The 575,859-nt window shown below is 39.4% G+C and overlaps 1 protein-coding gene and 1 non-coding gene across 3 annotated transcripts; both read right to left on the bottom strand.

Annotated features, from left to right (window-relative positions):
- Positions 1 to 266,470: 266,470 nt before the first annotated feature.
- Positions 266,471 to 523,090, bottom strand: PID1 (phosphotyrosine interaction domain containing 1). 2 transcript variants are annotated; one of them, XM_058299985.2, is made up of 4 exons: positions 522,776 to 523,078; positions 521,591 to 521,715; positions 401,083 to 401,229; positions 266,471 to 268,583 (listed from the first exon to the last, which is right to left on the bottom strand). In XM_058299985.2, the coding sequence occupies exons 2-4, from the start codon at positions 521,669 to 521,671 to the stop codon at positions 268,107 to 268,109; spliced, it is 705 nt and encodes a 234-aa protein (XP_058155968.1). In that variant the 5' UTR covers positions 521,672 to 521,715; positions 522,776 to 523,078; the 3' UTR covers positions 266,471 to 268,106. The 2 variants fall into 2 exon arrangements, with proteins under 2 accessions (XP_058155968.1, XP_058155969.1); XM_058299986.2 differs by lacking the exon at positions 521,591 to 521,715 and having other exon boundaries at positions 522,776 to 523,090.
- Positions 364,521 to 364,632, bottom strand: LOC111763424 (U6 spliceosomal RNA). The gene has a single exon (XR_002796300.2). It is a non-coding gene; the product is annotated as a U6 spliceosomal RNA (small nuclear RNA).
- Positions 523,091 to 575,859: the final 52,769 nt, after the last annotated feature.

The raw sequence follows: 575,859 nt of genomic DNA, 5'->3' as shown, positions 1-575,859 counted from the left end.
TTTTATTATATAATGTTAATTTCTCAAATTAAATGCCCAAGGAAACTCCTACATCTAGGCAATAATGATGACCAGAATTTAAGGGTGGATGAAAAAGAACTGCAGGTTAAAATAATGTGTTACTTTTCTTAAAAAGTGATATTTCTAGTACTTTTAAAACTTCATATCCATAGTTAAGAAACAAGATTACCACTGCCTAATTACAGAGAAAATTTGAAATAATTTGTAATAATAAAACCAGGCAATATATCATTTCATAGACTTATATGAAATTTTGGCATATTTCCTTAAGACCCAGCCACTGAAACCCAAATAAACTTCCTTAATGCATTTGGCCTAGAGATGCCATTAAAATTTTCCTAGGTATTTGGTCTATATTTGGCAGCTGCCAACAACTGCTTATATTGATAGTGTACACATTTATAAGTATTTAATTAAAAAACAGTAGCAATATTCAAGTCACATATACTATTTTCTGCAAAAATACAACTTCCAAACTTCAAAAAAATTACCTGGGCAATAAATTTTTATTTCAGGAAATTGGAAAATACAGACAAGTAAAAAAAAGTCACATGTAATTCCATCACACAAAGGCAATTACTATCAATAATTTACTAGATATCCTTCCAGATTTTTGCATATTTATAATAAATTTTTATCTAAGTAAAAGAACAGCTTAACTATTTAGTATAGCAGGCATTAAAGTGGCGCTCAAGTTAGAAAAGGATTTTAAAAAATACCTAGGTACAAATTGTTAGTTTGTCACTAAATTCAACTGAAGTCTTCATTAAGCTTTCTTCTTTCACCAAAATTTTACAAATTGAAGTTCTTAGCTTCAAACAATTAAGCAGAGAGTAATATATTGGAGAGCTATTAGGGACCCCTTAGATAGAGAATCAGACTTGAAAAGTGATCAGAAACAAAGGGACACTGGGTAACAGGAATTTCTGCAAGGCCATGGTGCCAGAGCACATTAGTATGGATGCCGCAGCCATCCCCACTGAATATAGGACACTAACATAGCCACCACCACATCTGCTGCCACTGGACAAGGCCAATGCCACCATATTGGAAGACCAGCGAAAGAATGAAAAGAGCTCATCAAGTTCAAAGACGATACAGCAGTACCACATCTGGTTATGAAGGATCCATTGAAATGGCCTCAATAGGTTTGTAGAGCCAGGCAGAAAGTCATTAAATGTACGGGAGCCAAAGACATGCTGGAGCAATTTGTGGGAACCAGAGTCTCCAGTAACGGCCTCAGCTTGGCCATGATGGTGATTCTGTTACTCTGAAGGTCCCTTTGGGCAGCAGATGGAGAGCGTTGTTTTAACAGTGTCATTCGTCCTGAAGATCTGAAAAGGGACGATTTAGGGCTGTTCAAGTCACGCACACAGATGGGAAGCAGAGGTCACAAAAACAACAATGAGAATGATTTTCTCCCATGACACTACATTTTAGCAATCTAGTCTACCTTCAGTGCTGGAGAATAATTTTATCACTTAAAATTCGACAGCTGGGTAATACAGTACTGTTGACACAGTTGGCTTAACATAGGGAACATATTTTTTTCTAAAATATGTATATATATATTAATATTATTGTTGGCTGTCTGAAACATGTGGAATGAAAACCATTTCCAGTAAAACGTTGCTGATATTACCCATTATGTAATAACACACAAAGAATGTGTTTCTATTTGTATGCATTTTGGGTACATTTTTGCTGTTTCCTCCGAGCGGTCTATTAGTAGTCCTGGTTCTATTTTAATAAAATCAGTAAAAAGGTTTCAGGTCACTGCTAGGATGTGCTATACAAAATAGACAAAGATCAAAAGAATATCATTGTGACTTTGCAATCCTACAGGCTGTCTTCTGGGAACATTGGGTTAGAAAACATGAGTGAATGCAAAATAGCATGTACACAAGCATCAGGACTGCCTCTTTCATTGACAAACATGTATTTCATGTGCTTTCGAGGGTTCTATGGTATATTTAGGATTGGAGAAATCACACACACACATATGTATGTAGTTGGTCTACTGGTTGTTTGTTAGTGACCACTTATTGAGCACTTAGCTGTGCCCAGCATTGTGCTCCATGTGTTGTGTGTACTGTCTCATTTAAGCTTCACAGAAACACTGGGGGTGGGTATTACTCGCCTCATTTCACTAATATCAGAGGAATGAAGTGCCTTGCTCAATATCTCAGAGACTTACTTTTACAAGCCAGATGACATAATGCTGTTAGAGCTGGGGTCTTCAAACTGGGGTATGTGTTCTCTGGTGGTAAAGCAAAGACTGTCCAAGGCTGACACAGGCACAGAGAGGAGTAGAGAAGTTAATTTCCAGATCCTTGACCCTTATGTGTTCTTTCTTAAAACTGATCTGCTTGAGTAAGCATTGCCTATTGAGTTGTCTTGAAAGTTGTACTTTTCCACATCCCTTTTCACAATAGTGCTTGCCCACACTGCACTATCAAGGTACACTTCTCATCTGCCTGAGATCCTACCGTGGTGCCTTACCCAAAAGTGTAAAAGCTTCCAGAGAGGCAAAAAGAACAGCTCTAACTTTATTTTATGGGAAAATACTAGCCTTTACTATATTCTAGGCATTATTGTAAGCCTTTATAAATAGCTGTAATTTAATCTGCCACCCTCTATGAGATGCAAACTAGTTTTAGTCCCCATTTATATATACGTTAACTGGGACACAGAGAGGTTAAGTAATTTGCCTGCAACTGGTTAGCACTGGAGCTGGGGTCAGGCTCCTGAGCCTGCACTCTCCACTAGAGCACTGTGGTGCTTGGTCGAGTTACCATAGCCCTCCATCCTATCTGTCTCACTGAAAATATTCTTAGCAACTAAAAATAGCCCTTTCATGATGAACAATGATCACATCTGTAATAAATTTGTATGTCTCATTTCTCATTGAATTTGTATGAAAATGAATTTGTATGAAAATATATTTTAAGAACAAAAACATATCATAGTAGTATAAACATCTGTGGCAGGAGCAAAACAGAAATCCATTTTCAAGGAGAAAAAGGAAACAAGGCAAATATTCTTCTGTTGAGGAAATTGTGTGTGTGTACACAATTGTGAAGCTGTGTGTGCATGTGTGTGCATGTATGTGTGCATTAATGGTTGACAGTGGCTATCAAATTGCTTGGTATTTTGGTTCATTTAAGTACATTTGAAGGTATAATTTTACAATATTAGCTAAAATCCTTAAAATATGCTGAAATTACTTTTTTGCAAGTTTTAAAACTTAGGCTGGGAAATTTCAGGTGTCATTTAAAAATCCGCAACAAGGAACATAAATTTAAAACATATTTTGGAGGTTAAACAAGGATATCTTTGAAAAAGCTCATAGGAGCAGTGCTTTTCCACTTGTAAGGCACTTACAAATCATCTGGGTATCGTATTGAAATGCAGATTTTTGACTCTGTAGAGCTGGGGTGGGGCCTGAGATTCTTTTTTCCAACAAGCTCACAGGCACGGAGGATGCTGTTGGAACTCAGGCCATACTTCGCACAGCAAGAGGCCCTAGGACACTCCCAAATCACACAAGCTCACTGGATTTAGTGTCTTTGTGCTACATTTGATTTTAACAGGTATACGTTTTCCAAATAAGACTGATGGTGACTAGTCAGCAATTATTCCTTCTAACCCAATCGTCTTCCACCCGGGGAACGGTCTTTGCAATACAGCAATTTAAGCAAATGCCTAAGTGGTTCTGAGCTATGGCTAAATGAGCCCTATTAAATGTTTACGCTAGACTTTGTCAAGAAAGTTTTCTCTATAGGATTAGGAAGCTTTATTGAAAGAATAGTGTAAATACTAACTATTTACACTCAGTGTTAACTCATCAGTCACTACTTAATTATGGTTTTGTTTTGTTTTTTTGGCTGGGTCTCTTATAACTTGCCTACACACATGCTTTCTTTGTGTCAAGCAATCGACTTTTGAGTAAGGGGATTCCTGGCTCTGTGCTGTTACCTAGCTCTTTTCTTCAGTTGTTTACCCTGATAGTTGTTTATGATTTTGCCAGAGAATGTTCAGTTCTTTCCAACTTTGACAATTTTTTTTAGAACAGAGACTTGCTAAGTTTGCTCATTTCTAGGAGGTTTAAAGTATGTATCCCTTATAATCACTCTGTCTCAATTTTACTTTTCTTTTTCCTCACAAAAATTAGAAAAAGAAAACTATATGCTGGATAAGATTTTGATCTTAAAAAAATCTGGTGACCACCCCTTCCCTCCCAGAAATGAGAAGCGTTGTCTCGATGCCGTGCCCCTCGCTTCCTGACTTGTCAGCTTGGCCCTGGATTATTATCTTTGAAAAACTTTTTTTCAACTCCTACAAGTCGTCTTCTTTCCTGCTCTAGGACCACTAATTCTTAAAAGAGAGAAACGACTAGAGCTAATGGAAACGAACACACGGCGCGCCGTCTGTCCTTAGGGCTAGGTGGTCTTTCCTTTGGTTCTGTTTGACCACGGGATGCTGACGTCCCCTCCTTGCCCACCCCCCGCGCGAACAGACCCGCTCTTTTGAAGCACAGTTACAGTGCACCGCCCCTCGGTCATGGCCTTATCTCGATCTGGCTCAGTCAAAAATGTTATTCTAGAAAGTGGTACTTAAAATTTGGAATTGGAGTCAAGGGGTTCATAGATAAGACCCAAATTACCGACCACATAACACAAACTAAGCCTTGCCCGTGCAAGAAGGGAAAACGAAGTAACTTGACTCTAGAAAAAATAAACTAATAAAAGCAAAACCTCTTTCGTAAGATCTATGTTCCTGGTATGAAGCCATCGTAACAGAAAAAAAATAACAAAACACAAACTGAGGCAATCACAAAAGGCTGAGCGTGCACCAGACAAAAAATTTCATTTCAGTGTTACGTGCTTAGAAGACAGACAACTTTCCACCAGGATGAAAAGTGTTTGTGAAAACAGACGCCGCGCCTCTTTCCTTGAATTATGAATGAGGGATGACACCTGGCCGTGCATGGAAGTATAACCGTTCCCTGGGAACCATCGCGGAAAACAGCTTGAATTTGTACCAAAATGACCATTAGAGGCCCTGCAGGGGTGTCTTCAAATCGAACCCTCATTTTCCAAGCAATTAATGCCCATGCAGGCGCCGAGGACAATAACAGGGGGACACCCCTAGAAGAACCCGCTGCTGCCTCCAGCTGTGTCTGCTGCTAGAGCCGCTCAGCCACAAGCCCTCAAGGAGAGCTTCCCTGCGGAGTGGGAGCAGCCTGGAGGACGGATGATCCTGCGCTCTCCAGAATCTCAGGCAAATAGTGGCCATTATTCATTTGATAATTAACTCCTGCCTCTCAGGAAAAGAGCAGGACGCTCTTCTGCTTTAGACCCTCTCTTTAGACATAACTCACACCCACTAACAAATACTACTACTACTAATAATAATAAACATTACTAAAATCTACTGAAATGTAAAAGTCATCGTCTAGCCTAGAGTGGCAGCTGAGTCACAGCCAACGTCTTGTCCAGTCTGACAGGGTGAATGAGGCTGCTTGATATCACATCTCGACTTCATTCATACTCCAACTTTAAACCTGGCATCCACATAAAAGAGTCTTTGATGTCTGGTTTCATTTCAACAACAACAAAATTGATTAGTCAGTCATCGACAAGTATTGACTGAGCCCCTGTCCCGCTCCAGACACTTTCCTAGGCTCTGGGAAATAGCAGTGATCACGATGGAGAGCTGCTCCCACGGCGCTTAGTCCACGCAGTGAGAGACGACACGCAGGTACCCCATCAGTACACGGCCTGGCCTGCGGTGTAAGTGCCGTGGCAAAAATACAGTTGGGGAGTACTGGAGTGGGGCTGCGTCATGGGGCTGCTTCAATGCCACCCTTGGATGAGATGACATTGGAGCGCAATTCAGAAGGAAGTAAAGCAATAGCCTCCCAGGTAGCAGAGGAGAGGCCAGTCCAGGGAAAAGCGTGGCAACCAGGAGGCTGGAGGCAGGAGCAGCTGGCCCGTGTGGACACAGCAGGGGAAACAGAGCAGCAGGGAGGCAGCTGCAGGGGAAGAGGTCAAGGGCAAGGGCGCTGGCGGTGAGGCGTGGAGAAGGCAGCGCTGTGAGCCTTTGTGCGGAGCTCAGGGTTGAGATGGGAACCAGCCTTAGCCCGGCGAGGGGCGAGGAGCACAGAGGCGGGTCCCACACCCCCTGGAATAGGATGAAGGAAGCGTGAAAAGATGGAGAAAACTCAGGGGGCAAACAGCAGCAAACTACTGACCCTTAAGAGCAGCCCCAAGTTTTGTCTGACCTGAATCTAATGCAATTTCCAGGTGCAGGGTGATTTCTATGAGAAAAACAAGGCATGAAAGTGATTTTAAAAAAATAAGAAATCACGACAAATTTTAAATTTCAAAAAGCCTTTAAGTAACACAAGCATCGCAAATTTTTTTTAACATGGTGTAGTCTTAATTAAATGCCTGGCACACCCACGTGTTACTCTCTTTTTTTGTGCTGTATTTTTGACCGAATGCTCTTGACCACCACTTTATATGACAACAATGTCATAAGATTTTCTTTACAAAAAGAATGAAAAGATAATTCAGTATATTCTCTAGTATGATTGATAAAAATTTTTTTTCTTGTAAAGAAATGAGAAAACATGCTTTCAGCTTCACAACTCATTATTGGTAATGTGTCAGAGATGCTTAGAATTTTGAGTTTGAGAAAATCTCTATCAATTTTCTTTTATATTGAACCACTACAGATGATTTCATGTAATTCCCATTGATGGTCCATCTTAAGTTGACCGTGCTGCATTATTTAAAATATTCCTGACAGAAAAGAATTTCTGTTTTGACTAGGGATCAATGAGACTACAAATCCTTCACTTAAAATTTTGCATGTCTGATGACTGGAAATATTTTACCCAGATTAGCTCAGGCTTCGTAAACTTCAAACTCACTTCCCCTCCACTACCCGCTTGTCTGCAGTGTCAGCTATTCATACTGCACCGGGATTGACACCTTCCTAACCAGATGTTGGGTGAGTTGGCACAGTGGATGGACGAAAAATCCTGGAAGCCATTTCTGCACTGGGACAACTGGCAATAACTTGACTTTACCCCAGAAATTACTGAGAACCATAATAACTGCATAGCACCAAACCCAAACTATGTGTATCCCCATCTTCACCTACCCTTCGCTTGATCCCAGAAATGCCCTTCACCACTCCAATACTTCCAAACCTTAGAGGAAGTGAGACAGAACTTAAGTGAGAGTGGAAAGAGGCAGCAGTCTTAACCAACTGGAATAAGTATCTCATTTTTGAGAATTGTATAAAACCGTATGAATACGTTGCTATGGTCCCTCCCAGGACCTTGGCATGCCCCTTGTACTAGTAAGGAACAGTGAAACTTGCATCCAGTTAGGTTTGTGGTAAGTTTACTTTTGCATCTCCCTTTTGCTTTTTAGAGATGTGAGTCGTTTTAATACATACAAACTTGCCTTGCCCTTTAAATTAGCACAGTGGTTTTCAAAACAGGGTAACTATAAGAATCGAGGTCCAGGGTGGTATGGAAGAAGGTATGTACTTTGTTAAGTAAGGGAAAGGATTTTCTAGAAAGTTATAACTAAACTCCTACACCATGTAAAGGGGGAAACTTCACACCCACCTCTTTCTAAAATCAGATCTTTCTACAAATAAGTAAGGGAATGTGTCCTTTAAAAAGAATGGTATTGGGGAGCTCTTGTGACTCAGCAGTTGAGCATCCACCTCCCACAAGGGAGGTCCGGGGTTTGGTTCCCAGTGCCTCCTAAAGAAGATGAGCAGATGCAACAAACAGGCACAGCAAGGTGACTCAATGAACAGATGCAACAAGCGGACACAAAGAGCAGGCAGAACAAGCTGACGCAACAGCTAACACAACAAGCAGACACAACAAACAGGGAGCGATGTGGCTCAAACAGTTGGGCACTTACCTCCCACATGGGAGGTCCTGGGTTCTGTTCCTGGTGTCTCCTAATGAGCCGGCACAATGAGCAGACACAGTGAGAATACAACAAGCAGGCACAGTGAGCAGACACAGTGAGCAGACAATTAGAACAAACACAGTGCAGAAACAACAAGCAGACAGACAAGGGAGCCATCTCGGTAGGGCGCAGGAGATGGTATTGATTCCGTACATTTAAAAAGCAGGCTCACAAAAGGTAAAGCCTTCACTTATTGGTATTAGAACAAGCTGGGTGGCCTTTGTTCATCTTCGTATTTCCAGTGATGAAGTCACAGTGTGACAGAGCAGTTTCTTAATAAATCTGGACAAGTAAAGGCTAAACATTCAACATTAGAGGTCAAATTATTCCTTGAAAAGTTTACCTTTTTATGATATATGAATATAAGTGCTGCAATTTGGAATTTATAACATGGTAGTACTTCAAGAAATATCATAGTCTAAAATGTCTCTGGCAAATGAGGAACTAAACAAGTAATTTGCCCAATGTCATGTAGTGAAGTTTTATTTTTCAAAATATCTGCTAATGGTAGCAGACAAAATAACAATTACAGAAATCAGGTGGGTCTCAAAATCACCAAAATGGTCTTTTAAATCAGTGAAAAAATTTATTTTATGCCGCAGCTCAAAAATTCAGACAGAATACTCACGGGCCCTGTAATTGCCATGATTCATCCCTCAAGAAGTTACTGTGGGCAGTTACTGCTCCTGCAATAATGCACTTGGTTTTTGCTTATAAAATTTCCCTGAAGTTCAGCCAACTTAGAGGTGATGATTTTGGATGTAGAAATTATTCCATCAGGTAAATTCATCACCAAATGTTTCAATCCAATGGATTTTATGTTTCTTTCCTACTTTCTAAAGGCCCCATTTCTCCTTCTTCCACCCACATTGGTTACTTACACTAATTTATATCTATCCGGTTGGCACCATGAGCTTGACTATTTATATTATGACCTTATCAAAGAGAAAATGTAATACAGTCACGGGATTCGAAAAGGGACCTTACAAATAATCTAATCCAGCCTTTTCATTTTAGAGCCTAGACACTAAAACAACAGAAATGATTTTCCCCAAATCGCATTATGGAATGTTGGCTAGAACGTAAATCATCTAACGTTTATTGTGATGTCTCTGCTCTGCTATGCCGCCCTCCTTTGTCAGAGAGGTCAATATTCCTACATCATTGATCTTATCCTGTCATCGATTTTGACTCCAGGATAAAATCTAGACTCCTAAGCTTGGCATTCAGGATGCACCATAATTTGGTTGAGGTTATTGCACTAATCGCAATGTTTATCACTTTAGTAGATCTTCTTCTGAAGCCAGTATGATCTTTTGCCTATTCACAGAATATGCCATGCTTTTCTGTGCTGGGTTACAGAATAAATCAGAAAGCTCTATTAAACTAATTCTATTAGTCTTGCCATATAAACAAGATGCCAAAGCAAAGGATCTTAGCAATCCGACCAATTAACATAGAGAAGGGCATGTTCATAAAAGTCCAAAAATCAAAGGTCCAAAATCGGAGGGTTTTTAAAAAATATTACATAGCAGAAAGTGGAAAGGTAGAAAGAAAATATATAAGTGGACTGACATCCACATCATATCATTTATAAAAACTAGGTGGCACCAGGAAGCAAGTGGATTCTAAAAGTATGTGTCAGGATCAGCATCCAAATGTCATGAAACTTGCAGGTAAGGATATCAGGATCTGCATCTGAGGCATCAGTCAGAACTGAGATGGGCACGACAATGAGTTCTAGGTAGGGAGGTCAAGGATAAGGACCCCAAGTCAACCTCACATAGCCAAGTGCCACCTCTAAGAGTAAGGCCATGACAGCCGAAGCAAAGGCCTTCTGGATCTTGAATAACCCAAAATTGGCAGGTATTTTCTGAAGGGCAGAAAAAGATCATTCTTATTCCTAGTACTTCAGGGTAGCCAGTGGTCACAGGAGAATTTCAAAGCAGAAAATCTAAACTTTATTCACACACACATACACATGCACTTTTACAGACAGCTTTGCACCAATCATGTGTGTCTATTACTTATTTTGTTCTGCATGCGTTTCCTTGATTCATTTCGTCTTGATGTCTGCTTTGTTCTAAGACCATTCCTTCAGAGAGAAGACTCAGAACAGGAAACAAAGCTATAAACAGTAAGACTAAGATTCAGAATACTAGGCGTGTGGCTACAAAATAAAAAGCTCCTCCAAGTTTTTCGAGTATATGAAGAAAATGGAATTTGGGGAGCTTCTCCATTGCCCCATCCTGACTCCTCAGATGGAATTAGAGGAAAGAGTGTGGATATGCAAACTCAGAAGCAGGGCTCTTCATGTAGTGGGCGCTAAAGGAAGCTATTGCTGAGGCTCAGAACAACCAGGGAGAATAAGAAGAAAGAAGCAAGAGACATTTATCAGAAATGCTCGTAAAATTCACGCAGCACCAATAAAATGCATCACCTCCTGTCTAAATGAACCCATGAATCAAGCGGGGGACAATTAGGTATCAGTAATACTTACTGAAGACAGTGTTCTAAATTTTTCTTATTTTTGGTGCATTACAGTTCTTGTACAAAGCAGTGGCTTTTTCTTATAAAAATATAGAAATACATGCCCATCAAATAATACAGAGTAATTGAGAAATTTAAATATAGAGAATGACACCAAAATTCTTATTGATATGAATTATTTTTTTAAAAATTAATAACAGTAGTTGAACTGCTATAAAGGATATATCCAGTGAATCTACTGGAATGCCAAAATGGTCTCTATCTAATTTTGTTTGTTTATCTTTTACCCACGTTTCTATGCAAGGATAATCAATATGGCATTTCTAAGACAATGAACATAATTATAGCTTCTCAATGTTATTTTCATTTTCCCCTGAGAGTGAGGATTTAAAGAATAGCATATGAGTAGCAACCGGTTCCCTCTGAGTCACAAAACCACATTCATAAGCTCTTTGTAAGGTGAGAGTTTTGTATTTGTCTTTAGAGATAAGGTGTATCCATCCGCCTGACTCCCCTAGTCATTCAGGCGATCGATCGCCAGCTCACAGCCCAGGAGGAATATTCCCGAGCCCTCGGGCCAGGCTCAGCTTGTGCAAAATTACTATGTAAAAGACGAGCAGAGTCATTCAAAGAGCCTGAACAGAATATGAAGAGAAGGCACATGCCGAGGCATCTGCTTCAAACAGTCATGACTCCTGGGCTTCCAAGGATGTTTGCCAGACATGTGGAAATATTAACTGAACTGAGATTTACTGCCCTAGTTGCTCCTTGTTGTCTGCTGCACACTTCTTCCATGAGACGAATCTGTTTTCTAACTTCGACCTGTCTGATGACCAGAAAGTGGGGGCGAAAAAAGCTGTAGACAGGTTTGTAATCCAAGGGAAATGTGAATCCCTAACTTGATTCAAATATAGAAAATTTCAAGTGAAAAAATATCTGCTATCTTTACAATATCTCCTGCTAGACTTAATTTGCAGTCCTTTAAAGAGACCCGATTTCCTTATTTGCCAAGTTGGCCTACTTTAAAGGCTCTTTGTTCGGTCCCTAAAAGAACAGACTGTCTTGTTCATTTACCTATAGTAAACAGATGTTTCCTCCAAACATACAAAATTGGGAAATAATTCTGAAACTCAATCCATTCATTGCAGCTTTGAAAATCCTGGCAAACAAGAATCCCAAGAGGATCTCCTGCCAGTTGTTTATATGAGTGGATTATGTTATAAAAACATGCTTACGAAAGAGCATTCATCTTTTGTTTCCTGCATACTGAGTTTTCTGTTTAATGGCTATTTCCAGAGGCAAGCATTATAGGCTTCCATTATTTATCTATTTGTGTTGTGATAAAACTGGGATTCATAAACTGACTGGCAGTATACATGTCAGACTTTCTTTATTGTCTTGGTTCAGCTGTACTTCAGAAGTTGATAATAAGATCTGAAAGGAAAATATTTTCTTTCGGAGGTCGTTGTTTAATCTTCATTGGTCTGGCACAGATCATGCTCTCCCTGTGTCTTTCACGCTGGAAATTAGGCAGCTAGGAAATGAAAAAGGCTCTTGTAACTTCCCAGGGATTTGTTGTTGTTGTTCTCATCAGTTATCTTTGTAAGTCAGCTATGTGAGTAATCTCTGAATTCCAAATGGTACAATAATTTGTACTGGGATGCTGAAAGTCGACAGATCCTAAAACAGTAAGTAGCAATAGACATGATAAATTACCTCTGTGGAAATATTGTTCAGGTCTCTGTAGGAATTGTTTCTAAACACGCTCGCAATCTACATGCACAAACCAAATATAAAAATGAGCAAGCATTCTGAAATGTCCATCCCATTCTGCCCCGAGCCCTCACATCAAAATATGAAAACAAATCCTAGAATAATCTTAGAAGAAAGGTTGAAAGTCAGTTTGGGTTTTGAGGGTTTTTCCCCAAGAAGTTCTCAACAACAGAAATTGCCTGATACTTCACTATTTCAGTAAGTGGGAGACAACATATACTTTATTGATGAGGCTGCTTAAATTTAAAAAATTAAAATTAAAAAAACCACCTTGGACTTAGGTAAATGATTTTAGTTTATAAATTGCCCTTGAACCAACACTTTGGAGTTTTGTACAAAGACATTGCTTTACTTTTGCGAAGTTACAAAGAGAAGAATAAAACGTGATAAGGCAAAGAGCCTATGGTTACTCTGCTTTCATTAAAATTAGCTTATTCTATAGGTATTTATTAAGCTCTTACTATGTTTCAGGCACTGTTCTAGGCACTGGGAATACAATAGTTAATCAAAACAAAAACTCCTTACATTCTTGTGTGTGGGCGGGAGAAAGAGAACAAACAATAAAATATAAGGTGCATTAAATGCAATAAATGCTAAAGAGAGGGATACAAAATGTTGATGGGGTAGCATTTTAAGACAAGGTACACAGGGAGGACTCACCAGTCCTGGGACTTTTGAGTACAACCCTGACGCCTGGGCAGAGTGAAAGAGCCCCATGGAAAACAGTGGAAGAGTATTCTAGGCAGAACAAATAGCAAGTGCAAAGGCCCTGTGACAGGAACACATGTGGAGTGCTCGTAGGTTGGTTAGGGGCTGTGGTGGCCATGAAAAGCTGCTCTCAGATCGATCCTTACTGTGGGGGCACTACACTGTCCCTCTTGACACACCACCCAAGTTGATGCTCTGGCCACGCTTCCTGTGGTTGCTCCCAGCTGGAGCCTGAGCTCACTGGGGGAGCTTGTTCCCCCTGATGGGGGAGTCCTCCAAGGAGAGTCTTCCCATCAACCTGGCCCGAAGAGCCTAAGAATGACTCGGGGGTCATTCTTCCAGCCCTGCCCATCTCCTTCCCTCCTTCCTTTCTTGGTGTCAGATCTGCATCACAATCTGAAGGCTCTCCCTGCCCACCCCCATTTCATTTCCCCTCCCTAGGTCACAGGCATATCCTCAGAGAAATCTCCTGGGTATCTCAGACCTTCTTTTTTTTGTTTTTAAAAATTTTTTATTTATTTATTTTTCTCCCCTTCCCCCCGCCCACCCTGGTTGTCTGTTCTCTGTGTCTATTTGCTGTGTCTTCTTCTTTGTCCACTTCTGTTGTCAGCGGCACGGGAACCTGTGTTTCTTTTTGTTGTGTCACCTTGTTGTGTCAGCTCTCCATGTGGGCAGCACCATTCTTGGGCAGGCTGAACTTTCTTTCGTGCTGGGCAGCTCTCCTTATGGGGAGCACTCCTTGTGCGTGGGGTTCCCCTACACAGGGGACACCCCTGCATGGCAGGGCACTCCTTGCACGCACCAGCACTGTGCATGGGCCAGCTCCACACGGGTCAAGGAGGACCAGGGTTTGAACCGCGGACCTCCCATGTGGTAGACGGATGCCCTAACCACTGGGCCAAGTCCGCTTCCCTCTCAGAGCTTCTTGATGCCTGCTTCTGATGTGACTGGAGCCTCTAAAAAGTGGTAAGAGATGAAGTCAAAGAGGCAACAGTACATCCCCAAAATGCCCTTGGCTACTCCATTATTTCAAGTGAAATAAAGAGTTTGAGCAGAGAAATAATACAAGCTGCCTTCCTTTTTAATAAGATCCCTCTGGCTTCTCAAGGGAAGCAAGGTCAGGAGCAAGGCAGATCTGGTAGGAGCTTTTGCAGTAATTGACGGGAGAGGTGGTTTGTATCAGAATGGCATCAGTGGGGATGGTGGGAAAAGGCATTTTGAAAGCTGAACTAAAAATATTTACTGATGGAAAAGATGCGGGATATGGAAGGAGAAGAAACATAAATGATGAAACAAGGATGTTCATCAAAGCATCTGGATGAGTAGAGTTATGGGTAGGCCACCAGAGTTTGCTTCTGGGAATGAACAGCAGGAGCTCATTTGCGATGACGTCAATATGGATAAAAAAATATCTGAAGTTGTTATCTTAGTCTGCCAGAATGCTGTGGCAAATACCGCACCGTGGGTTGGCTTAAACGATGGAAAGTTATTAGCTCACATTTTTAAGGCCAAGAGAGGTACAAAGTGAAGGTATAGGTAAGCAGGCTCTAATGGCCAATTTCTCACACTAGTCTATTGTGGGTTTTTTTTTTTCTCACAGCTTTTCTTTGATACTTGGTTCAACTTATTCTCAGTCTTCAAAATTGTCCAGGAATGATATACTACAATAAAAACTTTTTAAAAAAATTTTGAAAAAGTAGACAGGACAATGCTGTCTCATCAAAGTCTGTAACATTCTGGTGCTGGGTACCAGTGATCCTTGGGGTTCCTTGGTGTGTGTCTCTTCCTCAAGTCAAATGGCAGCATCCTCTCTTTTCTCTCTGGGTTCTGTTGACTTCCATCTTCCCTGCTCTGGCTTCTGGTTTCTTCTCTTTATAAAGCCTCCACTAATCCAGATTAAAACCCCACCTAATTTAGATGGGCCACACTTTAACTAAAAATAATATTTTCAAGAGATACTATTCACAATGGGTTCACACCCACAGGAATGTTGATTAAGATTAAGAAATGTCTATATTGGGGTACATAATTCAGTCTACCACATTATCTTTTATCTGCATATGAAAAACTTTTGCTGAGAAAAATAAATAAGTGGGAAAATAAAATATTCACAGTAATGCAATGGAAGGGAGAATAGCTAAAATAACATATTTGTTACCAAGTCTCAAATGAAATTTACTTGCAGATCAAGATTACCAAGTCTGAAATTTGGTAACATGTTTTCGTTTGGGTCATATGGTCTGGATGCTAAAGCATGAGCAATGGGTATGTTCCGCCTAGGTTGCAAATTGTATTTCTGCTCAAGCTCCAGAGATTTATAATCCTGAGCATCTATACCTTCTTCAACAAAGATGAACTTTTGATCAAAATAGTTATCTTAAGCAATATTTCAAAACACATTAATGTCAGCACTGATATTTTATGGCATCTTTATTTGTGTTTCTTTTCTCTAAAAGTTGTTTTTAAATATCCTTGATACCACATTGAAATCTATAATTGGATCTCTTGCTTACCCATTCTTGAATTCTTTTTTAACCCACCTCAAACCTGTAGCTGAGAGTTAAGATTTATTGCCAGTAAAATGTCCCCAATCTTTATCTTGGCTTGCTGCCTACATTTATCTGCTTCCCACTATCTTAAAAAGGCAATATATTCAGTTAACCAAGGATACACAAGCCAAATGAACAAGTAACCTTATTTTAAAGTTCTATTCTTCCTATCTAAAGTGACAGTAATGTTAACTGATCTTTTAACAGCAGAGAAAGGGATTCTACCGGGCAGCATAAGACCTACCCCTAATAACCTATGACTGTTCTTATTGTCGGAAACTAGTACTTGTTCTTTTAACTTTCCACTATTAATTATTATTTAATTTGTAGCAGTATGGGGAACATAGTGAAGGATATGGGGTTAGAGACATGGGTGAAAATTTTGGTCTACCACTTCTGAACAATCTTTTGGAAACCTCAGTAGAGATATAAGATCAAAACTGTAACAATCTCACCGCATAATGTGTGGCTAGTGCTAATAGTAGAAAACCTCACCTCCTCATTTGAAGAAAAATGGTAGCTAAGGCAATGCACATAGAGCAGCATCAAGGAAGACTTAACTCTTGGAGCAGGAGTCTGACCCACAATAATTTAGACATTGGAGACAAAAGTCTGAACAACTTCTGTAAACCCAGAGAGCCAGTGTGTGAACACAGAGCAACAACATGGGGATTATTTGAAAGACTGGTAATCCTAATGTCGGGTAGACAATGGTGCCATAAACAACCAGGGGTTAAGAGGGTGAGTGTGGCAGGGAGAAGAGGATGGATGGCAGATGACAGAAGTTGTTGCCTATCCAATATACATTCTATCCCTGTCGCTTGCTAGCATGACCCTAATTTTGTTTAAAGAAACAAGGTGCCTAACTAAAAGATACATCTAGGTGGATTTCTTAAGTATCTTATTGTGTAGAGTCAATGTAATTCTTCTCCTGCTCCTCCCCACATTAGTAATCAAAATTTCCATTGCTCACTAATGTTTTGAAAAATGAGAGTCTGTGTGTTTCTGTACACATTTGTGTGGATGTGGAAGTGGTGATTAGAATGAAAAGGTGTGAGTTTTGCTTCAACTATGGACTAACCTAAAGATTGCCCATGAAAGAATAGCCACACATGAGTTAAAGAGAATATCATGATAGTAAGTTATCAAGAGTAATATCCGTGGTAATTGGTTATAATCACTTACAAGTTTAATCTCATAATAAGCTGTTTACTAATAAAGCACCACATGCCATGTTCAAATAAATGAGAATAGTCCCATATGGTTAAAGTGGAAAGAGAGGTATGGTGCAATAAGAGTTGGGAGAGGAAAGTAAGATCCAGGTTACACAGGAATATTAGGCTGAATTAAAGATTTTGGAAAGTATAAATTGACTTTTACTAGGAAAGGTTTAAGATCTGATAGTTTTAAAAATTACTAGAGGTAAAAGCATGAAAAAAATTATTGGAGATGGGCAAATGCTGATAAAAATGAGACCATTTCAATATTTTAGGCAAGAGAGTATGGTAACCTGGAGTGAGGAAAATAAAATTAGGGTTAGATAGAAGTAGACATGTTCATGGTAATTTGTGGTAAGGGGAAACTGGTGAGGGAAAGGGAAGAAGTAAATATGACACTTAGGTTTTGGCTTTAACCAATTGGATAATCAATACTACCATTTCTTGATTTGGAAAACCTGAAGACAGAAAAAGTTGGATGGAGAATACTATTATGGACCAGTTCATTTTGAGGTGTTCAAAGGTATCCAATTGTTTTAGTTTCCTAGGATGCTCAAAGCAAATACCATGAAATAGTTCAGCTTAAACAATGGGAATTTATCCACTCATAGTTCAAGGATGGGAAAATGTCCAAATCAAAGCATCATCAAAGCAATGCTTTCTTCCTGGAGATTGATGTACTGGAGCTTGGTACGATTTCTCCTTCTTGTTTGTGAGATACTTGGGAAAATAAAGTAAGAAGGTATTTTAGTTTCCTGGGTTTCTCAAAGCTAATACCGTTAAATAGGTCAGGTTAAACAATGAGAATTTAGTCACTCATGATTTTGAGGCTAATAGAAAGTCCAAATCAAGACAATGCTTTCTTCCTAAACACTGGCTACCAATGATCCTTGGCCCCTCTGCCACATGGCAAGGCACATGGCTGTGTCTACTGTTCTCTCCCTTCTCTTCCAGGTTTTTTTTAATTTCAGCTTCTTGTGTCTTTAGCTATTTCTCTTTCTCTCGGTATTCATTTCATTTATAAAGCACTCTAGGAATACGATTTCTCCCTTGACTTGGTCATGTTCTGTTGTTTCTTTGTTTTCTTACCTTACTGTAGAATCTCCTTGTAACACTTTTCAGACCCCAGCAATTTCATTTGCATCCTCTTCACAATCACTTGAAGCAAAATAAATTTTTAATGTTTGGGACATTTAACTGGTTATTTTATATTTTTTCCTGAAATATCCAGTCACTGAAAGTCATTACCCTGCAATGAATTCTAGATCATCCCACAAGAAAGATTTAGTCCTATCTGGCTAAGAAAAACTCGACACCAATGTTGAAGTGAAGTGGATTCCAAACAAAGTGTTCATAATTTTCCTTTTTACAAAAGAAAATTGTTACTACTTAGGCATAACTTTTCCCAGCACATATCGCATTTGAGAATATGCCCACAATTATTTGCTATCATTACATTTGAGAAGAATACCAAAAAAAAAAATGAATTTTTAGATCCCATTTTATGGTTGGGAAGAAAGCATTTTATAAAGATGAATGCCATAGAACATTCATTTTTACTTCGGGCCATGCCCATTGTATGGGAGCCAATAAAATATTCATTTTCTGCTGTCCTCCCTTCATTTGGGGGTAATGAGCTGTCATAAAGAGCCATAAAACACCATTACCCTAAGGAGCTTTGTGACAAGGGAAACCAACCCACCCAACTTCTCAACTCAGCTGTTGGTGTCTGTGTGACATTATCGTTATCCAGTTCCATCCCCGAGAAGTAGTGAGCCAGGGCTGGTTGAACAAGAATAGGGCTCTGCTCCAATGGAGAACCATCATCCAGGCAGCCAGATGCTCTCCAGCACGATTATGGAAGAGAAATCCCTCTTGAGTATCTCTTTGGTTGCTTTGACCTCTAAACCTTTCCCCTTGAAAGTGAAATTCTGGAAGCTTGGAGAGGATGGGAATTAGGAATGCTAAAAAATATTGAGGAAATAGCTTGCCTTTTGAGAAAGCAAAATCAGTGACTGCTAATGTAAAGCTCTCTGAGGTTTCTCTTGCTCCATAACCAGTTATCACAAACCTCATGGCCTAACACAACAAGCTTTTATAATTTCACAGTTTCTATAGCTCAGGGCCTCACAGGATAGAAATCAAGGTGTTGGCTATGCTCTCATCTGGAGAATGGAGTCCTCATCCAAACTCATTAGGTTGTTGGAAGAATTTAATTCCTCATGTTGTAGGGCTCAGGTTTCCATTTTCCTACTGGCTGGCAGCCAGGGGTTGCTCCCAGCCAGCTAGAGGCCTGGTTATTTGACTCCGTACACGAAAGTTCACAGCAAAGCTGTTTGACTTCCTCTCGGCCATCAGGAGAGTGTCTCTCTGGCTTCTGGAAAGACCTGGGCCCGTCCCAGAGGGGCTAATCAGGAGTCACCTGATTAGGTGATCTATCCTGATCAACAGGATAATCTTCCTTTTGTTTAATTTAGTCAACCGATTAGAGAATTCTAATTGAGAGAATGAACAAATGCTTGAGTAAGTGAGTGAAAGGGGAAACAAATGCAGGTTTCCTATCTCTTAATAAAGTTCACTTTGTCTGATGCTGCCCATAAGAGAGATGTGTTGTGGAGACATTTTTGGGACTTGGAGTTGTCCTAAATGATATTGCAGGGACAGATGCTGGACATTATATATCCTGCCATAACCCACTGAACGTACTGGGGGGGAGTATAAACTACAACGTAAACTATTATCCATGTGGAGCAGCAGTGCTCCAGAATGTACTCACCAAATGCAATGAATGCACCACAATGATGAAAGAGGTTGTTGATGTGGGAGGAGAGGGGTGACGGGGGGTGGGGGGTATATGGGAACCTCTTATAATTTTTGAATGTAACCTTTTTTGTAATCTATGTATCTTCAAAAAATACAATTAAAAATATTGATGGGGGATGGGGAGTGGGGTATATGAGAACCTCTTATGTTTTTTAATGTAACATTTTGTGTGATCTTTTAACTTCAAAAAAAGATAATTTAAAAAAGAAAAGAAAAAAAAGAGGAAAAAAAAAAGAAAACGCTGCAAGTCTGACCAAGCCAAACCCCTTCTACTTCAAGATTGCAGCCCTACAGGTAGCTCCCCAGATTCACATGTGGACCAGTACAAATCAGACTTTAAGCTCATCTCTGTAATTCACCTGGCCTTTCATTTGTCCTCCACTCTTTTTGTTTTAATTTCTAAAGTTAATCTTAAGTTTTTCACAAAGTAATATGTTCATTGAGCTAAAAGTGCTTAATAGAACTGAAATCATACACACAAACGCAGACACACAAATATATGAAGCAGAGTCTGCTCTTTGACGATGCCTGGACTGAGAGCACAAGCACTCTGGCCCAGATCACACAGAGGGCAGCTTCCTGTCTTTGGGATGCTGAAGTTCTGCTGTAACAGCTTCTGCATGAGTTGAAGCCAGGGCGGGCCAAGGCTTTAGATCATTAGCATCGAGTTCCCAGAAGTGCCAGAAGTGTGTTCTAAACCTCCTATAAGGAGACGGTGACAGGTCCACAGGAGGGTTGGATTGATTTGAAAGCTTATTGTTACCAAGCTGCCGTGGGAGGCAGAGGAAGCCCAAAGTGACATTGGGTAATTGAAACATTTTTATGACCTGCAAGTGATTGCTAAGCTGGCATTCCTTCTCTCTAATGTGTAGCTCATTTGTCGTTTTCCTAACTTCCCTACTCATTCTGAACTTGTTCTTCAACCTTCTTTCCCCTAGGTCCCTGAGCACTTAGGTGCCCTCTTTCCCTACCCATTTCTGGCTATTCTTTAGTTTTCAATCAACCTGTCATTTATGAGAGTGGAATCCCAATGAATACTGTGGCCCTCCTTGCCCATTTGATATTCTGCAAAGTCCATCACTTTCTGTAGCTTCCAATTTGTGTTTCAATTCTGAAGTTAAAGGATTTTGCAACAGTCTTTTAATCCCTCAGATTCTCAGTTCCCTCGTCTGCAAAGCCTGGCCCAAACACCCACCCTAATTACTTCGCAGTGTTTTTGTAAGTGTGAAATAAATAACATATGTGAGTATTGTTTGCAAACTCTAAAGCAGTATATGGATGCATTTTCATCGAAAAGCCCAGAGGTGAAAGTGTTGTTGCTGTTGACTTGAAGACCCAGGTTCAAATACAATCTCAACCGTTCACAGGTATTGGGAAAATTGCCTCCTGCAGCTTACAACCACTCCTGCTTCTGTATTTCTGCAGAGCTCATCCCCACTGGCAAATTCAGCTCTTGGACTGGATGGGCTAAAGGAGAGGTCTATAACTCCTTAGTGCCAGTTGGTGCTGAAGAAACCACTGGCTTCCTTTTGCTTTGGCAGCCCACTCCTCTACGAGGCAATTGTGAGAAAAGGAAACCCCAGTTGTGCAATCCTCACCACAGAAGACATGCTCTGAGACCACCGTGAAGGTGGGCTTTGTGGAGCCTGGTAAAGGGCTTGGCAGGAGGCAGTTCTGAGATGGCCAGTGTTAAGAGCACTGCCGTCTTCCCCACCAAGCAACCAAGACATCCTGACGGAATCAGGACAAATTCAGGTAAAGAAGGAGAGGCACTGGCTGCTCAGCCCAGGGCTACAGTACCAAACAACAGTGATCAAACTTCTTTGCTAATTATAAAACTTGCTGAATCCTCTAGGAGCAGGAGAACTGGGAATGTGGGTGATCGTGCTGCCGATAAAGTGATTTCCACGTTAATTGGGTATTATTAAGTATTTAAAGATGTTTATCCATTAGTAATTTGCATATGTCTCTTTCTTGTGGCCTGAAAACTTGGGGAACTGCACCAATATGACCTTCAAGGCAAGTTCTCTTTGGAAACGGAAGGACACAGACTGCAAAAAGCTGGCCAAAGGATGCATGTGGCAAACAAAGGTAAAAATAGGCAGACAACATATAGGAAAACAGCTCATGGGTCTGTTAATTAAGATTAAAATTTCCAAATAGTAAAACTTTTTGACAACCCAATGTCTCTAAAGCAAGTTTACATTTTACATCAAGACCAAGGACTTTTTGCTCACAAAAGGCAAAAGGCCACTAACAATTGCTGGATACTTGCTAATAGACACTTGTTCCTTCTCAATCTCTAATAGAATGTCAAACTGCCAGCCAGGATACAGTCACACAAAATGATCTGACATTTTTCAGCCTCTTGGTTCATTTTCATTGGTATATTCAGTGTATCAGTTTGAATAGTCTGCCCTTACTTATCAAACTGGTCTTATGTTTTCCAAGATCCCATGTAATAGTCAGTCTCTCATAAAACATAAAAAATTGTTACTTCTGACCTATCCTACTACACTAGATTTCCAACTGATTGGTTTTTCTCCCTCCAGATTCATCCTCCTACAATTAGCTGACTCACTATTCTTGCCAAGATTTACTTCTCATGGCTTCTTATTCATGCCCCCACATCTTCTAATGCTGTGTATTTTTACATGCCATCCTTCCACTTGGAATATCTTTCCTAACTTGAAGTGTTGAAATTTACCAGTCCTTCATGGGTCAATTGAAATGTTATTATTCATTCAATGGTTTATTCATTTGCAATATATGTTTATTACACCATATCCTATATCAGGTGCTTTACTAGAGCTCAGGGATACACATACTCCCAACTCTCCTGGTGTGTACATCCTAGTGAAAGAGGCAGAGCAGCTGACAGGCAATTGCATTACAATGTGACAATGGTCATTCTAGGGGAAATAGAGGGCGTTCTGGTTTTCCATAAAAGGAACATATGAAACCAGTTTAGTGGAATGAGGGATGGTTTCAGAATAAACAACATATAAACTAAAACTGACAGATGAAAGGTGGAGGGACTAGAGTCAGTAGTTGAGAGGATAGCCTTTTTAAGTAGTCAAAAACCACTTAGGAATGGCAAACTAAGTTAAAGCAGAAGTTGAGGTTTGGAAAGCAAGCAAAAACAGGTCACGCAGGGGCCTCATCTTGACAGAAACAGAGCCCTTGAAATATTTTAAGCAGAAGGGTTGCCTTTTATATTTTAATGTGAAAATAATAGTTTAAACTCTCCTAAGGAAATCTGATCAAAGGAGGGCAAACTTGGATTAGGAAGCTTTTGCTGTAGCCCAAATGCAAAGTGAGATGCTGGCCTGACCTGGGGACCTGGCAGGGAGAGACAGGGAACTAAGAAGCCTTAGAAACATTTAGGAGTGGAATGCAGGCTTTTGTGATGGATTAGTTGTGAAAAGTGTGATAGAGGATTTTATGGTTTGGGCTATGGGTGCATTTGGAATACCATAGAGTGCAGAAGAGAAGGAATGATTTTAGGGAGAAAGACAGTTTTAGATTTTGGGACATTAAGTTTAGGTACCTGTGTGGGAAAGCAAAATGGAGAAGTCTAGTGCACAAGACACTGGGATCTGAATATCTAAAGAGACCCATGAGTTTTACTCCTGACTTTGTGAGTCATCATCATTAGATGGTAATTTAACACTAGGGGTGAATGACATTCCACAGCAGAGGCATACAGTGAGAAGGCATGGAGTAAATCATAAGGCACACAAACATACAATAGTTTGGAAGAGTAAGAGCCCCAAAATAATGATAAAGAATAATGAGAAGGATAGGAGAAAATCCAAGGATGTGTTGTCACAGAGGCAATAGAAAAGAGAGTGAGTTAAAGAAGGGTCAAGTATCCGATGCTCTCAAGCAATCCGATCAGGTAAGGACTGAAGTGTCCCTAATGGATTGATTTACACAATTCCTAGTTTGCTCAGGAAGGTGCCACTTCAGGCTGTTATGGTGTCATAGGTAGCATTCCCTTTCACTCTCAAAAGTGGCCCATTTTGGACAATAAATTATGTGGCCACCCTGCTATTGGTAAGGATAGTTTTGGGGTATTGGGGAGTCCAAAAGCTAGCAGGCAGTGCCTGAGGATTGAGCTGTAGAAATTAGCATAGAATCACATTTTCATTTCTTTGGTTTGCTTCTGATAGAGAGGAGAGACATAGGGAGATTGGTGAAAGAAGGCAAAGTGATGAGGGAGATTGCTCTTAAAAACTGTGTTTAAATGATAATATTAATGGTAAAGAGTCTATATTCAGAGAAAATTTGATAACTGGAAAGATGTTTATATGCAGGTAGGAAGAGGAAGAGTTGAAATGCAAAGGATGAGCATTAGAAAAGAAAATAGTCACTTTCCATCACATCCAGAAGAAGGAGGAAAGGACGTGCCACTAAATGCAAGCCTTTGTCCTTTCCTGGCAAATTCCGTGCAATGGGTTGGCTTAAACGATGGGAATTTGCTGTCTTATGGATTTGAGGCTAAGAGAAGTCTAAAATCAAGGTGTCATCAAAGTGATGTTTTCCCCCAGACAACTGTGACGTTCTGGGGCTAGACGTTCTGGGTTCCCACTGATTTTCAGCTTCTGCCTGCCTCCCTCTGGCTTTCTTTCTCTGTGTCTGAATTTCATTCTGCTTATACAGGACACTAATAATAATATTAATATCCATCTTGATTCAGTTGGGCCTCACCTTAACTGAAGTAACTTCACAGAAAGGCCCTGTGTATAAGGGTTCACACCCGCATGAATGGATTAAGCTTAAGAATATGTTTTTTTGGAGTACATAGCTCCAATCCACCACAGCAGGTAAGTCTGTAGATTTGTTGGGAATTTAAATCTGAGGATTCTTTTTTCTCTACGAAGTTAGAGGTGAGGTTATTTGCATAGATTCCCTTATTCTAATACGCAAACTATATTTGTTGAGTATTGTAAATCAAAACACAATATGTTAGCTATTATTAGCTGAATTTTGGAAAGATGAAAAAAGGATCAACTAGTTGAGCTTAGTGTCCAGAATCTAGAATCAGTGAGTAGGCAGAACTGGGTACAGGAATTGATTACAAAACCTGAGCCCTGGCCCCTGTGGAAGAGGGCTGCTCTTCCATTTCCACAGACATTCCCAGCTGTTGTTTTAAAGGAGGTGGGAGGAGATAGTAGCCAACACTTCAATCTACTTAAGTGCCTCCCTGATTTCTCCTTTGGGAGTCCTCCCACAGTTTAACAAAGAGAAGAGCATATTATCATAGCACTTCTGCATACTAAAGAAACCGCACTCATTATCTCACAAGTCTGAGGGTAATTGTATAATATTAGGCCTCCACAAAATAAATTGGAATTTTTGTACCAGAAGAGGAAAGAATTCTTAATTTAGAGATAAAATACCTGAACTTAAATCCCAATTTTGCCACCTATTATTTATGTGACCTTAGGTAACTTACTTAAACGCAAGCTTCTGGTTGCTCACCTGTAAAATGGGGATATCAAAGTGTGCTCAGCTGAATGCAAGCACCTTCTGTAAGGATTAGATCAGGCAGTGCATGTGAAAGCATATTTAACCAAATGCAAGTTATAAAACACAGAGAAATTTCTTGGCCCTGTCTGCATGCCATGAAAAACACGTGGGACTATGAAAGTGGGCTAAGCCTGATGTAAGAGTAGAATTATGAATGGCGTAGAAAATACAAAGAATAATCTAAAGTAAAATTTCAATCAGCTAGAATTCAACTAATCAGCACACCATTAATTAATCAAGTTTTGCTTTGTTAGTTTTGCCCTTGTTTTTTGGTATTTGATATTTAGGGGTAAAAAAACACCAAATTTCCAACATATAACCTACGAATTTTAAATAGAATAGTGTTTGATAACTTTCACTGCAATATACTTCTGAAAGTAGGAATGGTTTAAAAGTTCATAACTGGGAAGTGGACTTGGCCCAGTGGTTAGGGCATCTGTCTACCACATGGGAGGTCCGTGGTTCAAACCCCAGGCCTCCTTGACCCGTGTGCATCTGGCCCATGCTCAGTGCTGATGCGCGCAAGGAGTGCCGTGCCACGCAGGGGTGTCCCCCCAGTAGGGGAGCCCCACGCACAAGGAATGCGCCCGGTAAGGAGAGACGCCCAGCCTGAAAGAAAGTTCAGCCTGCACAGGAATGGTGCCGCACACATGGAGAGCTGACACAACAAGATGACGCAACAAAAAGAAACACAGATTCCCGGTGCTGCTGATAAGAATAGAAGCGGTCATAGAAGAACACACAGCAAATGGACACAGAGAGCAGACAACTTGGGGGGGGGGGGCGGGGGGGAGAGAAATAAATAAAAAAAAAAACTAAAAAAAAAAAAATTCATAACTAAGTTACATTTTTCCCTTATTGTTTCTGAGGTGACCAAAAATTCAATGCCATTTTCCAAGTATTTCAAGAAATTAATTTTTCTTTAAGTGACCATTAGACTTCAACCTTGTCTGAGATAATCTACTTAAATTTGTTCATACAAATGCTGAGATCCTAAGTCTATGTTTTACAATCATCTTACCCTGCCTGGAATGTCCTTATTCCTCTACCAATACACTGAAACAACAACCTTTTTATTTCTCCAGGCTTCATAAATCCAGGAAGCTGTCCCCAAGTCGAGCAAAACAAAGTAAAATTCATACTTTATTAATCCCACATCCCACTTCCCAAACCGTCTTGCATTAATAATTGGGCCCAAATGATCATTGCTGGTGAGCACATTTCCAGCCTTGTTTTGCAGAGATATGTCTGGAAGTGCATTCACTGTGAATTTCTGCTTTTGCAATTTGGAAAAGGCTGTTCGTGTTTTAGTAATGAGTCCACTGTTCCCCTAACCTTCAGTGCAAACCATGAGATGCCAGTACAGGGCAGGCCAAATGAAATTCTCCCCAGTCCCTCAGATCTGGGTGAAACCACCATTGTGGGAGTCTGGTTGTGTAGCTGTCTATCCTTAAGTAGTGTGTGGACTCTCCAAAGTCATGGATTCAGGGATATAAAAATGGTCATTGCTTGGCCCATATAAACCCTTGGAAACTGTGCTTTGTCTTTTGTTGTCTCACTACTGTTCACATTTGGCCCAGATGTTGAGTTTTACTCTCATTCCTTTTCGACTTTCCTAGAGCCAGCCTTCTCACATATTCATTCTGCACACCATTCCATCTTCTGATATAGTCAGACACAGTCTGCTGAACATAATTTCTACCCAATGATTAGAGAATGCAGTCCAATCAAAAGCACATCTGCCCCAACATCCTCTGTTATAATTTGTTAGCACTGGGCACCACCTCTTGCATTCTGAAAGCACCAACCCATTCTTTCTGTCCAAGTACAGTGATAGTGATGTTTCCTCCCTTACCAAAAGGAAAAGTGTTTCGCATTTTATATTCACATGCTGGAAGTGGATTAATTTTTTTGATCTTCTGCTCAATATCTCATGCTTATAATTACATGGTTTTCAGTTAGAGCAGAATTGTTAACCCTGGTTGCACAATAAAATCATCTAGGAGCTTTGAAAAAATACTGACGCCTGGATCCCACCATGACCAATTAAATCAGGATCCCTGAGAATCTGTATTTATTAAATTCCCCCTCAGGTGATTCTAATATGAAGCCAGGTTGATAGACACTAAGCTGAAAGGAATATCCTTGTCCCCTTATCCCCTTAGATATTTGTGAGTAGATATTGTAAGAGCCTCTCCAAATAAGAATATCCCAAAATTAAAGGAAAAGGTCATTCTATTTTTTTTAAGGTCCAAATTTGTGTATATTTATTTCTGATACTCATACAACGTTAACTTCCACAGAAATGTTGAATCACATCCTTCCTTACACTTAGGTATTAGAGAAACCCTGATATGGTGATGTATTAAGATGAGTTTCTAGATCTGTCACCCACAGGTCACTTTTCTCTTTCATTAACAGATGTAAGATATTTAGTGAAGATGTCTGCATCGTTAACAAATCACTTTGACTTATATTTGAATTGTGTTAGAAAAACTCATTTCCAAGTCACTTACTTCTACTCAGAATATTATCTCATAGAAATGTTCTTATACATAGATACTTGTTCCCAGATGAGCCTTGCCAGTCCATTGTTACTGGGTTTTATCTAGGTTCTTGAGTATGCTGCTGAAATGAATTTCAAGAGCACATCGGATGAGTTAGGCCAGTAATTTAGTCAGGTAAGGAGGGAAGAGAAATGGGAGAAAATAACAGATCAGGGGTCCCAGGTAGAGAGGAAGGGGCTGAAAACTGATAAAGAGGACTGATTGACAGGCTACAATTTCCCATTATAGGTTATAAATCCCCAGGTTTACCTGCGTGGCCACACAGCGGAGGCAAAATGGCAAGAGTGGCGTGCAGAGAGCAGGAATGGGTCCAGAGGTAAGAGAGTATGAGAGCGAGCAAGCTTAGGTTCTGTGTCTTTTTGAACTGTTAATTATTCCACCCATTTGCTAATGGCAGGGGAGGAGTTCCCTTTGTTTGCGCTTTTGATTGATTACCCCACTCATCAATTCCCCATGAGCGGGAAGCAGACTTGGCTCAACGGTTAGAGCATCTGCTTACCACATGGGAGATCCACGGTTCAAACCCAGGGCCTCCTTGACCTGTGTGGAGCTGGCCCATGGGCAGTGCTGATGCGTGCTAGGATTGCCCTGCTATGCAGGGGTGTCCCCCTATAGGGGAGCCCCAAATGCAAGAATTGCACCCCATAAGGAGAGCTGCCCAGCACGAAAGAAAGTTCAGCCTGCCCAAGAGTGGCACTGCGCACACACAGCAAGATGATGCAACAAAAAGAGACACAGATTCCCGGTGCTGCTGACAAGAATAGAAGTGGACACAGAAGAACACACAGCGAATGGACACAGAGAACAGACAACTGGGGTAGAGGGAGGGGAGAGAAATAAATAAAAATAAATCTTTGAAAAAAAAAATTTCCCATGAAGGCCCAATGATAAAGTCCTTGGGGAATATCTGGGGATCCTCAGGCTTCCGGAAGTCTTTGTTCTGGATGGCAGGATATTGTGGGGTGGGATCTTCCAGCAGCCATCTTGGGGTTATTGATGTCCATGTGGACTCTCTGCCAGGTTCCAGATCCACCTATTGATTCCCTATTTTACTAGCTGGCTTCACCATTTTACCCTGATGTGCATTTATGAAACTAGCCAGGGGAGCCATGTGCCAAGCACTGCAAGAAAAAGGGGAAACAGCAACAAAGAAAAATTGCGGGATTGTTATATGGTTTTTTCAACCTGACACAAGGATGACTGGGACTTAGCTGGGTGTCAGGAAGTGACTAGCTCAGAAGGCATGAGGGATGAGGCGCAACGACTCATCAAAGATTCAAAGAAGCTTGCTCAGGTGTCTCCCAGCATAGTGAGTGTGTTGAAATCAAGAGATATGTCCATGAGCCAGAGAAGAGACTTCATGTGGGCACTGAACAAGGAAGCAGGCTTTAGGCACCTGAGCCTGAAGCCCTAGGACTGAATTTCCAGAGAGAAGCTCAGGGATGGTTTAATAAAGGAGAAGGCTGAGTGGCCATGCAAGGGAGTACACTGAACCAGTGCTAGAAATCAGGGGCTAAAGGAGGGGGGTCTCATAGTCCTAGGGTCTCCACTCTAATGCATGGATGAAACGGCTCCACGAAAGTGCCAAGGCTGTGCATCTTCTCCTTTGCCTCTTTGGGTGAGGACTGTTCATCTTTTTCTCACACCAGACTATCTTTAGGCCAAATAAGTGTTGGCTCTTTTCCTGACCTCAAAACTCCTAGTGGCATTAAGCACCTCCCTTACCCTGGGTGGCTGGAGCCCTCCTGCTGCAGATATGCTTACCTCATTCAGCCCTGTTCAAACTAGTCTTTTTCATGCTTTGAGGCACTCCACAGCCAAACCTGACTCCAGCTCCGGCAGTTCAGCTGATTTCCCACAGGGAATTGGAAGCAATCTCTTAAAATTGATTCACAATGGGTCAGTGACTGAGGGCCCATTCAAATGCCTGAGGTGCTCGTATTTTCCAGTGTGGATGCCTGTCAACCTAAATAACTCGGTTTCCTGAAATTTTAGAGGACAGAAGAATGGAACCAAAATCACAGTCAGCTCAAGGAAACCCGTAGGGGCACTGAGAGGAAAGAGCCCAGGCAGATGGGTAGGTCAGCCCTTCCTTGCAGTTTAATGTCAACTACTCTCACCTCATCAAATTCTCCTCTATTCTGAGCTCACAGATTTTCAAAAAGCTCTACGTTTTCTGCATCATTTTCCCTCTAGCAAGGGAATCTGTTTTGTTTTATAATTTAGTTAATTGTAAATTAGACTGTCTTTCTGAACGCTAAATTTTGTAACACTTCACTGACATTTGCCTTGCATGTTTTAAACATAAATTCTGCCAAGGGTGAAAGTGACAGTCTGAGGATTTAAAAAGTATCTGGCATAATGATAGGGATCCTGGGGTCCTCTCTAGAAAGATGGAGGCAGGGACAGAGACAGCTTGCTGACCTGTCAGTTTTTGCTGTGGAACACAGGGCAGGTTTCCCTACATTCTCTCTGAGCCCTTACTTTTTGACATATTTAGAAACAGCAATATGTGCCTCACAGAGTTCTGTGTATCACATAACAGTGGGTTATAAAGGTGTTTCATCAGTTTGCTTCCTTTCTTCTTCTTGTGCATGGGAAAGAAGAAGGCCTTGCTCATTCAAAACCTTCTCCAGAACAGAACTGTAAGACATAGTAAGAGTTGCTGTAAATGTTGTTTGAAGACAGTAATATGCCTTCTCTGTTTCATCTAATACATTTTTTTCTAGCATCATTTGGACCGGGAAGGTATACTGCACCCCATAGATAAATTGATCACCATCAGCATAGATTCCTGGAATAATTACTTGAAAAGGGCAGGGAGAAAAGCTGGTGTTGATGACCCTGCTTTGTTTATAGGTTGAAGCATCATAGCTGGAGTCAACAGGACTGCTTTAGTGAACGCTCAATTTGTTTTTCACTCTTTTTTCCAGGCTCTAGACACAAATCCCCTGACCCCCCCCCCCCCCCCCAGCTAGGTGAAAGTCCATCTCTAGTGATGACCTTGTCTAAAGTGTCTCCAAATGACTTAAGTGGCTCAAATATTATTGGCAAGGGAATGTGGGCTGTCATGACCCAGTAATCTCACTTAATGCGATGCAATGCTGGGCTCTCTGACTCACTAAAGACAGCTTCACATTTGGGCAGGATTATAAAAATCATCAACACATTCTTCATAGGGCTTAATCCCAATTATGCATACCTTCTAGTGTCATCAATTAGTTCACCTTCTAGAGTATGCTCAGCTAGGCATGGCAATTATGTCTGTTCTAAAAATGAAATATGAGAAAGTGTTAAAAGATCCATATTTCATATTAATACCAAATCACTTCTCGAGTGTGTTCTTTTTCTTAGTTTAAAAAGAGTCTGGTGATGAAGGTTAATGATTTAATTTAGTCCATTGTCCTCCCCCGCCCCCACTATCACCACTGGAGGTCAAGGAGGTTGACCCAGCTAATAGCTGATGCTGGAAAGAAAGGCAGTCTCAGAATAGCAGCTTGGAGTTTTCCATTGGAGAGAATTTTAGTATTGCATCTTGACCTAAGGTGGCTTAGGGAGTTACAAGGAGACAGTGCATTGGATTGATGAGGCTCCAGTACAATCTCCACTGGTGAAGAGCAGGACTACAAGTGCTCCATAAGGGGATCAAAACCCTCCTCTTTGATATAAATTAAAGCCTCAGTTGCTACACTTCTAATATGATAGTGCAGAGTTCAAGGTCTTTTTGTAGCCAATGCTGTATTCAGGATCAGCAGAAGTGGCTTAGATCCTAGCTCTTTTTTCTACCCAGTGCCAATTGCATAGTGTACTCAGCATCCACTGCATCTACTGAACAATTAGTGAAGAACAACTTAAATAAAAATCCTAGCTCTGCTACTTACCCGCCCTATAATCACCAGCCAAGTCACTCAGTCATGCTATTCATTCATCTGACTTTTGCTTATGTTACTTTCCATTATTAAGCACAAGGTACTTGGGGTTTTTCAGCATCTTAGTTTGGCAGAATGCTGTGACAAATGCAACACAGTGGGTTGGCTTAAACAATTGGAATGTGTTGTCTCATGGTTTCAGAGGCTGGAAAGCCTCCTTCCTTTTGGCATCACTAGTGTTCTGACTCTGGCTTTCTGCAATCCTTGGGGTTCCTTGCCTTGCGTCACTGCCTCACATTACGTGGCAATGTCCTCTCCTTTCTCGCTTCTGTGACTTCCCGGTTCTTCTTTATAAAGTTGGCAGTAATCTGGGTGAAGGCCCACGTTGCTTCAGCTGACCACACCATAATTAAAAATCACATCCTCCAAAGGTCCTATTTACAATAGGTTCACACCCACAGGGATACTAGATTAAGAACATGTGTTTACTGTGGTACATCGTTCAACGTCCCATAATCAGTGAACAAAATAGAGATTTCTATATTCATGGAGCTTACATTCTAGGAGAGGAGACAATAAAAAGAAACACAATATGTGAAATACATTGTGTGTGTATATATATAATCATTATTTAGTACCTCTCCTGAGGTTATCATAAGGCCAACTTTGCGATGATCACTCACTGGGGACAACATTATGAGTGAATAATACATGCCACCATCTTGTCTTCTCACTACTGAATTCTCCAGAGAGTCAAACAGGAAAGTCTTACTACAGCTTCACCTTCACCTATTGCATCAGTCTGCATTCTTCTTGTGCCTCTTTCCTTCCATCCATGTGACTTCTAAAGGACCCAAGTTCATTCAAATTCAAATTAATTTTATCAGATAAACTTAAAAAACAATATGTGTTAATATTTCTAATAGACTATTAGTAAATCTATACTCTGTCCCAAATAATTCCATTACATTAGCAAATATATCCATTTGCTAGTTTCTTTTAGTGTAAAACTTCAGTCTACTGTCCAGTGGCTTGATTGATACTCCTTTAAGCACAGCCTAAAAGTAGGGATAAAAAAGCAAACATAAAATCCATTCCCAGCCTAGGAATCCAGACAGGTGAAATCTCTTTCCCAGATCACACTTCAGACACAATATCCATATGAACAGTAAAATGAAGGAAAACATCTATGGTCTTATGGTTCACAGTAATTTGAGAGCCAAAACATGAAAATATGATGAATGTAAGAAAAATTTTAGATGGTGCTTTCAGAGTTAGAACACCACTATATAAGATTCAGAATGCTTATTGAATAGAAACATATATTTTGGAACACCCAGGAGAAGTAATTCCAGAAGAAAATGCTTAATATAGTTAAAGAAGAGCAATGGCATCCATATGACTGTGATGTGACCTTTATGGAGAGGCTAAAGGATTCTCAATGGTGATTACAGGTGAATTACTTTAGAGTCTGGGATTTTCAAGAGGGGTCTTATATTTCTAAGTCTTGAGACAGTAGCGCTAAAGAAATCTGTTTCTATTATTAGGAAGAAAATTAATCTCAGAATGAAAAACAATCTGTGACTTCAAAGTGAAAGAGCTGACAGCAAAATATTTGAATTAATTAAAGAAATAGAGGGTTATTGAATGGTGGGTGTATTTTGTAGGCATATTTTAAAACATCTGTGCTTGTTTCCATGGAGATGGTTGTTATTTTATTTTGTTGTTAATATACTACATGGGCATGAAAGATATTAGAAGAAGCTACCTGATGGAAAACTAAATATAGACATTTCCAGACAGTCTGGGAAAATTTACAATATCCTGGCCCAAGCAGTGCATGATGGTTCAATTCCTTGTTGAACTATGCCAAGTTAAACGAATTGGTCAGTTTCTGAATACTTCTGCTTTTTAGAAATGTACCAAAGGAAATAGACTTGAAGCCCACTGGATGGGGTGCTCAGGTTTAAAACACTTCAAAAAATAAAAAATAAGTTCATCCATTTCAAAGTAATTCCTTTTTCCCTGAGGAAGCTCTCCCAGAACCTCAACATCCCTGTGAAAGACTCAAATTCCCGAAGATTGTTTTCTTGTATGGGCCTTCCATTATTCCCCTCAAGACCACTATTCTGTTATTTTCTCATATTTCTTCCTGAAACAGAGAAATCCTCAGGGTAATGTGAGCTATGATTTTTCCCACCTAAATATCTAATGGGAAGGAGAAAATAGAAAAGATAAATAAGGGGCAGTTTTAGTATCCTAAAATACTTGTTATTTTTCTTTCATCTCTCTTCTTAAAACATTAATTGTGGCCCTTCAACTTTTGTACATTAGAACAACTGGACAATTGCAACCAAGATCTTTCCCCTTTATAGTAGTCAGAGTTGAACATGATTGAACATTAAATTATATGGTTTATTCATTCAAATTTCAATTTATTGCAGAACTGCATTGTCTCATTCTCAGGTTAGCAAGACTGCATCCTCCTAACATCATTTATTTGCACCACTAGCTAAGGGTACCAAGAAGGACCAATTATTAGTTCTATAATTTCTCGTAAGATGGGCAGGTACCTTAGAGGCCTAATACTTTTGGGTTGCTTCATATCGAATTAACAACTGAACGATGGCACCAAGTTATTTGAAGAACTGCTCTTGAAATGCCAGTGTCATAAAGATTTAGTGATTTGAGCCTGTGCTGTTTAGAGAAAAAGACGGTAGTTTCTGAACATTTGAACTGATCTCACAGTGACATTTAATAAAAAGAACAATTACTGAACTATGAATGGTTTTAAAGATATTATCTTAGAATGGTTTTCCTTTCAATCACCTACCAGGCAGGTAAAAGAAAAGAAACATACACACAACACACACATACACACACATGTATTTAGAAGTAGGAAGGGAGAACATATGCTGAGCACTTAATATATATCAAAGACTTTACATATGATGTCTCATTTACTTTTCAAAACAGTTCTATTCAATAGATATTATTAGACTATTTTATAAATAAATAATGTGATTTGCAAGGTAACTAATTGTATTAGTCAGGGTTCTCTACAGAAACAGAATCAACAAGAGGTATCTGTCAAGAGTATGCAATTCTATAAGTCTCTCACGCAGCTGTGGGGGTGCACAAGTCCAGGTTCTGCGGGCAGGCCACAACCAGGGGCTGCAGTGAAAGTCCAGTGAAGGTTCTTGAAGAGTTCTGGGAGATGTTGGCTGTCCAAAGATGAGCTGGGAAATTCTCTCCCAGTGCTGGAATCACTTTCTCTTTTCAGTATTCAACTGATTGGGTTAAGCATCACTCTTGCTGATGGCGATCTCCCGGACTGATATAATTATAACCAGCTATCTATGATTTATCACTGCAGTAAAGTCAATGGTGACTAAAGTCCATAAATGCCCTTGTGTTACAGTTAGCCCAGTGTTTGCTTGACCAAACAACTGGCACAATTACCTGGCCGAGTTGACACATTAGCCTAACCATCACACTAATTTACCTAAGGTATTATTAGAGCAAATCATTTGTTTAACCTCTGTCTTGCTCACCAGTATATGAGAACCAGGAGTTAGGAATTGCTTTCACATATACTTTATAATGAGTAGACACTCAATAAATATTCATTGAATAAGAGAATATCTTGTCTCAATTCCAATAGGATTTAATTATACATTATAAAATCAGCTAGGTTCTCCATAATTTAGAAAAAACTGTGGAATTCTTTTAATTCTCAGTAAGCTCTAAAACATTCTTATTTACATTGTTTTGGAAATTTACCTTCCATATTTGGAATACAATGAAAATTGTTTGAGTGAGTGACATAAGAAAAGACTATAGATAATATGCCAAATATAATAGGGTCCACTGAGAGAAATCACCAGGAGAGTGTGCCTGGTAACAAAGAGGGAGCAGACATGGATCCAGACCCAAGGAAAATAACCACAGTACTTGGTAATAGAGATAGTTCTAAATAAATCTGAACTCAAGCACAGATATTCCATTAAATTCCCAACCACACAGATAGATAAAGCAAATATTTATGAAACCAATAGGTTTAAATCTTTATGTCAGGCTGAGTTGCTATGTGTCGATAAATCTTATAGATTTTCTTGAAAGTTCATTATAGCAAATATGATAGAGCAGAAGACTGCCAGGAAATTTGGATGCATCCTAACTTTGCCTATCTATTGATACAAAAAAAAAAAAAAAAAGAATCATGTGCTACTCACCTTGCAGTACATTTGAGGTCCATGCCTCAGACTGTGTAATTTTCTCATTTTCTTATTTCTTAATAAACTCTTTACTCCCTTGCCTACTGAAAAAAAAATTAATGACTAATATATTATTTTCTCTCTTAGGCCAGAGACACTTTCTCACCGAAGACAGCTACTGGTGATCCTCGGGTCCTGCCATGTGGTGAAGCAAGATGGCTGCCGATCTCTGCCAAGGTCCCTGCCTTCACCTCCAGATATTACCATCTACCAGAGTACAGTTGTGGATAACCAGGCATATGGCTCATTTCTTCAGCCTTGAGCTGCTCCCTGGGTCCAGGCTCTTTGGGGCTTTGTGCTGAAGCCTTGGCTCCTAGAAATCCTCGAGTCCTCTCTCACATGGTTGATGGACAACAACCATCCCAAGCAACAGAGAGAGTCTATAACTGCTGGCAAGATAGTCCCATCCATCTGCCCCAAGGGATTTAAGCCTCCTTTCAATTAGAGGTGAAGTGGGCATCACCATCCCAGAATCCTCGGAATTGGGGGATGAATGATGGACTAGAGTAGACTTAATGTTATTCTATAATAGACTTAATGTTATTTCAGCAATGGAAAAATTATCATTGATGTGGAGGCAGTGGCCACCAGAAATTCTGAGGGCAGAGAGAGGGAAAATAGGTGTAATATGAGGGCATTTTCGGGACATTGAAATTGTCCTGAATGACCTTGCCGTGACAGATACAGGCCATTATATATCTCATCATAACATACAAAGTTGTGTGGAAGAGCACTTAAACTATAATGTAAACTATAATCCATGCTTAGTGGCAAAGCTCCAATATATGTTCATCAATTTTAAGAAATATACCACACTAAAGAAGAATGTTGTTAATATGGGAAAGTGTGGGAGGGGTAGGGAATGGGACCTATGGGAATCCTCTACATTTTTAATGCATTATTTATGTAATCTAAGTATCTTTTTTAAAAAATTAAAAAGTATATTAAAAAATATAATACCTCCCCCCCCCAAATGGCAGAACTCCCTTTTCATGTCTTTCTCTTTTTGCCTCCCTTTATAATATATGAGACCCAGCAAGAGAGTGGAAACTCAACCTGAGTCATGCCTCACTGATATAGTCCAGTCAAAAGGGTCTCACACCTACAGGAATGGATAGTTTAAAAACATAATCATTTTTCTTTTTGTGATTCAACAAATTCAAACTGTCACAATTCACCCTCTAAATCCCAAAAGGACATGTTCTCTCCATATGCAAAATACATACATTACATCACATATTTCAAAAAGCCATAAATCATTCCAATAACATTGCGAAGTCCAAAATCTCATAAAAACCAGCTATAGACATGCAGTTTGTCTTGCGGCAACATATCCCTCTGGAGGTAGACTTGTGAAACTTTTAAAAAAATGAGTTATTTGCTTCCAATATACGAAGGAGGGAAGTTACAGGATAAACATTTTCATTACCATAAGGAGAAACTGGAAGGACAATAGATATCATTGGTCCCAAACAGTTCTGAAAACCTGCAGAGCATATTCCATTAGATTTCAAAGTCTGAGTGTCATCTAGAGAATGCTGGTTTCTTCTCCTTGACAACTAATGGGGGCCATCTTCTCAGTTCCACCCTCTTGAAGCATCTGGGTGGCAGCCAAGGTCTAGACCTCACCCTCCAAGAACACTGGAGTGATTTTCACACACGCCCCAATCACTGGGGGGCAGTCTCAGCCCCTTTAGTACAGTGGGGTGGTGATGATATTCTCCTTAATCTCTAGCATACAGGCCCAACCCCCTCAGAATAGCGGAGTGGTGGCCTAACTTGCTCTCCAATCTTCAGGGAATGTGCTCCACCATTCCTGCATCCTGGAGCAGCCAAACTCCCCCCACACAATGGGCAGAAGGCCCACCCTCTTCAAATCCTGGAACAAACTCACCCTTTCTGCACAAATGGGTAGGGTTCCTCTCCTGGCCTAAGAAGATGTATAAAGTCCAGACCTCAGCTTCCACAGTCTTCCTCTTGATGTGATTTCTCCTTCAGTTTCTCCCTTTTCTATGCCTTTTAGTTTAAGCTGTTAGTGGTTTTGTCCGTACAGATTTCACAAGAAGCTTGTCAGTTTTGCATGCAGTTCACAGGGGTCCAAGCCATCAGAGAGTAAGACTTCCCACAAGTCATTTCTGGATAACTGCATTTACAATACTGACTTATAAGTGTTCAAAGTTTAGTTAAGTTTTCACATGGGGCACTATTCTCTGGGGACTTGTTTTCCAGAAGCTTGGAATTTCCCAAACCATCAGTTTCTCGTTTCTTTATGCTCAGCAATTCAATTCTCAGCAAAACTCTTCCTTCTCATTATTTGCTAAAAACTGCAATTTCCACATTTACTTAGGAAATATCCTCAACTAAATGTCCAAGCTTGTCATTTTCAAATTCTGCCTTCCTTCTAATAGCAGGAGTCAATTTTGCCAAGTTCTCTGCCACTTTCAGATAAAGATTACCTTTCCTCCAGTTTCTAATAACATATTCATCATTTCTGTCTAAGGTCTTATCATAATTACCTTTATTTATTTTTTTTTTTAAGGATTTTTTTTTTTTAAAGATTTATTTATTTATTTAATATCCCCCCCTCCCCTGGTTGTCTGTTCTTGGTGTCTATTTGCTGCGTCTTGTTTCTTTGTCCGCTTCTGTTGTCATCAGCGGCACGGGAAGTGTGGGCGGCGCCATTCCTCAGCAGGCTGCACTTTCTTTCACGCTGGGCGGCTTTCCTCACGGGCGCACTCCTTGCGCGTGGGGCTCCCCCACGCGGGGGACACCCTTGCGTGGCACGGCACTCCTTGCGCACATCAGCACTGCACATGGCCAGCTCCACACGGGTCAGGGAGGCCCGGGGTTTGAACCGCGGGGCTCCCATGTGGTAGACGGACGCTCTAACCACTGGGCCAAAGTCCGTTTCCCTATCATAATTACCTTTAGCATGCACATTTTTACCAATGATCTCTTCAAAGCAATCTAGGCCTTTTCTATTAAGCATATTCCAATTCTCCCTAAAATAACACATACCCATTTATAAAGTCATTCCTACATTTTTGGTAATTACACATAGCATGAACCCACTGTCCTGGTACCAATTTCAGTCTTAGTTTGCCACAGGGCTACCAATGCAAAGTACCAGAAATGGTTTGGTTTTTATAATGGTTTGGTTATAGCATAAAGGCTTATACTTCTGAGGCTGCGAAATGTCTAAATCAAAGCACCATCAGAGATGCTTTCTCAGCAAAGTCACCAGTGATCCTGGGGTCCTGCCAAGTGGTGAAGCAAGTTGGCCACCAATCTCTGCCAAGGTCCCTGCCCTTCCCCTCCAGAAACTACTGTCTCCCAGAGCTCAGCTATGGGCAACCAGGAGCCTCTTCGGCCAGGTCCACCTCTTCGGCCTTGAGATGCATAATGGACCCAACCTCTTGGGACTTTGTGCTTAAGCTTTGGCTTCTAGCAATCCCCAAATCCTCTCACACATTGCAGAATCAAAATTGGCAGAGCTCCCTTTGTGTGTTTGTGTGGGTGTGTGTGTCTGTCTCCATTTATATAAGACCTAGCAAGAGGGCAGAGACTCAACCTGAGTCATGTCTCACTGACACTATCCAATCAAAAGGGTCTCATCAACAGGAATGAATTCGTTAAAAAACATAATTTTTCTCTTTTTAGGATTCAAACTGCCACATTTTCCAAATACAAATGAGCTAAATTAAAAGAAAAAAGATAAAGAGTAGAAAAGTAATATTTTTAGTGCTATTCTAAGCACTTTATGTGAAAGGACATTTCATCTTTTGAATACTTCTCTGATGTAAATATTATCTCAGTCAACATTTTCCTAATGATGAAACTGAAGCACAAGAGGTGAAATAGCTTTTGTAAGGAATTACAGAACACGGATCCATGGATGCATGACTTGAAACCTGTGTCCAGAGTCTATGCCCTTGATCACTATTTCCCATAGTCCACTGTCTAGGAATAGAAAGACTGGCTAGAAATTTGGATCATATTATCCCTGCTATTTTCAATTTACAAAGTATTACATGTAATTGTACTTGAATGTAACAAATTTAACAGGAACAAAATAAGTTCCAGTAAAATGGAAGGAATTGCTGAAATTCAGATACGTCTTTCTTCATTAAAAGAAATATTGTTCCTGAAAGTGTCTTCTAAGTTTAAATAAGAAAGGGTTTATGACAACATTAAGAGTATGAAATATGTTTACTACTTTAGTACATTTCAATTGACCCTCTGTTATGAATGAGGAAGAAATGAGCATAATTTACTTAGTCTGCATGTCTATGCAATTCTTTCCTTGTTCTTGGGTACCAGGATATGCCTCATTGAACAATCATTTTCAATTATATCCCCCTCTCCTCCCTGGATACAGAACATTTTCAATCTGAAGTGCCATAAATTTATTTCAGGAAAGTTTTCTCCTGTTATATCTTTAGGTACTGTGTTTTTCTTTTGTCTCATTGTTCTGCTCCATTGCTCCTTTTATATCTCAGATTCTTTTTGTCATATCCACATATTCTCCTTATTAATTTTAGTCTTTGTTTTCTATTCTCCATTTTCACTGAAAGACCAGGGGGAAAGTTTTAATCATATTTATTATATTTTTTGTTGCTTTTCATCTAATTTTTTTGCTTTAGGTTACCTTTCCTTTTCTGTGTGCAGCCAGCTTGCTTTTTCCTCCTGGTATTGTCTTCTTTGAATCTTTGAATTTCTTCTTTGAGCTTTTCTGTAAAAATAACAATTGATAAATAATATTTTCTGTGCTCACTGTGAGACTCTGAAACACCATTTTTCTTAACTTTTCTTATTTTTTAAATGAGTATCCTCTTTTTCACGTTTCGTCTTTTCTTTTGACTTTTGCTTATGTTCCTTTCCTTTGTGTTTTTCCTCCCAGTATCTGTGCATATGTCCTTTGCTGATTCATTTTTTGTTATGGAAAGGAGGGTTAAACAGGAATAGTCCACAAGCTCTGCTGGGCTTAGTTGTCCAAAATCTCATCAAATAAGATTCTCTTAGTACATCTTCCTTCACTTGCCTTCCTTTGCTCTATGAGTACATGTTCCCCCAATTGTGAACATTTGAGCCAGCAAATTCTTTGAGGCTCATGTTGCCTATCTCCTCTACCTCACCTCGCACACTCTCCCTATGCTAGGCAGCTGCGTTATAGACAAGTCAAAATGGGGTTGACAGCATGGTTTGCCCCTCAGCTCCACCTTCCTTACAATTTCATGGTCTCCAAAAGGATACCCCCAAATTCTCCCATGGGATGACAGTGACTGTGGAGCCCCAAGTCCATCAAATCTCCTGCAAATTGGGCAATCTGACTGCAAAAGCAATTTTCTTTCCTTCCCTTGAGCTGAGGTTGTATGTGCAGCTCTGAGTTTCTTCACACGTTTTAGTGTATATTTCAAATTACTTGGAAGATATGCTTCCAAAATGGTCTGACTTTAGGTTATGGCCATTTTCTTATTTCATTCAGTATGGTCTTTTTCTACTATTTTCCATTATTTGTTTTGGGGGCAGGTCTTAAATAGGAGAGTAAGTAAAGCAAATGTCTTTGTTTACTCCACCATCTTCATTTAAAAGTCACTTTGCATTCTTGAGCACATTAATTAACTGTCAGAATCAGGCCCAAGAAAATACCTGCAAAGGCTTAAGTTTGTTGTCTATGCTATCCTCCCTCTTTTTTTCCCTATATTTCTCCCACTGTGTTTTCCTGCTGTGCTTCTTACTCATTCACTTCAGAGATCTTCCCCTTACCCCACTCCTGAACCAAGTAAACCAGGAAACCAACAATCAAGTACTATACTAAAAAAATCATTGATCAGTAAGTTCTACTTTAATGCAGACAGGTTAATGTGATTCTACCCCTGATATATTTGTATTTGGAAATACAGTTCTCGTTCTAGAGGAAAAGCCATAGAACCTATAAAAGGACTCCAAGGCATAAGGCAGAGATGGATAACAACACTGAAGGCAGTTGGATTTTCTTGCAATTTAACATCCATCCTCTGGCTTATATGTAAAGTTAGTCTCCCATTACCACACATAAAAATTCAGCAAGTAGGAAGGAAGAAGTTGGAGGCAGAGTGGGGAGTTCTAAGAATTAGTTCACCCTACAGGACAGTTAGTAATCAGTCAGGGTCTATCTAAATCAACTGTTTGGGGGCTCAGGAGACCAGAGGAATACTACACACCACCTTTGGAAGAATGGAAGGAACAGATTGGCTATCTGCAATGAAGATCTAGATGTAGAATACTCCATTTTTACTCTGCTCCCAGAAGAAGTGGAAGAGGGGCTGATTAAAATAACAATGACTTCCCAGATAGAAGGAACTGGCTTCTTTCTACCCAGGTCAAATTACAACCTCAGCCTGGGCTCCAACCTCACCCTTGGCAGGAGGTGGTGGTGGGCAGAGCTTCATCAGTCTCTCTAAGCAACTAAAAACAATTTCAGCTTACACAGCTCAGAGCACTGCCCACACTTTTGGTTCCATTCCCACCCCCATTAGGGCAGAAACATGAGCAGAGCTTCACCAGTTCCTGGGGCAATGCAGGCAGTTTCACCTTGCTTGACTTAGAGTACCACATGCACACTTGGCTCCAACCTTGCCTCTGGTAGAGGAGGAAGGTAAGCAAAGTTCCAAAATTCCCTCCAGGTAGCTGCAGAAAGTTTCAATCTGTGTGGCTTAGATTACCACCTGCACCCTCAGCTCCAACCTTATCCTGGCAGGGAAGAAAGGGCAAGAATTAGATGAATAAAAGCTGAAAAAACTTGATTGGTTAAACACAAAGTACTCAAATTCCAAAATGAGTTGAACCAAATGTCAAAGAGGAACTTTAGTATGAAGCCAATAAACAAGAAAGCTCTGGGCTGAAGAAAGATAGTGAGGCCAAAATAAATACTTAAAGAAAATCAGATGCTGCAACACCAATAAAAATGACAAGCCATACTAAGAAACAGGAAACTTTGGCTCAGTCAAAGGAACAGATTAAATCTCCAGATGACATACAAGATTTGAGGCAACTAATCACAGATGTTCAAATAAATCTCCACAATAAATTCAATTAGATGTCTAAAGAGATTAAGGATACTAAGAAAACACTGGGTGAGCCCAGATAAGAATTTGAAAGCATGCAAAGAAAAATAGCAGACTTTATGGGAATGAAAAGCACTATAAATGAAATTAAAAATATACTGGAGGCATATGACAGCAGATTTGAAAAAAAAAAAATTAACAGGGTTTAGGAAATGAATAACAGTATGAGATATTTAAATATCCTGTGTGTCTTAGAAAGAGAAGACAAGGGGAAAGGGCTAGAAGGAAAATTTGAGGAAATGATGGTAGAAAATTTCCCAACTTTTTTGAAGACTCACATAGATCTGTGAGTCCAGGAAGTGCAACATATTCCAGTCCGAATAAATCTGAACAGACCTACTTCAGTACATGCTATTCTTAATGTCAAATGCCAAAGATAAAGAGAGAACTCTGAAAGCATCAAGAGAAAAGTGATTCATCATATACAAGGGATCCTTGATAAGATTAAGTGCTGATTTCACATCAGAAACCTCAGAGGCAAGAAGGCAGTGGTATGACACATTTAAGATACTGAAACAGAAAAACTGCCAGCCAAGATTTCTATATCCAACGAAACTGTCCTTCAAAATGAGGGTGAGTTTAAAGTATTCACAGATAAGAAAAACTATAATAGAGTTCATCACCAAGAGACTCACCTTACAAGAAATATTAAAAGGAGTGCTGCAGCCTGAAAGGAAAAGACAGGAGAGAGGGTCTTGAAAAGGAGTCTGAAAATGAAGATTATCAGTAAAAGTAACTAAAAGTGTAAAAGGAGTAGTGAAAATAAGATATGACATGTAAAAACTAAAGGATAAAATAGGTAAAGTACAGCCTTTACAGAAATAATATTGAATGTTAATGGAATAAGGTCCCCAATCAAAAGACACAGACTGGTAGAATGGATAAAAAAATATAAACCATCTGTAAGCTGTCTATAAGAGACTCATTTTAGATGCAAGGATACTGTATTAGGCGGCCAAAGAGTGCTGATGCAAAGTACCAGAAATGGCCTTTATAAAGGGTATTTGTTGGGGTGAAAACTTACAACTTATAGTTGTACAACTTATAGGCTCTAATGAGTCCAACTCAAGCCTGCACTCTCAGCAAAGTCAGTTGCCACATGTACAAGCAAGATGGCAGGCAATCTTTGCATGGTCTCTTGGGTTTTTGTCCTCCTAAGGCTCCATAGGCCCAACTTCTTCCAATCTCAGCTGTAGGTTGGCATAAGGTTTGTCCCTTAGGGCTTCCTATATCAGTCTAGCATAGGGCTCATTTCTTTCCAGACCTTAATAGCTCCAAACTCCCAGGCAAATGGTTTATCTCTCCGCGGGGCTACAGAATCAAATATCTCTCCTCTTCTATGACTATGGAGCCCTTTCTCTTCCCATGTCTTCTTCTGTGTGAGTGTCCATTTATATCAGCTCACCAAGGGAGTGGAGACTCAACCCTGAGTCATGTTCTACTGATGTGGTCAAATCAAAGCCCTAATCTTTTATCAAGTAACTTAAAATCTTTGAATTTAATACAATCAAAGAGTATAATACCCAGAGAAACAGACCAGTTTACAGATTTAAGTTTTCTCTTTCTTTGGGGATTCATAAATAATATCAAACTGCCACATCAGGCTACCCCAAAATCATGAGATAGACACTGGCAACACTGAAGGGAGAAAGAGATGTCTCTACAATAATAGTTGGAGACTTCAATACAACACTGACATCAATAGATAGAAGATCAATTTGCTAAATAAACTACCCCTAATAAACATATATAGAACAATGGACCCTAAAGCAGCTTGATACACATTCTTCTTAATTGCTCATGAATCATCCTCCAGGATCAATCACATCCTGGATCACAGAACAGGTCTCAATATATATAAAAAGATTGAAGTTATACAAAGAATTTTTCTGATCATAGTGGAATGAAGATGGAAATCAATAACAGGTGGAGACTAGAAAATGCAAAAATGTATGGAGATTAAACAACACACTTTTAAATAAGAGTTGGTCAAAGAAGAAAATGCAAGATAAATCAGTAAGTATATCAAGACAAATGAAAATGAGAACACAAAATATCAAAACTTTTGGGATGTAGCAAGGACAGTGTTGAAAGTAAAATTTATAGCGCTAAATGTTTACATAAAGTGCTAACTACATACCTAGAGGAACTCAAAAAAGAACACAAATTAATCCCAAAACAAGCATAAGTAAAGAAATAACAAAGATTAAAGCAGAAATAAATGAAAGTGGAAAAAAAAGGAGAAAGAGAGAATCAACAAAACCAAATTTTGTTTCTTTGAGAAAGTCAACAAAATTGACAAACCCTCAGCTAGAATGACAAAGAAAAAAAGAGAGGAGATGCAAATTAATAAAATCAGAATAGAGAGTGGGGACATTACTACTGACCCCACAGAAATAAAAGAGATCTTAAGAGGATACCATAAACAACTGTATGCCAAGAAACTATACAATGTAGATCAAATGGACATATTACTAGAAATACACAAACAACCTACACAGACCCTAGGAGAAATAGAAGACCTCAACAAACCAAGCACAATTACAGAGATTGACACAGTCATCAAAAATCCCCAAAATTGAAAAGCCCAAGACAAAATGACTTCACAGGAGAATTCGACCAACCGTCCAAAGACAGTTTAATACCAATCTTGCTCAAACTCTTCCAAAACATTGAGCAGGAGAGAATGCTACCACACTCATTCTGTGAAGCCAACATTACCGTAATACCAAAGCTATATAAAGATGCCATGAAAAATAATATAAGAAACCCATTTCCTTAATAAATATGATGCAAAAATTCTCAACAAAAGACATGCTAATATAATCCAAAAGCACATTAAAAGAAGTATACATCATGATCTAGTAGGTTTTATCCCAGGCATGCAAGGGAACTTCAACACAAGAAAAAAAATCAATGTAATACAGTACTCTAATAAATCAAAGAAGAAAAAAACACATAATCATCATAATTGATGCAGAAAAGTCATTTGACAAAATATAGAATCCTTTCTTGATAAAAAACACTCTGAAAGATTGGAATAGAAGGAAACTTTCTCAACATAATAAAGGGCATATATGAAAAACCCACAGCTAACATTTTACTCAATGGTGAAAGACTGAAAGCTTTTCTGCTAAGATTGGAAACAAGACAAGGATGCCCGTTGTCATGACTGTTGTTCAATATTATGCTAGAAGTTTTAGCTGGAGCAAGTAAGCAAGAAAAATAAATAAAAGGCATTCAAATTGGAAAGGAAGAAGTAAAACTTTTGCTATTCACAGATTATATGATCTTGTACCTAAAAAGTCCTGAAAAAGCTACTAGAATTAATAAATGAGTTCAGTACAGTGGCAGGATACAAGATTAATATGCAAAAATCAGTAGTATCTCTATACAATAGCAATTAGTAAACAGAGGAATTAGGAAAAAATTCCATTTAAAATTGCAAATAAAAGAATCAAATATTTAGGAATAAACTTAACCAAGAACATAAAGATCCTATTCTCAGAAAACTACAAAACATGGCTAAAAGAAATCAAAGATGACCTGAATAATAAAGGTAGACATATTGATCAATCAAATTGAATTGAGGGTTCAGAAATAGGCCCACATATCTATGGTCAAGTGATTTTAAACAAGGCTGACAAACCCACCCAGCTGTGCCAGAACAATCTATTCAATAAATGGTGCTGGGAGTGATGGACATCCATAACCAAAAGAGAGAAAGAGGACCCCTATCTCACACCTTCTACAAAAATTAACACAAAATGGATCAAGGACATAAATATAAAAGCTAGAGCCATAAAACTCCTAGAAGAAAATGTAGAGAAACATCTTCAAAATCTTGTGGTAAGTGGTGGTTTCTTAAACCTTACTTTCAAAACATGGGCAATGAAGGAAAAAATAGATAAGGGAGACCTCTTCTAAATTAAACATTTTGTGCTTCAAAGGACTTTGTCAAGAAGGTGAAATGGCAGCCTACCCAATATTGGAAACCACATGTGTGATAAGGGTTTTTTGTTTTTTGCTTTTGTTAATAAGTTATTTATTTAATGGTATCTATCTTAACTTCAGTAAGTTAATACCAATGACAACGTTTTTCCCCTCCCCCTCCCCCACCCTGCTGTTTTTGCTCTCTGTGCCCATTCTTTGTGTGATCTTCTGCATCTCTTCCTCTTTTTGTCTTTTCTCATCTTTCTCTTCTAGGATTCACTGGGATTCAATCCTGGGGACCTCTGATGTAAAGAGAGGTTCCCTGTCAATTTTGTCACCTCAGTTCCTGGTCTCTGCTGTGCTTCACCTTTACTACTCTCCCCTTCACCTCCCTTTTGTTGCATCCTCATCTTGCTGCATGACTCACTTGCATGGGCATTGGCTCACCACACAGACACTCGGCTTGCTGCATGGGCACTTGGCTTGCTAAGTGGGCACTGGCTCACCACAAGGGCACTCACGTGGGCACTTGGCTCACCACGCAGGTACTCATGCAGGCACTTGGCTCACCACACTGACACTTGCATGGGCACTCAGCTTGTTGCACAGGCACTTGGCTCATCACATGGGCACTGGCTCACCATGTAGGCATGCTTTTTTCCTTTTTCACCAGGACACCCCAGGGATTGACCCAGGTCCTCCCATATAGTAGGTGGAGGTCTTATCACTTGAGCCACATCTGCTTCCCTGGTAAGGGTTTAATGTTCATGGTATATAAAAAGATCCTACAATTCCACAATAAAAGAGACCCAATCAAAAATAGACAAAATAGATGAATAGACATTTTTCCAAAGAAGAAATACATATGGGAAAAAAAAACACATGAAAAGATGTTCAACAGCACTAATTACTAGAGAAATGCAAATCAAAATTACAGTGAGATATTGTTTCATACCTATTAGAATGGCCATAATTTAAAATACAGAAATCTACAAGTACTGGAGAAGATGTGGAGAAACAGGAAAGCTTATCACTGTTGGTGGGATGTAAGATAGTGCAGCCTCTGTAGAAGACAGTTTGGCAGTTCCTCAGGGAGCTAAATACAGAATAGTCATATGATTCAGCAATCCCACTACTAGGAATATATTCAGAAGAGCTGAAAGCCAGGACGCAAACTGACATTTGCACTCCGATGTTTATAGTAGAATTGTTCACAATTGCCAAAAGATGGAAGCAACCCTAGTGTTCATCAAGTGATGAACAGATAAACAAAATGTGGTAAATACATATGTTGATTCAGCTGTAAGAAGACATGAAATGAAATCGGAATGCATATGACAACATGGATGATCTTTGAGGACATTATGTTTAGTGAAATAAGCCAGATACAAAAGGACAAATATTTAATGGTCTCACTAAATATGATAAGTGAAATCATGGAATTATTTCTAGAGTATAGGTCACTAGGAAATAAAATAAATGTTAAGAAGGGGGAGTTGATGTTGAATGTATGTAGAATTTTGAATAAGGTTGATTGTAAATGTGTGGACATGCATAGAGCTGGTGGTAGCACATTATAAAGCATATAACTGTTACTGCTGATTCATAAATGTGACTGTGGCTGAGAGGGGTATTCTAGGGCAGTAAATGTCAGTAGAAAGAAAGATATAGAATATTCTAGGGATTGTATAACAGTGAATTCAGTGGTGGATGAGGATAGTGGTTAATAGTACAAATAGAAGAAGGTTCTTCTAAGAACTATTAATAGAACAAATATGTCACTCTCACAAGGTGTTAAGAATATGGCGATATGTGGGAAAAAACACAACTAATGTAACTTTCAGACTATAGTTAACAGTAATATTGTAATATTTTTGCATCACGGGCAATGGAGGTACTTTATCAATCCTAAAGGTCAACGATAGGGGGTTATAAAGCAGTATGGGATTTTTCCTTTGGAATAATGAAAACATTAGAAAATTGAGGTGATGACAGCCCAACTCTGTGATGAAACTGAAAGCCACTGAGTATATACTTTGGATGGATTGTACAAGGCGTGAACTGTATAAAACAGTGAACCCGGTGGTGGATGATGGGCTATGGTTAACAGCACAAATATGAGGAAGTTCTCTCACCAATTAAAGCAAATATACAACACTATTACATGGTGTTAACAAAAAGATGGTTTATGTGGAAAATCCACCAAATGTGAGCTATGGTCTATAGTTAACAGTGATATTCTGATGATGTTTTTCATCATTTGTAACAAATGTTCCACAACAAGGCAAGATGGTGATGGTGGAATGATGTATGGGAATCTTGCTGTATATTATGCTGTTATGCATGATTATTTTGCAAACATACGACTTCTCTAATTAAAAAAAAAGAGAAAATGACAGGTTCAAATCCCACTTGGCATCACCCTCAGTGATTTTCACCAGACAATTAAAGTCACCTAGGAGGCTGAAATGGAAATTTGTCTTTAACCACAGGATTCACCCATGAGCACTGAAAGCCTAGAAAGGGATGACTCTGGCTTTTGCCTATGTAAAGACTTCTTTCCTCAAATGGAAGACAAAATAAACCCATTCCTAAGCTTAAAATAAAAAACTACAAGTAAACTTTGTCACATTTCCTTAATCATAAGTATTTGATAAGAAACATGAGACTTGGGATACTGCTTCAACATATTCTTCAGAACACAAAATAAATATATGTAAAATAGCCAAATGCAAATGGGAATTATTAAGAGTTTCAACAAGCCAATATTTGTTAAGTATATTAACATCCTCTCATAAGTTTGGAAATACTATCAGATTGCTTAGAAAATCCTTTTTTTATTAAAAGCAAGGCAAGGATAATCTTCCCACTAACATGGAATTTATAAGATTCAGAGATAATAAGGTTGTACCATATATTAGTAGTAATTATTACTATGTCAATAAGAAAACATAGCTTTTTTAAATTAACAATTTCATATTATATATAACTGCAACTAATTTGAATAGTAAATGTTAAACCAAACACATTTAGTTGTGGTATGTTTTATGATTTTTGGAACTAGCATTGTTTTCTAATTATAAAAGTAATATATACTCAGGGTGAAAATAAAAACCATTAAGATAACATGGAAAAAGGATATAAAAAATGAAATTGAAGTAATCCTTAACCTCATAGTCCATATGTAATCACCATCAATATCCTGAAGTATAACCTTTGAGAATTTTTTCCTTTTTTGTGCTTTATTATTATTAAGCACATGGAAGATGGAAAACATCAGGCCAGTTTTCTAAGTTTAGTTACCAACAGGTCATGCATGTTTGCTGATATTCATAACTATATTCAGGTTTTTAAAATGAATGTTCTTTTAGCCAAAATAAATATGGTGGAAAACAGTTCCCAATGGTTTGAAAAGAAATCCAAACATAGCAATATAGGGAGTTAAGATATCACTGAGAAATTCTTCTGTTTAAATATTGGGAAAAAAATGTGCTTCTTTAAGATTAGTTTTCAGAATTGAGAATATAGGTTTATAACTACTGTCAATTTTATATTTTGATATTAAACACGTGGACATTTTGCCTCTAATTTTATCTATCATACATCTTCCGATCATGTTCTGGAAGTAAAATACATACCTATACCTCTGTCACAGAAAATCTGTGGTTCACACACCTTCAAGAAAGTTACGTGAAACCTTTTCTAATACTGTATTTCCTTAATGTACTAATTCAACTGTGATGATACCCATATATATTAATCTGCTCATTCAATCCCTCAGTTATATATGCAAAAATTATAAATTATAATTTTTTGCTAAAATTAGAAACATAACATAAGCCACTTCTGAGAAGTGATAAGGAAGTTTTACCAAGAGCACTAATTAGGAACATTGGGAGGTCATTTCGAGTCTTTAAGAACAGACATGTTGAATATATTAAAATTAATGTGATAGAAAATACTCACTGATATCTGTCACCAGTTAACTCATTTGGAACACACTGAATTGAACTCCATTGGCTCTTTCAGTCCCTGTTTCTGAAAAGAACAGGCATTTTTAGGTGGGAGAGTACCTCACTCCCAGGTGCTCCTGGGACATGAGGTGGCCGTCTGGTCATCACACACCATCTGCTAGTTCCAACTGGCTCTTTCTCTCTGTCTCCAATGTGAGGTAATCAGGTTCATTACAGGGCTGGATGTTTTTTCCCCTGTTTTATAGAAGATAATCATCATTAAATTGGCTATGATTTGCCAAGCATTCCTTTCTCTATCTTATCAAAAACAACTCAATGGAGGAACTTTCCAGTAATTTAATATGACTACGTAGATAGTAAGATTCACTCCTGCTTTTTAAAAATCTTTTTAAAATTTTAGAATAATTTTAGATTTACAGAAAAACTGGTGAGATTTCAGAGAGGTCCCATACACCCCACACACAGTTCCCCCTCTTATTAGCATCTTACATTAGCATGGAACATATGAACCAAAATGGGTACATTACTATTAAGTAGTTTCCATACTTTATTCGGATTTCTTTAGTTTTTGCCTCATGTCCTCTTTCTGTTCCAGGATCCCATCCAGGATCCCACTTTCCATTCAGACATCAAGTCTCCTTAGACAATTCTGGGCTGAGAGAATTCTTCAGACTTCTCTTGTTTTTTTTGTTTTTTTTTGTTGTTGTTGTTGTTTTGTTTTCCTGACACTTTTGTTTTGACAGGTGTGAGGAGTACTGGCCAGGTGTTTTGTAGAATATCCCTCAATTTGAATTTGGCTGATATTTTTGTCATGGTTAGACTGTAATTATGTAATTATGTTTTTCTAAGGTGGTAAAGCACCCATTTCATCACATCTTATCAAGGGTCCACACTATCAACATGATTTACCATCGTTGATGTTGACCTTGATTACTTGGCTGACATAGTGTGGGTCAGGTACTCCACTGGAAAGTTACTCCTTTCACCCTTCTCCATACTACACTCTGGAATGGGGAGCTAGGCTCCACCTCTCGAGGACAGAAAATATACATAAATTACTTGAAATTATTCTGCAGGAAACATTCACTTTTGTTTTAATCTGCATCTCTGAATTAATATTTAAAATGGAAGTCTGTAGCAATTTCAAACTGGAGTGACTAAACATCTTAAACTGTGATTAATTTCCTTTTCTGCCCCCTACTTATTTAATTCCCTACATTCCTGGAATATTGAGGCCACAATAGTGTTCTCATGGATTCAAGTTGACTTTGAACTCATTGAATACTTTCTAGGAATCTGTCCTCTTTATTTCCTCCATTTCCATTTGTACTTCTCTTGATGGTGGAGAAATAAGGAGTTTTTCTTTGAATGTTGTCATTTTATTTCTGTGTTCTCGGCTTTTAATTTAATACAGTTGAGTGTAAAATGGTTTATTAGTGCACAGTCAGATTCAGATTTAAACAACAAATTTATACCTATGATATATACTTATAAAACTATCTATTATGAATTTTTTATATCTGGATATATCTGACAAAGACTCGAAATCCCTGGGCCTCAGTTTCTCCATCAATGAAATGGAGTAAATAATAATTTATAAATTTGGTATAAGGTTTAGCATAGAAAATTTATGTAAAGTGCCTGGTACATATCAGTAAATAGAACATGCTAGAGTAAAACAAACTATTTTAAAAATTATTTTAAATTATGTTCTCAAAATCCCAAAGTATAATTTTCAATTGCCATGCTTTCAATAAATGAGTATTGAATGGTATTTTGTGTATATACTGAGCCTTGTGTTGCAGTGAGGATATAAATAGGAATAAACAAGTGCCTGTTCCGATGAACATCAGTCTAGTTGGAACAATCTTCAGGTAACAAATTCTCCTTCGACTTCAATCAAACGCAGTGATTTAGAATTAATGACTCCACCAGCCTGAGTCCTGCAGTTCTGTACATTGTCCCCAATCAGTTCTATAAAATCAAAGATAAAACTGAAAAGAAAAATCTCTCTCTATTTTGAAAAGTATCAGGAGCAAAAATTTCAACTCACTAATAAATAAATTATAAATAGATTTTTGTTTGCAGAAAATGCTTGCTTTTTTCCTAGCAGAAGAACCTTACAGAGAATTTATTATGATGCTTAGTGCTTTGAAATGTTAACTAACAGGGTGAGTACTGAAGAAGGCTATATTTCTGTGGCCTCTTCAGTATGAATTCAAACCAGCATTTCCAGGATTCTTTCATCAGCTCTTCAAAGTCTTGCAAGTCACTATCACACCTTAATATTTCTTGATAAAACTCTAAATGGTTAGCCTCAAATGCAGAATGTCAGTCATCTAGCACCGAAGCCCTATACAGCAAGCACGGGTGACCTGTAGGGAAGGGGTTATAAAGAGACCCTGAAAACCCCTTCCTTCTCTTCTCTCCCTCTCCTTCCCTCATTCCTTGCCTCCTTTCCCTTGAGCCAGACCTGGTGCTGTTCTTAGACAACCTTCTTTTCCTCCCTCATATCCTTGGTTGCTAACTCACTTCTCAAATTCATCAGGGTCAAGAGCTATCAGGCTGCATGGCCAGCTGCATAATTTCCCAGGCACAGTGAAAAATAAAACTGTGAATGTTCTTCTTCAATAATGATTAAACATCTCAAATTGGTGACAGCAGAGCCTTAAACCAAGAGCCAGGCCCATCTCCACAAGAGGGTCCTGTGCAGTTGCACAGTTGCAAGCCCCTGAAGCCAGTCCCACAGGGTAGGTATGCAAAGTGTTTCCTGGGGAAAATTTTATTCTCAGAATTCCAGAGTGGTTTTCTTTTCCAAAAAGCAGTTAGAACTGGAGAACAATTCCTAAGCACTGTGCACAGTGGGAAAGGTCAGATATTGGAAGCATCCTGTAGCCACCAGCCCTTTGTTGAGAAGGAGAATGGAGAGGAGTTTTGAAAGAGAGCTCTGTACTGGATAAAGAGGGGCAAGAGCCTCCTGGCTGGGCTGGTGCAGGTTTGGGGAAGTAGAGAGAAGATGACAATGGAGAGAGGTTTTTGTCGCCATTGTTGTTTCCTTCAAGACTTTGGGAAAGCTGAGACAGAAAAGATTGTGGAAAAGTTTGCTATACACTAAGAATGAACTGCCTATTTGCATGTTTTTCCAAAAGACTTTTAAAAGCTTTGAATTTCGACAGTTATAGATTTTAAATTATGACTCTGATTTCCTAACAAGGCAGGGCCATGTGGAGCTCTGGGTTTTGTTATGAGTTCATGATACACTGTTATTGGTTAAATTCCTAACTCAGTGCCATAAGTTTATCTGCCTTAACAGTGGTTCACTTGATGGACTTAGAAATGAAAGTCTCAGACTCAGTCTCAATAAATAACAGATTCACTCTAAAGGCGAGAATCCTGAGAGTATGTTAGATTGCAGAGTTCCGATGATATAATTCAGAACTTAGTTCTTGTTGATGTTGATGCAACTGGTGGGATAAATGGACCTTTTCTGCTCTTAGTGATATTTCCCAGGTCAGACAAGATGATATCTAGGAAATGACAAGCATTGTCAGGTTAAAATATTTATTTTACTGGCATCTTGATCTAATAACAGCTCTTTGCTGGTGTTCATGAATTAGAGATAGATTTTCAAGAACCTAGAGAAAAAAAACAAAAGGTATATTTATCAGAAGCTTCTCCACAAAAAAAATTGCCCTTTAACTGGGCATTGGGAGGCACTTGGACAAGAACAGTTTTGAGAGTTGGGTTGACAGCTCCTTAATGAAAGTTGAGAAGCCAGACAAGAATACAAACCTAAGAGCAAGCCACCTGACCTCACAGAAGGCAGCCCAATTTATAAATGTCAAGAAAAGACTGAGAGCTAGCCCACAGTTTCACCTTTGTTGCTAAAATAGACCCTACACAAAGAAGAAGGGAACAGATAGAAGAAGAAGAAGAATCTCGGAAATTCTCTAGTTCTGCCCTTTAGAGAACCACTTTTGCTAAATTGCACTCTGGCCTTATGGCACAGTGTATACTGAGAAATAATAAAAATGGCACTGTTACACTCTAAGAAAAATTGTTCATGGCAATATTGTTGAGAGCAAGCATGCCCCTGACATAGGACCCTCAGGCAAAATGTCCCTTTGTAAGCATTCTGAACAAAAGTAAGGAGTTCCTACGTTGGCCTTTAATGAGATACCTGCAGAGAAGGGCGTTCCCTTCATGTCAGAATTTCCCTTTGGTGAAGATAATGTTTCCAATAGTTTAATATTAACTTCAAGTCCAAAACAGAAAGTCATTTCTATGTCCTCCATGGCCATAGTTCATAGTATCAGTATTACCTGGGAAAAGAGTAGAAATTCAGAGTCTCAGGCCCTGCTTCAATTCTACTGAAACAGAATCTCTGGAGAGAAGGCCCAGGAAACTGTGTCTAACAAGCTCTCCAGGTGATATTCACCAAAATTTGAGAAGCAGAATTTGGAGAAGAGGCCTTGGAGGTACAAAGTTGACATGGTATCACAATGTGACTCTGTCTTCTGAATTAGAGCAGCCTGTCGGGAAATAGGCAATCTCCAAGGAAATGAAAGGGTAGGAGGCTGATTTAACTTTGGTCTAAGAATTTGGGAATTAATTATATATGCCTAGCTGAAGAAGAGGGATACTTTACATAAGAAAATGTAGTATTAAGAGTCAGTAATTACTAGAACATCTGGGAAAGAAATGCCTTGCCAGAGTCAGGGTTATTAAAGTGTTCTTAATACAGCTATAATTCATGTTAGATGCATTTTAAAACATATTTGGGGTTTTGCTAGTTTCTGAAATGAGGCTGATAAGGATTTGGCACTTGTGAGTCTGAAGAGGCCAAGATCAGAGTTATTAATTTAAGAAATATTCAAAAGCCTGAATTCCTCCCTTTTGAGATTGCTCTTCTTTGAGATCCCCTTTGTGTTTCATTTTCCCAAAATTGAACAGCCTTGTATCATAAACAAGCTGAACATTCATCCTGCAATTGTAAGGAATGGCTGCCAAGAACACCTCCTGCTGTGTTTTTTCCTTATTCTCATTATTGATCATGTATGAGTAATAGCAAAAAAAACCCACCTAGGGATCATTCTGTAGAAATCCTAGAAATCCATCTTCCCATGTGGTCAAAATGTAAATGTGGCAGATGAGGTACAGATTTGGAGAGGGCAGGAGAAAGAAATTCATGTAAGGCTGACCAATTGCATATAAAGAACATCTGAAGCATTGGGTCCATTGCATGTGTTTTCTTTAAGTTGACTTTGCCAATGACTTTGAATATTTAAACCTCCCTCCTTTTCCTCATCCCAGTACTATCTATATAACATTTAAAAAATATTAAGCATTTCTTATTTCTATCCAATGTGGTGATTAAAAAGAATTGCCATTCCTACTTCCCTCATAAGGAATCCACGGCCCTGATTGTTCAGATAAGTGGAATGTTTTTGAAGCAACCAGCAGTGGACAGCAGTGCTGATTTTGGAGTTCTTAACTTCTCTACTTATCATCTTCACTTCTAGATCACAGCACATCTTACATATAAACTGCATGCATTGATTCACTCAAAAACAGAGAAAGTGTACAAACATTTTAAAAAGCTAAATATTGATCATTTGTTTAGGTGAGAAGCTTTAAGATCAGAAAGTCAGTTCCTGGTTGAATAAATACACAAAAATCATATTCTGTCAGTTGGTATTCTCCCTTGCTTTCAAATCACCAATTTTGTTTTGGTGGCAACAGCCACAGCATCAGGAGACAAATCAAATTTAGCCTAAGCCAGTAATGGGGATCCTATTCACTTTGGTCTAGGTTTGGACAGGAGACCCAGTTCTGGCAAAGGTGTAAAAGGAAGTCTGTTTGAGAGTTCTGGGGAATCTTTTTCCCCTGATGCACAAGAAAAAGAGGAGAAAGCCCTTATTGTCCCTGTCACCTTCTCCCTGCTTGGGACACTATCTAGGCGAATATGATACGTGCCATCCTGCAGCCAAGAAGTGAGCAAACCACTGACAGTGGCAGAATCAGATGATACTAAGAGTCACGGATGCCAGGAACCCACCGTTGGACTGGCTGACTTCCAGATCAGCCTCTAGTCAGCTTGCTCTGTGATTAACATACACCTGATATTTAAGCCACACTAGTTGGATACTGTGCTTACCACAGCCAAATGTATTGCATTGATACTCTAAAAAAACAATACTATTCAAAGGCCATTATCCCATGTGATAAAAAATGGAAAAAGGAAAATAATGTAAAATCTTATAAATTTTATAATAAGATATAAAATGCTTAGAAATGAAAATTTCTTGGGGCTCATTTTAGCCCACCCAAATTCATCTCTGAGTTCAGATTAAATAAAAAAGACATATGTTATAAAATTATAAAGCATGATTGGATCATTCACAAATAAAGACTTGCATCACCCTAATGTCACTGGTCATTGATATAGCTAGCTGTGGGACATACGCTGAAGGGCAAGAAGCAGAGAAGTACTGTGGGATGGAGGGGATGTAATATAGATTACAAATGTCAAATAATTAGGTACAAAATTTATAGTATGAATTTTAAGAGCAAAATAAATATACGTATCTATTTAATTAAACAGAAAATTAAATATATACAGATCATTCCCCTTAGTTAAAACAGGCAAAGCCAATACTGAAAGAGTTTTTTCCCTTCCTTCACTAATCAAGGCTGATAAAGATTTATAAAAGCAAACCACACTTATACAATGCATTGTATTTATGATGTTAATCAAAGAAATTTGTAAATAATTAAGTGTAATACTCAACAGTGGACATCATCAACATGGTGCTATAAATATCCCTTGAAAAAGCCTTCCCAATGATTTAGCAAATAGAAGGACAATTCTACTTGCTTTGAACTCCAAAGGATGGTAGAGATGGGAGAACAATTCCAGAAATACTGAATGAAGGAAACAGAGCATTCTCAGGTAGGAGAAGTACATCCTGAACCACAGTCAGTTCCCATTTCACCTCCTGATCATCAGTCATGCGTGGCTCAGGAGCCACACTGAGGCAGCGTGGCCTAGGGTCCCTCTCATTATGGACAGAGACTATAGGTTGAATCACAGCAGCAATCTAGGCACAAGGACCTAAGTCCACATAGATCCAGGGTAGAACACAAACCACTGAGGAAGCCTGCATACAAAAGGGCCCTTGGTAGGGATGAGGAGACCATATAGAAAGGTTGGTAAGAACTGTTGTGACCAACCCAGTTTTAGCCATCTCAACAACCTAAAGACAAAATGGTCTTTTCAGAAGTAACCTACCTTTCTGATTGACCCTATCAGCCTCCCTGTTGTGAGATACCCTAACAGGGAAGAAAACTGAGGCAGGAATGACTCACAGAGAGAATGAAAGGGGAAGAGCTAAAATGAACTGCTGTAAAATAGTATGGGTTCCAGAACTGAAAAGTGTGAGGAAAACAGGGCACTGAATGAGGGTCAGAATTTAAACAAAACATGGGAGCTGGGGAGAAAAGTCTGCACAATTATAAACAGAACAGATCAAAATCCTGGAGAAGGAACAGAGAAAAAGAAACTATCTCCTGCAGGTGAAACAATTGCACAAAAGTGTAATCTTAAAAATTATAATGTATACCCAGAGCAAGAATCAGATGAAGAAGAGCTGAGAAAATCTGAACAGTTAAATACAGGCTATTCTAAAGGTTCAGAATAAGTCAGACCAAGTTTCAAATAAAAGTCTTAATATAAAACCAATCAACGATAAAACCCTAGACAACAGGGAGAAAGATACCTTCAGAATTAACCCATCAAGATTACCAGATCCCCAGAGATCAGCAAAAAATCACAAGCAATGCTAAGAAACAAGAGGATGTGGCTCAATCAAGGGAACACATTAAAACTTCAGAGAAGACTCAGAAGTTGGAACAATTAATCAAAGATGTTTAAACAAATCTCTTAAATCAATTCAAGGAGATGAAGGAAAATATGCAGAAAGAGCTAAAGGATAAAGAAGACAATGTGGGTGGCGGACTTGGCCCAGCGGTTAGAGCATCCACCTACCACATGGGAAGTCTGCAGTTCAAATCCCGGGCCTCCTTGACCCGTGTGGAGCTGGCCCATGTGCAGTGCTGATGTGCACAAGGAGTGCCCTGCCACGCAGGGGTATCCCCGCATAGGGGAGCCCCACACGCAAGGAGTGCACCCCATAAGGAGAACCACCCAGCGTGAAAGAAAGTGCAGCCTGCCCAGGAATGATGCTGCACACACGGAGAGCTGACACAAGATGACGCAGCAAAAATGAGACACAGATTCCTGGTGCCACTGACAACAACAGAAGCAGACAAAGAAGACGCAGCAAATAGACACAGAGAACAGACAGCCGGGGTGGGGAGGGGGAAGGGGAGAGAAATAAATAAATAAATCTTAAAAAAAAAAAGAAGACAATGTGTGAGCATAAAGAAGTATTTGGAAGTATTAAAGAAACATAACAGCAGGTCCAATAGTAGAGATTTAAAATGTACTAGAGGCACAGAACAGCAGATCTGAGCAGGCAAAGGAAGAATTAGGGAACTACAAGATAGGATAATCAAAATAATATAGCCAGAAGAACAGGTAGAGAAAAGAATAGAAAAAAATTGGCCAGCATCTCAGGGATTTTAGGGACAACACAAATTGCACAAACAATTCATGGGTATCCCAGAAGGAGAAGAGAAGGAAAAAGGGGAAGAAAGAATATTTGAGGAAATAATGGCTGAAAATGTCCCAATCTTATGAAAGACATAAATATAAATATCCAAGAAACACAACATATTCCAAACACAATAAATCTTAATAGATTTCCTGAGAGAGATACTAATCAGAATGTCAAATGCCAAAGACAGAGAGAATGCTGAGAGTAGCAAGAGAAAAGCAATTTGTCATATATAAGAAATCCTCAATAAAGCTAAATGCTCATTTCTCATCAGAATCCACGGAGGCAAGAAAGCAGTCGTGTGAAATATTTAAGGTACTAAAAGAGAAACACTGCCAGCCAAAAAAATTCTTTATCAGGCAAAACTGTCCTTCAAAAATGAGGGAGAAGAACAGAAAAAACTACTGATATTTTGTATTATTACTTCTATTATGGCTATATTTGAGGATTCTCTTTTTCATCATAACTTTATTTTGACAGCTCATGATTGACTTTGTATTAGATATCTTATAAATTCCTCATTCTTTCATTACTGTATGCATGGTTTATATTTGTATTATGTGAAATATTTTTTAACTAAACAGATTTGTATGTAAGAAATGAAATCCAATTTTGTCTATAAAAATAGGGATAAAGTTAAACAAATAATGCCTCATAGCTGCCAAAAGTCAAGTAAAATTGGCTTTCCTATACATTGCTGATAGAACTGTGAATTGGATAATACTGTCAAATTTGAAATTTGGCAAAATATATAAAGAATCTTAAAAATGTTCATACTTTTTGACTTGTTAATTTCAATTCTGGGAATCTGTTCTTAGGAAATGAGATCAGTCTAAGCCACATGCCTGGCTATCTAGCACATTATTTTTCATAATAGCCAAAATGCTTAAACCATAAAAATGTTTAGCCATAAGCAAATTGATTGATGAAAACTATAATGAAATACATCAATTTAACTAAAAAGTATGCAGTGAATTAAATTATAATTATAAAGATTAATAATAAGGTTTATATTTACCTTTTAAATATAAAGTATTAGATGAAAAATCACATATAGAATATAATTACAGTTATATAGAATGTGTACAAAGGACCAAAATACTCTAGACTTTCTTCTATTTGACAACTTTCCAAATTTATTCTCATGTGAAGATGCTACTTTTATAACAGAACTCATTTCCCCACAATTATATATTTTTATTGTAAAGTGATAAATGCTATCGAGACGAAGCAAAATCATAGACAGAAAGCAGATTAGTGGTTGCCGAGGACTGCTTATTGGGTACAGAGTTTCCTTTTGGGATGATGAAAATGTTCTGAAACTAGATAGTGGTAATGCTCACACAAAGATTGGAAAGTACTAAATGTCATTGGATTGTACACTTTAAAAATGTTAAATTCAGCTTATAGGAATTTTACTATAAAAATGATACATGCTCACTATGAGGAAAATTCAAAATTATAGCATACATTTATCAAAGAGTCAAAGTATCTCCTCCTGCTCACCTCTCTCCCTATGTGGCAATACTCCCACCAGATTGGGGTGGATCCCTCCAGATGTCTTTTTTTTCTTTCTTGTTTTTGAAAATATTTGAAAACAAAATTAAACTAATACATGCAAATGTTATATGCTATAGAAATGCCAATATGCTATAAGACTTCCATTGTAAAACCTTAAAACTCTGCCCCTCATTTCCCCAAGCCAGAGGGTAATCCCCACAGATAATAGCTTAAGATTTTAGTTCTATTTTCTGCCTTTTAACTCCATATTTCTAAACCAAGCATTTGAACTATTATAGTATCTTTTATTTATCTGTTTAAAATGTTATCTACCAACTTCCATTACACAATTCCTCTCTCCCCAACATTTCCTTCACCCCATCCTTCCAACCCTAACCAACCAGTATATTTATATAGACACAGAATCAGCAGGACTCAAGAGAGACAGTAAGGCTGAGGTGTGTAATGTTACTTATTTAACCATGGGAAAATGCTATTGCTCCAAAACAGGTGAGGATTTTTAGAGTACCCTTCCTTGTATGGCTGGGACAAAAAAATAATGATTTTTATACTTTTCAACCAATACTGCTGGAACAACTAGATATCCATATTAAAAATTGAATCTTGACACCTATTTGCATAATATTATATTAAAATCTGACTTAAAATGTTTAGATGAATCACAAACAAATTTTTTTTAAGATTTATTTTATTTATTTCTCTCCCCTTTCCCCCCAGTTGTCTGTTCTCTGTGTCTATTTGCTTCGTCTTCTTTGTCCGCTTCTGTTGTTGTCAGCGGCACGGGAATCTATGTTTCTTTTTGCTCCGTCATCTTATTGTGTCAGCTCTCCATGTGGGTGGCGCCATTCCTGGGCATGCTGGTTCCTTTCGCGCTGGGCAGCTTTCCTTACGGGGCACACTCCTTGCGCATGGGGCTCCGCTACGTGGGGACACCCCTGCATGGCAGGGCACTCCTTACGTGCATCAGCACTGCGCATGGGCCAGCTCCACACAGGTCAAGGATGCTGGGGGTTTGAACTGCGGACCTCCCATGTGGTGGATGGATGCCCTATCCATGGGCCAAGTCCACTTCCCGAATCACAGACAAATTTGAGATGAATCACAGTTTAAATATACAATTTAAAATTTCTAAAAGAACACATGGGAGAATATCTTTCCCACCTTGACTTAAGCAAGTATTTCTTAAACATTACAGAAAAAAATTGATAAATTAAACTTTAACAAGAGAGAATGGTGAAACAAGAAATGGCTCTTCAGGACACACATCACTTCAACCCACATTTCAGGTCACATGGCTCCCTTGATGGAGGGATGTTTAAACCTCCTACAGAAAATGTAACCCAGGGAGAGAAAAGGGGATATTTGGCTAAGAGAAACAGTATCTTCCAGAGAACTCTAGAATGAAAGAGATAAGAACATTACCTTTTTATGACTCCTGTAGGTTGCTTACCTGAAAGAGGTTGGAGAGTCAAGCGGAGGAGATCAGAAATAAAAATGGAAGCCCAAATATTACCTTATCAATGAGGCTATCTGTCTTCACAGATAATCTCAGAAAATTTGAGAACCAAGGGGAAGTCTGCTGAGAAAAACTTCCATAAAAATGATGACTAATCAGTTCCTAAAGAAAAAAGTATTTTAACACCAAAATGTAAAAAAGATAAAATATAAAATAAAGGGCAATTCTTTATGTTGAACATATTTACCAGTTTGGAAGGAAAAAATCTCACACATCATCCTTAGCCCATTTCTCCACCAACAACTGAATGCTTCATTTACGGAGCAGCTGGATTGCCAGTACTTACAGAAACCACTTTTTTTGAGAGAGGCCAAAGACTCGACTATTTGGGGTGTCCCTTAACCTGACTCATCACATAGTAAAAGCCCCTCAGCCATTTTTCTTTCAGACAAAGTAATAGCATGTTTGAAATGAATAGCTTCAAGATTTGTAACTGCTTGACTGTTGGGATAATTTGATTAATTTAGTCAGTGCTGTTTTAGGGAAGGAATGCCCCTAAAATTCGTATCCTTTACATAGAATTATACCATTGAATTGGTAGTCAAAGGGAAAAAAAACTGAACAGATATCAGACATTGTTGTAACTTGCTAGAAACAGATGAACTGCAATATACAAATAAAAAATAAAATAGACATATATTATTTCCTACTATATAATTGAAGAAACTATTCTCCCCCACACACCCTTTTTCCCCTTAAGTCAACACATAACTCTCTTTGATTTCTCCTGGATTTGTGATGACATAGAAATATTGCACCATTGATGATACATGTAGCACCTGGACAAAAGGGAGAGCAAAGTTCATGTTTTATTAGAAGATAGTACATGGTAAAATAGTAGCCTTACAGAGGTCTACCTGACTCCTTGGTCTCAGATGAGAGAATTATATCTGAGCACAGAATTTTTAGTTTGTTAGACTGCCTCTTAAATTTCTCCCCTTCAAAACATGTGGAGTGACTGATTCTACAAAGACAGCACTGCTCTGAACACCAAAATTGATCAGAAAACTAGGGGCTTGATTTCCTCCCAAAATAAGTTCAAGAAGGTGAACACGTTCTTATATGCAATATTTTTCTGTTGTTTAACAATAATAGACAATCAATGTTAAAATCAAATAATTTTACATCTTTGTTTGACTCCATATATATTGATATTGATTAAAATGTAAAAAATTCACTTATTTTAAATTAAGTATTGAACTTCTGACAAATTCCATTTAAATAATGAAGTCTTATAATAATGGAGAGAGATTGTATAGGGAGTGCATTGCAGGATGTATTTATTTTTAACAAAGGGAACAATGGCTAAACCTCAGTCTATTAGTCAGGGCTCTCTAGGGAAACAGAATCAACAAGCGATATCTGTCAATAGCATATGATGTTGTAAGAGTCTCTCACGCAACTGTGGGGATGCACAAGTCCAGGTTCTGCAGGCAGGCTGCAACCAGGAGCTTCAATGAAAGCCCAGTGAAGGTTCTTGACAAGTTCTGGGAGACGCTAGCTGTCCAAAGACGAGCTGGGAAATTCTCACTCAATGCTGGAATCACTCTTCTTTTAAGGCATTCAAGTGATTGGATAAAACATCACTCACTGCTGATAGTCAATGGTGGCTAAAGTCCATAAATGCCCTTGTATTACAGTTAGCCCAGTGGTTGCTTGACCAAACAACTGGGTAAAATTACCTGACTGAGTTGACATATTAGCCTAAACATCACACTCAGCATTGTCTTAATTTATAAGCAAAGATGCTGTTTATCTTTAAACTATTATTCTATTTATTAGTATGTCAATTAGTACATACTGTATTTCCTGATTGAAAAATACCATGCATTGTTTGTAATTACAATATGACTTTCGAGTAAGATTACCATTTCATGCTATATCACTCCTCAGCTCAACAGGGTCCTATGGCTTTCCTTCTCATGCTGGGTGAAATGCAGGTCTTACATGATCTGATCCTTCATTTCCTATTTAACTTCATCTCTTATTGTTCCACCTCTCCTTGCTCACCGCACTTGACTCAGCCATGTTGGCCTCCATGATGTTCCTTGAATGTACCAAGCAAGCTCCAGCCTATTGGCCTCTCCCTGGAATGCTCTTCCCTAGATAACCACTAGGGTCCCCACCCCAGATATCACTTTAGCCAAAAGCCTTCCTGGACCAGCGTGTATGTGTACATGTGTGCTTTGTTTCCCTTTCTCCTCTGATTGCTTATCCCCATGACCTTTCTTTATGTGCCTTCATAGCAACATCCCCACTCTACATCATCTGTCTTCTACTCACTTGTTTACTGTCTCTTCTCCAAAGGAGCCCGGTCTTTGTTCTGTGTGTTGCTGAATCCTCGGTATTTAGAAGAGTGCATGGCACGAAGCAGGTATTCCATAAACACTTGCTAAAAGTATGACTCACTGGAAAGTAGGCTCCTGCGTCAAACACAGTGCTTGGCACATAGATGGCGTCACTCCCTGTTAGTTGGGCTGAAATTAACTGAGCTGTCCCGCTTACAATCCAAAATGTGCCAGTAGAGAAAGTAACGTGCAAGACAATGCAACATAAAAGAGCTGGGAGGGAGGGGGCTTGGTTTTTATCACAACTCCACTGGAAATGCGCTTGGAAAAGTCACTATAAAATTTTTTACCTCAGTGTTCTCATCTGTAAAATGAGGAGGTTTGACTATAAGAGCAGGGATAATAGATTCCACCTCACCATTGCCTCTATGCAAAGGCACATTTTATAAAGGAAAAAAAAAATAGTTTCTACCGGTGGTACCCGCACCCTGCCAATTGGAGACATGAAAATCTGCTGGGGAGCCTAAAGATAGGAAAGATTAAACAAAAACAGCAAGAACAAACATTTTTCTCTCATCCAAAATGGTGCAAAGGCAGGATACTCAATTGCCCATTTCCCACATTTCTCTTTAAGTCCCACCACAAGAGGTCAGTGTCACAGGCAAATTCAGTCACAATTACATGAACAATGTTATCTAAAGATTCCAAATTGTTTTAAGAAATGGGGACCTCATATTTTTTTAATGCAATATTAAAAAAATAAATAAAGACCAAAAAAAAAAAAAAAAGAAATAGGTAGAACCTTCATGTCAACACCTGATGACACTGTCAAAAAAAGGAAAACAATTATGACCTTTCTAAAGAGATCCACTTGACAGGGTGAAAGTAAGCAACAGCTTTATTCTTTCTCTCCACTCTCAGTTCAAACCCTTCTCTTGATGTAGCAATGACTCAAAGATTTCCTGCTATATTTTGTCACAAGATCAGCCTAATTTCAATGATTAAAATGGTTATTCCAATGTAGTAATCTTTTTTTTCAGGGCTTATTTAATTTAAAATTTTTAAAAAGCTTTAGATTACATAAATGTTACGTGGAAAATTAGAGGGGATTCCTATATACCCCACCTCTTCCCCCTCCCACACTTTACATCATTAATACCATCTTTCAATAGTGCGGTACATTTGTTACAATTCACAAACACATATTGAAGTATTGCTACTAACCATGGTCGGTAGAGTTTACATTATTGTTTATACTTTGCACCCCACAATTTTATAGGTTTTGACAAAATGTATCATGGCCGGTATCCATCATTGCAGTGTCATGCAGAACAGTTCCAATGTCCCAGAAATGCTTCATGATGCACCTATTCTTCCCTGCCCTTCTGCTGCCTTGAGTACCACATGTACCCAGAGTGTGGGGTGTGTGCTTTAGCTCCACGTTGGGTTCCTTGGGCCGTCACATGAGCACAGTGCCTACCAGACAACTGTCTCACCAGGGGCACCCACTGACCCCTTTGCAGGCCCAGAGGACAGGGGTCAAGCATCCTGAGTCTACTGAGCCAGCCCCACTTCATCCCCAGCCCGGGGTGCCACGCCCTGGCCCCCTGGTCCTGCCCAGGAGCTTGTGCTTGGGAGGCCCCTGTCCTCCCTCTTTCGACCTAAGATGGAGCATGTCCTCTCATTCCCCATCTCCGCGGTTGCCCCAGTCAAGTGCCCGGAGACCCCAGGAGCTCCTGTGCACCCCCAGCCCCCTGCACACCCCTGTCCAAAACTCCCAGCCTCCTGCCCTCAGGGGCTCTGCCCAAGCTTGGCAGGGCCAGCATCGGATGGTTGTGAGGCACTCATCTTCCTCTTTCTGCACCCCTTTCTGTGGAGCTGATAGTTTCAGGTAACACGCAGCCCTGGGAGCTGGGGATGAGGTCCACATGCTTCTCACTGCCTGTTATTTGGTGTCTAGGGTCCCCCATCTGGAGGTGGGAGGTGTCCATGGCACCTGAGAAGCTGTCTCAGTCTCCAGCTGCTCTGCTTAGAGCCATGACATTAAAGTTTGGAGATTACATGGGGAAAAAAAAACAAAAAACAACCTCTGGTGCCCTCTGCCTTTATAGCAATGTTACAAGTTCTTCCATTACTAGGATAATACATCTACTTTAGTCCATAGTTGCATTCCCCCCTTATGTTTGTTCATTCCTCACTCTCGAGGATTTGGGGATGGTGATGCCCACTCTGTTTCCAATTGAGAGGGGCTTAGAGCCCATGAGGCAGATGGGTGGAACTATCTTGCTTGCAGTTGTAGATACTCTCTGTTTTTTGGAATGGGTGTTGTCCGTCATCATCCTTTTATTAGTTGTCCTGGGCGAGTCCCATGACCTGGAGAGTAGGCATCACAACATTACTGAAATTCAGGGCTCAACCAGCATAAGAGCAGCCAGAAGATTTAAGTCACTGGGATATATATTTAACAAGTATAGTGCTAATTATAGGTTCAGATAAAAGAGGCATATGTATAGGAAAATTATAAATGAGTCCAACTCTGATACACTGAGGGGATAAGTTATCATATATTCCAAGGTAGAGCCAACTGACAGGTTGCTGAATTCTTGTGGTTGGCTGTCCTGCCTATAGGGTCTAGATGTCTCTTAGAGTCCTCAGAAGCCCCCCTGCTTGAAGCACTGTTCACTGTGGCAGTCAGTGAGAACCTGCCGATATGTGCATAAGGGTAAACTCTGGGATGACCTCCTTACTCACCTTGAAATCTCTTAGCCATAAAAACTCATTTGTATTTAATATTTCCCCCTTTTGGTCAAGGTCTTTTTCCAAATGCATTGCTAGTTAGTGCTTGGTAATAATCCCTTGGTGCCAGGGAAGTTCATTCCCAGGAGTCATGTCCTATGCTAGGTGGGAGCAGGGGGGTAGGCAGTTAGAAGGAGAGGTAATTTATATGCCAAGTTTGGCTTAGAGCAGGGGTTCTTAACCTTTGTTTGTGCCATGGATCCCTTTGCCAGTCAGGTGAAAAACCACAGACCCCTTACGAAGTCCACACTAAACTGTGTATTAATAGTACTTTAAAAATGTATCATACACACACCAACTTGTCCCCACAAGAATAACGTTTTTTCTGAATTCAATTCAAGCTCACAGAGGACCCCTTGTTAAGAACCTCTGGCTTAGAGAAAGGCCCCAATGTAGTAATCTTGATTCTGAGCTTTTCCAAAAGCTTTTATCTCCCCTTGTTCAGAAACTGCTTTTATTGGCAATACTGCCATGGGTGCATGATCAGCCTTCTTTCTCCCTGTCTTGCTTATTTACTTCCTCTTTCCATTACTAGCCCAACTTTAGGCTAATAAATTAGAAGTTATATATGGCAAGGGAAGGATAAAGGTCCTGGGATGCGACTACTAAAGGGTATGGGGTGTTTCATTTTGGAATAATGAAAATGCTCTAATATTGATTGCAGTGATAAATGCACAACTCTCAGATTATACCAAATGCCATTGATTGTATGCTTTTTTTTTTTTTTTGAGAAGGAAAAAATGATTTATTGATGGCTGGCTGGACTTGGGAGTTTTCTGTTTCAAACCTGAGCCCTGAACAAGTATTTTGAGTTTCTTTGATACAGAGAGGAAGGGCCAAATCCTTCTTTGTTTCAGTGTTCAATAGGCTTGAATTAGCATATGTCTTCCACATCCTAGGTAAGCTTTTAGCATGGACTTCATACATTCTAGATAAGTTTTTAGCACACTTTAGATGGAATGTATGGTTTATAAATACATTTCAGTAAAATTGATAATAAAAAAACCAAATACATACAAATTAAAGCAAGTACTATTTTAACCTATAAAACCTATTATTACATGTAATACTACTATTCAGATTTTGCAAGGTTCAGAGGAAGTTTTCCTTACCTTTAATGAACTTATATAACATTTGTGTGTAAGTACATGCAAATATGAATTTCTGTCCAATTACAAAAGTGATATGTAAATGTAGGACCAGCTGGTCATTAAAGGTCTTCCATGTCTGAGAGTTTATTATTTTAAGGGTACATGTTTTTGCCACAATATTTCTTCAGCTGTTCTGATGCTCCAGCATCAATCCTTAGAACACTACCCAACTGCTAACAAAATAAATCCAAATGTTTTACCCTCTTATTCCATGTCCTCTACAATCTTATTCCAATTTCAACTCTGGGCATCTTAATTTGTAGTCCTGTGAAATGACAAACTGTTCCCACTTGACATCTAACATGTTCATGTGTACATGTCACTATTCTTTTCACCTGGAATGCTCTCCCCCAATATATCAAACGCTGGTCAAATGTTTGGTCTAGGATCATACCAACCATGGCATCACTTTACTAAAGTTTTCAATGTTTCCTCTAAAGGGAAAGAATTCTAGCCCTTCTCCTAACCACTGAAGCACTCTTACAGAATTTTCTGCTAGTCATCTTAGTTATCTGCACATAGGTCTCATCTCCACCACTAGATGGTAGGGTCTTCGAAGGCGAGAACCACATCTTATTAATCTTTTGCATCCCTAAGAGTACTTAGCTCAATACTTTGTATAAGTGTTATTGAATAACAATGACAAAAATGTTAGTATTAAGCCTGGTATTTATGGAGTTTACTATGGGCCCAGCATTGCACAAAGCACTTGATACAGATCAGTAAAGCCTCACAACCCTTGAGATAGACACTATTATTAGTATAATTACAGACTAGGAATCTAGGATATAAAGAGGATGAGTAATTTGGTTATGCAAAAACATATGTCTTTATTTGATGATTTCTGTTTCTCTAAAGGACCTATCAATGAATCCTGTCCGTCCCATAGCATTCTCTCAGCATTTAATGATGAGAAAAAGAGGGGGAAAAAATTAGAAAAATTTCCAAAGAATAAAATTAGAAGCAGATAAATTATTCACACATTAAAAGGAAGAAGTAAGATTGGGATATAAAGTGATCCGACAATAATAATTAAAGAAATGGAATAATGTGAAATATTTCCTGTTGAAGATGCTCAACTTAAGAAAATAATTGGCTAAAGGAAGTTTAAAATAAATTCTTAAGTATAATGGAGAAAATGAGAAACCTAATTTACATTTAAAACACATTTTGCCAACTCTGCTTAATTTAGATGGAATTTCTCTACTGTTATTGATTGCAGCTTTCCATAGCCCAACCCAACCTCCCTTCTAAAAGGAGTATTAGTCTGACAAGGACTAAAATGCATATTTTTCTAATTCACCTGATATTTATTCAAATCCCACAGCTCTGGGACTTCAACGATATTGAATCTGGATCATCAAGGGGCAATGAGGCACCTTTAAAGAGGTTATTTGTGGCCTCACGTACTTAATGGATACTGTGCTGCTAGTTCCAGGACAATGTAAAAACTGGGCTATTGTTGTTCATGGGCAATCAAAAGTCTCCAGACAACATAGGCATTCACCAAGCTCAGACTGTGCTGGTTGAAAATGAAATGTTGGATCACTTCTCAGAGCAAACCTAAACCTCTCTGAATATGAGCAGCCAGAGTGTGTAATTCATGACAGAAACCTGAATGTGAAAAAGAGGAATGTCAAAAGTAATAAAAGCAAGAAGAAATGAAGTAAGACTCCCAGAGCCTTCCTTGCTTGCCAGAATAAAGGAGATACATGTTAAATTCTTTTCTTCTGTGTGTCCCTTCCACACCTGTTGCTGCTTTCCTGGGGAATTAGCCAAAATAATACAATTTCTAACCCTATGAGGGGAGATACGACTCTCTCCCAAAAATAGAAGGCAAGGTTCATATTTTCCACCATTCTTCTATCATGACTTCTTTGATATTGGAATATTGATTTAGTACAGCAGATCATGGGAAGTAGGAGGCCACTATTACATGCATGTAATACATGAAGTTTTATTAGAACGTTTATAGACTAAATTACTAATGCATGGAGCTTAGTTGTGTATTATTTTTGTTGTGGGGTAGGAAGTTGGTTGTTAGGTTAATTAGCTGAAAATGAATGCCCTCCTGGATACAAGCACAAAATGAATGCTGTGATTTCATTAAAGAACATATCCTTCTGCAAAAATCATAGTCTGCTCATTAGGTTAACAGGAAGAATTTTTCATCCAAATACTCATTCATCAACTCTCTTTTTCAGCACTTATGAGCCCAAAACTGGGCTTTGCCAAAACGTTGAAGAAAAAAAGCCAGTAATTATCCATACAGAATTTAAAATCTAGTATGGAAAATAAAGCAATGATGGTTAGCTTTGGATGGTCTACTTCAGACCATTATCACACATTCTTGATAAAATATTGTATTACCAAAAAAAAAAAAGTCACTGTCATGCATAAATGTGTTTGTAATCATTCAAAGTTGGTGTGCAATACATTTTTTTCTTTGCCACAGTGATATTTGAAAGCAAAATCATTCATTTCAGTTATAATGCAGTTCAGTCACTTTCACCAAGTTACTTCACCTTGCCAAAACTTAGTTTTCTCACCTGTTAAAAAGGGACCGATAATAATTCTTACTCATGGGGTAAGAAGAAATGGTGCGGGAAGAAATGGAATAATAAAATACAGGATCTTTTCAGGAATCTTACTAGCATAACCCCTTTCAACTAAGCAAGCAGATTTCCATGACTAAATCATTGACATTGGCACAATATAAAATATAATTCGAGCATTCAGATGTTTCCAAAGATAGAACAAATGGTTGCTCCCATGGAGGAGTTTTAGACATATGACCACTTAATTAGAATGCCTCAGAAGAGAGCCAAGCACCAGTTGGGTTGTTGGACTAATCGATTTTAAGATCCTATTCTTTAATTCTGTTATTTTTTTCCAGTTATTCATGCCTCACTCCCTCTTCCTGGATGCAGTGTTTTGTTTTTTTTGTTTTTGTTTTGTTTTGTTTTTTTAACAAATCAATTTTATTGCCACCGTGGCAGTTTGATATTATTTATAAATTACAAAAAGAGACATAGATTGTGTTTGTACACTGGTCTGTTCCTCTGGGCAGGATATCCTTTGATTATATTAAATTCAAAGGTTTTATGTTTACTTGATTAAATCAAGATTAGGGTTTTGATTTGACCACATCAATCGGGCAACTCAGAGGTGAGTTCCCGCCCCTTTGGTGGGCTGTATAAACAGACACACCGGAAAAGAGATGTGGGAATAGAGAGAGCTCCACAGACTTGGCAGAGGAGAGAACTTATTTTTTCTTAAATTTATTGAAATATAACATACATAAATGATAAGTGTATAATAGTTGTGAACTTACAAAATGAACATATCTAACATCAAACAAGCATATATAACATCTCACTACCACTAATAATTTGTTTTTAAGCCTTTTTAACTAATAACTGAAGAGCATTGTCAAAATATTACTACTAAACAAAGTATTTTTCCCCTAACCGATCCTATTATTATCTTTATATCATTTATACATGGACATACATAAACAATTAAGTGTATAGTAAAAGTTGTGAACTTACAAAGTAAACATGCATAACATCATGCAGGGGTCCCATACATCAATCCTCCACCAATACCTTGCATTGTCATGAGACATTTGTTACAAATTATGAAAGAATATTGTTAAAATCTTACTACTAATCATAGTCCTTATCTTATATTTGGTGTGTTTTTCCCCCAACCCACCCTATCATTACTTTTTTTAAGTATTTTTTTTTATCACAGAAGTTGTTTGATCCCGCATCCATGGGGAGAGAGATGAGCCATTCACCTGATAGTTTACAGCTGACCCTGTGGAGACGAACAGCTGAGCATGGAAAGAGATGAATTCTCCAGCCTACAGCTGAAATCAGAAGAAGTGGGCCCAGGGAGCCTTAAGAGGAAAGAGTAAGGCTGAATCCTCTCACACATCACCTGCTATCTTGCTTCAACAGGTGGCGACTGACTTTGGATGAGAAATCAATCTTGAGTTAGACTTTTTAGGGTCTGGGAACTGTAAGCTTGTACCCCTAATAAATAGCCTTTATAAAAGCCAACAGATTTCTGGTACTTTGCATCAGTAGGCCCTTGGCTAACTAATAGATACATATTAATAAAGCATACAATTCATCCAAAGTGTGCAATCAATAGTATTTGGTATAATCACATAGTTGTGCCTGGATGAAATTTTTATTATTATTTTCCTAGAATGAATAAAAAGCAAAAGCAACACCAACTTGTACTATCTGCCCAAATGCCCTGGAGAAGCCCTAGAAGATTTTGACAGGTTTGGCCTATAAAGCTGGGTGATACAAAAGAATGGGTCTCTGGGTTTCCCAACCTGAATAGGTCCTTCAACAATTGGCAGTTTTATGTGGCACTCTTACCGCTAATGGAGAGATCCAAGTACGAAACCCAGGTCTATCTGACTTTATAGCCCTTGTGCTGCAATTCTATTCTGTGCAGCTTTCTAAATGTGTACGTCCACTGCCATGTGAGACTGGCTTAGGTACAGTGATGGAAGCAACAGTTCATGGCCTGCTAACATAACTAGACAAATAGATATCAACCAATATTTACCATGAACTCTGATCTCTCCATCCTTATAAACACACAGTACTTAAGGGTTCTTGGCCTCTACACATGCTTAGATCTGGGATATACCATCATTTTTATATTTTCAAAAATGTCCACAATGGAAGTATTTTAATTAAATTTACATACCTGCAGATGGAATACACATATGTACACACCAGTCCATTATCTCCAGACCAAGAAGAGACTGGGCATTAAGGCCCTGGCCTACGTAATTCTGGGGCTCAGTAGGGTTGGGCTGGGAGAGGGAATATAGTGTTTTTTGCCCACAATTTTAATTCACAGAGTAGCAGGACGATAAACACAAACAGTGCCTTATGAGGTTGTCAGTTTGGAATAAAGCTAAATAGTCTGAATTGCTCTAATAAATCCAAGAGTGAGTAGGTCTTAAGAGGCAGCCAAGAAATGAAGCTGAAAGGGTTAGGGTAAGGAGAAAGTGACCAGAGGAAGTTTGATTCAGCTGGAAAAAATTTGAGTCCCTGGAGAAAGTTCTCTCTTGAATTGGATTCAGCTGGAGAAATTCTCTTTTCTAGTGTTAGACATTTACTGAAGTATATTTTACTTAAAATAGTACTTGTGGTGGGCAATTCTAATATTCTCTGATATCTGGCTTCCTTCTACTCGCAGCTAAATGAAATATTACTATATCTCTCACTCCCTCTCCTCACCTTCAGTAGTCAGGCAAGGTCATAAAACTAGTTTTGGTCAATGGAATATGTGTGGAAGTTGTATGTCTCCTTTCAGGAAAGCTTTGTAATAATTGCTAATACTTGGCCTTCCAACTCTCTCTCACACACACCCCTGCCCCTATCACAGTGAACTTTGATGACACATAATGAGATTGGGGTGCCATTAAATGAGGTGGATTAAGCATGGAGAGCAAAGTCTCCCACTGACCTGCAACACTGACATGTGGAATGAGGGGGAAATAAATATTTGTCACTTTAAGGAACTGAGATTTGAGATTTGTTACCACTGCTAACCTAGCCTATCCTGATTGATGGAGTGCTCATGACCACTGGTGGGAGTACAACAGAACTAGTCAAAGGGCCTTCAGCAAGCAGACAGCAACAGACATGCCACTTGTAGCAGTTTGATATTGTCATAAATTCCAAAAATAGATATTAGAGTATGTTTGTAAACTGGTTTGTTCCTCTGGGTTTATAAGATTGCATTAATCTCAGAGGTTTCATTTTTACTTAATTAAATTATGATGAGGGCTTTGATTTGGCCACATCAGTTGGACATGCCCACCAAGGGGGCAGGGACTCACAGAGAAAACAGCAGGGCAGAGGAGAGAGTTGGAGTTTTTTATGCTGGAGCCCTAGGAAGTAAACACACAGGAGAAGAACACTGAGGAACAGAGATGGCTCCTTTGAGATGGCAGAGGCTGTGGGAAGAGAGAGATCCTGATAGTCTCAAGCTGATCTTGTGGAGAGAATAGAGCAGCTGAGCCTGGAGAGGAACGAGCCCCACAAGAGAGATGAGACTTATCCCAGCCTAATTTGGGACCAAAAGAAGCTGGGACCATGGAGCACGAAGAGGAAGACTGGACCCTCACAGAGACTGGCAGCCATCTTGTTCCAACATATGGCAACAGACTTTGGTGAGGGAAGAAATTTAAACTTAAACTCAAACTTATGGCCTTGTGGCTGTAAGCTTCTACTTCAAATAAATACCCTTTATAAATGCCAGCAGAGTTCTGGTACTTTGCATCAGCACCCCTTTGGTTAACTGATACACCACTTTATGCTCATGCCTTTCCCTCACAGTTCAGGTCAGGGCTTTCTTTTTCTAGAAACTTTCATACAGATGCAAAATACATGTGGAGAAATTGAAGACCAATTTATGATGTGTTTGATTCTTTCATTTCACATTGTACCTATCTCTAGCATAGCACTTTGTAATTAAGTAGGCAATAAAGTATGAGTTGTTGCAGAACAAGTAATAGTTACCTTCCTTTACATGTGCCCCAATGCCTAGTACAGAACTTAAAAACAATTCTTCACTGTGTAATTACTAACAATTGTTGTTCTAGGCTATTCTGCAAAATTATATCCATGAGTATTATCCTGACCTTTCCTTTCCAATTAAATCTGATGTGATTCTCAGGCTTTTCAGCCAAGAAGGTTTTGCTTGTGCTATTCTCCCCACTTCAAATGCATACTTTCTCTCCTCTGATGAGGTTGGATACCACACCGTGCAGGATCAATTCCATGGGTAATCTAGACGATGTGGGTCTCAAAACTTGTGGAGCTCAGAACCACCTTTAACATTAAAAAATCATTGAGAATCCAAGAGCTTTGATTTACATGGGTTATAGTTATTTATTGTATAGGAAATTAAAACAGAAAAAAAATTATACATTTAATTTGTTTAAAAAACAATAATAAATATATTGCATGATAACCTTAATAACATATTTATGAAAAAATACTATATTTTATAAGTGAAAAACATCTTTATAAAGAAGAACAGCATTGTTTTATGTTTCACAAATCTCTTTAATGCCTGGCTTAACAGAAGATAGCTGGACTTTCTTATCTGATTCGCCATTTAATTTTTTGCAACATTCCACATCATGCATCTTCTGAAAAACTCTAGTGTATACTTAAAAGAATTAAAACGGAAAATGACATCTTAATGTTGTAATGGAAAGAGCTTTGAATATGTGCATACCCTGAAAGGGTTTTGGGGGCCTCCAGGGGCCCCTCTCTTCTCTGAAATGGTTTTTCACTAGGAAACCCTATAATAGAGTTACCACTTGAGTATCCTCCAATTGTTTTATGTTTATTAGGTATGGTCCCGACTTTGATTGTAAACCATAGCACCGTGACTCGGGATTATCAAGTATTAAATTTCCATTATGTTTTTAAAATATATAACAGAAAAATCTAAGCTTTTTTAATCTTTTAAATGTTATCTCATTCCACTCCTTCCTATTCTCAAAGACAACCAGAAAAATGAACGGCGGAGTCATCTTTACAATTAGTTTTTCATACTTTCACAAAAATACATCTGTGACCATAGTCAGTATTGATAGGCTTGAGTTTTCTTAAATGATGTTATTGTGTATCTTTCTTTTGAACTCAGAATCCTTTTTTTCTCTCTCTCTCTCTATGTTGCTATTGCTAGACCTAACATATTCATTTAAACTATATCTTCTTATAAACAGTAACTTACCTATCCCTTTCTCATTCATGAACATTTAAGTTGTTCCCAATTGGCCACTCATACAAACAATGCTAAAATGAATATCCTTGTTCATTTTTCCCTAGTTATTTGTGCAATAAATGCACTGGATTAAATTCTGAAAATGGAATTTCTGGAACTTTGTACACGTGTACTCTTGATAGAGTCAAAACACTCCCTAAGAGGATGCACCAATTTATGCACCACCAGCGGAGCGTGAGAGTGCCCTTTCCCCCGTATTCCATCTTGTCAGGATTTATTTCTGCTTCGTTGTGCCCATCTGAGACTAGTACAGCCTTGACGGCCTGCAGCAAATACTTGTTGGCTGCTGCAACTCAGGCCTGAGGCTTGGGCATTGAATGTGGGCACATTTTACAAGCATAGGCATGGGGCCTCTCTCTTTGTCCTCTGACCTGTGCAACAGACTAGCAGGCTGTTTCGCAAGTAGGCCCAGCGAAGTATAAAATAAACCCAGAAGCTCATTCTGGTTTATTCCATTCCAAGGGGCACTTTGTGTCCCGTGTTCTTTAAATACAGTAGTCCTCTCCCCTTAGATTTTCCACATCCTTAGCCCCTGAGGCAGACACCCTGTCTTTGAGGTCACCGTTTCCGAAGCTCTGAGACAAGTGCAGCTGAAAGTCTTCATCCTGGACAGAAGCTGCCAGATCCCTCTACCGCAAACTTCACTGTGGGATGCAGAGTTATGCAGAGAGAGACCACTGTCTGCCTTCAATTAAACTGCTGCAAGGCTAATGTGATTGTTTCAAGACTCTGCGAATTACCAGACATCGACAACCAACTCACACATGTTTCCCTGTCCTCATAAGCTGAGGGAAAATTGAGAGGGAGGGTAGACTCCTTGATTGCAGTTGCCTTGATTACACATGGATCTTCTCATTTGAGAGAAGTAGTGGCTGTATATATAAGAAAACGTGATGATAGCACTGTTGTAACCCAGCTCGGCTTAAAGACCTGGGACAGACTAAATTTGTGGCTTGCACATATTTCACATTGGGAAACACAATCTAGACATACAAATGAGCTTGGTTGAGCAATGATCAATTAAGCCACATACCATGTCAGGCAATTGGAAAATACTATTGCAGTCATTTAGAACCTCGGCCATGGTCATATTTAATGGGCAGCTGCTGTATGGAGTAAGAGAATCACTTATTAGAACACTTCATTATTCAGACCAGAACCTGGTTGTCCCAGCCTAAACATAATCCTCGCCTCTCCCCCTACTCCTGCATTTTAGAACTGAAAGTTCTGGTGCTCCCTCCTGCTGAGCTCCAGTCCTGTCATTATTTCCAGAGAGATCTTTGCCTGTTCACAGAATTTGCAATATGACCAGAAGATTTGCATGTTATGAATAGTTCTGTTGTCACTAGATATCAGCATATCTATTTCCCCAGGATACTTAGTGAATGAAAACCATCTCTGGACTTTAGAGATTTCTAAGTTATGAGTTGACTTTTGTTTCTTCAAGTTTCCAATTCTTTCCCCCGCATGTTAGAAGTGGATATGTTTATTCAGGCCTCCTTCCTACAATATTCTGAAAAGATTACTGGGTTTTAAATACCCTGGACCTCAATTTTTGCCCTATCCACAGTGATTCCCAAAGCTAAAAGGCTAATAATATTTGGGTTAATTATTATTCTAAAATGCTAATAAATAATTTACCATTCTTTACCAAGAGAATATAATGTATTGTCAGGAACAAATGAATCTTGAGTGACCTCACATTTTAAGTTCTAAATATTATTCTATAAAAGTATTTTTGCAACCCCCAATATATATTAATTTGTTTCAGAGCAGGAATTAGGGAAACTGTAGCATTTTAGTGATGTACTTAATGAGTTCTTTGGGCTTTTTAAAACTAGGTCTTAATGAGAACAAACCTTTTCCCAGAGACTTATCACAGATTATCTAATCTGGGTGCATAGCATAAAAAATCTAATATGATGAACACATGTTAAAAAAGGTAAACTCATTAAAATACAAGAAATAAATTTCACTTAACAAAAGAAAACAGGAAATGAAAAGGAACAAGTATATTCTCAAGCTGGGAAAAATCATTTTAACTTTCAAACATTTATTTGATGTTATCTTTGGAATAATGGAACATAAAGAATCACTTTCCTTTTCCTTTACATACTTTTATTCAGAGAAACCAGACGCAGAATGAAGCTTTGCTTCCTTACCAAACTGTCAACTTTGTTTAATATTTAAGTTTTATACAATGTAAACTAAAGAAGCAAAAAGTATTGCCAGTGCTGGGGTTTCTGAATTCGTATCATTTTTAACTGATCTCTGTATTTTCTGACAATAGAAATGAAATTCCATATTCCCCCAGCTCTTTTGAGTGTTTCCCACTGTAATTTCAGTGGTGATGAAAAGTGGAGTGGCTTTATAAGTGTGGACATGCATTCATGCTTTATACATATTTCAAGTGACATAGTTTTCCATTATTTAAAGCTGTTCATGTTCTTTTGGAGGAGTACTTTTCACAAAGAAATATTTAAAGTCTCGCATAGAGTCCTTCTTCAAGTCAGCCATGGTCAGTCACAATCTTGGTATGGAAAATTATTGTTTACTTCATACCAGGAACTGATCTAAGCCCTTTACCTTCATTTATTCCTTTAGTCTTCACAGCAACCCTTGGCTAAAAATACTGTTTTTATCTTCATTTTAATAATGAGGGAACTAAGGCACAGAGAAATTAAATGACTTGATTGATCTCACATGATTCATGAACGAGTGCTCTTTTTCTCTTCCTTCCCTCCCCAAATCCACTGAAATGGTGGTGAAAAGCTGTATTATTTGTTCACATTCATTTCCACCCCATCCTGGCCATGCTTCCCTCTAGAAGGGGTATGTTGAACAGCCTATTCACTTTCTGCTTGGCCTTGAGATTTGCTTTGGCCAACAGAACAAGGGTAGAAGTTTTAATATCACATGCCAAGCAGAAGCTTACATGGACTTACGTGGCTTGGCACTGCCTCCCTTGTGTTCCTGCCCCTGCTATGAGAACAGAATGCCCCAGATTGGGGCTGCCCCGTCACCCTGGGTGCCACAATAAGACGTGGGGAGCCCAGCCAAGACCAACATCATCAAGCATCATCAAGCTGCTTCTCCAGAATCCTCACACAACACAAGCAGGAAATAAACTTTTGTCCTAAGCCTCTGAGTTAATGTGGTTAGTGGTTACAGCAGTGAAAGCAGCTTGAAAAAAAGACAATAAAGGGGGGAAAAAATATGTGAACTCACAACCATCAAAAGAGCTAAAGAAAGGCCATCTGAGGATAACAAGTCTGAACATTTCCAGAAAATGGAAAGTGGCTGGAGGAGCAGTGACTGGAGTAATTTAGGTGAAACCACAGCTTACGAAACGTGCATGGGATGCTGCAGCCACGTAAAGAGGCCACATGCCCTGCAGAACGTGGGAAAGAGCTAGACTCAGAATACTATGGGGCTCAATACCTCAACACCTAGGAAGCCATTAACCTCACACTAAACATCTCGTACACAACACAATGTTCACCGCTAGATACCCCCATATTCTTAGCTACCAAGAGACAATAGTCACTTGAGACAAAGCTGCAAGAGAAGTAAGAAAAATACCTAATATTGTTATGGACAAAGCAAATCCTTGGAAGAAAAAGAGATACTTCATGGACAGAGGAGAAATTAGTATCCACAGAAATATAGGAGAAGAGAGATCACATTTAAAAAGCAAAAGCAGAATATTAAAGAAAAGGAAAAAAATAAGAAAAGAAGAAAGAAACAATATTAAAAATATTCCCAATATTTGTGTTGCTGAGTTTGATCATTTAATTAAAGTGGTGAACAAAGGATATAACTATTGAAAATGTATAGTTTCCTTGATGTTAGTAAGAAATAATCTGTAGGATGTTATTTTGAAACAATGAATATTTTATTTCACAAACACTTTCCATTCAATCAATGATTGTAGCATCAATTGGTGATCCTTGCTTGAATCAACCATTAGAATGAGGGTGGGAAAATGGTAATTTTCAAAATTCTATCATACTTTTTACATTTGTGTTATCTGGAATACTCTCTCTCTCTCTCTCTCTTTTTCTCTCCCTGTCTGTCTTCAAGTTTCACTAAGGACTCATGGATCTTCCTTAATTTTTAGTCAGTATGTTGTTATCCATCATTCATTTTTGTATTGGCTATTCAAATTGCCCTAAATTTGGTCTCTGGGAGCCTTTACGAATTGGCTTCTATGAATGACATATGTCCTTAGATTAAGAGAACACACTAAATGGCTAGAAAAACAATAACTACAGACACCTACATTAATCATTGTGAGCTAAGAACACAGAAAGAAGAGAGAATCTAAATGCTTCCAGAGTAAAGACAATAACAATAGCAAACAAATCAATGAGCAGAAAAGCAGTTTCCTCATTAAATAATAGGAAATAAAATTTTTTTATCAACAATAATTGAGGGAAACATCTAAGGGAAAAAGTGTTTTCAATCTTGAAATCTTTATCCAATCTATGAATAAATTGTGAAGACAGAACAGAGACTCAGAAAATTCAGGTGCAAACATCCCCTGGAGAAGCTGCGTGAGATTGATTGTCAGCACATTAGCGAGGAAACCAAGATGGAAGACGGGATCTGAAAAATGATGGCTCTAATGCCAGAGAGCAAAGGGCAATGTCACGATGCCAGTTTTGCCACATGTCTGGAGCGGAGCAAGGTGGGAGGGGGACTGGGGCACAAGCCATAGGCAGAAGTCTGGGCAATGGGGGATTTTAGAGACTCAACACTAACCTTGAAAAATTATAAAACTACTAACTACAACATATTGAAGGTGTGCCCTGTACTGTTCTAACTATGTATTATTAATACAACCCTATCAAGACAGTTAGTGTTACCATCATTATTTTCATTTTAAAAATGAGTACATTGAGAAGTGAAAGAATAAATCAATAAACCAAGGTCACAGAGCTGGTTTTGGGTAGAGGTAGGATTTTAAACATGCAGCTTGTCTCCAGTAGACTCTCAACTACCTTCTTACACTCAGACACCTCTAGAAGAATGTCAGAATGCAGTAAGGACAAACTATGCAATACCAATTATAAAATCCAGGAAAAACAAAAAGGAAATACTAATGTAATTGCAGTACATTAGGTAGGTCTGCAGTGAATAACATTCATACAACTGTAGTATGAAAATACTATTTGTGGAATTTCAAATTTTGTAATCAAGCTAAAGAAATAGCATGGGAAGTTTCAATATGGTTATGGAACAAGATATAAACTTGATCACCTTTACCAATTTAAAAGTGAAAATGGACTTAGCAGATTTTAAGAGACGGAGGAGTTAGGAGAGCTCACCTGAAGGGCAGGGATGCTAACAGTGCCATCTTACAAAGTGGAGTGTCCGGAGAGAACTTATCTTGTTGGAACAGGAAATAAATATATAATCATATTGCTTGAAACTACAAATATATTCACTAGAGAACCCAGGAAGAGTGATAGCCCTCTCTTGAAAAAAGAAGAGGAAGGGAGAAAGTGCCTTATATCCACCTGGCCTTTTTCTTGCTTCTTTAAAGCAAGAAGCCAAGAGATAATGTCTAATATTGATTTTTTAAAAGCAATATTTAATGCATGTTTATAGAGATGGAAGCACTTTATGAACAATTAGAATCAGAGTCAATTAATTACTCTGGAGACAGACTATGAGTGGGAAATAATGGAGCAGGAAACCGTAGCTTTTCACTAAACATCTTTCTATATTAATAGATTTTTTAAATTGTGACATTTATTATTTCCACTGAAAATTTTATGTGAATTAAAACAATATTCACTTAGATTTTTTCTGGTCAACATTTAGGTCAAATTGCATGTTACCAGAATTTCAGTTTTTTGTAAAATAATGCATAAATACAAGTTATAGCTTTAGTTTTTTCTAGCCAAAAATTCTCTGAGAACCAGCAGATGATAAAGGCTGACCTCAAAATCAGGGAAAATCCAAGGGAAGTGAGGAGTGAGGAGCATAAAAGTCTTCAGAATGAACAGTGAGCATTATTGTTGAATATTTTAGATAGATTGAATCATAGTAACAGCAGAAGCAATCTCAAGACTGAATAAGTTGAGGCTATGAAGGCAGAAGAGGAAAAAGCAATTTGGAGAAGACATGCATGGAGTGTAAGGCATAGCATTATATAAAGTAAGCTGGCACTGTGAACCAATTTCATTTTATCCCATTACATAATTTAATCACAAGTAATTCAACTCCCCATCCATTGTGGGAATGCAGCCTGAAGGATTAGCAGGGTCAGTGCTCAAAGATTAATGGAGTCATGTCAGCAGAACACAGGAGCCAGCTTTCAGGGCTCCCAAGGGCCAAATGGGAAAATATATGAGCATCAAAGAGAATGACAGTGATGAATCACAACACACACACTTTTTAAAAAAACATGAGTGAATTGTAATTCTCAGAATGAGATAGGGGTAGAAAAAAAAGAGAGGAATGTTCTTCCTAAGAGAATAGGAAAAGATTTACCTTGCTCTTAAATAAGATGACTAAATATTATAAATATTTCCATTCTTAAAATCCTCATTATTTTCATCTATAAGGACAATGCAATCACAATTTGAATAACCTCAGGAATTCATAAGGGACATTTATCTGAGAAAATAAGCTGATAATAATAACATGAAGAATTTTAAAAAGTGAGAGATAAAGAGCAGCACGTAGTGGCATTATGAATTAAAATGAAAGAAATCTCATAAATGAATGTTTAGATATGTTAACAAGAAATCACAAAGTGATCAATGAAACAGAATTGAGTACAGAAATACATCTGGAACTATGTATACGACTAAGCTTGCATTTAAAATCAGGGAGAAAATTAGATTTTTCAATGGTAGTGCTGGGACAATTTAGGATTGAAAAAAAATGAATGAAACTGGATTTCCTATCTGATTCTTCATTTCAAATAAATTCCAGGTCAAGCACAATTTTTAAAGTTTAAAAAATAAATAAATAAACCATAAAAACAATGGGAGAAAATATCACAACATTTCTTTAAATTGATTACAGAAATATATTGGTCAGGGCTCTTCTTTGCAAAATAACGGAAAGTAACTGGCCACCTGAAGCTGTAAAAGAATAAATGAAACTCACAGAAGCACTAGGTGGGGAGGAGAAGCAGTTGTGGAGAATGAGCAAGAACAAAGGAAGACTGAGCAGACAAAGCACAGACACAGTCACGCCACAGAACTAGCCGGTGAGGTCACCGTTGCCAGCTGAGCCTCTGATGTTTGCATCCCTAAGCTTCAAGCACTGGGCACAGAGTCTCCCATGAGCACAGCTGCCGTCAATGACCCTGAACTAAGAATATTGCACAGCTGCTCCTCCCTCAGGTTTATGGGTTGCCTTCAGGAGCTTCTGATGCAATGTCCGGGGTGGGAGACTCTGAACGTAGCTCCATGCTGCAGCTCTTTAGTGGCAAGAAGGACTGGCAAAGCAAGCATCTCGTCTTTATGCTGTTAATTAGGGAGTGGGCTCTGAGCTCTGATTGACAACACAAGTTAGGTGATACAGAATTACCAAACATAGGCGGGGTTCAGATTGATTATGGAAGCCGCTCCCAAACCACAAATATCTGTGTAAGGAGACTATTCTAAATAGTGCGTAGAAACCCTAGCCATATAGGAAAAGATGGTCTCATTTATATCAAAATGTTTAAAAATTGTGAGGAGGATACCAAAACCAAAATTAAAAGAGAAGTTTCAAACTAGGCAAAGTATGCCCCAATATACATAAAAGTATATTTCTTTCATACAATACAAAAATAAATCCTACAAAGGAACAGTATACACACCTGTGCACACATACCTCCAACAGAAAATTGAACAAAAAATATTTCAGGGAACAATAACCTTAAATGACCAGTCAAGATGAGAAAAGAAAAGGTATCAGTCTCCTGATTTGGTAAATGCAGAATGAAATTAGGTATTATGTTTACTTTTGCCATGGGCAAAGATTTAATTTTTAAAATAAAATTAATAAGGAAAGGGGCAGGGGGAAATAGTGTCTCTATATAGTAGCCGCTTAAAATAGATGACTTTAAATATATAATAATTGATTTCTATAAAGTTAAAAAAAATGTCAGTCTCCCCTGCTGGAAATAACTCAGTGCCTCCCCATTGCTCTACAGTCTAATTCCCTTTCCATGGTGTACGATGCTCACATGATCTGACTCCTGCCCAACTCTTCGACCCGTAATTCCATTTCCACTTTGAGTCCATCATCTTGTTGTCATTCTTTTCTAGTCCTGATACATGTAATCACCTATGCACCTCGGTTTTCTCTCAACAAAGAACTGAACATTTGATCAAAAATTGGGCATAAAAGGTTCACATGAGTAATGGCAAGGGGTAAAATTTCTGCCACTGCGGTTTGGCACTCATTGGTGACAGAGTTGGGTCAACTCTGCACGTTCTAGTACTCTCCCTGCAAGATATCTGCTATAAAAAGAGGGTAGGAGGGAGAGATTTTCGAGAGATCAAAACAACATCCCCACTACATGAACCCACTATTTAGAACAATATTTCCTAAGATATATGTTCCCAATATATAATGCCCACAATATTTTTCATAAAGAAAATATTTATGAAATCAAATAACTTTGAAAATAGTGCATTTTCCTTGTTGGAAATTCACAGTAGCCATTGGGGTTCTGACATACACTACCACAAAGCAATCTCTTTAATTTGCATTTAAATCTGTATGGCCTAAGTATATTTAACTATGAAGATTTAAAAATAGCAATTAATGTCCCTATAAAATTAATGAATTAGAGCTATATTGGAGTCTGCTCCTATCCCTTCTTTGATCCCTTTTTCTGCTTCTCTAACGGCGTAAGCAGAGCCTGCCTTAGAATAAATAGTGAATGTGCCTACTTCCCTGACTTATTAATTTATGCATTTGCTAAAACAGCATCACTGCCCTAAAGACTGTGTACCTATTCCAGCAGAAGTCATAGATATAAAACTAATAATATATAATAAATGCAATAGCAGAAGCACATTCAAGAATCTAAGGAAGGACAGTATAGGAATTAGTAACTCTACTAGACTTTAGGGTCCTGGTGGTGGGAAGCAAAAGGAGCCCTCTTAACAGAGAAGATCCAAATTATATTTGACCCTAATGGGCAGTTATGGTTGGTGAGGAGAGAAAGGACATCCCAAGTATAGGAAATAGCATGGGGAAAAACACAGAGAAATAAAACTGTGCATGGCTTGCTGGGATTAAAAAGAATAATTAGATGTAACCCAAAGTTAGTAGATGAATGGTGTAGAGGACCAGCATGGCATATAAGGAAATGAGAAAACAAATCAGGTGAGGTTGTCTAGTGAGACAATGGTTCTCAAATTGGAGTATAAATCAGAATCATCTGGAGACCTTGCAGAAATACATATTGCTGGACCACAATATGTGAACCTAGAGGAGGTCTGGAGTGGAGCTAGAGAAATTGTATTTTAAGAGATGCTGCTGCTGGTCTAAGACCACATTTTGAGAACTACCACCATACGCATTGACAATGCTCTGAAAAAGTGTAAGCAGGGGGTAAGATAACAAGACTTTTGTTTTTGAAAGATCACTCTAGTGGTAGATTGTGTAAAGAATGTAGTATGGGTAGTAGGCAAAGAGAATAATTTGGAGGTTTTTACCAATAGTCTAAGTGAGAGATGATTAGAGTTTGACCTGCATCTGTTGTTGAGGAAGTATAACAGAGGAGATGGTTTTGAGATATATAAGAGGGAATATATGATAGATGCAGGCTGTGATGATCATCTTGGCATGAGAGTGAAAGAAATGAAATTAATTTATACACTTACTTCTCTTACACTATCGGAAGATAACTCTGATCTTTTCTGTTGAGCTACATACAGCCTCAGAATCTTCTCACGTCAACCATCCACAGATTTCTTAACCACTGTTTAGAGCTGATAGAGAAGTAGAAAATAATTTTCTAATCTTGATTTATAGACAAACTCCATTTCCCCTCAAGAATTTCTCTACTGAATGAAGACTTCATAAAATGTATCATCCAATCCAGGATATTTTGAAAATGATAGGTGACAATATTAAGAATAGACTAGAACAAAATGTGTAAACTGGGTCACTTCCAAACAGACCAGAATGTAAGATTGCTCAAATTCTGAGTACCAAGAAATTATTATTGTGACATAATTGTGTAAAATATAAATGGAGCATTCCTTTTCTTGTTCCCTGGACTGTAGATCTTTCCCTTCTCTCTGCCACCTATCCAAACTTTCACCTATCTACACCCTAATTTTGACAGACAACTACACATACATGCTTTGCTATGGAGACCACATGCAACTAAGATGAAAACTAGCTACACTTAATAGAAGCCTATGCAGTTATTTTAAAACAGCAGAAATGATTTCTCTCCCACCACTGGAAGAGTTTCTATTAAAGCAGGCTGCAAGATAAAAACAGGAGTGTAAGTGAAGGAGAGATGTGCAACACACTCCTCCTCTCTCCCTAGATGATGGGAATGTGGGGCGGCAACTAAACATACCCCTTGACCTTTTGGGACAACTTTGAACATAAGTCACTTAGGATTGCTTTGTGGCTCAAGTTTGCAGAGTGACAAAACATGTGGCCATGGATAGGATTACTTGCTAGGAATGAAAGGAAGGAAGGAAGTCTGCCTCTGAGGTAGCACCCACCCCACAAGCTGATAGGAGGTTTGATGAGTGCCAGAAGGCCATGTAACCTGCCCGTGAATAAGTGAAATTAGACATCTTCTGGGTCCAGCAAGGAAACTCCAGCAGACATAGCTCCTTTCATTATTCCTTCCTGCTGTAATCAGTCAGCTGACCTCCTAAAACCAGAGTGACACCTTATAATTTTCCACCTCACGTACCTAGCACAATGCCTTTCTTACAGTTTGTTCTCAATGTATATTTACCAAATGCATGAGATACAGACTACCTGACAAAGACTTCTCCAAAGCACATGTTTGTAAAGAGTTGGATCAAAGCCTCAGATTCATGACTCCATTGTCTGTCAGGACCAATTCGGCTAATTGAGCTGATTGTTGGAAGGCGTTTTGTCTCTCTTTCTCATTAAATGTTTTGGAGATATTTATATATTAGATATTTGGAGAAAGTTATTCTTCATCAAAAAGACAAATGACAACAACAAAAGAGTTTTTTCTCAGTTACAGAACTGTCCTTCAGTTGAAAATATGAGTCGCTTCATTACTCAGCTAGTAATTCTAAAAATCATTAGATTTTAAAAACAAATATAATTTGGGTTAGTACAAGTCTTTTAGATAAAGTTTGGTTAAATTGGCGCCTTATCATTTGTGGCAACTTTCAATTTATTAATGCTATTATGAAATACAAAAAATGCTGTGTGGTAGTTTAAAACTGTATGTACCCCAGAAAAACATGCTCTTAAATTTAATCCATTTCTGTGGGTGTTAGACCATTGTAAGTAGGATCTTTCGATGAGGCTACTTCAGTTAAGGTGAGCCTAACTCAATTACAATGGGTCTTAATTCTATTGCTGGAGTGCTTTAAAAGAAAATGAAATTCAGACAAAGAGAAAGCCACAGGAGCAGAAGCTGAAATCAATGAAACTCAGAAGAAAAGGGAGAGCCCAGCAGATGCTACCATATGCCTTGCCATGTGGCAAAGGAGCCATTGATCACTGTCAGCAACGGTCCTTGGGAAGAAATCTTCACTTTGATGATGCCTTAATTTGGATTTTTTCCTGGACTCAAAATTGTAAGCTAGTAAATTTCTGTTGTTTAAGCCAACCCATTTCATGGTATCTGCTTGAGCAGCCTAGGAAACTAAAACATGTTGACTGTGATGACAGTAAAGTAATGCCTTCTCTGTAATCTGTTGAAGAGTCAAAATCATGTCCTCATGATTTACTAGGCAGATGATTCTTGCTGCAAGTCAAATTATGCTTTGGCCTTAATAAAAGATAATTATAATTTAGTGAAAACATCTGATAATTGAAACAAGCTGAATACCACCGGCAAACACACAAGACCCCAAGCTACACAGTCTTTCTTTCCAAAACAGCAGATTGAGAAGGAGATAAATATGGAGCATATAATGCAAAATATGTCATCATGTAGCTTGCAGATGTATATCAAATACCCCACATTTACAAACAGCCCACAGAAAATATTCTCAGTGTCCTGAATTAAGAAAGATTTTTAAAAAATGCTTTTAGAATACATTAGAAACAAAGGAATTCCAAACAGGGTCCAAATACCAATAGATTCCAGCTGCTTTTGTTTTGATGGCTAATATATCAGTAGTAGTGAGTTGCAGTGATTTCAAGGGGAATTCTGAATTCTGATGTGTTGTGTGTCAAGTCCTTCCTTTGAATTGGACATCATCTGGGACAATTCACTCACCTCTCATGGGCTTCCATGTTACTTAATGATTTCTGATATTTGTTAGAGTCTTTAAAATGTTGGAACTAAATGGACATTTTCCAGATCCCTTTCAGAGCCCTTCTTGTGTCTTGTATGCCAATGGCCCCACATAAAACTTTAATTGGACATTGTGTTTAATGAATCTTGGACTGTTAGAGCAGGGAGTATTTGGTGATAAGGGAGTCCAGCACAGTCGATTCACAGGCAATATATAGGATTCTCTGACTCAAAAAAAGGAGTACATTCATACTATTCACTTCTTTGTACCAGATTGTTATTTGCCCTCCTCCATCTAGATCATCTCTTCCCATTTTAAAACACTTTCCCTTATTTGAAACCAAAATCCTCTGTCAATCACCAGTGCTCACCTTTCCTTCATACTCTACATCCAGTCACTTGCTAAATTCTGCAATTTGCTCCGTCACAATTGTTGTTCACAGTTCACTTCACTTCCACCATCTTAGTTCAATAGATGTTCAGTTAAAGTCAACAATTAAGTGCCAAGCAGGCACTTAATTAAGTGCCAAATTTAAAGCCCTTTGGAGGTCAGAAGTTTGTCTATCATATTAATTTCATTCATAACATGTATTCATAAATATAAGTTGAACTAAACATAAGGACTACTTAATATAATGGATTCACAAGATCTCTATTTTCTAACCTGATTCCTTTTTTTTTTTCCATTCCCTCATTCACTCATTCAATTAAGATTCATTATATTGTGTCAACACATAATTTGGGGTGGCAGACTTGGCCCAGTGGTTAGGGCATCCATCTACCACATGGGAGGTCCAAGGTTCAAACCCCAGGCCTCCTTGACCCGTGTGGAGCTGGCCCATGTGCAGTGCTGATGCACGCAAGGAGTGTCATGCCATGCAGGGGTGTCCCCCGCGTAGGGGAGCCCCACGCACAAGCCCCTGTAAGGAGAGCAGCCCAGCGCAAAAGAAAGTGCAGCCTGCCCAGGAATGGTGCCGCACACACAGAGAGCTGATGCAACAAGATGACGCAACAACAACAAAAAAAGAAACACAGATTCCCGTGCCACTGACAACAACAGAAGTGGAAAAATAAGACGCAGCAAATAGACACAAAGAACAGAGAACCGGGGTAGAGGGGGCAGGGAGGGAAGGGGAGAGAAATAAATAAATAAATAAAGCTTTGTTAAAAAAACCATAATTGGAGGACTAAAATAACACGGAAGAAATGTGACGAAAAAGATCCCTTTCTTCCAAACCTTATTTTTAGTGTATAATTCCATTTTTATTCCTAATCATTTTACTCATGCCTTGAATTACAAGAAAAGATGATCTTGTGGTCTGTTGTGGACTTTCCTTGATGGATGTACAAAGACAGGATTTCAAGTTGTGGTGAGTGATAAGAAGCACGAGATCTATGGGTAGTGAAATTTCTGCTTTAACCCCCAAGGCCTGGGATAGTCTAGGACAAATCATGGTTGATTCTTACCAGATCAGAGATGAGACATATCTTCTTGGGGCCATCTTGACCTGTGGAAATATTTCTGGAATTAGCATAATCACTTGTCAAATGATCGCTTTACTTGGAATTCAAGAAGTAAAGTGGATTAGGCTTTTCTTAACTTTTTACCTTTAATCTGATCACCGGAATTCCATATCAGCAATGTTACTTCTACATGAAAAAATGCAACACAGGGCTGATCATGATGTCTAGACGTGATCCTTAATCTAAAACATGGATATGCTTGGGTAGTTTAAGAAGAAATGAGAACAGGCATATTGTCTATGACACAAGTAAATATATGTGTCCTGGAAAAAAATATATGGAACGCAAAACTTCTAAAAGATGCCTTTGAGATAGTTATCTAAGTTATCCAGCCAACAGGAAAACCTGGGTGGAAGCAATCAAATTGTGCTCTCTCATACAAGATTTGGGATGAAAAACACAAAGGAACCAACAACTATAATTTAGAGGTATTGTTAAGAATAGGCACAGACCAGGGATAAAAATGTTGCTGATGATTTATATCATTTGACCACAACCAATGAGATGCACTAAATAATAAAAAAATAACCGAGAAAGTTCTCTGCAGCTATAGGGCCAATGCAAAATGTTAACCCTGTAAATTCTTTTCTAAAAAAAATACACCTGAAAACAAATCATTTAAAACCTATGACCATTCCATAATTTTTAGTTAGTTGTTAATTTCAAATATAATTTTTGTTCAAAATAACTATCTCTCTGGTCTAATTCTTGATTTAAGTCTGATGCTTCAAGCTGTGATTTGTCAAGGGCATCTCAGTCTTGAAACTCTGCCTTCTCCTCCAGCCAGCCTTCATGCTTGGCATCACAAAATATAGAGAAGGCACAAGATACATAAGCATGTAATAAGTTTATTTATATTTTGAGAGGGACACTGGATAACAACTATTCTAAATACTGCATTCAGCACCAATTGGTCCTTAGTAACCAGTCTCTATGCATGAAACTCTTCAGCTGAGGTTTCATCAGGAAAATTCACAATACCCTCCTGTGGTGGCTTGTAGTTATATACCCTAGTGTAGCAGTTTGATATGGCTACGAATTCCAAAAATAGATATTGGATTATGTTTGTAATCTGGTCTGTACCTGGGCATGATTAAGTTATGATTAGGGCTTCGATTGGGTCAGATCATTACGGCATTGATTCTCCACCCTTAGTGGATGGGGACTCACAGATAAAGGGCATGGCAAAGGACAGAGGTGAGGGCTTTTTGATGTTGGAGTTTTGATATTGTCATTTGATACTGAAGCCTTAAGCTGGAGCCTTGAGAAGTAAGTTCACAGAGGAAAGAGAAGCAAACCCCAGAAAGAGAGGAACACTGAGCCAATGAAGAAGCAAGCCCTGGCAAGAAAGGAACCCTGAAACCAAGGAAGCAAGACCCTGGCAGGGAGGAACCCAGAAAGCCTAAACCCTCACAGACATCGGCAGCCATCTTGCTCCAATACATGAAAATAGACTTTGGTGAAGGAAGTAACTTATGCTTTATGGCCTGGTATCTGCTCTTACCCCAAATAAATTCCCTTTATAAAAACCAACCAATTTCTGGTATTTTGCATCAGTACTCCTTTGGCTGACTGATACACCTAGAAAAAACATGTTCTTAACTTCGATCCAATCCTGTGGGTGTGAACCCGTTGTAAACAGGACTTTGGGAAGAGGTTATGCCAGTAAATACTTAACCTAAAAACTATTACTGAAGGCCTTATAGAAATGCCACAGAGGGAAAAGGCCTGCAGAGTTGTAACAAGTTGGAAATCAATGGAATCTGGAGAGAGGATATTGCCATGTGCATTGCCATGTGACAGAAAAGCCTGGAGTCCCAAAGATTGCTGGCCAGTCAGAAGATATCAACCCACAGGCAAGCAAGCCTTTAGCCTCTGAAACCGTGAGTCAAGAAATGCCTGTTGCGGTCATTATACATTTCATCAAAACCTTTCACATTGTTTGGTAAAAGGTGTAAACCATAACGTGAACTATAGACCATGCTTCGTAGCAATGCTTCAGTATGTGCTCATCAATTCTAATAACTGTACCACAATAATGAAAGATGTTGTTAATGGGGAAAAGTGGGGGAGGGACAAGGGCTGCGGTATGTGCGAATCCCTTATATTTGTGATGTAACATTTATGTAATCTAAAGCTCCTTTAAGAATAAAGAAAAAAAAATCCTGGGGAAAAATAAAGAAATGCCTGTTGCTAAACCATCCCATTGGATGGTATTTGTTTTAGCAGGTAGGAAATTAAAACACTTACTTTGCTTTAGAAACTGTCCCCATGAGGAAAGTATATGAAACTTCTCTTCTCCCTCATACTGAAGCAAAAGAAGATTAAAAGAGGCCAAGACTGCAGAGAGAAAGTAATCTAGAAACACATTTCAAGGAGAATAAGAATTCCGTTCAAATTTGTCTATGTTTAGTGAATATGCTTGCTCTTCATTATTTTATTTACTTCACTTTTCACTATTGGATTAGTCCAAGAGAGGAATAAAAGGCCAATCTTAGTTGGAAAAGACTATACACTAATATAGTTCATCTCTTTACCTTCAACCTTTTGTGGAATGAGCAGGTTTAATTTCTTTTTTTCCTCTTGACCAACACCAGTGTGGAAGGAAATGTATCCTGGTTACTTTTTTCTATGTTGGGTTTTTCTAGTTTATATGGTGGCTAGAATTCCAGGCAAAATTGTGAAGTAGAAAATGTTTGGTTCCAGGAATCATGCATTCACTCAAAAAGGAGTGCCTAGAATATGCCAAGTCAAAGCCTGGTGCCAAACATATAAAGGCAACAAAAACAATAGTAGGGGATATATATTGAGTATTTAGAGATCAGTATATGTGCTAAATGCTTTGTCTAATTCAACTGAATATTCCTTTAAAAAAATCTATACGAGGCTTCCTTTTCCAGGCAAAATGAACTAAATAAGCAAAGGACTAAGACAGACAGGACCAAACCTGTATCATCAACTAAACACAGTTATAAAGTCTAGGCAGAATGCGTGAAGCAGTAAAGAAAGCCTGGGGGATTGGAAGAACAGAATTTGAAGTACCACCAAACTGAGTTTCCTGTTTGTCCTCTGGCATCCATTGGCCTGGACTTCAGCTGGAAAGCAGAAGTGAGCTTCAGGAGGAGCGCTTTATTTCTGGTTTGAGTTGCAGAAAATGGTTCCTGCTCAGAAAGGACAGGGGCAGTCCCTTTTTTTTTATTTTCTCTGTTTTCTCACTCCCAGTCCCAGAGGATGGTAGTGGCAGTAGGGACCTGTGGAGACCAAGTGTTCTTGGAGAAAGGACCTAGCACTCCAGTAAAAGGAGCTGTGATCCCAAGAGGGCAAAGTGAACATTGTTTGTTTCCCCCCCTTTCTGTCCTCCTGCTCCTGGCCCAAATGTCAGCAGAGTCAGAGAAGTTTGTGGCAGAGCAAACTAAAGTCCCTGCCAAAATGGGGAAGCCCAGAGAACTAGAAAATACCAGGAAGATTATAGAGAGGAATGAGCTGGGCTAACTTACTCCATAAAGTGGTTACAAAATCCTGGGCTCATTCTTGAGTTGTGGTCCTGTAGATCTGTTACTAAACAGAATATACCAAAGATTATGAGAACTGACTGACAGACTACCACGGAGATCCCACGTTGGCTACTGGGTTGTGCTCAGTTGAGACATATCCAGATAGTAACGGAAAGTCTTTGAAAATGGCACTCCCACAGAAACCACAACCAAAAGAAGGCTTATTGGAACTTGCATGAACACAATTGAGTCAATTACCTGCTAAAAGAAAAATATCAACATTCTCCATAGGATTTAACAAGAGCTAGAGTTTCATAACAAAATATTCAAATGCCCAGTTTACAATCTAAAATTATTTAACATTCAAAGAAACAGAGATATTTCAACTCACATGAGAAAGACAATCAGTGGATATCAATGACAAGATGTGGAAATTACTTGACAAAGATTTAAAGCAGCCACTATAAAATTGCTTTAAGAAGTAAAGATAAACACACTTGAAATAAATGAAATATAGAAAGCTTCAGAAGAAAAACTGGTCATAAAAAGAAAATATAGTTGGAAATGTTAGAAATACAGTACCTATTTTTTTTTAAATCACTTTGTTGTTGTAATAGTAGAATGGAGATGACAGAGTTGTGAACATGAAGATAGGTCCATAAAAATTATCCATTCTGAACAATCAGCGAAAAACAAATAAACAGATCCACAGGGACAATGCCAAAAGATGCAACATTCACATCTTTGGAGTCTCAGAAGGAGAGACAAGAAGAGTGCAGTGTAGAAAAATCTGTGAAGAAACAGTGACTTAAAATGTATTAAATTTTTGCCATATAAACTCATTTGTCTTTACCATGTCCCCTTTTTATTCACAGTCTTTTTCTAGTTCCATCACCAGTTAGTGATTGGTAGTAATCCCTTAGTGCCAGGGAGGCTCATCCCTGGGTCATGTCCCACACTGGGGGGAAGGTAATGCATTTACATGTTGAGTGTGACTTAGAGAGTGGCCACATTTGAGCAACATGGAGGTTCTGAGGAGGTAACTTTTAGGCACCCTGCAGCTCTAGGCTTGGTTGAAATTTCAGGCTCATAGGCTCATAAGCATAGTCATCAGTATCAAGGGCTCATCACTGGACCATCCTTCTTCACTTGTCATTGCCCATGCACTTGGGGAATTGCTGCTGTTCCATTGGGGAATGTGTCAGAGCTCCCCTGGCTAGGAACTCAGCACTCCCTCAGTTGTCCTTTGTAACTGTAACTACTATTAAAATACCCAACAAATATCTGAACATTTTTACACACTCTTTTACATGCTCTGGAGAACTCTCTCCCAACCAAGTGTCCCCCATCAACAACACTCCACACCAGTTTTCCTCCTCTGCCATAATTGAACCCAAAGAGTCTTCATAAAAGAGTCAGGAGGCCATCAGAGGGGCTGCACTTATGCTTGCCTCAGCAGGATCCCAGAGACAGCCAAAGTAAATACAACCCTAGGTATTGGTGCTCCTAAGGGCTACGGAGACACACAGGTTCTACAGTCATGGTAGTTGGCTCTGGAGTTCAGTGCCTTGTCAGTGGACCCCACTTTGAAATTGATGCCCCTGAATGTGATGGATTTGGACTCAGATGTGGCCTTTCTACCCACGCCTCTTCTGTCACTTTTATTGAACCTGTGGTTGGTGCTGGGGTTGGTGTATACTCAGGAGACTTGAATCTCTGGACTGGCCATGTGACAGCTGAGCCCTGAGCCTCAATAGAGTTGCAACTCCTACTCTGGTTCATTGGACTTACCCATGACAGCTAACAGGGACGTGAATATGGTCAACCACCATACCGGGGAACCGAAAGTGCCTACAACTGCAAGCAGGAGAATCACATCCATCAACCATGTGGGATCTAAGCCCCCTCTCAATTTAGAGGTGGAGTGGACATCACCATCCCAGAGTCCATAGGATAGAGGAATAAAATATGGATTAGAGTGGACTTACTGGTATTCTTCTATAGAACTATTGTGACTAGTAATAGAAGAAACTGTAGCATTGATGTGGAGAAAGTAGCCACGGTAGTTGCTGAGGGCAGGGAGAGGGAACAGATGCTGGACATTATATATCCTGCCATAACCCACTGAATGTACTGGGGGAGAGTGTGAACTACTATGTAAACTATTATCCATGTGGTACAGCAGTGCTCCAAAATGCATTCACCAAATACCAAAGAATGTGCCACAATGATGAAAAAGGTTGTTGATGTAGGATTTGGGGGGAGGGGGGGGGCAGTGTATATGGGAAACTCATATTTTTTAATGTAACATTTTTTGTGATCTATGTATCTTAAAAAATACACTTAAAAATAAATTTTAAAAATGTATTAAATTTTTGCAAAACACATAAACCCACAGATTAAAGAAGACCAGTGAGTCCATATTTCCTTGAGTTTCTTCACTTTTTCCTCTTCCTTGCTACACTGTGCTTGCACTCCCATATAGAAATGGATCATATTCTCTAGAATAGATATACCAGTCAAAGAAACTACTACTGGTCTCCTATGAGATAAGGCGCATGTGTCAAAGTATGTATCAGTGTATTGCTTTCTTTCATGGAGAATTTCTGGCTATAAAGAAAACAGTGTATCTGCTGAACTAAACGGTGTGCTTAGTGACATTTAGCACACTGATTTATATCAATGCTAAACACCTGATTTACATTTTGGAGCAACAGCTCTATTTTATCATAATACAATGACAAACAAACATTTCACTAACTGACAACATTCTGCGGACTTAACTTTAAGATGCATAGGATCTGGGCTTTGCTGCCAGCAAAATTTCATAGGCATCATCTTTTATGTTCCTTTATTGAGTAACTATGTCATAAATTTATAACTTAAATTCTGCATCTTTAACTCCTGTTAACTCTATAAGTCTAATATTCTTAATTTTCTCGATCCTTAAAACCAGGTCTCTCTGAGAAGATTTTGCATGCTTAGCAGAAACAAAAACTTGAAGCCAAATATGAAACTTGTAATGAGATTTGAATCTTCTAGAAACAGAGGAACATTCTTGGCATTTGTGAATTTTTAATATTCCTGGCTTGGCTGGCTGGCCCATTTACCCAGAAGACTCATTCTGCATAGCACTCCTAGATTATTTGTTGACATTTTTATTTTGAGGCAATTGTGTTTCTTTATTATTTCCCTGAATGAATTTATTGGTAGAAATAAAAAAGAAAGGAGGAGTTAATAAAATTGAGGATGTTGAATCATGGAAAGAATGATTAAGTGGTAAAAAGACCTCTGAATGCAGTTAAATTACCTAATTTTGAGTCCCAGTTCCTCTAATTACGATCTCTGTAGCTTTGGCTAAGGCAAATATAATAGAAACCATGACATCACCTTCACTATGTTTTGTTTTATTATTAAAGCATAATTTGCATACAGTAATATGAACAGACCCAAAGTGCAAAATTCAATCATTTCACAATGTTCTTCTTTCTCCATTCCAGAAAATCCTTCCTTGGGAAACAATCACCCTTATGATTATTTATGTTTCCATTTATACACTTTTTTTTCAGTTATAAAAACAAGAATTTTTAAAATTTATTTTTATTTTTTATTATTTTTAATATATTTTTATTTATTTTTAAAAAATACTCAGACTACATAAAGTGCTACACACAAAAAAAAAAAAACACAAGGGATTCCCACATGCCCCACTCCCCACACTTTCCACCGTTCCCCATACTAACAACTTCCTTCATTAGTGTGCATTTATACACTTTATATAAATGGACACAAAAAAGTCAGGTTGTGTAAGTCTTCTAATTTTGTTCTTTGTCTTTAAGATTGTCTTTTCTATCTCAGTCTTCTGGAATTATACATGAATTTTTAAATCAATATATAAATCTTTATAGAAGATATAATTCCAATGCAGGAAATTTTTATTCCTGTTCTTCAAGCCAGCCAATGGTATTTGTTATAATAGCCCTGGTAAACTAATATGGAGATATTATACATCTTTCACAAAATTTTCCATAGGAATTTTATTTTTATGTTATGGTAAATGGTTTTGTTTTCATAACATTTTCCCATTTTTTGCTGCTAATATATAGAAATGTAATTTTTATTTTGATCTTGTAGCCTGTCCTTAACTAAACTCACTTGTTATAGTACTTTGGAGTGTTTACATATACAACTATGTAGTCTACAAATAAATTATTTCAGCCTTTTTAATCTAGTTATCTATTATTTCTTTTATTTGTTTTATTGACCTAGCTAGGACCTGCCATCCAATGTTGAATGAAACTGGTGAGAGCAGACATCCTTGGTTTGTTCAAGATCTTAGGTGAAAACTGTTCATAACATTCAGTATGTCATTATTGGTAGGTTTTACATAGACATGCTTCACCAGGTTGAGGAAATGCCCGTCATGAATATTTCACTGATAACTTTTCATCACACATGAACTGACCATGACATTTTCTTTCATTTATTATGGGGTATGTATGTGTGTGTGTGTGTTGATTTGAACCAATTGTCTTTGGAATGTTTAGACGACCTTGTACAAACAATAACAACAGTAACAAACCTTCCATGTATGGAATAAATCCCATTTGGCTATGATATTTTATACATTTTATATGTTGCTAAATTCAATTTGATAAGACATTTTGTTAGGGATTTTTAAATCTATCTTTATGAAGGTATTGGCTTCTAATTTTCTTTTCTTATTATATCTTAGTCAAATTTTAGTATCAGGATTATGCTGGGCACTTAGTTGAGAAGTGTTTCTACATCTTCCATCTCTGAAAATATTTATTGGTAGTTCTTTATTGGTATTAGTTTTTCCTTAAATGTTTGGTAGATTTCAGTTATAAAATCAATAGAAACTGGAGTTGTCTTTGAGGAAAAGTTTAATTGAAAATGCCACATCTGTAAGATAAAAGACTATCCAAATTTTCCATTTCTATATGCATTAGTTTTGTAAAACAGTTTTTAAATACTCATTTTGCTTCATTTTATTGTTGAATTTATTGACCTGAATTTATTCATAATAGCACCTTATTATTCTTTCCAAATGTTTCATGTCTGTAATGAGGTCCTTTAATTCTGGATATTTGTAATATATTTTTCTTACTTTTATCTTGATCACTTTCCTGAGGGTTTATCAATTTTATAAATATTTTCAAGGAAACAGATTTTAATTTTATTTTTGTTTCCTTAAATTTTTTTCTATTCAACTTTTTATAACTTTGTTTTGTACACAAATCATTACTATTTCCTTTCTTATAATTATTTAGGTTTAATTGCTCTTCATTTTCTAGCTTCATGAAATAAAAGCTTATATCATTGCTCTTAAAATATATTCTTTTCTAATAAACACATTAAAATTATAAATTTCCCACTAACCACTGACCTTTCTAACAAATTTTAATATGTTGGGTTTTCATTATTATTCTTTCTATAATATTTTCTAATTTCCCTTAGGATTTCTTCTTTTACCCATGTGTTATTTAGAAGTGTGCTCCTTACTTTCCAAAATTTGGGGATCTTCTACTTATCTTTTTGTTATTGAATTCTAATTTAATTTCATTGGTGCCAGAATAAAAATCTGTGTAGTTTTTAATTATATGAAATTTATTGAGAACTGCTTTATAAATCAGTCTAGATTTACTGTGGTAAATGTGTCACAAGCAATTATAACTATTTATCTTCATATTCATCATTTCTAGTTCCCTTCATTTCTTCCTGGAGATCCAGGTTTCCTTTGCTAATATCTACCTTCTTTTATATTATGGTGCTATAGCATTTCTTGTAATGCAGATTTGTTTGCAATAAATTCTCTCAGCTTCTGTTTATCCAAAAATGTTTCTATTACATGTTTGTTTTTGTTGAATTTTTTTGCCAGATCTGGAATGGTGGATTGGTGATTCTTTCTTTCCCCTTTGCATGGTTCCCTTTTCCACTGTTTCTCATGAGAAGCTAGCCATGATTCTCATCGTTCCCTGGAATATGATGTCTGTTCTTATTTTGGCTGTTTCTGTTATTTTTCTCTTTATTGTTGGTTTTCAACAGTTTTACTATGATTTCCATATATTCAATTGTAGTTGTGATCTCTTTGAATTTATCCTGAATTTCTATTGAACTCTTTTTGAGTTCACTGCTTCATTTGCTGTCCAGAGTCATGTTAAGCCTTTCCAATGAATTTTTCATTTCATATATTATAATTTCCAGTTCTAAAAGTCACATTTGGTTAATTGTTGAAGTTTATAATTTCTCTGATGAAGTTCCCTGTCCATGCATTTTATCAACCATTCCCTCTATTTTTTAAGCTTTTGATAATTATTTTAAGTTCCTTATTTTTTTATTCTAAACTCAAAGCAAAAATATAAGACTGCCTCAAATGATTGTCTTTTCTATCAATCATGAGTTATATTTTCCTATGTATTCGTAAATCTCTTAATTTGTTATTGTATGCTAACCATTGTGTATAAAGGGTCAGGAAAAGCTCACATGGATATGTGTTTATTTTGCCTTGTTTTGTTTTTCCCAAAGAAAAGACTTTCCTCTGCAAGGCAGCTACAGTGAAGGCTGATTGTTTAGATACCAACACTGGCCACAACTTTAAACAGTTTCAGTTTACATCTGGATACAAACGAAATTACATGAATTTCTCTGTGCCTTATAGCCAAACTCCTGACTTAACCGAATAGGCCCCTGAGAGGCCCACTTCTTTGATCTTATCAGAATTCTAAGAGGACGTTTTGTTAGTTTTAATTGACCTCTAGATTAAACTCGGTCTTGTGATGCAAGATCTAGCTGTTTTCCCCCTACTCTCCAACCACTGCTTAATAAGTAAGATTGTGAGGGTAAGAATGTTCAGAATGAGAAATTTATTTTTGAGTTTAGGCTTCTCCAGCCTCCTACCTATCATGCCAGATCATTCTGCCATTAAAACTTTAGCTGGTTTATCTTTGCCCATCAAAGTTTCTCTGCTTCAGGCAGATTTACTACCTCTTGGCAGTAACAAGACTAAACAATGGTGCCAGGTGTGAAAGTGTCTACTGCCCTTTACCCATCTATGAAGGGTGTATTTACACTTTTATGCAACTACCACATTTTAAGGGCATTAATGAAAATTATGATTTTTAGTTTATCCAGTGTTTTCTTTCTTCTGGAATGGGACTGATGATCCTTCCATCTTAAATGCAAGAGGGGCTCAATGTGCTGTTTTGATTATTGAAAGACATAACTCCTACAAAGCTTATAAAACATAAAAATAATGGGGTTACTTATGTAAGACTGTATAGAGTAGAATGCATATAATGTTAAAGCAGTAGTCATATGAGTACAGTGAGAAATTATTAATCAGATGTTAAAAAAATGGTGAAAGGAAGGAAATGAGGCATAAGTATAGATTTTTAAAAATTAACTTATTGAAGTATATCAGTCATACATAAACATAAATAAACAATAAGTGTATAATAATAGTTGTGAGCGTACAAAACAAACATATATAACATCATACAGGACTCTCATAACTCACACTACCACCAATAATTTGCATTGTTGTTAAACCTTTTTAACTAATGATTAGAGAGCGTTGTCAAAATATTACTACTAACCAGAGTATTTTCTGCAACCAACCCTCTTATTATCTTTATATCATTTATATATGAACATCCATAAACAATTAAGTATATAGTAAAAGTTGTGAACTTACAAAGCACACATGCATAACATCATACAGGGTTCCCATACGTTAACCCTCCACCAACACCTTGCATTGTCATGAGACATTTGTTACAAATTATGAAAGAATATTGTCAAAATCTTACTACTAATCATAGTCCTTATCTTATATTTGGTGTGTTTGCCCCCCAACCCACCCAATTATTATTTTTTAAACATATTTTTTATGACAAAAGTTGTAAACTTATAAAACAATCATACACATGTGCAGAATTTCCAAACAACACCCCTCCATCAACATACCACACTGTGGTGGAACATTTGCTATAGGTAAGATAATATTGTCTGATTGTTACCATGTCCATGATGTACATTTGGCTCACCTTTTCCATACTGCCTCATTATCAACACAGTACATCTTTCACATAGATGCAAGAATATTATATTATTACTGCTAACCACATTCAATAAATCACTCCAGCTGTATTATTCCCATGCTTCTCCACATTCCCAACACCCTGCAGTAGTGATGTACATTTGTTCTAGTTCAGAAAGGACACTCTTGCATCTTTACCATCAACCACAATTCTCATCCACCTCTTGGTTTACAGTGCTATTCAGTTCCTAGATTATGCTCTAGCATTCTGTCAATTAGCATTTACATCCCTAGACTACCATTTTCAGCCACATCCCCATTTATATTCTAGTTGTTACTCACTGTGTTACCATCTACTCTATACATTTCCACACTTTTACAGTAAAGTTAATTAAAACTTCTACATACATTAAACATCAGTAGTCCATCTCAATCCTCCTTTTATCTCCTTTAAGAATCTACCACCTATGACCAGGTCTTGAAGATATTTTCCTACAATTTCTTCCAGAGGTTTTATGGTTCTTGCTTTTATTTTCAGGTTTTTCATCCATTTTGAGTTAACTTTTGGATAAGGTGTGAGATAGGAGTCCTCTTTCCTTCTTTCAGCTATGGATATCCAATTCTTCCAGCACCATTTGTAGAATGGACTCTTCTGCCCAAGTTATGTGAGTTTGACAGACTAGTCAAAAATCACTTGATCATACCTGTGAGGGTCTGTTTCTGAACCATAAATTTGGTTCCATTGGTCTAAATATCTGTCTTTATGCCAGTACCATGCTGTTTTTACCACTATAGCTAGGTAACATGATTTAAAGTCTGGAGATGAGCGTTTGCATTTCCTTTTTATGATGTTTCTGGCTATTCTGGACCCCTTACCTTTCCAAATAAATTTGATGATAGTTTTTCTTTTTTTTTTTAATGCTAGTGGAATTTTTATCAGGACTGCATTGAATCTGTATATCAATTTGAGTAGAATTGACATCTTAATGATATTTAGTCTTCCAATCCATGAGCATGGAATGTTCTTTCAATTACTTAGGACTTTTTTGATTTCTATTAACATTGAATTGCAGTTTTCTGAATACAAGTGCTTTATATCTTTGGTTAAGTTTATTCCTGACTATTTGAATTTTATCTGTCATATTTTATTTTCACCACTCTTTTGACACTTTCAGTTACTTTTGTGGGTATAATCTTCATTTCTAGACTCTCTTCCAGGTCCCTCTCTCCTGTCTTTTCTTTTCAGGCTCTAGCACACCCTTTAGTATTTCCTGAAAATCTGGTCTCTTGCTTAGAAATTCTCTAAGGTTCTGTTTATCTGTGAATATTCCTAATCTTGCCCTCATTTTTGAAAGACAGTCTTGCTGGATATAAGATTCTTGACTGGAAGTTTTTCTCTTGTAGTATCTTAAATATATCAGACCACTGTCTTCTTGACTCCATGGTTTCTGGTGAGTAATCAGTACTTAATCTTATTGTATATCCCCTATATGTTATGCATGCTGTTCTCTTGCTGTTCTCAGAATTCTCTTTGTCTTTGGCATTTGACATTCTGGTGAGTATGTGTCTTGGAGTTGTTCTATTTGGATTTTTTTGAATGGGAGTACGTTGTGCTTCATGGACAGGGATATCAATGTCCTTCAATATGGTTGGAAATTTTTCTACCATTATTTCTTTAAATATTCATTCTGCCCCTTCTTTTCCCTTCTCTTCTCCTTCTGGGACACCCATGACATGTATGTTTCATTGCCTTTTGCTGTCATTTAGTTCCCCGATAACTGTTCACTTTTTTCCATTCTTTTCTTCATCTGTTCTTTTGTATGTTCACTTTCAGAGGCCTTTTCTTCAAGTTCACCAATTCTTTCTTCTGCCTCATCAAATCTGCTATTATATTTTTCCAATTTTTAAAAAAATTTCATTTATTGCACCTTTCATTCTCATAATATCTACTATTTTTCTATGTATGCTTTCAAATTTTTCTTTGTGCTCATCCAGTGTCTTATTAATATCCTGAATCTCTTTAGCCATCTCATTGAATTCATTAAGGAGATTTGTTTGAACATCTATGATTAGTTGTCTCAACTCTTTTATCTCATCTGGAGGCTTATCTTGTTCCTTTAACTGGGTCATAGTTTCCTGTTTCTTGTGTGGGTTGTAGTTTTTTGTTGGTGTCTTCCTATCTGAATTACTAGAGTATTTATTCTGGGTACAGTTTTTCTCTTTAGTTTAGGGCTTCCTGCCCTTTTCCCTTGCTGGGTTTGCAAGAATCAAGGTTGTAATTGGTGCTATAAGCTGTGGAGGCTCAAGCTGCCCTCATTGTGCCAGGGACCCGTGGAGCTTCTCCCAATTTTCTCCTTTGCCAGGAACAGAGACAAAGTCACAGCTATGTGGAATTATCCAAGTTGTGCAGGTCTAGACTGTAGTTGCCCAGAGAGACTGATGAAGCTTCATTTCCCTTTCTCCCTTGCCTTGGGTGGGGATGGAGCTGCTGGTGTGGGCAACAATCTATGTAGTGTGGGTCCTAGATGACCACATTTGCCCTGGTAGACTTCCATTTTCAGTCTGTGCTAGCCAAAGATACCTGCAGCCCCTGCAGAGGTGGGGCTGAAGCCTAGTCCAGGGCTACAGGCCAATCCGGTGAAAGAAACTGGTTCCTACTGTCACTGTGATTTTCAGTCAGCCCGGCTTCCCCTCAGGGAGCAGAGTCAAATGGCAGCTACCAGCCTCTTTCCAGTTTGGGCTGATTCACACCCCAGCTGTTCCCGGGTTATATCTTAGCCAGCTGAGTCTACCAATCAGTTGCCAAAATCAGCAGCCAACCATCTCTTTGTCCCCTATTTTGGGAAATGGAGCTTCCAATTCCAGCCATAGAATAGCTTCTGGTGCAGCTTGTGCTGGAAGACTAGGACAATCACCGGCCTCCACACCTTGGCCGGTAATTTCACGGAGAGGCTGGCCCAGGTTCCCGCAGCTTCCTCCCTGCCGCAGGTGGCACTGGGGCCTAGGCTAGAGCTGCAACTGATCTGGATGGAAAGAAGCCCGTCCCCCCCAGCACTGGGATTTTCAATCCACCCCATATCCCCTCATGCCAGGCCTGGAGTTAAGATGGCAGTTCTTGGCCTTTTTCTGACTTGGACAGGCTCAAACTTTAGCATTCTCAGGATTATTTTTTATCCCACTGAATTTACTCATCAGTAGGTGAAGTTGGTGCCCAACTGTCTCTTCCTCCCCCATTTTTAGGATGTGGAGCTTTCAATTCCAGTCGCAGAACAGCTCCCGAGGCAACATGTACCTCCAGTGGAGGATGAACACCGGCCTCAGGGACATGGAGTGCTCTACTTACAAGTCTTCTCTGCACATGGGCAGTCTCCTCACTCCATTCCTTCAAGGATGTGGCAGGTTGCTCTTCTGGCCTCCTGGAGCCCCAGACATGTGCTTCAGCTAGCTCCAGATAGCTCTGGGTGCTTACTAACTGCCCTGTAGCAGGAGCTGACTCTAGGAGTGCCTTGCTCTGCCACCATCTTGTTGATTGTCCCCATAAATATAGATTTTTTTTTAAAAAAATTATTGAGAGAATAACTCCACTACTGAATAATAGGTAAGAAAATAGGCACCTAATTATTAAGAGCAAAATGTAGGGAAATATTCAGAAAGGTTTTTACCAAATAAACTTTAGTGGGTTTGCCAAATATTTTGGCAGAAAAGGTCCTAGTTTGTTCCAACAACTCTTGCATAACTTGAAAAATGAGCATTCCAACCAAAAGTAAAACCATCATACCACATTTCAACCTAAAACCATAGGAAATGTGTAATAAAATGCCTAAGAATGTTTAAATAAGAAAGGTTGGAATCTATAACTGGCCTCTCACCTGGAGGGTAGGCTAATGGCCATTTTTCTCCTGAGAAAATAAAGCCCAATATTAATGATATACTTTAATGAAAGCATGTTTGAGCTTTGTCTTACTTTGATATCCCTGACAAGGTGGCCCCAAGGTCAGTGGAAACAATTGCCGTATCATCTTTTCAATCGACAGGAACTATAATTTGTGCTGGTTTCAGAGCCAAGAATGCAAGAGCATAGTTCTCCTAGAATTGAAAATAGTAGTTATAGGCCAATTGGGATGGAGCAGAGCTCTATGCTTTCTACCATTGTTTGTACAAACTAAAGACCAAGTGTGCTTGTCCAGTGCAAGAAAAACTATTCTACAGTTTATAACTCACCCACTCAAAAACATACTTTATTGTATGACCAGCCCTATTTCATCATTGCTACTGCAAGCCATAACTTGTTTTAAAAGTTTTGATTTTATGTTTTTAAAAGTAATGTATTACTCAGATATCTCAATTCAGTTATAGCATTGCTAAATAATGCGATCTTTAAAAATGTGTATGATTTAGGCAAAGTAATCACAGGACTTAAAAAATAGATTTAAATTTGTGGATCTAAAGAGGACCTCCAGGTTTAATTTGGCTTTACATGTCAAGGATTTCCTTCGTACTGGAACTTACCTCCCTTTTTTAGCACAATTTTCTTTTTTTTTTTTTTTTAGAGTTCAAGCAATATATAACACCAACATAAACTTTCTTTTTATATATACTTGCCTTGTATATGGAACAATTAGCCTATTGAAAAATAGAAACAGAAGCCCCATTACACTGCCTTTTATCCTTAGTGAATGCTCAGTGAAGAGTTATTGATTCAATTAAATAGATATATTTTTCTTTAATTGGTTAATTCTTGTGTGTTCTCTTTAATCTTAAAGTGTAAGGATTCAGTAATATGTCAAGGAATTTATTTTCACTGGCTGGGAATAGATCCCATTAATTGGTATTTTGTGGACTTTATACTACATCACAGTATTTCAATTCCTTTAGTCTAGGACAATTTCAAGGTAAAGTGGAAATGATATGAACAATGGAGACACATAAAACTGAATTTAAATTCTCTCTTTATCCCATATCAGCTAGAAGACATTGAATAAGCTACTTAATTTCTGACTCATTTCCCTATTTTATAAAATGGAGATGATAACATTTATAAGATCATTTTGACATTTTATATAGTGATCAACACTTAATTCTTTCCCATGAATGTATTTTCTTTCTAGTTCCTCACACTTTGAGGGTTATTAGCCATACGCACGGTCTTTTGACCTTTTTTATACAACCTTATTTCATTCCTAAATTTCTTGTGCTGACAAACTTCTCATAGATCTTTGAAAATTAAGACAACAAACATTTGTCACCTTTGGCCCATACCTCCAAGTATAGGCCATGATTTTCCCCTAACAAAAAATAATTTCTTTTCCTAAAATTGACATTCATCTTATTTTGGGTCACTGTTTGGACATCGTACACAGTGAAGATTTCTTTTCACCATAAAAGAAAGAAGTAACATTTCCTTGAAGAGATAAGGCGTTATGATAAACTTTTAATTGAATATCAACAGCATATTCATCTCAAAATAATATTGTGCATGGTGTTACTTCTAATAACAAAATAGAGCCCCAAGGTCTCAGCAGGACAGGTTTCCACCAGAAAGAAAGGAATCTGATAGGGCAGCATTGGGCTCCAAAAATGAGAGGACAAGAAGAACTTGGCAATTATATTCCCTACTAATAAAATTATAGCTAGAACAACTCATGATATCATTGCGTACATGATCAAATAATGACAAAGAACCTGGCATGAACTTTGCAGATGAAGACACTGGATCCAATATACCCATACAGTTTTTAGTTTTTTAATCAAACTATATAAAAACTGAAAAAAAATTTCAAGTACAGTAAAAAAAAAACTTTTTTTCCCTGAACCTTTGGAAAGTTGCTGACTTGATGCTCTTCACTTCCAAATACTTAACATGAATTGCCTACACTCAAGAACATCTCCTACATAATGACAATACCACCATCAAAATCAGGAAATGAATATCAACAAAATACTACCATTGAATCCTCAGACCCTATTCAAGTTTGGCCAATTATCCTCCTGGTAAAGTTCCTCATAGCAAATGGATCCAGTCCAGAATAATATTTTTGTACTTAATTGCAGTGCATCTACAATAGTTTCTTAGTTTAACTTTGATTTTCTTGTTCTTGATACTTTACAGATTACAGACCAGTTATTTTCTAGACTGCCCCTCAATTTGAGTTTGTCTTGTAATTCTTCAACATTATATTCAAGTTATATATCTTTGGCAGTAAGAGTACAGAAATGTTCCTGTGTTTTCTCATTGCATCCCATCAGATAACACGTCATTTGAATTTGTCTTATTACTGTGGATGTTCATTCAAATACAGTTTCCCCTCCCAAATTTCTTGTAAAATTCAATAGAGAAACTTTTTAAGGTAGAACATTAGGAAGAACAGGATTAGAAACAGTAGCAACAACATTTTGGAAGCTAGAAACCAGTTGTGAGTATGGTATCAGATTTTACAAAACCAAGAAAGCCTAATCTCAAATCAGCAGTGGAAGGAGTTAAGAATCAAGCTGCTTTTCTCAGAATAATCTTAAAAGTCATAAAAACTGGAACCACGGGTACATCTGGAGCTGGAATTTAAGGGTGAGGGCTGTACTGTGGGGAATTTGGTGAAAGCCTCTAAGAAGCAGTTAGGCTGGTAGGTCCCCCACCTGACTCCAAACTTCTCAACATCTTCCCCTTTTCCAATATCAACAGAAGCCTGGAGGTTTCTGTTCAGATGAGAGTAAAACTGAGGGTCTTTGACAGGGGTCTCCAGCATACTTGGGGACACAGTTTTCAAACCAAAAATAGGAGCGTTAAGAGATGGCTTAGAGAATGAGTCCCTTAGTCTTCTTCCCCACTTGGCTCCAATATTTGGCAGCCTGACCAGACCCTCCCAACAGACGGTTTCCTGAGATCCCATTACAATGAAAGGTAAAGTTGATTATCCCTGCCACAAATTCAAAATTTCTGTTCGCTGTTTAATCCTAACGTCTGATCATCAGTAGGGAACCAAAGATTATCAATTTCCTGAGGAAACCACTAGCATGGGATGAAAAGAACATAAAGAAACTTGAAGAGAACTGAAGCTATGTGTGGTGGAGAAAACATGATAAAAGGCATTTATTAGTATGTTCAGAGAGCTAAGAGAATATACTGCATTCATGAACCCAGAAGAGGATGCTAGAAAATGGGATAGCCTGAGAATTGAAAGTTGCTCTTAGAAACTAACAACATCATAGCAGACTTTTTTTTCAATCCTCAATAAAAGGGACTGCAAAATAAGTTTGAGGAAATAGCTCAGTAAGTAGAGCGAGAAGGGCAAAAAGTAGGAAGCAGATACGAAATTAGGGGAACCGGACAGAACAGCCAATATTTGAATAATCCAGAAAGAATACAAAAAAAGAATAAAAATAAAGGAGTAGAAATGAGCTAAATCCCATCCTAAGAGGAAATCAATAGTATGTGAAATAACATTTGTATGAGACCTATATATGCATATAATTTAGAATATGGATATTTGTAAATTCCAGAAGAAATAAATAAAAGAGGAGCTTTTATTTATTCATTTATATTTATTTATATACGTATTTCTGAGGAAGTGAGGAGTGAGAAAGAGAAAAGCAGCCCCTGACCCCTACAAGCAGACCTGGCACACACAGCTGGGCCCTGATGCTCTCCTGTTGAATGTAAATAATTAATTTCTTAGCACATCAACATCTGACAAGGTCAGTCTATGACCGTGATGGAGCAAGACAAAACAAGACCATGTCTGAACTCAGATAAAACATGAACCTTGTCCAAGCCACAAAAATGACGAAATATTCCCCAATCCTGCTAATATGAGTGACTGCTGCTTCTTGAACAATTATAGCTTTCACTTCCCTCCTAGATATAATTAAAACAATTAATTATAGAATACCCCTGCTTGCTTATAGCAACCAGTTGACAGCAAAGCTCCACTTCCTCAAACCTTCCTCCAAATCACCAAGCACAAGCCCAAATCCTATACTGTTTTTCTAATATTCTCTTACAGAGATACTCCACAGATCCGTATGGTGCGTGGTCTCTCTTGTATTAAGGAGTAAGAAACACAACTCATTTAGCCACAGAATATTATGAACCAGGCAGTCTTCTGCTGAAGGGAAATGACTCTGTTTTATTAAAAGTCTTTCAGACTCTTTGGGCATGTTAAAGAATGTATAAATGCTACATTGATAAAAATAGAAATCAAATTTTTTAAAGTCTATTGCACAATACTCACCAAGCTGTGGATACACACACACACATACACATATGCTGATTGGTGGCTTTTAAAATTTGTTGTCTTTAAGAGGTGCCAATTTGAGCGGCAAATCCAATAATTTTGAATAAACAGTGAAAATAAGTGGAGCTGTAACAATCTTCTCTCATCCACAAAAGACAGATGCAGGGGTGATCAGTAGCAACAGGGAGGGGTTAGCCTGCAGGAGAATTGAAACCCAATCCTTCAGTTGCACTACCTTCTTTACAAAGATCAAATATTAAGGTCGGGGTTAAAGAGCATGGTCAATCCATCAAATCTGGATCACTTGAGCCAATTTATAACTTAATTAGCCATGAGACTAAAATACCTATTTTTAAAGCCTGATTTTAATATGCCAATCAGTTGATGCACAAGAACGCATAAACTTTTAAAATATCCTGTATGTGGCAACTTATTTGATCTCAAAAATCAGCATCGGGACCCTCTACAGCCAGTTCCTGACGGCCGAGAGTGGGAATAGGTGCTAGGTGGGCCCGCTGTACAGGAACTCGACTTCAGGCGCCGCTGGAAGCTCCGTTGTCTCCTCCTGGACATGACCAAGCACCACCTGCGCTACTGCGACCACGGGGTGGACACAGAGTGCAAGGGCGTCAACGACCTGGCCGAGGTAGAGTATGTGGAGCCTGGCATGCCCTCTATGGACGCCCCCACGCCCGTGGACGAGAAGGCCTTCGCGGACCTGAAGACGATGCTCCACGTTTACAACTTTTGCTCCCAGGACGTGCCCTGCGCCCAGGGCGGGTGGACAAATCCAGACTGAGTGGTAGCCTGACGGTCTGGGCGTCCTGGCCTGCGTGCTTCCAGCAGCTACAAACCACGAAGGGGTGGACAGGGCCACCCAGCCAAGTGTGCCCTGCCGGCCCGCGACAGTGCCCTACACCAAGGACGTGGGCCCCTGACCTTGACCTCCGCCCAGCCTACCTTTCTGGCAGTATCTTTTAATACAAATTCTGATTCCTGGAGGTATGAGAATGACCAATATTTTGTTTTAACTGCCAATAAAGCCCGTCTTAATTGATGGGAGGGAAATAGAGCCACCCTTCAACATAATCATTATCCAAATAATCCCTAAAAGGTTTTGCATTACAGAAGCCGGTGAACCAAACAGAAAAGTCGCAATTTGGATATCTTCCAGTATGTCATAAGCCTAGGTACTCACCGGCAATAAATAGGCCTCTGTTCCCTCAAGCATTAGCTTCAATAACTAATCGTCCAGCTTCAGTTCGTTGCAAGATATTGTCAATTTTGTCTCACTTTGCACCCAACCCCCATCCCCGACAGCCCCAGGAGATTTTGAAGCAGTTTCATGGGTACCACATGTCTTCATCTGTAAACACTTAGAAACGTCTATAAAAAGATAAGGACAGTTCGTTTTTATTTTTTTTAAAGAAACATAGTATCATTTTTGCACCTAAAATCATTGCCAACTAATCCATAATATCCACAAATACCCAGTGTTCAAGTTTCCCAAATCGGCTCGTAAATATTGTCAGATAAATGTTTATACAGTTGGTATTCTTTATTTGAACATACTATTTTTTTCTCTTTATTAGAGAAGTTGTGGGTTTACAGGACAATCATGCATAAAATGCAGGATTCCCATAAACCACCTTATTATTAAACCTTGCATTTGTGTGGAACATTTATTACAATTGATGATAGGATATTTTTATAATGATATTATTCACTATAGTCCATGATTTAACTATTCACTGTGTACAATAGTTCCAAGGATTAAACAAAAATTCTGTTACCATAAATACAATCCAACACTTCCCCTTTTAATCACATTTAGATATATATAGTTCAGGGCTGTTAATTACCTTCACAATGTTGTGCTACCATCAAAATACCATCCGTTATAGTTGGTATTTTGATTTAAGACGCAAAACCTCCAAACATGGCATTTGGTTGATATGGCTCATAAGACTCTTCAGATCTTTAGATTTCCCGTCTTCTTTCCCCCAGTAATTTAATTTTGGAAGAAACCTGGTTGTCTGTGAAATAGAATTCCCACATTCTGGATTTTGTTGTTTGAATCCATGTGGCATTTTTTAATAATGCTCCTCTGACACCTGATTTCATATAAACTTATGATATCTAGGGCTTAAGCAATTCAGGTTTAATTTTTTAAAACTATCTGGCCATGTCTCCTTTTCTTAGTGTTAAGATTGCTCCATGGGTTCAGTTGTTCTCAGCTTGATTCATCCATTATAAAGATCTCCATCAAATTTCCTCCTAAAGGTTCTGGCAGCCACTCACGGTCATTACCAACATCCATTATTGAAACATGAGGAGCAAAGTAGTCATATTATAATTCCGTCATTACTTCTGCATTTATTAGCTGGAATATTTTTTATAAGAATGACTTTTCCTCTGTAGACAGACTTAGAAAATATATCATGACTTTATACTCTCATTTTCAATTCAAATTTATATGTAACTAGTTTTGCTTCACTTCTTTGATTTTGTAATATGTCTCTTTTCTGTAATGCTGAAAACCTTGGTTCTTAATGACAGTAACATAATTAATTAAAACTTATTTTCTTTATGAAAATAAAGGTATATATGATATATATTATCTGATAAATTCAGGATAATTTGTTTTAGAAATATTTATCTTTATATGGTTAAAATACGATTAATGTGAAAATCCTCTAACTTGGACCGTTTTACAGAGAATTACTATTAGAAGCAAAATTCTCATTTTACGGAGAGGCTATTGCATAGAAATGTTGTCATTTCTATGAGGAAAAAAAAGAGAAAAATGTTAAACTAGATGAAAGGGACTGGTTCGCTTGTGAGATCTCAAGCTGGATGACCAGAACTGTGTTATTTCAGGTTAAAGAGACAAGGGCAAGAAGGTCAAGCGCATACTCAAGAGTATTTTCCCTTCTGAGTAAGAAGGTGAATGAGGTGGCAATGAACTGTGACGTCTGAAAATAGCTGGATTATGAGCAGTAGATTAAGTGAGCTAGCAGGACAGGAAGCAATAGTCAGAAAGAGGGTATTTGCCTTGATGCTGAGTGATGACACAGTATCCACACTTTTAAAATTTGAGTGTGTGGCCAAGGGGAGGTAAAGGAAAAGGTCACCGGGGCTAAAGAGATCAGGAAACTGAAAATCTAGAGGTGGATCATCTAGGTAGAAACCTCCAAGGTGGGGCTTATGAGCAACTCAGGGGGTCCAAGATAGTCCATTGAGAGGTGGGATAAATCATTTTCCAGGGTATGATTATACAACCATTAAGGTAACACAGTCCTTGTTAGGGAACATTTGGTTTGTTTCCAATCTTCACTATTATAGAAATGATAAACTCTTTTACATATGTTTCTCCACATTTATTATTTATATGGATAAATCTTTTAGGATAAATTCTTAGAAATAGAAATGGTGGGTCAAAAGTTACGTATTTTTTTTTTAATTGGTATATGTTATTGGGGAATGTAATACATGTTGCCAAATTAGCGTTGAATATGCTAATAGGTTTTGGGTGTCACCAAAATTCTTACCAATCCATAAATAAAATGATTAATAGGACAATCCAGAGGGAAAAATTCATTGGCATAAACACGGATACATCTCATTTTAGGAAACTGAAAAAAACAAAAATAAATATTTCTTGTCACCAATTGTGATTTTCATTTTAATAAGATTCTCACTTTTCCAGGACTTTTTTTATAAATCTGTTTTGTTGGCAGAGACTAGTTTGGGTGATGCCACTATGTGGACAGTTTGTGTCTCCAGAGTCTGGGAAATTCACTAGGCAACACAAAAACAGACCTTTTCTTTACGCTATTCCTTCCAAATAATGTCGAGTGGAGATAGACAAAAGATAACAGAAGATATAACTTTATCAGTCTAAAAATAGCTAAATAATTCTCACTAAACACACAAACAATGAACAGCCACCAAAAGCCCTCTCTCAAGTCAAACTTTTTCTATTTTATAATAGTTAATGTTACTCACCTTCTATTCATTGCTTCAGTTTTCCAGTTCTGGAAAAAGTTAACAAAGGTTTAGTTAGAGAATCAATGACATTCGATATTAATATCAAGTTGACCTCCAACAAACTCTTCAGAAATGGTGCTTCCCATTGAGGAGGAGCCATTCCACTCATCCATGTAATAGGATGATAATTAGCTTCTTGCTTCTATCTTTAATTAGCCATGCTCTTTTCTTCTAGACTCCCAATGCGCAGAAGAAAAGACAGAAATCTGATCATGCAGATGAGAACAATACAATGCTTCTTAAAACACATTAACCAAGCCATGGAATTGCTATGGTTAAAGTCATAAATGGTCCCCAGAGGAACCATTGATAATCGCTGTTTTGACTGCATAGAGTCCTTCAGTCAATGCATGTGGTTTTAGTTTCATTTAATTATCTGATTCCCCATTTTTGTTGTGGTCCCAGAAGGCTGTGCCTTCTCCTGTGGAATTACCTTGACCAGAGAGTCTCATTAGACAACATTTTTTCTAATTAGATTTCTTGGCTGTTAGAGATTATTTTGCTAGAAAACCCACACCCCATCCTCCCACTTCCTTCTTCCATTACTTTTGTCCTGCTTTTATGCTTTTATTTATGTAAGATGCAAGCCAGATGTTATCTGAATAAGAGAGCTGATTTTCCTCAAGGAGCCATTCATCAGCACAGAGGCAGACCCTGTCGCAATTTCTGGGAATTCCTTAAATTCTTTCCTTTCTTTTTTGCATTTTAAGTAGTAAATTCTGAAAGATATATCTGAAAGCAATTTTATTATAAATGTAGAATTGCATCTGTTTACTGTGAATGCTAATGGAGATTGGGAGTTTTTACAAATAAATTTTGGATTTAAAGAAGGATTTAAAAACAGGAAATGTATTTTATTATAAATGTAGGTGACACGATGGTTGATATGTATAACCTTTTTAAAATTGACTAAAACCGAACAAAGAAACGTTATGAAAACAACTGAGCATCTCACACAATAAAATTAGGATTATTTATTGTTGCTTGAGATCTATATTCTAAAACATGTAGAATTAGATGAATTTTCATTTTCAGAGAAGGATGTCTTTAAAATGTAGGTGGACTCATTCTTTTTGTGCATTTTTCCATTTAATTTAAATGGAATTCAACTTTATGTACAATAGTACTACTTTATAAAATGAGTGATATTAAAACAAAGAAATAAAGAGATTCTTATACTCTTCAGCTGAACACATCTCCTAGAACACAAAAAAGATTTTTTTCAGGCCGCAATATAATGCATTATGAGTCCAAAAATAATCTCTTAAAGCAGACATGAAATCCTTAAACTAACAAGCATCCCTGGAATACTCAACAAAAGTTTGGGAAATCGTTTTTCTTTCTTTTTTTTTTTTTTTTTAAAGATTTATTTATTTATTTAATTTCCCCCCCTCCCCTGGTTGTCTGTTCTTGGTGTCTATTTGCTGCGTCTTGTTTCTTTGTCCGCTTCTGTTGTCATCAGCGGCACGGGAAGTGTGGGCAGCGCCATTCCTGGGCAGGCTGCTCTTTCTTTTCACGCTGGGCGGCTTTCCTCACGGGCGCACTCCTTGCGCGTGGGGCTCCCCTATGCGGGGGACACCCCTGCGTGGCAGGGCACTCCTTGCGCGCATCAGCACTGCGCATGGCCAGCTCCACACGGGTCAAGGAGGCCCGGGGTTTGAACCGCGGACCTCCCATATGGTAGACGGACGCCCTAACCACTGGGCCAAAGTCCGTTTCCCGGGAAATCGTTTTTCGAATGCTCAAAAGGCCTGGTTCTGAGTCTTCCTCCCTGTTGTTTTTGGTTCTGTAGCTTAACTTCACTACCCAAACAAAGGAGGTCACCTGGAGTCCATGACCACACACGCAAGCCTTGATCCCCGTGAACAGCACAGGACCTCTCCCTTTTGTCCAGGCTCTAGTTATCTGTATGCATTACTTCCAAGGTAAAGCGCTACCATATTGACAGTATATTTTGTCATCAAATATATGGGTAGCCTTAGCAACCACTACTAGCTCCTCAAGCACTATAAGAGATGGAAGATGATAGAAATTATCCTTGATATCACTAAGCCCGTTCTAGTATTCATCTGCAACCAGAAATCAAATCATTACTGGTGCCACCAGGACTGTGCCCTATCCAAAGAACAATAGTTCCTTGACATGAGTTGAGTTTTATTTGAAAGTTATAAAATGTTCCCATGAAGAAAGAATAAAAAAAGTAAAGAAGGTTCCCATTCCTCAATAGTTTTAAAAATTAATTAATTGAACAAAATAAAAGAATTCTATGCATGGGCCAATGATGATCATGTTTAATACAAAATTTCCGATTAATTCAATTTTAGGCACATTGGGTCCAAATACATATAAAAATTAGTGAATTATTATTGAACACTTCCCCATATGCCAAATTGGCTATATAAATTATAAAAGTTTGGAATGTATGTCATTGCAAGAAACAGAAAAACTAAATTATCTTATCTTAAACAAATAATTCTATTTTTCTTAACAAAATAAAAAGTCTAAGAAATGTGAACCTCTGTCCATGGTTCAGCAGTTCACAGCTACTTGAGATTGTTTTTATCTTTCCATGAAAAATTCCTTAGTGTGTTGACTTTTGTCCTGACCTCATTTCACCGGCTAGCTCCTCCAGCTCGAAATATTATGTCCATGTTCTTGCTAGGAGAAAGGGAAGAAAGAGGGTAATATCACTCCCGTTTTCCCTCCATTATCAGGGAAATTAAAAATGAGCCATTCCTACTGCCCTAGTAGATATTCATTTTTGTCTTACTGGCTGGAACTGGATGACGTGGCCAGCCCTTACTTAAAGGGGGCTGGAAAAATGAGTTGAATCACCTGAGCAGGGACAAACTGTTCTTCCGAACAAAACTGGAGATTTGTTTTTAAGCAAGAAGAGGAGAGTGGATATTGGGTGCATGTCCCAAATAGGTTATGTGAATTCCCAGAAGAATACTGCCAAACAGGTATTATCTCCACTTTACATTTGAGGAAACTGAGGCACAGAGAGTTTAAGTTGCTTGCCCAAGAACACAACTAGTAGCACCATCAGTACCATGTGACATGCAGTGCAAACCTGGGACACGCGAGCAGGTGGTGGGGCCTTCTGGCAAGTCACTGCCATCAGCCTCTCCTCCCCAGTTGCTGATGACAGTAAGCACTGATGTGGCCCAACTGCTTAAGGGATTGTGCACAAAGGCAGCCAGGACGATGTCTGTGTGATCATCAGGTCCCCACAGGGAAAAATCAACACAGGGAAACAAAAATAAATAGGAATGAGAAGAGAAATGACTTTATCTAAAAGCAGCCTGCACAGAACAAAATTAGCAAAAGCAAGAAATGACTGCCCTCCCTGAGGTTCTAAACTGGCTTCCAGGGCATGGGAGCCAGGAACCCAGCCTGCTTGGAGAACTCTGCCTCTTTCTACACCTCCCTAAACTAAACCCACCAGCAGAAGTGAAGAGGGAGCCCCATCTCCATCTCTCCTTTCCCCTCACGCTTATATCTTCTCATCATTGTCTGCCTAGAGATTGTCAGGATTCACCACCTTATGCCTCTATCTCTGTTTATGCCCTTGATCATGAAAAGACCTGAGTCCCAGGTCATCTTTCAGGTCCCATGCTGTAACCACATATGAACAGGTCCAGCCTTCTTTCTTCTTTCCACCACCATCACCACTTCTGCAACCTCTGTACTGTGACCTTGGGAATTCCCATATCCTTATCCTCTTATCCCAGCATTCACCAGATTGAATCAAAAAGTAAAATTATTTTATATTTAATAAAGAAAGAATCAGTGTTACACTCAATACTATATACCAGAAGCATAATGAAAACAAGCTTACACAAAAGGTTGAAAATAAACAGGAGTCAAAATAATTCCTAGAAATGTATGGCAAAAGTAAGCAACAGTGGTGCTCTTGGTATTGGACAAGTTTGCTGAGATTTCAACACATGCATTGTGATTCCAGATGCACGATTTTCCCTCCAACAATATGCTACTATAGGAGGGAAGGAAAGAAGGAATTAAGGAATCCAGAGGAGAGAGATTTCACTGTGCTCTTGGCAGCCAGAGAAGGCTTTTGTCGTTGTTGTTGTTTTAAACAAAGACAGAATGTTTGCTGAGCTTTGAAGGATGGGGAAGCTTTGGAAAAGGCAGAAGGGAAAAGTACATTGCATACAAGGCTGACTGCCAGGGGTGACCGAGCCTGAGAAGGCGTTTACCCAAGCTTTAGTGACATTCCTTAAAGGGTACATTAGATCAAAATCAAGTGACATTTTAATCTTCTAAATATTGCACGTAGGTTATAAATTGCTGGATTAGTAGGGGAGGAAGACAGGGGAAGGCAGGGTCTCCTCTGGCAATGGACCCAATGATAAGGAAGGAAAAGAATATGGAAGTAGAACTGACTGTTTAGTGATTCATGGGTCAGTTCTTTCATTCAATGTATTACACAAATGAGAAAAGAGAAACCGATATGACTCTACCACTCACACTGATAGGTAAAACGAAATACTGCTTTCACAAGTGTCATTTGCCAACATCAAAATTGGTGGCCAGAATTACAAAATAGTTACAATGATTCTCTTGTGGTGTTATCACAGAGGTAAAGATGGTGTTGGCCAAGCATCCTCTCAGATATCATCCAAAAGAACAGGAACAAAAAACAGTACTGAGATTCATCTCTGAAGAAACCAGGAGACATCCTTCACACCAAAGAACAAAAGATGAAGAAAGGGCAGCCAGATGAAGCGAAGGTCACACAGGGTTGCAGGAAGAAGCTGTGAGAGGATCAAATGCAGTACTTGAGAAGGCTCACAGAGCAAAGCCAACAGTTCTCTGCTTCGACAAACAGAAGCAAGTGGGTGGGCTTGTGCTGGAGGTTGCTCTGGACCACGCTGGAAAAAAGAAGATGAAAGAATAGTAGGGCAGAAAGACATCACACTGAAATATCATATTTGCAGGAGGCAGCTCTCCAGCTTGGAAGCAGGAGGAAACACACTCTGCATTACAGCAACCCTGCTGCTGCTGCTGCCATTTGAGTAGCTGGAAAGAGCAATGATAAGACAAATTCACTTTTATATACAAACATAGGTCATAAAGAGAATGTCTTTCTGCTCGTCTAAAACATAGTTCTGGCCCTCATCACCACAAGACTTCTGAAAATATTCATAGTAGATCTAGGGTGAATATAACTTGTTCAGATATGTGCAGTGATCAATTCCCACCCCATATAAATAAAAGATATTTCATGGCCCCCACCCAAAGTGGAAAAAGAATCAGAAATGACAAATAGTAAATGAACTTATTACAGAATGTGAAAATTGAACAACTTTAAACTGTGACCAAATAGATCACCATGAGCTACTGAAACTTAATCAATAAATTAAATGAAGAAAATGAGCTTGGCAATCCCACTTCTAGGTATATACCCAAAAGAATTGGAAGTAGGGCCTGGAACAGATATTTGAAATCTGATGTTCATAGCAGCATTATTCACAATTGCCAAAAGAAAGATGGAAGCAACCTAAGAGTTCATCAACAAATGAATGGATAAACAAAATGTATTTACACACAACAGAATATTATTCAGCAGTGCAAAGGAAGGAACGAAGTACTGACACATGTCACGATGGATGAATCTTGAAATAAGACAGACAAAAGAACAGATATTGTATGATCTCACTGGTATGAAATAATCAGAATAAGAAAATTCAGAGTCATAAACTAGAATACAGGTTACCAGGGGCCTGGGAGGGGATAGGAAATAGGGAGTTAAATCTTAATTGGTGCAGAACTTCTGTTTGGTGTGATGGAAAGGTTTGGTAGTGGTGATGGTAACATAACGTTGTGAATGTAATTAACACCACTGAATTATGTATCTGAATATAGTTAAAAAGGGAAATTTTAGGTATTACATATGTTGCTAGAACAAAAATTAAAAACAACAACAATAACCAGAGGGCTGTACAACACAGTGAGCCCTAATGCAAACTATCTACTAGAGCTAAAAGTGCATTGTCATAATATTGCCACCTCAATTGTAACAAAGTTACCTTACTAATACAAAATGTTAAAAATGGGTGCAGATCTATGTGAACCATATTTTGTGCATGGTCATTTTGTAAATCTACAAATTCTCTGGTAAAAAATTCAAATTAAAAAAACTAAGTGTTCAAAGCAAACATACAAAGCATAGAAAACCATCTCAGAAATGAAGGCCATTAGAAGCAGCAGAGGGAAATAAACATTGCTGAAGAATTTGATGATATAGATTATGAAAAGCACTAAGTAAAGTGAAATTGAAATGGACAAAATCAAAGCTAAATTGAAAGAAGAGTGTTTTTTTAAAAAAGTATTGCTAAGATAGTAGAACAGATGATTAATTGGTATATTTTATGAAAAGAACAAATATAGTAAAACATTAAAAGATATTTAAAGATAAATTTTGAGGAATCATTCCAAAAATCTAGTAAATGAGTCTCCATCTATTAAATTTCAAATATTTAGAACAAATTATTTGGGCATTAAGCCTAAATGATCAAGTTACCACTTAGATGAAAAATAATCACAGAAGGCAGTGGAAGAGGGCACACAAAGCCTCAGAGAATCCTTCACTCACCAAACCACCATTCAAGGATAAAAGCAATGGAGGAGCATGCTTTGACCATGCAAAAATGGAGAAGTATGATTTCCATGAGTCATTCATGAAGAAACTGAAAAGCTTAGGCCAACCAAAAGATAAATGAAAATGCCATTGAATCATTTAACCTTATGAGCAAAACTACAATAAATATAAGGAATTTGTTTAATAATGAACATAATAATTAAGAAGCTAATGTTAATAAGTGACAGGCACTGTTCAAAGTCCTCAAAATTTTGGGGAGGTGGATACTATTATTATTAATTATATATATGGGCACTCTGAGATTAAGTAACAGAATAGAATCAAATCTTATTTAATTTGATAATGCAGGAATAATATAACTAAAAGAATTAAGGAAGAAGAGACAAGAAGGTGTTGATGTCTTCACTTCTAAGCAATAAGAAAAGGCATACTTTTAAATTGATAAATAACCTGGTATTGTTAAGACTATGATCTTGGTATAAAAGCAATCACTAAGGAAATGAATCTAATCAACCAAAATAAATTGGTTGAGGGGGAATGGGGAAGAATCAGAAATACAATTAATTTAATCATTAACTGTATTGATTGCAATTGATTACAGTAAAATAAAAGTTGGCATTTGTTTTCTAAGGGAATAGTTACGAAAATAATTACAAAAGCAAGAATTAAAACTTTCCAAATTATCAAAAGAAATTCATTTTCACAAAAGAGAGCACAATAGCATGTAAAGAATAATGTCAGAATTAAAAACACAATTTAAATGGAAAGCAGGATACATAATGTCCTGCATCTGTCCCTGCAATATCATTCAGGACAAATCCAAGTCCCCCCATATCACACCTCTTTTTCCCTCTCCCTGCCTTTAGCAACTGCCGTGGCCACTGTCTCCACATCAGTGATATACTTTCTTTCATTGCTAGAGTCACAATAGTTCTATAGTAGAATATCAGTAAGTCCACTCTAATCCATATTTTGTTCCTCCATCCTGAGGACCCTGGGATGGCAATGTACATTCCACCTCTAAATTGAGAGGGGGCTTAGATCCCACATGGCTGATGGATGGGATTCTGGTTACAGTTGCAGACTCTGTCAGTTCCCTGGTGTAGTGGTCGACCATCCTCACCTCCCTGTTACCTGACCTGGGTAAGTCCAATGAACCAGAGAGTAGGTGTCGCAACTCTGCTGAGGCTCAGGGCCCAGCTGACACAAGGACAGTCCAGAGATTCAAGTCTCCTGAGCATACACCAACCCCAGTGCCAACCTGCCATAACCCACTGAATGGACTGGGAGAGTGTAAACTACAATGTAAACTATAATCCATGCTGTGTAGCAGTGTTCTAAAATGTATTCTTCAAATGCAATGAATGTGCCACACTGATGAAAGAGGTTGTTGATGTGGGAGGAGTGGGGATGGGGTGGGGAGTGGAGGTATATGGGAACGTCTTACATTTTTTAATGTAACATTTGTGCAATCTATGTATCTTTAAAAAAAGACAATAAAAATTATTCATTAAAAACATTGATTGTAAGTTCATAATAGCAGTTATCACTGTTTAAAGCACGTGTCTTAGTTTTCAAAACTAATCAATATAGATTTTCACAGTTCACTAATGAGTTCTGTGTTTTAACATTGATTTTAAATCTGTATATCTGATAACACTGAATAAATTCAGTATTTTACTTAGTTTTTTAAATAAATCAATATCATGTTTACAGTAAAAAATTAAAAAAGAAACAGCATAGAATAAAATATACTTCCATGACCAAATATGACATATCATAATTAGAAACTGGTCAAACTCACAAGCTAAAATAAATAAAACCTGACATTGAATCACAATATAGAACTGTTGCAGCAAAGCCAGGAGTTCTGAATGGCAGAGAAACCCAAATGGCACTCGAAGAGGCGGAGGAACAGATTTACAACACGTGGGCCCAGAAGAGAGTCGGTCTCCAAATTCTGAGCCTCATTTTTCAGTTTTCATAGGTTTATATAGGGTTTTATGTGGGATCAGCATGATTTTTACTCATTGGCTAATGCATTGCTAGGTGAAATTATGCAAGTAGGGTTACAGAAGCAGAAGGCGGGTGCAAGGTCGTGCTTTTGCGTGCGGGCTGATTTACAGAAGCGGGGAGGAGGACTGGTTCGTTAGATATTTTTCTGTAAGGTTACACTTTTTATTTCTCAACAATTGCCCCCTTTAATGTCCTTATAAATTTTATAGGGCATTACTCAAACTAAGTGGATAAACAGCTTAAGGTAGTAAAACATTTTACAAAACACAAGTACGATATTAAGATTAGTATCCTTTCAACCACACTGCAGTTTCTGCAAGCTGTAGCTGTTAGTCCAGCCCCAAACAGTAAGCAGCACAGTCCAAAGAGGAGCAGGAACTGCGTGGAACAGGAGTTTATTTAGTCCGGTAACGGTGATTCTCGGTGGCTCCGGGCAATTCGGATTTTCAAGGGATAGTCAGATACAGGGTGAGTTGTCCTGTCATTTTGTTTTTCACTGAAGTGTGCTCTTTTAACTCTAGTATGATGAATCCAAGGGGCAATACCTGAAATTTGAGAGCAGTGGGGATTACAAGGATAACAGTGTGTGGGCCCCCCAGGTGGGCTAGAGGAGGTTTTTTTTTTGTTTTTTTTTTTCAGTGTTTTACCCAAACTAGGTTTCCGGGCAAGTGTGGGTGTACTGGGTGGCCTAATGGGATGGGATCCTAAGACAGGACAGTTTTGTGTATTTGGGCTAGGGCTTTTCTAACTGCTGGAGGGTAGAATCCTGGCCAGTTTTTCCTAGGAGCTTGAGATTTCCCTTGAAGGCTTGAATAATCGAGGGTGGTTGTTTAAACAGAATTTTAAAAAGTGAACAGCCTGAGGGTCCAGGGGCACCCTCTGACTTTAAGGAGGGCTAATGGGAGCAGATTTATTTACAGGAGGCCAGTTGTTTTTTGATTTTTACACTACTTGGCTAGGGTGCTTTTGAGGATTTGATTTATGCATTTTACTTTCCCTGAGCTCTGGAGCTTATATGCTGTGTGAAGCTTTGACTTAATTCGTAACATTTTTGCAAGCACTTGGATGATGGCTGCTATGAAAGCTGGGCCATTGCTGCTGCCTAGGGATAAGGGTATCCCGTGTAGGGACACTATTTCTCAGAGCAAAGCTTTAGTTACTTCTTTTGCCTTTTTAGTGCAGGTTGGAAAGGCCTTGGCCCAGTCCAAGAAGGTGCACGTTATTACTAATAAGTACCTATGCTCTCGACTTGGTTTTATTTCTCTAAAGTCTGTTGTTTTTTTAAAAGGGACAGTTCCTGTGTGTTGGATGTCAGCAGGGCCTGGGGACATTGGGAGGGGCTGTTTTTAGTGCATGTTTGGCATCAGCTGCTAATGGTGATGCTGAGCGAGATATCTGGGCAATGTAGTAATATTTCCTGAGCAGGGCTCCTAAAGCAGTTTTTCCCAGGTGGGTGAGCTGGTGGTAATGTTGAACAAGGGTATAGGTGGCCCCCTTTGAGATGAAGACTAGACCATCTGGGAGTAGTCAGTTTGCGCCTCTGGGGTCTGGTGCCCTCCTTCTCTCTTTTTTCAGTGTGTTGCCCTAAAAGGGACAGGTGAGGCACCGGTGGCGGGGCTTGCAGTTTGAGGTCTTTTCTGGCTGCCTGTCGAGCTACTTCATCGTCTCGTGTGTTTTGTTTAGTAACTGCATCCGTTCCCTTCTGATGTCCCCGACAGTGAATGATGGTGACCCAGCTTGGCTTCCAGACTGCTTCCGGTAGTTAAAGGATTTCTTCTTTATTTTTTATTTCTTCCCCTCCTGCAGTTAGGAGTCCCTCTCCTTACAAATTGCTGGGCAATTGGATATGTACAGTAGCAAATGCATACTTAGAGTCAGTGTAAATGTCTACTCTTTGCCCAGCTGCCAATTGTAGGGCCCGAATTAGTGCCCAGCATTCTGCCTGCTGTGCAGACCACCCTTCAGGTAGGGGAGCTGCTTCTACTGCTTGTTCACCTTGGTCCCTGCGTATACAGCAAGCCTCTCTCCATCTCTGATAAAACTGCTGCCGTCTGTGAATAGGGTTTGGTCTGGGCAAGGAAGTGGCCTGTCCTGGAGGTCGGGGCCACCAGCATACACTTCTGTTACTTCTGTGCAGTCGCGTTCAGGATTTCCTCTTTCATTTGGCAGGAAAGTGGCAGGATTCAGGGTGAGCACAGTTTCTACTGTTATCCTGGGGTTTTCGCAAAGCAGTCCTTGGTAGTGAGTTAGCCTGGGGTTGGAGAGCCAGTGGTGACAGTATGAGTTCAGTAAAGTGGTGACAGCGTGCGGCACCATGACGTGAATGGCTTGCCCAAGTGAATGGCTTGCCCAAGAGTGAGCTTGTCGGCTTCTTTGACAAGGGCTACTGTTGCTGCTAAAGCCCTCAGGCAGGGAGGCCACCTGGCAGCGACAGGATCTAACTGTTTTGATAGCTAGGCAATAGGCCTCTGCCAGGGGCCGACAGTTTGAGTGACGACTCCTACCGCCACCTTGTTTTTCTCGCACACAAACAGGTTAATCCTGAGACACATCCCGAAGTACTAGGGCAGGGACCCAGCTGAGCTGCTTTTTAGTTTCTTCGAAGGCTTTCTGTTGGGTTATACTCCAGACGAGGTGCTCTTTTGCTGGGCCCATGAGGACTTCAGAAAGGGGCTTAGCCATAGCGACAAAACCAGGGATCCAGATGTGACAGAATCCTGCTGCCCCCAGAAATTCACGGAGCTTTTTTTTAGTGGTAGGTGTTGGGATAGTGCAAATTACCTTCTTCCATTCCAGTCCTAGTGTTCAGTGCCCTATTGAGATGACAAACCCTAGATACCTAACTTGTTGCTGGCAAATCTTTTTCCAAGACGCTTTATAGCCAGTTTGCGTTAGAAGTTGTAGAAGGGCCTGAGTTCCCTCCCAGCAATTTTCTTCTGTCTTACTAGCCAGCAAGACGTCATCTATGTACTGAGGGAGGGTACAATTTAAGTTTTCCTGTGGGTAGGAAGACAGATCTGCCACCAGAGCATCTCTAAAAAGGGTGGGGGAGTCTTTGAAGCCCTGCAGGAGTGGAGTCCAAGTTAATTGAGTTTTTTTGTTGAGTCCTGGGATTCTCCCATTCAAAAACAAATAGAGACTGACTCTGGAGAGCTACCTGCAGGCAGAAAAAAAAACGTCCTTTAAATTCAGACAAGTAAACCAGGCAGCCCAGGTGGTAATTGCCCCATTAAGGTGTATGAGTTAGGAACTCCAGGTGCAGGGTGATTGTAGCATTGTTTTGGATATGTCAATATCCCGTCCTGTCAGCTTTTTTACTGTCAGCAGCAGAGTGTTCCAGGGTGACTGGCATTCAATTAAGATCCCTTCTTTTCTTAGGTGGTTTATGTGTTCAACCATACCCAATCACACCTCTTGGGGGATCGGGTATTGCCTTTGTTGGACCGGGGTAGCCCCAGGTTTTAGGTCTATGATGAGAGGGCACGGTTCCGGGCCATTCCTGGTAAATTTCTTTCAGCCCAGACCTCAGGGTACAGCTCTAACAGCCTCTCCAGATTTTGATTTGAAGTTTCTTCTTCATGCAGTCTCCATTCCTCACTCCAGGGAATGGTGACAAGGAGGGTGAGGCAGGTCCTGAGGTTTAAATTTGTTAGCTCTTCAGGTCTGAAGGTTATCTGGGTTCCCAGTTTAGTTAGAACGCCCCTGCCCAGCAGGGGAACTGGGCACTCAGGTAGATACAAAAATTCATGGGTTACTTCATGGCCACCCAACTGGCAGGTTCTGGACTAGCAAAAAGTCCACTGGCTGGAGTGATTTCCAGGTGCCCCTAAGATGTTAGCCGTCTTTCTGCTAAAGGGAGCAACTGGCATGGTTACTACTGAGTATTTGGCTCCAGTATCTACTGTGAAATGCTATTGGTTGTCCCTGGTGTTTACTTTGACTGTGGGTTCATGGGGGCTGAATTCTAGTGAGCCCAGTTGCCCCAATTCGGAGTTGAGTCCCACTAGCCCAACCAGGTGGTCTTGGGGTTTGGGCCAGTATTGTCCTCTCAGAGGACAATATTGTCTGGCCTTCTTGTGGACCTTTGTTCTTCAAGTGTCCAGTTTCTTTACAGTAGGCACATTGATCTCTCACCGGGGGTGCTTTCTTGTAAGTATTCTCCTTTTTCAGAACCACCCTTGATTGGTGGTTCTGGATTCCCTAAGGCTGCTGTTAACAGAGAGACCTGCTGTTTCAATCACTTTTTCCCTTTCTTTCAGCAGTTTCTTCCCAATTGATGAGTACTTTGTTTGCAACTTGAAGTAACTGGGAGATGTTCATCCCTGCAAACCAATCTAGCTTCTGAAGTTTCCATCTGATGTCTGGTGCAGCCTGGGTGGTGAAAGTTGCATTGACCCTCCTCTGGCTTTCCGGGGACTCTGGGTCGAAGGAGGTGTAGAGCCTGAAGGCCTCAGAGTCACTCATAGAAATCTTACAGAGGTTCTTCAGGCTTTTGAGTGACAGAGGCCTTTTTGGACATGTTTGTTGGCTGCCTTGCTCCTTCCTGTACCCCTTTGAGAAGGGCTTCCTGATACTACTGAGGGGCCGCCCGTCCCTGATTTATGTTAAAGCCCCCGGCTGATTGGGCTTCTGGTGCCACCTCTCGGGCCCATTCTTCTGGCTCCAAGACACCTGCAGGGCCTGTTTTCACAACCACCTTCTGGCTTCTGTGAGGATCCGGCGTCTCTCCTCCGCATTGAACAGGGTTAGGAGGAACTGGCAGCAATCATCCCAAGTGGGGCGGTGGGCTTGGAAAATGGACTCCATGAGGTCGATAAGAGCCTGAGGCTTTTCTGAATATGAGGGGGTGCGGTGCTTCCAGTTTAAAAGATCTGTATCTGTGAAAGGCTAATAAAACAGGATTGGCCTCCCAGGTAGGACTGTCCCATCTGCACCAATCTGGGCTGGACTCTGTGTTTCACGGAGGGGCATCTCAAGTGTAGGCTGTGCAGACCAAAGTCTTATCACCAAAGGGGTCTCAGGATCCCCCTTGGGTGGGGGCTGATGGGCCCAGGGAGACTGAAGATGGAGGAGTCTCTGGGAGATCTGCTTGTGGAGGCTCCGGGGCAGAGAGATGCCCTGGAATGACCGGAACATACGGCTGGGGTAAAGTGTCTTCCTCCAGAGGTGCTTTTGAGGTCCAACTGTTTGAGCTACTGGGATCCTACTTTGACCCTTCCTTCCAACACAGAATTGGACCCAAGGGGGCAGAGTTTTGGCAATTTCTAACCAAGAATCAATGTAGGGAAACTGATCAGGGTGGCCATGGCTGGGGGTCCCAGTGACTGCCTGCCAAACTGCATGAACCTTGGTTACATCTAGGGTTCCCTCTCAGGGCTAGTTAACACCAAACTTAGGCCACTTTAATTTGCAGAGTCCAGAGAGTTCTGGGGGACATACAGACACCACAATCCCTGGAAAACCTTTTTGAAAATTTTTGACATATAATCTAAGACTGTGAGTTTGGATTGTGATGATCCCATCCCTGAACCAGTGTTGCAGGACAAACAAAGGAGAGGAGCCATTCATGAGGCCACTCAGATGCCCACCTGTCTGCATGTCTTATGAGAACTCAGGCTCGTCTTAGCTAAGGCGTCTGTGCAGAGTCCAGATTAGCTGTTATGCCATATGACGTAGCCGCAGAGTGCAGGTTGGGGTCCACTCGGACCCCGTACCGCAGGCCGTGGAGCCACAGACTGGATCAGCAGGGGCAAACCTCTGCAGGCACCATTCATTCACGCAATCACTCAGAGGTTACACAGTCCCACCCAAGGGACTATCCTATCTTGGAATCTCGAATCTCAAGATTTGGGGAGGTGATCAGTCTCCCCTTCCTTCCAGAGATGGGCCTGACTGGGACTCAGAACCCCTTTACCTTTCCAGTGTCTTCTGATGTTTTTCAATCCACCTCTCCACCAAGTCAGGCTGGGTGGGAGGATGCAGCCCACGGGGATCCCTTCCTTGAAGGAGGCCCCATCAGGGAGACAGGTGGTGCTGCCTCATTCATGTGTGGAGATCTCCGCCGGCCACACCCACCAATTCCAACTCAAAGGCCTGCTCAGTTGGATTTCCCGGTCAGGGAACCAAATGTTGCAGCAAAGCCAGGAGTTCTGAATGGCAGAGAAACCTAAACGGCACTCAGAGAGGCGGAGGAACAGATTTATTATGCGCGGGCTCAGAAGAAAGTCAATCTCCAAATTCTGAGCCCCGTTTTTCAGTTTTCATACGTTTATATAGGGTTTTATGTGGGATCAGCATGCTTTTGTTCATTGGCTAATGCGTTGCTAGGCAAAATTTTGCAAGTAGGGTTACGGAAGTGGAAGGCAGGTGCAGGGTTGTGCTTTTGCAGGCTGATTTACAGAAGTGGGGGCAAGGGTGGTTTGTTAGAGTACAGAAATGGGGGTCAGGAGTTGTTTGTTTGATATTCTCCTGCAAGGCCATGTTCTCACAGGCTGATTTACAGAAGTGGGGCAGGAGTGGTTCGTTAGAAATTTTTTAGGCAAGGTTATGCTTTTTATTTCTCAGCAGAACTGCTTTATATTCAAGAATAAAAGAATCAGTGACATAATCAACACTCTGTAATATATTAATACAAGAAGCATTCTGAAAATAATTACTACAAAACATTGAAAATAAAAGTGTAGGCAAAATAATTCCAGGATATGTAAGGCAAAAGAAAGCAACAGTGGCAATCTTCATATCAAACAAGGTTGCAATGAGAATAAAGAGAATTAAATGAATTAATGAAAGATATTTATAGTCATAAAGACTATATTCCACACAATAGGGAATGATTATCTAAAACAGACATGATTATCTATGAACCAAATAATATACAGTTAACATTCTGAAATTAAATTAATAGGAAATACACAGGGAGATTTTAATCCATCTCTCCTCATCTATGAAAAATTGATCAATGGCAAAATTAATTAAAGATATAGAAAATGTAAATGAAAAATTAATAATAGATATCAAAATACTATGCATATAAAAAGCTGTAACTTACAAATGGAGAATATACATGTCTTTCAAAGACTTTTGGACCATTCAAAATATATTAGGTCACAAAGAAAACCTGAATAAATACCAAATTTTATAAATACCATTAACAAAAATCATCTGCCCATAATGCTACATAGCTTCATATAAAAACTTGGTGAAAAAATTTCAACCATCTAAACTTTTTATAATTTTTAGGTCAAAATGTCAAAACTAAAATTTCAGAATATTTAGAAAATAAAAACAAAACTAGCTTTAAGGAAAGATTAAGAGGCATGCAGGCTTAAAAGCAGAATATCCATCTGGACTGTCCATGTACCAGCTGGGCCCTGAGCCTCAGCAGAGTTGCAGCATCTACTCTCTGGTTCATTGGATTTAGCCAGGTCAGCTAACAGGGAGGTGAGGATGGTCAACCACCACACCAGGGGACCCAGAGAGTCTACAGTTGCTAGCAGGAGAACCCATCCATCAGCCATGTGGGATCTAAACCCCTTCTCGATTTAGAGGTGGAATGTACATTGCTATCCCAGGGTCCTCAGATGGAGGAACAAAATATGGATTAGAGTGGACTTACTGGTATTCTACTATAGAACTATTGTGGACTCTAGCAATGGAAGAAATTGTATCATTGATATGGAAACAGTGGCCACAGCAGTTGCTGAAGGCAGGGAGAGGGAAGAAGAAGTGTGATATGGGGGCATTTTCGGGACTTGGATTTATCCTGAATGATAATGCAGGAACAGATGCAGGACATTATATATTCTGCCATAACCCACTGAATTGACTGGGAGAAAGTGTACACTATAACATAAACTATAATCCATGCTGTGTAGCAGTGCTCCAAAATGTGCTCATCAAATGCAATGAATGGACCACACTAATGAAAGAAGTTGTCTATGTGGGAGGAGTTGGGGGTGTTGGGAGTGGGGTATATGGGAACATCTTAAAGTTTTTAATGTAATGTTTTGTGTGATCTACGTATCTTTAAAAAAAAAGAGTATTAAAAAAGAAAAGAAAATTTTTTAAAAAGCAGAATATCCACATAAAATGAAAAGTCAAATACCAACTCCCGCAGACCAACGAACACACACAGAAAAGAAAACAGACTAGGGGAATTAGTAATGAGCTGAAGTAGTTTCACAAGGAATTTTATCCCATCTTAATTAAACAATGATTCGGATTCTACTAAAATTTTTCTAGGGCATGGGCCTGCAGACTTGTTTTGTAAAGAGACAGTAAATATTTTGGCTTTGTGGGCTATATGATCTCTCAGGCAACTACTCAACTCGACATTCCAGAGAAAGGAGCAACAGGCAATATGTAAATAAATGGGTGTGGTTGATTGCTTTACAAAAAAAAAAATTGCAAAAGCAGGCTGTAGTCTGCCAGACCCTGTTCTAGAGTATAAGGACAAAAAGCTTTCTAATGATCTTTATGAAGCTCGTATAATATTGATAACAACATACAACAATACATAAAAATAATGTCAGTCCTTTCTCATGAATATCTATGCAAAAATCCTCAAGAGAATAATAGCAAATAAAATTTGGCAGCACATGAAGAGAATAATATAAAATAATCTAGAGGCCTTTTTCTAGTAAAATAAATCTGGCTCATTATTAAAAATCTATTGACAAAAATCACTATATTAATAGTTCTAGTCTCAAACTGTTAATGCTCATTATTTTTTAGAATAAATTTGTTAAAATATAATAGAAGGAATGCTCTTTAGTATGTCTTTATCAAATTCAAGGCTGGAATTATGCTAAACGGGAAGCAGTGAAAATTAAGATGATCACTAAAAACAGAAAAAGAAATGAGAAATAAAGATTAGGAAGGAAGAGGATATAAGAATCATTATTTGCCAATGATATGAGTATTTACTCAGAAAACTCAGAGACTCAAATGGAAAATCATTACAAATGAAAGAAATCAATAAATGACTGGATACCTTTGATATCTGTATGTATCTATATCTCTTTCTATATTTGCATCTACAATTTTATCGTATCTATCTATCCAACCACCTACAAGAACCAGTTGGTATAATAAAAAACAACTACAAAAAAAGAAAATAAATTAGCAATGACCACATTTAATAGGAAATGTGCAAAATTCATATTAAGAAAACTTTAAAATATTATTGAGGAACCCAAAAGACTTAAGCAAATGAAAAATATACCAAATCTTGGGTAAGAAAACTCAGTGTCATTACGTTATCAAGTCTTCTTAATTTAACCAATAAATTTAAAACCTCCCCAAGATCATGCCTATAGGCCTTAAAAAATGAAAAAGTGATTCTCAAGTGGATTAGAAAAGTCAACAATCAGAAATATCCATGAAACATCTGAGAAAGGAAGTTAGTGAGCTGAGGCTAGCCTGCTATAAAGCCTAAATAATTACTACAGTATCATACTGTACATGGGTAGAGAGAATAGAAGAATATATAAACAAACCCAAATACATAGGAGTATTTATTTTGGTGTATTCTTATCAATAGAAATAATCAGCATTATTCAATAATGGTGATGGCAGAATTGGGTAATAATCTAGAGAAAACAATCTCAGATCCTTATATCATTCTACAACAAAATTCAGTTGGATTAAAAATTTAAGCATTTACATTTTAAAATTTAAGCATTTAAAAAATATTATGGTAAAAATACTGTGTATATATAGTACAGGTAAGGCCTTTCTAAATGTAACATGAAATTCAGCAACCATAAATGGTTGCTTTGATTTGACTGATTTGATTGCTTTGACTATATAAAGGCCCAGAATGTCTGCATGACAAAAAATTATCAAAAACTAAGGCAAAGACAAAACAACAAACAGAAGGGGAAAGAAAGCAACTTACATAACACACATAAGCCACTGTTCTTAATGTTTAAAGTATGTCAATAAAAATCAATAAAAAATGTTGTAATGACTAAGGAAAAATAATTTAGTATCACAAAGGAAATACAAATGGTTCTTGCAAGAGTTGAAAAGTTGCTAATTTCACTCTTCTATAGCATTAATTACTGCTCTTATCTTCACTATTTTCCTCTTTCAATTTATTTTGTGTTTATTTTGATCTTCTTTTTCTAGTTTTTTTGAGGTGGATCCTTAGGAAATTTTCGACTTTTCTTATTTTCTAATATAAGCACTTAAAATTATAAATTTCACTCTAAACACTGCTATAACACCCTCTATATAGTATATTTTCATTATCATTCAGTGAGAAATATTTTTAATTTCCCTAGAAATATCTTCTTTGACCTTTGGGCTTTATAGAAATGTACTATGTAGTTTCTAAATTTTAGAGCACTTCTCCAGATCTATTACTGTTATTGATTTCTATTTTGTAATATATCAAGCTTTTGAAATTTATTGAGACTTATTTTATGACCCTCTATATGGTCCACATTGATGAATGCACCAGGTGCCCTTGAAAAAATTGTGTTTTGTTGAGTACTGTATTCTATAAATACTAATTAGATCAATTTAATTGACAAGGCTTTTGAGATCTTCTATTTCCAAGCTGATATTTTGTATAGTTATTCTATCAGTTCTTGAGAAGGGGTGTTAAAACCTCCCAATAAGGTTGTAGAATTGTTGACAAATACACAGGGCTTTGTATTTCTATCAATATTACTTCATGAAATTGGAAGCTCCGTATGCACACACACCATTATTGTAACACATTATTAATGAATTACCATTTAACTTTATTAAATGTCCCATTATATTTTTGATAAAATTCTTGGTCATCAAGTCTACTTTATCCAACATTAATATAGGCATTCCAACATTCTTGTAGTTTTTATTATCTGACAATCTGTGCCTTTTAATAGGCACGCTTAATTCATTTGCATTGAATGTAATTATTGAAATGGTTAACTAAAGGTGTACCAATGTTATTTATTTTCTCTTACTTCTCTTCTGTTTGTCCCATTTGCTTGTCTTTTTTTAAACTTCTGTCCCTTTTTTACATCCTCTTTTGGGTTGATTGAATATCTCTTAGAATGCTCTTTTAATGTATCTATTAGATTTTTGTATTATTTTATTAATTATCAAGGGATTACAATAATCTTCCATAACTTTTTACAATCTACTTAGAGTTAATATCTTAACACTTCAAGTAAAATGTAAGTATTTTCTGACCCTGTAATGCCATTTATCTTGATCTTTATGTTATGACTGTCATATGTATTACATTTACATATGTATAGATCACAAGATACTGTGTAAAAATTATAGAGTCACTGTCAATTAAAGAATTAAGAGAAGAAATTAGTATTAAGATATTTACTCATATATCTAAAATTTCTGGTACTGTTTATTCCTTCCTGAAGATTTGACTTGCCATATGGTATCATTTCCCTTCAGCTTGAAGAACTTCCTTTAACATTTCTTGTGGAGAAGGCAACAAATTCCATCAGAAAATGTTTCTATTATGCCTTAATTGTTGAAGGATAATTATTCTGCTTATAGAGTTCCAGATAGTAACTTTTGTTTCCTTTCATTACCATAAATATGTCTTTACACTTGACTTTTGGTTTTCATTGTTCCCATATGATTCATAACTTTGTTCCCTGATATGTGATGTGTTATTTTTCTCTGGCTGCTTTCAAGATTGGATTTCAGTATTTTCACTCTGTTGTGTCTATATATGATTTTCTTTGTTTGTATTCTGCTGGGCTTATGATGAGATCTTATATGTGTAACTTTGTTTTTCACCAAATTTATGAAATTTTCAGACATTATTTCTGTATTTTTTTACCCTATTCTCTCCCTCCGTCTGTCTGCTCTCTCTCTCTCTCTTTCTCTCTCTCTCTCTCTCCCTCTCCCTCTCTACCCCCCCCCCCGGTCCCTCCCTCTCCCTCTCCCTCTCTCTCCCTTCCTCTCCCCCCACCCTTACTTTCAAGGACTTCGTTTCACATGTGTCAGTTTGATTCCTCTGAGAAGCAGCTGGCATGACAGAATTAGGTCAGTGTATATATTGGGAAAAATTCCTATGACCAGTAAGGGAGGGGGAGGAGCAAGAATACATGGGGAAAGCCTTCAGAGCATCTATTGTTCTCGCATCCATGAAAGAAGAGAAGTAATAATTGGGCAGGGGAGCCTCAGACTGTAGACACAGTCTGAAAAAGTCTCCACCAGATCCTCAGAGAAAAGATTGCCTATTAAAGCAGAAATGATCTGGCTTTAGTACTTCTCCATACCTCGTGTTTACACATTAACTGGGAACATCCCAGGAAAGAAGCATGGCCTTAATAGGAATGTTGGGGTATATCTATAGGGAAAGCAACTGGGGCTGTCAGTAAATCATGATATTTATAGCAGATTCTCTTTAAGGGGAAAATCTGTACATAGGAGTATACTTTTATGGCCATTCATGTTAGACTGTTCAGTATTATCAGACAGTAGTCTGATGTACTGTTCTTTTTACATCAGTCATTGTGCAGTCTATTCTTCAGATTGGCTTATTTCTATTGATCCATCTTTAAGTTCACAGACTCTTTTGTCACCTCCAATCTTTTAAACTCTTTCACTGAAACTTTTATTTCAGATACTATAGTTTTCAGTTTTAAACTTTCCATTTGATTCCTTTATTTATTGTTTCTTTCTCTATGCTGAACTTTCCTGTTAATTTAGTATGCTTTTTTTTAAAGACTGTTTTTTTTTTATTTTATTTATTCCCATCCCACACCCCACCCCCCACATTGTTGCTTACTTGTTGTCTGCTCTCTCTGTGTCCACTCTCTGGGTATTCTTCTGTGTCTGCTTGACTTCCTTTGTTGCATCATCTTGCTGCACCAGCTCTCCACAGGCACAGGCCATCATCAGCTGTCCATGAGCATGGGCAGCTTGCCTTCACAAGGAGGCCCTGGGATCCAAACCCAGGATCTCCCATATCATAGACAGGTGCCAATCGATTGAGCCACAGCCACTTCCCTAGTATGATTATTTTTTACTTATATTTGCTTTAGCATATCTATATCAGCTTCTTTAAGATCCTTGTCTGCTTATTCCAACATCTATAAATTTTTGGGTTGATCCCAGTTGATTTCCTCTTGAGTAGATGTGAAAATTTTCTGTTTCTTCATATGTTTAGCAGTTTGGGGTTGCAGCCTATACGTGTTGAAGTCCAATACATTGTAAAGACTATGGATTCTATGTTCCTCTTAAAAGTGGTGATTTTTTGGTATGAACAGGCAGTTAACTTACACCATACTTATTTATGTCCATTGAGCCTGTTCCCCAAGCCTGAAGTTTTCCAGGTGATTATATGGTGGAAGTAGAAGCTGGAGTTGTGTTTTATGTTCTATTCCTATTGGCACAAGTCAATTATAATTTCTTTAAAACTGCTCCCATCAACTTCTGCTAATTGAAGCATATATCTCATGACAGAAAGGAGGCTCATCTTTCATTTACACTGAATTTTTCCCAAGGCTTAAAAGAAGAAAATCCTTCCTTCACTCATAATAAATATCCCTTCCCTCAGGATATGATTGAGAGAGATGTCTGCTTTCTTTCCCCTCCATAAAAAAGGAAAAATTGACTTTTTCAACTAAATTGAGTTTTCCTACTATTTTTGGTGGATGAATTTACCTTAATATCTCTGCAGGAACATAAATACAGGCAGGCAATTGCCTATCTGGTTACTTAAGGCAGCACCACAATTTCACCAGCCAAGTGGAAGGCTCAAGTTCAGCCTGGAACAGTCATTATATTATGAGATTTATAAAGCCTTTCCTGTCCTTATTTTGCCTCCCAACACTGGGACACTTAGTTGAGGACCCACTCAGATTATGAATGGGTCTTTACCCATCAAAACTCACCTGCCATATTTCTCATTCCCTTATGCTTGCTAGATGTTGTCAACTCATTCAGTTTTGTCCAAGGTTAAAGGAAGGAGTGGACAGCTGACTGACCATAGCAACAGAAGATTTTGAGTTACTTTTAACCAACATGGGAATGAAAGCTACTTGAATATTGGAATCATTGCAATCTTATCTAATCTCTACATCCCATAGATTAGGACATTGATGCCAAAGGAGGTCACCTAAGGTTACCGAGGCAGTTAGTTGAAGATGTGGAACCAGAACTCTTGTTAAATTTCCTATCTATGGTAATTTGCTGACTTCAAATCCTTAATATTTTGGGGGATTTAGAATTACAAGATAACCCCAAAACAAGTCATTTGTCTTTGAGTCTAGCATGTATAGTAGAAGGAATGTGTAAGATAACCAAGTACATTAGGCATGGGACACAAGATAAAAATTGTTGCATTTGGTCTGGTTAGGGAAGAAGAGGGTTGATGGGGCATGGAGCCCTCTGTCATTTGTGGGATGATGCTATAAAAAGAAATTAACACTGTGGCTCATCCTCTTATATGTTAACCAGGTAAAACTGGGTGAAAATAACCAACAAGGAAGACCAAGAACCTAGGAAGTCACTAAAGGGTTAGCTTCTTCCTAAGGAGGACAGAAGAAAGCTTCTTTAAGAACATAAACTTTAGCATTAGAAAGACCTGGTTTTGAGTCTGATTTGTACCATTTGTTAACTAAGCCATCTTTGGAAATTTATCTTCTCCAAGACTCCCTTCTATCATTTGTAAAAAGATCAGGCTAATGATAACTACCTCACAGAGTTTTATTTGAAGATAAATGAAATAACTAATGAAAGTTCTTAGCACAGTGCCTAACTCACAGTAAACTTTTACTGAATGAAACATATTACAAATAAAGAGGATGTGGAGAAGGGAATGAATTGTTCTAGGTTTGTTTTGGTAATAGGGAATGTTGGAAGAAGGGAAAATGATTTGAATAGAATTCCTAATAACAGTACAATATGGTCTAGAATACCTGTTCATGTCCATAATGGATGGGTCACTTCCCAAATCACACTGAGTCCTTTCTAATCAACCTCCAATCATTCTGCATGGTTTCTTATTAGCACCTTTTTTCATTCTGTCCCAACTGTCTGAAATGCCCTTTGCCTCTTACTACTACCTCAACTTTCCTTATAAGTTAGATGTTCTTCATTCTACCTTTATTCTCCCATGGTATATCTGTGACAACATTCACCAATTCGTACTTAACTTTTCATTTCCCAAGTCCATCTTCTCAGTAAACTATGAGCTCTTTAAGATGATGGACCATGTTAATAATCAAATTTTTAATCTCATTTATATTTTTATTCCTAGTGCACCATAGAGTGCTATGGAAATAAACAAAGACTACCCAAGGAAGAACAAGCAAAGGCTATATCAAGGGAATCAGCCACCATTGCTTGCATTTGGCAAAGCCTCAAGGCAGACATGGGAATAAAAAGGCTTTATAATGGAGAAAAAGGAAGATTTAAAGTATGCCCTGATTGGAGGTTGTTGGTATAAGAACCTAAGGGCTGGCTAGTAGAAGCCAGGCATCCTGTATGATTGGTTAGAGAAGCATATTTGACTTTCTCTGGTTGGTCTTGAGTTTGAGCTCAAAATTAGGGAAGCTGGCAGTTATTAAGTCCTGACATTTGAGATTGATTGTTACAGAGTTGTGGATTGGCTTCCTGGACAAGTGGCTGCAGATGGGTGTGACCTGGGTTTTCTGAGTATCTATTTTCCTAAGAAGCATGTCCTGCCAAAAAATTAAAATAAGAACCTGGATAGGCACTTTTTCCATTTCAATGGGATAAAGTTTTTTTTATTAAATAATCCATTTTCATATAATCATAAGGCATAAAGAGGGATCTAGTGTCTGACCAATCTCAAGAAGGGTTAATTTCACTCAGTCCTCAGAGTTCACCTTCTTGTCTAGATGAACTGAATTATATATAATATTGTTGTATCAAGGTCAAATTTCCTAGATAAAATGCCTTTGGTTTTAATATACTCACATTCCTCATAGTCCATTCCTAGAGACTTCCTTACCATTGTTAAGTAAGTTACTCATCTGATCCATGGCACAATGTTCTCATTCTCATCTGTAAAATGGAGATAATAATATAACCTACTTCAAAAGGAGGATTTAAGGAACAAATAAATGATGCAGTTTGTTACATATTTAAAACAGCCCTTATTCGTCATCAATGATCACTAAAAATTAAATATTATGATTATACCCATATATTTGACATAATTTAGGAAAGTTAGGATTATAGTTACATAGATACAGGTTTGTAAGTAAATGACTCCTTTATTAGCCTGTAAATAGGTGTGGTATACAATGGAAAATTCCTCTAAGCGCTGAAGAAATTTGTTTTGAAATGACATAATTTGCTATATCCTCCATGCTGCTTGTATGAATTATCGGGAAGTGCATTCTCTGAGTTAGGAGTGGGAAGGAGAGTCTTCCTTTTGGTTAAGGTTTCAGTTTACCAGTTGGCCACCTGATAGTTTACTTTTTCATTCTTTCTCTTATGCTTTCATTTCCTCTCCTCTTGAATTTCTACCACACCTGCTAATGTAGAATTAAAATCCCATGGGATCAAGAATATAATGAAATGCACAGGCCAGCATACAGGACAGGGATGGGTTGTCTGCATCCAGGAACCATATTTGCCTAGTGAGTGGAGCTTTCCCTGGTGTTGAGTAGTATATAATGGTACAATAAATATATTTTAAAATATTTTTTATTTAAAAAACATGCTGAGGTCTGAATCCCTCATTTGACACCTCATAATGGTACATCCTTCTGCCTTTCTCTTGCCTCTTTTCCCCATCCCTACCTCTACCTCCTCCATGTTAAATTGTTCTCTCATCCCAGCTGCCATCTTGACAAAATCTGAGCTTCAGAGCTTAGCATCGAGCCCTAATTTACCACTTAATTCTTCAAACTCAGCAGGATGCTTCCTGTTGCCAAGGATTTCCCACTTTGATGTGAAAAGATAAACTAGACACCTGCAGAATTCTCTTGCAACTGGTCCCTTATCTTAGTGAAGAGCTTGAATAGGACAACAGAAAAGGTTTATAGGATGATGAAAGAATAATGCCCAGTGCTAGAAAGAACCCCTGAGTTGAATGTCAAGATGATCGTTTTGTTGAAAGGGCAGCTGTGTTACCAGTGAAAAGAAACGAGACCCAGTTCTTCAAAGAAAAATGATTTTCCCTTTTTGCTGTGTTTTTCTGTTTATTTAACTAGGCCAGCCTCCTCCTATTCTTCTTTATCCTTCTCCCACTCCTCCCCCATCTTCTTTTTTTCCTAAGAGCCCTGGTTGACCTAAGATGACAATGCAATTATCTGTACAGTTTGTGGTTCATATTGGCACAGAAAATAAAATTCAGCTTTAGGAGACCTAACCTGAGAAGACAATGACTCTTCACCTGAAGTCTTCAGAGACCATAGCTGTCACTTCTACCCTTAGGGCTTCAATCCCCTTCAAAGCAGTCTCCACTGGCCTTTCTTCATTTGTGCAGGCCAGTTTGCAATCAAAGTATTAGTGCACCTTCTTCCTCCTTCTCAGCCATGGGCAACTGATCTGCAGTTTTGAAAACAGACAGGAAGTCAAGTGATATCAAAACACAGCATTGCATTACGTTACATTGTGTTATGTTACATTATATTACTATATTATATTATATTATACCACAAACAATATTATGGCAAGCTATCCATCTATCAAGAACATTGCTGTTGCATTCTAGCTTTTTTTTTAATTTCTCTCCCCTTTCCCCCCACCCCAGTTGTTTGTTCTCTGTGTCCATTTGCTGCGTGTTCTTTTTTGTCTGCTTCTGTTGTTGTCAGCGGCACGGTAATCTGTGTTTCTTTTTTTGCATCATCTTGCTGCATCAGCTCTTGGTGTGTGTGGCGCCATTCTTGGGCAGGCTGAACTTTCTTTCATGCTGGGCGGCTCTCCTTACAGGGTGCACTCCTTAGGCATGGGGCTCCCCTACGTGGGGACACCCCTGTGTGGCATGGCACTCCTTGCGCCCATCAGCACTGCACATGGGCCAGCTCCACACGGGTCAAGGAGGCCTGGGGTTTGAACCTCCCATGTGACCTCCTTCGCAGACCTCCCATGTGGTAGGTGGACGCCCTATCCACTGGGCTAAATCTGCTTCCCTGCATTCTAGTTTGACTGACTAAAGATAATGAAAAATGTTTCTGAAGGGAATGTCCTTTGGACATATATATCACCAGAGCTTCTCCTCAAAGAAGTCCTGTATATGTTAACCTCACTTTACACCACCCATATATTTTTCAGTGCTTGATTTTTGTTTGTTTTTGTCATGCCCAATTGCAAAACATAAATACAGAAGATTTCTTCTCCCATTCAGCTCTGAAGTGAAGGTGAGGAAGAAAAAAGAATAGTAAGGGAAAAAAGCTTTGTTTATGCATACAATTTCACTCATTTATTCATTCAGTAAATAGTCATGAAGGGCCGACTGTGCCAAGTGTGGTACCAGGTACTAGGGTTGCAATGGAGAACCAGTCAGGATTCCTGTTTCGTGAACTATCTATTTGTCAGTAGGGAAGGAAGAGATGGTAAACATATAAATGCATCAAAAAAAGCAAGATACTCCTAGATTATCAAAAATGCCATGAAGAAAATAAGAGAGTCATGAGATGTGTAGGAGGGAGAGGAACTTTACATGAGGGTCGAGAGAGCTCTCCCTGAGGTAAGGTGTGGGGGTAAGAGAGGAGTTTCACGAGAGTACACAAGGATCGATACAAAACATGTAATGTTACACCAAAAACATATAGGGGACGACAGACTAATAATGTAAACCATAATGTAAAACATAGGATAACTAAAAATTTAGAAAACTGTATATCCTAAAGTATGGACCACAATGTAAGCACAGATGTCACCTTGTTTGAAAGCTATTGTCTCAGAGTCTGTATATTAGTTTAAGTAAATATGATATGAATAAGTTATAAGATTATCGCTGTGGAAGGGAAAAGGTTTTATGGTGGATGTGTGGGAGTACTGTATATTGTATATATGAATTACTGTGATCTAAGGCTCTTGTGAAGAGAAGCTCAATAATTAGGAAAAAAGAAAAGAAAAAGATAGGATGTAGAATTTTTCCAAATCAATACGTATTCTAGATCTAACCTTTAAACTCATCACTATATTCCATTTTACTAGTAAGGGAACCTGACATTATATTGGGCTTCACTTTTCAGGAAGTTTTGGATCACAGAGTGGTTCAACAATGGCAGTGGAGGAATACTGGTATGGGATGTTATTGACAGGCGATATATGGTTGACAGGGAGTTATACAGGGCATATGTCCAGAGTGCATGGTAATGTTTGGATATACTCATAGTGGAAAAAATTAAAAACAACAGCTGGGGGGGTACTGGGTTCCTGGCCAGGGTGCTCTGTCATGGTCCCTAGGGGAGCAGCGGCAGTCCCCCAGGTGCAACGGTAAGGACCAGGAAGGAATGAGGGTTCAACAGTGAGCCCCTGATACTAATGACTATGCTTGTGAGCCTATACACCTGAAATAAGAACAAGGCCTAGAGCAGCACTGTGCCTAGGAGTTTCCTCCTGACAGCCTTCATGTTACTCAAATGTGGCCATTCTCGAAGCCAAACTCAGCATGTAAATGCAATGCATTCTCCCCAGCGTGGGACATGACACCCGGGGATGAGCCTCCCTGGCACCAAGGGATCACTACCAAGTACCAGCTGATGATGTAACTAGAAAATGACCTTGAATTAAAGGTTCAATGCGGACCAGCAGAATATCCCTGTCTACATATAATAACAGGAGTTTAAAATGCTGTTTGACCTAATATAAGGGGGAAATGGAAAGGAGAAATGCATTTATATGGCTATGAGTCTCTAAAAAAGAGTCTGGAGGTTATCAGAAGGATTGCCCTTATGCACACCTGAGCAGAGTCTCAGAGACAGATAAAGTAGATACAACCCCAGGTATTGGTTCTTTTGAGGGCTAAAGAGACCCATGGGTTCTATGGTCATGCAGATGGGGTTCACTGCCATGTCAGTTGGCCCTTCTTTGGAGCTGGTGTTTCTGCGTGATGGAACTGGACTCAGATGGGATCTCTTTTCACAAGACTTTCATGCTACTTTACTGGAATTGTAGTTGGTGCTGGGGTTTAAGATATATCTAGGGGATTTGACAATATGATAGCCAGGCCCTGAGCCTCAACAGACTTCAACTCCTACACTCTGATTTATTGGACTTACCCCACTCAGCTAACATGGAGTTGAAGAATGTCAACCACCACACCATGGAGCCTAGAGTGCCTACAACTGAAAGCAGGAGGATTGCATCCAGTATCCACGTGGAATCTAAGCCCCCTCTTGACATAGATGTGCAATGGACACAACCAATCCAAGGTCCACAGAGAAAATGTGGCATTGATGTGGGATAAGTGGCCATGGTGGCTGCTGGGTGCAGGGAATGGGAGGAAGAGGTGAGATGTGGAGGCGTTTTTGGGTCTTGGAGATGTCCTGGGTGGTGCTTCAGAGACATATCCTGGACATTGTAGATCCTCCCAGGGCCCACTGGATGGAACATGAGAGAGTATGGGCTATGATGTGGACCATTGACCATGAGGTGCAGCGATGCCCAGAGATGTACTTACCAAATGCAATGGATGTGTCATGATGATGGGAGAGAGTGTTGCTGTGGGGGGAGTGGTGGGGTGGGGGTGGTGGGGTTGAATGGGACCTCATTTTTTTTAATGTAATATTTTAAAAAAATGAATAATAAAAAATAAATAAATAAATAAATAAAATAAATCGAGGACCAGAAATTTAGGAGGGAACCAACTGTGCAAGATGTAGGCACAGTGTTCCCAGAGGAAGGGGCGGTGAGTGAAAAGCTGAGGAAAGAAAGAGCTAGGCTATTCTATCTGGAGCAGAGACAGCTATGGGGAGTGGGGTGGGAAGAAATCTGAGACGTAACCAGGGTCCAAATCCTGTAGCCCATGGGAAGGACATGTCCCTAATGGTTAGCCTCTGTTTGTGAAGGGGTAGGAGGGTGGACACTTCAGCATGAAGGGGAAATGTGACAGTCTCAAGGTGTTTAAAGATTGTGCAACTCAGAGGACAAAGGAGGTCATCAGAAACAGCTCTCACTTTGAATGGCTCTCTAAAAATAGAACAGTGGTGCCTTGAGCAAAGTCACTCTGTAAATTTGTAACCCTCTTACACAGAGCTATAGATGCCGGTCTCTCCAGGCATTGGGAATTGAAAAGGCAATATCCTAAGATACTGCTGAAAAATAATATATTCATTGTGGTCATAATAAACATGTAAGTAAAAATATACATGTGTACAAGCAAAGAGTGGAAAGGAATGTGCCAAATGAAAATTTTATTCAGGTGGTAATATAAAGGAATACTTAATTTTCTTCTTTAATGAGACATTATAATATCAAGTCTATGTTTTAAAAAATCCATTATTTGGCTTTTAGAATATCAAAGCATACATTTGTAACGAGACATGAAAGCTTTCAATTTTAAAATAAATTAGAATGTAATTGGGATTTTAATTCAAAGTTTTGCATTTTGGTCGAGGTAGCATAAAACACCATGAGATATGATGATGGTATTTTGAAATGATAGACATTACTTTACAGAATTGGGAGATATTTCAAGAGGGGGGGCAGGAGTATATGAACATCCAGCTGTTTGTCAGTTAAATGAGTTCTTTAAAACATTCAATAAGGCTAGCTATGACTATAAAGATGCTCAGATAAACCAATTATAAGGAAATTGCCCACAAGCTCCCAGTTTTATCAATTTTGAACTCCACATGTTTTCCATCTGACTTACATTCATTAGGAGGTAAGTTGTTCTCCAAATAATCAAGCACTTACATCTTTAATGTCTTCTTTTAAATCGAGTCTAATAATGTGACGGGGAGAATGGACAAAGTGTCATATGGCCTGTGAACATGAAAATTCCCTCAATGACCTCTTTATCTGTCAAAACTGCTCTAAATTGTTTATCAACTTGTGCGTTCAGTGCCAATGTGAAACATTCAGAATATTTTAGGTATTTTATTAAGATGTTCCTATTGAGAGTAGGAGTTCTTTGAAGGTATAATTCTTCATGTCATAGTTTCTTAGATATGACAGCAAAAGCATAAGTAACAAAAGAAGAAAGATATAAATTGGACTTCATTACAATTAAAAAACTATTGTGCTTCAAAAGGCACCACAAATGCTTGGAAATCATATACCCAATAAGAAACACTTATTTGGAATATATAAAGACAACTCAATAATGGGAAAAAAGCAAATAATTTAAAAATAGGCAAAGTATCTGAATAGACATTACTCTAAAGAAGATACAAAAATGGCCTATAAATGCATGAATATATCCTGACATCGTTAGCTAATCAGGAAAATGAGACTCAAAACCATGAGATACCATTTCACTTCCACACCAAAAGATGAACAAACAAAAAAAAGAAAAACAAGCATTGACAAATTATGGGGAATATAAATGACAGAGTTGCTTTGAAAACAGTCTGCTGGTTCCTCAAAAATCTAAACATAGGGTTACCAAATGACCCAGGAATTTCACACCTAGATATCTGCCCAAAAGAAATTAAAACATGTCAACACAAAAACTTGAACGTGAATATTCATAGCCAATATGTGGAAACAACCTAAATATCCAACAAGTGATGAATGTATAAAAAATGTTAGCCATCCATACAATGGACTATTATTCATCAATACAAAGGAATGAGGTCCTGATTCACACTACAACAGGGATGAAACTTGAAAGCATTATGCTCTGGAAGAGAAGCTAAGCACAAAGATTTTGTATGGTTCCATTTTTACAAAATGTTCAGAACAGGCAAATCCATAGAGACAGAAAGCAGATTAGTGATTGCCAGGGGCTGGGGTGGGGGGGTTGAGGGAAAATGGAGTGACTCCTAATGGATGTGATTTCTTCTGAGGGCATGAAAATGTTACAAAATTGATTGTGGCAATGGTTGCACCACTCTGAACAGACTAACAGCACTGAAATATATACTTTAAAAGGGTGAGTTATGTGGCATGTGAACTATGTATCAATAAATCTGTTATAAAAAATGAGTAAGAGTTCTTGTTGGAGAAAAAATGGCACTTACTGAGTCATGGAGACTGATATGACCACAGGCAGAAATTTATTGAAAAGCTCTCCCACTGGAGGGAGTCTGAAGAACAGACTTCAGCCCAATCATGGAAGGTGCTTCAGAGAATTTATACAGTACATCAAAAGGCAAGGAAATGTTAGTTCATAGAGAGGGGGTTAGGATCCAGAGTACAGCCTTGAGTCAATAAAGGACTATAAAAGTGAATTCTCTTTGTGTATGGCTTGGGGGTAGTGGGCTAAGAAATAGGGTTTTCTTGGAACGCAGGAGGGTTTGATGGCCCAGAAGGGATGAGGGCCCTTATCTGCTCCATTCCCACAGTGATATGGCTCATTCTTGGGGGGAGATACGCTGTCTTCCACACGTAGGCAGCTTGCTCAATCTGCTGGAATGGAGCCACAGCCTTATGACCTGGTAATCATTGCAAACTTCTAACATTCCTAAATCTTTATATATGTGTTTGTGTGTGTGTATGTGTGTGTGTATGAATTGGGGGAGCTGGGTATTGGGGTATATGGTACTGGGCAGGATGGGAGAGTGAGGGGATTTGGGGCATTGGCCCAATCTGGCTACTTTCTGCTATTAAGGGATGGAGAAAAGAAGTTCCCTTCCGTCCTGTACAGTGGGCTGTGGTTTCAGGTCCTGCAGGGACTGATATTGATGTTCACAAAGCAGAAAGATGCTGTTTACATATTCCTGGGTTGTTGACTGTACAGTTCCGTGTATGAATTGGACAAGAAGCTGTAAGAGACAAGGACCAAAAAGAAGAAGCAGTGATACTAACAGTAATGGTGTTATAATGGATAAAAGGATTGATTTTAAGGGTGAAGAAAAATAAGAAAGGAATGAGGATAGCCATCACTGATTTCCATAGCTATTATCTCAGGCTTTCTGAATGATTTCTATGTTTTCTTTCAGGATTTTAAGATTTTCTTCTACCTGACCAGTTCTGTTAATGTAGAAACAACAAGTTTCATTTTTGATTGCACAGGTACCTCCCATGGCTGCTGTGAGAACATCCAATGCTCTTCTGTTTTGCATGACAACTAATGCTAGACTATTTATTTCTAACTGTTGACTATCTATGGCCCGCATGGTTGCATTCCAGGGTAGTTATAGTTGGAGAGAAAGGTTTAAAACTGATTGTTCTAACAGTGGGATTCCTGCAAACGAAAACAGGCTGCAGAAGATAGTGTGTCCAATACCAGGGTTTTCTAAGAGCAGATTGTCATGGGTATGATATCCAAATTTTGGGTTTCCTAAGAAATGTCTTTTCATTCATTCATTTTGTTTTTGAGGTTGGAGTGAAGTTTCAAGAAAAGAACCAAGATTAGGTATCTGTCCAGAAGAGGCCATTTCTTGGGGTTTTAGGATGGTGGCAATAGGAATAATAGGTACTATAGTGCAAGTTCCTGTCCATACAGTAGGGAGTGTTAGGTATGCAGTATTACCACACAGAAAATAGAAACTTATGCCTACAAGTGTTAGTGCCATTGAGGGGCCTAAGGGAAAATAATAAGAATGTGGGTGATTGAGAATGCTGAATATTTGGGTTCTCCCGTATACAACATTAACACATAAAGGAGAGTAGTGGGGTTTGGAAGTATTATATGTTAGGTTAATCTGACAGAGAAGATTTCAGAAAAGAAAAGTGAAGAAATTTTTGGAGTTTTTTCTAGGTTTTAACCTTGTTAAATTGTATAATTATCCTGATTGTGTTCCTACTCCAAATAACTCAACTTGTTTACAAGAACTATTGAAGCACAGTACGTTTTCACCATAATTTTTATTGCTTACTTGTGTAGGTAGTGTTTGATTGATGCCTGAGTCATTCCAAAATAGAGTTGAATTAAGATGCTTGTTTGGCATTTTTAAATCTGCCTGCCAGTGCAGTGTGGTAGTGTTAAAGAGTAGAGTATGATTACAAGATGTAGTGGGTATACATCCTAAATTAGTTGCATAAGGTTGTGTGGATATATATTTAAAGCATTAAAAAAGGTCTGTCCATTAGGACTGTGACTATACCAGTAGAATGTGAATTTTCTCCTAAATGAGAGGATGCTCAAGGTTTGATGAAAGAGAAGTATATCTTCATTTCTGGTAAACTTGGAGGAGGGGTGTTTAACCCATCGGCCCCCAAAACCAGTGTACTGTGGGTGGGTAAGCAGGAGAGTTTCTGGACTCAGAGGAAAGGCGAGTAAGGATATAGTTTCAGGGTGGGTATGTTCAGGGCATATCCAACAATTGGAGTGGTTAATTGCAGTTGCTATGGTTTGTAAGGGGATAATAAGGGGTTTTTTGAGAGGTTAGAACAAAGAGGAGCAGAAGGGTAAAATACAGGACGTTCATCACAGAGAGACTTTAGTCAGTAAAGAAAAGGAAGAGGGTGACAAAGGAGAAAAAGAGGATTTCTTCAGGGTAAAAAACAGAAAAATCTCCTTGTAACCACAGGTCTTGAATGATGTCAAGGTATTGCTTTTATTGAAAGGGTAGAGAGGATGACAAAGTTAGTTAAGTGTGTGGAGAGAATATTACAAAAGGTGTTGGCTTTGTGCATCGTTGGGTTGGTGTGATGAGAGATCTGCTTTTGGGGTTTTGTCACCTCTGTCTTTTGTGGTCTCAGTGGTAGATTTCCAAGAGGTTCACAGGTGTACTTATCTGAAGTTCTTTGGAGGTGGTGGGGCAGGTTTCAATCTGGAAAAGTGTATCCATGATGGAAAGTTTGAAAGTTCTGCTGCAGTGGAAGTGGTTAGAAGAACAAGAAAAGGACCCACCCATTTTGGAGTTAAGGGTTTCGGGTGTAAGGTTTCCAGGTATACCCAGTCACCTGGGTGAATAGGTAGTGAGGCAGCACAGGGTTCCGGTGCAGGAAGCCTTGAGTCAGTTAGCTGAAGGAGGAGTGTCTGCATTTGGGTTAAGCCAAGCAGGTTACTCTCAAAATCTGATGGCTGAAAAGAAATGTTAGTGACGATGAAGGGATGTCCACACATGATTTCAAAGGGGGGAAAGGAAATGTGGTTTTTGAGGAGGGGTTCAGATTCTCATGAAAGAATCCAATTCTCAGTAAAGGGTAGGAGAATCAGATTCTCATTAAAGGGTAGGAGTTCAGCCCAAACTTGTATCTGCATTGTTACTTTGGTTAAGTGTTGTTTCAAGATTCCATTCATATGCTCAACCTTTGCAGAAGATTGGGGCCTGTAACTTCCAAGTTACTCCTAGGGCACTACAGATAGCGTGCGCGATTTGTGAAGTAAAAGCCGTTCCATTGCCTGACTGCAGGGAAGAGGGAAGGCCAAATCTGGAAATAATTCCTGTTAATAGGATTTTAACAAGAACATCTGCCCATTCTGAGGTTACTGGGAATGCTTCAACCCACCCAGAAAAGGTGTCTATGAGGACTAAGAGATATTTAATCTTTTTTATCGGTGGCATGTGGGTGAAGTCTAATTGCCAATTTTGTCCTGGTTTGGAGCCTTTATGCTGATGTGTTTTAAAACAAAGAGAAGTATTATCTGTGGATAATAGTTTGTTGGCAAATAAAACAGTTTATTGTAATAATCTTTAAGATTTTTGAAAGCTCGGGACAATGTGGAGAATTAGATAGGAGTAATGAGAGTGGTTTGCATCCTACATGGTACTGATTGTGTAAAGAAGGAGAATGTTATGTTTTTGCAATTCAGGTAAAAGGATTTTTCCGTCCTTCATAAACCATCCTTGAATTTTTTTTGCTCCAAAAGGGGAAGCTTTGAGGTTTCTTCAGGTGTATAAGGGGGAGCAGGCTATGGGAGTGCTAGGAGAATGGGTGTGACAGTGGTATGTGCACTTAAGTAAGTAGGGTTTGGTAGCCTGTGCTTTGGCTTCAACATCGGCTCAGTTATTGCCAACAGATATGGGGGAATTTGATTTTTGGTGCCCTTTGCAGTGAATTATAGCAGGTTGGGTTAGAAGTGATACCACTTTGAGTAATTGTAGTATGAGATTTTTGTTTACAATGGAGGATCTGTTAGAAGTTGGGAAACTTCTCTCCCACTAGATGGAGCTTGTGAGTGTTGATGTGGTATGAATATTTGGAGTCAGTGTAGAAGTTTAGGGCTTGCCCTTTGCCTCTGACTAGTGCTCTGGTGAGGGCTATAAGTTCAGCTTGTTGTGAGGTTGTACCGGGTAGGAGGGGACCCGATTCAATGGTGTCAGTGAAGGTAACAATAGCATATCTGGCCTGGGTGGAATTATTAACTTTAGTGGAGCTGCCATTAATAAACCGTGTGTAAGTAGGATTAGGAAGAGGAGTATCTGAAATACTGGGAAGAGGTTTAGCAAGGAGATCAAGCACATCACCACAATCATGAGTGTATTCTGTGTGTCCAATGTTTCCGGGGATGGGTTGGGATTAATGGGGAGGAGGGTGGCAGGATTGAGAGGAGGACAACAGTGTAAGAAGATGCCAGGATTTTGTAGAAGAGTTGCGTGAAGGGTTGGAAGATGGGTAGAGGAGACAGATGCAGTAGCTTTATGAGTTAAAAGAGGATATGGGGAATGCCAGGAAAAAAACATGGAGATGACTTCAATATTGGAGATAGTTTAAAACTTTCTTGGACTAGAGTTTAAAACTTTCTTGGACTAGGAGAGAAGCTGCAGCAAGGACTTTGAGGCAGGTAGGCCAGCCGAGAGTTACAGGATCTAACTGTTTGGAGAAGTAAACAATGATTCAGTTATGGGGGCTGTATGGCTTCATTAAGATCCTAGGGCATATACTTGTCTGGCATCTACATAGAGAGAGAAAGGTTTGGAGGGACTGGGGAGAGCTAGAGCAGGCACAGTTATTAGGGTTTTTTAAGCTAATTGAAGGGAAGTTTGAATGATAGGGGGTGATACGAGTGGCTCATGTAAGGTTCCAGAAGCAGCTTGGTAGAGGGGTTTAGATACAGGTCTGAAGTTTGGAATCCAGAGATGGATAAGTTGACAAGCCCCAGGAAAGAAAAGAGGTCTGCTTTAGTCTGTGGAAGAGGATAGCTTTTGATGAATTGGATTTGGTCTGCAGTTAGATGTTTATGTGAGGGGGAAAGGTGGTGCTCTAGATAGGTTACTTCAGATTTTAAAAATTGTTCTTTGCTTGGGGAAACACGATATCCCTTATTACCGAGAAAGTTAAGCAGGGTGATAGTGTGGGTTATGGATGTTTGTAACAAGGGTTACAAAGGAGGAGGGCTTCAACATATAGGAGAAGGGTACTGGAGGGGAGCTGAAGATCAGAGAGATCTCAGTGTAGGGCCTGTCCAAAAAAATGTGGACTATCTCTAAAGCCCTGGGGAAGAACTGTCCATGTTAATTGTTGGGGATTTAGAAGGTTTTCAGGATCTGTCCATGTAAAGGCAAAAATATTTTGGGAAGTTTTGTTTAGGGGAATAGTGAAAAAGGCATCTCTGAGGTTGATTACAGTGCAGTGTGTAGTTTGAGGGGGTGTGTGGGACAGAAGACTGTACGGGTTAGGGACCAGGGGAACACTAGACTGTGGCTTCATTAATAGTTCTAAGGTCTTTCACAAGACGATAGTTTCCATTGGGTTTTTTCACTTCTAGAATCAGAGTTTGAAGGGTGAGTTAGTTGGACGTAGAAGGTCAGCGTTACAGAGTTTGTCAATGGTGGGTTCCAAGCCTTGTTGGGCAGAGATGGATAGAGGATACTGAGGAATATTTGTGAAAGATGAAGGCTTTTTAAAGACTATTCTGACAGGGGGATGGTGTGATGTGCCTGAAGGAGAACTGGTATTCCAGACCTGGGGACGAACTTCTGTCTGCAATATGGGGGGAATGTCAGCAGGGCCTGGGGAGGGGGAGGGTGTGGTAGACAGGAGGAGAAGGAAGTTGGCTTGGGAGGATGGGAGTGTAAAGGAAATGGAGGAGGGAAGTTTAGATACTATAACGTGACCTAGAAGTGGGGACGGGCAGGTATGGATTATGAGGAATTGATGGGAAAATGTATGATTTTCTATTGAGCATATGAGTGGTTTGGTAATTAAAGGAGAAGAAGGGATGCTGTCAACTCCCACAATAGAGAGAGACAGAAGTAGATAAAGGTCCTGAGTGTTCTAGGAGCACTGAATATGTGGCCCTCCTGTCAATTAAAAAGATTGGTTTACCTCCAACCTTTACAATAACCCTCAGTTCAGACTTACTGATGGAGATGTGGGGCTGTTCCCAACCCAGGACCCATCAGTCATCTTTTGTCAGTCAAAGAAGGTATGAAAAGGAAGATTTTGGTTCCGGATCTGTAGGGTGTGCTGGAGGAACTTTCCTGGAAACAGGGCTTTCAGGACAGTCTGACTTCCAAGAACCCTGGTGCTGACACACCGGGCAAGGCGTAGGTGGGGCCTTGGATCACGGCAGGAATGTGCCCAGTGCCCTTTCTTTCCATATTTCAAACAGAGTCCAGGTGGTGGCCACCGGTAGGAAGAAGGAGGGGGTTTTCGAGAACTGACCCTGAGGGCAGCAGCAAGGAGGAAGGCTTTTACCTGATCTCGCTTATGCTTTTCCAGTTTGGCTTCCTGTCTATTGTTAAAGACCTTGAAGGCGGCTTTAATCTGGTCTTTCTGGGGTGTTTGAGGGCTGTCTTCTAACTTTTGTAGTTTCTTTCTAATATCGGGATAAGATTGGGTAATGAAGTGAGTGTGTAAGTATAGTTGACCATAATCTGAGTCAGGATCTAAATTAGTATATTCAAGGAGAGACTCAGCTAATCTGCTCATGAAGGCAACTGGATTTTCATGAGATTTCTTTAACTTCATCATAATTAACGGCCTTAAGAGCAGCCTTTTTCATGCCTTCTATTATGCAGGTTAAGAAATGGGCCTTACGAGCAAGGTCAGTGGAGTCTGGTTGGTAATCCCAGGAGGGGTTAGCATTGGGAACCGCAGTGGGACCAGCTGGATGCCTACTGGGATACTGAGTGTGCATGGAATCTGTGAAAGCAGTAGCTGTAGCCCAAATGCAGTTTTTTCCTTCTGGAGTTGTGGAGGAGGTAATGATAATGTAAGTGTCCTGATATGTGAGGTCAGATGAGCGAGTGAGGTATTGAAATTCTTTGATGTATGTAGCAGGGTTTTCAGAGAAAGATCCTAACCAGTCCCATATTTGGCTTAAAACTGAGAGTGAGCAAGGAACCTGTACTCTGACTATTCCTTCAGCTCCTGCTACTTCCCGGAGGGGCCAGAGAGGAGCTGGGGTCTGTGTGGCGTTAGGAGCCTGTTGCTGCAGAGGTGGAGGGCTGCGGTGCAGGAGGGGGAGGTAGTCCTCGTGAGCAAGTATGAGGAAGAGAGAAGGCAGGGTTAGAGGGCAGCAGTGATGAAGAGGGGCAGGAAGAAGGGATGGAGGGTGAGCTCGGAGATAACAATGGAGGATTATAGGGAGGAGGCAAAGGTGGAGCGTGATCTGAGGGATCAAAGTCAGAGTTTTCAGAAGTTTTAGGGGACAGAGTTGATGAGGAGGGAGATTTTTGAGGAGGTTTCTGGTGTAAAAGAAGAATTTGGTAGGAAGAACAGGATTGGCAGAGGGAGGGGAGATTTTGAAGATAGAAAAATGACTGAATGTAAGGGATCTCTGGCCATCTGCCACGGCGCTGGATAAAGTTCTCTAAGTCTTGGAGAACTTGGAAATCAAAAGTGCTGTTTTCTGGCCATTGACTTTCATTGTCCAATTTGTATTGCAGCCACATAGAGGTTGAATAGAAAATGAGCTTTTTAGGTCTGATGTCTCCTTCTGGGCACAGAGTTTTAAGGTTTTGAAGGAGACAGACCAGAGGCATGGATTTGGCGGGGTGGTGGGGCGCGGGGGGACAAAACTGAATTCCCCATTTTAGGTGGCTGGGGTGAGACTAAGGATCTCTGGAATAGGGGAGATTCTGAGTGAGACAGGTGTCCCTAAATCAGTCAGATTATCTCCAAGGAAACAGGAAGCCGCACTTGGAGCCAAACGTCTTCGGAGCCAAGGGGTTTCTTCCCACAGGGACGCAGGCCTACCATCCGCCGTGGCCCTCAGGGAATGGTGAGGATCCTAACCTAGTGCTAGGTTTTCCCAGTGGGTTGTTCTGGACAACAGAAAAGGAGAGAGAGAGGCAGCAGTATCCTCCAGTGGAGAAATCCTGAACTCACCCAGCCGAGATTTGATGTCCGGTGTTGGGCAGGCGTTTGCCATGGCAGAGGGGAGATTCCTCACTAGTCAATCAGTCTCAATATGACCCCAGTCTCGGGTTTCGGCACTGAAGTTGGAGAAAAAACTGAGCTTACTGGGACACAGAGACTGATATGACCATGGGGAGAAATTTATTGAGAAGCTTTCTCAACAGAAGGGGTCTGAAGAACAGACTTCAGTCCAATTGTGGAAGAGGCTGGTGAGAATTTATACAGTACATCAAAAGGTGAGGAAATGTTAGTCCATGGGGAGGGGGTTAGGGTCCAGAGTACAGCCTTGGGTCGATAAAGGGCTGTAAAAGTGAATTCTCTTTGTGTATGGCGTGGGGGTGGTGGGCCAGGAAGTAGGGTTTTCTTGGAATGCAGGAGGGTTCGATGGCCAGGAAGGGATATGGGTCCTTATCTGCTCCATTCCCACGGTGATATGGGTCATTCTTGGGAGGAGATACACTGTCTTCCACAGGAAGGCAGCTTGCTCAATCTATTGGAATGGAGCCACAGCCTTATGACCTGGTAATCACAGCAAACCTCTAACAGTTTTTAAAAGAGATTGCTTCAGGATATGATTTTTACCTTTGCAAATTTCTCCTCACACCAAAGGAAAAATGGTGAAGAAAAGAATTAAATGGCCTCTTGGCAAGCCACATACAAGGCAATTAAGCCCTCAACATGGACGTGAAGACTAAAGGAGACAAAAATTAGGTTATATGCTGAAACACACAATGGCGCCAAAAATAAAACTTACTCAAGAGGTATATTAGCTCAATTATTGTATTTAATATAACTCTAGAATTGAAGTTTTTGAAGACACCTAAGAAATCACTTTTTCCAACTTCTAATTTGTAACATAGAAAAACTGAAGCCCAGAAAAGTTCAGTGTTTTGCCCTAGGTCACACAGTAGTAATAGACTGAATAAAAACAGAAGTCAGATCTCCTGATGTATTATACTAAAATATAGTAGAAAGTAAATCAGATAGCCTCTTTCTTAACTTACACAAGACTCTTAGGTAACAGATTCAGTCATTACTTTAAAAGAATAAAGCAATCTTAAATAAACCTTAAAATAGTGGTTTATTTTAGTGACTGAAATTAGCTTTAATATAGACAATGTACTAAATTAAAACAAAAGCAAGAATTTCTTTCTACTCTGAGTAGTCAAGAACATTGTCCTGGTGAGTTACTGTACATGGGATTCAACCCAAAAACAAAAACATGTGTTCCCACCTTTTTGACATCTCTTTTCTATGGTTAAGAAATGGGCCATGAGCTTGGCCCCCCTAGGGAGGATGGTTTTAGTCCTTGGATACCATCATGTGAGATCCTCTCACACTCCCTTCTCCCTTCCACCCCATATACTTCCCAGTAAACAGGGGGATCAAAATGAGGCAGGAATGGCACAGAGAGGGTCAGCAGCTAATGAAAGAGAAAAATGCTCCCTTCCCTGCTTTGTGATTAGAAGAGAACTGGGGAGGAGAGTGTGCATGAGCTCTGGGTTCTTCTTCTGTCTAATGTTCTAGATTGTTACTCCAAATATGAACCAGCAAAATGAGCATCACCTTATTAAAAATGCTGACTCTCAGCTTCACATGATCCCAGATGAATCAGAATATGGATTTTCACAAGATCCCTGCTGATGTGTGTGTACAACAAACTTCAAGAAGCTGTGAACAGCCAGCTTTTCTGTCTCCATCAGCTACTTCCCTGAGACACTGCTTTGCTGTCTGCTTTTTGGGGACCTGAGTCTCCAAGGAGGCTCAGACAGTTGGATAGCACCTCCACGTCCTTGGAGAGCTCGAGTTACTGAGTTCAAGACAGACATCTGTTTTGGTTCCAGCCTGGAAAGAAGCTGTGTTGGGAGAGAGAAGTGCTAAATCAGCTGCCTCACTAAGTCGACTTCCAGCCCCACATTAATTTTTCAGTTTTCTTCCTCTCTAAGTTGACCTTTAAAAGCTCCTCGTGAGTTCCCATAGCATCTCAGTGAATGTCTTTTCATTACCTCTTTGTGCTCTCATCCATGCAGGATAAGGAATTTCTCCTCTTTCAGAAATTAATGACATATCTCCTGTCAAACTCTTCATTTTTGCAAGTTCAAACTAATTATGGCTACAGATGATACTGCTAAATAAAGTTCTCTATTGTTGACACCGAATCAAATCAGTATCCTTGATAGAAACATTTTCTTATTGCAGAAACCTGTTACTGTGGGTTAGTTGAGATTTTAAAGCAGGGGTTCATAATAAGGGGTCTGTGAGCTTGAATTGAAATTCAAAAAAACATGATTCTTGTGGAATGTGTTGGTGCAGGTGTGATATATTTATTAAATTATACTCAGTATAGTGTGGACTTAGTAAGGAATCCATGGTTCTCACCTGACTGGCAGAGGGGTCCATGGAACAAAAAAGGTTAAGAACCCCTATTAAAGTCATATTGGTGCGTCCTTTATCCTAATTTTATTTCAAAGGCAAGAATCACTATGGAAACCCATGTGCAAGCTTAGAAATATCTCATTAGGGTTTCTTTTTTTCTAAATAGTAAAGGAAATGCTAGCTCCACGTTAACAACTAAACACTACATGGTTTGTGTAGAGGAGAAAACAGCAGAGTTGATGAAATTGCATCCCAAATCAGCTAGCCAGTTGCTGCACGGATAGTCACTTTGACCCATCATGCAGTTGATCTAGAACTCTTCTTCCAGGCACTGAACTGTTTTACACGTAACAGACACAGTTCTAGGAGCTGGGAATAACTTGTGTCTATACAAGTAGAACAAGACAAAGTCCATGATCTTCTGGTACTCACTTCCTAGTGGGAGAGACAAATGATCAACAAGTGGACAAATAAATATAGAATATAACTTCAGGTACTGACCAGTGATATAAAGACTAGTAAAGCAGATTAAGGGGGTTTAATATGACCTGGGCCAGCTATTTTAAATATGATCACCTCTGAGAAGGTGACATTTGAAGAAACACCTAATGAAGAACCATGGAGAGAGCATTGCAGGCAAGGATGAGCAGCAGGAATCTGGGAGAGAATCAGGGGCCAGATTGTTTATTGTTTAATTCCTTCCATGTAACAGCCTGGATTTTATTCTATGTTAAATGCACATTGAGCAAGGTAGTACCATGATCTGATCAATAAATTCATAGTTTTTGTAAAGTTCAAACTACATAGAAATCAAGGAAATTCAAATTAACACAATAACAATGTTCGGTTCTACAACTATGAAGTAAACTTAAATGACAATCCTGGTAAGTTTATGAAACTGTTTAGGACACCATGTATTGCTGGTTGCATTGCATAATGGTAGTTCCATTTCAGGAAATAATTTATCAGAATATTTCAAGAGCAAGAAAATATTCTGCCTTTGACATAAAGAAATCTAAATTCTAGCATGTATGCTAAAGAAATAACTAGGAGGGGAAGAAAATGAAATAGTTGGAAGGCTCTAAGCCTAAGGGGATTTTTCACACAACGGAATTGTACAGTAAGCCCCCACCAAGAACTCCAAGATGTCCGCAATACCAGTTCCTGCTATAGATTCAAAAAACATCCATGGCTGGCCAACCAATGACAGTTTAGAGAATGCCACAATAGAATCTGGTAAGTAACTCACATTAGTCACTTTCCAACTCTTCTTGTCCTCACCCACTGCCAAACATATCAATATAAGGAGGAACTAGAGATTCAGGAATAAGGGAGGAGACAAGACAGGTGGGGCCCCAGTAAATGATCATGTGCCTTTCTTATTCCAATTCTCTCAGTTTCATACCTAGCTAATGGTGGGAGTGGAGGGGGTCAAAATCAAATTGGAGGTTCACACTGGACTAGACTAGATCCAGTCTCATTATCTCATTATACCTGAAAGATGACAGAAAACACTAAGATACCCTTTGAGCATCTTTAAGTTTGGGGAAGAGAGATTTTATGTGGCACAGATGAAGACAGTAATTAGAGGAAAAGAAAAGCATTCCACACAACATTTTATATTCATTGGTATTAAAAATGTACCAAAAAGAGATACACATATAGCATACACACACAAATATGTTTTGAGCCTTTCTAAGGTTATAGTTATAGGTTTTGAAGTATTGAAGAAATATACACATATCAGTTAAGGAACTAAATATCAGCATTATGATGGCAAAAATGTATTAAAGAATGCAAATTGAGCTTTCCCATGTTTCCCCCCAAAATTAGATCTTGGGACACAACTTGAAAGGAAAGTCTAACTCATAACCATTGGATCCTTTTTAAAAAAGGTGGAGCAGAAGGTCAAGGGGGCCTCCTTACAAGACTGAGGCTTATTTCAAAGGTGAGCTCCCCTAAAAGAGAACCCATAGGGCTATTATTCCTTCCTATTCCTTTCCCAGTCTCTCCAATTGGAAATGGTCCTCCTCTCACATGAGTAGGGTTTTAGTTTGCCAAAGGACTGCTAATGCAAAGTACCAGAAATGGGTTAGCTTTAAAGGGGATTTATTATTCCAAGCCATGAAAAGTCCAAATCGAGGCACCATAAGAGATGCTTTCTCACCAAAGTCAGCTACTGTTGATCCTATTGTCCAGGCATGTTGCAAAGCAAGATGGCCACCAATCTCTGCTGAGATCTCAGCCTTCCCCTCTGGCTCACAGTCTCTCAGAGTCCAGCTCCCAGAGCTCAGCTGTAAGGAGCCAGGCATAGGGCTTGTCTCTTTCAGGGCCTCCTCTGTCAGTCTCAGCTGTAAGCTATCAGGCATATAGCAAGGCTCCTCTCCTCTTGAGCTGCTCCATGGAGCCAGTATCTTGTGGACTTCATGTTAAGCAATCCTCTAGTCCTCTCTCACATGGCAGAATAAAAAACAGTGGCTTCCTTTTCCCGTATCTGTGTCTCTGAGTTCCTCTGTTAATATCAGACCCAGCAAGGGGGTGGCAACTCGACCTGGATCATGCCTCACTGATGTTGCCCCTTAAAAACCCTAAAGCAATTTTATCAAATAATCTAATCAAAGGACCCTCAACTAATCTAAAGCAATAAAAGGGTATCACACCCACAGGAATAGTTTAAAAACATAATCTTTCTCTTTTTGGGATTCATAAAATAATCTCAAACTGCCACAAGTTGTAATTGAATGTGGCTAAAAGTACAGCAGATGCCTTTCTCTCTCATACTTCCAAAGGGGCACAGTTTCCTCTTTTGTGTAGGAATTCTGAAAAAGGGATAAAATCGATTCTCCTACAATTTTGAAAAATAAGAGGAAAAGAAAGCCTGCCATTTATATTAGGATAATAAAAAATAGTTTTCTTTTATAATTCATATTACAACAAGTATTTTTTACAACAAATAAAAGTCAAGCAAAATTAATGTGATATCCATGTAAACTTCAGAATTATAATAGAAGTTTGATTCCATAAATACTAGTCACCTATCCTTATTCTAATATCCAAAGCATTTTCAAAGGTTGAAGTTAACATAACCTTTTAAAAATAAGCAAGTTTCATTAACAATACCAAATTGTTCAAAGAATATATATTAAAAAATGAGTTTTCTAAAACAGGCATTTTTTTCATAAGGCATCATTGTTAATCTCTTGTTTATTTTCTTTATTTATTTGACAAGTATTTATTGTCCATCTATTCACCCATGTCCCCAGTAGATTTAGGTGCTGGGGATCATACAGTGTGCTAGACATGTCCAGTGCTCCCCAAATCTTATGCCCCTCTCCTTTTGGGCTTTGAATATTGAATTTCCCACTCCTTTAAGGCATGTGACTTCATTTGCCCCATGAAATGGGAGTAGAACTGATACATGCACTCTTAGGCACAAGAATCAAAGAGTCAATTCATAATTCTATCTGCCATCTTCTTTGCTGTTGGGATCTCTGAAGCATCAGGTGGAGCTGGTGGTAGAGCTCACCAGAGGTACTTTCTCCTTTGGCTTGGATTCCTGAGTAAGCACTATGCTAACCTATAGAGTCCTATGCTAACCCATATAGGGCATGCAGAGCTAGTAACACTAAACTCTTGATGTGTTAGCCACTGAGGAATTGGTGTCTTTCTTGTTTGTTTTTTCCTATAGCTTAACATAGTGTACCCTGACTAAAATAAGCAGGTAAAGAAATTGACCAAAGTTTTGTTCTCATGAAGATACATCCCAGTGTGGGAAGAATGACAATGAGCAAAATTATAAAATGTAAAATGCGGATAGTGCAACGAGTTAAAATAAGGCAGGTAAAAGGATGGGGACATGTCTGAGCAGAGTTCTTAATGGATTAAGGTTGTTGTCACATGGATAATGGCAGACAGGATTATTCAGCCAGACCTGGTAATGTAAGGTCTTGTAGGCCAAAGCATGCTTTGGGTTTTACTCTTGAGGAAGGAGGGAAGACTGTTGAAGTTTTGGAGACAGGAAGTTGTCTGATTTGACCTATATCTAGATTATAGAGAAATTATAGTGGCATAAAATGATGTAAATTCATGACAGATTAGAAATAACACAATCTTAGGAGTCTTTCTTTTTTTCTTTCTTTAGGAGGTGTCAGAGATTGAACCTGGGAACCTCATACATGCGAAGCAGGTATTTAGTCATTGAGCTACATTCACCCTCTAGGAGTCTTTCTTTTAAGTGTTTATGTTGGTATTGAGAAATAAAGAAATTAAAGAGGATGGAATGAAGGAAGGAAGAGAGGGAGGGAGGAAAAAGGAAAAGGAAGGAAGACTACGTAGTCCAAAAATATGGAAAGGCTGAGTAGACAACATGGATATGATATCTGACTTATTTTCCACCAAGCAATATTCATGTTACCTGTATATATTTATCTGTTATTGTGTGAATATGTCCTAAGATGGTTATTCAAATAGGCAAAAAATTAAGTTTACCAATATTTGGATTGGCCATTATTATAGAGTACATTTATTCTTTCAATTATGACACATTTTAAAATATCATAGTGAGAATGTTTCCAACCTTGCTTTGGTTCTGCAGCTCTACATCCTCAAACTGGAAGTTGGGAATCTGATCCTTTGTCTGCCTTTTTATCTGTGTGACTTTGAGCAAACCATGTTACACTGAGAGTGATATTTCTGTTCCTTCTTTTCTTTTACACATTTCTTTTTTGTCAATGGCATAAATGCTATATGACCCTGAATTTCTTTCCAGACAACCTTAGGGATCCTATAATCTCAAATCACCATTTGTTCATGCATGTAAGAGGATCTGTGTGGCCACTGGACTGGGAATACTCAAAATAAGTGTTGACTTAAATATATCTTATGAATTCATCCATGGAAAGAAGCCTATTGTGTTCTTTCATGAAAAACAAGAAGTGTTTCTTCACAATTATACCATTTACATTTATTTCTTTTTAACTGAGCTTACAATTTTTGTACCTTCATAGGCTCTGTCGGCAAATCTTATATAAGTTTGAAAACAGATATGGCCTTACCTTTATGTATGTTCATAAATAATGTGATTGGAAGCTGTATGCACCCAGAAAAATATGCTTTTAAAGTTAATTCATTCCTGTGGGATAAACCCATTGTAAGTAAGACCTTTTGATGAGGATCCTTCAGTTAAGGTGTGAGCCACCTAAGTCAGGATGAGGTCTTAATCCTATTACTGGAGTTCTTGGTAAATGGATGAATACACAAAGAGAGAGAGAAAGCCACAGAAGCAAGAATCTGAAATGAATGAAACCGGAAGAGAAGGAAGATACCAGCAGATGCCGCCATATGCCTTGCAATGTTTGCCCAGGAACTCAGGATCACTGGCAGCGATCTTCAGGAAGAAAGAATTGCCTTGATGATGTCTTAAATGGACACTTTCCTGGACCTTAACTCTAATCCATAACTTTTCTACCTCTGTGTGCAGCTCTGCCTCTATCTATAGCTGTAGTTGACTTTCCTTGGAGTATGTAGATTATACCTCCACTCTTGATTTTCCCTTTTTGGTAGAGTCTCTACCTGGAAAATGAAGCTGAAAGAAGGCAGAATATAGAAGGTTTTTCTCTATTAACCTAGTTTTAAGAACAAACCTTAATAAGAAATATGATTAACAACTTTTCCTTTCAACCTGAAATGCATTTTTTACTTACTTGAACATCAAAAAAGATAGCTGATAATTTCCAAGTGAACTAACCTTTTTAATTGTTCTGCAAATATATTTTGTTTATTCTGGGGTTGGCACATTGACCTGGTCTCTTATTCTAAGTGCCAAAATGGGATAGTTAGTTTTAACATATGTGCCTAGAGATATTGAGTCAGGTACAGACATATCCAGCAAAGACTTCAACTTAGATTAGAAAAATAATAGAAGAGCAATATTTTCATGGGTAGGCTAGCATCAATGTAGAACAGAAGGAAGAACTGGGGATAGGGATCATTTCATACTAATATTGTTTCCATGACTAACTGCTTTGCAACTTTCAGCAAGCTTCCAATCCTTACCAGTAAAATAAAAGACTTGGGTATGAGAACTCCAATATCCATTCCTGCTCTCATAGTTTATTAACCTATATTAATGATAATGATAACAATAAGGTAATATTACTGAAGGCATTCTATCAGTTAGGCATTCTTTTTTTTTTTTTTTTGCTTTAATTTATTCCTTTTAAGTGAGTTTCCTTTCTTTACATAGATCCAGGTTTCTGACCAATATTATTTTCCTTATCTGAAAAATTTCTTTTAACGTATCTTGCTAGGCAGATCTACTGATGACAAATTCCCTTCATTTTTGTTTGCTCATGTCTGTATTTCTCCCTCACTTTTGTATTAATTTATTATTGAAGCTGTGAGTTTATAAAACAGTCATGGATAATATACAGGATTCCCATATAGCACTCCTTCACCAACACCTTGCATTGTTGTGGAACATTTTTCACAATTGATAAAAGTATATCCAAATATTACTACCACCTATACTTTACATTAGGTGTACTTTTCCCATAAACCACCTCATTAACTGGGCATTCTTTTGTGAGTTCAATGGGTGTGATGGTTAAGCTGATGTGTCAGCTCGGCCAGGTAATTGTGCCCAGTTGTTTGGTCAAGCGAGCACTGTGCTAATTGTAACACAAGGATATTTATGGACTTTAATCACCAGTGACTTTACCGCGTAGATAGCTGAATATATTTACATCAACCAGGTAGATTACCATCAGCAATGAATGATGTTTAATCCAATCAGTTGAATGCCTTAAGTGATTTCAGCATTCACGGAGAATTTTCCAGCTTGTCTTTGGATACCCAACCTTCATTGGACTTTCATCGGAGCCCCTTGTTTGTAGCCTACCTGCAGAACCTGGACTTGTACATCCCCACTATCACGTGAGAGACTCTCATAAAATCTGTTATTATTAATAGATCTCCTGTTGATTCTGTTTTCCCTAGAGAACCCTGACTAATACAATAGGGCTCAAGGATGCTGAAACAATTACTCTCTACAGCTCCCCCAGGCATGCAACACCGCTTTTGAAGACTGAGCTTTATGAAGGGGGAGATGGTAGCACCATACATTATGATATTCTCAGAATACAGAAGAGGGAAACATGCCAATACACTGATTCTGACTATCAACTGCAACTCTGCAAAATCTATTTATATTGTATTAGTATTTCTGCAGGTTTACAAAGAGAGTTTTTTTTACATGATTTTATTTATTTTATTTACATGTTCCTTTCAGTGGCCTTACAGTGCCCCAATCATCTAATGATCAAAGCATACCAAAAGATAAAAAAGTGTTTGAATATTTTCATTTCATAATTTCGAATTTTCTAAGCTCACATATATACATATATACACACATACAGAGAGATATGTACACACTTGCATTATATAAACATGCTTTTGTGTCATATGTTTGGATAAAATTATCTGAATTTATTAATAATGATTATAGGTAATAATTTATGTCCTGGAAACTTTGTTAAACAATTTATGTGCATTATTGGTTCCTTGAATCCTCCCAACAATGCAGTGAGATAGGGAGTATCACTGACTTCATTTTTACAGTGAGAGAAGCCAATGCTTAGCTGGATTAAAGAAGAATTCCAGGGAAATTTGGCTCACAAAAGATACAGCAAAGACCTGAACTCAGAAAGTCTGCTTCCAAAGCATACACACTTAATACATTATGAATATATTATGAAATTCTGGTTCTCTGGAATGCTTCCTATTTCTGTACTGGGCAGCTTTAGGTTAATATGTAGAAACAAACCTTTGACAACAATAAAACTCGATAAAATCCTTTCCAAAACTCATCTCTTCCAAAAGAATGTTATGCAAAAGACTGTCCAAGTTTTGAGAGTCATCACTTAAGAATCTAAAATAAGTTCACATATAGTTATTTCTATATCCTCTAAATACAAAGTCAAGCACTCGTGCTGTTCTGATTTCCAACAAAACCTCCAACTGATAGTTGCATTTAGCACTTCATCTCCATCCAAACAGTGTAGGCCCTGTTGGACCTTCCTACAAAAACATATCTAAAACTTGCGATGGTAAACAGAAATTGTCCTTCTATGCCCAGGATTCTGAATGGCCAGCCAAGATCATGGTCAGGGTGAAATTAGTACCTGGCAAGAGTAAGAGTTGCAGGGCTGGTCATGACTTCACCAGAAACCTGGTGCCCTTGTTAGGGAATGTGTTCCAAGGTAGAACAAGGGCCCTTGTAGGGCATTCTGTCTCTTTCTGGTCTATCGGAGAATGACAGGTAGCTTGAGCAGAATGTTCCATTTATTTTGAAAGAGTCATGTCATAGAAGGTGATAAATCTGCAGAGTAAAAATTTTTAAATTTATTTGAAAAAGAAAAAAACAATGGTATTCCCTTAGCACAAGAGCCCTAGCTTTCTTTCTATTTATTTATTTATTTTTAAATTTATTTTTTATTTATTTCTCTCCCCTTCCCTGCACCCCCTCCAGTTGTCTGCTTTCTGTGTCCATTTGCTGTGTGTTCTTCTGTGTCCACTTGTATTCTTGTTAGCAGCACCCGGAATCTGTGTCTCCTTTTGTTGCGTCATCTTGCTGCATCAGCTCTCCATGTGTGCAGCACCATTCCTGGGCAGGCTGCACTTTTTTTGCACTAGGCGGCTCTCCTTATGGGGCGCACTCATTGCATGTGGGGCTCGCCTACATGGGGGATACCCCTGCGTGGCACAGCATTCCTTGCATGCATCGGCATTGCACGTGGGCCAGCTCATCACATGAGTCAGGAGGTTCTGGGCTTGAACCTTGGACCTCCCATGTGGTAGGTGGATGCCCTATCCATTGGGCCAAATCCACTTCCCTCTTTTTAAATTAAAGTAATAAATGCCCCCTGTTTTTAAAAGAGTATTAGTGGGCTTAGAAAGATCTTAACCATATCCCTTCCCACTCCTTGTTTGCACTCTACTGAGAAAGTCATATTTAGCTTCCCACTCTCTATTCTTAATAACATGTTTATATGCCTAGTACTTTTATGTTTCAGTTTTAGACATTATGCTGAATTTTCTATTGTCAATTCATCACCAAAACTACCATACCCATTTAGGCTGAGAACTGTCTTCCAGAATCCCCTTTCCTATATGGTTCTAGGTGAAAGCCTATCACCATGGCACTTTTGGAAGGCAGGAGTGAAACAAAGTCTATTATTCTGGGAAGGTGGGTGTGGTCATATGTGGGTACAAACTAGAATTTTACAGCAGCTTCCTGTCTTGCTTGTAAAAAGCACCCACTCCTTTGCTTCATGCAGCGTTCCTCAAAGTCACACTCTTCTGCAGTTGCCCCCCCCCACACCTTTTAGTAGCAGCTTTCTGATGATTGTTCCCGCCATCCAACTCAGCTTTTCTACCACAACCTCCTAATTCTATGTGACTATAGTATGCCCAGGATTCAGAGAGTGCTTTCTGTTTCCCTGACTGATTTAGTTGTAGGTACTGAAAGTTATTGTGGTGGAACAAAGTCTTAAAGATGAAAATATGAATTTGGTTTTCTGATATGAGTAGAATTAAGGGTAATTATGACCTATGCCCAGGAGCAGATAGGAAATTCTATGGCTTTTGTGGATAAAACAGCTAAATTATCACTTCTGGTCACCTGGGATGGAATTCCTACTAAAGATAAATTTTTGGAGGATCAAATAGCTGATCCAATAGAAAACTGAAATGGAAATGAAGAGTGTAAGGATTGTGAGGTTGTATTGCCTCTGAGTGACACAGTGAATATGGAGTAAGAAACAGATGAGGTCAGAACCGGAATTTCTAGGTCAAGGCTTAGGTGAAAACACGGAACTCATCTATGACTACCTGAAAGAATGCCTTATCTTCTGCAGCCAGAGTCAAGATTTCTCAAATTCTTACCCTATAGTTGGGCAAGTTAAATTTAGACTCTTGTAGGGCCTCTTATCTCAAAATTAGGTTTGATTAGAAAGGCAAGAAAATCGGAGAATTGGGATGAGACATATGGACAGATTCTAATAAAAAGTGAAGGCCTTAATTACTCAAAAATCCGTGAGGCCACTCTTGAAATAGAAGCAGCCATTCCTTTCCTGCCTGAGAATATTAGTCTTCCCTTGTCTTAAGAAACTGTATTCACCTCTCCTGAGATAGCTGACTCATGGGGGAATATTGATCCTTCTCAAGACCTACCTTCACAACTACTCATTGCTCTTGATCGATTGACAGGCTCAAATTCTAGCATGTCCCAGGCAGACAGGTACAATGTATGACCCAGCCATACATCTCATAGAAATGAAAGGGATTTTAAATTTTCATATGGATAGATACATAGGAAAGGATCCTAAGCATGATAGACTACAGTGGGAAATATGAAAATATTGGGTTGGGTTGAATTTCTTCATATGGTAAACAATTCAGATATTATGGATTCAATAAAATAGAGTGGTAGGGAGTAGCTCTTCTGGTGTTCTTGAAGACAACTGTGCCATTTACTAAATGAAGTCTATTGCAGAAATTCCTTGGTTGACTCAGATAAAGGAAGGTATCTAAGGCTTTAGGAAAGTATCCAAAGTCTTAGTGAGATAAGAATGCTGGAGTAATTTTATTATGCATCTGCTCACCCATGGCCCTCAGGATATATCACCTTTCACCAGTGTTTTGAGAAATACATTGGTGAGTAGACTACTAAAAGCTTGTAAAAGTTTTCTAGTGGATGATCTCTTTAAGCTGAAATAACAATGTGAGATGCTGCTATTAATATAAAAATGGGTTTCTTGAATTCTATGGAGTTGATGGGATTCCAGAATGCAGGGGTCAAGTGGTGGAACAAAGTGGTCATGCTGAATATAAAGGATTACAAGGCTAAAGCAATAATCAAAATAGTTTGACTCACTAGATTATTAATAGTGTCACTAGGACAAAAACATTTGGGAAGTGTGCTAAAATCTTACTTGTCTTCTGCAAGTCAGAAACTCTATGGCTTATGAGCAGAAATGCTACTTGAACAACCACAATAGAGAATCAAGACTCCCTTTTCAGCTTGAAGACTTGAATCAGTTCACTGATTCAGACCTCCTTGAATGAATGGGATGCAGTCTTCCTTTCAATATCTCCCTACAAAGCTAAAAATTTACACTGTGTATTTTCTTCTTAGCCTTTCTCACTGGGACCTATAGCAACTTATGATAGTGAATTGAAGAAAGGAAAACACTCAGAATCTGTGTGTGGGGGGGGGAGCAGGGGTGGGACGGAGGATGGTAAGACATTTATTAGCACTGTCTCTAAACTGACACTAATTCTTAGGGGCCCAAAACATGGTTATGATAAACCAGTTAGAGTAGTGGCTTATTAAGGCAAGATGATAAATAGAGTTTGGCTTTAGTCCATCACTCAATGGGTCCTTTGGGTTTCCAAACCCACTGTATGGTTATTTTTCTACTTCTGAAAAGTATAATTGGAAAAAGCATATTCGAAAACTGGCAGAAATCCCATATTTTTGCCAAACCTGTGAAGTGAGGGCTATTGTAATAGGAAAGGCCAAGTGGGAGCTTCTACAACTACCTCTACCTGCGAAAGAAGTAAATCAAAATTAAAAGTGTTTTCCTGGAAGGACTGCAAAAATAATGACCACAACTCCATTCAATCCCCCTACTTAACCTATGTTGATGAGGGATGAAAATGGATTATTGTAAATTTAATCAGGTAGTGACTTCAAGAGCAGATGCTGTTCTGGATGTGGTTACTTTACTGGAGCCAATCAATCCAGTCTCTGTCACTGATCTACTGAATGCTTTTTTCTCTCTGTACTTGTTAGTGTAGATCCCTGGAAGCAGTTTGCTTTCACCTGACAGAGATATCAATACTCCTTCACTCTTCTACCTCAGGGATATATTAAACCTATAGCCTTACAACATCATCTAGTCCAGAGACATCTTTATCATCATGCATTCTGTGGACCATTACATTGATGATACTATGCTGTTTGAATGTGGTAAGAAGGATGTAGACAATGTCCTACCAAAGCACTTGCACACCAGAGAGTGGGGAATAAATCTAATAAAATTTCAGCAGCCTGCCACCTCAGTTAAATTTCTGGGGCTTAAGAAGCCTGAGGCCAGTTGGGATATAACCTTCAAAGTGAAGGGCCAGTTATTGCATCTGTTATCTCCTACCACAAAGAAAGAGGCACAATGCCTAGGAAGTCTTTTTTAATTCTGGAACCAATATAGAAGTTGGGTGTGAACACAAATTATTTACCAAGTACACTGAAAGGCTTCCAATTTAGAATGTTTGATTGGGCCCCAGACTCAGATAAGCTTCTATAACAGGGCCAGCAATTGTGCAAGCTGCTTTGCCACTTGTATTATATGACTCAACAGATTTAAGGGTATTGGACAGATAGGAATTACAGAGGACAGATAGTGCTTTCCCATTCTTTTTGACCACTTGGGTTAATGCTTGTTGATTTCTTCACTTTATTTATAGAGTCTTGCTTCAAAAGAATTCCCTATCATAGCATTTTAGAAAGGAATTGCTTCCAGGGAAATTCAGACCAAATTAAGTAATAAAAACATTTATATTTATTTATTTTATAATTGTTATAAAATTCTAAAATACAATTCAATATCAATCAATAGATAATTATACAAGCTATACTATGCTTGTGATAACTATAACCTTGTACTTTTTCTAAATGGCACTCTAGCTGCTGGACCCTAAATTTTAGAGAAGCAAATAACTACAGATTTGGCTTGAATACCAGGTCTTTTATTTTCTTATTATGTGGTCGTGGACAAATCACTTAATCACTTGAACCTCAGTTTACCCTTTATTAGGCTGAGGTGAAGATTAATATAAGATAATGCATATGAAAATATCTAAAACTACTAGCCCTTCAATAAGTTGGTGGAGTTCACAGAATTATAAATAGGATAAATGGGAACAAACAGGAAATGGCCATGCCACCAGGTACTACCATGAAAGGGTCTCTTTGATGTTTAACTATACCTCCTTGGAACCACCAAGTAAAGGATCGGGACATGCAAAGCATTTGATAAGGACGTCAACAGCTATAAGAGATCTGCTAATAATTCCCAGATGATACACCATGTGAAACTGAACAAACAGGCTCAACACTTCCCAGCTTATAAATAACTTTATAGCTAATGGTGGTGCATGCTGAAAAGGGAAAAGTGCTTTGAAACCAAAAGGAATAGATCAGTAAGCTGCCAGCAAATGGAAGTTTTAATATATGAAAATAAGATATTAAATATTTACAAAAATGCTCTCAGCTCTGGTACTGTACTTTGGAAGACTGAAAATCACTGCCAAATTTGATATTACAGAAGTGAAAAGGCTCATGAATATTTTCTGGCAAATTTAAAATTTACAAAAAGACTTTGAAAAATGAAATAGGACTAGTCCCTTTAAATCTATTGTTAGGGGAAAAAAAAGCTGCTGACAATTTGATGAATTTATTCAGCCAAGTGTTTTAATAATCTAAAACAACTTCTCCCACATATGTTGACAGGCGAAGAACTATCTATCAAAAATGATGAAGCAGAATGGTTTTAGGATACTTCTAAAAGGATTATAAAATGTGTGTTTCTTCTAAAGCACTGTTTGCTTTTCTGTTTAAACTAAAATTAACAGATACTTTTGAGAAGAATGTGATTCAACTTTCTTTTACATTTCTTATACACGAGAATACTGTTTTACCAGCATACTAGAATTTAACTAACATATTTTAGTGCTCTTTTGTAACAGATATAGAAAAAATGGGAGACACTGCAAACTATGATTATGACCTTGCCTCCACTAAGGTTTTAGTAAAAAGAAAAGCAAACTCTCGATGGCCACAGAGATGCACATCCCAGATTTCGCTACAGGGAAGGACTTTCTGTCAGCTCCTTCAGGGCCTCCTTCAGCAGTGGAGACCCACCAACCCTGGCCATGCCCTTTGTGAGCTGGCTCATGTCCAATGACTGATAGAAGCGGGTATATAAAGATTGGCCATTTCAACCCAATATGGGACAACTCTGGCAGGTCATTTTAGTTCAGAGCTCCCTGTGGGGTTGGCCAGGGCTATGTCACAGCCCAATTTATTTGTGGGTCCAAGCTCACTTCCTTCACCTCCTTTCCAAGTGCACTCCTTAATAAACCTCCTCAAGGAAAAAATATACACCAAGGAGCAAGTGGAAGAATTAAAAAATCAGTTTTTCCATCATCATTCCTTTATTAATTCAACAAGAACAATTGCATGCCTATTAGATAGTAAATAAAAATAAACCTATTTTGATTTGCCAGGAATGAAGCAGAGTCCCTACCTCAGTAACTCCACAATCTAATGCAGAAGACACACATACAGGTGCACAAATGCACACACACATACAGAAACTGTAAATTTCAGAAAATGGAAGAAGTAAAGTATATAGGAAAAGACCCCTAAAGAATCACAGAAGATAGAATGAACATCCTTGCCCAGAAAGCCAGGCAAGAAAAATCTAGATCCAGTTTGATTCTTGTTAATTAAGGAGGCATTTCCTTTTGAGCTCAGGAAATGGTGCCTGTCTCTTTTTGTATTTCAAGACTAATCTAGAACGTTGGTGTAAGGAGAAGGTGTACCATTCTTCATTTGAACAGTGCTTCCTGGAGACCATAAAGCATAGCATAGAAAAAGAATCTCTCATTCTCACCAGTGAAGTGATTTAATTTTAATAGATGGTCCAGTAAAGTTGGAGTTGGTGAAGGCTGCAACCAGTGGGTTAAATGAAGTGCTACTACATAGTACATAATATTTCTGCCTCTGCCAAAGAAGTTGGTTATTAGAATTCTTGATGGAGTCCTTTTATGGACAATACATATGGACATAGTTTTGCTTTTTTTCATGTATTTAATCAGATGCTGCCTTTCCTGGTTAGGAAATTATGGGAGAAGCAAAGAACCTTTCAAAATGTATTCAAGGATGCCTAGAATGCAAAAATTGACTGCCAAATCTATTTTCAACAAAAAAGCTTATAGCACAGTGTTAGCTATGGAATCTACATTCCAAACATTGATTCTCAGGGGTATGAAGTTAGGAAACATGATGGGGGAAAACCAGAAAGACTCCAATAAACACAAAAAAATCAGGGATGGGAAATGTAACTCTTAATAACATTCTGTTGAGGGAAAGAGATGATGAGGAGTTCAGGCCCCTGTCCAGGCTCAAGAAAATGGTCTGGAGGTTTGTTGGGAGGGCTAGTTTCAGCTCAGCATGTGGCTAAGGCCAGAAGCACCTCTATACTCAAACACCCAGGCACATTGCCCGTGCTCTAGAAGCTGAGCACAGGAGGGTGAAGGTCAGTGGACGTGGAGCTCAACCACTGGGGCCTGGCAATGAGGTGATGAAACCCTTCTCCTCTGGGAAACCACCACAGCAAAGGAAGGAAGCTGGATGAGAGAAGCATGATCAAGGCATGGCCCCAGATTGGACCAGCTCCATCAGCAGGAGAGGAAAGAAGCAGTTTCCAATTGGGCCACAGAAGGAGCAATGGCAGGAGTGGGTGGACATAGCTCAGTGTGCTCTTCATTTTGCACCCAAATACCATGCTCTTCACTGAACTACACCCAATGGGGAAGAAGGAAATGCTAATGGAAAATGCTAAACTTGCCAAGTCAATGTAAAGTTTCATCATTGCCAAAACGTAGAAACAATCCAAATGTTTATCAACTTGTGAAAGGAGAAATGAAATCTAGCATATCTATACAGTGGAATACTATTCAGCAATAAAAAGTCACAAATTACTGATTCATGCCACAACATGGGTGAAGCTCAAAAAACATTATAAGTGAAAGAAACCAGATGCAAGAGACTACAAAGTATATGAATCCATTCATGTGAAATGCATAGAAAATCTATAGAAGAGATTGTTGCCAGGGGCTGGAGGTAGGAATGGGGATTTGCTACAAATGGGCACGTGGGGTCTTTCAGGAATGAGGGAAATGACCTATAATTGATCATGGTGATGGTCCCATAATGAACTTACTAAATTTCATTTAATTGTACACTGAAAATGGGTGAATTTTATGGTATATAAATTATGCTTCAGTAAAGTTGTTAAAAAATCAAAGATATCTGGCATTATTTCTCCAATACCATGCAGTAGGTCAGACCAGTTATAAATGATTTATCAGTTCCTTCATCCTAATCCTCAAAATCACCAGAGGAAAAACTTATGTCTTCCAAAGAATTATCTGACATAGTCATAGTTGTTGTAGTAGAGGCAAGACTCTTCTGAGAAGGAAGGTTTATTAACAGCCGGCTGGGCCGGCAGACTTCTGTCCAAAGACCAAGCCCTGAATAGGATTTCTAGGTCCCTTTTATACAGAGGAAGTAGGAGCGGGAGGTGGGGGGTGGGGGTGGGGGGTGGTTAGCGGTGCTTTTATGCAAAAAAGACTTCTTAGTTTTCTTAGAGTTTTAGGGGTTTGTCTGGATACCAGGTAGGTTTGGATTAACATATCGCCCTCATTCCATCTGGATGTAAGTTCGAACACACATTCAGTCTACATCCTTTCTGAATATTCAAAGCCTATAGAGCCTATATCACTTAATTGGCTTTCCGGAAACTAGGCAAACTTGGATATAGAATTAGAAAAGTTTGAATTCATGCACAGGCCATATTAATAATCTAGGACATCTGATGAGAAAAAGAGCAAGAATCACAAAATATTGAAGGCCCCCTTGCCTCAAAATTGAGCACGTAATTTACAGACCGCTAATTTTCAATTAGCAGAAAAGACAGCATTAACATGCTCCTAAACAGACAAATGGTCCTGCTGTCTTCCCAGATTAGTTCCTAATCAGAGACTAGTATTTTCTCATTAATTTCAGTTGCCATCCCTTTTAGCATCTCATTTATGACCAATCCATACACAAAATCTGGTCTGTCCTCCACATGAGGAGTTTCAAAAAGAGAAAATTAAACCTGAAGTATTAATTTGTCCCACCAGTAATTATTCAGGGCTGCCTGTGTGCCCATAATTTTAAACCCAATGATAGCTCAACAAAGAGAGAGCATGCCTATATATTTAGTAGAGAGACATTTTGTAACTAGGCTTAGAATTTGAGATATGAAAATACATTTCCCACCATGTCAGAAAAGAAATTGTAATACCAAGTAAAATGTTCCTTTGTCTGATACCCATTCTCCCTCAGATAAACAGTATTTGACAACCTTGCTAGATTAATTTTCTCTAAAAATATTTACTAAAATCCTACTTTAATACATGTATTGTGCTGTCACATGTCCTGATCTCAAGGAGTTTTCAGTTTTATGACTTAATTTTGAAACAAGATTTTCCCTTGAGAATGCATGTATAATAGATCAATTAAAAAGTAAGTCCTATGGAAAGTGACAAAAGGATGTTTCATACTCATATTTTTGGAAGAATACCTAAATTCCTAAATAATATCCATGGGTGTATTTTTCCTCAGAAAGTATTTAAATTTTGTTTTGTGTAGATTTTACTACTAATAATATCCAAAATTTGTATGATATTCTTAATTTGCAAGGTGATTTCATAGCTCTTATTTTAGACAAGGACATTATCATTTAAGATGAAGGAACTCAGGATCTAAGACTTGTCCTCATCCATTGACTCCCTTGCTCTCTCCACTAACTATTGCCTACTTTGTTCTCTGCCATCTTCTCTTCTAGTTGAGGACATCGATTTCTAAACAATCAGGAAAAATGTTGAAAGACTCCGGTCACCACACCACAATTTTCAGCATCTGTACTCACAAACTCACCTTCTCTTCTCGTATTAAAGATGAACTCTTCATGCTCCTACCTAAAGAAAATGCCTCTACCTGTGTACTTGATTCCATTCCTTCTTACTAACCCAAGAACATTCTATTATCATTCACTTTCCTGTATTATCAACTTTTCCCCACTGCTGTATCCTTCCTATTAGCACACATATATGCTGCCATTTCTCCCATCATTAAGGACATACACACATACACACACATCTTTCAACCTCCTAGCTATTTAGCAAAATGAACTTCAGTAATTAATTCTTCACATCCTACTTGATTGTTCACATTTTACACTCTTGAAAATTCCCTCTTCTTTTGAGCACAATATTTACTGGGATATCAGGAATGCACATTCTCTTGATTTTCCTCCTATATCCCTGATTGCTCAGCTTAGTTTCCTTTGTTCTTATTCTCCTTGACCCCTCTTGTGAATGTCCCAGGACCTGGGGTGCTATCTACTGCCACTCCTTGGTGATCCTTCTGGTTATTAGCTTGATATGTCTCACTTTCAAACTACTCTTTTCATATTCTGCTTTGTGATGCTGGGCCTGGGACTCTGGAAATTACATTTCTCCTTTTCCAGTTGGCCCTTGTATTAGTCAGGGTTCTCTTGGGAAAAAGAATCAACAGAATATACCAGTCAATAGTAAGAGATTTTATAAGAGTCTCTCATGTGACCGTGGGGATGCACAAGTCCAGGTTCCAGAGGCAGGCTGCAATCAGGGGCTCCAATGAAAGTCCAGTGAAGTTTCTTGATGAGTTTCTGGGAGACGTTGGCTGTCCAAACACAAGCTAGGAAATTCTCCCTGAATCTGGACTCACTCCCCCTTTTAAGGCATTCAATTGATTGAATAAAGCATCACTCATTGGTGATGGCAGTCTCCCTGGTTGATGTAAATGTAATCGGCTATCTATGCAGTAAACTACTACACTAAAGTCCATAAATGTCCTTGTATCACGATTGGCCCAGTGCTTGCTTGACCAAACAACTGGGCACAATTACCTCATTGAGTTGACACATTAACCTAACCATCACAGCCCTCATTTAGGTTCTGCCAACAGGGGTCACAAGAGGTAAATTGGAAGGCTGAAGGAGGGAGAAGAAATTTACTTCCTTCTACCAGAACAATGGCTGGTCCCTCTAGAGACAACTCTTTCCAACAGAAGCAATTGGGGCCAATTTGTAGGGTTTGGTTGTTGATATTTTGGCTGTTTTTTGTTTCTAACAATGATCAGAATCAGTCCTAGGATGCCCTCTCAGAAACACCAGGCAAGTGACACAAGCTCCTCTGATGTCTGATTCCAGTCCCCTGGGACTGTTTTCCAGGCCTTTATGCTTCATTAATTCCAACATTCTCCCTGTGTTCTCCCAATCAAGGGGTAGCAACTGCTTCCTGAAGTTACTACCACTGTGATAATTTAATGTCTTCTTGTCTTTTCAGTTTCTTGGTATGTGGTTAACATCTCTTTATATTAAATCCTCTTGATGATAACAATTGATGTGATTTCTGGCCCCTGAGTGGATCCTGAATGGGACATGATCTTGTCCAGTTGTATGGTTTTACTAGCTTTATGGTGATGATTCTCAGACCTTTTTTCCAAACTCTAGACGTTTGAGTTTGAGGAACATGAAATTTCCATGTTTACAGCTAAAAATTATGGAATATCGACAGTTGCATATGGTTCAATATTAATATAAAACTAATAGGCACCTCAAATTTTAAAAAAACAGAACTTGTCCAATCAACTTATTTGATTTCCTGTCTTCCCTATTTGAGTTTCACATTACCTTCACACCGTCCACTCACTGAAGCCATAAAGATTGTAATAGTCCTTTCCTTTTCTCTTTGCTTACACCCTACATTCAAATTTTATGCTCTCTGACTTCAAAATGTATGCAAAAATCTGATCACCTCTGACCACTTCCCCTCCCTTGATTGATTTACTATCAGGTCTTATCTAATTTATGGTGATTGTCTCCTACCTAGAAGTCCTACTTCTACCCTTACACATATTCTCATTGAAGCAACCATGGGGATCTTTTAAAATCATAGTCAAATGAGGTCACTTCTCTGCTCAAAAGTCTGCATTAGCTCCCCATTTACTCAGATACAAAAACTCCACTACCGGCAGTCTCCTAGCTGTGATTTGAACACAACAGTCACACTTCTTCCTTAGAACTTTTGTATTAGAATTAGTGGAATTTTCTTCCCTGAGATATCTGCCTGGATGATTCCCTCACACCCTTCAGGCTTTGTGAAATATCACCTTCTCAATGAGGCTTACCCTAACCACTTTAACTAAAATTGCAGTCACCCCACCCCTTGGCAGCCCCATACCCATTTACCTTGCCTTGTGTTTGTTTTTATTTTTGTTTTACTCCCTATGACTACTGTCTTCAAACATACTATGCATTTGTTTACTCAGTACATACTAGACTGCCATACAAATAAAGCCAAACATACCTAAGAGCCAAATGCAATAGAATTTTATTTGTCATACACATTGCAGTTCAGAGCAGTGTTTCTAGTAGAGTGCAACTTTTCTTTATAAGGAGATTCCATGATTACCTCCTTCAATTGTGTAGTTTTGTCATCTCTTAGGTCCCTGTTTTTGCATGCATCCAGTCAGTCAGCTGAAGACAAAATATAGGAGGGTCATATTGATCTAGGCCAGGAAATGGTACATACTACTTCCAGTCACATTGACCAGAACTTACTTGTATGAGCAAGCCTACTTGCATGGGTACCTGGGAAATGTAGTATAAATGAGTACCCACAAAGGCTGAGAAATAGAATTCTGGTGAATAGCTAGGAATCCGTCACCCAAATTTACTAATTTCTTATGCTTATTGTTTATTAGCTGTATATCCTCACTGAAGTGTCACCTCCATGAGGAGAAGAAACCTGCCAAGAAGCTGGACTAGTGTCTGGCACAGGATAGTCACGCAGAAATATTTGTCTAATAAATGAATGAGATGGGAAGTGGACATGGTTCAACTGATAGAGCATCCCCCTACCATATAGGAGGCCCAGGGTTCAAATCCAGAGCCTCCTGGCCTGTGTGGTGAGCTGACCCATGTGCAGTGCTGCCACATGCAAGGAGTGCCATGCCATGCAGTGATGTCCCCCTCATAGGGGATCCCCACACACAAAGAGTGCACCCCACAAGGAGAGCCACCAAGACCCCCCAAAAAAGTGCAGCCCACCCAGGAGTGGCACCACACACATGGAGAGCTGATGTAGCAAGATGATGCAATAAAAAAGAGACACATATTCCCCATGTGGCCGAGAATGCAAGTAGACACAGAAGAACACACAGTGAATGGACACAAGAGAGCAGACAATGGGATGGGGAAGGGGGTAAAAGGAGGAGAAATAAATAAATAATAACATAAATCTTTTTTAAAAAAATGAATGAGCAAGAGAAAGGACTACCCATGAGCTTAGAAAATTTCCTTTCTTCTTGGGGAGAAAAATGTTCCTATAAAAATACAACTAAATAGATACAAAACACAAGAGGGGCACACAGTGTACATAATGTTAAGAGAATTTATAGCAAAAAGAAATATCCAGAAGAGTGAAATGAGGTGTGATGGTTTGGACCTGTAGGTGACCCCAGGAAAGCATGTTCTTAAACTTAATCCATTCCTGTGGGTGTGAATCCATTGTAAGTAGGACTTCTTGATGAGGTTACTTCAGTAAAGGTTGGCCTATCTCAATAAGGATGGGTCTTAATTCTATTACTGGAGTCCTTTATAAGCAGAATCAAATTCAGGCATACAGTAGAGAAAACCACAGGAAGCAAAAAGCTGAAATTCAGTGGAATGTGGAAGAGAACAGAGGGGCCAATAGAGGCCACCATATGCATTGCATTGTGACAGAGGCGCCAAGGACCAAGGATCACCAACAGCCACCCCCAGAATGCTAGTCTTCAGGAAAAAAGTATCACTTTAATGATGCCTCTCTTTGGACTTTCTCTTAGCCTCAAAACCATGAGCTAATAAATTTCAATTTTTTAAACTAATTCATTGCATGTGTTTGCTTGAACACCCCAGGAATCTGAAACATGAAACAAAGAAGATAACAAATTGTGGTCTAAGGTCAGAAAGAGGTATTAGATTTAAATAAGCTAAAAAAATAAAAATAAATGTCATCCTGTGGATTTTTAGTTTCACTGAGGACCTTAGGTATTTCAAAAGTTCTTAAAATGATGAAATATTTCTATAAAATTAAGTTTTTAAAAAATCTTCTCTTTTTGAGTGATTGCTACAATTTATACACATTGTATCATTTAATTCTTAAAGCAATCCTATAAAGTTAGTACATTTATTTCCATTTTACCTAGGAATTTGAGAAAAATGTTACCAAGGTGGGGTTCTTTTCTATCCAGTGTACTTCATATGACCAATTCCTGAGGCACTGGGGTTTCAAATGGAGAAAGAGTTTATTGCCAGCACAGAGCAAGGAGGTCAGATGGCTTAATGGCCTAAAATCTGCCTCGAAACTCTGCAGTAATCCTGATAGTTTTTTAGTATCTGAGGATAGACAGGTTTATGCTAATAAGTAATTGGGTGGGGCTGGCTCAGTTTCCTTCATTAATAAGAATTTAAAGTTGTAAAACAGGATTGGGGGGTTACAAAATAGAGATCAGTCAAGGTTTTTTACAATCACAAGATAAGGGCTATCTAGTTTTACAATCATTATTAGAAATCAAGGTGTCTGGATTCTAGCTCAGCAAGTTTCAGTAATTTCAGGTATGCAAATAATCATAATATGCACAAAAAAGAATGTTATTGTCTTCCTTAGCCAAGCTTATGTTTCATTTCCATTCTTTTAATTTCATCTCAGGTATTTGATGTGGACATCCAATACTTTGTTGAATATCAGCAGAAAGAATTGGCAACCTTTTATGTTTCTATTGTTTCTGCCTATAAAGAGAATACTTTTCAAAAGTCTTAGGGTTTGGGAGCATTCTCTTTATTATGATAATTTCCTTTCTCTTCCTTGATTTTAAAGTGGTTTTAAATGTTGAATTTCATCCATTGTTTTTACTATAACTATTAGAATAATTTCATGATTTCCTCTTCATGTGTCAACACTGGGAGCTCTATATACAAGCCATTACTCCACTTCTACTTTACTAAAAGAAAATTGAACTTGTTCAGATAAAAGGAGGTCAAGAAGTTCATGGGTGGACTGCTCCCCAGTCCCAAGGGTGAATTTTGCTTTGTCTAAGGGAACCATAGTAATTCTATTTTCTGTATCAGTGACTGGTTTAAACATGAATGAATAACATGACCTTGGCCAAGGAGACATAAAGGGTGTTCTACTTGGGGATTCCAAAAAAAAGATATGGCATTTTCTGCCTCTTGATCTAATATTTCTTACCACCTGTAGCAATTTGAAATTGTTTATGAATTCCATAAATAGATATTGGATTATGTTTGTGAACTGGTCCATTTCCCTGGGCATATTAGATTGCATTGGATTCAGAGATTTCACTTATACTTAATTAAATTGTGATTAAAGCTTTGATTGGTCTACATCAGTAGGATGTTGAGAAAACTATAGGGCAGAGGAGAGAGTAAGAGAGATTTTTTTGATGCTCGAGCCCCAGAAAGTAAATGCACAGACAAGTAGATAAGTAGGAAAAGAGAGAAGGCTCCATTAGACATGGCAGAGGCCCAGGAAGAGAGACTGAGATATTTGCCTGATAGTTACAGCTGCTCTTGTGGAGAGAGCAGAGCAACTGAGCCCAGAGAGAAACAAGCACAGGGAGAGAGATGAGACTTATCCCAGCCTACAGCTGTGGTTGGAAGAACCTGGGACCATGGAGCCTTAGGAAGAGGAAGAAGGCTGAACCCCCTTGCAGACGTCAGCAGCCAACTTGTTCATGTGGGCAGCCATCTTGCCCCAACATATGGCAATAGACTTTGGTGAGGGAAGTAACTTATGCGTTATGGCCTGGTAACTGTAATCTTCTACCCCAAATAAATACCCTTTCATAAAAGCTGAAAGATTACTGGAACTTTTCATCAGCATCCCTTTGGCTGACTAATATACCACCATAGTGCAATTATGCTGGGAACCATCTACACACTGATCATTGCAGAGGGGATAGAGGAGTGGAACCAGGTCCATGGTGGCACAGTTGTGCTCCTGAATTAACCCTGAAACTATCTGATCTCGAGGTTTCTTGTTTTTTTAGAATAATAACTGCTACTTTTTGTTGGGATCTGTCTTGTTTCAAACCAAAAAAAATCAGCCTACCACATGGTAAATTATCCATGTAGGCTTCCCAGGGTTAAACCATTCTTGTATCCTGGAAAAATGCCCTACCTGATCAGGATGAATCCTTTCTTTCATATTGTGACAGTTTGAAGCTTTTTGTGGAGCCCAGAAAAGATCATATACTTGACACTAATCCATTCTTGAGGGTGTGGGACTCATTGATTGTAGCAGATTCAGTTGGGGTGACTTTGAATGGATGACTTCAGTGAGGGCTGACCCAGGTGCATCTTGGTCCTCTTGCTGAAGCCCTTTATAAACAGAGGGCTGAAAGCAGAAGACACACAGAAAAGAGCTGCAGAGATGGAGAGAAGGAACCCAGTTGCTCAGAGAGGAACTAGGGAAAGAAGAAGGCACAGACAGAGTATCCAGAGGCTGAATCAATAAGACACAGAAGAGAAGCAGTCGCTTTCAAATGCCTTGCCATGTGGCAGGAGTCCAGGATCATCAGCAGCCAAACTTTGGTGAGAGAGCATCACTGATGGTACCTTGTGTGGCAGGTTGATACTATTGATGAATTCCAAAAAGAAATACTGATTATGTTTGTAAACTGGTCTTTTCTTCTGGGCATATTAGATTATCTTGGATTCAGAGATTTCACTTTCACTTTATTAAATAATGATTAAGGCTTTGATTGGGCCACATCAGTAGGATGTTAAGTGTCTGCCCCCTTGGTGGGAGGTGACTCACAGAAAAACAGCACTGCAGAGAAAGGTTGGAGTTTTGGAACCTGAAGATCAGGAAGTAAACACACAGGAGAAGAACACAGAGGAATCAGCACAGCTCCAAAAACCCAGCAGAGGCCCGGGAAGAGAAAGCCTATAGTGTACAGCTGATCTTGTGGAGAAACAGAGAAGCTGAGCCGGGAGAGAAGTGAGCCTTGGGAGAGAGACAAGACTTGTCCCAGCCTGTGACTGAGAATGGAAGAAGCTAGACTCATGGAGCTTTAAGAGAAAAGAAGGAAGGCTGAACCCTTGCAAATATTGCCTGCCATCTTGCATCAACACAAGGTAATAGAATCTGGGTGAGAAAGCACTTATGGTACCTTGAGTTGGACTCTTCAGGGCCTTGTGACTGTAAGCTTCTACCCTAAATAAATACCCTTTATAAAAGCCAACAGATTTCTGGTATTTTGCATCAGCATCCCTTTGGCTGACTATTACACCTTGATTTGACTTTTTCACAGCTTCAGAATTATAAACTTTTAACCTAATAAATTCCCATTATAAAAGCCAACTCTTTCTAGTATACTGCTCCCAGAAGCTTTTAGCAAACTAAAACACCTATCATTTCCGTTTCAGTTTGGTCAAACTTTATTTAGGTATTTGTATCTATATTCGGTAGTGATATGAGACTATAATTTCTCTTTTTATACTGTCAATGTCCACAGTCATAATAGCATATAAAATGAGATGGATTCACCCTCTTTTTATTTTGAAGAGTTGTACTATATGTGAATCATTTGTTCTTTGACCATCTGTTATGTGTTGGCTTACTTTCTGGCCCTGATGTTCCTTTTGTTAGTTGTGTTAGCTTATGTGTGTTTTTCAGTGTGCATATCGGAGCAGGTGCTTTGACTGTAATAAGGTTATGAGACTATTAGAGTTTTGATGTTTTCTTAAATCACTTGTGGACTTTATGTATGCCTATTTCTTCCCAATTCCAAATAAAATTTTGCATAAGATTGTTTACTATACACTCACAATATTAAAACATTTCTAATTTATCTCTTGTTATGCCTTCTTCCATTCCTAATATTCTTTCCTTTTTTCTAGATCAGTCTTGCCATCTATTTGCCTCTTTTATCCTTAACTTTATTTTACTGGCTTTGGGCTTTTCCAATCCTTCCTTTTGTTTCTTTGTTTCTATTTCATTACATTTTGCTCTTATCTTTATCATGACATTTTCCTTTTTTCTATAGCTTTGTTCTGTTATTTCTTTTACTTGGATTCTTAGACATTAACTTTAACTCTGTTTCTAATATGTGGATTTAAGACTCTAAAATTCTGCTTATGTATCATTTTAGCAGTATCCCTCTTCATTTGATATTAGTGTATGTATTTTTTGTTCAATTCTAAATATTTTCTAATCTTCATTATGATATTTACTTTGACCAATAAATGATTTAGAAATTTGGTTTGCCATTGTAGTGGTGGTGATGGTGGTGGTGGTGGTGGTAATTCTTCATATTAAGCGGAGTCAGTATTTGGGCCAAGGTTGTCTGGCCCCAGAGTCAGTGCCCCTAACCATCAGGCAATATTGCCTCTCTGTCTTTCTGGCTTGACCACCCCACTTCATCAATAGCATACCAAGCAATCCACTAATTTCCTTGAGATAAGTTTTGTACATAAATCTGTTATAACTTATCCAACATTTCTACATTTGTATAGCAGGAGATAGCTTCATGTTAGCTCATGAATTTTCTCCCAACTTCCAGTTCACATTCTAATTTTCTTATGCCTAGAAATGACTTGGTACTGTACTATATTATTAAATATTTAAAGATGGACTCTGTGGAAATCTAATGGAAAATGTGAAGAAATCCATGTATCCAATCACCTTTTTATTGGTTCCTCAGAAATCTAGGTTTGTTTTCTTTAGGCAGTTCATGTTTGCTTAGAGTAGTTTCTTTGAAAGCCAAACAAGAAGGATGGCCCAGGTAAGTGTGGGTAGACCCAACACCAACTTTTCCAGCAAATAGAATTTAATGGATCTACTAGCTTTTAAAAAGCATTCATAAAATTGATTTCAGATGAACACTTTTTTCCTCTCAGGAAATTAGAAACACATCTGTAGACCATCCCATTTCCCGTCAGTATTTCTCTATAACTAGGTACTACAAGAACCTTATTTTCCCCCTTTATTTCTAAGGAATCTGAAACCCAGTATCTGAGGCCCATTCCTTGCTTAACAAGTCAGTTTGCCATTTAAAATACAGCTTGACATAAGGGAAGTGTCATTCCAATACTGGTTTTTCTTCATGAATCGAGAAAGCCTTCAAGAATACATATATAAAAAGACAGCATAATTTTTGGAACAGAATTTGAGCCTCCTTTAGGTTTTATTTTTTTCTTCAAATAAGATGCAGGTTTAGACCAGGCTTAGGGCAAGGTTGTTACATTCTTTTTTCCCACTGTGTACTATATGTTTATACAGGCATTTTTTTAGATGACACTTTTTGTGGCCACACAAACTCTACAATGCTGGGAGTATATATATTTTTTCTTTTAAAAATTTATTCCATTTACACTATGAGGATGATACATTCTTCAGCTACAAGCAGAAAAAGCAATTACAAACTGGTATGATAGCTTAAAGTTTTTTTCAATATTGTGAAACCTCATTGATTTGGCCTATAGAGAATTTGGTGAACTAACACTGTTTTGCTTGGTATTTCATCTTTCCTATAGACAAGGATAAATTTTATTAAGCAACTTTAAGGTGAAAACCATATGTGGGGACAATATTTAAACTCTGTAGGAAAACACATTGCTTTCAGGGACTTAATATTTAAACAACCCATATACTAATTGTAAATAGTCCTTATCTACTCATTAAAACGTACTCCTTTAGACCTATGGTAATCCAGATAATGATTTAATGATTATGTCCAGAAGTAAACACTCACAAATGCTTTGAACTATATTACCTTTCAGATGTCTTGTGGATTATGAGTTTGTATAGTACTAGTTAACATTTCTATATACCAGCTGCCCAATTTCTTGAAGAAATCTCTATTCAACTCATTTCTTGTCATTCCTCAAGAACTCACTGCGGGGAAGCTGAAGAAAACTTGGCCCTCATCCACTATGTTCCCTTCAGCTTTTCTCACTATCTCCTTTACACAGATTTCAGAATCAATACCTAATTAGATCTAGTCAAGCCAGGGAAATAGCAGACACATCATTTCTGCCTTTCTACATCAGAATGACACTAAATGCTCTGTAACAAAATAAGCCACCATCTTCTCCATTATTTTAAAGACTGTTCCCTACAAATCAATATATATTACTAAAGACTTTACACTCATTTATCTTTTAATTACCTCTGGAATGTGTAAATACTCTTAAAGCTAAATCTAAGCACTTGGCTTGATGTGTGTGTTTTATTGAATGAAGTTCATACCACTTTCTGGCAGGGATTACTGGAGTTTCAATAGCACCTCACAGGAAGAACAGTTTTAAAATATGAACCATTTGTAGTCTTTAGAAGGTATTTTACAAACTATAGATCTGCTGGGATTTGAGGGCGATATTTTATTATATAAGAAAACAGCGGTGCTTTTCACACTAGTATAGTATTTGGTCACATGACATGCCAGGCAGTGCAGAATAAATAAAATAAGATTGTTGACAAAAGAAAGAACACTGTAACTGAAATTTTGCACTAGGAGAATTGCTGTACCTCAGCATGGTAGATTTTATCTGTTCTGCAGTATTAGTCAAGTTCATATTTCAGTCAAAATGAATGATAATATTTTTGTATCTTCAGCCACTCCTTTGGGGATTAAGGAAGAAGCAGGTACTCAGATGCTTTTTTTGAGCTGCTTAGCTAACTCTTTAGGCAGCCATTTCTAAGAGAATAGAAAACTCTCAGTCCCTGACTTCAAAGGCTATTTCATGTGTACATTTTCTGTTCTAATCTTCTGACCGTTTTACCTGCTTTAAAATTTTAAAATGAGGCAACTACATGGTTGTCTTGAAAATTCTCTCCCTTTCTGCATTCTCTTTTTTCGATTGGATTTATATCCCTATAACTAAGTAAGAAGTCCATGATAATTGTGCACCATTCCCCAAAGGTGTTCCAAAAAGAGAAATACCCAACCTGACACACTCTCTACCCAAAGGGAAGGCTGCAATTTTCTGGAAAATGTATACAATGTCGTGTGGGTTGTGTTGATCTCATGTGACATTTTTAACATGAAAATAGTCATGGATGGATTAAGTTATATAATTGTAGAGGGGGAAGAGAAGACTCTCTTTTGTTCCATATACCGTAGCACATTACATTTTGTTTGTTTCATATGGAATAGGCATGAGAATCAGCCCAGAATTGCACACAAACTACTGTCCCCACCAAATGAAGTAATAGCTTGGGAACATTTTGTTTCAGTGAACACGTCATCCTTACTCTGGGAGAAAAAAAAACAAAACAGAACGATTCTTCACTACATAGATTCCACAGTCAACAAAAATCAGTTTGTGAAGCCTTGGTTTTTAATATCATAGAAAAGAAGAAGAAAGTAGAGAATAAATTATATAAAGCTGCATGAAAGAAAAGGTTAAGACACATTTAAATACATTAAATCTGTTCTTTAATTGGAGTGGAGAACTGAGGCGCTTGCCTCCTTCTGCGCAGGGAGCTGTGACTTTCTAAGGAGTGAAAGGAGACTGAGCAGCAGTGCAGCAGGAAGAAGCAGGGTTCCCAGGGCTCCAATGTGTGGCCTTGGCCACATTGAACAGTCTCTTTGTTCCTCAGTTTCCTGTACTATCAAATCGGGTGATGATAGTATCGGTGACCTCCTCCCCTGTCGCTCACCCTCTCCTGACGATGCCAAGTACATGCTGTCTCAGGGATGTTGCTCTCTTGTTCCGACAGAACAGAATGTCTGTCTCCAGAGAGCCACATGCCTCACTTCCACACTTCTGTCCTTCTCTGCCAAAATCCCACTTACCCTGAGCAAGACGGTATCCCTCTCACTCCCACATTCCGGTTTATTTTTCTCTGTGATGTTATACACTTATTTTATTATCTGTCCTCCCACCAGCACATAAACTCCAAAGGACAAGACTTGCTGTAGTCACTGCCACGTCCTCCAGCATCTGGAGCACTGCCTGGTCCGCCGTTATGTGCTTAGCAAATATGTGAGGAGTGAATGAATGGAAAAGTGGTGAATGAATGAAGGAAAGCAGGACAGTGTGTGAGGAGAAAAGGCCTTCTTTTCATTCCTTCCCACACTGGAGGCTACAGAAGCCAAGCCATGCAGGCCATGTAGGCTGGGTGAAGGAATTTGGCCTTCATCTCTGACATGAAAGGGATGCAATCTCAAAGTGTCATTGTAAAGATTGACAGAAGAAAAGCAATGCAGCAGAGAATCTAAACGATCATTACCGAGCACATGTCAATCACCACTGTATAGTAGTGAAAGGCCCAATTAATCCATTGCAAAAGTGTGGAGGCATCTGAGAGAGTGGAAGGTATTGCCTTCCAGAATTGCATAAATGGGAATCTGTCTATGAAATAATTTCCTGAAGACTGGGGTTAGAAGGGTGATGGATGTAAAAGCAGATTCTTTTGTGGGAGCCACCACTTTTCTTTCCAGAACCTTAGAGTTTTCATAAGAAAATAGAGTGTGAAATTCCCAATGCAGTCAACTTTCTAAACTGTTCCCCATTCCCAGCTTCCTGGACCAGCTCACTGAAACGAAGGCTTTAAAAAATCTCATCTCCAGGTTGCCTAAAACCTTCCCTGTGTTGGATCAGTTAGAAGAGGAAGAAGGGTTTGCAGATGCTTCTTTTTTCCTTGATAGCCTGGAGCCCAGCAGGTTGAGTAACTGCCAGCTTACAAGCTTGGCTCATTTATTAAATGTGTTAACATTTATAAGCAGTATTTTATTCATGGATATAATCCTCACAATGGCCCTATGAGATATTATTACTATTATCCCCATGTTTTAGATGAGGAGGCTAGGGCCGGGGAGTTGAACGAAACATTTTGTCCAAGATGCCAGAGTGCATAAGTGGCAGAGCCTACTATGCAAGCAAGCAAGTTCTTGTGCCAGTGCTCAAGAGCCCCCTGGTATTCTGCTCACTTTGCTGAGGACTGTGAGAATCAGAGAAGTTAAGCAAATTGTCAAGTCACACAGCTGGGAAGAGATTCAGTGCAGATTCCAGCCAAGTTATCCAATGCTTCTGCTCTTACTGTGTTGCCAAATTGCCTCCCAACCATGATTCTTTATTATTATCCTTTAGTGATCTAGACACATTTGAAGTCCCTCTCCTCACTTCAGTAAATCTGAAGGTATTGTCTTCCAGAGTTATATATATGGGAATCTGTCTACAAAACAATTTTCTGAAGCCTAGGGTCGGAAAGGTGATGGGTAAACATTTGATTTGTGTAATCTATCAAGTTTTAAAGTTTTCATTCCTTTCCATACGATATATATACACACACACACACACACACACACACACACACACACATACCATTTACATATGCATTTTCAAATAATCGCAGGGCATAAAAACTTATACATTCTCGGTTCTTTGTAAAGTGGCATTTCTGCCGTGAATATGATCATTGCAACTAATCCTCAACACTACTGTCTTCGGCAGGGCCAAGAGGGCACAAAAGAAGAGGGAAACGCACCAATTTTCATTGACAAAAACTATTAGCGCAAGTAGTTCTTTTGCTCCTGGAATGAGAAAATTCAAACCTTAAAGAGGCTTGTGTAAATGAGCTATATGGTAATAGCACTTCTGACTTTAAGTGTCTGGACAGGATGTTCATTTCAAATTTATCTGGTGAAAAAAGAAAATAGTAAGGATCCAGTCTCCTTAAGAAAATATTTAATGGGAGAAGTGGCTCAGAAACATAACTGTGGTTCTCCCTTTTCAAACGAGCAGAAATGGCTTATGATCTTAATATCAGCTTCTCATACACATGTATTTGTGTATGAGAAGCTTGCTTTACCAGTTCCAGTCTGGTCCTTATTGCTATAAGGAATATCTATTTGCTACTGTTAGCCATCTTAGAATTATGAAAAGTGAAAAAGTGTAAGCCTAAGAAGAAAGGATTCTGGCCAACTGTAAAAAGATATATCACTGCTCCTTTTGAGACATTATTCTGGGCTTCCACCAAGAGTTATTAGTTATTAAAGCATTATCAAGCTAAGCCAATGCCTCAGAATATTTCCCAAACATACGCTAACAATTAAAGAATGGCTCCTCACATTGCAAACAACTGCCATTACCTCATTTGTGTCTGAACAGAACATTGTCTCTTCCTTTGATGGGAATAGCACCAAGCATCTTACTCAGTCCAGTACCTAACAGCCTTTTCACTCCTTCAGCTGAGAAAACTCTGTTAAGGAAAGTTTGACTCCGATTCAGGAAGCTTTGCTCTATGTAACCACCACAGAACCACAAAGCCAAGATGTCATATTATGTTCTGAGTCAAGGCAAACTCCCAGCTAAAGAATCCCTCTTGTCAAGAGTATTTGACCTCTCAGTGTCTCACTTTTCCAGATTGCTCCCCTGATTACCATGGAAGGCTCATGTTCAGAGAAAGAAGCCTAGAGGTAACCTTCCTGAAGAGGAGGGCATGATTTACTTCTTGCAAACAGTTCCTTCCACACTCTAAAGTAGGGGAATGCAAGCAAGGGAGCTGGACTTTCATTTTGGAGAAAAATCTGGAATTTAGTACTGTTTTTAAGGAATGGGCATTCTGTCAGTACCAATTACTGTTGGAAACAATTCTACTGGAACTAGTTGATAATTCAATACAGAATTTCTTCCCAGACCACCAGTTCAGACTTGGCTTTGATGAGAAGGATTTAGAGTTATTATCCGATGGCCGTCTGCCTACAGAATGAGATAGGTTAGGGAACTTCACCAGTTTCCACGTAGGGGTACTGGGCCATGTAAGTCAAATGTCATTCGCATCAGTGCCTCATCACTTACACCCTCCCCTCTACGTCCCACTGCCCTCAGAAATACCAAAGCCAATAAATGGGCTGAGATAAAAGCTAAATTATTATATTTGTTCCCTGTGTGGTCCACTCAGTCAGAGATGTCTTTGAGTCCAAGAGAACTGAGTTACAGTTACCATTGACACATCAGTACCAGGAGTTCACTTCTGTAAAGTCGTGTCTTGGCATATGCAAGATCAGATTGGGATCTTTAGATGTCTAAGGACAGAAAAACATTGCAGTGCCCCCTCACTCAAGTCAATCAAAATAAATACAGGCAAAACCATAAAACAAGTATCAGATGTTTAACAAAATGAAATCCTGAAAAAAATTTTAAACACAAAAATTTGTTTCCAAATATTTTCTCATTTGTGGGGGAATCCTACATTGCTGATCTATCAGATGTGTGTACAAACTTCATACTGGGCATTTCAACAAAGGGTGTGAAACTTGGCATGGCAGGAAAGCTCTGAACTTGTCCAAAGACCTGTGGTCAAGGCCCAGCTCTATTGCTGAGTAGCTAGGAATCCTGGGCAAGGGCAGGAACTTCCATTTCCCCGTCCCTAGACCAGTGATAAAATCTGCTTTATGGATGCTGGTAGTGTGATGTGACTTACCACAAGGGCATATTTTTTTTCAGTGTTTTACTCTTTGTTACTTAAGACTACAAACTAAGCTCAGCTATTTTGTCAGTAAACTTTTATTAGGCTTATTTTAATATATACTCTGAATGATACTGATACTAAAGTAAAAATAAATACTGAGAGCTGACTTTGTGCCAGTTAGTTTTCTAAGTTCATTACTCATGATTAAGCATGTCACTCATAACAACACTATAAAACAGACACTAGTATTATCAGAGGAAACTAAGTTTCCAGCATTAGTAAATGATAGACTTGGAGTTGAACTGAGCTACTTTGCTCCAAAATATGTATTAATTTCTCAATTGTGCATATTTTTCATAAGGTATGAATTTGAAAAGAAAGAGCCTGGTGGGATAGGCAATGTTATTCTAACATTTTAATTTTAATGCATTTATGCATTTACTCATTATGGCAGCATGTTAGGCACTGGGGGTACAGACAGTCACTGTAGTGGGTGAGAAAGGCAAGAAACAAGCAAACAAATAGGAAAGTGAAGAAGAGATATAATTGCTTCCAGGAAGACAAAGTAGAATGGTATGATAGAGTGATTGTTCAGTGGTGGAATATTTTCCAAGAAAATGATTTTTAAATTGAGATCAGAATGTCAAGAATGAGTCAACCCTTCCTGATTAGGGCATTCCAGGCAGAGGGAATTGCAAGGGCAAAGACCCTGAATTGGAAATGAGTTTGGGAAATAAGCCCTAGTGTGGCTAGAAATATGTGGGTGAGCAGAAAGGAGAGGAAGGTAAGGAGTGAAATAACTTCCCTGAGGAACAAAAAGATTGGCAGTGTGGCAAGAAAGCAAGGGAGAGAAGAGGCTAGATGGGCAGGTTAAACCAGACAATGTCATGTTAAACATTTTCTCCATCACTTAGGAACAATTGAAAGTTACAGCAATGTTTTTAGCAGTTGGGTGATATGATCAGATATGTTTGACATATTTTGAAAATTGCTATGTCTGCAGAGCAGAAAAATACATGAAAATAATAAGAATGGGAGAAGAGAGAACATTCAGGAGACTCTTATAGTAACACAGATAAGAGATGATGGTTTCCTGGACGAGAATGGTAGTAATGGAGGTGGAGAGAAGTGGATAAATTTGAAATGTATTTTGGATGTGAAATTGACAGGATTGGGAAAGAGTAAAAAAAGAAGTGGTTTAAATAATGACTTCTAAGTTTCTGGGTTTTAATAACAGATGAATCTAGCATTCTCGGAGAAGACTAAATTGGGTTAGAAGATAATGTGTTTTACATTGGACTTTTAGGGGGTCAAGAAATTTATGCTGGTAAAGGGAAAAAAAACTAAAAAAATAAAGCATTAAGTAAATTTTTGTTGGATGACTAAAACCATCTCCTCTCCATTTCTCTGACCATAACTCACCATAAGTCATAGAGTCACAAACAAGCATACACATCATTTTGACCCTGGCAATTTATCCAGTATAGTAGAATTTAATAAATTGACAAATTCCAGACACAATTTAAGTTCTGATTTATCTCCAGATGATTTTATTGGAGACATCACATGAAAAACCATTGTATTATGTCCACACATAACTGGCATTATTCAGAAAACCCCTATTCCTAACCCATTGGTTCCCACTTCTGGAAGCACTTCAGAATAGATTTTGTCTCTGAGATGGCAGATGAAGAAAGGGAAATTGTTCACTTCAAAAAAATAATCTCAGATTCTCTCTCCAAACCTAAAGATGGTTTGGCTATAAAATATATCCCCCATTTTGATTACCCTAACCAACCTGACCAATTTGGCTAAGCATCTAACTCATCCTAGTCCTATTTCCTAGTTACAGAATTATTTAAATGCAAAAGAAAATGTTACTAATATTAATATAAAAGCAGCCAACATTTTTTTTTCTGTAAAGGACCAGATAGTAAATATTTTTGGCTTTATAGGCCATATGGTGCTATTTCTCTCTGCTATTATAGAGTGAAAGCAGCCACAAACAGTAAACAAACATATGTGACTGTGTTGTAATACAACTTGACTGACAAAAGCAGGTGGAAGGCAAGATTTGGCCCATGCATTACCGTTTGCTGACCACTGTAATAGGATTTTGTTTTGGTCATGTATTCTGTTTTCAGACAATTTCAAAAGCATTTTAGATATATCAAACATTCATGTGGCAAAATGTGGAACCACAAGTTCCGGTGCAATCATTATAGGGCATAGCTCACTTATATAAATATGCCATTGCCTATTTATGTCATGCCAAGAGTAACTTTGCCATTCACCTAGTAAGAGTTCCCCAATTTTCATTTGGGAAACCATTTCTCACCTTTACATGCATGCTAGTATGTTCCTTTCAGTTTGTTTGCCAGTACCCCATGAGTGGCCTACATAGGCAAGTGAGAGAAGCCTATTCCCCTAAGAAGAGAAAAACAGGTCATGGGAAAGAATTAAGTATGATATTGGGAGAGATAAGTTTTCTCTTCCCCTGAAATGCCAAGTCATAAAGATGATGTAACTTTGAATTCTTTAGAGTCATCTTCCCAGGCTACATGAATGAAGTCATCTGTGAATGAGAGCAATGAAATTAAAGAACAGAGATACAGCATACTGATGATAGAATTAGAGGCCTGGATCAACCCTTCAGTTACAAAAGCAAAATAACTTCTCTATTTAAAATCTACTTAAAAGTTTAATTCTACAGCTTTACATGTGTTTGTAAAAATTAAATTGTACTGTAGATATGGCAAAATTTCAATGAAATCAATTTCAAAAAGTAAGGCATGGCCAATAGCATTACTGGACCAATGGTTGGCTTGATTCAGGAGGGAAATTGTCCCTAAGGATGACCAGACATTGAATTTACTGCACAAAGATTTTAAATTACTTGCATTACATATGTTTAAAGAGCTAAAGGAAACCATAAACAAAGAACTGAGGAAAATCCAGATAACTATGTCTACCAAATAGAGAATATTAATGAAGTGATAGAAATCTTACAAAGGAACCAAATAGAAATAATTCTTGCATTGAAAATATAATAACTGAAATGAAAAAAAAAATTCCACTAAGGGATTCAACAGCTATTTGAGCATGAGGAATAATTAACAAGTTTGAAGATACGTCAATTGTGATTATCCCATCTGAGGAGCATAAAGAAAGAATGAAGAAAATTGAACAGAGCCTAAGAGACCTGTGGGACACCATCAAGTATACCAATCTATACATAGTAGGAGCCCCAGAAGAAGTTGAGATAGAAGAGGTCAGAAAGAATATTTGAAGAAATAGGACTTAAAACTTTCCAAATTTTTGGATCTGCACATCCAAGAAGTTTAACAAACTCCAAGTAAAATAGACTCAAAGAGATGCACTCCCAGAAACATTACAATTAAACTGTCAACAACTAAAGAGGGAATCTTGAAATCAGGAAGAGAAAAGCCCCTCATCAACAAAATACCACAAATTAATTGGCATAAATAACAGTAAGTTATTGGCTTACAATTTGGAAGTTAGAAGTCCAAAATCAATATATGAGCAGACCATGCTTTCCCCGAAGTGTGTCTCTTTCTGGTGGTGGCTGGCTGTCAAGGCATAACTCAGTCTTTGCCTCCATCACACAGCAATCTGTCTCTTTCTGTCTCCTTCAGTGGCTACTGCTTCCATCCAAATTCCCCTTGTGTCTGAGACTCCAGTCAGACTGGATTCAGGCCCACCCTGATTCACTTTGGCCTCATCATAATAGAATCTTTGAAGACCCTACTTACAAATGAGTTCATACACATAGGACCAGGGTTTAGGACTTGACCATGGCTTTGTGGGGAATATTATTTGTTCTACCACACCAGGGATCTTCAATAACATTAATAGCCAATTTCTTATTGGAAATCACCGAGGCTAAAAGACAGTAGGATGACATATTTAAAGGGTTGAAAAAAATTTTTAAAAGACCAAAAGAAAAGTTAACCAAGAACTCTATACCAGGCAAAACTATCCTTCAAAATGAAGGAGAAATTAAGACATTCCCAGATAAACAAAAGCTGAGATACTTCATCACTGGTATCTGCCTTATAAGAAAGGCTAAAGGAATTTCTTCAGTCTGAAATGAAAGAACACAAGGCATAACACTTAACAGAAATTTGAAGCCATAGGAAAAACTGAAGAATGCAGGTAAAGATAACTACATAGGTAAACATAAATGCATACAAAATATTCTCACATAAAGATATAACAATTATGATTGCATTTTTGGTGGTAACTTCTCTTTTTTGTTTTCCTATATGATTAAAAAACCAACTGCATCAAACAATCATTATAAATCCTTGTTAAAGTGCACATAATGTGCAAAGATGTAATTTCTGACAATGAAAACATCAGGGGAGGGGCATAACTATATAGGAGCAGAGATTTTGTGTATTATTCCTTCCCAGCCCATAGGATTCACTCTCCTTGGCTACTTGGTTAGACACTTCTCATCAGTGGCAATTTCTATACTAGTCATTCTGCAGTATAATTCTCTCCCCAGTCTTTATACTGAATGAGAATTTGGTCATTGAAGTCTGAAACTGTTTGCTTTTTGTGGATATTAAGTTATGCAATTAGAATTCCAAATGCTTTGTTTGCAATAATATTGTTTCCTTTTTCCTAGAGCATTACATCTGAAGATCACTCCAAGAATGTTTTTTGTTTTTGTTTTGTCTTTTTGCTTAAAAGTTTAACTTTACCAGAGATAGCTTCTCCTTTTGGCAACTGAATTGTCAAAAAAATTAATTGGCTGCCATTTTCAGCTCATCTTTCAAACAGATACCTATAGATAACTGTGATTTAACTTAATTCATTAATTAAAAGTGAACAACAGTTACACTTCATATATTGGGCTAGATGGGAGAGGTTGGTTGAGCATTACAGATGATATTAGCAAGATCATCATCACCATCAAATATCAATGCTACAATTTTTGTAGATTGGCTACCAGTTTACCATAGTAGGAGCACTTTGGAAAATTCCTTTTGCCAGGGACAACTAGAAAGATGGTGGCAGAGTAAGGAGCTCCTAGAGTCAGCTCCTGCTGGAAGGAAGTTAGTAATCACCCAGTGCTATCTAAAGCAAATGTCTGGGGAGACCAGAAGAACATCCTGCAACATCCTTGAAGGAATGGAAGGAGGAGACTGCCTATCTGCAGAGAAGATTTGTAAGTAGAGCTCTCTACACCATGGAGACCAGTGCCCATCCTCCACTGGAGGCACAAACTGCCTCAGGAACTGTTTCAGGGGTGGAATTGGAAGCTCCACTTCCCAGAAACAGGGGAGGAAGAGATGGTTGGGCACCAACTTCAGCTACTGATGAATAAATTCAGTGGGCTAAAGTACAGCCCTAAAAACAACTAAAGTTTGAACCTGTCCAAAAGAGGCTGATAGCTACCATTTTAACTCTGCCCCCAGCATGAAGGGAAGCAAGGCTGACCAAAAATCAGTGATGGTAGAAATTGGTTTCTTTCACCCAGATAGGCCTGCAGCCCTAGTGTAGGCTTCAGCCCCACCTCTGGCAGGGAGGAGACTCGCAGGACCTGCACCAGCCTATCCAGGTAACTGCAGGTACCTTTGGCTGGCACAGATTGAATAACTGGAAATCTACCGGGGCAGCCATGGTCATACTGGGCCCACACTGCATAGATTGCTGCCCACACCTGAAGCTCCATCCCCACCCTAGGCAGGGGAGAAAGAAGCATGAACTTCATCAGTCTCTCTTGGCAACTATAGTGTAGGCCTGCACTTGGATTACTCCACACAGCTGTGCCTCTGTCCCTACCCTGAGAAAGTTGGGAGAAGCTTCATTGGTCCCTGGGGCAATGAGAGCAGGTTGAGCCTCCACAGCTTATAGCACCAACTACATCCTTGACTACTATTACATACCCAGCAAGGGTAAAAGAGCAGGAAGCCCTAAACTAAAGAGAGAAACTGCACCCAGAATAAATACACTAGTAAGACAGATGCCAAGACACCAACAAAAAGTTACAGTCCATATCAAGGAACAGGAAGATATGGTCCAGTTAAAGGAACAAGATAAGCCTCCAGATGACATAAAGGAGTTGAGACAACTAATCATAGATGTTCAAACAAATCTCCTTAATAAATTCAATGAGATGGCTAAAGAGATGAAGGATATTAAGAAGACATTGGATGAGCACAAAGAAGAATTTGAAAGCATACATAGAAAAATAGCAGCTCTTATGGGAATGAAAAGCACAATAAATGAAATTAAAAATACACTGGAATCATGTAATAGCAGATTTGAGAAGGCAGAAGAAAGGTTTGGTGAGTTTGAAGAAATGGCCTCTAAAAGTGAACATACAAAAGAAGAGATGAAGAAATGAGTGGGAAAAAATTGAACAAGGTCTCAGGGAACTAAACAAGAGAAAGAGACATGCAAGCATGCATGCCATGGGTGTCCCAGAAGGAGAAGAGAAGGGAAAAGGGCAGAAGGAATATTTGAAGAAATACATCTGAAAAAATCTGAATAGACCAACTCTGAGACACATACTAATCAGAATATCAAATGCCAAAGACAAAGAAAGAATTCTGAGCAGCAAGAGAAAAGCAATGCATAACATATAGAGATATCCAATAAGATTAAGTCCTTATTTCTCACCAGAAATCATGGAGGCAAGAAGACAGTGGCATGATATATTTAAGATACTGCAAGAGAAAAACCTCCAGCCAAGAATCTTATATTGGACAAGATTGTCTTTCAAAATGAGGCTGAGTTTAGAATACTCACAGATAAACAGAAACTAAGAGAGTTTGTAATCAAGAGACTGGTTTTGCAGGAAATACTAAAGGGTTTGCTACAGTCTGAGAAGAAAAGACAGGAGAGGGAGGCCTTGAAGAGAGTCTAGAATTGAAGATTATATGAATAAAAGTAACTAAAAGTGTCAAAAGAATGGTGAAAATAAAATATGACAGATAAAACCCAAATAATCAGGAATAAACTTAACCACTGATATAAAGAACTTGTATTTAGAAAACTACAACTCATTGTTAAAAGAAATAAAAAAAGACCTAAGTAATTGGAAGAACACTTCATGCTCATGAATTAGAAAACTAAATGGCATTAAGAGGTCAATTCTTACTCAAATTGATATACCGATTCAATGCAATCCAGATAAAAATTCCCCCAGCATTTTTTTAATAATCGAAAACACAATTATCAAATTTATTTGGAAGGGTAAGAGGTTTTGAGTAGCCATAAAATCTTAAAAAGGAAAAGCAAAGTTAGAGGGCTCTCATTTCCTAATTTTAAATCATATTACCTAGCTACATTGGTAAAAACAGCATGGTACTGGCATAAAGACAAACACATAGGCCAATGGAACTGAACTGATGGTTCAGAAACAGACCCTCATATGTACAGTCAAGTGATTTTTGACTTGTCTGTCAAACACACCCAGCTTGAGCAGAACAGTCAATTCAGCTGAACAGTCCATGGTGTTGAGAGAACTGGATATCCATAACCAAAGGAAGGAAAGAGGATCACTATCTCATACCTTATACAAAAGTTAACTCAAAATGAATCAAAAACCTAAATATAAAAGCAAGAACCATAAAGCTTTAGAAGAAAATGTAGAAAAGTACCTTCAAGCTTGGTGTAGGTGGTAGATCCCTAAAGGAAGTAAGGGGAGGACTGAGAAGGAATACTTATGTTTAATGTATGTAGAAGTTTTAATTAGCTTTACTGTAAAAGCATGGAAATGTACAGAGTTGATAGTAACACATAGTGAGTAACAGCAGGTTTATAAATGGGGAAGTGGCTGAAACGGTAGTCTAGGGAAGTAAATGCCAATTGACAGAATGCTAAAGAATAATCTAGGAACTGAAAAGCGCAGTAAACCCAGAGGTGGATGAGAATTTGGTTGATGGTACAGATGCAAGAGTATACTTTGTGAGCTAGAGCAAATGTACATCACTATTGTAGGATGGTGGGAATGTGGATACAGTTGGAGTGACCCATGGACTGTGGTTAACAGTAATAAGGTAATATTCTTGCATCTATGCCAAAGATATACTGTGTTGATAATTGGGGAGTAATGAAAATGTGTGCCAAATGTACACTATGGACCTGGTGACAATCAGATGATATTATCTCATAATCTGTAGCAAATGTTCCACCACAGTGTGGTATGTTGGTTCAGGAGTATTGTTTGGGAATTCTGCATACATGCATGATTATTTTGTAAGTTTAACACTTCCATCATAAAAATATATTTAAAAAATAATAATAGGGTGGGTTGGGGGAAAAATACACCAAATGCAATATAAGGACTATAATTAGTAGTAAAAATTTTGACAATATTCTTTTATAATTGGCAACAAATGTCTCACAACAATGCAAGGTGTTGTTGGAGGGTTCATGCATGTGACCCCTGTATAACATTATGCACATGTGCTCGCTTTGTAAGTTCACAATTTTTAGTGTATACTTACTGTTTATGTATGTTCATGTATAAATTATATAAAAAAGTAATAATAATAGGGTGGGAAAATATTTTGGTTAGTAGTAATATTTTCATGATGCTCTTTAATCATTAGTTAAAAATGCTTAATAACAATGCAAGGTATTGGTGGTAGGGTGGGGTATGAGAGCCCTGTATGATGTTATGTATGTTGGCTTTATTTTTTTATTTTTTTTTTAAGATTTATTTTTATTTATTTAATTCCCCTCCCCTCCTCTGGTTGTCTGTTTTCTGTGTCTTTTTGCTGCGTCTTGTTTCTTTGTCCGCTTCTGTTGTCATCAGCGGCACGGGAAGTGTGGGCGGCGCCATTCCTCGGCAGACTGCTCCCTACTTCGCCCTGGGTGGCTCTCCTTATGGGTGCACTCCTTGCGCGTGGGGCTCTCCTACGCGGGGGACACCCCTGTATGGCACGGCACTCCTTGCGTGCATCAGTACTGAGCATGGGCCAGCTCCACACGGGTCAAGGAGGCCCGGGGCTTGAACCGCGGACCTCCCATGTGGTAGACGGACGCCCTAACCACTGGGCCAAAGTCCGTTTCCCTGTATGTTTGCTTTATAAGTTCACAACTATTACTATACTTTTATTGTCTATGTATGTTCATATTTGAGTGATAAACTTCAATAAATTTAAAAATATATTACTACTAAAAAAAATCGCTTCTACCAGTTTGCACTACAGCAAGTGGCAATTTTTTCAGAATTAGGTCATCTGTGCACTACATTTGATTCCTATGATAATGCCAGCCAAATAATCAAAGGCAAATTGAATCAGTTAAGTGTATAATAGGCCAAATTTATCCTAGGAGGCCAGTCACACACAAGAGACAATTTGTTTGTGTTTTGTTTTACAAAAAATAAGTGTTAAGATAATGCAACACAATGTCAGCTGGATCCCTTTGGAGGATTCCCAGCAGCCAGAATGCAAAAATGGAAATATGATTAGCCACTCAGTGCACTGGTAAAGTCTTCTGCAGTTCCTGGATATAATTGGAGTAATTTCAAAGACAATTACTAGGTGGACACTAAGAGCTTTTTTAGAAAGCAAATTTCTGATTCATCATATATAGTAATTTTTTAAACTACTCCATATATTTGGGAAGCAAGAAATTTTACACTGATTGTTATTAGAAATTTTTTTCTTCTTTTTTATGCTTTCCTGATTTGAAAGCCTTTTTTATTTTCTACTTACTTAATTTCATTTATTCCCCTAAATAGTCTGATCAGGTCCTGTCTAACTCTCCAGTCTTAGCAACCCTCCTAGTAAAGTGTAGCCAAGAGAATTTGAAGTCTGCCAGTTACTTGTAGGCTGGAATATATGAAACACAATCTTCTTTAGCAAAAGGAGGTTTCTTTGCCCAGTCAGCTCTAATTCTTCCAATGGTGATAACTTATACCAAATTCCTTATGTCATCCTGGGTCTCATACTTCTTCTCTCATACTCCTCTCTCTGCATGATTACCACTCAAACCAGTGTATTCAAAGATCTATATTCCTATTTGACTCCAGAGTGTGCTAATAAATAGTAAAATCACCTAAGGTCAGGACTCTAAGATAAAAAGCAAGCAAACAAAAATATCTTAAGATCTGCTTCACATAGAGTTCATGCCAGTCACTGATGACAAAGGATGATCCATACTCTTAGCACCTCTATTATATTGACTATCACTCTAAATAATGTGTGCTTGCAGCTAGGGCAGAGGCTTTGTTTGCCAGGCAGAGATTTCCACTATCATGTTATTGACTGTGCTATGACTTGATTTGTGCTGTGTGGAAACAGGAGTCTTAGGTTATGGGAATCATTTGAGGTAGAATTGTTGGCTATTGACTGATTCAAAGCAAATAGAGAGGGTGCCCTCATGAGCAGATAGGGAAGAAAACAAAGGTATTTGTTTTATGCACTCATGTAAACATACTCATAACAAAACAAGGAAGAAATATTTGTGACCATTACAGTCCTCGTTTCTGTAAATGGTCACATGGTTGAAGTACGTATTCATCATTACCTTCTTCCACTCCCCATTCCATGTTTCCTTTACCCTCAGCAAGCACCTCAGCTGGTTATTTTTCCTTGCCTGATGGGGTTACCTAAACCTTCATTCATGAAGATTCTAGACCATTTTTAGTCCTACCTGGATTGCGTTGCTGAAATTTTCCATTGACTTTAATCACAGGGCACGGTAGTGATATGGACGGTGTGTGTGGACTGTGTATTTCTTCATGAATAACCTGTGCTGTATGTGTAAGCTTACTAAACTTAAAATTCCAGCATAAACCATGTGTGCATGCAAACAATAAGAACTGCAGTCCCACCTCTCGTAACCATGCCAACCATTCCAGTCTGCCTAGTTCCTGGAAAGCCAAGCTCTGAAAACTGAAACCGAAACCTAAATTTTCACAGAACGCTTCCTAACCCCACCCCCTATGCTTTCTGTATAAAAGCAACCTACAAGATGGACATAGGGCTCGGTTTTTGGACAGGAGTCCCTGAGCCCAGCCAGTTGTAATAAATCTTTTTCCTTTCTCAAGACTATTCCTGAGTCCTGGCCTTCAAGACGCTATCAATGAGTCTCTCTGTTTCCACAACAGTAGTATGAGAAGAGCCCTAAGGGCTCTCCTGTATTCCAGGCAAACTTCTTCACCTCCATTGTGTAGTTGCACGCCTATTTCCCCTTGATAGTGTGAGAATAGAATGATAAATGCATTTACTATCTTGATTTGCTTGAACTTCTATTTTATTTAGGGAATTATAAAGAAGAAACAGATGTTAACTGAAAGAGGGTAAACATACCAATAATCCTTTTTGGCGCTGATAAAAAAAAAATCCCTGCCCCAGTCTGGGAGGAAGATCTGTACTAAAAATTCAAGCTAACACCATCAAAGTCTGCTGGTCTTCACCAAAGGACCATAATCTAATATCAACACCCTGGTTGCTAAATAGCAACCTGGGACATTCTGCCTGAACACCACACCACCCCCATCCCACATCACTCCTCATCCTGAAGTTCACATAGTTCACATACCATTGTCTTCACCCCTGCCCATGCCCCCCACCTTTTCTTTGTTTCAAGGAGCCATAAGCTGCTCCTATAGCTCAACCTTTTTTAACTATACCTTTTTTTGGTGCTGTTCCTGCATTAATGGAACTTTAATTCAATAAACTTGTTTTGCACCCCCTTTTTAAAGTCTGTTTTCTTTTCAGCACAACAATAATCAGGGTCAATCACCCCAGCCAGTACAGTAATTCCCTTTTTTGCCTATTGATTTTTAGAGGCATGAAGAGCCCAAAGTGGTCAGGTAGCTGTCTTAACTTCCAGTTCAGTGGAATTGTTGTGTTCCATGGTAAAAGTACTCCTCCTTTTGAAACTAAGAGCAAAGACCAGCAGAGCTTAAGGTTGCAAGGACAGGAAGCAAAAATTTTCCTAGTAAAGCGCTAGGGGTAAGAGTGAATGGTACCATTCCTATCTCCACCCCTTGATTCTGGGACCCACAAATCCTGGCTACAGGAGAAAAAAACATAGAGTAGATGCTAGTTTAGAGCATACAGCCTCCTGGAGAACACTGCACCAGCCCTGCAAGGTATTGGCACCTAGGTAGTGCCATATTGAGTCTCCAAAAAGCCATTCCACCATTCTATCAATCCAACTGCTTCACCATGATGGGAATCTTGGTAAGACCAGTGAATTCCATGAGCATGTGTTCATTCCTATGCATCATTTGCTGTGAAGTGGGTTCCTCACTCAGAAGCAATGCTGTGTGGTGGATAAGACATTTGGTAAGTCCACAGATGGTAGTTTTGGAAAAAGCATAGCGTGCAGGGAAGGCAAATCCATGTATGGAGTATGTATCTATTCCAGATAGAACAAATCACTGCCCCAAAATGAACCACCATGTAGACTGCTCTATGTTCTGCTTACTGGAAGGATGTCCTCTCACCACTGTCCTTCAGGTGTGTCCCAGAAAAGGGCTGCAGTTCTTCAGCTGTCCACTTTCACGTGGGACCTGCATATCTTGGAGAACCATCTGTAAACCAGACCCAAGTGTTCTCTTCCTCAGTCATTCTATTGTAAGGAACTCCCCAGGAAGCCATAGCTATGGGCTGGGAAAGAGAAAGTAATGTGGCAGGAGGGGTGACCATGTGCATTTGAGCCAATTCTTCATGCAACCTCCTTGTGCCTTCAGGACCCGCTCGAACCCTATCTCTTATACACCGCTTTCGCTTTATGATGGAGTGCTGCTGTGCACGCCCAACTTTATGGTTTTGTGGGTTAGACAATACCCAGCTCAAGATGGGCAACTCAGGCTTCATGGTAACTTGGTGGCTGATGGTTAATTATTCTATTGAGGCCCAGTAGCAAGCCAAAAACTGTTTCTCAAAAGGAGAGTAGCTATCTGCAGAAGATGGCAGGGCTTTGTTCTAAAACCCTGAGGGTCTGCATTGTGATTCCCCTACAGGGCCTGCCAAAGTTTCCAGACAATATCTCTATTTATCGCTGACACTTCCAGCACTATTGGATCTGCTGGATCATATGGTCCAAGTAGCAGTGCATCTTGCTCACTGGCCTGGGCCTATCACAGAGCCTCCTCTTGTTCCAGTCCCCACTCAAAACTAGAAGCTTTTCTGGTTACTCTGTCAATGGGCTGGCTTTTGTTGGATCACCTGGGAAAGAAGTGCTCATTTTTCTCTGGGATCATGCATAGAAATTCTGCCTGAGAAGAAAGCCAACCAAGAGAAAAAGACTGAGATCAAGGGAAAGAGAAACTTGATAACATGAGTTGACCTTCTGAATCTAACCTTGCCAAAAGCAATGACTCTCTTTCTTTTAGATATGCTAATTTGAATTGAGTTTCTGTCACTTGCATTAAAAAATATACACTAACAAGTAAATATGAACTAAATGCTAGCTAATACAGATGGAGAAATAGCATTTACTTTAAACCACACTCATTTTCATGCCTTATAACCTGTTGTGATATGAAAAGGGCTTTCCATGGAGCTAAACATTGAAAGGATCAATTAGTCCTTTAATTATTAAGTAAATACTATTATCTCCATTATTATCTGGGGCACAGAGGTTTATTGAACAGCTTAAACTGAGACAAGTGGCCATTTTTGGAGTTGTGATTCTTTCTTGCTCTTCACCATTACGCAAATGTACCTTCTTGCATACAGTCTAAACATTGGGCTCTTCCTAAAAGTCAGCAGTCAGTGCTGGGTGATGATAACTTCCTGACTGTTCTACACACATGTTCCTCAAGTGTATTCCTATAGCAACCACAGGCATATCAGGGAACAGTTTGGAGTGTGCACTCTGGCATTTGTAAGACCTGGATTGAAATTCTGAAATTGCACTTAAATAATTTCACTATCTGAAAATGTGTTTCAATTTCCTTTTGTGAAAATGTGCCATAAGACTACTACCCTCCCAACAGGATTGCTGTGAATGTTGAATGAGGTATTGTACATAAAGCAGGGAACACGCCGTTACTGGCACACTGATGTCACACTCTGGACCAGGACCATTTCACAGTATAGCCTGCCTTTCCAGTACAGTCCAGCACACCTTCTCAACCACGTCGGATACTGCCAGTGATTACTTTGGACCAGTACAAAGTCACTCTTTCCTGAATCCTCCTGATCCATTTTTTTCTCACGGAATCAGCCATCACAAGAAACTTCACTCTGTACTTGGGAAAAGAATACCCCAGAAGCCTACCCACGGTCTTCTTCGGTATCCACCGACAACCTCTGGGATCTGCTAAGAAAAGGAGGCCTCCCGCAGAGAGCCGGTGTGCGTCCACCCCCTCAGGGCTTATATCAGAGTTACTGATTCTGTGTCTCTTTTGCAAAACCACTGACCACCTGATTAGAACCATACCAGCACAGGACATAGGAACCAAGACTCTTGCAGGGGACAGGATCTGAAAGACTCTTGCAGGGGACAGGAAATGAAAATGAATTTTCATTTAGTTGCTAATACCATAGTAAGCTAGGCCAGTCCCTTTCAAAGTATTAATAGGCTGTGGAAACTGGACCAGGCCATTTTTCTAAGGTCATGTGATGCTATAAAGTGCCCTAATGTTATGTTTTAAGTAGAGAATATCAGGAGAAGAATTAGTTTTAACTATAGAATGATTTACTCTGAAGAAAAAGATGCAAAATACCTGTACTGGATATGTAAACGCACAAGGGGAGAACATAAATTTCCAACATTTATCTTCCAAATCTGTATTTCATCCCTGCTGGTACCACAGTCCCCTCTCCCTTTGCCTCCTGCCTGAATTATTTCATTCACACAGAGTCTTTAGTCACTTAACCATTCTATGCAATGCCTCGTTGCAGAGGTATTAGACAAGCACTTCTGAGATCTTAGGCTTCACTTGCTGTCCTTTCATAGCTGTAACCCCACCTGAGACTGTATTAGGCAAACTTGCCCCGCCCTTCCCCCAATGGCTTCTGGGATTGACTACTCACCTCCCTCAGGTTAGCATGTCATGAGTGGCTGGAAATGCACTGCTTGTTTGCTGAGGCTCGGTAGAGATCAACCCATCCTGAAAATTATGTACAATTTTTCTTCACTTTGTGTTAATGTCTCTAGATTTCGAAGAATCTAACATGCATTAAATCTGTGATCTCAGACTAAAAAGGCCTATGCTTCCAAAAACATATTTTATTGATATTTCTGCAAATAGCTTAAACCCTTGCATTCTCTACTTTCTATTAATATCTATAATTAATACCAATATCAGTAAAATCTTTAAAATTTTATTTTCTTCTGAACTTCCAAATGCCTGTATTGGTTTCAGTCTTAGGCAGTGTTGACACTGGGAATGTGTCATGATGGTGTCTTTCTTGACTTAACTATTTATGTAAAAAGTAGATGCTAACATATTTATGGGTATGAGTAGATGAATGAAAGAAGGAACTAGTACTCTGCTGAATGGACAAATCAATGAATGACTGAACAAAGACTGAAGATGAAGCAATGGCATGGGCTTCACTCACTTATGTGGCAGCCACTGTGTTAATGGATTAGATGGTTTATATCAACCACTGTTTGAAACAACCCTATGAGGTAGGACAATTAAATTGTATCCCAATAAACAAATAAAAGAACTGAGTCCCAATTCATTGAAAATGTGACTTAGCTAAAAAATAGACTTTACCACAAGATTTATCCAAGTCAAAATCCATGTTCTTTCCTCCACTTTCATGCTTTTTCCAATGTTGAACTAAAAGACAGCCCAACTATCTTAAGATAGACAGAGTGAATGCATGTTCCTGAAGGCACTGAGAGAACAGCTCAAACAGCCAGTACCAGGGGCAAGCCTCACACTTGAATTAAAAACCTGTGTAAAATTTGCCTTATATTCTAAAAACATGAATGAAATTTTATTGCTGTCAAAATAATGCACTATTGCTAGTTCTGTTGCTATTCTTTCCCAAGACATTCTATGCAACTTGTTGCCCACTGAAGCAACGTGCTGACTCCACCAGGTGGACAAGCCCGTGGGTAAACCCAGTAGGTAGATTTTGATGGAGGAAGCAAGGAACATGGGGGTATTGTCCAAGAATTACTGGTCCCTATGGGGTGTCATGCTCAGGGGAGTCTGTGCATCCAGAAGCCCTGAGAGCCTGAAAAAGAAGAAACAGTCCAAAAGTGGGAGATTAAAAGGGCTACTATAAAGTGCAGGACAAAAAACACATTTTTTGTTTATGCTTTTTGCTGTTCGAGAGGGGGTGAGGATGGAGTAGTTGGCAGGGATCTCCTCCTCCCAATATCTGATGGATCCTTCCATGTGGAGCGGGATCCATAAGCATGAAACTCCTACCTGAGTTGAGAGGGGTTGAGAGGAACTAGGTTTGTGTGACCCAGCTTCTTTCTCTCCCCCTTCCTCTGTAGAGGAGGCTGTCCATTCCACCAAGCCTCAAGTACTGCAGCAGCAGTCCACCTGCATGGGGATGACGGCAGTGCTCCAGTCTGGCCTCTGACTGGCAGGTACATCTGTCTAATTCTGGTTCATGCTGACAAAGTTCACTTGCCTTCTGACACATGCCACTTTTTCCAAAATCAGAATAACTGTAAATACAAATGGTATTTTCTTCTCCCATCTGCCTTATCTGTCAGGTGGTTCATTACTCATTTGAGGAAGAGGGGTTCAGTTTGTTGGATCTTCTCAAGTTTCTGCTTTCATATGTAGGGCCAGAAACCTTGAAAAGGAAAGAATGAAATTTTTGGACCAAAATAGCTCATGCAGAGATATGGATGAGCTCAAGTCATTTGGCGTAGGACCTTGAACTTTAGTGAATAGTGTAGAAGAAGGATATTTAGATTTTTTTTAAAAAGATTTATTTATTTGTTTGTTTGCTTGTTTGTTTACTTATTTATTTATTTCTCTCCCCTTCCCCCCACCCCAATTGTCTGTTCTCTGTGTCTGTTTGCTGCGTCGTCTTCTTTGTCCGCTTCTGTTGTTGTCAGCAGCATGGGAATCTGTGTTTCTTTTTGTTGCATCATCTTGTTGTGTCAGCTTTCCGTGTGGGTGGTGCCATTCTTAGGCAGGCTGCACTTTCTTTTGCACTGGGCAGCTCTCCTTACGGGACACACTCCTTGCAGGGCGCACTCCTTGTGGGTGGGGCTCCCCTACACAGGGGATATCCCTGCGTGGCAGGGCACTCCTTGTGGGCCAGCTCCACACGGGTCAAGGAGGCCTGGGGTTTGAACTGCAGACCTCCCATGTGGTAGACAGATGCCCTAACCACTGGGCCAAGTCCACTTCCCAATATTTAGATTTTGAAGTTTGAGAGACATATTTGCTCCAAGAGGATGGATTTAGAGTTTGCAACTGACCTTTTTTTTACTCTTGAGATATTGAGGATAGGTTTAAGATTAAATGTGTGTCACTTGGAACTCTTTCCTTTGCAGATTACTACAGCTTTATAGTGGCTTGGTCCACAGATATGTGGCTCACCTTATGTAGAGACAGAGCTGCACAAATTAGGCCTAAGCAAGTGGCATGTAGATCTTACTTGCCTTGAGCAAATTCAAACACTTAAGCAGAGGTACAGATGAAAAGGACCAGGCCAGAGGCTGGTGGCCTTTGCAAAATCTAGGGTTGTAGGCAGACTTTGAACTCTCCAAACTGAACCTGGTGATTGAAGTTTGCAAATTTCTCAGCTTCACAAGAAGGTAGCAAAGTTTCCAGTGCTGTCCTTTGTATAACAGGATTTGCTCTTAGATAAGTTAAAGGCAGATTGTCAAGATTTACTTCATGCTAAGAAAGTCCTGTCAATTCAATTTAAGTTCAAAGGTCATGGATCTTGGTTGGTCAACTGGCTTACACTGACAACTACCTTGGAGGAACTAAAACCAAGATTTTCTCCTTCTACCCTAACATTGGACTTCAATTTTTAAAATTTTACCTTGCAAGATAATTTAATATGTTTCCATAGAAAATAAATAACTGCTGATGATTTATATTCAAATGTAGGAATTTTAATGTTGACATTTGTTTTAGTTTGCTTGGGCTGCTATAACAAAGTACCACAAACTGGGTGACTTAGAAATTTTTTGTCTCACAGTTCTGGAGACTAGAAGTCTGAAATCAAATTGTTGATAGGGCCATGCTCCCTCTGAAACCTGCAGGGGAGAATCCTTCCTTGCCTCCTCCTTGATTCTGGTGGTTTGCTGGAAATCCTTGGTGTTCCCTGGTTTGTAGATGTATCACTCTGCCTCACCCATTGTATTACTCAGCCAAAGGCGAGCTGATGCATTTATTTGGGGTAGAAACTTACAGTTATCAGGCCATAAAGCATAAATTACTTCCCTCACCAAAGTCTATTGCCACATTTTGGGGCAAGATGGCTGCCGATGTCTGCTAAGAGTTCAGGCTTCTTGCGTTCCTCTCCTCCTAGGGCTGTTTCTCTCCAGGCTCAGCTACTGTGCTCTCTCCACAAGGCCACCTGTAGACCATTAGGCAAATGGCTGTCTCTCCCCAAGGCTTCTGCCAAATCTAAGGGGCCATCTCTATTCCTCTGTGTTCTTCTCTTGTGTGTTCACTTCCCAGATTCCAGGTCAAAATTCCCAACTCTGTCTTTGCCATGTCTTTTCTCTGTGAGTCTCCACCTACCAAGGGGTAGGGACTCAACACCCTACTGACCATGGCCCAATCAAAGCCCTAATCATAATTTAGTAAACTAAAAGTGATACCTCTGACGGATCAGTTTACAAACATAATCCATTAATTATTTTTGGAATTCATAAACAATGCCAAACTGTTACACCCATCCTCACATGACCTTCTCTCCAATATCTTTGTCTTCCCTCTCCTTCTTGCAAGGATGCCAGACATATTGGATTGAGGGCCCACTCAACTCCATTATGAACTCATTTCATTTAGCTAATCCCATCTGTAAATACCCAGTTTCCAAATAAGGTCACAGTCTGAAATACTGGGGATTAGGAATTCAACACAACTTTTGGGGAGACGTAATTCAATCCCAAATAACATTTTAATATTGGAAAGTTCTTTGATGATCAGATAGGCTAATTTGTAGTAGGTGACTGGATATAATTTAGAATAAGAAATATAATAGAGAATGAAATTTTAGCCTTGGGTAACAAATAAACTTGGGTTAGATTTGAATAATATATTTTTCTGATCCATGGAAAAACTCTGTGGGGTCTGATAGTTAAGTTCATGTTTCAACTTTACCAGGTTATGGTGTCCTGTTGATTTGTCAAGTAAGCATTGGCTTGACTGTTACTTTGAGGATATTTCATGGACTTAAATCATCAGTAAGTTGATTGTATCTATGGTTGATTATGTCTACAATCAATTGAGGAGATTGCCTTTAACTTTGAGTGATGTCTCATTCAATCAATTGAAGGCCTTAAGTGAAGAAGTGTTGATTCCAGCAGTTAGAAGACACAATTTCCATCTCTACTTCAGACAGCCAGCTTCTTCTAGAGAATAAACCTTCTTCAGAATTGCAGTCTGCCCTATGGAATTTGGACTCTCACATCCCAACTGTCATGTGAGACAATTTTATAAAATCCCATAATGTTTACATGGGTGATATATAATATTCAGAAAAGGGTAATCTCTAGAGACAGAAAACAGAACAGTGGTTGCCATTGCTGAGAGAAGGAGGGGTATGGAGATTGGTCCCTTGATGGATACAGTGTATCCTTTGGAGAGGGTGAAAATGTTTTGGAACTAGTTAGCGGTGAGGGTTGCACAATGTTGTGAATGCGGTAAATGCCACTGAATTGTACACTTTAAAATTATTAATTTCATGCCATGTGAATTTCACCTTAATGAAAAAAATAATAAAACTCTTCTAGAGGTTTTAGGAGGGTGACAAAGGCAAGGATTGGTATTGGGAAGTGGACTTGTGGAATGGTCTCATTTTTCAGAACACACAGCACTAGGTGTAAGCCAACATTTTTAGGTTATTCAGAAAGTGCCATTTTAAAATCCAGGAATAAATTCCATTAGAAGACACTCTATTACTGGGAGACAGATTAGATAGGCTTCTCTAATCCTTTCCATGAAAAAATGTTAACACTCTTCACAGAAAGTCAGATTGACTCTGTCACCCTCCAACCTGTGCAGCAGCTGTTTAAATTCACAGCAAGTTTGTAAAGAAGAGTTATAAGATATTCAGAATTGCCTGGAATCGATAAAAGGAAAGACAAGCTGCATCTCTTAAATTGCTGTGCCCAAAGTGAATTACACTGCAAGAAAAGTATGAAACATCATTTAATGCAAAACCAAGTGTCCGCACAGCTCATTGAACCCATTTTCTTCTTGTTGTAAGTGTTTATCTCAAGAAGACTAGCTGAAGTCTCTGAGAAAGCTATGCCTGCTAAACACAAATGTGTCTGCTATTGACCCCAGCCACCAAAGAAGAGGGTGACAATCCACCTGCAGTGCCTTGACAGACCATGCGGGATTGTTTCTGGATCTAAATTTAGCCAAGGCGACTCAGCTGAGCTGTCCGGAACTCATCTGAAATTCTCATGCCCGTGGACAGTACCCCTGTAGTAGCCATACTTCATGGAAATGACCAAAGCTGAATAGACATGCATTTCACCAAAATTACATTACTCCCTATTACAAGTCAGGAGCAGAGCCTGTGCCAGAGGGAGGATATTTTTTGTGTCTGAAGGTTTGGTGGGATGAGATGAGGGTATAAGGAAAGGTGGACCAAATACAGAGAACACTAATTCCAGTGTTGCCAATCCAACTCTTTCCTGAATATAAGTGAACAAAGAAGTTTTGGGGAATAAGACAATAATACAAAATTGCATTTTGTAAAAGATTCAGTGAAAAGTTGCAAGTTTGAGTAATTCAACTATAACAGAATAGCAGGAATTAAACGGGAAAAGGTAAATATTTGAAGATAATCCCGATGGCCATGTCTCACTCTGTAGCTGTGATTTGAGTGCTAGTGTTAATCACCCAAAAAGAAATGAAATAATGATTTCCTGAGCTCTGGACGCTGATCTGAATTCCCTTCTAATCATTATATCAAGAGAAAAATAATAAAATAATTAAGGTTCTGACAAATTGTCCCTTTTTGACATTAAAGAGATCATGAAACACTTGATCTGAATACCTTATCTTTAAAAGGAGTTTTAATTTTAAAAAGAAATTTAGAAAATACAGAAGCATGAATAAAAGAAAAGAAATGATCTTCTTCCTATTACTAACATATAGGTGAACTTCTATTTTTTCATGTGCATAAAATAATCTAGTGTACCTAATGGTAGTAACATAAAATATTGTTTGTGTTTTTGTTTTTTGCTTAACATACACTAGTATATTTTTCATTTTTAATGTGGGCTACCTAGTTATCATTTTTAAATCTTCTAATAAATGTGCTTTAATTCCCCTTACTGGATATTCACTTTTTCTTTCCTTGTATTTCCCATTAATACTAACAATACTGATAAATTTAATAACAGCAAATAGGTTAGTATGCAAAAGGCATTGTTCTTCACTGTATACCACATGAACTCATTTAATCCTAAATTGAGTGGCTCTTGTCATGTGGGTGCTTTTTATTCCAATTTTACAGATAAAGAAACTGAGGACAGAGAACTCAACCAGCTTAGTGTAGCTGAACAGGGTTCCTAATTCTGGCAATCTGGCCCCTGATGCTTTGTTTTTAATTACTACTCAAAACTGACTATCTCTGGGCATAAATTCTTTTCTGCCCTCTTTTAGGATTGTTTGTCTTAAGATAGATTTCTGAGAAATATAATAAGCAAATGAGAAAGTGTGAGCATTTTAAAGGTTTCCAAAATATAACTGCTGAATTGCTTCCCAAAATAGTCATAACATTTGTCATTTTCTCCTAAATCTGCACAACATGAAACCATTTTATTCAGTTCATTAAGATTCAATTTATCTGACCTGCCTTTACCACATTTAACTTTACTTTGACCAATAGATGTCTTATTTTTTCTGTTGAATATTTTCTAATAATTAACCAAAATTATTCAATTTTCATATTAGCCTATTTTTGTTTGATTTTTAATTGTTTTGTTTCTTTTGATATTTTCCTATTTTATATTTATCCATTCTTTTATTTTAACATTCTAGCACTTTTTGCTTGTTTGTTTTAGAAGTCCTAAAGTAATTGTTTTAAAAGTCCTAAGAATTCATGATGACATATTATTTTATCAACATATACTACTATTATCACTCAGGATTTTGTATATATATTTATAATTGAAATTGATCTACAGTTTTTATTTTTGTTTTATTTCTCTGCTACTCTTGTCATTTTTGATTCTTGAGTCCCATTTGGTTCTTAAAATTAATCAAAGTTTCTTATTATTCTGTGTACTGGAATAGTTTAGATAGCATAACAATAATCTGCACATTGAATCTCAGACAGTGCTCACAAGTAAAACTTTCTGAACCCAGAATAACTGGGAGAGGGAGGAAAAAAGAGCACTTTTTATGTAATGATATTTGATTCATTCCATAGTTACATGTCAGTTCACCTTTTAAAATGCTTCTTGAATCAATTTGACAAATTTGTGTTTTTATAGACTGTCTAGTTAACTGAGATTCAAATATATATTAACATACATTTAAAAGCTATTCTTTCCTTTCCTAATTAAAAAATAAATTCCTCTTCCTGTGGTTGCATTACCACAAATTTCTAATGCAAGGTGTTTATGGCTGATGATTCTACCTCTCTCAGGTCAGCCTACTTCATTGCATTTTTCACAGGACTAGGATTGGAATTTGTTCATGTATTTCTTGTCTTTTATCTATTTAGACACTTTTTGTTGGTGGTGGTGGTGGTGGTTGTTTGGGTCAAATTAACCTGTGTTTTCGAAGGTCTATATGCTAGTCATAATTCTAATAGGTTCCTTTAAACGTCTCAGAGGCAGTTCTTAAATTACACTTATCTAAATATCAAAGACCACAATATAATGCTTGCTTTTGGACCTCCCTAGCGAAGATGAATAGTTTAGCACACTTTTCCTCTCCTCCATCTATTAATCTGTTTGAAGTTTTAGATCAAGGGCTTCGTACTTGTTCCATGACATGAAACCACTCTCTGCCATCAGGTGAAGCTTTTGAGAGTTTATTTCAAGCCAAGCTCTTCCCCCTTATAATAATACTTTTTCCTAGATACTGACATGCAGTCTTAGATTCTTAAAAGTTACTATTTTATTTTTTCTTATACCCTCAGGAGTTTTCTAAGAGAAATAAGGAGCATATGCATGGGAGGCTGCTAATAAGAGCCCGTTTCTAAGTAGGTATCTCCTTAAGTCTATTTCAGACCTGCTTTACCCTCTTCAAACTCTTCTCTCCTACCTGCACTCACTCGTGGTAGATAAGCTCATCTTCTACTTCACAGAGAAAGGAATGCTCACTATTTCCTGTGATCAACTTGGCCTTTATGTTCCCTTTAATTCTACCCTTGTAAGAAAGTTTATGTTTTGTTTACCTTTTTCTTCTGCCAGAAAAATTAAACTGACATCCTACTTGTGGTTACCTTTCTAATTTTTCCAAATCATTAATATTATACACACACACACACACACACATGCACATATATGGTAAAGAGGTTGATATCCATTCTCAAATAAAATAAGTTTAGTCCTTTTGATATTTCTGACTTGGGCATGTATAATTTCCTCATCTTTAAAATGAAGAATAAATAATTCCTCTCAAATGTGAATATTATCTGAATGTTAGATAAGGCTAAGGAATTACTTTTAATTTTTTTAATTGGTGTGATTGTACTATTGTGATAAAGCTTTTTGTAAAAGCTCTTACATTTTAGATATGAATATTGAACTTCTTATGAATGAAACTGTATGGATCGAATTTGATTCTAAATCGTCCAATGATGCAGGGGGTGAGAGAGTGGATTAGGATAAACAGTAAACTAAATTGGACATGGGTTCATAATTGTTGAACCTGAGTGATGGATATTTAGGAGTTAATTGTGCCTTTTTCTCTCCTTTTGTATATATTTGAAATTCTCTATAATGATAGTTAAAAATAATTATGTGAACTGAGTTTTTAACAGTTATATCCTCTTGTATTAGTCAGCCAAATGGATGCTGATGTAAAGTACCAGAAATCTGTTGGTTTTTATAAAAGGTGTTTATTTGGGGTAAAAGCTTCCAGTTACCAGGCCCTGAAGAGGCCAACTCAAGGTTGTTTCCTCACCAAAATCTGTTGCCACATGTTGAAGAAAGATGGTGGGTGATCTCTGTATGGTTTTTTCTTACTTCCTCCTCTTAAGGCTCTGTGGACCCAGCTTCTTCCAATCTCAGCTGTAGGCTGGCATGGGGCTCGGCTTGCTTCCTAGAGCTTTAGCTGTTTGAGCCTTCTCCTTTCTGTGTATTTTCTTGTGTGTTTCCATTTATATAGGCCACCAAGGGGGCAGGAACTTAAACTGAGTTACACCCTACTGATGTGGTTGAATCAAAGCCCTAATCTTAACATAATTTAATCAAACACATTTCAGCAGAATCTAATACAATCAAAGGGGATCATGCCCAGAGGAACAGGCCAGTTTACAAACATAATCTCTCTTTTTGGAATTCATAAATAATCTCAAACTGCCACACCCCTCAATAATGTAAACATAAATGAAACTGCTTTTAAAACTCATTGCCATTCCCTTCAGACTATGTCTCTGTCTCCAATTTCCTAATGATTTGGTGGCATGTACTACTTTGGATAATTTTATTTTTCAGGAATGACCATGGGTAGTGTGTATTTTGAGAGGCTGAATATGAGCCTCAATATGAAAGCTGACTATGAGATTGCTGTCTGTGGTCTTTATCATTTCCCCTGGATAGTCTTGAACCCAGGAAATGTTTACACTGACATGAACTTACTTGTATAAAGTGTTTGTGACTTGATATAAATCTCCTTTGATTTACAGGGAACAGAGACCACTTCAGCACTGATGATCGCATTGAACGGGGATGAACATTCTGAATCCTTAAGTCAAGTCTTGTGAATCACAAAATCATAAACTCTGTGACCTCGAGTAGTTAGGAATGTTATGGGAGTACATTTTTTCTTGTTTGTGATCTTTGCTTGCTGACCTAAGGTAAGGAGAAGTTTTTTTCTTGTGGTATTACAGAGATTTTTTTCAGCTGACCACAAATGCTAACTTTAGTATTTTAGGTGGCCAGACCAACAGAAAAGAAGGATGGTTTTGTGGGAAACAGCATTAGCTAATTACACTTTCTCACCATCTCATTCTATGAAGTCTTAGACATTGTAGGGTTTTATTTTTTTCTCATTGTCCTACATTAGTACACTAGTCTTGATTTTATAAAAAGAAGGTTACAGAGATGCATGTAAGTTTGTGTGTGTGAGTATGTCATTGTTGACATTATGAATTTAATAAGAAACTCATGTTGGACCCTACTGCAGTCATTCATCCATTAATCCTTTCATTTCTTCAACAAGCGTATAGAGTATCTAGGACCCTCTAGGCAATACAATTGACTTAGGGAGTTTCTCTGTCTCTGCCTTCGTGTAAGTTCCATTTGGTGCTTGTGGTTCCTTCAGGGGATGATAAATCCTTGGTCTGAGAGATGGAAAGGACTTAGGGTCGACTTTTCATACGTCGGGAGAGGGAAACCCAAGCTTCACCATGATCATGGCTTCTTGTTAGGCATAAAAAATGATTTAGATCAGTTATCCCTACTTCAGGGACCACTTATGGATGTTAGGAGGGGTCCATGGAGCCAGTTTGTGCTTTGTGAATTTTTCCTGTGAGCTTATCTACCCATAGAATCCTTCAGAGTTTAAAAATAAACCATGATGTTGAAAGGGTTAAAAGTCACCGCCATGTATATTAATACGATATGAACAAAGACAATTCATGAATTGTGATACATCAGTTTCTCTTGTTTGCATTTTTATGGGGGGAATTCCAGGAGAGTACTGGTGCATCCAGTTAGAATGATGGATGGATCAGTAAGACAAGGCATTTTAATCAGTCCTTTCTTGCATGGATCATTTTATTCTGAGATTTGCAATTAATTATTAGAATTTCTGATATCCATAGAATATGAAAGAGATTATGCTTATTAAAGACAGCAAGAGAGTCTTTTTGTTTGTAATGACTACAGGGATTATGGCTGGGGATTTTTTTCTCTTTTTAGCTTTAATACAGAAGATCTATTTGATATTTATTAAACTTATTTTCTTCAGCTATGGTTTGGTATTATACAAAACATTCTTAATATCACAGTAGAGTTAAAAAGATCTTTACAAAGTGGAATGTGGCACCCTTGTCTCCAAATATGTTAATGAACACATAAGTGTTTCAGAATAATCATTGAAAACATGTGTGACATCCTAAACTTTGTATAATTTCAATACCACAAAATAAACTATTCTATACACATGTAGAAAACTCTGGTTAGTATATAAACAATACTTTGTGCACCATTAACAGTTGTATTATATGAAATGCTCATATTAACCTAGAAAACCTAGTTTTGATACCCAAAGTACCTTTGAAATATTAATATATTACCACAAATAAAAATCACAGTATACAATTGAAAAATTTTTTGAAAATATCATCTATCTAGTATCGGATTATAACCCCAAGTATAGAATAAATATCCACCAGTGCATCCTGATACAAATATCTGATAGAATAAATAAATGAGGTGGGGAGAAGAGGCAACTATCTCTTTTAGAAAAATTCCAAATAATTTATGTAGATACTCTACTCTCAAGGAGGTGGATCATAACTCCCAATCCATTAAATGTGGGCTATGCATAGTGACTTCCTTCCAAAGAGTACAGTATGGAAAGAAGGAAAATAAAAGAGGCACTTTATGGTTGATAAAATGCTTTCCATCATGTGATCAAGGTCAGAATCAGCATATGGCCCTTGATATGATGTGATGAGACTGGCAATTTCCCTTTGGGGTCTCCTTCCCAAAAACTCATAACCTCAGTCTAATCATGAGAAAAAATCAGGCAAATCCCAATGGAGAGATGTTCGACAAAATATCTAACCAGTACTCCTCAAAAATAGAAAGATTATGTTTTAAAAAAAGGAAAGTATAAGGAACCTTCACAGCCAAGAGATGCCTAAGGAGAAATAACAAATAAATGTAATGCTGTATACTGGATGGGATCCTGGAATGGATTGTTGAAAGTCAAAAAGAAACTCCATGTGGGGGAAGTAAGAGGTCCAAACTTAATACTATTTCTACAATTTCCAGGCGGTAGCTTTTCCATGCTCACTTAGAGGACTCGGTTTGTTTATTTTAAGAATGTCATTTTATGCTTACCTGAGCAATCATGGAAAAGAGGGGGGCAATGATGGTATTCCTGAAAGGCAACTCCATAATGTGCTGATTTTGCTGCTAACTTAGGATACCTACACTTTTTTATAATTTAGTTTAAACCTAACTCTAATGCCTCCATAATCTATGATCAAATTCCATGGATGTAACAACAGCCTTAGACATTCCTTTCCTTCCTTTTTCTGGAATAAGCAAATTTTTTTTAATGAACCTTATAAGAGTTTGATAAGACCAGCATCTACTTTACCAGCTACTAATAACTTACTTCCTGTCATTATTAGCTCAGTTCTAGGGTCTGGTCTGAGTTTCTCCATTAGTGAATTGTTGCAAAAGGTATGATCTTAAATGGGATCAATTTGGTCTCCTGTTGCCATATATTCTTAGTTGCGCAAAAGATAATCTTACATATTCTTAACTTTACTAAAGCAACTTTAGAAATGCAATATCATTTATTATTGGGGAAAATCTGCCTCTCCAGCATCTTGATTCATCAAGCTGAAATGAAATCTTGTTTCTATATGTTTAAGGAGTGTGAGTTGTAGGAGTCTATCAAGATTTGAACTGATCTGCACCCCCAATTTATTTAGTGTTGTTGTTGCACTTTTTTGTTTTGCTTTGCTTTTTTTTAACACTCATCACAATTTGTCCAAACAATCATCCTCAGTAGAAGTTTCCTGGGATCCAGAGGGACACCCCTACATCTCAAAATACATAGTGAGGCTACTGGCTAAGTTTTATTTTTATTTTCTCTCAATCAACTATGAAGAGAGAGAGTGAGAGAGATTGAGAAGGAGAGGAATGAGGGAAGAGAGAAGGGGGGAGATAAGGAGGACATATGGAGGGAAAGATGAAAGGGAAAATGCAGAATAAAGAGGTAAGGGACAAGAAGGGAGGGTAGAGAGAGAAAAGAGGGAAGCCAAGACTGTGGAAGTAAAGCATAGTGGGAGCAATGCTCTTAAGAGCATTGGAGGAAGAACCTCATGCAAAATCATTCAAACCTATAGTAAATGTCCTTATCCATGAGAATTGATCTGTTAAAACTTCAGGAATCAACATGGCATCATTAACTCATCTAGCATAAATTCATAACTAATTATGATCTTACAAAATCCTGAATTTTCCCAAACCATTTAGATTTCAGACTCTCTGGAGTCAGACCAATTATTTAGCTTCAATTTCAAAATACAAGACCACCTTATATGTGTTCCTTGTTGGGGTGTAGAGAATTATTGACTTTTAAAATTATTTTCATAATTTGGAGAAATTGATCTGTAATTGGCAATAGGATAGCAAATAGTCATAAGAGATTATGTGACATCTTTTAACTTTCTTTTCTTCCGAATCTCCACTAATGAACTTGATTTCAACTATCCTTAACACATTCAAAACTCCTGAAATAAGACAAGAATATGTGAGTTTTAAGATAAGGTCTAGAAATCTAAAGTTCTAAGTTCTTCATACTATTATACTGCTCTCTTTTAAATTAAACACCAAATGTAATTTTCCCAGCGGTAACAATTTCTTGGCCTTTTTTGGCAAAATTTCAAGGAACTGAATGAAAACGTTCGGCAAAGTTTTCCACCCCAGCTGCTGTAAGGGCATTTTCACTGTATTAGTCATGCAATGGAAGTTAAGTGCATTCGTGCTTCTGTCCCCTTGTCTGCAAATTTAAAAACCCAATTCCATACCATTTCAGGTAGACATTCTTCCAAAACCACTTTTCTCAGGCACAGAATCATAGTATCACAATAAAAAATGAAGAGAACTTGCTCCAATTAAAACTTTTACTCTAAAAGACTTTTTGTGGGGGTAGATATAAGTTGTCAAAGCCCAGGCTGTCCTCATCAAGAGCTTGATACTCCTTTCCATCAAAATCCTGCTGCTTGAAGGTGAAATGTTCTTCCTCTCATGACAAAAAGAAATGAGTTAGAGTGAAGAGGAATAAGTGCAGAGTCTGTGAAACTCAAAATTCCATTTAAAAGTGGGTTCAAGGAAGCAATTAAACAAATGCAGCAATTCAGAGTTGCAATTGTATGATTCCATCTAATGGACCATTCCTACCTTAGGTGGAATAAAACCTGGTGAAACTCATGTTTGGAATTAAGTTTTTAAAAATCATCCTTAGGATGAAAAAAAAATCTTTCTTTTGTCCTCTTTAGAATTCCTTGATGCCCTGATGATCCTGACTTTTTTCTGTAGCCAACTGACACATCAGACTAAGGCCATGTGAGTCCACATGCAGACACTTACAACCAGACACGCCCTACCTCTCCAGGCTCCCTTTTCTGCCCGGGCACCAGCTGCAGCAGCCCTGACCAAGGGAGGTGGTTTGACTGGTAACAGGTCAGGTTAGAGGTCCAAGAGATGATGTCAAATCTCAGTGAAAAGCTTTTAAAAGAAACATCACAGCCAATGTTCACTTATAACCTACTGATTTTAAAAGTGTCATGCTAAGGTAGTACTTTCTCAGTTCCCTCATTTTTAATAAGCTGGGGAAATTTTTTTAAATGTCCACAGTGATTGGTTGACTTTTTATGACTTACATCTTCCAGTCCTAGGCTTTAAAAAATGAAAGAAAAAACAGTAAAGCCACTAGTGCAATCATTTCTAGAAAGCTTGGGATGGAGCTCTGTTCTCAATCCACAGTCTGTCGTTTTCTTTGGCCTCAAATTCTGATTACATGACATCTTACTACAATCCCTATTTCCACTCTTTCATTAATTTCTACTTTTTAAAAAACTATTTAAATTTCAAAAAACTGAAATAACAGACAAAAGACAACTTAACAAATTATGGAAGCATTACTTTTAAAAATCCTGTCCAGGCATATTTATCTTATTTAGTCCTGAAGACAAACTCAATTGTTTCTCTAGTGTTCCCAAAGATGAATAAATGAGCACAGATTGATTAAATAGCATGACCAGGATCTCCTTGTCAATGAAGAAAATGAAAAAGCATGTTTGATCATATATACATCTTATAAAACTAAATACCATAAACTTTTTTTTACCTTTATCATTGATGTAGGACATTGTTTGCCTTCACTACGAAAACATTACAATATTACTGTTGATTATAGTCTGTCAGTTACATTAGTTGTATTTCCTCATGTATTGCCATATTCTTAACACCGGGTAATAGAGAAACGTTTTTGCATTTGTATTATTAACCACAATCCTCATCTACCATGGAAATCACTATGCTACATAGTCCCTAGATTATCCTTTTAGCATTAAGCTCCCCAGATTATCCCTTTTAGTCATACTCACATTTATAAATCAGCAGTGTTATTTATTTAATTATAATGTGCTACCATCAACTCTATCCATTTCCACATGTCTATAATCAACCATATTAAACATTCTACATACATTCTGCATCAGCTCCCCCTTTCCTACTCACATCCTGTCTTATACTTATACTTTACTGTTTAACTAACTATACTTTATAGTTTAACTTCTTGAGTTTACTCATCTGATTTAGTTCATATCAGTGGGACCATACAATATTCATCCTTTTATGCCTGGCTTATTGCACTCAACATAATATCCTCAAGATGTAGCCATGTTGTCACCTGCATCCTAAGTTCATTTCTTCTTACTGCCGAATAGTATTCCATTGTATGTGTATACGTATTTTGTTTCACCATTTGTCAGTTGGTTCCATATATTAGCAATTGTGAATAATGCTGCTATTAACATCGGTGTGTGACTATCTCTTTGCATCCTTACTTTCAGTTCTTCTGAATATATTTCTAGAAGCAGGATTGCTGGATCATATGGCAATTCTATAGTTAGCTTCCTGAGGAATGACCAAACTGTCTTCTAAAGAGGCTGCACAATTTTACACTGCCACCAACAGAGAAGGAGTGTTCTTATATTTCCGCATCCTCTCCAGCACTTGTGCTTTTATTTTTCCTTGTGTTAGTAGGTTTTACTTTTATTTTATGTGCTTTTTATTTTAAGCCACTTCAAATCCTTTTTGAAGTAGGCATGGTATGCCTATGTTCCTGCAAGCCTATGCAAACGCTCACAAACAGGGAAGGACAAAGAATATATTCCATTTAAAATGACCCCTCATGGGTACAAGCCTGGTGTCCTTCCATAATTTATTACAATATACTGGAAACTACTTTGTATACAAATGTACTGAGAGGAAAGAAAAGCACTGTCAGAAAATAGAATCATCTTTGAAATGCCCTGGACACAGACATCACCAAAATTCAAGGAAGAACTGAAGAACATTTTAAATATCTATCATCTCTACCTACAACACAGCTTTGTAATTTCAAGGATTTTCAAAGAAAGTGAACTTAGGCTGAACACACTATTAATGTGACTATACTGATAAGGACTGTGTGTGTATTCAAGCTCACCAAGTTCACAGAAAACCCCCAGCTCCAAGAAACTGAAACCTAACCATATAAGAAAATCCCCCTCACACTTTCACTCCAAAACCTCTCCTGGCCCCACCCCTTGTGTCTCTTGTATAAAAGCAACCTGTAAACCCTGCTTGTGCTCAGTTTTTGGACTCAAGTGTGCCTGGCCCGGCCAGCTGTAATAAATGTCCTTCCCATGAAGATCTCAAGTCCTGGCTTTCAGTACTGCAATCATAGAATCCTCCTCAGTGCTGCAACATTTCTGGGGGATCGTCCAGGATCTCTGAGAAAGTTAGAGACAGTAACATTTAGCTGCCCCTCTTGAATCCCCTGCGGACACTATCAGGGTCCCAGCAAACCCCCTGCCCGAGGTGCCTCTGGACTTCCTTACTCCAATATAAGGTAGTGGGTTCTGCTGAGGCCCTCCTAGGTAACCAGGGTTGCTGAAAGGTCTGGAGGAGAACTTGGGAATGAAGTAGAGGAACTCTGCACATTGGACAGGTAAGTCTCCCAGGGGAATAAGGAAACCTGGCTCTGAAAGTCAGAAGGGGAGCCTGATCACCTCCTGAGAAGACCCGAGCACTCCCAATAGGAGAGGAAACCGTCTTCTCCAGGTCAGAGAAAGAAAGGGCAGGAGGGGGGTTGTGTGCATGTGATTGAGAAAAAACATGTGAGGTGCAAAGAACCTTTGCAGGGTAAGTGTGGAATCCCAATCTGTGGTTCTATAGCAACCTCATATGGTTAGAGGCAGTGGAGGAGCTCTGTTACAGGCCCTTCATTCAAGACGGTAGTTTATATCCATCCTGCCATACTAAGAGGAGCTCTAAGTTCCTGCAAGGGGAGCAGCCGGAGACAGATGAAGTGAAAGGCTGAACGAGGTGTTGCACAGCACTGACACAGGGTGGGAATGTGGGAAACAAACAAAGTAGGACCCCACTAGGTTGCATGCTTGCATGCTGAAAACGCTTACCTAGGTTTTTGCCTTCCTACTTCTTGCCACTGAATTTCTCTTTATAGTTTTGTGTTGGAATGATCTGGAATGTTTTAAAAACATTTAATAAAAATAGTAACACCATGAGTTAGTATTTGCTTTACCTTCGCTAAGGTAGTAAAGGTTTGGCAGTAGTGGGAGAAGTTTCATGGGTTAGAGTCCCAATTCCTCCCTCCCTTTAAGAGGAAGCCTGCTGCCTTTTTGTGCCTTTATTTTGGCTGTTCTCTCTCTCTCTCTCTCTCTTTCTGCCACCACAGGAAATGAGGTGTTAGTACCCCAGTGCTTCCCTTTAGGATGCATCCTGAAAAACTGGTAAATTTGGGGGATCTTGGTTACAGAAAAATAAATTAATTAATTTTCGTAATGAAGTTTGGTCTAGATATAAATTAAATGACAGAAAAATTTGGCCAGAAATAGGTCTTTGAATTTTAATACTTTATTGTAATTAAACTTGTTTGTAAACAGCAAAAAAAAAAAAAAAAAAAAAAAGGCAAAAGGTCCCATATGTTCAAATCTTCTTTGAGTTGTAGAAAAATAAAGGAACCAAAAAGTTGTGAGTTAATGCTGCTTGAATCCCCTTTTGCCCCAGTCAGAGATCCTAAAAGGAATACAAATAAAAAATGTGAAATTATAAAAAGGTTGAAAACAACCATACCAAAAGAGTAAGAATTATAAATCAAATTAGCAAACTTTATGTTTCTGTTGTTGTAGCTCTTTTGTGTTTGTCTGTTTGTTCAGTGTGTATTTTCATATCTCTGGGTGATAATATTAAATTATGTGGAATAGGGAACTTTAGTCAGACTAGGACTCTGGGATGCCAGATCAGTCGACTGAAAAGATGCTTCTTCATTCTTCCTAAAGTAATGGGCATGGTCCCTAGCATACCAGCAAACTCCCCATAGAATTCTTTTCTTGGGAATCAGGAAATTCTGCCTGCTGCTGGTCCACATGGCCACAGTATGGCCAAAACCAGCCTCTGTATAAAATGCTGAATTCCAGTTAAACCAGTGTAAGAAAAGAGGACAGATAAATCTGAGGCTCAGAAACCTCATGTCATGTCTCCTTAAAGAATTGAGGAAATATAACTCAAACTTCTCAGTTTAAATTCAGTTGTGCCTATAAAAGGTGTGAATATTGATCAGGATAAAGAGAGCTCTTATGCCATCAATTAAGATCAAAGAGCTCCTAAAAATGCTAAAGGTATAAAGTTTTATCTTCTGTTTTAATCTGCGCTTAACTCTGTGTTTAACTTTAAAATCTGCATTTAACTTTGTCAGTTTGCTTATGCCTAGAAAATCAGATTTGAGGTTCATCTGTTAGAAGTTGGATAACAGTGAAAGGTAACATAAAAATGAATCTTTAAATGTCAACATTGTCTTGCTAGTGGATTTAATGCACAAATCACAAGTAGAATTTATTTAATTGCTGGAAAAGCAGAGAAACTTTACTAAGTTGTTTCTAATAATATTCTTGTGGCTTAGTTAATAAAAGTACCCGATTCACCTTAAGGTAAAATCTTACTAAAAATGGCAACTAAATTCTAAACTAACCTTACCTTCATTCATGGTCACTTTACGCCTAACCTCAACCCTTGCCTTTGCTTGTGGCTATTTTAGAGTTGAGATTATTTATAGATGCCTTTATATTATAAAAGAGCAGAAGAATAATAATTAAAATTATATTTGGGTAAATTTCACCTAACAGCCTCTGTCCCTATGGCTCAGGGGAAAACAAACTTGAGACATCCCTGTCTACTGTTCTACTGGTCCCTGAGGCTTTAATAGCCATAATGAATATACATTTAATTAGTCTTGCTCATCCAAAGTCTGCTAAAGTCAAAGTAAAACATAAGGTTCTAAATCAAAAGAAAACTGTATGAAAGCATTGGGGGCATTTTGGTTATAAGCAATTAATTAAAAAACAAAATTCTCAGGGAAACGGACTTGGCCCAGTGGTTAGGGTGTCCGTCTACCACATGGGAGGTCCGCGGTTCAAATCCCAGGCCTCCTTGACCTGTGCAGAGCTGGCCCATGCGCAGTGCTGATGCGCGCAAGGAGTGCCCTGCCATGCAGGGGTGTCCCCCGCGTAGGGGAGCCCCACGCGCAAGGAGTGCACCCGTGAGGAGAGCCGCCCAGAAAGCACAAAAGAAAGTGCAGCCTGCCCAGGAAGGGTGCCACCCACACTTCCCATGCCGCTTACGACAACAGAAGCAGACAAAGAAACAAGACGCAGCAAATAGACACAGAGAACAGACAATCAGGGGAAGGGGGGGAATTAAATAAATAAATAAATCTTTAAAAAAAAGAAAATTCTCATGTAAAATTGCATCGTCATAGTGCAAATTAAAAGAAAGCCTTGAGCACTCTGAAGTGAGCCCTCATGGAAGCACCAAGTCTTGGGCTCCCAGACCTCAGCAAACCACTCCACCTCCCTTTATGTGAAGCCACAAAGGGGGGAAACCATGAACCCCTGGTCTGGGGAAGTCCACAAAGGAATGTCTTCAAGGAGATCTTTCAAGTGTCATTTTACGGTTAAACTTGTTTTGTAAAAGAATGAAAGTTTTAAGTAACTAAGTTGTGTTTCTGTGTCAAACTATTCATGTCTGCTTATTTGCTCAGTGTATATCTTCATACATCGGGGTGAAAATATCAAATTAACAAATAATTCTTAAAAGAATTCTATTCAAATTGTTAAAAATTAAATATGCAGTTATATATGTGATGAATATTCCTAGAGCCCAAATTAGACTAAAACAGAAAAGTCATATAGAAATATAAATATAGCAACTATTAAAAAAGGGAAAAGGATTTTCCTGAGCTCTTTAACCTACATAGTCCCCAGGGCCTTCTCTTTGCAAGAGTTCTGAGGGAGGGGCTAGGAGTAATAAATTAAAACTCTTCTAAGCAGAATGAATTAAGAATCAGTTTGTATTAAAAAGGTGTTAGCCCCCTGTAAAGAAATGAAAAAACATTCTTTGTATAAACTATAACAGTTTCAATTTATTTAGCTTGGGTGTTATCTCTTTGGTTTATAAAATACCAAGTTAATAAATTAACATTATATGTATTAAATCTTCAAAATGATGAAAATTTTAAGTTCATATCTAATGGAACTAAATTTTAAAAATATAGATCTGCCCTCTCTTAAATGCATAAAGTGATATCCATCAATTGCTAATTGTAATCTAAGGTAAATTAGCCAGTCTATGTGGTTGTGATTAATTTTAAAGAATGTATAAGAGCACCTTCCAAACTAAAGCATTTAAATGGCTAGTTCTAAGAAGTCATTATTAACTAGAAACCTAAATTAATGTTAATGCAAAAAGTAATTTCATAGCAGTGAAACCTGTCGATGTCACCTCAATGTTCACATTCAAGTGGTGGTAATAAAAAGTTACCTTGATTCCATTGGAGATCTTCAGTTTTCATTTTAAAAATGGAAAAAGTTATTTTTCCTCTGCTGCTAAACTAAGAATACCTGCTAATTAACATCTTCATGGTAAAAGTGTGGAAGTTAAGAAGCAAAGTACTAAAAGTTACATTTTGCACTGTAAGTGTTTAAAAGGTGTATAAATATCAAGAGATAGACTTCAACATTGTCAAACTCTCTTGTGCTTTTAAACCAGGCCTTCAATATACTGCCAGTTGCCTCTCCATTTGAGCTATTGGCTAGGTTGGTCACTGACCCCTAAAACAATAAATGTTTCTACCACATCACTGGTTGTGCTCCTAAAGTCAATGGAAACTATGCTGCAGTTTCAAACTCCTGCAGCAGCCAACGATGGCTCAGTACAGCCAAATGTACAGTGGAAATCTCCCCCAGACTGGCGCTGTTTTGTAGTACCAAAGAAAAAATGCACCCTTTGCAGGCACCTGACCCTTCTACTTCTGTGGTCCAGTGTTCCCTTAGTGGGACCATATATTCTCAAAATTCTAATCAAGTTTATTTCTTCCAGAATCAACATCTTGTTAGTCATATGGAAACTTCATCCAGCTTCATCCAGAATGCGAGATCCATCTTCCTCCAAGCAAGATAGAATAGCAGAGAGTTTTAGATAGGGCATACTGCCCCTAACTAGCAAGAAGTAGCTACAGAAAAAGAAAGGTCATCTCCCTTCAGCACCCCTTAAGATTAAAGGTGCAAACTCTGAGGGAGAAATGAAGCAGGCTAGTAAATTGTGGAATCAATAGATGGATCTGGAACCTGCAAGAAATCCATGTGGACACCAATAATCCCCAAGATAGCTGCTGGAAGACTCTCCCCAAAATTCTGCCACTCAGAAATGACTTCCTCCAGAAGCCAGGAGAAGCCCTGGATATTCCTCAAAGATTTGATCATTGTGCCCTCCTGGAAGATAAATGGGAAAAATAACCAGTCAAAATGTGAGCAGCTGGAAGTCCTTCCGTGCTCTCATCATACTTCCCTGCTTCCTCCCCTTAATAATAGCTAGGGTACACACTTTGATAAATAATGCAGTAAGAACACAAACAGCTGCCCCACCTAATGGCCCTGTATACATACCAGCCAGTCCAAGAGGACTCTGACAATAGTGATACTGAAGCTTAACAAATGTAAGCAGGCATCAAAGGGGGAATGATATGGGCTGTATGTGTACTCAAGAATGATATGGGCTATGTATGTATTCAAACTTACCAAGTTCCCAGAAAAGCCCCTTAGCTCTGAGAAGCTGAAATCTAACCATGTAAGAAAAACCCCTCACACTTTCACACCAAAACCTCTCCTGGCCCCACCCCATGGGCCTCTTGTGTAAAAGCAATCTGAAAACCACGCTCGGGGCTCAGTTTTTGCACTCAAGACTGCCAGGCCTGGCTGTCTGTAATAAACTTCCTTCCCACGAACATCAAACATCTTGAGTCCTGGATTTCAATACCACGGTCATAGAATCCTCCTCGATGCCACAAAAATACTATACAGAGTTTTATGGAGTCTAAACAACAAAATTGATTCTATCCAAATGTGGCACAGCTACCATTCTCTCCATTTTATTTTATCAGTAGAACCTTTTTCTCTCCTGAACTGGATTAAGGCACAGAGCATCGCAGCTAGAGACTGATTCTTACTCTCCCTTAGAGCTAAAAGCAGCCATGTGAGTAAGTTCTCAAAATTGGAATGCAAGAAAAGCTGGTTTATGCCACTTATGTATCTTTTGTTTAAAAGGAAATCACTTTCCCTCCACTCCACTCTTGTCCCTTGTACAGGCTGAAAAGCAGATGCGGTTAGGGATGTTGAATAAAAAGATTGAAGGAATTGAATTCCCTCCATGAGGTTAGGGAGCCAAACTGTCTGCTGTCCCTAGACTATTCTACTTCTCAAGTGACAGAGAAAGAGTATATTTGTGGAGCTCTTGGCTGCAGCAGCACTGCCTGTGTTCTAGGCAATTGTCTTCATTTTCTAGGGCTGCTGTAACTAAGAACCACAGACAGGTGGCTTGAAACAACAGAAATGTATTGCTTCACAGTTCTGGGCTAGAAGTCCAAAATCAAGGAGTCAGTGAGGCTGTGCTTCCTCTGATGTCTCTAGGGAAGATTCTGTACCATGCTTCTCTCCTGGCTTCTAGTGGTGGCTGGCAGCAATCCATGCCATTCTCTGCCTCCATTATGCATGGCATTTTCCCCTCTGCCTGTTTGTCTTTGCCCAAATGTCCTCTTATTATAAGGGCAGTGGTCAGATTGGATTAAGGGTCCAGCTTCTTCCAATGTGACCTTATTTTTTTTTAATTTTTTAAAATTAAAGTTAGTAGATCACAAGAAATGTTACATTAAAAAATGTAAAATAACAAGAAACATAAGAGGTTCCCATATAACCCACTCCCCACCCCCACCACATCATTTTTGTGAATTATATTTTTTTGAAGATCTAAACATCACAAAAAAATGTTACACTAAAAAATATAAGAGGTTCCTGTATACACCCCACTGCCCCACCCCACTCCTCCCACACCAACAACCTCCCCCATCGTTGCAGCACACTCATTGCACTCAGTGAACACATTGTGGGGCACTGCTGCACTGCATAGATAATAATTTACCTTGTAGTTCTCCCTCTCCCACAGAACATTCAGTAGGTTATGGCAGGATATATAAGGTCCAGCATCTGACCCTGCAATATCATTATGAACAACTCAAAATCCCAAAGATGCCCCACATCACATCTCTTCTACCCTCTTCCTGCCCTCAGCAACTACTGTGGTCACTTTCTCCACCTTGATGCTAAATTTTCTTCTATTACTTGTCACAATAGCTTTATAGTAGAATATCAGTAAGTTCACTGTAGTCCATATTTTATTCCCCCATTCTGTGGACCCTGGGATGGTGATGCCCTCTCCACCTGTAAATCAAAAGGGGGCTTAGATTCCACATGGATGATGGATGCAATTCCTCTGCTTACAGCTGTAGGCATTCTTGATTCCCTTGTGTGGTGGTTGACCATCTTCACCTCCCTGTTAGCTGACCTGGGTAAGACCAACAAATCAGAGAGTAGGAGTCGCCACTATGCTGAGGCTCAGGGCCCAGCTGGCACATGGGCAGTCCAGAGATTCAAGACTTCTGAGTATGCCCCATCCTTAGTGCCAACCATAGGTTCAGTAAAAGTGACAGAAGAGGCATGTGCAGAAAAGTCACATCTGAGTCCAGCTCCATCACACACAGGAGCACACATTTCAAAGTAGGGCCCTCTGACAAGAACCAATGTGACTTTATTTTAACTTGCTCAATCCCATCTGTAATTGATCCTACTTCTAAATAAATTCATGTCCTGAGATTCTAGGGATTAGGACTTCAGCATATCTTTTTGGAGGACACAATTCAATTCATAACAAAATATTAATCTCATCAGACACTGGATTTACTGAAATTATACTGAATAACTCACAAACTGATAAAATGATCAGTAATGCTCAAGACCAAACATGGAAAATAGCGAGTGACAAAGGGATGGAAGACACAGCTCAAATCCTACCACTGGCAGCGGAGGTCACTGCATTGAATGCTTGATTCCACAGCACATATTCCCTGCATTCCCTCCATGGTTTTAATCATTCTCCCAAGATACAAAATTTAGATGCTGGGCAAATAAAAATAGGAAGTCTTCCTCTTGCTGTAGAATAGTCACACACATATCCTTTTCCCCATTCTTAAACTTTTAAAAAAGAAAATGCCCCACTAAAAATTCATCTATCACTCATTTGACTATAAATACACTTATGCTTTCCCAAAGGAGAGGACACTAAGACCCCATGAGCCCCTGTGTCCTGCCTAAAGTCCAGTTCTCTTCTACTTGGCAAGCAACCCCAGGTGGAAATCAGGTACTGTGGACACAGTAGGAAAAGTGAGATCTGTGAAATAACACCAATCAGGGTCATTGAGATCAGGTCATAGCTCAGGGACGGATTGTTTACACAACTCGAAGGAAAGATGATCGATCACTCATGCTGTTATCTCTGGTAGTTTCTCTTTCTTGGAATAGAAAAAAATTATCAAATCAATAGCTATACATCAGGTCACAGTGGCTCTATTGATTTGTTTTAATAAGGCGACCACATATGGTGCAGCAGCTATAATTGGTGTCATTACCTGATTAAACTTACAATTACACCTCCTCTGTAAGACCAATCCATCTTTTCCACTGATCAAGTTGGAAAGTTAAAGGGGCACACAGTTATAATTGCCACCCAAGCAGCTTTCAAATCTTGTACCATGGTGATTTCCCTTGGCATCGCCTATTACTTTACTCACTTTAAAATGTTTATTTTCACTTTTATTATTATTTTCTATTTTTGACATAATTTCCAATGCAGAAAAGATGCAAGAATATTAAAAATCCTTGGATATCCTTCACCCAGGGTCATTTTACTACATTTGCTTTATCCTTTCCCCCTCATCCCTTTCTTTCCTTTCTCTCTTCTCTCTTTTCCCTCCCCCTCCTTTTCTTTTCTCTCTGTTTTTCATTATTTTTTCTGAACCATTTAAGAATAAGCTTCACACATGATACTTCTTTACTCTTAAATACTCAGTGTATATTTCCTAAATGCATTTCCTTCTAAAAGCATTTTCTTATGTATCCATAGTATAATTATCAAAATCAGAAAATTAACATAGATAAAATAGTATCTAACACTACAGACCACATTCAGGTGTTGCCAATTGACTTTTTTTGGCAAAAAAAATTTTTTTTCCATTGGGAGAGCAATGAAGAGCTATGTGAAGAGACACTTTGAGACTATATAAATATACTATTACAACTCAGATTTTTACCCACTACAAGAGTTTTAGCATAGGTTGATACATTTTGTCTAAGTCAATCATTATTAGAATGATTACCAGTTGAAAATTTTCCTATTTCAGCATTCCTTCTATATTTATTAGTTGATGAACTTTCCCTCTCTACCATTTATTTATTTTTCTATTTTTAACATTTCTTTTGGTGTTTAGGAAGCTGTGTGTTTTATTCAAATTTGTATTTATAGCCTTTAAATAACTTTATTGTATCTTTACTTTTTTAAAAACATTTACCATTGTGCTCGTCAGCTTTTAAGGATATCCTTAAACTACCACCAGTTACCTATAAAATAAACAAAGACCTCATTTAGATTACTTTTTTTCCTCATTCTCCTCTAAATTATTAGACTAATTTATTTTGTCAGAATATGCAACACATACATATAGTAGATTTCATAAAGCAGAATTTTACATATATATAAACATATTCTACCCTTGTCCCCAACTTTGTTTGGTCTTAGTCTTGGTTCAGCAATAAAATATATTTAATATTCACAATATATCATTTTACTGAAGTTTTCACAAGGGCCTATTGATTGTTTGGAGCTAATCTTGTCATAGATAATTAAAGAAATAAACATGAGTACAGAATTCCTCAAACTCTTGAATACGTAAAGCTTTTATTCTATAACGTTTATACTTAAAGGATAGCTTGGTTGGAATTAACATCCTTGGTTCATGCTTTCATTTCTGCTCCATTGTTGTTTTGCTTTGAAGTTTTTTTTGCAACATCTGATACAAATTTAATTCTTTTGCCTTGTAAGTTATTTTATCTTTTTCCTAGAGAGCCTCCCATCATTTCTATTTATCTTTAAATTGTAATCACTTTTCTAGGATATGCCTCAGAGTTGGTCATTTGGTTCAATTGTCCTTGATACCAAGTGGCTCTTTTAAATACACATATTCAAACTTTCTATTTCTAGAAAGTTTTCTCAGTTTATGTTTTTTTCCCAGCACATAAAAGGTGCTGTTCTGACTATCTTCCAGACTCCATGGTTTCTGCTGAGAAGACAGCTCCTAACGAAATTATCATTCTTCTTTATGTAGTGTGTCACTTCTCTTGATGCCCTTAAACTATCCTCAATATGTTGTTTTTCAACAATTTGACCATGTTGTGGCTAGGCCTGGTCTTTTTTATCATTCTCCTCCTTGGGGTTTGAAGAGCATTCCAAGTCTGCAAATGTATGTCTTTCATCAAATCTGGAAAAAATTTAGTCATTAATACTTCAAATATATACTATATACATTGCTTCTTCAAATATATATTCCACACACTTTTTCCTCTCATTATGGGATTGCATCTACATGTATATTAAGCATTTTGATATTATCTAGCAAGTCATTGAGGCTCTGTTGGGTTTTTCTTTTCAGTTATTTTTCTCCCTGTGGTTCAAACTGTATACTTTCTATTGATCTATCTTCAAGTTCACTGAATCCCTGTATTCTCCATTCTGTTATTTTCATCTGATTTATTTATTTCATTTCTAGCATTTTTATGTAGTTATTTTTTTATCAGTTCTATTACTCTGATGAGATTTCATTTCTTTTAATTCTCTCCAAGAATATTTTCTTTTAAATTATCGAGGGTAAGTATAGTAGCGGCTTTAAAATAGTTTTCTGCTAATCCTAACATCTGGGTCATTTCAAACTTATTCTCCATTAACTGAATTTTCTCTTGAGAATTCCATTTCCTGGTTATTCATATGACAAAAAATTTTGGATTATATCCCAGACACTGTGCTTGTTAAGTAGTGGACCCTCTGGAGTCAGTTATTTGTCCTTGCTTCTTCCTAGCTTATGGTTGCTTGCCAGCAATCCGTGGCCTTCAATCTCCACCTTGGTCATCACATAACGTTCTCCCCTATGTCTTTCTGTCTGTCTGTGTCCAATTCTTCCCTCCTTAAAATAGCAACTGTCTATTGGTTTAGGGCCAACCCTCATTCAGTTTGGCCTCACCTTAGCTAATAACAACTTCCATGACCCTATTTCCAAATAAACTATCACTCAAAAAACCAGGGGTTAGGAAATGACCATGTCTTTTTGAGGGGGACAAGTCAATCCAGATCACCTAACCAAAAGGGCTTCAGGGTTTTAACAAGTGTACCTGCCCCAGACTAAAAGCAACAAAACCAAGGAACACACTATAAAACTCCTTGCCCCATTCTTTTCCATTAGCCTCTCCAGAATTGTTCTTGTATTACCCAAAAACTTGGGGCAGAAACAGCAGGGGAAAACTCACTGGAATTTGGTGTTGATTTTTCTACTTGCAAGTGATTTGAAGTTTGGATTTTGTGTGCCTGCTAGAATGCCAAAACTGTGGATTGTATGTAGTTTTATTTGTTCTTCTCATTTTTATTTATTCAGAAGTTTGGAGTGGTGGATTTACACAAACACAATTGTCTCTATGACTTGGAATTTTATATTTACTCTATTTGTAAGAAATAAGAACCTTTCTTTTCATTATAATTCTTACTCTCTGGATTAGGAAATGAGTATGAAGATTCTCCTAGCTGCTCAATTTTTTTATTTCCTCATTCAATAGTTAGGGAAATAATTATATGATGGCTCAGAGAAGAACCTACTGCAAGTTAAACTGAGGTCCAAATTCCATTTATCACTTGACCTTTAACGTTCAAATGTGACTAAAGTTGCTTCCTGGGTTTCTCTGAGACAGTGTTTAATAACTCCCAAACCCATGAATGCTCCCAAAGGCATGAATGTTAACTGGCTTCTAGTTCCATTGGGGAATGCTGAATGAAGATTCTTATTATATACATGTAATGCTCTTCTGAGTTTCTTCTTTATGGGTCCCTAGACCTCTACTTTACTAGGACTTTAGATCTATGAATTGACTCATATCTGGGAAGTTGATAAGGGGTTTTGACTCCTGAAGAGCTCTCAAGTTTTTTTCTTTGTATATTGTTTAAATTCTACATTTCAAATTGCTGCTTAGTGAGCCACCTCCTTTTTCAGTTCCAGGGATTCCATGACCAGGAAGTCATGAGGAAAACTCTCTCTGGGTTGGGATGCCTTGATCACCATCCTGGTCCTAATATGGGACGACCCCCTCCAGTGCACTTCCAGGGGTCAAATGCCATTTTGGGACCTCTCACATGCCACATACTCTCATATCATTGAAATTGGAAAGCCCATTATAACTGTATTTTTTTACACCAGTATCCCCACTTTACACAGAGCACCACTAATATATTTTTCAGCCATGCTAGTGCTCTCCTTACAAATGACTGTTTTTAAGACTTTAGAGAAGGGTATGTCTTCTCTTCCCTCTCCTGGCTGTACATGAAAGCTGGGTGGGTAAAGGGATGACACAATAAAAATCCCTCTCAGAATTTCTTCCTTTTTGTTATATCGAAGAATTTCTTGAATTTTAGGTTGATTTAGAATGAGCAAACATTTTAAGTCACTCACAACTGCTCTAACTAGCATATTGAATCCACAATCATTCGTACGTTCCTTCCAGATTTTAAAATAAATTAGTCTGATCTATATTTATGTTCCTCCCTATTTGGTCTACATCCTTGGAATTAATTCCCACACATACTCTCAGATTTTTGTTCATACAAATTGACAAAGAACTGTAAAATTCTCTTTGAGTGTAAGATATGGTCAGGCCTTTCAGACACTCTGCAACTTGCCTTCAGATAAAGGTCTGGAAAAAATGGGAGGAATGGCATGGCAAGAACTGAGACCCTTTTGCAAAACAGTCAGGGAAAATACAACGTCTTTATGCCAAGCTGGAACAACCTCTTTTGACAAGGAAATGCACTTACTTCAGGTGCAAGACAGACTCTGCAATGTTATGGGATTTCAGGAGCACCAACTTTTCCAAATTCTAACACATGATTAACCATTCCAATTCTAAGAAGTCCATTCTCTCCTAATCAATGTGCTAAGAGATAAGGACATATTGTATATTTAACCAGTGTTGTAAGTTTGACAAAGCACAGAATCCTGTTCCACATTTACTTTTCAGCTCATGATTCAGCATTGCAGTTATAAATACATAAAAGCTATCTTTCTAGCATGGTCATAGAAAGGCTTTGGTTTCCAGTCCATGTCTTGAGATGAAAATATAATGATTTAAGCTTGTCATTCTTTTGTAAACTATCCAGTGCTTTTAGATGTGACCAGCCCACCCTGTATTCTTTGAATAAGGCATATCACTTATGCATATCCGTACAGCAGTAGCCACCTAGAAGTTTTCAGTGTGACTTAATTCTGAGTCACAACAGGCAATAATTCAGCAAATTATGTTGCAACTAAATACCATAGGCTACCACTTTCCCACCTTTTAATACACTGAAAGACAGTAAGTTTTTATTACCTTCAGTTCTATCCAATGCAAATACAAATATGAGATTCCTCTAATACTATAAAAACAAACAATTCATTCTCTTGATAATCTCTGAATTAGTCAAAGTTCTTGGTTATAAACATACACTAATTTAAGCAGAAAAGACTTCTGTTGGAATTCATGTTAAGGAAATCAAATGTGCTTTATCGTTCTCAGTTCTTGGCACTTGTCCTTTTATACAGTCTTTGCCTTTGGTGTATCCACTTCCTGTGATTTTTTTAGTTCCTTACACTAGAAGCAGAGTATATTTCCCCAGTCCATTGGTGTTGGGCTTAACCATGTGACTTGTCTTAGTTTGAGCTGCTATTACTTGATAATCACACAGAGTGGTTTAACCTAAGCCACAGGAATTTATTGGCCCATGCTTTTGAAGCTAGAAGAATTGCAAAATCAGCAAAGGCCTGCTCTCTATTCAAACATTGTGGCATTCTGGTGATGGCTTGCTGGCACTCACCGGCATTCCTTGGCTTTCCTGTCACATGGCCGTGTCCTCCCCTTTATTTTCCAGGTTCCAGCTTCTCCTTGTAGCCTCTCTTTATAAAGCCTCCAGGAGTCCAGATTAAGACCTACCCTCATTCAGTTGGGTCACCCTTAAGTAAAAATAACATCCTTTAGAAATCCTAATCCCACCCACAGGAATGTGGATTAAGACTAAGAACATGTCTAGATTGAGATGCATAATTCAATTTACCATACTTGTTTTGGCCAACAGGATGTTAACAGGTATGATACAAACAGGGGTTTGCAGTAGGCTTACTCAGTGAGGTCTGCTCTCTTGCAATCCTGCTGTTTACCATGAGAAGGACATGCTTCTGGTAGCTGCTGGTCTAAGAATGAAAGTCATGTGAAGCATACTGTGACCTAATTACAACTTGTAGTCAAGTCCCACTAAATTCAGCCAAGACAGAACAATCTCCAATCAATTTAAATTCAAAGGAACTTGAAATAAATGCTTATGTTTGATGCCATTAATTGGGGGGTTGTTATACAGAATTACCATGGATATAGCTGACTGATCCATCCTAGAATCATCAATATGGCTAGAGAACCAAGATTAGATATAAAACCAAGAGCCAGAGAAAACTAGGAATGGTCAGGATTCTATCAAAGAAGTAGTTGCCATAGGATGCCACTTTAGGTACCATTACCATTGGAGACTGGCCTGGCTACTTGCTACCATATTCCACCATCCCCAGACACACTTAGATTCCACTATGCCTTCCTCTCTACCACAGCCCCAGGAAACAACCTCTAGTGACCTCTGATTCCATTCACTACTCTTCAGTAGTCAAAGCCCATGCTTGAGCATTTACTCAGCCAGCCAAGGTCACACACTTCCAATCTAACTGCCAGGAAGAATGGATAAGGAGCACCTGTTTCCCTGTGTCTTGTACCTATCTTGTGTTTCCTGCCAAACAGAAAAGGTTTTCAAATCCTGGGCAGCCAAAAAATAAGAGATGTCTGCTACATGACGTTTTGCCTAAGGGAGGATTAAAATGCAACAGAACTTCTAATTTCTAAACTGTATGACAACACTGTATTATCTATATGCCAAATACAGTGCTAAAAGCATGTTCTAAATTTATCCTCAACCACATCTTTATTACAGAGAATATACTCCCTTTATATACATGAGGAAAACGAGGTTCCAAAATATTAAGTAACCTGCCCAAATTCACAGAGCATACACGTAGTAAAGCCGAGAGACAAACCAGGGCTGTTGGACTGTGGGGCCACTGCTCCTCCATGGTGCTGAATTAGTCTTCAAGTGTGAAAGAACTGTTTCTAGGAATCGATGAGCTCCCTATATTTTTAAGACTAGAAGAGTTAGTGATTCTATATTCTCTCCCAGATCTTAATTCCCACAGCTAGTTATTATTTTTTAATTGTCTTTGCCTTCATGCTATATGTTAAGCCAAGGTCCTTCTTATTTGATCACAGAGGAAACGGGAGATAAACTGGTTCTTCCCAAGCATCTGAAAACCCATTAAGCGTCCTCAGTGCTTCCCCTCGTTCAGGTTCTCACAACTTTTCCACGTTAAGTTTCTCTGGCTCAACAAAGTAGGTTTTGATTTTCTTCATTCTACTTTCCTTAATATTGCTGGGTTTTAGGAGTCCATAGTTTTCTAGAGAGAAATGATTTCCTATTTCTTCTATGTGTTAACAACCCACGGAAGTTCCTCGAGGGTGGCAGTGTGTATGAGTGTGTGAGTGTGTGTGTGTGTGCACATGCATGCTCTACTACTGCTGCTTTTGTCTTTGAGAGTTAGACTCTCTTCCTTACTAATCTCTTGATAATCTGCAAAAAAGGAGACATGACAGAGATAAAGTTGGAGGAAGCAGCCTAACAGACCAGACGCTTTTGGTTGAAATCTTTGCTTGACCATTACCAAGCTGTTAATGGCATTTTGTGAACATGAATTTCATTATGTTCATAACAGGATAGAAAAGAAACAATATCTCATACAGGTATTAGAACCTGACAGAGAGTAAGTACTTAGCAACTAACATTAGTATTGTTGTTTTTAAAATATATATATATATTATTGTTACCGTTATTATTATGGTGGTGAAAATAGCTAGGAATTGTCTAGATGCACTCATTGGAGTCCACTTCTTAAAATTTCTCTTCCTGGACAACTAAAACAATAATAGTATTAATAACAAAAATAATAACCATCTTTTCAAGCAATTGCTTTTCTACTGAAGTATAACTATAATATTTATTCCTGAAATTTTATGTTCATTGTCCTATGAAATCATTCTCAGGGATACTTTAGGAATTAGTTATTAATGTGAGCAAGAGTTGAGTGATCCATGCTGTAGTTCTTATGTTACCTCCAAATAACTCTGAGTTGGACACCACTACTAGCAGCCTACCTGGGGCCTATGGAAAGTCAGGTCCAGGATATACACCATTCTCAACTTACCCTACATGCTTGTCTTGCTTCCTTAGTATTTCCTGTCCTTAAAATAGGAGCTCTATTTTGAAGGATTTCTTATTATGTGACCAGGGAGTTATGACCCTGCTGAGGCAGAAATAAATGCACAATGAGTGGGCTAGAACATTGGAGGAGAGACTGGTGAGGCAGCTCCTCTCCGTGTTTGCCGGAACCATTTTTACTTGTATTATTTTCATTTCCTTCAGCACCTGACACATACACTATACAGCATCTCCACAATTTGAAGTGATACGCAACCTATTTCCAAAAACCCATCCTAAGGAATAACATAATTATGGAGTAAATAAGGAGCCAGCTGACTCCCAGTGTTTTATAGTTGGAGGAACATTGAGTCCCATCAGGGCGGTGTAAAAAGCCAAGTTTATGCAAGGTTGGGCTTTCTGCTCTTTAAGATATTACCTTAACACCTTGACTGCCAAACCTCAAAGAGGCAGAGAATTAGTGATGTCAGTTTGAAGAACTGAAGACTGATTTTCCTTTGAATTTCATGACCCTGTCTTCAGCTGCACAAGCAGGAAGTGAGATCATCTGTATCCATAGAGGCAGGCAGAATGACATGTGATAGCCAGGGAGAAAAATCACCACCGCCTGGTCACACTGTAAAGCTGCCTTCAGTCCTTTTAAAGTAAGTAGGATATAAATCTTAAATATTATTAAGAATAAAGTTTAATAGGTGCCATTGCTAAGTAATCAGTGACTAAGTAATGCTAAATTATTGGGGTAGGATTGGAATGAGGATAAAAATAAAATCTTATCATTTAATCAAAATAAACTAATTAGCTCAAGAACTACAAAGAGGGTCAAGGTGATCTTTTCCTAGGATCAAAAAGGATAAAAAAGAGAGGACTGTACATAAAGGGAGGTTTTATTTTCCTTCCTGGATGACATTTTCACTTTGACTGTTAATACTACACATCTTCTACTTCTATTTTTTATTTAAAGTGATGTACAGTAGAAAATATGCTCTCAGACCCCATTTGTTTATTTACTTTTGCAATATAAGTAACAGAGCTGAATTTGTGCACCAAACAAAATACAGCTATTTTCCTCCAACACACATTCCATTCAGCATCTGGGAAACATTTGAGGCCACACTTCATGATCCTCAGATGAAAGGACTGATATAAATGAAAAAGGCTGGTGTCCCTCCCAAAGATGGCAAAATAAAGATATAAAAATGAGTTTATATTTTCTTTCTCAGGTTCATTTCCAGTCTTTAATAAAAGCCAACAAAATAAGTGCAGGACTCAGCAGCAGAAGCTCATATATGACTGCACTGGGCTAGTGCTTCACAGTCAGTCAAAGTTTTAAAAAACGTTTGATCAATCTCCCTTTACCAGGTGCTTCTTGGTATTCTTGACGTTCACATTAACCACAGCATTTTACAACCAGTTCTTGGGCACCACCTCCCAGGAGGAATTTAGGTGCCACATCACCACTTGGAATTATAGCACCAGCTGTCAGTTACCTGCAGGTCATGCTACTATGGCCAGGTATCAGGCAGGTGCACCATTGGAAGTAAAACAAGAGGAGGCTGGATGGGACTGTCACTGCTTGCCCATCGCAGGATGATTTCTTGCACACTTGCTAAAGGAGGGTCCTCCACCCATTGGATGCTCATGAATAGAATTCCACTCATTTAGAAGGGAAAAGCATCTATTTTCTGCTAAATAGTATCTGAAATTTATCAATTCCTTTGGTTTTATTTTCAACCTTAAAATACTGTTCTAGGAATTTCAGAAAATAAAGTGTTGTCTTCAATCATTTTTTATTTTCCTTGTGTTTTTCTTTTCTGTTCTCTCTTCTTTTCCCTTCATTTTTTAATCACATAGTTTTTTGGCCAAATGAAGGGAACCCAACAAATTATGAACTCAGTTATCTTTTGCACTTCCCAAGACAACTGAAGTTCCAAAGCTTCAGAGTCATGATTATTTTAAAGAACAGTAAGCATGAAAGCTATTATTGCTTCATTTGAATAATAGCAGTATACTGTGGGGTGATCTTTGACTGAACTTTTTCCAAATATTGATCAACAAATGATTTTAGATAGGAAGTAGTAAAATGCGTTGTATCCACAATATGATTACCTGTGGCTGCACTGTTTGGTGGAAAAGCACTGCTATTTGGCCAGTTATGTCACACAACAATCTGTACAGCTGACTGTGATCATGTACTGGGGCATGTTCTAAATGTTCTGTGCAAAATACAATAAATGTCCTAAAAATTATTCTGAGATGAGGTCAATAGAATTTGAAAGAGAATAAGAACTCCTGCTCTAAACCACGAGTAGTGGTTTGTCCTGCACTTTTCTGGGGATTGGAAAGAGAAGGACTGGTGTGGAAAGGACATTCTGGAGTAGGGCCAACTTCATGGGTGTGTGACCAGTGCAGCCACAGAGGGCTCCGTGCTCAGGGCGGGGGGCCCTCCTGCATGTCGAGTTGTGGTCAACCACTTGAAGTCTTCATAATGCTGTTTTTGAATTTCTATTTTGTAAGTCAAGTGTGAAGGGACAATGGTGCATGCACCAGGAACTTCAGGGTGTTGTCTTATGCACAGTCCCACCTTGTGCCACCTCCCTGCCTGGGGCAGAGTCTCAGATATCTGCTCCCTCAGATCTGCCCAGAGATGGCTGCCACCAACTACCTTGGGTGGGACCAGGGCATGGATGCAGGGAACTCAGTGAAAGACAGGGACACCCCACGTGCTGAGTCACAGGTGAGGCCTGGAGGGCTCTAAGTGTCTACAATGGCCTGGCCAGTCTCTCAGGGTCCAGGGGAACATGATTTTAAATAATGTGCTGACAGGTCAAGAGAGAGGCTGCAGAAGAAAGGAATAACTTTTTAATTTTTTCACCTACATTTTGAACCAGGGAACAGCATTTTTAATCAAATTTTTTATTTTAAAATTGAGATTTAGAGAAAAATTGCGGAGATCTCGTATTCCCCACATCTAATTTCCCCTATTATTGACATCCTACATTGGTGTGAGACATCTGCCACAATTAACAAACCAATATTGATACAGTATTATTAACTAAAGTCCAGGCTTAATTTAGATCTCTTTAGTCCTTTTTCTGTTCCGGGATCCCATTACACTTAGTTGTCTTGACTCCTTCGCCTCCTCACCGACTTGACAACTTCTCACACTCCCCTTGTCTTTGATAACCCTGGCAGTTTTGAGAAGTATTGGCCAGGTATCTTGTAGAAAGTCCCTTCATTGGGATTTATCTGTTGTTTCTCTCATGCTAAGGCTGAGGTTTTGGGTTTGGAGGAGGAAGACCTCAGAAAGTATCATTTTCCTCAGACTTTATCAAGGGTACATTCTATCAACATGACTTTTTCCCATTGATGTTGACCTTGATTACCTGGCTGAGGTTGTTTGGTCAGGCTTCTTTACCCTACACTTACTTTTTAATTTTCCCTCTCTCCATACTGTACTTGTTGGAAGGAAGTTACTATGCAGAGCCCACACTTAGAGTGGGGGGGAGATGAGGCCCCAGGAGTTTCTCACTCTCATAGAAGTAGACACTCAGCCTCCAGCATCGTCTTCAAAATTACCTTTTAAGTTTCCTACCAGCTTTGGGCTCTATGGTCTTCTGCTTGCAGTGAGCAGATCTCATCTGTAACTCTCTGGAGTCATCTGTCTCTCCAGATCTCAGGATGGCAGCTTACCCTGCGTCCCCAATTCTCTGACAAGTTCAAGAAAAGTCACTGATTTTCAATGTGTTTGGTTTTTCCTTATTGTAAGGATGAGAGTGATGATTCTCAAGTTCTTTACATGTCAGAATTGAAACTGAAAGTTGGAACCCACTTTATTTTTTATTTTTTTGCTATTTGTTTTTTTAATTTTTATTTTTAAAGAAGCTTTAGATTACATAAACATTACATAAAAAATAAGGAATTCCCATATGCCCCACTGCCTCCACCACCCATACTTTCCCACATTAACAACAACCTTTATTAGTGTGATATATTTGTTACAATTGATGAACCCATATTGAAGCATTGCTACTAACCATGGACTACAGTTTGCATTATAGCTCACACTGTGTCCTGCACAATTTTGTAAGTTTTGATAAAATATAAAACAGCCTGTATCTGTCACTGCAATATCATGCAGGACAAATCTAATTGGAATTTGAACCCACATTTTTACTTTGGGATGGGACCTACAGATTGGGTACACAGCCTTGACCCGGTATATGGCTGTTGCTACCTCCTCTTGTACAAAGAGTTCTGGTGAAATCTTGGTTTAACCTCTCCTAGATTGAGAGAGAGGATTTAAAAAGCAATAAGACCATCAGTTATTGGGCACTTACTAGGAATCTACCACCAGGTTGGAAATCCTAAATGCATTGTCTCATCTGCCTTTCATGGATCCCAAATGATGTAGGTACCACTGTGACCCATAGTACACAGGTGAGAAAACAGGCTTAAAATATGTGCATTATAAGGTGGTGGAGTTGGGATTTGAACCCAAGTACATGGTGTGCCAAGATGCACTGCCCTATAAGTTGCAATAACCACCATTATTTTCCTAGGTGGCAATGTTGGAAGGATATTTTGCAGGCCATCTAGTTCTCATTGAGGCTTTCCCATAACTCAGCTTCCACCTCCACCTTCCTGACTTTGGTAGCATATTATATTTAATTTTGTTGCCACTGTCGCCTCCATGGCAACACAAGAGTCCAATACGTGCTGTGGCCAACTCCCTAAAAATTCAGTGAGCAGGCCTTGGATGTGAAGGTGAACACTGTATTTCCTGATCCCACTTTTCCAAAGTTCACAAGTCTCCAGCAGCCCCTAGAGAAGGAATGAAGCAGTCCACTTCAACACACTGACAGAAAATGTTCTAGTTCTGGGCAAATGATCTAGCAGTTTCCCTGAAGCACCTTACTTTCCCAGACTGGTTCCCTCTTTCAGAAAATTCTCCTTTATAGGCCTCTAAGTATTGGCACTCCTCTTTATGTTTTACCTACAGCAATACAGTTGGAAATCAGTCTCATCTTTGGGCCTACTTGACATCTGTTCCAATTAGAAAATCAAATCCAGGCTCCAGCTGGTGACCTCTTCGGAGCTGCTGCCAGTCGTCAGGCTAAGAAGCATGGATGAGGATGTCCAAGGTGCCCACCAACCCTGACTGGCTGCCCCCTTACTGCCAGACGCAATCCCTCAGACCTGCAACATTCTAGCAATGTGTCACTGCCACATGAACAGAACAGTGACTGAAAAAAAGGACTGAAACCCAGCTCTGCACTCATTCTACATCCAGTATAGAATAGAAATTAATCATTTTTGAGTTCTGGATTTATTGAAGGGGAGGACAGAAACAACCTATAATAGAGCACTGGAAAGTGTTCTGCTAAATTAACTATCCATTTTCACCTGTTTCAATTGCTGAGTAAGGCTTCCCTCTCTTGTGGTTAGAAAAAGAGCCAAGAGAGCTCAAGATGTGAATTTGAGCATAGCTTTTTGGGGTTTGCTTTGAAGTTTTTCTAGCATTTCATTATACTCTGGGGCTCGGAAATATCTCATATTTCTTGAATCTGCAATGAATCTCACTCCATTACAAATTCTTTTTTTTTCCCTTTGGTTTGGTGGAAACTCATTTAACAACAGGTAGTATTCAAAATGAAAACCATGTTTGATAAGCCTGAAACACAGGAGAAAAAGAAATGTATATAATCAAATGAAGCTATCCCAATTAAATGCCCTTCTCAAAACCATCCCATCTTTCTCTTCACTTTCAAATGTTTCCAAATCATTTCTTTTCCAACTTTTCCACATACCTTGTTGAGAAAGACATGGCTAAAGTCAGATGAATGCTGTGATTTCTGGGAAAGAAAAGGAGACATCCAATGTAGAACTCACACTTGGTAACCTTGGAGTGAGGATCAGAAGAAGTGCCAAATGGAAGTTTCTGGAGGACAGGTTTGCTTATCTTTTCTGTTTCCATAGAACACATGTGGCTGGGCCTAAATGACAATGACATAAGCTGAAACCAACTTCGTTCATACATTTCCCTCAGTTTAGTTAAGAAATAATATTAAGCTGCAAATATATAATAATAAAAGAAAGTATTTCATGCTATTGTTTTTTTTTCCCATGGACCTCATCATTTACACATATTCGGGATGTGAAAATAATGTGTGCCATGAGCTCACCATCAATACGGGACTTGCTAGTATTAAAACAGATGCCTAGTCTTACGTGTAGAGATTTTTTTTTTTTTAATTCTTCTCATAAATGTCTCAAAAATGGTAAGGAGAATGAAAGAATGAGTTAAAAGGTGCAAGTTGAAATCCATTGTCAATGAAACTAGATGAAACTGGCAACTCTGAGATACATTCTAAGAGGAAGTGCTGCCAGACGCAGTGAAGATAAAACAGGAGTGAAAGGTGTGGCTTGACAATAAGTTTCATGGCTGAAGAGCCAGGAGAGAATGGTACTTAAAGAGAGATTTGGCAAATCCCAGACTCTCCTCTTGGGTACAATAGAGATGGGTGCACAGGCTAGTAGTGGAAGCTTCCTGGGACACAGACTATAAAGTCTTAAGTGCAGGGAAAGTAGTTGTGAATGATGATTCACCTGGAAAGACAACTATACCCAAAGCCATTAGCCAGAGAGGCCAGGTGGTAGAAAGTTGGAAGAAAGAGAGCAGCGTGTTAAGGAGCCTGCACAGCTCTTCTCAATTAGCTGGGAAGGCACAAAGGAAATCACGTAAGTAACCTTGAATTTTAAGAAGAATACTGCCTACTTTATGGCATGGCTTTTGTTTTGTCCTTAAATAATCTTCGTGAAAATTAATAACTATTGCCAATCAAGTGTAAGAACTGATTATATGATTATTAGTATTATGAATACAATAGGAACACACATTGCTCATACTCTGTGCCAGGAAACATTAGACATTTTACACACGTCACTTAATCTTCTCAATGGCCTTATAAAGGAGGTGCTACTGTTATCCTCAGATGACAGATGAGGAAATTGACGCACAGAGAGGTTAAACAACTTGTTGGGTGTCTTGGTTTGCCAGAATGCTATGGCAAAGACCACACAATGGGTTGGCATTGTTAAAATAAAGTGATAGATGAGATATTATTTATGGGAATTTATTTGAGCAGTTTATGATTCATGAGTCAAGCAGCATTCAAACCACACATGGAAAGGAGCTCTGCCGAGGGAATAGCCAGGGGAGGTTTATATAAGACAAAAGCAGAAGCTTGCTGGTTGACCGACGTTACCTTTCCATTTCACGGGGGTCTTACAAAGTGGGGACAGATATACACTAATTATCATGGTAGGTCCATGCTGATAAGCTATCTCTCCTGGACTGATACTGGTTTATTACTAGGTGTTGCTTATCTGCATTTCTGTAAGGTATACTGTTCCAGTGTTTCATTTTCTTGGAAAGCCCCTACAGGTCAATAATTTGTCTTCTGGAAAATCCTTTCTCAGAAAGACATCACTCCCAGCATCACCTGAATCAGGCACTCATTTTATCTAAGAGTTTAAACAAGCATGTATTGCCTCAGTTTCAGAGGCCAGAAGTCCAAAATCAAGACATCAGCAAGGCCATCCTGTCTCCAAGGAGTCTGTGGCATTCTGGTGGTAGATACAAGTTGTGCAACATTCTAACTTGTGCTTGAAAGTTTGAATTTTATGGTTGGCAAAAAATATTGTCAGTTATTTTATTGGATGTGGCAATCTCACATGAATCATTTTTGAGAAAATGTCTGCTCAAAACCCTAAATCTGAATAACCTTAGTTTTCTGTCAGTTATTCTTCCCAGTAAGATGGTGATTCATGAGAAAGGAGTTTGCTTTCTTGAGACAGTTCTCTTCTTGGATATTTCAGCAGAAGTGTTTTACGTGTACTTCCCATTCATTGTACAGACTACTATAGACATATGTACTCAGTCAAAATGTAATGAAATGAATAATGATTACCACTTCATTAAGAACATTCTTACAGAAAACTAAAACTGGCAATTTTTTAAAACCTGTGAGTATGTGACTGTGAAGACTACAATGACTACCAGCACAGTTTGGAGCCACTGCCTTGAATGATGCTAAGATGTCATCAGTTTTATCCAACATTGCCTTTGCCCCATCAGTACAAAAGTCAACACAGTGGAAAGGCAATAAGCTTTTAGCATCATTATCAAAACTGTTTTAACTTTGCATACACCCTCAAAAAGTTCTCAGGAGCCACTTGCATTCTGTAAAACCAAACCATTTGTTTGAGAAACCCTAGAACATATTATGTTACCTATGAAGTTAGACATTAATAAATACAATATATATTCAAAGATACCACAAAGGAAAATGAAAAAGGAACAAAACAGTGGCAGATCAATATTACATTTACCAGAATTATGTTGCCAAGGAGAAGCTTAAAGCCATAAGTAAACATATTATCATGAAATTAAGAGAAGAAAAATGTAAGCAACTGCCTTTGTAAAACACGAAATCAAAGCCAAGATAAAAGAGACAACCAAGCAAGATGAAGTAGACCTCCAGAAAAAAGACATAAGAGTAGAACAAAAGCAACCCTGAGCCCAAAGATGTACTTACCAAATCCAATGGATGTGTCATGATGATGGGAACGAGTGTTGTTGGGGGGGGGGGGAGAGGGGGGGTGGGGGGGTGGGGTTGAATGGGACCTCACATATATATTTTTAATGTAATATTATTACAAAGTCAATAAAAAATAAAAAAATTAAAAAAAAAAAAAAACAAAAACAAAAACAAAAAACAATGAACACCAAAGTTCAAGAGTGACACAGAAGGCCAAGTCTCCCATGTGCCTGCAGAATAAGCTGGACTGGTACGAATAGCCCTAAGAATCAAAACAAATTCTCAGGAGGAAGTAAAGGCCAAGCGTTAAATATCCTTGTCAAAGTCTATCTAACTTCGTGGTCAAAGTAATTAAAGTCCAAATACTAAATATTCTTGCTATTGTTAATTCAACACCCAAGTCTATCATTCTTAAGTTTAAATTAATGTTCAAAGAAATTAAAGTCAATTTCTGTTTCTAAAAAAAAAAAAAAAAAAAAAAAAAAAAAAAAAAAACAAAAGCAACCCTGAAAAGGAGTCTATTCTATAGCAATCTGAAAGAAAATATGGCAAAAGATATGGAGAACACAGAACTGAAAAAATGAAAGCAAAAGAAAACTAAAATGGAGATAAAATTTTAAAAAGACACTTGGTCCCTAAAGAAGAGAACAAATACAATTAAAGTGAAAAAAAAAGGCTTAAAATATATTTAAGGAAAATTTCCTCAAAGTAAAACATGACTCTACAGATCAAAGGGGAAGACTATGTCCCAGGAAAACTTGAAATAGAATATCAACCACAGCATTAAGGGTACTTCCAGTAAGCTTTTTACCTTTGGAAAAAAAGAAACATTCAAGCATTCAAGCAAAAGATCAAATCACCTATAAAGGGAAAAATCTGACTGACCTCATACCATCTCACCTTTCCACATTAGAAAACGATCAGTGCCAGAAGGCAGTTGTGTAAGGATAAAGACATAACAGGAAGACACAAACAGAAAGAAAGCAGAAAGAGAGTAATCTTAATATTGATTAGCCTTGGATTCAAATGCACACATACATGACTAGAGATAAGGAAAAGCAGACACAGAAAGTTACTGTCCCTTAAACCATTGCAGATAAAAAGAGGCAAAATAAAATAAAATAAAAATAGAGAAGATCTTAATAAGTAAATGAATAAAAATCATCTAAAATATTGGCATTTTAACCAAAGAAAACAGGGAATATGATTTCTCTATAGATTTCCACAGGTCATGCAAATACATACATACATTACTCTACAAAGCAAACCTCAGTAAATTTTATGAATGAAATAGAACTAAAAATTGATGCTGCAACAAGAAATAGTCTACCTCTTAGAAGTTAAAGGAGAAATCAAATAAAAATGGAAACTATATAAAAGAATTCCTCATATAAGAATCTATGGATCAAAAAGGAAAATATAAAATTCATAGATACTAGAAAGGCTTTAGTTTAATATTCAATCTTGGTAAAATTTCTTTATATAATGCCAGAGGATGGTTATATTCATAATATTACTTCATGTATAAAAATACATTTCTTTACACAAAATTCAGCAACATGTCTAAAGGAGAAAACAATTTAAGCCAACCCAAATGAGATTGCCACTATCACTAGTATTTTTAATATAATCCTGGAGCTTTTACTGATGTAATTAATCAGAATGAATGTTTTAATGGGTATAAAGATTGCTAAGGACATGACCAAATGACCAGTATATTTTCAGTTAAGGTTATACCAGTAAAACTGAAGAATATTTTAAATAACATAGGCACAGAAAATAAGTGGCAGACAATAAGAAAAGACATTAAGGTGGTTAGGTTAAAAAAAATCAATATATTTAAAAACGCTTCATAAATGTAAACTTCAACAAGTTAGAAGATATATTGAAGAAAAGCCTTCAAGTGCAGTAGCAACCAATAAGATAAAATACCCAGAAATAAATTCCACAAGAAATATGCAAAATCCCTACAAAGATAACATATAAATGTTGCTGACAGACACAGAAGACTCGATCAAAGGGAAAGGAATATCAAGTTCATGTATAGGAAGAAGCTCCAGTAGCTTGCCATTTCTCTTCAATGTAGTCAATACATTTAGCGCAAACTCAATAAAAACAGTAAGACGTTTCCTTTTTTTTAACAAGATGAGCTGATTCATGTATATGGATAAACAGACAGACAAGATAAGAAGAGCGAGGAAACTTCTGAAAAAGAAGAATAATGTAGGGGAACCACTCCCATAAGAAATCAAAAGCATTAAAAAGCTAGAATAATTAAAATTATTTAATTAAATAATTAAATTAAAATTAAAATATGAGCAATACAACTAAGAGTAATTTAAACAAATATGTGGTTAGCAGCAAAAGGGATTGGATCATTCAGTTATCTAGACTATGTAAAAGGAGGCAGCAAAGAACAGAGATGGGAATGGATGTTGGATATACAATATATATATACATGCTGTCTTACATATACCTAGGTACGGAATCAATAGACAGATCTGGAACCTGGCCAAAAAAAAACCCATGTAAGCATCAATACACCCAAGATGGCTGCTGGAAGACCCTCAAGACCCTCCAAATCCCATTTTGAATGAGATTTCCTCCAGACACCGGGAGAAGCCCCAGATATTCTCCCCGGGCCTTATCATTGGGCTCTCTTGGGGTATTGATGGGTGGGGTAATCAATCAAAACAGCAAGCAGCTGGAATTCCTCCCCTGCCATTAGCAAAGGGGCAGAAAAATTAATTGTTAAAAAGGCAAGCAGGAAAGCAACTGGCCCTGTCCCTGTGCCTTTTCCTGCCCTGTTCCTGCTCTTGCTTTTGGCACCCTCTTTTGCATTTGGACCCCTATTCTGGTCTTCTTGCCCCCCTGCTTGGAACAACATGCAAATAAAACTTGGGCATTTATAACCTCTAATGGGGAATTGTACTCTGTAAATCAGCCCTCTTTATCACTTGTCAGGCCCTTTCCTCTCTACCTGGGACCCATGATCTGTTATTTGCTCCCATTTTTCTTCTCACCAATCCTTGATAAATTACTGGCCTAACCTGGCCAGCTTTCAAAATTCGTTTCTTGTAGCTTAGGCAAGAATTGAGAAAAAAATTCGGCTATACCTATATATTTATATATGTATGTGCATATGGTGTATGTAGTAAGATTACAAATCTGTAGGAAAAAACTAGAGGACAGTTGGTGGCTCAACTAGTGCACGTATAGAAAAGGATAAATCATATCATAAAATTAATATAATGGATCGAAATGGTTCCCTACCATATAAATTATATAAAAATAAAAATCTAATATAAAGAACATTTATATATAAAATTTAATAGTACTAAAAACAAAGAGTTGAGGGACATTTTTCTTATAATTTTGGTGTAGAGAAGGCTGTTCTAACTATGATTCAAAACCCTCAACTCATAAAATAAGAGTGATCAATTTAATTAAGCAAAAAAAATTTTTAAGCTTATAATTGAAAAATATAAACAAAGTAAAAATACATCAAATCGGGAAAAAATAATCCCAATCTACCACACAAAGACTGCTTTCTTTAATATATGTAGTTCCTGCAATTCATGCCAAATTTTTTTCGTAAGAAAATAGAAAAAAGTCAGTTAACAGTCAAGGGACATGTAAGAAAAGAAACTCAAAGGAAATTTAATGAGAACAAAATATTTAAAACAGCAAGATTTAAATAGAAAGGTGTATCAAGTTCATAGCTAGGAAGAAACTCCAGTAGCATGCCATTTCTCAATTTAATCAATAAATTTAATACAAACCCAATAAAAGTGCTAAGAGGTTCCTTTTGTTTTTGCTTTGTTTTATTTTGTTTTTTAACAAGTTGAGCTGGCATAAGGATTGATTTTTTTACATTGCCAGTATGAGAACGGCAAAGATCATACCACTTGGAACGCCATTTAGGCTAGAGAGAACACTCTCATACATTGCTGATGGACAGCTATTTGAAAATATTTATCAGAATTTAATTTGCATGGAATCTTTACACTGCAATTCAACTCTTGTCGCATGAGCAAAATGGTATACTGCATCAGCCAGGAGACTGCTAGGAAAGAGATGGCAGACAAGGTGCAGGCAGCAAGTAGAAAAACCGCAAGGTGTAGTGCAGAACCCCAGGGGGTAAGAGAAGGAGAGGAGATAATGGCTGCTGCCTCCCAACAACAGTGGTGGCCTTAGGCTGCAGTCGCCAGCCACACTCGCCTGGAGGAGGACCCCGGCTGGGAAGGTGCCTAAGTAATAAGTACACCTACAGCTTCTCCGCCCACTCTCCCGTCTCCCCCAGAGCTCTTCATTAGCTGAAGCCAGATGATGCCAGAGGGCAAGTGAGGTGAATTAATACAATCCTTCCTTGCAGAGCTGGAGAAGCTTGGAAAGTGGATCAGGAGAGGAAATGGAAAATAGCTGGCATTCATGACAGCGTATTTTGTAAAAGCAAGAGATTAGAAACCGCTCTACTGTATATACCTTTTGAGTTTTATACCTTGCACATGCAGATGGGATGGGGAGAGACAGGGTCTGTGAGGCTGAAGCTTATACAATTTTGGCTGCTTGCTTTAAGAACATAAATTACAGAAAAATCATAGATTACAAATTTTATAAAATCCCATGACCCGTGAGCCCATTCTAGGATCTTGGAAGGGACACTGAAGTTAAAACCTTATTAGATCCTATATACAATTCCCATAGATAATACACAAAATAAGTAGCTAATAAAATATCATAAAATTCCATAATGTATCATAAAATTAATGCAGAATGGAGACCAAACAGTTCTGTCATACTTATGAATTTACATGGACTATGTTTGCTTATTAATATAGTCTCACATATTGGATAATAAAGTAAATAAAATAAAATAAATGAAACAAAATAAAATGCCTGCCAACTCAAACAACTGGTTTAGTGTAGCTCCCCTATCTTTATCCCCCTTCCCACTCCCTAATCAAACAAACAATCCCTATGCATTTTATTAATCTGCAGATGAAAACACAGAGAGGTCAAATAACTGGCTCAGCCCCCAGGGAATGGGATTTTTCTACCATTATAACATGGTTGAGGGTTGGGCCTTTTAATTCAAAGCAAGTCTTCAGTTTCCTGGGAAATGTCAGTGGAGACTAGGTTCTAGCAAAAGACAGCTCATTCCCAAGGGCCTATTGTCTGCCCACCAGCAGAAGGAACTAGGAATCTGTCAAGATCAGATGGCTTACTTCAGAGCTCTTACCCTGTGGGCATCCATTCAGCCTCAAAGAGTTCAGAAGCAGAACCCAGCCAGAGAGCAGCTGCTTGTTTTCTATTATTGTTTATGATTTCTCAATTATTTTCCATATATTGCATCTTTTCAGTCTTTGTGAAATGTTATATGTTCTCGATGAATCGAATTTCTTATTTAAAAGCCTTGAATCTATATGACAATTGTTTTTTGTTTTCCCAAATCAACTAAAGTTCACCCTGGCTGGAGTGAAGGAATGGGATCGTAAAGGGGACATAGGAAAGAGTATTATTTGAAACAAACCTCTAGTCTTTAAACATAACTATTATATGGAACTAATTATACAATTGGTCATCCAGTGAAAAAACTCAGCTCATGCTAAACCATTTGGGAATGGGTGAGATTGTCAATGTGCGCAGTAGTTCACCCAGAATTAAGGTCATGGAAACAATATTACATTATCTTTCAAGAAAAGTCTGTTTTGCATAATATATTAGAATTTTAGCATGTATCAGAGTCACCTAGAGTACTTCTTCCCATACACCCCTAGTTTCTGAGTCAGTAGTTTTGGTTTTTTTTCTAACAAGTTGGCAGCAACTGCTGATGCTGCTGGTTCAGGCACTAGCTCCACACTTTGAGAACCGCTATAATGGGCATTCTGTTGGGTTCCAGCCACCTGGGCTGTATTTGGATTGGAGACAAGGCATTGCAAACTCAATGGCTGACCATGTGGAGTTGAGGGAATGGAAGACTTGTCCATCAACTTAAAGATGTGCAGCCATTCCAAACCACTGGGAAAATTCAAGAATGAATGAAGCTAGTAGGACAGAGATGGAGATATTCTGCTGCAAGAAATGGGATGGGGTATTTTGGAGAGTCTAGCATTCCAGAACCTTATCCTTTTCCATTCTTATCACTCAACACAATTTATTACATTTTCATTTGTGAGATTATTTGATGAACCTGCCCTCCCCCACTGTGCTCCATATGAGGACATGGAGAGGGGCATTTTTGTTCATGGCAATGACAGTCACACAATTGGATGAACAAATGAGTTGACAAATACTGTTGAATAAGTGAATGAATGAGCAAATGCATGGAATGAACAAATGGACAGCTGCAGCAACATTTTATTCAAGATTGTAGCCACGGGTTGGAAAAGATTGCATAAATGAAAGGTGCAGCTCTCCAGCTCATAATAGATGACTGAGTCCGTGGTAAGAAGGAGCTTCATGACCAAGGGCATTGTTAGGTCTCAGGTTCATGGAAGATGTTCTGGTTTATTCTCTTTGGGGCAAAAGGGGGATAATCTTGAGTGTAAAGTGAGAATCAGAAGTGGTCCCCAAACATTGGAGTTGTCCTGTATGACATTGCAATGACGGATACAGGCCACTGTATATTTTTTCATAACCGACAAATTGTGTGGGACGGAGTTTAGACTACGGTGTAAACTGTATTCCATGGTTGGTAGCCATGCTTCCATATGTGTGCATCAGTTGTGGCAGCTGTGCCACACTAATGAAGGAAGTTGTTAATGTGGGAAAGTGTGGGAGGGCAGGCAAGGCAGGGGATATGTGGGACTCCCTTATATTTTTTATGTAACATTTATGTAATTTAAAGCTCCTTAAAAAATAATAATAAATGTGGAAACTGAAAGAAAAAAAAAAGTGCCCATGAACCTGGGAAGAGGACACAAGGGCACCTTGGTCTATATGAAACTTGTGGATAAGGCTATTGCATTCATCTGGATACCACTTACCATGCCCAGAGAATCACAATGGGACTGTCCTCTGATGTGACTCTGAAACTTTTCAAAATGTCAACTGTCTTGGGCAGCACAATAGAGAACAGTTTTCAGAATTGGTCGAGTTCTTGAAGTTGGCTGAATTTGTGTGATTAAAAAAAAAAAAGATGAGCGCTGAACTTCAGTAGCATTGCAATACCTATCCTCCAATTCTTTGGACTTGCACAGGTCAACTAACAAAAGGATGATGATGGACGATGCTCATCCGCCAAAACAGAGAGTATCTACAACTACAAACAAGACAGTTCCTTTCAGCTGGCCCATGGAACTAAGCCCCTTCTCGATCAGAAGCAGAGTGGGCATCACCATCCCCAAATCCTCAAGACTGGGGAATGAACAAGGGACTAAAGTAGACTTATTATTATTCTATTATAGACTTATTATTATTCAAGCAATGAGAGCTTATATCAATGTTATAAAGACAGTGGCCCTCTCAGGTCTGAATGGAGGGAGAGAGAAGAACAGGTGTAACATGGGTGCATTTGGGGGACCTTGGAATTGTCCTGCATGACATTGTAGGGACAGATACAGGCCATTACACATTTTGCCAAAACCTATAAAATTGTGTGGGGCAAAGTGTAAACTATAATGTAAATTATAATTCAAAGTTAGAAGCAATGCTGCAATATGTATTCATCAGTTGTAACTAATGTACCACACTGATGAAAGATGTTCACGTGGGAAAATGTGGGAGGGGGAGAAGCTGTGGGGCATATGGGAATCGTCAATATTTTTGAAGTAACATTTTTGTAATCTAAAGCTTCTTTAAAAAGTTTTTTTTTTTAATGAAAGAATAAAAGAAGAAAGAAAAGAAAAAGAAAGGAGGTAAAAAGACAACACCTTTTTTTCCCCCAAATTCCTGAAACGGTATTTTGAGGAAGAAATAAAATTGAGGTGTGTTTTTAATGCTTAACGCAATTCTTCTCTTCATTGACTGGGTTTTGTTTTCTTTCGTTTCATTTTACACGGAAAGTTGTCTCAAAACCAAGTCAGCTTTGTTGCCAGACTGCCCAGGTTGGAATCCTGGCCCTAGCACTTAGAATCTGTAGGCCCTTGGGGTGCTCCATATAAATCTCTGGGTATCAGATCCCCCATCTGTAAAATGGGGAATGAGTGACAATTGTGTTTCCCATAAGGTCTCTGTGAGGATTAAAGTAGTTACCCTTTGTACCTTAGAACTATGTCTAGCATATCCAAAGTGATGTACAAGTGCTATGTGTTATTGATATTGATATTAGTATAATATTGAATTTCCACAGTGGATTGTGTTGTCCAGGGTCTATTTTTAGAAGTGATGTGCAAGGCACAGCACAGTTTGGGAAGAGCAGGAGATTAGCTTAGAATAACAAATAACCTGCAACTTGAAGTGATCTTATGCATGTTCTAGCATAGTCCCACTATTTTACACATGGAAAATAAAAGCCTGAGGCACAGGGAGGTTAAGCAGCTTGCCCAGGTCACTCTGCCTCTAGGTGACAGGGTCTATGAGTGAGAGGCTTCAAGCCTATGAGTAGCAGACTTGGCTAGGGGTAAAAAGAGGGATCTAACCAGGTTGGAATAGGTTGGATTCCAGACCAACCATGCCAGGGACCGTGGGCAAGAGACAGGACTTCTCCAGGTCTCCATCTGGGAAAAAATAGTGTCAAAGCATTTTCTAAGGCCTTTACTTACTCATGCAATTTGTTATGAGGAACTAGAGGGTGACTCCAACACTGTGACACAGAGACACACGGACTGCAGGCCAGCTTATCATGGGTTTATCCAAATATAACCCTAAGGATCAGCTTTCTCAGTTACATCATGTCTCTTTTAAGTTATATTAACACTATTCCTCTTCCTGCGTTTTATCCAGGCTATGAAAACAGCCACATGGCATGGTTCTGTTCCCTCTTACTTTGAACTGCATGAAGCAGTTGCCAGAAAATTTAAACAAAGGCTATCCATAACGGCTTCTTCCCAATGCTCTTCTATTTCCTACTGAAAATTACTTTGATGATGCAGTTACCATCATTATAACCCAGGATAACATCATCATACTGACATGCATCTCCACAAATTGTTTTTTCCAGATGGCATGTTTTCCAGCAGAAATGACTTTGTGTATTACCTGCTGTTAGTGAATATCTCATGCCATATTGCATCTTTGGGGAAGGATTTTCACCAGGGAAAGCAAACTTGTGGTTTTTTTTCCCCCAAAACTAAAGAGGAACAGAAGTGATTCTTAAGTGAAGTGTGTATATACATAGGTTGTCAGCAGACTAACATGATGACAAATTTTAAAGGAAAATTCCCTAATCATAACATGAGAAGGCCTTGTGCATTGGGATGTATCAGGGCTACTTTTCCTTTCCTCTCTACCATAAACATGTTTTCTTAGATTATGAAATGAAGTTAGAGAAGGAAATGCCACAAAATAATGCCAGAGCTGATATCTCCCCTTTGAATAACAATGTGATTACAAATGTCAACATCATCTTGTAAAGCTGGGAAGGCAAAAATAAAATAGCAAACAGGAGACAACACTAAGGAAGAGGAGTGCATTCTCAGGCTGATTTGCATAAAAATATAGATTGCACATAGATTTTAGAATTCCTAAAAATCGTAAGATTTTAAAAACTGAACAAAAATTCGCATATAATGGCTTACAATTTCAGTGAAGTTCTGAAAATTAGTCTATACCACTGTAGGCACATTGGAGAAAAGTGTACATTAATTAAATGGCAGTGTTTGAAACAACACATTTATAGCAACGAAAGGGCCTGGGAAACAATCAAAGACACAATTTCAATGACTCAAATATGCTCAATATAGCTTCAGTACTGTTTTATTTTCATTTTCGTATGCTCTAATTATTTCGAAAGTGGTATTAGACATAGGCTCCATAAGTTAACTCCCTGCACCATGGAGTCCTTGAATCATGGTAGAGTCTAGATTTCCACTATGGAGTTCCCTGGATGAGAAATTAACATTTTAAGTAAAAAAGCAAAAGAATGGTTTGAATTAGACACCTATATGCCCAGTAATTTAGGGATCATCTCTGTCATAGCACAGCAGGCGCCCTTTGTACAAAGAATTGGGAATTGTATCAAGTGGGAGAAATCATTTAAACTCTTTGGGTCTCAATATTCTTATTTGGAAAAAAAAAAATGTTTCAGTACCACCTACTATTAAAAAAGGTAATATGTAAAAATGCCCGTGACCTTGCCTGACATGGTGGATCTCCCATCTTTTTATTCCTTTCTTGAGGAATGAAAGCTTTGAAATGAGCTCCAAGCTATAATTTGTTATAGCAAGAGGAAAGCGCTGTTCTAATACGTGCAGCTAAGGAGACAGCCTGTCAGAAGAAATATCTTGGTGGTTTATCTGTTCTGATCACTCAGTGCTGGGCACGGGTTAATATCCTTACCACCTGGAAGGGTGATAAAACATGCAGACTCTGAGTCAGCTCACCTCCCTACCATGGTGACATTTAGCAAAAAAATAGCCTCTCAAAATTTAATTTTCCTCTACTATAAAATTAGGATAATAATAGTTTATTGTGCATTTTGATGAAGCATAAAATTGGAAAATGACAGTAAAATGCTTAAAGCCAGATACACAATAGCACTCAATAAATATGAGTTTCTATTTTATTTCATTTAATTTTTACCTATTTGGGGCTATTTCCTCTCTGATAAGCAGAGAGGAAAGGAGAATTGTAATCTGTTTCCTGATTAAACAGTGGATGCCAGGGAAGGAGCTAAAAAGACTCATTCAAATGGTCCAGGGGAAGTTAAGCGTTTTGGCTTCCTAAGAAAGGATTCTTTTGGGGGTGAGCCAGTCTGGGGTTGGAGCACAAGTGATGAAGGTGAGGCTGACTCAACAACAGCTCCCCAAACAGAAGGTTCTAGGCCCTTGATCTGACCTAGACCTGAGCACAAGGTCTGTCAACCCTGAAAAAGTCTGGAACCCCACCTGGGAGACAAACTGGCCACGTCAAAGACTATTGCAGGGTGGGATTGACTATGGACTGTGCATGGAACATGTGGATAAATCACAGGCTTTGGGATCAGAATGTCCTGAAGTCAATCTTAGCTTCGTTTCCTAGTGATTGTGAACTTCATCCAACTCCCTTAAGCTTTTTCAACATTGACTCTTTATCTATAATGTGGGAATTAAAATTCCTACCACATAGGTTTCAGGGAGAATTTCAATTGCACTAATTATTTTAAAGACCTTGCACCTAGTACTAGCTATTATTATTTTGTTTCCCTCCAAACCTTCCTGTGTGTTTAATTCCAACCCCCATATTCTGTCTTTTGTGGAGTCCAATGGGCCAGCCAATGGGTCGTGTTGAACGTGAATGAAATGACACCATCTTGCGCCCTGGCTCTCTTTCTTGGAAAATATCCAAGGATGGCTTGCAGAAGTACTCTCCTGAGTTCCTTTTCTAGAATATTTTGAGTCTTTAGAGAAAGGATAGTCCTTTCTAGGAAATCTCCAAATCCCATATCCTAACTCCTTAAATATCTTTTAAGACAACTGCCGATATAAATATAGATATATTATGTTGTCAACTGGATTTGCCTATAGATAAAGAGAAAACTTTAGCACTACGTAAACTATTAGGTTGAACGGAATTACAAAGCTCATTAGTTTTTCAGAGGGCAGGAGAAAGAAAAAGTTTTCCAAGTCCAGAGCCCATTTTAGAGAAAAAGGCTATTAATAAAAAGGAAATTTTATTCATTAAATAACAAAGTCCGACCTTTAAAAGAAAGAACTGAATAAGCGGTCTGGAAAGTAATTTTTAATAAATTCTCCCAGCAGTACAAAAGCTCTTTGTTCGCTGGCCAATTGAAAACTAGTATGAGTTTATCTTGACACAGCGACACGGCCATTGTTCCTTGTAAGACTGGGGAAAGATGTTCTTCCAGAATGAGGCAGAGGGACCTGATCTTTAGCACAGTATAGAGCAAATGCCTACAAGATAAAGCGAGACCTGGAACAGCTTCAGCAATGCTCTATAATCTCTGCATTATTGGCAAATCCCACATTCTGGCCTTCCAAGGCTTCTTCTCTTTGTGATGTGGAGACTTTAGTTGGATCATATTGAGATACCTGGTAAACACCATTTCCCAAAGAAAACAAATTCCACCATGAGGGGAATTGTGGGCATTGGTTTAGACCAGGGTGGCCCAGCCTGGAAAACTGGGTCTCAAAAGAGTTGGCTGATCTTGTCATGCACAGCCAAGGGCCATCCTGCCCACTTTGAGCTTCCTTGTTTTTTTAGTTCTCAATTGCTTAACCCTTCACAACCTCATTTCCCTGAGCTGAAAACTGAAACTGGTAATTACCAGAGACTAAAGCACTAAAAGGAAACAATTATAATGAAGAAATGGAAGATGGGAAAGGGCAAATTCAGGGAAATTTCACCCCTTGGTAGAGCATATGAATTTAAGATTCATGTTGATTCTATTTCACCAAGAAGTAAAAATATTTTAACTGAAAATATGCTTCCGAGAACCTGTCCTCCACTGTGCCCTTGATAATTCAACCACAACTCTGGCTGACAAGAGAAGCCAAGTCCAGACCTCCAGAACTCCCCACAGTGGCAGAAGCAAAAAGAGTATTGGACTTAGACTGGAACAACTTGGAGTGGATTCTGCTCTCCCTCTAAGCCACGAGTCCTGGGCCCAGCATCCTGAGCCTCACTCTTCTCAGATGCAATACTGAGGTCTGCCTTACATATCTGATGGAGCTGTTCTCTCTTGGCATGTTATTCACTAAACAAGCCAAGATTTTCATTACAGAATCTCATACATGTCAGGCCAAGAGTAGGCTCTGTGGATGCAAGAGAGGAGCAGGGTATGATTATTTGCTTTCTTGGACTGCACTATCCATCACACTAGCCGCTGGTCACATGTGGCTCCTGAGCACTTGAAATGTGGCTTGTCCAAACGGACACGTGCTGTAGGTATAAAATATACACCCGTCTTCAGAGACCTAGTACAAGAAGACCGTAAACTATCTCACTAATAAATTGATTACATGTTGAAATGATAATATATTTAGGATATACTGGGTTAAGTATGCCATTAAAATTAATTTCATGATTTAAAACTTTTTAATGAAGCTGCTAGAAAACTTTAAATTATATACATCAGGCTCATAAATATTTCTTTGGACGGTGTTATTCTAGGAGTGGGGTAGGTTTAGGGATTCTGGGGAAGACTTAGAAGGAGGTAGCTGCTTTGTGTCGCGGAAGCATTGGAAGTGCCTTCACGGGTCTGGAGGGACCTGGAAAAAGGAGCCAAATTGGCAAAGAGGGGAGCAGTAAGTGTCCTAGGAAGAGGGTCTGTCGCAGCCCAATTGAGTGTGGTCTCAACTGGGGGGATTGAAAGGACTTCTTCAAGGCAGTACAGCAATTCCCTGTGGAGAAGTGGGTAGAAGATATGAAAAGCCCAATCATGACTAAATTAACTAAAACTCCAAAGCACCAACCTTGGGTTAAGCGTTTCACATATATCCACTCTTCTAAATCTCACAGCATCTCTATGAGTTAGGCACCTGTTATCTCCATTTTACCGGTGAGGGAACCAAGGCTCTGACATATTACCTGCCTTGTCCAGGGCAAGGTAGAATTGGGGTCAGTATCTGAGCTGGGAAGAGCAAGCTGGCACCAGCTAATGTGCCACGTCAACGTGTAAAATTAAGGAGCACAGAATAGGAGGGAAGGAGGAGGTTTAGTTTCTCTTGTAGACAATGAGGCGATCTTGGAAGGACTTTGAGCAAAAGTCTGGCTTAATCAAATTTGGGTTTTATAGGAAGCTGATTTGCTTTTCTTGCTCAGAAATCAAAGAGTAAACCTGGGGAATTTCTGACTACCACAGCCTTTGAGGGGATTGAACACACTCAGAAGGCATTTTGCAGACAAAGCACAAGGGTCACCTGGCCGGAAAAGTGAGCTGGGGCGATACAAGGCCCTGTCCTCACTTGTTCAGGAGCTGCTGTTCCTCCCTTCCAGGCCTGGGAGAGACTGGTGTGGAGGGCAGGGCTGCGAAGGCAGAAGAGGCCCAGCCTGCCTTCAGGTTCCGGGGCTACCTGGCCTGCACCTTAGAAATATCATCCCTGAGGTCCTCTGGGTTGGATACACCTCATTTTCTGAGGCGGCCTGACGCCTGAGTTGCATTTCACCTGTCTCTCAAGAATCACGGAGAAGGACTGGCGTTAAGGAAATAACGGTTTTGATTCTTTAAAGAGCAGTTTCTCTTACAATGGCATGGGGAATGTGATGAATCAAAGCTCACAGCGATTTTACTTCTGAGGTTAAAAGTGAGCTCGCCACCTCAGATTAGCCGGCTGTTCTCCAAAATATGATCTTTGAGTCGTGCTGCTTCCTCAGAGGTGGCCCTCCGCGCCCTGGTTTGGTTTTGTGGTGCACGTGGTGAAGAGAGCTGACGTTCCCCGTTCCATGTGTCTGGGCTTGAATTCTGATTCTGCAGCTGACGAGTGGTGTGCCCTTGGACACCTGCTTAACTTCTTCCAGCAGGAGACGCCTCGCATGAAAACGGTCTTACTCTCAGAAGCACCAGCACCCCTTGCGCCAGTGCCCGGCACAGTGTGTGGCCTGGAATTGTGAAGTCCCTTCGTTCCCTGTCTGCTCAAGTACAGATCTTGTGGGTTAGCAAAGGATGGTAACGGAAGAGGACAAGGATCAACACATGATCACCTTTAGGAAAAACAGTGTCCTTACTAACAAAAAAGTGTCCAAGAACCAAAATATGGGTAAAACTCATAGCTGCTATTTTGAAAGTGAATTGTGGAAAAAATAAAATAAAAGCATCCCTGGGCAGATAGCTACCAAATGGCACAAAGGGGACTCTTCCTCTGGGATGAGGCCATCCTCATGTACTAAGGCAAAGACTTCGCTAGAGGGCCCTGGGCAGGTTTCCAGCACCTCCTTGGGCCTCTCTGCCATGCTCTCTTGGCAAGACAGAAGCTCCCAGCAGGGTGCAGAGGCCCTCAGAATCTCATGCCCCATTCCGATAGAGCTAACAGGGCTATCAGAGCAATACAAATCAAATATAGTCACAGATCTGAGAAACTGATAATATGTTAAACTTTAAATACAAACCAGGCCACCAGACATAACTGGCCATCATTAATTTTACTATATGACCTTGATAAATTACTGAGCTTCTCAAAGTGGTGGGCAATAATTAAGACTTGGCAATTAAATTAAAAATTGGTAGCAAAGCTCGGTGATCAGAAAAATAATTTTAATATCAGTTATTTCAATAGCTCTGTTTCTAAGAGAAAGGAGAGGAGTTAGTCATTTTTGTTTGGGGTTTGTTTTTGTTTTTCTGGTTTTTTTTTTTTTTTTTGGTTAATAAAACCAGACATTTATACTAATTGAAGGAATTTTATTACTTTTAAGGGCTCTGAATCCTAGCATTGCATTAACCATCTGTTGCTTAGTGGAGAAACTGCTTTATAAATAAAAAGAGTGATTGGAAACTAACACATCAAAGCCTGGATTTCGGTCATGCTGAAATTACACTATGTCTAGCAAACTGTTATTTTAATATGTGGAAGCAGTGTCTTTCCAAGTAGGCAAATGTTTGCTAGAGCAATGCTATTCATCCTATTTATTTGCTTATTAAAAATTTGCATAAAACTTGAGGTTTTCAAGGCTAAAATCTCAAACTCCTAATTAGCTTTATCTAAATTAATGAGGTTATACTGTACTAATTTCTAAAAGTGCAATACTAAATTCTAGGAAAAGCCACAGCAATTAAAACAGGGAAGAGCAATAAGATAATTTGGCAGAAGACTGAACTAAAGGTCCAGTTCCATTCCAAGCCCCCCCAATTAACACGTTTTTATATCTTTAATAGCATCTACACAAAGATAATCCAATTATGAACATAACAAAATTTATTGTTAGATTTTGTTTTCTGTGCAAAATTGGAATCTGAACCACTGTATTCAGACCTATAATGAGCCTTAGACCTGGGTGATTCCAAATGTACATCACAACTTGACCCTGGCATGCATCCGATTGTTGGCTCTCCCTTGCAAGGGGGTGGTTCTCTTAAGCTTTGCCACCAGTGAATGAAGTATGTTTCTGGGCGTTCAGCTCAGCCTACAGAGTCACAAGTCTGAAATCAAAAAGTTCCCATGTTTTATTTCACAAATTGTATACCCTTTTCAAAATGACCCAGTATCTATCTAACATGTATTTTTAGATAAAGGAATGAAAGCATTTTTACTATGGAAAGAGCTGTTAAATAATTTATAGATATGAAATTATTGGTAAATATTGTGATGAAGTTGAACATTTGTGTAATACTCCACTAATTCCTTTTTTCAGACCACATTGGTGCTTTCTTATAGTAGCCTCTAAGCCAAGCCCTTGAATACTTAGTATGGATGAGAGACTGTTTCAAGAGAGAGCCATTCATTTCCAAAGCAAATACTATTCAAATTCTTTTTAATAGCAAATTTCAGGGGCATAGTAAAACTCAAGATGTTATTAGGACATTCCAAAAGAAACATTTTCTCTAAATCTCTTTGTGAAGAATCAGTTTTGCTCAGCAGTATACAAGGCTATATCTTAGATCCATTTTCAACTTATAAGGTTTATTTGTAATGTCCAAAATAAGAGGGGTTAGATATTTATTTCTCTTAGCAATGTGCTTTTATGCATTCAGCCCTCCTCTCTCTCGAGCTTGGGTTTTATATCTTATGTAATTTTCTTCTGGTGAATAAAATTATCAGTTGGCACATCTTCAGAAGGAGCAGTCACAGTTTATAAGCTGAGCAACTGTATCCCATGAAATTACTCCAAAAGCTACATCTTGGCATCTAATGGGAAGCTTTCTTTAAGATCAATAAGAATTTGGGACAATTATGGGAGCATCCACTTTCATTCTAGATTAGTCTAGGGTATTATATTTGGGAGATGGGAAAATAGCATATTTTTTGGAATGCTTAAGAAATAATAAGCTATGAAGAATTAAATTTTCACCATACCCCATCTAATTGAAAAATAAAACAATGAGTACAAACAACTTAGGATAACCTGCCGTGTTTGATAATCTGGTGAAATCTTGCATCAGAGGATCCATGAACCAAAATGTGTGATCTCAGTGTGTGTATTTGTGTATACACTCTTTATTGTTATATAAGCCTGGAACAGTGCCATATAAATAATTAAATAGTTAAAGTCGGAAAAGAGGGAGTGAGGGAAGGAAGAGGACAAGAAGGAAGGGAAGATGGAAGGAGGAAGGGAAAAGCAGAAGAGGAATTTCGAAAGAACATTTTGGGAGAGAATCAGCTGAATTTATATGCTTCTTACAGTCAGAAAATAAAAACTCCCTCCACCAGTGTGCATACACACATACACACATGCCCACACAATCCAGCAATTCTTTTCCAGTGACAGGGAAAAAAAAATGGAAACAGACGTATGATGAGAGTTCCGTAATCTGCTGAATGCAGGTGTCTGTCTGCTTCCTTGGGGTAAGGTTTGTTCTATTTCAAGCACATAGCTTACATCTAACATGGTTCCTCTTCCTATAACGTCACAAACCCCTTTTGGAACCAGTAAAAAGCCTTTGCTCACTTCTGAAGAAACTGGGCACAGGAGTCTCTAGAGTTCCTTTCAGGCTTCCAGGATTTTGTGCTCGAGCTTGTAAATCAACAACTCCCAGAGTGACTTTTTCCTTCCACCTGTCCGTCACTTCATCCATCCTTCCAATCAGCTAACAGAAACTTATTGAGCTCAGACCTGAGGAGGAGCTGGGGACAAAATGTGAGTAAGAGAGACAGAGTTCCCGTGTTAGAGGCTCTTATATCCGAGAGCTTGAAACAGTTGACAAAACAAATAATTGTATAATTGAAAACTTCAATGAAACATGAAAGAAAATGGCAGGATGCTATATAACTCTGTAATAGGAGGACTGGACTCAGAGTCTTAACATGTCCTGAGAAAAACACAACCAAACATGCACCTTGATTCTCCAAGGCTAGCGAGAGTATTTTGCTCATAGTCAGGAATTACTGAAACAAAATCCCACATGATGTTCCTTGTGCTCAAATCACAACATCATAGGCCTTTGTTTTCTGTGGCTGTTAAAAATACCTCAAAAATGAACTGAAAAGAATGTTTATTTATTTTGGTTTAGTGCACTAATTTAAAACAAACTAGAGGAATGTATGAGGAATGGAAATTAAAAACACAATGCCCCAGACTGGGATTCAGAAAGTTTCCTATCGACCATGTCCTAGCTGTTACCTTTGCCGAAACGTGTTACCTCCCTAAACCTGAGTTCCTCACCTCCAGAGTGACTGCATTTTCCACCTGCAGGATTCTTCTGAGGAGCACAGGAGCTATGGCCCATGGAAGGACTTTGTGACCGCGAGAATAGCTGTGCAAGAGAGAGCACAGTCTGAATCACCACCCCGATGGGCCTTAGAATCAGCTGCCCCAAAAGCCTTTGTTCGCTGATTGACAATATGCTTTATTTATGGTCAAACTGCTCACCAAGCGTCCCAAAAGAAAGTCCTCGCCGATACTGGCCAAGACGACAGTGTTGCTCGTCCTCTGACAAGGTTGCATGCCCGGCACAAAGGCCAGCAAATGTTTTCTGGGATAAATAACCACATGCCCACTTTGCGACTCAAACTGTACTGAGAGAGGAAAATGACATTTTTGAGCGTGCAAAAAAAAAGGGGGAATGCTGGCTGGGTCAACCCATCCTCCTCTTAGATATATAGTCAAGGACGATGGAAGGAGATTGAAATTGGGAAAAGCTCGACTTGAGAGAAATGCCATTTCAGCCGGAGGAGTTAGGTAGTAATTCTTACTTGAAATCATCTCTTCCGCAGGCACCTGTATTTTCACTTTAGGAGCCTTTGTATTTGTCACCGATTGCATGAAGGGCATTGCTCAAAACGCAGAGCCACCATGGCCACCCGTCTTGATTAATGGGGCTGTTTTGAGAAATCATGGCCTGGAGGAGATATTTAACCAGTCCTGTCAAAAGGGACCACTCAGTGCTAACCTTCCAGGATTTTCAGTATAAGTTCTCGAAAGGAGCATAAGAGCTTTTATAAATAGCAATCATTTGCAAAATGTTCAGGAAGATACTCCTTAGAAATAAGGGTCCCTTACTAAATAACTGCTACCATCTCAGATAAGGGATGGCAACTAAAAATAAATTGAGCATTTGAAAACAGAAGGGAAGGTTTTGTTTTTTTTCCAACACAGTCACAGAATGGATTATTTATGAACAGTTTTAAAAATATTTTCAGAAAGAATTTTCCTATTTACTCAGTTTGGCCTATTGTGTTCTATGCAGGCTTTCATTGCTTAAGAAAGAAAAGACATTTAAAGTATGAAACTCTGCAGCTTTATTAACTCAAACATATTTTTTATTAAAGAATGAATGAATTTATGCTAAAGAATAGTTTACATATATTGTAAAGCAACAAGCATATCTTCAAGAGGTGAGTCCTCCTCAATAACTCCATGCTTATTCTACATGCCTTAAAACTGGACCCACACACAGGACACACACACACACACACACAAATGCATACACGGACAGACAGATACACAGACCAAACACTGATGCCATTGCGCTCTGGATTGGATTAGCTCTCATGTAAGGCTTCTGGAAGGTGACTGGTGCTAAAGGAGCAGTGTTACCTGGAAAACCGGTCATCTGCTCTTGGCCTTAAATGTATATATTTTAACAAACACTTTCACTTTTCATTGATGTTGACCCTGCATTTATGACATTGAATGATCTCAGGCTTTCTTCTTGAGAACTTCTCATCAGCAATAATGAACAAACTGGCAACTCTGACCCTAACACAGCACTAATCTTAAGATAACAGGATCAGATTTCTCTTCAGATGAAGATGGCTTAGACAAACTTAGACAAGTTACACGTTTATATAACTGATTCCCTATTTGAGTGCAACGTGACTGATGGGGACAAGGCTTCCTTGGTCGTATCATATTCGATTTGAAGCTTGCCATGAAGGCTTCATCACACAGGACCATCCAGTAAATAAGTTTCCACAATTCAGGGTTGGAAAAAGAACAGTGTCCATGGACTTTGTTCACTGGTCGACAATGCCCTCTCTCCTTCTGGGGTTTCTGTTATTGTGGCTGTTGCTTTAAAATAATGTGATTATTTCATTTGCTTGGTTACTTTCTTCCCTTTTGGTGTCCTGCAGTATCCACTGAGAACCCATCCCCATAGGGATGATGGCATGGGCTGGAAGGGGCAGGGGCGTCAACAGGCAGGAGGAGGCACAGGGATATTAGTAGTTGCAAGTGCTCTAAGAAAATAGATGAAGTGAGTACAATAAAAGGGTACTACTTGATATATTCATGTAAATGAAAGCACTATTTTAACTGTGAATTAACTGCCAACTATCAGGTTGTTAACTGTAAAGCTCAATAACGGCTGTGCTGATTCACACACTGAGGAGAGATTCTGAAACGTGCCCTGGGAAAGGAGCTTTCAGAATCATCCAGAGACACACTTTCAACCCTGGGGCCTCCACACCAGCATCAGAGCCCCCAGTCCCCAAGCCCCGCTCCCTACCAGGTGCATCTAACGTTCTTGTTGGGTTTCATAAGGCAAATTGGAATGATCCATCAAATAAGAGCCACAGAATAATTGTCTGAGAATGGTAACAACCAGCATGGAGATCTCCCACAGGGAGGTGTTGGGAAATAAAAGGAAAAAAAAAATAAAAAGAAGAGAGTATAGAAACTTCCTCCCACCCACACTCCCATCCTCCTCAAGGTCACAGCGCAGCAGATTTCAACGTCACATAATTACTTTAATGGTTTCTTTAGATTTAGAATTGCTCTTCTGAATTTAAAAAGCTTGATTGGCCAATGGTTTGGCAGTCTTTACATCCCAAATTTGAATCGTTGCTTATTCCATCTATCATCATGAATTCCTTGGCCATTGCCTGCTTTGCCAAAGCATTCTCAGTCCATTCAGCCATCATCAGATTCCAATTCCTGGGAAACCTCTTCGGACGAGCTGTTCCTGTGGATCCGGCCGTCGCTCTTCATACTATGGAAAGTCTTCTTGAAGGCCTCCATCATGGCATGGGCCAGCTTCTTGGCCTCGAGCTTGCTCTCACACTCTACAGCGTGGCAGTCCATCTGATAGGACAGGTCATCGTTGATCTCCCTGTACACCCAGGCGAAGATGTTGGGGCTCACGTTGTGGTCAGCAGTGCAGTAGGCAATACGGGCCACCTGGAAGGTATCCATGTGCACTGTGGCCTCACCTTTGTGGTCGAGGTGGTGGAGCCACACTTGGAAGGGCCGGATTTCCAGGAGAGCATTGGCCGGAAAGACATCTTCTCGGGCCAGCGTGTGCTTCTTCCAGAGCTCGATGACGGGCTTCTCTGTGCAGCCGGACAAAAACTGCATGCCCGTGGTGGAGACCTTACCCAGGTATGTAACCTGCAGAGGGGGGAAAAGAAAAACAGAGAGACATCAACATGAGGCTCTCTGCTCTAGCTGGTTAATAGTGGATGGTCCCAGACATTCACACAGTCACCCTGGGAAGGTGGAAAGTCTTCTTTCTCACTCCCCAAAAGAATAACTGGCATCAGAACTTTCACCTCTTCTCTCTAAAAAGTTGCCCATGGGCAAATGTATTGAAATTCTTGAAAGAGAGTTGGACTTTATCAAACTAATTTCCAGACAACTATTCTCCCTTTCACCATCCTTCCTTATTTAAATCAAATTAGAATGGTTATGATCTTCTGCATAATTCAGTGTTTCTTTAAAATCAGAAAGCCACTTGAATTTTAGTTCCAACCAAACACACTCAGAATTTAATGACATTGAATTTCTCAAGACTCTAAAAGGAGGCAAAAGGATACGGCATATGAAAAATCAACATCGTTAGTGAATATAGCTCTAGCCTAATTCTCTTTGCAAATCTCTCAGTGTTTGATTTCACTTAGGTTGCTTGCTTCTAGCAAATACCAAGGATGCAAAATCAGCTCTAATTACATTTTGGCCTAAAGCATGATTATTTTCTTTCCAAAGATAATTTCTAAAAATATAAGAATGGCCAGTTGTTTTCACTCTAAGCAATTTTTGATCTGATGACCATCTATTATGCTGATAATAAAGTAAAAGGTCTAATGGTAAATTAAGACTAGAATGCTGGCCTATTAAATAGTTATGTGGTCAGAATTTTGAAAAAAAAACAACACATTACTTATCCTTGTTAGAAAAATAATTCCAAATGATTAAAGTGTGGTTTTTAAATTTTTTTTAAAGATTTATTTTATTTATTTCTTTCCTCTTCTGCCCCCTCCCCCCAGTTGTCTGCTCTCTGTGTCCAATCACTGTGCGTTCTTCTGTGTCTGCTTGCATTCTTGTCAGGTGGCACCGGGAATCTGTGTCTCTTTTTGTTGTGTCATCTTGCTGCGTCAGCTCTCTGTGTGTGCGCCCACTCCTGGGCGGGCTGCTCTTTTTTTTGCATGGGGCGGCTCTCCTTGTGGGGTGCATTCCTTGTGCGTAGGGCACCCCTATGCAGGGGACACCCTGTGTGGCATGGCACTCTTTGCGTGTGGCAGCACTGTACATGGGCCAGCTCACCACACGGGTCAGGGGGCCCTGGGTATCAAACCCTGGACCCTCCATATGGTAGGCAGATGCTCTATCAGTTGAGCCACAACCACTTCCCTGAAGTGTGTTTTTAAAAACATATTTATGATGTACCAAAAAGGGATTTTCTTTTTTTCCTTAATTTAACAAAATGGACAATACTGCCATGTTAGCTGCTTACCATTTGATCATAGGAATTATGTAAATGCATAAAATCAAGGAATAGTTTAAGAAATAACACATTACAGTATACAATCAGTTCAAAATTAGTGACACAAATGTAAATACTATAAATGTGAGCAAGGAAGATGTTCATGGAAGTGGTTAGAACTGAGAAAAGACATTTGGCCACAATGATTCCAAGTTAATATTTAGGTTTAATGGTCCTATAGTGGCCACACACAAAGTATTTTCATATATTAGAGCTTTAATTATCTCAAACAAGAATGAATTGAGATAGGCAAAGGGTACTGGGTTTCTTGATGAAATGTTCTCAAATTGACTGCAGTGATAGTTGCACATATACGTAAGTTTACTAAAAACCACTGAGGTGTACACTTTAAATGGGTGAACTGTACGGTGTGTGAAGTATAATGCAATAAAGCTGTTAAAATAGAGTGAATTGAATAGCTCCTTGATAAAGATGACCTCCTAGTAAAAATCAATTAGTTGACACTCTCAAAACATTTATTGAGAACCTATTATACACCAAGACAATATGCCAGGTGGGCATGGGGTGGGGTAGGAGTGGTGAAAGTGGCGTGGGCCAAAAATCAATAGGAAGGAAGTAATTGGCTATTCGTTCAGAGCTCAGGCTTTGAGGCAGAAGAAAGTGGGGTTGAATTCCCAGCTGCACAGTTCACCAGGGAGGTGGATCCGGACAAAGCTTTGACCCCTGGCATATGCACATACATGAGGCAGACCCTGAAAAGGACAGGTGAGCAGCAGCGCAAGGCACCTCAGCGTTCAGCAAGTCAGTGACTCTTCCCTGTGGGGAAAAGGCTTTGGGAGGAGTCATTGGATTTCAGAGCGTGGGGGCCTCAAGTGCCCGATAGGCGCCCAGCAAGTCAAGGTGACGAAGAGGAGGAGGGGGCAGTAGAGGCAAAGGCTGCAGTGCGGAAGTCCCAACCTGCTTGGGTAAACAGTCCACTATGGACCGACCACCCGTAAGGTCGTGCTGAAGACAGCGCTGGGGGAGAGGCAGAACGTCTGTGGCCAATGCACAGCGAGAGGCTGAACTTCAGGGCATGGCTGTGCATGACAGACCAAGTTCAGCGACCTCTCTGCTCTAGATGGGGAGCCTACACATCGGCAGTCCAAGGAGGGCCTGGGTGCGATCAAGGTTGTGGACTCGGAAGACCTGCCTGATGCCAGGAAGAAAGATGGATGGGAGGGCTGCCTAACAGGCTGCTCAGCCACAAAGTGTCGGCAACAGCACAGCCAGGAGGCAAGGTGGTCTGTGGAAGTGGAGGTCGTGGGAAAGGACAGACAGACGCTAAGTTGGAGGTAAAACGGACGGTACTTGTCCATAGACAAGGGAGGAACATGACTCAGACCCCGCAAGCTTCTTTATTCTCCAAGGAGAGCACACAGTTGAACAGTTTACTCTCCCTCTAGACTGGTGACAGTGAAAAAGACGGTTTTCTAAGAAAACACACCATACAGGGATTCCTGGAGACATTCTTCCTCACAGTGTCCTTTCTGTTTATGGAACTTTAAGATACCATTACTTTTTTTTCCCAGAGGTGGAACTCACCTAACATAAAGTTAGTCATCTTAAAGTGTCCCATTCAAAGTCCTTTAAAGTGCATTCACAATGTTGCATAGCAATCACCACGGTTTAGTTCCAAAATATGTTCATCAGCCTTAAAAGAAACCCCACGGCCATTAAGCAGTCAGGCCCCATGCTTCTCACCCCCGCCTGACTCCTAACCCGCCATCTGTATCTATGCATTTGCCCCTTCTGGGCATTTCATATAAATGACATCATACGATATGCAGCTCGTGGCGCCTGCCTTCCTTCGCTGACCTTAATGTCTTCAAGATTCACCCATGTTGCAGCATGCCTTAGTACTTTGTTGCTTTTAATGATTCCTTTACTTTGGAAAGTTTAAAAGCATAAGGGGAAACTAGTTCCAGTGCCTGAAATGAAAACGCATTCTTTCTTATTATCCACCAAAACTGGAAAGAATTGTGCTTATATTTAATAGAAAAATTCTTCGCCGGAAGCAACTTCTTTCTTTTGCTCTGAGGTCACACACATACAGTTCTTCTTTCTTTTTTTTTTACTTTATAATTCTACAGGGGTGTACATTGCAAGATAATAAAGGGTGCATTTAAAAATAGTTGGAAGATGTAGATGATTCACACCGAAGGAAAGCAATTTCATAGTCAAAAAATTCTGACAACTAAGAAAACATGTATTTGTCTCTTATAAATATATTATTTAAAACTAAAGATTTTAAAGGAAATAAAGTTTCAGAGAGAAGAATGAAGCAGAGACTAATACTAATATCTCAAAGACTTTAATAAGACAATAATTAAAGTTTCTTGAAATTATGCAGACATTAAAAAGAATTTTGAAATGATGAAATAAAATATAATACATAAGTATAATCTCTTGGTATTAAAAAAGTTTTGAAAGTAGCCTTTATTTAGTGGCCCACTTTCACTAGTAATATCTGATTAGTATACTAAACATCAAGGATAAAGACCCCAAACACCATTTTATATCTAATCCTAATAAAGCCTCATGGATATTGAATTATAATAACTAAGAGTTAAAATGCATTTTATGGTAGAGGCACTTTTGTACCCATTGGATAATTTCACACCCTTGACAACCATGTGGGTCAGGGTTGAGTATTACTATCCAATTTTTAAAGACAAGAAATTTAGGGACAGACATGGGACATATCTTGTGCCATAATGTGGCAGCATAAGGATGCACAGTGTATATAACAAAGTGGTGGGATTCAGCAATATTTTGATGATTGTGAAGTAAATGGGATAATGGAGACAGCCTGGAAAGAAACTTGTTGGATTCCTCAACCATTCTGCTATAGATCAGAGTCATTCCCTTTTTAATTAATTAATTTATTTCTCTCCCCTCCCCCCTCCCTTTTCTGTTCTGTGTGTCCATTTGCTGTGTGTTCTTCTGTGTTTGCTTGTATTCTTGTCAGCGGCAGTGGGTATCTGTATCTCCTTTTGTTGCATCATCTTGCTGCGTCAGCTCTCCTTGTATGCAGTGCCATTCCTGGGCAAGCTGCCCTTTTTTCACGCAGGGCAACTCTCCATACAGGGAGCACTCCTTGCATGTGGGGCTCCCCTATGCAGGGGGATACCCCTGCATGGCATGGCTCTCCTTGTGTGCATCAGCGCTGCACATGGGCCAGCTCACCACATGGGTCAGGAGGCCCTGGGTTTGAACCCTGGACCTCCCATATGGTAGGTGGATACTCTATCAGTTGAGCCAAATCTGCTTCCCAGGGTCATTCTCTTTTGATCTCATTTCTTAGCTATTTATTCTTCATTGCCACCTTTTGACTATAAGAGAAACTGTGACTTTATGTGCGCATCCCAGGTGCAGTGAGCCCTCCCAAAGAGTGATCCTCTTTTCCATGCCAATATATGTCCAGCATTTAAAAAATAGGTATTTATTCTTGTCTGATATCTGTGGAAAGTAAGATTCAGAAACCCTTAAAATCCTCTGGCAATATTAGAATTTTTACAACTTGAAAATGTATAGTGTATTTATGCATAAAATCAAACCAAATAAAACTTTTAATCTAAGTAACTGCACACTTTTGGCATTTTTCCCAAAGTTTCTTATTAAAAGAGAAGAATAAACAGTTCTACCAGCACTAATCCCAAATATTCATTAGCTCCATCTTGCAATGTATTAGAAGTGGATTACGTGATGGCTAATCTCAACTGCAATATTAACAAGGACAGTGGTCACAGGCCATTGTCCACCGGGAATATCTGCAATTCATTTCTGGTCTCAACTGGGATTTGCCACAGAGGACACAGAAGTCAGGGACAGACAAGGCCATCCCATAAGCACAGATTAGCAAAACTGCACCTCAAATTCCAGAGAATGGTCCACTCTCTAGTGATAGCAGCTCCATTCTTGCAGCTTGAAAATACAGAAGGTCTGTCCTCCCTTGCAATAGCTCCTGGCTAAATCTTCTTTTGGATTAAAATGAGCCCAGCCAGTTCAAACCTTCCTAAAGAGTCCCCGCCGTGAACTTGTGTTTGGTTCCTTCACGGTCTGGTCAGCACAAAACACGAGTCAAAAGGTCTCAATTATGCCACTTAGTGAACTTTGGGGAAGTCAATTAAACTTTCATTGATTTATTTTTTGTTTCTTTTATGGGATTGATAAAGTTGTCTGAGATGTCATGAGGTTACACCAAGACAAAGAAATGTTGTTTAAAAGTTGTGCTACTTACAGAAACATAGAAAAAGAATGCTTTCTATTTCCTAGGGACAGAATGTCTCTACAAATAGAAAGCAAAATGATAAAATGAAGGATCAAGACAGTCTCCCCTTAAAATGGCTCCTTTACATCAGCCCTGTCCTCATCTGTAGGGGCCCATTTTATGAAATGCTGACCTATGTTTCCACAGTTACCCCTTCATAAAGCAGTTATTTACTACCTGCCAGGATCTTTCCTAATTCTTCCATTATGGTCTCCTGAGTTTGACATCAACCATATTGTTGACTATAGGTCAGTGGAAAACATTACTCAGGTTTAAAAACACACACACACACACACAAAAACTGGACAAAACCCCCTTCATTTCATTTTTTGTTTTTGTGCATAGTATAAGAGAAATGTACCTTATAGTACTGCTTTTCAAAGGAAATGGAGAAAAATATCTTTAAAATTGTTTCACTGTATCGAAAATTCAGTTAAACTGTGCATGTAACTGAGCCCCATATATATTTAAGGCCACAGAGTACATGTATTCTTATAAAACAGAAACCCTGCAATATAGGGTGCTATCCCTGAGTCCTTACATATCAAGTGAATACAGAGCTTCACTTTAAATATAGAAAGAGTCCCTTCTTACCACATCTTCCTCATGTGGGAAGCTTTTCGTGTACTCTTCTGTGGGCGCTCTCTCCCTATCAGTGAGAGCACAGGATGCAATGGGTCTTGGGAGGTTCCTTCACCAACATACCTGAGCAGCCATGTCAGGTCTGGCATGTGAGAATCCTATTATCCTGCCTGTATCTGAAAGAGGCAAATGTTTCTAGATGAATAAGTTCCTTCTCAGCTTCATCCTTAAGAGCCATAATTTTCCAGAACCACAAAGTAGACAGGAAAGACCAAGTTAGTGATTTGGTATCCCTCCATTTGTCTAAAAGTAGACAGACTTTTTTAGCTGTCACCACCCAGGGTGCTAGAACAAAGGGACTTGGAGGAAGAGAAGAGGAGTCTTCAGGAAGAGTAACAACTAGTTGGGAATGTTCAATAAATACTAGCATCTTTTCCATGGTGACAGGAACAGGCATTGGGCAAGAAACAGGAATGAATCATTCTGAGAGAAATAAACAAACTGAGTAAAAAAAAACGGAAAGTTTTTCCCTATGTGTCATTCATGGCATAAATTGATGCCCCAAGCAGAGAAGTTTGCAATGTGTGTAAGTGGGCTTTGCTCAACCCCGACTGGGGCAATTACTTGAGAATATTCACTGCGTGTGAAAATAGGGAGGTTGTGGCAGCAAGGAACCCATCAGAATTGTCAGTAGCATTAACACTGTCAGATCAGGAGGAACCAGTGTCCTCAGAGTCTCTCCTTTGACCCATGATATTTCCAAGAGCACAGCCAGCTCTTCATTCATGAATCACCCTTCCCTACTCATCTGTGGCAAAACAAGTCCTGGCTTCCTAACATTTGTCCTTGTGGCTGAGCCAGCATTGCTCCTTTCTCTTGGTAGCCAGTCAATATTTCACTCTGGCCTGAAAAATCCCTCTTAAGAATCCTGACTTCCCCACTATGAATGGGCGAGTGGGATGGACCAGGGGCCCATAAGCATGGATATGAGATGGGGTGGATTGTTACTTAAGAACCCAAATACCTGGTTTCCTTGGGATCTTGAGCCTTCCCAGCTAGATAAACTCAGCTTCACAAATTTACTACAGGGATACCTTGAAAATAACTCTTCAAGAACAAAGCTTTTCTGAGGATACAAAAGACCACGCTGGTCTTTCTTGTAAGAGGCTTCCTTTCCCCAGCTGACATAAAATAACATCATATCAACACAGGATGGAGAAAATATAACTGGGCATCTTAATAGCCTTTGGAATACAAAGCAGAAGATGAAAAAAAAAGAAGAGCTGCTCTTCACCCTGGGTCAAGAGTCAAGCTCTTCTTCTTTAACATTAATTCCCACCCATTCTTTCCTCTCCCATCATGCACATTTCAAAGAAAAGGAAAAGGGTGAAATATACTTATTTCTCTGTTTCTAGCCAAAACCCACTCCTTCCCTGCTGGTCACAGAGGAGCAAGAATCCACCTCTTGACAGAGTGGGGATGCATCTATGTGCTAATTACTTTTTAAAAAACCACAATGTAAATTCCATGTTGCTAATTATGACCATAAACCCGTATTACCTACTTTAAGCCATGACGAAGGTATCAAAAGGATAAAATTATCCACAGTGATATCTGTGAAGCGAACGTCACCAAAATAAATTCAGGGAGATCTAGAAGAATGGGGAGGAAAAGCAGAATGGGTGCTAAATGGAACCTATCCCTGCATTCTGGGATCAACAAAAGCAGGCCCAACCATGCAGCTGCTAACATGGACCGAGTGCTCACTTTCTACCAGGCACTGGGCTAAGTACTTTATATAGATCATTGATCCTCATAAGAATTCTTCCACGTCAGTACTAGTATTATAAAGGTTCTATAGATTAGGAATTGGGAAGAGAATAAGCAACTTTCCTAAGGCTACACATTGGTCAGGCCTTGACCCTGTATTTGCTTGCATTTACTGCATGCCAGCTGTCCTTTCCAAGGCTGCTTCCTCAGACTTGGGGCCAGGCTGCCAGGAGTTTTATGAGTGGCCTCCTCTGGAGCTCCCTGTCCAGTGTGAGCATCATCCACAAACAGGTGAGAGGTTCCAATCCACACAAATGGCAAAGAAGAGTGATGGGCTGTCAACTATTTTCAATATTTCAAAAGGGTTGAAAAAGCTCTTTTCTGGCAGGATCTCTAGATCTTATTGCAAATAATGAATTCACATTTACATAATAAATGCAATTTGTTGGGCAAATGAAATTGTTCAAAGAACAGGGTCCAAGAGGGAAAACAAGGACACATTAGAGGTGACAGTGGAAACTAATGATCAAAACCAAGCAACTCATTTTCCACTGTGAGGTCAGTGGCTTCCCCAGGGCTCAGATATGACAGAGTCAGCTCTTGAACCTGTTTCTCCCAACTCTCTGAAAAAAGTTCTTTCTAACTCAACATATGGCTCTCTGATGTACCTTATATAATGAGTTATGCCATGAGATGTAGTAAAATAATGAACAAAGTTAACCAATTATTGGATTGACGAAAGACTCCACACACAATAAAAACACTTTTCAGGTGTATTTCTGCTGCATCAGTTAAGGCACTCATTGTTTATTCACACTCTACAAGCCTCAGGAAGAATGTCTGCAATCAGCTTTTAGTGGAGGAATCAGCTATACTCCAAACAGATCTTCACTCTAATGTCATCTGTACCCCAAGTATGACACACAGTTGTGAGGATACATGTTCAAGCCATGCCTCCATTTACCAGGAGATGCCAGAGAGGTTCTGACAATTTTAACAAGGCAAGGTGCTTATATTCAAAATCTAATCACATTGAACTAAAAAAAAAAAATAGATGTTCAAAATGGCAAACTGAAATGATAAACCTTGGGTTTGAATTACTTTTCTTTGTTGTCCAAAAGTACTTATTGAGCACCTTTAAGAGACCCAGCATTTTCTAGGCAGTAGGATATGGTAATGAATAAAACTGAAAAAATGCTTTGCTTTCTTGGGGTTTGCAGTCCAAGTACATGGACAATTATGTAGCACAAGTTTGTAAAATTCAACATTACATAGGTAAGTTTGTCTTACGGTGAAAATGCATGTGTCTCCATGAGTGTGTTCAATGAACCTGGAAAACTTCTCATGGGTTCCAATAGGTCTTTTCCTCATACAGCGCAATTAAGACTAAAGATTACCATTTAGAGCCTGATCCCCGGATAAAGCATTAACCAATGAAGGTCTGTTAGACTATACTCACTATAGTTTGGCTTCCTGAGAAGAGGTTGTGGTAGATGCCCTGGCTGTCCAAGGGCTTTGGAAAAGCACTGTAGGGGAGGGGACAGACGGGTGGCATCTAGGAGGAAATGGAGGCAGACCACGCAAGACAGGCTTTGCCTCCCAAACCAGACAGAGTGACAACCAGAATGCCATCAGTGACTACATTTGCCCTGGTGACAAGACAGATGAGGCACCTAGCCTCATGTGACACCTGTGTTTTTACTTCAAGATTTTCCATACCCATCAAACTAACATTCCCTAGGTGAAATCTTGCAGTAAAATGATGTTGATTTAGGCTTCCCAGCATCTATTTTACTTTTCTTTGGCATCTTCATTCTTTATTTCAGAGATCTGAACAGTGCATTCTCCAGTGTTTGAACTCAAACCACTGATAATTATGTTGCAATACACTCGTGATGACTGAAGAAGAAATCACCAGAATTACTGGCTAACAGGGCACTAGTCAGAGCACTTCTTTGCAAACCACTTCTCCGTTGCAGAGATGATAATTCCAGTACTCACAGAGATGTGATACACCCAGCTGGGCCGTGAAAGAGCAAAATGTGGAACCCAAGTTGTCCATTCCTCTAATATCTTCATCTAAGAATGATCTGGACACCTTTTTTTTAAAATTCCATGTCAGTTACTTTCTTTTTAGCTATTTCTTCAACTGCCTTAATTGTAACCAAGCCTGGTCAGGGACATGGACAAGCAGTAGACACTCTACCAGTGCTTGGGAAGCATTCTGAAAGGGGCTTGAAGTCAGAAGCAGTTAAACTGTCCTTAACCTGAGATATGTTTACATAGCCTGAGGAGTTAAATTATGATTCTAGCATCAATAATTGACAGAGGGAGACATTTCACATAGGTCATATTCAGATATCATATTCCTAAAAAGCTTGAAATGGTGCTTTGCAAAGCAAACAATTCCCACTTCAAAGAATAATTCCAAAGAATATTAAACATGTGGTAAATTGGCCCTGACCCTGCTCCTTGTGGAACGTGCACCAACATACTGCACAGTACATGATGCTGAACTACTCTTGGAGCCAAGCACCAGGTGGGGGAAGGCAGTGGAATGCCTTGAAAGGCCAGTCTGAGGAGTCACTGGGCTTCTGCAAGGTATCTCCAAAGATCCCAGGTGATTCTGGGTAAAAATCAGGTATTTCCCCAGCAGAAGCCTTGGGTGCCATGTGAGGGGGAGGGGGATCTATTTTTTTGGCAGATCTACCCCATCCTCATCAGGGTCCAAGTGGTCCCAGTGGTCCTGTGGCTAGACTGGGATGAGGACTCCTGGTGACTCTCACCTGTAAGGATACCTCTCAATGTCTTCTGTGTGGTGTTTGCTTGGCCAGGTTTGGTCTACCTACATGAAGGAGTATGTGAGGGTAACTGAGTAGGGCAGAAATGCCTCTAGTTTGTTTAACAGTACACTTTTTTTACACCCAAAGAGAATGATTATGATGCAGAAAGGCTTATAGCCTCACTATTAATTTTTTTTAATAGTTACAACAATGCTGGTAGTAAAATGCAGATTTTATAAAGTACATATCCTTCTGGGGCATATATATATATATGCATGCATACATATGAATTTGTTTAGTAATATTTATTTATTTCAGTAACTTTCCTAGGGTCATAAATACTGAGAATACTTTTTGGCACTCCTCTCCAAATACATGCACATGTTATGTTGTTACTAGGAGGTACATTTTTCTTTTTTATTATGTTAATGCATATTATGTGTGGGGGGGGGGAATCAAATGGACTAAGACCTAAGATCCAGGGATAATTAGGAGCTATTTTTGAAATTCTAACAAAGAGATGAACATTACTTAAGCTTTAAGCTCAGCATTTGTCTCACAATTAGGTATTTAAATGAGATTTATTTCTGTTATTCATGGTATAACTTAATTTCAACCATTCAGAAGGATTTGAGATTGTTTCCCATCTTTCGCTTATCAAGCAATCCCAGTGTGCAATTTGTTCCATCAACTGGCACTTGGATGTGTGAAGCTTGGAAATATTGCCACTGTCATTGAGAAAGACAGAAGTGATTTATCTAGAAGGCAATGAAGTGTGCCCCTTCAAGACAAAGCCACTTAATAAAAATGACACCACATTGAAATAGACATTCTCTCATCTGGCCCCTTCTGGTGAGCTGGGCCTAAGGATGGTGAAACCTGGTGCTGTTCCACCCAGTGGCACAAGAACAATTTATTTCATGACAAGTCTGATATCTTTCCTTCTGCTTTCTAATCAGGAGAGTATACTGAAAAGGGACAGAAATTCAGCAGAACTCTCTGGACCCTAAACTATTTCCAATGAGAAAATTCTCTAAATGATGAATCACTAGCAACCACACTGCTTGAGAGTTATCCTGACAAATGCATTCAAGGCAGAAACACTTTGGCAGGTGAAAAATGCCACCAATTTTAGCCCTTGCAGCACTGTATCAATTCCTTTTCCTTAACACACAACTCATCATTAGGAATGCACTAGAGAAGCACTAAACATTTAGAAAGACTAATGCTGAGAACAGCAATTGGTTGGAAGTAATCAAATAAACACACCAATCTACTGACTGCGAGTCTAGAACTCTTAATAGGTGGCAAGTGGATATTTGAGACAAGAGGAGGGGTAGGTATATTGAGGTAAGCCCTGGGTAACTCAGCAAAGACATTCCTAAGTGCACTTGTCTTCCAGGACACATCTGGACATAGGAAGCAATCAGTGAACAAAGAAACCAAAGATTCTCTAGGGGGTGAACAATTATAAAACTAGGCCCAATACATGAAAGTTTATGCAACACGAAATGTTATTGCTGATTTGTAGACAAAGAAGAGACACCTTAATGGCTAGAGAAGGACAGGAAAGAAACTAGCTGTGCAGAGAGGAAAGCATGACTAGCTGAATGGCAGAGGCAGGGTTTGAATGAGAACTCCAATCTCACAACCCCAGTACAACCACTGTGCATCTCGCTGCCCAACCAGACTGTTGCTCTTGAATTCAGCTGCTGTATTGTGCACTGCTGATTCTCCAGAGCCCGGACAAATGCTGGGGAGAAGCTGAAATCCCATAAGTGATTTTTAAATGGATGAATGACTAAATCACAATGAAAAGGATGCAGAAGATACTGGAGTGGTAGGAAGGGCTTTGCAGTCATAGCATGGCAATGCAATAACAAATAGTCTAGGGCCATTTATGAGCTTCAGCAGCTCAGCACATGGTTCCCCTAATGCACACAATCTAGAATTTCTCTGTGGTCTCAAAGGGCAGGAGGCATAGACTTGAGCTAAGGTCACTCCACTCAACAGACTGAGATGGTGTCCAATAAAAGATGAACTGTGGCCCAATAACAGTTCATCTAGTATGACTCTTAAGAAAGGAACAGACGTCTGTAAGTGCCAAGAAAAGCACAGATAAGGAAAATACTAGTTTATTTATGTCAGTGTTCTTCACAAGGTGGTATACACACCCATGGGGATCCTCAGAGATTTTTCAAGAGGTATAAGGACAGGTATATCTACAAAATTTAACAATTTTTTATCCCTAATTTCTATATGTACTCTTTTGATTTGCCTGAGAACCAGCATCAAACTGGTACTCCTTTGCAATGTACACTCTCCTCATTGCTCTTCTCCCACTTTCTAAATGAAAGGCAAAGCTCTCATCCATTCTGAGTCTTGGTAGTGGGATACTGCACTAAGGATTAAAAATCTCTTGGATACCAAATAAAGCAATACAATATATCCATAATAGGTTTTTACTTCTTTTAAAGGCAAAGTGAGATATTAGAAATGTGGTATCTTGACCCATGTTGGATTTCTCTAATTAAGACATAGTGCAGAACATGAGGTATGACCATTTTTCTAATGGCTATTCCATTCCACAAGAATTATCACAGAGAGACTAAGAAAGTCTGATCAAAGCAAAACAAAGCAAAGAGAGTACTGATGAAAAATATTGATGGGATGGCAATTGGTCATTTCCCGGACAGCACAAACAAGCAAAAAAAACCCTCACTTTAAGACTTTTTAGACTATTATGAGATTTGTTCATAGTCCACTGGGAAAGTCAATCTGATATGAATCTCTCTTTCTACATGTCTACCAGTCTCAGTAATGAGAAAGAATTTGGTGAGTACTGTCATTCTACCATGTTTCAGTTTGTAATTCATTTGCATATTTTGCAATAATTCATAGAAAAAAGGAGATGAAAAGTTACACATCTTTTTGTGATGATTAATATTACAACTTCTAACAAAATGAACACACATTGAGGAAATTACTGTTTTCTATTTTGTTGAATATTTGTCAGACTCATAAAAGAAATATTTTCATTTACTTCTGCCAAAAGATTATTGCATACCGTAAATTTATATTATTTTTCACTTGAGCTAAAATAGCCTATTTATTGTCCAGTCAACACTTACCTGCACATTTCTGTATTCCTACTATGTATTCTAGTTTTAAATTAACTCAGTGAAAATATGTTATGGATTTTATTCTAAATAATCCACCTAACAATAACCATTGACAAAACATGTGTAAAGCCCTACACATGTTTGTGGCCCCACTACTTTCTCTTCTTTTGTTGCTAATTTCCACTTAATTCTGTTTCATTCTAGCAAGAAGTAAATATCAACCACTGAATCATAAAAATGCAGTCTCAACTTTCCCAATGCAAAGGCCCAAATGGACAGATTAAAAAGACATGCTATAGATTGGGATTACATATTTGCAAGCCACACATCTGACAAAGGACTAATACCTAGAATATATTAAGAACTCAACTCTGAAACCACAAAAGTAAAACAAACAAACAATCCAATTAGAAAATGGGCAAAATGCATAAACAGACATTTCATTGAAGAGGATATACAGATGGCAAATAAGCACATAAAAAGGTGTTTGACATCATTAGTCATCGGGAAATTTTAATTAAGACCACATGACATATCATTATACATCTATCAGAATGGCTAAAATAAAAAATAGTAACAACACCAAATGCTGGCAAAAATGCAAAGAAACTGAACTACTCACACATTGCTGGTGAGGATAAAAAATGTTACAGACCTCTCTGCAAAACAGTATGGCGTTTTCTTATAAAATTAAACATTCAATTACCATATCACCTAGCAATTGTACTCTTTATCCCAGAGAAATTAAAACTTACATACAAACAAAAACCTTTGTACAAGAGTTTTATTTCTAATAGCCAAAAACTGAAATCAGTCCAAATATCCTTCAACAGATGAATGATTAAATAAACGGTGGCATATCCATACCATGGAAATGCTCAGAAATAAAAGGGAATGAGCTATTAATACATGGAACAACTTGGATGAATCTCCAGGAAGGATGTTGCATGAATAAAGTCCAACTCAAAAGGTTACGTGCCATGATTCCATTTATATATTATTTTTGAAATGACACAAGTTTAGAAATGGAGAAAAGATTAGTGGATGCCAGATGTTAGGGACTGGAGTGGGAAACAGGAGAGAGGAGTGTGGGGTTATAAAAGGTTACACAAGGGATCCTTGTAGTGATGGACCTGTTTATTATCTTACTGACAGAGGCAATCAAGATCCTAACTCATGATAAAATTGTATAGAATACATAAACATATACACACAAACATATACATGAGTACAAGTAAAATTGGGAAAGCTTACTCAAAATTAGTGGATTATATCAGTGTGATTTATACCATAGTTTGTACCATAGAGGGAAAATGGGTAAAGCATATATGGGATCATATATTGTATCTATCTGTAGTATGTCTAACAACTGCATATGAATCTACAATTATCTTAATGAAAATTCCACTAAAAACTGTATCTCATCCACCTCATAAGGTATTTTTCTAAAATATCTACTTTGTAATTATACTTATTTATCAAACTATATCATATATTTATGTTGTTCTGATCAATGGATTCAAATAGTAATTTTAAGGATCAATTAAACCAGAATAAACATTTAAACTTAAAGACATTGCAATGGAACATAAACCTTGAAAATTTCAATTTATTTACACACTTTTCTTGCACAGAAAGTATGGCAGACTTGGAAATAAATGGTTAAGCAATAATTCTGAAGTATTCGATGGCTTTATGGGAGGAGGTATGCTCCTAGAAAAGAAAGAAATGACCTGGTGTAATCTACTTGTCAACACATTAAAGAAAGATCTTCCCCATATTTACTAAAAGGCAAGTCCTTATCTATGCAATGCTTTTTGCAGGATGTATCTGTTTGTCTAGAATCACCCATGGTAAATAAACCTTGGGTCTATTGATTTATGGTACATAACTTCCAAGAAAATGTCACAAAAGCTATGTAAACAGGTATATTGATGCTTCAAGATGAAAAGGGCTCTTTTTGTGGAAGCAATATAGCTGCATACAGTATTAGATATCTCAAGTGTTAATTTGGCCTAGACTATATAGAAAAAAAGGACTTGTAGACCTGCACTTTCAGTTCTAGATCCCCCCTTGTTTCACTTGTTACTTCAAAAAATTTGTTTCCTTGAAATTATTATCCAATTTGATACTTGATGGAATTTATGATTTGAATACCCAAGTCTTCCTATATTATCACAGGACAATTAACAAAAGACTTTTTTTACACTTGACTTATTTTTAATTAAAATAAAAGAAATCGAGGTGAACAATTTATATACACTTATACAATAAATTATATATGACTTATTGTATAGTTAATTATACAATTTATTATTCCTAAAGAAAAGTTATTCATTATATTTTTTAAACACCATGATTTGGTGTTTAAATTATATTGGCTGTATGTAAAAAAGCTATGTAGCAATTTTATTTAAAATTACAGTATTTAAAACATTCTGGAAATTATACCCTTTGTAACTACTTATACATATCATGGAAAATATTTGATGTATATATAAAAATATGTGAGAAGATACATAATTTTTCAAAACAATTTGGGAATATGTGAGCAAAAATGTTTGAAGATTCTAGGCCAATTAGAATACTAACATACACAAGTCTTACCTGACTAAGGTTTATTTAAAATTTCTATATCTAATTACAGAAATGCAAATTAAAACTACACTGAGATACCTTTCTCACCTATCAGATTTATGAAAATTAAGTATGATGCACATACTGTTGGAAGCTATAGTGAAACAAGCACTCTGATACATTTCTAGTTGGATTATAAATTGGCACAAAACCCTTTTGGAGAGCTATTTGGCAATATATAACAAAAATACATGCCCTTTGACCCAGAAATGCCTCCTGTAAGAATTTACCCTGAACATACCCTTCAGCAAATGAAAATACAGGAGCACAAGTTTATCCACTGCAGCATTATTTGTCACTAGAAAAGATACAAACCCACCCTAATGCCCATACAAAAGAGAACAGTTGAACAAATTACGGTGCCTTCACATAGGGGAATTTTACACATCTGTAAAAAATAATAAGGAAGAGCATATGTACTGTCATAGAGTAATTTATAAGGCATATTGTTATGTGAAGAAGCAGAGTGGAAAAAACTAATCCATGTTGTGTAAACAGGAAGGAGAAGTAAAAAATACAAATATATCTGCTTGTTTGTGAAAAAATAACACAAGAAGGAATAGAAGATACTGTTTACCAATAGGGAATGACTGGGAATGGGGTTGAAATGAAGGGGGTGTGAGCATCAGGTAGAGATGAGACAGTGATACCTAGCTCAGTACACCTTTTGGTAGTTATGACCCTGAGAATCATGTGAACAGATATGACAGAAGAAAAGCTCCAAGAGGAACGACAATAACAATAAGTAAGTCCACCTGAGTTTCAAATATGAAACATTACCAGTGATGAGGGGAAAAACAAACCCAAGTAACATTTTAACACAGTATTTTCACTATATGCCCTCTGGCTAACAACAATAGAACTGTAAACAAATATTTAGCTAGTAGGTTTGTTTTTCGAAGTGGTTTAGGTTTTGCAATTCTGAACCTTCTTCATGTATATCGAAGGATTAACTTAATGAGTAACTGAATGGTAAATACCGAGAACTTAAGTTTCTCCTTGTTGGAGAAGGAGATTACAAACACTGAAACAGATAGGGCCAGAAAGAACCCTGTGGCTTTAGATCAGAACTGGAGTAATAAAAACAAATTCATGATTTTCCATATATAGAGACAGGTAGACACTTACTTTGATACAGACAGTTGATCCATTTATACTGATAAAGTAGCATGTACTCTGAAGGCTGCACCAGCACACCTGTGACCTCCCTGCCAGAAAAAGCATCACCTGAACCTAATCACATGAGAACATTAGACAAACCCAAATGGTGGGGCAGGACTTGAACTTCAAAAATATAAAGGCCAGAGAGACAAGGAATATGAATTTGAATAATAAAGTCAATACAGCAAAATGTTAACATTTAGGAGTATGGGTGAAAGGTCATACGGAAATGCTTTATAATTACTTTTAACGTATTTTTTTCTGAGGTTATTTCATACTGAAAAGTTAAAAAGAAAATCTATGAAAACCTTTGTCCCTGGCTCAATGCTAATTTAAATGGAAAATGAAAATATTTTTTATGGGCATATGCAGTTGACTAAGCAATGTTCATATCCTGAAGAACAACTTTAGTGTTAAGACATATCCTGCCAAGGCCTTGTTTTTTATCAAAATCTTCCCCCTCACACTGATTGGATGCCTACGTTAGTAATTATGTTTGTATATCTATCTCCTGGGATTTAAGTGGAACTATGACAGGTTAAATTATATTCCATATGCCAAAGCGGCAGCTTACAAAATAACAACCTTGGTAATAAAATCCGTGATCACCCAAGAGCGTTCAGTGTCATATTTTACCTTCTGTTTACAAAGCAGAACCCAATGCACGATATGAAAGTAATTTTTAATGACGGGCCCCATCACGTGTTTATAGTCTTCGACAAAAGTTATTTTGGAGCCCCCATCATGTGTTTATAGTCTTCAATAAAAGTCATTTTGGAGCCACAGATTTCATACTATTATCAAGCTTGGTCCAAGGAAATATTGTCACTCTCTGATAATACTGTTATTATTAGTCTCCATATCAGAAGTATCACATTGAAAAAAAAATCCTATAATATTTTCCTACTAAATTTTTGAAAGTAGAGTGCTGTCAAATATTTAGATATACAGAAGCAAATATCTATAATATTAATGCCCAATACAGTGTAGCTTTGAAGGGTGTCTGGTTAATTTCACTGTTGATGAGCATGCTCTTAATAGGAGAAAGGAAAAAGAAAAAACCTTTTTCTATTTGAATGTTTGGAGAATCAGAATAAAACATGAAGCAGACTCACAGGATTTCTTTCGATGAAAGACCACCTCAGCAAGTACATTTATTTTTAGTAAGAGTGCACTTAGACTGGAACAAAGGTTTCAGATCTTGATGGATTAAGGGAAAGCACGAAGCTCTTTTGTTATTTTTCACGAAACACCTGCTGGGCGGTCCGGGGGCAGTCTTATTTACAGCCCCAGTAGCGCATGACTAGCAGTGCAAAGTGTGCAATCACTCTCCAGTCTACAGATTCAGAACTGCCTCCCCCGGGGTCCGCCTGGCAGAAGCCATCAGCCCAGGAGAGCAGAAAACGGGGCCCAGCGACCGGAAGTACCGACTGGGAACAGCAGCAAACTAAAAGGCTGCAGGCAAACAAAGGAAGGATGGGGGAGACATCCAGTTTATCTCCTATGCATTCCTTAGAAAGATGATTGTCTGACTCTTGGGGTTCCTTTCTGTAATTTTAGACCAGACACTTCTACCAGAAAGGTACTGAAAGCATGACTCAAAGGTATAAGTCAGGAAATAACAGACCCTTCTTATAATAGAACTTCACTTTCAACGTTTTAGGAAATAATCTCTTTATAAATTGACTGGATTTTATATATGGCACTAAGAATTCTGGTGTTTCTGACTGAGCTTTCACATTATCCTTTGAACGGACTTCAGGAAGCCTCTCCGGTCCTCGCCGGGCACACGAGGCAGCTGAGATGCTTCATGCAGCAATGCCTGCAAGGTATTTAAAGGCCAGTAATTTGTGGGGATTTGTGGGGAGACAAAGTCCTGTCACTGACAGAGCTGGTGCTGCTCATCCAACCAGGACGAAGGCAGGACCCTCCACCCTGCCTCCCCACCCCACACGAATTCTCTCCTTTACCATCCCCTTTCTTTCTTATTTTCAGAGGCAGCCCCAAATGTTGCTCGATGATTGCCCACTCTCAAGCTCTATACTGAACCCAAGTTGTAAAGGCTTTGAAAGAGCAAACTAGGAAAGTCAGGCTTGAATTCCCTTCTGCACCAAGATATACTTGGGGAAATAATGCAGATGTATCTTTCTGCTTTTTATTTCTAGAATGAACAGGCCATCTTGGAAGTACACTTCCTTGAATTTATCAGGGAATGTACAGCGGAAAGGATCTGCCTTATGGAGGTGCTAGCTCCCCTTTTCTGCTATCTCTGCTCAACCCAAGGTCTAACTATGTCAAACTCCACAAGAAACTTTTTCTTTGAGCTTCTATTGTTTCTTCCATTTTGCCTTGTGTATAAATATCTAGGAGTTCATATAAATTGCCCAAGTTAGAGTATAAACTCATAAAAGGTGTAGCTCCACATCATATTAATAACATATGACATACTGCTTGAGTCCCAAAAATATTAAATAAATAAAAATTGATTTAACTCTCCTTCACCTCCACGTTTTACTGTCATAATAACGTACTCAGCATTATAATGTTTCCTGAATCTCAGATTAGATTCATGTGAAGAGTTGATTCTCCTTTCTATTATTGATCAATATGTAATGGCAAATGAATGATAATCATTTAGTGATAATATTGATTTCAGTTAATAAAATGAATGATATCCCAATGCAATAAAGATGTCAATGAAATCTGAAATGCAGCCAATCTGATCTTTATGGGTCTTTTAAAAAGGAATTTCCTGTATTGATTGTTTAAAAGGAAAAAGAACAGAGAGAAAAGGATGGGGCCAATGGTAGTTTTGATTGTTTCGGTGCTTCTGTTGATTTGTTCACTTTCTCCAGAGCCAACAGACACCAGTGACAGCAATGCCTTATTTTGTTTGGGTCATGCGTTGCACAGAAACTGTGAGTGTGCTCAGAAGGTAACAAGTATGTGCCAGCATTTTTGGATGGTCTACACAGCAAAGCAAACAAAACAAAAAAGCAGAGACAGGAGTTGGGGTCCAAGCGAGATGATAAGCGAATCGTCCTATGCTAAACACAGCCGCAAATGCTGAATCTCAGGCACCTGGGAGGAGATGCCTGCCATGCCTCCCAACTAGCTCTTCTCAGCCATCCTTGATAGTGCACCCTGTCAGTCACAGCTGCTGTCTCATGTTGACAAGAGCAGAGCCCTGGGTTGTCACTTAACCTGCCTTGAATGAGCAATCACAGAATTGGCCATGGCAGGTGAAGCTCTTTCTGTGACAGGAAGTTCTCTGCTGCCTGCCTCCATTCCAATACCCAAATCAAACTTGATGCTGCCCATTTCTAACCATGGTCACTCTGCTGCTGGCTGGTGGCAATTCAATCCAAGGGCTAAGGGGAAAAACAGCTTAGGGAGCTTCTCACATATCCATCAGACTCCACCAAACTCAGGAAGAATCCAGCTGCGGCAAGGTTAGCCACCAGATGCAGTTAAAAAGTAACCAAAATACTGGTGTAGGATGATACTGACAGGGGACACATGGTAGGCAGGGAGCTCTCCAGGGCATATATCCAGGGTACATAAAAATGTTTGGATATTTTCATAGTGGTTACAATTAAAAACAACAACTGACAGAGTGCTGAGTTCCTAGCCAGGGGAGCTCTATCACAGTCCCTAAAGAAACAGCAACAATCCCCCAAGTGCAATGGCAAAGACCAAAAAAGAAGGAAGGTCCAACAATGAGCCCTTGATACTTATGACTATGCTTGTAAGCCTGTGCACCTGAAATAAGAACACCTAGGCACCTAGAGTGGCAGGGTGCCTAAGAATTACCTCCTGAGAGCCTCCGTGTTGCTCAAATGTGGCCAGTCTCAAAGCCAGACTCAGCATGTAAATGTGTTGCCTTCCCCCCAGCATGGGACATGATTCCCAGGGATGAGCCTCCCTGGCGCTGAAGGATTACTACCAAGTACCAGCTGATGATGTAACTAGAAAATGATCTTGAATAAGAGGGTCAACTCAGACCAGCAGAATATCTCAGTCTACATTTAATACCAGGAGTTAAAAATGCTTTTTGACCTGAATAAAAGGGGGAAATGGAAAGGACAAATGAGTTTATATGGCTATGAGTCTCCAAAAAGAGCCAGGAGCTTATCAGAGGGGTTGCCCTTATGCACACCTCAGCAGAGTTTCAGAGACAGATAAAGTAGATACAACCCCCAGGTATTGGTTCTTCTGAGGGCTACAAAGACCCACAGGTTCTACGGTCATAGCTGATGGAGCTCAGTGCCATGTCAGTTGGCCCTACTTTGGAGTTTGTGTTTCTATGTGATGGAGCTGGACTCAGATGTGATCTTTGTCCACAAGCCTCTCCTGTTACTTTTAACGAATCTGTAGTTGGTGCTGGGGTTTAGTGTATACCAAGGGGACCTGAATCTCTGGACTGACCATGTGATAGCCAGGCCCTGAGCCTCAACAGACTTGCAACTCCTACACTGTGGTTTATTGGACTTACCCCACTCAGCTAACATGGAGGTGAAGAAGGTCAACCATCATACCAGGGATCCAAGAGTGCCTACAACTGAAAGCAGAAGGATTGCATCCTGCATCCATGTGGAATCTAATATAGATGTGGAGTGGACACAACCATTCCAGGGTCCACAGGATGGAGGAATAGAGTATGGATTAGAATGGACTTACTGATACTCTATTCATGAACTATTGTGATTAGTAATTGAAGAAAATGTGGCATTGGTGTGGAGAAAGTGGCCATGGTGGCTGCTGGGGGTAGGGAGTGGGAGGAAGAGATGTGATGTGGGGGTGTTTTCGGGGGTTGGAGTTGTCCTGGGTGGTGCTTCAGGGACAGTTACTGGACATTGTATGTCCTCCCATGGCCCACTGGGTGGACTGTGGGAGTGTGGGCTATGGTGTGGACCATTGACCATGAGGTGCAGCGGTGCTCAGAGATGTATTCACCAAGTGCAATGAATATCTCATGATGATGGGATGGAGGAGGTTGTTGTTATGGGGGAAGCAGTGGGGTGAGGAGGGTGAGGGGTATATGAGAACCTCATATTTTTTTAATGTAACATTAAAAAAATAAAGACAAAAAAAAAAGTAACCAAGTTGGGGGAATGCTACTTTTTCTCAATAGTCCTAATATGTGCATGTGTGTGTGACAGAGAAAGAGACTAAAAAACGCATTTTGTGGCACAAGAATATATGCCAAAAATGATTTCTTTTTGTAAAAGTATGTAGTGAGAACACTAATAAATTTGGCAAAATCAGTAAAGAATCACAAAAAAATGTGTTCACAAGAACAAACTGCAATTTCTTTTCCATACAAATTAATTTCTTTCAGAAAAAATAAGAAATGAAAACATAATTTAAGTTCTTAGATAGTGAAAAATTATCCCTAAACTAATTAAACTCACACCTACCCCTGTCAGCCTCCAAATCAGATGATAGGTGAGATATTTATTCTAACTAGAAACCTTGATACAAAGAGAGATTTAGAACAGCATCATCCCCCAAAAGGCATTTGATTCTCCTTTTGGATTTTGGTCTAGACAAAACGTACATAATTGATGATACCTTGCTTTCAAAATACACAAGAAATCCCACCAGTTTAATCTTTAAGTTGAATGGAATCAATATTTACTCTCTACTTTGCATGAAACATTAATTGTCCAAGCCTCCCAGCCTGTGGTTATAAAAACAGCATCACCTTCACTTACAGACACTTAAATTATTGTAGCATGATCCACCTGATTTGGGCTTTTGCAAAATAGCTCCCAATAAAGAATAACCAGTTTCTCTGAAGACTCTCCAAGGAGGAGCCCCTTATGGGCCCACAAACTGGTTTGCAGTCACCAGGTGCCATCTCCTTGTTCTCTCTCCACTCCCCATCCCCATTCTTTGTGCTCTCTCCACCCCCAGCCTGTTTGTTCAAATCTGCCCTTCTCATGCCTTTGGAGGAGCAACATGCCCACGAGGGGAATACCAAAGTAATGCTAAGGGTGCTGCTCCACGTTCAAACCTTGGGCTTCCACAACCATGGGGGGTTTAGAGACTACCTGAGAAAAGGTGCTTCCTCCCAAATCTGGGCCACACTTGGTCATTTGAATCTTGTGCACCTACGTTTTTTATTGAGTTTCTCAGGAGTTGATCCCTCCATCCAGCCCTCCCCAGTTCCAAATGGGAAGCACTCACAAGTTCACACATCCTGGAAGGTAAGTAGGGCAGTCACTTTTCTGCAACCTGCCAGATACAATGTCCTACTCCCCCCACGATAAGATAAAAGTAAAACAAAACATGATCCTCTTCACTCAAAGCCAATATGGAGTAAGTAATAGTCTGATGAGGAAAAAAGAAGAAATAAAAATAAAAGGGAGGGAAGAACCAGCAAGATGACAGTGGAATAACAAGCTCCTAGAGTCAGCTCCTGCTACAGGGCAGTTAGCGAACACCTAGAGCTCTCTGGAGCTAGCTGAAGCACCTGTTTGGGGGCTCCAGGAGACCAGAAGAGCATCCTGCAACACCTTTGAAGGAGTGGAAGGGGGAGACTGCCCATCTGCAGAGAAGACTTGTAAGTAGAGCGCTCCATGCCATGGAGGCTAGTGCCCATCCTCCACCGTAGGCATATCTGCCTCAGGAGCTGCTCCATGGCTGGAATCAAAAGTTCCACTTCCCCAAAATGGGGGAGGAAGAGACGGTTGGGCACCAATTTCAGCTATGATGAGGAAATTCAGTGGGCTACAGTATAATCCTGAGAAAAGTTAAAGCTTGAGCCTGTCCAAGTCAGAAAGAAGCTGGGAGCTGCCATCTTAACTCCACACCTGGCATGAGGGGAAGCAGGGCAGACTGAAGATCCCAGTGCTGGTGGGGACCAGCTTCTTCCCATCCAGATCATATTGCAGGTCTAGCCTAGGCCCCAGTGCCACTTCCAGCAGGAAGGAAGCTGCGGGGACCTGCGTCAGCCTCACCAGGAAGTCACTGGCCAAGCCGCAGAGGCTGGTGATTGTCCTACTCTGGCAGCACGAGTCGCCCCAGGAGCTGTTCTGTGGCAGGAATTGAAAGCTCCATTTCTGAGAAACAGGGGAGGAGGAGACAGTTGTCTGCCAATTTCGGCTACTGATTGGTAGACTTGGCTGGCTAAGAGATAACCCTGGGAACAGCTGGGGTGAGAACCAGCCCAAGTCAGAAAGAGGCCAGTAGCCACCATTCTGACTCCACCCCCAGCCTGAGGGGAAGCCAGGCTAACTGATAATCACAGTGTTGGCAGGAACCAGGTTCTTTCATGCAGATCAGACTACAGCCCTTGCCTAGGCTTCAGCCCTGCCTCTGGCTTGGAGGAGGCTGAGGAGCCCTGCACCAGCCTATACAGGTAATTGCAGGTAACTTTGGCTGGCAAAGACTGAAACTCAGAAGTCTGCCGGGGCAACTGCGGTCATCTTGGACCTGCACTGCATAGATTGCTGCCCATACCTGTAGCTCCATTCCTGCTCCAGGCAGGGGAAAAAGGGATGTGAAGCTTCATCAGTCTCTCTGGGCAACTACAGTCTATGCCTCCACAGCTTATAGCACCAACTACATGCTTGGCTCCTACTGTACAGCAGAAAGGGAGAAAAGGCAGGAAGCCCTGAACTAAAGAGAAACACTGCACCCAGAATAAATATTCTAGTAAGCCAGATGCCAAGACATCAAAAAAAAGTTACAATCCACACCAAGAAACACAACGCTATGGCCCAGTTAAAGGAGCAAGATAAATCTCCAGATGACATAAAGGAGTTGAGACACCTAATCATAGATGTTCAAACAAATCTCCTTAATAAATTCAATGAGATGGCTAAAGAGATTAAGGATATTGAGAAGACATTGGATGAGCACAAAGAAGAATTTGAAAGCATACATAGAAAAGTAGCAGATCTTATGGGAAAGAAAGGTGCAATCAATGAAATTTTTTAAAAAAAACATTGGAATCATACAATAGCAGATTTGAGGAGGCTGAAAAAAATGATTGGTAAGCTTGAAGAAATGGCCTCTGAAAGTGAACATACAAACGAACAGATGAAGAAAAGAATGGGAAAAAATTGAACAAGGTCTCAGGGAACTAAAGGACAGCAAAAGACATGCAAACTTATATGTCATGGTGTTCCAGAAAGTGAAGAGAAGGGAAAAGGGGCAGAAGGAATATTTGAAGAATTAATGGTAGAAAATTTCTCAACCATATTGAACGATATAGATATCCATGTCCAAGAAGCACTACATACTCCCATCCAAAAAAATCTGAATAGATCAATTCCGAGACACATATTAATCAGAATGTCAAATGCCAAAGACAGAGAGAGAATTCTCAGAACAGCAAGAGAAAAACAATGCATAACATATAAGGGATACCCAATAAGATTAAGTGCTGATTTTTCACCAGAAACCATGAAGGCAAGAAGACAGTGGTATGATATATTTAAGATACTACAAGAGAAAAATCTTCAGCCAAGAATCTTATATTGGCAAGATTGTCTTTCAAAAATGACAGTGAGTTTAGAATATTCACAGATAAATAGAAACAGAGAATTTCTAACCAAGAGGTTAGATTTTCAAGAAATACTAAAGGGTGTGCTAGAGCCTAAAGAGAAAAGACAGGAGAGAGAGGCCTGGAAGAAAGTCTAGAAATGAATATCATATCAATAAAAGTAACTAAAAGTGAGAAAAGAGTGGTGAAAATAAAATATGACAGATAAAACTCAGATAGTCAGGAATAAACTTAACCAATGATGTAAAGCACTTGTATTCAGAAAACTGTAACTCAATGTTAAAAGAAATCAAAAAGGTCTAAGTAACTTGAAGAATGTCCCATGCTCATGGATTGGACTAAATATCACTACAATGTCAATTCTACTCAAATTGATATAATAGATTCAATACAATCCCGATAAAAATTCCACCAGCATTTTTTTAATTGAAAACACAATTAACAAATTTATTTGGAATGGTAAACGGTCCTGAATAGCCAGAAATACCTTTAAAAAGGAAAAGCAAACTCTCATCTCAAGACTTAAAATCATATTACCTAGCTATAGTCGTAAAAACAGCATGGTACTGGCATGAAGAAAGACACATAGACCAAAGGAGCCAAACTCATATTTCAGAAACAGACCCTCACATGTACGTTCAAGTGATTTTTGACTAGCCTATCAAACCCACAGAGCAGGGGCAGAACAGTATATTCAACAAATGGTGCTGAAGGAACAGGATATTCATAGCCAAAAAAAGGAAAGAGGACCCCTATCTCACACCTTACCCCAAAATTAACTCAAAATGGATCAAAAACCTAAAAATAATAGCAAGAACCATAAAGCTTCTAGAAGAAATTGTAGGAAAATACCTTCAAGCCCTGGTGGTAAACAGTGGATTCTTAAAGGAGATAAGATAAAAGAGATGGACTACTGATGTTGCATGTATGTAGAAGTTTTAATTCGCTTTACTGTAAAAGTGTGGAAATGTATAGAGTGGACAGTAACACATAGTGAGTAACAGCTGGTTTATAAATGGGGATGTGGCTGAAAATGGTAGTCTAGGGATGTAAATGCCAATTGGCAGAATGCTAGAGAATAATGTAGGAACTGAATAGCACAGTAAACCAAGAGATGGATGAGAATTGTGTTTGATGGTACAGATGCAAGAGTGTCCTTTGTAAGTTAGAGCAAATGTACATCACTATTGCAGCATGGCGGGAATGTGGAGAAGCACGGGAAAGATACAACTGGAGTGACCTATGGACTGTGATTAGCAGTAATAATATAATATTCTTGCATCTATGTCAAAGATGTACTGTGCCGATAATGGGGCAGTATGGAAAATGTGTGCCAAATGTACACTATGGATGTGGTAACAATCAGATAATATATCATCTGTAACAAATGTTCTACCACAGTGTGTTGTGTTGATAGAGGGTGTTGTTTGGGAATTCTGTACATGTGCATTATTGTTTCAGAAGTTTACAACTTCTATCATAAAAATATATTTAAAAAATAATAATAGGGTGGGTTGGGGGAAAAATAAACCACATGTATAAGTACCATAATTAGTAGTAAAATTTTGACAATATTCTTTCACAATTTGTAAAAAACATCTCATGACAATGCAAGGTGTTGGTGGAGGGTTGATGTATGGGACCCCTGTATAATATTATGTATGTGTGCTTTGTAAGTCCACAACTTTTACTAAACACTTATTGTTTATATATGTTAATATACAAATGATATAAAGATAACAATAATAGGGTGTGCTGGGGGCAAAATAATTTTGTTAGTAGTAATATTTTGACAAGGTTCTTTAATCATTAGTTAAAAATGTTTAACAAAAATGCAAGGTATTAGTGGTACGGTGAGGTATGAGAGTCCTGTATAATGTTATATATGTTTGTTTTGTAAATTCACAATGATTACTATACACTTACTGTTTATTTATGTTTATGTGTTAGTGATATACTTCAATAAATTAAAAAAAATTTTTATTTAAAAAAAAATAAAGGGAAACATTTAAAAGATCATATTCAGTTTTATGTCACCAGGAAATTTAAACAAACATGTTAGGACTTCTACTATTTTATTTATACCGCTCATCCAAAATATAAAAGTAATAGTAGCACCTAACATTTATTGAGTGCTAACCACCTGCCAGGCACCATCTTCTATTCCCCATGCAGTAGCACATTACAGTCTCACAATAGCTTCTTGGGATGAGGGCCATCACTATTCCTCATTTAGAGAGGTGCCTTCAGACCCAGAGAGGCTAATCGCTTGCCTGAAGTCAGGGACTGGATTCAAAGGCCAGCACTTACCCACTTCTCATACCACCTCTTAGAATTAAAATGAGATCTGCATTCAGACTCTTTCTTTGCCTGAACACCTGAACAAGAGCAGCTTGGCTTTAAGATCCCACTCTACTTGGGACAAATGCCCAACCCTAAGAGAACAAAAGAGCCCTAGCCCCTATCATAAGAAGGGGGAATGTAAAGAAGCAACTGGGAGTTGCTGCTATAAGATCCCTCTAAGATAGCTCCATTCAGGGGATGAATAAATGGAGTTGAAGCTGTGTAGTGTAGGATCTAGTGGTTTTCCCTTTATCCAAATGGCCCTCCTAATTGACCTGAGTTATGGTTCCTCCCTTAGTCCAAGAACCCCTTCTGGTACTGCATTGTCAATGCGCCTCAGCCCTCTTTACTGCTGACTTTGTGCCACCCGCTTGTTCCCACCCACATCATTTACCACCTCAGTGCAGCCCCCACTCCCTAAAAAAATAACAAGAGGCTGAACCTGACCCTGAAGGGGACCTGTCTATTGGAAAGAGCAGTGAGATCCTTCCTGGGCTGGTATTTATTTATTCTCCACAAATGGTTCTTACTGTCAGGGAGAAAGGGAACAATGCAGACCAAAACTTATAACTCAAATGGTGCTGGGCAGACATAAGAGCCACCTAAAGACTGGTCCTGAAAGTTCCACTCAGGGTGCTGATCATGGCAGGAAGGAGCTGAAATCCCTCCACTTCCATGGAGGCTACAACTCTAGGTGCATCCTAGGGTGGAGAAGGTGAAGGTAAAAAAGAGCTGACAGCAGCCATTATTAAAGTACATTAAAGTGGAAATGTATGTTTATTTTTTAAAATTTTATATAGGATTTTTATCTTTTACTTTTACAATTTTATATACAAAATGCATTAAAATATGTACTTTCACAGATTTTATTTAATGAATTTGTTACACCTTTGAAAAGTAACCATGTTTTTGGTCTTATGTAAAATCAATATTGCAATATAAGGTGCTGTCATTTTGCTGGGGTTTAGCAATCAGCACATACCTCCAGAAATTAAATGAAAACTTTAATGTATATTTGTACTTTGCCAAAAGAGGATCCATCACTGTCATGGGATTCTCAAAGAGATTAGCAATGTAAAAAAAGAAAAGAAACACTGTCTATAGGAAATTTCCAGAAGTAGAATTGTGACAGCAATGAATATGAATATTTTAAGATTTTCATCTATATTTTAAAATTGCCTTTTAGAGTCATTTTACCAATTTTTATTTCTCTAAGGCTACATATGAGACTCTTTCCACATACCACATCCTCAACAATAGCCATCATCAATTTTATCATCTTGGCCAGTTTGATAGATGAACAATGTTATCCTGTTATTTTTTTTCTTTGATTGTTAGTAAGATGAAATGTTTTCATCTGCTAACAAGCAATCTGCATTTCTTTCTTGGTAAATGACTTGTTCAAATTCTTTGCCCTTTTTTGTTTCGATAGGGAGTTGTTTATCTTCTTTTTAGTACTTATACTTGATTTTATTTTATACCTTGCTCCATTAAACAAAGGGTCTAGAAAAATGATAAATAAAACTGATGTTACATATAACAGCAATCCTAGTCTGTGGTCTGAATTTATTTCAGAATCAATTCCAGAATGTCAGAAACACACCCAAGAGCAAATATAAACAAACTTATTTCAACAATTTCTGTGTTACCTAGTAATTGATTGCCACTAGCTCAGACAAATGATAACCAAGAGATTACAATAGCATAAGACAATACAAAACACATGTTCTAATTAATACTCAGAACTGTTATAGTTAATTTCCTAGCACTCAGAGGATCATTAGACACTCTATTCATGCTGTGTTTTTAAATTCCATCAGAGACAACAAAATCAGAAATAGTCATCTAAAAAGAACACACCTTATTCCGGAAACATTCTGCTGCCTTAAAGCTGTGATACCATACTGCTTATTTTCAAAAGCACCCTAATTCGGTGATAATCAACTTAGTGTCTCACTGTCTTAGGGAAAAGAGTGCACATTTACACATGCATTCATGTCTACATGCACCAAATATATATAATTAAATGTATGCACTCAAGATTCTATAAGGATTGATCGTGGAAGAGGAAAAATAAAACAAAATGCCCAAATAAAAAGACATTTGGTTTTAGAACTACAAAATGATAGCTCCAATAACCAAGGTTATCTTTTCTGTGAGTCTCAAGAGAAGCACACTCCCTAAAGCAAAGCAGGAGACCAAAAAAATGTAGCCAAGCGTGCAACACGCACTGTGGCCATGTCAGTGGACTCCCCTGCCCCATTAGCACATGCAGCCATTAGCCTCACGTCTCCCGCCCACATCACAACGCAAACTGAGGGCTGTGACTGATGAAAACCTTGGAGATTTCTCTGGCTGTCAAAATGCATAGCCTCTCCAGAAGAGTTTCACCAGTGCATCTGTTGTAAGCTGGGAAATGAAGGGTGAGGGATGCCACAGAAGCAAATCTGTGATTCTGAGGTGAGAAAGACCTCACACATCTGGAGTATCTTAGAGGCCACCGCTGAATTGAGTCATAGGTCCCTGTCCCTAACATAATATTCCCTTCCCCAAAAGCTCCTCTTTCCAAATATTTACATGATAAGTACACTCTCAATTCACAGCATGGGAACTGCTATATATTAATAATAGTCGATTTGGAAGATCCTATGAAGCTACCCTACAAAAGTTCTGCGAGTATACGAATACCATATACACTTGCAAGAGTCTCGCAGAATCATACCTGCCCTGCTATTAGCCGTCTTGTCATTCAGGCTGCCATCCCAAGCTAGTGACAAAGCCCAGCTAGAAGTCACATCAGGCCTTCTACTGCATTGCAGTGTCGTCATTCAACACAGAAATCTCTTTAAATGATAAATCTTTTGATCTTCTACTTTCTATGAAAATGAACATTCTCTTCAAAGAAAATAATCATTTATTTACCAGTAATAGATTAGAAACTCATCTGTCCAGTAAGGTACACAAAGTAAGAGCAAAGCTTGAATAGCAATTAGGCAGGGAGAGGCAATTGAAAACGTGGCTTGACTCCGTTGTGCCCGAGTCTCTACTATTCTTCTAGGTTTCTTTCTCTACATGTACGGCCAACTTCCATCACAATTCCTGGGCTCTGTGGGAACTCCAGTTCCCCCTTAATGACTATTTCAAGTGTGAACCCCTATTTCTTTCCTTTTTCCTGCTGTTTAGAGGAAAACAGTTCAAATTCTCTGTAGAATTTTATGAAAAGAAAAGAACCAAAAGAAAAAAATAAAAGGAAACAAAAGAAAACTGTGGGAAGCGGACTTGGCCCAGGGGTTAGGGCGTCCGTCTACTACATGGGAGGTCTGCGGTTCAAACCCCGGGCCTCCTTGATCCGTGTGGAGGTGGCCCATGAGCAGTGCTGATGCGCGCAAGGAGTGCCCTGCCATGCAGGGGTGTCCCCCGCGCAGGGGAGCCCCACGCGCAAGGAGTGCGACCCGTAAGGAGAGCTGCCCAGCGTGAAAGAAAGTGCAGCCTGCCCAGGAATGGCACTGCACACACAGAGAGCTGACACAACAAGATGATGCAACAAAAAGAGACACAGATTCCCGTGCCACTGACAACAACAGAAGCGGACAAAGAAACAAGACACAGCAAATAGACACAGAGAACAGACAACCGGGGAGGGGGGGGGGGGGTGGAAATAAATAAATAAATAAATCTTTGAAAAAAAAGAAAGAAACACAGATTCCCTTGCTGCTGACAACAACAGAAGCGGACAAAGAAGAAGATGCAGCAAATAGACACAGAGAACAGACAACCGGGGTGGGGGTGGGGGTAGAGGGGAGAGAAATAAATTTAAAAAATAAATCTTTAAAAAAAAAGAAAACTGTAATCTATTTAAAAATATGCTTTTGGGTCCTGAGATATCCTTATTCTTAGCTGAATCATGGACTTCATAGCAAAGAAGTGCTTCTTTTAATTACTTGATGCATGGTCTTGGGCAAATTATTCAATCTTGGTTTCCTCTTCTATAAAATGAGGATTTGTTCAACAAAAGTTAAGTGCCTGTTTTATGCCAGATACAGGGAAAACAACAGTGAAAAAATTGACAAGTGATGCTAACAGTCCATAATATAACAACAATCACAATTTTTATGGTATAGGATTGCTGCAAGGAGTAAATTAAACAAGAGGATGTGCATAAATGTTCAATACAATGTCTGCCGAGTTGTAAAGTCTCAATAAATAACAGCCAGCTGGAGGTGGCTGCTTTTATTATTGTTACAAATTCCTCTTTCTCTCTGCCTTATAGGAGGTAATATTTTCCTCCCATAGCACTGAACCAAATTCTGCACATCCTGTCTAAAGACAGACCTAGACTAAACATCTACCTTCAGAACACCCTGGCTCATGTCAGGAGCATCCTTAAATCTCCAGGTCTTGGGAGGACAGAGAACTCTGGGGGTGGAGTCCCACAAATGCCCAGCCTTCCCCTGGCTTAGGCTCCCAGGGCTGCTCATGTCTGGTTAGTTCTTTAGTTCTCGCTCCACTGCTTTTCTAACTCCAAAAGATAATTTCACTAAAGCAGTAGACCAATATCAGTATTAGTAACAAACACAGCTTACAGATGCAAACCCCTCCAGATGCAAAGATTACATCTGCCCAGAAAAATGTACATAAGATTTTCTTGAGGTGACTTGAAAAATTTCATTGAAATGTGTGTTATGTGTGAGAGTGAGTACACGTTTGATTGTCAGTCTCTCCAAATCAATATTCTATCTTAAAGGTAGTTCTGCTTTAATGAATATGTTTAACAATAAGAATCCCTAATAAGTTTTTTCTCCCCTAAAGAGCTGCGACCAAGGACCTTCCTCCCTAAGTGTTGTTTTAGCTGGGATTTGAAAAAGGGAGCATCTCTTTCAGAAAATGGAGATCAATAAAGCACTTGCTGCTTTTAAGACAGATTTATGTGTTGGGCCATTTTCTCCTCTAAAAGCCTTTGCACATGAAATAAATGTAATTGGCAATCCAGTGTCTAATTAGAACTGTGAGAAATTCTCATTTCAAGCAGGAAGAAAGAAATTGGTCTGGAAACTACCTGGTGGCTACTTGGCATCTAAGTGGCATGAGGGGAAATGCATGCGATAAAAAATTTCAGGAACTAGTTCCATATAAACATTGATGCTAAAACACATCTTTGTCTCTTTTAACTTTTTGTATGCATCAAATATAATTATTGTGAAACCTGCATTTCAGTAAGTAAATAATTTAGGTGACATTTAGTCTATAATATAGAGAGTAACTATAACTATAATTTAGAGCAACAAGGTGCAAAAATCTAATAAAACATTAAGAAACATAGCATAACTTCTAGGGAGAAGATACAACTATGTATCTTCAACTAAAAGAGCTATAAGGCATGCATGTAAATGTATATATCTATATAATAAACGTGTCCCATGTTTTGGCTCAAATTATATTAGCTTCTCTTTTCCATGATTGGCCATCTATTAAGGAAAAGTCTAATTTGAATACCTCCAAAACGGCATTTGTAAACACTGTAACTATGGAAGCTATAAATATATTACATTGATTGGAAAATAAAGAGCATGCAATTTTTCATTCAATAAGCAAATCTTTCCTGAGCATCTTAAATGTGCCAGACCCTGTTCTAGGCAAGTGGAGAAAAAAGCGAACCAAACAGACAAAATCTCTGCCTTGAGGGAGCAAGGGCAAGATTGTAGCTTCTCATTTGCTATTGTCCAAAGCAGGACTAGTGGCACCTGGAGCCGCTGGCAACTGCTTTCAAGGCAGGTCTCCCCACGGCAGTCCCCGGAAGGCATGGTCTCCGTTATACCACTTTCATCCAGCATGGAGCTCCCAATTCATTTCACTTTATACTGACAGAAGTTAACACTTTACCTTCCAACCTGAGCTCTTGCTTTTGGACATAACATAAAATGTATTTTGGGGGCTTATATTTACCTTGGACAGTTGCTCTGAGGTCTTCCTAATGAAATACCAAGTGGCAGTCTGCTCTCAAGACATATTCTTTTAAAGGCTAAACCAGCAGTGACTGTCCAAGCAATCCGTCAAGGCAGACCCATGAACAAGGTCATGGGAACTCCTGGGAGACAGTTTTAGGATTAAGAGTCATAAAAAGTCCTTTGAATCTTTCCACGTCTCTCCCTACTTATTCTTGTTTCTAGTCATGGAAATGGATGGTAACCAAGGACTGGATAATTACAGATCAAAAGGAATATAACGGGTAATTTTACATACTCCTAAAAGTCTTAGGCAGGGTGAAGAGAACAAAAAAAGGAAGGAGTTTACCATCAGGTTGGAAAAATGGAAGTAACAAATATGAAGCTACGCCCGACAATATAAGATGGTAGGTAATGAAATGATGGGGTGTTCGGTACAATCCATATACCCAACAGGAGGTCAGGAGAGACAAGAGTAAATGAAGCTGAGGTAAACCAACCCTGAACAAAGGCTGAATAGATGAAAAAGGAGAGATTCAGCATAAGACCTGGCTAAGGAAATCATGTGCAAATGTGGAGTGGAGAAGGTGGTCTGACTAAATCAGGGTTTGTGTTTTGGGGAGAAGGGGCATGGAATGTTGAAAATATAAGAACCTTTGAAAGAACTTAATGTCTGGTAAGAGTTCAGACTAGATAGAAGCAATGACAGAAAATCAAGGGAAATGTTGGTGGGGATGACTAAGATCCTGGACGCAGGGTTCCAGGAAGTTTAATCTGATGATGGTGGTCAAAGTCAATCACAGTGGGACCAGCTGGTGATGGGGAAAATTTCTGTGCTTCACAATGAAAAACAAGACTCTAGAGAACACTACCCTCCATGGTCGGATTCTGCTTCTATGGGAGCTATTCTTTGACACTGTAGATGGTAGGTAACAGCAAGACAAAATCATCCTTATATATAGAAGTGAAAATTCAGTCCTGACAGAAGAGGTTTGCGTGCCTCTCCTCCATCCCCAGGGAAAAACAATTTGTCTCCATTTGCACATTCATTTAAATATTCATGATCTAAAAATGAGTCTGTTCTTTTGATTCTCTTTTGAAATGGTTATAGCATCAGCCCGGTTCTTCATTGATTAATGAGTAGAGTGGAAGCTTCACAGATGTTCTTTTTATATCTGTATGAGAGTCATGATTTTGCCTGAAAATGATCTTCTAGCACAAGCTGGAGGACAAAGTCCTAGAGCAGGGAACTGAGTACCTTGACAGAGGTGAGTATCAGCAAATGGAGAGACGGTAAGAAATCAGATTAGTCAAAGGAAGTCAGAGACAAAACGTGGTGACTGAGTGGATGCTGTGAAGAAGTCCCAACGCATACATCTGGGTCTCTTATGCTTACCATTCAAGACGTGAGCTCATGCCCACCAACTTCACAAAATTTCAACAAGTAGTGAAAGCACACGTGGGAGCCTGATGCCAGAAGAGATGCAACGCAATTCAAGCAACTTAGTTCCTCAACATGTGCTCCTTTGGCAACTCTTCCCCGCTGCTCATGGGCGGCTGACCTCCTAAACTTGATTCCAAACTCTAGCCTCTCTACCAGTGCCTCATCCCTCTCCAGCCTACCCTCAAGGCAACTAGGATAGGGAAAACCAGGGTAGTTTAACAGGTTTATCGGGCTTTCCTTTCATCCTGATAAGCCTGCAGCTTAAACAGGGAATTTGAAAAGAAGCAGGGTACAAAGTATAGCCAGGAAAAAGAAATAAGGAAGGTACTGTTGACTCAACACTGTCCCAATTCGATTAATCTATCTGCGGATAATTGGAAATCTACTTCAATAGTAACTATGGCCTCTCCTAATCATGAAGATAAATAAAAAATATATTTTTCATTTAATACACAAAATAGATTATGTGATAAATTGAAGAGGGTATTGTACTTATATTTAAACAAGAAAGCATAATAATATATCTGCCAGTTTTGTTTTTTGCTTTTGTCTTTTGTTTCAAACAGCATATTTAGTGCTTTCAAGCAGTAAAATGTTTTAAAATCCGGAATAATGCCTGAGAACATGACTATAGATGTTGGCTTTGAGCTTCTTTTTTTAGGCATGCAGCCTTATTTCAATCCTGGTAACTAATATGTAAGACTTAAAAGTTTGCAAAGTATTTCCAATAGGGTATTATATCATAATTTTGTGAGGTAAGGTCCCCATTCCACAAATGAGCAAGTTGAGGCTGAGTGGTTGAATGGCTTACTAAAGTGGACACTGTCAATTATTAAGAGCTGCAAATCAAATCTAGAAAAATCTCAAATACCAGTAAATTCTTAATTAAGCAGACAAGGAAAGTCATCAGTGTGCCATAATAACAGATGGGCTTTTTGAGTGGAAGAGCATCTCCTTTCATGGACACTGTTCCTCATCTCCAAATGGAATCTCAATGTCTGCTCTCAGGGATCCTTTTCAGAGCTCCTAAATCCATATTAGCCAAAGAACCAGCATGTGACAGAAATATGAAAACCACAGAGTAAAGTTCCACTATGCGGAAGACTAACTGGTACATGGTCCCAGTGAATGGCCAAACCCTTTGCCATATATGTCCACAAATTGCCACATAACAAGTCGCTGATTTGAGGGATGGTTTGTTATGCAGCGATATTGTGGCCATAGGTAACTGATGCATACTGCCTTGTGCTTGGCAGTCTACCTACCTGTATTGACCTCTAAACAGAGCTCTTTAAATGGAGTAACATGGATGATTAATTGGTCTCTCTTTAAGAAACTGAACCCTGAAATGCTGAATGGAGCACATTAATAAGCCTTCAGAAAAATATGGTATAAATGAATCTCTTTAAGAACATAAAAGTCTTTTCCTCCCCGACTACAGTTCAGAATCAATGTAAGTCTTTTAGCTGATTGCCTTTTTCTGTTCTTCCCAATACAATCCCCAAGCAATCTGATAATCAAAAGGTGTTCACACATTTATTACTAAAATCCATTTCCAGAGTAATAAATTGCATTCACACCAATGTCCCTAGTGGTTCATCCTCTAATACACTCCATATTAGAGACCTACATTTGCTGAATTTTCATGACCTAAAGTGAAGAAAAGAGGCAGAGTCACCTGGTCCTTGTGAAGCTAGAAGAAGAGACAAAGTCATCCATTTAGCCAAAGGATTGTTGCCTTTACTTGATACAGTTTATTCTAGGATTTTTTTTCCAAATTGAAGGTAATATATTCAACTTTCTCATACCAGACAGAAATTATTATTTTTGCTCACCTCACGGTGTACTGGAGACCTCCAGGGCAACACCAGAAACAATGAACAACACAGAGGACCACAAAAGTTATTAAAAATACAACCTATTTTTATCTTTGATCCTAAGTCTAATGCTTCTTCCTCCTGCAAATAAGCCACTGCTTTTTGCTTTGTTGAAATAAATGAGAAATAATAAGTGTCAGTACTCAGAAATAACGTAGAAACTGAGAACCAAATCTTGAGAGTAAAAATTTGACACTATGAAAATTAAAATAATCTAGGAACAAATATGAATTTAGTAGTAAAATATCTAAATATTATATTAGAAATATCATCAGTGAATGAGAGTATGGTTAAAATGATATCGCAGATTCCATTAGTTGATAGAACTGATGAGTCTTAGGAAACATCTGTGAGTAATTTGTTTCAATTTTCCACAAAGAGACAGAAGGCATCTGTGAATTCACCTATAAAAATAATGCCCTTCCCGCAGAAGAATCCACAATCATTAAGAGATGGATCAGATATCAAAGGGGAATCAGATATCAAACTGATAAGAACAGAAGATCACACAGCCAATGGTCAGAAAGCAAAAAATGGAAGGAGGGAGTTGAAATAAATAAATAAATCTTTAAAAAAGAAAAAAAGAGATGGATTGGAGCAGAAGATAAAATCAGTATTCAATGTGCATCAGAAATGGGATGATGATATTTTGCTAAATGTTTTCAAATAATTAAAAGGCAATTAGAAATTCAAAGCCTTTCTTCCTCTGAGGCAGGATACAATCAGCAAGGTCAGTTATGCAGTGATGAGTGGATATCTGTCCCCTTGGTAGAAGTAGGGTAGGCAGAATACATCAAGTCCCACAGGCTGCAAGAGGCTGCTTTCCTGTGTGGACACCTGGATACTAGAGAATATTATGGTGGTTTGGAGCTTTGTACCCCAGAAAAGCTAGTTCCTAAACTTAACCCATTCCTTTGGATGTGAGCCCATTGTAAGGAAGACCTTTTTATGAGGTTAGTTCAGATAAGATGTGCCTCACTTCAATCAGGATGGGCCTTAATCCTATTTCTAGAGTCCTTAATAAGCAAAATGAAATTCAGACAGAGAGAAAGTCACAGGGGGCACAGCCAAATGTTGACCATCAGTGGAATCTGAAAGAGAAGGAAGAGGCCAGCAGAGCCTGGCACGTGTATTGCCATGTAACAGAGGAGCCCAGGGAAAGGATCTCCAGCAGCAAGCCTTAGAACACCAGTCTTTGGGAAGAAAGCATCACCTTGATAATTCCTTTGATTAGCCTTAAAACCATGAGCTAATACACTCTCACTGTTTAAGCCAACACATTGTATGGTATAAACTTGAACAGCCAAGGAATCTAAAACAAAAATGTAATACAATTCTTGTTGAAAATCTCCTTAGTAGATCAATAAAATCCATTGAGCATCTTTACCCAACACCTGTAGAGTGTCCCCTTCTTTAGTGGAAAATACAATACTCTGAAACTGACGACGACAGATGATTTCATAGCAGGACCTCTCCAGTGGTGTTCTTTTGTTTGTTTTGTTTTCTTGTAGTAGCTGGTGTTTATTTTCCAGAAGAGATGGTATCATTTATTATCATCACTGATTACAATTCAGGTCAGAGATTGCATAGGGAAACACGATTAAATTAATGCTCGAATTTATAAACTGGTTATACTGTGATGATGCCCAGAAGATAGATGCACCTGCTGACATACATTCCAGAGCTCTTTTGGCAGTTCACTGGAGTACATATTTTGGTATGTACTGGAGTACATATTTTAGATTGACAGCTCTTTCCAAGTCACACCTTTTGACAAATTTAGAGCCTATACTTTCAAAGAGGCTTAATAAGAATGCCAAATCAAATAGATGCACCTTTCATCACATTCATTAAGGTAATTAAATTGAGAGTAATAAGTTTAAAACAAGCAGTGAGGACAGAGACTGTTGGTTTTTTTCCCTACCACTGACTATAACATGTCCTTAAGATTTATTTGTAAGGATAAAATATGCCTACAGAGAATAAAGCTCCACAACCACAGACAGCTGCTAAAACTTAGAAAGCTTCAGAAATCCATGAAAAGTGATGTAGCCCAAAAGACACAACGTTTGAGAAGATGGCAAAAAGGTGGCAAATGTGAAATTACCTAATAGGGTAATAAGTCTCAGGTCTTTCTTTAGTATCAATATAAATGCTTTAAATGCAAACTTGAAGTTAGGTCAAGATTCCTTATTTTAAAAAACTAAAGCTAGCTTAAAAGCAGAGGAATTCCTCTCCTTGAGGCTAAACTGTGCATTTTCCATAGAAGAAAGACAAAGAGAGAAATGGATGAGAAACGGGAAAATGATGGAGAAACAGAATTGTTAGAAATGGTAGATTTTGGGGGTCAGGATTGTTGAAGTTGTATTATTTGTCCTGTTATATTTTTAAAGTAAAATAAAGACACCAAGGATTTGCTTGGGGGAGACCTCCAAACTCATATTCAGGGTGTCAGAGGGCCATCCCAGGGAGAAGAGATTCAAAGCTGACACCTGAGGAAGAGAAAGGGATGAGAAGGAAATAGCACTGAGGATGGAGAATATCGGGTAAAAGTCACAAAAAGAAGTAGGCTTTTTTGCTTGAACCCAATAGTGGACCATTCAAGAGTTTTAAGTAGACAAATAATAGGCACAGATCTTTTTTCTTTTAGAAGGATCCTTGTGAGGTAGCAGATGTGACTCAACCTGTTGAGTGCCTGCTTCTTACATGGGAAGTCCTGGGTTTGGTTTCTGGTGCCTTCTAAAGACAAAAACAAAACAAAACAAACAATAAGCAAATAAACCAAAAAAAAACTCAGGGGAGCTGATATGGCTCAGTAGTTGAGTGCCAGCTTCCCATATACGAGGTTCCAGGTTCAATTCCTGGCCCCAGCACCTTGGAAAAAAGAAAAGACCCTTGTGACAACCATGTGATGAATGGATTGGGAACTGGAAACAGATTGGAGGCAAAATATATGCAATTGCAGCTGTTGGTCAAAGAGGGTAATTGTGTGAATGGGGAGGTGGAATGAAAAGAAATACAGTAGATGGGAGGTCAAAATAAGCTGCTCCATGATGTTTGGATGTGCATGATCACATGGGGAAGGGACGATGACATCAGTTGAGCTGTCCTCTAGGATACTGGACTGAGTGGTAGGGAGTACCATGCATAGAAGAAACAATCTGGGAATTAAATTTTACATAAGCTGAGTTTGTCTATCTACCATGCAGACTAGATCCCAGAGGAATGGCCGTGGGGTGCATAGAAACTATCATGCTTTGCAAGTACCTCCTTGGAATGACAGCATTGAACATCCTTTCAACTTCGCTATATGCATAATTGTTACAGCATTAATTCTTTAAATTCTCCAATTTTTGACAGAGAAGTTGCCATGTTAGGAATAAAAAGGCTTTCTTTCTCGGTGTTTGTAAAGAGCCATGCTGCAATCCCCCACCATTATTAATGACTTAATTAATTAATTAATGGCTTAAAATTACTTAAATTGTGGCCATGCTCTATTTGGGGAAGAGAAACTTGGGAAGGTCATGGGACATGACCACACTAGACTCTTCTAAACTAAAGCCTTAGAGAAAAAAGCATAATTAAAGGGAAGTAAAATCTATTTTACTTGGACACTGATTCCAAAGAGACCCCATATAATGTAGACCTTTATGGAGCCAGCATGATGGAAAATGTGCTGGAGCCATGGAATGGTGTGGCAATTCCATGTAGCAAACAGATGGTGGCTATGAAAACTGTTAAATTTAATGAGCCTGGGGTAGCCTTTTAAGTGAGCCAAGTGCAGGAGAGCAATAACCAGATGCCAATCACTGGCCCCACATTGATAGTTTGCTTTCTACTTTAACAGCTTGCACAGATGAACAGCATATTCTCAAGGTGCTACAGGAGAAAGACCTTAGCTGAATGGTAAGTACTAAGGACTTTCAGAAACTTTATTTTCTATTTAAACTACTCATTTGAGCACTTGAGGGGAATTCTCTTGACCTCCAGACAGAATCCCAGGATTCTAGAGTCGTCTTCCTTAGTCTAATTCTTTAATGGGGCAGAAAAATTTATTTTTCCAAAACAGAGGATATACAACATACACAATAAGCAATCCTGGTGACTTTTAGAGCCTGTACAAAAATTCAGTAAAAAGTAGAAATGACTACCTTTGTTGTTTGCTGGAGGTATTTGCTGTTATAAAGAACATTAATTCCATTTTGTGTCACAGGTTCTTAAATCTTTCCCCACTTTACATGCTGCTCCGTATCCAATTAAAGCCCAAACACACGCATGGGCACACACAGTGATTTTAAAATTAAAACACTTTAAACCACAAGGAGACTTTTCCAAGGTTTATTGAGATCAGAATTTCCTCTGAAGAAAGGATTTTTTATTGTATTTCTTCTTAAACTATAGCCACCAAATGGGTCTTTGTATCAAAAAAGAAAAAAAAAAAAAAATAACAGCAAAAGGTAGAAAAATCAGAGAATTGTGGAAGGCATTATTAACCTCGATGATAAATTCAAACAGAGTGCCAGCTCCCATCCGGACAGCCTCAGAGTCTCTTCCCTGCACATTTCCAAGAGTTCTCCTCCCATCATCAAACGTACTCTTGGTGGTTGATGAAAACAATTTGAATGCTCAATAGTAAGCTATTAATATAAGTAGAGACCCCAAAGAAAATATTTCATGAGTACAGAAATATTGCCATTATACTTTTTCTAGTAATCCAAGGAAATCCACATGATTTGCAAACAGAACCTTATCTCTAACACTACTGCAGCTAGAAGAAACAAGCACAGTTACTCTTTTAGCCACACATACAACTTATATAAATTAGCATAATAGGAGCTGCTCTATGGTAGAACTCAAGAGTCTACCCATTCATTCATTTATTTTTTTTAAAGATTTATTTATTTATTTATTTATTTCTCTCCCCATCTCCCCTCACCCCGGTTCTCTGTTCTCTGTGTCTCTTTGCTGCATCTTCTTTATCCGCTTCTGTTGTTGTCAGCAGCATGGGAATCTGTGTTTCTTTTTGTTGCGTCATCTCATTGTGTCAGCTCTCCGTGTGTGCGGCACCATTCCTGGGCAGGCTGCACTTTCTTTCGTTCTGGGCGGCTCTCCTTATGGGGCGCACTCCTTGTGCGTGGGGCTCCCCTACACGGGGGACACCCCTGCGTGGCAGGGCACTCCTTGTACGCATCAGCACTGCGCATGGGCCAGCTCCACACAGGTCAAGGAGGCCCAGGGTTTGAACCGTGGACCTCCCATGTGGTAGAGAGACGTCCTAACCACTGGGCCAAGTCCACCACCTCATTCATTTATTGAATATCTAACCTATGACAGGCACCGTTCCAGGTGATAAAACCCATGCAAAAAAATTAAGCAATCTTCTACCTTTGATGACGTTATGGTCTAATCAGGAAGACAGGTAAATAATGCACAATTCCCACATGATTTACCAACTGTTGTGTAAAAGAATGGAAGCACTTACGTGGGACCAGACAGGTGCCATGAAGCTGCCCAGAGGAGGTAACACCCTGGCTGAATTTTGAAAGATGATGTAATGACTTGAATCGTGCTCCCCCAAAACATAGATATATTCAAGCCCTAACCTTCAGTCCCGTGAATGTGAATGTATTTGAAAAGAGGGTCTTCAAAGACGTTATTAATTAAGATGAGGCCAAACTGGAAGAGGGCCTTCAATCCAATATGGCCGGTGCCCCTATCAGCCGAGGAAATGTGGACATGGAGAGGAGTAGGAGACAGAGATGCAGTGCCACAGACAAGATGTGAGGGAGGCAGGGTTAAGCTGCAAGCCAAGGAGCGTCATTGGCTGCCGGCCACCCACCAAAGCCAGGGGAGAGGCACAGAGCAGACTCGCCCCTTTAAGAAGAAACATGGCCCTGGTGACCCCTTGATTCCAGACTTCTAGGCTCCAGAGCCATGAGACAACAGCGACAGGACTCTGATACAACAGCCTGACTAACCGAGACTGATGTGCAGGAGCCAGCCGAGGACTTAGAACAGAACCTTCGTGAAAGCCATTTTTGTTTTATATATAAAAGAATGGTCTAAAACACTGGCAAAACAATGGCAGCCTTGGTACCTGAAGCCAGAGGTACCGTGACCTCTTCCTTACATGGAGCCCTGTTTACAAGGTGTCATGACACTGGGCTGGAATTGAATATTTTGGTGAACTTCCACTGCTGAGGTCCTCAGTCTTCAGAGACAGACAGTTGAAAAAGAGAGTTTCTATTTGGGGGATATTTTATGTGCTATTTAATATTCCTCTCTTAATAGTAAACTGTAATCCCTTCTCCATGAAGTCATCAATGGCTAAAGTTTCAGCACCACAAGCCAGTGAGAAAATCTCTGGCAAACTAGCACAAGTGCCTTCAGACCCAGGGCGGTTTGGCTTATTCACCTTATGAGGCCCGTCGGCATCCACAGACTTCTCTTCAGGCACCTTAGTTTGCCAGGGCTGCTAGGATGGACACCACACACTGGATGGCTTCGACAACAGGAATTTATTGTCTGACAGCTCTGGAGGCTCAGAGTTGAAAATTGAGGTGTAGACAGAGCCACACTTTCTCCTATGCCCATCACGGTCAGGTGCTGGGTTCCCACAGTCCTTCATCACGTGACAATCAGTCTCCGTCTCCATCTCTGATTTCTCCTGACTGACAGCATCCGAATTTCCTCTGCTCATAAGAATTCTAGTCCTAGGGATTAAGGCCCACCCTGATTCTGTATGGCCTCGCCTTAATAACATTCTCAAAGATCTGATTTTCAAATTCACACTCACAGAACCAGGCTTAGGATGTCAACACATCTTTGTGGGGGAGCCATTCAGTGCCCAAGAACATGCTTTCCTCTAACTCCATGATAGGAGCTCAAGAGAACCAAATTTTAAATACATTCCATAATTGCCTTCAGATAACCTATGTACTTGATATAAAGCCAGTAAAATAATTATGGGCTTATGAAAGACCTGAAAGGGTTTTAATTCAATAGGTCTGGTAGCAAAGGAGGAGTGGGGACAGAAGGAACATGAGCCACAGACTCGATGGCTCGTCACATGTGAAACTGAGGCAACTCACTTTCCATCACTGCGGCTTATGCAATCCTCTCGGCTCCCACTGCCTCACCGCAGGTCCTCAGGGCTCCTTAGCTGGAGGACAGGGGACATTCCATACATGCACTGCACTGTGTCACAGCTTCTGGAACATGGGTCCTGCTGTTGCATGTGCAAGAATGCCTTTCCCCCTTGGGTAACAGGCAGTCTCTGCTCCTATCCTTTTGAAGCTGCCCCTAAATCCTCAGCATGACTCATTCCTCCACGGTGGAGTGACTCCCAGGGCTGGCCTCTACACTGCATTTTTTCTGGTCAGTCTCTGTTTAGATGTCTTTCTCCCACATTTTACTGGGAGCATTTTGATGCCAGGGCCCAGGCCTTCACCAACTTTGAAGCCACCCACTGAGGGGACCGCCATGCCACGTGAGCTCGTTGGTCCAAGCCAATGCCTGTCCTGGCACTCAGGCGGGGAGCAGCGCTGGAGAGGACTTCCAGGAAGAACGTGGGTGTCACCGCGGGAGGTGCAGCAGGTCAGGAGAAAGTCACTACAGGGTCAAGGGCGCCACGTTTTAGGGGCTGTATTTAATGATTGACATGTGAGGCTCCATGCCTCAGGGTGGCACCCTGCACAACCCAGAACGTTTTACAAGTTGCATTGTTCTGTTGTATTGAATGCTGCAGTTGTCTGCAACCCCAAATTGTTTCCTCTGGAAGAAAAGCACCCTTTGTGAAAATCGACAAGTAATTAAATCAGGCCGTCAAGTTTTCTTTCCACTAAGTTACTTTGTCAATTAATAGGCACTTAGATAGGACAGGTACTTTTGTTTCGCTTCCGTTTATAGGAATCTCAAGTACCAGAGCTTTGGGATTTCCTGGTGGTCAGGGGCACATCTGAGTCTGGATTGGGCTACCCTGTGTCAGCCCGCACTAGATGTGGTGAAAGCAGTTGGTTGTGTTTCACACATGCAGGTACCTGCTGTAAGGGAGGAACTGTTGTTGGTAGGGGGGTGACTGAAAACCAGGAGGCTGTAGGCATTATCCAATTTCCCCCTCACAGCAACCCTGCAGGATAAGAATCAGTATCTCCATTTTGGAAATGAAGAGAAAGACACCCACAGAGGTGAAGTGACCTGGCCACGAGCAGCCTGTAAAGCTGGGGGATTCCAAACCAGGACTGCCTGGTTCTCAGGCTAAACACTTTCCCTGGTGCGGGCAGCCCTGCCTCCTCCCTCCCAGAACCCCTACAATGCAGGAGAGGAAAGGTACCTGAGGAGGAAGGGGCAGAAAACCTAATAAGCCTGGGAAGAGAAACTGAGACACTGGCCTCTTCACTAGCATTAGCCTGCTGAGTCACACGGGCAAGCTAGGAAGGGGCAGCTTACAGCACACACCCTGCAGCTCGCAGTACCCCCCTCCCACCCTCAAGACTGCGTTGTCAGAAGGCAGCCAGCAAAGAGGGAGGGGGCCAGAGGGGCACCACCCCCACCCCCACCCAGCTTTCAGTTACCTTACCCCTAGAGAGCAGTCACCACCAGCCACCACCAGCCACCACCCCCTGCAGAGCTCCTGGACAGCAGCCAGAAGCCAATCACCACCCGACAGCACCCCCTCAGCCCCTACGAGAATCAAACCACCCAGCAAAGGTCCCCTGCTTTGTCTCAAATATACCAATCAGCACAGGCCCTGGTGTCCTGTGCCCCATAAAACAGGGGTCCCCAGGGCAGAACTTCGCATTTCTCTTCCTCGAGAATGCCCGCCTTTATCTCTGAGAGGTGTACTTTCTGTTCCTCCCTTTACCTCTCAATAAATTCCCTGCTTGCCTTATTAATCTGTGGCTCGTCCTTGAATTTTTTCTGGTGAGGAAGCCAAGAACCCAGACGCCTGGGCACCGTCTGTGGTAACACCTAGAAATTCTGCCTGGCAGCCCACTGCCTTCTGTCTCTCTCTCCCCACGAAGAGCTATCTTTCTCATATTACCTGCCCCTTCCTCCTCTTTAAAAAGTGTCCTTTAGGTTTTATTCAGAACCATAATTAACATTTCTTTCCTTTCTTTAAAGAGAGAGGTTGAGATGAGAGATGAGAAAGGATGTAGGGACAGGTTCTGAAATTACCTTTCTTCTCCCACATTCCATCTTTCTAAAAACAAAGAATTATCAGATAAAATTTTAATACATGCAGGTGACTGCATAAAAATTTATTCCCCCCATAGGTTAACAGAACTTCAGGTTCCCATGTTTCAACTTTAGACAGCGAGGGAGAGAGGTGGGCCCGTAGCAGCATGCACGGCCATCGGCGTCCCACGGGCTATGGCTTGAGTCAATGCTCTAGAACTTACTATTTATGAGACCTCAGGCAATGGAGAAATGGCTGTGAGGAGGAAGTTTGTCAGCACAGAGCAAACGAAACAGGGCAGTACCTGGTGGCAATTGCCCTGAGGTACAATCTCTGAATTTTCGGCATAGTTTGCTAGCTATTTAACAACTTAACTAACGTTTGCTGAGAAATGGCAGAGGGCGAAGCTTTCTGTGAGGGACCCTGGGAAATACAGAACTCCACAGGATGTTGGCTTTGTATTCTGAAGGCCCACCACCCAGATGGGAAAGCATACAAAAGCAATTCAAGCGGCTGCCCCAGAACAAATGGTACCATGAAACTGCAGAGCACTAAAGTATCATTACTGCAGTACCGGGGAAATTATATTTTCTTCTGCATATATATATTTTAAAAGGCAACTCTATTACTCAAACCAATTTTTCTGAGACCAATGTTTTGGCCTCGAGCACAAATCAATAATTTTAAAAGAAAGGTAAGAGGAAAAACACAGAAAGCATAAGGCACCCATATCGGAACTTTCGCACATTATTTCACTTCAGGAAATAGTTATTTGTCACTTGCCAGGTGCTGGGCCAGTGCTTGCTTGGAAAAAAATTAGCCAGGTAAGCCTCTGCCCTCAGTGCATGAGGATTTGATCAAAATGGCAGTATACACAGAGCCTCAGAGATACGCTATAATCTCTTTTAAATACTTAAGAACTTAAAACAGGAAATGAAAGGATGATTTTCCCAATTAAGAGACTTGTAAAATTGTATTCTAGGTTTATCTAAAGGGGAGGCAATGAAGTCTGGTGGTACGGATTCCACACTGCCTGGGTTCAAATCCTACCGTGGCCCCTTACTCCGCTGTGGCCTTGAGAGAGTTAACTGAATCGCTCCGTGCCTCACTGAAAATGGGGTAATAAAGGTACCCATACCAAAGGGCTGTTGTGGCAATTAGATGAGACAGTCAATCCCTATCGAGAGTTTAATATGATACTTAGCAGAAAGTGAGTAAGCCCCCCATTGCTATTTTTTTTCTATTATTTCCTCCATTCAATGGTTAGAAAATGAAAATAACATAAAATACAGATAAGAATGTCTCCTAATAAGGTTTATATCCAGTAACGTCACAGCCCCTTAGGAGAAGCAGTTTGGACTGCCACCTGGAATTCGGCTAGGATGTCGAGACCAATGATGTCACACACACGCACCAAGAGGGAATGAAAAGGTTTATTACCCACATAACGAAGCCCTCTGCAGATCGCAGGGCAGGCCTCCCAGGCGAGTCCAAAATGGCTTGAGAGAGCAAGGAAAGGAGACTGGCTGGTGGTTCTTGGATGACTCTGTGCAAGGGCTGGGTGAAGGTTCCTGCAGGGCTGCCTTTTGCTCTCCAGGGGAAGCTGCCGGGACTCTCATTAGTTTACTCGGATGTGGGGCAGAAGACTTAAAAGCTCTCATTAGTCAAACATCAAAAAATGGAGTCAGACTCTTCATTACCAGCACCTACAAAGCTTACCAGTCCACACCCAGATGAGCGAAAAGATCACTGTACTTTTAGAATATGTTTCATATGTTTTAATTTTGAGTAATCTGCAGCTACATTTAAACATCACCTATTTCATGAAGGGCAGTAAAATGTGTATCTTAATATTTAATTAAAAATACCTTATTAGTGCCAATTATACTGAGGAAGAATTGAAATTGATGCTCTTTAAATATATCTTCACTATGTTTTTAAAAACAAGCGCAGAGCAAGGGGCAGCTCTCAGTTTAAAGGTTTCATCCACGGGTTTCCATACTGATTGTCCCTAAAGGGAATCAAAGAGAAGTTAAAATTCTGCCTGTAACAGTCCATTTTATCATCTTATAATCATGAATCAAGAAAAATAATTAGAGGTGGCGGACTTGGCCCAGTGGATAGGGCGTCCACCTACCACATGGGAGGTCCACGGTTCAAACCCCGGGCCTCCTTGACCCGTGTGGAGCTGGCCCATGTGCAGTGCTGATGCATGCAAGGAGTGCCCTGCCACCCAGGGGTGTCTCCCACGTAGGGGAGCCCCACGCATAGGGGAGCCCCAAGCGCAAGGAGTGCGCCCCATAAGGAGAACCTCCCAGTGCAAAACAAAGAGCAACCTGCCCAGGAGTGGTGCCGCACACACAGAGAACTGACACACAAGATGACGCAACAAAAAGAAACAAAGATTCCCATGCCACTGACAACAACAGAAGCAGACAAAGAAGACGCAGCAAATAGACACAGAGAACAGACAACCGGGGGAGGGGGAGGGAAGGGGAGAAATAAATAAATAAATCTTAAAAAAAAAAAAGAAAATAATTAAGTGACTGTACCATACTTGCTTAAAGTGAAGTCCATTCCCCCTTTAGAGTTTTGTCATGACTGTTGCTTTGGTTGTGGCAGCTGTTGAATATTTACTGAGCACTCCCTAAGGGCCAGACCCTTTGTTAAGAGCTTCAGAGACTGATGCCTAACAACAATCCTATGCTGGAGATACTACTATCATCCCCATTTTACAGATAGAAAAAATTGAGAACAGATGGGATCCAACTGACCATTCCTTGACAGTTTCTATATTTGTAACCAACAATGCTTTTTCTTTTTTATTATTTGAACATTATTCTTTCTGCCGTACATGGATTTATACACATATATGATTAAAACCCCAGCAGGAATTTATAATTCCAACTATAATAATATCACTAGAAAAGAAAGGTTTGAGGACGGTTGATTGTAAAAGAAATCTCATCAGCATTTCCTAGTCTATGACTATCACAAACTTTTTAAAACTATTGAAATCTATGGAACGAAAGGAGGTGTGATGAAGAATTCCAAATACTCTATCATAGGCAGCCCCTGTTTTACTTCTAAACATTATTTACGAATGAGCAGAAAGTATTTTCATGCCACCCCTACAAAAGAAATTTAATTTCTATACCAGCAATATTATTGATACTTTTTTTACATTTTTTGATGTTCCCAAGTAGCACGGTATTACTCTACAGTTTCGCACACCCATGGTATCATGTACAAATCTGTATAAAAAATGACTATATTCTCCTCTTGTCAGCAAAATTTGTATTTTCAAAGGTACAATATGACCAAGCCTATCAATCTAGCATTAAGCATGTCATAAATCAAATAACATCACTCACTATGTCAAATGAAGCAGATGTTTTTTATACTTTTTAATGTTCATAAACAAAAATAGGCTACACAACTTGCTAAGGGAGTTTTTAAAAATCTCACAAGTTTTATTATTATAATTTTAATATCCAGATGTCTCCAAATTATATAAAACTATATATAATTTATATAGTTCATTCAAATCTGCTGGTAATCTTTCAGCTTCACTAATAATTTTAACTGCAGCTTTCCTTTAAAAGTTGCAACAACATGTATTCTTGGGGATTAGGCAGTTGTACTTCTGCTGTTTTCAAGGGGCTACTCAACAAACTAGAAACATGATTTACACATACCCATGAATGCTTAGACAGGACTTTAATTGAGTGAGAAAGATCATAAGGATGACAGATTTTTCTGAATAAGTAAGGGGCTTCTAAAAGTGTTAGAATGCTTTCAAAATTGGAATTCAAGCTTTAAAGATCCCCCCCACACACACACCCCACTCCTGTAATATGGGCAGACCCACCCAGCACGGCACCTATGACAGACTGCAGAGTTATCCTCACTTAATGGTTAACTGATGCTATCTCTAAGCAAAGGGTTTGACCAAACAGCTGTCGGAGACTATAAAGGCAATTTAGTGCAAAAACTAAGCTTTATCCAAAAATGGGAGAATTAGGTCATGCTTCCTGCTCTGTATTGCTCGAGGAGTTTGGGGCAACCGTCCTTTCACAGGATCAGAGCTCTCCTGTTGTCCATGCAGAATAACCACCACCTTGGGCCAGCTGAGACATGCCCTGGTTTTGCTTCTCATCATACTATAGGAAGTTCAGACACCATGGAGTAAAATGGGATCAGAGACTCCTTTTTTTTTTAAAGATTTATTTATTTATTTAATCACCCCTTCCCTCCCCTTCCCTCCCCTCCCCTCCCCTCCCCTCCCCTCCCCTCCCCTCCTCTCCCCTCCCCTCTTCTTCCCTCCCCTCCCCTCCCCTCCTCTCCCCTCCCCTCCGCTTCCCTCCCCTCCCCTCCCCTCCCCTCCCCTTCCCCCCCCTCCCCCAGTTGTCTGTTTTCTGTGTCTTTTTGCTGCGTCTTGTTTCTTTGTCCGCTTCTGTTGTCGTCAGCGGCACGGGAAGTGTGGGCGGCGCCATTCCTGGGCAGGCTGCTCCCTCCTTCGCGCTGGGCGGCTCTCCTTACGGGTGCACTCCTTGCGCGTGGGGCTCCCCTACGCGGGGGACACCCCTGAGTGGCAGGGCACTCCTTGCGTGCATCAGCACTGCGCATGGGCCAGCTCCCCACGGGTTAAGGAGGCCCGGGGTTTGAACCGCGGACCTCCCATGTGGTAGACGGATGCCCTAACCACTGGGCCAAGTCCGTTTCCCAGAGAGACTCCTTTTAAAAGAATCAGCAAACTTCATCATAGATCCAAACAGACCTCTATTCAGTTCAACCAAAGTTAAAGCTAACACACCTTTCACCCAAGCTGCTGAATATATTTTGATCACTTTACAGGGGTTCTTAACCTTTTTTGTTCCATGGACCCCTTTGCTAGTCAGGTGAAAACCACAGACCTCTTACTAAGCCCACACTATACTGTGTATTATTTAATAAATACATCACACCTGCACCAACACATCCCCACAAGATTTATGTCTTTCTGAATTTCAATTCAACCTCATGGACCCCTGGTTAAGAGGGGTCCAATTTGAAGGAAGCCAGGACACATGGGTTCTTAGAGACTTTGGCTCATAGGAGTAAAGCAGAAAGAAAGCAAATTTATATCAAAATGAACCTTACTCCCTTATTTTCAGAACTATAAAATGGCCCAGGGAAGACAGTATGTATAGCCCTAGCTAGACAATATCATTTCCACACGACTGTCATAAAAGACAGTGTGTTTTCCCATCTTGGAGCTAAACTTATCTTCCTATATCTTTCAAATTAAGTATGCATAGCTGTTAAGACACCTCCAAAATAGAAACCTTTAGGCATAAATCAACAGCTTATAAACTGACAAACTATCAGATTTACATTTTAGTTTTACAGGGTTTGTAAAGTGGCGAATCTGATGGTATAGTCTGTTTATGAAGTGTCAACAAATGCTGCAATCTGTTCAGTTAATTGCACTTAAGATATTTGATTTCTATAAACAGATATTCATTTCTGTAGCTTTTTTTCAGGGACACAGACCCATCCTTGAAAATGCAAGTGAAGTATACCTCAAAGGATAAATATTACACAACAGAGAAATAATAATAGAAAAAAAGGATAGAGCTGAAGCAACAGAATGAATTTCAAATTTTAACAAAACAAGACAGGGAAGGGAAAAAGAATGAGAAGTCAACCAAAGCAAAATTAGTAAGCAAATAGGGTGTTTTATCATTAAAAAAAAAAAATGTACTGTTCACTTGTAAAACTAGTATGCATTTGTGTAAGAAACATTCACCTCAGGAAATATTTTTGTACATTAAATACAATCTCGTGACTATAATTCTTCAATTAGTTGTGTCTAGCTATGTCCCAAGTATTAGAAGACATTTACCCATTTTAATTAGTTAGGGTAGAAATGATTTGATTAGCCTGGTCTAAAAGACACCTCAGATATCAGACAGCTTTCAGGAATATAATTTCAATGATAAGCTACATAAATGAGTTATAAGAAAAACAACTCTATTTTCCTTTAAGTGACCAACAACCTGTAAATACGTGATAAAATACACACTGAGATTTTGAAGTGTTTTGAGCTTACTGTTGAGGAAATTGAAGAAGAAACAGGGGCAAATCTAGTTCAACCACTATTATTTATTTTTTTCTTTTTACTGTCACTGTAGCTGAATATCTAGAATTTTAAATTAATTAATATTTGTGCTTTGGGAGCTTTCATCTAAACTGGTATTCAAGTAAAATATACTAATATAAGGTTTCAGTCACTTTCACATTTTTTCACAAAAGCTTGGTTGGTCTTTCTGTCACACTCATTATGTAGCAGTGAAAATTGATCAGTTGCTTTTATTTTTTAACAAGACATTGCAATTTAAAATTTTGATTTTGAAATGTTACCCCCAATGAAATTTTAAACAGTGATCTGAGTCAGGCCCAGTGAAGATAGTCACATGGCTGCCAAACTGTTCAAAAAAGAGGAAAGACCAAGCATCTGCTAAATAGAGGTCAAGATCACACAGACAACAATCACAATACTCACCACACACCAACTCAATTCCTACATCCTTTTTTCCTGAGAAGTATCACGAGGACACTGGTCTCAAACATGCTCCTGTTCTCTCTGGTATCTGCCTTCCCCAACTGGTCCCTTCCTTCCCTCGATGTTCAATTCACAATCCCTCACCGCTGGGGTGGTGGCTGAATCTTCACAACATTCTCCACTTTTCCACTGTTTCCACTTGTGTCTTTGCCTCCTGCCTTCCTTTCATAGCTTCATTTCCAGAAGCTGCAGTATACACTGGTTGTCCCTGGTGCAGCATTTATCAAGAAGTGGTCAACAGACCACCTACAATTCAGAATCAAGAAGGATGCTAAATTAAAGTGCACCTTCATTAGTCTCACCCCAGACCTCCTGAATCAGTTTCTTTGGGTAAGGCCCAGAAGCGTAGTTTTTACAAGAAACTTTGAGAGCAACTGCTCTCCTTTTTCAACACTCAGTCTCTCTTCATCCTTCTAAGTGTGAGTTGTATTCCTGAAAATCCTTTGAATCTTCTTCCCAAGCTTTAAAAATTTCACCACTGAAAAGGTTCAAGCCACTTTGCCCGTTCACTCTCTTGGACCATCCTACTGCCCGCCCCTGGGTGAAACTCTCCCTTGTTCTCCTTTTCAGAGATGACATCATCCTTGTTTTACCCTTTACCATTAAGAGCATCCTCTCTTTTTCTGTCCTCATTTTTCATTTGTTCTCCCATTGTAGGTAATTCTCCATTACTCAATCCTGCTTTTTCTACGTTCTCTCTCCCCTGTTTCATTGTAATCTCAAGCTTCTGTGTTAGAGAATTTATCTGCTCTGATGATTTCCAAGACTTTCACACTGTGAACCTACAAAAGTATACCACCAGTACATACACACCTTAACCTTAAGCTCTGGCCCTGGATCCCAAATGCCCAATGGGACAGTTACTTGCCCTTGTTTATCTGTGATCTCTTCCTACTCTCTATGTCCTTCAAGCTAATTCCTAGAGTTGTGCATATGCAACTCTAGGAAAATGCATTTACTAACTCCTCAAAGCAGTATTCCTGAATGCCTACTAGGCACAAGGTACCTGGTGAGTGTGGAAGTAAAACTTGAAAATTCTTTTTACTGGCTGGCTACAAATTAAATATGCATCAACATCAGGTTATAAAGAAATTTCACCCCTGTTTCCCAACTTTTTTGCAAAGAAAAAATACCACTTTTTAGAGAATAATGAGGAAATTGAGGGAAATGCTGAGGTAAGTATAGTTTAAATAAAACAATGCTTTTTATAACATGTCTTAAACAAAATAAGTTATGTCAAGGTTCTAAGGTAAAAATGCAGAACTGAGTACCTGTGGGAATATCAGTTTAAAATATAAAGGGAGAAATTAAAGGGAAAATAAAAACTAGTTTATTTAAAAGACATACTTCTATTTTTTAAAGTTACTGTAAATCAGAAACCAATGCAGCCCTAAAAATCAAAGCGGAGGGAAGGAATGCAAGCCTAGTAAGGGAGTAGCAGGAAAGCCCTTGGAATTCTCTTTTTCTCCCAGGAAAGACTATTTGGAACATTTCTTATCTGCTATGATTGCCATTTAACAAAAACCTTTATTCTTTGTCTCTATTTTTCCCATTTAACAGGACTCTTCAAGTATTTGAAGGATCTTTCCCTATTAAAAATAAACATCTCTATTAAGTAGTTTTCAATTTGCTTAGTATATACAGGTATCCTCTGAGCAACAAAATACGGGAGAGCTCTATGAAAGGTTTAATGAACACACTCCTTTGAGTCCCTTTCCTTCTGTTACTAGACTATCTTTTATCTTTTCTAGTTTCATTTTGGTTTTTAGTTCATCTACCAAGTTCTTCACTCAAGTCACAGGTATTTATTAAATGCCTATGGCACATAAGTCATACGAGGACAGGTTAAATACTAGATATTCTGTGTCCTTCCTTTAAGGTCAAGAGCTAGATTTTTAGCATGTGACTTTCCATTTGAGGAGCTAAACAGTGGCATAGTCAGAAATAAGATGAGACAAATCTTTTTCTGTGTTTTTCAGGAATCAATAAATCCAGAAGCTGAAAGAGCAGAGCCTTGGAACAAGTGACTCAATCTATCAAGTATTTATTATGCCACTGGTGTATTGTGTGTGTGAGAGAGAGTTAAAGAGATAGAGATACAGAGAGAGAGAGAGAGAGAGAGAGAGAGCACCAGAGAATGCTAGAGAGACAGATGACTTTTACAGCAGAAATGGTATCAGATATCCCAGAGCAGGGCAAGGAGGTTGAAGCTGCAGGAGGCAAGAGCGAAAGGCGATGCATAAGCAGCAGTCAGCATGGAAGCAGTCAAGCTGAATCTCCCACTTGAAGCTTGCCTAGGATTCTGCTGGACAGAGGAATAGGGGAGGAAAAAATCCCAGGAAGTAGGGAGGAGAAAGCAGAGCCAGGGCCCGTGTCCACCTCATCCCATCCATGCCCTGGTGCTGTCGGCTGGGGGCAGCACCACCGAGCACACGGCCCCCATCAAGCACAATCACCACTGCCAATCCAGCGGACTGCCCAGGCAGTAATAGATCTGGGCACATTCTAGTCTCGCCCTGGTCCCGGTGAAATATCGGTAATTTAAAGAAAACAAAACCCTGATCTCATCTCTTCACGTTACTTCCTCAAAACCCCTCACTGGTTGTTCATTGTCTGCTGGACTGAGCTCAATCCTTGGATGGCATTTGAGGCTTTTTAAAAATCTGGCTCCTGCCTACCTTTACACCTTAATTTCACCCCAGCACTCAGGCCATAACAAATCAGGCACAGAACCCTGAGTGCACCACCCCTGTGCCTCTAGCTTGTCTAGGTCCCCCATTCCCTCTCTGGAATGTCCCCTCCCACCCTACCCTCATTGGCCTGGCCCTCTCTGGGAATGCCCTGCTCAGCCTCACACACAAGCCCACCCCCCTCCTCTAGGATGCTTGTCCTTGTCTCCCCCTTACCCGCCAGTATTCTTACGTCAGTCCTCAATCCTTTCCTGCTCCCCTATTAGAGCTCTCGTCATAGAATAAGTTCATACCAACTTTCTCCAGTAGCCCAGAATCTTCTAAAGGGCCGAAGTCACATTCTTTCATCCTGCATCTTTCAGCCACCAGCACAGCACCAGGAAACAGTAGACTCAACATATTTATCAAATAAATTTCTGATAGGTAAATTCAAATCAACCTAACCAATATTTTCTGAGCACTCACCCACATGGCAGCCCTAGGCAAGGTCCCGAAATGATAAGTTAGGTACGACATGGTCACTATGCTTAAGAAGTTTTGAACATTGTACCAAAGACCAATTATGTAAAGAAATAATTATAATGCAACATAAAACATACAGTGCTAAGAGATATAAAAGGTTCAAATGTAGTATATGAGAAAAAAGGAGGAGATAAAACCTGGCTATAGCAGAGCCTTTTATCTAGGGAGCAGGAAGAAATAAATTTGTCCAAGAGACTCAGATTTGATTTAGTAGCCAGCAGAGAGCCACTGAAGGGCTGGGGAGAGGAATGGCAGGCTGATGCAAATAGCATTTTAGGAAGAACCATTTGGCAGCAATGCAATGAAATCACTGAAGCAGGGAGAAGGTACAATGTGAAAGCTCCTAGGTGTCCATGTTCTGAATTACAAAGTAAGAATTTTCACTTTATAAATCTGCCTTAGTTCCTGCCATTAAAAGTGTTATATCATCAAGGGAAGGCAAGGGATACAAACTGCAAAAAAGGTAAATGCTGGACAAATAAAAGGAGATGGCATATGCAGAAGAAGGTACAAACAGAAGATGGAGCATAGGCAGCATTTACTAAGCAATGCAGTTAAAAGCAGAAGAATTTGCCAAATAGCTCAGGAAAATACCATAGAATTTTCAAAGCTGGGAGAGTTCAGTGAAAGCAAAGTGCACTAAGAATCTTTTTTCCATCTAGTAACTCCAGCTGCCTTTTCAAAAACAATGTTTAATCTCAGCAATAGTCAAACAAGAGAAACACAAAATGATAAGGTGAACCTAACAAAAAATGTGCATGAAACCTCAATAATTTTTAAAATGTCACAAAGTTATATTTGCAAGCCTAAATCTGCCAGAGTCAAGACCAGGATACTCTGGGTAAATGCTCGTGTCTGTAAGTGATTTGGAACCTCTTTTAGATTCTGGAAGCAAAGAGCATGAGGCTCAAACATGGGCTGTGATACTGAAAAGAAAGTGTGGTATTGTGTGGGGACAGGCATGCTGCTGCCAGGGAGAGAGAGAGAGAGAGAGAGAGAGAAAAGAAGAGGAAGGAGCAGTAAGGTAGAAAGGGGAGGAGTACACGAGCAAGCACAGTTAATCAGGTATTTCTTCCCCTTTGACCTCTGGCCCTACTCTGATGATTATGTTATATTACGCAGTCCAGGGATTTTGCCTATGTCATTACGGTCACTAATCAGCTGGCCTTAAGAGAGGGAGATGGTCCAGGTGTATCTACCCACATGAGCCCCAAAGCAGAGAATTTCCTCCTGTCGTGAGAGAGGGGAATTATCATGAAAAGGACTCAATGTGTCTGTGGTTGCTGGTTTGAACCTGGAAGGGGCCACACGAGAAGGAATGTGGATGATTTCTGGAAGCAGAGAGCAGTCCCAGCTGGTAGCCAGTGAGGTCACGAGGACCTGGGACCTACCCGCAAAGACCTAAATCTTGTCAAAAATGCAAATGACCTTGATATGAGTTCTTCCCCAGATCCCCCAGATGAGAGCACAGGTCGGCTGGCACATCGATTTCAGGTTCTCAGGCCAAAAGCAGAGGACCCCACCGCGCCCACGGGAACTTCAGTCCTATACAGCTGTGACATCACTAGTGGGTATTAGAAACCAACATCCCCAAATTTTGTATTAAAATTGATACACATCAACTGATGTACATAAAGTTCTTGAAACTAAATATATACTTCACCCTAGCAAGATTTCATAAAGCAGATGAATGGTACAGGAAGCAAAAACCTGGAGCTAGAGAAGGAAAGAGTATTGAGATCTGGCAAATCAGTCCCCAGGAGGCAATGTGGCCCCTTAGGCAAGTCTCTGCCCTGGCTTATTATCTGGGAACTCATTCCTTTCCAGTTTCCAATTTACCCCTTATTTGCTGGTAACACTGGCCACACCATTCCACCATCCATTCATCCAATATGCTCTTGAGTAGTGACTATGTCCCAAGCCATAGACGGACCAACATCCCCATACCAGGAGTGCAAGGTCAGGGAGAAGTTCCTTGCTTTGCCACAATCACCACTGCCCAGGCAGAAGAAATAAAAATGAGATACAAATGTTTCCAGCAAAATGGATGTCAAATTCCACAGGGGAAAGGGATCTCTGCCTGAGAGCTGAATCAAGGCTAGCATAAACACTGGCATGAGGCCAAAGAGATTGAAAGCAATCAAAATTTAAATGAAGGACAAAAGACCTATTATTTAAAACACAAGTGAAAAGCATGATATCAACAAAGAAATATTTGAATTGGAACCATCTCTTCAGTTAAGCAGTCAAAATATGTGGGTGTATTGTCATCTTTTGGTGATTGTCAGAAATGATTCTGCTATGAAAAGATCACTTGGTCCAAGGAAACCAAAATTGACCCAGGGAATCACTTAGGACTCAAGGGTTATCTGTTCAGAGCTAGCATGTGTTTTTTCCAGGTACCATCACTGGAACCTAGGGAAGCAGACAAAGGCAATTCAGAATGCAATCCACCAGGTCACATGCATTAGCTCCAAAAAACCAGCCCCACAAAGGACCTGCCACAGGGACAATACTCAGGGCAGAAAGATGTGAAGCCATGGCTGAATATGGAAGAAGTAGCCAAGGAGCTCCACGGCTGCCAGATTTTTATATTCTTCATGTTACTTTAGCCAGGCAGTGAAGTTCTAGTATCCCACCGCACGCTGCCTATATAATAGGAAACATTTACTTCAGTGAATGATTACAAACAGAAGGCTCTGAAAAAAGCTCACTGCCAATTGGATCTTTTAAATATTTACATTCTGCTGGCTGACACAGACCCAGTGTTTATTACTATGGTTGCTCCAAGCAAGCTCCAAACTGGAGCTACACATATTGAGGGTGTTCTAGAAGGCTTCCTTTGTCATACTATTGGCTATCAGGGGATAAAGAGGTGACAAGGTCAGACTGGAGGCCAAAGAATACTCCTCTTCCTGCAGCTGGCCATGTCATGTATTATTTATTATTATTATTTTATTCAATGCTTACATGGCCACAATCATGTACAAAGTGGAAACATTCTCTTGGTATAACTGTATGTTACATTTTAATTGTTCATAATGCCCAAAATGATTAAAAAAAAAAAATTTCTTTCCAAATGGTAACAGGGTTGAACAGTTCTCTGTTTTGCCTCAGGTTAACCTAAAATGATTGAGCTGGCAATAATGATTTGACTCAGCTGGTAGGTTTACAGGCTTAGGAACTGAGTCTATCTCATTCAGGCCTGCCATGATAAATTTCTTTTCCTTGCTCCAAATATAATTACATTCCTGATTAATAGCAAATGTGGAGGCACAGACTAAAGCAATGTGAGGGCGACCAATTCTCAGCCATCACAACATTTGTATTGTAACCATTAAAAAAAGGTTCACCAAACTCAGATGAAACGGAAAACCTTTCAAGAGCAAAGGGCAAGTTGGGGACGGTGAAGCAAACTCCTTTAACATAACATCGCATGTTAGATGAATGCAAAGCATTAACTCTCAAGGCACTTGAGAAAAGCACACATTTCTTTCTAGTGCATTAAAGCTGCATAATTTGCAGCTAGAGAGCAGTTCATTTCTCTGTCAGGCTTTGACCCAAGGAAAATATTGCTTCATTTTCCTTAGTAGTTCAAAGGAGAGGTTCATGCCAGTAGGAAATCAAGTCACCTCTTTGTAAAAAGATGTTTTCTTCTTTTCCTTTTCTCTTTCCTTATCATTTCTACATTTTGAACATTCTTCTCTTTAAAGAACTTAAGGAAAGCCCCCTAACTAGTATAATGAAATAAGATAATGTCCCATATTTTCCCTATAAAAAAACTGTGATTGCCGGAACTATTTTATTGCTATTATTTTAATGATACAGATAGCTAAAACAAAACAAAACATAGCCTATTACAGACACATCACTCTCATTCTCATACTATATATCCTTTTTAAAAAAACCAAGAGTGAATATTGTCTTCATGCAATTGAGGGAAGCTGACTTATGGGATTTGAGATGACTTCCTCAGTCCTTCAGAAAGTTCATAAAAGAACCTATGCAGGGATCGTAGGTAACTGACCCCAGTGCACCATGAGTCTTTAAGGCAAGAAACCCTTCTCAGACATCTTGGCATTTCTACCATCAATTTAATGCTTTGCATCTAAGAGATGTTCAATAAACATGCGTTGATAGACTTGAACAAAGAGAGAGTTGACCTGCCAACTGATGATGGCATTCAGGTTCTGGAACATTTTAGAAATTTTAGGATCATTCAAGTGACTAATGTGGAAACATCAGCCAAAATGGTAATTAGAAAACACCCATGAAGAAAAATGGCTAAAAAAAAGTGAATTTCATAAAACAAGTAACCTACAACATAAATGGAAAAGTATGTCACCAATCAAGCATGTTTCTTAGTCCTTCGATTAATCAATTCCATTTCAGTTGATGTATATTATACCAAATCATATTAATCGATGAGATACTGTGAACAGGGCAGACTTGAACTTAAGGGGAGCATCAGGAGGCATTCAAAAGAGAACTGATTATAGAGTCTTAATAATCAGTCTAGGAGAAAATTGTCTTTTCTTTCAAAATCATACAATTCTATTTCAATCAACAACACTAAAAGGAAGGTAAATGGATTTACTTAATGGCTGGTATTTTTTTAGACCCTATAATCCATATCCTTTTTTGAATGCTAGATTATATTTAAATTTAGGATCTATTTTAAAAAATAATGCAGTAAAAAGAATACATCTTTATTTTAAAAGATAATTAGTTGTGGATGATTTCTTACTTGGATTGTCTATTAGCTTAAGTTTCTGTTATTGTTAAAGTCTTTGTGAAAGGAAAACAGAGAGAATTTAAGTAACATTAATGCCAATTCAGCACCAAGACAGCACTTTCATTTCAGCTATGGAAAAATTTAACTGAGAGCCAACAGGGAGTAAGATGGAAGGCCATGTAAAAATTAGAAAATGATATGCAAGGTAAAGTTGCCAATTAATGTCTCCTGGTGTGAATGGCAAGACAGTGATAGCAATTTATACATAACAGTTGTAAAGCCTCCTCTTTTAAACTACAAAACCTCCTTGCACTGTGGTATGTTTCATATAAGCACATGATAATCAATCACAACCCCAGCAACCGGTGCCCAGACACATACCTACCAACTTTACAAACTGCTGTCAGAATGAAGATTTGCATTTGACAAGGTAAAGTAGCAGAGGCAGTTGATGCATTTAAGGTTTTGCAATTTAAGACACACGCATTGCGATCAACATTGATCAAATTCAGTAGACACCTGATTATCAAATACGTTAGTCCTTCCTTTTTCCCTGAAGGAAGAGTCAAAGATCATGATATGGTTACCACAGTAGATATTAGCTAAAAAAATAAATCTATTGTGGGCTAGAGAATGCATACATTCTTCAAAGCAGATACAGTAAAACTCAGCATAATTTTAAAGAGTCACTGGTAAGAACATAATGCTAAATAAAAGATGACAGTGACAAAAGTCTGCTTGCTGTGGGGTTCCATTTACACATAGTGCAAAAACAGGCAACACTATTCTATACTCCAAGCTAAATGGATTAGGCTTTGGTGCTTTTTGCAGGCTGTATAATAGAATTGTACAATGTGAATACACTAAAAGAGATGCATAGAAAATAGCAAAAACAAAAAAACAAAAAAAAACTGGGACAGCAGCTACTTTTGGGAGGTTAGTGACTGGTAATGACTGTAAGGAACCCCAAAAGTTTCTGCAGAAATTGTGATGTTCTGTTTCTTGATCCCAAGACTGTTTGCATGGACATACCCACTTTTTAAAATTTCATCCATCTGCACACTTAGGATTTCCATACTTTCAGTACATGCATTATACATTGATAAGAAGTTTCCACAAACGTGGCCATTGAGTTCCTAATCTTCTTGCTCTCAAGTCTCCCTGTCACCTTAAAACACACACACACACACACACACACACAACAAAGCAGGATGTTCTCAGTGAGCAGAGACAAAAGAGTGCATACAGAAGGCCTATGCCCTTTGTGCCTTGATTCTTCAGTTGTCATGACCTTAAATGTTTACAAATGAGATGCATTCAAAAGCCAAGTTTTCAGTCCTTATTTGGATTTTTGAAGTATCACTACAATTTGCCGGGCAGCCACAGAAGGCAAGCTCAGAGAGGCTAGGAAAATTGCCTTGACCTCACAGCCTACAGGAGGATGAGGATTCTGAACTCAGAGCAGGCTGACTTCAGAGCCATCGGCTTGGTAGCATTTTACCTGGCAGCCCACCGGAAGCACTGGGTAGCATCTTGCCTGTTCCCTACTCCGAATGAAAACATTGTGGAATCGAAGAAGTCATTTGGTCTAATCTCCCCCTCAATGCACAAACCTCAGCATACAAACTTCTGAGGGCCTTCCACTTGGTCTATGAGAACAGACCAGAGGGGAATTAACACCAAAAGGCAGAGCTGAACTCTCGGCAAGTGCTTCCTGCAAACAGTTCTGTGAATTTCTAAACATCATATATTCTGAAGGATATGAAGATTCTTAATGAAGCAGGTGTGTCTCTAAGAGAGGACAGATGCCTGGGGAAAGCAAATAATGATTTATTTGCTCTTATTTATGTTTTTATTTTTAAAATATTTCTTAAGCAACTACTACATGCCAGATGCTGAAGACAGGATGGTGAAGGATGCAAACCCTCTGGGCACAAGGAAACCTCTCTAGAAAAGGGAGGGGAGACAAGTAAAGAAATAGGGCCACAGACTATTCATGATGCGATAAAGGTGTGACCAGAACACAGCCTGAACAGTAAAATGCAGTCTCTCATTCTCAACTTTGCACATTTGAGAAAGGAAGCTGAACAATAAAACACAACCCACTGGAGCTGAAGTAGAGGTTAAATTCCTATGATGTGGGTGGCGAAATACGAAAAAATTTGACTACAGTTTTTAAGGTCACACCAAGTCCTGACTTCCAGTGCATTCTATTGTCACAATCTACAAAAGAAAAAAACAGGAGCAACAACTACACTGAAGCCCCATGCTTCTACCCTGCTGAATAATTATTCATAGCCAGTTCCCTACTTCCCACGAATATTGCTTGAGATCATTTTCTTGTCTTTCGAGGAATTCGTTTTTGTCCAGGTTCTCCTCTGTGTATAATTATAAGCTGCACAGTAGCTTAGAATAGTAGATTCAGGAATACCTTCTCCTTTTGCCTTTAAGATCAAAGTATTGTTGGTGATGGCAACTTCCATAATTTTCTCAAGAGAGTCTCAATCTTTGCTCTTAAAGTATGTTTGACATTTCAATTCTAACTTCCAATTAGCCAACAGATGACAGAATGTGAAAAAGGGTCTTAATTTCATACTATTTGAAATTAAAAAGTACAAGAAAGTTGTGGGGGAAAGAGAGAATAGATCTAATGGTTGTCCATTCTCTCTTTTTTTTCCCATTAGAAGTCTTAGCTGGATGTCATTGACCCTTTCCTTCAATGCTTGCCCGTAGCTATTACTTGATTGATGCTGGCAAAGCTCTCTATATTTAAAGCATTGGCTAATTTATAAACTTTGAAAGACACTGGTTAAAATGTCTTTTAGTATCTCCTATTCCTCAGAATTACACTTAGTCCTCAATCATTTAAGCCCTATGGATTTATTCTATACTAAGATTATAGTTGCGTCAGCCTTGAATAGACTAGATTCCTTTAGAAAGAAAAGGTAATAATCAAGCCATTGGAATTTCCCTCGAGCGAGAAGTTCTTATTGTCACACTAATTAAGTAAAAACATAAAGGCTTTCCCAATGCTTTTCACCAGGGATCTCTTTTTGCAGATTTTATTTCATGAAATCTGTAACATGCTAGGAAGCGTATTAATTAACAGCAATGCTAAGCATGTGTGGAATACATAATTAATTACTAAATATGATACACTTAATACATGAAATATGAAAGAGCCAAGTCTCAGTAATTTGTCTAGGAGAAGAGCATTTGCTTCTAAAGAAAAGCAATATAGAGTTGAGAGTGTAATGATGATTTTTGTTTCTTGAGCTGGAAAATGTGAGTTATCAGCAACTGAATGTGTGGATTGCAGTAAAGTCTTCTGCGGTGGATAAATGGGGGCAGAGGCTAGAAAAAGGAGGGAATTAAATGGGAGACAGGGAGACTGAAATTGAGATTGATTGTGGCCTGTGCCCCTCTAAGCAAGTAAAGGACTCATTTGGTTGAAATAATTTTGCACTCCAAATATGTAACATACGTGAGTAGTTCCCACTGCAATTTCCTGGTCAAAGATTTTTATTTAACTTATTCCAGTTAAATCTGATCTCAATTGTAATTACCATGCAAAGCTCAAATTCAATCCAGACTTTTCAGTTCTGAAAAAAAACAATACAATGATCCCAAATAATTTCTTCATGTGACCTTCCAATCAGAACACCTGGATATTAGCCTATTAGGAATGTATTCCCCTTTGTTGTTTTCTGTTTTATAATGTATATTCATCAACTTAGAAATAAAAGAACAGGACCCATAAAAAATAGACAGCTCAAGTAAGACAAACTTGGAATCTGTGGAATAACAGACTAATTTAATTCCATTCATTTTAGTCAACTTGCATTGAACATTTGAATACATACAAGGTCCTGCATCAGACCTTAATGTTTGGAATAAATAGAGATAAGTAAGGTAGAGACTTGCCTTTAAAGGGATTTCCATTCTGGTAGGCTCGATCTGGTGAAAAAATAGTGATTGAGGTGGTGGGGAGGAGGGACCCAAGAGGGTAGCTCATACCATACTGAGAAACAAACAAAAACAGAATCACACTCTTACTAGACATTTTATAAAATAGCAATGATGAAAACTTGTAAGATGATATGTCTGACAGGATGTTGTCAAAACAGAATTAGCCAATAGTTATTGAATGGTGATTTCCTGGACTATAAGACTATTTCCATCATAAGCAATGAAAGATTCTTCTGCTTTAGAGTAGCCCTTTGGTTCTTTCACAGTGTTCAAAAATAATGGCCATAACAGAACATCTTCTGTCATACATTGAAACCTAGAGTAGTTGATTGTGTTGGATTTGGTCATTCTGTTCTCAACATTCATTCCCATTTCCTTCCAGTGGCCGTCCTGTACCAGAGAGGTGGGAACATTAAAGAATTTCCATTCCAGACTCCCTTGCAGCTAGAAGTTTAAATGAGAATTGGGCCCCACCACTTTGTTGCCCTCTCCCAACATGTGGAAGGGAGGTGGAGATTATTTTTTCTCCTGCTTTGGCAGGATATCCTCACAAGGTCATGGGAAGGTAGGTGGCTATTGAGGGGCAATTGTAGTGCCCTTGGTTTGCAACCACCAGTCTCTTGATCCCTAGATCAAGTACTCTTGGACTCAATGGTACAAATAACCTCATGAGTCCTACTCTTTCAGATCTTGCAGCAATATTTAAGTATCTAATTCCCCATATTAAAACCCTTTCTCCTTAAAATACACAGTGCATTTTGTTTTTTGCAATCAGTCCTAACAGATGTTCAGATGTCTATATCAGCAAATTGGTCTGAAATTGAAGCCAGATAAGAAATGAGAGAACAGTTCATTAATGAGTCATCATCATTTGTTCATACATTTAAGTGCATACATTTATGCATATATAAATATAATATAAATATAAATACAGATATAAATATAAATATTACTGAGCAGGTACTGCTTTCCAGGCACTGTGTTACTGCTAAATAACTTTAATTTTTTTCAGGGACCTGGGTAGTGATGGAAGTAAAAGAGAAAACTGGGAGTATCCACTAATGTCAATCTGACTTGTTTAGTCTTTCTATTGTGTATCAGATTTGAAATCTCTGATAACTGGTTGGTGTGCCTTCATCTCTGTATGTTTTACCCATTCTCTCTCTATAATTTCTCTACTACAGTTTCTCCTGTGTCATATTAAATGCAAAGAGATATTTCTCTTCAAAACTGAGTATCTGCAAATAATTACTTATAATATATAACCTTTATATAGATACCATTTACATGATACTATTGTTTATTAGGATTAAAATATTTTGGCATTATAGAAAATGAGGATTAAATTATTTTCTAAAAATATGAATGGTTTCAGGTGACCTTTCATGGAGCACTGCATGCCTTCTCTGCCAAGAGCCTGTGGGAGGGTGGTGCCCTCACCACACCAAGCTGAGAGGCAGTGTGCCCAGTTTCTACTCAACTAAACTACTAGGGGCTGTGAGCGATGGGAAAGACCCAAGAGCATTGTCACTTAAGTCATGGTTCAACCTTTTCTCTCATCCCTCAGTGCAGTCTGGGCATTCCTAAAGTCACATGAACAACTGGCCCATATTTTTGGCACTAATAATTTCCCAACAATGGTTGTGGAGATGATCAAAAAACAAAATACTTGGATTCATGCTCAAATAAGTATTCTCATAAAAAATTAAAAGGAAGTGAATACACTGCTCCTGACATCAATTCAAAGTTCTTCATGATCTGTTCACTCTCTTATACCCTGACTTTGCTTCCAATACCAGCCCTCAACAACATTGCTATTGTTCTTTTTCAAGGTTAAAAATGATTCCTAAGTAATGGACTTAAGGCTTGATTCTCATGGTTTGTGATGCTCCCAGTTTCTCCTCTCTAAATCTTGCTTCTCCCTCTCTTTTTCTGGTCTCTCTTCTTCCCTCCCTGAATCAGTTGATTATTACAGTGTAATAGAAACCTGAGAAGGTTCAATGGACTGCAACTAGAAACATTTCTTTCTGATGTATCTGCGAGGTTCAGCTGGGGCCTTGCTCCTGGATCAGCACATCAGCTGAAGCCTAAGGCAACTTCGCAAGAGTGGCTCTTGGTCCTGTGCTTCTTCCTCCTCCTAAGGAGGATAATTCGATCAGGTCCTTCTTATGGTGATGGCCATAGTCTAAGAGGGTAAGGGAAGACCTGAGGCCTAAAGTCAGAAGTGGAAACAATCTACTTCACCCTGTGGTGCTGGCCAAAGCAAGTCACACAGGAAGACCAGATTCATGGGGTGGGGAAGTAGACTCTTGTTTCTTTAGTGAGAGGAGATCAAAGTTACAGGCAGAGAGCATGGCCATAGAAAGGGGTAAATAATTAGAGATCAGAGCTATTGATACAACTTACCCATTCTCTCTAATAAGATGATATGTGTATATGTGTTTGTGTGTATGCCTATGACTTTGCACATATGTACACATACATATACACATTTATACAACACACACAAACATCTATCACATATAAACTGTATACCCACCAACACACAGCAGTGGTTCTCAAACAGGAGTAATTTTGTCCCCTTCCACCAGGGACACTTGGTAATGTCTGGAGACATTTTTGTTTGCCTTGTGTGATGGTTAGGCTAATGTGTCAATTCGGCCAGGTAATTGTGCCCAATTGTTCAAGCAAGCACTGGGCTAACTGTAATACAAGGGCATTTAAGGATTTTAGTCACCATTGACTTTACTGCAGTGTTAAATCATAGAGAGCTGATTACACCTATATCAATCAGGGAGATTGCCATCAGCAATGAGTGACACTTTATCCAATCAGTTGAATGCCTTAAAGGGGGAAGTGATTTCAGCATTCAGAGAGAATTTCCCAGCTATTCTTTGAACAGCCAATGTCTCCTGGAAATTAATCAAGAACCTGCACTGGATTTTCATCAGAGCCCCTGATTTGCAGCCTGCCTGTGGAACCTGGACTTGTGCATCCCCACGGTCACATGAGAGACTCATAAAATCTCATGCTATTGACAGATATCTCCTGTTGATTCTATTTCCCTAGAGAATCCTTACTAATACAGCTAATATGGGAGGGGTTCTTGAGGAACAGAGTCTTAAATATGGGATGTCTGGAGTGGTTCTGGGAGTTTTACAATTGGCTCTCTACTCTAATTGGACTCAAGGGTACTAATGACTCCCTTTCTAGTAATGAAGAGGCTGCTAACAGTCCATGGCATGAGTTGGCAATCAAGATATGCAAAATATTATCACTGGATTCCCCTACTTCCATGCCTGTAAGAAGCAAGGATCTGGATGAGAGTGTTTTCAACACGTTAAAAGAGTTTTGTGGAGTCAAAAGGTATAATGATGTTGGCTGGCTCCTCCTAGATACTCTAGATACAGTTACAAAAGAAAGAGATGAGCTAAAGGCTTCCAATTTGCAACCTAAACACTGCATGAATGATGTGAACATTTCTATGTGTGCTCTGAAAGAAAATCTTGTCTCCTGTAGCCACAGGCTTGAGATATCTGAGAACCAGACTCAGATTCTCTTTGTATCAGTAGCAGAGTTACAAAGGAAACTAAAATCTCAACCTGCAGGGTTTCTGCAGTTACAGAAAAGTCAGTGATTAGAAAGGAGTGAAACCTAGAGGACTGGGATAGAGACATATGGGATGATGATAATACTGGTGGGGACACTGGGACCCTAAATTCTGCTGAGAATTTACCAGATAAGCCTGAAATGGGCTGTCCTGTGAAGCCCACACATTTTCAACCTTGTATCATCCAGCCCCGGAGAGTCTGGTCCTCCTAGTCCTGAGATGGGTACCAGCCAAACTGAAGCCTGCACTGCTCAGCCTCTGGCCTGCCCCAGGGAATCTGGACCTCCTCCCAGCCCTGATACAGGTACCAGCCAAACTCCAGCATGTACTGCCCAGCCTCTAGTCTGCCCTGAGGAAACTACCTTCCAACCCCTGCCTGAAGAGATTAATCATGTCTCATCAGAAGAAAATGAAAGGGAATGCCCTGAGGTCAGTAGCTTGCAAGGCATTTTTAATCCTTCTCCTTACCCACCCCTGCCACCCCTCTTGTCTTGAGACCTACGACTAGACTAAAATCACAAGGCCCCAAATGTGAAATGAAAGTGTGAACCATGAGGAAGTATGCTATACTCCAAAAGAACTGCATGATTTTTCCAACTTATATAGACAGAAATCAGGGGAATACGTGTGAGAATGGATACTAAGGATAATGGTGGAAGGAATATAAAGTTGGATCAGACTGAATTTATTGATATGGGCCCACTAAGCAGAAATTCTGGATTCAACGCTGTAGCTTGAGGGTTAGAGAGGGCTCTAACAGTGTGAGTGGCTGCCTGAAACATGAACTAAAAGATGGCCTAGCATATCTGAGGTTGAGATGCCTGATTTGCCCTTGTATACACCAGAAGAGGGAATTCAAAGGCTTAAAGAGATTGGAATGCTAGAGTGGATTTACCATTTGAGGCCTGCCAACCCACCCCAGGAATGTCCAGAGGATACACCTTTAACCCAGACTGTAAGGAATAAATTTGTAAAACTAATCTTCCCTGAAGAGCTCTGAGGTTTCTCTTCTCTGTAGTCTGGATATCACTGTAGGGAGGGCTGTAATGGAATTAGAATCCTTAAACATTACAGGGTTAGTGGGATCTCAGTTGGGTGAAAGTCAAGTATCAGCAGTTTATCACGGAAGACAAAGGTGGGTGTGGCTACTGCATGAAAGGCAGATTCAAAAAAGCACTCAGAATAGTTAGTTGCATAGAGTTATAGTGTTGGCTAATACATTATGGGTTACCTAGAAGTGAAATAGATGGGAAGTCTACTAAATTTCTTCTGGATCTGTATAAATAGAAGTGTTCTAGGTTGAATGAACAAAACCTTAACTCAAATTACAGACTCAGAGAATCATGGTCCCTTAATCAATTCCCACACTTGAGACAGTTTACAGACCCAGAGTCCCTTGAATGAGAAGGCCAGGTCCCCTTGGGGAAGGATCCTATTAAATACCAAAAATTTATCCTGTTAATCTTCCTCTCACCTTTCCCCAAGGAGACCTATGGCCTTTTACCAGAGAAACTGTGCACTGGGGAAAAGGAAATGATCAGACATTTCAGGGACTTTTAGACACTGGCTCAAAAGTGACATTAATTGCAGGAGACCCAAAATGTCACTGTGGTCCACCAGTCAGAGGAGGGGCTTGTGGAGGTCAGGTGATTGATGGGATTAAACATGTTTATCAGCAGAGCTTAAGGTTGCAGGGTCAGGAAGCAAAAATTTTCCTAGTGGGTCACTAGGGGTAATATAGAGAGTTGTGCCAGTCCCATTTCCACCCCTTAATTCCTGCACCCATGAATCCTGGTTATGGTAGAAACAGCACCATAGAGTGAACACTGATTTAGAGCATACACAGCCTCCTGGAGAACACTGTCCCAGCCCCGCAAGGTATTGCCACCTAGTTGGTACCATAATTGAGTCTTCAAAAGGTCATTCGACCATTCTATTAGTCCAGCTGCTTCAGGGTGATGGGGAACATGGTAAGACCAGTGAATTCTATGGGCATGTGCCCATTCCTGCACATCATTTGCTGTGAAATGGATTCCTTGAACAGAAGCAATGCTGTGTGGAATGCCTTGGCGGTAGATAAAACATTTGGTAAGTCCATTGATGGTAGTTTTGGAAGAAGTGTTGCACATAAGAAATACAAAACCATATCTGGAGCATATGTCTATTCCAGTTAAAACAAATTGCTGCCCCTTCTATGGTGGAAGTAGTCCAATGTAGTCAACCTGCCACCAGGTAGCAAGCTGGTCACCTCGGGGAGTGGAGCCATATCAGGGGCTGAGTGTGGGTCTCGGCTGCTGGTAGATTGGGCAGTCGGAAGTGGCTTGTAGCCAAGTCAGCCTTGGTGAGCAGAAGACCATGTTGCTGAACCCAAGTATAACCTCCATCTCTACCTCCATGGCCACTTTGTTCATGAGCCCATTGGGCAGTGACAGGAGTGACTGGAGAAAAAGACTGAGTAAAAGTGTTATGAGGCAGACTCCAGCACCTACAATATGATTTATTGGACTTATCACACTCAGCTAAGATGGAGTTGAAGAAGGACAACCACCACACCATGGAGCCTAGAGTGATTACAACTGAAAGTGGGAGGATTGCATCCAACATCCATGTGGAATCTGAGCCTCCTCTTGACATAGAGGTGCAATGGACACAACCAATCCAATGTCCACATAGAAGAGGTGGCATTGGATTGGGAAAGTGGACATGGTGGCTGATGGGTATGGGGAAAGGCAGGAAGAGATGAGAGGTGGAGGCGTCTTTGGGACATGGAGCTGCCCTGGATGGTGCTTCAGAGGCAATCACTGGACATTGTAAATCTTCACAGGGCCCACTGGATGGAATGGAGGAGAGTATGGGCCATGATGTGGACCATTGACTATGAGGTGCAGAGGTGCCCAAAGATGTACTTACCAAATCCAATGGATGTGTCATGATGATGGGAACGAGTGTTGCTGGGGAGGGGGGAGAGGCAGGGTGGGGGGTGGGGTTGAATGGGACCTCACATATATATTTTTAATGTAATATTATCACAAAATCAATAAAAAATAAAAATAAAAAGTAAAAAAAATAAAAATAAAATAAAATAAAATAAAATAAAATGCATGTATGAGAAAAAAAAAAAAAAAGTGTTATGAGGAAGTAGCCCAAATGCCCATGGCCACCACCCCTCTCATGTTATCTTCTCTTTGACCTCCTTGGGGGTCCCTAAGGATGACTAAGGATGAGAAAACTTGGGCCTGGTTTACAGATGGTTCTGCACCACATGCAGGTACCATCTGAAAACGGGCAATTGTAGCACTGCATGCAGCCCCTTTCTGGGACATCCCTGAAGAATAGTGATGAGGTCAAATCTTCCCAGTGGGCAGAACTTGGAGTAGTGCACCTGGTTGTTCATTTTACTTGGAAGAAGAAATGGCTAGAGGTGCATCTGTACATTGATTCATGGGCTGTTGCCAATATTTTGGCTGGTTGATCAGGGACTTGGAAGGAATATGATTGGAAAATTGGTGACAAGGAGGTCTGGGGAAAAGGTATGTGGATAGACCTTTCTGAGTGGGCAAAAAACATGAAAATATTTGTATCTCATGTGAATGCTCACCAGAAAGTGACTTCAGCAGAGGAAGATTTTAATAATCAAGTGGACAAGAAGACCTTCTCTGTAGCTAACGCTCAGTCTTTTTCTCCAGTCACTCCTGTCATTGCCCAATGGGCAAATTTTTGCTTCCTGACCCTGCAACCTTAAGCTCTGCTAATCTACAGGTTTTAGTCCCAAAAGGAGTAGTGCTGCCACCAGGGAACACAACGATGATTCCACTGAAATGGACGTTAAGACGGCCCGGCTAGCCACTTTGGGCTTGTCTTACCTCTGAATCAATAGTCAAAGAAGAGAATTACTGTACTGGTTGGGGTTATTGATGCTGACTATCAAGGGGGAAGAGAACTGAATCTACATAATGAGGGTAAAGAAGAGTTTGCCTGGAATACAGAAGATCCTCTAGGGCATTTCCTTCTACTACCAAGCTCTGTGATTAAAGTCAATGGAAAATTGCAACAACCCATTCCAAGCAGGATGAACAATGGCCCAGAATCTTCAGGAATGAAAGTTTGGGTCACCACACCAGGCAAAGATTCACTGCCAGCTGAAGTGCTTGCTGAGGGTAATGGGAACATGGACTGGGTAGTGGAAGGAGATAGTGATAAATACAAACTTTGACCATGTGACCAATTATAGAAACAAAGACTTTAATAGTCATGAATATTTCTTCCTTGTTTCATTGGGAGTGTGATTGTATATGTACACAAAACGAATTTCTTTTCTTCCTCAACCTTTTCCCTTATCATATGACAATTTGTATTAGTTTCATGTCATAATATTTAAGGACATCAAGTTTAAAACTGAATATTACCCAAGAACTTGCACCCTATTCTGTAGGGAACTAGTGAGTTTCTGGTTGTATGCAGGAGAGTTGGACCTTGCTAAACAAAAAAATATATATACATGTCTGTTACTGTTTTTACTTAGAGACTAAGTATGGTTTGAGGAAATGTCTATGGTTGCTAAGTCGACAACTTAACGGTGATGGTTAGGCTAATGTGTTAACTTGGCCAGGTAATTGTTCCCAGTTGTTCGGTCAAGCAAGCACTGGGCTAATGGTTAACACAACGACATTTATGGACTTTAGTCACCAGTGAGTTTACTGCATAGACAGCTGATTCCATCTACATCACTCAGGGAGATTGCCTTCAGCAGTGAGTGATGCTTTATCCAAGAGATTGAATGCCTTAAAAGGTGAAGTGATTTCAGCATTCAGAGAAAATTTCCCAGCTACTCTTTGGACAGCCAACGTCTCCTAGAAACCAGCAAGGACCTTCACTGGACTTTCATCAGAGCCTGTGGTTTGCAGCCTGCCAACAGAACCTGGACTTGAGCATTCCCACAGTCACATGAGAAACTCTTACAAAATCTCATACTATTGTCAGATGTCTTCTGTTGATTCTGTTTCCCTAGAGAACGCTAATATACCACGACTGGAGGTAATGGGGGCAGCTACTGGCATCTAGTAGGTAGAGTCCTGGCATGCTGCTTCTCACAGAAAAAGATTATTGAGGCCCCAAATATTCCTAGGGCCAAGGTCAGGAAACCCTGATAGATGCACACAGGGGGTGGGGGGTTGGGATGAGGGAGTGGATGAGAGCAATTTTCCTATAAGTCTTGCAGTGATCCTTGGCCACTCTCTCAGCCACTATGAGCACTGGTCTGGGGATAGTCCCCAAATTCACATCTCTCAGATGGCCAATGCCATGGCAATAACTCCTCAATCAGGAAATCTGACCCTAACTGAATTTATCTCCAGCTCAAGACCAGGATCCTGTTTCCCACTTTCTGTTTCATTATGCCAGCAACCTTGGCAAGGCATGAAGGAAAGAACTCGGGGTGGAGTCAGCGGGTCCTAGATGCAGTTCAGCCTCTATGGGTTGCAAGCTGTGTGTCTGTAGGCCAGGCATTCAAGCTCTTTCAGCCTCAGCTACTTCTTCTGTAACAATACCTTTCTCAAGGGTGACTGACCAGAAGCATTAAATTCATTGAAAATGTATGAAATTCTAACATTTAAAAAAATAGACAAAAAAAAAATGTATGAAATTCAGTAAATCGTATTTCCCTCCCCAAAATGACACCTCAGACTTAGCTTTGCTCTGATCCACTATTAAGGCTGAGAAAGTCAAGAGCAACCACACTCCAGGTCTTTCCATCTTTGTATCCTACTGCATTCTGCGCTTCACTTACTCTCTTCCTGCTAATCATTTTGAGTTTTTAATTGTATGTGCCATCAGATATTTGTGCGTATAGAAAAAAATTGGTGCCCAGCTTGGAGTAAGTGCCGAGTAAATATGAGTTCACGTTATTTTTGTTGAATTTTATTATTATTTGTTGGTATTATGAAGAAAAGGCACCCATAAATCATTTTTGTTTCATACTTCTTTTCCTATATACCACCTTCTCAGGAGGCTTTTACTTCAGGCCAGGTGCTATGTTACATGCATTATCTGATGAAATGCCCTTAACACCTGCTGATAGATAGGCTGCACACCATTCTACAAATGAAGACAATTATGTTTAATTAAGTAGCATTAATTAATTAATTAGCCACACAGCTGGTTAGTCACAGACTGTCATTCCTTCCCCTTTCTCACTTCATAGGGCAGTAGAGATGCTCTTCCTATGCCCTCCATCACCCGTACACCATACAAACAGAGAGAGACCATGACTTCTCTTCTTGCAGAGGCAAAATGGAAAGCATTTGGAAAGATTAGTCATTAAGGATTTGGTATATTACCTGCTTGATGCAAAGGGCTGTACCTTTAAATTCTTTAATGGCAGAATTTAAAGCATCACTGAGGGTTACATGTTGTGGTAAGTATCCCTTCCTCAAATTATAATATTTAGAAAATTGCCCATTTTGCATTTTGGGACAAAGGCTACACAGCCTCATTTTCTTATTGCACAAATTTGGAGTAATTTCTAATTAGCAAGTCACTTTTAAGTTGCTTTCTATGCATGTTCCTTCAGAAATCCAATTATAATTCCATTATTGGAAGGAGCAAATTAGAAAGTAAATAGAAGCTTGCATAAAATTAACATACCAATGGTTTTCCTTGCATTGATAAGCAAATTTCTCTTCATATCAGAAACCATTCATACAGGGCTGCTCATTATAGACCTTAGGATCTGTCAAAGCAGTGCACACTGCATACACTCAGTAGGCTGCACCCATTTGCCCAGTTTCAGATAGATTCATCAGTGCTTCACTGAAGGCTACAGCCTGAAAAATGCTTCTTCTGCAAGTGGGCATAGTCATACAAGGTTCTGATTCGTAGCCATAAAGTTGTCATTCACTTTTAATGCACAATTACTGGATTTTCCTAATCTCTGTGGTTCTTCTCAATTTGATTTCCAAATTTTGAGGTTGAGTAAAAGAAGACTTTCTTCACATCAGGTCAATGAGAGAGAAAGTGAATTACAATAGTTTCATCTCATACATGACTTTCACCCCATGAGAAAATCTGCAAATATGGCATACCAAGATGGAGAATGCTCAGATAAGGAGTAGACGGAGAATTGTCTATAAGCAAAGTTTATAATTTTGTCTTTAAGTACACTAACTGTCATATGCAAAGTAGCAATATTTGTGTTAGAATTATACTTACAAAGAAGTTTAAGCACACATTCATTTAGAGGCTGGGACTAAGGAAATAAGTTTTTATCTCTTTTACTTTCAAAAAAAAACCCACTGTGATAAACTTGAATTAGGGAAGGGAATCGCAATGCCAGCATTTGCTAATTTATTCCTTTATATTCTTATTGTGTTGGCTTAAGGGATATGGCACTTTGTGGACAGTATCAGCATTAATCTAAATAATTTGTTTTGGAGGTAACATCCCTGCTAAATGGAGTGGAGATAATTTGTAGACTTCACTCAAAAGCAAGACTCTCTGCTCAGCAACTTTCTCTTAACCTTCCATCAATAAAAACATTTGGATAGCCCCCACTTGAGATCCATGTCTTGGGGTAATTTTGTTATAAGTTGACCACATGACATAAAGAAGACAGCTTTATGACTACAGCTCTGAGTCATGGCTGCATCACAGGGCTTGACTTTAGCTTTAGCATTCTTTATCTTTCCCACCTATGGTTGAGCTGGAAGATAATGATGTGAGGCACTTAAAGAGGATCGGAAGGGTAATATCAAAAGCACCAGAGTCCTAAGTACTCAAAAACCTGCAGAAATTCAAGTCTGGCTTCTATCTCCTCAGGAGGAAAAACATTATGCATATGTTTGGCAAGAAAAGAAAATAATTTCTGAACTGTGTCTCTTAATCCCTCACTCAGGGTCCCTGCAATGTGCCCTGGTACTAATAACCCCACGGTTGGATCTCAAGACAAGGGTCCTGCTTACAAGAAGGCATTCAGATGTGTCATGCAAAATAAACAAGTCAAGAGTGGAGAGCAAAGGAGGAACATATGAAACACACCATAAATCTCCAGCATTGGGAACTCAGCTGTGAAAATAGCATGTTGAGTCACCCTGTGTTTGATTAAAAAATAAAGCATGTCTTCAAAAACAGCCATGTTTTAAGTCCATCATGGCTCAAAGATAAATTGAAGCTTTAAAGAACTCTCAAGATAGAAACACATGAAATGTTTATGAAAATAAGTCCCAATGACCTCATATGTGAAATCTCACTTTAAGCTGGTGTAGGAGTGCCGTGTGGACAACCTCAAACTGAAGACCTTTTCCATTCCATTTAACAGGTGCCTTCCACCTTACATGCTGTCCAGTATTCCCTGTCTCAAATGGGAATGCTGAGCTTTGCATGTATTGAAAATAATTAGACTAGACATAAATCTGCCCAGAGTATTCTGGCTAAACTTCTGAGCCTGACTAACTTAGGATAACATTGCTAACATAGATGCCTGGGCTTGAGTTTGCAGTTTTGGGGGCGAAATATATGTCTTTAATTAGAAGTCACTAAGTTTCTTTCCAAATTACCTCCAAGGGCATGAGAATAGGATATTATATCAACTCTGTAGTTTTTCTACCTGCCAAAAGAATTCATTTCTTTGATGCTGTCGAGCACAGTTCTTCTGAAATATAAAATAATAATGCTAATGAGTGAAATTTTGTCTTCAAGCATAATTAAGAATAATATCCAACTAATTGCTTACTCCTTAGGCTGTATCAAGTCATTATGGAGAACCACTTTTTGATCACCACTTTTCCTTATAAGTAACTTTTATAAATCCCTCTTTGTTTCCTAACCCAACAAGCTAAGCTCTTTCCTCATTATTGCTACTGAAGAGGGACTTGCATCAAAACAATAATGGTCTTATTCTACAGAAAATACAAGTGATGGAAAGTCCTTAGAAGATTTGCTTTCAACAAGCAAACTGCTGCAAGTTAGATGGAGCATGAAGTTTATCTGCCTCATTCTGAAATGAGAGCTAGAAATTCTGTGAGGTCAAGCTCTTTTCAAACAGCCAGTATCTCCTGGGTTCCTTAACTGAGACATGAGATTTTTGTCCAGCTAAAGTGGTCCTCAGTGAGAAATCACCATGCAGGGGCCACTGAGGCAGGAGTCGATGATGAATAATATCCAAATCATGCTCCTGTAGGGAGCTGGGAGTGGCATCAGCCTTATAGGCCAACTGCTAACATCTGGGCTCTGTGGAAAGCACTGAGACTCTAACCTCAGATTAGTCCCTTCAGAACCAGGAATCTTGAACAACTTACATTTTCTTTTGGTCCATTTTCTCATCGGTAAAATGAGGGAGATAGACAAACATTCCAAGTGTGTTTCACCATCAGTGCCTCTGTTAAAATTACAGAAGACGAGGGGGAAGGGGGATACTATGGTTAAATAAGTTTGGAAAATATTGTGAAGGGGAATGGTTTCTTTATGACAAGACATCCTAGTGCTTTTAAAGAAAGTCTGTTTTTCTAAAAAAAATAAATGTGTATCTAAATGACACTAAAATAGTCCTAAGTAGTTGACCTACTTGCCAACTTGCAGGTCCCCCTAGGTGCCCATGATTTTCTATTTTTCTCAGAAGAAACACATTCCTTGTGGTTACTGGTATTAGAGAAAAAGAAATGGGATAAAAATATACCCTAAGACAAACTGGATCTGCAAGAAGAGAGTTCCTTTCTCCACCCTTTGCTCCCATGGCCACCTCCTCAATACCATAATTCTTCCAGCTCCACTTGGCCCTTCCAAAGCTCTGCCTCTCATGCTTTCTGGGATAGTATCTCTCCTGCTATTTGCACCACAGGTTTCATATTCAAAAAGAGTTAGTAGTTAACAGAATATTTTCTTTGGCAGACCGGAGGCAATTTGCTCTTACCGTGTTCATGCTTTTTTCCAGTCGTGTCTATTCCTTTTCCCAACTGAATCTCCATCATCACTTCAAGGCTTTCTGCTCCACTGAGTTCCTCTGATGCTAAAGGGAGGCTGAGGACTTTCTCTCTTCTGCCAGAGCAAACACAGGACCCATAGGACCCAGCCCCTCCCAGCTCACTGCAGTTTCCCTGGGAAAGCCTGGGGACTTGCAGGAACCAGAACTCAATCCTGACCATTTTTGCAGGGCTCAACCGCAGACACATTTTTCAAGATCAGTCTAACCCTCCCAGATCTTACACTGCATAATCAGTAAGTTAGAAACTAGATGAGGGATTTTTGTAGTTTGTGTTTACAAAAGAATAATTTAATTTTGATTCAAAGGGGGCAGGGTAAGGTGGGGTGGGGAGAGTAGAAATATACAAGCGACTGCTGTTTTATTCCCCATTTAAAAATTCCTACTTCTACACTGATTAGACAGCAGACGTAGTTTTTGATAACACTGTACACAGGCAGATTTTTATCCACTGGCTTGGACACAGACCTTTTGGGGCAGTAAAATCAATACTGGAAGGCAGGTAACCGAAAGCATAGCTGATGGCAGAAGGTTTTCATGAGTGGTGAGCATAAAGAAAGAAGCATAAGAAATGAGAAGAAATGGGAGATTTTAGTTAGTTAGAGACTTGGAGTAAGCACATTAATGTAAAATTTAAATCCATTTTAAAGTGGCATTGTGGATAAAAGTGACTCTCCCATGTGAGTTAAATTTCAGCCAGAAAGGAAGTGACACTAGGAGCCACACCTGATCAGAGCTTGAAATTGTGAGATCCTGCCTAAAAGACCTGCCTCTGGGCCAAGAAATTCCAGCAGAAAGAAAGGGAATATGCCTGGGAGAAAAGATGTCATTGATCTTCTCCACATCGGAAAGTACAGAGTCCTGCCATTCCATCATAAACAGGAACATTCTATTTCCTCTCGATAGATGTTTCTCTTTTTATATTTTAAAATGGAATCATCTCATCTTTATATTTATTTTGTTCTCCAATTTCAATTGCAACAAGATTGTCATACTTTATAGTAATATTATTTATGTTAATAGTTTGATGAAATATTTACATGTGCTATTTATCATTTAAAATAGGTTCTTTTTATTACACACAACATTTGAAGAAAATGGAATTAGAAAAACTACAAAGGACATGATGATTCCCTAATGATCCATTGTTATTTTGTCAAAGAGGATGAAAACCAGGCTACTGGTGTCTCACAGTAGAACAACTCCCATAAACAAATCCATCGTGCCTCCTGCTTGCTTCTGGCACAGGCACAATTTAATAATATTTAAATACACGCATACACAGAGAGAGAGGAGACCAGAGTCCCTCCTCTTCCATTGATGAATTCGATAGAATATAGAGCATTCTCTCTCTATGCCCACTAGAAAAGGTAGATCTGAGATGCTTCTACTCTTCGGAGGAAGCCACTCAAAATCCCTGTGCTCAGATAAAATCCACCGGAGGCCTCCTTTGGTGATGAAACACGGCAATGCTGCTAGCAGAGTCCAGGTTGCTCTGCAGGCTATGATCAGCAACAAAAGGTTCCAACTTAGAAACACTTTCTTGTCCTTCCCGGCTCCTGAGCGAGCCAGATGACCAGTGAAGTCTGCATCACAGCATAAGTTCTGGCAGTTGCACAGAAAGACCAAGGAACAGAAAAGTGAAGGAAAGAGTTTCTCATTTGGAACCTTCTGTTGCTGACTGTTGGTTTCAGGCAGGCTACACTACCCCTACTTGTCAGCAAATACACCTGTTGTTCCTTCTGAATAGATTGTCCACTGACCTATTACCTATGAGATACCTGCGTTTGGCACAAGCAACAAGCAATTGGGAAAACTAACTGACACGGGCTTCTCCCCACACAGAAACTCAGCGGAAGGGTGGAGAAGGGATTCCAACCCTGGTGGGAACACACGGTGTTGGAGGTGAGGTGGGAAAACTTCAGTACCTGGTTCCTCTGACCGCAGGATGGTGTTGCACCTAGAAAGGCAAGCAGGAAGAATTTTTGCTTTTGTAAAGGCTTTCAAGCCTTTCTTAAACACCCTTGAAAGATACCTCTGCCACCTAAAGAATGCAAAAAGCCAGTGTCAGCATGTGCAGAAACTGAGCTGTTGAGAACACAGGCAGGCCCTGGCTGATCCACAACAATAATTCTGTAATTACTAAGAGCAAGTGTATTGGATCTTACCACATGCGATACACCGTGCAAAATGGTTGTGTGTATTATCTCACTTAAACTTCACAATGACTGAGTGCAATCTTTTTATCATGCCCATTTTACAATTCAAGAAGCTGAGGCCCAGAGAAGCTAAGGAGCTTGTGGAAAGTCACAAAGATAATAATCAATTAAGGCAAGAAATCCCCAGCCACCTGATGCCAGAGACTGCTGAATCGCCAGCTTCAAATGCCTCCTCTCAGACTCAAGCGCATACTCTAAGACCCCACCATGGGCAGAGAGGTTTGCAGAGCCTATAGTGCACAGAATCATCCCCAAACCCCCAGAAAGGTCCACCTGCTACTCCCAGAACCTGTGAATATGTTATGTTGCATGGCAAAGGGATATTAAGGTAGCACCTGGAATTCAGTTGTTAACCAGCTGACTTTAAATTAGGGAGATTATGCTGGATTATCCAGGTGGGCCCAAGGTAATCATAAGGGTCCTTGAATGTGGAAGTGGGGAGCAAAAGAGTGAGCACTGGGGTGACACCATATGAGAAAGACTCAACTAGCCATTGCTGGATTTGAAGATGGAAGAAGGGGCCACAAGCCAAGGAATGCAGGTGCTCAAGAAGTTGGAAAAGGCAAGAAAACAGATTCTTCTCTAAAGCCCCCAGAAGGAAATCAGCCATGTTGACACCTTGATTTCAGCTCTGTGAGACCCATTTCAGGATTCTGAATTGCAAGATAATGCATCTGTGTTCCTATATGCCACTAGGTGTACAGTCCTTTGGTACAGCAGCAAGAGCAAACTGATGCAGAGCCCAAGACTCAGTAACTGAGGTCTTGAAGCAAGAAGTTAGCCAAGAGTAAGCACCAGATGGGCCCACAGATGAGAAGGGTGAGATCTAAAGAGAGAGTTTCTTTCTGAACGAGTTCAGAGCTTGCACCTTTTCCTCAGGGAAGAGAAACTGCAGATGGATATGGGACTGGTACAGCCTATTACTCAGCCAGGAGATGTCTGTCATCTCATCAGAGTGAAGGTTTAGCCATTCTTAGCAAATCCCTCTGTCATCATACAAGAAAGCAGAGGAAAAGAGGCCCTCCAGGTGTTGTTATACATAGTATCTGTCTTGGGAGGCCTCTACCTGATAATTAGGACCAAGACTGATGCTCAGAGCAGACCAAGAGTGGAAAGAGGGCATTCTGGAAGGATTCAGGCCCAGAAATACTGATTTCATCTGCTATGTGGCACTTAATAAGGTCTGCTGTGCTGACCAGGCATTCATCAAAAAGGGGCTAGATACAGTACCATGGCTCAGAGATGAGGTCCCCAAGTTTCCTTGTTATTTTAGCAGAAATTTTATCCAGTGTTCAGAATTTCAAGTCCAACAGGCAGGGAAAATAGGCCTTGCCCATCAGACATCAAATGTTAACAGAGTTTAATCTCCTAGGTTGACCTCCTTCACTTTAAAATTGAGATTATAATGCTTGCAAAGTGCTGAGCACACTGTAGGAGCATGTGCTCTAGGGATAGGAGATTTCTATTAAAAAATACAAAGCTCTCTAGACACGGGGAAGACTGCCACTGCTCACAGATGTTGGGGTCCCCCTCTACGACCTGGTTTACTGCAAGATGACATTTCTAGCCCCTGCAGCAAGGTAGGGTCATGTGCCTGGCACTCGACAGAGGGCTGAGAGCAGAGGTGATGCGGGCTGCCTCTCTGTGGAGGCAAGGTCTATACTCGCTCTTTCTCCTTGCTTCTTTGCCAGGCACAGATCTAGGGCAGGAAACCCATGGCCTAGGGCAGGGGCTCTTAACCAGGGGTCCATGAGCTTGAACTGAAATTCAAAACATTATTCTCATGGGGACGCCATAGTGCAGGTGTGACATATTTATTAAATAATACACAGTGTAGTGTGGGCTTAGTAAGGATCTGTGGTTTTCACCTGACTGGCGAAGAGGTCTGTGGAACAAAACAGGTTAAGACCCCCTGGCCTAGGGGATGATGGGCAGAGTGACCAGCTGCCTAGAGCTGAGACTGGGAACCCTGGAGAAGACTGCCTTCAGGACAGCCCACACTGCACTGTGCTGTAAGAAACAGACCCCCACTGTGTCAAGCCACCAGGCTTTGGAGGCCAATGGTTACAGAGATTAGCCTAGACCAGTATGGTAGATTTTATAAACCAAGGACCTTCCTCCAGACTGATGAATCAGCAAACCATCTTTTCATTGCCTATGTCTAGATCACCAAAGAAAGCAAGACGCTCTTATTTATCAGATTGGTATTCCTTTGTTTTTTTTAAGATTTATTTCTTTATTTCTCTCCCCTTCCCCCCCACCCCAGTTGTCTGTTCTCTGTGTCTATTTGCTACGTCTTCTTTGTCCGCTTCTGTTGTTGTCAGTGGCATAGGAATCTGTGTTTCTTTTTGTTGTGTCATCTTGTTGTGTCTTTTCTCCGTGTCTGCGGCACCATTCCTGGGCAGGCTGCACTTTCTTTCGCGCTGGGCGGCTCTCCTTACAGGGCGCACTCCTTGCACGTGGGGCTCCCTTACGTGGGGGACACCCCTGCGTGGCATGGCACTCCTTGCGCGCATTAGCACTGCGCATGGGCCAGCTCCACACGGGTCAAGGAGGCCGGGGCTTGAACCGCAGACCTCCCATGTGGTAGACGGACAGACACCCTAACCACTGGGCCAAGTCCGCAGCCCAGATTGGTATTTCTTGTTAAGCTTTTTACCTCGGTGTTCCAGAGAAGCTGCCTTAACTAGTTTATTTATCTTTTCTACAGGGCCCTAAACCTTTAGAGGCAGCAATCCACTTTTTCCTTCCATGGCCTCCTTTGAAGTGATGTTTCCAAATGAGCTGGTTTTAATTTATGATGAATGGATGAAGGAAATTCAAATTGCCTGCCACAGATACTAACTTATTTGGGTCAATCTAGATTATAGGTAATCTTTTGACTAGATTGCCTTTGAAAGGGCCCTGCTCATAAAGCTGTAGAATAAATATTAATTAGCCTGATAATTAATGAATGTGAATGTTTTCATGAATGGTTTATCACTTGCAACACATAGGACAATACAACTAAAAATAGACTAAGGACTGACTTCCTGGAAGAATACTGGAGAGGGGTGTTGAGCCTATTTTTATCTGGTTTTTAAAACAGATATATAAGACCCAAATTAGCCTGCACTTGTATAGCACTTATTGACAGAGTACTTCCTTAGGGATCACACACTGTTTCATGACATCATCCTGTTGCCTCTAACCCACATGAAATCATCACTCACCAAAGAGAGTCTCCAACTTCAGAAGCCTAACTCATAGCCAGCATCCCCTCAGATCTGCCGTTTCCTCAGCAGCTGAGGATTCTCAGGTTTGCACCCTTTCTTTATTGCTTTCTAAACGTGGAATCTGGGAAAAGTAACTGACTTGACTTTCTTACCCTATAAAGTGGGTATAAAACTCATGCTTCCGGATAAGCTGGGGTGGAATGATGTAACGCCTGTGACGCAGACCCCTCCTCCCGGCACGCTAGGAGGCTTTTGACAAGGCTGGTTGTAGAACATCACGGAGACTTGGTTGTAGGCGAGTCCTGAATTCTCTCTGATTTTCCACACTCAGAAAAATTAAGAGGGGTGCCTATTCAAACACCCCCTTCCCCACCCACACACACGCAGGCCTATCACAGAACCCAATGCGCTGCTCTGATGAAGTTGACGTTTCCAGGGAATGGGACGGCTTGTGCTGAGAGAGTCAGGGGTTCCCTGCGACCCCCGAGTGGTGAGTCCTGGGTGCCTTTTGAGGAACAAAGGCTTTTTTTAAATTGGTCAACGGGCTCTTGAAACACCCCGAAGAAAGAAGGCTGGCTACACTGCAACATGTTTCTGCTTAATTTGTCTCCATTTTTTGAAGAATAGGAAGGAATTTCCATAAGTCAAAGTGGCTGGGGGCACTTCCTCTAGCTTAGACTCCAATCTGATCTGGGCGCACTTCACTCAGACCCGCGACGACCAGTGGGGAGATTCAATCAGCAACGCTGGGTTTCCTTCCGGCCGCAGGGAGGTAAAAGCTGAATAACCAATTCAGCACCGCTAGACCCAATCTCCCCACCTAACGGAAGGAAACAGTCCCTTTGAATCTAGATTTGGGCAAATCTCCTGAGATTTCAGATTTGGAAGGGAAAAAAAAAATTGTACCTGTGAAATGTGTGGTAGAGGAGGGACCCGGATATGGGGGTTCTGGGCAAGTGTGAACTCACCCAGCTCTTTTCATTGTTCCAGGGCCACTACTGACTTAACCCCCAGCAGTAATATCGGCCACACAAGTCACTCAGAGCCATGCTAGGGCGGAGGGCCTTGGCAGGCAGTCTGGGAGGAGCCAGACCCGGTGCTCAGTGTTTCATGCCTATCATTTTACTATCGAGCCTCACAAAAGCCCAGCTATGTCCCTACTGTTATTCCAGTTGCAGACAAGGAAACCAAGGCCCAGAGGACTTAGTGATGGCATTTGACCCCAGTGTATATTATTTCCAAAAACGTGTTCTGTCCATTGAACATGCAGGTGGAACAGGGAAGGGGCTCAGTAAACATCGGTTTCAGCAAAAACACACCTCCTCTCAAGAAAAAGATAGGAGTCGTTGGAATTGAAGTAAAGTCTCCCTAGGCCCCTGTCTATCTCCAGAAGAAGGGTCCATGGAGGACAGACCTGCAACAGGCTGCTCCCACTGATATTTTGACATAATGATTAATAGTAAAACATCTTTCCTTAATGCGGCATTTTCTATTTTACAGTACATTTCATTACTGGGATTACACTTGAGTCTGATCAGTAACACTGTGAAGGCGTTTTAGCCAATAACATCAGCCCATCTGTGGGGATGGCAAGGTGATTAGCCTAGGGCAGTGGCCTGTTTAGAAGCCTGCCCATTAGAATCAGTCTGGGATTCTAATGGACACACCCAGGCCAGGGCCAAACCCAGACCAAGTGAATCAGAACCACTAGGAATGGAGGCCAGACATCAGTAATTTATCATGTTAATAGTTTTTAATTACATTGATTACAAGTTGAAATGAAACTATTTTGGGTATCTTGCATGCAGTGAAATATATCATTAAAGTTAATTTCACCTGTTTCTTTTCACTTTTATACTGAGTCTATCAGACAATTTAAAATTACATATGTGGCTCCCATTCTACTTCTATTGGATGGCACTGCCGATGGCAAGTCTTGCACCTCCACTTCACACGCCTTTCCTTATTTAATCATCTCATCAACCTCGTCACACAGAGACTCCAATTGCCCCCATTTTACAGAGAAGATAATTGCAGCTAGTGAGACGGAAAGTCTGGATTTGCTCCAGGCAGATGGGACTCAGTTTACTTGTACACACAACACCGTTCTGTGCAACGCAATCTGTGCTGGTTAAAAACATAGAGAAGTACCTAAACAAATAAATGGCTGTCTATTACTTCACTGAAGGATCTGTGCTACGGGCACATAAACTCAAGATCATATGTAAGGAACCAAATAATTTGAAAACCCAAAGTAGCACATTTTCTCTGATGACTGGATACTCATTAACAGTAAGTTTGTCAGGACATAGATAGCCTCATCTTTAAATTAAGCCATTGAAAATGAAAAATCAGGCTTAGCTGTCATGTCTACCAATAACTAGAATACATGTGAGAATATTCTTTTCTATGGATACAATTAAAGTCCTTGGAATGCAAAGATACAGACTTCTGGAAATTTTGGTTTCAACTGATTCTATATCCTGGAAACAATGCCTTAAATAAAACAGCTAAATCATGTAGGATTCATGATAACAAGACATGGAGAATCATTCTAGAAACCACTAAACACCTTCTTCTCCATGAGATTCCCAGCAACTGGTCATTAACTCATTGTTAACAAGCCATTGCTTGGAAAGATAAGACTAAATTTCCTATCTAATGCTAACCAGCAGAACAGTCAGAAACCCTGGAGAAGTGATACAATTATTATTTAATTTACATTCACCATCTTGCCTCTGGTAAAACTGTCTAGCCAAGGAGATAGGAGGTGAAATATGAAACTCGCTTTATATTCGGGGTGGGAGGAGGGGGGAATACCTCATACTCTGTGCAAGTCATTGGCAACAGAAAAGCTGTGTACAAACTGAATTTCTGATCAATTGAATAATCTTTTCCGACTGTCTTAGAAATACTTCTCTTTCACAGTGATAAGCGTGGGCTTTCAATTCTCCTGTATCTAGGTAACTAATGGGCAACCAATGAAGAAGTATGTGGAATAATCAACCACCTTCTTGAAAAATACTTTAATAGTGAGATGATATGAAAATAAATGAACAGAAGAACAGACAGCTGGGTAGCCAGCTAGGTAGCCAGCTGGTTGATGATCAGCGAGAGAGGAGGAAAGGGTAATGGGGAGGCTAGCACAGAGAGAAAGAGAGAATAGGAGATGGAGAGAGGAAGAAACAGTGGTCAGTTATCCAAAGGAAACCTCCTGCTACATGAAGGAATCTTTTGATAACATCACTCAGTAATAGGTTATCGCATAGTTGCATAGATGAAATGAGAACTTTAAAAAGCCCTTTGCATTGATCTTATTACTTAGGAAGAATCCAATAACCCAATATCTGCTCATTGTGTTTCTCTTAATTATCCCGATTACCACTTAGAGGGCAGGGATTGTGGTATAGGCACCTTCCTTCCCCCACCCCATTCACAAACGAAGCACCCCACTTTGCTCTCCGCATGAAGGAGGGTGTTTGTACAGATTATTCTTTTGCAACAATTTTGTTCCATTCAGGAAACCAGGGATTTTCTGGAACCAATGGGAAAGATGTCTTCGTCTTTGGATACAAGTATATGCATGCTACAAGTGTACTCCACACTTCACCCAATGGGAATGGGAGGCAATGAATTGGTTTAGGGAATGCACCAAAAGGACCAGCTACTCTCAATGAAATTTCATGGAGTGGTGAGCTGTGTCTTCTTCCACTCTAAATCTGACCACCAGGAACAAGTACTGGAATTAGTCAGGGCGCAGCACGTCTTGCTTATGTAACATAAACTTGCTCACAATCCTAACTTTTTCTGCAGAAGTCTAGACAGACAAGAATCTAAGTTCTACCCAGGTTTCTTATAATCAAGTCGCCGATCATGCTTTTTCTAACAAGCTTTTTGAGGCAGAAGGAAATGATTTTGCGTTAGAGTCTCCGCCAAGGAAAATAATGAGACAGCATCTGAACACTAATGTCTTGCTCCGTGGTCTATGGACAGGTAACCTTGACGCCACCTGGGAGCTTGTTAGAAATGTAGGAGCACACAGCCCTCGCCAGAGCTACCGGATCAGAATCTGCATTGGTAACAAGATCCCCAGGTAATATGGAGGCACATTAAAGTTGGAGAGGTGCTTCTCTGCAGTATTTTAATATACAACTCTTTCAGAGGTTAAGAAATTATGAAATTCTTAAAAACATATCCTACTGAAAAATCATTGTGAAAATCACTGCGGAAATTCAGTAGCAGAACCACTTATTCGAGGAGACTCTCTGAACCTTCTTCGTGATCAGACACTAAGGGCCTGCTCAGGAGCATGTAAACCGAGGTTCCGGAGGCTACGGAAACCCCTGAGTAGTAACACAATCTGCATTTATGGGTTCGTGCCAAGGAGTCAGAAAAATAACATGGAATTTTCCAGGCAATTAGAGAAGTAGAAAAGCCCGTGTATGTCAGCTACACACTAGTCGGCATGTTAATGTACTGAAGGTGGTAGTTTTGAATCCCCTACAGTCCACGTCCACAGACACAAAGTACATCATTACCTCCCACCAGCTGCCTTGCAAGTACATTTTCCCATCATGGAAGGCATCAGGCAAGAGGCGATGGATGTTTTGGGGGCCTCCATAAAATTCTCCCCCAAAGTCACCACCATGTATGACTTACTAAGAGGGAGCAAGTGGGATATTCCCACAAACAGAAAACTGACGTATTCTCTATATATGGTATGGTTATGTGACATACTCATACATCAATTCTTTAATTACAACACTTGGATCCAGAGGAAACAGATGCAACGCCTGGAATATTCTACATGATGTCAGGCTTGGCGCCCTCGGTTAGTTGAGGAACAAGAAAAGCAAACCCAACAGATCAGTATCTGGTGAATAAATGGCAGCTGCATGTATTGCATAGCCAGGGCTGCAATGCACCCATGAAAAGCAGATTCCATCTTTGCAGCTGTCCTGTGTTATAAACCACACACTGTTTCCTTTAAATACCCAAGCTGTTTAAGATATTGAACCTCATCAAACAGAACCTCTTAAAGAGGACTCCAATTTGTGGCTCGGTAACCAGAAGAGACCCGCCATCCCCTAGTGTCAGCTCAAAGACACTGGGAGAGCGGCTGCGTCAGCTGTTGAGCAGATGCCTTGGATTCTCAGCCCGCAAGACAATGTTAGGACCAAGTGTCTTTGGAACACAGCAGCACTTTTAGGTCGGTTTTAAAGGCTCCATAACTGTGTTAACAAGAGCGTTTAGTTTTATGTGCTCTGTATCTTTGTTCCTTCTCCTATGACATGTGCTAGGGATGCCCAAGCACCTTCTCAGCCACGTGGGTGGCTCGGGACTCAGCTAGGCTGGAGATGCTGGAGCCAGAGTTGGGCATGGGAATGACTATGGCTGACCTGCTGCTGGGAAATTCGAGCTTAGTGGAACCAAAGACAGAATAGGGGAGAACAACACAAAACATGCTGCCCAAGGACAAGAGCTCAACCTAATCAAAGGGTCTGTGCCTGAGGGAAGGCAAGGCTGCATGAGGAAGGAGGAGGTAGGAGAGGCCTCTAAGCAAGTGGGATGCAGAGCCAAGGAGCAGTTAAAGAGGGCGCAGCAGCAGGGAAGCTATTCTTATGAAGCAGAGACTAAGATTCCACATGGAAGAGAGCTATAAGATCTGAGACCAAGAAGTTGCAAAAAAGTTTATTTTTTTGGTATCACAAATGACAATAGAGAAAAATTCATTAACAAATGGGAGAAACAAGGAATCCTAAATCTCTGGACATAAGTTGTTAAAATGTATTTAATGTATAATAATATTACATATAAGGAATAGTAGTGTGATAATTAGCATAATGATTGAAATTTCAACTTTTAAAACATATTTTTAGAGCTATTAATATGTTGCTTGTTGTCCCTGAGAATTTTTTAAAAACGAAAATATAAAAATATACCCTAAAACCTCATTTTTGGAAAGCTTTTGTCCTTGGCTTGGGTCTGGAAAATAACACAAGGTGGGATGTTGAGGATTGGTAGTTAATGTTAAAATATATCCTCCACCTCCTCCACACATCTCTCTCTCCACTCCCCTGGTACTCTTGGTTTATGACTAAATGAGTCACCTGGATAGTCAAAAGGGCCCCAAACCATTGAGGAAAGCTAGTGGAGCAGCAAATGCCAGGAAGAGAAGCAGGGCCATCCCATCCTGGTATTGGCACAGGGAGTTCAGGTGAAAGAGAAGTTTCAAATAAAAGTATTCAGGCCTCTTCTGTGGATCCCCATTGGAAAAGTGGCTTATGACTGGACTTTTCCTTGTCTCCAGACATTAGTCACTAAAAGGGACAGTGATGTAGCAATGTTTCCTGACCCAGAAAGCTACAATTAAAATGGCATATATTTATTCATAAGCTGATTTTCATTAAACAACAAAGTATGGTCAAACACACGGGACAAAGGAATTCACACAGGATGGCTGTTGATGACTCATGGACCACTTGTAAGTAATAGAAAGCAATTACTTTGCTTATCTCTTTTTCCTACAAAAATTAAGCACTGTGTCAATAAAACACAAAAACAATATTCCAAAATGAGACAGAGGCTTAAGTAATTTAATGGACTTATTTTAATTCCTTTAAAGCCTCTTACTAGGGAATATGTTGAGAAGTGAACAGATTTGTAAGGGCAGCAGTGAGCTGAGTCTCCATCATCTAAGTTAAATGACAAATTAAGAATAAAGGAAATTTGAAATAACATGGAAATAATCTTTCAAAAATTGTCTCAAAATGCTAGAGACAAAATTCTAGCAGGCATAGCAAGGATTCCAACAATGAATATCATGTCTGAATTGCTATGATTGAGAGAAAAGATAAGTATCTGAATGTCCTAAAAATCTTTAGATTTTTATTTGCTGGTAAATTAGTAATCACTCCAGCTAGCAGATGACATAGGATAACTAATTCAGATGGCATATGGTCACTAATTCAAATGGCATAAGGTAACTAATTCAAAAGTGACCACAAGCCAATTTAAGAATGTCAGGAACAGATACGGCTCAAGCAGTTGAGCACCCGCCTCCCACATGGGAGTTTCTAGGTTCCGTTCCTGGTGCCTCCTGAAAAACCAAAAACCAAACAACAAGCAAAACAAACAAAAAACCAACTCAGGAAAGTCGACCTGGCTCAGTGGTTGAGCTCCAACTTCCTACATACAAGGTCCCGGGTTCAATCCCTGTCCCCCAGTACCTTAAAAAAACAAAAAAGCCTAATCCATTCTTTCAATGCTAAAAATATTTCATCCAATCAAATCTCTCTGTTCACATTGGTCAAGTACATTTTGATTATTTTATTATTTACTTATATTCAAAAGAAAACAAAATCCGAAATCGTACCCCAGACATGTAGGAAAGAAAACAGGAAAAAAAAAAAAAACCTTTGAAGCTTCGGGACATTTCACTAGTTTCTCTGCTAACAAGAAACTCTTGCTGATAATTATGTTGCAAAGCAAGTTCCACTAATGATAGTGTTCACAACTTAAATGCATACCCTCCCCAGAAATACACTCAGCTCTATCAATGAACCTGACATCTAGAAATTCTTCTCTTCAATAGAAGGGCTGGAATGTTTTTTTAATTTTTTTAGGAACAATGAGCCCCTTTCTGGGTAAGCCTCACACCTGGAGGGGAGAACTGGCACACTATAATCGGCTCTCAGATATCACCACTGCTCGAGAAAGCCCTCTTCCTGGAACTGGTTAATTCAATGTCATACAATGGTCCTTGTTTTCACTCTGCCTTGGTCTTGGACAATTCATACTATTGAGATGTCTTAGTTTCTCGGCTGCTAAGACCAATGCCATACAATGGGTTGGCTTAACAAGACATTATTGGCTTATGGTGTTGAGGCTAGCAGAAGTCCACAATGGAGGCATGAGCAAAACAGTGCTATCTTCCTGAAGACTGCGGCACTCTGGGGCTGACTGCTGGCGATCCTTGATCCTTGGCTTTTCTGTCGCATAGCAATGCATATGGCAGCATCTTCCCCTTTCTCTTCTGGGGTTCCGTGGACTTCCAGCTTCTGCTGCTCCATGTGGTTTTCTCCCTGTGGACTTAAGGGCTCTAGTAGTAGCGTTAAGACCCATCCTGATTCACCTGGCCACACCATAACTAAAAATAACATCTTAATAAGGGCCTGTTTACAATGGCTTCAGACACACAACATTGGATTAAGATTAAGAGCATGTTTTTCTGAGGCACATAATTTAACCTACCACAACTGGTGAACCCCATATAAAGGATTTCTACCTCACAAAAATTCAGTAGCCTTTGCTAAAACCTGAATTCCCATCAGAACCTATATGAGTGTTCTTTTAATTAGGAGAGCACCCTAGCCCATTTCAACCATGATTAAGCTAGAGCATTTTGACTTAATTGCCCTTTGGGGGACCAAATCTACTGGAGAGCATAGCATCCTGAAATGAGAGCAGCAGAGAGTTTTTGAATTGGGCAAATCACCCGATTCCTCTCTTTATCCACTACATGATAGTGTCAGAGGAGATGTCAAAGGTGCCTTACAGATCTAAAATTCCATAATCTTATTACAATAAATTAGGCAACACACATGACAAAGGAAGTATAAAACAGCTTGGTTTAAAGCTGGAATGGATCTTAGATATTATCTCATCCACTATCACCATTTTATATATGAGGACACCAGGGGGATGGAGAAATTAAAAGTCATTTGCCTAAGTATGCCTTGGTCTTCAGTTACAAAATTGAAACTGGAACCCAGAACTTTTTTCTCACTCTTCAGGGATGGTCTCATTCAAGTCTAATTTTCTCATGTTGTACTGTACCTGGGCCACAGCAACAATATCTCAATCCATCCCTCTGCCTTCAGTTATGCCCACCACTCCCCAATGCTTGCCAGAGATGATCTCTTTAAAACACATCTTAACGGTCCTATCAACTGCCCAGAGCTCTTTCAATAGCCTGTATCTTGGCATGCAGACACCTCACCATCTAGGTCCCCTGTATCTTGTCTTCTTCATTCTGCTGGAAGCTCCTCTGTGGGAAGAACACTACAAGTGCCCTTCCTCTGTGTTTTCAATATTCAAGTCACAATTCACGTTGCTTTATTCTCTATGAATCCTGCCTCATCCCATTCCATGGTCATTCCACAGTCCCCTTTTAAGGCCCCAAAGCACAGCTTTGTATTAAAAATGATCCCTTGGTTTATAATTATGTGCCTACACTGGTCTTTCCCCAAGATGGTGAGCTCCTCGAAACCAGCATCTGAATCTTGTGAACGTCTAGAACATTAAACAGTAGATTTTCCATGCATTTTTGTTGTATCTATAAACATCAAATACCCAATTCTTAGTCAATTAAAAAAAAAACAAATTTAACTTAAAAGGTGATATTTGTTATTTCTTGGTATATATTTTTTACATGTTATTATTGAAAGATAAATACACATCAGATTGTAGATTTTTTAAAGTTTTTTTAAATGTGATGCGTTTTTTTTTCTTCTTAATTTTCTTTTAAATGTCACATGCAAAAAATATGAGGTTCCCATATACCCCCCCAACCCACCCACCCCAACCCTCCCACATCAACAACCTTTTCCATCATTGCTGCACATCCACTGCACCTGGCAAATACATTCTGGAGCACCGCTGCACCACATGGACAGTGGTCCACATTGTAGTCCACATTCCCCCAGAGGCCACCCGGTGGGCCATGGCAGGACACACAATGTCCAGCATCCATCCCTGCAGCACCACCTAGGACAACTCCAAATCCTGAAAATGCCCCCACACCATATCTCTTCTTCCATTGCCCTACCATCAGCAGCCACTGTGGCCACCCTCTCCACATCACTACTACAATTTCTTCCCTTACTAATCACAATAGTTACCCAGCAGAACACCAGTAAGTCCACTCTAATTCATACTCTATTCCTCCATCCTGTGGACCCTGGGATGGTTATGTCCAGTCCCCCTCTACATCAAGAGGGGGCTTAGATTCCACATGGATGATGGATGCAATTCTCCTGCCTCCAGCTGTAGGCACTCTTGGGTCCCTGGTGTGGTGGTTGACCTTCTTCACCTCCCTGTCAGTTGGCCAGGGTAAGTCCAAGAAACCAGAGGGTAGGAGCTACAAGTCTGCTGAGGCCCAGGGCCTGGCCGTCACATGGAAAGTTCAGAGATTCAGGTTTCTTGAGTATACACCAACCCAAACGCCAACCACAGGTCCAGTAAAAGTAACAGAAGAGGCTTATGTAGAAAGGTCATATCTGAGTCCAACTCCATCACACTCAGAAACAGAAACTCCAAAGTAGGGCCAACTGACATGGCCCTGAACTCCAGAGCCATCTGCCAGGACCATAGAACCTGTGGATCTCTGCAGCCCTCAGGAGAACCAGCACCTGGGTTTCCATCTACCTTGGCTGTCTCTGGTACCCTGCTGAGCAGTGCATAAGCATCACCCCTCTGATGACCTCCTGACTCTTTTTTGGAGACTCATAGCCATATAAACTCACTTGTCTTTTCCATTTCCCTTTTATCCAAAGTCAAAAAGCAGTTTTTAACACCTGATATTACATGTAGGCTGAGATATTCCGCCAGTCTCAGTTGACCCTTTTATTCAAGGTCTTTTTCTAGTTACATCATCAGCTGGTGCTTAGTAGTAATCCCTGAGCACCAGGGAGGCTCATCCCCAGGAGTCATGTCCCATGCTGGGGGGAAGGCAATGCAGCTACATGCAGAGTTTGACTCAGAGAGTGGCCACATTTGAGCAACATGGAGGCTCTCAGGAGGTAACACTTAGGCACCCCGCAGCTCCAGGCCTAGTTCATATTTCAGGTACACAAGCTCATAATTGGAGCCATCAGTACCAAGGGTTCATTGTTGGACCATCCATCTTTGTTGGTCTTTGCCATTGCACTTGGGGGATTGTTGCTGTTCCATTAGGGAATGTGATAGATTTCCCCTGGCCAGGAACTCAGCACTCTCTCATCTGTTGTTTCCAACTGAAACCACTATGAAAATATCCAAACCTTTCTTCGTACCCTGTATACATGCCCTGGAGAACTCCCTCCCAACCATGTGCCATCCACCAATACATCCCACACAAGTGCTCCTGCCTTGCCATAGTTGAACCTCTCTGTAGTCCAAAACTTCTTCAAAAAGGAAGCCCAATATATTGCCAGGTTCCATTAATAGTAAAACTGAATCTAGTGATGCGTTTAATATTAGATACAGAACACATAGTAATTTAGAAAAATTAAATAAAGGAGAAATAAATTGGGGTATCAAAAATGAAAAAATAAAAAAGCTTTGTTTTTGACATTTTGTCTTTCATCACTGCTATAGGTGTTGCCCTGTATGTACATTGGCAAGGCAATTTCTTCCATTTCAAAATATGGAATTTTGCATGTCATGAATTTGCATGTCATCCTTGCACAGAGGCCATGCTAATCTTCTCTGTATCGTTCCAATTTTAGTATCTGTGCTGCCAAAGCAAGCACAGATTGTAGGTTTTTAACTGTCTTAATTATTATTAATTCTTTAAGTTGGTACTGGAGACTGAACCCAGGACCTCATGCATGGGAACCACGTGCTCAATGACTTGAGCTACATGAGCTCTCCCATCTTAATTTTTTTGTAAGAATAATAGAATACCTGGAATTTATATCCAATTGAGAACCCAATTTCCCATTTTACAGCATTCTTTTATGTGAAGAACTCAGCCAATCACCAAAACAAGCCCCTACTCTTTATTCATCTGTGTAATACCTAAATAATAATTAAAAATGGAAGGTACTATAAAGCAAACAGAAATATAAACATTTTTTAAAATGTACCATAAACTACACACTGCAAACCAGAATTTACAGATGGGAGACACACAGTTTAGGTCCTTCACAGAATAATTATTTCTCAGTCTGTATTTTTAAGACCTTTCCCCTAAATTTTTTTTTTTTTTTAGACTCTGCCCAACGCACTAGCAAGATTCAAATACCTATGAGTAAACCATGGAAACTCAACACTCCAGGCATGACTCACATCATCAAGTAACCCTGGAGCAGCCTGTTTCCATCTTTTATTTTGGTAAGGCCTTGAACCTAACAATCCAGAAATAGAATTCACAAAAAATAACTATGTGGAGTTTCTGCCAGCCCAGAATATAGAAGCAAGTGAATCTGTTGAGTTCACTTTTTAATCACGTCACGTGGTTCATTCTACCTTCCAACTGGCTTCCAGTGAAATTTTTAAAAAAATCATTTTAATCATTATACAAACTCAGTGGGGGAATCCTCCTAGTCTTAGTAATGAGCCATGGAGTTATTAGAGCAAAATCATATCCTGAAATTGTATGCTTTAGAGTTTATCCAGTTTGTTAGGTTATCCATCATCCCAGTGATACCTGGTCCTAAGTATTTTCCTTTGCTGTCTATAGCATCAGACTGCCCTGGCTTTTTGCCTACCATCCTGACTGGGTGTCCTCAGTTCCTCTGTGAGGCTCTCTTCCTGGTTGTTAAGTGCTGAAGCTCCCCAGGGCTCCTCCTGGGCTCCCCTCACTGTTCCTTATCCCTAGCATTCTCCTCCTCCCACATGGCTTTGCACAACATTTATAAGTGGCCAGCTCATGTATATATAATGGATCACCTTTCCTCCAGATTCCAATAATAGTTTCATCATTTACTTCTATCTCTTTAGCATCCATATTGTTATCAACAGTCTCTTAAAAGGTATTTATTTGGGGTAGGAACTTACACATACCAGGCCATAAAGCATAAGTTACTTCCCTCACCAAAGTCCATTTTCACATGTTGGAGCAAGATGGCTGCTGATGACTGCAAACGTTCAGGCTTCCTGGGTCCCTCCATTCCAGGGTTTTGATTCTCTCTGTGTTCAAGGTTCCTTTCTTTCCAGGGCTTACTTCTTTTTCCTCTGTGATGTTACTTCCCGGAGCTCCAGTTTAAGACCTCAGCATCAAACTCCAGCATTAAGAACCCCCAACTCTGTACTTTGCCATGCCTTTTATCTGCAAGTCCCCACCTACCAAGGGGTGGGTACTCAATGCCCTACTGACACTTAATCAAATAAACCTCTGAATCCAATATAATCTCATATGCCCAGAGGAGAAGACCAGTTTATAAACATAATCCAGTATTTCTTTTTGGAATTCATCAATAATATCAAACTGCTACACTCCATCGAATTCCAAAAAGACATTACAATATTCAAAAAAACCTTAAATCATTTAGAATGCAAGTACTAAATCATATCACAATCAATTTAAAGAAATACGGTTTATACTAGGGCAAAGTCCTGTCTGCTATAAACCTCAGAAACTTAAAAAACAATTCATCTACTTCCAATACACAAATGGACAAAGGATAAACATTTTCATTACAATAAGGAGAAATTGGGAAATTGGGAGGGAAACCTGAATCAAAGTTTCTCTACAATTCAGTAGACCTGCAGAGAATCCTCTGATTTCAAAGTCTGGGAGTCATTCTTAAGAAGACGGTTTCTTCTTCTTGGGGTCATATGAAGACACACCCTTTCCACTGGCATGCACAATGGCCATTGTCTTGGTTCCATGCTCATCAAGCATCTTGGTGTCAACCAAGCTCCAGAGCTCATCCTCTGAGAGCATTGGAGTGATTGCCACACCTTACCCAGTATTTGGGTTAGAGTCTTAATCCCTCTAGTATAGTGACATGAAGACAACATTCCCCCTAAACTTTGGCATATAGGCTCAACCCTCTCAAAGCAATGAGTTGACCACTTGGCCTCCCTAACCTTTGGCATACGAGCTCAACCCTCTCAGAGTAAAAGATTTGACCACCTGGCCTTCCCTAACCTTTGGGGGACAGGTCCACCCCTCTCAGACCTGTGGGGTGCTAACCTTAACCACCCTAATCCTTGGGGAATGTGCTCCACCCTTTCTGTACCCTGGGGCAGCAAAACTCTCCCAGAACATTGGATAGGAACATCCACCCTTTTCAACTGCTGGGTCAAACTTACCTTCTCTGTACACATGGGTGGGGTTCCTCTTTTGGCCCAAGGTGATGTCTTAATTCCAGATCTTAGCTTCCATGGTTTTCCTCTTAAAGCTATTTCTCCTTCACTCTTTCCTTTCCATGTCCCTTTTAGTCCAAGCTGACAGTGGTTTTGTTCATACAGCTCTCTCAAAAACCTTGTTGGTTTTGCATGCAGGAAGCAGGGATCCAAGCCATGAGGCAGTAAGACTTTCCGTAAGTTTTTCCAAGACAACTGCATCTTCATTCCTAATTTGCAAGTTCCAAGTTTAGTTAAGTCCTCTAACGGTGCACTTTCATCTGGGAGCTTGATTTCCAGAGGCTTGGAATTTCCAGAATTAGTTTCTGTTTTCTTTGTGCCTGACAATTCAGTCCTCAGTATATCTCTCTCATCTAACATTTTGCTATAAGCTGCAAGCAGAAGCCAAGCAACATTCTCGAGATTTACTTAGGAAATTTCTTCAGCTAAATGCCCAGGCTTGCCATTTTCAAATTCTGCCTTCCATAAAACATCAGGAGTTAATCTTGCTAAGTTCTCTGTGACTTTAAGATATGGATCACCATTCCTCCAGTTTCCAATAATAGTTTCATCATTAACTTCTAAGGCATCATAAAAAGTCTCTTTAGCATCCATCTCACAGTTATTTCCTTCTAAGACCTTATCAAAAATAACTTTAGGCTCCATGTTACTACCAACAGTTTCAGCAAAACAATTTAGGCTTTTTCCATCAAGCATCTCATAATTCCTCCAAAAACTAACGCTTACCCATTTATAAAACCATTCCAACATTTCAGTAATTGCAAAAGCACTTCCCTACTCCTCAGTACCAAATTCTGTATTAGTCAGCCAAAGGGGTGTTGATGCAAAATACCAGAAATTGGTTGGTTTTTATAAAGGGTATTGTTTGGGGTAGGAGCTTACAGATACCAGGCCATAAAGTAGGTTACTTCCCTTCACCAAAGTCTATTTTCACATCTTGGAGCAAGAAGGCTGCTGATGTCTATGAGAGTTCAGGCTTCCTGGGCTCCTCCCTTCCTGGGGCTTGCTTCTCTTTCTTCTGTGTGCTTACTTCCTGGGGCTCGAGCTTAAGGCTTCAGCATCAAACTCCAACATGAAAGCTTCAACATCAAAATCCCCCAACTCTGTCCTTTGCCATGCCTTTTATCTGCAAGTCCCCACCCACCAAGGGGTGGGTACTCAACACCCTACTGACACAAGAGGTTTACTTGATTAAGTAATCAAGTAAAGCTCTGAATCCAATATAATCTCATTTGCCCAGAGGAAAAGACCTGTTTAAAAACATAATCCAATAATTCTTTTTGCAATTCATCAATAATATCAAACAGTTACAGACACAGACTAGCTGACTCAAACAATATTAACATGTTGTTTCTTGGGGAGAAAGTATTAAATATAAAAGGTTTTAAAGTAAAATACATTAAGAGTGCAATATACTTCAAACACTGCTGAGAAAAGCAGGGTTTCTCCCAATGAAGTACTGTCTTTCTGAATGAGCAGAATATGATCTTAGGCAGCATAATTATGAAAAGAAATCTGGTATATCTCAGGAGGAAAGAGCCTGGAATGGAGGTCTTCAACCGATTTTTTGGCAACTATACTTACCTCCTCAAAAAAGCCAATTGGGGGCAGCCTATTTCTCAGGTTGCCTTCTAAATTACTACACATAATTTATTTTCTTTGCCTGAACTGCCTTTTTCCATCCAAAGGGAATATCGTTTTCAAGGTTTCAGCTACTAAGGAATCTGGTTGGAGAGATACTTTGGGGAACGCATGCAGTCATTTTTTTAAAAAAATAAAACTACTATAAAAATTCATGCTATGGTAATGGTGATACTTGCATGACACCTTCTATATCTTCTGTATATATTGCTTCATTTAATACTTTCCACCCTACAAAGTATGATTTCTTCTACATTACATTCAAGAAAATATGGGTTAAGGAGATCAATTAATTTGTCTCTAATTATTTAGTTGGTGCATTGCAAGGTCAAAAACCCTATCAATGTCTGGGTACTTTCTAATATACCCTTTTACTCTATAAGAACAATGTATTGCTATATTAGGACAATGCCAGACTATTTTACTGTACCTATTTTGAAAGCTCCCCAAAATAGTAGCATTCAGTGGGTGAAAATAATTCAAATGCTTAATACCTCATGCTATCTATTCTTTATATAAGGCAGAAAAATATAAGTTATTTAGAATAATCACTGATGGTGATCACTCTTGCTTCCTAAGGGAATAATAAAATTTCTCCTTTAGTTTAGCAAAATACCTAGAAAGGCCACTTGGGAATGGGGTGAGTTGGCAAAAGAACAACAGATACAGGCAAAGTCAATGACCTTAAACTACTTGGAAAGAAGCTTTATTCTTTAAGGAGAACATTTTGGGGACGTGGGGCATAGAGAGTGATGGGAACTGTCCAGTTTTTTGACAGGGTGATCAGGGAAGGTTTTCCAGAAAAGGTCTCATTTGAGAAGAGGCCTAAATGAAGATGGAGAATGAACCATGCAGATATCTGAACTGTCATTTCTTATAAAAATGCAATTTTCATAAATACTCCAAGAGAATCAGTACAAGCATATCCCGGAGATATTGCAGGTTCAGATCCAGATCACCACAGTTAAGCGAATACAGCAATAAAACAAATATTGCAATAAAACGAGTCACACAAATTTTTTGGTTTCCCAGTGCATATAAAAGTTATGTTCACACTGTATTGTAGTCCAATAAGTGTGCAGCAGCATTATGTCTAAAAAATCCAAAGTACTTATACGTTAATAAAACTGACATGGAGACACAAAATGAGCACATGCTTTTGGCAAAATGGCACTGATAGACTTGTTAGCAGCACAGGGTTGCCACAAACCTTCAATTTGTATTTTTTAAAAAAAAGCATAGTATCTGCAAAGGGCAATATAGTGCAACAAAATGAGGTATTCCTATATTCATTTTCCTTATACTTTACAGCAAATCCTACTTGAGATAATGAAGAGGTTTTGTAGCTGAAAAGTTAATGGAAGGGTTTATATGATTTATAGCAATTCAGGTCTCTCTTGCATAGCAGAGAGATGATTTTTTTACACAATTGTTAAATGATTCAACAAAATTTATGATGTATCCCATCATGTTTAAGTGGAGTCCATACAATATTAAGCTTAATGGCTTAAGCGGCCATATCCATGTGCTGTTCTGCTGGGGGAAGTCCAACGGCATTGCGTAGAGACTACGGTAGCACTCAGCCATTTGGAAAGCCAAATGGTTTTCCACTGGAATCCCAAGCAGATGGTACTCTTCCCTACCAAAGGGTTTTTTCTGTTTTTTTTTTTAAGATTTATTTATTTATTTCATTCCCTCCCTCCATTGTCTGCTCTCTGTGTCCATTTGCTGTGTGTTCTTCTGTGTCTGCTTATATTCTCATTAGGCGGTTCCAGGAACTGATCCTGGGACCTTCTGGAGTGGGAGAGAGGTGATCATTCTCTTGCACCACCTCAGCTCCCTTTTCTGCTACGTCTCTTATTGTCTCTCCTCTGTGTCTCTTGTTGTGTCATCTTGCTGCTCCAGCTCTCCGCACTGGCCAGCATTCCTGCATGGGGTGGAACTCCCGTGTGGGCTAGCACCCTGAGTGGGCCAACTCACCACGTGGGCCAACTTGCCTTCACCAGGAGTCCCTGGGCATGGAACCCTGGACCTCCTATATGATAGACAGGAGCCCAACTACTTGAGCCACATCCATTTCCCCTACCAAAGGGTTTAAAAAACTTTTTTTTCAAAGATTTATTTTTTATTTATTTCTCTCCCCTCCCCCTCTCCCCCCAGTTGTCTGCTCTCTGTGTCCATTTGCTGTGTGTTCTTTTGTGACTGCTTCTATCCTTATCAGCGACACTGGGAATCTGTGTTTCTTTTTGTTGTGTCATCTTGCTGTGCCAGCTCTCCATGTGTGCGGCACCCTTCCTGGGCAGGCTGCACTTTCTTTCTTTCACGCTGGGTGGCTTTCCTTACGGGGCGCACTCCTTGTGCATGGGGCTCCCCTATGCGGGGGACACCCCTGCGTGGCGCAGCACTCCTTGTGCGCATCAGCACTGCACATGGGCCAGCTCCACCCAGGTCAAGGAGGCCCGGGGTATGAACCACGGACTTCCCATGTGGTAGGCAGACGCCCTATCCATTGGGCCAAGTCCGTTTCCCCCAAAGGGTTTTAAAACTCTTTTCCCCAAAGCCACAGTGCCCAGAGTGTTCTCACTGACCATGGCAGTGTGTGCTGTCCCACAGTGAAACCAAGAGCCAGGCTAAGGGCACTCAGATTATAGAAAGCTCTAAATAGTTCTGGCATCACACAGCCAGTTGTGTTAATTGGTAAAGCTAGCAGCCACCAATTGTCAAGCACATTAAAGGAGAGCAAGTTTTCCATAGTCACTAGTGGATATCAGCGTTAAAGACTTATATACTGTATTTCAGGCATGTTCATTAACAAATACGAACTTCTTCCAAACTTCTACTCTGAAGCAGGAAATGAAACATCTTAGTGTAAATGGCATGGGATGGAGGCAGGGAGAGATCATGAGAAGACAATCACTGGGCAGAGACTGTGTGGTTGGCCCAGTTAAGAGCTATCAGTTTCCTTCCTAGAGGACCTGGAACCAGAGGCTAAAACCAGAGGCACAGCATTATAAACTATGAAGCCTGCAAACCCTCGCAGACAGGGTTTAGCCTCAGTGTTGGAACTGAGTGAACTGTGCCTTCTTTTTCTCTTTTGAAACAGTGTTATTGAGATGTCATTCACATACCATACACTGCACATCTAAAGTGTACAATTCAGTGACTTTTAACATATTCACATAGTTGTACAGCCATTACTGCTATCTCATTTTAGAACATTTCATCACCCCCAAAAAGCAAGTCCATATCCATTAGATGTCACCAGGCAACCACTAATTTATTTTGTTTCTACAGATTTGCCTATTAAGGACATTTCACATAAATGGAATCATACAATATGTGGTCTTTTGTGACCAGCTTCTTTCACTTAGCATGATGTTTTTAAGGTTCATCAATGTTGTAGCATGTGTCAGTATTTAATTTCTTTTGATTGCCTAACAATGTTCCATTGTATGGACATACCACATTCTGTCTATCCATTCATGAGCTGATGGATATTTAGATTGTTTCTATTTTTTGGCTATTGTGAATAATGCTGCTATGAACATTCATATTCATGTTTTTGTGAAGACGTATGTTTTCATTTCTCTTTGGTATACTTCTCTGGATATATATTCCTAGGAGCAGAATTACTGGGTCATATGGTTATTGTATGTTTAATATTTCAAAGAACTGCCAGACTGTTTTTCACAGCAGCTGTACCATTTTGCATTCCTATCGGATGTATATGTGGGTTCTGATTTTTCCACATCTTCACCAATACTTGTTATTGCCTGTCTTTTGGATTACAGGCATCCTAGTAATCAAATATTCATCATTTTGATTTCTACTTTATTAATGAATACATTCATTTATTTATCAATGTATTTCATAATGTTGAGCATTCTTTGATGTGCTTATTGACCATTTGTGTATCTTCTTGGGAGAAATGTCTATTTAAATATCTTGTCCATTTTTAATTGTGTTATGTGTTTTTTTATTATAGAGTTGTGAGGGCTCCTTACATATTCTAGATACAAGTTCCTTATCAGACATGTGGTTTGTAAATATTTTATCCAAGATTCGAGTACACAATGTAGGCCCATGTCAAGGAATGCTTTCCTTAGGGAATGCTGTCTTGTCAGGTCAGAATTCTATCAGGCACCACTGTATTCTAAATAACACACAGTAAGGCTTGATGGTGGCATAAGAGACCTCTGGAGGTGCTTGGTAAATTAAAACCTGGGGCAAAGACAAAGTAGAATGAGATGTTTACTCTTCAGGCATCATGCAGAGTGAAATTTATGATTTTCTTTTTTGATCTCATGGGGAATTTCAAAGGAGCAAGCAGTCTGTGATTGTTTGCTTTTGTTTTGTTTTGTTTTGTTTTTTGGTGGCTGCTTTAGATGGATCTTATTTATCTCTTTGTAATCTATTCAACTCTCCTAGCTTTCCAAAATTAGGATGGCTTAATTTTATTGCTGTGTTGTTCCTTTTGACTCCTCCCAGGCATTTTTCTCATTTTAGGTAAAGGGAAATAAAGAAACACAGCAAGAGAAAGAAAAGCAGAAGAAGGAAAAAAACACTGAAAAGGGATTATCATAATGTTGCAGAGTCATAAACAAGAAAAACCCAGATATATCTGTGGCAGTAAATTCTGATAGCATCACCTTTAATTCTAATTACATTTTTTTCTTAGAGGAGTGGTAGGTTTACAGAAAATCATGTATCTCTAATTACATTTCTAAAGTCTTCTTCTCATGCTTCATATTTGCCTTTAGTGTGTTCAACAGACCTTGAAAATGAGATTCAGTGAGTATGTCTCACATGTATGGACACATTTCTCACTGATATTCAACATGCTGTTAAAAAGAAAAGAACAGGGGAAAAAAAAGAATAATCAAAATTTAGTCTGCACTGCTTTCAATTTATTTTTTAAAATGAGATAAATAAATTAAATATTTTCAGCCCACAGATTATATTCTGCTACTTCATAACTATGAGTCAATAGTAGAAGAACAGCCCCACAACAAAATGCCTTACCGCTACTTACTTAATAACAATCCCTGAAAATGCAGAAGAATCTTATTTTTTGTGCATCTCCTAATCTGAGCTACAGTTCTGTAACTGTTCCTAATTAGATTTCTTTGTTTTACTTTTAGGGAAATTTCAAATCTGGGTATAAGGTTGAATGTTTACATGCATATGAGTATGTATCTGCTGGGGTAGGGCACAGAGGTCAATATTACCACTACTTCACAATATACAATTACTATTTCTGGTATTGGCTTGATCACACTTCCCTGCCTCATTGAAATTAGCTTGGGTCATTAGACTAGCTCTGGTTAATAAAATTAAGCAAAAGAGATATATGTCCTTTCTTTGGTGAAGCATTTTGCTAAAGTGTGGTTCTCTGCTTTCTATCCTCCCCATCACAATGACCTGTGAATTTCCATATGGTGGAGCTTCCATTACCCTGCAAGTCAGAGTAAAGACGTGAAGCATAGCACTCCACCAATGGGTATGGGGCATGAGTAAGAAATAAACCTGCATTATTTTTGGTTACTGACATTTTGGGGGTTATTTGTTATAGCAGCATAACTTATTCCACCCTGACCAATACAGGAAACAAACAAACAAAACCTCCCCTCATTTTTAGTCCAGTTCCCTCTCAATCCACTTAAAAATTCTTCCCAATTATTTATGGAGATACCTGACAACTCAAATCCAATAGGTTCTGACTATGTTTCAGAACCTACTCTTGGAACATGAAAGAAACAGCAAGCAAACAACTGCTCAGGATACAGATTCTACCATACTGAAGTGTGTAAGTAGCTTCCCATTTTCTTCCCCTCCATGCCTTAAAAATGTGCACTGGAGCTAAGATCCAAGAAAATAAGAATAAGAACAGAAAGTTTTACTAAAAGTCATCTCATTCCTTAAACTGTCATTTTTTATGTGGAACTGGAGTGTTCACCATATTTTATATGTACACCCCATGCAAATGTTCCCATGGGCATCGTATGTTTGTGAGCTCCTGGCCTCCTCACAGGCAGCTGGTGTACCATGAAAGGCTTTCTCCACCGAAGAAGACTGAGCATATTGAGCAAAATTTGAAACTTCTGTTTCCTCAGCAACAAAACTCTGACTTGGGTTCTGAAATGGCTATGGAGCCAGCATTGTTTGGGTGCTATTTAGGGAGAAATAGAGGGCAATCCATCTCTAATGTGTTTACCAGGTCAATTCTCTGCATAGTTATAAAGCCTAATTTCCCCTTACAGCCACGCCACAAAGATCCTAAAATGTGACTACACAGCGAGTTTGAAAGGCTCTCAGAAAGTGTCTCTCCAAAGACAGATGCAATAACGAATGTCTCTCGCAAAAACACTTCATAAAAAGATACTCCTGCCCAAAGTTTCTTTGTAATAATGAGGTTGGAGTCTCAAAGGAGGTAGGATTTTGGAAAGAGAGGAATAAAAAAGAGATGCATTTGGAGCCAATGTGCTGAGTTTTTCCCACTGTGCTACATGAAAAAGATGGGTCTGGAGGCAATTTGAAAAGTTTAAATTACAACTTGGAAAGTAATAAGCTTTGGCTCCTGAGATATGCAACCAACTGGGAATGGTCTGACAAAAAAAAAAAAAAACAACCAACAACTTTGTATTTCACATTTTTCAGCTAAATCCCAGAATGCAACACTTAGTTTTGGGGGGATATATGAATTTATGAATCTTCATGCAAGGTTTAAGAACTTAAAACAACTAGAAAAACTGCCTGAGATAGAAATAGGCTTTCTCCTCTTGCGTAAAACACTGATAAAGTAGTTTTAGTGTATATTTTGATTTTCAAACCTGATTTAGCAGAAGTCTGTCCAAATATAAAGGCTAGCATATTCAGAAGCATCATTCATTTTCTACCTTACTTTTTTGTTTTGCACACTGGATTGAGGTGAATTTCCCCATACAGTCCTGGGCAAATGGTCACAAGTGAAGTGCCCCTGGATGTTGAAAATGTTTGTTTCATCAGTCAAAAATGGTGAAATTCTTTAGTCACCCAATATTTTTGTGGCTTAACCCAGGTATTGGGGCTTTTTGTTGTTGTTTGTTCATGTTTTGTTTTTTGCTCACACAACAGTCTAAGGCTAGGCTTCCTGATCTGGCAGCTTTCCTCCTAGCAGCAAGACAGCACCAGGCCTGCTTCCATCCCAGGGCTCCACCTTTCTCTACGTCTTTGGAGTCTCTCCCTTTGGCTGGCAGGTGGCGGGGAGGGGAGAGGAGGAAGAACCTCTGAGCATTTCATGGGCCAGGCTTGGACAGGCACCTAGTATCCTTGTCCACATTTCCCTGGCTAGACCGCAGTCCCTGGGAAACCTACCTGCCAAAGAGGCTGGGAAATGCAATGTAGCTTCATGCCAGAGGGAAAGGAGAAGGAGCCGGAAAATCCTTTGTTCGCTTGCTTCCTAGCTGTGTGACATAACCTGTCTGTTTTCCATTCTGTAAAATGAGCTATAAATTGTATCACTGATCGTTACTACTCCATTTTTCTAGGGATTCAGAACAGACCAGATTCCCACAGATGACTTGAACTTTAAGAGACTTACAGATGAGCATTACTGCCAGTTTATTTCTAGTGGAGGCTTTAATTTTTCAGATACCAGCAAGGACACCCCTTTCCTGAGTCAAGATGCCCAAAACACTAAGCAAACCATCAGGAGGTGACATTCTCAGCAGGGCATTGGCCAGTCTCAGTGTGTGTTTTTTTCCTAGACCAAGTGACCAGGGTTTCTCAGTCTTGACACTCCTGACATTTGGGGCTTGGATGAATCCCTTTTGCGGGGCTGTCCTGTGCCTTGTAGGATGTTTAGCAGCACCCCTGGCCTCCAGCCCCCAGATGCCAGCAGCATAGCCCCCTTCCCCAGCCGAGGCAACCAACAGTATCTCCATTCATGACCTATACTTTGAGGTGTCACCGTTTGCCCTTGCAAAGCCCTGTTCTAGATCATGGAAAAGTTTACACAATCCAATGTTTGGCTGGAAAACTCCTATTTGCAAGAGACAATCTCTCTGCTCCCCCTTTCTTCTCTCTGTCTCTCAGCTAGGAAAACATTGCCAAACACCCGCTCTTTGGCTTGCCCCTGTCTAGCCTTTGCACAGCTCCTCTCCCTCTGAGGTCACCTGCTTCCTTCCGATGTGTTTGTGCAGCTGATGAGGCCACAGGTCTTCCTTGCAGAATGTGGTCTGTCAGCAGCTCTGTCTCCCATTCCTCTGGGGTGGCAATGCTACAGGACATGGTAGGGGTAAATTCCTAAGCCAGCTTCCAAGAAAAGGTAAACACCTTAGGACTTTTATACCAGAGTCCACCACCAACCTTTAATAAAGAAGACTCGACGTTTGCAGTCTTATCACAGGGCACTTATTTCAAACAGAGTTCAAAGCTTTGTTTTTGATGTTTTGCCTTCCATCACTGCAATAAGTGTTGCCCTGTATGCAAATTGGCAAGGGAACTACTTCTGTCTTTTCTTCAGTGTCTACATCCTATCTTTTTTTTTCCCCCTAATTATTAAGCTTATCTTCACAAAAGTTTTAGATCAGAGTAATTCATATATGCAATATACAGCACTCCCACTTATCCAACATAAAGCCTTTTTCCCTTCCACAGCAATAATCTGTTTACATACTCATACTATATTTACTGAAACTGATGTACAGATATTGAGACAATAGCTTTCAAAAAAGGTAACATTTGGGTTTACATTGTGGTTTATATTTTAGACTATACAATTTTCTAAAGTTTTAGTTATCTTATGTTTTACATTATTATTTACATTTTAGCCTATCAGCCCCTATATATTTTTGGTGTAATTTAACATGTCTTATATCCATCCTTGCGTAATCTTGTGGAACACTTCTATTGCCCACAAAGTTACATTGGTTCCATCTATTCAATACCTCTTTCCCCCTCCCCTTAGGGCCCACAGTGACAGTCAATCTTCATTGCTTGAAGGGCCATGCTCAGAGATACTTGCAACAGTGTTGAGGGCTTGACATGCTCAACTGCCCTAATGCACTGGGAGCCACCATTTCTCTCGAGAGATACAATTTCCTCTATTCGAGAACATCAGTCCTCCCCAGGATGAGGGTATAACTTCACTCTCATTATATGGGTCTCTATCCAATGATATAACCCACTATGGCAAAATGAGCATTCACATACTGCCTAGGAGCCTGTCCTGCATCAGATTATCCCCTTTAAGCATCTTACTTACCCCACTCAGCTAACATGGAGGTGAAGAAGGTCAACCACCACACCAGGGAGCCAAGAGTGCCTACAACTGAAAGCAGGAGAATTGCATCCAGCACCCATGTGGAATCTAAGCCCCCTCTTGATATAGATGTGGAGAGGACATAACCATTCTAAGGTCCACAGGATGGAGGAATAGAGTATAGATATGAGTGGACTTACTGATATTCTATTCATGTACTATTGTGATTAGTAATAGTAGAAAATGTGGCATCGGTGTGGAGAAAGTGGCCATGGTGGCTGCTGGGGGTAGAGAGTGGGAGGAAGAGATGTGATATGGGGGCGTTTTCGGGGGTTGGAGCTGTCCTGGATGGTGCTGCAGGAACAGTTCCCGGACATTGCATGTCCTCCCATGGCCCACTGGGTGGACTGTGGGAGAGTGTGGGCTATGACGTGGACCACTGACCATGAGGTGCAGCGGTGCTCAGAGATGTATGCACCAAGTGCAATGAATATCTCATGATGATTGAGGAGGTTCTCGTTATGGGGGGAGGAGTGGGGTGAGGGGGTGAAGGGTATATGGGGACCTCATATTTTTTTAATGTAACATTAAAAAATAAATAAAGACAAAAAATAAAATAAATAAAAAAATTTAGAAAAACAGAGTCCAGTTTAGGAAAATGCATCCCTTTTCAATTTCCTCTAGACACTCAAATGGAAAAATGGTTTTAAATCTTGGTCCAGATAATACATTTTCTCCCTTTAAGTAGCTGTGCCATTTCAGCAATTAGGAAAACACTCTCTGATAGGATACTCGTACAAAGTACCAAGAGTTTCAAGTGGAAATGTGCAAAGGAACATATTTATTACTTTCATTGCTAAAAGAAGAAACTTTGATAAGAAAAAAAAAAATGTTTAATGCCAAAAGAGCCTTTTATTTGAATATAGTGAACTTTTTCCAGGATGGCAATACTTGGAAAACTTAAATTATTTAATGACTATTACACCAATGCTGCAGTAAGAACCTCAAGCTTTTCTTCATTTCAATTTATTTTTAAACTGAAAGCAATAACCACCATGCATGGAGGGTTGATTATTCCCTAGGTGGCTTATATTCATTATCTCTAATTTCACAAATACCCGGTAAAATAGGTATTTTTATCATCATTTTAGAAGATGAGTAAATTGAAGTTTGGAGAAGTTGAGTGATTTTCCCCAAGATGTACAGCTTGGTAAGGAGAGACCTGGGACTTGAACCCAGAGCCCCCAGACTCCAAAGCCTGGGCTTGTGCTATTTCCACCTGGCTGTAATAGATCCTCAGGAAATGAATTTGTCGAAAATTCCATGTCGGACAGGTATTTCTACACACCAAAATCTAAATATCACTCTGTAAGAGACATTTTAATTTCCTTTTCATTGCCTGGTGCCACTCCTAAATGGCTTACATATTGGGTCCTAGATAAGTAAACTGATTGGAGTATTAGATTCAGCTACTCAGAAAACACCTCTTCATGCCTATCTGGGGAGATACCTGGGAGTTTATGCAAACAGTGTTATTAAGAGGCCCGTTCTTAATAATATTTGGTTGTTTGGTTTTTTCCCCCCCAAATAGCTGTAGTCTCTTCCCTATGAGTAGGAGCAGAGGGAAGCAAAAGGTGTGTTCCTCTTTCCTATTGGACCCTGTGCCATGACTGCAGGAGCTAACGACGGAGCCAGCTCCTCCAAAGAGCAGCAGCCTCTGCCGGGTTGTCGTGTTCGCACTAATTACAATAAAAATCTGTCCCGCAGCCCAGTGGGCTCAAGTAACCATGGCAACCTACCAGCAACTGGCTCAAGCAAATTACAGCCAAGAAGCTACTCTGGCTCTACCCGGAACCCGAAGCAGTCCCAGGAAGAAGGGAACCTTTCTCAAGGACACTTTGCTCTGAAGTAGCCGGGGGCGATCCTGCATCTGTTCAGCTTTATCACTGGAATGAGTGTCGGTTGGCTTTTCCTGACTGGTGTTCTGAGCTGTGAAACATAGTAAGTACACTTGACCTTCGTTATGAATAAAGTGGGGAATCCCAGCCCTGAAAAACACTCATATGTCAGGAAGGGTGTGATAAGGCATCCCTTCATTAGCTCCGAAGCCCTCAGGCCATCTGGAAAATTGCAGACACACTTGTGCCCTGGCCTTCCCACGGCGGGTGCACAAGACCCAGCGAGGCAAATTGAGACGAAAAGGACAGAGCTACTATGGGAAGGGGCAAAGCGACTCCCGGGTGATGGTGACAGCAAGAAAAGGAAACTGCCCACGTGGAAAGTCCCCTCTTCCTTCTTTAAAATGTGTTAAAATATCATCTTTAAGAAATACCACACAGGGAGGAGAAGAGAGTCATTTGTTGAAAGGAGAAGAGGGGAGTGGTGATTGGAAATAGTCCCAGTGGAACGTGGCTGAGCAAGTGAATTAGGGAAACAGTGGGGCACGGGCCTCCTTGAAGTTGGCCGCTGTGAACTCAACAGGCAACATCGAACGTCCTGGTCCATTTCTGTCCATCTTGCCCACTAGACCGGGTTACTGGAGGGTTTAACTCATTTTATATCATCAGCACCTAGCTCAGCTTCTGCCCACAAGCAGACACCCTTAACTGTTAACTGAGCTCAGGTAGAAATGGCAAAGTCTGTAAGGGCTGAGCATAAATAAACACTAGAATTAAAGAAGGGAGAGAGGGGAAGATCGTGTGAAAATAGTAAAGAATTACCATTTGCATGCAAAAGTTATCAAGACAGTTAGACTTCATAAGCAATTTATATTCTGGAAGACCACAGCTCAGGCAAGGTTAGCCATTCTCCAAAAGGGCATCACAGATAAGTACACCAGACATAAGTTTCACTAATTAATACAATTTAGCAATTACAAGTCAAAGTTCTCCAGAGTCAACATAGTTCTGAATAAATGACAAAGGTAACCAGATAACATTTAGTTCTTAAATGGGCCCGACTTTTCTGAAAGTGGCAACATGACTAATGTAAGGTGAAAGAAATATTGAATATTATTTCTATCTCAAAGTCAATCACTGCCAAGCAACACTGAAGTGTGCGGGGGAAGCTGACTTACCAGCTAGTATTATCATTCTTAAGCTCTGGAAGCAAACCCCCTCTGTTGGGGGATGAGGCTGTCTTGGGAGACTGCAGTGGAGAAACTGGCATCTTTATAGCATTCAGGTCCAATTCCTTCGTTATTCTGTGTTCCAGGGAATCCAATGATGGTATGAGGTTTTTAAATTTACTGAATGGTACTTATTAGTAGGGTTAGATTCTCCTTTTTAAAGTGTACAAACTGCTCACTTCTGAGAGACAAAGGCTTAAGATTAGCTACGGTGAAGGAAGAATATGCTAATCTCAGAGAACATAAAATTATGAGAAGAATAAGGGATTTTTCCAATGGTCTCCATTGGTCTCTGGAGACCAGAACACACTCTATGCTCCAAGGATGACTCAAGAAGAGGGAGTGGGCTTCACACTCTGACTGGTTTTGTGACAACGTCACAACTCCCAAGAAATCAAGCAACCAGTCAATGTTAAAAAATTGACTTTGAAACCCCAGAATTCAATCAAAGTAAACAGATAAACACAAAATATCCTGTCTTCACTGTCATTATCGCTGCATGCTTTTTGTGGGCCTTGTAAACTGACATAAACTGTCATGTTTATTATTGCCACATATTGTTAAAATTCTGAAACAAAATGCTGGAAATTCTCAGTTTCTCTCTGATACATACCATATTGTATGAATTAGTTTTTAGATTCGGGTTACAAATTAATCCATGCTCATTGCATAATTAAATGTTTGATAGGGAGCAATAATCAGCATATTACACTAGATGCACATAATTTTATAAGACAAAGTATTGAATAGCAATGAAGAGATTCACCATGGTAACAAATTGTCTGACCCACCCAATTCAATATGTAATTCAAAATGATTTTTTTAAGTTATTAAAAATTCCAGTCATTATTAAATAGATATATAAAAATGGATGTACTGTACCACAGAAATAAAAAGAAATACTTTGGCAAAAGATGAGAGCATTTTAAATGTACATTTAAAAATACAGACAGACTGAACAATAAAATGGAAACAATAAAAAATAAAAATAGCATAGGGCTGGAGCTGAAATTTTCAAAAAGAAGAAAACTGAAAATTTTGCTGGGGCAAACACTATGCGCTTTCCCTTTTTAAATGTGGTGACATTGGGAAGTGCTGCATTTAATGCATTTTCAAACTTCCTGGATATCTTGGGAGGATGCGATTGGCTGGAAGCGTTCTGACTAGTGCTGGATTTGTTGAAACTGCCAGGCAAAATCTGTCTTAATCAATCCAAGGTCTTCAAGAATAATTTCGTGTGTTATTTCAGGAGCTGGGTGGCATACAATTGCTCACAGCTGTTTCTAATTACACCTGGATCCAATAATAAATAAATACTGTTAAAAGTTCTGGCAGCAACCACTTAGAGAGATGCACAAGATCAGTAATTGAAAGTAACACTTCCAGGCATAAACCTACATAAATTAGAACCTGCAGAAAACCTAAAAACACAATTCAGTAGGTGGCACTCTTCCCTCAGTCAGAACTCTTCATTACACGTGATTTATGTCTCATCTCTGTATGGCAATTAACTCTGTTAAGTTTTTTATCTCAGAATTCTGTGACCTAGGGTGGTATCGGTCCTCTAAGACCTCTAGCCTGGCTTCTTTTCTTTGACATACACAGTTTGGGTGAAAGAACAATACACAGATAGCAGGTGTAAGAGCAGTAAGCAGCTCGATTTCATCTCAAGCCCTTCGATAATTTAAGCCAGGTAAGTGTCAAACAGATGAGAATAAATCAGCACTCCATATGCATTAAAGATGACACAACTGATTTGACCTTTTCCACTGATGCCAGTCAGGTCTTATTTAAAATGACCCACCCTTGGGTTTCTCAGCCTTGGTGCTACTGACATTTTGGGCCAGATGGTGCGTTGTGGTGGGGGGCTGCCCTGTGTACTGCAGCTGTTTAGCAGCACCCTGATCTCTTCTAACTAGATGCCAGTAGTTCCACTCTAGTTGTGACAACCTACAATGTCTCCAGGCATTGACAATTGTCCCGTGGGGACAAAATCACCCCTGGTTGAAAACCACTGGCCGATGAGAAATTCTTCCTTTATACTAAGGACAGATCTCTGGCACATTGCCCAAGATTGAGCTATTTCACTAGCATAATTTCAATAACAATGTTTATTGCCTTTTTTATCTGATTCTAAAGGTTAATGCTCATGCATTGTTGAAATTTCGGAGCTAGAAAAAGCACAAAGAAGAAAAATAAATGCCACCAGCTATTGCCCCATTCTGAGATGACTATTACAATTTTAAGCATAACATCCTAATTATTTCTGTGCAAAGACCCACACAGAATACATGTCTATAACTCTGGTTTGTTAAAAGATTAGAACCACAAAGTAGGGGTATTTTGTTAAAAGCTCTTTTCATCTCTAAATGTATTTCTTGTTATGACACACACTATTCGGCCTTATTTTCATGATTATATAGTATTCTTTCCAAGATACATGCCATAATTTTTAAACTGATCTTTTATCATTTGACTTTTTATGTAATCCTGATTTGAAAGGTATAAGAACATTACCTTTAATGTGCTCTTGGGGACTTGTTTTGGGTAGGCCTTTACTCAAGGAACAAAAGAGGAAATGAAGAAACAAAGAAAAAAAATTGGGGAGAGAATAAAGGAAGAAAGGCAGGGAAGGTGAAAAATAAGAAGGGATGAAGAAGAAAGGGGGAGGGAGTCAAGAGGTGAAAGAACAAAAGCGGAGGGGAGAAGGGCGTTCACAGGGGGAAGCCCTGGTAGCAGATGCTGATTTAGAAATGAGCGTGGCTGGCATTGCTTCCCAGCCACTCTTCTCTTCTGTCAGCATGTGACGGTTCACATGAGTCGTCATCCTACAAGAGGATAACACTTTGCCCACCCCTGGGAGAGCATGCACTCTGAGTTATTTTTCAAGGCCTGTTTCCTCATTCAATTCTTCCCTTGCCAAGCAGACAGTGGTGAAATAGCTACATAAAGCAAATGCCAGAAACCTTGAAAATTTTTATGCTAAGTGAAAGAATTCAGACACAACAGTCCCCATACTGTATTATTCCATTTATGTGAAGTATCCAGAAGAGGCGCATCCATAGAGACAGGAAGCAGATCAGCAATTGCCAGGGGCGTGGGGAGAAGAAGGGAGCGTGACTGCTTTGGCGGCACAGGGTTTCCTTTTGGGGTGATGAAAAGGTTCTGAAACTAGACCGAGGCATTTTTTGCATAACATCGTGACTGACCTAAGTGCTGCCAAATTGTGTGCTTTAAAATGGTGAAATTTAGATTATGTTCATATTACCACCATTTCTTCAAAAGTTGTGAGTGAAACTGACAAGAAAATAAGCCATTTTTTAAAAAGCATGTAAGTTGAGGTGGGAGATTTTAAAAAGCAAATGAAAATAAAACAGAAAAGTTCTCCCACCTACCACCTAACACTATTTTATTCAGTCTTGGCAACAACCCTACTGGGGAGTATCACTCCCATTTTACAGAATATGTAAGAGGGACTCAGAAAGGGGAAGTTGCTCAAGGAAAGAGGCAGAACTAGAGTGTGCTTCTAACTTCAAAATCCCCACTCTGGCCCACGCCAGGCCTCCTCTCCTCCAGCCTGTGGCCGTGGGACAAACCCAGGTTAATGTGGTGGATAAAATTCCTGACTATGGAGTTATGATTCCTAGCAGCATGTACTGGCCTGGTGCGTTCACAAGACAGAGAGTATGTCCATAGTCATGTAGGAAAGGAGAAAAGTCCCTACATCGTCTGCCCAATTGAAATTTCTCATCTTAAAGGAGGCATTATTTCTCAGAAGAAAAAAGAAATAGGTTAAAAATTCAGAACACACACTTCTAAATCCTTTGTCTCTCACCATCTAAATGAGCACAGAAAAGCCTTAACCTCCCACTTCTGCCAACTGAGACATATGCAACCAAATTAACTAGCTATGTCATTGGGGCTGAGAGAGAACATTGAAAATACCAGATACAAAGCTTCATACATTAGGACTGACTTCAGAAATAATCTTTCTCCTGCTCATAGTGAAATGGCAAACAGACAAGAATAGTTGATAAATCAACACACCTCACACACAGAACATTCATTAGCCCACAAAGAGTCTGCGCCCCAGTCAACTGCCTTTTTTTTTTTTTTTTGTCTGTTACAGAGAAAACAGTAATCCAGCTGATGCCTCCAGGAGAGACTAGATACCTATACTCACCAATATCTACTTCTTATGATTTGGACACAGCTTTCCAAAGTGTTCCTGATGGGTTCAGTCAATCAAAAAATATACCAGCATCTCCCTCCAATCCTGATGCAGATGACAGGAACTTCACAAACAGAGAAATTCAGTGGGGGAGATGAGGTCTTCAAATCTGTATCCAAATAGACTATCTTATGAAAAGGGAGGCATCTCCCCTGAGTGTACCCAATGCAAAGCACTATCCAAAATGCTTGGGATGCAACTGCCACAAAACCTAGGGCTGCGCAAAGACCAGTCTCCAGCATGCCCAGTCATCCAAACACTGGGCACTAACTGGCATGGGGGGTTGAAAGGGAGAGAGGGCTGCTAAGCATGAAAACATTTTAGTGGATCAAGAAGGAACCTTGGCACCTTAAGAAAGAAAGACCTGAAGCCAAGTGCTATGGATTGAACTGTGCTCCCCAAAATGATATATTCAACTCCCAGTCCTATGAATGTGACCCTATTTGGGCATAAATATATATTTTGAAGATACTGTTAGTTAGCAGGAGGCCAAATTCCATTAGGATGGGTCCTAATCCAGTATGACTAATGTCCTTATAAAAAGAGGAAAATAGAGACAAACAGAGGGAGAAAACAGAATGTGACAGAGGAAGAGACTGAGTTATGTCACAAGCCAAAGAATACTATTTAATTCCCAGTACGCCACTGTCTAGAAACATCAAAGGAAGCATGGCCCTGCTGACATCTTGATTTCAGACTTCTTGCCTCCAGAGCAGTGAGACAGCAGATTTCTCTTGTTTTAATCCAGCCATTTGTTATGGCAGCCCTAGACACCAAGGGTGGGCAGGGTTCTAAGGAGAGAGAAGGGAATCATGTGAAATGCGGGATTCAGATTATTAGACTGTGAGCAATGCGGGCAGGGTCTGTGGAATTGTCTCCATTTCTCAGGATACACTCATTTTGTGTTGTTGATTCATTAATGCAATGAGACTTAAAAAAGTGGTCAGCAAATAAGGTAGGCAGATCTAAGATGGCTTCCTACAGCCCTGCCTCCTGGTCTTCGTGCCCGTGTGTAATTCTCTACTCTTGAGTGTGGGCTGGACCTTGTTGTTACTTGCTTCTGAGATGTCTCTTCCAAACTTTGGTTACAAACAGGCTCTTATTTCTGTCTTGCTCACCCTCTTGTCCTCGCATGCCCACTTGGTCTGATGGAAGGCAGCTACCATGTTATGAGCTGCCCTGTAGAGAAGCCCTTGTGGAAAAGCATTGAGGAGCCAGAAAGAACTGAGGCCCAGTAAAGAACTGAATCCTGCCAACAGACACTGAATCAGCTTAAAGTGGACCTTCCTCAATTGAGCTTTCAGAAAAGACCACAGCCCCCATCAACAGCTTAAGGGCAACTTCATGAGAGACCTTGAGGAAAAGGCACCCAGCTAAGCTGAATTCACTTTCCTGACCCACAGAAAATGTCAGAATATAAATGTTTGTTACTGTAGCCACTGAGTTTGGAATGGTTCTTTACCCAGCAAAAGATGACTAGTACAATCTAACTTTCTGACTACTTTTCTATTTTCTGAGAGTTCACTGGTTTATTGAAAAATATTCCTTCCTCTTGGGCTTAGTCATAATTAATGTCCTCCCCCCCCAAAAAATTTTTCTACATTTAAAAATAACTTCTGCCTCTTTATATGAATTAAGGATAAAGAACTGTTTACCCTCCATCTTAAAAAAAAAAATCTATTAAGGATCAGCGTTTTCTCTCTTTGATTTAAATCTATAGCTTATTATTTTGTCCCTGAGGGGCCTAAATTGACTAAGGAAACTATTATTGTTATTTGACTGCCTGAGAAAATTTAGGTACATACTCTCTCAAAATTATTAGCCCTATTTTAAATCTATGGAGAACCAGCAGTGATGGAGAGCATTAAGTAGTGGGTTAATACATCCTATGCCTACACTTATCAGATATCTCTATGGTGAACCTGTTTCTCTTGGAAAAAGGAACCATAAAATAAAGTCTATACAGCAGGAAAATTCAACTCCCTTAAGGCAAGTGGGTATTTCCTGCAAGGAGCAAGAAGCTCCTAAAAGTGATAAAATACAAAGGGAAGACAAGGAAAGGTTTAAGGTGTTGTTGCTGTTTACATTAAGAGCATTAATAAAGTTCATGATCTTTCTTAAATCAGAAAATCTTTGCATATGTCATCCATTTCAAGTAAAATAAATGACACAATGCAATGCCTCTTTCCAATTCATCGTAAATGGTTTGCTTCTCTGTTCAACGCATTCAAGAAGATACAAGGAAGAAAAGAGCAGACCAACGAGAAAGATTTCTGTCAAACACACTATACATATTTATATAGGTAAGTAGCTTAATTATGACATGTGTGGCAGTGAAAATAACTGAAGTCCCTGAGTCTAGAAAATAAAGCATCGCCACTTATCCTTTATCATTCTTTACTGTGAAGCATATTTAAGCTAATTTCTCATAGTAAATATGACATTTATCTTTTACCAGAGGACTAGCTTTTTTTTTTTTTTTAATTTTTTTATTTTTTATTGACTTTGTAATAATATTACATTAAAAATATATATGTGAGGTCCCATTCAACCCCACCCCCCCACCCCCCCTCTCCGCCCCCCCAACAACACTCGTTCCCATCATCATGACACATCCATTGGATTTGGTAAATACCAGTGAGATTTCAAATCAAGTACATTAAATCTCCTCTGATGTTTCCAAATAGATGTTAATAGTTTAAATACAATATTTTCTGAAACAGACAGTCTGAGCTCAATACACTGTAAAGTAAATCAATCTTCAGGTGCTGAAAGACTCAAAAAAATTAAGTAACAATGAGGAATAGGTGGTAGGCTGTTGTAAAATGCATCTGCCATAATTATGCAGGTAATTTGTGGCTCCCATAACCCAGGACTTAGAATTAGGCTTTCTATAAGTGAAGCACTTTGCTTGGCAAATTTATAAATATATGCACACCAAGGTCATTAAAAACTGCAGGAGATGACTCCCCATTGTTCTGTTCGAGAAACCAGAATAAAGCGTAGGAGAGACCTTGCCAGGGCACGAGTAAACCCACCAGCTGTTCTCTGCATAGAGCAGACAAAGCTTCAGGGCCATGCAGATACCTAAGAAGGACCAGACAAAAATCAAGGAGCATGGATTTCCCCGACACTGTGCCCTGCAGAAAGCGCGGGACTCTCAGCCAGTGGACATGAGAAACCACACTCCTAGAAAAAGGCCACCAAGGTACCAGAACCCTGGAGGGTAACTGACAGAAAATGGTCTGTCGCCTCCACGGTCAAATCAGGGCAGAAAGCAGCCCCTGCCCCCTCTCCAGGACCCCCAGAAGGTGAAAGGAAACTGGTGATGTTCACGTCAGTGGGCACAAAGGCTAGCTCAGCTGTGTACACACTGTGCTATCGAAAACCTCAGCCCTCGTCAAAATGTCAGCAACCTTTAATCCATACACAGCTTTTCTCCTCTATCAACCCATCACCAAAGCACGATGGCCATCCCTGCTCTTCAGGATGTTCCCCAGGAAGCTCTTGCAGAGCTCCAGGCACATCCTCTTGGTACTCACTAAACACTCCTTTGCCATGGAGTAGTCATTGTGCGATGACTGGAAAGGAAGCAGAAAACCCAGAGCAGTCCTGATGCTCTGCCTTCAATGCCCCTCTGTGTATAATGTGTAGAAGGAGTTCCTCCTCAGCAAAACAAGGATGCTCTCTGTTGCAGACATTTTTTCTTGTGCCCAAGCCACCATTTCCCACTTCCCCATCCTCAATATATCTGATTTCCCTTCAGGAAACTTGAGCATTTCTGTGCAAGCTAACACACGCCTGTTTCCACAACCATAGAAATGCCCCATGCTGAACTATCCCACAGTGCGTTCCACCCCGCCGGCCAAGCTGGTTTGGGTGGACAGGTGGGAAGGTAGTCTAACCAGAAGGTACTCCTGGGATTTTTCTGGATGCTAGATGGATAAGATATGGGATGAAAGGGTAAGAAAGTGAGTAGGAAGGGCCAAGAAAAGGAGCAGAGGAGGGAATGGGAAATGAGCAGAAAGGGGGAGGAGAGAAAAGGGAGGGAAGGAAAGAGAAAAAAGGAGGGGAAAAGCAAGAAAAAATGAGGAACGGGAAGAGAAAGAAATACAGTTTCCTTACACTAAGCATTCCCTTAAAATACATGTATTCTTGGTCTTGCTTTAATGTCTTTGTCGAGGCATGTCACCTATCTTTAGCAGGGACTACTTTCTTTACAATGATGGTGTGATTGTTAGTTAATGAGTCAAGTACTGAAGCCTAAAAATAAACCACTACAGATTAATGAGCCAGGTGAAGAATCAATATATCATGCAAACACATTGCAATTACATTGTATTCCTTTCATAGAATCTGAAACTTGGCATATTGCAGGAAGTGCCGATCTTGGTATCTTTCTCCTACACGAACAAGCGGTATGAATAAGGAAGACTCCTAAGTCTAAACACCCCACGACTAAAAAGTCTCTCTACTTCCTGCAAAGAAATCTTGATCTATAAATGTGGAGCTTGCCCTAGCTAATAAACCAGCTTGGCTATGACTAGCTGTTACCTGTCAAGAATTCTCAGCACCATGGTCAAAACCAGAGGAAATACATTTCATGTTGATTCATATTCACACCAATGATTATGAATTCTACCTCATCGTCCCCATGATACAATAAGAAGATTGTCCCAGGAGGATTGGCCCAGGAAGCTTGATGGTAAACCTACTTTTCCACACATTTGTTGAGTACTTCTCTTGACCTAGCAAGGCTTTGGCTTTCCCACCTAGCACAGGGGGATCCAGAAGAATTTGGTCAAGACCAGAACCCCTAACTGAGGCCCCTCCCTTTCTCCTTCTGAAACCACAGCAGACACCGGTGAAGGACATTGGCGTGCTTTTGCACAATACCCAGCGGAAGGCTCCTTAGCGACAGTATCCAGGGTTGTCACCTCCAGAGTGTGCTGCGTATACCCCAGAAGATACACAAGAGAATCTCTTGGGCTGGGGACAGAATATATTAGAATTTCTATTTATAGTTACTTTTTCTTCAAAACTAAGAAATACATTCAGCATTACTAACACTTACTATACAGACTGACACCAGCACCTTCAGCCGGCCATGTCAGAGGATCGGGTGGCACATCAAGGGCTGGGGTGGAGGGAGCCCCCCAGCGGGACCGGAGCTGAGGGGGTGCCTCATGCGCCTGACCACTTAGAGTGCTGCAGTTTCTACCTGTCCATTCCAATAGGTGTATGCATTGTGCAATCTGGTTTTGGCAAAAGCAAGCCATTTCTGCAAATAAAAGGCAGAGTTAAGAAAATAATTTTTTAAAAAAATGCACACCTAAGCAAACAACAAGAAAATGGCAGAGCTGACATTTCTTTCCTTTGGTATATAGTCTTTCTGTCTCATTCTGAGAAGAAAAAAACGTATGATCCAATCAGATCCAACAAGAAACCAGCTGAAACGAAAGAATTAATCATGCTATTTGAAATGTGGTTTTATATCCACTATTATTAAAGAACCTTGTCTAAACTAATGGTAATATAAAGCCATTAAAACAAGATATAAATATATAGATATGTGTAGATATATATACAATGTGGTTTATTTCAGCTTAATTCATCCTTCTAAAATTTTCATTTTATATTTGTTTCAACATATACATAATATATGTGTGATCGGTATACAGATTTAACTTATACATTAATAAATGTATAGTTTCAGGTAGATACGTGCTTATTTTGTTTGAAAGATTATATAAATAAATATATATATGGAGTCCCTAGTAAGGGATCTCAGTGACAATAAGCAAATAAAACTATTTTTGTTCTTTATACTAATAGGTCTCAAAAGCCACTTTGTTCGGTTTTCTTTTTCTCAGAATGGCTCTAGTATATATGGCAGAATGGAGTCTTCTCCCTCCCTACTCTTCCCTTTTCTGGGAGGTGACCCTCCCTAAGAAGGATACATGAAATCAATATTATATTGGCATACTAATTATGAATGCACCAGGTTTTTGCTGTTGAAAACTGTCATTTTTATCATCATCAAGATGAAGTTTTGTTTATCCTGTAGTATGTTTACCCTGCAGGCTCTGAAGCCCCCTTTCCCTACAGCCTCCCTCCCAACCCTAAACCAGATACTGCTGAAAGGCCTGGACCCTTGGAGGCTGGGGCTACAGGGAGGAGCAAGGAGTAAAAGACCTTAGTAGACCTTTGGAATGAGGATGGGGGTGAGAGACCAGAGGAGAAGAAACTTTCATACGTAACCAAGGTGGACTCTGAATGAACTAGGGAACTCTTTGATGAGAAAAGTAAATATCTGTTTTGTTCCATCCCACAAATAGACTAATAATAAAATGTTCTTGGTAGTAATGGACAGCACCTTTCCTGCCCACACCGCCAATAAATATTATAGGCATAGCTAGGTGGTGGCATATGAGACTTCTACACTGTTCATAAGTGACACAAGCACTAGTTTTAAAGAGAATACATGAACCAATCAACATGGGTGGATGGGTGGGTGGGGGAACTAATTTTAGTGTGCTCTTTAGCTCACAAGGTAACTTTCCTGGTTCCCAGGATGATAAACTTCATTTATCCCCATTTCTTCCTGATTATTTTATAATTTCTTGATTAGGCTTATGAAGATGCCTGGTGACTCATAAACGCCATCTGACTAATGTCTCATTTAGAGAAGTCATACACACTAGGCATTCTTGCCAAGAAATGAATATATAATTTTTCAGTGAAAACAAAGAAAAGAACATCCAGCACCCCAGGGAACACATCTGCACCTGCTGTCACAGTGGCTTTTGCATTCTACTTGCTGGGTAGTAGGGGGCTGAAATATCCATAGATGTAATAAGAAATAGTTATTCTATTATACTATACAATAATTCATATTAAAGAGAGCATTTCATGGCCCTGGTTTATTTACTGCCACTTTGACATCTATACCTTGTGTGCCACCATTTGTCCATGCAAAACATTTAAACCAAGTGGAACTATATTTGAATACCAATGGCAGTTTGTTTATACAGCACTGTTCCTGCAAAAAGTTCAAAGTAATTTATAAATGTCTTCTTAAAATCAAAAGTAAGTTAATTATCATCATTTCCATCTTAGATAAAGGTATCAAACCAAGAAAGTTCCAGTGGCAAAAAGATGACAATTTAGAGAGAATTTCTAGATGAGGATGGCAAATTTACTGTAAATATTTATCTCCTCCCCTTCCCCAAACCTACTAAATTGAACATAATGGAAATGTTTAAGTTATATATAGAAAGATAGATAGATAGATAGATAGATAGATAGATAGATAGATAGATAGATAGATAGATAGATAGATAGATAAAAGAACAAAATGAATGGGAGAAGAGAGAGTAGCCTGTCAGAGGTTTTGACAAATATTATGGTTTCCCTGGTTTGTGAAGGAGGGGTGACTAGAGAGCTAAAAATATTGCATTTATTTTTTTAATTGTTATTTGCTTTTTAAAATCTTTAAGAAGATTTTAAAATTGAAGGTGAAAAGTCACTTGCAAATAAAGTACAGGGATATATGAGATTGTATTCACAGTCTATATTGCCTAGTGTTTTCTATATATGTCTTATATTAGAGGTGTTTGTCCTAAAGAAATCAAATCTACAGCAGCAGCCTACCTACTAGTCTAAGACTTGCATAATTAGTTTGTTAAAATACATATAGAACACTGGAAAAATGACAATATAACCAAAAAAGAGTTGAGTAGAAAATATATATGTAAGCTTGGTAAAGTCTTTTCAAAGTTAACTTCTAATATTTAAGCATTATATGTTTATAAATCAGCTTTTAGTTTTGAAGTTCTCATAATCTTCTAATACTTTCAGAGAAGCTGTACAATCTCTGATGGAAATCACAGAGCATAACATTAATGATTTTTTACTGACTTAATTGGTTTTCTGTGCAGTGTTTCTGTAGTTTACCTCCTAAATGAGTTCTACCACCAAAGAATTATATTTTATCCACAGAATTCATCTAAGGAAACATGCAGAATAATTAACATATTCTCTAAATTAATGAACCCTAAATTCAGGTAATAACCAAACTAAATTGTCAGAAATAAACCAACAATTTGTTTCAAAGAAAAACTAAACAGAAAATCACAAGAAAAGTAATTCTCAAAAAAGTATTTCTCTCAGACACTCCCCATATCACTCTCAAAATTATCCTTAAAGCTTTACTGAAATGGGGAGAACCAACATTTCCTCACAGTCCCCATGGCTGGTTTTATAAACATGACTTCATACACCACTATGCTGGACCATAACAAACTACAAATTCTCCCTAATTTCTTTAAAAAGGCTGTGATTCTCTTTCAGAAATTTTGATAAAGAATTAAAGAAAATGGGCTCATCACAGTAATAAGATACTTCTTCTACAGATGTCTTCCTTGTTTTTGTATTTTCTTTCTAATAGATTTCTGAATTCCAATGACAGAATATTCTTAGGCCCAAGAAAAAAATTAATTTAACCTGAATAACTGATTAACCATGAGCACTATATTTATTTTTGCAAGGAAATTCTTGCTTTTCTAGAATCCTCATTTGCAACAAAACCATCTTTCATAGACTAAAAAAATGGTCATCAGAGATCCTAATTCCCAGAAACTGTAAATGTTACCTTAAAAGGAAAAAAAAAAAGGTCTTTGCAGATGTGATTACAACAAGATCTTGAGATGAGGAGATTATCCTGGATTATCTGATGGGCCCTAAATCCAATCACAAGCGTCATTATGGGGGGTGGGGGGAGGAGATTTGATAAAGGTAGAAGAGGAGAAGGCAATGTGACCACTGTGACCACGTAGGCGTAAGTTGGAGTTAGGCAGCAGTAAGTGAAGGAATGCCAGCTGCCACCAAAAGCTGGAAGCAACAAGGAGCAGATTCTCCTGGTAGCTTCTGGAAGGAATGTGGTCCTGGTGACACCTGGATTTCCAGAACTGTGAGAGAATATATTTACATTAGTTTAAGCTCCCCAGGTTTTGGTAATTCGTTACAGCAGCCTTTGGAAAGTGATACACCATCCTTGAGAAGGCCTTTGAACAAGTCTACAGTGCTGAAGGGCACTGGAAATTCATATCCTGGGATCACCTAAGAGCACACTTAGTCCAGCATGAGAAGGCAGCTGATGATAACACAGTGGGAACACAGGGTTCATTTCCTGCAAACATAAGTCACAAATGAGATGGAAAAATATCATTTTCCCTAGAGTTATGGATATTCTGATTTGGACAAAGAGAAGAAGTCAACTTCTCAGCCCTGAATTCTAGAGGGAGCTATTTTCCACAGTTCTCTGTTTAGAATAGGGCTTCTTACAGAGAAGTTTCCAGACAAACTTCTCATCTGAAGAGATTCTTTTTCTTCAGTAAAGAGTTTTTTAAAGTAATTACAAAAGTAACACTCATTATTGGAAATTTAGAAAATACAAATAAGTAACAATAAGAAAATTAAGTTACCCATAATCTTACAATCCAGAGATGACTGCTATTCATATTTTGTTTACATTTGTCCAGGCTTCTACTATGAATGGGTGTATATATTTATGTTATTTTGCAAAGAAATGCAGCAGGCAGAATGATAGTCTACACTCTCAACACTTTGTCAGCTGAAGTCAAGACAATTCCCAATACGTAAAAAGTTTTAGCTAACAAATAACAAAAGTAAGTTCGGGAAGGATGAAGAACATTGCTGAAGCCACCACAGCTGTCAATGGAGAGGTCAAACATTTGGCCAAATTCAGTCTTCATGGCCAAACAGTTTACATTAAAACCACAAAATAGCCGTCCTTGCTAGATGTCACAGCAGGAGCATGAGTTGTCTGTATCTCAATCCTATATATAAAGAGCAATCCTAAAAACTATCGAAGTGCTCCAGCTATCCCTGAAGTTACATCCATTTTCTCCCCTTGACTCTCCTGCAACTAGAACAGGATGGTTAGAAGAGTGAGCACCGTGAGGAGGATGGAGAAAGAGGAACAAGGCAGAGGAGGGTTAAAGTGCCTGGTGGGTAGGACTTGCAGACTGCCTGAAAAGCTTCATCCCCAGTGTTGCTCTTCTCTGTCCTCGCCAACAGAAAATCAACCACATCCTTCCTGAGAGCTAAGGGGTTACTACAGCCACCCTGAATGCAAAGAATTGCAAAGACAATCATGTAAAAAGTGTTATGATTTATGAGCAAGAACTCCTTCTTAGAAATGGGCTTGAGGGACTTTGCTCCCACAGATGAGGAGGTGGCAGCAGGTCCTACACGGAGGTGAAAACACTGCATGGCTGAGAAGCATCCAGGTTGAGCTGCTGACAGGCCTGGGGCAGGGAAGGCAGAGGCTACCATCCCTTCCCCTCCCAGGCCACAGAATGAAGACCCAGAGCAAACTCTCAGCATGGGCAGTGAGGGACCGGAGAGGGGGGAGAACGGAAAGAAACAGCGCGTGCTTCCTTGGACTCGAGCACCACCACACCAGAAGGTTGGCTGGAGACCATCACCCAAGACACAGCCTCGGGGCCACAGGCCCACCCAGCTTTACAAAGTGTGTAGAGGAAAGACAACCATGGAAGTCCAGAAAAAAGGCGGAGAAGTTCAGGTCCAAACAGAACCTTTCCTTCTTGGACTTTTTACCAGCGTCTCCCCTTCCCTGTCCTCCTCCAGGTTAATTTTACTTCTTCATCTTATCACAGTTCTGACACTCAGGAACAGGGCTGCCGATCTCAGGTTCCATCAAAGGTTTTAGATAAAAGAGATGAATTACAAAGTGTGCTGGGCTTCCAATTATGTATCAGTTTATTTGTTAGAGAGTTGCTGCTGTTTTGCTTTAAAATTCTAAGTACCATGAAGCTGGGGCTCGTTTCCGTGGAATGGGATTTGCACTTCATCTACATGGCCATATGGGAACTCACTGGGCAGTTTGTGTTTTGCTCTTGGTATTATTTTATGAGACATATATTTGCAAGGCATATATTCTCATGATAGGCTGTCTTTAATTTATTTAAGAAAAGCATATTTGAGAACCTAACTGGTAATCCAAGGTAAAGCTGTATGCTACTTTTAGCATACTCTCCCCATGCTTTGTGGTTTTGCAAGCAAAGACAAAACTCTGATCCAATTAAACAAGTTAAAATACTTGTCTTTTTGACAAGTATTTTTGAGTCTTTTTGAGACTTTTTGAGTCTTTTTGAGACTTTGGGTGCCTGAGGTACCATGAACCCTTCTGCTCCCAGCCCCAGCCCACTAGAGGTACAGAAACTGACATCTACAGAGGAGAAAAGCCTCACTCAAAGTCACACAACACAACTAGCCAACCAGTGTCAAGAGATGTCTGTGGATAGAAATCGAAACCACTCAGTGGAGGCGAGTTCTAGTGGCTGCAAGCCAAGGCTGTGGAGTCAGGCTGCGGAAGTTGACATTCAGACTTTGCCAATTACGTGCCGGGTACCCTGGGGCAAGCTAACGAACCCCGCCCCGCCTTGACTAGCTCATCTGCAAGATGCGGCTATAGATGGTAACGGTAATGGCACCCTGGGGTTGTGCCATCGAATGAGGATTAAATGGTCTACACCATGCCAAGTGCACGGACTGGTGCATAATGTGCTTCGGCAACATCAACTCCTCATTATCATCACTATTACTGTATTAGAATTTTATGGCTCTGCTTTATTATTTTCGGCATATTATCATCACTATTTCATGAAGGCTTTGGAGACGGTGGGTGAGGAGGACTGGAAGTGAGACAAGCCAGAAGAGGACAGCGCTCCCTGACAGAGAAGATGGCCAGCTCAAGCAGCATCTGTGAGGCACGTGCCGGATGCAGTAATGACAGTGCACAGCTCCTCCTTAGACATCAGCTTCCTGGTCAGCGGAGGCAAACGGATGCTGACCATATAGGTGCCAGCACCCAAATATCATTTCCACCGCTTGCCCACCTCCCAAGGTGCATATCAGTTTATGTGGCTTGCATTGCATTTTTAAAAAATTTCTTTTGTCTTTTTTGTTTTTTTAATGTTACATTCAAAAAATATGAGGTCCCCATATATCCCTCAGCCCTCTCATCCCACTACTCCCCCCATAACAACAACCTCCATCATCATGAGACATTCATTGCACTTGGTGAATACATCTCTAAGCACCGCTGCACCTCACGGTCAATGGTCCACACCATAGCCCACACTCTCCCACAGTCCACCCAGTGGGCCATGGGAGGACATACAATGTCCAGTAACTGTCCCTGCAGCACCACCCAGGACAACTCCAACACCTCTTATCACACACCACTCTGTGGTTCAGGCTCTCGAGCTCCAAGTATTGTCCATGCACCCCTCCTACCTAAATTATGTGGTCGATTTTATAGCGCAGACTCCTATTCCCCACCTTCAAGCTGGGTGCCTCAATCAAAATCTTGGAAAGAAGGCCCAGGAAGCTGTCTGCCAGGGGATTCCAATACAGCCTCCAGTTTCAGAAGCACTTGTGATTTACTCCTTTGGGCACTTGTCTTATTTCCTCTATCTGGCTATAGAGCGCATTACCCACAATATATAGTTTGACTCCTTTCTAGCACAATTGCAGGTGCACAGTAGGATTTCAATGACTATCAATGAATTAAATGTTTGCTAACAAGCATAAGCTCCCTTGGATTCCATAAGCTCCCTTGGATGCCAGCTAGGAGAAGACAGGAAGGATTTCCTTGGCAGCAACAAGCCAGCTTTGCTGCTCCAAAGTCGGACACGGCACCTGATGCTTGAAACGACACCAACTACAGTATGGGTCGGAGCGTCCTAATGGTATGCAGTGGGTTGTACAGTTAAATAACTCCGCTCCAGAATAAAGTGGCAGCCACAGAGGAGAACACACAAAGACGGGGCTGGGCGCTGCATGAATAGCCTGGCAGCACAATCCTGTCCGGACCCACAGAGAATACAGATCAGGGGAGAAATGGGAATGTGAGAGGAGCAGGGACCTCAGCAGTGCAAATCACATCCCATTTTCCACTCTCCCCTCCCTTTGCTTCCTCCTGCCTCTCTCCCTCCACAAACCCAAAGTTATGCAAGCACAAGTTGAGAGCTGTTAGGAAGAAAGACCCAGTACTGTGTGAGGTTGGAGGGTCCCGGACCCAGGCCCTGCAGCTGGGACTGGGCTACATTGTGCTCATTATTCCTGGCAGGCGGGAGTCCCAGAGAGAGTTCCCTCTGCAGCTGGCATTTTGTGTGCTAAGTTACCCGCAAGAACCAGAGAGGAAACACTGGACTTTGTTCCTACTGATGATCGGAAAGAACTGGGGGAGGTCTGGGGATGTTATACAGAAATTAACTTTTTTTTTGGCTTGCTTTTCAACAAAAGAATCTTCACACACAAATGTGGCATTGTTGTAGAGAAATAAAGAATGCACTTCCAGTACATTTACAGTTGAAGTTTAAATGTACAAAGTTTATAGCATACAATTTGGAAAATTGCACATTGGAGGTTTCTTTCTTCAGATAGAATCATAAAGTACCTCAAGCAGGAGTCCCCAACTGCTGGATTCTGATTATCTATGCCTGGGATCTCCTCTTCGAGATTTTTACGGGGGGAGAGCTCATAATTTTTTTTATAGTGCAGTGGAATGTGTTTTTCACCTTGAATGCAGAACGTCTTCCCTGTGTCCAGCTGAAATCATTGCCTTGCTAGCAAACATATTGAAGCCAGTGCAATCCTCACCCGGTTTGACATGCTTTCCTCAAGCCTTCCCATTTTTAAAAACTCTTTTAGAAGTGAAATAAAGAAAAGAGGACCTAAGACAGTACAGAGAAAAAAAAATTGACCTGTGAATCTTGACTCCTACACTCCTTTTCAGAAAAATGATGGCTTTTAGTCCCCTAGCAAACACTACCAAAAATGTGTGTGTGCTTACCATACTAACAGTACACTATATATATGATAGGCTAATACTTTAGACACACGCAAACACATGCATACATATTTCTTTCATATCTGTATTAGATTGTTAGGTCTTTTAATTTTTAACTGCATTTTCATTCTTTACCATTTTAAACATACTCTGAAGACTTCATCTTACACTTGGCCCTGCTGAATCTCATCTTGCTTTTTAGAGACCATCTTCACCAATACGAAAAGAATTCAAACAGACTTTAGTAAACCTTCTAAAGACCAAATTGATAACCCAATTTGGTTTCGTGTCCCTTTCAAATTCAATACGTATTTTTATAACTCCTTTATGTCTTCAATTAATATAATTGCATCAAGCCACTGGCAACTGCTCCTTGGAAGCTGGAAATTCACCTTAGCAGAGTTGCCTTTGAAATTGTTTTTTAAACATGGAGTCATACAGCTCGCTTGCCTAAATCCCTCATATGGTTCCCCCTCATCACTGGAACAAAACAAGACTTCCCATACCCTGACCCCTGCCTGACACCCCCCCCCCAACTGACCACAAACTTTCTCAATGTCCCAGTTATACTGACCTACTCTTTTCCATTACAGAAGGCACCGAGACTGTTTCCACCTCAGGGAATTAGTAATCCTTATTCCTTTTGCCAGAAAAAGTCTTCCAAAAATTCTTCACAGACTGCTTTCTCACCTGTCAATGCCTATTTTCTTGTATTCTCTGCTACCCCCTTCCCAAAAAAGCAGTTAAACTGCATAAAGGGGCTGGTTGCTCTCACTCCGTGCCCCCATTGCCAGGCAGACAGTGAGTGCTCTGTAATTATTTGCAGAGTGAATGATGCATGGGAGGTTGTGTGCCTCACATGGCATTGGCGCCATATCGCCCAAGATTTATGAAGGCTCCAAGCTAATCATAGCTATGAGGGAACCGAGAAAGGGTACAGTACACTGTGAGGAGAGACCCAGGGAGCTTTGCTCCCTAACCTCGACAGCAAAAATGAAAAGAGGGTGTCCACAAGGTTAAAAATGAAACCCTCGGAGTAACACGTATTTTCCTGCCCTTTGCTTAATTTTCAAGACTCAAAATAAATTTCTGAAGAAAATTATCCATAAAACAAATCTTCTTTGTTACCTCTCAAGAGATTTACCATTTTCACCAACTCAAGAAAAAAGAAGATCATGTGAGAAAGAACCCAAAACCTTATAGAAGTATACATTTCATTTCTACTTTTGTTTCCATGCTGGCATTAAAGGTTAGGTTAAAGAAAAATGCTTTTTATATGGACTCCGAGATGTGAATATTAGGGTAAATTCTGAGAGCTGAAGCAGAGAAAAAATGTGAAATTGCTCCCAACACAGTCAGAGAAGACAACTGTTAAGAAACTTGTGGGTTTGGTTTTTTCCCCATTATTTCAGACATGTTTTACTCAGGTTGCAAATACAAAAGGAAAAATTATCCTTGAGGACAGAACTTCTCTTGTGAAGCTCAAAGGTTCACAGGTCTAGAGACAAATGGAGAGAAGACTATTTTATTCACAGCTACTAACATCTATTCTCTAACACATGCCAAAAAAGGATAGCCAATACAGCATCATTAAGAAGAAAAAACAAAGCATGATAGGAAATCATATCACCGTCGTTCGATGAGCTTAATTTTTAATTGTTTCATATGTTCATTCTTAAAATAAATGTGCCCACTGGGAAACAGGTGTCTTAAGGCCACACAGACTTTGGCTTGTCCCACTTACCTTGCAGCCACTATGAGTCCGCGTCTTCATCAGCGGCGTGGTGGTACACAGCTCGATGGCCTCTGGCTCATGGAAGATGACCGCTGGGAGAGGTTCCTTTTTCAGTGTTAGGACATTCAATTTAGACTTCAGCATGGTCTGAAAGTGCTGAAAAAAAGAAGAAGAAAGCAAAGATAGTTAAATTGTTTGGACTTGGACATGGTACAATTGTATGTCAAACCCAGTAGCACAATCTTTGCTTTATTAACTCAGTTTTACTAAGGGAGGCCAGGAGATGTTTCATAAGATAACGACTGCCAAGATGCTCTTAACTAAAGTGAACCTGCAGGAGATAGCCAAATGCTAGTTCTTTAATGGTACTGTCCCCACTCTTCAAATAAGGGACTCCACATTTTCATTGCACTGAGTCCTGTCCTGCACACTCATCTACCCATTGCTTCCATCTGCTGTGTTATTACTCTTGTCACTTACCATTACCTGGGATATTATATGGTGATTTTGTTGATTTTTATCATCTGTCTGCTTCCAACAGAATGTAATCACCATAGGGGAAGAAAGTCTATTTTATTCCCTGAGGTATTCCAAGAGCCTAAAACAGTTCCCATATCATAGGTGACCAACAACTATTAGTGGAAGGCAATGAAATAAAATTAAAATGCACAATGCAAATATAAAATCTTTAAACCAGAGTTAATCAACTATTTCCTTGCTTAAACCTTCATTCTGCTCAAGCTTTTTGGACCTCTGTTGTTTGTGAAGCAAACCCTGGGCCGAAAGAAGTACATGATAGCAAACGTATAGGAGCATATTCACTTAAATATAAATCGCCAAAAAGAGATCTTTAAAAAGTCCATGTAACTGTTACAAAAGCAGTAGAAGTTTTGGAATTTGTAGCAGGACAAACCCTTTATTTTACAAGCCTACATTCTATTTCACCAGCTGGCCACCACAATGGTCTTTTTAGTCTCTAGTTGTTCAATCAAACACTCTAGGGCTTGTTTTGAAGGTATTTTGTAGATATGGTGGAAGTCTATAATCCATTTACTTGAAGAAAGGAAGATGATACTAGATAATTGAGGTGAGCCTGAGAGTAGAACTGAGGCTTCTCTTACAAAGAAATTGTGGATGTCAACTTCAGCCTGTGCCAAGAGATCCCGTCTGCCCTATCTGATGCCCTATGGATTTCAGACTTGCCCAGCTGGCCCCCACAATCACATAAACCAATTACTTGAATCAATCTCTTAATACATATTTCCTGCTAGTTCTTTCTCTGGTTGAACCCTCACTGACTGTTATGATACAGGTCGCCAGCTCTCATACTTTTTAAGTAGGAAGGAGACCTGCCCTTACATTTATTTCCCCAAAGTATTGCTTTGTGTTTAAAGAGCAAAATGTGAGAGCCAAATCTTCATATTAGTCTGGATGTTTCTCTCTTTGCTCCTAATTGACTTCAGGATGGATCTGGGATTTCCAAGGGGTGGGTATGGTCTGGGAGGAGCAACTTGGGTCACTGGAGAGTAAGAACTGACGTTGATGTGCCAATGTGGGAAACTGGGGCCAAGCTATAGAGCAGAAGTGGGGAGAGGATCAGAAGTTGAGGTACAAAGCAAGTTGGGACACTCTTCCTGCCTACCATTGCCCAGGCTCTACAAGAGGTCACAAAACGGAAAATCAGCTCAGCCAGGCCTTTGTCAGACAGTAAGTTCCTGATCGAGGGTGAGACAACCACATCACCTGGATGTTCTGAGATGGCTCCACTTTAGCCATCTGTCCCATGGTCTCCATTGTCATTGTCGGCGGACCAAATGTCCTAGCTATTGACTCAGTAGCTAAACACACAGAGCGACTACAGTTGCCAGCTGGTACGCATACCTCCTCTTTGATTACTTGTCCGGGAAGCCAAGTAAAAGAAATAAACAAAAAGACAACCGGGAAAAATACGGAGTTGGGGATAGGAAGACAGAGTTCAAATTCCAACTTCGATGCCACATTTGGTGAAACCCATGCTGCTTAACTCTTCAGAGCCTCGGCTTCTCCAGGCAGGAGGACACATGCATTCCTTTTCTGATTACTTCCACACACATTTACCAAACTTTTCTGTCCAGTCAGACACTATAATAGACGCAGCTGGAACAGAAATAACAGGAGTCTCCACCTGAAGCAATTTCTAACATTCGGTGAAGACTAAGTCAAATGACAACTCCACATCTATGTGAAAAGCTGTTCAGAAGAGCCAAGAGACTAAAGCAATATTTAAAAGTGAAATAAAGGAAAATGATTCCCTTGAAAAAAAACAAAAACTGCTTTTTGCCCACTGTGAAAGGATGACAGTAAAGAGGGAAATAATATGTGGATTATTTGATTAATTATCAAGTCTAAAATAACACACATCTTTTTGTGGCAAATTACCATTTTGCGTAACCCTGTGATGCTCTTGTAAATCTTCAATGGGACAGCTATGGCTGTTTCTCATAATAGCAGCTTTTTGTCTCCTTCCTTTGAGAAGCTCCTCCCCTACTCTATGTGGCCTTTGGAACAAGGTTGTCAGTCACAATTTCCCACTGGCTGCGGTTGGGAAAGAACACATGACACAGGCTGAACATCAAAGTGCCTCATTTCCCTGACCAAAGGAATTGATTCAGAGGAAATTAGTTCCAAAAACAGGTTCCAGATTGACGAAACAGATTGTTCTGGGAGCCAAGATGTGAGGTTACTAGGCTGGGGTAAGGTGAGTCCAGACCTGCTGCCCACCTTCACGGCTGTGAAGGCTAGGCTGAGAACAGTCCTCCAGAAGACAACAAAACTGAGAGATGGAGAGACACAGACTGGACACCGCGGAGCCCCTGGATCCAGCTGAATCAGATCCACCCACGGACTTACCAAGAACATGAACCAATAAATTCCCTAGGAAGCTGAAGCAAGTTGGAGTTAGGGTAGGCTACTTGCAACTATAAGAGTCCCAGGCGTGCAAATGAAAATACATGTATGAAAATAAAATGGAGCCATGAACGAAAATTTTCAAAGGACTTTGTAAATTTGAACTTGCGGAAACACAGGCTAATGTTATGTTTGAAAATGATAAGGGATGCTGCACTTATGTATTTGAACAGGCTGAGCCCTAATGATCAAGTACCAAATAAAGTGGGGATTATCATTTCAGGTTATCCATGTCTGAGATTAAGCCCCTAGAAGTGACTGCCAAAATGAAATGAATTCCAGATCTCATGAGATAGCGAAACAATTTACCTACAATTATACCCAATAGGGGCAACAAATGATCTTGCCAAGGTAACAAAGACCCAAGCATTGTACCCAGCTCTATCAGAACTACATGGTCTCATACTTCCTGGTCTTCAGTGTTCTCATCTGTCAGCTTTAAAATGCTATGTTATGCTACATGAAATACAATATCACTTGTACTTTGTATGAACAAACAAGGGCAATAAAGACAATGCAACTTCAAATAACACAACCCAATAGCACTAAAAAAAGGTAACCAAAAAGGAATCTGACAGAGGAGCTTGGAAAAAAACAAACTGCTGCTTCCAAATGAAAGATGCATGGAATTCTGTAAAGAAAATGTGCTATTCATGCTTAACGAAAGGAAGTGAATGGTATTATAGAAAATTAGGGCACTGCCCTGGACAAATTAAACAAAGCTCAGCTTTCTGCATTTGGTGCTTTATGCATGATCTCAAAATAGAGCCTCTAAATCAAGCCCCATTATGCGAATGGGGTAATCGCCCTGCCCTGTATAATTTTACAGTTGGCGCTTCCTACTCCTATTCAGACATTAATCTCTGCCAGTTTAGCAGGCAGGGATTTACATATTTTACCAATTCAAATCGGGTATATCTCACCTTTGTATTGATTCTGTATCCAAAATATAAAGCATCTTTGGAAGACAAGTCCTGCTTTCCCTTTTTCTAAAAGAGCTGAAACACTATCCTCACTCAAATTAGAGGGAAGGCATTAAGATTTTTTTAACAAATCAATTTTATTGATACTTAATAAAATAAATCAGTCCAAAGGGTACAGTTAATGGCATTCAGTACTATGACATGGTTATGTGTTCATCACTCCAATCACTCCGAGGGCATCTTCATTATTCTGGCAGCAATTACAATACAAAAAGACATAAACCAACCAACCAACCAAACTCACCACATCTCAATCTCTCTATGCTTCCCCTGTCATACATAACTGCTCTTCTGTTTCCTTCTCTCTATTTTATTTGTATTTATAGCTTGTAAAAAGACTTATATATGCAATATCACCCATTATTATATCTTCCACTAGGTTTCACTATGCTATACAGTCCCAAGTTACATTTTTTAGCTTTCCTTCTAGTAATATAACTGTTCTTAAGCTTTCCCATTCAACCACTGTCATACCCATATAATAGCTCTGCTAGTCACAAACAGCATGATGCTCTCTCAACATTTTCATTCATTTCCAAAGATTTACAAACCTTTTAACCAATTCTGCACAGATTAACCATCAGCTTTCTATTCTCTAGCCTCATTGTATTTTCTGTTGACCTACATTCTAAGTATTAATTCCATGAGTTTGCATATTTAGTTCATAACAGCACAGTCATACAGTATTTGTCCCTTTTGTGTCTGGTTTGCTTCACTCAACATAACCAGGTTTATCCAGGTTGTCATGTGCTTCCCAACTTCATTTCTTCTTACAGTTGCATAATATTCCATTGTGTGTATACACCACAATTTGTTTATCCATTCATCAGTTGATGAACACCTGGGTTGTTTCCATCTTTTGACAATCATGAATAATGCCACTATGAACATCGTTGTGCAAATATCTGTTCATGTTACTGCTCTCAGTTATTCCGAGTATGTAAACAGTAATGTTATTTCTGGGTCACATGGCAAGTCTATATTCAACTTCCTTAGGAACTACCAAACAGTCCTCCACAGTGGTTGTACCTTTCTACATTCCCACCAGTAGTGAATAAGCATTCCTATCTCTCCACATCCACTCCAACATTTACAGTTTTCTGACTGTTTAATAGTGGCCAGTCTAAGAGGCATGAAATGATACCTCATTAGAGCTTTGATTTGCATTGCCCTAATCGCTAGTGATGTTGAACATTTTTTCATGTGTTTCTTCACCATTTGTGTTTCTTATTTGGACAGTTGTCTTTTCAAGTCTTTTGTCCATTTTTTAATTGAATAGTTTGTCTTTTTATTGTTGAGTTATATGATCTCCTGACAAATTATGGCTATCAAGCCCTTATCAGATATGTAATTGCTAAATATTTTCTCCCATTGAGTAGGCTGCCTTTTCACCTTTTGGACAAAGTCCTTTGCAGTGCAAAACTGTTGAATTTTGAGGAGGTCCCATGTATCTATTTTTTTCTTTCATTGCTTGTGCTTTGGGTGTAAGGTTTAAAAAAACACTGCCTATCACAAGATCATGAAGATGTTTTCCTACATTTTCTTCTTGGAGTTTTATGGTTGTTGTTTTATATTTAGGCCTTGATCCATTTTTAATTAATTTTTGTACAAGGTGTGAGATAGGGGTCTTCATTCTTTTGGATATGGATCTCCAGTTCTCCCAGCACCAATTGTTGAATAGATTGTTCTAGTCCAGCTGGGTGGGCTTAACAGCCTTCTCAAAAATCACTTGGTGGTAGATGTGAGGGTCAATTTCTGCATTCTTGATTTGGTTCCATTGGTCAGTCTGCCTGTCTTTATACCAGTACCATGCTGTTTTTACCACTATAGCTAAGTGCTTTAAAGTCAAGAAGTCAGAGTCCTCCAATTTTGTTCTTTTTAAAGACATTTTTGGCTATTTGGGGCCCTTTACCCTTACAAATAAATTGGATTATTACTTTTTGATTTCTGCAAAAAAGGCTGTTAGCATTTTTATTGAGATTACATTGCCTCTGTAAATCAATTTGGGTAGAATTGACATCTTAACTATATTTAGTCTTCCAACCCATGAACACGGAATATCCTTCCATTTATTTGTCTTGTTCGGTTTCTTTTAACAATATTTTATAGTTTCATGAATACAGGTCCTTTATGTCCTTGGTTAAGTTTATTCCTAAATATTTTATTGTTTTAGTTGCTATTAAAAATGGAATTTGGGGGGAAATAGACATGGCTCAACTGATAGAGCATCTGCCTACCATATGGGAGGTCCAGGGTTTAAACCCAGGGCTTCCTGGCCCGTGTGGTGAGCTGGCCCACGCGCAGTGCTGCCATGCACAAGGAGTGCCTTTCCACGCAGGAGCGTCCCCTGTGTGGGGGAGCCCTACGCACAAGGAGTGCGCCCGCATTGAGCCACCCCACACAAAAAAGTGCAGCCCGCCGAGGAATGGCACCACATGGACAGCTGACATGGCAAGATGACACAACAAAAAGAGACACAGATTCCCAGTGCCACCGAGAATACAAGTGGACACAGAAGAACACACAATGAATGGACACAGAGAGCAGACAATGGGGGAGGGGGGAGAAAGGGGAGAGAAATAAAATAAATCTTAAAAAAAAAAAAAGGAACTTTTTCCTGATTTCCTCTGGACAGTGCACATCAGTATAGAAACCCTATTGATTTTTGTGTATTAATCTTGTATTCTGCTACTTTGCTGAACTCATCTATTAATTCTAATGGATTTGTTACGGATTTTTCAGGATTTTCTAGATATAGGATCATATTATCAGTGAATAGTGAAAGTTTTACTTCTTCCTTTCCTATTTGGGTGCCTTTTATTTATTTGTCTATTCTAAATGCTCCAGCTAGAACTCCAGCACAATATTGAACAGTAATGGTGACAGTGGACTTCCTTGTTATGTTCCTGATCTCAGTGGGAAAGCTTGCAGTCTTTCACCATTGACAACAACGCTAGCTGTAGATTTTTCATATATGCACTTTACCATATTGAAAAAGTTTCCTTTTGCAGTGTTTTTATCAGGAAAGGATACTGTATTTTGTCAAATGCCTTTTCTGCATCAATAGAGAGGATCACATGATTTTTCTTCTTCAATTTATCAGTGTGGTTTATTAATCTAATTGATTTTCTTGTGTTGAACCACCCTTGCATACCTGGGATAAAACCCACTTGATCGTGGTGTATAATTCTTTTAATGTGCTTTTGCATTCAGTTTGCAAGTATTTTGTTGAGGTTTTTTGCATCTCTATTTATTCAGGATATTGGTCTATAATTTTTTTCACAGTATCTTTATCTGGTTTTGGTATTATGGTGACTTTGACTTCATAGAATGAGTTTGGCAGTGTTCTTTCCTGTTTAATTTTTTGGAACAGCTTGAGCAAGATTATTATTATTAATAGATCATCTTTGAATGATTGGTGGAATTCACCTGTAAAGCCATCTGATCCCAGGCTTTTCATCTTTGGGAGGTTTTTGATGACCTTTTCAATCTCTTCACTTGTGATTGATTTGCTGAGGTCTACTATATCTTCTAGGGTCAGTGTAGCTGATTCGTGAGTTTCTAGGAATTTGTCTATTTCATCTATACTGTCTAGATTTTTGGCATACAGTAGCTCATAATATCCTCTTATGATCTCTCTACTTTCTGTGAGGTCAGTGGTAATGTCCCTCCTTTCATTTCTGATTTTATTTATTTGCATCTTTTCTCTTTTTATCTTTGCCAGTCTAGCTAAGGGTTTGTCAGTTTTGTTGATCTTCTCAAAGAATCAGCTTTTGGTTTTGTTGATTCTCTCTACTGTTTTTCATTTTGATTCCATTACTTCGGCTCTGATCTTTACTATTTCTTTCCTTCAGCTTGGTTTGGGATTAGTTTGCTGTTTTTATTCTTACTTCTAGGTGTGCAGTTAGATCTTCTACTTTAGCTCTTTTTTTTTCAATATAAGGATTGAGGGCTATAAATTTCCCTGTAGTACTGGCTTTGTGGTATCCCATAGGTTTTGAGATGTTGTATTCTCATTTTCATTCATCTCAAGATATTTGCTGAATTCTCTTGCAATTTCTTCTTTGACTCCACTGATTGTTTGAATGTGTTGTTTAATCGCCATATATTTGTGAATTTTCCCTTTTTCTGTCCATTTTTTATTTCCAGCTTCATTTCATTATGATCACAGAAAGTGTTTTATACAATTTCAGTCTTTTAAAATTTATTCAGACTCCTCTTGTGACCCAACCTATGGTCGATCCTGGAGAAGGATCCATGAGCAATTGAAAAGAGTGTATATCCTGCTGTTCTGGAGTACAATGCTCAATGTCTGTTAGGTCTAGTTCATTTATCATATTATTCAAGCTCTCTGTTTCTTTATTTATCTTCTGTCTAGATGTTCTATCCAATACTGAGAGTAGTGTATTGAAGTCTCCAACTGGTATTGCAGAGACATCTATTTCTCCCTTCAGCTTTGCCAGTGTGTGCCTCATGTATTTTGGGACACTCATATTAAGTGTATTAGTATTTAGTATAGTTATTTCTTCCTGGTGAATTGCCCCTTTTATTAATATATAATGACCTTCTTCATCCCTTATAACAAGTTCACACTTAAAATCTATTTTGTTCTGATATTAGTATCAATACTCCAGTTCTTTTTTGATTACTATTTGCATGGAATATCTTTTCCCAACCTTTCACTTTTAGCCTGTTGTGTCCTTATGTCTGAGTTGAGTCTCTTGTAAACAACATACAAATTGCTCATAGATTTTTTCTATGCTATCAATCTATGAATTTTGAGTGAGGGGTTCAAGCCATTAATATTCAGTGTTATGACTGTAAAGGCATTACTTCATCCATTTTGACCTTTGGCTTTCTGTTGTGATATTGTACTGCAGGCTATCTTTTTATTCTTTAATTTACCCTTTCTAATAATCTTCATTGCTATACTCTTCTCAAGTCTTTTGCCCTTGTTTATTCCTTTCTGGCTGCAGCACTCCCTTTAGTATCTTTTGTAAATCTTGTCTTTTTAAAACGTATTCTATCAGTTTTTGAAGACTTTGAACTCACCCTCGTTTTTGAAGAACAATTCTGATGGATACAGAACTCTTGGCTGGCAGTTTTTCTCTTTCAGTACCTTAAATACATCCTTCCACTTTTTTCTTTCTTTCATGGTTTCTGATGAGAGGTCAGCACTTATTCTTATCATGGTTGCCTTGTATGTGATGCTTTGCTTTTCTCTTGCTGCTTTTAGAATCCTCTCTGTATCACTGATACTAATCATTCTGAATAATAGGTGTCTTGGGTAATTCTATTCAGATTTATTCTGCTTGAAGTGGGTTGTCCTTGGATATTGATATTTATGTCTTTCATAAGGGTCGTTATTTTCCCAAATACTTTCTGCCCTTTTCCATTCTCTTTTCCTTCTGGGACACCAATAATGTGTATGTTTTGTGTTTTGCACTGTCATTCAATTCCCTGAGACCCTGTTCCATTTTTTTTCCATTCTCTTTGCTTTCTGTTCTCCTGTATATTCCAGTTTAGATGTTCTGTCTTTCAAATCACTAATTCTGTCTTTGAGCATTTCAAATCTGCTTTTATGTGCCTCTAATGTATTTTTAATCTCATCTTCCATGTCTTTCATTCCCTTAAGGTCTGTTACTTTTTGTTGTAGGCTTTCAAATTATTTTTTATGGACACCCAGTGTCTTCTCAATATCCTTTATCTTTTAGTCATATTTTCTTTCAATTCTTTAAATTGACTTAGAAGAGCTGTGCGATTATCAATGACTATCTTAAATCCTGTGTCTCTTCTGGATAGTTGGTTTATTCCTTTAGCTGGGCCATCTCTTCCTAGTTTTCTAGCATGGCTTGTAATTATTTGGTGATGTCTAGGCATCAGAATATATTGGTGAATTTACTCTGATGGCCAGTTTTTCTCTCTTGCCTACTGTTTTTTTTCCCACAGCTCTTCTTTGATATTTGGTTCAGCTTATTGCAAGTCTTTAAAGTTGCTCAGCTTAAGTTATTAAAATTGTACCAAGAACTCAGTAATGGGGCACAGTTTTTCTCCCAGAGATTAGAGTACAGGGAGTACCCAGAACAGCTTTTGTCCATGCAATTTCCAAACCAGCCAGCAGATGGCACATGTCAGCTCACCTTTCCATGAAGATGGATCTCCATTTTCCTGTGTTTTGTTTGGTCTGGTCAGAGTCAAGGTTCAAAGTGGGCTCTGTGGGCTGAATTCATGAAGAGAAGTCCCCCAACTCCCCTCCCTTTTCCTTGTAACAGCTGACAGGGAATAAGATGTCTGTTCTTGTCCCAGTCAGCTGCAGTGAGCCAGGGGTTTTACCCCAGCTTAATATCTTGGGGTTAAGGGAGTGGAGCCCTTCCTGGCCACATTTGTTGTTCAATTCTTTGTCTCTCTGTCCCTCACACTCCTGGCAGTTGTGGAGCACTGCCCTGGTCTACTGACCCCCAAAGCAGGTCCCTCAGCCAGCTTTTGGCTTTTTCTCCATTGTCTTTGTGAGACAGTTGAGCCCTGCCTGTCTAATATGCTACCATCTCCCCACAATTTAGGCATTAAGATTTTAATCCTTGGTCCATCCTTGCATTTTGAAAGCTGACAACAATGGTCAGTTTTAACTTGTAAATTAACAATTCACTAATGCCCTAATCAAGCTTCAAAGATATTCCAAATGTTTATCTCGAGAGAAACACAAAGAACAAGTAGGCAAATCAGATTAATGGTAAAATTCAGAGTGCCAACAAATGTTAACGTGTACAGATGTGCAAAAATCAGTATGGCTTTGACATGCTATTCATAATCACAGTTCATTTCACTGCTTTGGATACTTACATGTAAGATTCATTGGAACTCCCTTGTGATTTCTTTATATTTTCTACTACTTATTTTGAATGAGACATATTCCAGGCCCAAAATAAGAAAACAAACAATTATGACACTCTTTTGTGACCTTTAATAAGATAGTCTATCATTTTAATATGTATACTTAGATTTCTGCTTTTAAATATTTATTCTTACATATTCACAAAAGTCAACATAATATAATAGCAATAAAAATGTTTTTCTATTAAAGACAGCAAATAATTGGTTATATGAGTAAGAGTAATTACATGAATTAATAAAAAATATTACCTAATTAAATTCAGCTTTCATTTGAACATTTTTAATGTAAGAGATTTGGTTCATTTGTTTGTTTTTTCATGCTTCTTAAAGGTAAAATAAGATTGGATAATCTCCCACAATCTGTGAAGCACAAACAAAATCGAAACATTTCATTTCAAGGATAATTTTGAAAAAGCTGTTGATGTTAATCTGGTATTTCAAGAGAAGAAAGAACCACAACAATTTGAAATGTATATTCTTACTGCCTTATTTTTTTTTTAAAGTTCTAGCTTAACTTTAAAGACTTGCATCAAGACACTCAAATTTAAAAGACTGTCTATTTCTATTAAAGAAATGGCTGTTATTAAACTAACTGAAAATACTCATGTTCCCACACCCAAATTTATTCATTTAGCTTTGATTATAGAAGCACTTCTTTTGAACATCACAGATTCTCATGTGGGAGAGGCACAGAAATAACTCCATACCCACAGAGTTTGCAGAAAGCCTCCAGGATTTGTGAAAGGCCCGCTGAGATGATTAATTTTTGTTACTGATCTGAAGTACACACTCACATATACATACATACACAAAATATTGTGCTGTATTCCCAGTTTAAGTAGTTTCTGCCATCTTCTAAACTATTTGTCTATATGTTAACAGCTAAAACAGAATTTACTGTTAAATTTGGATTGCAAGCTAGCAGCCCAAATGCATATTTGGCCTAGAGAATCTTTTGTTTGAAGCACAGACTGCTTTATGATTAAAATTGAAGTAAATTTAAAAATTGAGATAGATATCATTAAAATTTGTATTTCTACTTCTCTCAAAAAATCAAAAGAAACCACAAAAGCAACTTATATTCTCTCATGACAACTAGACCCATCTGGTAACTTCAGCTACCCCTATTTACCCAAAGGGTTTGCTCTGCAATTCACCATGAACCCTTGTCCCCACTGCCAGATTTCTCTTTGACACTGAATACCAATGGCCATTTTTTCAGTCATTTTTTGCCTTACCAACTTCTTTTTTGTACATCACTTGCTTGACCCTTAAAGGCATTTGAATTTGCAACCCTGATGTAAAATGGCAAATGCTAGGAGTACAGAACAAAAATTTTACCTACTTATGAAAAAAAACTCAAGTAGTGCTGAATTAAACCCTATCGATAGTTAAATTATAAAAATTTAATCGTGAGAGACTGTGAATGAGTGAATGACAGAAGTAATAATACAAATAGGCCAACATATCTGTCTGCTATTCCACTCAGTGAATATGTGCCAGGCATAAGCCCTGAGCTCTGAGCAAGCTATCCCCAACATGGTCCAGGTGGTATGTGTATCTTGTAACACTAAATATAATTCAAATGTTTATGTGCATATTTTTTACTTCAACTTTCAGCCAAGATAGACTAAAGGGACTAGATTTACCCTCTTACTAAAGGAAAACAAATACACTGGAAAATAGATTAAAAAACAATTTATGAGACACTGGTTATCAGGCAATGAAAGACAGGAAAGCAAATGAGTTGAACTCTACAGTTGACCCAACAAACTGCCTCAAGAGAGTTTCCATGTTGCAGTAAAAACAAGAGAAACCTAAGCAGGAGCCAGAAGAGCAACTGAGTTAAGAAGACAGAGGTGAATAACTATGGAGATAAAGAAGAGAAGAAACCTGCATAGAGAACGAAATCCAGAAATCTGCAGAGAATTTCATTAAACATTCAGCTGAGTACTGATCAGAACATACATAAGAGGAAACCATACAAGGCTAGAAAAGAACAATTGGAAAAGATGAAAGATAAGAGTTTTGGCGTGCACTCTGGGTCAGTAATATTGCCTGTTTCTACCAACCAGACTTGAAAATCTCATGAGTCATTAATTAATAAGCTAATTATTCCCTGCTACTGAGATGAGACCTTCCTGAAGGTCTAAACACAGCTCTGATTCCACCTTATAATCTTAAAAGGATGATACAAAAAGATAGAACTGCTTCCAAGTAACATAACTATATCCATGGAAAAAATGTTGAATGATATTTATAGGTATACAAAAATATCCAACACCCACCAAGGTAAAACTCAACATGTCTGGCACACAATCAAGTATCACCAGAAATGCAAAAATTGCAGGAAAATGGAATCTATAACAAGGAGATATGTCAATTACTCAAAACTTCCAAAGACCTGGTACATATGTTATAATGAGCAGACAATGACAATAACAGTCATTACAACTCTATTCTATCGTACTCCAAAAGTTCAGTTATAATATGTAAGATACAAAAAAAGACCAAATTGAACATCTAAAGATAAAACTTACAATGTCAGGTAAGAAATATAGTGGATGTTAATAATAACAGGTTAGATATTGCAAAAGATTACTGAACTTGAAGATATAATAATTTCTATCCAAAATAAAACACTGAGAAAAATGAATTTTAAAAAAATGCATTAATAAGTTGTGGGACAGCTTCAAAAAGACTAAAATGTGTATAATTGGGACCCCAGAGGAGAAGTGAGAGAAAACAGAAAAATATTTGGGAGAAGAATAACCAGAAGTTTTCCAAATGTAATGAAAATTATAACAGATATAAGAATGTCAACTAACCTCTAGCACAAGAAACATGAAGAAAACTATACCAAAGACTGTCATATTCAAATTGCCCAAAACCAGTAATAAAGAAGAAATTTTAAAGCAATTATAGAATAAAAGCCATGTTACTTAAAGGAGCAAGGATTAAGATGATAACTAACTTCTCACTGGAACTAATGCAAGTGAGAGGACAGTGGAGGAATACCAATGGCATATTGAAAGAAAATTTAAAAATCTATATCCAGCGTTCTGGGTATGGAATGAAGGCAAAACACAATCTTTTTCAGACATACAAAATTTGAAAAAGACAGGATGCAAAAATGAATAGATCACTAGGAAATATAAATCCACAAATACAGTTGGAGAATGCAGTGCTCTCCATAATAGATAAAATAAGTAGACAGAAAATTACTGAGGATAAAGAAGAATTAAATAACACCATCAACCCACTTCACCTAATTGACACTTATAGATCACTCCACCAAACAACAGAATACACATTCTTTTCAAATGCAAATAGAACACTTACCAAGATAGACCAAATTCTGAGTCATAAAACAAAATTCAACAAATTAGAAGGATTTAAGTCTTAGACAGTGTAGTAACCAAAAGACCTATGGAAGATCTCCAAATACATGGACAAAAAATAACACACTTCTAAATAACCCATTGGTGAAAGAAGTAATAAAAAGGGAAATTAGAAACTATTTTCAACTGAGTGAAAATAAAAATATAACATAGCAAAAAATTGATACATCACTCAAACAGTACCTAGGGGAAAATTTATAACAATACTAGTTTTAGAAGAGAAGCCAGTTTTCAATTCAGTTCAATAACATCAGTTTTTACCATAAGAAAAATAGGAGTAAATGAAGTCCCAATGAGTTGAAGAAATCATGTAATAAATATGAGAGAATAAATCAATGAAATATAACACAGAAAATCAATAGTGTAAAGCCAATGAAACCAAAATCTCATTCTTTTAGAATATCAATATATTTTTTTTTAATCAGACATGAGTTTTATTTAGACTTATATAAACAGGAGAAAATCTCTGGTAGTGGCAGTCTGGAGAATGGAAGTAGCACTCTGCAAAGAGGTGGGAAATTGATGAGTAATATAAGGATTTCAGACCAAAAACATTCCATAGGGTATGAGAACAGAGTTTCTGCTAAGGTCCCAAGATTTGCACATATGGAGTCTGATGATCTTATCATTATGTACAAAGGAAGGAAGTTTACCGCTCTGAGGAGATTATGGTTTACAATACTATCTGTACCTTCTTTTCCCTCTGGGGAAAGCTGTTAACCTTTAATGTATGCCTGGGTCATGTAGGTGGCTACATGCTATGGGCTTAGGGGGAGCCCAGGCTCTTGCTTCCCACAATCCACCCCCAAGCAGCAGCCTACATTGACCATAGGACAAGCATTGCATCCACAGTATAAAAGACAACAGTATAACAGGAGACCCCACCAAAAGCTAGTAGACCTACAAACCATGTCGCCAGGGCCAAGAAAGGGAATTAAACCAATCAAGGGGTCAATAGCTAATTTATCAATGTGCTGTATATACTTTTGCATATGATTCAGAGCTTGTGAAATATTATGAGAGTGATCAGGAATATCTATTCAACATTTAACATTAATAAGGGCACAGGTCCCACCTTGTGCCTCAGACAGAATATCTAAAGCAATCCTATTTTGTAAAACTGCCTTTTGTGGTTGGGTAGCTTCTTCATTTAGTAAGGAAATGCTACTTTGGAATCATTAAGGATCTGAGCAGTATGATTGACTAAAGCAGTTAAGTGTTTTTAGTGACAATTGCAGCAACACCTGGACAAAAACAGTCAATGGGTAGAACCACCAGGGGGTGTGCTTTACTCTATAGCTAGCCTTGACCATTTCCCAATTACTAGGAGTACGGGGTCACAGGTCATAAAGGGTGGCTGAGACATACAGTTGTCCCCATGTGTAGCATCAAGACCCAGTTATAGGGCAAGTACGGCCACCCGTTTTGCCCACAAGTCCGTAGCCATCCTTTAGGGAATGGATAGGCCTCAGCAAAATGAGTGGTAAGAGGTCTGCATTGGAAAAGACTATAATTTTGATAATACTCTATCCACAACTTGAAACAATTCATTATCTGCAGACACACGCTATAAGAGATGCTAAAGGAAGTCCTTAGGGCATAAGGAAAAAGATGCCAGATGAAAAGGTGCATCTAACAGAGGAATTAAGATCAAAGGAAAAGGTAACAACACAGATAACTTTATGTAATGTGGCCCATAAATCCAATCAAACTGCTCCATCTGGTGCTCATTGCTAGAGGAAAAAGTTGCTGAGCTAAACATACTAAGAGACAAATACTGATCTATAGCATGGAACCTTCCTAAGACACCGCTAACTAAAATTTGACTACACAGGATTTTAACCCCCCAAATGACTTTAGAACCTAATTTTTACATTGATACAACTTCCTATAAAATTTGTTGGTGGTCTCCTTGAGAAAACAGCTGATTCCCAGGCTGGGGCAGAAAAAGTCCAAAACTGTGCCAGGAGCATTTTATGGTGAAGGAAAATGATGAAAGGATTGAAAAACCATAGGTCAAGTCAAAAGGACACAGAGGGTAACCTGAAGTGGCTCACAATGACCAAAACTAGGACATTTTGAGCAACATTAATAAATTATGATTATAATAGATTATAACCTATGGAAAAAAACTTTTATGAGCAATATTGGTATAACTGAATGAATGATAAATACATACATAAATAATACCTTAATAATAAATGAAGAAGTAAAAGATCATTCTTACAGTAAAATACCAATTTATAAATGTAGATGATAAAAAAGAAAATTGCCCACTTGGCAAACGCAACAGTAATATTTTTCAGGTAAGAATCATTGTTGATGTTAAAATTGTGGATAAAATAGATGAGAAACAAGATATTTACATTCTAGGGAACTGATGAGGCTCAGTAGTTGAGTGTCAGCTCTCACATATGAGGACCTGGGTTCAATCCCCAGCCCTGGTAACTCAAAAAAAACAAAAAAAAACAAAAAACGTTACATTCTCAAAGGATCTCCCCAGCAGACACTTACTTTACACTGAGAAATACAGAAAATTTAGTATGACAAAACCTGGCAGACACCACCTTTACCAAGTAACTAAAGTTACTGTCACCAGCAATGAGATATATTGACATCATATGACTTCTGATGTAACACACTGAGAAGGGTACAGCACACAGTATTATTTTTGTAGTGATCTTACCAAAAATGCATCATCTGACCTTAATCATTAGGAAAAACAGGCAAGCCCAAATAGAGAAATATTGTGAAAAAAAAAAAGAAAATAAAGAAAGAAAAAATAAAATAGGCCAGAACTATTTAGAAATTTCAAAGTCATGAAAGATAGTGAAAGATGAAATACCTGACCAGATTAAAGAAGACTCAAGAGACATGACAACTAAATCCAATGGTCATCTTGGATTGGATCCTACTCCAAAGAAAAGACATTAGTACTAAGTTTTGAAAAGTATTTAATGGAATTTTATTTATATTACCTTTCTAGTTTTTGTTACAGTACTGTGGTTATATAAAATATAATCATTTGAGGAGGCTTAGAAATATTTTAAATTGTCTTTGTCATTCTTTTAAATCTAAAATTATCTCAAAATGGAAGTTTTAAAAATGTTAAGTAGCCATTGACTATTTGAATTTTTAAATTATTGTTGAAACATTACTTGTACATTCTCAATTAATGCTCTTTAAAACTAAGATGATTTAATGCATGTTCCTATTTTAGCATTTTAAGGATACCGTTCCTTTGTCTTCTCACTTGCATAGTTTCTGAAAAGTCTGCTGTATATTCTTATTTTTGTTTCTCTGTATATAGTATGTTTTTTCTCTTTAGCTCCCTTAAAGTTGTCACTGTACATAAAAGATAATATATCTTATAGTGATGAGAGACAATGAAAAATTTTTTTATTTATTTCTGTATTTTTATATTTTGTTTTTAATTATCATTATTTTATTTTTTATTATTTTTATTCATTTAATTTTTTGGCTTTGTTTTTAGGGAGGTTTTGGATTGCAAAAGGGCCACAACTGTGGCAGGGGAGGATCACTGGTGCAAGGTGTTGGTGATGGGGGGGATGTGTGGGGAGGGGGGCACCTGGGGCATGCCTTTATGGAATATGAATATGTTCAAGTGATCATGGGATGTTGTCTTGGTGGGTGGAGACCTACACAATAACCAAAAGGATATTGAATTCCCGTCCTGGGAAGTCCTGCTGTATTCTCTAATAGAGCAACAGGAATCCCTACAGCACATGGGCAGTGCCTAGCAAAGAAGGACAGACCAATATGCCAGGCCCTTGACATTTGATGGTTGTACTTATAAACCATGTTCCTGTGAAATTTAAACTTAGCTTAATATTATATATTGCCTAAGAGTTAGCTCCTCAAAGCATCCTTGTTGCTCAAATGTGGCCTCTCTCAAAGCCAAACATAGCACATAAACTCACTATCTTCTCCCCAGTGTGGGATATGGCTCCTAAGGATGAGCCTCCCTGGCACCAAAGTATTATTACTAAGTGCCAACTAGCAATGTATCTGGAAAAAGACCTTGACCAAAAGGGGGAAATATTAAATACAAGTGATTTTTTATGGCTAAAAGATCTCAAAGTGAGTCGGGAGGTCATTCCAGAGTTTACGCTTATGCACATCTCAGGAGGATCTCATTGACTGCCACAGTAAACAGTGCCTCAAGCAGGGGTGATCCTGATGCCTCTAGAGACATCTAGACACTATAGGCAGGGCAGAAAATCTCAGGAATTCAGCACCCTGTCATTGGGCCTTACTTTGGAATATATGTTTCCCAATGTAAATAATTGACTCATTTATAATTTCTCTATACATGGCTGTTCTTCCCCTTTTATTTTAACCTATAATTAGCACTATACTCAAATATATGTACAAGTGACTTAAATCTTCAGTCTGTTAATATGTCAGTTGAGTCCAGAATCTCAGCAGTGTTGCAACACCTACTCTCCATTTTAACAGATTCACTCTGTACAAATAGCAAAACGATGATGATGTACAATGCCCATCCCAAAAAACAGAGAGTATCTACAACTGCAAGCAAGACATTTCCATCAATCTCCCCCATGGGATCTAAGTCCCCTCTCAATCAGAAACAGAGTAGGCATCACCATTCTAAAATCCTCAAGACTGAGGAATAAACAAACTTAAGGGGGCAATGCAGCTATGGGTTAAGTAGGCTTATTTCTAGCAATGGAAGATCTTTTAACCTGGTATAAGAAAGTGGTCACCAGAGGTTCTGAGGGGAGGTACAGGGAAGAACAGGTGTAACATGGGGCATTTTGGGGACATTGGAATTGTTTTGAATGACATTCCAATACCAGATATAAGCCATTACACATTTTGTCAAAACCTAAAAAATTACGTGATGCAAACTGTAAACTATAATGTAAACTATTGATCATGGTTATTAGCAATGCTTCAATATGTGTTCATCAATTGTAACAAATGTACCACACTAATGAAAGATGCTGTTACTAAGGAAAAGTGTGGGAGGGGAAGTGGGTGGGGTATATGAGAATCACATTATATTTTCATTTTTTTTATTTTCATTTTTTTTATTTTATTTTTAAAGATGTCTTAAATTGCATAAATGATACATCAAAAAAAAATAGCTAGGCAGGGCTCAACTCTCTCACAAAACCAATGCTTTGGAGATCTACAGAACAGGAGAGTGCTGTGATTCATTCATTAAGGAGAGGGACCAAAGAGGAAGAGGTCAAAGGAAAACCATGAATTACTTGCCCGTGTGCTGGGAACAGCACATATACCCACCCTCAGGTGAATAGCATCAGTAAAAACCCCTGGCTCACTGCAGCCAATTCAGTGAGAAAGAACATTCTCTGACCTGGGAGGAAGAGGATCTGGTGGAGGGCAGAAAGTGGTTTCTCTTCAGTGAGTTTTCCAAGCCGAGCCTCCTTAGAATCTCAAATAAGACCCCAGCCAGCACAGAAGCAGCCTTAGGGAGAGGGAAGGGGGGAATGGATCAGGCAGGCTGTCATGCCCTACCATCAAGAAAGAGAGAGAAGAACTAGATCAGCTATGGGGTAGGAGGAGACAGGAACTTACCTAGCCTTGGAGAGAAGGAAGCCAGGAAAGAGCCCAACTCACCCAAGAGAAAGGGTGCAGGGAGATTCAGATAAGCTTTCAGAAGCCTACTATAAGCTGTGGAGTGGGTGTAGCTCAGTGTAGGAACACCACCTGCCTATCATATACTAGATCCCTCATTTGATTTCTGGTATCTCCTAAGAGTAGGGTTCCAGAGAGTGATCCACTGGATTACCAGGCTCCAACCAGCACCCTATGACAGGGAACTTACAGATTGAGATTTTTTTATGTTTTTTGATCTATTATTTTAAATTTTTTATCCTTTTTTTTATTATTCTTTATCTTACTAAAACTGGGTACCTGTCTTTGGAGGGCAGGCTGCAGGGTGATTGACTAATAAGCACTGGCAGCCTGAGATGTTTCCTATAGGTCTAAAAGGGAAGCCTCTTTTTCCTGTGTTGCTTTTTTGTTTGTTGTCTTTTCTTTTTCTTTTCCTTATTTTTTCTCCTTAGTTTGTCTTCTTTCTTTCATTTTTCCCTCTTCCTTTGCTTTTGTTTCATTTCACCTTTTCTTGTTAGGTCTTTCTTTCCTTATTTATTCTTCTCATCTCATCGTTCTGGTCTTTTATTTTATTTTATTCTATTTTTTATCTCATTTGTTTTTAAAAGTTTTATTCCTTTGTATTTTTTATGATTTTTAACTCTTATAACTTATTTATTTTCCTGGCTCTTTTGTGGTTTCTATCTTTTTAAAAATTTTTACTATTATTATTTTTCTCTTCTCCCTATCCTTTTCTATGGTTTTAATTTTTTTTTCCACAGGAACATGGGCAACTACAAGAATATAGAAATTAGTGGAACCAAGTGTCCAAAAGGAACCGTAACATAAAACACAACAAAATAAAAACCTAGAGTAGAAAAAGAAACCCCTATATTTTCAATGTATTATTTATGTATTCTAAATCTTCTGTAAAATTTTAAAGATGTTTTTAAGAGTTTCTTTTTATCTTCAGTTTTCATCCAACTGAATATGATATGTGGCTTTTTGTTTTCAATATTTATCCTGTCTGGGGTTCCCTGAACTTGTATCTACAGATCTGTGATTTTATATCTTTCATTATTTGGGGGAAAACTTCATCAATTATTTCTTTAACATTTCTTCTGCTCCAGTCTCTCTCTCTTATTTCCCCCTCAGGTATTCCAATTACACATATGTTAGACCATTTGATACTGTCCCACAGATCTTGGATGTCCTGTTCTGTTTTATCCACTGTCTTTTATCTTTGGATTTCAGTTTGGTAGTTTCTATTGGCCTACATTTATGTTTACTGCTTCTTTCCTTAACTGTGTTAAGTCTACTGATAAACTCATTAAATGCCTTCTTCTCCATTACCCTGTTGTGTTATGTGTGTGGTTTTTTTTTCCTTAGCAGTTTCATTTGCCAGTTTATTATAGTTTCTATATCTTTTCTAAAATTCTCCATCTGTTCATGCATATCTTTCACTTTTTCCACTGATCTTTAATATATTGATCAGAGTTATTTTAAATTTCCTTATTTGAGTCATCTCTGAGTGTGTTTCTATTGAATGCTTTGTCTTTTCAGATGGATTGCTTCTTCTTGACTTTTGTGTGACTCATGTTTTGATTGAAGCCAGATATCATATTTAATAGTCTGAGGTAAGTATTATTTATGCCTGAACATGACTGCGTCATTTCTGCTTAGACATTAGGGTGGTGTGTCAAGTCAGTCAGATCTGAAACCAGTTTGGTTGCTGTACCACAGGCTTCAATTCCTCTAATTTCCTTCAGTTATTTGTCTTTAGGGTGAGGTCTGATTTGTCACTCCACCCTCAGTTTTCAGACTTCCCTGAGCACTTCTGACTCCTCACTCTTGCCCTGCCCCTGAGGTAGACTGAAATGGCTTAATACTGGTGCAGTAAGCCTGGGGTATGAAGGAGAAGAGTTAGGGAATTTTTTTCTTTGTTCCCAGCCATTGGCAGGCCCTATGTCCACCAGTCTTGGATGTGGGGCTTTCTCAGTGATACTGACTTTTCCCCAGATGTAGGAGACCTCTAATGGTCTGGATACAGGGTGGTTTCCTGTCTTTTTCCAAGTAGTAGAGGCATTTTTTTTCCTTCCACTAGTAGTAAAGGAGGTTTCCCTTTGCTCTGACAGCAACAGGCTTTACCACCTGCCTCAGCTGTGAAGATTTATGTCCCTCCTGGGGGAAGAGTCCAGGTGAGACTTTGTGCTTTCTTTGTGCTCCTCTAAGTCTGTGTCAGCTTTCTCCAGGAGCAATCCCAACTCTCAGTCTTCCCCCAAGCCCCAGTGGTGATCTATTTAGAAGAGCCTGTGAGTTGGCACTCCTTCCCCTTGGGCATACAACTATTCATGATCTATACTCTCATGCTAGCCAATAAATGATCTTTAGAAATTTACAACTAACTTTAGCTGAATTCTTCTTACTCACTTGTATTGTGGGCCCATCTTTCTCTGATGCGCTGCCACAGTAAGCCACTGCACATGAGTTGTCTCTTTTGGGAGGCCCTACCTTTTCATATATTTCAAGATAATTGGTTGTATTGTGACCTTAGCTTTTTAATGAATTCAAGAGAAGTTATAATGAAGGCTAGGATAAAAATTATGTTCTTTCCAGCTTTTCACGTCCTAGGTAGAAGTCAGAAGTCAAATTCATACCTCTAATCTGTTAAAAACTAAGTGCACTGAAGAATGCTTTGGGTTTGAAATATGTACATAAAATGCTATGAGCTGTGCATTAGCATTATCTATTATTACAAAGACACTTTTTCCCCAAATTCAGACTCTTTTGGCTCAGAGATTTATGTCTTCATGGAAGCTGACTACAATCTGGTTGTGGTCAGCTATCTACCTCCTTTCTCAGGCACCTCCTCATACAGATATTTTATCCCTCTACTGCTTCACAAATAAATGTGGAAAGGTGAACCCTGCAACTCTCTGTAAGAGAAAATACACAGAATTACAGAATACTGGGAATAGGAGCAATCTTCTAGATGGGTGACCTAGACTGTTCCTCACATTTCACAGAGGAAGAAACAGAAGCCCAGAGAAGTGGAGTGATTTGTTCAAGGTCATTTAGAGCTGTAGGCTTGAAAGACAGCCAGGCCCAGAACTCCAGCCATCTGATGACCACTTTAGCACATTATCTGGTATGTCATCCTAGATCACTTCTATACCCCCATCTGAAGCTGACAAGGTAGCAGCTGTATCACCTTTTAGAACCACATAATAAATACTAAGAGGCATATAATGAAATGGAAGACTTCAAAATTAGAAAATTCTAGGTTTAAACCTGCATCTAAATATTTGACTTGGGTCAGGTTGCATATGATCTCTGAGACTCAGGGGCAAAATAACCTTTCCTGGGAAAGTGGTACAAAGTGTGTGGGGGCAAGTGTGAGTGTATGCATGAAATCCAGAGCTCTCATCAAGTGCCAGACACTTGATAAGGATTATCCAACATTCCAATAATACTATGAAAAGAAGCAGGGCAGATTCAGACTCAGGCATACTACTGTCAGAGTCAAGATTTCCTAACATTCTGCAACAAATACTACATAATATATATTAAATAGCTAGAATAATAGCTGGCACAATGTGCACACACACAAATATCTTTATTCTTTTCCCTTGATATTTTCTGCCATTTAAATATAGACAACCATTTAAAGCATATATATAAAACATGTATGCTGAAAGCATATATACAAAAGTGTTAAAGGTAGCTATTTCCAGGTTGTTAAATTACATGTAATTTTTCTTTCTTTTGTTTGGCTAATTTGTATCCTCTTTTTTTAAAAAAAGCCAACTTGTGTTAACTTTATTAAATATTAAATTGGTTATTTTAATTAAATACTACATGAAGCACAGATCAAGCAGACACCTATCCATTTCATTCTCTGATGTACTGTGTACACAAATGCTCAGGAAGTTCAAGGCAGCCTTTGATAATCTGATGCAAAGCAAGTGCACAGCAAGAAATATTCCTAAGTGGTTATGTTCCTCTGAAGTAATAAATGAGGGCACAGAGTAGAGAATAAAAACAAAACAGAGTAAACACATTTTTAAAAAAGAAATAAAGATGTCAGGCAAAACAACGTAAGAATGAAGTCCCTTCTCCAAGGGACTTCACTCAGTCCCTGTGTATAGCCTCAAGGGCTCCTTTAAGTTCCCATCTGAACTGGTCCCAGTGAATAAACCTGATCTTTAGGACACAACACAGATATGTTGTGAACACACATACATTTAGGTATACATGCATTTGGTTTTACTTTTATTTTTGCTAGTCAAAATTCCTCTACAAGACTATGTTTTGGTTGATTTGATGATTGAACATTATCTTGGCAGGTTGAAAAGAAAACTAAAAATAATTTCGTCCTCCCCAGGCATTAAATATTCAGGAAGGTGACATGCTGGAGTTTTGATTGGCCAGAGTGTACTTTGATCAGGGCTTGGTGGAAAGAATTAGGCTGCAAAGTCATCTACAGAGAATTTATTTACTATACAGACACCTTTAGGAGAGAAGTGTTTTTTTTTAAAAGGTAAGAAGTTGTCCATTTCTAGGGCTACAGCAGCTGTAGTATTTTTTGGATGGTCCTCTCACTTAGCATGCCTATAAAAGCTTTTCTAAAGCTCTTCACCTTCCACCCTAGTACAAGTATTCGCTCACCCTGTTTTACACCTGGACTATACCTTGTACAATAATCACTATTTTCAAAGCCTCTATAACTCCTACATGCACTTTTTATATGTTGTCTCTTTCTTTGTATTCCCAGTTTCTAAAGATATGCCTAGACAATTTAGTTTCTGGATGAATGTTTAATGAATAAATAAATGAATAACATAGTGAAGAAATGACAACATTATTGGGGGAGAAAAGAAAATGCCTTCAAACTAAACATAACTAAGTTAACCTGTTTTATCTTACCTAACTTCCTTCCATTCTTTAACTATACACTCAACCATCTGCTCTGGAGAGTACCTCCGCAAAGAGCTCTCATCCAAATCTACAGTCAGACAAATATTCAGCCCTCACAAGCTGGGATGCTGGCAACCTCAACCACGGGGACCAAGACTGATGGCCACACTAGGGTCCACTGAAACCACAGAGATTTGGAAAGGAGCAGCTCTGTGCCTGCAGTACCATAAGGAGCAGCCTGTGGGAGATGTAGACCATCTCCTGGGTGGGTCTCACCAAGCTACAACAGCAGGAAAAGCTCATTTCTTCTGGATCCTGGCATAGAAATCAAACCAATTCAATAAGGAAAATGACTCCCTTTTGAGTAACAGTCAAAAGGTCCCAACATTCAAAGAAGGGCCTTTCTGCCTTCTTCCAAATGGTTTAAGAGTAGAATGTCCTTCCTAACCTATAGAGGGACCCTATAAGCAAATAACAAATATTAATATTAATTGATGCATTATACATAAGAAAGAAATAAGTTGGAAAGAAGGAAGGAAGGGAGGGAGGGAGGGAGGGAGGGAGGGAGGGAGGGAGGGAGGGAGGAAGACAGCCATATGGAAAAGTCTCTGGCAAAATAGAGAGTGATCAAGAGAGAAAGAAATAGCTGTGGCCAAAAGCTCATCTGATTGTAGATGTTTTCCTCAACACCACCAAGAAATATTATTTGTTTACCCTGCACTTGAGCCCAAAGGAATATTACACACATCAAGACTAGACAACAACATAAGCGGGCTGGACCTGTGCTGTGCCGAAGTTCTGTGGACTTGAATTTGACTCTAGGCTGCACGTCAACAAATCTGTCAGTGGTTCAATAAGAAGCCGAGCCCACTGCCAGGAACAACTCTACCTTGTGGTTAACTGGTTTGTTTTTTCTAAGAGTTCATGAAGGGAAACAGCACCTGGCACATGTCGGCTTTGATTACCAATTGGTGCCTCACCATGCTCTGAGACACTTGAACTGGAGCACAATAAAGAATACATCTCTTAAACCCTAGTGCTGATTTACCCAGCCAACTATTCATCAATCCTCTCATTTACTGAGTCAGGCATGCTGCTGGACAGTGTTGAATGAGACAGGCACATTTCCTGTCCTCATGGAGCTGAATTTTAACCAGAAAGACTGATATTGAGAAAGTAAGAGTTCTCCAATTTCGAACAAAGGGCACCATCGTCTTTTTTTCCTATTTTAGCCATAAAGTGCAAAGGAAGCCTAGAGCCGACCCTAGGGGGGCCCTTCCCATAGTCCCCAGCCTTTCCACCCAGTGTCCCAGGGGCTGCTCCGGTCTGGATCTGCTTCCCTTTGCTGAGAGCCTTTTCCAAAGCCACAGAGGAAAGTCCAGGCTGCTTGACACCCCCAAGAGCCCTCATTCAACAAATGATGGGGAGTTAGTGTGTAAGTACCTCAGCTCCCTCACTTTGCCAGCCAGTGTCTTTTTGGTTATCTTACCATTTTCTAGAATTTCCCTGCAGAAAATTCACGCATGGTAGCTGCCTTGATGGTACCCTTTTCATTGGCTTCCTCTTCTTTCCTGCCCCACTCCCCTCATCTGTTTTCTGCACTTGAGAAAAAAAAGACTACTTGAAATTATCCTTGTCTCAGGGTGTATTTTGGGAAGAACCCAAACTAAACAAAGCCTCCTTGGTATTTTAAATTCAATTCACTAAATATTGATTACAGGCATTCCACAGTAGGTGATCTATATACCTAAGACTCTCACAATCTGGTAAAAGAGGAAGAGAGAACATCACACACCAGTTTAAGTACACTGCACATGCACAAATGAAGAGGATACACATGTATCAAAAGGAACAATTAATTGTGATTGCTGAGATTGGTTCGGGATGTCTTCATGGAAGAGACAACAACAGAACTGGGCCTAAAAGTAAAGCAGCGTTTCTCAACTTTACTTTTCATTACTGCCCCACTAAGGAGCCTTTTTAAACATTTTTTTTTCCTAATATTCTCCCCCCACCACAAAATTTTAATACTAGAGATATACTGTTCATCTTTTATGTACTATGATATAGATGCTTCCATTATAATATCTAAGCTTTTCCGGCACCCCACCCCCCCAAAAAAAGAACCAATGTTTGTCCCTATTGAGGATACATGAATTTTTACAAAAAGGAAGAGAGGACCATGAAGGCAAAGAAATACCATGGAAAAGCCATAGAGGCAAAGGTAAATAATTCATTTCGATCTGCGGTAGATTAAAGATGGCTGCAAATTCTTTGACACTTCTCATATTTCTCACTTGGAGGGGACCACGTCCCTTCCAGTTTAACCCTGAAGAAACTGGCAGCCTCCACTTCCTTTGTCTGCAGTACTGGGTCTTGGAATCCAGCCGCCACACTGTAAGGAAGCTTAAACAGCCCAAGAGAGGTACAGATAGAGCAGGGACAAGAAAGCCAGCCCCAGATCTGCTCCCCAGCTCCCACCCAGCAACAACTTGCCAGTTATGTGAGTAAGCCACCTTCCAGCAGATCTGTTAGTCCCATAGGGCTGCTCCAGCTAGCCCCACAGAGCCTGTCCTAACCACAGATTCATGAGCAAAATAAATGATTATATGGTTTTAAGTGGCTAAATTTGGGGATATTTGCGTCACAGAAATAAGCAGAATAGGATGCTTGTAGACGCTACTAAGAGCTACCAACTACGTCAGCAAGTCCCCTGCAAACTGACACACCACAGTCTTAACCCTGCCTTTTTCACTGCTTTTGACTGTACTGCATACTAAGAAACACAAGCAAACACTGGGTAAGCAAGGAAATTTTACATGACCAATTCATTAATTAGGGTCATGAGGTCATACCTTGCTAGTCAAATGGAGCCATTTCTTTATTTTAAGCAAGGCTGTTCTTCTTTAAGAGTCAATTAGTGCGTCAATAAAAACTATCACAAGTCTCTGAATAACAACATTCTTGTATTTCTAAGAAGCAGAAAGGCACTTAATGAATACTTTCAAATAATTACATCAATGCCTGAAGAAGTAGCTTAAAGCAAAAGAGAATCAAATGGAAAACATTTAAAAATGCACATGGTGGGCAAATGGCTTCCTCCCCAACCCTGGAGTATAACGTCATGAGGGATGAGGGCCATGAGTAAATAAGTGGTTCTAATACCCCCACCCCACCCTAACCCCTTCCTGAGGACCACTCATCTAAAACAAATTATCTTTGAATCTAAGACAAATAATACTCTATCATTACTTCCACTCACCACCTTCAATCAGAGATTGACCTACATATGGTCCACCCAACCAACCATGATTCAGACTTATTGGAAAATATATTTTCAAAATAGTCACATGAATAACCTTTGTGATTATAACTGCATGGTACAAATAACTTTTCAATCATTTCATCTTGGGAAAGCAGACCCGAATGCACTGCCATATTTACAGCCAGAAAGGTAGGGTTGAGAAAGTCAAGTGCAGTTTCTTCCTTTACATCCCTTACTGATGACAACTAGATTTTCAGTGGGGAAAAGGAAATTTCGTGATTGCACAAGATGAAATTCACTACCCCCATACCTGCCACCTCCCATCAACAGCCTTAAGTACAACACAAACTCCCAGCACTTATTCTAAAAGGTAACATCTATCCAAGCTACAAATTCAAAACAGGTGAATATTTAGCATGTAAACTTAGCACAACTTTATATTTCCTTACTTGTAGGCAACAGGCTCATAAAATCTGGTGTTCTGCAGTTTATTCCAAAGTTCCTACTACCTTTTTAAAAAGATAATTGGCAAATTAAATTACAAACAAGAAGGATAAAGAAACTTGACTCCCCCACCAGGGAATGGACTTGGTAAACAAACCTTAAGTCCACAAAACAGTGTACATTAATTGGTTCCATTTGGCTCAGAGCTCTCTGGCCTTGCCTCAACTCACAGTCACACACAAGCAGCTTCTGCCCTGGGGCCATAGGATTTTCAGTTCCTGGATTCAGCACACATTCCCAAATACAGTCTGTGCCTTACATCCCTTCTGCTAGGTAGCTAGGCCCCCAAAATCAAAATTCTACTTTCTAGCAATATCTAGTTGATAACTGATAGTGGTTTGAGAGGTTCTACCATACAAGATCTTTTCCTATAACATACAATCTTCATATTAACCATGCCTGTCTCATGGCATGGATGGATGTCAACACTGACTGTCATCTTTTGCCATTAAACCCTACCATGAAAAGGAGAAAGGAATTGTGAAAGCCCTAGGATCCAAATATTTCATTTCTATGACAGTCATTTTCAGGCACATTCTCCTTAAACATGCAATTAACTAAAGGATACAAAATAATGTATGAATATTAATGATAAGTTGGGGAGAATCTGCCAGTAGGTCAGGAACATATTTAAGAAGTTCTGTTTCTTCCACAACAGTGCGAGTTGCCTAGATTTAAATTCTGGTTCCACCTCTTAGCATCAAGGTGACTTTGGAGTGTTCACTTGCCTCCCAAAGCTGTAATTTGCTAATCTATAGATGGGGTTGATTTTAGTACCTACACTTCATAAGTCCGCGTTGGATTAAATGGGCAAAATAAATACAGCAGCTAGCATATACAAGATGAGAACTGCTTACCGTAGCCATAAATGTAACGTAAATCATTACTTTTGAATTAATAATACTCATTCCTAGGATATTTTTGTTATTTTCTTCTTTTTTCCCTTCTTTCCTATCTACCTTCCTTCCTTTCTTTTCATTTTCTTTCTTTTTCCCCCTTTTCTCATTCTCTGAGTCCTTCCTCAGGTTATGTTGTTTTCCCCTCCCTAGTGCACTGACTTCAACATTTCATCTTTCCATCTCCCCTAAACACCACATAGCCTATTTCCATAAGTGAACTAGTTATTGATGGGTGGATTTTACAGATTGTTTTTGTTGGTTTCTGATAAAGAAAGAATTAGCATGAAAAGATGTTCATCAGACAGGCTAGCGGGGGAAGGATTATCCAATTAAGGTCCTGGCATCTTATATCATCCTCACCAGAACACCATTACCTGGGCCAGCACTCGTTGAGCTGTGTCTCAAGCACTGTTTTAAGACTCAGGCACTGTTTTAAGACTCGCATAAGACTCACAACAACCCTCTGAGGTGGGAGCTATGATTAATCCCACTCTACAGAGACACAAAGGTTAAGTAATTTATCCCCTGTGAAGCACAAAGTCAACACACCCCACACTGGGCTACTTGGCTCTTCCATGTCCCCTCTTGCATGAACTCTCTTCTCCTTCCAGGGTGCTCCAGCAGATTTAGAGGCAAGGAACATTCAGAGACTGGGTCTGTGATTTTACCCTTCCCGCTTTCTTAAACTGCAAATCCTCCGGTCAAAATATCCAACCACAGCACATCTCCCCACCGCTACATGAGGAATAAAGATAGAACCTCTTATACTTGCGGCAATCACAAATTTCAGCTGTGATTTCCCTCTCAGGATTCGCTATCCCAAGAGAGTGATCATGACAGAACCAAAATGCCACCATAGGCAAGGCCGCCATGCTTTCTGGTAGCAACAAGCCATCTCTGTGGCCTTCCCCTTGCAGCGGTCATCAGCCCTTGTCTAGTGCAAACCAGTGCCAAGGAGGATTTCAAAAGACATCTTGACTAAAGTAAAATTTCAGCATATTTTCGTTTAGTTTTTGAACAGAAAAAAAAGTACCCATAATTATTTCTTAGTCGGTGGCTATCCTATTTTTCCAAATTTAATCTTTCTTGTACACACATCTTTTTCGGTCACTCAGATCCTCTTTGAAATCTTGTTCTCAATTCCATGGTTCATTTTCTATGACAGGCAAAAACATCCATTCATTTCTTGGGTATGTTTATTAATTATATTCCATTCAATGTAGTTTATTATTTAAGGAAGGCATCTTGAAACGCCCAGTTGACATTATTTTTTACCCATTCCAGTTTCAAACATATAGAGCCATTGAGACTAGACATGCTACAAAATTCAGAGGCAGCAAGGCTCTCTTGTGGGCTGAAGGAGTCAGAAAAGGTATGAAAGAGGAAGTGGACCTATTCATGAGGACTGGCATGACCCAGAGAGGGAGGGACATGGACACAGCGTTTGCCATGTAAGAAGCAGCAGCCATGGAGATGGGTCTTGGTTTGCCTTTGCAGACTAAGTCCCAAACCCAGAGCCAGTCTCCTAAAAGGTCAGATGTGAAAACTCTGTCCAAAACATTGCATGTGATATCTTTTAAGTGCTGGCTTGTCCATGCCCTAACTTTCCAATTTGCGAGTGTTTGGAAAAAGAGTGAAAATTTCACTCCCCTCGAGGTCCCAAGAGGGTCAGCAGAGCCCGCCACCCAGGAGCTCAGTTCTGCTCTCCTCAGCCTGTCACTCTGCGCCCCACCCTGAGTCACACTAGGAAGGTTTGCAAGTCCTGAGTTTCCCACAGACTAAGGCAAAAAGGAGAACTCGCCAAAGAATGGTCAGTCTTTGCAGGCGGCCGCAAAGAGCCCTCAGAAATGGAGCTAATGCACTCCCATTCTCTTCTAAGAGATTAGCAGACCTCTGGGCTCCTTGGCTGCTGATCTTAGGCCTCATTAGGAAAATGCTTCAAAGTTTGGCTGTAGAGTCAAACTGTTAAAATGGAGAGAGGAGTAGAAAACGCCAAAAAGAGAGCAGTTAGGGTAGACAAACTATCCAAGAGGACGTTTTAAGTAACACACACCCTTAAATTTGTGTACCAATTATACACAGATGATAGTTTCCCGTTATAAAAATCGATCAATTCTCATTGCTAAGCTGCTGAAAATTATGTTTTCCATCTATTGTAACACTATAATAATCCTCACTTATGCAAGATTCTCACTTTTATTTTTTTCTTTGTTTTCTTAGTTATTATTTGTTTAATCTCCTAAAAGCAAAAGTCCCTAGATGCTAAGTAAATGCCAGATTTTATCTGGCTGTACTGGAACACAGACTGCTGAGATATCTTTTTTCAAAACTGATTAAAGCAAAGACAGTTTTGTGTGTAGGTCATTTAGAATTTAGCGCTAGAATTTAGCGCTGAACCAAGCAACTTGAAGCACCAGAAGCAGTCAGATTCTTCTTGACCACAAGGAACTGTGCTGAAATGCTCAGAAACCTCTCAGTCTGCCCAGGCTGCCAGGACTCTTCCCCTTGTCCCTCTTCTCAACAGAGCTCCTCACAGGATGCCCCCTCTACCCAAAACAAGGGCAAATCTGCATGTGGCACAAGAGGCAGGTCCAAGGGAGGGGCTACATCTCCAGTCGTTCTAATAAATGCTAATAATTAAAATCACATATCGGGAAGTGGATGTGGCTTAAGCAGCTGGGCACCCACCTACCACCTGGGAGGTCCTTTGTTCAGTTCCTGGTGCCTCCTAAAGAGAGGCAAGAAAGACAGCAAGCTGACAGGATGGGCTGGCACAGCGAGCTGATGCAATGAAGAGACACAATGAGGAAACACAATGAGAGACACAAAAATCAGGGAGCAGAGACTCAAGCAATTGGGCACCCACCTCTCACATGGGGGAGGTCCCGGGGTCAGCTCCTGGTGCCTCCTAAAAAGGAGATGAGCACACACCAGCAGACAGAGTAAACAATGAGGGGGGAGGGTAGTGGAAATAAATAAATAAGATAAATCTTTAACAAAAAACCACATGTTCTCTGTATATTTGTTCAAAATCAGAAGTCTCCTCAGTCTTTTTAATCTCTGCTTCTTAACAGTCTTCACAGAAAGTTCAGATGACCTAATTTTTTCTAGAGTACCATAAAATTATGACTGATGCTTATAGTGATACATCTTAGGCAATGCATAAAACAGAGGGCCTGTTGCCACAGCAAAGATGAAATAGCCTGCGCAAGTGTTGGAGAAACTGCAGTTTGTTGGAAATCAGTGCCCCATGCAAAGTAAGTAAGATGTGCACGCACAGAAGGTACTGGGTAAACAATTATTGCTCAATAAGTATGTGCTAATATTCCATTTGCAGTGTGATAGAATGAAGCTTTAGGGCAGGGGTTCTTAACATGGGGCCCATGAGCTTGAATTGAAATTCAAAAAAAACTTTATTCTCTTGGGGACGTGTGGGTGTGGGTATGAAAGATTCATTAAATAATACACAGAATAGCGTGGACTTAGTAATGGGTCCGTGGTTTTCACCTGACTGGCAAAGGGGTCCTTGGAACGAAAAAGGTTAAGAACCCCTGCTTTAGGGGGAAAAGTCTAAAAATGTGAATGTAACTAAGAAAAAGAGTACAAACCTTTAGCACAATGTTTCTCAAAATGTGGATTCTTGAACAGAAGCATTCGCATGATCTGGGAACTCACTACCACTGCAAATTCTCGGGCCCAGCCTCAGACCTGCTGAATCAGAAATTCTGGGGATGGGGCTTGGCAATCCGCCTCTACCAAGTTTTCCAGGGGATTCTGATGCGCTACTGTTTGAGAGCCACAGGACCAGGGGGAAAGCTCATTAGAGGAGGCACTGGCCAAGGTCTTGAAGGTCAAGTGAGATGATGAGAGGATGTTAACATTCAGATGAGGCCCAATGCAAGTAGAGGAAGCTCCAAAGGGAGGGGGGGACGGGGTGGAAACAAGGTATTTGGGAACCAGCAAGGAAGGTCTGATTTGGCTGAAATATAGGGTATAAAAAGGGAAAAGATAGATAAGTGTCAGGGTACTGGAAAAGATAGATTAGGGTTAGGTAATGAGAGTAAAAATTTTAAAGCTTAAATTGGTATGGTATAAACTCCTTGTTCTTCAGGCAATGAGAAATCAATAAGAATTTGAGGGCAGGGTATGTATGACAAGTTCAAAACAGTAATCATCTTTTGAAATCAGATTTACTTCCACCTTAATAAAAAAAAAAAGTGACAGTAAATGCTGTGTCTCCAAATATTTCTCCCAGTCATCTAAACCCGACACGACAAAGAATTCAAATTCACAACTAAAATATCCTTACCATCTTAATTTGATAATTAGAAGTCATGAACCCTTGAGCTATGAGAGAATAGCCCAGAAATGATATTCTGCTTTATTTCTCTTTATAGACATTACCACAGACACCTCTCACCTAAGGGATAAAGATAAGAAATACAGCGAGCAACACCACTATGAACAGATTACTTTTTTGTAATAAAAACTAACCGTGCTCTGAACTTGCCTAGGGCAAGGAGATTTAATGGCATAATTAAAAGTAATAAAGGAGGTCCTCTAGAACAATAGTTGAATGAGTTCAGGAAACTTATTTTTTAATTTAGGTACTTAGAGGTCACTAGTCCATGAGCTTGATTGTAAAGATCTTACTTACCGACCAAGATCTATTTTTTCAGCTTACTCCCATGAATATCTTGAACTCCAACCATTTTTCAACCAGCAAAAACTTCAACCATTGATTACCACCTATTCCCTGTCACATACCCTCTCACGTCCTCTCTTCTTTGCTTACCCAGCTTGATTTCCAAGGTCAGTCATCAAAACAATTCTTTTTCATACACCTTCAACTACAACAAACTTATATTCCCTTGGAAAATCCAAACCCGGTTAAAAAAAAACCATCTCTGCACAAGCCATGGCTGCAGGTACACAACCAAGCCGGCTGGCCTGCTCACAATCCAGAGCCACAGACCCCGAGCAGGTCACCCGTGCTGCACAGCAGTCTCATTGCCTGTCCTGAATCAACCACTCTCCCATCCCAGATGACTATTACAACTCATTCACTCCTCTCTCCCATCCTCATACTCAGCTGAGACACACAAAAAAGAGTCTCTATAAGCTCTCACCACTCACTATCTGTCCTCCAAGACCCTGTCATGCCTTGTGTTTCTGTAGATGCCCTGCCTTTACTCCTAGGAATGGCCTATCCATCCACTGATCCCTTCCTCTCTTGTCTTCTCTGGGATATGGCTCTCTTATATCATCTCTTCTCCTCTCTAATGGAAGGGAAACATGCTATGCTTTCCCTCTTCTAAAAAATTCCTCTCTTGAACATATCAGCCCCCAAAAGCTGCCTTCCCATTTTTCTGGCCCCATCTATGCCAAAATTTCATAGTTTTCTTTGTCCTCTAATCAACTTTCCCTCCTTCCATTCCATCTTGACTGTACCATAATCGGGCTTTTGCCCCTTCAAGCCACTGAATGGCATGAACTATATGTGCTGAACAGCCTGGCAGGGGAGGTATCATGATCACAAAGGGAGTTTTCCCAGGGTGAGACTGATCCATTGCGCTTGAGATCTGCCGACCCCTGCGATTTCCCCACATGGGGGAAACTTGACTGTTTCCAGCATTGTAAGTATTTTTATCTTTCACTTTCCTTTTCCTCTGGCTTCCTATTGTAATTTGTGATGATGTGCATCACAAATTATGCACATCATCACAATCACATGAGCTACAGGACTGAGGAAAGTCATTATGATCTCCATTTCTTCATCTTTGAAACAGAGGCTAAAAGAGTTGACTCTGAAACCTTCTTGTTCTAAAGTTAAATGTCTGACTTTCATTCATTCCCTGGTGGCCAGCTATGATCCACCATTGCTCTGACCCATAAGGAAAACATGCGCAATATTTGAGATCTGGGATACATTTACTTCTCCACCAAGAGTAAGGGAAAGGGAAGGAAAAGAAGAGGAGGGAGATAGAAGGGAGAGAAGGGGAGAAGGAAAGGAAAGAAGAAAGGAAGGGAGCGCAACCTAGAACACTGTTACATTAAAGAAATATTGCTTTTTATGTTCTTACCCTACAACAACCGATGCTTACATGAAATAATTGCTCCTTAAATCTCTCTGGTCTTTAGGAAGCATGCTTTTAAATATTTATGTTAAGCCTTGTTTTTCTTCTATATTAAATTTCTCTCAATGACAATTATTGGTTAACTGCTCCTTAAATGTTCTTCAGAACAAAGGGAATAAATACATCCAAGGCATGCACACCTGAAAAAGCTGAGCTTCTCAGCTTGCCCCTATCTCATAAGAAGACCCTGCAAATCCCTCTCTTTATCTATTAACCTATGTCTCATTCTCCACAACACAGAGCAGCTGTGGCTGTGCTGGTTGTTCCGCATGGCCAAGGGCAGGTGGAGGCTGAAATCCACGTGGTGTGCTGCTCGCCAACTTGCACCCACAGAGCGCCACTCCACCCATATTCACACAATGGGGTCTACAGGTACCTGGGGCCATGCACGCTCAAGGAAGACACATCTTCAGCCAATCACGCAAGGGACAGATAAATATTGAGGGACTGGTGTAGGCACAGCGCTTCACACCATAGGCGCAAAGCAGCACGGGACTCCTCATGTGGCTCACAGTGGACTGTTGCTACCACGTGGCATTGACAGTAAAGGGCAGAAAAGGGAAGGGCACAAAGTGAACTGGGCTTAGGGTGATGGAAGTTTCCCAAATGCGGAAAAACCCTGGCAGTACACAAGATAATTTTAGATAGTACACAGATAAAGCATAATACAGTATTCAATCACCTAGTGGGAACATTACTTCCACTTCATTACTTTTCAAACTGATAATGTCAGGGAGAAAGTCTCAATGTGTCTATTGAACACTTCCCTTTTTGGACAAAACATGTTGGCTCCAAATTCTTCACCTTCAGAAAACAATAGCAGCTCATGAACTTTGTCCCACTGTATTTATTTGTATTGGTTCCGTCTATTTATGGCCAGTGTCACTGGTTTCTCATGTAAGGAAGTGACACAAATATCTCTACTTAAAGAAATGTATTACCTAATAGGGTGTGTCAACTTAATGACAATACAAAGGAATATTTTGGTCAGGATGCACTTTTGCAAAAATCATGGAGGTGGTATGTGGTGGTAAAAAGTATGAAAGAACTGATAACAGTGTTATAAAAATGACTAGAATTGGACCAGTGCTGGGCTACACCGCAAGCTGTAGGAGGGGTGGGGCGAGGTCTGACTGTGCGCTCCCACTGCATCCCAGAAGTTGGTGCACTGCAAGACACATAACAGGTGCTCACCAGGGACCGTGGGAACGAATGGACCATCTACAAGGGGAGAGAGAAGAAAAGAGAGGACACAGCTATGGAGCTCCATCCTGTAGACTGTGTGGGGTAGGGATCTGGGGGCCGTGTTGCCTGTTAGAGGGGCAGGAGAAAAGGGGCTGAGAATCTGTTTCATCTGCCTATGTAGAATCCCCCTCACTTTGCTTCCAGGTGTTCCCATTGACTCCTGGGTACATACCTTGTCCTGTCCTGTTCCTTCGGGTGTTGGGGTGTTCTCAGTCTCATTTGAGGGCTTGCTGTGGACTTATCTCTGCACAGGACTCTCACTTCCCAAGGTGGTCTATTAGGACACGCACACTCAGTGGGGCCCTGTTGCCCCCTGGAACGTGCATGCTCAGTGGGGCCCTGTCACCCCCTGGGACATACATGCTCAGTGGGGCCCTGTCGCCCCTTAGAACACACACGCTCAGTGGGGACCCTGTCATCTCCTAGGACATGTAAGCTCAGTAGGGGTTCTGTCATCCCAAAAGAGTAAAAATATCATGTGTGTCTACGTATAAAGCAAAAACTTATTACAGCACATAAACAGTTATATAGTATATCCGCAGTATTAAGATTTCACTGCTGATGGAGTAGGAGAAAGAACCATCTAAAAAGATTTCTTGTGGGGGCGATAATAACTTTTTATAAAGGTTGAAAAAACCCTTCACTGCCGTAAGTTTTCTCAACCTCAGCACCAGGGACATTTGGGCCAGATAGTTTTTTTGTTGTCGAGAGCTGTCGCGGCATCGTTGGGTGTTCAGCAGCACCCTTGGCCTCTACTGACCAGATGACAGCTGTCTCCCCCAGTGTGACAGCCATAAAGTGCCTCCAGGCATTGCCAGATATTCCCGGCGTGGGGATGGGGGTACCACATTGCCCCCGGTTGAGAACAACTGCAGGAGAAGAAACTGCTCACAGGTAGCAAGTGCAGGCAGCCAGCAGCTCAGCTGCACGGCCTCGGTGCTTGGGGAGAGCGAGCTTCTAAGGGTTGCAAGCTGCCTTTCTCAAGAGAAGGGAAGAAAATTCTTCCAGAGGCAGGTTCCTCTCCCATGGTTGATTTGGCATGGCTGGGAGCCCAGCCTCACATATAAACAGGTTCCCGGTAAATGGCACGTCACGATTACATCCATCAGTACCTTGAAGAGATCTTCACCGTGAATAAACATGAATTCAACAGCTAATTCCCACCCAAAACCAAAGCATCAGAGGCTGAGGGATATTTTTTAATCTACTTGGCAAGTTCATTCATGGGCTTATATTTATTTAGACCCTCTTCACACTTCAACCAAATTTAATAGGTTCAAAGCACCAGGGAATGCTATGCAATATGTGAAGGAGAACTCTTAAATTGGATTACGATTTTAAAAAGATTTCGTAAATCAAACTGAAGTAAAATAAATCTCGTCAATTAAAGAGCAGACTTAGGAGTGATGGTGAGGCTTATGGTGAATCACAAGCATGAATTTAGGAGAGGGATTCAAACGCCAGTCCCACCTCTTACCAGCCATATGGCTTTTGAAAATCTGAATTTCCTCCCTGAAACAGTCTATTTGCAAGCACCTAGAAGAATGCCTGGCAAATTAAAGACACTAAATGAATATCAGCTGGTGCCTGGTTTGTTTGCCTGCCTGCCTTTCCCCCTTCCTGCCTTCCTACCTTCCTCTCCCTCCCTCCTTTTCCTTCCTTTTTTCTCTCTTTTCTTCTTTATTTCTTTCAGTGAGAATGAGAATACGCTATATAGCTACAAGTATAAAGGGTGGAATTACTGGAAGAAAATAGGGGGCAAAAAAAAGCAAAACAAAAAATTACAGAAAATGAAGGGGCAATTTATTTTCTACTAATAATTGAAAACTTAGTTCATTCTGTACACAACACAGTTCAGTAATTGTCCTTGAAGAACCTTTTTTACCCTCCTTCCCAAGGTCTGTTTCAATGGAATACATGTCAACAGCTGTCAGTAGAATATTTCCACTTGTATGGCTCACCCTACACATTTCTGGAGTGGCTTCCTTCCAAACTAACTCAAGGACAGAAGAACCTTTTTACCTTTGTGGTTCTCTTAATTATTCCAACATATCAACAGTACCAAGACCAATTGCGCTGCAGACTCTTGTAGTTTCTTTACATCACAGCTCTTGTACTATTTTATAACTAGGAAACTTCTTTTAGTACAATAAAAATAAATTATTATTGAACCACCACCAACAGGAAGCCCTAATTCACAGCAATAATTTGAAGAGTCTCAGAAACATAAAGTAATAGAAGATTAGGTATTCACAGATTAGATATTAACAACAATATTTTCTTAAAGAGCATGTATGAGTATCCCTGATTTCTCTAAAGTTGTTTCCCTATCTGTAAATTTGTAACAACAATAATAATAATACCTATAATTTGTGGAGTGGGTGTGGGTGTGGGGATTAAACACTTAATTCTGTGCCTGGCAAAGTCACATTCAGTAAGTGTTTGCTCTTACTAAGTTGTGATTTATCACTATTATCAGTAGTATCTGGTTCAGGTCTCTTGTTTTAGACATGAAAAAGTAAGTTTAAGGAGGTCATGTAATTTGCTCATGGCCACACAGGTTATTAGGAACAACACTGAAATTTATAACTATGTCTCCCAGCTCCTAATTCCATGCTGCTTCTTCAATATGCTTTCTAGCTTCCATAGTCAACCTGCATTTAAGAGTACAGCTTATCCATATATTCTGGTTCTGTCTCACTGCATAGCAAATTGCCTCACAATTCAGTGGATCAGGAATTTGGGCAGAGCTCAGCAGGGTGACTCTTTAGCTCCTCATGGAATCATTCAGTGACATTCAGCTGATGGACAGGCTGGCTGGGGAGGCCAATACAGTTTTGTTCAAGTATCTGGTGCCTTGGCAGGGAGGGCGAGAAGCTGGCTCAGTGGGGCCAGTCGACCAGAGCCCATGCAGGGTCTTCAGAGCACTCAGGCGTCTTGGCGATGGTCTGCAATGCCTGGAGCGCCTGTTCCAAAGGGCCTGGGCAGGAGCTGCTGCTGCGGACCTTCTTCTGACCCAGTCACAGACGTCTCTGAAAGTCACTTCTCACTATTTGTCAAGTCACTAAAGTTCACTAAGACTCAAGGGAAGTGGAATCAGTCTCTCTTTGCCAATGGGAGAAGTAGCAAATTTGCAGCCATTTTTGGTCTACCATGCAGACCACACAGAAACACAAATGATAATATTGCTGTGTTGTGCATCAATTTCTGAGCGTTGCAGAAAAAGGGTTGTGTTTTATGTTTTGTCATATCACGTGTGCACACACATATGTGTGAAGAACTTTACTGATGCATAATAAATAAATAGCATGTACTTAATAGAATTATCTTGAAGCCTTATTAGAAAATGACTTTTCACAGTAGTTTTTCCAGAAATAAAAACAAGTAAAATTGATGCTAAGTACTATTTGCTCCCAGCCAAATTAAACACTAAGTTCACAAAATGAGAGGAAAGCCATTTGTTATTTTCAAAATGGCTTCCCAAGAGGCCAAGCAATATTGTGAAGAAGCGTTGAAGCCGCAGAATGGAAAGACACTGTCAAGGAGGACTTATTACTTCCATGTATAACAAGAATAATCTCCAGTCCCTTGCCACCGAGTTACGGTGCAGAAAGCCTAATGAAAATTCTAGGAGGGAATTAAATTTAATTTGTTGTTCTGGGCTTAGAGCTGACCCATAGCAATTCCAAGGGTATATTGAACCTTCAGAGTTTTAAAAAAATAATTTCAAGATGGTTAGTTAATCCCAAATTCAAAAAAGAAAAGAAAAATGACACAGTTTTACAAAACCTAACTAACTGATTAAAGCAACAGAAAGCAACAAAAGACCTAACATTTATTGTTAGGTAAGTATTGATTCTTTTAAAAAGAAGAAACAACACAGTGCCTTTGAAAAATATTCTAGAACAAAAGAAACAGAATGTCCCTCTAAAGAGAAAGAGGCAAATTTTTGCCTATTATTTACAATAGAAACCGGAAGAACATTTCAGAAAACCATTTTGCAAGTGCAGTAGTGTGTAAGATGATATCACCTCTAAGAAACAGAGAGTTTAAAATCTAAGGAGAATATGAATTGGAATGAAATGAAAAAAGGATTACATTAAATTCTGAGATATTTCCAATTCATATTTAGGATTACAGGATTTCCATTTAATTCTTTGAATATCATTTACAAAAATATTGGTACTAATGACATTAACATAATGCTAATTTGCTTTATTTTATAATGTATGTAGAATACATGATATAATGAAACATGTATCCTACAATGTATCTATTAGCATCTGTGAAAGTGAATATACAAATGAATGCAAATGAGTACTAAAGGGATTAAAGGGTAGGATATTGTGTAATAGGATATATTAGAATAAAGCACAATTTAAAATCATAGACCTATAATATACATACATACCCCCAAAATATATGAATTCAGTTCAAAAAAACAATGTCAATGTCATTGCTATAGAAATATTACTAAAAGCAAAAGATTACTGAAAACAAAGACATCTTTGTAGATTTTTAATTGTTAGCTTGTTTTTAGGGTCTAGGGTATATCCCTCCGGGGACATATAGCCACATTAATGTTTTTTTTTTAAAGATTTATTTTATTTATTTCTCTCCCCTTCTGCCCCCTCCCCTTCCCCACCCCCCATTATCTGCTCTCTTGTGTCCATTCGCTGTGTGTTCTTCTGGGTCTGCCTGCATTCTTGGTAGCACCAAGAATCTGTTGCTTCATCTTGCTGTGTCAGCTCTCCGTGTGTGCGGAGCCACTCCTGGGCAGGCTGTGCTTTTTTCACGCCATGTGGCTCTCCTAGCGGAGTGCACTCCTTGTGCTTAGAGCTTCCCTATGCAGGTGACACCCCTGCGTGGCACAGCACTCCTTGTGCATTGCAGCACTGCATGTGGGCCAGCTCACCACATGGACCAGGAGGCCCTGGGTTGGACCCATGGACCTCCTATATGGTAAACGGATGCTCTATCAGTTGAACCACATCTGCTTCCCTAATGTATTTAAAATCACTTGAAATAATTCCTCTTTGAGTGTAACCACCCACTTAAAACATTGTTACCTTCATTTTTTTAAAATTTTGCCTTCAAGTTTTAGATAGTATGCATTTTATGTTGATTTAATTTTATCCATATCTAGGCAAAACATTCACACAGTTCCATGAAATTTTTCTATATTTATAGAAATTCTGCTTTTTATCCCTGGCCCCTCTACTCTGTTCCTTTCCTCTCTCAGAGTAGCTCCATTTTTCCCCTTTTTGATTTCGTTGGTTTATCCTTTATATATATATTCAATTCCTTCTTGTCCTCCTTAAATGATAGATTCCTACAAACAACCTTTTCCACCAGGTTTCTTTTGCCTAGCAATATGTCATAGAGGTAATTCCTCATTTCTTTCATAACTGCATAATAACCAGAGCATGGATGTTCCATAGCTTACTCAACTGGATCCCCCTTTATGGATTTTGAGATGCTCCCAGGCTTGTGCTAACGTAGTATTGCAATCAATAGACTTGTGGACATGACTTTTTAAAATTCTTAACCAAAACACTGTGGACTTTTGACAAAAACAATGAAGTCTCTATCTAAGAGGTTATTTATGTAGATTGCAAGTACTCAGAATATACACAATCCACATTTCCTTCTTTTAATATAAATGTATTCAAAGACGTAAATTGAGAGAAGCATTAAATTTAAGAATCCAAGGATGGCCAAGGTGTGATATAAGAGGACTTACCTCCTATACCAGTTAAATAACAAGGTAAATCTAAAGAGTGACTGATACATGAATACAACATTGAAGGTAAAAGTCAAAACAATTTCTTGAAAGAAAAGATAAGTAATGTAAAAAAATAAAAATTCGATAACAATAACCTGGATATAACCCTTTGTGTTATATTTTCAAAAACTGTAAAGCAGTGAAAGAGAAGAAAATAGAAATTTGCTGAATTCCTTTTTACAGAGGGGAAGTAAAAACCCAGTTTCATTTTTCACTTTGATAAGAAAATAAATAGAAGTAAAGCCTTTCAAAACACCCTTCAAACATAATCAAAGGTTCTACGCTCTCAAAGGTAATAATTACCTGTACCTTCCAAACTACTGGAGAATATAAAATTAAATGTAATTCATTAAAATATGCAGTACAAAGGAACATAAAAATACAAAACTCAAGATAATTTAAATAGTTCTAAATATATCAGTGACAACAATAAATGTAAATAGATCAAATTATCTTATTAAACTTTCTCAGACTGGGTTACATATAATTCAGTTTTGCACTGCTTATGAAACTGCCCTTAGAAACTATGGTAATGTTCAGAAGGCAGAATTTCAGGTCACACAGACCTGGCTAAAAACCCTACCTCCACCATAGCTATTTATTTGACCCTGTGCAAGATATGTTTATGCTTAAGGCTTCAATTTGGTTGTCTGATCTCTGTGTCTATTTGCTGTGTGTTCTTCTTTGTCTGCTTCTGTTGTTGTCAGCAGCGCGGGAATCTGTGTTTCTTTTTGTTGCATCATCTTGTTGTGTCAGCTCTCCATGTGTGCAGTGCCATTCCTGGGCAGGCTGAACTTTCTTTTGCACTGGGCGGCTCTCCTTACGGGGCACACTCCTTGCGCGTGGGGCTCCCCTATGTGGCAACACTCCTGCGTGGCACAGCACTCCTTGTGTGCATCAGCTCTGTGCATGGGCCAGCTCCACACGGGTAAAGGAGGCCCGGGGTTTGAACTGCAGACCTCCCATGTGGTAGACGGACGCCCTAACCATTGGGCCAAGTCCACTTCCCAATTCATTTGTTTTTATTTCTTGGAGTCACAATGTGGAGGGATGAGGACATCAATGCCTTGTCTAGGCTGTACTTATTCTTTGTAATTCTTCAAATATCAGAACATTGATATGAATGAGATCATCATGGTTTTGCTTTTATAACTGTTTTACAACCATATCAAATACATTTCACAACTATACACTTATTGTTTATGTATGTTTGTGTGTGGGTTATATATTTCAATAAATTAAAAATAAAAAAACTCTGAAAAAGTCAATCAAACACTTAGTTTTCTGGCTCAAAATCCAGAGTTACAAAATGGTGGTAGCCCTGAACAATTAAATGAAATTTTTCTGAGTTCTTGGTGCAAATCCAACCAATTTCACATAAAAATCTTGATCGTTTTCAGATTTAAAGTAACAGGAGGTTATAAAATATTAGCACAGTGGGAAAGTAACCTTAGCTTTTCAAACAAATATTTCTTGTAAACTGTAAGCACAAGGCTTTGACAAGTGTATTATTCTTCCAATTGCACTAGGGAGTTATAAAACACATGATGTTTTTGCATAGAGATTTCATAATTTAATAGGGATTTATATATGCAATATAAATAGCTTTCAAATATTCACAAAGCCAAGTGTAAGGCAATAATCTGTTTTCAACATCTGTCCTCAGCAACAGTTGGTATGGTAGCCCAGCATTTCAAGTGCTGGTGCATGCAAAAGAACTCTGTCTCAGACATCCTCCCTGCCCACACTCTACTCCTGTTCTATGGATTTAAATTCCAGCTATATCCTAATGACACTCAAACATATATGCTAGGCAAGACCTCCTCTTCCCTGTACCCTAGATTAGTATATACAGCTGCCTTCTCCTTGATATCTTGAATTAGATGCCTGATAAAGCACCTCAAAATTACTATGGTCACAACAGAATATATGATTCTTTCTAAAAATAAATCTGCCACTATACCTTCCCTATAATCCTTCCAGTCTCAGTAAACAGGACCACCATTCATCTACATGTCTAAGCTAAAATCCTTGAAGACAGTCTTGAGTTCTCTCTTTCTGAGAGTCTACATGCAGTCTATTGATTCTATACATAAAACACATCCCAACTCCAATAACTTCCACCATCTCCCTTGCTATAGCGATCATCTCTCCTCTAGACCTGTCCACGTGCCTCATGACTGGCCTCCCTGCCTCCACTCTTGTCCTCTACAATTCCGCCTCCAACACAATGGTCAGACATGCTCTTTCTGAAAAAAAAAAAAAAAAAAAAAATCAAACAAAGCCCTTCTGTTTAAGACCCACTGCCAGCTTCCCATCACTCACGGGGTAAAAATCCAAACTCCAAACCATGACTGACAAGATCTAACTTTTGACTATTTTTCTGACCTCATTTTCTTCCTCTGTCTTGTTCCCTCACTAGATGCTCTGGTCAAGATTGTTTCCAACCCCATCTTGGCAGTGTTATTTCTTCTGTCTGCAATGTAGCTACCCAAATGTTCACCAGACCCCTCTTTTCCATCATTCATGTTTCAAAGAGCCCCTCCTCAGAGAGGTCTTCCTTCTCCTGAGCTGTATCAAGTAGCACATTACCTCATTTTGCCTTCCATATTACTGTATTATACTATATGGTACTATGGTTTTTGTTGGTATGTATATGGTATGTCTCTTCCCATGGGACCATTAGCTCTTGGAGAACAGGGACTCTCTCACTCTCCATCACCATTGTATTGGTATCATTGTTCTGGCACTAGGAAAATGCCTGACTCATGGCAGACATTTAATAAACATGCATTGTTGTGACTGACTACAATAAAACAACAAAATTATCTTTTCTAAGTAATAAGGACACAGATAATGAAATAAAGTGGAATGGAAGTTCATCAGGGTATGCTTCCTTTAGCTGGGACATTTTGTATTTATGGAATCTATAAACTATGTCCATGACTGAGTTTAACAGGGGTTGCTTAATGTTCCAGAGAATATATCTCCTTAAGAGGAACTGGAAAATTCTAATTAAAAAACAAATAAAAAGAAAAATACCAAAGGATAGTTTTTCTACCAAAGCCAATCTATTCCAACAGTATTCCTACAATATTTCAGAATTCTGCTAGTCAGAACTTGCCTATTTAATGAAACACATGCTGTATGTCAAGGTATATAATTTTGAAATCAAATAGCAAAATGTCCCTACAAAGGAAATAGATCGATAGACAGACAAACAGATAGATAGAAAGATAGATATCATTTAAAGGAATTGTGCTTTCATCAACACTTTTAGAAGGTCAACAAGTCAACTTGAGACTCACTCCCACTTCTGCTTCAGACAAAAGGCACAGTTCCCACCACTCAGAAAATCTTCAAGAAGAGAAAGAGGCTTCAGAATTGATTCATTTGTGAAGCTATTTAGCTAAATGGCAACACTGCTGCTTCACTCCCCCAACTCATTTTGGGTCCAGTGGGAAGGGAGACTCTGGTGGTCTGAGTTACTGTAATTCCTTCTCAGGAAGACACATCAGCTTGTCCCTCCCTTTTTCACAGAGGCCAAATAACAGAGTGAATATACACAGGGAGCTCTTCCTGAGAAGCACATCCCAAAATGCTTCTTTTTACCATAAAAGCCCTAAGAAAAGAGAACATGGCCAAATTAATACCAACGTGAGTCCTGTTCCAAACAGACACTGTGAAGCTACCTACTGAGAAGCTGGTCTAAATCTCTGTACATCATCTATCCCAATGTAGAATAATGATGAGGTGACTTTGTGCTTCTACTCCACCATACCAGCAGCTCCTCTGGGAAAAGATAAACGTCTTTTACAACCCAGTATTACCAGAAACTAGTCCACTACCCTGCTTAGCACCCAGCCCACGAGTAAACAGACAATATGGAACCAGCAAGGCTTAGCATCCCAGAAGAACACAAGGCCTCTGCCAGGAGATGCCCCGTCCCCAAACTTCCCTTGTTTATCAGCATCCACTGCCACCAAGCTCAGCTCCAATGCCCTCCACTGACCTCTCTCTGCTATCTGTCTGTCTAGCAGCCTCCAACTATTTGCATTTGGGACTCTCAACCAAAGTGCTTTCTTTTTCTGAGATTTAATTTACCTCCATCATTCGAATTACATGATTTTTCACTAAAACATTTACCAACTTCTCAAATATCTTCATAGCTATTAAAAATGAATATAGGCATCTCAACTTAGTATCGTGGCATTATGTCAAATGATATATATTAAGTAAAATAAGCAGACACGAAGCAGAATGCATCACCTCTTTCCTGTTTTGGAAAGGCTCAAGCATGCCTATCCATGTATGCCTACAAAATGGAAGGTGGACTGACACCAAAGTATTAACAGTGGAATATTGATGGGTTTTTCTTTCTTTTTCATACCTTTCTGTACCATGAAATCTTTGACTAGGAAAAGTGTAACACCATGATGAAAACAATAAAAAACTAAGGCTATTTCAATTACAAAAGTAGAACGTAGAGACAAAAATTCTTAGCGAATTGGTAGCACCATCAGGTTCAAATAGAAGAAGAAATGGAACTGGTTTTGAGTTCCATTCTATCCCCCACACTTTATGCACCACCCTGCATAGAGGGACATCCAATAAACGTCTATTAAACCAAGGCCATTACCATTCCCCCATATTAGTTGGACCATATTATTTTGGTGCATCTTCCTTGGTATATCCTACCCTTACCTGAACCTCTGCATTCTCAATAAATGTCGTGTCTGGCTGGCTCACAAAAGATAAAGAACTAGAAAAAGAATTTTTTAAACCTCTCTGAAAAACTACTTTAAATCATATTCACTTTTTGCTTCAAGGGTACTTTTTATCTTCTGGCTCTGAAGATAAAAATCTTTCCTGTCTCATCCAACTAAAGATGCATTACTGCAGCTCCCACAATATTTTTAGGCCTGTTCTTCCTTCCTGCCACCTGCTATTGTGTGAAGAGAAATGGAAGTGAAGCTAGTACTTAAATTATTTGTTTCTTCAGTCATGGAGAGAACACTGAAATTTCTGGGAAATTCAGAAACTGTCAAATATTTTTTAAAGAGTAAAGTGCACCCAATCCCTAACAAAAAACTACCTATAAATTTTACTGTCTGGATTACATGAAACATTTCTGAGGAATAAAGCTCGGCAAAAAAATCCTCATTACCAAAAAGTTTTAGAGAACTGAAGAAGCTATGACTCCACTTCAAGCGGAAATTTGGCTTTTATTCACTTCTCTCTTTGTATCTCAAACAAGAATACTATATGGTATTATCATTTAGCCAACTGCCTTGATAACATGATTATTTTATCTATACTAGACCTGTGTGTATCCTTAGTTATCAATACTTTCTTTCCATTCTATTCCTGTGAAAACAAATGGCAGATGAGGGATATGGCATGGGCTCAAAACTTTCAGGTGTATTTGGCTGAGATGGCTAATTGTTTAAAACTATTTTCCTGTTGCCAATTTTGCTACAAATAAGGCGTCTGCAGATCCCACTGCACCTGACTCAGGGAAGATGCAGGTAATGTATTTCTGCTCCCATAAACTAAATTTTCCTGTAAATGGCATCTGGTCGCCAACCATTATTATTGCTTTTGAAAGGTTACTGGCAACGCACATAAAATGGTATTCCAATAGCAGTCCTTGTATCAGTTAGAAAATAAAAATGTTTTTTCCTAATAGTGTTCCTATTACAATATGATTTCATCACACTGCCTGTGAATTCAGTCCATTTAGTTCTCAGGCTCAAAGAGTAACAGGTGTCTGGTTACAATTCATGTCTTTTATTCTACCCAAAAGAACTCTTTTTGGATTACAGACCCCTTCGAGAATCCAAAGAAAACTATGAACCCTGTCCTCACAAAGATGTGTGCAATCCAAAATTAGAAACCACATTCAAGGGCTTGTGGTTATCCCTCAACAGAGTCCATTTATAGAGCACATTCTGCATCAGAATCCTCCAGGGTGTTGGCCAGAAAAGACCACTCCCAAGTAAGAGAAAGCAGTTTCGAGTTTTAACAAAAGCACCAGGTGATTCCAATGAACACCCATATTTGAGGGCAAGTGTCCTTGAGATCCTTGAAATCCCAGGTGAAAAATTCCTGATAGAGAAGGTGGAGCTGCAAGTAAATGAGATGGGATTTTACCCCTCATTTGCAGAATCAATCTTATTACAATCACATCTATGGAGGGAGTGGGGAAAGGAAATCCTCAAGCCGAAATACAGGAATATAAAGCACATAAACAACATTACATGTAAACTTTATACCACAGACACAGTATTCTATATTACTATAATTTAGCATTTCTAGTAGTATTCTTAACTTAAAAGGCTTACAGTGGCAACAGAGAAAAATGAGTCACATTCAAGGGATGGAAATGTGAGCAGTGAACTAGGAGGGAGTTGCAGGTGCAGGAGAAGCATGATCAGTCTCCACATGGCAGCACCCCCAGTTCCTAGAGCTTCGGTCCAGTCCTCCTACATCTTCTTGCCCTCCCCAAGCATGCAGGATAAGAATAGTGCCTTATTCCAGGTGGATGCTCAACACAAACCTTCTGATTTCATTATCTGTCTTGGCTGACAACTCCATTCTAAACCCAGGAATTGACTTAATGATAACTGAACTCATTGAGGCCCATTACAGCATTAAAATGGAATTTGTTAAAGTTGAAACTTTGGCTAACCATACCTGTTTCTCCCCTTATTCTGATCCCTGATCAACATAGATGGTACCAGGGCTCAGTCCCTCCTGAGGATGATGAAACTTCAGAATGGTCAAAAGAGGTCAAGACTATGTATCTGCGATTATTGCCAGAAAGACGGTTCCTGGTGGGCGTATGGTTTACATAGAGCATGACTCAGAGGAATGAGAGCAATTTTCAAGTGAGTACTTAGGAAGATAGGTTTCTTAACTTCAGAATCATGTTTATTATATAAAAAATTTATATGATGATGATGATGAGAAAGAACATAGGCCCCATGAGAAAGAAAAAGTAATACATGTTCATGTAAGCCAACATGATAAAACAGGCACTGAGGTAATAATTTGGCAGATGGGAAAATGATCTTTTGACCCCCTTGAAGGAACATAGAAAAACTAGGAGCACAAGATCCACACAGGATTTTTACTTGGTGCCAAGGGGTTCCCTGATCCCTGGAAAGTCATCTGTGCTCACCATTTTTGGGGAACAGCATTCAGTAAGTTCATCCACCTGCCTGAACAATCATGAGGGGATTAGCGATAGATGAGGGAGACATGAAGGGGGAAGTCACATCTGCTTTGATCCTGTGGTGTCACACTGTACAAGGGAAAGAACTTGGCATTTGGACCCAAATGGTGTGGACTCAAGGCTTGACTGCACCACTTTGCAGCCACAGAATACCAAGGACTGCTAAAAGGATCAAGTGAAGTTACTCACATAGGTGGTCGTGACCTAGTAAATGCAGATGCTATTTTTATCAAACAAATTCTCGGCAGTTTTCTTATTATATCGGTGTCTAGATGTTATTGTCTTATATCTGTTACTGGTGTGAAAATTCTCAGATTATGATTGATTAGAACTGCTTTATAATAAAATGGTATTGGTATGTAAATTATTTAAGACCCCTTGGATAAAGTTCAAGAAAAACTTGATTGATACCATATTCTAATCCAATGTGAAGAGAAGAAACTAGACTTTTTATGCAAATAGAAGAGCACAGCTTTAAATTTCTTCTAAAGAGAAAACCAACACATCATTACTGAAAGGGTAAATGTTTTAAAAATTGCTATAATATGCATCATTAAGTTACTTGATGATATTTACACCACAAACTTCACATATGTGCACACACACGCACTATCACACATGCACCCTATATGCACACATACACACAAATACTAGGCATACTGAGTGTGTGAATTATATACTATTGTTATTTTTTAAGTTTCCTGGACCCTGAGTGGCAATAGTTAATCTACCAATTAAAACTTACTGCAAGTTCATGTCTTCTACAGAGTAAAATGCAATTAATAAAAACCCATAATCTGGTAAGTGAATGGAGAATCTTGCTCAATGAAAGATTCAATTAAATCATTATTTTCTTTCAAAGTTTTAGGGGGAAAAAAAAACAAATTACCTTCAGCCCTAAAAAGCTATTCTTTCTCCACATTATATTCAAAAAGCATTTAGAGTTAGCAGATCAGCAATGGCAAGGCACAGGATTTTGAAAGGTAAATGCCACCATTTCAAATCCCCAAGTCAATTCACAGTAGCAACTTATGAGATGCAAAAGGCCTGGCAAGAATATTTATTTCCTCCAAGAATCCTCTGCAAGCAAACTGTTCATTCAGCAGTTCTGCAGGCTACTGTTTCACCATGCGACAGGCCCACTTATTCATAAACAAATCATTAACATTCTTGACATAAATCCATAGTGGACCATTAACCCCAGCTATGATAATGTTTTAGTACATTGGCTCTGCCCGTCATGAATGAGAGTGTTGTTTCACAGAACTCATCCCTGACAAATAAGAGACAAATTATGCCCCGTGAGAAAACTTGGAGAATGAACGGCTTACACACCAGTTACCATCTCATGATCAGGCTGATGCCGAAACAGATCCAGTGTGCCATGGGTGAAATGTAGATTTTCCTTACTCAGACCAAAAAAGCACAAGTATATACGAAACCATTTGATTTGTATTGCTCAGATTCGCCACAAGCCACACTCTATGGGAGAGGCTCGTAAAAGCAAATTCACAATTATTGCTTAAGGAAAAATAAATCTGTATAATTACAAAAATATACTAAAGACTCTGGTGATTATAATGACCAATGATAAAGATGGTTTATGATTTTCCGCATAAGGGTTATCAGAAAAGGGATGTAATAAAGAAACAATAATCAGGACATAAAAATCTTATTTAAATAAAATAGACTCTGCGATCTGACAAATCTCTTAAAATTGGTTTATAAATTCTCCCAATAGAGGCTAAACAATAAACCTCTTCATCATCAAAATACATTGGAAGGGCCCATTCATTATGGGTACTTATATTTTTATGTTTCAAGATCAATAGACCAAATTCTAGCTCTTTAACCTGGACATCATGAATTAAACAAATATCTGCTGAGGATTCTATAAAAGTGACCAAGCTAATCACCCTATTTCCTATCTTGGTACCCCAAGTTCTACCTACAAACCTTCTGTTGGGCTGAACCCCAGGCTTGTGCTCTCAATCATCACTTACATTTGCATCGGCAGGAACAACACTGTGCATGCGATTATTTCTCTAGCTGGTGTCAGGCTTCCAACAATGGTTGGGTAAAGCAGTGCTTCTCAGAAGTCACCTGGAGATTTTGTTAAAATGCAGATTCTGGGTCAGCAGGTCTGGGATGGTGCCTGAGGAGATCCTGCATTCCTTTCAAGCTCCCAGGTGATTCGGGCACTGCTCTCCTTTGCCCACACTTTGAAAAGCAAAGTGGGAGATGACCATGTTTTGATTCTGGCTAGATATATTAGTAGCTTGGTTCCCTTTGGGCATGAAATGGAAGCCCCTTCTTTTGTCCAGTTTTGCTTTCCCAATTAAAAATATAAATATTAATTTAAATCGATAGGCACAAAACTGAAAGCCATGTTTCATACAGCTCTTCATTTAGAGGAAGATTTAAAGAAATGCAGAAACCTAGAGGAATACTTATACAGCACTGGCATTGGGAAAAAGCACCCTACCAATGACCAGGAGTTAATCTTATATATTCGTCCATTTAATAAAACCACAGGGCCATAAACATGGTAGTAAACTTCTCTCGTCCTGAGTATCCTGATCTGTAAAATGGGAATGGAAAATACCTACCTCACACTGTTAGCACAGGATGAAATAAAATGAAAATGGCTTTAGCATAATAGGTCCTTGATAAATAGAAGTTTCTTTTCTTGGTGTCTTTGACTTTTATTAAACATTACCCAGTCTAGCCTTGGCTCTAGAAGAATGAGCTCAATCTGGAATAAAGGACCCTCTGAGTTTGGATGCTGGCTCTGCTATTTACTAGCTATTCATCCTTAGCTTAGGCCAGAGGTTCTCAGATGCAGGTTGTCCAACCTACACTAAACTGGCTGTGTAATAATCACTTGATACAAATGCAGATTTCTCTGCCTGCCATTCAGAAATTCTCCTACAGTAGTTCTGAGATGGAACCTTAGAAGCTATCACTACCTCCATAGTGATTCTGATCTGTGCTGAGGACTGGAAACAAGGCTCTACCTTTAGAGCCTCAGACATGGCATGCAATGATGCTTGTGATGACATTGATGTGCCATCGCCCACCTCCACTGGGGTCATTACAACAGGGCATGGTGAATGGTGAAGACTAGGACACTGCTGCAGCCATCAAGTTACCTCACAGCGACTGCCCTTAGCTGGAGGATAATTTTCCCCAAACGCGCCCTCCCTTGCGCCAGTCTAGCTGTTTCTGGATTAAAAGCAATAGGCTTCACTCCAATTTCTGGTTTTCTTCTCTTTTAATGACTACGGCAAAAAAGTCCACTCATGCTTTGCTGGCGCCTGGGTCACAAGGAGGATGGCTTTGTTGAGTCTTCCTACCTCTGGGCTCAGTGAGTGGCCCCTGCCAGACGCTAGAGCTCTCTAGCACATCTTCACAAAGCAGGAGCAACAGCCCAGTCAGGCTCAGCCACTCACCACCTCTCCTAGGCAGGGGCCCCGTGGCTCCCCAGAGCCAGCCTTTCCAATCAAGAGGGAAGCATTTTTCTATCAGGTCACCACTATGTCCTTCTCTTTTACCACTTCCCATCTGGTTGACCTTGGATGGTCCTAACAGTAAAGGTCACAAAAAGAAGCCCCTATTCTTACACTCTGGTTTTAGAGGATAAATATCCCATTTTGAATGCAAACCTTAGATAAACAGGGGCTTATAAAACACATTTAGGCAGAACGCATCTAGGTTTTCATATGAAGACCTGGGAGAGTTTTTCAAAAGCATCAAAGCATTCCTTCCAATGTTTTCTTCATTCTTCTTCCTCCCTCCTTCCCTCACATCCTTTCTTCCTTCCCTTCCTTCTTTCCTTTCTTCCTTCCTTCTTCCCTCCCTCTCTTCCTCTCTCCCTTCCTACTTCCCTCTCTCTTCTTTCCTTCCTTCCTCCCTCTCTCCCTTCCTTCCTCCATTCCACCCTCCCTTCTTCCCCCATTCCTTCTTTCCTTCCTTCTTTCCTTCCTTCCTTCCTTCCATCCTTTCTTCCTTCCTTCCTTCCTTCCATCCTTGCTTTCCTTCCTTCCTTTCTACCAGTAGCATCTGCAATTCTATAAAGTCACTGAAACCTTTCCTAATCAACCAGAATATTATTTCTTGGACCTGCCTGTTAAAGTAAGTGTAAGTGTCTCCTTTAATTTCTATGATATAAGGAAACAGAGAGACAGAAAAAGACAGGGTAAGACAGAGAGAGAAAGAAGAGAGAGATAGAGAGCCCTCTGTGCTGTGAATCAGTTCTCAGAATTTCATTCCTGGCTTTTCCTTTAACAAACTATGTAATCTGGGAAAGCTTAATCTCTCTCTGCCTCCATTTCCTTGAGGGTGAAGGAAAATGGCACTCTAAATGAGAAGTCACAAACAAATGTTTACTGGAGTCATGCAGATAATGAAAATTAGAGAAGCAGCCGGAGGCTCAGTGTGAGTGGCAACTGTTGCTTGGCTTTCGTGGCTGGGGGTGACAGGCCATGGTTCGGGCTGTCGCAAACAAGAGATGCATGACCACTATGGAGGTGGGCTGCGCTTATCAGCTCTAGCCAAGTGTGCCAAGCAAGAATATGGAATTAATATTGCTACAGAGTCTAATTTTTCAAGAGAAGCCCGAAGTCTAGGTATTTATGTGAAATCGCCTGACCTTAAGGTGTTTGCTAAAATGTAAGAATACCACAAGCACATGCCAGCCAAGGAAATACACTAGCAAGCATATGTGGCTTAGTGATCAACCACTTGTAAGGGCTCATCTAGATAGTGGCCATGGCAGGGAGGCTGGCTGCCCACCAGCTTCTGTGTCCCCTCCTCCTGGCTGCACCGCTAGACCACATTTCTCTGCCTTCCTTGGAATTAGGTATGGCTTGATGACTGAGTGCCGGCCAATAGAAAGCGAGCAGACAGAATGTGTGCCTATTGTGAGTAGAGACTTTAAAGAAACAGGTCTACCTCTCACACTCTCTCTCCTCTTGTGCCAACTGGATGCAAACTAGGAGACCACAGGTCAATGAGGAAGGAGCCTGGCCCCCTGACTCACCACAGGGGAGAGAGCCACAAGAACACAGCCTTAGACTGGGACTAGGGAAAACAAATTGCTATAGTCAGTTTCAGTTACTGCAGCCCAGGCTGACCTATTCAATACCATCTAAGAACCCTCAACTACGGCTCTGAAAAATAGAGACCCAATGTCCTCAGGATGTCCTCACTGTAAATGTGAGCGGAGTATTGTTAATTTTTCTCTCCTAGACATGTTCCTCTTTAATTCCGTTTGTAACAGGTCCTCACTGCCCAATCAGATCAATTTAGTTTTGATTTGCAAATTGCTTAGGGGCAGAAGTTATGATTTTCTTTTTCTTATTGTCTTTTTTTAAAAAGATAAATAGATCACACAAAACATTACATTAAAAAACATAAGAGGTTCCCATATACCCCACTCCTCACCCCCCACTCCTCCCACATCAACGTCTCCCTTCCTCAGCACAGCACACTCACTGCATTTGGTGAATGCACCCTGGAGCACTGCCGCTCTGCATGGACCATAGCTTACTTTGTAGTTCACACTCTCCCAGTCCATCTAGTGGGTTATGGCAGGATATACAATGCCCTGCATTTGTCCCTGCAATATCATCCAAGACAAGAATGATTTTCTAGATCCTAAAGAAAGGTACTTAGGATCAGACTGATTAGTAGACTACCAAGACATTTCTATCAAAGAAAGGTTACTACAGGGGAAAACGTACAAACATTTTGAAAATCGTCCACACAATCCTTTTTTTTTTCAAACAACAAAAACACGGCCAAAGAAGAAGCTGATTAATTTTCATAAAGTCCCCTTCCCTAAATCTTTGCTTATTGCCCTTTCTTCCACTTGAGATTACCTCCAAGAATGGTTGGTATCAGAAGAGGGGATAAGTGAACAATGGTCACAATATGGAAAGGCAGTGCAAGGGAGAGGGGCTCAAAAACTCAGAGGAGTCAGAAGACGGCTGAGAGGCTCTCTTCACAGCACCTTTTGCTACAAAGGTAAAGATATAATTCAAAGATTGTGGCTTGTTTTCTCATAACTTCACTTATTTACATGCAGATATTTTATTGGGGGAAAAAAGGCAAGAAAAGTGGCTGAACGCCATGTGCCAACGTGACAGGATAAGCTAGCAGTCAGGCTTGGCTGCTCAGGAAATTAGACCCATCCTACCAGGCAGTCTCTTGTATCTGCCCGCAGGAGCAGTGCCCACTGCCCAGGGTACCTGAAAGCTGAGCAAAAGCAGTTCAGGAGGGTTAAGCACGTTTTCCATTTACTTTCAGCCAACAGGATTTAATTAAGTAGACTTTAATTAAAATTTAATCGCGCTTCCTGGGGCTTCAGACAGCCACGACTGAAAACTGCATTAACTGGTATTTTCTAAAACCCCTTTCCAAATAAAGCTGCCTTATAATGAAGAAGTATTTACTGTGGCGATATTATACCCTTTCTTCAAAAACAAGAGGAGACTGGATGTCAGCAAAAGGGATTATATAAAAGAGATTGTACAAGGAAATGTGTGAACACATATGGGAGACTGGTTCAGGAGGAATACGTTAGCCATAAATCAGAAAGTTGAGAAAAGGAGCGTTTGCTAGATTCAAAGTCACATTAATGCTTCGTTAATGCAAATAGCGGAGGAGTGGGGTGTCTGCACAATCCGATGTCTGCATTCCTTCTGTGTTTCATTCACTCGTTCTTTCAAGACGCTTACTGACAGGACTATTTTAGGGACAGAGTTGATCTCTTAGAGTGCCAAACCTTTAAGTGGCTGCGATGAATGAAAAATCTTTATTAGCATACTTATGACTTTTTTAAACATAGTTTATGAATAAAATCAAGCTGTTTATTAATCACTCTTATTACCAAAGTGAACACAAATTATCACGGCACATAAATGGAGAGATGCTCTTGGGGTTATTGAAAAAGGTAAGATTCTTTGTCCCTAAGCCAAATAGTACCACATGGTATTTTCTATATACATTCAGGAACTATTTGTCTCTGCCACAGAACACAATGCACAGACTTTGTGACAGGTTTTTGAGTCTCAGAGTACTCTGTTGCCTGCTTCTGGGCAGGCCTGGTTGCATTCTGGATAGATAAGGTTGTCAGAAAAGTAACTTTTCAAGACAGAGAGCATCACAATGCAGCTTTATATGTATCTTCTGACAGCAGCATACATGTAAAACATTCAGCACTATTGGCAAAATTTGATTTATCAGAAATAAAAGAAAATTACACCTTCTAGTTAATTGAATTTTTTAGTCAACTTGAGGTTGGACACGACTGTGAAAATAACTGAAGTTTTTTCTAATGAATAAAGATCTTAGTGGGTCTCAAGGTCATTCTCCTGAAAGCAATTTTCATTTTACAGCTTTACAAATAGAAAAGGTGTCAGACTGGTGTAAAGTATAACAACCCCAGACCCTGTCGGTTTGTTTTTAAAGTTAAGCCTTTAGCATGGCCTCTTTCTCTTAGAATTTGCATTTTCTGGGGTAAAAAAAGAAAACAAAGAAGAAATACCTGGGTGAGAATTCTACCCAGTGGGTTTCTTTTTTCCTATCACAGTGTGCTCCCCAAATCACGTTTAAAATAGATTTGCCCTCCATGCCCTCTAATCAATTTTAAACAATTCTTACAGAGAATTTCCTTTCATAGGGTGACTTTTTGAAGTTCATCTGGAGATTAAATAGTAATCCATCACAAAGAGGTGTTTTATAGCTTCTACATGTTGTGTGGTTTCCTTATTTAACCTCCTCTCTCAAGTTTAAAGAAGCACAGCCCAAGTCTCAGTGTGCCAGGCACAGGAAACCTCTAGGAGAAGGTCACTAAGAAATAAAGACAAGACTTAAGTAGCTCTCTCCATTCTACCTAGAGCTAGAAAGGGGCTAAATCTGGAGAAGTGCCCTTTCTAATGTCCTACTTTAGACTTTGTTATTTCCATGCTAAGAGATCCCTATCAAAATGCTTAAGGGAATGGAACAAAGAGTTGAGGGTTAAAGGGGCACATCTGGACTCTCCTGCCACCTGCGGGTCTAGAATGCAGGGTGGGGGCACATGGACTCCGCCAGAACCTACCCTGAGCACCTTAGAGGCTTCTCTCCTTTCTGCTCACATTAAGCCCTGCAAGAGAGGCATGGATACTACCATTCCCATTTGACATGTGAGGAAACAGAGGTAAGTAAAAGAGACAGAGTCAGAGCCCAAGGTCCCGAACTCCCAGCTCCACTGTCATTCCACACACCAACCCATGCTTCCCAGCTGACCAACCATTAAGTCCACCCTCTCACCCCACCCCATGGCCCTGAGCTCATTTCCAAACTCACTACTGTCAAGTCCAATCCCCTTTGTAACCAAAACCACCGATTAATGATGTCAGGGAGAAGATTAAGATTACTCGGTGGTTCCTGAAATAACACAAAGTCAACCAAGGAACAGAAGGAGAGTGAACAATACATGACTTAAGGCTCCATGACTTACTCACTTGGGACCTTTGGGCAAGTAAATTAACCACTCTGAGCCTCCATTCACAGATAAAAGGGCTAACTTCCAGGGTCCTGAGATCAAAGCTCCCAGGACACAAGAGGTGGACAGCCTCCCTGCCCTCCACACCTGCCCCAACCACAACCTTCCTTCCACTGTAGCAGGCCTTGGGTTGGGATTGTGCTCACAGAGTGCCGCATCTCTCTGGGGATCTGTCTGTCTAAGCCATCCATCTGCATCTGCAAAGGCTGGCTTTTTTCCCTTACAAAAATTAAATCGAGAGGATCCAAGCTAAATACACAGGTGCAACACAAAATCCAGAAAGGCAGAGAAAGTATTGATTCAGAGAAGGGCCATTTCCACATCTGAAGCTCCAGAGCACCCTGCAAATGTAACAGAGTGCTCAAGAGTTTTCCTAAGACCACCTTTTCAGACAACTGCATGTTGACCAATGTAGTCCACTTTATGGGCAGTCCCTTTCCCCCAGATCCTTCAAGTCATATGACTCAGGGCCTCTCAGAGGTGGATGCCATATATTTCCTCTATTCTCAGACCTCAGCACAACAAATTCATGACACTGATGGAATGCAAAACACATTTGGTCCATGAAGACAAAATCATTGTCATGGAATCTGTTGTCAGGGGTCCTTGATAAAAAAATAAAAATAAATAAAAAATCAAGCCAGCAAACTTACTACCAAACACCACAAACCACGTAAGATTTAATAAAAACTCCCTGTATCAGAGACACAGGTACAAAATCATTACCTTTTGACCTGGAAGACATTTTCCATTTTATCTTGTCTGGCCCTCTTTAATTTCATGTAAGGCAACTGAAACCCAAGAGGTGAGGTGGGCATGTCTAGAAACCTAAAATGGGAGTAATAATATCTGACTGTTTTAGCAGCACAGTTCAGACTACCTTCTAAATGTTTTGTAAGTAGCGTGGCTTTTAATTCTTTAAGCTTTGTGCAGTTAGTATTGTTAAAGGCCCCATTTTACAGATGGAGAGAGACTAAGTAACCTGACTAACAGCAGATCTTTAGCAAGTGGTAGAGCCGAGATTTGAACCCAAGTCTTATGACTTGGAAGTTCATTTTCATACCCATTACTCTTGAATTTGAACCCAAAGCATAGGATCCCCCAACCATTGAATTGGCTTTGTATCTTTTTGCCCCATTTAACCCTGCTGTGTAGATCCAGGTGAGTCATCAGGGCCAGTCAGTCAAAATTTACTACCTTCTTGAAAACTCAGGTTACTGGAAGGACCCTGAAACCTGGGTCAAGGAAAAAAATCTTTGAGTATTTAGGTTTTAAAAACTAAAGTTCTAGAATCAAAGACAGGGAAGGAGCAGAGCATAATTACAGAATGAGGAAGAATAGAGTGCTCTTTCATTAATTAGTTTCCTATCACAAAAGACCTACATGTTCACTGAAAAACAGGAGATGGAATCAATACAGAAGGGCATACAGTGAAATGTAAAAGAGTCTTTCTCATGCCCTGGATCTCAGTGTCAATCCCCAGAGAACCACTATCAGCAGGTTTTCTGGTTTTTAAATTTTGCTTTACTTTCACATCTCTTTCCAGATATTGGCATTGCATTTACAAGCACAGGGCAATTTTTTTTTCTTTTTCTTTTTTTAAAATATAAATATGATCATACAATCTGAAGTATTTTTATAGCCTACTTTTTTCACTAACTAATTCATTGGACATTTTTCCCCTAACAGCTTATCTAGATCTAAAAGCCTATACATCTCTCTCTTTCAGTTGCACCACAATTATTTCCCTAATCATATATAGATATTTATGTTGTTTCTAATGGTTGGTTGTGTTGTTGTTATTACAAACAACCTAAAAAAGTGCACATATCTTGAGCAATTCTGGGGTAAATTTCTAGCAGAGAAATTATAATGTCAAAGGGGTGTGCCTTTTTTTCCTTCTTGACACAATATTGCCCAAACCCTCCCAAAGGATTTGCAGCAAGTTATACGCTTATGAAAATGGAATGGAAGTGCCAATTTTTTCATGCCCCAACAGTTCGAGGATTCACTTTACTTTTTAAATAATGCCTAATTGGCACTTGGGGGAAAAAAGACATTTTTGTTACATTTTGTCAATCTTTAACTGAATAAGGCTGAACATCTTTTTCATATGTTTATTGGGATTTTAAACTTTCTAACCGTGACCCTAACTTAAGTCTTTTGCCCTCTTCTCTACTGAAATGCTTGTCTTTTTCATATTGATAGAGAAAGTGCTTTGCATATTAAGGAAATGGACTTTTTTTGGTCGAAAGTTTTGTAATAAGTTTTCCCCAGTGGTGTTGTTTAGGACAATTCTGCCTTGATATTTTAAATGCTTACTTATTGAATTATATGAATTTTTCCTTATGGCTTCTGGGTATTGTGCCACATAAAGAATTATTTGATCATTTTTCTAGTATTTTTAGAGGTTTTATGCTTTATACTTACATAGTTTTATATTTCTGAAATGTATGTTGCATGAGCATTACATTAGAAATCCAGCTTTCTTCTTTTATTTTCCAAATGATTAGACAGCTGACACTAAACCACTGACTGAATAACCCATCTTAGGTCTCAATAATTTTAAATGGCCTTAAATACTTCAATTCACTCTTCTTTTGCACAATTTTTCTTTCTACTCTGGTACCTTTATTATCGTAGATGAAAATTAGCTATTAGTATCTACATTCTGAATTTCAAAAAGATTTTCATTGATAGAATGAGATTAAGATCACATTTAATTTACAGGTTAATTTAGGAAAAATTGACAATATTGATTCTTTCAATACAAGGCATGTCCTTAAAGTTTTAAGTCCTTATCCCCCTCAGCAGAATTATAAAGTTTATTTCATAAAGATTTTACAAATTTTAAGCTCATTCCTAGGACTTTTATCATTTTTGTTTACTATGAGCACAATATTTTCAATCATTACACTTTCTAAAGGTGATTATTTTCATGAAGAAAAACCACTGATTGTATTTGTGTTTGTAAAAAACCAACTTAACCGAATGTTCTTATTGTTTCTTTCAATACATTTTTATTGACAAAAGCACAATTCATCACCTTTAATAATTCGATTCATTGACTTTCACAAACTACAATCAAAAAAAAATTTTTTTTGAGTCAAACAGAGTAGGAATAAATGTTTAGTTAATATGGGAAACTCTATACCCCAAGGAGTCCCCTTTCTACTACAAACAGGTTATAGAACCTCCCTGAGCCAAACTGACAGATAGCCACGGTCTCAGAGGCATGCAACAGAAGGCCGTTCCAAGCACACCGGGAGCAGACATGCTTGGTTATTCCAGAGTGAGAATTCCTGTGTTGGAATGGTCTCTCTACTTCCTCCGACAGTGTGGGCTCTGTAGAAGGGTGTCAGGAAAGGCATTAGCCAAGACCTACCTATTTTCAAAATATGCCCAACTGAGGGATTGGCTCATCAGCAACGCTCAGCCTGAATTAATACAGATGGGATGAGCCTCTCATGATCCAAACCACCTTCTCTGTAGTCCTTCTAAAAGTCCTTCTTCCTCAGCTAAACTGTCCTTTTTAAATGCCAGGACATGCTAAGTTGAAACCTACTCTTAAAGTCAGTCTCTCAATTCTCCAGATAAATGACACATTTGTGAATCACCAGTCCAAGCTTCAATCAATGCTGGAGAAAATGCATTATTCAGAAAGCTGGGCAGGACTCTCAAGATCATCTTGTTCAAATCTTCAGCTTTTTAGATAAGGAAACAGAAGACGAGAGACTTGTTTAATTCCTGTGGTTAACAAGAGATGGGACCAGAACAAATAACAATAAAAACATGAGCTAATACACTCAGTATTCTATATACAAGATCACCTTTCAACCTCATTAACATGGAATAAAATGTCACTATACATACAGGACAACAGATCTTACAGTGATGAAAGACAAAACATCAAAAAAAAACTAATATTTTTCATTATTTTTAATATTACAGTTTTTAAATTTTGTTTTAGTTTTTCTAAATTATTATGTATTTTATTTCTTTTGTTTAAAGCCAAACATTATTATTTCATTTTCCTATTAATCCTATTTGGTGATATTCTTGGGTTCATTTTTCAAAGAAGTTTTGAACCACAGAAGGGTTAAAACTGTGGCAGGAGAGGATCACTGGTGTCCACTGTCAGTGATGGGGGATACATGGGAGGAAGTTCACTGGGACATACATATAAGGTATATAAATGTGTTCATATGTTCATGAGGCATTGTCACAGTGGGTGGATACTCACACAATAATCGACAGAATACTGAATTCCCATCCTGGGGAGCTCTGCCACATTCTCTACTGGAACAACAACAGTCCCCAAAGTGCAGGGCAATGACTAGTGAAGATGGATGGTCCATTGATGGGCTCTTGATATTGATTATGCTTATGAGCTTTTGCTCTTGAAATTACAACTTAGCCTAGCACAGTAAGGTGCCTAAGAGTTACCTGCTGAGAGTCTCCTTGTTGCTCAAATGTTTCCTCTCTTTAAGCCAAACTCAGCATATAAATACATTACCTTCCCCCCAGGGATGAGCCTCCCTGGCACGGGGGGGGGGGGGGGGGGGGGGGGATATCTACCAAGAACCAACTAGCAATGCAAGTGGAAAAAGACCTTGAATAAAAGGGGGAAAGGGTAAAGACAAATGAGCTTATATGGCTAAGAGACTTCAAAGTGTGTCAGGAGGCCATCCCAGAGGTAATGCATATGCACTTCTCAGCAGAATCTCATAGACTGCCAAAGTAAATATGACCCCAAATAGTGGGGCTCCTGAGGACTCTGGAGACACCCAGGTCCTATGGTCATGGCAGATAGATCTGAAATCTGGTTCCTTGCCAGTGGGCCCTACTTTGGAGTTTAAGCTCCCCAGTGTGACAGGGTTGGATTCAGTGGTGACTTCTCTAGACATGCCTCTTCTGTCCCTTCTATTTGAACCTATAGTTGGTGCTAGAGTTGGTAGGTATACATCCAACAGACTTGAATCTTTGGGCTCTCCATATGCCCGCTGGGCCCTGAGCCTCAGAGGAGTTCAATACCTACTCTCCAGTTCACTGGACTCACTCAGGACAAGTAACAAGGAGATAAGGATGGACAACCACCATACCAAGGAACTGAGAGAGTCAACAACTGCAGGCCAGAGAGTCCCATCCATCAGTCGTATGGGATCAAGGCCCCCTATCAATTAGAAGTGGAGTGGACATCACCATCCAGAATGCTCAGGATTGGGGGATAAAATATGGACTAGAGTGGACTTACTAGTATTCTATATAAACTTATTGTGATTCTAGCAATGGAAGAAATTATATCATTGATGTGCAAACTGTGGCCACTGGAGATGCTGAAGGCAGGAAGAGGGAAAAAGAGTTGTAATATGGGGGCATTTTCAGGACTTGGAATTGTCCTGAATATCATTGCAAGGACAGATACAGACCATTATATATCCTGCCATAAACTACAGAATTGAGTGGGACAGAGTGTAAACTACAATGTACACTATAATCCACGCTTAATGGCAATGCTCCAAATGTGTTCATCAATTGCAGTGAATGTACCACACTAATGAAAGAAGTTGTTAATGTGGGGAAGGATGGGAGGTGTGGGGAGTGGGGCACATGGGAATCCCTTATATTTTTTGTGTAACTTTTTGTGTAATCTAAGTTTCTTTAAAAAAAAATAAAAAATATATTTAAAAAGACCCCTCATTAACACCTTTAAACCTCTTCATAGAGACAATTAATGCTCAGGAAAGGTAGGTGACATGTCCAGAACTAGCAAGTGGACAAGTCAAAGATCAAACCCAGAATTTCTGACTCCAGGCCCTCTATTTATTGTAGAATCTTGCCTCCATTAACATTTGCCTAGTGCACAACACATCACATTCTCTTCAGGGGAACATAGGGTGTATCTACTATTCTCAGCCTGTCAAGCCATCCAAGGCAAAACATACCCCATGACAGCACTTGCCTGAGTGAAACTGAAACAGACTTAAACAAACTTAAATCCATGAAAAAGATTGGAAACTAACAAGCCTGGTGGTTTTCAAGCTATCTAACTGCAGAAACTCTTTTTCATTATATCTTGGATTGAATCGCAATATGTAAATTAAAAACAGCTGTAATTCATTATTATGCATTTCTCATACATTCAAAAGTATCAATTTCCCTTATTATAAAAGCCAATCAGCCCCAACAATGTTGCTGGTTTGAGAAAGCACAACACCCAACGCTCATAAGGAGCTTGTTTGGTGCATGCCATGTATTCTGCTGAAAGCAGAATACATTAACTCATTCAGAGCTCAGAAAAATCCTGTGCCTACCTTACAGATAAGTAAACTGAGGCAAAGCAAGCATAAACAGCTTGCCTGAAGTCACAGTTAGTCAGTAGGAACTCTGGCTCCAGAAGCTCTGCTCTTAACCTTCAGATTACACAGCCTCTCTACGGATGAACTCTGTTAGGTCAAAATCAGGGGTATGGGTAACAGTTAGAGGCCGACAGAAGGCACAGCATCCAATTGATTTCTATATTTTGTTTTGGTTGTCTTAGTAGAACCATGGAAAATAAGTACTGAATGGTAATGGATTTATTTTGTTTTCCTTTTATAGCTTGCCTGACATCTTACGGCATTCCTTAATCAATCTTATTCAGAAGCTTAAAGGAGAAGTAGGAAATTTCCTCCCAAGTTAGGATTCACCAGGATAGCTATAACCTCAAATACAGCACCTCACATTCATTCTCATAAATGGAAAAACAGAAGAAATGCTGCCACAACTTACAGTATCTGTTATATCATACATTATAATTATACCATAGATTGCAACCTCTACCACTAGATTACATCTCACAAAACCTTTGACCACGAGCAGAGCACATGACGTGGCAGGTGCTCCCGGGCCTTGCCTGACATTCCGCTGAGTGCTGGAACCTGCCGCAGGGGGGTGTTCCCATGAAAACATATGCAGATGGACAGGTGCAGGCTCAACTCTAAAAACGCACTGGGTAGAGTGAACTTCTAATCAGAAAGACATTTTATAATAAATATGCACAACCATGGCCAGAGACATCTTCTTATACAAGCATTTAAAAAAACAATTAATGGACTAGCGGGCTCCCACCTGTTAAAAAATGATACGCAACACAGCTGCCTCTCTGCCCTGCATCGCTATGACTGTTCCTAAGTGAAAATACACTTTGAAAATGTAATCCAAATCAAAATCACCTGTGAAACACCTGGGTGTTTCAGAACGTGCACACCAGGAAGAAGATTCGGCGGAACACCGCTGAACACCTACGGAAGAAAACGGTCCCCACAGTGACTCGTCTCTTTCCAGTCACGGCGGCCAGCCTCTGGGCTTTAAGGAGAGGCTCGCAGAAAGTAGAGCCGGTAACACCTGGCCTCGTGAGTCGAATCGCAGAATCATTGCCGAAGTAATAGATGCCTGTCATGTGGTCCCCCTCAACAAAACCAGGGCACTATGGTGGCCTCAGCTTCTCCTCCAGGTTCAGGGAACGATGCTGGCCGCCTGCTTCTCAACCCTGATGCTCAGCAGCAACATCGTGCCTAATATGTTTTCATGGCTTTAGTTCCCAAAATGACGGAGCAAGAAGGCAACACGGGAGACCCAAAGGAAGGATATATTACAAGACGATGGCCAGCCTCTAAATGACTGCACGACTCAGAGAAAACATCAGAAAACTGATGGAGACTCTATGGATTAGAGTCATCTGATGAAGACCTTAGATTTTATTCTTTTAAAAAACGTGTGGATAATCTTCCTAATGTCAAGCATTTAATGAGAAAGTCACTGTAACTCTTGCTGCCGTTGACATCTTAAACTGTTTCCCACAAAAGTATTTATTAAATTTTCTTTTCACATGGAGGAAAAATCATCTGGAAATGAAGTCCAGAAGTAAAACCAAAGTCCTGGTTATGCCACTTTTCAAGTGAGGACACTGCCAGGGGAGGGAGAAGTGCCTGACCTGAAGCCTGGAACGATATTATCACTGTCACTTCCCTTCGTTTTCAGAGTCTCCTCCTGAAAACGTCACTTCAGAGCTCCCATTTGAAAAAAAAAAAAAAAAGTAAAGGAGAAGAAAGATTTTAAATAGACAACTTTTTTCCTTAGAATTTTTATTGAGATATAGTTTTTACATAGAATGAAAGGCACAGATCTCAAGTGCAAGATCTCAAAGATCTTCTAAAGTTAGTATACAATAGCCACTATATAAGTGCAGCCCGGAAGGCCACACTCGAGTCTCCTAGAACAGGCTGGCCAGGAAGTGCCCTTTGCTTTCCATTTAGCCCCCTTGCTGGAGAAGCCTTCTGGGGACAGAGCCCATTTTTATCCAGGATCTACATCTGTTCTCAGATGACTCCAAAAAGTAAAGCGAAATGCAGAACACACCATCGAACATAAAGTTGGCACTAGGTAGGTTCCAAATTTAATTTATTTCATGCTGATTAGGTTTGTGGGTCTTTGAAAATATGAAGCTCTGCTGTTCAGGATTTGTTCTGTTTGTTTTGCTTTAATTAATGATAGTGCTTTTCTGGAGAGAAAACAGCATGGAGAAGAAATATCATCAGAAATGATCCAGCTGAAGCCTCCCTCCAGCCCTGGCTCTGAATTGAACAAGATTCACTAATTTCACTTCAGAGCAGCAAGTGGCTCTGTCTGAAGGTAGAGAGCCTGAAAAAGAAAAGATGAGACGCAGCCCAAGCGCCAGGCAGGTCAGGGAAGGTCAAAACATGCTTGCTGACTTGTTGAGTAGAGCCAAAATGAACAGTCTTATAAGAAAGACCTCCAAACGCTGCAAATAATATTGATACTGAATGTGAAAGTACAAATAGTTATTTCTCAAGCTCCTCAAAGTAAAAGCTCATGGATTTAGACTCAGTTCACTTAGATTTTGCAATAATTCCCTATCAGTACCAGACAATCTCCTTATCACAACATTTCAAGGTGCTTTGACCAGGGTCTCAGATCTATCTTTCCAGCTTCAGCTTCACTTCTCAGCACCCACCTTCCAGCCATCCCAAACCAGATCATGCTCCTCCCTTCAACTCAGCCTCAAGGTTACCTCCATCAAGCCTCACTACTGTCAACTGATTGTCTCTTCCACCATATACCCCAAAGCCTTTAGACATACCTCTATAATAGCCCTAACTTTCACTAACTAACAATTATTCTCTACTCACTAAAGTACTAATTCCATCCCAGTGCCCAAAAGGGGACCTCAGATAATACCTGGAACGTAGCAGGTGCTTGAAAACCACATAATTAAAACATGAATATATCAGTTCTCTCACGAATTTATGACCATTCAGGGGACGGGGGTTGTGGACAGGAAGGCTCATGACAATAAAAGATTCACTGACACTCTTCATACCCTAACATGTCATCCATTTCCTTGTGTTATCATTTATTTCATGTCCATGTGTTGTCAAGTTGTACAAGTTGTATGTAATCATAGAATAACTCTTACTGCTTTAAATCAACAATGGAACCAAACCAAAGGCTAGGCAGTGAAAAGAAAGAGCAGGATACAGGTCAAGACCAAGATTAGCAATTACCTGCAGGGCAGAAACCTTACCCAAAGGCAGGATGGGGCAGACAGTTTCTTGGCTGGATGTCCAGGATTTGGGATACAGTAGATAATTCCATTCTGGAGGCAGATTCCATCTAGAGAGGCCAGGTCTGGGGCCCTGAGGTCTAGAGAAAGGAAGTATGGGGTAGACAGCCAAGGTCCAAAAGCACAGACCAGATTCAAAAGAAGAGGAGAAGGAGCTATGGTGACAGATGGAAGGACGGGGTCGGGAAGGCAGGCAAACAAGCAGAGATGAGCAACGAGGTGAAAACCCCAGACAGGACCTTTTGACTTCACAAATATTATATTTAATTCTCACAGAAGGACTATACAACAGCTGAGGAAAAGCAGTCACAGAGGGCCAGAAGTCAGTCCCAAGCCCCCACGACTTGGACGCCAGGATTCCAGGACTCAACACTCTCCAGTGACCCAACGGGCAATGTAGTTGGGGCACCTTTGCCAGGGAACCAGACCAGGGACTGGACATCAGATGCCCAAGAGGCAGCAGCTGTCAAGGCCCAGCCTGACAAGCAAGGAGGACATTCCCTAAGGACACTCAGCTCCACTAAGTGTCTTAGGTCTTTTTTAGAACCAAGGGTCTTTCTGTTAAGACTACCTGTCTTTAAACTCACTGTTTTCACTTACCAAAGAGCACTCCACCTCCCCATTATTACAAATTAATTTGCTGCTATAGCTTCTTATTCCCCTTGGTGTAAAATTTAAATAAAACAGTAATTGGAAAACTTAATAAGCTAGCTATTTAGTTTAAAACTGTCAATGTTTACACCAGTATTGTACTTGCTAAGGTTTCATTGTGCTACTCTGACTTGACTTTTTCAATTAAAAATTAAACAAACAAATGAACAAACAAACTCAGTTTATTTTTCTCAAAACTTCACATTGCTCCAACCCAAAAATATTCCCAAACTCTTTACCCTGCTATGTGGGCAGCTCAGGACATATTTGCTTCCTTGTATTGCTACTGAACTACATCATGTATATATATATGTGGTATCTTCATCCAGCTTTAATAGCTCTTAAGAGATAGTTCCACTTTTTTTAGTAAGATGATCAACTTATCCCAGTTTGCCCAGGACTTTCCTGATTTGGCCACTGAAAATTCCACACCCTGGGAATCTCCTCAACCCCAAGCAAACTTGAAGGGTTGATCTCCCTATTTTTGAGCTTCATAACACCTTGAGTGCTTTCAAGTCAGGAATTTACCTCATGTCACCTCTCTTTATCTTCTCAACACATTAGCCATATGGTTTCTGCCCCTCCCCGCTCCAGATTCCCATCTCCACACTTCACTGTAACTTGTACTGTCCAAGGTACAATTATCTAAACTAAGTCCTCCAGAAAGACTTCACCCTTCTGGATCTGCAGCCCTGTTAGGCTCCACTGGCCACTCTCTCCTTCTTGAGACCCTCCCCTCCCTGGGCTTCTACTTCTTCCTCTTGCTGCTCCTTCTGCAACTGCTCTATCATTTCCTCTTTCCAGGCCAGGCTGAGACAGAGTTCCACCCTCAGCAGTCTTCTTTACTCCTTATATACACTTTCCCTGGCATCCCCACATTGTTACAACTTCAACAATGTTCACAAGTCAAGATGCCCAAGTTCCACTGCCAACCATTCCCACGCTCCTGAGGACAGGACCTGTTTCCCAACCATGTATCAAATGCACTCCTAGATGCCTCATCATGACGTCATCTTCAGCAAGTTCGAAATGGAGCCTTTCTTTCTTTTCTTTCCTTTCCTCTTAGCAGCATCTCCATCCAAGCCAATGGACAGTCCTCTATCTCCTCCATCCCTCACATCCCCACATCTGAGCACTGGACAAATGCTAGTGATTCCACCTTCCACATCTCTCTCAGTTGGCTCCACTCCTCTGCATCCTCACACTGCTATGCTTGAGTGGAGGCTCTCATTACCTCTCGCCTAGACAATTAGAAAAGCCTCCGAAGAAATCCTCCCTTCCCTCTGAAGCTCTGAGCACTATTCAAAGTCCCCAGTAATAAATTTAATTGTGACATTTTCAATGGCTTTCCCAATGCTGCGAAGGAAAAAGTTCAAACTCTTTAGGATCACATCTGAAACTTTTCCTGACTTGGCTCCAGCTTACCAATGCAGCCTGATCTCAGGACACTCCCCTTCATATTCTCAGAGCTCCATGTGTTCTGAGCCACGTACCACAACCACAGGCATCCTACACAGTCACACATCGAAGTCAGCCACTGGCCTTTCCATCCTGTCACATGCACTATTTTTATATTTCTGTATTTTCTCTCAATGCTACTCCATATGTAGCCTTTTTTATGCATTAGGGACATATTTTTCATTCTTTTTTCAATTAACAACATTAATATTTATATTACTATATAGCTTTCATAATTAATTTGATGGCTATACAGACCCATAACTTACTGAATCATTTCCTGGTTGTGGGACCTTTGGGGGCTTCTAATTTTTTACTATTATAAATATTACCACAAGAAGAATTTTCTTACATGCGATTTTCCTTTTAATAATTGCCCCAGGATCAGTTCCCAGGAGTGAAATTGCTGGGTTGAAGTGTGTGCAAATTTTATGACTCATTATGTCTGCTTTTTAAAGAGGCTATATGAATTCCACTGTCACCATACCAATGACCGCCTAACTGCCCCAGCATTGGTACTAAAAGAAAACAAAAACCAAAAGCCAACAACAACAAAAATACTATTCATGTGAAACATGCAAAATGCTGCCTCATTATTAATTTAATTTTCATTTATTATTAATAAGTTTTCAAAATGTACTTACTACATATATTCGAATGTCTATTCACAACCTTTTTCTATTTCTCAGCAAAATTTATCTTATGCCTCTGTTAAAATATTTGTTATACAATTTAACCTTTTACCTATCATATTTGATGCAAATATATGCCCAGTTTGTTTTACTTTTTGCTTTCAGCCACGTTAGTGTTCATTTTATGGAAATTGAACAGGATTTTTAGAAAAGAAACTGATGATTTTTTCCTTCATGTTGTAATCTGTTGTTAGAATGGTAGGAAACTGTACTTAACTTGGAGCAAGAATGACAGAAAAGCCTCTTACGCCTCAACTCCCATCTGGATTGGGCATGAAGCAGGTTCCTGGGACTCGGTTTTCTCATCACTGAAATGGGAGTAACCTAGAGCACAAGGTTGTGGTGACCCTTCCATGAGGAGACACAGTTAAAGTCCCGGGAATGTGCCCGGCATCCAGTAAGCCTAATGCCCAACAACATGAGCCTCTTCTGCCATGTTATCTTCTGGTGGTCTCACCATAAACTGAGCATTGAGTTCTAACCCTGCAGCCTATCTGGAATTAATTTTGATATTTGGTAGATCACGTGAATTTAAAATTCACTTTTTTTTTAGAAATCGATCCCATTCATTCTAATATCATTTTCCTTCCTCTTGTTTTTGATTCATGCTTTATTCTCTTCCTTTATACTGGATCACCACTATTCATGGGCTTCCCAACTTGCAAAATCAGAAATAATGATCCATAAGGCAAAATAGAGACTACTGTTTAAGCAGAATGTCTATATAAATATGATTTTTGTTTTCTATTTTTGGGGACTTAACTTATTAATAATTAAGCTGTCCTGTTCCCAGCATTTTCTAATTAGCAAGTAGAAAACTTAACTCATCAACAGGTTCAAAATAAAAAAAATTCTATATTCAAATGCCAGCCTCAACATAATTTTTTTATGATTTTAAACAAGTCATTTGACCTGAACCTTTATGTTTTTCTCCCCATTAATAAAATGAGTACAATGATATTTATTTCCTTTAAGTCCAAATAATGTTAAGAGGTTGAAGTGGGATAATATCTGTGAAAAGGCAGGAGCGTTCTTCCCTTTATTATGATTATGATTGTTACCAAAATATTTTGGTTTCCATATCCCTTCAAACTCCTGATACATCTCCGTAATCCATCTCACAGCATAGAAATTAAGAGTTTGGATGCCAGGATGTGACAATAGTTAAGGCTCCTGGCTTGGTCAGTGAACAGCTGCTGATTTGGGGAAACCGCCTAACAACTCTGAGCTTCAGTCTTCTCATTAGGAAAATGAAGTCTGTAGTGAGGATGGAATGAGCTAATTGTGTAGAAGTATTTAGCAGCTTGTAGACACATCCCCACACTGAATAAATTTCAATAATGTGTTGGCTATTCTCCATTGCCTCTCTAGATCTTCTCCACCCTCTATGGATTGCTTCCTACACTTGCCTTCAGGATTCTAAGACCATGAAAGGCATGGGAAGAAAATGAGAGGACCAATGGAGAAAGATACAGGGCATTATTTCGTCTCTCACCCTTCCTTTGGTGCCATGGTTTGGGAGGATGCTATCTGCCTTCACCCAGGGCTTGAGCTTCTTTTAAACAATCTCTCTTTCAAGGCCAGGGCTCACTGGACTCTTTTCTACTAGAGGCCATAACAGCTTCCCACTGATGCTCTTCTCTGTAGCTTCATCATTTCCTGCTGGTTCTCTCTGTTCACTCTCCACTTCTGTAAACAGTGTCTTCTTAAAGTCACTTTAATTAGTCCTTACAGCAGGCCATCTGTTTCCAGCTGGGATGCTAGTGTAAACACTACTTTTTGCCTTTAACTGATGAGCAAACTCTTCACAGAAAGGCCCATGTGCTAGAGGTCCAACACCTTGTTGCCAGTGTACACACCTCCCAACTTTCTAGAATTAATTTAAGAATATGAATTTTGCCTTTGAGAATTCCATTATGTGTTCTGAATATCACACAGAACAAAGGACACCTTGTTGAACTTATAAGTAATAAGAAAATTTTAACTTGGGGGATAAATTGATTTGTTGAGATCATTTTCTGACAAAATTTAGCATGGGATGACAACTTCCAAATCCACATGGCTCCACCCAAGATTCTAGACTTCCAAGTTCCAGTGATGTTTCCCATTAGCACAGAGATCTGCACTCTTCCAGCTCAAACACCCTCATTCCAGCAGATCTTCAGCCAAGGAGCAGTGCCAGAAGTTCACCAACACTCAAGTGAACCAGGAAATCAGAGCCCAGGAGGAATCACAATGCTGAAAATTCCCTGGTCTTCTCTGATATTTCTTCCTTTTAAAAATGCCAGAAATAAAATTAAACTCAAAATTAACTCACACATTTCAGATGTTGAGGACCATTTCTTGGGGTGTGGGGATGTGTTTGCAGCATACACATCAACAGAACAAGGAGGTACATTGTTAAAATGACCCCTTTACTGCAATAGTACTGATATTTAAGAAAATGAGGTGTTTAGATTTTTGTAGGTTTTAATTTGCACTGATGTCATAAGTCTCTTCACTATAAAGGAGCAATCCCCAGAATAGAAAATTCCTTTTAAAGAAATATTTGCTTGGTCAAAGAAATTGATCTCTTCACAAAGAAAAAAAATTAGAGCTACATAACAAGGACAAGGAAGTAGCAATCCTCCAGTTTCTGATAAAGAACAAAAGACAAAAATCCCCAAAACACATATCTTTCAAGTGTCAAAATTGCTTTCCAAAATTATTCCAAATAATTTTAATGATCAAAATCGTGCTGTCCAATAGCCTAAGCATATATGGCTATTTATATTTACATTAATTACAGTTGAATAAATGAAAATTCCATGGCACTGGAATCAATAGGTCTAGGACAATTCAATTGCTAGTAAACAAGTTATCATACAGTATATTTATTTCCATGACAAAGATCACATATATTTTAATTAGATAACTTAAGAAAATAATTTGAATAATTACATTTTACACTTACTATTTAATATATATATATATCACTTGCAAGCATATAAACACATTTTAAAGCATTGTGAGAAATTATAGATAGAATGGCAACATGCTCGAAGAGTATTTAGCTAATATCTTTGAGTGTAACTGCATGGGCAAGTTTTCTGCTTTAAAAATGTTCTTCAACGGACACATACTCTTTCGGTGTACATATATATGTAATTTTAAAAACACCTAGAAAATAAATGTGGATCCAGATTTTATGTCTTTCAGACATACTTATCTGTTCAAGCCATGCCAGCAGGTGCCTTCTTGAAATGATCTTGGGGTTAAAGGAAGGATGTCTTTATCTCTAGAAATACCATTTGCAGGTATCCAACATCCTACCATGAGAAACACCTTTGGCTTAAGAAAAGAGGCATTTTTAGGCCTGTTAAAAATGTAACTCTTCTTAAAAGAGAACATATTCATTGCTGGTCCTTTATAGTACTTGATGGATGAAGTATACCTTTATATCGAAAGAATGCCAACACACTGAAGGACAAGGGCTGGGAGTCTCATCAAAATGCAATAATGGAGGCAAGGTCTGCCGGCTGCCCTTTTTTTTAAATCTAGTCCCACGATCATCTAGGATAGAATAGGGACATCAATAAGTTTATATGCTTGGTAAAGACATACCTGGTGGAGATGAGTAACAATTGGCAAGGGAAGGAAGGACTGAGGGAATGACTGAGTGAAAACCCACCCTTTGTTCTGGAACACATCCTTTCTAACAGTGCCACCTCATCTCGGTATGCTGCCACCAAGTTAACCTGAAAGTCACATTGGCCTCCTAGACGTCATACTGCACTGCAGTTTTTGAAGCTATGTGCCATGGATATTTTCACCCCCCACTTGCAAGGATTATTGGATGTTCTCATACAGTCCCAAATGAAGGGAATGTCTAAAAGCAATGTTACAGGCAATTTATGGTGATAAAAACGTGTTATATAAATGTTCTACCCTACAGACAACTCAATTGCAGTTCGTCCTTTCAGGTGGGCATCTCACACCCACCTTCTGCCTTCTCCCACAAGTGCCTCTTTCTGGTAGAGCTACACCACCCCTGCAAAATTTCAAAATGGGAGACTCCCTCTTTGTTTCATGTACCCTACATGGCAACAGGTTGATTCTACAAAAAGCACATCTGAGCTTGGCTTAAAGCAGATGTTTTATTTGGAGACTTCACTCAGGTGATCTATTAAGTATTATTTAGCTCTTCTCTTTGTACATATGGTACATATTAAGACGTTTATAAAGATGCAAGGCATGCCGGGAGAAACCTCTACCAAGACTTTTCAAAGCAAAACAACTGTTCCCATGCACAGAAACCTTTGACTATTTTCTGACATTTTAATTCATTACTTATACACTTCTCTGAGTAATTGTGATGTTTCACTTTGACATAGGAAAGGGTGTCAATCTAAAGGAGAGTTTTCATTTCTAATATATTGCCAAGAAGTCCCTAGATTTATCAGAGGTAATCAAACGTGTTTGGAAGTGTAAATTTTTTTTTGCCATAAGCAGGTATCAAATTGTATTCCAGCATCAGAAAAGATAAAAGAAAGGGGGAGGGGGGCAGAAAGAAAAACTATGACAATGAATCTTGGTCAGTGAGGCAGAAACCATTAGGGGTTTTATAGTGCTAAGGACATTTAATAAGTTAAATGTCCAATCCTGCATTTTGCAACATGAATCCTTCTTGGCCCTTACTGCACACTCGGATTAAACACCACTCAGAGCCAAAGCTTGTTTATCTCTTTTACAATTGGAATTTTTTCTGTGAATAACTTCTATAAGTCCCTTCGGTATAAAGCTCACTTTAGTAATCTTGTTTGCTAGCTATACAATTTCAAAATTTGTTTCAGTTGTTTGGGCCCTAATGGAATTTAAATCAACAAGAGGAATTTATTGCTGCCCTTGGAGCTTTCATAATATCTGTTTGTGAAAGTTTGTCTGAGTTACTGGGGATGAAATAAAGTTCATTTTCTATATCAAATCACAGTATACTTTTCAAAATATTATACATTATTATTTCTGAAGGATATATTATATACACAAACATAAATCCTCTATAAACATAAATATTTAATTTATATATATGTTTCTTTTTGTGGTGTATATATAAACAGATAGATGTAATATAGCACTCATTTCTCTTGATTTGTTTCTCTTTGTTTCATACAACACTTAGCAGTGTTGATTAATATGAAAAGTTCCTCAATACCTGTTCACAAGACAATCATTAAGTAGAAATCAGCAAGTTCCTCTTATCTTTTTAACAATGAGGACAGCCCAACACTGGGGAATCTACAGCTTTATAAGGTATTGAGTTCTCATCCCAACCAGAGTTCCCAAAGAAACCCAACAACCGAGTATTGGGAAAAGCACGTCTGCACCTCAACTGGCCTCTGTCCAGCTAGAGACTGGGGAAAGGATTACAGAGATGTCAGCAAACTCTCACAATCTCCTGGCACCCAATGCCACCAACAAGGTCCATGAGTGGATAGAGTCTGGTTTGGGTAAAATACATACACACATGCACACACCCAAAACATTGATCTCAATAACTAATTGGGTCTATGGGGAACAGTCACCCAAACCCCAAAAGTGGCCATCTATGGTAATTTGCACATTCTTATGCCCTGTTTTCTTGAAGCTGATCCTTCTCCATATTGAGTCATCCTGGGATATATCATCACATGAGTAGGTCACATCAGTCCTAGGTACAACATAATGCCTACCACTTATTTAACATCCACCATGTACCAGACATTTAACCTGTACTCTCTCTAATCCTTCAAAGCAGACTTTATTAATCCCATTTTTCAGGTGAAAACAATGAAGTCCAGATACTCTGAGAAACCTGCCCAAGGTCATTCAGCTGATAAAGGGGACAGACCAGAAATAAATCCAAATATGTTTGGTTCCAAAGCAGCACTTTGTTGACTCTGGCATAAGTTCCCAAACTTCTGTCGGCTCTCTCCCATAACCAAGTGTTCCTAGTGTGTGTTGCCACAGACGTGTCTCAATATTCTGGACATGTGATGCCATTTTATGTAACCCACTCCCACACTTTTTCAACCTCCCCAATCATGGATATAGAGTACCTCATAACACTCTGCACCCTTACCCAACCCCACCCATCACAAATCCACCAAAAATACATAAACGTGCATGTTTATTCATACACAGATATACGCATGTATCACACTCATGCACCATTTGAAGGAAAGAAACTGCTAAAAAAAAAGTATGTGAAATATGAAATGCAAACTTAAACTAAAGAAAACACTCCAAATTTAGCTTGGAGAATATATTTATTAAGTCTGCTCTTTGATATCTTCATACAGCAACCAAAACAAATGTGTGTTGTTTCTCCATAACATTGAGCGCCAATTGTTCAAATGTGCCAAGATGACTCTCCAGATCAGGAGGGGAAAGGAGAAAGGAGTAGATTTAATCATAAACCACAGAAAATGACTCCCCCACAAAGATGTCCATGTCCTAATCCCTACAGCATGTGAACTGATCATATTACAAGGCAAATGAGAATTAAGATTGTAGATGGAATCATGATTGCTAATTGATTGACTTTAAAACAGGGGGGCTATCCTGAATTACCTGGATGGACCCACTGTAATCATTAGGGTACTTCAAAAGGCAGAAGAATTGGTGTCAGAGTGACGCAATGTGAGAAAGACTTGACCAGTCATTTCTGGCTTTGAAATTGGAAGGGGCCATGCACCAAGGAATGCAAGTGGCCTCTAGAATCTGAAAAGGCAAGGAAACATTTTCCCCTAGAGCCTCCAGAAGGAGCACCTTGTCTTTGCCCCGTAAGACTCATTTTGGACTTCTGACCTCCAAAACTATAAGATGATTCATTTTTGAGTTGTTTAAAGCCACTAGGCTTGTGGTAATTTGTTGCCGTAGCAATAGGAAATGAATACACATAGCTACTTTCCAGGATTAGGGCATAGACAGCTTTGGGGGTGGGGGGATTTGGCATTTACAAGGGTGTGCTCATCTCTTTTTTGTAACAGCAAGCTAACAGGACCAGGTAGGCAAATCTGGAGCTTCTAAAGACTCTGCTCCCCTCAAACAAGGATCTGTTTAGAAAGGTCAGTATTATTTTAGAAGATTGGGTAATTTAGAGCACCCAGCATGGGACCTGGCATATTAAAACCTCAGTAGGTGTTACTCTTGCCTTATTAGTGATTGTTAAATCCAGTTTTTTACTGCTTGGTAATCATTCAGTACAGCATGCTTTATTTTAAGAACCAAAATGCCAGTTTTAATACTGTTTTCATTCTGTGGTACAAAGTTTCTTTCTTCCTTTTTGTCTCTTTCCAATCTGATGTCCCCTCTCCTACACTAACACTTTCACTATTAACTTTCTCTGCCCCTCTTTATCACTCAGCTCCTACAGGTTTAGCTCTTCACCTCTAGTCCCCAAACCCCCAACCATTGAAAGACTGACAACTGTGGCATAGGAACAACTAGAAGCCATGAATCAATCCACCGGAAAACAGAGAAGTAAGGCCAGGCCAAGTACAGAAGGAAAATTTAATCCAAGTTGCTCCTACTGCTATGGGAGCTGCAAGCCAAACAGAGGAGCTGCCCACAAGTTGTGGTCCTGAAAGTTACACTCAGGCTCAAAACAGCAGGAAAGCCTAAAGTCTGCTGACCAAGGTGTCAGGGAGATCTAGGAAGAGAGAAGGGAAGGATACAGTAGAGACAACAGCAGTTAGACAGATATTTTGTAATACATTTATTTTTAATTTTTCCATTTGAAATTTGCTTAAAATTTGTTTTCACTACTTTTCCTGATTTTTGAATACTTTGTTTCAAAGTCCTGTTACTAATCCTTGAAATAGCTACTGGAGCTCTGGCATTGCCATTTTCCTCCTGTGTTGCAATAACCAACCAGCATTGTCATTGTTCCTGAGCAACGGAATGAGGTCATGAACTTGACATTATAGCCGTATCAGCTACCATTCGGTATGGGAATGGAATAAAGAGATGAAATACTAAAATCATCTGCAGGGAAGCAGATTTGGCCCAAAAGATAGGGCATCTGCCTACCACATTGGAGGTCCAAGGTTCAAACACAGGGCCTCCTTGACCCATTTGAAGCTGGCGCATGCACAGTGCTGATGCACACAAGGAGTGCCATGCCACTCAGGGGTGTCCCCCACATACGGGAGCCACACACACAAGGAGTACGCCCTGTAAGGAGAGCCACCCAGTGCAAAAAAATGCACAGCCTGCCCAGGAGTGTGGCTGCACACACAGAGAGCTGATGCAGCAAGACGATGCAACAAAAAGAGACACAGATTCTCAGTGCCACTAACAGGAATACAAGCAGACGCAGAAGAACACACAGTGAATGGACACAGAGAGTAGAAAACTGGGGGGGGAAGGGGTGGGGGAGGGGAGAGAAATAAATTAAAAATAAATCTAAAAAAAATAAATAAAATCATCTGCAGAAACTGGTTAATAAGCCATTCCAATTTGGCCTAGACCAAAAGGACCTCTATGAAAAAAAGTCAAAATGAAGGTTCTTAGGCATCTTTAGGAGAGGAGAAAAAAGGACTTGTTGCTGGATGGTCACAAGAAGCAGCTGGTGGCAAAGATGGCAACATATATGAAGACAGTTCTTCTTCAGTAGTTATTTATGTTGTAGAGACACAAGCCTCTACTGCAAGAGGGCAGGGTATGAATATCTTCTTGGAAAAAAATTCCATGAAAACAGGTGCCAAGAGGTCACCCTGAAGATAGCCTTTCAATGCCAGATGAATGTGCAGTGCTGCAAATATTTATTCTATGGCCATTCTAGTGTTGGCTGCCAGTTTTTGAGAAAGCCATGTCATATTTAGAGAACCTATATTAATTGGTTCAAGTCTGGCATAATTTTTAAGAAAGAGGACCTCTAATATAACAGAGGCCTCCCTAACAAAACTTGCCTCGAAGAAAAGCCAATAATGGATGCGAGAGGAGACAGAAGCAGGAGGCACCTTATGATGGGAATTCCAAGGGAATGGGGAGCCCATTTCCTAATAGAGTGGTCAGTTGGAACTTCATGAAGATAGTTCTCCCAAAATCCTGTTGAGGAAGAGCACAAAGCCATTGCTTCTCCCCTTAATCAAGAAAATACAGATTCAGAAGGTACCTTATTAAAGAGGATAAGGAGGAGGAAGGGCTCCATCTAGATACATGGACCAGCTGAATAAACACTGGCTATCAGTGAGGAATAGAGTGCTGACAGATCATCCTCACATTCCACAGAGTACTCCGAAGGAACAGCAGAGTGAAAACAGAGGGAGAAGTTGGAAAGCATTCTAAGATGAGAGAAGAGCTTGAGCAAAGGTGGGTAAAAAGGAAAGCACAAGACCATCTTCCAGTAGAAGGAGTGAGTCCTTTTGGCTGACATGGAGGAAGGCATGTTAAAGAAGGCAGATAAATCCACTATTAATATAGAACAGGTGATGGCAAGCTACAGCCCATGGGCCAAATCAGCCTACTACCTGTCTTTGTAAATAAAGTTTTATTGAGACACTGCCATGCTTATTTGTTTATCTATTGTCTATGGTTGTTTTCACACTACAATATCAGAAATGAGTTGCACCAGAGACAATGTGGCCCACAAAGCCTAAAATACTTGCTCTCTGGCCCTCTGCACAAAAAAATATTTGCTGATCCCTGATATGAATGATGACCTAAGTGTTTTGAAATGTTTTAAAATCTCAACCTAACATGAAGAAATTAAAACAAATAGAAGAACTCCATGATTGATTCTGTGAAAATAAGAAAAATATCTACTTTGAGAACAAAGGGACCCTTTGAATCAGAAAATAATAATAGAAACCCAAACCAGACTCTGGTTCATTCTGTGAGTATGTTAAAGGAGGTAGGAAACAATATGCAGTCAACAACACTTCAGATGAGATGATCAACCCACAAAAGCAGTACTACAAATCTGAATTACTTGGATGAAAAAGAAGAAAACTGGACAAATTTTATATGACCACTTTACTTACCAATGTCATTCAGTTAAGAGTGTCCCCTGAAAGTATTGCCAGACCAAACTGATCTAGCAAATATTATTCAAAGCACAGTACTTAGATTGGACACGGACCAATAACTTCTAATTAACAACCCACTTTAAGCAATAATGAGTCAATGCTTCTTTTCACATTACATAAATTTACCTGCCATCACCTGGATACACATATTACCCTAATTAACAATAATTTTAGTCTTTAAATCTTAAAGGTAAATGCAAATCTGTCTGTTTCTAAGTATATGTGAGGTGAGAGAGAAAGAGAAGGAGATAGATACAAAGAAACAAGAAGAAGGGAAGAAACACTAGTCTAGATATGTATTTTGCTTAAAATTGAAGGTTAACCTGACATAAATAAGAAATGGACATATAAATGACATTTTTTAAGTACATATACATTCCATGCCATTCAGTACATGGGTCCATGTGCACACACATGCACATGCAAGGCTTTTCTGAAATTTTAAGATGGTCTGATAAACTCTAAATGATTGAAGCAAACCTTGGAAAGGAGGTCTACAGAATAGCCAACACCGGAGTTAATTTATACTGACATTGGAATTAATTTATACTGACTTACACATGATGAAATTAATCATTCTAATTTTAATTTATGTCCTTTTAGTGTCTTCTACTGGATGGAATCTACATAATGGGAGGGGTGAAGAGAGTATCAAATTCATTGGTAATTTTGAAGATCACTTTAAAAATTTACTTTTTGTTAAAAATGATCATGTGAACTTTTAACTTAGAGAGCCTCTTTTCCTCCATTTAATCTTGATTGCCTTACTTTAAAAAGTTATATTCCCTTATTGGTCAAGAAAACATAAATATCTTAGGGAAAAATAAACCCCTCAATTACCAAGAATGGAATATGAAAGACTGCCTCTAAGCACCCAATAAAGATTTTTTTAAAAGGGGAAACTGTAACTCAGTAGGGTAAGTACTTCATTCAAGCATTAAGTGCTTTCAAAATCATCCAGCTTGATAGTGTATATTAGCCGTTTAAAAAGCCAAACCACACCACTGCTCAGTTGATCTTGGAAAGCTTCAGAAACCACAAACCAGAGCCCAAAGATAAAAGGTCAGCACATTCATTACTTCCAGGATGAGATAAACTTTTGAAAAAAAACAGGCTATAAAAATTTGTTTGCACAGGTCATGAAATATAACATTCACTATTCTTGATCAATGTAGCACTGGATGCTAATTTGGGAATGGGGTAAGCTTACAAATAAGTAAGACATCCATAAGTTTATCTGCAAAAACCTGAACTTTGGCTCCAATTCTTACATCTTTAAAAACAAATAGGTCTCTAGCATTGCAAGGGAGATGTGGAAAAGGATGAAAGAAAACAAGGATTATCTGAGGTCTCAGACAGCATTGCCAAGTGGAGCATACCATCATTGCCAGTATTCAGACAGATTAGCATCTTTATGCTGACTCTGCCACTAAACGACTTGGCCTTAGACAACTTCTTCACTAAACCTGTGTCCTCCATGTAAAATAGCAACAACATTGGCTACAGATCCCATAACATTTTAATAATTAGTGGAGAAAAAACATGCAAAGGGCTTGGCCTACAGGACATGCTCAATAAATAGTAGGTTCTATTATTTTTTATTTTTACTAGTAATTATGTTAACAATATTTGAAATACTTTAGTTCCTTTGGAGAGGATCTCATTCAATGCCCTGCCACCATCACCACAACCACCACCAAGAACTCTTTAGCTTTTACTTTACCTCTTTTATGTTTAATAGCCAACAGAATGGACAGGCATCATGGCAAAAACTCCCCAAAGTTCTTCCTTACTATAGTTTCTCAAACTCTGAGTGAGCATCAGAAGCACGCAGTGAGCTTGCTAAAGCCCAGATTGCTGGGCCCCAACCCCAATTCAGTACATCTGGGGTGGAGACCAAGAATTTGCCTTTCTAACAAGTTGCCAAATGATTGATACTTGTTGTTAGGGACCATCTATTAGAGAGCCACTGCTATAGAGGAAGTTTTTATTATTTGGTTGGGAGTTATAACAAAGAAGAAAAAGACTAAGGCACACAAGTTCCTAGAGGAAATGAGAGAAAATGAGATAGAAGAAGAGATACATTTTCCAACATGGTCTTATCAGCCACCAACAAGAAGCCACGTCCCATCAATCAGTGCTAATGCAGTGGAAGCCCAGGGAGTCCCAAACTGGCCCATTTGCAGAGTTCAAACTCAGAAGTGGAAAGGATATATGCTAGACTTCTAGCGGGAACTATGATTTAGGAATAGGGGATGAGGAAAATGAACAACTTCAAAACAATCTTTTTGAATGAAGGTCTTGGGCCCCAATTTCTAATATACTCAAAGGTAATGCCATGAAGCTAATTGACAATATTTAGGGACATTTTATACCTTTAATTATTTCAAGAAGTTAAAATTCTATTTTTACTAGATAGTTTATGTTGCTTACGATATAGTACTGGACTACCTAAACAACTTGCTTTTTTGTAGAATTATTTTATAACACTGTTCATGTTTTAACCACACATAAAAGTATATATACATATTTTAAAACAGAGAGACAAAAAGATAATGATTTCATTGAAATCTGACTAAACATTTACTCCTGGCACTAATATACTCACAAAATAAGCATAGAGTACTCTAGATGGGAGTTCTACTTTCATCTATAGCTAAAAAGTCTAAAGAAGAGACACTGGGCAATTTAGCCCTGCTGTAAAATATTTCATTTCATATTTTAGTTTTACAGACACAAACATATACCCTGCCAATTATTTCCCCAAATACTTGATGCTGAAGATACCATGAAAATAAAAATGAAAAATGAAAAATATCAAAATCCATTACTGAAGTTGAATATTCCTGAAGTATTTCCCACATCCTGAGACATTCTGTTAATAAATTATTTATGGCCAATTTAAATTTGGAAATTGGTAAATGTAATATCATTTTCTTAGAACTTCTCAACTAACTGAGATGTTGTACAATACAGAAGTCTGTTTAACTTTGCTTAATTCAGAGGTTCCCCAACTAAGTAAGCAGAAAATCCTATTTTCATGTACATGGTTTTTATCTTCACATTTATTTAGGTCTTTGATAATTACTCTCAACAATGTTTTACAGCTACCAAGTACAACTTGTATTTTTTGTTTAAAAATATTTTGTTAAAATTAACCCTGAATATTTCTAGGTTTTTTTATTATAAATTGATTTGTTTATATTTCTTTATTCTAAATTTTTTCTGAAAAATAAAAATATACTTAATTTTGTATATTGGCTTTATATCCTACAAGCCTGCTAAAATGACTTATCAGTTCCAATATTTAATTTGTGATTTTTAAATTTCCTGAGATTTTTTACATAGGCAACCATGGAGTCTACAAATACAAATTGTATGCCTTTCATTTCTTTTTCTTACCCTATAACACTTGCTAGTATCTCCAGTACAATGTTGAATATAGTTGCAAATATAGACAATATTGCCTTGTTCTCATTCTTAGGAAGAAAGTGCTCCAAATTTCAATTTTAGGTATGATTTTAGCTAAAGGTTTTTGTAAGTACTCATTTCATATTGAGGAAGCTCTGTTCTATTCTAGCTTGCTGGGAGTTTTTACTCTGATTAAATTTTCTAAATGCTTTTACTACACTAGTGAAATAATTGTATGGGTTTTCTTCTTTATTCTGTTAATGTAAAATACAATGATACATTTTAAATTAGTCTTGCATTCAGGGAATAAACCCCACTTAATAATGATCTATAATATTTTCATATATTGCTGGATTAGATTTTCTGGTATTTCATTAAGGATTTTTGTGGTTAAGTTTATGCAGGATATTATTTTGTAATTGTCTTTCATTGTAATGTCTTCAGCAGATTTGGGTACCAGAATTTTGCTGATCCTATAAAATAGGCAGAAAAGTGTCTGTTCCTCCATTTAAAAAGGATTAAAAATATTGCTATTACCCCTTAACTAAATGTTTCAGAGACCATCACCAATGAAATCAAGTGGGTCCAGTTTTTTCTCTGTGAAAGGTTGTTTATAACAATTCAATTGTTCAATACATATAAAACTATTAGATGTCTTACTCCTTCTTTTGTCAGTTCTGTTATGTATTTTTCAGGACTATATTCATCTCTCTAAGTTATCAAATATATCACCATAAGATTGTTCATAATATTTCATTATTATCAGTTAAATACCTTGAGTATATGTAGGGATGCCCCTTCTTTCAGATATGTTATTGTCAGTTTGTCTTTTCTCTCTTTTTGTTTCTATATAGGCTTGCTAGAGGCTTATCATATTAATTTTTTTAAAGAATCAATTTTTGGTTTATTTTCTACTTTATTGGTTTTACTCTTTATTATTTCCTCCCTTCTCTTTGTATTTAATTTGTTCTTTTTCTAGCTTCTTAAGGTAGGCATTTACATCTTTTCTAACATAAACATTTGAAAATACACATTTCCCTCTAAGCACTGATTTCACTGCATACTACAAATGTGAATAAGTTGTTTTTAGTATCAGTCATTTTGCCATATTGTAGCAGTTTGATATTGTTTATGAATTCCAAAAATAGATATTGGATTATGTTTGTAAACTGGTCTGTTCCTCCAGGTGTATTAGATTGTATTAAATTCAGAGGTTTCACTTTTACTTGATTAAATAATGATTAAGGCTTTGACTGGGTCACATCAGTAGGATGTGGGTGGGAACTCACAGTAAAACGACATGGCAGAGTGAGTTTGGGATGCTGGAGCCCCAGGAAGTGAACACACGGAAGAACAGAGAGGAATAGAGATGGCTCCATACACACGGCAGAAGCCCAGGAAGAGAGCATGACAGTCTACAGCTGACCTTGTGGAGAGAACAGAGCAGCTGAACCCAGAGAGGAATGAGCCCCAGGAGAGAGATGAAACTTATCCCAGCCTACAGCTAATACTGGAAGAAGCTGGGACTACGAAGCCTTAAGAGAAAGAGAAAGCCTGAACCCTTGCAGACATCAGCAGGCATCCTGCTCCAACATGTGGGAACAAACTTTGATGAGGGAAGTAACTTATGTTTATGGCCTGGTAACTGTAAGTTCTACCCCCAAAAAACACCCTTTATAAAAGCCAGCAGAGTTCTGGTACTTTGCATCACCACCCCTTCGGCTGGCTAATGAAAATATTTTCTAATTCCTCTTGTGATTCCTTCTTTGACTGGTGATTATTTAGGAGTATGCTGCTTAATTTCCAAATAGTGAGGGACTTTTTAGCTATCTTAGTGTTATTTCTTTCTTTTTCATTTCCTTATATTCTGATAATATATTTTGAGATACCAATTTTTAAAATATATCGAGACTTATTTTATGTTCCAGAATATGGTGTGATGTGCACTTAAACTTTTTCATATATTCTTTAAAAGAATGTGCTTCCTTATTGTTCATATTGTTCTGTAACTTGAAATTAGTTAAGTTAGTTGATAAGGTTGTACAAATACTCTGTACCATCTGTGAATTTTTTTTTAATTGTTTTATCATTCACTGAGAGAGAGTTGTTTAAACTTCAACCATGACTATAAATTTGTTTGTTTCTCCCTTTTTGGTTGAGTTTTTACATCATGTATTTTGAAACTCTGTCACTAGGGGCATACTTACTTAGTACTGCTATGCCTTCCTGATAAACTGGTGTTTTTATAACTCTGAAAAGTCCTACTTTTCTCCAGTAATACTCATTGTCTTGAAGACTAATTTGCCTATTAACATAGTTGCTCCAGCTTTCCTATAGTTAGTATTTGCATGTTATATCACCTTGCAGCCTTTTACTTTACCCTATCTATGTCTTTATATTTAAAGCGAGTTTTCACAAGCAGCATATAAAAGAAGGAAGTTCTTGCTTTCTTGTCCAATCTATCTTTGATGTTGCCTGGAAGGCTGGGGTAAACTTGTCAAAAGAAAGAGCAAGAATATTGGCCACAAATTCTGAATGAGTGGACATGTTAACAAGGTCTTGTAAAGATGAAATCTTCCCCCTCCCAGTGCCTTTAAAAGAAGAATATTAGAAATAGGTTAAAAACATGACATAACAGAATTACATCCAGATGTCGTAAGTTATATATCACGTGCCATGCAACAAAGACTACAGAATCCTGTAGAGAAAATATCAGAAACAGCTCCATAAAAGAACTTCTCATATAAGGATGATGACAGATATGAGCAGGCAAGTGATGTCCGGGCTCCGCTCAAAATTTTTAATCAAATTGAAAAGCAGAGAAAAGATGAACAGGAAAGAGAAATCTTAATAAGAGTCTTGGTCCAAGCAAGAAGATCCAGCATGGTTAAGGTTGAAATAGAAGGGGGAAAAAAATGCAAGAACAAGAACTTGCACAGATGCGACAGTGAGATACCAACTTAATGGCACTGGCAGAGATAAGTCCTTGGAAAAAGAGGAGAGTGGATTCTCCAGGGCTGAGTTCAGACACAGAGCATCATGGGGTTTTAGGTCTGGAGGGAGCTTGGGGAGCACCTAACAGCTAACTCTTTCATATAGACAGACACATAAAAATTAGCTTTCTTACCATTTTTAAAAATAGAGTGTTAAGTCCACTTACATTTAATGTCATTATTGATAAGGTTGAATTTAAGTTTATCGTCTTGTTATTTGTTCCTCTTTTTCTACTTTTCTGCCTCATTTTGCCTTAAACTATTTTTAGCATTCAATTTTAATTTTTCTTGGCTTTTAGCTATACTTCTTTGCATCTTTTTAAGTCAATTTTCTAGAAATTTCTATATGTATCCCCATGTTGTCACACTATTTACAGGTAATATTGTAAACAATAGATACAGTGTAAAAGCCTTGCTATGCTATAACTGTATTTACCACCCTTTGTTTTTTGCCATTTTAATAACTATGTGCTCTAAACCCTACAACATAATGTACAAGTAGTTACTTTAAACATTCAGTTGTCTCAAAAGAAACTTAAAGAAGAAAAAAGAAACTTTATATTTGCTACATATTTACCATTTCGGGTGGTCTTCCTTCCTTCTTGCACAGTCACGTTTCATCTGGCCATTTCCCTTCAGTGTGAAGAACTTCCTCCACCATTTCTCATAGCTCAGGTCTGCTGGCATCACATTATCCCAGCTTTCATTTATTTCAAAGTGTTTTTATTTTACCCTCATTTTTAAGTGACATTTTCACTGGATGTAGAGTTCTGAGAGATCGTTTTTAGTTTTACTTAAGCCATCCATTGATTCCTGCTCTCCATTATTTCTGATAACAAGTTATAATTCATATCACTATTCTTCTGTATATAATGTGCTGTTTTTCTCTGGAAGTTTTTATGATTTTTACCATTATTTCAGTTTTCAGAATGACAACTAGTATTTTTCTAGGTATGGTTTCTTTGGATTTCTCCTGCTTAAGGTTTTTGGATCTGAAGATTAATATTTTTTCACCAAATCTGGGGGGAAATTTACCCATTCTTTACTTTTTAAAAATGTTCCCCAACACCACTCTCTCTCCTCTCTCTTTCTGGTATTCCAATTACATGTATCTTATACAGCTTGATGCATTCCACAAGTTGCTGAGGTTCTGTAATTTATTTATTTACTATTTTTGCTTTCTGTGTTTTTCCATTGGATTAATTGCTATTGGTCTATGTCTAAGTTCACTGTCCTTATCCCCTGTCTTCTTTAATCTGCTGTTATTAATATCTAGCAAAATTTTCACTTTAAATATTTTACTTTTCAGTGCTAGAGTTTCCTTTTTTTTTTACTGTTTCCATTTCTTTTTTGAGATTCTCCAACTGTTTGCTTAATTCATTTGTAGTAGCTGCTTTAAGTCTTTGTCTGCTATTCCAACATCTTTGCCATCTCTGGGTCTGTTTTATTGACTATCTTTTCTATTGACTACATGTTAGATTTTCCTGTTTCTTTCCCTGCCAGAATTTTTATTTTACACTGGACATGGCAGGTGATCCATTTTAGAATTTCTGAATTCTACTATCATTCTTTGATAGCAGGATTGTTGATTTTTGTTTGAACAGACAGATAAGTTACTGGTTAATCCCCTTGAATTTGTAGAGGCTTGGTTTTTATACTTTGGTAGGTTAGATCTATTTCAGTTTTGCCCATAGTCCTAAGGAAAAATATATTTTACCCCCCAAAAAATGCCTACAGAGTATTGTCCATCTAGCCACAAGAAATCTGAACACTGCACAAAGAAAACAGAATTACAAATGTATTCTTCACATGAGCACAAGTTTTCAAGGTGTCCAAATCTTCCATTGTAATTCTGAAAGAGACTGAAACTATATTTTTCCCTGAAGAGCTGGTGAGCATAAGTAGTACAAAATTCATAGTTTATGTAAATTAAGCTTTATTTTCCCTATATGGGAAGAAATTATTTAATCGCCTAAATGACCATAATTACCATACAGTTTATATGCTGTAGTTAAAATATAATATTTTTATGCCCTTAACTCTTTTTACACAAAAGTTATCATTTTTCAAGAATCAAACAAAAAACACACTTGCAAACAATATAGACCAGATTTGAATCCCACCTTCACTACTCCAGGCAAATTTCTTAATCTCTATAAGCATTGGTTTCCTCACCTGTAAAATATTTATAACAACAGGTTATAAAGAGTTGTTGTGAAGATTAAATGAGAAGGTAATGTATGAAAAGTTCTTAAAAATAATCGCTGTTACAGAGCTATCACTTAGCAAGTATTTTTTAAAGGCAGGAACCTCAGATCATGAGGTGGAAAAAAAATTATCCAACTGCTAAAATATAGTTTTGCTGTTCTATCTAATTAAAGGCCAGCTAAAATGAAAACTCACACTACTTGCTATTACTCAACTTACTCCACGTAACAATTAGAACAAGTTAAAATAGTTAATTATAGGTCTGAAAATAAAACAAGTGATTCTTCCCCCATCTTCTCCCACTGCCACCTGAAATCTGCTCCTTCTACTACAAAACCTGGGTGACTCCATGTGTGGCATCCATTCCATTCAGCTGCCCAGGCTGGGAACCTCAATATCATCCTTTACATTGTCTCTCCTCCTTAACCTTATTTTATAAGATGTTATCTGTTTTATTACAACATTTATTCCACCGTACTGCATTATGCTTCTATATGTTTGTCCCCTTCCCAGGACTGTGAACTCCCAGAAGACAAAGAAAATGTGCAGCACAGAGTCTAGTTCCTGATAGGTGTTCAATAAATATTTTAATTAATAAATGAATACTGCCTTTTCATGTTTGTATCTAACATTCTACAGATATGAGGCATTTGAATATTACAGCCCAGAGATGAAAAACAGGAATGGAAAAAAATGTTTGCCTGATAGCAAATCCCACCACCCAAGGGAAATTATTGAGAAAAACAAGAAACAAGGAGGATTAGTGTTAATCACAATCATCTTTATCTGCCTTCCTCCAAAATCAAGAAGATGAAAATCTTTTTATACAAGCTCAAGATCATACCTATACTGGTCAAATCCCATCTCAACTTCTCCCAGCTCAGACATTTTGGCAATAATGCTTTCTTTTCAGATGACTGAAACTAAGAAATCATCCTAATTTGAATTTTGTCAAAGAAAAATTAATATTGGATACTTTAATCACAAAACTCATGTTTGGCACTGGGTCTTGGCAGAAAGCCCCTCGTGTACTTTCTCTGGGACTAAATTACTCATTTCTAATATAAACATGAGTATAAAGCAAAAATCAGCATTATGTAAACAAAATATGTTACTCTTTAGCTCTCAACTGAAAATTAGTGCAACCTCATTTAACCACTATTTTAATGAGACTTGAGATTTTAATTTAAGGCAGGGAAACCCAAATCCCTGTCAAGGATTCAGCATCATCACAAAGAACCTCATATTCAGTAGCCTTTTTCCAGTCAAACTTTTAAGCAATCTGGCATCATTTTTTCCAAATTCAGAACCAAGTATCCCAGATTCTTATCGTCATCCAAACAACTGCAACCAGCTGTGAAAACTAGAACTGAGAATCAAGAGTGCCTACAGGGAATCCCCTCAAAACTACCAAGCATGACTGTTTTCATCAACAAATATTCATGAAGCTCTTTCCCAAAACTCCAATTCTGTACACCCCCTCATAAAGAAGTCTAAATCCTTTGGAATCCTTTCATATTTCCTTATTTTAACTCAGTAAAAATTATATAACCTATCTGTCTTACTTTGCCAGGGTTATTATGGCAAATACCACAAAACCCGTTGGCTTAAATAACAGGAATTTATTGTCTACCAGTTTTAGAGGCTAGAAGTCCAAAATCAAGGTCTTAACAGGCCATGCTTTCACCTGGAGTCAACTGCATCTTGCTGTGTCTTGCCAGCGTCCTGGGGTTCCTTGGCTTGCAACTCCACCTCCATCACATGGCCATCTGCCTCATTCTCTGGCGGCTTTTTCTGGTTTCTGGCTTCTAGTGACTGATTATACTCAAATTTCCTCTGCCTTACAAAGACTCCAGTCACATGGATAAAGGCCCACCCTGATTCAATTTGGCCTCATCTCAACAGGATCTCTGAAAATCCTACTCACAAATGCGTTCACACCTTAACTAATAATCACACCTTCAAAGGTCCAAGTTACAAATGGGTTCACACCCACAGGAATGTAGAAGTCTTGAACACATCTTTTGTGGGGGACATGATTCAGTTCCCAACAGTCCATTCTCATCCCCTTATCATATAATGTAAGTTGTATTAACTTTACAGCACAGAATTTAAGTTACAGAATATCAAAGACAAGAATGAAAATCACCCAGGTTCTTGCAGTGTCTTCTAGGGAAAAGGTTAGTGCATTTTCAGTTGTATGCAGGACAGTTGTATCATGTTATGTGAAAGTGCGACTCTGCTATTGTCTTTATTTGGATAAGGGGTGGACTGTGATGGCCAATTTCATGTGTCACCTTGGCTAGGTTAAGGAGTCTACTTGTTTTGTCAAGCAAGAACTGGCTTGATCCCGGACTGTGAGGGTATATCATAGAGGATTTGCATCTGTAATCAGTTGATTACATCTAAGACTGACTGCCTCTGAAATCAACAAAGGAGACGTCCCTGAGCAATCTGGGGAGTATCCTCATCCTATCAGTTGGAATCTTAAAAGCCAGAAATGTTAGATTCTAGAAAGAATTTCAGCCAGTCAGTTTCTCCTAGGAAATATGAGCTTACCAGACTTCAGAATAACTTTTTTTAATGAGGTTTTATTTTTATTTTTTGTTATCTTTTTTAAAAAAAGATACACAGATCACACAAAATGTTACATTAAAAATATAAGGTGTTCCCATATACCCCTGCTCCCAACCCCACCCCCACTCCTCCCCCATCACCAAACTCTGTCATCAGTGGGGCACATTCATTGCATCTGATGAATACATTTTATTGGTCCAGCTTGTGACCTGCCCTATGGGTTTTAGATTTGTCAGCCCCCACAGCTGTGTGGGCCAATTAATTATAATATATTTCTTATAATAAATATTGGTTCTGTTTCTCCAGAAAACCCTGATTTATGAACAATCCTGATAAGACCAAACTGTTTTTCTCTTTTGGTTTGTGTATTCCATAAATAATGGCTTTATTATAAATGCAAAAAATCTCTTTTTTCCTCACAATCTCCAAACATGTCAAAGAAGCCAAAGCACTGCTTTTCTAAAAGAAAACCACATTCCCTTCCTCTCTCACTTCCTCATGGGAGCCTCATTCCCCAGGCTTTGCTCTCTGAACTCCCATAAGAAGCTACAAAATCCTCACCAATGTGTCCCTTGTTTCTGGCCATGTCAGGTATGACATCTGCCATGACATTAGCCACTTTGGTGTACAGAAATAGGAAATCATCCTGAAGAACTTCAAACCTGCATAACTGGAAACCTCAGATGGTACATACAGAATGTTACTTGTTTTTCAATTGCCTAAGAACAAAATCCCATATAAAGGGCTGTCATGCAACAAAGTCCACGCCTGCCAGAATACATGTTTCTCTTTACATGCAAAAGAGCTCTCCAGATGAATTAAAGCATTGCATCTTCTCCTTGACAACACTCTTAAGAGCCCTCCTGCTGTGCAAAACTGTTCTGCATGGCTATGTCTCTTCCAGTTCACTTTCTGTATTCAGTTTGGAACACACGACTTCAAACGGCTTGTCTCTTGGATACATGCCTCTCCCTTTCCAAGCAGAGCCAAGATGAAAATGATGCTTCTTGTAACACCCCAAACCTCGTGTTAAATGTTACAGTTATCTATATACACCCAAGCACTTCTTACCCCTCCTTCACAATTTCAAGAGAGAGATGCAGCTTGTTTTACTTGGCCTTATTTCCCTCTCAACATTATTCCTTTTCAACATACTGCAACTGCAATAATCCCAAAAGTATAGAAACACTACTACTTTTAAACAGAATATGTTTTGCATGGTATTTAAAAATTCTGATAGAATAATAACGTCTGCTTTAGTCCACAGTTGCTTTCCTGCCTTATGTTTGTTCATGCCTCAATGTTGAGGATTTGGGCATGGCGGTGCCCACCCTGTCTCCAACTGAGAGAGGGCTTGGGGTCGCATGGGGCAGATGGATGGAACTGTATTGCTTACAATTACAGACACTCTCTGCTTCTGGGATGGGCGATGTCCATCATCATCCTTTTGTTAGTTGAAATTCTTACACATTGCTATTACTTAGAGTAATTTTTCTAAGAAAAAAAAATTAAACCTCAAGTCAAAGGGCAAATTACACTGCAATTTACCAGGAAAATCAGGATGGGGAGTCAGGGAAAGGAACACCATGCTTACTAACTGCTAAAAAAGGACATCAATAATTACAGTTTGCAAAACACTTTTACATATGTGATCTCATTTCACACTCAGAAGTCATTGACGTAGACTTGATTAGATTCATTTTACCGAATGGGGAAACTGAAACTCAGATGCACAAGCAGGTAAAGAGAGCACCTGGTGGAGCTGAGATTTACGAGAAAACATCCCCATTCTGATTCCTAGATTCCTAGTGCCACTTTGTTTCCTTAGGTAGGGTGGAATTCTTAAGTCATTTTTACTATGCTTCATCTTGCATTGTGGTTTTTGTTTCTTTGGGTGGTAGTTCCAGTTTGTTTTGTTTTACAGACCAAACTGTGACAAGAAGTTGGGCAGGGACTTCTTTAGTGGCCTTGGAAAAATCAAAGTCCTTTGTTCTCTTTTTTTCATAAAAATAAAGGCAAAATTTGCATTCGATAGCAATGATCCCTGTCGAGACTAGTTGGAGTTTAAAAAGCTTGAAGATCACATACGATCCATGACCGTCAAGTGATTTTAATTATCTTTGAAAGTCGTATTAGCCAGGGAACCAGTAGTCAACTCAGAAGGAAAATCAAGCTTCCAACTATGGAGCTGCTGCCACTCAGGTCATGAAACAGCATTACTATGAAAATGATACACCATTTGAAAACTGAATATTTTAAAGGAAACAACTGAACATCAGTCAATATTCCTGCAAGGTCCATTTTCAAGTTCCTGGATAAAAACTGCCGAGAAACACACGCACACATAATTAAGGCGTTAAGCTTCCACTGCTTACATACCAGTCTAACAATACACAGTCCGAAAGTCAGTTACCCTATTTATGTTGTGCTGTGGGCACACACACCCACTTATTATCTGTGGTGCTGAATGCACCACAAATCTTCGTGGCAATAAATAGTTCCAAAGGAAGAACCATCCGCTTAACAAGTGAAAACATGAGTGGATTCCAAACAGGACAAAGATTTGCTAAACAAAACTCACCAGGCAGAACAAGTACTTTAAAAGCCTCCTCTGACTCCTTCAACCAAAGTAAAATGTTTTTGGCAACTAGAAATAGTTAATGTTCCCTATTTTCTCATTATTCCCAGGGCTCACCTCTGCACCCTCAACCTCCAGCTGGGGCGGTCAGAACAAGAAATCTCTGAAAAAAAGCTTGTTCTCACCATCTTTTCAGAACAATTTAGCAAGTTGCAAAATGTGTCCGCAGCATAAAATATATCCTAAGCCATAGATACTAACCCATCAACTCCAGAAGTGAAATTGACTTGCTATCACAATTTTTTAAAATCCACATAGAGAAAACAAGAAAAAAGAAAAGGAATTAAAAATTAAAAACAAAAAAAAAAAGGCCAGAGAATTTCTGCCATTTAAGTCAGATCCACAGTCATCAGCCACCCAGCTGGCCCTCCTTTTGTTCCATCATTTTAGCGCATGGCTTCTCCCACATGGTCTAAAAGGGCTTCTTAAATTCCTGCCCTCCCATGTGCATTCCCACCAAAATAGACTAGAAGAATAAGGGACAGAGAAGTAGGCGCCCTCGTTTTAAGAGCCCTTCTGCTTACATCCCGCTAGCTACAACTAACTTAGTTATATGGTCATAACCAGCTGCAAGAAAACCAAAAGAAGCAAAATATATATTTAAGGTTCTTATCTGCAATTGGGGAAAGATAAACATCCCACATCTCAAGGGAATCCAAGGCCCTGGGGCCCATGCAACCATCAAACCAATATTTATGGATTGCCTACTTTTGCCAGGCACTGGGCTATCCACTGGATGCACGGAGAGAGGCAAAATCTAATAGAACAGTCCTCATGTCTCATTCTCTCAGTGACAGCCTCTGCCCCAAACAACTAGAAATGAAAAGGGTGGGCACATAGAATCAATGTGTTTTACTTTAGCATTTTATTTTAAAATTATTTCAAACCTAGCAAAAGTAGCAAGAATAGTTATAATCTTTGCCAGGCCTACCCACACTTGCTTTATAATATAGTCTCATTTCCATTAATTCACTTTTGCTTCTCCCCAGTCAGCTCTCCCTCTCACTTCCTCCCTCCCCTCCTTTCCTCTCTTTTGCTTGTAAGATATAGATGTCATTCCCCCTTGACCCTGGAATTCTTCATTATATATTTTTTAAGAACAAAAGTTTTCAGTTAACCAGAGTACAATTACTTGTCACCAACCATCTGGATGAAATCCTTTATAGCAATTTTTTCCTAGTCCAGTAACTAATTTGAGATCAGGCAAATGTATTTGGTTGCCATGTCTATTTAATCTGGAATGATTCCTCAGTTTTTCTTTGTCTTTCCATGGTTGTGATATTTTTGAATAGCACAAGCCAATTATTTCATGGAACAAAGGCTTCTGGGACAGGAATACTACTTAAGTAATGTTTGTCCTTCTCAGGGCATCATATTAGGGGGACATGATAATGGTTTTTCCCATACGGGTGATACTAACTTTGATTTTTTGGTTAATAAGGTGATACCCACCCTCTCCACTTGAAAGTTATAATTATCCCATTTGCAATTGATAATTTGTGGGAAGATAATTTGAAAGAATGTAAATATCTTGTTCTACCCCAAACGTTCCCCCACTATTTTTAATACTCACTGATTCTTGCAACTATTACAATTATGGTTGCAATGATTTTCTAACAGTCATTCCTACTTTGTTAGTTGTCATTCTATTGCAAGGAAGGGCTTCCTTTTCTCGACTATTTGTTTGTTTTTATCTGGACTCATATCTTCTTATTTTATCCAATTCTTATTTTTCTTATTTTTCTCGACTATTTGTTTGTTTTTATCTGGACTCATATCTTCTTATTTTATCCAATTGACTATAATCCACAACAACTGTTATTTATTTTAAGGCTCAAACATGTACTATATTTGGTTATTGGAAGTCAAGCTGGCTTCTGTGTTCTTTTAAAATAAACCTATCTTTTCTTCCCCAGCACTTCCTTGCTTTATCGCATAACAAAAAATAAACCAAAAAAAAATATGTGGTTAGCAATCCTGGAAGCCTCCAGGCTTTTTTGATGATGATCAACTGGAGTTCCTGTCATCTCACCCAAGGAAAAGCAATCTAAAAATTTCACCCAGTCTAAAACTCCACCATAATCACCAGGATACAGATGTAATTCTAAACAAGACAGAGTCCGCATTTTATATTTTCAATTAATTGTCATATATTATGAATAGCCCTGACTGTAGTGGCATCTCTTGCATTCCTGAACTTACATATAACAAAGATATTGCCCCTATAGAAAGCAGGCAATAACTTATATGCCATTTAGATACAAGGGATGGTATTTTGACTTAAATGTCAAGGAGATCCAGGACACTCTCCAAAGAGCTTAATATAGATACAAAGAACTGTATGCTTCTCCCATTAATAACTGGCTCTAAAGATAAACATAAGGAAAAGTTTCCCTCTTTCTCTCTCTCTTTCTCAATAAATGTATTCTCGGCATCCTCATTGAGTTAGTAGAAGGCCCTTCCACTTCTTGCCTTTCCTATCCCAGGAATTAAGAGAGATGGCAAAAAAAAAAAAAAAATACATGCTTAAATATCATTTGTTCACTGAAGCATTAATTTATTCAAAATATATTTGTTGCACTTGTAATGAGCACCCAGCTTTATGTCCCAAGCATTGCGCCAGCTGAAATGCAACAAGCAGTGACCCAGTCCCAGTCTCCCTGCTCTAGGACTTAACAACTTTTAGGAGATAGAAGTCCACACAAAATTCTAATAAAAACAAAACCCAGAGTGAGCAAAGTGGTATAAGTGAGACACGGGAACAAACCACGGACACCCAGAAGAAAGGATGACACGCGGCAACTGGATTCATGGCAGAAGAGGGCCAATTTCAGCTGCTGTGGGAGGAATGTGATCCCCTGGGCAGGGCAGGTAGGGCAATGAGAAGGATATTCCAAGCCAAGGGGACACATGAGCAAAAGCATCAAGCATCAAAATACATACCAAGTGTGGAAAACAGGCCTAGGCACATGAAAAGATGCAGAGAGAGATGAGGACAATGGTACCTGGACTTGAACTAAGGCACCAAACTACTCCTTAGCCTTTGAAGAGTACAATTCTTTGTGAATAGTAACCACAAAGGAAAGAGCTCATCTAATCACTAATATTCTCATTTATTTGGCCTAGTTCCACACAATCTGCTCACATCACTGTGCAAAAGACTGTAGAAAGGGGAGAAAAGGACAAGAGACATAAACTAAGTGACATTTTCCCAAATAAGAAATAAGCCAAACAACATCTGTCCAAACATAAAAATTGTAAATTCTAAACACTCAGATGAAGTTTTTTAATCATAAAATATATCTTCCTTTCCCAGTACTCTGGGCAATTCTCAACCCATGCCATTGGACAGCATGCTTTTATTTAAAGATGGGCTAGAAAGCCATCTGATACCATATTAGTCACAGCATCAATTAATTGTTCAAATCAGAGGATTGTGGAAAGTTTACAGGGAAAATTGGTTCTAAGGCAAAAATAAAATTCACAGAAACTGGGGATAGAGTACCTTCCACATCTGCCGTCCTTTTAAACTTAGCACCTCTGGAAGAAATGCTACATTGCCCACCATTTTTCCCTTTGTCCTTACTATCAGAACTCTGATTAAGTTTGGGGTAAAAAAGTGCCAGTAGAAATATTTGCTCTCTCTACCTCCCTTTCAGCTGAGGGTGGACATATAACATAGTTCTAGTCAACAAGATATGCAAGCTCTTCTGGTAGGACCAGGAGGAAAACTATTGCTTCCTTATTAAAAAGGGACTGATTACAAACATGGCCATCCTTTGCCCTTCACAACATCTTCGTATGGAAGTTTCATCCATCCTAACAATGACCTACTTAGTGTTTAACTGAGTGAAACCTCCTTGCGGGCAGGGACTCCCTTTTTATAACCATCTTAGCACTTAGGTTGGTTCCTCACCTGAAAATATAAGATCAATAAATATTTGTTGAAAGTAAAGACCCTAATAAATGGACATGAGATGCCTCATGGCAAAACTCAACCCTAGTCTATGTATTTTTAACCCACTGTAATCTTCAATGATTACATCTATAATACCAACTCTTACAAGAATGACAATCCTGTTTAAATAAAAAAACTAGCTGAGCCACACATTTTACTCTGGTACCCACTGGTTGAAAGTATGCATGAAGTCCAAAAGCCACTATGAATCAATAACAATTTTAAATAAATATTTATTTTAATGAAACAAAGCATTTGAGAAAGAATTGACATATTTGCAAAGTACTTTTCTTTCATTCTGGAGGAAATGGATTATGCACATAGAATTCACAGATGCCTTGAAATTTTTCCATGGCCCTCTTGACTTCCAAGACCTATAGGCTGAGTGAGAATCATTGACTCATATTAAGAGCATTTTAGTTGAGTCTACTCACTTGCTAGTATACTATCCAGAATCCATAAAGGTGTGAGCTATAACATATTCATGACTTTGCCTTCTGCTTTAATCAACCTTAACCTAGTTCTGTCTGAAGAAGGCTTCTGTTCATGTTTATAATGTAAAGTAAAAAAAATTGACATGTATGAAAGGTTATGCTACATAAAACTCCCGAGTCTGAAATTCACTTTAAAAAAATGCAAGATGAAAAAAAAATTCTGCACTATCACAGATTTTCTCATTTACCAGTGGGAAAAAGTTTCAAATCAAAGTTCAGTTTCCTATGTGAGAGGGACCAATGATTGAAATGAAAAAGACAAATGGCACCAGCTCCTAATGTACCCAAAGCAGGCATCAGCTCATTCTAAGAGAGACCTTTCAGTGCATTTTGCAAGAAAGTAACTCCATATGAGTTTCTTCCAGTCCTTAGATCAAAGTGGGTCTATTGTTTGTTCTCTTCATCCATAACCCAAGACATGAGTTTTGATTAACATCTAACGCACAGATAAGCCCTCTTAACCATGGCCAAAAAAGAAGGGAAGAAAGAGAGAGAGAAAAAGAGAGAGAGGGAGGGAGGGAGGGGGGAAAAAGCCCCTAAGAAGCAACAGCCAAATCCGTTTTCATCCAATTCAGTTGCGACTTCCAGCCCACCAAGAGTCTACAGCCGCTGGAAGAGGAAGATAGGAGTAAGGAGAGGTGATGATTGCTCCTCTGGAAAGCTATAAAAATATCTAAGAGACTCGGTAGTAAGCACTGAGAGTTCAGAGAAATTCAGGAACTTCTCATGTTAATGGTGGAGAATGGAGGAGAAAAGCAAGAGAGGAAGAAGGTCAGGAAATAAAGGGAGAGAACACAAACGTGGTCCCAGAGAGCAAAGCAACTACCAGACATGCAAAGTTGGGATCGATCCGGGTACATGCAAATTAATTTTTATTTCCAGAGACTCCTTCCAAGTTTTAACAGAACGCTTGCCCCACTCCCCGGTACCCTGCCAGCACACAGTCCCCCCCCCCCCCGCCGCCCGGTTCAGAGCACACACATGTCTCACTGGGCAGACCCTGTTCAGCAAGGGCATTAAATTACGTTCTGCAGGAAAAATGCCAGTTCTCTGGGCCAAGGAGTAAAGAGATCAGCACTGAGTCTGGGTTCTTCACCATTAACACAGCAGAGAGAGGGAAACATTAATTAGTAGGTTTTTAGGTTTTGCCTTCTTCAATCCTTAGACTGCCTTACTTCCAGAAAACCACTGAGCTGTGTCATTGAGTCTGTCAACTTACTAAAACAGATATTGGCTGTACTCTATACCTGAATATTCGAACATAAACCCCCCAAGTAGATTCCCACGAAGAGAATACGAATTCAAATTTTCTTTGGTTGTACAACACTTTCCTAAATTTGTACTTTTGCAAAACCATTCATTCTCTACAAAGCATCAAGTGCATGGAGTGGAGAAAGAGCAGGGTATGGATGGAAGGTGGCAGGGGATGAGGGGGATGCCTGAGCTAACTGATGCCAGGGGAACATTCCTGGACCCACAGAGCTGTGTTTTGAAGAGTCCTGTCTTCTATTAAATCAAAGTAGGTCTTAAAGTCTAGGGAACTATATTTTCGACCCAGAAGGTCAGGGTTGCCAAAGTGGAGGTGTTAAACTTTCTGGACTAAAGAATCCACATTGTCCTAATGTGAACTTATGGAACCATTCACATTTTTAACCAACTACAAATGTTTCTCAAGACTTGAATCTCAGCAGCCTGAGACTGGACCTTTTTTGGCTATTTTGGTCAAAACAGCTGTTTGCATCCTTGACACTTTCCATCCCTGTCCCAGAGACGAGAGGGGTTCATTTCATAATGGGTACCAAAATTACTTTGTTTTGGATGCAGTAAAAGCATCATAACTTAACATGACACTCCAGCTTTTTCAGTGCAGAGATTTGGCAGAAAGGTGAGAGAAACATCCAAGCTATAAAAAACTTGAGATTTATAGCAGACACCAATAGCAGGGCTACACCCTCATAAGCAATGAGGACAAAAGTCTTTCTCCAGAGATGGAAGCTCACAGTGGTCTGAGGGCCAGGGCTGAAGGAAGGATGTGCATCCATGGGTTTCTGGTTGACTGGGAAGCCCTCAAGCTTGGCTCCCCACTTTTCTCCACACACATGCTCTGCTCCTCACACCACCTTTGGTGAAACATAATTTGAAGACTGAACATCAGAGTTCTAGGTAAATTCCATTTCTGTATCATTCAGGATTTTGTGGTTGCAAAAGACCCCAATTCTGAATCACTTATGCAGGAAAAGGTCATTGTTGCAATAATATTGGCATTGGATTCAAGGGAGGGTAGAAGGACCCGGCTCAGAAAGGACAATGTCAGAGCAGCTCTTGGGGCCAATGCAGCAGGCTCACAGAGCTCTTGAGGGCGCGGCCATCAACTCTAGCTATTTTCAGCCTTTCCATCATGTGGCTCAGGATTCCAACTCCTGGGAGAAAGGGTCTGATTAATCTAGTTCAGGGCATATGTGAACCCCATAACCTAAAGAGGCCATATGGATTGACAATTCCCCCAAAACTGAATCCAGTTGGGGAAGCATCATTCCTCAAAGTGAAATCAGGGTGCTATTACCAGAACATGGGAACTGAAGTTGGACAGCAAAAACCACAGATGTCTACTTCCACTTCAACATAAACAGTCTCAGCATTCTTTCTAAATTATTTATTTATTCAACTTCTAGGGACAACTTTGGCAAAAACTACAATTAATACTATTGCCCAATAGTCTGTTCCTTGATTTTCCACATAAGGAACCAGAGAAAAAATTCCAGGGTCTTCAAGTTGAGAGCTAGGAAAAACTTTGGGATTACAGAGGAGCTTGTAATCTCTTATTAGGTAGTGAGGATTAAGTAACTCACCATGTTTCTCTTCTTACTTGGGCTGCCAGGAAACTCAGAGCTAAAACATTAAGGCTCAAATAAAGTAACTATCCTTAGTCTAGGTTTTTTGGGTACTATTAAATCTGCCTCTTCGTTACATAACTGGTGTTAGCATTAAGCATACTTGGTATTGCTTTATGTTTCAACTATATCTGTATCTTTGATTGAAAAGTAATTTAAAGTTTTGAAGTTTTTCCTTACTAACCAAAGAGATCAACCTTTTCATAAGTACCTAGCATATAGTCATATTTTCTGAGTTTGTAGATTAGCCAGGACTTTTACATTCTGTGGCCAGCCTCATCCCTTTCCCTTTGTACTACTGCAGAAATATGCTTGTACAGTAGAAATTATTTCAGATGAATTTCTGGCTGTAAAGGTTGCTATAGGAAAAAAAAATAGATGATACATTAGATAGAATGGTAGTTTGAAGCTTTAGGGAATTCCAAAAAATCCTATTCTTAGAGCTAACCCATTCCTGTGCATGTAAACTTATTGTAAATGGGATCTTTTGATTATATCATTAAGGGACCTTCCTTTTTTTTTTTTTAACACTTTTTAAATTAAAGTTAATAGATCACAAAGAATGTTACATTAAAAAAACATATAAAACATAAGAGGTTCCCATATACCCCACTCCCCAATCCCCCATCCCATCATTTTTGTAAATTGTATTTTTTTGAAGATATATACATCACAAAAAAAAAGTTACATTAAAAAATATAAGGGGTTCCCATATACCCCCACCCCCCCACACCCCACTCCTCCCACACCAACAACCTCCTCCATCATTGTGGCACACTCATCGCACTCAGTGAACACATTTTGGGGCACTGCTGCACCACATGGATAACAGCTTAACTTGTAGTTCACATTCATCCCCAGTACATTCAGTGGGTTATGGCAGGATATATAAAGTCCAGCATCTGACCCTGCAATATCATTTAGGACAAGTCAAAGTCCCAAAAATGCCCCCATATCACACCTCTACTTCCCTCTCCCTGCCCTCAGCAAATACCGTGGCCACTTTCTCCACCTCAATGCTACAACTTCTTTCTTTACTAGTCACAACAGTTTTATAGTAGAATACCAATAAGTCCACTCTAATCCATATTTTATTTCTCCATTCTGTGGACCCTGCAATGGTGATGTCCACTCCACCTCTGGATCAAGAGGGGGCTTAGATTCCACATGGACGATGGATGCAATTCCTCTACTTGCAGTCGTAGGCACTCTTGATTCCCTGGTGTGGTGGTTGACCATCTTCACCTCCCTGTTAGCTGACCTGGGTAAGTCCAATGAAACAGAGAGTAGGAGTCACAATTCTGCTGAGGCTCAGAGCCCAGCTGGCACATGGGCAGTCCAGAGATTCAAGTGCCCTGAGTATGCACTATCCCTAGCACCAACCACAGGTTCAGTAAAATGACAGAAGAGGCATGTGTAAGATGATCACATCTGAGACCAGCACCATCACACTCAGGAGCACAAATTCCAAAGTAGAGCCCTCTGACATGGCACAGAACTCCAAATCCATCTGCCATGACCATATAATTTGTGATTAGATCACTTCAGTAGAGCATCTTGATCCTCTTACTGGATTCCTTTATAAATGGACAAATAAAAAGCTTCAGGTACAGAAAAAAGCTGCAGAGACAGAGAGGAAACCAAAAGATGAGAAAGAAGGCCCCAGGAATGGAGGAAGCCACTTTAGCCAGAAGCAGAAAGCAACAAAGCCCAAAGGAGAGGGGAGGAATGAACGGATGCCTTCCCGTGCCTGACTCCCGACAGCTGCAGCTCAGTGAGAAAACATCTCTGAAGACGCCTTGATTTGCACACTTTCACCAATGCTTTTAACCTAATAAATCCCACTGTAAAAGCCAACTCATTTCTAGTATATTGCTTTGGCAGCATCTAGAAACTAAGATAGCTAGATAATAGAAATTTGATCTAAATGAGTCTGATGATAGTGTGCAATGGCTTTTAAATAGTTATCAAAAAAATTCTTTAGCTTTTATAGGAAGGGGGTCATATAGAAAAGCAGTAGGCAACTTAAAATTAGTATAACTCAGATGGATGAGGCAAAACTGGGGAAACACAAGCATATATGCTTTCAAGAACCAGGTAGATTGGTTGGAGATGGGAAGTCAAATTCATTGCTTTATAGCTCAAGACACTGTCTAAATTAATATCAAGTATTTTAGTACCAAAAATAACCAGAAATCTGTAATGATGTAGGAAATGGGCAGAGTTAAGAAGAACAGCAATATGCCTGGGAAGGTAACTAAATAAAATTTGTGAACTGCTCCAAGGATGTTCAGAAAATGCTTTCAAAGTGCTTTGGAATGTTTTCAGGTGTTGTCACCATTATACTCATCTTTCAGTTTTGGTTTTCTGAAATAGAATTCAAATGGTTCTTCAAGGCTGATAATCTGGGAGGAAAAAAGTTGAAATCCATTCTACTTGAAACTACTCTCCACCCTCTCATTTTCCACCTTTACTTGAAAGCAAGTTGTTCCAAAGTTTGGCAGTAAACAAAAATCCCCAAAATCAGTCAATATCATAAAATGAGAAAATTTAGTTGCCTAATTCCACAAACATAAGAAATAGTAATTGGCATGTAGTTAAAAGAAGTAGCCTCCCACTTGTGTCTGGAAGTCCTCCCATATGCTCTAGATTAGAAAATGAAATGAGGAGGGACAGTTCTACTTCCCCTACACCTGTAACTCTTGCCCAAGAAAAAAGGGAAAACCGAGTCTCCCCCTCTAATCACCCAAACTCCAGCACCCAATTCCCCAAAGAGAGGCCAGAAAAAGGGCTTCCAGGCCCCCAAAGATGAACAATCACAAACAGAATGCTACTAAACAAACAAGGGTTTTAAAAATAACTTAGTTACAAAATCATGTACCACCTTGGCCTCTAGGAATCGAATGACCAGGTACCGGGTCCTGACTCCAACACTACATGAACTTGGGAGTTAGTGGCCAGATGAAGCAACTGAACTGGTTTCGGGACCCTAACTCAAATATCCGTAGGGCCCAGCAAGTTATACAAATACATGGAATGTGCCACGTAAGGACACGCACAAGCTGGAGCCCATGTCCCATCCCACAGGAGCAGCTGCTGCTCAGCGTCAGCCTGTGGTCCAAGCCTAGTGTGGCCAGACCCTCCCATTTTTTTAAAAACATCAGGAAGTCCAGAGTTCCTTATAAATTCCTCTAATTTTTAAACTAATTTTTAAAGTTTGTATGTCCCTGGAGGTGCCAAAGAAAACATTTCTGCAAGCTAGATCCAAACCTCAGACCTCCAGTTTGTGAACTTAAAGGAATTCAAATTCTGTCTTGATGCACTCTGCACCAGTGGATGAAGGAGCCAGGACTATCTTCTTCCCTCATTTGGAAATTCAGGGGGCACTGTCACCTCTAAGGCCGGAGAAGCCCCGCAGTCAATAATCAGACTCACTAGGATTCACCCAGTGCTTCCCAAAGTAATTCGAAGCCTTAACCCTTTGTGGCAAGACTCTTACGAACAGCTCACGGAACTTGCACCCTGTGGAACACTCTTTGGGAAATGCCAAACCTCTGTTATCTGCCTGGCTATAAATCCTAGGCTTCTATGCCTAGTTCACACTTTCATCTGAAGTAGGTCAAAAAATTAACATTTACTGACTTTTTCTGATGTGCCAGAAGCTGTGCTAAGTTTTTTGTTGTATTCTGGATCTCAATTAATACAACAACCATATGGGCTAAAGTTGAGAAAATACGAATTAACGTTGAGAACATGTGAATCAGAGCTTCTGGGAACCGCTAAGAAGTGAAGCAGCCAAGATCTGTACCCACACATACCTGAATGAAAACCCCAGGGTCTTTCCACTCTCCCACAGTTTGGATGGGCCACGTGTGGCCTGAGCTGCAGCTGCAAGAAGTAGTCTTTCATCACCTCCCATTTCCCAAAGACTTTGGATCAGCTTTTATTTTCTCTCAAAGTTTCCAAGCTCTTCGTCTGAAGGATATTGTTTTCCCAACAGAGCCACATACTCCATCATAGCATTCGTTACCACTGAGCAGGTGTGAGCATGGGACGACTTCACTCAAAGTAAGAATATATCGAGAGCCAACAACAGCATTCACTATTTGACAGCCAACTTTTGTGGCACACGCACCTGGGCTAGGGGTACAGCTAAGTGCTTCCTGTATCCTGCTCTCATGCCTGTGTGTCCCCCTCATCTCTCCATTTCTTCCTCTTTCTCTCTCTGCACATCCATTGGCCCCACTGGCTCCCCAACAGTCCCTCTTCCCGACATTTTTGCCATTTTCTGTCCCTCATGTCCCTATTTCACTTCCTTCCTTCACCCCCAAAGTGAATGTAATTAGGAAGAGAAGTGTAGCATTTTACTTGCCATCCAGGGGCAGCCACACGTTCTGGTTTGCCAGAGGACCCTCACTTTATACCTGCCATCCTAGTTAATTATTAGTGGCAGCCTGACACCTTCAACGGGGCCTGGATCAGGCAATATGTCTATGGTCTCCCTACACGTAGTCTGACTTTGCTAAAGGCGGCCAAGGCAATATACCAGAAATGGGTTAGCCTGTACGATGGGGTTTATTAACTTAGAGGCTTACAGTTCTGAGGCCATAAAAGTGCCCAAATCAAGGCAGCATCAGGAAATGGATTCTCCCCGAGCACAGCTGTGGACAATCAGGCACATGGTGGCATCCGCTTGTCTCTCCCCTCTCCTCCGGGCCTCGTTGCTTTCAGCTTCTGGCTTCAGGGACCTCCTCTCAGCTTCTGTGTTCTGTCCATTTCACTTTCTGACTCCCAAGGATTTCTCTCTCCACTTCTAAGGATTTCTCTCTGCCTCTGTGTCTCCACTGATTCCAGTCTATAAAGGACTCCAGTAAGAGGATTAAGGTCCACCCTGGACTACAGTGTCCTGGAGTAATCTAATCAAGCGGCCCTTCACTGAATCCAATCCAATCAAAAGTTCACGATAGGGTCACATGCACAGCACTGGACCAATTTAAGAACATAATTTTCTGGGATCCACAAGAGATTCAAACTACCACACATATTTATTGAACAAAATCTTATATTCCTCCCTCTTTTCCTTTAAAGGCAGCTGACTGAATGCCTCAAATTTTCCTTCAGGATAAGAAAAAGTATTTTTAAACTAAAGTCCTTTCGGTGAAGGCATCTCAGTAGATTTTTACTAAGAGTCAATGGTCATTGATAAAGTTGTCCCATCCTGTCTAAATATTTCAGGTGCCATGCTCCTGAGAAAAAATTACTGTTTCACAAGGAATGCAAAAACGAGGCCTGGTAGGCATATGACTCTGACCCACAAACATGGACCAAGACCCACTCATGGTTGTGCATGATGTAGTGCCTCAGTGCTCTGTGCTTTCTTTCACAGCAAGAGGATGGAAAGAAGGTGAAGAGCCAGCGACAATCCCCAAAATTCACCCTTACAACAGCAGCATCTACCAGGCACCAAGGCTTAGGCTAAGCACTGGGATACAGGGCTGAAAAAGGCCAAGCCAGCTGGGACCATCAGCTTGAAACTCTACAAGTTAGAAGAAACAAGCTGAGAAACACACGAGTGGGGGAACGATCAAGAAAGAGGGCGGCACTGACCGAAGAAGGGTCCACCAGGAAGAATCATCTCTTCCACACTTTGTTCTAGATTTCAACTCTTGCTCAATCACTAGTAATTTCACCAGAATTCTTAGGCAAAGTGAGATAGATAAAAAAACATCGTTCCAAGTATGAAGTGAAGAAATGTTTTGAGAGGCATGAAGAGAAACCTAAGGAAAAATAGATTTCATTTTTAAAACTCTGAGTTGGACATTTTACTTTCCAGTTAAAAGAAAATGAAAGGTACAGAGAATTCTCCACAGCAAGGGCAGAAACAATGTTTGTTTGTTTGCTAGTTTCCCCCAACACCTTGCATATAATTAATATTTCATGTACTCTCTTTTACAGATTTGAATCAGTATAGTTGCAGAATTTGCTACATACCTATGAAACTATCACCACAGTCAAGATGGCAGTCATATCCATCATCCCCAAAAGTTCCCACATACCCTTTATTAATCTCTTTTTCCTGCTCCATCCCCAGGCATTATTAATGTGTTTTCTACATTCCTATCACTATAGATTAGTTTGCATTTTATAGAATTTTATATAAATGGAATCATATAGTGACTACTTTTTTGGTCACTCAGTCTGATTATTTTGACAGTCATCAGGTAGTTGTCTGTTTCCATAGTTCTTTTCTTTTTATTGCTGATTGATAATCCATTATATGGATATACCTCAATTTGTTTATCCATTAACTTAATGGACATCGAGGTTACTTTCAGCATTTCTGGCTTCTAAATTAAAGTGACTATGACAATTAGAACAAATAAAGTCTTCGTATGGAAATATGTTTTCATTTCTCTTTGATAAAAACAAATGAGAGGTTTGGGAAATATGACAGTTGGATGTTAAATTTTATAGGAAACTGCCAAACTGTTTTTCGAAAGTGGTTGTACCATTTTACATTCTTTCCACATTTTTGCCAACACTTGGTATGAGCAGTCATTTTAATTTTGGCCACTCTAATAGTTTTTTAGTCGTATCTCATTGTGGTTTTAATTTGCATTTCACTCATAACTAATGATGTTGAGCCTCTTTTCATGTGCTTATTGGTCATCCTTACCACTTCTTTGTTCAAATCATATGCTCATTTTAATGGGGTTGTTTGCTTTCTTATTATTGAATTTTCAGAGTTCTCTATCTCAGATACAAGTCACTTATGATATTTATGAATTCTAAATATTTCATCCCAGTCTATGTCTTGTCTTTTCATTCTCTTAGAAATGCCATTACAAGAGCAGAGTTGTTGTTGTTTTTTTATGTAGTCCAATTAAGTCAAATTTTTATTATATTGATCATGCTTTGCTGTTGTTCTAAGAAACCATTGCTTAACATAAAGAAATTTTGGGAGGTGATGGATAAGTGGATAATCTTGATTGTAGTAATGTCATAACAATTTTCTGCTGTTTTCTTCTAGAAGTTTTATAACTTTGTATTTTATACTTCAATGTATGACACATTGTGAGTTAATTTTTGCATATATTGAGAGGTGGGGATCAAAGATTTGAGGTTCGTTGTTGTCATTGTTTTGCATATGGATTCCAATTGTTCCAGCATCATTTGTTGAAAAGATCATCCTTTCCCTACTGAACTGTCCTCTTTGCACCATTGCCAAAATCACATAGACCTCTGAAAAAAAAGATAACTCTCAAAAAAGGCCCTCAATGACAGTTGCTAAAACGTAAAATATGCATTTTATATGTTTTGAACTCTTTGGCTTAGCAATTCCAACTTTGGAAATCAAGGCTAAAGAAGTACAAGAGCCAGTATATAAGGATATATGAAGATACTTGGAAGCTGACACAATCCAAATACACACAGGTAGGAGAATGATTGAATAAATTACAGTCCAGCACTACCCCAAAGTTCTATGCAGGCACTAAAAAGAACGAGTTGGAATTATGTTTATTGGCAAGAAAAGATACCCATGAAACATTGTAAAGTGGAAAAAAAAAAGTTGCAGAGTAATATATACTGTAAGCTTATATTATTTAAATATATATTGGAAAAACCTAAATACGTGCTATATAAATTGCACGTTTGCAAAAGCCTGGGGAAAGTTGTGTGACAATAACCACCAGAAAAACCTCTTGGGTTTCCTTTGTGAGTAATATTGGGGAATGGAGGAAAGGGCATGATTATGAACTTCTTTACACACCTCTAAACTGTTCACTATCTTTAACAGATATTATTTTGTAATTTTTAATCCAATCAATTGTAAAATTGTAGCTGCTAAAGGTAGCAGATGTGGGACTCCATTTCACATCTCCATCACCACTTGGAAAAAATTCTCATTGCGTTTTTTGTGTGAGATTGGTCCAACAGTCCCCAGCTCAGTTCCTCGAAAACAGCCTCTGCAAACTTGGAAAGTTTCCACTATGCCACATTGTAAATGGCTCTCACCTGTGGAAAGTGCTGATGGAAAGGCATCAGAGCACTGGCTCACCAGGGGCAGAAAGGGCTCCAGACCCAACAAGGACCAAGGAACCCAGCGGAAGAACTTGTTGAGAAAGGATTAGGAAGGCTATCAATTAAGGAACGGACTCTCTCCTGGTAACTCTCCAGTCTCCTCCCCTTTCCAGGCACACGTACCAAGAAGATCAAGAAAAGTAAAACAGCATTTTAAAACCTGAATTACTCTTCACTCTAAAAAACACAAACAAAAAAGGTGCTCACCCTGGTTTCATGAGGACTTGAACTGTTTACATCACGGTAGCTCTCGTATTGAAAAGAGACGCCTACTCAGGAATGCACGTGTGATGACTCCTAATGATACTTTTTTAAAAGTGAGTTCCAGAATGGGAATAAGCTCATCATTACCCTAATGTCTAAAGTTTCCAAGTGGAAAATAAAACAAAATAACCAACCAGATACAAATCATCAGGCAGAGAGGCCGTGGGGCTGTCCTGGTGTCGGTGTGAAATGTACCCCTCGGTCATCTCACAAATTTTCTTGGGTTGGGAAGAGGCAAATCACAGGAACCTGCTACCCAGAGACTCTGTCTAGATTCTGACAACCTAAATTGTTTTGAGGGTGAAGTCCTGGCTCTACTTCGGTCTCTGGGGGGAGGAGCATCTGGGAACAAAGTTCCACTGAAGTCCACTTTAAGTGACTATCTTTCCCATCTCAGCCCATAACTTTTAATTACCAAATTTAACTCTCTCTTGAAACACATATACCTTATTTTCCAGAGCCCCCACCCATCCACCTTTAGCGGTTCGTCATGTTACCTCCAAGTCTTGCTGCCTTTTTCTATGACATTGACTAGAAGAAGATGAGGGAAGAAGGAGCAGTAGCTTAGCTCTTTTTTATGGCCTAATTTCTACAAATCCACAGTACAAAAATAAATTCACATTCAGTATAAAAAGACCATTCCATAAAGATACATTCATTTTGTCCCAATATATGAAAGCTGTATGTGCTAATAAGAAAGGTCACTAGAAGTACAGTGACATAACACAGTCAAAAGGCTATGTGAACAAAAAGTTACAATCCACCCCAAGGAACAAGAAGCTATGGCCCAGTTAAAGAAATAAGATAAGCCTCCAGATGACATAATGGAGTTGAGACAACTAATCATAGATGTTCAAACAAATCTCCTTAATAAATTCAATGAGATGGCTGAAGAGATTAAGGATATTAAGAAGATATTGGATGAGCACAAAGAAGAATTCGAAAGCATATATAGAAAAATAGCATGATCTTATGGGAATGAAAGGTGCAATCAATGAAATTGTAAAAACATTGGAATCATATACTAGCAGATTTGAGGAGGCAGAGAAAGAATTGGTGAGCTTGAAGAAATGGCCTCTGAAAGTGAACATACAAAAGAACAAATGACGAAAAGAATGGAAAAAGTTGAACAAGGTCTCAGGGAACTAAATGACAGCAAAAGGCATGCAAACATATGTGTCATGGGTGTCCCAAAAGGAGAAGAGAAGGGAAAATGAGCAGAAGGAATATTTAAAGAAATAATGGTAGAAAATTTCCCGGTCCTACTGAAGGACATAAATATCCATGTCCAAGAAGCACAATGTAGTCCCATCTGAAAAAATCTGAACAGACCAAACCCAAGACACCTACTCATCAGAATGTCAAAGACCAAAGACAGAGAATTCTGAGAGCAGCAAGAGAAAAGCAATGCATAACATATAAGGGATATCCAATAAGATTAACTGCTGATTTCTCACCAGAAAGCATGGAACCAAGAAGACAGTGGTCTGATATATTTAAGATACTACAAGAGAAAAACTTCCAGCCAAGAATCTTATATCCAGCAAAATTATCTTTCAAAAATGAGGGCAAAATTAGAATATTCACAGATAAACAGAAACCTAGAGAATTTCTAAGCAAGAGACCAGATTTTCAGGAAATACTAAAGGGTGTGCTAGAGTCTGAAAAGAAAAGACAGGAGAGAGGGGCCTGGAAGAGAGTCTAGAAATGAAAATTAAATAAATAAAAGTAACTAAAAGTATCAAAAGAGTGGTGAAAATAAAATATGGCAAATAAAACTCAAATGGTCAGGAATAAACTTAACCAAAGATGTAAAGCACTTGTATTCAGAAAACTGCAACTCAGTGTTAAAACAAATCAAAAAAGCCCTAAATAACTGGAAGAACATTCCATACTCATGGATTAGAAGACTAAATATCATTAAGATGTCAATTCTACTCAAATTGATATACAGATTTAATGCAATCCCGATAAAAATTCCACCAACATTAAAGAAAAAATTAAAACACATTCATGAAATTTATTTGGAAGTGTAAGAAGTCCTGAATAGCCAGAAACATCATAAAAAGGGAAAGTGAACCCTCATCTCCAGACTTTAAATCATAATACCTACCTATAGTGGTAAAAACAGCATGGTACTGGCCTAAAGACAGACACAATAGACCAATGGAACCAAATTTATGGTTCAGAAACAGACACAGATATGATTTTTGACTAGCCTGTCACTCACTCAGGCAGAATAATCCATTCAACAAATGGTGCTGAAAAGAATTGGATATCCATAGCTGAAAGAAGGAAAGAGGACCCTTATCTCACACCTTATCCAAAAATTAACTCAAAATGGATCAAAAAACTAAAAATAAAAGCAAGAACCATAAAACTTCTAGAAGAAATTATTGGAAAATATCTTCAAGATCTGATGGTAGGTGGTGGATTCTTAAAGCAGATAAGAGGAAGACTGAGTGGACTACTGATATTTAATGTATGTAGAAGTTTTAATTAGCTTTACTGTAAAAGTATGGAAATATATAGAGTGGATGGTAACACACAGTGAGTAACAGCTAGTTTATGAATGGGGGTGTGACTGAAAATGGTAGCCTAGTTATGTAAATGCCAATTGACAAAATGCTGGAGAATAATCTAGGAACTGAATAGCACAGTAAACCAAGAGGTGGGTGAGAATTGTGGTTAATGGTACAGATGCAAGAGTGTCCTTTGTTAGCTAGAGCAAATGTATATCACTACTGCAGGGTGTTGGGAATGTGGAGAAGCATGGGAAAAAGACAGCTGGACTGACTTATGGACTGTGATTAATAGTAATAATATAATATTCTTGCATCTATTCAAAAGATATACTGTGTTGATACTGAGGCAATATGGAAAATGTGAGCCAAATGTATACTGTGGACCTGGTGTATTGATGGAGGGGTGTTGTTTGGGAATTCTGCACATGTGCGGGATTGTTTTATAAGTTTACAACTTCTGTCATAAAAAAATATATTTTAAAAATGATAATAGGGTGGGTTGGGGGAAAACACACCAAATGTAAGATAAGGACTATGATTAGTAGTAAGATTTTGACAATATTCTTTCATAATTTGTAACAAATGTCTCATGACAATGCAAGGTGTTGGTAGAGGGTTGATGTATGGGATTCCTGTCTGATGTTATGCATGTCTGCTTTATAAGTTCACAACTTTTACTATACACTTAATAGTTTATGTATGTTCATATATAAATGATATAAAGATAAGAATAGGATTGGTTGGGGGAAAATACTTTGTTTAGTAGTAATATTTCGACAATGCTCTTTAACCATTAGTTAAAAAGGTTTAACAACAATGCAAGGTATTGGTGGTAGGGTGAGTTATGAGAGTCCTGTATGATGTTATATATGTTTATTTTGTATGCTCACAACTATTATTATACCCTTACTGTTTATGTGTGTTTATGTATGAGTGATATACTTCAATAAATTAAGAAAAAAAAAAGCCCATGTGGTCTCATGAGTAACACATGGAGAACTGGGTTTGAAAATGAATGTTGGTTCCTTAATAGTCAGGTAAGTCAGAAATGTGAAAAATGCAAATCATAATAGAACCAACTAACGTATAAGCTTAAACAAATGGGAGGGGGCTAGTTTTCTCACATAAAAAAGTTATTTGAGAGAAATAAGGGGTAGATCCATTATCACTCCAGCCTCCTTTTGAGATTGGCTTCTGTCCTGATTGTTGCTTCAAAATCACAAGATGGCTGCTGCAACACCAGACATCACACCTATGCTCATGACAGGAAGAAGAGGGATGAGGGGTAAAAGGCTATTTCATCAAGAACCTTCATTAGTTATTCATAAAGGGAAGCCATTCTTGGTAGATGCCCTTTTATATTCAATGGCTTTAAAAAAATGGTCTTGGCCAAGCAGAGTGAGATTACCATGATTGGAGTAGACCACCTTCCCTGAGCTCAAGCCATCACCATCTGCTACCTGATCCAACTGGGCTTTTGCCAGCAGAGGAAAAAGTGGGAAAACAAGTAGTTAATGGACTCCTACAAAAGTTACCTATAATCTCTGAACATCCATTACATTCATAACATCCTTAAAAGGAGGGAAAAAAACTATCTGCCCTTTACGTTTTTCGAGGATTATGCTTTCCATGCAAAGCTGAACCTCTGAGACCCAAGACAGGGCTGAGGGGTGTGGACACTACGGCCAGCCTGCTGGGTCTGCACCCCAGCTCAGAGGCTGTGGGGAGGACAAAAACGTGCACAGGACATAGTAAGTGCTGAGTAAAAGCTGTCTGCTATTGTTGTTATGCTATTACTACTGCTATCAATACGAAACTCTGCAACAAATGGTAACTAATATTCCTTGGCGTCCTCCACACACGGAAGGGGACCTGACTGGGAAAGTAAAAACAACCCATCGAACCCCTGCTAGATAGAGCGCTCGCCCGTCAGCACGCCCGGAGTGTAAGAAAATATTACTCCAGCATGGGTGACCTGAAAGTGTACACAGCAAAGTCATGGAAAATTGCTGCCACACTGTGTGAGCCTTCCACCTGTGGATAATCTGGAAGAACTGTCTATCAGGGCTTTAAGAATATTTCACCGCCCTAACATTTGGAGCCAAGCACTCTCAACCCAAGGGTATGCGCGGGGCTCCCCAATAGCAGTTTCCATTTTAGTAGGGACGCCTTCAAAACATTGGTAATGCGAAAAATTAGCACAGCACCCGACCTTGAGGCCAGCACCTGGCAGAAACTGCAGGGGTGTGAGGTGCCTCGGGGGCAGAGCCACTCCGGGGCCCCAGGGTGCACGGCCTCCTACTATGCCCTGTGCTCCTGAGAGACAGCAAACTGCACCCCCGTGCTCTCCAACCCCGGTTTAAAGGGAATTGCATTCAGTGGATCTCACCTGTCTACAAATCTAGAGTGAAAGGAGCTTCCCTGGAGGTAAACACTGATTGAGCCAGACTTGTTCAGCCGAGCGAGCCAGGGCTCTCCTTCAGGAAGAGAAGCGGTGAAAGTGACGATCACGCCGGGAAATAGAAAACTGTGAAGCCGCACTCTGAATAATCAAGGGACAGGACCGGGAGGCCCGCCACGTTCAGAAGCACACCCCTCTTCCCAGAGATCGCCACCGCCCCAGCGCCCCCTCAGACCCCGCCTGGGGCGTGGACCTGGTAGCTGCCCAGTAAAGATGGCTGGGCGAGGAGAAAGGCGCTTAGGCAAGAACGCCGGGCCCTCTGTTCCTGCTAGGAACTGAATTGCATCCCTGAAAAGCTTTATTCCAGGCTTAAACCCCAGTCCTGCAGATGTGCCCGTATTTGGAAACAGGATCTTTGAAGATGTTATTAGTTTAGATGACTTCTTGCCTCCAGAACGGGGAGACCGCCCATTGCTGTTGTATTAAGCCCCCGGTTGGGGATACTTTGTTCCGGCTGCCCTAAGAATCTAAGTCGGTACCTAAAGCGGCCAACCCTGACAGTGAGAAGCAGGAGTGCTCCTTTATGGAGCACCGCTGCCTATCAAAATCTCTGCAGAGCAGACGTCTCCACTTCACAGATGGGGAAACCAAGGCTCAAAGAGCCTCAGAACTAAAGCGAAGCGTGGCTAAGAAGCGATCAAGTCACAGTGATTTATAAGGAGAGAGAGTTGCCTCTTTTTAGTCATTTTTTTTTTACCAAATGATCCCAGATGTTATTCAGGAAACAACCTTGCTAGTAAGGTCTTTGCGCAACCTCTGTGATCGAATACAGACCTGAGTCACAACACGCGAGGACAGAGAGACCCTGAATTGTCCAGCATGGGAAAGCAGACCTTGGCAAGATGAGGCATGCACCGGGCATCAGCATTAGGCGGAAGATCTCACTGAGACTCTGGGAGCATTGAAATATGCCGAGGGCATAGAGCCAGCCTGTGACTCTTCCCTGTCACTTCCCAGTTCCAGTGCTTGGGCAGAGGGACTGAAGCTGGGGAATACTCTGATGCTTTATCGCTGGTGAGCAGCTAAACTGGGATCCAAACATTTTTTTTTTTAGCTAACATAAAATGAGAATAGACTCATTCCACTAGACTTGAAGGACGTCTCTGGACAAACATCTCAACTATTTCTTCTTGCTCTACTTATATAAAGCCTCCGTTTAGATTTGTTCCCAAGGGGGCTGAGAGAAGCACACTGCAGCCATTGAGTTTTTCTGGACTAGTTTTATTTGCTTGACCATTAATGAGGCCCTGAACTGCTGCTATTCATGGAGTGAAATACCCCACTGGTGGCCTGATCTTGGTCAGCCTTGGAACTGTCCAGGCCCAACTCTTCCATGGTCTCCTGAAGGGCTAATTTACAGGGTAGAATGGAGACAGTGGCAACGAAAGGGGGAGGAGAGCACTAACCTGGAACATCAAACAAAATGCAAAAATTGCCTAACACCTGAAGATAACCCAGTACGGTCAACATTAAACAGCCCCATGAGGCAATGGATAACCAAGGGGCAGTCAGTTTTCTTTCCAAGGCTAGCGTTTTGCAAATCACTTGAGACTGATTTTGTTGACAAACTCAGAGAAAGACCCAGTGATGGAAGGTAGCATTTTAGTTCTGCTAACAGCTTGGGACTGAAATTAATAACTCCTTTTTTTTTTAATGGATGATTTGGCCATTTGGCTTTACGCTCGCTCGGCTGCAAGGGGAGAAAAGGACAGCAAAATCTAGAATCGGTTTCATGAGAAATCTGATGCCTCTGTAAGACTGGCCATTGCTAACTTCTAATCAATTGTCCTCAAACTCTCCACCTTCCTCCCTCCTGCCCCCCTTTGCCATCTAAATCAGGAATGGCTGGTTACACGAGCAAACCTTGATTAGCAGCCTTCAAGGTCTCTAATTTAGATAAATGCCAATTGAAGAGACTCCTAAATGGCACTTGGAAATTTCAGCTCAAGTACAACATAGCAGGTCATTTCCCCCCAGAGATTTTGGACCACCAAAAACAGTCAAGATAGCTGTTGGCCAAGAGAAGCCATCACACTGCTCCAAGAAATATGAAAACAGCCTCTCTGAGCCAAGGCCTGCGCCACCGTTCTAATTCTATTTAATACCAACAATACCAACACGTGCATAGCACTTTGTATCCTGCTTTGTCTTATCTTTCTGCACCACAGCAAAGTGGTTGAGACGTAAGCTCTGGAGTCAAACCACCTGGTGCAAATTCCAGCTCAGTTCATTTCTAGCTGTATGACCCTGGCCAAATTATCTAACCTCTTGGAGCTTCAGATTATTTTCTATAAAATGAGAATAAAAGTTGTTACGGGAAATAAATGAGCCAGATAATTCCAGCACAGGGCCACACAGGTGGTACATGCTCAATGAAAGTGGATTGTTCTCATTATCTCCCTCTCCTTGTGTGATGTTCTTTTGGTCAGTTTGGTCTGCCTGGAGAAGGGTCATATTTATCCTAGTTTTCTCTCTGCCCAATGGGTTAGGCCAAATGGTCTCCACATGACATTTTAGAAGGTTCTATAGTTTCATTCCTCAGAGGACATTGGAATGGCATAATACAGAGGTAAACATAGAACAAGTCACACTCCCAAATCAAGGCAAGATCTACCAGATAGGACAAGGCAAAGGGCAAAATAATCCAGGGAGAAGAGGTATTTTAGCCTCCAAAATACCCAATAATTTACCTAAAGGCTTCAACCTCTTTTTCAGCCAAAAGCTTAACAGGAAGCCAAAAGAAAGATTCTTCAGGATCTAGTTTACTCTCTACCCTTCCTCTTTACACTCACTTTTGGAAGCACTAACGAATTGCAATTGGCCAAAAGGAGAGTGAAAAAGGAAGGGGAGGAGAGTATTAAATGGTTCAAGCTGAGGTACTGATATTCCGATATATGGGGGGAAAGCTCTGGATTTTCTGGTTAGGGCATGGAGAAATTTTAATCTCAGGGGACACAAGCAAAAAATTAAATTAGAACCTTTGTGGAACATCTCATAAAAAGATGGCTACACACAGACTCCACAACTAGAGTTTGCTAGAACTTGTTTCCCCCATACTTTCCTAATTTCATGTTCTACTCCATCTTGTAATAATGACTCCACAGAGAAGAATATATTGGCTTTTTTGTTTTAAACTCACTCTTCATTCATCTTGCTCTGGGTCTTCCTCCTCTCCTGGTCTCCAGAAAAATCTAGCTGGGAGTTTACTGAAGATATATGCTCCAGAAAAATCTAGCTGGTAGTCCACTGAAGACATCAATGGTTCCTGATGGCTAAGTTTGCCCCTATACTCCTTTGTGAATGGGTCTGTCACTTCTAAGGGACTCCCCACAGCCCAATAACTAAGACAAGTACAAATTTTAAAACACCAAGACCAGAAGTAAGCTCATCTCTATTTTCAAAACTGAAAAGATCTTGTTTCCAATCTGCTTCTTTAAAAAGCCCATCCAAGAAAAAAAAAACCAAAAATCTACTGTGCAGAAGGGAAGTGAAAAGGGCAGAATTTATACAGATTCATTCTTAAAAGATGGGTTGCTAATTTAAATCTTCACATCCCTTTTGGTCCTATTATATTTTTAATGGCAGAAACTCCCAAAGAGGGCTCGAGTGGGATGCAACAGAAGTTTTAACATTCAAGGGAGCAGATGAACTTGCTGCGGTTCCTGTGACTGAATGAGAAATTACCCAGCTCAGCCCTGCCGGGGCAGCAGGTCCCTCTGCCGGCACTGGATGTGGGTCAAACAGCTAAACGTCCAATCAGGAAATATCAGCATCATTTTGTTTGACGAGTAAGTGGGTAATGATAATGATAATCAAACCTGTCAAAGAACCCATTGCCTGAGCAAAGGAGCCCGTTGCTGGACTTGGATTAGCTACAGCGCAGCTGTCTGGTCTAAAGAAATTTCTGCAACTGACCCCTTGAATAGGCATCATCTACTAGGAACACATAAATTAAGAAAAGATGTAGTTGTTTTCTCCCCTCCCCTCTCTTGTTTCTAGATATTTGTATAGGAAACAACTCCTCAGTCTTATTATTTCCTTGGAGCATATTTGTCACCCCCAGCTCATGTGACTTAGAAGGTTTGTATTAAAAATTAACGAGCAAGAAATTCATGAGGTTGTTTGAGGAGGCCAAAAAGATTTGTCTAAGGAGGGTGAAGCCTGGACTTTGTTAAAGAGCTGGGCTCATCATCTTTTTCCCCGTGGAGCAAAATTTCCCTTGCCCTTTCTCTGCCTGTGAAATCTGGAAGGGGAAACCATCCCACTCACTGAAAAGCATCAGAAAGGGCCGCTCCTCTCCAGTGCTGCCCTGAGAGCGCAACGGGCAGGAAAATATCCCATTCAGCAAACAGAAACTGTGACAAAGACAACCACAAGGAATGTAAATAAAATATTACAAGCAGCTCGCGCACCAACTCACCCTCAACAACTCCCTCTGCCAGCAGCAAAAGAGAAAAAATATAAAAAACTGTGCGTTTTCAACAGTTGAGTAGCTATCAGGAAGGAGCCCTGAGTACGAAGAAGATTTTTCTCCATTTGGCTCACTTTATAATCACAAGGCTTGAGACATACTTTTAAAAGAGAAGGGGGCCCTTTACTAATCTAAGTTGGGGGACCATGCAGTGGAGCCCCGTGTTGGAAAGTGGCTTTCAACCGTGACACAAACGTGTTCTTAATCAGGGCTAAGCTGTGTTTACCTGAGCTTCCAAACGCCTAAAACCCAGGCTCTTCCAACATCACACCTCGAAATAGAATAAATACATTGCAAAGAAAAACTGTAATTAACGAACCATGCCAAATTGCACATGTGTACATTTCACGGAAGAGAAAGGAGGCACTGCTAGTAAGAACAATCTCCACGCAGAACGCAAACCAAAGCTCCCTCCTGCCAAGCGTCATGTGCTCTGCAGCACACAGGATTCCCTAAGTGAAACAGGCTGGGAGCAATAACTTCCAGAGACAAAAATTCACCAACTCTTCAGAGGCTCGATCACCAGGCCAGCCACACAGGCTCAAGAAATTCTGGCCACAACTTTCAACCCTGGGCGCTGAGGGTGGCTCCCCCCAGCCGCTCCCCGACTTTACAAGAGATTCTGAATCCAGGCCTTAACCTGAAAGAGGAATTCAAAGGCACCGCTGGTAACTGGTGTGAATGCCAAAATATGTCGCCGTCACCTTTTGCGAATCATTCGGCGCCAGTGTCGCTCTCCTCTTCCCACTCACCACTCCAAGGCAAGAGGTCCGTTCTCTCGTCATGTTTTCGGTTCAAGATCTGGAGCATTGGCCTTGGGCTTCAGCCTCTGTGAATGTGAACCCACAAATCACAGACTCAGGGAGCCACGGAAAGAAGCAGCGCTGCACCTTCTCTGCCCAGTGCACCGGCCTCCGCAGGCTGGTCCTGGGCATAGGACTCACAGGCAAAGGCTGCCCTTTCCTGGCATCTGCCGGAGCGTCTGTGTTCGGAGTTCTGCATTCTCTTTGAAAAGCCTCTCGAGCCAGCCGTGGTTCACCTCCACAATTCTGAGTCTTCAGACTCAGCCTCCCCCAATGGTAGATTTTCCCACTTCACCACTTCTTCAAAGTTTACTGTGAAACAAGGTAGCTTCTCAGTCTGCCAAAAGTTTCACTGCAGGATTCAGTGAATTTTATCTGCCTTCCTTCTACAGAATGTTTGAAGCAAAAGGCAATCATCAAACTCTGACACCAGCAGGATCTCACTGAAAACACCCCCTCTTTCTCTCCTTGACCCCCTCCTCATCTGCCTAGCTTCCGAATCCAACTCAAAGGTAGTGGGCATCCTTTGGCATTTTTGGAGGCAGACGTGAAAAACTTTTTGAAGGAATGGCCCAAGAAGTAACGATTCCAGCCTGAACCCAACTTTTCATTCTCCAATATCTGGGGAAGCTTTGGGTTCAGAAGAGATGAAGAGAGAGAGCCAATGGGGGGAGTAGCATACCATGACCAAGCCAAACCAAGCTTGGTATTTACAAATTATACTGGCAAAAAGATGCTTTCACAAATCGTTTGTTCTGTCTTTCCTGGACACAAAAAGAAAAAACAAAATCTGGACTCAAACACCCTAATCCCAGAGCGGCAGTTGTGTCAGTGGAATGCAATCTGAAACTGCAGATCAGAAAGTCCAGCATTGCATATACTGACCCCTCCACAAGCCCCCCGAGCAAAAGTTGTAACGCCCCAATCCATGTGTTGGTTAATCCCGGCCGTCCTCCCCACTGCCGGGCGCCCTGTTCGCATGGATGCGCCCTCCACGTTCGCTCGGGGGAAATTCCTGCAAGTGGGAAGAGGCGCCTTCTCAGCACCTCCTCCAGGCTGGCCCCCGGCCGCCGGGGCGCCCCTTACCTGCAGGCGCTCTGTGGCCGGCTGCCACATCTTCCAGCCGCGGGGGGGTTGCCAGGGGAGACTCTGGGAAGACTGTCGATCGCGCCACAGGGCGAGGGGCTGCGGACCCGCTTTACATCTGGGGTGGGTGCCCGCGGTTTGGGCGTCCTGGCGCCGGCGACCGCCGCCGGGTGGGCGCGGGGGGCTGCGAGCAGGAGGCGGCGGCGCGGCGCTCGGCTGCCGGCAACTTGTGGGCACGGCGGCGCGCCGCTGTCCTGGCGCAGCTGCGGGAGGACTGCGCAGCTCCGCCCGGGCCCCGCGAGCGCACGGCGGAGGCGACCGCTCCCTCCTCCCCCGCCGCCGCCGCCGCCCGGACCTGCGCGCTCTGAGCATGCCCGGGGCGGCCCCCGAGTCCCGGCGACGGGAGGGTGGCGAGGCCACAACCGCCCGCCCTGCCCCCCGCAGGAGCCCGGGCTGATTTGGGGGCTGCTGGAGGGGACACACCGGCCGGGGAGGGAAGGGCCTGGAGAGCGAGGACGTCCTGACCAAGAAGGCGTAGCCCCCTGGATGCCCCCGGCGTCCCTCCCGCGGGGCTCTCTGGAGCGCCTGTGACCTGCCTGGCTGCGCTGGGCGCCCCTGAAACACCCTCGGGCCAGCGGGCTGGAGGTTTCCATTCATTCTTCCCGCTCCAGTTAAGTGAGCACCTATTACCTTCCCGATCCAGTGCAGAGTAGAAGACAGAATGCTCCTCTTCTCCTGGGCTGGAGTCCTAGTCGGGGGTGATAGCCAAGTACCAGAAAACTGGTGAACGGGTCCCATGCCAGGTGGCAATGAATGGGAACAAAATAAAACAGGCGAGCATCTTAGATGGGGAGGTTGGGAAGATCTCGATTAAGACCTTAAAAATTCGAGGAAAGGGCAGATGTGGGTGACTGTCAGTGACGCCTGAGCAGAGAACTGCAGGGCTTATCCGTGGGTGAGGTGGTGGGTGGCAAGATGGCCCCTAATTCATTCATCCTCAGATCGGCCAGGCTCTAGAGAAAGCTCTGAGAACCTAAAATTATGCCAGGAGCCACCCTGGAGGCTGGCAGGCTAGTCACCGTCCCATGGGGTGGCTTTTGCTTATTCTCAGGGTGTGGGTGAAACAGGTGAGGCAGGTTGAGTTGCGGACACTTGCCCAGCAGACGCATCCAGTGTGTGGCTTAGAGGGTTCCCAGACAGATGGCCTTTTCCTTGCCAGAGCTGCTCTGACCTTGGAAACAGGGGAAAGGGCAACCAAGTGATGCTGTGGGGCAGGAAGGGGGCGCTAAGCTGAGTTTGGAAGACTGGTGAAGAGTGTGGAAGGAGACCATGGCAGGAACTGCACACTGGACAGAGGGAATAGAGGGGTCAGGAGGGCACAGTGTAGGTGGGGAGCAAAGGCATAGTTGGTGAGCAGCATGCGGGGCTGCAGGAGCAGGAGAAGGGTCTTCCTCCGGTGCATCTGGTATTGAGATTCTGCACAGCCTGGGTGCTGAGCTACAATGTGCACTGGCAACATCGTTGCCCCATGTCAGGGAGGATGAGCCCGCTTTCCTGGTCCCACACGGGTAGAGTGGTTTCCAGATACCAAAGCACTCCAGGCCCCAGCCATCAGCTCATCTGATCCTCCCAGAAGCTCTCATATGGACACTATCCCTCCTCCCCAAGGCTTGGCGGGTCAGATGCTGGCCCCGGCACCCACACAGCCCACAGCTCTTCTCCAGACCTCCAGGCAGCTCCTTCTGAACCCCTAGACAGTTTGGCTGCTGCCACCCACCCAGGCAACCCAGGACTCCAGGTGCTCCAGGAGCCTCTGGCACAGTCACAGAGCTGCTTCTAACTCAGGGTCTTCCCACTCCTGCCTGGTGCAGGTACCACTCAGCCTTCTCCCCCACTTCCCCAGCTCCCGCTACTTGCTCTGGACCCATCAATAAATCCCTTCCGACTAGCTGTTGGCGTGTCAACCTTACGTGGCTATTTTTTACTTTTTCAATAACTTATCATTGAAAAGGGATGAAAATTCCTGAGAAAAATAATAGACCTTTCCCAGCCCCCTGGTTCTCTTTTCTTGAATCCCTGTGTGGAAAAAGATGCACTTCATTGCAAAAATCTAGAAAATCTGAATGTGCACATTAAATCCCTCATGAAGCTAAAACAGGAATATTCAGTTGCCAGGGACATCTTCAGATTTAAGCTTTGAACCATCCTTAGCTGCAGATGCTTCCCGTGGAAAAGTGATTTTGTTTTAAATAGCAGTTGGGATGAAATAACAGCCTAAATTCAAATCACATTAGAGCGTTAAATCCTGTGTTCTCACCTCCAAGTGTAATTAATTGTTATGACTCAGTAATACAACCTTTACTTCAGAGTGTGGTGCTATTTAAAGAAAAAAGATTTCAGCTCTGTAGAGACTGTTTTCAGTTTACCATTCCCACTTTGCAAACAGTTTTGGAGAAGTGGAGCGTGTGTTTAAACTCGAAAGGCGCTCCTTCTTGGGATTGCTATGCCAGAATCAGGAAACTAAGGGGGAGGGGGTGGTGGTGAGGAGGGAAGAGGAGGCTGGTGGGACACAGAAGGAATGAGACAACCTTCCCCTCAGGTTTTGCTCCCAACCTTCTCAGGTTTTGCTCCCAACCTTCCCATTCATGAGGAACCTGCCAAGAAGGGTGAATGAAACAGAGACATCTACTGGCTGGAGCCCGGTGGTGCACCCGTATCGGGAGTAGCTCTGGGGCATTGGGAGCCTCACCCTCCCTGTTGAGTCTGAAAGGGCTAAAAAAAAAAAAAAAAAAAAAGAAAGAAAGTGCTGCTTTACAATGTGACAAATGCGTTCCGAGCAAGGAGCCATTGCTGAAATAAAAAGAAGGTGTTTGGGTGCAATGAGTAGAAATATTAGGCCCATAAGTACATGCCTAACTTCACGTATTACTCCTCTGTAATTATCTAAGCAGGTCTAATCTTGTTAATAAGTACCAATTTAAGGAAAATGGCAAAAAGAGATTGACTAGGGTCAGATAAGCATAAACTCATAAGTTGATCCAGAAAAAAAAAATCAGAAAAATTTTAAGAAATTTGATTAAACAAGATTTATTTTTGGGTCATGGTTCTCAGCCATAATTTGGGAAAATGGTGAATTACCTTGTGGTCCAACATATAAAAAGCATATTAAATTATTATGCAGCCACTAAAAAAGATAACTGTGAAGCCATGTTGTAACTGGAAAATGCTTATGCTATAAGTATAGCTTTCTTAAGGCAGGTTAAAATATATGTAATTTGAATATATGCATAAAATACATTACGGCAATCTCAACAAATATTGGAAACGGGCTATTAGTAGGGTTATAGGAAGACTCAGTTTGAATTCTGGCTTTCAGAATACCTAGATGACAACTTTTTGCAAGTCACTGATCCTCTCTGAACCTCAGAATTTTCATCTGTAAAACAGAATAATATTATTATTTAACATAATATTACTTAACTTACCAGGATCAGGGAAAGACTTATTATATACAACATGACTGGCACATAATAGGTACATGAAAAACACTAGTTTTCACATACCCTTCCTTTTCTCCCCCTTTCTATTTTGAAATGGTCCAATTCTTACCAAGTTGTCTGTGCTTCTTGTTTTTAAGTTATCTCTCCTTGAAAGATGTGTGACTTTCAATTATTTGATTTACTTTCCCAAACAAAAGTGATAAGCCATATTAAAGTTCACTTACATTTCTAATTTAAGCAGATGGCTAGTACTATTTATTATGACTATGGTTATAAAAGGGCATTAGAAAGTCTTTCTGATGGCACATTAACCTCATTTAAACCTCCCTATAAAGATGGAGCCACTGACTTGTCTCCCTTTGTGGTGATAGGCATTTATTAGGAAGTTAAGATGACTCTTCCTCCCTTAAAAGGAAACCTCTACAGTGGGCTAAAAGGTCAATGGCACAGAACTGGTTACTACCCAGGATGCATGTTGTTACTTTCCTACTTGCAGCTTCCCCATATCCTCACTGGCTTTAGAAATAGTGATAGATTATTGGCAATGATGGCTACAAGAATTGGCCCCCTCCTCCAGGAAGCCATGCCCTTTTGCCCTGTAACTTAGCTGTTTCCCCTTTCTTGAGATGGAGTCTATTCCCGCTCTTGGACCATGTGCTGAGCTTGTGACTTGCTTTGGCCAATACAGCACAACAGATGTGTCTTGCAAAACCTGAGATCACCCTGTGACTCATCCTTGGCTAGTCTCCTCAAGATGGAGAGCAGGTAGAGCGTGGCCAAGCCAAAAGCTAGCACTCCCTGTCAGACAGATGCGTGAGCCCATCTTGGAACATCCAGCCCAGTCAGGCCACTAAAGGACAGCAGCCACGTGGGTGACCTCAGCTGAGACTAGCCCAAACTGCCGACCATAGAATCATGAGCAAATCATATGGTTGTTTTTAAAGCTCTAAGTTTTGGGTTTGTTTGTTGGGCAGTGGTAGATAACTTCTATAAAACACATACAAATGTCAGTCTTCCCCTCTAAATCTCACGTCCTTTTCAACTTTTCTTAACAACCAGTTTAGCAGAATGGGCATAAAATGAAGCCTGTTCATCACACCTAAGGGTCTGACATAAAGACTTCCTTCATTTTCTATTTTCACTTCTGTTCTCCCGATTATCTCACCCCCACCTCTATCCTAGTCTCAGGTTGCACATGCCACTCTTCCAGACTCTCCTGTTAAATTTTCCAGAAAGTCACTCTGAAAGGAAGGTGGGAGTTGGGCTGTGCTCCAGCCACATGATGATCAAGGCAGATTTTTTCCTACACAATTTGCAATAAACATGACATTATCTGCTCTTTAGCAGCACTTCTCATTCTCTCGGAGACACTGTCTCTATAATCAACAATCTGCCCATCCTGTTGGATGGGTAAATACGGCTCCTATTCTGACTTGACTCTAGAGAAGCTGAGAGCAGGATGGAGGATGGTGCTAAGATCAGCTTTTACCACTCTCACTCCAGAAAGAGGCAACTTTCCATGACTATTGCTATCTGTGGACCGATTTCTAAGGATCCGTGTTTCTCTCTGCCATATCCCTTCCTGGATGATTCCCAAATACATTCTTATCCAACTTGTGTGAATCCATGCCTTATGCTATCTTCCCACCTCTTCATTTCTCTCTCTGAGTTGATTTCACTCACAAAACCAATCTACTTTTTCTCTATCTTCCCACTTCCATTATTAAAACCCATAAGAAATACATCGACATGCTTTTAGAAATTAGTTATCTAGGGAGAAAACTTCCATGATAAGATGCTTCTGACTGCATTGACCATTGCTTACCTCAAGAGCCTGGATACAGTTCTGCAGTGCAAAACCTGCACAACTAAACATGGCAGCCCTGCTGAAACTACTTTCCCCTGCTCTTCCTTCAGAGAGCTGCATTGATCACGCCAACACACAATCATAAGGGAGTGGCAGAGACAAAAATGAGTGAAGGATGGAAAATTGGAAGAGAGTCAGGGAGAAAACTGGACCTCCATCTTTAATAAATTCTGTGGTGTCACAAGCAGAATATTGCAGAAATTATGGCTCTATATTCTGTGCTCCATTTTTGTTGCTCGTATTGCATGTGGCAGAGAAAGGGGCCAAGGAATCATCAATGATTTCTCTTAGGTATAGACAACACTTAGAATTTTTTAGGAATGGTGCAGTGGGTATTGCCATACGCCATCCAGGTACCCTGCAGAGTCACTGCATCATTGCCTCTGTTGCTGGGAGCAGTGGCCAATGTCTGGAGTGGGAGCCAATGACTCACAGCTGAGTCTCTTTCTGGGCTTTGACCCTTGGCCAAAAGAAGCCAATTTGCTCCCCAGGAGCAGCACATATCCAATGAATATTCAATGTGGGGGCTCAAAGGCCCAGTACCTTGCCTCAATGCAGGATGAATCTAAAGGACTACCCCAGCTCCAGAGCCTCCTATTGGGGCCAGCTGAAGCCTTGGTTACAATTACATCATTGTTCAATTTCTCTTCTCATCCCCACCTGCATCCTTAGTTTACAGTTGTTGTTGCAGAAAGTGCTTCCAAAGTAACACTCCTGCAAGCAAATCTATGTTTCAGAGTTCATCTCCTGAGAAACCCAAAGATAGCTGGCATCAGGAGTGGTCTGAGGAAGCAGACTTTCAGATGGGATTTTGGAGCCAGACCACCCATGGGTTGGCTGGCAAAGAGGACTCAATCTGGTGGTAGTAGGTAGTAGAGTACTGATAATCTCTGGAATGCTGTGCCAGTGCAATTGGTACAACTGTCACTGGCAATGATACAGATGGAAGGAAATGTGCTGATGGGTGCAAGATCTCAGGTATTAGAGAGATTGAGGGGAAAGAGCAATTATAAGGATTATGGCATCGGATGGCTGTTGCTGACTGAGGTGACTGCACTGGAAACTGATAATGAAATGCTGCTGGGGTTAAGGTGAGATGGGAAAACCAAGGTGCTGCCTCAGCAGCCTAAAAAAAAGAGGCTCCCATCTCCTGCAGCAGAATGGCAGGGAAAGCTAAGGATCAAGCCCAGGAACTAGGTGCAGGGAGGTGAAGCTCCAGAGAAGATTGTTTTCTCAACTCAACTCCAGAAACACCTAGTTCAGGACCAGAATTGGGAAGGAGTGGGACTCTGAGTCTTGGAACATAGGTTGAGGCTTTTGAAAATCTTGTATTCCTAGAGTCCCTCACGTCCTTGGACAGAGAGAAGTAGCCAACTTCTCCCTGTTAAAGCCGTCACTGCACCCCTTGCAAAAGGAAGATGCATGGACCACTACTTTGCAAAGAAACTATTTTAATGTAATTGATTTTTTTCTGAAATACTATACCCGACAAAAGCAGAATACACATTCTTTTCAAGTGCACAAAAACATTCACCAACAGAGACGATTAACGGCTTCATAGCACAAGTCTCAATAACTTTAAAAGGATTGAAATCATACAGAATATCTTCTTTGCCCACAACAGAATTGAATAAGAAGTGAATACCAGAGACATGCCCAAAAAGTCACAAATATTTAGAAATTAAGCAAAATACTTTTACATAATCTATGGATCATTACAGGGGGAATTTTAAAATGTTTTAATTAAATGATAATAAACACCAGCACATCAAAATTGCTGTAAGTGGCTAGCGTAGTATTTAGAGAGTGATTTATAGTTTCAGATATTTACATTCAGAAAAGATGTCTGAAATCAATTACATATGCTTCCACCTTCAGAATCTAGGCAGAAAAAGAGGAAATTGAACCCAAAGTAGATAAATGAATGAAAGTAATAAAAATAAGAGTATAAATCAATAAGATAGAAAATGAATAAATGATAGGGAAATTAATGAAATCAAAAGGTATTTTATTTTATTTTATTTTTTTAATTTTTTTATTTTTTATTGACTTTGTAATAATATTACATTAAAAATATATATGTGAGGTCCCATTCAACCCCACCCCCCCACCCCCCCTCTCCCCCCCCCCCAACAACACTCGTTCCCATCATCATGACACATCCATTGGATTTGGTAAGTACATCTTTGGGCACCTCTGCACCTCATATACATTGGTTCACATCATGGCCCATACTCTCCTCTATTCCATTATGTAGGCCCTGTGAGGATTTACAATGTCCGGTGATTACCTCTGAAGCACCATCCAGGGCAGCTCCATGTCCCGAAGACGCCTCCACCTCTCATCTCTTCCTGCCTTTCCCCATACCCTTTGTCCATTATGTCCACTTTTCCCAATCCAATGCCACCTCTTCTATGTGGACACTGGATTGGTTGTGTCCATTGCACCTTTATGTCAAGAGGAGGCTCAGATTCCACCTGGATGCTGGATGCAATCCTCCCATTTTTAGTTGTAATCACTCTAGGCTCCATGGCGTGGTGGTTGTCCTTCTTCACCTCCATCTTAGCTGAGTGTGGTAAGTCCAATAAATCAGATTGTAGGTGCTGGAGTCTGTTGAGGCTCAGGATCTGGCTATCACATTGTCAGTCCAGAGATTCAAATCCCCTAAATATATCTTAAACCCCAACATTAACTGCACCTCCAGCACATTAGCATGAAAGTCAAAAGGTATTTTAATGGAAAGATCAAAACTATTAAAACTTTAGGTAGACCGATAAAAAGAGAGAAGAAAATAAAACAATCAAGAATTAAAGAGTAGTTTACTACTGAGCAAAGAAATTTTAAAACGATAATCAAGGAATATTATGAAGAAAAAGACTAACACGGTCAAGTAGGATTTATCCTAGGATGGTGAGATTAGGTTAATGGTCAAAAATTAAATGATCAAATTCACCATATTAACAGAATAAAGGAAAAAACTTTATCATCTCATAGATACAAAAATGAAAGAGCATTTGACATAATTTAACACCAAATCATGATCAAAAGTTCTGGCAAAATAAGACTAAAGGGTAACTTTCTCAATCAGATAATGGACAGCTAGTAAAAACCTATGCTAACTTGTTTAATGTTACAAGACTGAATGCTTTACTACCAAGGCTGAAAACAACAACAAAAAATATCTTTTCTCGCACTGATTTCAGTATTGTACTGGAAGTGTTATCCAGTGCAATATGGCAATAAAGATAGAGAATGTATAGGTTGAGAAAGAAAAATAAAATCGTGTTTATTCTCTGAAGGCATGATTGTATACGAAAAAATTCTTGAAAAGTTACCAAAAGAAAAAAAACCTACTAGCAACAATAAGTAAATTTAGTAAGGTAACAGGGCACAAAATCAATGCACCAAAATCAACAGTTTCCATATATTAGCAATGAGAAAAGGGGAAATGCAATTAGAAGAAAATAGCAGTTACAATAGCATCAAAGGCACATGAAACAGGGAGCAGACTTGGCCCAGTGGTTAGGGTGTCCATCTACCACATGGGAGGTCTGCGGTTCAAACCCTGGGCCTCCTTGACCCGTGTGGAGCTGGCCCATGCACAGTGCTGATGCACGCAAGAAGTGCCCTGCCATGCAAGGGCTGTCCCCTGCATAGGGAAGCCCCACACTCAAAGAGTGCGCCCCATAAGGAGAGCCGCCCAGAGTGACAGAAAGTGCAGCCTGCCTAAGAATGGCGCCACCCACATGGAGAGCTGATACAACAAGATGACGCAACAAAAAGAAACACAGATTCCTGTGCTGCTGACAACAGAAATGGACAAAGAAGAAGATGCAGCAAATAGACACAGAGAATAGACAACGGGGTGGGGGAGAAGGGGAGAGAAATAAATAAATAAATCTTAAAAAAAAAAAAAGCGCATGAAACAACCAGGGAAGATATAATAAAATCTGTGCCAGACCTGTTCACAGAATACTGTAAGATGCTGTGGAGAGAAAATTTTTAAAAACGTAAGTAAACAGCTAGATATACCATTTTAATGGACTGAAAAATCATTAATATTAAGATGTCAATTCTCCACAAATTGGCCTGTAGATGTAGCACAATCACAAACAAAAGCACAGTGGGATTTACTGTGGAATTAAAAAGAACCTAGAATGGCTAAAACCATTTTGATTTGAAGTCTTACTGGAAACAATAATAACCAAGAAAGAACAAACATGTAGATCAATGAAACAGAAGAGTCCAAAATAGATCCACACATATACACTCAAATGACTTTTGACAAAGATGCTAATGAAATTCAATTGGAAATGGATAGTCTTTTCAACAATGGTGTTGGACCAATTGGTTATGCATATTTAAAAATTGTACCTTAATCTTCACTTCATGGCATACACAAAAAGGTAACTGAGAAAGGATCATAGATGCCAATGTGCAACATGTGGAAAAAGACAGGAGAAATTCTCAACAAACTTGATGTCTTTATCTGCCAGAATTGCTATATGTGGGTCGGCTTAGACAGCAAGAATTGATTGGTTCAAAGTTTAGAAGCTACAAGTCCAAAATCAAAATGGCAGCATGGCCATGCTTACTCCCAAGGTTTGCAGGGTTCTCGTGATAGCTGTTCTCTGTTACATCCTTCTCTTTATGAGGCCAGTAAAACGGATTAAGGCCCACCCTGATTCAGTTTGACCACACCTAAATAGGATCTTAGAAGATACATTGTGGCACCCATGTGATACACTGGGCTGTCTCCTAGAATTTCCTTGCCCAGTTTTGAGAGTAAATAGAGAATAGCAGCCATGGCCTCAGAAGGACATGGTGACCAAGAGTCGAGGTTCCTGCAAGCATGGTAGTCTGAGACACCTCACCAAGTAAATCACTGAGACCAGCTGAGCTGCTAGCCCAGGTTGAATAGAGTCTAGAATAGGTAGTGGAGGAGGCAGATGATGAGTATCTGTTGGCCCGGACCCCAGCTGCACTGGCGAGCCTGGACTAGTTCCCACTAACCTTTCTTTTGCAAGTTTTTTCAGGAAAAAAGACCTAGCAGAAATCCATGGAGCTGTTCCCATACAGAGTGAACTTACCTCGTGAAGCAAGTGAATAGGAGCATGCAAGGTGTGGTCAGTGGTGGATGCTGTGCTGAGCCACACAGATACTCTCTTCAAGACCCAGAGGCAGTCATTGGCCCTTCAGCAAGGGTGACAGCCTGCTGACAGCTCAGAGCTGAATCCCGAAGGCCAAAGGAAGCTGACTTACCCAAGGTTCCACCCTTCCTTGGGGGCAGCCTGCCTCTAATGGCTGCTTGATGCCGAGATTCAAAGGCCTATCTCATGGGCGACACCTCCAAAGGCCATCCCAGTCCAGAGCTCCCTATGGGGTCAGCCAAGACTTCTGTTGGAACTGCAGCACCATTTAACTTCCCTCCTACCCAATCCCACTTCCACCCCTCCCCTGCAGGTGTGCCTCCCTGCAGAACACCCCAGTAAACCTGCACATAAACCTCTGCCTCAGACTCTGTCTCCCAGAGAACCTGGCCTAAGAGATACAAGGTCAACTGACTTCTTTGACATTACAAAAGCATGAGAGTGTCGATTTGGTGAAATCAATTTCCTCCTGCTAGACTGCTTGTCTACAGCCCCTACCCCTGGAGTGGTGACACCAAGACCTTCTCTGGGTAGTGGGACCTATTCCTCTCCCCCCACCAACCAGTACCCAGAGCCCAATTCAACATTTCACAGGCCTCTTCCAGAAAGATAAATGTTTACTTTGGCATTTCTGACGCCTCTAACATTGTCCTGCTTTGTGTTCTTGAAAATATTTATACTATTTGTTTTTTCTTCTTCTTCTGACCACAAACATCTGTGCACATATACATATAATTATGTAGATTTGAGTTATAAAAGAGAACAGTTCTGGTGCTCACTCCTGAAAGCAGTGAGAAAGATGTCCAATGACACTGAGGGAACTTGAGGACAAATGTTTCTGGAGCTAAGTCAGGGGCCTCTGGAATGGTGAACATGCCAGCAAGGTCCGGCAAGGTCCAGCAAGGTCCACGGAGACTGAGACCAATTTTTTGACTGCAGAAGGCCAGGCATCAGTTGCCACCCTCAACTTGATACCAATATAGGCCTTCAAAGAAATTGAAAGATGCTTTAGAAGATTAACTGTGACATCTGCCATCTCTTACAAACTATAAGTGATCAATGAAGCACTGACATATAAAACCCTTTATGAAAAAATTCTTTTTGTTGATTCTGATGATAAAAAGCAATACATGCTGAACTTTGAAAAGGTGGAAGATACAGAATATCATCTAGAAAAAAGTAAATAAGAAAACCATTCTTGAACATTTTTGGTGTATTTCTTTCCAGGCATTTGAATAGCCAAACAGACAGAAGAGTAATTCATATATATGTTTATACAGCTTAGACTATACTATAGATCTGATCGTGAACCCTGCCCTTTGCCCTTAGTGCTTTATGATGTGTGTGTGTGAATAGAGCTCAGGAGAAGCTCCACAGAGGGTGAGCGTGGGTAGAGGAATTGGAAGACCGCTGTGTGCTTGCAGAGATCACGCTGGAGCTGAGCCGACGCACCACGCCGGCCAGCACAGGCCACCTCTGGGCACCCCTCAGCCTGCCCCACAAGTGGACACAGTTCCAGAACTTGAACTTATTATAAAAATAGTTTCCCAATGTTTTTTCCCTGTCCTTTCCAAACCTTTCATGCTCATTTCCCGTAGCTAAAACTAAATTCATAAGTAGTGAATAGGCAAAAAGTAAAAAAAAAAACAAAAACAAAATTAAATGCATCAGAGAATCTCAGTTAAGATCAGAACTGTAGCCTGTCTCTGGCTGCAGGAAGAGCTTCTTTGGGGCAGCGCTTGCCCCATCATTTGGTTAAAAAGCAGACCCGTGAATTGAGGGGACTCTTTAACTACCCTCTTGATATCTGAGCACTGAGGTTTCTCTGCTTCCACTACCTGAAGGTTTCCAACTCATTTTAATAGGTTATGAAATCAATTTAGTGGATCATGATCATTATTGTTAAAAAAAAAAAGGATAGAAAAGATAAGAACACAAACCATGGTGAGCATTGCATCATAAAACATTTCTTTGGGATCTATGTATGTGTGTGCTCAAACACACATGCTTGCATGCCCATGTATTTATAGCACGTCACGATGCAAACTGTATTCTTACTGCATGTCACAAAAGCTATTTCTCTAACACCTGTTCACCATAGTCTGAACACTGTTGAAAGGCACCATTTTTAACCTGTGTTCAGGCTGTTGAAGATTTCCACAGTCCCCTGGACGTCTTGCTTCACATTTCACATTCTCCACCACAGGCACACGTGTGCACACACACAAGCACATACACACAGTCAGCCTAACTCTACCCCTAGCTTCACTTCTACCTATGGTTTTAAAAAATTGCATAGGAATTGGGATATGGAGGGTGACAGAGCTAGAGCAGAGAGAGCCCCCCCAAAAAAAATTTTTTTAAAGGCAAGGGGAAAAGACCAGAAGAAAGCAATCTACCAAATTGTTGATGATGGCTATCTCTACATGGAGCACTATGGGTGGATTTTGATCTTTGTCTTTCACTTGCTTTTTAATACCTCAACATTTTCTAGCAGGTAAGAGCTCAGTTGCTAGAGTTAGAGAGACCTGGGTGAATTTTTATTCCAAAAACTCACCAGAAACTAAAACCATCACATCCATAAATAAGCACAATGTTCTATAATTTTTACATTTTTTAATGTTATTTAAGGTCACATTCTCTCCCACTCAAAATACATTCAACTCCATTCATTTCCCCAAAGAGTTTTTTACAGTCAGCAGCAGACAGTTACTCTTAATTCTCTCAGGCTACCTACAAGTGAGTGAATTTTGTCATATTCCCTTCTTTGCTATCTAATTTTTAAGGTGGCTAAATTCAGATTTTAGAACATTGTGTTGAATTAAAAGATAAAATTGAAATGTTTATATGGTTTTAGTCTTGACCTGAGCATTTCAACATTGAGCTTCAGGGTTGATATCCATCATTCCACAATCTTGAGATGTTTTCCCCCAAGGCTCATTAATAATGGAGAGCCATTCTTTTTTTTAATCCCTAAATATATTTCACATGAATTCTTAAATTTCATAAACATCTCTTGCTTGCTAGTCAGTCATCAGTACACTGCTATGCCATTGTGAAATGTAAGAAAGCTTGAGGTATTCAAACATCCATTCGGACAGCAACGTGTGCAGAGTCCGGTCTGAGTGCAAGCCCAGCCCTCTGCTAACTCACTGTGTGACTTCGAGAAACTCATGACACCTCTCTTGGTCTCAATTTTCTCATCTCTAAAATAAACAATTGGGATTGGTTTACTTCCAAGCTTTGTTCCAACTCTGCAATTTTATTATTCTCCTCTTCAGCTAATGATCTCATTAGAAATGTTTACTGTGGTATGCCTATAACACTACTAGAATTCTTTGAGATCCATGCCTCTTTCATGTTTTCTTCCTGGGCTTTCAAATCTATTCTTAGAGCAGGAGAAGCTGCTCGATTTTCCCCTTGGGAATTTCCACCACCAAATACGTTGGTTAAGGTTAGGAAGGACAGGGAAGGATGACAGAGGTGAGAGTCTTAGTTGTTTGATATTTTAATGTGCCTGCGTAAGGCAGATGAGATGTTAAAACAGGAAACTTCATCCCATAAAATAATAAACCTTTGGTAACTGGGAACATAGTTGTACTACTAGTGACGATATTGTCTGAACCAGCAAGTTACCCCATAACTGGCCAACTCCACCCATGATCCCATTGCTGTGGCATTCCATTCCCATCATTTTTACCAATGAGCCCAATTCCATCTATTCTGTAATGTTTCCCAAAGAATATTATTACCTGAACCCGCCATTCTGGGGCTGGGTCCGGGCAGTGACCTGCCTTCCATCACTTTCTGATCTCACTTCCTTTTTGTGGTTTGGCCATGACCACACACTGGCCTCGGAGCCAGTTCCCGAATGACTGTCAAGAATCCCTTTTCCACTCAGGAAATTCCTGAAACAAGTTTGACGTAAATCCAGCTAAGGATGCAAGAATAATCACCCCACAATTACCCAAGTTGTTTAAATCTTAGAATATTCCTTGATTCAAAATTATGCAAAGAATGTGAACACTTTTATGACTCTTAGCACATGTTGCCCAATTGTCCCCCCCAAAAAAAATTGTGAAGATACATAGTCAACAACAAAGTATGTGAATATCATATTGTCACTGACATTGGGTATTTTCTTTAAACAAAAATGCCTTAATATTTTCACTTGCATTTCTTTAGTGATAGGTGAAAATGAGTATTTTTCTATTTTCCAAGCAACTTTATTACTTCTTGTGCAAGTTATCTCTTCACAGTCTCTTTCCATGTAATTGTCTGCTTCACATACATTTTGAAATTTATTAGCGTATGTAATTGTTTTTACTTCCTGGGCTGCTCAAGCAATTACCATGAACTGGTTGAAATGAGTTGGGTTAAACAATGGGAATTTATTCGCTTACGGTTTTGAGGCAAAAAGAAAGTCCAAATTAAGGCATCATCAAGGCAAAGCTTTCTTCCCAAAGACTGTGGCATTCAGGAGCTGCCTTCTGGTGATTTTTTTTGGTTACTAGGTCCTTAGCTTGTCACATGGCAAGGCATATGGCGCATCTACTGGTCTCTGCCTTCTTTTCTATGTTCTGTTGATTTCAACTTCTTGGTTCTTGTGGCTTTCTCTCTGTCTGAATTTCATTTATTTATAAAGGACTCCAGTAATAGGATTAAGACCCATCCTGACTGACTTGGGCCACAGCTTAACTGAAGTGACCTCATGAAAATGTCCTACTTAAGGTAAGGACATGCAGATGTACACAAATGCGAAGGCAGGGTGTAAGAGGAGGAGGGGTCAAGGAAATTGGTTATATATGAGGTAGGAGGTAATGGGGAAAGTTACTTGAGGAGCCTGATGAACACAGTGCTTTGTGATGAGAAAGAAAATCTACCGCAGACCCCTAGGAGAACGGATGTGTGGCAATAATGAGCAGGTGAGTTTGAATAAGCAGGACATGCAAAATGAGTTTTGAAAGAATGACTGTAAGCTCATTAAAGACAGGAACTATGCCTACCTCCTAGTAAACATTTAATAACTTTTATATAAATGAATGAATGAATGGACACTTATCAGACTTTTATTACTTACCCCGCACTGCACTAGTACTAGAAGCTGGGAGTATAAAAGGTAAAAGCGGGAGGGAAGCAGATGTGGCTCAGGCGACTGAGCTCCTGCCTACAACATGGGAGGTCTGTGGTTCAGACCCAGTGCCTCTTAAAGAAGACAGTGAGCTGGCACGATGGGCAGGCAGAGAAAGCTTACAACAAGACAATGCTACAAGAGACAAAGGAGAAAAACATAATAAGAGACACAACTAAGCAGGGAGCAGAGTTTCCCAGTGCCTCCTAGATAAAACGAGCAACACAGCAAGCTGACATGATGGGCAGACATGGCAAACACAAGAAGAAAAAATGAGAGACACAACAAAGCGGGGTACAGAAGTGGCTCAAGTGAGGTGGGGAAAAATAAATTTTTTGAAAAAGTTTATTTTTGCCATCTCAATTTTTTAAAATATAGATATATTGCTTTTTAATTCTACTTGTGATTTCATGAAAGCTTCTACATGGGTTTCAAGCTGTATTTATCTAATATTTTAAAAATGTTTCTCCATTTATGTAAGTCAAGAAATTCAGTGTCTCGGGTTACATTTTATATTCTCGTACTCATTAGATAGAAAACTGTCTAGTCTTAAGTTAATTGGAAAGATAAACAAATCAAGAATAACCAGGAAATCCTTGGAAAAATAAAAGGTGGGGGACGATATCTAGCTCTACCATATATATTAAAACAATCATGAACCTCCTAAAACTGTCTTAGTTTCCCAGCTGCTATGAGTAATACCACACAATGGTTTGGCTTAAACAACAGGAATTTATTGTCATGGTTTCAAGGCCAGAGGCGTGCTTCCTCTTGTGGTTGGTAACTTTCTGGTGCTTGCCACAGTCTTTGAGGTTCATTGGCTTGAATCCTTCCTGGCCTTGCACCATATAGTGATGTCCTCTCCTTTCTCTTACAGGTTCCAATGACTTAGACATTCTGACTCCTCCATGTCGTTTTCTCTCACTGTGGCTTCTAGTTTCCTTCTCTTGTAATGCCTCCAGTAATTTGTATTATGACCCAACCTCTTTCAGTTAGATCACACCTTAACTTAAAGTAACGTCTTTAAGAGATCCTGTTCACACCCACAGGAATGTGGATCAAGACCAAGAACAGTCTATACTGGGGTATACACAATTCAATCCATCACATTATTAAAGCAGCAAAACACTGAGGATTTAATAGACAAATGTAACAATAGAACAAAATAGTAAATCCAGAAACAGAACCAAATGTAAATATAAATTTGGTATAAAAGAATGGCATCTGAAATCAGTGGAAAGCAATGGTCATTTTAGACTTGTGTTGGGATAACTTAATAGCCATATTGAAAGAAGACAAAAACTGGATTTCTTTCTTTCCCAATATATTAACATAAATTCAAAATACACAAGAGATTTAAGTGTAAAAATATGAAACCATGGTCCATAGTGTATAGGCCAATTCCACTAGAGGAAAACTTTCCTATGATTCAATAGTCAGAAACAACAAAAGGAAATTTTGATATATTTGACAACATATGAATTTTTTTTTAAACTTTTACAACACAAAAAGTAAAAATAATAAATGAAAACTGAAAAACATATTTGAAAGTTAACAGTGTAAACTTTCAACATATAAAGTACCTTATAAAATGGAAGAAAAAAAAATAGCAACCCTATGGAAAAATGGGCAAGAGGCATGACCAGACTGTTAGTAGAGAGAAATGTAAATGTGAAAAGGTGATCATTCTTGCTCATAATAAAAAAATTCAATTAAAATTATTTAGAAATATTTGCCACCTGTTAGATTAGCAAAATCTAAAACTTTGACAATACATATTTTAGATGACATTGAGGGGGAAAAGATATTCTGATGCTTCACTCGTGGGAATACAAAACAATAAAACTTCTATGGACCAGTATTTGGCAACACCCATTAAAAATTTTGTATATTCATACACTCATGGATCCAGTAGTTGTATCTCTGGGACTCTATCTCAAAGATATCCTGGCAAAAATATGGTCAGATATATACACAAGTATTTTTATGGCAGCACTCATAATAGGAAAAGACAGGAAGCAATCCAAGTATTCATTAAATATGAGACTGGTTAAGAAATGGTGCACCCACACAATTCAATACTATACAGCTGCAAAAGATAATGAAGACTATCTCTATATGCTATCAAGGTTCTTAAAGACATATTGTTAAATGAAAAACAAGACTGCAAACAGCACAAATAGTATGGTATCATTTGTTGTTTTTCTTTTTAAAGGAAAGATAAATCAAAACTTTTCTTTTAAAGTTACTGACAAAGAGAATGAAGAAACCGAGTTGGAAAAAGCAAAATTTCCCCAAATATACTTTTCATATCTGACTTTGAATGCAAAACTACAGCAATTTGGCAGGCTGATTTTATATCTTTAAAATCTAAGAATAAAAACTGGAGCTTGTGTTTTATATATTTTATTTTTAATTTTATTTTTCTAGTAATTCATTTTTATATTTTGGCCCATAAATAATTGGAAATAATTTTTTCACTAGTTTTTCACCATTGGTAATTTAAAAAACATTGTAGCAATAGGTACATGTTTTTAACTCAGGAAACACTATTTGTCAAAATCTAATGGGTAGACCTCCTGCACCTGGTCTTGTTACCTAAAGTGCTTATTAAAATACAGATTCCTCAGCCCTACCCAAGACCTACTGAAATGTGATTGAAGAATCTGCAATTTGAACAAGATTCCCAGACCATCCTTAAGCACTGTTTTAGACCTGTGCTTTCCAATAGAAGTTTCTGCAATGATGGAAATGTACTCTGTCTGCACTGTCCAGTATGGTAGCCATCAGCTACATGTGGCTATGGAGAGCTTGAAATGTAGCAAGTATAACAAAGGAAATGGATTTTAAATCCAATAAATTGAAATCACCACATGTGGCTAGTGGCTACCACACTTGCAGCAGAGGTCTGGAACCTTACCTCTTTTCCTAACACCTATGGATGCTAGGGAAGTGGAGGATGGGGGAGTGTGGGAGAAGCTGTGAGGATGAGTATGGAAGGTTCCTGTGGTTGAAGGGGATCCTCTCCTGAGAACCTCCAGCTAGGCCAGCTGGAGCTAATATTTCTTTTCATGCCAAAAAATTTATCTTAGGACATTAGTGATTCCCCAGGGTGTTTAACCTTAGAGTTAAAGAGTACATTGTTAGACTCATTTAAAGAAGCATCTTCTAGATGCTAGATGCTTGCCTGGGCCTGTAAATGTGGCCTCATCCTGACCATAACACATTTCAGAGGTTTCATTAGCTGTTAACTCATCTGGGAATCGTAACATAAATGATAACTTGAAGCATGCAATGTATTTACATGAATTTGAAGTGTTTGACTTACATTGCCAATTCTGTTTGGTTTAGGGCAGGAGGGCAGGGCATTTCGACTGAGGTCACCAGTGCGAATGTGGCTACTGTTCAGAAAAGATGTGGAGATTCTCATTCCACTTGCTTCTTAGATAAAGTATTTGGTGAGGCAGATATCACATGTGTAAACTTCCATAATTATAGCACAGTAGGGCAATAGGATAATGCAAAGTTACGGAGGAAACCTGACCTATACCAAGCAATCTGTATATCCCTAAGCATTGGCATTGGAATCTGAAATGGATGAATGTGTGAACAACTTCTCTTCCCCACTGCATACAACAAAACATATAATTTAGATTATTCTTATTTGAAATATAATCCTAATATGCTTCAGGGAAATAAAGAATTATTATCAATGGATCTAATTCTCTTTATTTTTTCTTTATTAGAGACATCATAGGTTTACAGAATAATCGTTCATACAGTTCAGGATTCCTATATATTACTCTATTATTAACACCTTGCATTGGTGTGAAACATTCATGACAATTGATGAAAGCACATTTTAAAAATTATGCTATTTACTATAGTACATAGTTTAACTTAAGGTTCACTGTGTAGCGTGTGCCATGGATTTTTTAAAAATTTTATTCTGTTACCATATATACAACCTAACATTTCCCATTTTAACCACATTCAGATATATATATTTCAGAGTTAGGACCTAAAATGCACAGTGATCCTATTTGGAGTGATGAAAATATTGTTTTGGTAACGGATGGTGGTGATTATAGCACAATACTGTGAATATAATTAACAACCATGGATCTAATTCTAAATCAATGGCTTCAAGGTGAAAAAAAAAAAGGCATGGGAATGATAACCCAGAATGATACAGAAGACTATTATGGACAAATCCTTTTCCTAGTGAAGTGGGAAACAAAATGACAATTACTATGTTAAAGAGGCATTTTTAAAGTAGTGTGTTATATTAAATTTTCTAGAAATAACATTGTGGAAGTTTCAGAAAATTTCTGTGATCTTTTAAAAAGAACTATTTTCCCCTCTAAGATATCTAACCAGAACTTGTCAAAACCATTTATGGAGGTGGAAAGGAGCTGAGAAGGTAGAGGCAGAAAGGAACTTCAGAAACATTCTGTTTGGTGTAATTTGTGTGCATCCTCTCATTGAATCCTCCTGAGGACACTCTGTGGTAGATATTATTAGCCTTATTTACATAAAAAGAAACTCAACTTAAATCAGCCAGATTCAGAATGCTGGTATGCAGCTATATGAGGTGTATGGGCCCAATGCAAGTCAGTATGCTGCTTCCTTCATTGAGAAAGTCTTGGCTATGAAAACAAAGTCAGCTGAACTAAAGAGTGTGATGTGGTCTATTTAAATTCTGGCCCCAACTCCTAATATCATTGTACACCTGAAGCAAACAGTTCTCAAAACAGCAGCCTTCTCATATCACAAACACTGTAGAAGTATAATGCCATGAATAACAACATACCTTCTGGCATGAGACTACCTAGACTTGATCCAAGCACTGAAACGAGCTAGCTATATGACCTTGGGAAAGTTATTTAAGCTCTCTGATCCTCTGTTTCATATAAAAAGGAGTCACAGTATTCTCTGCCTGTTAGGGTTATTGTAAGGATAATGACATTAGCTTTATCTGTACATATGTATATGAAGAGATGATATCGATATTGATATCAATACAGGTAAATACAGAGGCACACTGACTGGCACATCGAAAGGCACAGCAAATGCTAAAGAAATGTTAATGATTATTATTATGGAGGCTGCCCAGTGTTCCACTGGTACTTAGAAGAGGGGCCCGGATTCACAACTCTCCCTTTATCTTCATAGCCTACACTCTTAACCACTGGACACACAGCCTTTTAAAATGCCTTCACTTGCAACTCTAAGGCACTGTGGCTCTAAGTTTGGTGGCCCAATAAGAGTCTGAACTTGGGCAACGCTAACTGTGTATGGGGGGATGGGGTGAGATCCTGCATTCTTCTGATTTTCTTGTACAAAAGGAACTAAGACTGCTAGCTGTTAAGCAACCTGGTGGAGGCTAGACAACGCAGCTTTGGAATACCACTTCACTCTGTTAACCAGCATCTGCTCCAGGAAGGCTTATGACCAAACTTTCAAAACAGTTAAACTAGAGAGGTTAGGCAAAGGACCTATGTAGGGTTCCCTCCAGTTTGCATCACATATAGTTTGTTAAAAGAAAAATAAGTAACCAAAACTTTTAAGATTTGTACATAAAGTGGCATGGCTAATAAAGGAAAAGGCAACATGTTCCAACTTCATTAGAATCCAAAGACTCTCTTTGGGGCATTATGGTAGAATAAGGGCAGACCAAACTCCTGTTTTCTTTCTTGCAATCCACTTCCCAGATGCCTTGTGCTGGGAGGAGAGACAGGGATTCCTCAAATTACAGTTGAACACAGTAGTATTGCAGAGTCTCTTGGAAGAACTTTCCCACATCTTTCTAGTGAGCCCACGCAAGGGGCTGACATCCTCTTTCCAACATTGCATTTACCTATTCTTTTTTGAAGTGGAATTTCCTATCTCAAATAAAAAGCCAAGGAAGGAAACAAGTTAGGAGACTCTTTCCAGGCCAAATCTCCCATGGCCGTAGCTGAAATATGACAGCGCTACGAGCCTGGTATATCACAACGATGAACTCACTGGAGCAGAAGACACTATTTCATTATGCACTGGCAGAGCAGCAGGAGAAGGATGATAAAACGTTCTCCTTTTAGCACATTTCTTTGTGTGCTCCTGTTTAAAAAAAAAAAAAATCCCACACACTGGTTTCTGGAGGTGACTTTGCTGTGCATGTTCTCTATTGTGGAAAAGGAGGCTACATTGAAATTTCTCATTTCCATCATGTCGCTTACTTCAGCTGTTCCCAACTCTTTGTTTCATGCACAGACCTGGAGCTTATTTCATTCGAAACATAAGCAAATAACTTGAAAATATTTTTAAAAGTCCATTTTTTTGCATCTTCTTTTTCATCCTCCAAAAGGTCCGTCCTTTACATATGTCAGGTCTTTTACTTCAGGCACCAGTAATGTGTCCGCTGCATTCCCCTTTCTAGAATTGGCTGCAATTTACATGAGATCGGTCTTGCCTAAATGTTAGCTGGGCTCTGTTTTTTCCTTTGATTCAAATAACAGCAATTTATTTCTCATAATAAGCATATTTTTCCTCCTCAATATTTTCTTTCATTACACTGAAGAAAATACTGGTTAAAAGAATGTTTAAAAGAGGTTTGAGGCTGCTCTACCAGGTTGAGGTGTTAACAAACATGCCCTGTTTTCTCTGATGAGTTCTTGGGGGGTTCAGATTCCAAGTCCTCAGAAGGAAGCAGTGGAGCTTGGAGATGACCACGAAAGCAGGATCATGACAATGATGTGTGAGGAAATAAGATGGGGAATAGCACACTGAGGAGTCCGAGCAAAGTCTTGGTGAAGATTCCTTAAAGAACATCCTGCCAGGTTTCCAGGAGCTCTGGAGCATTCCTCCTGAGTTCCCTTTTGTTGCCACCTCAACAATATTAGCACGGTTCCAGGTATGGAGCTATCCTTTAATGACCAGTCCTGTTGTGCTAAAAATAAAGAGGTTTACATTTCCTTGGAGTCACTGGAAAACTGGTAGAGGCAGAACCCAGGAATAGAATTTGGAGAATGTATATTCCTCGTGTTCAGCAAAAGGATTCAGGGAGATACATTTTCCACCAGCTCCAGAAAGGATCTGAGGTGTCTTAGAGGATTAAATAAATAGTGGGGTAAGAGAGAGCCTGACCAGCTGACCTTGGGGCCATCTGAACTCTCAACTCAGTTTCCCTACCAATAAAATTAAGGAATGTAGATGAAATTGCTTCCCTACAATCCTTTCCAAAGGTCATTTTTTATGCATGTTTTTGAGCCGTATTTATCTGAAAATGTTTTCACCAGTGAGAATGGCTTATAAAATAACAATTCAATTGTTTTTTCATTTCTTTAATCAAAGACATATAGAACTGGGAAGCGGACTTAGCCCAGTGGTTAAGGCATCCGTCTACCACATGGGAAGTCCGCGGTTCAAACCCCGGGCCTCCTTGACCCATGTGGAGCTGGCCCATGTGCAGTGCTGATGTGCGCAAGGAGTGTCCTGCCACGCAGGGGTGTTCCCTGCGTAGGGGAGCCCCACGCGCAAGGAGTGCGCCCGTAAGGAGAGCCGCCCAGCGCGAAAGAAAGTGCAGCCTGCCCAGGAATGGCGCCACACACACGGAGAGCTGACACAGCAAGATGATGCAACAAAAAGAAACACAGATTCCCATGCCGCTGACAACAACAGACACGGACAAAGAAGAACACACAGCAAATAGACACAGAGAACAGACAACTAGGGCAGGGGGGAAGGAGAGAAAAAAATAAATAAATAAATCTTTAAAAAAAGACAGACACATAGAACTGCTAATCAGAGCTTCTGATCAGCAAGAAAGAACAGGTTTAGCATATCAAGTTGATAAAATACGTGCCCAACACTAATAAACTTATGTCAGTTAGCTTGCATAATCTTATTACAGGAAAAATATATGGCTTTTTTTCTGTTAAGATTGTAGAGAAATTGAAATCAGCTCACGAACTCCTGTTACTGTCACATCAGACCCTGAAGCTGGAAGAGTCTGGGATAGTTGATCATTATGTTTCTCCTTCAATGCTGATTTCTACAGTTCTGTGAAGTTTCTATTCAAGCCAAATTGGGCCAGATAAGCAAATGGAGACTTGGGAAGAACACTGTAGTGGAGAGGGGATGTAAAGAAATAAAATTATTCCATTCTTCTAATGTCAAGATTAATAATCTTCATATCCAAGTGACAACGAATTATTTATTTTTTGTTGAAAGTTCAATGTTAAAAATAATAATTGTCCTCAAATTTTTAATAAGCTTTATCACACCTACTTTCATTTATAAAACAAAGGACCATTTAAAGAGAAACTTTAGCTTCATCAAAAATAATATATCTGAAATTGTAGCATTGATTGGAGAAAGTGGTCACAGTAGCTACTGAGGGTAAGGAGAAGGAGAAGAGATATGATGTGGGGGCATTTTCAGGACTTAGAGTTGTCCTGGGTGTTACTGCAGAGACAGATACTGGACACTGTATGTCCTGCCATGGCCCAATAGGTGGACTGGGGGAGAGTGAAAACTACAATGTAAACCATTATCCATGTGGTGCAACAGTGCTCCAAAATGTATTCACCAAACGCAATTAATGTGCTATGATGATGAAAGAGGTTGTTGATGTGGGAAGAGTGTGATGAGGGGGGTGGGGAGTATCTGGGGACCTCACATTTTTTTAATGTAACATTTAAAAAAAAATAAAGAGAGGGAAAAAAAATAATGTCTGATCCTATATCTAGAAAATCCTGAAAAATCCACAAAAAAACTACTAGAATTAATAGACAAGTTCAGCAGAGTGGTGAGATTCAAGATTAATACATAAAAATCAATAGTGTTTCTATACAATACTGATGTGCATTCTGAAATGGAAATCAGGAAAAAAAATTCCATTTATAGTAGCTACTAAAATAATCAAATATTTAGGAATAAACTTAGCCAAGGACATAAAGGACCTGTATTAGAAAACTATAAAACATTGTTAAAAGAAACTAAAGAAGACTTAAATAAATGGAAGAACTGTGTTCATGGATTAGAAGACTAAATATCATTAAGATGTCAATTCTATCCAAACTGATTTACAGATTCAGTGCAATCCCAATAAAAATTCCAACAGCTTTTTTTGCAGAAATCGAAAAGCCAATAATCAAATTTATTTGGAAGTGTCAGGAGCCCCAAATAGCCAAAAATATCTTTAGAAAGAAAGAAGTTCCTAACTTTAAAGCATATTACTTAGCTATAGTAGTAAAGACAGCACGGTACTGGCAAAAGGACAGACAGATTGACCAATGGAACCAAATCAAGAACTCAGAAATCATCCCTCACATCTACAGTCTAGTGATATATGAAAAGTCTGTAAAGCTCACCCAGCTGGGCCAGAACAGTCTGTTCAACAAATGGTGCTGGGAGAACTGGATAGCCATAGCCAAAAGAAAGAAGACCCCTATCTCACACCTTGCACAAAAATTAACTACAAATGGATCAAGGACCTAAGTATAAAAGCAACAACCATAAAATTCCTAGAACAAAATGCAGGAAAACATCTTCAAGATGTTGTGGTAGGCAGTAGTTCCTTAAACTTTATGCCCAAAACACAAGCAATGAAAGAAAAAATAGATAAATGAGACCTCCTCAAAATTCAACACTTTTGCACTGCAAAGGACTTTGTCAAAAGGGTGAAAAGGTAGCCAACTCAATGGGAGAAATTTTTGGCAATCACATATCTGATAAGGATTTAATATTCATGATATATAAGGAGATCATATAATTCAACAATAAAAAGACAAACTATCCAATTAAAAAGTGGACAAAAGACTTGAAAAGATGACTATCCAAAGAGGAAATATAAATGGCAAAGCAGCACATGAAAAAATGTTCAACATCACTAGCGATTAGGGAAATGCAAATCAAAATGACCATAAGATATCATTGCATACCTATTAGACTGGCAGCTATTAAAAAGTTGGAAAACTCTAAATGTTGGAGAGGATATGGAGAGAAAGGAATGCTTATTCGCTGTTGGTGGGAATATAGAACGATTCTGCCACTCTGGAGGACTGTTTGGCAGTTCCTAAGGAAGTTGAATATAGACTACCCATGGACCTGACAATACCATTGCTAGGCATATGCCCAGAAGTACTGAGAGCAGTGACACAAATAGAGATCTACACACCGATGTTCGCAGTAGGAATATTCACAATTGTCAAAAGTTGGAAACAACCCAGGTATCCATTAACTGATAAATGAATAAACAAATTGTGGAGTATACACACAATGGACTATTATGCAGTGATAAGAAGAAATGAAGTTGTGAAATATATTGACAACATGGATGAACCTGGAGAACATTATGTTGAGTGAAGTAAGTCAGACACAAAAAGACAAACACTGGGGAAGCAGACTTGGCCCAGTAGTTATGGCGGCCGTCTACCACATGGGAGGTCCACGGTTCAAACCCTGGGCCTCCTTGACCTATGTGGAGCTGGCCCACGTGCAGTGCTGACATGCACAAGGAGCGCCGTGCCACGCAGAGGTGTCCCCCACACAGGGGAGCCCCACGCTCAAGGAGTGCACCCCGTAAGGAGAGCCGCCCAGTGCGAAAGAAAGTGCAGCCTGCTCAGGAGTGGCACTGCACACACGGAGAGCTGACACCACAAGATGATGCAACAAAAGGAAACACAGATTCCCGTGCCGCTGACAACAACAGAAGGCAGACAAGGAACACACAGCAAATAGACACAGAGAACAGACAATTGGGGCGGGGGGAGAAAGGGAGAGAAATAAATAAATAAATCTTTAAAAAAAAAAAAAAAGGACAAACACTGTTTGATTGCCCTATTATGAACTAAATATATTATTGAAATATAAATATGGGTAAAATAGCATATATAAGACCATTTTTCTTTGCAGCTGAACAAACATAGGTTAGCACTACAAAATGTTAATATCAGACAAAAAAATTATACTAAGAAGACCAGACACAGATTACTACATATTGAATGATTCCATTTATATAAAATGTAAATATAAATCAATTTATAAAAATGAAGTTAGATTAATGGTTATGTAGGGCTGAGGAAGGAATGCTAAGGAGTGTGGAGTCTCTTTTTGTTCTAAAATTTGGGGGATGATGAATGTACAACAATATGATAATACTAGAAGCTATTGATTATGCACTTTGGATAGATCATAAGGTATATGAATATATCTCAATCAAAATGCTTACTAAACAAATAAATAATTGTGCAAGAATTATGTTGTGCATACAGCAGCTATGTTGTGCATACAGCAGCTATGTACAACAGGGGAAACAGAAAGAGATTGAGAGGTGAGGAATTTTCTTGTTTGTTTGTCTGTTTTTGTTTCTTATTGAAATCATGAAAATGCTTTAATAATGATTGAAGTGATGAATGTGCAACTATACAATTATACCCATACCATTGATCATACATGTTGGATAAATTGTATGCTTTATCAATATGTATCAATAAAATTGATTTGCTTAAAAAAATAATGTGCCAAGTGTGGAGTCATGCAAGAGTCAGCACTAAGTTCCATTCAACTGGAGATTTAAGATGTAATTCTTATCTTCTGAACACTTGTAAGACAAAACACATGGACTTTACTTTTGTGCTTGAAAACTTTCTGTGCTGTTGGACCACCTTATCTCATCCAAAACCATCCCAATAACTATGGTGAAAATCCAAACTCTGTATCAATCAAGATTCCACCATCTAACTTCAGTCTGTAATTTTCATCATATCTCCTGCTCTATTCAGTTCAGTTGAACAAATATTCATGAGCACCTTCTGTGGGCAATGAGATACAAGATAGCTAAAAGGTCCTATCTGAGGAGGGAAGCCATTGGCACAGCTTGCTAAACCCACCTGCCTTGTGGGATTTCTATGAAGATTAAATAAGGTAAACATGTAAAGGGCATAACAGTGCCAGGCACAGTATGACAGCTTTGTCCTAAAGCACATGGATTCATGTTCAAGCACCTAGAACCTCCCTGGGGCTCTGCCATGTCATCTCCTGGGAAACAGCTAAAACCCAAACAACAGGTACAAGAATTCCTCCAAAGTATCTGGCAGCTAGGAGCACCATGTCTGCCCCAAAGAGCTGTTTTGCTTGGCACCCAGGCAGAACTAGTTCCTCTTCTTCTCATGCTATCAAGATGTTCCTTGTTTCTGATAATGACTATTAGTAATAATATTTACACGAGCAAGCCCTTCACTGTGCCAAAAGATCTCAATGTGCTTCAGAAGCAGTCTGTCTCAAACGCAGAGCCAGATGGACCACAATGAAGCATCCAAAGTGGTCCCTGAGAGCGGCTGACTGCTTACTCATTGAGAGAACGCGGCAGAAGGGCCATTTTCTATCTGTAGGGCAGCGCAAGTGGACCAGCTGCCAGCTGGAATGGCACATCTCGGAGTATTATAGAAGATGTGCCTGGTTAAAGTGGACATGTACTAAGATATATTTAGGGGATTTGAATCTCTGGACTGACAATGTGATAGCCAGGTCCTGAGCCTCAACAGACTCCAGCACCTACAATCTGACTTATTGGGCTCACCACACTCAGCTAAGATGGAGTTGAAGAAGGACAACCACCACACCATGGAGCCTAGAGTGATTACAACTGAAAGTGGGAGGATTGCATCCAGCATCCAGGTGGAATCTGAGCCTCCTCTTGACATAGAGGTGCAATGGACACAACCAATCCAATGTCCACATAGAAGAGGTGGCATTGGATTGGGAAAAGTGGACATGATGGCTGATGGGTATGGGGAAAGGCAGGAAGAGATGAGAGGTGGAGGCATCTTTGGGACATGGAGCTGCCCTGGATGGTGCTTCAGGGGCAATCACCAGACATTGGAAATCCTCACAGGGCCCACTGGATGGAATGGGGGAGAGTGTGGGCCATGGTGTGAACCGTTGACCATGGGGTGCGGGGGTGCCCAAAGATATACTTGCCAAATGCAATGGCTGTGTCATGATGATGGGAGGGAGTGTTGCTGAGGGGGGGGAGAGGAGGGTGGGGGAGGTAGGGTTCAATGGGACCTCATATATATATATTTTTTAATGTAATATTATTACAAAGTAAATAAAATAAAATAAAATAAAATAAAAAAAAGTAAGCTCTGTAAACCAAGAAATGATAATCCTACAAACCACTAAAATTACAAATACCAACTTTCACTACCTCCAACAAGGAATTTTTTTCTTCAAGGGAGAAAATAGATGGAGGTAGAATAGGAGGTTTGCTTTGTGGCAAATGAATATTTGCTGTCACAGGAGTGGGCAATCTTCCATATTGATTGCTAAGAAGAATTATCTAGTCCAAAATTTTCAGTTTATTCTGCATATGGCAATTCAGCCTGGCCCAATTTTGTTGCATACTAGTCATAGCCCAGCACATCCCAAGTTGTTGATAAAATCAATCAACAGTTGTTATCAGTAGCTGATAAGGCTTTTAAAATTAATGATGTCATGCCTTTCTCATAGAGTTAATTATTTCCTAATGAAAGTCCTCTATACTGATGTGTTGCCATATGAAATGTTAAAAGAATTTTCTCATGGACTAAAATCTAGGATCCTGAAATTCAAATAGACTTTTATCTCAAAAAAAAAAAGTTTGAATTGTCATGCATGAGTCAATCATGACCAAACCCCTTAGCCATAAATTAGTTTATTATGCTTAGCATTTAAATAATAGCATAATTCACAAATTTCCTAAGTGAATTTCCTTGCTGCCAACATTAATATATTCTTTGGTTGTAATGAAAAGGTAAATGGTTCTCATGAGAAATCCTGCAGATCTTGGCATCTTTCACTGACCAATGGATGGATTCTGCCAATGCCCAGAAAACTGTTAGTCATTAAGAAAATAAAATGAAAAATAAACAGATTTTTAATGAGCCTATAGTACTGCATATATGAACTCCTCACTACCTGGACCTAAACATGTTAAACCAAACCCATTAAGGCATTTATAAGCTATGTAGGCATAACAATCTTTATTTTGAACAATCTGAAATGTAGAAAAGAGATGTTTGATTAGTCACCTTTTGGATGGAGTTTATTCTGTTTTAACTCTATGATATTTAACACTACCAATGGTTCCTCTTAGCTGTTCGTTATTTTGAAATTTATTCAACATGACTCTGCAGTTATTTTTAAAATCACTCTCCTACCTCCCACCCCACCCTCCAGAATTTGCCTTTTAGAATTAAATCTAATTCAGTACCTGATGAAAGATCTGGGCAAGAAAAACAAAAAGCTTAATCCTCCTAATAAAATAAGAATGAAGTAGGAAATATGCATCCTTTAAGCAAAATGGAGCAGATAGTCAAAGATGATGCCTCCAGAAGATGGAAACCAGAGATGGAGACCAAAATAGATGCAAGGAAAGAAATGTTCAAATGATTCTGACATGGGTGGGGTTATAATTTACACAATTCATGAAAAGTTAAAGAGGACAGAAAGGCCACTATTAATTAACAGAAATAAAGTGAAGAACCCAAATTGTCAATTTACTTTATTGCATTTTTTAAAGGATATAATAATTAAATTTGGAAGTTATATTCTATATACGTAACTTTTAATTGATGTTAACGAAGGCATAAATGGATAACCGTCATAGTAGTAAATACCCATAGACAAGAAACTGGGGTTCCTATTGATGTTCAAACCTTGATCAGTTCCTCTAAATTGCGTTGATAGGGAAAGAAAGCACAGGAATTAAATATCACATATAGGAGAGTTTGTTAGGAACCCCCAAATTTCCACAAGCAAAAACACACAAAAAAAGAATTATAGACTGACAAGTAAGTGCAATCGTGGTGGTTTGTGTGTCCTTCGGGCAGTTACTTTTCTCTTCTGGTAAGCCAAAAACATGGGGGAACATGGATAAGGGGTGGGAATGGGGGCAGCCTGAGTAACGGAGTCCCACATTCAGCAGCTTCAAGCAAACTCCGGGACTTTTAGCTTCTGTGCATTTACATGTGTGGCCATATAATCCACAGAGTATAGAAAGGGCTAAGGAAACATGCCCAAGACACATTTTCAATAGCTTTTACTCCTTAGCTAGAACAGTTAGATTACAGTGGTCTGTTTTGTTTGTTTTTGTTTTGTTTTTTTAAATTCATTGTGGCTGTTCAGAGGCTTACAACATGGCTTTGCTCAGCTCTATCAATTTTGTGAATTGTGTTTTGATGCTGAAATTGTTGTTCCACTAACAAACCCTTTGGAATCTTTGGAGTAACGTAGTGAAGAGGGGCAAATAGCAAGTCATTTCTTTATAGCATGTCATCTTAAACTTAACAAAAGACAAACTGAGAGCGATTGCAAAGGGTGTAGTTTCTTCATCTTATTTACAGGTCCATAGCCCATAGTTGGATTCTTCTACTAAATGTTCTTTAACTGAAAGTAATTTCAATAAATTGATGCCTTTAGAAACTCCTAAATGATTAATGATGGATGGAGTTTGAAACAGTGAAATCATAAAATGATACCAGATGATTCTTGATCAATTTGATGAGGGCAAGGGGAGGTGTAACAAATCCAGTAAGCTAATATATGCATGGATAAGACACCAGCTGAGTCATTTATCCATGGAAATTATACCTAATTTCAATTCTTTTTCTCACAGAAATACTTGCCTGTGGCATGTGGCCCAGTAGAGATGGTTATTGCCAAAGTGCTTGGTTAAAAAAAAATTAGAAAGCAATCTTCAAGCACAAAAATTTGCAGAACTTAACAATATGTTTTGCAACATTTACCCCAAGGATTGTGAGGGCAGCAGAGCTGTGAATGTCAATTGGGGAAGTGAACTGAAGAACTGGTGTTCTTCCCTCAGCAAAAAGAAAAATGACCAGATTACTCATCAGTGCAATCAGATTCTCTGCCTCACCTGGAATGTTTCAGCAGTTCTAGTTCCTTCTGGACCCAGCTTAGAGTTCACTGAGTCACACTGGAGAGGATCAGGAGAGTACTGGGTAAAGAGTACAAAGAATTTCTGAACTTACTGGCCAAGTGCTTCTACAGACCTAACCTAGAAACACAGAAAGGGCAATATACAGTGACTGCACTATCAGATTAACAGAGAGGGACTGGCGGAGGCAAAAGGCGACACCCATAAAGGTTCTTGGATCTTTTCTCCTGTCGCTTCTGCTATCACAGCTTGATGTAAAACTACCTGCAGTTCTCTTTCTGAGGTAGGTATTACTGAGACCGTGGCCCGTGGTCTGAACTGGTGGTTATCAATGACTGCAAATTCATTGAAAAAAGACTCAGTAAATGTGATGAATGACTGAAGCAGACAGAAATGCAATTGAACATCAGGCCCTGGGCTAAAAGAGAATCAAGCCTCAAAGTTAGTAACAAGGCAAATTAGCATCCCCACTAACTATAAAGAAATGGCACAGATTCCATAAAGCCCACTGTGACTGTTTGACATTATTTATGAATCCCTGAAAGAGAAAGGCTATACTTGTAAACTTAACTGTTTCCTCTGGTGTGATAGCCTTTGATTGCAATATATTCAGCCTTGATATAGGAGGCCTGGAAAGAAACAAACCCTATGCCAGGAGAGAGAAGACAATAGGATCACTGGAGCACAAAGCCCTAAGAGGCTGGGCCCATGGAGCAGGTCAAAAGGAAAAGTGAGCCCAGAGGGGAAGGCTGAAACCTGGGCAGAGATGGGCGGTCATCTTGCTTCACCACGTGGCAACATGCCAGGATCTTCAGCAGATGACTTTGGTGAGAAATCATCTCTGGTGGTGCCTCATTTTGAACTTTTCATGGCCTGGGAACTGTAAGGTTTTACCTTGAATAAATCCCCATTATAAAAGCCAACAGTTTTCTGGTGTTTTGCATTGGCAGCCATTTGGCAAACTAAAATACCCAAAAAAAATATTATTGCTTTATAAACAAAACTTTGGGACCTAGGAGTTTAGGAGTATGGAGGAGAAAAACTGGGAAAATGGGTAAAAGTGGGATGGCTTCTTTTCATACACCTTAACTGTCTCCTCTCTGTCCTGTCTCATTTCATTCTAAATAGTTTTGGGTTCTGAGAGGGGGAGGTGGAAAAAAGAAGAGGTGAACTGCAAGGGGAAGCAGAAAGTGAAAAAGGTGGTGGAAAGGAATGTTGAGAGAGCAATTTTACCAGCCAATGTTCAGGGGAATTAAGGTGTTTAAAAGAAGTAATTGCTTGATTCTCCTTCTTCTGAATCTTCAACATGACCACTCCTTCAAGATCAGGACAGAGTCCCAGAGAATATTGTTGCAATGTACGTTTGCTGGTTGCCATTCTTCCTTTCTCAAAGCCACCTGATTTGGGGTTCCCCATGATTTGGATAAAGCTGAAGCCAGGGCTAGAACATGTGACCCAGATATTCATGACCCTGCTAATTAGATCATTCCATTCCCCTGGCCATTTTGAGGATGGAGAGGTAACTAGGCTATCCAGCAATAGTAATATCAAGACTTATTAGGGGGAAGTGGACTTGGCTCAACAGATAGAGCATCTGCCTACCACATGGGAAGTCCAGGGTTCAAACCCAGGGCCTCCTTGACCCGTGTGGAGCTGGCCCATGCACAGCGCTGCTGCACACAAGGAATGCCGTGCCACGCAGGGGTGTCCCCCACATAGAGGAGCCCCACGCGCAAGGAGTGCACCCCGTTAGGAGAGCTGTCCAGTGCGAAAGAAAGTTCAGCCTACCCAGGAGTGGCACTGCACACACACGGAGAGCTGATGCAGCAAGATGATGCAACAAAAAGAGACAAAGATTCCCAGTGCTGCTGACAAGAATAGAAGTGGACACAGAAGAACACACAGTGAATGGACATAGATTACAAACAACTGGGGTGGGGGGTGGGAGAAGGGGAGAGAAATAAATAAAAATAAATCTTTTTAAAAAAAAGACTTACTGGGAATTGTTAGGCAAGAATTGAAAAGCCATCTTGTGACTCTGAGGAAGCCATCTCCTCCCTGATGCAAGGCATTTGGTTCCTGCTTTAGCAATAAAGAGGTCACAATTCAGAGGATTCTTGTGGCAAGTATCAATTTAAATTCAATTACATGTAACCTGCATGCCTGTCCTATATTTTTCACAGAAAAACATGGAACGAGTCTGTTTTATCTTCCTCCTTCGTTCTAGTACTCCCTTCTAAAGCTAAATATCTCCAGCTCCTCCAAAGTTTCCTCATTTGACATGCCTTGTAGAGCCTTCATCTGGTCATTATCTTTGCTTCAAGGAACTCCCTATTTAGGCCACATGTCCCTTAATGCAGCGGCTTGCTCGGTCGGTAGAGGTGGGGTCTGGCTGCGGACGAGGGGTCGGTCCAGCTCTGGACGAGGGGTCGGTCCGGCAGCAGACAAGGGATTGGTCTCACAAGGGGTTGCGTGGTTCGGCTGACGGGGTCGCCCGGCAAAGCCGGCAACGAGGGGGTTGCCCGGAGAAGCAGGCGACGAACTGGGGACAAGGGAGGCCAGGCCCTTGTCGGGGGGCTCTCAGGACTGGAGGGCGCATGGCAGAAGAACTACCGCGGAGACAAGGTAAACACGCAAGTCCACTTTATTGAGGGAGAGGCAACAGTTTTATAGGGGCTGGGGAAGGCTGATTGGTCGAAGCCACGCCCTGTTCTGATTGGTTGCCAGCGAAAGGTCAGTGGGCGGTACCAGACGGGGGAGGGGTGTTGGTTAGGGATTGGCTGTCGCTGTTGCTGGGGGAAGGAGCAGGGTTTAGGGATTGGTGGCTGCTGTTGCTGGGGTGGAGGGCAGACTGGAGTTTCCTGCCCACGCCTGGCTGTTGCTGCTGTCGGGGGAGGGGAAAAGGGCAGACTGGAATTTTCTGCCCTGCGCCTGCGCAGGGAGAAGGAAGAAGAAGGGTACCGCCCCACAAGGCATCGGGTGGCGCCATCTGGGAGGAGGGGCGGCCGCGGAAGCATGGCTGCCGAGAAGGGGAGACCCGAGGGCACTCTGCGCCCATGCCGAGCTTCCTTCAGGGGTGGTGGTGGGCCCGACCAACCACCCTTTTATGGGGGCAGCGGAATTAGGCCTACCACGGCCGCTCCCCTCGCCAGGCCAGCAAACCACACTTCAGCCCGAGGGGTGACCGCACCTTAAAATAATTTTGTTAGCACCTTAGGCAGAGTACAGTGGCTATGCCACTATAACTGTGTTACTAGCATTGATTTTTTGAGCGTTCCCTGTTCAATGTTAACTCATACGTCCACTTGGGTATGACTTTTCCTGGCCAGTCAAGGCAACAGACTGTGATGAGTGTGGTGTGGTCAGTGTGGGCATGTGTGGTACAGATATATAAAAACATAAAGCATGTTCCCTGACCTCCAATGAAACAGGGAGGGAGAGAGAAATAGAAGAGCTAAGAAAGAAAGAAATCGGATGTAAGGGGATAAGAAAAGGAAAGGAAGAGAGAGGAAGCAGAGGTGGAAAGTACGGATGGATCTGTAGGGAACTTCCTCCATCAAAAACACATTTCTTCCTGAACTTTCACTTCCCTCTCTTTACTGGCACTTACCATCCAGCATATAGAAGTGACATCACTCATATGTATGTTCCCTTCCCTCATCTAAGCCTTTATCCCTTTCTAAGTACTACCCTATCATTCTCCTTCCCTTTTTCAAATGGGTAGCCAATCCTCACTGTCTCCATTTCTTCAAATCTCTTCCTTCTCAATCTTTGGCAATCAGGCTTTTCCTGCATCTCTCCCCCAGAAAATTCAGTTGCCAATGCCATTGGTGATCTTGCTCTTGCTAAATCCAACTGAAGCAGTTTAGGTCTCTTTCCTGTTTGGCATGATAGCAGCATTTAGCAGTGTTTATCAATCCCTTGTCCTGAAAATTACCCTCCTCTTTGGCTTCAATGATAATAACTCCGTTGGTTTACCTCCCATCATTTTGACTGTCTTCTTCTTTGTTTCCTTTGCAAGCTCCCCTTATTCCAGCCACACTTCTGTTGGCTGGAATCCTTAGACTCTTCTTCCTTTACTATACACTTGCTTCCTCGAAGATCATAGTCACACCCCGTGGCTTCAGTTTCAGCCTAGTGGATCACTTGCATTCCTGGGACCTAAATTTACATCTGTAGCCAAACCATGGGAAAAAAGAGCTTGAGGCACACACACACATCTTACATCAACCTTACCAGTTAACCTTGATTAAGACCCAAACAGAACCCAAAACCAAGGTTATTTATTGAAGCAGGATCCATACAAGGGATTAACTGAGTTCTACACCATCAAATGTCATGAAGATTCCAATGGGAAAGTGTTGAGCAACAGATTCAGGAACAGAGCCAAGGAATCTGGGGTAATAAGGAAGGTTTCAGTTATTGAGGACATTGAGTACAAGGAGGGGGGGTGGTCACAGTAATAACCTCAGTGCTAGTCCAAAAGCACAGCTAAAAATGCTGAAAGAAGATTTTGTATATTTCTACCTATATTAATCAGCCAAAGGGGTGCTGATGCAAAGTACCAGAAATCTCTTGGCTTTTATAAAGGGTATTTGTTTGGGGTAGAAGCTTACAGTTACAAGGTCTTAAAGAGTCCAATTCAAGGAACCATAAGAGGTATTTCCTCACCAAAATCTGTTGCTACAAGATTGTTGGAGTAAGATGGCAGGTGATGTCTGTGAGGGTTCAGTCTTCCTCTTATTCTTAAGGCTCCGTGGGCCCAGCTTCTTCTGATCTGAGCTGTAGGCTGGAGGACTTGTTTCTTTCTGGCTCAGCTGCTCTGGTCTCTTCACAAAGTCAGCTGTAAACAATCAGGCAAATGGCTAATATCTGTTCCAGGGCCCGCAGGATCAAAGCTGACAAGTTCTCTCCTCTTCTATGTCAATGGAGCTCTCTCTATTCCTCTGTGCATCTTCCTCTGTGTATCTACTTCTGTGTTCTTCTTGAGTGAGTGTCCATATATATGGCTCACAAAGGGAGTGGGGACTCAAACTGAGTCACCTTAATAAAGTATTTGAATCAAAGCCCTAATCTTAACATAATTTAATCAATGGCATCTCAGCTGAATCTAATACAATCAAAGGTATCACAACTAGAGGAACAGATCAGTTTACAAACATAATCTCTCTTTTTGGAATTCATAAATAATCTCAGACTGCCACACTACCTAAGGCCAGGGAAATTCAAAGGGCATGCCAGGAGAGCAAAATAACAGATATACTTGAATTCTGCAGCTGTTTGAGGCAGAGGGGTCAGAAAATCAGTCATGTAATTAACATTCTGTATTTCTGTATCTATGAAGTTCTAAGTATAGGATTTTACATTTGTCCCTGTGAAATTTGATCTTAAGGTGTCTGCCTAGTGTTCTAGCAAGAGAATTTTGAAGCTCAATTCTTGCATTTGTCATATTAGCTTTTTTCTTTGCTCAGCTTTGTACACCTGCAAATCTCATATGGCCTTTTATGTCCTTACCCAAGCAATTGATGAAATGTTGAAGCCAGCCAAGAACCAAACAATGTGACATTTCTCTTCAGTATTTCCTCAAGTTGACATCAACCTATTAATCAACACTCTTTGGAAGTTTCTGTTCAACCAGTCACAATTTCACCTAATTGTCTCAATGCCCAGCTAATGCTTTTTCATTGTGTCTACCAGGGTATCATGAGAGTCTTTGGCAAAGCTCTTTTGAAATCAAGGCAGGCTTTTCTAAAGGTTTCCCCTAACTTTTCCTGTTTCACTAATCTAGGAGCGTAATGAAAAAAGAGGATGATTATGATTTTGGCATCACTTTTCCTAGTGAGTCACTGCTTCCTCTCCTCTTTGCTCACTAACCATCTGCTTAATATTCTATTTTAGAAGCTTTCCCTGGAATGAAATCAGATTTGCCACTGTGTAGTTTGCAGAATTTCCCATTTCCAAAGCTAGTAGAGCATTTGTTCACCACCAGTCTCTTGGCCCTGCTTTCATTCTGCAGAAGCAGAGGGTTCAAATACTCCTGATAGTGACCCTGAGTCCTTAAGACTGAAAAGTCATCTGGAATTCTTCAGTGCTCTTAATATTTCTACTTACCTTGAGCTTTTCCTTCTCATTTTTTGAGGAAAGTATAGAACAAAGGAGTTTTATAATCATTATTGTTGAAAACAAAAACAAAAGTGTCTTTCACTTATCTTTGTTATCAGTTGGCATCTCTCCCTCTTTCCCAAGCAATTGGACTTTGCCCACCCCATGGACTGAACATAATCTATATACCTTTCTATCCTATTTCATTTACTTAGACCTCAGCTAACTCTCGTGAAAGTATTCTCACATGTTCAGTTGTTCCTTCTACTTCTCACAGAAGTCTTTTTTTAAGTATGATTCATTGCAAGGCTTCCCCTATAGCCACATGATCTCATCAAAGCCACAAATCCTTCTTTAAGGATATCTTCCCCTCTAAAATAACACTACAATATTGAACTAATACCCACAATCTTTTTAAATTCCCTTGAATCCCCTTCCATTCAATGACAGTGCCAGGCAAACCAGGAATCATCAACACAGGTCTTATTTTCAAGTTGGTCAATGTCAGTTTCCACGCCCAAGATGCTCTCTGGGTTTTCAACCCAAACCCTTGTCAAGTTTTACACTTCCCCAACCTTGTCAAACCCCTTCTAAATTTCACTCCAAATCCCACCTCCAAAGTGGAACTCTGTAGGATTGTTGCTTTGTTCCTATTTCAAAAGTTCATTTGCAAGTGCCGCTGCTCATTATAAATCATTAGCCTGAGGAGGTTATATTCCCTGTGGCAAGAAGGAATTACTGTGTATTTTTGATTGCGATCAAACTAAGTTCTTAACTCCCTTAATGTTGTGATCCTAAGAACACAGACTCTCCACATTCGTTCTCTTTATCTAGCCTCTCTTCATCTAACTCACTGAACCACACATAGTCTTCTAAATCTATGCATTTGGTACATTCTGTTCTCCTAACACAATTACAGAATACTGTCATGCTTATATAAACATAACAATTTAGTTGTATAGACCTTCCAATTAAATACATTTTATATAATGAATACTTAATACATTTCCCTATTTAAATTTTACATATTTTCCTTCTGTCAATATTACCCTTCATATTTAGTTTGAGGCCAGATTGGAAGATGTGAAAAAATATATTTTCCAGAATGTTCTTTTTTTTAACAAAAGACCATTTTTTTTCCTAGAAAAAAGTTCATTGATATCTGTAAGTAGTTGCCTTGGCATTTTTTCCTATTAGCCACCTATGGTGGTTTGGAGGTATGTTTCCCACAAAACCATGTTCTTAGATTTGTTCCATTCCTATAGATATGAACTCTAATAAATGGGACCTTTTGATGAGGTCATTTCCATTAAGGTGTGACCCAGCTGAGTTGGGATGGGTCTTAATCCTATTACTGAAGGCCTTAGAGGGAGGCCAGAGAGAGTGCAGTCCAGAGGAAACAGCTAGAATCTGAATGTCAGTGGAATCCAGAAGAGAAAGGAGAAGCCAGGAGAGGCTGCCATGTGCATTGCCATGCAACAGAAAAGCCAGGGACCAATGACCTCTGACAGCCAGTCCCAAAACTCCACAGTCTTCTAGAAGAAGCACTGCCTTGATTTTGGACTTCACCTATACTCACAAGCGTGCCCTAGTAAGTTCTCACTGTTTAAGCTAATCCATCGTATGATGTTTGCTTCAGCAACAAAACCCAACACTACCTACTTCAGATGTGGAAAATTGAAGGTAGTTTACCTTCACACTGTTTTCCAATGTAGAGACTGTTCACAATTTATTTTGATGAGGTTTATCAACTGGGTATCAGCCACAATGACTGCTCCATAGTTCCAGACCCTTAGTGAAAAAGTTTTCTTTTCCTAAAGAATTAAAATAAATATGATTCTCTTATAGAAGGTGGTACAAAGCTACACATAAGCACTGATGTGTGGATTGCTAGGAACTCCAGATATGTGGGAGGGAGCACAGAGAAACCACCAGGAGTGATGCACCAGCTGTCCATGAAAAATCCACCTTGAGTTAAGTTGGCATTCATCTGAAGGAATGGGATGATCAACATGGAAATAGTGGGACTTCCAGGAAGTATCCAGTTAGAGACTGGGAGATCCATACAAGTCAGAGTAAGAGACCCTGGAAGCTGGGCCTACCCATGGAAATGACATAACAGAGATGATTTGAGGGGGGCAGTTTAGGGCTGTGTTAAGAGCTGAAGTAGCATGGGACCAAATCCCATGCAGAGGAAGGAGAAACAGCCTTAGGACAGACTGGCCTCCATAGTAAGGGACAGGTACGAAGTCTAGAGCCTAGTATGGACATCAAGACAAGGGATAGGAGACTATTTTTTAATTTACAGACACTGTTCCTGATCCTTTCCCTACTATCACATGCTTTATAAAAGAGATACTGAAACAGTACAAGCCAGAATCACAAAGGTTCACATGAGACTGCTGAGAGCAAGTTATTATATCTGGAGCCAGGTGGAGCTGGAGCAGGAACTTATGGGACTTCTGAGGCTGCATAATTAGCCCAAACTCCCAATTTGAGTAGGAACAGGAAGAATTTGAGGTTATGTGTTTTTAGAAATATTCTCAAATTTAAAATATAACCAAATTTAAAATCACATTATTTGACTTTAGGGCCTTACGCAAACTCATTTCAATGTATTTCTTTACTGAATTGTTATGCTTATAATTCTATTTATCCAAAAACAGCATAAACGTACTTTAACATTTTAATTCTCATCTCTTCTGCAGATTCTTAACGCAAAAATAAAATATGCTAAAATTTTCTCGTGTTTCTGTACATTGACAGTTGATATATTTCTCATTCAATTATTCATTTATTTGACAGGCATTTGTGGCCTACCTATTGAACCATGACACTGCATCAGGTGCTGTGGGTGACACACAAAGGAAGTTGTTAACATCACCTGTCCCTATGGATTAAAAATTTTCCTAAATAATCTCTTTATTAAAAAACATTTTTAAAGACAGTACTCCAAAGAAAACCATCTCTAATCCTTAAGAAATATGGATTCCTAAATATCTTTCTCCAATCTCCCTATTAAAAAACATTTTAAAAAACATTTTTAAAGACATTACTCAAAAGAAAAACATCTTAGGAAACATGGATATCAACTGTCTTTAATCAGATTATCCCTATTGCCATAAAAACAAATCTGTAAACTCTTCAACACAGATACTATGTATTGAGTTGATACATGAGTTGAAAAACTGTTTGACCACATAAACTCTATTCTAGGTTTATTTCCCAAATTTTCAGACTCTCTTTCCTTTTCATTATTTTTTCATCTCTCTTATCAATTGAGTTAGCTATTATCATTTTGTGTTAGCTATTATATTTTGAGTCTTTTGTGTCCTTTGATGTCTTCCAATATAGTTTACCATGTATCTCCCAAAATAACTCAGTGTTGAGTTTGAATGTGACTCTCCGTCACTATTACCTATAAAGCTTAACTTCACTTTGTTACCATTGTATGTGACATATTGAACAGATGTGCAATATGATGCCTTCCTTTGTGATTATTGGGAGTTCATGCCACTGTACTGGAGATGTCAGTTTCCTCTCCTAAACCCCAAGTCCAGAGCCACAATCACAAAAGCAGACACATCCTGCCACCTTTGCTGCAGCACTCCAAGTCAAGTCTGCCCCTGGGAAGGGCCTTCTCTTCATCCATCTGGATGAGGCCACGAGGTAACCCCAACTCCCTTGGGCAACTTCTCTGGAATAGGTCTCCAAACAGCCTGCCTTCCCTAATTTGTTTATTGTCACGGCCAGAGTAGGCCCTGTATTGTACTTTGCCAGCCAGGTCTTCCTGGTTTGGGGGCAATAAATGCTTCAAATGTTTTGTCTAAATGCAAAGTAGTGAAAGGGCCTCTAGTTGTTTCTCAAATAAAGTGGGCAATACTGATTTTATTGTAGACTTTGTTATTTCTCCCTTTTCCCAAATTTCATTAAAAGCCTTTAACAAAGACAGGTTTAGCCCTCCAGGGAAACTTCATAGCACCTGGCAGTGAGCCCATCTGTTCCAGAAAGTACCCATTTTCAATAGCTTGCAACCACCCAGATGCTGATTTCTGGATAAAGCTTTAATTTCTTCTGCTCTCAGAAATAGCTTAAAGGAACCCAAGTATCTTCCCCATGTCTTTCTGATTTACGTTTTCTGAGAAACTTCACCAGTCTCATTTCTTGTTTTTATTTTGAGGTGAGCTTGACGCCCATCTTTTGTTCTCAATAGTTAACCACATTTTGTACTTTCTGTCATGTTCTTCTATAAATCTATAGGTAAAATGTCAGTGATTGATCATTAGAGATAATGTATGTCAGCGTACTCACAGAACAAACTTCAATTCACTTTCAGGCTATTGGTATCATGAGATGATTAAATTCCACGAAGGAACCTTAAAGATCAGCTACATGGAAACCTTTTTATTTTTAATATAAGATATACTTTATTCTAATTTATCTTTTCACCCCTGTTATTTGTGAAATTTCTCATTGAAGAAAAATATTTTCTTTAAAGCACCTTTTCAGTTCTTTAACTTCATTCATTTTCTGTGATCCCACACTGTTTCTGGTCTTCACTGTCTTCAAAATTATAATGTAGAGAGGTTTCTGCAACCACATTCCTGGGTTTGAATCCCAGTGGGGTGACCATCGTGCCTCAGTTTTCTCATCTGCTAAATGGGGATCATGATAGTACCTACCTAAGGGAGAGCTTTTGGGAGGATTAAATGAATAAGAATATCTAAAACATAAAACTGAGCACTGAGCATGTTCAAAAATGGAAGTTATTGTTAATATTTTCAAAATCTCTTAAAACTCCCATTGACACTGGAAGCCAGCCACAACCTCAGATCTTTTTATTTAAGTGCCTTTGATTTATTTTCCATGTACTAAACATGATCTCCATCTTTCTGAAATACCCCAAAATATTCCAAGGGGAAATCAATAGTTGACATTAGGCAGGCTGTAAACTATAGCTTCTTCCTTTAAATGTCATAAATATGGTCAACATGTATGTGCAGCAGCATACTACCATTTCAGTTCAACATCTTTTCCTGCTGAGCCTTATATAAATAGACAGAGTCACAGTGAATGTTAGTGAGAGCCAGAATTTAAGAAGCCGTTCTAATCTTGTGGGTCAACCTCAAGAAGGAAATCTTAGAGTCCAGGAATTCATCCTCTCTGCTGCTATGAGAGACAGGATGATGAAACAACAATCGATTTAACCCAGATGGCCAGTTCTTGTATTCTCATGCCTACATATGACTATGCCTTGTTAGGAAAAATAGTTTCTTTGACGCCTTCTTACATAAACCATCCTAATATTTAAAATTCCCAGCCATTTTGGCACCTCCTGCTATCACTTCTTATATAATTACCACCTCCTACAAAGTGCCTTTTTCTTGAAGCCTGTAGATAAAAACCTATGTCTACTACAAAATATTTCTCTCTATTTGATTTTATAGATCTTTTAACTAACCTCGCATTCAGTGCTTTCCACTTGTTGTCCAACACGAGACATCTTCCAGCTTGACTTTTCAAGACTGCAAACACCTTTTGTATGTGAGGAAAAAACAACATTAGAAGGAAGACTTTTTAAATCCAATATCCAATTTATTCTTACTTTTTCAATCTTGGATTTTAAAATTGAATGAGCCTAGGCATCAACTTGGAGCACTGCAGGTGAATCTGCTTCAGGTGGTCCATCACCACAAAATTTTGAGAAACTCTGCCTTAGATAAATAGTCTAACCAAGGGTTTTTAAAAAGGGGTCCATGAGCATGAACAGAAATTCAAAAAACATTATTCTTGAGGGGACGTGTTAGTGTGAGTGTGATAGATTTATTAAATAATACACAGTACAGTGTGGGCTTAGTAAGGGGTCTGTGGTTTTCATCTGACTGGCAAAGGGATCTATGGAACAAAAAAGATTAAGAACCCATGGTCTAATCTTACATATCTTCACTGATAATGTTTCTTATTTTAAAGCCCCAACTCGAATCTCTCCCCAGAGCTCCAGATTCATAGATCCGTTTAGATTTCCCACAGATAGTGCAAACACAGTACCATCAATACTGAGTTCACAACCTATCTCCTTAAACCAACCCTTCTGTGATCTATATCTCACCTGTTGCCATGACCATCTGTCCTATCACCCAAGCCAAAAGCCTGGAAGTCATCTTGTTCTTCTCTATCTTCCTCTCTATCAACATCCCATCATCCATCTGGGGCCATCTTGATTATAGATCCTGAATTTTTATTGAATCTATCCTGTCCTCTGCATCTCCACAGAGGTCATGTCACTCCAGGTGCTCATCACTTTCTTTCACTTGATTTATGGCAATAACCTTTTGACTGCTCTCAAACTCCTCAAATGTATTTTCCCTCCTGATATCAGACTAGATTTCCTATAATGCAAATTAGATCATGTAACCTGCACTGTTTTCAGGGTAAAGCCTAAAGTACGTAAGATGGTGTTTTAGCTTCCCAGCTGCTAAAACAAATACAATACTATAGATTGGCTTAAACCATAGAAATTTTTTGGCTTATAGTTTTGAGGTTAGGAGAAGGTGTGCTTTCTCCCAGAAGACTGGAGTAATTCTAGGACTAGCTGCCAGTGATCCTTGGTCTTTGGCTTTTTGTCATGGGACAACACATATGTGGGCATCTTCTCCTTCCTCTTCCAGGTCCATTGACTTACAGCATCTGGCTGCTCCTATGAGACTAAGATACACAAAATTATTTCCTAAACAGTGTTGAGTGAAGTGTCACATGACTAGACAATAAATTACCAGAACTATAAAATGAATAGTTTCCAGAGCTCACAAATGACTGGAAGACATTTGAATTTGAATCAACCAGAGAATAGACACTATCTGGAACTCTTGGAGCACTCAGTAGGGACTCCAGAAGAGATACATATTAACAGTAGGACTAAACCAACTGCAGCATAAATACTACTCTAAACCTAAGCTATCAAAGTTGAAAAATATTCAAGTTCAATATTTTAAAAGAGTAAACTTATCCACAAGTAACTTAATTGCCTGCCAAGACAAAGAGCAATATTCAATAAAGCAAGGCAATAAATCCAAACATCCAGTAACATAAAACAATTAGACACACAAAAAATCAGGAAAACTAGACCCATAATCAGGAGAAAATCAAGGAATACAAACAGATCTGGGAATGACAGAAATGATGAATTAGCAGACAATGATACTTAAGCAGCTATGGTAAATATATTCAACTATTTAAAAATACAGAAACATATGAGAATAAAAATGAAATATAATAAAAGCAATGCTTACAGTTGAAAAATCTAATACCTGAATAAAATTATTCACTGAATGGTATAAATAGAAGATTAAACACATTATATAAAAATATTTCTAGGCAGCGGACTTGGCCCAGTGGTTAGGGCGTCTGTCTACCACATGGGAGGTCCGCGGTTCAAACCCCGGGCCTCCTTGACCCATGTGGAGCTGGCCCACGAGCAGTGCTGATGCGCGCAAGGAGTGCCGTGCCACGCAGGAGTGTCCCTGCGCAGGGTAGCCCCATGCGCAAGGAGTGCACCCTGTAAGGAGAGCCACCCAGCGCGAAAGAAAGTGCAGCCTGCCCAGGAGTGGTGCCGCACACACAGAGAGCTGACACAAGATGACACAACAAAAAGAAACACAGATTCCCGTGCTGCTGACAACAACAGAAAGCGGACAGAGAAGATGCAGCAATAGACACAGAGAACAGACAACTGGGGTGGGGGAGGGAGAAGGGGAGAGAAATAAATAAATAAATTTTTAAAAAAATATATTTCTGAACTTGAAGACATAACAACAGAAGCTATCTAAAATGAAGCACAGAAAGAAAACAATAGTAAAAAAAAAATGAGGTCTCAGTGTTTCAGTGACCCATGAGAAATATGTGAAATTGAAGACCCTGAAAAGAAAAGTGAACAGAAAACAATATTTGAGGAAATTGCCCTTTATTTTTTCAAAATTGTATGACAGTTATAGACTCAGATATGCAAGAAGTTCCCAAAAACCCGAATAGGATAAACAAAAAGAAAATAACACCAAAGAACATAGTTTCTTGAAAACTAGTGAAAAACAGAAAATTTTTTTAAGTTGTCAGAAAAAAAGGACAAATTACAATTAGAAGAAAAGGATAATAATAACCTCAGATTTATCTTTTAAACACTATCCAAGACAGAAAACAATGAAGTTACATCTTACAGTGCTGAAATTAAAAACATACTATCAAATTAGAATTTTAAACAGTGAAGATCCTTCAAAAACAAAAACAGTTTTCAGATAATGAAAATAGAGAAGTTGTCACCAGCAAACCTGCAATATAAGAAAAATTAAAGGAAGTTGCTTAGGAAGAAATAAAATGAAATCAGATGGAAACTTGGAGCAACACAAGTAATGAGGACTGCAGGAAATGGCACATATATGGGTAAATATAAGTGGCTTTTTTTCTCGTTTTTAATTTTTTTTCCTCGTTTTTAAAGTTCATTCCAAGATAACTCACTGTTTAAGGCAAAAAACAATGATATTTTGTGGGTTTATAACATACATAGAAGGACAATTTATAAACAACAACAGTACAAAGGGAAGGAGGAGGGAGCCAGGAGTATACTATCATCTCTTTATTAAGTGAAGTGACATATTTGAAGGCAGACTATGAGTTTATAAAAAGGCATATGGTAAATCTTAAAATAAAAGCCAACAGAGGAGAAAAAAATAACAAAATATAATATTCCCCCCAAAAAATAATAAAAAAAAAGTCAGGAAAAAAGAAAAGACAAATTGGACAAGACTAAGACAAATAGTAATCTAGTAAATTTCAACACAATCATATTGAAAATTGTTTTAAATATGAATAATCTAACCACTCCAATTAAGTTGCAGATTGTCATAATGGGTAAAAATTTAAGACCAAAATATATGCTGTTTATAAATTCATTAAAGTACTATGACATGTCAGATTAAAAGTAAAATAATAGAAATAAATATAACATGCAAGACCTATTCAAAAGAAATATGAAGTGGCTATGTCAATAACAAGCAATGTAGGCTATAGATAAAAGAATATTATCAGAAGCAAGATAGATTTTCCATAATGATAAACAGCATTAACACAACAAGCAGACATAACAGTCCTAAATGAGTATACACCAAAATAAAGAGCTATTATATAAATGAAGTGAAAACTAACCTGAGAGGAGAGATAGACAAATCCACAATTATAGGTAGAGACTTCAACACTACTCAGTAACTGAAAGAAAAAGTAACCAGAAAACCAGTAAGAACAACATTAGCATGCAATTTGTCCTGATTGACATTTATACAAGACTCCGCTCAACAATAGCAGAATATATATTATTTTCAAGTGGAGAAGGAAAACTTACCAATATAGACAATATACTGAAACATAAAAATTTTGAAATTTTAAAAGGACTGAAATCATAAAGAATATGTTTTCTGACCACAAAGTACTTAAATTAGAAACCAGTAACAGAAGACTATCTGGAAACCAATCTCAAAATCTATGACAATTGGGAAGCAGACTTAGCCCATGGTTAGGGTGTCTGTCTACCACATGGGAGGTCTGCAGTTCAAACCCCAGGCCTCCTTGAACCATGTGCAGCTGGTCCATGCACAGTGCTGATGCGTGCAAGGAGTGCTGTGCCACGCAGGGGTGTCTCCCACGTAGGGGAGCCCCACGCACAAGGAGTGCACCCTGTAAGGAGAGCCACCCAGTGCAAAAGAAAGTTCAGCCTGCCCAAGAATGGTGCCACACACACAGAGAGCTGACACAGCAAGATGACACAACAAAAAGAGACACAGATTCCCGTGCCGCTGATAACAAACAGAAGTGGACAAAGAAGAACACGCAGTAAATAGACACAGAGAACAGACAACTGGGGAGGGGGGAAGGGAGAGAAATAAATAAATCTTTAAAAAAAAAAATCTGTGACAATTAAGCAATTCCGTGGCCAAGAAAAAATAACAAAGAAAATTAGAAAATAGCCTAATTAAATGATAAAATATTATGGGGGACAATTAATGCAGTCTTAGAATGAAATTTATACCTTGAAGTGCTTAGAAAGGAACAGAGGTCTAAAATCAACTCTTTCCTTAGATGTTAAGAAGATAGAAAAAGAAGAGCAAATTAAAGAAAAATACAAGGAAGGAAATAATTAAGATTAGAGAAGAAATCAATGCAATAGAAAATGGGCAATGATAGGGAAATTCCATTAAAAAACAACAAAAAATAAAAACCAATTAAATTGAGAAACTTCCACCTACAGTAGTGGTTCTCAAAACCTTTGCATGCACTAGAATCACCAGGGATGCTTTTTAAAACACAAATGGCTAGGTTCTATTCTCAGAGTTTCTCATTTACTGCGTCTGGAGTAAGACCCAAGACTTTTCATTTCTAGTAAGTTCCCAGATGATTCTAATGCTTCTGAGAGTTACATTTCAAAAAGTAGAGAGCTAGATCAATCAAGAGAAAAACTATAGATTACTAATATCAGGACTAAAAGAGGAAACATCACTATAAATCCTATAAATATTAAAAGGGTAATAAGATGATATTATGAACAACTTTATGCCAATAAACCTGACAACTTAGATGACATTGACAGATTCCTTGAAAGACATAAATAACCAAAACAGATACAAGAAGAAATAGAAGACTTAATAACCTATAGCTAATCAAAGAATTTAAATTCATAATTTTAAAACTTCCCACAAAGAAAATTAAGGTCCAGATGATTTACCAATAAATACCCCTATACAGGTAAAAAGAAAATAATACCAGAAAGTCTCAAAAATAGAGAAGGCAGGGCACTCTCCAACTCGTTCTATGAAGCCCGTATTACTCTGACACAATAATCAGAGAAAGACAGCATAAGAAAACAACAAACAAATAACTCTCATGAATGTAGACCTAAAAATATTTAGCAAACTATCAGCCCATAAAATCCAGAAACATGTAAAAGAATAATATATCATGATAAAATATAGTTTATCAAAGGAATGAAAGGTGAGCTTAACATTAAAAAATCAATCAATATAATTCACCATATTGAAAATATATTCAGAAAAATCGTTTGGAAAAATTGAACACTGATTATGAAAACTGAGACTATTAATCAGCTGCTTTACTCTGGGAGAAAAAAAGCCATACCAGAAAAGTATACAGCTAACTTCAATACTTATTGATGAGGAACTGAATACTTTTCCTCCATGACCAGGAACAAGGCAAGGAAATCCACACACACTATTCCATACAACTTTGTACTGAAAGTCCTAGACAATGCAATAAGAAATAAAGGGTAGGAAGAATGAAAAGAAAGAAGTAAAACTATATTAGTTGACAGATGGCATGATTACATATAGAAAATCTTTCATATCTGCAGGAAAGCCACCAGAACTAATACATGAATTTACCAAAGATGCAGTATAAAAGGTTAATATAAAAATCAATTGTCTTTCTATATATTCACAACAAACAATTGGAAAATTAAATTTAAAATAACATTCACTTTATAGAAGCATCAAAAACATAAAGTAATTAAAGGCAAATCTAATAAAATATGTGGCAGTCTTACATTCTGAAAACTACAAAATATTGCTGAGAGAAATTAAAGCTACCCTTATAAAAATGAAAAGGTGTACTATATTCATGGATCTGAGGACTCAGTATTGTTAATATGTCATTTCTTGTCAAATTGATCTTTAGGTAAATCAATCCCAATGAAAAGCCCAGAAGGTGTTCTTTATAGAAGTTTGCAAGCTAATTCTAAAATGTATGTGGAAATAAAAGGACCTAGGATTGTCATATCAATATTGAAACAGAAGGAAAAAGTTGTAGAACTTACACTACCTGATTTAAAAATTCAATATGAAACTATAGTAATATAAATTGGTATTAGTGTAAGGATGGACAATATAGCTCAATAGAAGACACAGAGTCCAGGAAGAGACCCATATATATATGATCACCTGATTGTTGACTAAGATATCAAGGCTAATCAAAAGGATTTTTTTTCAACCAATGGTACTGTATAACCATTTGGGAAAAAAATTAACCTTGACCATTACTTCATATCATATGTTGTGATTGTCCCAACCCGCGGGACACTAATGAGGGCTCGGAGACCTGCTAAGGAGGAATGGTGGGACAAGAGACACGAAGAATGACAGCAAGACAGTGTTCTGATCAAGCTGCAGAATTTTTATTGAGGGAACAAAGCATATATACTCTTGGGAAGGGGAAGGGCGGTGGGTGGAGGTGGAAGCTAGGGATTGGCTCCTTCTGTTGCTGAGGTAGAAGGTGGACTTCAGTTTCACGTCTTGCGCCTGCGCACTATCTTATCAATCTGGGCAGTGGCAGGAAACGGAGAACAAAGGAGCAGGGAGGGAGAAGAACAAGGAAGTGGGCTCTGCTCTGGTGGCCATGTTGCCGGCATTGCTGAACTCAGTGTATACTCGTATTGACCGCTCCCAACAATATGTAAAAATCAACTCATAGAATTCTAGACCTAAATGTAAAGGCTAATCTATTTTGTAAAAATCAAGAAAGGAACACTGGGAAAATCCTTATGAGTTGGGAGTAGAAAATCCACCTATTTCTTAGGACACAGAAAGTACAAATCATAAAAGAAAAAAAAAAGTTTTAATTTGGAACACAACAGCAAAAATGGAAACTCTTTAAAAGACACCACTAAGAAAACAAAAAGATGGAACACAGTGTGAAAAAAATATCTGCAAAACAGGTAAATATCTAAGAACTCATGTCCAGAATAGAAAAAGAACTTCTATAAATTAATAACAAAAACAACCCAATTTTTAAAATGGGCAGAATATTTGATTAGACATTTCACAAAAGAACATATACAAATGGCCAAGAAATGGGAAAATTTGCTCAATATCATTTGTAAAATTTAAATAATAACATGATACCACAGTGGCACACCAATAGAATAGCTATGATTAAAAGACTGACAATATGCTCCCAAGGGCTACAGAGACACCTAGGTCTTATGGTCAGGACAGATGGCTCTGGAGTTCAGTGCCTTTCCAGTGGGCCCTACCTTGGAATTTGTGTTCCTGAGTGTGATGGAGTTGGACTCAGATGTGACCTCTCTACACATGCCTCTTCTGTCACTTTTACTGAACCTGTGGTTGGCACTGGGGTTGGTGTATGCTCAGGAGACTTGAATCTCTGGAATGATTGTATGCTGGCCAGACCTTGAGCTTCAGTGGAGTTGTAGAACCTACTTTCCAATTCATTGGCTTTGACCAGGTCGGCTAATAGGAAGGTGGGGATGGTCAACCATCACACTAGGGAACCAAGGGAGTCTACAACTGTAAGCAGGAGAATTCCATCCATCAGTCATGTGGACATCCTCTCAAGTTAGAGGTGGAGTGGACATCGCCATCCCAGGGTCCTCAGGATGAAGGAATAAAATATGGATTAGAGTGGACTTACTGGTATTCTACTATAGAGTTATTGTGACTAGTAATGGAGGAAACTCTATCATTGATGTGGAGACAGTGGCCACAGGAGTTGCTGAGGGCAGGGAGAGGGAAGAAAAGGTGTGATATGGGGGCATTTTCGGGACTTGGAGTTGTCCTGAATGATATTGCTGGGACAGATTCAGGACATTATATATCCTGCCATAACCCACTGAATGGACTGGGAGAGAGTGTAAACTACAATGTAAACTATCATCCACACAGTGCAGCAGTGCTCCAAAATGTATTCATTAAATGCAATAAATGTGCCACACTGATGAAAGAGTTTGGTGATGTGGGAAGATTAGGGGTGGGAGTGGGGAGTGTGGGTATATGGGATCCTCTTATATTTTTTAATGTAACATTTTGTATGATCTATGTATCTTTAAAAAAATAAATTTTAAAAAAATCTATTTTAAAAAAAGACTGACAATACTAAATTTTGCTGAGGATGTAGAGCAACTGCAACTCCTATACCTTTGTTATGGGAGTGTAAAATTGTGCAACTTCTTTGGAAAATTGTTTGCTCATTTCTTAAAAGTTAAATACACACTTACCACATAACTCATCTATTCCATTCCTGGATATTTACTCGAGAAATGAACACATTTCCACACAAAGTCTTGTATACACATATGCTCATAGCATCTTTCAAAATAATCAAAAAGTGGAAAGACCCAAAAGTCCATCAGCAGGGGAATGTATAAACAAATTGTAGCATATTCATACAATGGAATATTAAGTCATAAAAAGGAGAAAACAATGGAAATATGCAACAGTATGGGTGAATCTCATAAATATTATGCTGAAGTAAGACACAAAAGAGTGCATATGGTATAATTCCATTTATGGGACATTATAGAAAGCGTAGATCCAAGTTAGAACGGCTGAAAGAAAACTAGTGATTTCCTGAAGACAGAAGACACTGACCACAAAGGGGCATGAAGAAAATATTGGAGGATAGAAATATTCTATATTTTGCTTGTGTTGCTCACCTGGGTGTATACTTTGGTCAAAACTCCTCAAAGTGTACTCTTAAAATCGGTATGTCTTATTATATATAAATTGTAACTCATTAAAATTGATTTACTTTAGGTGATCGGCATGAATTTGTGAAGAGGCCCTTCAGGGAGATAATCAAGCACCATGGAAAGCAGGAGGTCTTCTGAGAAAGCTGGCCAGGGAGGAATTCCCGTGATGAGGTGGCTGAAGGACTTTTAAAGACAGCATTCTGCAATATTATAATTTAAATAATGTTCATGGAAAACCTCCCCTCTCTAATACCCTCATTAAAATAAGTTATATGTACACTTGCCTTGTGTAAAGAGATGATCTTCAACTGGAATGTACTTGTCACCACATGAGCTTTTTTACAGCCATTTCTCACATTGAAATGGTTCATTCATTTTCTTCAGTATCCATCCCCATCCCACTATTTTTTGTTTTCTGTGTTGTTTTTCTTTGCTATAACCCCAGCTTGTGGGAATACTTTTTGTAGAAAAAGATGAGTTGCACACCTGTGTCAGAGTAGAGCAGGAAAAAGGAAACCTGTAGAAAAGGAGGCACATGTTGTCTTTTGACTCCAATGTCTGTCAGGTCCTCAGAGTCAGAAGGAACCATGAGCCCATGAAATTAACAGAAATCTTGGCCAGGAAATAGATCTTCTCTAATCACAAGCTATGGGGCTAGAGTCAATTTTATTTAAATTGCAAAGAACAACTGATACATGAGCTATACCATCATGGATCCCATAAGCTATGGACTCACTCTTTTTCTAAACTTCTCCTTTACCTTGGACAGACATCTGTGGTTGAATCACCAACACTGAATGTTCTAGACATGTCAATACATTCTTCTGGACAGTGTCTGGACTAGGTAGTGAACTTGAGATCTAATTAATC

Source organism: Dasypus novemcinctus, chromosome 7, assembly GCF_030445035.2.
Source record: "Dasypus novemcinctus isolate mDasNov1 chromosome 7, mDasNov1.1.hap2, whole genome shotgun sequence".
Classification (NCBI taxonomy): domain Eukaryota; kingdom Metazoa; phylum Chordata; class Mammalia; order Cingulata; family Dasypodidae; genus Dasypus; species Dasypus novemcinctus.
The sequence above is the reverse complement of the archived record's forward strand: the minus strand, read 5'-3'. Positions and strand labels throughout refer to the sequence as shown.

Excerpts from the sequence above, each read along its gene's own strand:
- PID1 (XM_058299985.2), bottom strand. The coding sequence starts at position 521,671 with ATGACGAGAGAACGGACCTCTTGCCTTGGAGTGGTGAGTGGGAAGAGG. Across the intron at positions 401,230-521,590 it reads CGCCGAATGATTCGCAAAAG|CACTTTCAGACCATGCTGAA; the intron begins GTGACGGCGACA and ends TCTTTTTTTCAG. Across the intron at positions 268,584-401,082 it reads GGACTCATAGTGGCTGCAAG|GTTACATACCTGGGTAAGGT; the intron begins GTAAGTGGGACA and ends CCCCCTCTGCAG.